Source organism: Colletes gigas, unplaced genomic scaffold (assembly GCF_013123115.1).
Source record: "Colletes gigas isolate AHSC1104 unplaced genomic scaffold, ASM1312311v1 Colletes_gigas_Sc00013, whole genome shotgun sequence".
Lineage (NCBI taxonomy): Eukaryota > Metazoa > Arthropoda > Insecta > Hymenoptera > Colletidae > Colletes > Colletes gigas.
Genome location: NW_025106642.1, coordinates 2412448 through 2885320, shown reverse-complemented (window position 1 = coordinate 2885320; position 472873 = coordinate 2412448). Strand labels below are relative to the sequence as shown.

Genomic DNA, 472873 nt, shown 5'->3' with positions numbered 1-472873 from the left:
AAACAATTAATAATAAGGTACATATTGGTACTTTAATAAATCAGGATGCATTAGGTACGTGGAGTTGCACACTCCAATTTCGTTTCTAGAAAACATGTGATGAATTATCTCGCATGTATCAACACTTTGTTAGGTTTTTGATCTCTTCGTCAGTCATAGTTCGTACGTGCAGTTGCACATTCTAGTTTCGTTTCTAGAAAACATGTGGTGGACTGTCTCACATGTATCAACAGTTTGTTAGGTTTCTCATCTCTTGATTGGGCAGTTCTTTTAAGAACTCTCCCTTTGTAGTTCTTTTCTAACTCTTCGATAGCTTCTTTCTTGGATAGGTATTCGAGTTCCTCGCCAAAGGAAGGGTGGTTGGGGCGAGGCTAGGGTGGGTCTCCAGTCGCAGCAACCTCCTCGCGGTGAGACCTGGGTCATATTATTTACTATGTGATTAATATAATTATTAATTACATAATAAATAATATGAGCTAATGGCTGCGTTCTTCTCTTAGTTTCGCGTACGTTCTTCGCCCCTGATAACACCGATTTCGTGTCGCAAATACATTTTTGTCGAGTTATTTTTTAAACAAACGATGCATTACAATTTAAAATAAAAAATAGAGAATTTGCAATGTACTTATCAATGAGGTACATCCTTACGTATTTTAATAATCTTGAAATCTTTAAATGATCTTAATCAATTGATTACTCCAATGAAATTAATCGATCGATGCTCAATTCTGGATCGTACAGCTCTCATCCCGTTAAAAAATATTAAAATTTCTGTAATTTCATTTTCTGAATCACTTCCTCTTGCGTTTATCTCTAAATCTGTTGGTAACGTAGCGAGCGACACGAAAATGGTAATGGGGCTCTAGAGCTCTAGAAAAATTGGTCGAAAAAATACATTTGGTGAAAGGTCTTCTCGTATATCTCGTCTGTGGTTGTATAAATGAACAATTATAATGCAGTTTGGGTTAAAACGTATCATTTCAACGCATGCGATTGATTTCTACTTCGAAATATCTAAAAATGTAGCTCTATTTATTATTGTTTTTTATTCTCAATTGGTATACTTTTCGTGTTATTATCTGTAGTAATATATTTATATTAAATAAATTCCTCGACTATTATTTTTCGTCGCACCATTTCGTGGTAAAGAAGATTATTCGGTCACAAACTTCGGGATTTTGCTTCCGAGGGTGCTACGTGTTCCGAAAATTTGTTCACAGTGTTTCGTTCAGTCAATCACATGTGATTAGATGTATATTTTCATTTCTTAACTAGGAGTCTCCATTTTATCTGTATTTGAGTACACGTGCACGCGTGTAATGAATAAATCGGAACTTTAATTTGTGTAATCTATAGTACACGGTTATTCGTGTATTTCTATTATATCCATGTGTATTTAAATATATTTATAAGTACATAGGGAACCAGAAAAAATTTAATGGTCGACTTTAGTCAGTTTTTATTTGTCAAGTCGTTCTGAGCACTTCATTATGGACTAACATTATAAGTAGTTCGTTAACTTCTCGTGTTTTTTAATATTAGCTCGTTGCATATCAAATAACGATGTCTCTTAACTGACAGATTTCAAATAATTAATTTCTTTTCTCTTGGTAATTGTCGTATAGCGATTCAAACTTGAGTAAAAAATTTATAATGTTACCAAGTTATTTTTGTGAAAGTTAACTCGTCTGATCGATGTTGAACAAACAGGAAAAACATTTGCGATTTTACGCGTAAGAAGGGATCGATGAATCAACATACAGGTGTAATTTCATTGACGAGTAGTTTAATGTATGATATTGCTTTCATAATCAGTTTCGTATACGGTACAGTTTAATATGTTCTACATGTTGTGTGTTACTATCTGTATTTCCCATGGGAATGCTCGCCGCGTTCTATTGCATATAGTTTGAGATAACGTGTCCCGTGGTCCACAGCCGTACCGATGCCGTGCATCAAACTTGCTACCAAACTTATCTTTTTTATTTCGCGAGCACTTTTTGATACCGTTATCTTCCTACACGCGTATATTTTATAAGTTGAATGTTATCGTTGTGTAATTTTTACGCAGCAGTCGGATGCATTCAAGTCCGTTTCCAAACATGGGGAAAGATATTCTCGTTTTTCCGTAAATTATTTTCATTTAATTAATTACCGCTAAATGTACAGATAATTGGTACAGTTTTTGTGTTACGTTTCGTAGAGTCAACGGTGCTAGAAAGTTTTGAGCGGCAGTGTACAGCTAATACCGGAAGCCACAGGATAGGTTAGTGTTCGTGAACGAATCGGTGCTTGGCTAACACCGAGGGCCACGCTCGTGGTATTCGCGCCAAAGCCGTCGCGGTTTACAAATTGTAAGTACAATGTATGTAATTATTCCGTATAGTCCCAGCAATAGCGATGCTCGTCGAAGGAACGTTTAAAACGCTAGGATTTTTACGCTATTCGCAAACGTTGCATCTTGGTTTATTTTTTACAGATAGACAGAATATCTAATAATGAAAAAATACAGTGTATTCAGATTTTGTTACTGTTACACTATTTCTGAACTATAGTAGTTTGGTTCATAAATCACTCATGACCTCTCTCGTGTCGCTTTCAATCGATCAACCGCCCAAAGATTAAATTGCAATGGTTCGAAGCATCCTGATCATTAGTCGTAACTCGATTAACACTTTGACTGCCACGTCAAATATGTGCCATATGTGGGTGACAGAATTTACCACTATGATACCAGAAAAATTAATTCTCAAGTTAAGACGCCGAGGGAAATAAATTTGGATGGAATTTGTGAATTTTAACAAGATTACGAAAATAAGCACCGAAACAAATTTTAGGTTATGTAGCTTACAATGGTGTGAAATCAAAATTTTAATCTTGCAGAATATTATACAGTTTTCATCTGGCAGTGAACGTGTTAAAACCGCGAGACGACACTTTTCGTGCTCGCCGGCAGAGGGCCGCGCTCTCTCGCTAGTACTCGACCGACCGTGCAATGTCAGTAACACTCTTCTCCTTTTTATTCGTTTACTGCGAATATCGGGGCGTTAAAAAGTCAGTCAGTCGATACGCTCGACAGTGGATTCTGGTCGTGGCAACGACATCGGCAATCATCCGGCGAAGTTTCCCCGGAATCGATTCGTCGCCCAATGGTCCGGCTCGACTCTCGCCGTGGGAAGTACGAAGTTACTCCTTATTGCTTCCGCGGCGATGGTCGAGCACTCCGTGCCACGGAACTTGCTAAATTGGTCGAACTTGGAGCGCCGCGGCGAATGAATCTGTAACAAGAGGGAATATACCGACTACTGTCACGGACGAGTTTCGATGCAATTGGGCCCGGTTGAACGTCGGACGCGTGTTGCATGTACGCGCGTGTGTACTCGTGGCCGCATAAAGGGGTACAAGCGAGGGGAGGTACGAGCTGGGCGCATTTTGCTCGCGCGTTAGTTTCGGGAGAATTCACCGGATCCCCGTGCTACATTACGCTCGCTGTTTATGACAACGGACGTTATCGCGGACGTATGGGAGCGAGGAGACGAAGACCGTAGCAGCGCGCGTGCCAACGACAAACGCGGTCGGATCGCTGATTTTCTCGTGTAGCCGACGAAAGCTACGTAATTCCCAGTTATCGCCGGTTCTCATCGTGCCGAATGATTCGTTCGATTACCGATGGCATTCGCTTTGCAGCGAGAGATCAATTAGTTTAATGACGGAGGAACTGGAGGCGTCGCTGGAAGCGATACGCCGACGCAGTCTGTCCGTGCATGTCGTACTAATTGGCTGTGATTAATCTTTAATCGCGGGCCAATTCGACCGATGGTCCCGGGAGTTATTCAGCGTTCCTGATGCTGTTTATTTTTGCCGAAACTCGTGTTTCGTCCGCGCAATGGAGGCCTATTCCGAAACAGTATTGCTGATTATAGCAGAATCGAGACTAGTTAGAAACTCGTATGAACGTATCGACCGTCGATTTATACAGTTCTTTTTGGTGTTAAGAGGTTACTAGAGTTTCATTTCGTTTTACAAAAATAGTATATGTCAAGGATACCATTATATTAAATTAGATACCAGGCCTTAGAAGCCAACTAATTTCTCTGTACAGTGTCACTTAAAATTCATACTATATTTTACTTGGGTAGAAGCTAGTCAGAATTATGTGGACAATGCGTGCAGCACAATTAGAAATCAGCCGATAGTATTCGAACGCGTGCAACAATCGTATGATGTAGTGTACTGATGCGTGCGCGGTGTGTGGCAAATGGAGGCCACTTCGAACATCTATTATGAAGTATGCAGTCCAATAATTTAATCCAACTGTATATCAGAAACTACGTTTATTAGGGCTTCTGTTGATCCACAACGTACCTATAAATTTTGTGATATCACAATTCTCAAATCATTAAAGGATATTAACGTTATATGTCACGTTTGAAGCTCTGTCATACTGTATTACATTTTCTATATGTTTACTGTTGAATGTATTTTTATGAAGCTGACTGGTGACGCGTAAATTCGACGGGAAATATCAACAGGTGCAGTCAGTCGGTTTCGTTTAATCGGTTTCTATTCTGCGAGCTGAGATTTCTAAATTCTGCCCTGTAATTCGTGATATCCCTTGGGAGAATCCAGCCGACACGATTCCAGTGTCTTGAAACGGATACGATTATCCCGATCGGGTTTCGAAATTGTCTGAAACGCGCGGGCATTCATTGAAAAGTACTGAAAAAAGATACAGGGTTTAAAAAAATGTACGATTGATATATCTGGATCATTGAATAGTTTTGTCTTGATTTTAATCTTATTGAAAGATTAAAAAAATATTCCTCGTAAAAGACTGTCGAAGTTTTGAATGCACACGGTCTCCTATTAGTGTGTGTTACACCGCGCAAACATAGTGCATCGTGCAGTAGGGTGAGCGTATTTTAGACAATAATTTTTTCGTGGATGATAGGTTGATTCGTTCGTTTGAAGAATTGTTGGGACGCGGTTTAGTTTGCGGAAACGGGCCCTGAGTCATGCAGAGTTATCGAAGGACGGGGATATGGCCCCTTTCCCTGTTCCTCCAGGGCGGTTAGGTGCCAGAGAAGTTAACACTTTGATGGCCGCACGTTTCACGCGAAGACTGTGGCTTGCCGCCAGCGATTTTCGTAAGCGTTTCAACTCGATAAAAGCTCCCTAACTGTTTTTCGGCTGGAAAGTTTCAAGAGCCAACATAATTTTATCACTAAGAAAACATACAAACATCGATCTCATTAATTCAGATGGAACTATCTCCGTGTACTTCTTCGTTATCAGTTTTGAATTATCCTCGGGTGGCTTAATTATTTTTTCTTCGATTCCCGTTACTTTTGAGAGTAAATTGTTTATTTAGTGTTTCGTAAAATACTTTTAGTTAGAACGGTTTTTATTGATGGACTCATCAGTAGGGTAATCTTAGCAGGTTCTACCTTATCGACGGTCGATCAAGGAGTGTACATATAGGAATCTCGGGTCGAGTACTTGCGAGAGAGCGTATCCCCCTGCTGGCGAGTGCAAGAAGTGTTAACCCTTTCGATACCAGTGATGTCATTATTGTTCGAAAATTTAAAATTAAATATTTTGTACTCGTCACTTTCTCGACGTATTATTCTCACTCCACCTCTTATAATAATTTTTGCTGTTGTACAAACAAACTAGATAAACGAACAAGTAAATTACGATCGTTGCTCAAATGCAGTTCCCTGTATCACGATCACTAGACACATAACTTCTCGTACAGAGTAGAACCGACGTATCGCGGAAGTGCATGACAACTCGGCTATCGTATTGTCCACCCGACTCGTCCGGTTTGATATTCTACGCGTGCACGGTGACGTAATCGAATCAACCGTCGATTCTTCCGTATAGATAGGGCGAGAGTCGGAAGACGTCGGAGACAGGGAGGGGTAGAGAAATCAGAGAAACGTAAGAACAACCGGAAGAAAAGGAGAAGGATCAATGGTGCGTAAAAGGAGGTCGAGACGCTGCCATAAGTTGTTTGGCATTCATTTGGCATGCAATGCCGAGCCCATTCCGAGATTGAATCCCACAAAACTGGCTGCGCCACGGCGTTATAATTAATTTATAATACCTCTAATTACGTGGCCATGTCGGATGTGGCTGTTCCGACGTTTAATTTGTTCGCTAATTAAACAGGGTACGCGCCCTATGAGCGCGTAACGCGCCTGCCTAGTTTCTCTGCTTTTCTACCGTTCTCCCCCCCCCCACCCAGCCCTTTGTCGTTTCCAACGACCTACCTACCGGCCGTTCAGGTTATGTGCCCAGGAACGACGAACACACGACTGCTCCATTGCGGTTGCAGTTCACTCCGCAGCCGCATCTGCTTGTCGCCCGTGATTCGACGCCGTCCTTTTCATCCCCTTCGGCCACGCAACTCGTGGCCGTACATTTTTATCATTTCTTTAAGATCTTTCGACATTGTTCGACACCACTTCATGGCTTACCCATGACTCATCATCGACTGATATCGTTACGATGCTGGATCAATGTGAAAACCACAACTGATATATCAAAAATACAAAAAAGAAAATCTGTTTGCGATTAATAAGTATCGAAAATAGCCGTTCTGAATTTTTGTCACGAACGTTATTTCCGGATCGGATTTTGAAAAGAACGTGCGCGGAAAATCGCGTATCAGGCGTGAAAATAAAAACGAGGATTCCGACCGCGATATCGTTTGGCCTGTCCTTCCCCTGAATGCTTCTCTTTGACACTTAACTTTAATTTCCTATGGGAATTCATGACCACTCTTGCAGGTACAATATCTATTACTTCGGTCTCGCTGGTTCACTCACGTTTTGATAAGCGTCCTCTTCGCTTCTATGCTTTGAGCCAGCATGCTCTGTCGCTCGTCGCGATCATAACTGCCTCGGTCACGGTTTTGTACATTTTGTAAATTATCGATGCGTCCTTTGCTCGGTTATTTCAAATCAGATAAAGGCCACTCTTATTGCACCGTGTGTTTGTTTCGACAACTAAGAAGCACCTACGCTTTCATATCGTGGATTTTGCTTTACATTCGTATCGTATAAGTTTAATCCGTGCATTTCTCGTAATTAAAAACAATTTGGCAGATAAGCTTATAAATTCCGGAAACATCATACCAGATTTGATATTGTTTAACGTAACTTCTATTACATTAGGGGATGAAAGGAAATTAAATGGTCGACCGAATGCGATCAACTCACGGAATAGAAGTTTTGCTGGAATTCCGCATATATTACAGAATTCATTAGCGTGCAGTGGAATGAAATTTGCAAATTCTGTGTATAAAACCTGTCGTTGCAATAAGATAATTGTATCCTTCGATCTTATTGAAAAATGTTGGAAATAAATGACCAAAAATGCGGAATTTTAAAAACATTATTTCAGGAAATCAAATTTCTTCGAATAAGTTTTGGAATCAATTTTCTTTAGAGTAAAGTTTCCAATGAAGAAAATTTATCCAATATTTTCGATTTTATTTTAAACTCAGAATTACCTGTGAGTAAATTTTAAGGAAATACTTGTTTTTTGTTTTCGATGGAACATCTCGCCTTTAACGAATGTTGAACATTAATTTCTCGGGGAATGGGACACGAAGAATACCAGTAATATTGAGTGGCTCAGTCATAAAGACGCGTCAAGTTATTCCGTAAAGGCAGAATCTTTTAGGAAAGTTGGATGGCTACGCGGAAGCCGTTATGAGAAATGGTGTGCTTCATTCTAAACCAGAATAACTTTTGACCCCGTGCCTTTCGTTCTTTTCATTATTCCCATAAATTCTGGCCCCATGGCGGCGTATACCTTAATCGTACGTTTCAGTCAACGAGGATTGTAATTTCCGCAAACTTTTCGCGTATGACAGTTTCATTAATGGTAGACTCTCGTGTTCCTAATTGGACTACGTGTCTGTAATTAGGTGGCGAGTTGTCGCAAGAGAAACGAAGCAGCTTTAACGTTCCGCGGGCTACACATGGTAAAGTTGAAAAGACGCGATAGGCACATATGGTTGTTTGAAAAACTTGAAATTACAATTATTACGGAAATATAAACTCGATACATTTTAAAAACACAAAGGTGTCTCTGATATCTGATATCGGTGAAAAAGCAAGACGACAAAAAAAACTGATTATTGTACTATACGTTCCCCTTGATACCACATGACTTCTGTTTCAAACTTCTTCGTACAACACTTTATAAGTAATTTGAGGTAACTTCTTCTGTGTACAGGACGATAGTAGAAACTAGGACAAACTGTCGCTCTTTCTTAAGCGAAGATACAAAAAATTCATACTGGTAAAAGTTAAATCTTTCATCCACAGTTAATTTTTCATGATATAATTTTCTTGCTCGGTGCAACAGTACGTTCATTCTTAATTGGAGTCAAAAACGCAATATTTGAATTCAATAGTTCAATTTTCATGTTAAAATTGTATTTTGTTTTCTCAGTTTTCTGGTAAATATCCTTTAGTTTTAAAGATTCGAAACAAATGTTCTCAATTTTATTATTTTATATCAAAATTAAATTTTATTTTATTCATTTGAAATAAAGAGCAGGTTTTATTGTTCGAATACCTTACGCAAGGTATAATAATATGCAAATGCATAATTAGCGGTGTGAAAATTGTAATCGTAGGAAGACAATCGTGGTCGTGTCCCGCATGACGTTAAATCCGCAAATGTCGCCAGAGTGTTTTCGGTTACAGTAGTTAGCAGGTATATTACGCGCACGGAGACAGGTTTAGAATGAGGTATGATTGCTATTCGAGTAATACGCGATCGTACGTTGCATATTACTCGGGTAGCCTCTTTGCGGCGGCTGCCGAAAACTTTGTGGCCGAAGAAACGTTTCAAGTTCGGATTGGAAATTCGAGTAAACTCGAATCCATCCTGATCGCTTATCGACGAGATGTAGGTTCGAGTTCGAACTTTTGGAATGCGACGACACGCAGGGAACGTTCATTGCTTGCGAGAAATCTTTGCAAATTCATTTTTCCGATAGTGGAAACTTCTGTGTAACTTTAATCTTTAAACTAACATACGTGGCACGATCATCGATAAATTTTGTTTCGTTCATATTTGAACGTTGTATTCAACTTCCACCATTTGTTTCACAAAGTGCTCTGTTTTTAATTGCTGTGTTAAACGTCAGTTTTTCTCAATGAAAGTTAGAAAGTTTGTAATATTTTGTAAAAGCATCGCATTTAGTTTCGTCGTTGAAATATGATTTCGTATGAAATTTTGCAGTGTACCTCTGTGTACTGGATTCAAACCCGAGTCTGGTAGTTCGAGAACTATTGTTTTGGCGTGTAACGTTTTTGCTTGAATTGATTTCAATTTTTCTCGTTTATGAAATTGATAATAAATTGTTCATTGCAGTTGTTGAAATGCATACTATGTTTATTACTGTACATTGATTCGTGTAATTATATTTTCATACTTAAAGTGTAAGCGATAATATGGTAAATCTAACACGAGCAAGGCTTCTCGTCTTATGTATGAAGTTAATCGATAATCAATAATTTTCGCGTTACTTGACGTTAAACGCTTCGTTGTTACACGCTCTAATTGAATCGACATAATTCACCTTCGTTCGCAGAAAGAGCAAACAAATGGCGAAAGTCTATCGAACAGGTTTTCTTGAGAACACGGCGAGTCCTTCAATTCCGATGGATAATTGGTGTCGTTTGTTCGCGCAGAAAAAGCATCCGATCGTTGGATCGCATCACGCCAAGAGCGTTCAATCAGAGCACGCACAGTTTTAAAGTATTAACTACTAAATCATAGAGAAATTTAAAGCGTCGCCTGAAATTGGAGTTTTAAGAAAGTTTGTCCGTTATTTTACTTAATATTATTTAAATTTAAATTTTGTACATCACATTCTCCTTACGTTACGGTTCGAGAAAAACTACTTGTTTTTTATCTTATTAATATACACACACCTTTCTGATCAGAAGTTCTTGAATTACATAGAATCGAAAGCTGTAAAAATCGTGTTAATAGTATTAATTGTATCGTTTAATCGTTTTATTGGAACGAAAATAGAGATCAATCTGTCTCTTGTACACATATCGGCGATACGATTATTAATATTAAGTGATCTTTACAATCACTGTCGCGAGTCAACACTTTGATCGATCGCTATACTTAGCAAGCCCAAATCTACACTTTGCCCTCTTTCGTCATCCTTCAATATATCAGCCTCCTTCCAGTTTTCAGGGCTTGAGACGATGTTAACCCCTACGAGAGTTCTGATCGAGTTTCAATTCTAGTTACAGCTTTTTGCGATTAACTACGCTCGCCTTTAAGTTTCTCCGTGCAATAATTTCATAGGATGATTCTGATTCTACACGAATATAACGAGATTCTAGTACTGCTTCCAGGAAATTCGTTATTTAATCAGTTTTATCCAACTGTGGAATTAATTTTAGTTCATAAATATGTAGATTGTTAAGAGTACTTGATACCCATCAAGTTGTTCAATTAATATTCATCGAAAGATAAGAGTAACATTATAATGTTATAAAACGAATAAGTATAATTGACAGTTGTAGATAATTAAGACTACAAGTAATAATTACTTTTCTATTATAATTTACTATAAAAGTGTCGAGTTACGATATAAAACAAAGCTTCATGGGTACAAAAATAAAAAAAATAATACTGATACAATATTGTTCATGTATTCCATTAGCTCAGAGAACGAAATTTTACATTTTACACAAAGTGTTTTGGTCAGCTTTTCGACCTGAATATTTCACATGAACGATACTAATAGTCGAGCGATATTTTAGAAACGGATGAAGAGAAAAATTATAATAATATTACAAGTGTTTGGTTTCGATGCAAAAGAAAGCTTCATGAGTAGAAAAATCAAAAAATTAATACCGATACAATATTGTTCATATATTCCATTAGCTCAGAGAACGAAAAGTTTACATCTTACACAAAGTATTTTGGTCAGCTTTTCGACCTGAATATTTCACATGAGGGATACCAATAACCGAGCGATATTTCAGAAACGGATGAAGAGAAAAATTATAATAATATTACGAGAGTGTTTGGTTTCGATGCAAAAGAAAGCTTCATGAGTAGAAAAATAAAAAAATTAATACTGATATTCTTCATATATTCCATCAGACAACGAAAATTCGCATTTTGGCCAGCTTTTGGTTTCGAATACTTGGCTGTGCGTCGCATGGAACGTAGCACGGCGTTGAAACGGCGCGATTCCGTGGAAAAAATCGCATTGTTTACGAGTGACCTCGTAATTAGAGAAATTACTCGGGACAATTTTCCCTCGATCAACGGTGCCCGGAATGCCAATAAAAGATAGAGGTTCGCGGCGAGCGTAAAAGACGGATCGTCATTCTGATCGACGGGAGGGGTGCATCGGGCGCCCATCTGCGGGCGCACGTTTCACAGGGGGCGCGAAAGGAAAGCTGGAAAGCGTAGAGAACGCGCGAGGCGTTCGTTGGTATTGGTCGGGTGTCTGTGCGACAAAGGGGCCAAAGGGGTTCTAAGGGGGTAGATGCGTCGGTGTGTTGCGCCGTAGCTTTTGCCGCGGCGCCCGCCAGTCCATAGGCGAAGTCCTAACGAGCAGCCGGCGAGCGAACCGTGTCTGCGAAAAAGTAACTCCGCGCGCGGGGTCCGATCGTACCGAAATTTACGTGTTCGCGCGCTAATTCGGCCAACGATCGGACGCGATCGTTCGGTTCGTTTTCACGCGTGTCACGGTTTCCTCGCCCGTTCGATTCCTCCTTCTGCACCGCGTTCGTTCCGCGTTTCCGCGTCGAAGGAGGAACGCGCGCTCCGCCGAAAATCGTTCGATCGGAAAATTTTCAGTGGCGAACAAACCGAGAGAGAAAAAAAAAAAGAGAAAAAGTTTCGCGAGAACGCCGGGAGCGCGCGTGGATCGCCGCGATCGTCGCCTGGAAAGTTCTGACAGAGTGCCGGGAACAGTGATTTATCGACAGAACAGGCCCGTTCGGGAACGAAGTGCTTCGATTTCGGCGACGACATGTGACGAGCAGCGCGAGAGGTGTCGATCGTGCGTCAGCGATAAAACATCTCGATCGCGAGTCGATCCCCTCCACCACCCCTCGATTCCAACCTGTTATCGAGGATTCGCGATTTGTAACGCGTCGAAAGAAATTCTGGTGATACGTAGCCGCGTGTATCAAACGACACGGGACGATACGGTTCCGGGGGGGAGTCTGTGACGAAAGTGCGGGAACCATACATTTGCGCGTTGTTATTGTTCGCGCGGCTAACGAACCACCCAAAAGTGTCGTAATTGTACCGAGTTCGTGGAAGACGAACGAGTCCACACGAGTGTAAGTTTTCACGGTTCGATCGATCGTAGGAAAAATGCCCGTTAACGAAAAGACTTCGCCGACTTAATTTAACGACCGAGTAGCCAGAAGAGGTATTCAGAGTTCCGTTATCGTCCAGAAGGATGCAATTATAAATTCTCCGTTCGTGTTCGCCACGGTTAGCCTACCGACGTCGTGATTTCCCCTCGACGGGCCCAAGGAAATCGTGCATTTCCTTTCGTTATCGCCGCGAATTATCGTTGCTACTACGCGAGACAGTTTTCCCGATGTTCCGTGTTGTTACCGCCGATTAGAAACTCCGCGAAACGGGGGCACACCCAGTCCGGTTCTCCGCAGCGTTACCTGATTCGAGCTTTTCCAACGCGCGGGGAAATAGCCAGGCAAAATAGAGAGAGGTAGGGGGGAAAAAACGTGTCGGGTAAAATGGGCTGAAAACCGGGGGAAACAGAGGGGATTCGGGGACGCGGAACCGAAAAACCGGGAAACACCGAATAATACCAATCGCGACAAATTACACGTTGCTTTATCTAGTAACGCCGGCTCGCGATTAAAAGGGATAGCGAGGGTGCACCGAATACCTCGAACCGGCGCGATTCGCATTTTTGTTCGCTGTTTTCTTTCGGAACGGAAATCGTCAAATGGTCGTCATCCGTGCAGAATTCGTCGAGGCTATCGCGGAATTTCGACTATTTACATCGAATAGGTGGCCCCGTTTTATCGGGTTATCCGAAACGATTTTTGATAGAACCTCCAAAAGTGACTTTTAATAACTTTCCGTCAGCTGGGTAGTTTCGTGATTCCGTTCTTAAGCAATTTTCTACTCTTTTCGCCGGAGAACTGTTCTATTTTTTAAGCTTTCGATGTATCGAAATGTTGATCCTAAAAGAAGTGTTGTGTAGAAATTGGTGATAGTGCAATCATAGCTTGCAGTGTTGCGTTATCCCGCCGAAACACGGCGCACTTTTCCTGTAGGATAATTCTGGTCGTTTCTAATTAATTGCTGCGTTTAATCTGTCGAATTTTATTCGAACGCAGTTCGTAATAAATTCTATTCGTATCTCTTGCAATTTCCAAATTGCAAATGATTTTCTTCGAATATAAACCTAGTCTCTGTCGTGTTATCTCATCTAACTTGCTTTAGAATCTTGTCAGTCCCAAGTTTTGTAAAATATTGTAACAAGTAATGCAATCATATTTCTTTTTAGAAATCTTCTTCGAGATCTCTAACATATTTGCAATCTCTCTCGCAGTGTAGTGTGGATTATCGTTCACTAACAACTCTATTTGATAGATATCAGCTGTTATTACAAGGTAGAAATTACCATTTGTAAATTGAGAAAACCATTCACAAAGAATATTTATGTTAAACGCATCTCTTTTGCACTCGGATGTATTTCTTTAATTTTTTGCACATTATTAAACGAATAAGAGTTCCTTAAACTCACTCATTGTTCTGTAATTAAAGTTTGAGAAGATATTTTTAAACACTGTACGCAGATATCGCAACTTTACGCGTGTATTTAAACTTTAAATTATGTTAATGTTTTCATCTATTGAGAAACGCTACGAACTTTGGAACAGGGCTGGGCAAACTTTTTCTGAAAGGGGCGGAATACAATTTATGCAATTTTCGTACTAGCAGCACACGGGGAATATCAATGTAAACAAACAGAACTCCATCCATGAAACATATTTCCTCTTTATCGAAGTTCAAAGTTAACGTTCGCTGACGTTCAAATTGATTGAATGTTTATCGGATAAATTCGATTTGTTACGAGATTTGGGAATGTCTTTTCATGTAGATAGATAGCGCCAGATATTGAAACTAATCCATGCAAATGTGACTACGACGATTCGAAAACGGATTTGCAAAATTGCGTCACATTAGCTCTGCCCTATGGATACTGAAATAGCAGTTTCAATATGCTTTTGAGTATCACTTTTTTTTGTATTTTTTTATGGTAGTTTTTTGTCCAATAGTGATGTAAAGTTAGGCATAAAAACAGCTTTCGTCTGTAAGCTTTGCTTTTATGTAATTATTTGAATACTCTAGTATCACAAGTATATTTAAATATAGATATTAATTTCAACTTCATATCTTTTAACGTGTTCTATTTCGTAACCTGTAGCTAAAAGGAATTTCTTTCGTAATTATATGCTGAGATAATAATTCTCTGAATGTTTTTCTCAAAACTTTGCTTCTGATTGAGAGTGAAAAATTTTGAGAGTGAAACAAACTTCAAAAAAATATCAGAACATTTATATCTTGCAACATTTTTGGATTTTCCCATTTCTGTTAAGAGAAGCTTTTACGCGTTCGATTGCACGTAATCACCGTTTAAACACGACGCTTTCATAACGACACTTCGCTGTACCAAATATAATTTTCGGCTGGAAATATCGAAGGGAACGCTACGGTACTTCTGTCGTGTATTAGTTTTAATTTAAAAGTAAGTTTTGCAGAATTCGCGTATGGATTTTCAATCTACGTATACAATTTTAGAGGATTAATTTGATCGCTGTATTAGAAATTATTTTTACTAGTTAAATAGATACCGCGCTTGTTTATTATTACTATTATAATCTCGTTTAATATTATTACTCGACTACTCAATTTATCCAACAGGAATCTAACTGCTACTATCGTATCGCGTCTAAATTAAACATCTCGTATTTCTGTACATATTGATGTTCCTTACACAACTCTAATTACACAGAATCTAATCACGAGACGTCAATTATAACGTTCGTCTCTGCGTTTCCCCGTGATTCTCGGTTAATGTCTGGTAGCGGATGATTATCGAAGAATAAAGTGCAACAAATCGAAAATGAAGAACATATTTTTTCGCTAGGCTTCGTTTTCTAATGAATCGATTTTAAAAATTCGCTGGTAATTAGAATTTTACTGACATGTCTATCCATTACTTGTTATTTCCACGTGTTGATGTTTGTAAACATTGGCTGTAGCATGATGTTGTTCGTTTTAAATAATTCTAATTAAATAATTCAATCATACCTCTGAAATCTTACGCGCTTTCGAGAAAAAAATTCAAGTATTTGTCGAAAAATTAAAAAATTTCAAATCGTTCTGGAAAAATTATTTTCGATTGCGGGGGTTAATTGCAAGCATTTTTGGTGAATAGACATACCCCAGAATTCTTACACAGTTTCGAGAAAAAAATTCGAGTAGGTGGACAAAGTTGACAAAATTAAAAAATTTCAAATCGTTCTGGAAAAATTATTTTCGATTGCAGGGGTTAATTATAAGTATTTTTGGTGAATAGACATATCCCCGAAATCTTACGCACTTTCGAGAAAAAAATTCGAGTAGGTGGACAAAGTTGACAAAATTAAAAAATTTCAAATCGTTTTGGAAAAATTATTTTTGAATGCGGGGGTTAATTGCAAGCATTTTTGGTGAATAGACATACCCCGGAAATCTTACGCATTTTCGAGAAAAAAATTCGAGTAGGTCGACAAAATTAAAAAATTTCAAATCGTTTTGGAAAAATTATTTTCGATTGGAGGGGTTAATTACAAGCATTTTTGGTGAATAGACATACCCCGGAAATCTTACGCAGTTTCGAGAAAAAAATTCATTACCGAAAATGTCTGACCATGCGTTGACATGTTTCACTGAAATTTCATGCGCACGTTCAAAGCATCATAACTTCTGAACGGATTGGAGGATTTTAATGTTCCAAACGGCAAACAACGCGTATTTTAGTGGAGAATATTTAGATCGTACCTTTACCGACATGAGAGTAATTCTAATGATACTATTCGTAAGATAAATGTTTATTGAACAAAGCTTCCCACGCAAAGGGAAAATAACTGAGAAGTCTCACGAATTATTCAAGAGAAAATATCTCAAAGCATGCTGATAGTAAATTTGCATTTGTGTGTGCTATCAGTATAAAGAAATCCTATAATGCGAGTAAAGTAAAATTTTCATGAATAAAAAAATCACCGTTCCTATGTACGAAGACATAAGTGAGTAATTTCTTTAAAACAGACAAGAAAAGTTTAGCATTGTAAAATTCAAAATAAATTTTGAAATCTTTCCCATTCACGAGAACCACGACAGATATTTTTGTTACGTCCTGTAAACGCCACTTTACAATTATCATACGATGAATCGTTTTGTTCGTGGCCATCTACTCCACGTGTTTTAAATTCACCGATAATTATTTCCACGTCAGATACAACATACTCGACGGTTCGTTCATGCGACAACGGACAGATAATTATTTCGCCATCACGCAGTGGACAGACTTCCCGAAACGTGGTCAAAATTGAAACAATGGTAACGGGAACATAATTATTGACAAAACTAGTACGGATATAAAATAATATAAAATGAGTGTTAATAACGCTAATATCGTAATAATCAATCGCATTTTTCGTTAGTCGTTTCTTCAGTTTGATCAAACGATATATTTGGCTCTTGGAGTAGCAACATTAATTATTTTTCGTACTGCGCGGGGAAGGGACGTAAAATTATTTATAATAGGGTTCGATGAAATACAGAACACGAGTACCTAACAGATACTTGTATTTTCGAAGTTTACCGAAGAAAGTTTCAGCGAAAACTTTTCGCGTCTTTGTTTTTGGTTTCCCGAGGTTCCTTTAATAATCGATTAATAGATCCGAGAACTGTGATACGACGGCAGGTCCATGGACGAGTACTTTATGAACAAAAGCAGGCTGATGAAACTGCGAATAATCTTTTATATATAGTTTGGCTATCTCGTGGGAATAGCCCATGAGCATAATAAGGTCTCTAAACTGTAAGAGCTGCAACTCGTTGCAGCTAAGTTTTCCAGAGTTTTGAACTTACACTGTAAGGTAATTTACTGTCGAGGAAACACGACGAAAGTACACGGAAAAACAAAGTTATCTAATAATGAACATTGCTACCAAGTAAATTGAAGCCTTTAATGCACGGTCTTATGTTACAATTATACTAATAAAAATTCTGTACGTTCAAATGCATTCATTCATCGTTACGTAAATTTTTAAGAAATTCACACATAAATAAACGATTTCTTTACATTACACTGCTCCTTTGCATTTATTATGCTTTGATTATATTATTAATATCTTACATAAATTCCTGTTTAACTCTGAAAACAATACGAAACGAATACCCAAATTTTACCAAAACAGAAAGTTCTCTAACAGTTTAGTTGCAACTTGTTGCAGGTTTTATGGTTGAGAAACCTTGTACTTAAACTATATTTAAAAGATGTATTCATTTATGATTTCTCCAGCTATACGTTTGTCATCGTATCCCAAAGATCTAAGAGATTTCAAGAAGCTAGGAACAAGTTTAAACTTTAAGGACAAACGAGGATTTGTTACATATGCTCTTTATTTCATCAGACCTTCCATAAATATTATAGTTCGTCTCTTTTCGCGCAGTACTAGAAATGGCTTTTCCTCGGAAGTCGCGTTACTCCTCAAAGATTCAAAGGCACCTTTTAATTAGCCTAGGGAAATGACTAACGAAGAGGAAGAAATAAATTCCGTTACCTCGAGGGAAAATACTCAGAAATGAAACGAAGTATAACCGTGATTATCGAGATGTAAGCGTTATTGACGATTCTTTTACCTTACTTTTTACGAGCAATATTACTTTATTTTATTTGTAATTAATCATGCTCGTGTTCGGAATATCGATAAATCGATTGTATTTTGACCACGTTTCGACGCGATACATGTTCGAGTTTCTGGAACAAAGATCGTACCGTTTCTCTACAAATTTTATTTCATCAAGAAAAATGAAAAGCAATAGTAAATAGAACTTTCCAATTACCAATAAGTTTGAGTGCAATTGAGATGCATTTGTCGAATACAAAGCTTTGACAAGTTTTCAAAAAGCTCGTATTGTAATCGAAAGCTAAGTTTAGCATCTTCGAAGTTTAAAATTGAATTTTGAACAAAGTTGACGGCAATTTGGCCATTTAAAAAATTTAAATTCGAAAGAAAAGACGGTCGTCCGATCGAGGCGAAAAAGGCTCGCGGATCGTCGGCGCCGTGTTTTTCTTTTTTCCCCCCGGACGACAAGTCGTATTCGCCAGTGAAATTATTCCATGGAGATCGGCTGTCGATACACGGGAGGGGGGGCATCCACGGCGCGAGATCGAGTTTCGCTGATTGACGCGCGCGAAATTGTGAGTTAGCGGAGCGGAACGGGTTGGCTAACAAATCCAATCGCAGTCACCGCGATTATTCACGATCGGGTTAAGCGCGACCGAGTGCTTCAGAACGTGATGTTTCCAGGTGTCGTCATCGTGTCATCGTGTCGGGGGGCTTAACGAGGAGCAGTTAACGTTGGCATCGTTAGGGAACGCGAGGAGCGCGACGCGAGTGCCCGCTACTCATCGTTCCGAATCCTCGAAACTGCCGCCACCGGTTGTTAGACGTTCGGTTGTGCAGTGAGAACAGTGCTTTACGGGTTCGTGTCAACGACTGACGACCTCTCGATCGCGGATAGAGAGAGATTCCCGGGCGAAGAGAACAAACGGAGGGGTAACGAGGGCGCCACGAGTACCGTGCACACGTTTCGGTAAACTTGAAGTGCCGTGGAAAATGAGAGAGGACAGGAGCGATCGTGGTTACGCGAACGTGTTACCTTAAAGAGAAACTTTTTCGCCCCGGATATGGGTTGTCCGTGAAAAGAAGCCGAACGTAATCCTTCCGGAGACGATTGGATCGCCGTTTCGCGACGAGAAGCTGCGAGAAAGGATAGCGACGATAACGCGGACCGATAGATCAGAGGAGAGGGTGAATCGATAACGGGCACAGAAAGGCGAGTACATCGATAACAATAATCGTACGATAAATTAATGTTGCTTCGCGCGGCACGGTACATTTATTAGCGCCTCCTCCGCGATTCGATAATGCTGATTTACATATTTCCCGATAATGCCAGCATATTTCGACGTGCCGCGTTAGATCTGTAATCATGCGTGTAATTCTTGTCCGTACGTGCACGCGTATACCGGATGCTTATGATCGTAAGGCATTAGGGGGAATCCTTAAATCTCTTGCAATTAACAAGTTCTTTACAAGTTCTTAATGTCAAGTTTCTACTCGCTCGTCATCGAGTCTTATATTAATTAAAATCATCACATTTTTATATTTACGAGATATTCATAAAACACATCTATTCTTTTTCGTGGCCATTCCTTGTACGAACAAAATTAAATCGTATACATTTGATGAACAATTTGAAATTAAATCGTACGTCAAGGGGTTAAATCATCGATGACGTCGCGGGCAGCGTCATCGAGATCGTATGATAGCGTCGATGCACGCTGATAACGCGGGATAATTCGCTTTTGTGGTGGATAATACGAGGGCTTCTCGAAGCCTAAAATGTGTCTTAAGTTTCCAACTTCGCGGACTATACGATCCGTTATCATTGGCGAAGCTAATACACTTTCGCGGGAATAATGGCGTATCTCTTTCCGAACCTAATCCACGTTTCTTGCGTCCCCTCGTCCAAATACACTCGATCAGTTTCTTTTAAAGTAAATGTAAAGAACTGATTCGATTCGTTATTACGACCTTTCGATCGTAGAAGAACAATTCAGTGCCAATATAGCAACAATTGCTTATTTAAAAAGATAAAAAATAGGAAAATAGCTGTTTCTTTTTATATACAGTGGTCCTTTGTTAATGTTTGCGATCAGTAATGAGGCAACTACGAATAAATTCGAGAGAACAAAAATAATATATTCATATTTTCTTCGACAGTCAATATTAATTTCAATTACTTTCCATTTAGTAAATCAGTACATTTTCCTTCATTTCTAATCACTTGTAACGAGTTATTACACTATCGTTTACTTTAGTTATGTTTTTAAATCAGAATGAAATAAATGTTTCAAATAAATCGGATCAAGTTCGTAAGGATTATTCGAATACAAAAAAAAAATAATACCCCTCTAGCAGTTGCATCGAAAATGTATGTACATCGAATAATTAGGTCTCTATTTTGTATACATTATTAAAATTGTTTGCTAAAACACTCGTTACTTTCGATATTCAGCTTGTTTATCAGGTTGTTTTCGCGCGTGCCACGATTTCAGCTACGTTGCATCCCATATTCTTCCTTGAGCTTATGGAGCGGCTATGTCGGCTCGCTTTCGTTAATCACGTTGACGAGATAAACGTATGCACTTGAGTTGCGAGGAGTGTGCGTATCCGTGACGCGAGAAAGCCAAGCTTGGCCAGCTAGGAAGTACCGTGTCACGTAGGATGAAAGCAGGTCAAGAGGTCTCCGCATAAGAAAGTTAATTTCGAGGTTGTCGCGGGTCGTCGAGGGTGCTGGACAAAAACCGAGCCACTCTTAAATGATAAATTATCTCTAATGGCGGTGCATTGTCGTTGCTTCGACGAGATTCCTTTTTCGTTGTAGCGTCTGTTCCTATCGTCGATTACGGGCACAGGTGGCGCGAGTGGAACAACGGGGACCGTTATTCATGTCGTCGATGAAGTGGCTTGCAATTAACATAAACGGTCGTGTTAACGTTGACTCGAATTTATTCGTTCGTGCCGATCGCCAACAAAAACATCCGCGAATTACGCGTTCATTAGATCGAGATTTACGGCTACCGGGCACCGTATTGTTGCATCTAATGCAGAAATCCCGCGCAGCTTTGTAGTTGATTTACCGTAATTTGCTACAAGGACCTCGTGTCGAACAAGTTGTACAACGTCGGGAATAATACGCAGCTGTATCGTTTCTGTATTTATTTTCTAAACGATGTCGTTAACTGGAGTAATCCACAGAGTTCACTCCGCTTCGGAGTAAGATTCATTTAGTTTTGGCTTTGCTCCAATAACCGGATAATAATTCCGCGGCGTACAATAAAATAATGAAACGGTGAACAAGACGCGGTCGTTGTTGCGTGCATACATTCGTGCTCGATGTGGAAACGAATCTGATGAGAAGAAGTTTGTTACTAGACTTGCTCGTAATTATGCAAATAGAATTCGTCGAAGGTGTACGATTTCTTGGTACGATAATAGAACAGTATAAATTCATTTCGAAAATAAGTTCCTGGTAGCGCTGGTTCTGCATTCCCTTCAGAGTTTATTTTAATAACGTCAAAGTCTATTTTAGAGTTCTCAAATGTATTTTCTGCTACATGCAATTTAACGTGGCTTCGTCTCGAAATTAAAAATTTTGTCAATTAACGTTTGTTAGAATTTTATTGATTTCTAGGTGTGGCACGTGGCTGTAAATAAATCTTTTTCGATCAGAATCTTCACCAACGCAGATTTTGAGTTTTTCGTCGTTCGGGGAACAATTTGAGATAAGTTTCTAACGCGACGTAATTCCCGAGATGTTTTGCCCCCCATCGTCGACTGTGTTTTACATTCCGACGGGGCTGCCATCTGAGATAGCGCAGCAGAAATTGTGCATTCGCGAGCGTAGCTCGCGCGGCTCATATTGCACGATAGATGCACCTCGGAGAAATTCTAGTGTGTCTGTATGTAGAAGCGAAAGCAATGGTTGTAAAGTGCGGAGGAATGGAACGTCTACTTAATGGAACTGCTATCGTTTCAAACTACTCGCGATAAGGCTACTTTGAAAGCTCTATACCCATTGGTTTTCTCCCGAAACTCTCTGACATAATACCTCGAATATTACGGTACTTGGACAATAAAGCGTCCTGTGGTATTAGGCTTCGGGTATTTGTAGCCTTCGTGTTGGCTACTGCGTTAACAGAGACATTGGTCTGTTACTAGAACATTTTAGTTACGGTTTAAAACACGTACTTCAAATTTATTATTTTCCTCGGAGGGATGATCGAACGTTAGTGGTCTGAAAATTTGTATTTTCGCGTTAAAAATTTGCGTGCGATAAGACCAGTCACGAGAATGTTCATTTTCGTTCTTTGATCGTTGGAAACTGAAAAATCTAGTTCGTGTTAACAATATCGGGAAACGTATTATTTAAAAGTGGATCGAGGGACTCGAAGACCGTCGACGATCAATATTGATGAAATTGCGAATTTAATCTAATAAAACTCAAAATACAGAAGATAAATTGCCAATGTATTTCACAATCGACTTTGAAGATTCATCGGTTACGCGTGCAGTAGAGTACCGTGTACTTGAATTTCGACACAAGTAGAAATACTGAGTATTGGTCGGGCGCGCCGGCAAAATCCTATTCACTCGCGTTTTTCAATCGAAACGAAATTTTATTTCGAATTTTTTATTTGTTTTTGCACGTGGGATTACCACTCTGAAAGCACAACCGTGTCTTTGATCTGTCATCAATTTTAATAATAATGAATTTTACTGTTTCGAACGGCCGTGCGAGGAAAAAATTTGTTGAAAATACGGGTTATGCTTCCGGAGGGGAAATTTTAGGGGCGTATTCGTGGTTTTAATCAATTGTACCTCTTCTGTATGAACCATTGTTTTTAGTATTTGTTCTATCGAAATATGTCGAGCCGCCGACAGAAACTTTTCGAAATCTAGTTTTTCGCTTTGGTGTTATTAAACAAACCTAAAAATATCGAGAATAATTGCAATCGCTATTTAGAAAAATAAACGAAAAACTGTTTTTGACTTTCAATATATTATGAACCAAATTGTCGAAACGGGCTTCGCGTCGCGACGCATCTAGCGAAATTAATTGAAAACTTTTATATTAAAGGATACACTTTCAATATTAAATCACAAGGGCTATTCTCGAGCATCGAGAACAAAAGGATGAAGCTTAATTACGCCTGCTGGCATTTCATTATATGAAACAGAAGAAACGCGATCGTGGTTTGGCGCAGAAAACCTGAAATTTATAGTATTATTATCCTTTTCGCTCATTCAGTTCCATAAAGACGCGAAGATCTATAATCTAAAACCTTCCTAGATATATGTTTAATCTTGGTAAAAAAAAATATTAAAATCGGATGATTTTTAATCATTCTGCTTATCTTAAATGAAAAAATCAAAAGGACTATTGATTAGTATGATTGTGAATGAAAATTTACAAAATGGAAGCAGTTTAGATTTTGAATATCGATTTTCTTGATTTTTTTCATGTTTAGCGAGCTAAATAACCAATAAGGAAAATTCTTTTTTTAGAACTTTGGTTCACACCATAATCACAATCATACAGATCAAGAATCCTTGAGTTTTTCATTTCAGATAAGCAGAATAATCGGAATCGTGTCAGTCAGTGCACTTTTTTTAAAAGAAACCTTATTCGATGACGTATAATTCAGTCAGTTTTGTTTATTCTCACTTGAAAACGATTTTGAACATTCATGAAATATAAATATAATTTTGAAACTTTTTTCTTGTAAAATGATCCTTAAATAGACCAAAAATATGAAACTCTAGACTAGGATACTCCTTTAACAAATATCTAAATATACATATACAGAGTGGGAGAATAACAGTAACAATATTTGCATAGGTAGAGTAATTTTGAAGATTTCAAAGTCAATTTCATTTTGTCAAATGATTGTACTTTCCTATAATCGTACAACATTATAGAAATTAAATAGCTAATTCGCGGTTGGTGTTGGAATCAAAGTAGTCTGCGATCGCGCAATTTTGGACAATTTTGGAATTTTTGCGCGACAAGGGTTAGCTTCGTCGGTGACTGGTCGAACTTACCAGAAAATCACGAGCGTTTTCATTGGAATTCCGGGGATCATTACGTCTTTCGCGACTTATCGCAAAGAAAGTCAGGAAGTTCGATCGTGCGCGACTACGTCGGAAGGTTGCGCCGCAGATAAGAATCCCGTAGATTTTTCCTTCGGATTGAAAGCGTCCTCGCCGGCTACTCCCATTCGGATCCTCTGTCTTTCTTCGTTCGTTCGGAAAACGTTCCCCTTTTCCATCTTACGAGTAAACGAGGAACCGATAAAACAACGGATCTCGATCTCGCCCGAGCCACGAGACACGCCAGTGAGGTGTAAAAAAATCCGTATGTGGAAGAAATGACAGGGAAGGTGGTTCGCGTTCGTTTGGCAGTGACGACGCGATGGCTCGGAAGCGAAACCAGTTGAATATCTTCATGGTTCGCGCGTCATATCGCTTTCACGTGCCTTTGCACGTGCGTCGCTTTGTTGCGTTTTCTCGAGATCCCGGTAAATCATCGCGAAGTGGCCAGGGAAAGATTGGTCGAGGGGGACTGCGCCTCGGCGAAGAATACGAGCGGCGAATTGGCCACTTACAACTTCGTTGTTACGCAAAGGGAACACGGAATACGAATCAGGATGCAACGCAAGAATAATTTATCGCGTCGTCTCGATGCCGCTGAAAATTTGTCCAACTTCTTGGTTTCGTAACTGCGTTAAAATTCATTCAAAGTTGTTGCGATAGAAACTAAATTCAAGTTTGAACCTCCTACTTGTTGTGTTGTAGACGATTTCGTTTAAGATGGTGGCCAATTAAAAGCTTTGTAATGTTTGTGAACTGTTATTGAAAAAAGAATGTGTTGTAACAAAGTTTCGTGTATTTTTTATTTTTCGTGTACACTATACGTACCAAGAAATTTCATCAAACATTAAGGGGGCATTTTAGTCTAGAGTTTTATTTTTTTGGTCTTTTTAAGGATTTTTTTTTAGAAGAAAAGTATAAATTTCTTAATTTCAACATTTTGCATACATATTACGTCTGTTAATAATCAAAACTGATTGAACAATATGTCATTGAACAAGGTTCCATTCTGCTTATCTGGAATAAAAGAATCCTTTTGATTCTTGATTAGTCTGATTCTGATTGTGGTGTGAAAACTTAAGTATTGGACATTCGTGTACTAATGATCACATCGATTATGCGACGGCGGAAAATGCGTGACAGCCTTTAGAACGTTAAAATTCGTACGAAGCAAATATGTTCGAGCGGAATTTTTCAACGTAGCTTGCGTTTAAATGTAATTTTGCAGCGAACTTGAATAGGACGTTTAATTAAACGGCTTTGAGGCGACACGTCTACGCGGGCAGAAAAGAATGTACGTAAAATGGTACAGAGCCGAGACGCGATTCATCACTTTGAAGATACGACTGTCACGTACTCTGAAACCTAGCAAGATAAAGCGTTAGCGAGGAAAGTATGTACATTCGTGACCGTATTATACAGGGTGGACCGGAATTCGTAGTACGATCGAGCAAGGAGCGATTCTACGTGAAAAAAGTAAAAATAAAATTTAAACTACTGAATTGTTCACAAAGTTAAATAAACTCTAAAGTCGATTTGCTAGAAAATGATGCTGATGAAACTATGTTATTATGTTTTTATTAAAAAATCTTCACCAATTTACGATTATCGAACATTTTCAGCGTTCAACGGGATCGAATGTTATTTTAAATCATCCCATTTAGCAGTTTTTTCTCTTTCGAGTTTACCGCGCTACTTTATACGCGCAGCACGAACGTACAATTTAAATCTCGCGTTTTAATATTTGAATACGCGGGTAGACGACCGATTTCAACTTGTACGACTATCCGAAATGTTGATTACTTGGTGCAATTAACGCGAGGTTTGGTATGAAATTAATTTTCATACGACTCAAAGTGCTCGGGATGCTTTCGTTCTGAAATTAATTATAAACATCGAACTGCTGCTTTCGTATCAGTAAATAATTCTGCTCGTGCAGTTTCTACTTTTCCCCGAAACGCGTATTTATAAAACGGACGAATCGTACGCGCATTTTCCAACGGAACGACGAATACGTGTTTCAGATTTCTCGACGCACGGAAATTACGCGTAAATTAAAATCAATTCGCGACTTTATTTCGTTGATAACGAATTTGAAAATTGCGTATTCGCGCGCGAACAATCGTTATGCGTCGTGCTGGAAAAAGGCGCGATCTGCGAATTTACAGCGACGAAATTCCGCGCGGAAACGCGTTCAAACTTTACCCTTAAGGATCTCCGTGGGGTTAACAATTTCCTCGGCAACGAATTCATGGTGCCATGTTCCTTCCGCGGGTGAATCCCGCCGACAGACTGCTGGATTTCCCCTGGTCTGATTTACATTTGGCCAGCTTAATTGGAGAAACGGGAGCGTTACCGGTCTCTGCTAGTCTATACTAAATTCCAATCAGTGTTACGTTGGCGTTCTTGCGCACAATCGCGTGTCGTTCCGATCTTACCGGTGCAAACCTTAATTAATCACCCGTCTCGCTTCGCGGAACGTATCGTGTGAGCATTCCATCTTCGTATCTTTCTGTAACAGCTTCGTTGGACGATCATTTCATAGGAGAATCGCATCGTAAGGATTGCAAACAGCTCTTTGTCATTGTCGAAAATTTCTTCTTTAACGCTGGTATCGAGTACTCGAAATTAAATGGAACACGTCAAATTCGAAGACGCGATTTATATTAATAATCTCTTATGACTATTGTCTGAACTGGAGCAGTAGTTTAGGAGAGACCGGGAACGTTAGTAACACTTATGCTTTATAATATTTATAATAAAAATTGTTATACGAATACATTTGTGACGGTTCGTTGATTTTTATACCAAACATTTGTTCGTCAGATTAGTGTAATTGCCTCAAAAATCGGTGCAACAAAGTAAATAAAAAAATAAACATAGAAGATAGCATAAATTGTAACAATTGATATAGTAATCGGATAGAATTTTGTTTCATAGTCGATACCGTAGTTAATTCCGGAGGAAAGAATTTTTTACGAAAAAATGCTGGCATAATAATTACGCAGACATCCCGTATACAAATTTAAATTCATTTTCAAATCAAATGAAAAATATATATTCCAGTTTTATCGTAAACCAGTCGTATAATCAATAGGAATCGCTAAAACCTTTTTAGGTATATAACGTCAAAGTAAATGTGAAAATAAACATAGAAGGCCGCATAAATAATAATTTTTTATGTGGTCATCGGATAGAGGATGAAATACCCTTTAAAATGAGCGTTTGTACGAGTGGATAGCTCAATTAGTTCCGGAGATATAGCGATTTTAGTTTCAAGTCGATGCGGTGGCTAGTTACGGAGATACGAGGCTTCGAGGCGTTTGTTTACGTTTCATTGATATCAATGAACTCGCGCGCGTGACAATAGTAAACAGTGCGTAGTAAATTCTTGGAAATACTACGCGGAAGTAGGTCACGGCAGTCACGACTCACGCGCGACAAAGAGGTACGACGCGACGCGACAGACGGAGACAGAGATAGTCAAATTAAGAAAAATACCCCTTTACATAAATTACGATATCTCGAAAACGGAAAGTCCGATCGACAAAAACCAAAAACCATTTTAAAGGGGAAGGTTCACCACCGCTAACAATGCCTTAATAATTAATAAAACACTAGTAGTTTTGGAACTGCACAGGTCTAAAGTTTAACTATTTTTAATGCGCGTTAATAGCCTTCTCGAAGGCGGAGAGCGGAATTTAAAAAATTACCCTTTACATAAATTACGATATCTCGAAAACGGTAAGTCCGATCGACAAAAACCAAAAATCGTTTTAAAGGGGAAGGTTCACCGCTTCTAACAATGCCTCAATAATTAACAAAACACTGATAGTTTCGGAACTGCACGCGTCTAAAGTTTAACTATTTTTAATACGTGTTACTGGGCTATAAATAGTCGTGATCGGTGTATTTTTCTCGTGCCTAATTATAACAATTACAAAGTTGGGCAATTAAAAGACGCAAATTGTTGAATAAAATACTGAATAATTTCTAAAAAGCGCACATCTAGTAACTTTGTGAGATATAAAAGAGGAGTCCATACGTTATTCTACAAAACTGCAATTATTCTATGAAAATTAAAGAAGGTATATAAATTTTTATGATAATGTTCCCTTAGATGACCGATCACTGGTACGTTTATTGTGCGTCCGTGTCATTGTTTTTGCACTTAGGCGTCAATATCGCGGTTGTAAGACGTAGAGGTAAATAAGGTTATAAATAACTGACGAACAGGAGGCGTCGATGCCGTTTAAGCAGAGTCGATTGAATTCTCGTCGCTAAAGAGCGAGAGTGCGATCACCGTTGTAGGGTGACCAGGGAAGGTGGCAGCGACACCGATAAAAATAACGCTCGGTTCTCGTAAAGTGTGGCTAATAAAAAGGAAATTATGCGGGAGGACGGTGGGTGGATTCGCAGAAACAGTAAACCGAGGGTCGAAACGAAAGAAGGATGAACGATGTACCATTCGAATTAATGAAGATCGCTTGAATTAAAGTGCCGCGTTTCGTTGGAGAGAGTCACGGACAGATTCGCTTTGAAGCTGCGCCGCAAAGCCGCCCGGAAAGAAAAACGCGAACACGAAGCTTTCCGACGGCCTCTTTTGAAGTCTACCTTGTACGTCGCGTTTCGCGAGGAAACAAAGGCCGGGGGACGAAAACTCCGTACATTTCCCGCGACCTTTGATTGTTACCAAAGAAAATGTAATAGGAAGGAAAATTGTAACGTGTCAACTTTCATAAAAAGCTTCGTCGCGTCTGATTCTTTTAATTCAGCAACTCAAGAGCTATATCGCATAGTCATATTACAATAGTTCGAAACAGGTCGTCCGAATAACTTCGTTTTAGAATAAAAATTATAGTTGACTAGTTTGTTTAAAAAAATTTTTTTTTAAAAGGAACTTTTAGATAAAGCAATTTAAGGTCGTTCAAGGTTACTTCAGATTATGTAGAATGAAAAAAAATTGTTTCAAGGCACGGATCATGGCCCCCTTGAAGCTGAGCAACTTTGGTTCGACACTTTTTTTTCTATTGCGAAAAGTAAGCGAGTTATTCAGATGACCTGTTTTAGATGCCCCATCCTATACGTTTAATCGATGTTCAAAGTCCAGTGAATTATACCGACCATAAAGATTCGATCGATTCGTTCGTCAAATATTTTATTTTAAGGATGAACGTACCTACAGGGATGGTCGAAACACATATTCAAGTTTTTGTCCTTTGCATTTCGATTCAATTTCGATTTAATCGTAAGAATTTTTTTATCCATTGTCCATTAGAAACATAATACTTTAATAGATTCGCAATTTAAATAACAGGAAAAAGCGAGTGCATACAAAATAAGCGACATTAGTTCGCGAAATATATCTTTATTTTTTAATAAAAAGATCAAGCTTGGATAAATGTTCCGTTATCTAAAAAATTCTCTTAACGACAAGGTTGTTCCCTTTATATTCATGATCCATTGACAATGTAATTCCAGAAAATAACTTTCGATAAAAGTATACACGGATTATCCGTTCCATTCGACGAGTAATTCCTCTAACGAAATTTGATCCCGTCGTTGTGTACGTCGCGAGCGTTTAATTTCAATTCCCGTACGATTTTTCTCTCAATTTGTTTCCGTGTCGTTTCGACGCTCGCCTGTCGAGGGTGCTTATTATTTTACCGAATCGGCTTAGCGATCGTACGTACACGCGCGTTACTAAGTGTTTATGATCATTTCGTTCGGTATGGAAACGCGTTCCGGCTACACCGAATTCGGTTTAATCGGGAAAACGATTCCGGATCGGTTCGACCCTCCCTTTTTTTTTTCTACCCCTTTTTACGCGGAAATTTCGACGAATTTGCACGTAACGCGCGACGATTCGTTTTAATCGGACGCTGCGCGTCGCGACGCGTTTTCAACAGGTTTAATAGTAACGAGGCGATCGCGGGCATAAATACCGGACGTTCCCGTACAAATTTCGCGATAAAGTGTCAACGCGTCTACGGACGAATTGTGTTCTTTTCACTCTGAAATTACGCGTGTCACGGACAAACGTTGGTTTATAGGTAAATTATTATATTATTCCTGCGCGTGACAGTATTTATTCATGTTCCCCGATGTTTTTCGCGTTATTGTATTAAACGTGACCTCGATGCCGCTGAAATGTGTATAAATATTGTAAAACTTTGTTCCGGTGGAAATGTTTCGCGCGTTGGAAGTGTGCACGCGTTCGAATGGATTCAGTTATCAATCGTACTTTCGATAAGTTTTATGGAAACGTTCGATTTCGTTGTATTTTTGTAAATCTTATTATCGTTAGACGAGTATGCTCTTACTATCTTATTGTTCATGTATCCGATGCTTTTCGGATAAGATTGCTCAGCGTGCCCTGTTAAAGTTTGGCAACGCGAAATAAAAGGCAGATAGCGAGTCATTAAGACAACTAATTAAATATTTTATAGCCAAAGCTTGCAAGTTCGACTGTAAATTTTGCTGAAAGGTGAATCCCCTGGCCCGTGAGGAAATGCATGCTACGAAACGGAACCATAAATTTCAAACTATTCAAGATCGTGCCCGTCGGATAAAGTAGCATGTCGGGTCCTTTTCCGTTTCCGTAAAATTAGGATATATTTTACTTAATGAAGCGGACACGCGCGTAGCTCGAACCATTTAATTTCGTTTATCCGATTTTTTGTATCTCTTTTGTCTTCATTGTTAATATAATTATTCGCGCAACTTTTGTTTCGTTTGTAATAACATGACAGATCTCGCGTCAAGAGATCGCGGATTTCGTGAATGCATTTTCCGTATTCTATAGAATACAAATTTTTCACTTTAATAACGACGCGTTGTAATTTTTAATTATAATTATTCTTTAGCGAAATAAAGCTTTGGAGAATCGGTACGCGTAAAAATATGGCATCGTGGCGTAAAAAGGATAACGATGCTTTGTACGGTAACAATCGTGTTGAAACATTTCAAAACAAATGTCTATTCTGCTACGGAGCACAATACCACGAATTTGACTGATTAAACAGACATTTGACTCGGTAGTTCGCGTATCTGGGCAATTTTAATAATTTCTGGCGGCGCGCAGCTTTGCAATTTCCATCTTTGAAACGAAACAATGGAAGACATCGCGGGACGTTAAACAAGAACGCGTAAAGACATACCGCCCAGTTCTATAATGTAGACACTCGTTACTTATTATCTGGCGAAACCAGAAACAACCGGTGTCTCGTTTAGATTTAAACTGTTAATTAATTCTACGGTGCCGTGTTTGAATTGTCTTTGGTACCTGTATTTTCCTGCTCCATTTTGTTCGCGTAAATCTTTGTTAAAATTAATATCAACAGAGTTTGATTAAAATATTCCATTCTGTGTAAATTGATAAGAGAAAGAAACAATATTACATTTGCCATTCGTTGTAAAGTGCATATATGGAGTTTGTGGTTTAAATTTGAGAGAGCTCTCGAAGGTTGTACTCGTTTTAGATCGCACGTATGGAAGTGAAGTTAAATGTTTGCAAAAGATTTCACATTTTTCAGAGAATTGTCACTGGCAAATTTTATTCACCGAATCTATGAAGAAAAAGAATCAGCGAGGGTCACGTCTGAGATTTTTCTTGTTGGAAGACATTTAAATCGATTTTAAATGTTAAACTATATAAAATCATCCCTCTTAGAGTATTCTTAAATTACGATTTTAATATACATAACACGAAGCACAAATTACGGTTTAAAAACAATAAAAATGGTATTTTATAGATTTCGACTCGATACTCTGCTCTGGAAGTATCGTTACAAAATATGGGAAACAAATAAGGAACTCTGCTATATGAATTTTTAAAGAGGAAGAGGATAGAGCACCCTTAAAACGCTGGGCTATATTTCGCAAGATAGAATGAGAAATCCTAGCAAACAAATAAGGATAATAAAGATTGGAAAAGCCGGAGATCGGTCGTTGAATTACTTTTCCCAGACGCTGTTGCCCGTTTAGGACGCGGTTTCAGTTTCTCTCTCTATCTCGTGTATCGTGGTACGCAGCGAGTCTGTGTTCGTTTAACTCAGCAGTGCTTACCGCATTGCGAGATTATATCATGGTTTATAGTGCACTGCAGTGAATGTTTAATGGAGTGATACAATGGCGAGGATATACGCCATAGGTGTGTTACGTACGTACGTATCTAACTTGCACCTCGTGCTGGAGATTCTCTGGCTCCCTTGGCTCCACTTTCTCCACAGCTTCCTGTTTCAACCGGTTCTCTCTGCCTTTCCCGGTCTTATTTGTCTCTTTTCCTTCTACCCTCGCAATCTCTGTCTCTCTTGACTCTTCCACGTTTCTCTCTCATCCCTCCAACCCTCTCCGTACTCTCTTCTTTTTCTCCGTCTCGCGTACCAATGCCGGACTAGCTTTTTTCAACGAACGTTCATAGCTTTTCATCACGATTTTGGACCTTAATTCGACAGCGTTATAAACATTAAACCAAAATGATCAAGTTCGATGAAGTTCTTTGATAACCAATGTCGAGAATTTAGGTATTTTGCATGTATCTAACTATAATTACTTTCGATACAATTGGCAAAAGGTCCTGCCTTACCGATGGTCGGTCGAAGCGTGTATATTATAGAAATAGGTCCGTGGTCGAGCACTTGTGAGAGAGACAAGAGCGTAGCCCTCTGTTGGGGAGTGCTGGAAGTATCCTCGCGCTCTTCTAACCTCAATGTTATTGAAAATGTTTAGACTCACCTGACATGAATCGTACATTAGAGCAAAAGACAATGTTAAAGAATTCAAGCATAGTATAATTAATCATTGGAAATTATTGAAACAAAAACGAATATAAAAATTGTACGAAACAATTTTAAAAGCGTTTATTAGAGATCCAGACACTACAAAATATTTCAACGAAAAAAATATGGTTTATAACACATTGATAAAGAGATATATTAACGAGTGGTGAAAGTGCCTATATATCCCTCGATAATCATTTCCGGGGATGCAATAATTCACGATTTAAAAATTAGACGATTATCCAGGGCTTCCGTAACGGATATCGCCTTATCGATTAATCGCACCATCCTTTTTAGTTTCCCTCTTCCCTTCGCTACTTACGTGCTTCTTTGGAAATAGCTTTCTTGGGTCGTGCCTTAAGTCCCTTAGTTCCAGTTTGCTCGTTCCCCGATCGCAGTAACCTTCGTCGATAGATCTGTTGGATATACAGGGTCTGCAGGATTTCTCATTTCCATTGCGTCTTTTCTATTATTTTCTTTCATCAAGGATTCGCCTCTCGACGATCCCTCGAACGTTCCCCTCCTCCCTCTATCGAAGACTGGATCGGGAAACGGGGGAGCAGCCTCTAACGCGTTGCAATCTACTTCAGATGTTTTCTCTTTCAACGTTGTTAGGACTCCTGGATATTGTCGACATTTATAAGCGCTCGTAGACGAGAAGCTCTAACAGCGCCTGCTCTCACTGCATTTTAGAGACCCACGAAAGGGTTCGCGTGTGCAGTCCAGACCGGATCAAAGGGAATAGGAATCGGTGTACCTATCCACGTTTAATGCGCGTCTAGTTTTCAGAGTCTCTTGACTTTTCGGTTATCCTTTGAGGGGAAGCCTTCACAACTTCGTATCACGAAGCTCCGTAGCGAATGAAAGACACGCGAGAGTTTTCATGTTTCACGGACACGGTCTTATAATATTTCCTCCCGCCAGCGAGTTTTTGCGTCGTCGGAAATTTCTCTGGTTGCCGCTGCGTTTCGTTTCTTTTTTATTCGCGGATACGGACGCGAGGGAAAGCAGCGACGTGCAGTAGTGTCGCGTTAGTTGACCGTGGCTCGGTACCGTGTCTTGCCCACCTATCGAGGTGAAGTCTGGGCTCGAGGAATTTCCGAGCGTTTTCTTTTTTCCGCCCGGGTTGCTCGACTACGAGTGGGCGGGGCGAAAAAACAACCGTGAGCGAGACACCGTTTCTCGACTTCGGGTTTACGATATGGACGTGACTTTTACCAGTGTTTAGGAATTTGTTATCTATCCGTTTGCCGGATTGTTACCTGCAGTCTCGTTCATTCGTGGCAGGGAAGAACTTTGAATTGCAACAGTGACTAAATCCTGAATTCTGTGCCGAACGACTCGAAGTTTCGTGTTCTTCGAACAGTCACTGTGTCGTAAAACTAGGGAACGAATTTTACGACAGCGATTCTTGTAAATTAGAAACGATACAAACTTTATTTTGTGATTCCTCGAATCTTCTTTTTTTTTCTTGTATTATTTGAGTACGTTCTAATACTGGTGTTTCAAACGAGTTTTGAGTAAATTTTATACTTTTTAAGGTTCTTCTTCAGCTACTTGTATTGCAAAAGACGAATTCATACAAGTAAAACAATATTGCGATTTTTAATCGTTTCTCGATGTTTCTTTTGATTTTTTAATCGGAAGACAAGCTTGATGAGTAAATAATGCGATTCTCGCTAGTGCTCGTTTCTTGCAATAGACGGGAACAGCTGCTTCGTACAAAAAAATTGAAAGTTTCGAACTGGACGGCGCCTGATTTACGCAAATAGTGAAAAAGTTTGCGCACTTTTAATTCACCGTGGAAAATAAGATTGGAGCCGTTGGAAAATTTGAAATTCCTTTAAAAATTACTTCACGATTTATTTTCCAGATGTTTAGCCTTGAAAATATTTATCTCGTGCCTTGGTTTAATTTTTAAACGTTCAGCTTTATTTAGATTTAACGGATAGGTATTTTGTGTTTATTTCTTTATTAAAGATTCAAATTAATACCACATATAGTAGTATAAATTATAATAAACGACTTCAACCTAATACTTGCAAGAAGATCATCAATCTGGAAATTGAAATTATTTTGAAATTTTGGGAATATATCGAGCATATGTGGATATGTACTTCGTAATTTTTATTGTTGTAAAAATTCAATTTAAGGAATGGAAATTAATCCTCATATATTCGATTGTTTTTTATACCACTGTTAGAATTTGCAAACTGCACAAGATAGAAAATATACATATACTAAAGTATATAGATTTGTTAATTTATTAAGCAATTGCAACTTAATCAGTAGTTACATTCGTGAGAGATGAAAAGAATTTGAAAGAACAGGGATCTTTTCTAGAAGATATTTTACATATTAATCTGTGACATAATTTGGTTTTCTTTTCTTTCTTGATTAAATAAGTCTTTCAAAACTTTTGCATGCGATTGCACAGAAAGATCATTATGTTTGTAATAAGGTCAAGTGCCCTGGCAACACCTTCTTGAAATTGAGTTGAAGAACCCCATTTTTCTTCCTTTTCATCGTTTTCTTTTTCTTTTTACTCGTCCGTTTCCGTATCAAATTGTTCCTCATTTGCATATCGCGAGATGATAATCAATCTTTAACTTCTTCTTCGTTAATTACGTTCTCGCAATTGAAGATCTGCCTCATATATTTCTCGTTTGCAAATGAATTTTATTTCTAAAAGACGCAGGGATTTTAGACATTTTTTTTAATTACGTAATGTCAATATGTAGGGTGTTTGGCCAATCCTTTGGGAAAAATTTTAATGGGAGATTCTAGAGCCTAGTATCAGAATATAGGAAAGTTTTTTTTTATCAGTCTATGTCTCATTACGGATGTTTGAGGTAGATAATTTCAAGACGTTCATCTCTCAATTTATCGTCCAACAAAACGTGACTGCTGCAACTACCCAGGCGCAGAACTTTCCCAACTGCACCAGTTTTGCACCAGTTCTTAATTGGTAATCTTTTACAGAAGGCTTAAAGTGATTCTCGAACCAATCTAGAAAACTACTCCGATCCAACCACACACTTCGTTGCACCTTGTAGACCATAGACAAGTTACATCGATTCCTCGATTTTCGTGATTTTATAAATTTCTGTCTTCCCCATTTTACGGAAAGGAAATCATCGAAGAAACGTCTCTTTTTAGTATTCCAGATCGGAAGGTCCCCTTAAAAATGTAATTTTTTTTTTCAAACCGACGTTCGCATTAAAATTCATCCTTTTAACCCTGAAATTTCGGTGTCGGTTCGGGAACAGCTCCATTGTGAATTCGATCGTCGGAGACGCTTCGCAGGAGGCTTTCCATTAAGCTCTCAAGCTCGTCGCGGGGGCCGTGCGATCTCAGCGTCAAATTAGGGTCGCTGATTCGACGCGCAACAGAGAGACAGACGACAGAAATAAAGACGAGGCCGGGCGGCAGCATCTTGATGAAAGTTTAAAGCTGAGTTTAAGTTTGAAAGATCATGGCTGCCTTGCTAACATAACTTTCACGCCTTCGAAGATCCAGGGTACAGGGCCAGAACTGATTTCTCGTTTGTGTTACTCGGCCGGGATCACGACGCGGAATAAATTGATTCAGCACGCACCAGCTGCGGTGTAATAACGAGGAAATTGTAGAAGTCTCGCCGCGTTACGGGTTCGCGGGATATTTATGCCCGTCCATAAATAAACCAACAAATGTGACGTCAGCCCACTTAACGCCCAAGCTGGCCAAATAAATATCAAACGGAAACGAAATGTTGCTTATTCTTCTGCTTTATGCAATTTTTCATTCGATAAAAATAAGTAATAGGATTCTCTTTTAACAAAAGTGTCGATAAGCATCTAACAGATTCTGCATTGAATGCTACAAGATTAGTTCGTTGAACAGTATTGTGAGAATTCAGATCAAACGTGGTGAACACGATTTTAGCAGTAGTTCTTTAGTGGACAAATTTTTATACTCGAGATAGAATTATGAATACGTTGTTGATGAATTTTTGTTAGCATATAGTAAAAGTAGAACTTTATATGAAATAAAATACAATTTCCAGGCTTATTAGTGGAAAACAATTTTAAAATATTAACGTTTTAATAAACTATTATACATTTGAACTACATTTTAATAAAAAAGAAGAAGAACAGAGGGTGTTGTCAAACGCGAAGAGGTTCACTGTTTTTCATGAAATTCCACTATATGCTTAAAATATTTCTTCAAGTTGTAATACAAAACTCGACCTTTTCCAAAGTAGAACAGTACAATATGTCAAAAATTAAAAAAAACAATCCTATCCCCAAACATTTTCGTGACGATAGACAATTAAATGTTAGCTATCAAATAATTAGATGCTTTTAAGATTTGAAATTAAGTATCGTAAAAATCTGCCAATATTAAGAAGAGCCAAAAACGGTCCGATTGCACGACATTTGTATAAAGTTCTACCAAGGATCATGGTACTTTAACGTTCAAAGTAGAAACTCGATCAATTTAGCCGCTGGTCATAAAATGATCGGATTTGTATTAAGTCTCTGTTCTAAATGACGCGCCACCTAGACCGTGCTTAAAACACAATTACCCTCGACCAGTTAATGGATCGTTTAACACCTGCCTCTTTTGCCGGGACCGCCGCGCCCGTTTAACGTAACGACCGGGGAACGTAAAACAAATTAGAATCCTTTTTTTCAGCTATGCTTTACCTGCCCCTCGATGCACGCGTCGGGACGTTGGAAAAAATTTTCCGACGATTGGGTTACCGGGCGTCTTTATTATGTTTTCCGCGGAAACGGACCGCGTAACAGAATACCGTGGCCACGTACGTTCCATTAAACATCGCGACGAAGATTAAAACGCACGATTACTGGAACGTTGCGCGCGGGGAACACGGATCAACGTATCGCCATCGCGAGAACGGGACACCCAGGGTTAATGTTTAACGACTCTTCAATGTTTAATGTGCCCAGACCTCTTCCCCGAGCAGCCGTGGACAAAGCGAAGCGAAGCTTTCATTTCTCCGCGTTTCACTCGTGTTTTTCGCGTGCATTTTTCAGCAGCTCGCGATATAAGCACCCGCGTCGTACTATTTCGCTTTTCATCGTTCCTGTTCATTCGTAATCGAGGCTCAGACGCAATAGACTTCTCGCGTATGGAAAATTAATGGTACACGGTGGAATCACCATTACACGAATTTCCATTATCCGAACGTTCAACCACCCGATCCCTCTGTTATTATAAAGCATCCTTCTTATCCAAACATCTGTTCACAAAGGTAGAAACGAATTCGTAATGCTTGCTCTCGCGGGAAATTTAATCGAAGCTCAGCGTGAGAACCTTTCGATTACAATGTAACGTTGAAGGTATAGTAAAACACACGTGATTTTAGGTAGAAGGTTCATAATCCAAAATGAATGCATAGTAACAGAGGAATATTGAAAATCTACTTACATAATGGAGTTCTTGATCGATAATTTAATAAAACTGTTTAAATTACGCGACTTACAAATTGTAGTTGTGAAAAGAATTATATTTCCACTGAACAGTCAAGATAAATAAATAGAAGAAAAAGAAACAGTCGAGTAGAAATTCAAAAATATATTTACAAATCAAATTGGATTCTAGGATGTGGCTTTATTAAGAATTTTCCATTCATGGTATTAAAAAAGAGTTTTATAGTTTGACTTTGGAACTTTTGGAACTTTGCAATCAAAAGTGAGATTCTTAAATTTTTAGGAGAACCTTTTGTTTACGTTATTATTTCACTTCTATAATTATTATTTTTATTATTCTATACTGAGTATAAAAGAGTCGGAAAAGTGAGTGCTCCATTATTTGAAAATTTCTTTACCCGAACAGGTGTATCTTCCTTCTGGTACGGATAATGGGGATTTCACAGTATTTCCAATCTTTTGTCCCCCTTAGAATAAAATCAGCTCTTCATGAAAGTAGCTTACGTTCCCTTTGTATGCGAAAGCAGTTAAATCTGTTCGTTGGAAAGTGCCATAGTAGTGTTTGCATATGTCTCTCAGCTTTTAATTTAAAAAGCAATGGTTTCGGTTGAATTTCACGATTGTCGATTGCCGTTGGTTAATTCTGTGCAGAGAAAGCGGTTGGAATTAGTATTATATTGTTTTCAGTATTAAGTTGGTGTTTCCAATTGTTTGGATACGCTTAAAAATTTGTGGTAAACATTATTGCATTGTGTACAAATGAAATGATATTTCTATTTATAAAAAAAATTCTTTGACTTGTATTATTAAGTTCAGTGGTGTTTCTCGTTACAAGTTTCTCGTAAAATGTTGCAATTGCAGTTAATTCCACGTAATTGTTCATCAAAGGGAATTCAAGTCACTTGTATTTAAAATTAGGTCGAGTCAACAGACATTTTTGCATCTTATTTTCAGTATCAAGTTCTGAACTGAGTTCTACTTCTGAAAGAATTAAATATTCAACGTGAAATGTGTGCCAAGTGTCGCTTGAAAAAATGTATATTTTAGATATTTAAAAATTTGACAAGAAATTCATTGCCTTAAGTAACTTATTTCTCCAAGAATTCACGAAGAAAATTGCAACGAACGGTAAAAGTTCACGAAATATAATTCAATCGGTCTTGCTCGTTCAGTGGCCGACCAGTTATCATCGAATAAAAAGGCAACGATAACGTCAAGCCCACTTCTACTTTTTTACGCTCGCGGATCCCTGTAACTCATTTCTACGTTTTAACATTCAAATTGAGCATGTAATTTGAATAATCGATTGTCGACTCCCGATTCAGTGCCGTCGATTAAAATCAAGTGGTAATAGTGGTAAAAAGTTCTCTAAGTACTTTCAGCCGGGTGATTACTCGTGACGCGAGTTCGATTCAATATTCATTGCGGAAATGTTTCATAAGTATTTGAAAATAATTGCTTTATCCGCTGCCTCTATAAATGAGTCTCTAAGAAAGTAGAACAAAATCTCTTTAAACGCTATTGGTAAAATCTGATTTATTGACAAGTGCATCGATTTTTGCGTCTAGGAATTAGCTTGTTTATTTTACAGCATTAAATTCACACAAAACGAAGCCTGTGCGTTCGATTTCATTGTTTATACGTCGAAGTTAGAGTCTATATTAAATGTAAGAACATTTCGTTACTAAAAGAATTTGAATATTATCTGGTTATTAATTGCCTTCATTAATTCTACACTCTTTAAACGAATACCAAATGGAACAAAAGAAAATCTTATTCTCGATGCACTCCTTTGTAGTCGATTAAGATTAAATTGATCACTTTTTCAGTGAAATCTTTTGTCAATTTCTTAGTCCTTCCCGCAACTTGGTTTAATTATTAAGTTCACCGAAAAATTCTGGTCATTTTTAAGGTAAAAGAAAGTAACACAGTTCTAACCGTTTATAATATAACTTCCCATCTTGAAGACACTTTTAATTTAAAATAATAGTGAAAATGAACTTAATATTTATTTCACTCGCTATTGGTTACCAATGGTGTTTCCACCAATGTTACCGTTTGAATTACATAGAAAAAGCAAATTAGTCCGAATGAATTTACACCTATTACGATGTTAATAGATTTAATCGCGTGACTCTTGTTTGCCCGCTACATTATTCAAAACCCCGTTTAAATAACAGCGACACGCGCGTGCATCGAAGTATCGAAACAGCCGAAGAATTTGATGCGGCACGCACAGCTGTCGGAATTTGCCGCTGATCGCGCGTTTCCCATCAATATCATCTCGGTTTTGCTTCTACGCGAGCGACACGCAATTGATTCGAAATATAAAATGCGGAACCGTTGACGTAGCGATAATAGTTTAACTGATCCACTCGTGCGTCGCGCGATCAACGATACGGCCTGTGAAAAGCACAGAGGATCCGGCGCTTTTTTAAAAAAAAAAATCTCCATACAACGGTGCTTGTGGCAACTGAAATTACGGATAACAATCGACCGATTATTCGATGGCCCCTGAAAATTTGTCATTTGGCCGGTAAAATGGCTTGGTTTTTATACGCGTCGTCCATTAGTTTGACGTTAAAGTAATATTTACGAGCATCGATTGCGGCCCCTTGTATATTTTTACTGTGAATAATGCCACGCCGGGTCCGCCATTGACGCTTCGGGGAATAAAAATTTCCCGCATTTTCCACCGTCGATTCGTCAAAACACAAATATCGACGAGCACTGCTATTCGCGAGATAAGAAACATCCAACTCGCGCACGTAATCAGCGCCGATACGATAGCGAGCTTCTAATTAAAGCGACAAGGGAAGGATCAACGCGTATCTCAATTAAAATCTTTAAAGAATAGTTTTTTAGAAAAATTAGCAATTGATAGCCCGTGATAATTTTGTTCGTTACTTACGTAAAATATCGATTACTCTGAAAGTGTTTAATCGAACTTTTTTTACTCATTTTCGGATACCATATTATTTAAATCTAATTGTGAATCTAATATGTAATGTGTTTGATCATAGTTATTAATATCTCTTTGGACGATACTAGCATTCGATCCCAATAGTTTTTGGTTCAAACTTTGGGTGTATTAAAATGAACCAAAAATACAGAACAGAGTTTTATCGTGCAAGTTTGTTGTTTTCGAGATAATTGTCATTATTCATCGTCGAATAATCGATTAATTGTCGAGTATTCATCTAGTACAAACGCGATAAGGAAGACTCGTCCAACGTGTCTGACCATTATTCGTTATTTCTACTTGCATTCGATGTGAGCACTGATGTTGCCCACTATTATTTACTTCAACTGGTTCTAATCAGTTAAAAGACTATAATATCAATGGAAAACATGTACCATGCCACAATTTTTAAAAACACCAATACAAGTAGAACTATTATCGTTTACATGTTCCATGTCTGACTATTACTCGTTATTTCTACTGACGTTGACCACTATATTATTCACTTCAACTGAATCTAATTAATTGAAAGTCGAAAAGATTTATTTTTAATTTATTAAAAGACAGCGTGAATATTGTATTTCGTTTAATAATACATTGCACGTTTACCTTCTCCTACTTTAAGTAATCATCCCTTCACGGTGAACATTTCTTTACATTTTCTGTATTCTCGTAGAAACTTAATTGTACTGCATTCTACCGGAGAGGATAAAAACGTATTCAATTGGCTCGCTACGATGGAATTCAATTCTGTTCATATTTTGAAGCCATTCGTTGGGTCATAATAGGTATTTCCACTGCGAACCTTAAAATTACGAAATAGCTATTCCGTTATTATTTGCTAAATGCATCCAGCGAAAGGAAATACCGTGAACAACGGAGGCTGAGTCAGGGAATTCAGCGATACGAAAGCGCTGGAAATTGCGAGACAATTTATTCGGCCACAAACTAGCGTGGCGGACGACGGAAGTACAAGTGGACAGATTTTTACAGGATGATACTGGAAGTGGTTTTACCGGTTACTTATCTAAAGACGAACCGAAGACTGAAAGGATTAATCTGGCCGGGACAAAAACACAATGGGAGGGAAAAAGGGTGAAGCACGGAGGGATGATCGACCGGTCGAAGACAAAGGACCAGCAAAGAACCGACTCTCCGTCCATTCTTGTTTTTGCTCGCGATCGAATAGAGAAACTTGCGCTCTCGATCTAATTCCATTTGTTGCCGAACTATCGGACGCTCTTGGAATTAGTATAAAGTGGGGTTATGGCTGATCGGGTCGACCGCTCAGTTTCCGGGGCTCGGGCAAATAATTTATGGGATCTCTCGCGGAGAAAAAAAAGGGTAGAAGGGAGCCACGAGTTACTACCACGTGGTGGATGGACGCCATTCGATAAGATCTTTGCTCCTCGCCTTTTTTCCATCGAATCGAAATGATGGATGCTCTTTTTCACGGTATCTCCTCTGCTTTCTAATAGAAATTAGGTTCATAGTTTCAATTACTTCTACACGAGACTTTCGAGCTTAACTTTTAAATGATTATTCTCGTTTTAGAGGTGTGTGTTTTTCTAGCAATTTCTCTGAGAAACACAAGTATAACCATGGAAAATTTCAATAAAATATATTAATTACAAAAATATTTATCAGATTTTTAGTATACACATGTTGAAGGAAATCAAAATAATTAAGAGTTCCACTAAAGGAACATACCGTTCCATGCTCTTTATAAAGAACAGTCGATTCGAATCATTTCTTTACTTTTAAACAAAGTATTTTTAAATTGCTGCAATGACCCGAGAATCCGCGAACGAACGCTCGAAACTAACACGTTCCTTTTTGTACGGTGATCAACATTTAGGTCAGCGGATATTTCTCAAACGGGGGGGAGAACTTTATCCTTTTTTCGCTTTTTCTTATGAAACTCCGGGAGGCGTTACCTCGACGTCTCGATTTACAGTCTTCTTTACGGCATTTAAACCTTCGAAACGTCTCTCTTGTAGAAGTTTCTTCAATTTGGGGAACAGATGTCAGAGCTGAGAAATAAGATCTGGGAAGATAGGAGGGGTGTGAACGCAGTTTCCATCCCGTGCCCGGAAATCGTTCCCGCGAAGATGCGAGAGTGGAAATAATTGAACGTCGGGGGGAACTTTTAACGCCGTTTCCGAAATATTAATTTAATTGCTTCCCATTTCATATTCGTATTAACGTTTCGAAACTTACGCTTGCAGGAATGATATTATAAATTGATATATCCAGTGATTATAAAATAAACAATTCGTAACGTACACAGACACGATTTATGTAAAAAAATCAACCTGAAACGAAACGTTAGTTTTAGTTTGCTTTTGTATAAACTTTCCTTTTACTTTGTGCGTTAAGTTATGAAATTTAATAAACGAGCGATGATTTATGGCAATTTTTCACAGTGAGATTCTGTTAACGCGACATTAATAGGATTAATCCGATCGAAATTAAAATTCGCGCGTCTGAAATCACCGTCAGTCATTTTGCGTCGTTTACAATAATCCCACGGATCCTGACGTTAGGCGAAATAATGCTTCGCATTATCACGATTAAAGCACCGGTGCACGTAGGATCAAGCAACGCGGCAATAACACCTCGTTTGCGCGAAAATTCTATAGAAACGTCGTATTCCGCCGGTTCTTACAAGTCAAACGTTTAAACCAGCTTGCTCTACAATTCTTGACGTCCATTCAACTGTTTAAACGGCGCGTGTTTTGCATATTTCATACCCGCGTTCCGCATATTTAATCGAGCCAGTCTTTCATCTCTGTGTTTTCCTCTCCCTTAAAGGCTCTCCAACCGGGGAACAATTTCTTTGTGGAACGATTAAATTAATCGAGCAATAAAGCTCTTCGGACCTTTCAGCGAAACGTCAACTTGTATCAGGCTTTTACACGTGTTTACTTTGCTTGGATAATTATTTCGAAAACGAACCGCCTTTGATTCCATTTTACAGGATTCTGAACTTCTCCCCCTATACCGAGTGAAATTCGACGAAAGATATTAACAAAATGTTTTGGTAAAAGTTGTTTTGGGATAAAAATGGGGGCGTAATGTGACAGAAACAGTTTTCTTTTAGGTATCAAGCTAGTTTTTTTTTACATGAAATGCTGTATTTTTTGTATACACAGCATCACTGTAGAAATGTATTTTGATTGAATATAAAGAAATTAGAAAATTTCTAATTTGTACAAAACAAGTCAACACTTTCTTACGTGGACAGAGTTATACATATTTATTTAAATTATACAAATAAACACGTAAATAAATATACAGTCTAACTGAAGGAACATAAATAGATATTTTCAAGCACCGTCGTTGCTACCATGCAAGTTATAAAAGTACATATAACAGTAAAAAAACAAAGAAGAATTGTGCATCGAGCCGCAGAATCGAACGGATCAGGTTCGTGCGTTTGTCGTTCCCGGTACACGCGTAGGAGACCGTGAAATAGCGGTTAAAATCGCCCCCCCCCCGCTCTGTTTCAGAGCCCCATGAATTTCAATCTACTAAATTAAACACGACGCGGAAGAAAGGGTTCGTACGATTCAATTCAAAGGCCACTCGCATAAAGTCAAATTTTGCGTTAATCCCGCGGGGCACGATGATCGAATTTGTCATCGGGGGGGAATGAAATTTATAGACGCCCTACGATCACGGGATCTATTATCGTATTTCTGTCGAACGGAAAGCTGCTCGTTATATCGGCCGCGATATTTCTCCCGGTTTCCAGGCTGCGCGGGACTGTCACTTTCATTCTCGCGGACTTACCGTGCAAATTTCGCGCTTCAAAACCAGACGGACTCTGTTTGACCAGGTTTGAAAAATTGATCGAACGACGAGGAGGGGGGGGTCGAACGTCGAATACGAGTTTCTCCGTTTCACCGTTCGAGCTTTGACCTCGGTTAAACGGATTTCACGCGTCCGTTGGTTGCGTTAATGCGAACGGATTAACTCGTTTCGGCCGCGAGGTCGTTCGGGCTTTCGAGAGAACGATTAAAGGATCTACGTGGGGTTGGGTGGGAGGAGAAGCAACGGGCGAAAGAGCAGACGAGGAGGGAACGGCGACGAATCGAAGAGGTTGAGGAAAGTCGGGGCGTTTGAAACGACAAAAGTGCGAGGAATCGAGCGAGTGGCTGTGGGCGTTTCGAGGATAATTTGCACTATTCGCGCTGAAAGTTTCGTCCGCGGCGCGTTAATGGGTCTCTGGGACTCGGGGCTCGGGATTCGGCTGTTTCGCCCCCGGTTTTCTTTTTCCTCGCTTTCCGCCTTCTTCCGCGACGGGGTTCGGGAAACTATATCGCGGAAGCGAAACCTTTTGTTTCGCCGAGACACGCGGCGCAACGGGCACAATGGCTTCTTTTCGAGACGACTTCCACCCCACCCCACACCCCCCCACGGAACAAACAAATACGATAGCGGGTTTGGGAGATAGGGAGATGGTAAGGCAGGTAAAGCTTATTGTTTAGCGACGTTAATGGGATTAGCGTTTTTGTCCTTTAATTGCTCGGAAGCATGTAGCGAAAGGATTTGGTGGAACAATGCGCAAGAAAAGGAGTAGAGTAATTCTTCTCTTAACCGTTGGAAGACGGATTGTGTTTTGGATACATTCGAACGAAAGTTTCTTTTACCTTGTTAACGAAGAAAGTACTAAAATTAAATCTAGAGACAAACAATGATTATTAAATTGTATACAATTCAATGATGAGTGTTTTAATTTTTGTATTTCTGAAACTTTCTTAAATTACCGATAAACTGATACTTTTTATATTTTGATAGAACGTATGCTCGTCAGATAAATGAGAACACATTCTTTCCTTGTGTAACGCGGAACACTGCTATCTTTAGAAAATGAGATCCTACGGCACACTATCGCGACCCTCTATCGTTCTCGCGTAAATATCGTTAATGTTAGATGCTTGAACTGGCTCGACGAGTAAATTTATATTTAGGTCAAAAAAGACACAGCTTTCTCCAGGCGAGGGGTTAATTAAACCACACTGTTTTGAATAATTAGGGTGTCACGCCCCTTGAACGGTTTTGGAGATTAAATTGGGATTTAATCTTGATCAATTCGATCGAACGCAGAGGAAACGAAGGATAATATTCGAGGTAAAAAAGACGTCGATTGAGGAAGTTGTACGTCGAATGAATACGAAACTATATCGTGTTGCGCGGAAGAACCGGCGCTTGTAATTACGAGCTTTGCGTAAAATCATAAACGCTGCTCCTGTTCGTGGGGTCGAAAGTCCATTGTAGCTTCCTGCTCAGTTTGTTGGCGTTTTCTTTCTCGAAATTAGGTCACCGTATGCAGCACAACTGCACTGTATGGTTATTGAATATTTTCATGTGTAAGAAATGTTTGTTTCACGTGGATTCGAACGAATTTTCCTAGTATTATAAAGAGTATATATTAATACATAAATTCATTGCTCATTTTATTAGTATTATTTCTTCTATTGATCAAATACTTGACAATTTGCCCAGTTCTGATATATAGTAAAGATTTTTCAGTACTTTTTTTATTACTCGAGACATTTGTTTGATATTTTTCAAATATAGAATTAATAAAGATATATTTTCAACGTTAAACAGGATTAAATGTGACAAAACTATTCATACGATAATTTTTGATTTTCGTAGTATTTTAAGCCACAGAATCTCTCTGATTTCGCTCGTAATACGAATTTAGACCCAAAAATAATTTAAAAATATCGTGTTCGGTGCATGGATCGAATCTCAGGCTTTGTAAAATGAATTTTGATATCAGTAATGACGAAAATGCTACGCAATTAACTTTGTGTGATCATTACCGAGTATTTGGTTCGCTTTCTCGTGACACCAACATCTTTGAAAGTATTCTTACTGGGAACAACATCGTTCGTGAACAGTGATGGCAAACCACGAACTTAATCAACTAATATTAAACGTTATTAATGGACTGTAATACTCACAATGGACGCGAAGAGATAAAAATGTTAGAACGAATGCAATTTCATAATCCTAATAGGATTTTTATCTGAAATTGGATGAGACTCGTACCGAAAATTGGGTCGTACCATTCGTCATTAGAATGCCCGCATTAACTTTTCGAACGTAGTAATTAAATCGGGCGTAATATAGCGCGAACACTTTGCGATATGACACATTGAAATGTAAGAAGCGAAAGAGAACTTTTACGAGTTCTCGTTAAATTTCGATTAAGAGTTCGATCGAAACAAGGTGTAGTATTTTCGTTGATGTTTCGATAGAAAAGGAAAAATGATTTAACCTCGTTCTTCATTTTAGTTCATCGTACTCGATTGAAGCAATTCAACTTTGAGCAATTTAATACTTCTTTTATCGCCTCGTTGACAGAAACGTTAAAGGGAGGGTCAAATCGACCATTAATCCGATGCAGTTTGATATAAATTAATAGTAAAAGTAATGGGCGATCTTGCGATGTAATTAGCGCGAATTTGACTGCGAAATGGAACGTAAAACGTCTTATTTCTGCGTGATCGCAACTGAAAACGATCTGAAATGACAATTAAGAGTTCATGAATCATTAAGATCCAGATATTAAAGAGTTCTTTCTTTTTCATAGAATGTTCCCACAACAAGCGATCAAAGTTTATAAATTTATAAATGTTTTGTTTCTAAGTTACTGACGTTCGTCACTTTTTCCAATATTTTCTACACAGAAAACCCATTGTTATAATACACAAACGAACCAAACTACATGATAATTACAAGCTGTACAATACTCACGTACTGCTAAGCGGTATTGCATCGCAAAGTGTAAACAAAGCACATGTTGCTATACTTTGTTTATATTATCTTTGCGTTATGTTATGCAGCAGTATTATTACGTTGCAAATTAATTGCAATGAGTTAGCCATGATTCGGTGTACTTCCAATGTGGACATGCTTTTCACTTATCACACATATTTGACCTTTCACTGTGCTCGTACCAGACCTAACCGTGAATAATGAAAAAATAGAATTTTATAATTATTACGCGGATCAGAAAATTACGTAAATGTTCAATTTACAAAAGTAGTAAATATTCTATTAATTGCAAGTGTTTCTAGATTGGATAGGATTAGAAATATATTGGCGCGTACAATCTTTAAATCGTATTTTAAATCCAATGATATTTTTTATCGATAGTAAGCAGCGATTCTTTGGAGGGTAAGAAACAGAATGTTCTCAGCGAGCCAGCGTGCTCGATGCATTCCGCAGACTATAACCTGACAGAGTCTGTTACGCTATCCGGTCTCGTTTAGGAAAGAATCCGTCGTGGCGATCGACACGCCTCGGCCATCGGTCTAAATTACGAAAGCACACGGGGGCAATTCGTTTCCATCGATGGACGCACTCGAGGACGAGCTCGCCACGGAACGATTCGTCACGTCACATCAGCTCACGTCAGAATCACTGTTCCCCGATGGACCGCGAGGCTGCGATTAATTTAGCCATCATTGTCGGTGCCGCTGTCGTTGTCGTCGACGGGGATCGCGACGTTACGATCGTTACCATCGCTATTGGCAGCCATACACGCACCCGCGACCTGTCGTTCCGCGCCAACATAAAACGCAATCCTGTCTCTCTGTTTCCCCCCGACTCTTTGTACTCGGCTGTTCCGTCCTCTTTTGGTCGTCGTTGATCGGCCCATTCATTAACGACGTAATTAACCGCTTGTCCTAATTGCTACCGGTCCGCGCGGAAGCAAGCTTTCCTGCTAAGCGACGCTCGATTCGGGAGAGGGGGGAGGGGGGCTGCTCGTAGTTAACGAACTCGGATGAATACCGTGGGCACAGTACGAACCGAGAAGAAACCGAATTGCGCCACTCGAGTTCTCTCTCTCCGCGTTCCCCCTTTTACGTTTTACCGGGGATTCTCCCACTCTGATATTTCATTATCAGAGAATCTATCTCGTTGACGATCTCCTTTTGCTCCGCCGTCTTCGATATTTCATTATTGGAAAACCTACTCCGCCGTGATTAAGGCCACCCCTCCACGGATGTTTAGGGATCGAATGCGCTTTCTCCCGGGACGTATCGGTTCTCGCGCGTCGCCTTCCTTCTAATGAGAGAATTATCAAATTTATAACGCTCGCTTCCGTCTTATCATCCTCGAAGATACGATCTTCTTCTTTTTATCCATTGTGTAACATCCCACTTTCTTTCTGTTTCGCGAATATATAAATATTATCATTGTGGGCTCCGTAAAGAGAGATAGAAAGGCAAAGGAGCAGCAGATGCTACTTTAGACGCGGAGATATTGGACAGTAGAAAAGTCACTCGAGCGCTTGCGAGAGAGACAAGCGCGTAGCCCTCTAGTAGCAAGTACGAGAAACGTTTACCCTCACACCATGAATACTATGAACCGTAAAAGACTGCAAACTCGTATCCTAGTCGTTTGATATACTCATTAAACTAAGTTTCAGTTAATTAGTAAACTGACAATTCTTAAGTGGCTCTTTGCCTCTTGCTATTTCACAGAGATTGTTTATTTTCGTATTCCTCTATATTCCATTTAAAAATATAAGTGACCTTAATTTTATATTGAAAATCAATTTGATTTTGAATTTAAGTGACTGCAATTTCTTGTCAATTGATTCAGAAAAAAAATTATAACTTTAACAATAAATGAATCCATTTTTTTTCTTTTTATTGCACAATCTTGTCAATTGATTAATATTCGCGATAGGAAACATTTTTCATCGAAAGGGGCTGAAAAATCGTGAGGATTAGTTTGTGTCTCAACACATTGAAAAGTGTTGTTTCCGTCCATAATTATTTGTACGCATGTGTTTATACGAACCAAGAAAATCAACTTTTATATAATATTGTTTCGAGTTTTTATTGAATTTTGAAAACACAAGGCTATTAATTGTGGCAATATTATTAATTTACGTATCGAGTATTTTGTTCGTACATGGTATATTTGGCCATATATGTTTGTATATGGCTTTTCATTTTATTTTCGATCATTAAAAGTACATTGAAAATAATATTCATTCGACAAATTGTAAAAAATTGTTGCTCGATGTTTGGTTAATCGTAATGTAGGGAAAAATATTACTTTTTCGTTGTTTGATAAAATTGTCAATTTGACCAACCGTGTAATAGTTTCGATATTTAATTTGAATAAAAGTTACATTGAAATATATTGTTAATAATTGAATACGTGATCGAGTAAAAGATGATGGAAAAACAACGCGTTCTGTTTCACTGTGGGTGTTCTGTATGTGTTCATAAAAATGATAGAAAAACATAAGTAAACGGTCGATGAGGAAATATAATATTTTTTGCAATCAACACGCACGCTGTAAAATATTTCGACAGTTTTTATTCGAACGTTCTCGTATTTTTGCTTTATTCGAAGTCTGTCAAAATTAGTAATTAATATAATTTTAATTCCATTTACTAATTTCTGTTGAAGAAAACCAGATTTTTTCTTTAACAGTCTTGTGTCTACTCATATTCTGGTACTAAATATCCCAGTAATTTTTCAACTAGCAATTCATGGTAAGCGTGCGACGTTGGTGTGCATTATTCGTCACGTTTCTTGAGATTTCGTGGCGGTTTCAGTGAAGTTAGAATCATTTAAAATTCGCAATATGCCGAATAAGCATCTACGTGTATCATCAGATATGTATGAGGAAGGATGCCAGCTTGTTACAGCTAATTGCTAATCACACTGCATTTACATAGGAAGAACGAAGGAACGACCGTGAATGTGTACCGTAGGAAAAGGGAGGCTGGTGAGATAGTAATAAAGTAATAATACGTGTACCTCCCAGCGAATTTCCATGGCGCGTTGCTCAGCTTTCTTCTGAAGATCTTTCACGAACAATCATGCTCGTTGGAAATTACAGAAAAATTAAAATAGTCACTTGATGGACATTGGCTCCCTGGAACTCTTGAAGAACGTTCATACAAACTTTTATTTTTCGTTTGATTTCTGAAGAAATTCACTCGTCTGCTGGAGACTGAATTTAACTCGAAACTTGGCTATTTATTACAATGTTATTTTGTACATTTATTGCATTTGAAGCGAGCTTTATTTACTTTCTATTTGATAACAGTATTTGTTGTACCTTTTACGTAGAAAAAATTAGGTTTTCTTTTTTAAATTAGTTATTGAGTGCCCATTAAATTAAAAATTACTGTAAAAATTACTCTTTGTTAGTCGATTGACAAGTGTTTATAACACAGTAATATAATATTTAATACTAGATTAATTCGACTTGGTCTCTAATTTAAATTTGGTGATATTGGACTATCAAAGAGTTTCTGGACCAATAGAGAATTACACAAAGTGTATCCAGCAGTAGAGTACAGGATATAATTTTTCCAACTCTTTTGTATCATAAAAATAAAAGGTTGATCTTGCTTATTAATTCGTTTCGCATTGAAAAATTTATAACGAAGCACTGCGATTGTAGATTTTCTGGTTGCATGCAATGTATCTCGATTGATATGCTCCTACATACATACGTACGACAGGTAAAGTCATAAACATCTGGTACCATGATATCGATAGCAGTTTTTAGGTACATATATATTCGTTTCGGTCGCCAGTCCTTTTTCGTACAAAATTTCTGGTACTGATATCGCTGATAACAAAATTCAAATAAAAAAATATAAGCTCTTTCAACGAATAAGAGAACACAGATTACAAAAACATTTTCTTCAAAAGTCAATTATCGTTTATCGATCTGACGTCGAGTATTCAGTGTAGCGTATCGAATGGACATTATCGGGGTTAAAGAGAACGCGAAATGATCGAGAAGGACTTCTCTAAACGATCAGAATTGCGCGACTAATTGGAGCAAAGGGGGACTACCGAATTCATTTTCCGGATTCCGGTTTCTTGACGGCGAAGCCGTTTTTTGAAATTGCTCTGCAGCTTAATTCAATCAATGCCTTCGCGAGGCTGCCTGCTAATTACAAGTAATTGAATAAATCGCGGCGCTCTGATCCACACGTTGGCATGAGCCCTCGAGTGTTCACGCCGGTAGCTCATTACCTGATAAACCATTAATATCGTTAATTAAAAATTTTAATCAGCCCCGCCGGATCCTGCAGTGGCCCCTTGTCGGCTAATTTAAGTTTCGAGGTCTTATAATATTACGCGTCTTACGAACCGACGTTGACGCGGTGTAATTCGAACGACAATTTTCCCGCGATAAACGTTAATCGTCGATATTGCCAGGAAATTTCGCGGCACGCTTATGATTCGGATTTCCTCGCTTTCAGTTCCTATAATTCATGGAATAATATTGTCAACTGCTTTGGGAATTGTTGCGACGGGGATGTCGTTGATATTCTTACCAATTTATTATTTTCATACCCGGAATATTATATTTAATTTCAAAATATTCGTCTCGAACCTGTGCAATTGAATTTATTAACGTGAATTATATAATATTATAAGTACTTATGAATACAAGTATTAATATAAGTAATTTTAAACGCGTTGTTTAAATAATCCGAAATGTTATCCTTTAATAAAAATAAAAACAATTTGTTTAGTTTAGAGTTTGTTTATTGGTTGAGATTGAAGAATTGAGATTAGTTTTTAGTGATTTAACGCGAGTTTTAAACTGTCTAACAAAATTATACACAGAAAGTATTATCGCTCATAAAATTTAGTGAAATAATATCATATTTTTGCGTGTATATTTGCACAATGGTTATTTCGTAATGAATAAAAAAAGACACTGGAATTGTGGGCTTGAAACGAGCGTGTAAGGTATAAAATAGTAATGTATTTGGGTGTCGGTGACAATCTGAGGGTTCCTTGTTAAATGCTAAAACTAATGTTTTGGTAGGTGGGAAAATCAGGGAGTTACAAGGGAAGAATTGGATGTAGTTAGCGGGGAATTGGTTATTCAGAGAAGCTGTAAGAAGGGATTATGTAAAAAGTGGAGGTGCATGTAAGACGGCGGGTCAAGGAAAGTGAAATGCAAATGAGAAGGGGATGGTAGCATTCCAAAGAAAGTAGGAAAGATTTCAGGGTGGTTGGGCGGAGCCTTCTAATTTATGGTCCTTGTGATCCGTCGAATGGCGCGAAGAAACTGTCGAATTTGAACTGTCTCTTGGCACGCTATTGTTTTTCATTCTTGAGATAACATTTTCTCGAGTGCTGACAAATGCATCTGCCAGACAAAAGATTTGTGACGCAACAATATGTCAATGATCTACGAATCAATGTTTATTTAATCATTTTGGCTGAAAAATATATTTATTTGTGCTTCGAGTTACTTGAGGTTTGATAAATGTAATTGAATTAAAGAATTATTCACAAATATGAATGCAAGTAGAAATATATCGTAATGGTCAGACATGAGAACAACGTTTTTAGTAATTATAACACATTTTTCAAAATAAACATGTCTAAATTATAGTTCATCGAAGCACAAGACGGAAGAATCGTAGTATTACCAAAACGCGAGTGATTATTCTCGTGGAAGTAATTGGAAATTGTGGAAATACGATATTTTCATGGGAGATTTTAATTGTGAAAATTTGTCTGGTATGATTTGGCTCGTGTGTCTGACCGATTCTCGTTATTTCTACTTGCGTTCGGCGCTCGTGATCATTGGTAATGCTATCTTCTCTTTTATAAATACAAGCACGGTAGAAATGTCGAGCAGCGAGCAGCGTTGAACAAAATAAAGCAGAGATGCTTTATTAATAAATTATTCGGGAATCAGACACCGCCAATCGCCGTGCAACCGAAACACGAGTGATCATAAGTATAGAAATAAATCGAAAATGTGGAATATTCGTGCAAATATCAGTTAAAATTGTAGAATACAGTTTATTCGCACGAGGGTTTGTTTTCGAAAAATTCGATTTTAAAAGTTTATTGGATACACAGACAATTGGTACGATTTTTAAAATATGTCCGACCATCGATCATTGTTTCCACTTACGTCGGTGTCTAAACATTGATAAAAGGTATAGTATTAGTTGCTTTAGCTGATGGTATCTTATAGCAGAATCGAAAATAAATAATACGATGCCATCATGAATGTTTCGAAATATCAGTGGAAATGACGAGCAATGGTCAGACACGTTGATCGAGCCACGTATCGAATTGCACGCGTACAAGATAGAGACACTGTTATTGATCATCGATATCTTTTCGATACCCAACGATATATCGATACATTTTGGCTGAAATTTTGTTCTTCTGACGGAGAGAATCTGATTTTCAAAAATATTTGTTCACTAAGAATGAAGCTACGGTAAAAGGAAACGCAAAATTGTGCCTTGCAACACTATTGGATCGTATTTTTCTATTAATCGCGTTGCAAGACGCGTTTCTAAAATCGACGGAAAAATTGTATAGCACATTTTGGATGTATTTTCGCGGGTGGAACGAAACCCCTGGTCGGTTTTACCGGGGCACTCGGGTCTCCCTGTATGAAAGAGACGCGAAAGAAAGCTTTTCAACCGCAACTTGTACGCTCGACCTCCAATGGCAACTACTTTTTCAGGGCGCCGCAAGTAGGACGGCATTTCGACGCGCGAGAGGTTCCCCGGGTGTAAGCGAACATATTAAAACCAGTCGAACCGTGGGGTCTATCGATTTTCGCGCGTCAACATATTTATCACCGCGGAATTCGGAATTCACTTAGCTTGTCGGAGTTCCGCGGGGCGAAAGGTAATATCTTAGAAATTTCCAACATTTTCATCGACATTCCCCGCGAGCAGAACCACAGTTAAGGGCGGAACGTGTGCACGTATTGGAATGCGTGTAGCGGTCGCGAGGGGACCGGGGGTTCCGTGCAACAGGGAACAGAATGGATACCGGCTGAAAAAGAATTTGGGTCAATGAGAAACTTGCGCCGCATCACCGCTTCGACGATTGAAACTCCCTTGCTTTTAGATCGCGGATTGCGCGACGTGGAAATTGCCTCGGCGAGGCATTTCGGCGAAGGTAATCGCCACTTTACGATACTCGAATACGTTTCTTCTCTATTTTTTTCCTTTCTTTCTTTCTTTCCTCGTCCTTGCTGTGTCTTAGCGACGATTCTCGTTCGTGGCGCGATGCAGTCTCTAATCTTTCGTAGGTTTCGCGCGATCGTGCGTATACTGTGTGTCGAAACCACTCGAGGGACCACTCAATTGATTGGAAACACAAACTGCTACGCTGCAGAGTACAACTACACCAACACTGACATTTTTAAGATTTTTAGTATGTAAAAGAAAAATTCAAAGAAATTGTATAACATGAAGAAGTAAATAATGAACTTCGATAAAGTCATTTTCAGACTAATTACACTTCAAAGGTGTCTGTCACAAAATTTTCATTTGACATAGATTTTTATAGTTAATTTACATAATTCCATGTAGTAAAATATCTTACTGAGAAAGAGCAAGGTGCAATTTTAGCACGTAACGATCAACAAATCTGGAATTTTAAGTTATATTTAATTTTTTTCACAATTTCTCGATACATTAGCTGAATAATTTCAAATATTGTGGCAATCGATTCAAGGCAATTTTTCTTTCAATTTCATCTGAAGGCCACAGTGTAGCAGGTCACTCAAATTAAAAATACTTACTTTCATTTAAGAATATAACAGTGACTTTAATTTCCTATGGAAAATTTTTAAATTCAAGCACCTGCAATTTCTTGTCGTTTAAACACTGATTAACTCCGTTACGAAGCATTTATATGTCAGACCATTTGTGCCTCATCCTGTATATAGGTCGAGTACTTGTGAGAGAGCGTAGCCCTCTGCTGGCGAGTCCTGGAGGTTCACGCTTCTAAACACACGAGTTCGTTACTTCTAGATCTCTGTACCCGAAATCTTACCGAAGTTTGGAGATTTCTTTAATAATATTCTAACCAATGTTTCTGAAATTCTCAATCCTGAAAACTAGAGAAGTCATTGTAAACCCTTTTGTGTTAAAATTCCATTCGATCCCTTAACGTCGATAATGTCCGGTTTTATGTCTCTATCGTTGTCTTCCTTCCCGCTGACACGCTATTAGCTCTCACGTAACATGATTTTATTTCGACGAGCAGGCAGCCAACCATGGCATAACAGGAGCCCGGTTGGCGATTGTTGGAACTTCCCGGATGATGTACGGCGGGTGATTAATTTTGACGGCTTGGATTTTATCGCTTCCTCAAGTCGAACAATTGGCACCGTTCGTTGTTAGAACGCGAGCGATATTGGAGTAATGGTAGTAGTTCTTCCGAGCAATTATGTTTACGGTAGCGATTCATCTCGGAAAGAAGTTGAGTGATTGTTAAGCGCGTAATCTGCGCGGACCGTGTAATTCCTCGAGAGAAAAGTGATATAGAAGTTCGCTACGTAACGTGGAAATAACTTTAGGGGGATTGAAATGGGGCGATTCCATGCCTGACAATATGCAAACCGAATGGAACGTTTTTTACGAATGAAAATTTATTTCCAAGAAGAACACGGTATTGTTCAATATTAAACAATATTTATAGCTTCAAACGTGGAGCCAAGGAGGAGAGTTTATTAACAGCTTTGTGTATTTAAATATTACAATGTAACGCGACATTATGTTTTTAAAATTCCACATTTTAATTTTCATATTATAATAACTAGACTGCGGATCTTTACGCAAATCCACATTTTTATTAATAGAATTAATGAAATCAGAGCTTTCGAGAGCACTGTCTCAACCCTAAATATAATAATTCGTATCTTACTTTAAGTATCTCTTATATTTTTGCATATTAAGTGCATTCTGTAGTTTTTTGAGAATTCAAATTTCCTCTAAATGCATAAACATCCGCAATAACGAAGGAGTTAAATATAGTTAGCGTTAGGGAAACTAGAAACGATATTCATAATACCGGAAAATTCAGAAGAGTGATAGCGATGAAATAAAAAATTTATCGGACGAAACAAAATCGTGTTTTGAATAAGAAAGTACAACCATATAGTTTTCGTTCGAGCTTTATGTCAAACTGATGGAAGATCACCAGACAAACGTAGCCCAACGCTATGTGATCTTATTGAACATTGCATCATCCAATTCTTCACACAGCCATAGTAGTACTCCTTATCCGCCGTCTCTGAAACTGAATTTTCTCTCTCGGAGGAAGAAACTCAAGTTTTCTCAAATACAAGATGGAACAAAATTCGCGGTATAAACGGGAATCGGGGATGATTCTTTGTCTAAAAATAAATCGAAATTGGCGAACAAAATTGCTCCGTTTTCTAGGGAATCGATTTTGAAAATTCGTCTCTCATATGTACGATCGCGTATTTTCGATCCAAACGATTCTGTTTCATGGAACGTTCTTGATTTTTTTTCAAAGACACAATAACGGAATAATTTTTTTTTTATTCTTCAAAATGGTCACCGTTAGATTCGATAACCATTTTCGTTTTAATTGAAAAGAATTTAGAGTACTGTGCAAGTGTTATTCCCTTTTCTCAGTGTACTCCCAAGCAATTTGAGATATCGAACGAAACTAGGGGAAACACTCGCCACCACATTTGATACTGACAATAAATTGAAGCATCCAACGCAGCTAGAAATGGAGAATATCCTTTTTCGTATGGCGTGAGCACAACATCCTTGTAAAGTTTATGTTGCTCTCTGGTTACTTATAGCTGCCAGGCTATGAAGTTTCAGAAGGACTTCGCCGCTACGAAAGCGATATACAGGGTGAATCACGCAATTGGGACGAGTTACATCTCGAATTGGGTAACAGAACAAAAACTGTGGAGGGGAAAGTTGAATGGTACAATAGTGTCTATTTTTCTATGATTTCATTTTTTTCGTGGATTCAGCGATGTATCAGAAAAATAAATATCCTTTTTAAAATAGAATTATTAGGCCACCATGTTCAAAAATGAAATATTTCGTGAGATATTGTTTCAACACCATCTGAATTCTTTAGACCTTTTTTTTATTGGGTTGCCTCAAAGATAAACCTACATTCACGATCATTTGTTTCTGAAATTCAATAAAAGAATAATATTACATTGTTCTAACATAAACAGTGAGCAGCTTAATTCTATTGTAAAAAACATTAAGAAACGATGTATGAAGTATTGTACAATCCAAAGCATAAGTAATAATATTGATCTTTTGATCATGTTAAAATTCCATAAAAAGCAATGCATCTAGATTATTCTCGCTCATCGTTGCATTTATGGAAAAAATAAAATCACATAAGAACAATTTTTTTCTGTTTACTACCAATTCGAGATATGATCCGTCCCAATTGAACGATTCGCCCTGTATAGGGGTTCGCGAGAAAGGATGGATTAGGTTCGTTTTATCGACCGTGAGACAAGGAGCAGTACTAGTTCGATCGTTACGTTCTTCGACTGCAATTCGTTATCGAGAAGATTGTTCGTAGACGCAACCAAACTAGATATCGTCCCGATCAATTAACTCGTAAACAAAGTCGTGTTATCCGAGGACATTTCGACAACTGCACGTAAGTGTCGAGATAAATTCTCCCGCGGCGGTATTAACTTAGCTGTAATTTCAGCGGGACAGACGCTACCGACGTTTCTGTTGCATCGTTTCATTACTGGGGGGAATTTCGTTTCATGGTGGAATTAACATCCGGGTGTGTTTGTGTCGTGTTACGAGTATCGTCTAATTCCAATGCGATTGCATTTCGCGTCTTGGTTTGGCAATAACAAAAATTGGCATGGAAGATTTCAGCCAAACTGTGAAACGTTCATTGCAATGCAATGTTTTCTAAAATAGTTGTCATTGTATGCAATACGATACTGAATCACGTAATTTACGAAAAGTTTCGCGTTTTCAACTCGTTGAAGACAATCGAGTGTATTTCTGATATTTCTGAAGGTCTGTTCTCCGTCTTTTTGGACGCGGAATTTTATTATTTTTAATAAGTAGCACGTCTAAAAAAAATTGTGTAATGCTGTTCAAAACATGACTCAAAACATTATCAACTTGGTTGGGAATAAATCATCCTCGATTTTCATGTGTTCTTGCATCTGAAAATGTTCCTTGGCTTTCGTCTCAGCATTATTCTAAAATAGCGGTAGAAACTATGTAAAAAAGTGGTGCAAGGTACGTAGAATGTAACAGAAATACACTTCTGACATTTTTCACAATCAATCCGAATTTATATTCTGGATACTACGGAGTTATAAGATCAACAGAAAGCTGACAAATGATCCATAATATTGTGTTATTTACCTAACTTCAATTTCCTATTTATTATGTATCGATTGGAAATTAAATAGGATATTTATTATTAGGATTGCTTTCATCCCGAATTTTGTATCGAATTGTTTTCAAAATATAATCTGTGTTAATGCACTTTATTTGTCGCTCGAAAGGTTCAATGATCATTTCGCCTACGTTCGATGCATTATACTGTTTTGGGGGATTGTCGTGTGTTCGAACGGGAACCGTATCGTCGATGCAGTTAGAAATCCGGCGATAAACGCTGAAATCGTTTGACTGCGGACAGCTAATACGGTCTGGCGTGGTCGGAAGCGACGTTAGTGCCGGAAGTGGCTGTGGGAGGGGCAGAACCTTACTTAACTCGAGCGCCTCTCTTGTAGCTTGAGCCAACTACTTATAGTGGGAGCACTAACTTGTTCATTAATCCTCTGACTGAGGGTTTAGTTTGCTGGCGAAATGGCAAAGGGGGAGGGGAAAAATTGTAAACTTTCGCGTAGCGGATCGTGTATCGCTCCACGATATATTTAACCCCGTATTCCAGTGGTTCCCAAACCTTACGTATCATACGTCCAAAGGAAAAGAAAGAAAATTTTAAGAAATTAAAATTTATTTCTCTCTTTTGCTTTTGTACGTATCGAGGATAATTGTCGAAATGGTGTATCTAAAGTTTGTTCAAATAAACGGCAGATCAGGGATGAAAATGAAATTTACGTTGATGTAATGGAAAATGGTGTCTCAGAAGGTATAATAACGAAGAGTGAAGGTAAAATTATATAAAAATTATCGAAGTTTATAAACACGAATGAGGATCGAATTTGTGAAGAATTACACTAGAAATTGAAGATTAATTTTCAAATAAACGAGATGAAATTCATTCTATTTTTACATGTGTCAATTAATTTTATTTTAAGATCCACTTTAGGGATCCAAACTTTCTAAGGAAACGCGTCTAGTTTCTCCAAGTTCTCTCCGAACGAAATCCTGAATATCTTGTCCAATAATGAGGTTCATTTTCCGCGATGAAAACAGCATCGGTTTTAAAAGCTCATCCATTATTCTTGGCGCTTTACGCGCGACGGTGTTTTATTTTTGCCCCGTGCCATTTCCAAACAACGTCGATACGAGGATAATTGCGTGTTTAACGTAATAACAAGAATAAGGGTTTACGCTCGATTGAGAGAAGCTTAAGCACGAGGGGTAAGCTTGTTACTTGTTATATCTCGTTGAATAATAAACGCTACTTTGCATAATAAACTGCGTAAAACTTTGCCCAGATTTCCATGGTTCGTGATCGCATTACGCTCTTCTTTGAGGCGTATAAAGTGTGAGTCCATAACGACGGCGAGTCCATTAAATTTACATAAAAATTCTCCTGCCGCGAGATCAAACGACGACACGGGACGAAAAGATCGCGGGGACGGAGTCTATCTTGCCAGCGAAACTTGTACCAGCGTATTACCGGGGAACGTACTATTATTCTTAACCTTAAACCGTTCTCTGACCGATGAACCTTTGCATCTTCGTGCCAGAAAACCTGGCATTCTCCGAGGAGACGGTAAATATTCAGCTGGTTCTAGAAATATGCAAAGCAATTAAAACATATATGTATCATAAGGTGTAAGGTGTAAGGTTATTGACGAATCAGCCTTTCTCTTTTAAACTTGAATTACAAGACGAAAATCATGGAACGTATAAAAAGACTACATACTTGTGAATGATTCTAAAACCTGTAGTATAAACAAACGTTAAACATTTTTCTCTATTTCACACGTTCCTAGTGTTTTACCCTCGATAACGTTCGCGTCGCAGAACCTAGCCAGCGAACGTTAGCGAGGGTCCACTGTATATACAACCAACGACACGCTAAATATATCATTTTGACACGCTATAATTCAGCGAACTCTTGTCAGGCTCCCAACGCCTATTGTCAAGAAATTCTTTTATCCGAACAGCCCCTCCTATCCGATTTAAATCAGAATATTGGCTTCGCGCTAGTTCGTACAATAGCGGTTTCGCTGGAAATCCTCGCGGAAGGTATTAACTGATACTCGATTTTCCCACGGCGGTACTGACACGCGGCGTTATTCGGCCACGTGAATTTATACGAGGTTCCGTTACATTATCCCAACGCCGGATACGTTACTGTCTGTAAACGCGTGTGAAATCACAGGTTGCGAATCACGTAGATGTAACGTTGGTACATTCAATATCCCCTCCCCTCCCCACCGCGGTGACGTGACACGGTTTTCTAAGGAGCGACGTGTAATTGCGCTACGTGCCCTTACATATGGTACCGTGAGATCGACTTCTCGCTCGAGATATCAGTGGGAATTTACGAGGAAAATGTCAAGTTATTTCCCGCCAACGTTCGCCACCGAAACTTCGCGATTGTTGCGCCGCCTCCCGTACGCCGCGTTTCCGGTTCGCATTTGTAACAAGCGATCGTGCCCGTTGCTGCGCGGAAATTGGAAATAGCAACTGGAGAATCTGAACGATATCGACGTCACCTGTTACTGGACACAGTTTACCTTGTAAATTACAGAGAAACGACGGGCAGAAACGTAACGCTAAAACTCCGACAAATTACGATCAAATTAAAGTTACTGTTTAATTTCTTACGCTCCCGTGAATTAGCGTAGTAAAAATCTTCGATGCATACGGTTTATTTTGCTTTTTTTAAGAATCTAACGAAACATTTAAAGAAACGAGTATTACGCGTTTAACTTTCCGGATACTTGGATTTCGTAGTCTGTGCCGGAGTCATTTTTGACTCACATCGATATTTCCCTAATGCAGATAGAACATTGCAGAGGAGTGAGGCCACTTGGAAACGCTCATAAACAAGTAAACAAGTTTCTCTTTTTTCCGTGATATTTTTGACGATATTAAATTTTTATCGAATCTTACTTTAATTAAAGCGTTGGCCAAATATTAATTGCACGCGCAACAGTGAATATTACAGGTTGTACTAATGAGGCATACAATACTATCAGTGTGTAATTATGACATACTGCAATGAAATATCGTATTTTCAGTATTTGCCAATGCGTTTATTCGTTTCGTGGGCAGGCGATTTTTTTTAATGTTAACAACTATTTCAAAAGTCTAACTCTTATCGTTTTTATTTTTATTTAGCTTTTTAATGCTAACAGGATGCATTTATGAAAAAGTCTACACGAATGAGGACTAAATTAAACTTAATTCAATAAGTCTGAATATTAGATACATTTTTTGGATGGAACTAGATTAACTAGATTAAGTATTTCTAAAGGGATATTTTAATAATTAAAATTCGTGAGCCTTTTTCATAAGATATAACCGCTAATAAGAATAATAAAATTCAACAGGGACTCGTTAAGTTAATTGAATGAATGCTTGCCATTTTAGGTAATCCTCTCTTTTAATCTTTTTAATCCTACACAACAGTTAAGTGTTTCTATTCTACTTTGAATCGACTGAGTTTAAATAATGTAAACCCGGGAACGATTAAAGATTCAACACGATGCTTTACGTTATAAAATACCGTATTTTCAGGAATTCGTTTCAAACCGTTCGAAAAAACTTGTTTTCTAATAAAACTGTTTCAATAAGGACAGATGCACGCATGGATAGCCTGTACAAATGTTTTCACCAGTTTTTCTTCAAAATCGAATATAGTTGTCTGGAATATACCACAGCGGGTACGGTTGGGCGATGTATTGATTTTTGATGAACAAGGTTCTGAAATAATATTTCACCAATGGAGTGAAAACTAAGCTGTTTTATTAAAAAATAACAAAATGACGACACTTTGAAGAACTTAATTTTTTCCCAAGAAAATTGCCCCATATTTATAAAAACTCATGGGTCAGACAAAACTAAAACTATCGAAAAAATGCTTCGTCAGCCGATAAAGAATATCTGTAAAAAAAATAGCTACAAAAAATGCTGTTGTAGTTTCAGGAACGCTTTTTCTCTAAATGAATTAAAAATGTCGACTCGTATGTTCCAAAGGGTTTCTACCTTCTGTTGGTCACGAAGCATTAAACACAATTTTCATTTGTAAACGTATATTATATTACTATAATACCAGTTAGAAATGAACAGTGTTATATTCAGTTTCCAATTATTCAACAATCCCGCGCTTTCTTCTCGATTCTTTTATATTACGATTTTGTACGAAAGCAGCGACCGTGTCGAAAAATTTAAAGTTTTGATCACAGCACCCTGGCACGATTGAAGGGTGTCGCTAATGCGAGTCTGCGATAAGAGACGCGAAAATTGGGTAACGCGGAAGAGCTCTTTGCGATAGGCTATATCGTCATCAGGCTCGTTTGATCCTCGGGCTCAGGCATCGATCCCTTCTACTGCGTCCCACGCAATCGTGTTAGTCTCACGCCACGTGCTTTACAAGGTCCACCGATCGACAGCGAAATTCAGGAGGCCCCCTCCCTATTCGGTGTTCGATGTTCGACGAAACGAATCTATCGATTTCGACCGCACGCCGTGTCAAAATTTCTTCCGTCTCTCGCCCTCTGATCCCTTCGTTTCGACGATACGGTCAGCCTATTATTGTCAATTGGCGTGCTTCAAAGAGAGCTCTGAAGCGAGTGTATTTATTCAAACCGCAACGTAATATCGTTTTTACGAACGACCGACGAACATTCTCATCGAGGTATCTGCGCGATCGCTTTGAGGTCAGAGTTTACAGATTAAATTTCAATCGCGCGCACGCCACATTAAAGTCGGCCAGCTCTGCGGCAAGACCGCAAATGAATAACACGCGTGCTTAACTATCGATCTCCGCCCACTTATTTATCCGACTGTGTCTGATCGGGACCCTCTGTTCATTTGAGATTCTCTTTAAACTGCGGTGTACGGCTACGTTTTTCGTGTATCAGCTTGCTGTGTGGGGTAAGATAGCAGGAGGAAAAAAAAGGGAAAAAGGGAGAGCACGTTGATCACGAAAGATGGCGGGAAATTATTGTAAATGCACATATATCAGTGTAAAAGACAATATATATTGTATTTGCATATATTAACTGCTAACACGAACAAAATCTTTCGAATAAAGTTAATCGTTTCCCTTTATTTAACAAAACTGTTTGAGAAATAATTGAAATTTGGCTCGCGATCATCAGCGCAAAGAAAGATGCGCTGAAGACCGAAATTGAGCATCTGCTCACGATTGACATGCGCGCGCATCGTTGGGCCTGGCGATCGCGGTCATCTTTCCAGTTGCTAACTGTATTTCTCACGTTTATTATCATCTCATAATTGATGTAACAGCATCAGAATATTTCAAGGTACTCATCCTCATAAATCCTTTACAATTATATAAATGTTTTTGAATTTACAATCATATTTCAAGTGCGGGAAGTGTCGACACAATTGCATGGAACATTCATAAGGTATTTTCAAATTGACGCTCCAGTTTGAAAATTCATATGGTTAATTAATAGTTTGCGTTTGAGGTTTTGCGTCCAGGGTAATTTAAATTATTCACTCGTGTAATTACAGCTTTTGTTAATTGTTCCAAATATAATTCGTTATTCCTGTTTCCGTGTTTATATCAAATTTAAATATCATAACGTGGATTTCAACATTACGTAAAGTTCAAAACGTTCGATAACTGATTCGGTAACAAGAGTTCACGGTGTATATTTATGATTTTATATCACGTGCACGATTAATGAGTTTCCATTTCGAATTTTCAGCTACAGGAGATGCGGATTATTACGAATCCTCGTTAATTGGTACTGCCATTAAAACGTAAACAAAAATTTTTGCACAACAGTAATGTTAGTTACAGTGCTAATAGCGGAAATGCGAGTATTTGTATTCTCTGTATTGTTTCGAGTCTTTTTTATTCCATCGCGTGAATTAATTTCTCTCTTATTCTTTGTGTCACTCGTCTATCTGGAGAACGACGGTCGAGAAATTGGTCTCTGTAAAGTTCTATTATGCCGCATCGATGTAATAAACTCGACGGAAATTGAGAATTGTGCAAGATTGTGGAATTGATGGAAAATACATTACGCCGCTGTCAATACTTAAACTCACGAGTGCAGAGATATGCTTTAATTGAAACAATTACGTACATACAAATGGGTAATATTTTCATTTATATTCTGAATTTATTATTTTCATGAGAAAACAATATTCTTATCTAAGGAAGGAAGTATCCCCCCCTCCAAATAATTGCTTAAAACTGTATAAAAAAATGTAAATGTACGATTGAAATGTAGTTAAACAAACTACAAAAAAGAATCACAATATTACACGTAGCATTCGTTAAAAAAAAATTCATGAAAATTGCTAAATTTCGCAACTTCCACAGAGCAGTGACTCTTGATATCTAATTCAGTTCAAGTCCAATTAATTTTGAAAACATTTTAATAAACTCGCACACAACTTTGAAGTGTCACAACTATCGACGCTAAATAACGATAACAAAATGTTCACCGTGTAATAATCGATATTCGAAAAGCTGAAGAAGGAATGGTAATATCCAGCAAGAAACGTATTCCTGGACCTGGAGCAGTATTCGGTCAGAGTTCGCGATGGGAACAAATGGGGATATTAATTATTGCGAACTCGGTGTCACAGTAACGCGGGAACGGGGAACGATATACGTCCGTTCCCTTACTTGTCTTTGCTTCGAGAATTTCAAGGATGACAACGCGGACGGTTCTTGGCTATCGCGCGATCCTCGGGTCCCCTCGTAATGCAATATTAATTCCGAGAGGTTTTGAATGGGAAATAAAGCGAATGGGAACGGTCGGTGGAAAAAGCGGCGTTCCCTTTACATAATAAGTGCATCGTTCTGTTCCAACCGTCCTCTTAGCGTTGTTCCCGCCTGTCCGTGCCCCCTCGTCATCCGTTCCTGCGTCGACGAGTTTTTCCCCGCCGTCCCCCTCGCGGGATTTTTTGGCGCTCGTATCGCGAATAAAACGGGGAAAAGGAACGAAAAAAAAAAGGAACAGGAACGTGATAGCGGCGTGACGTTATGGAATTTATCTACAAAACAGAAATTTACGGGGTGAAAAAGCGAGCGCGACATAGGCAGGGGGCGTCGTTCGGTAAGACAGGGATTGGCGAAAATAATGTCGGAGGGGAAAAAGAAAACGACGTTAAATTTCAGCGCGGTTATCACGACCTACTACCTCCCGTTCTCATTTTGCTACCTCGTTCCGCGCCGCTTACCGGCCCCGGGAATTTTTTCGTCGTTAACACATTCACCGCGGTGGCTTTTTTTTCGCGGATTTTCATACTTGATGGCACGGGTCAGTTAAACTCACGTACTAGACTCGCCGTAGCCGACGATACGGGCAAAATGGGAACGTAGACTTTTCAGTTACGCTCTATAAATTTCGATAGAAATAGTTCTACTCTGATACGGAATCCTATTATCTACTCGCTTATTCGATAACTTATAATAATATCTTTTTCGAACCTTTCTTGTACAAATTTAAAAATAATCGTCGCTTTTCTGCTTAATTCTTTTAATCTATCATCTCGAAACCGTCTGTATCTCAGATTTATATATGATAAAAAGATAATAACTTTTCATGTGGCATCGAATAATGGAAATTTTCAATTCCTCCAAATTTGATACCTAGTCACTTTGAAATGTCAATTCTACAATTGTTGCAAAGGGAAAAGAGGTCGAATGTTCCGAACTTGACAAAAACGAGCAGAATTAAAATATGAACCACTTTAAGGGACATTAAGTGACTAAAATGTACTGTAATTCCCCTAGAAGCTTTTTGAACTTGATAGTTTCGCGAAACGTAAAAAATGACGGGGATCCGATTTGAAACAAGTACGTGCGCGTAAAATACTGTAATTTAAAAGTTATACGAGGTCATAAAAGACCCAACTTTAATCCAGTTTTCTGATTTACTACATTTACCTTTACACCGGAGCGACGCACCGCGAAACTGAGTTAACATACACGCTCTATCGTAATTTTAATTTTGCATCGTTCTCGCGTGCATTGCATTAGTCGATCGATATACACTGTCACCTAACTTGACCACTTGAAATCACTACTAAACTATTTATTGTATGAAAAAATGTCAGCAAAAGTCGTGTGGTATTAAGGAAGGCGTACTTACAATTATTAGTTTTTCGTAGCTTGATTACGAAAATCTCTATCTCATACGCCTAATTTTTGTGTGTTTTTTTTGAATAGGCAAAGTTTTATGTAAAACAGTGCAGTCTCTATGACCATAAACGCCAATTTCACGGAATTTCTCTGAAATCCTTGAAATGTAATGCACGTATGTAATTGAAATGACTGCGAACAGCTTGAAAAATCTTTCTCGCAATTTACATCGCTATAAATTTGAAAAATAAGTTCCCCTTGCAACAATACCATAAAAGTTGACATAAGCTGGCTCCGGTGAATAGGATTTTTTGCGTCAGGCTCAATTTGGTGTCCCTTTATGGCCACGGCGCGCGACAGTTGTAGCGGCTACCTTTGCCGCTCCAGGTTTATGGCTTAATTGTAATGTTTTTGTATGGGGGGGAAAACTCTTGTCTAGGAGGAAATATCACCAGGTAGAACTACTTATTATTCAAGCCATAAATCTGCTTGCAAGTGCTTCGAATGAAATTTGTAACGTCTGAGCATTAAATGTTGAGTAAAAAAATTACTGAAATATTCTTTCGATGAAAGGTGTGAATCTACAAGCTAAAATATGTAAAAAAAAATATTTTACTACTCTAATTATATAATTAAAAAAAGTGTTCTATTTGGACTTACTTTTTAAAAATACTTTTAGTTTAAAATTTTTTGTTATAACATCTTAGCAAAATATTTGTGGATTTTCGTGTTGTTTTTATCTGTAGAACACACTATCAAAGTATGTTCAGATATATGTGGATGTAAATTGTTTATTTATATTAGTTTGTGGATTCAAAGTGTATTTCTGAGACACCCTAGATGCGTTAATTTAACCGTTTGTTAGGGTAGCCGTAGAAGTTGCTAATTACTCATTGCATCTATCAACCTTATATAATTTCTTGCTTATTAGAAATTTCCACGGTACAAATTACCCTAATGGAGGTTCTTGTTTGAACACTAAACAGTTCTTGTTTGAAGAGTAAAATTGTTACGCCGGGCACTAATCAACGATTAGAAGCCAAACAGTTGTAAACTGTAGGTTCCTAACTAAAATTGAATATAATAGTTGGTTAACACGGTACACAGATTAAAGGCTGGTGTTCTGTTCGCGTGTTTCGTCGAACAAACGAAAGAAACAGTTTATTTGCGCAGAAAGTGCACCATTTGGAAAACAGACACAGACTAAACGTGGAAATTAAATATAAATTTATGTTATTATGGTCAACGTTAATTGAAAAGGACGTATAAAGGTCGAACAATGAAAAAGTGAGGATGGTTGTTCGACTTTGAAGATGTAAATATATCTGCTTCTGAGAATAATATCTTATTATTAATTCTATTCCTTACGCGAGTGATCTAGAACACAGACTTCAGAAAAGAGCTTACTTGACATTTCAGAGAAATAGACTTAATTTTAGAGTGTGGTTTATAAATAGATGTGCAATTTATGTAACCAGTGCGTTCCAGTAACCGGGGTTCACTGATTCCATCTCTATTAGTGACATTTCGTTCAAATAACAGGAGTTCACGGTCGAGCAACCGAATTCGAGCAGAATAGTTTTAATCTGATCTATTATATCTATTTGAAAAATCATAAAAATTTAAGCCAATCGGTCAAGTAGATTTTGAGATACAAACATCGTTCTGGTAAACACAGTTTCGAGAAAAACGCTTTTCAAGTTTTGCATCTCTACAAGAAAGACGTCGACCATCGCGTCTTTTAAACAGCCATAATTTTGTTAACTTTAGGAGTTGATGTTTAAGATTTAAAAAGAAACAGAAATCGATTTTTTTAAAGATTCACGCTAGAATACCTTATTAAATTAAATTCCAATTAGAACGTGGAGTTAAATCAGAGCAGATTCGTTGAAATCTCGTGATTCCAAGCGATAAAAAATACAATGCCATTAGATCCGCAATAGGAATAGGAATACTTTCAGGATACATGGAGGGTCGTTTAAATAGCGTGAAATTTATTTAAGAGTGGCTCGAAGCACTACTCAACGCCGGCCATGTCGTAAGTTTTTATCAAGGCGTTCGCGCAGCGTCGAAATCCAAACGATACGTCAAACGCAGCCCGGAAGCGGCTCGATGCAATTTGCCAGCTGGTGCATCACGATCGACGTTTCTCGTTCGATACGAAGCTCGGTTTTTCCGCCCATTCGGATCTCTCTTTGCGCTTATGAGCGTATATCGCGAACACTGACCCCCCCTCGGGAAAAAGTTTATATTGATGAATCAACGTCGCCGTGGATGTACGGAAAAGAAGGGACAGTATCTGATTTACTGGACCATAAATATCTCTAATCTGTAGCAGACCCGGTGCATCCTTTCACCTCTCTCTATTTCTCTCTACCTTTCTTTATTCCGCCCGCGCGTAGGCGTTCCGTCTCACTTTCCCTCGCAGCACCACCGACGTTATCTTCCGTTGCTCTAACTGGCCGGCCTTCCTTCCGTTCTCCATTTCTCATCCGTTTAGACGAGAAAAAAAGTACTAAATTACGAATCCCCCCCGTGCGGTGAATTGAGAAAATTCGTAATCGGTTTTTTGGCGTCGTTGGAGAAATGTATCGCGCTGAAAGCGAATAAATGAGAATGTCGATGTTGGAGTTACGAGCTTCGCGTTTGGAAATAAGGATACACGAGGAATCAACTAGTTTTTTTTCTTTTTAAAGTCATTAACGGTCACTGAGAGATACACTTTTAATATTCGATATAAATTTTACGTATTAGAATTTTAATTTTTCTTTTCAATTGTGTTAATTAAAGTTCCTCCTTTTACTTATTGTTAGCCTCGTGAGATGTTAAAGGCGGGAACGTTCGGGTCGATATCTCGATTATTATTAATCTTACCAACAATTTCCATGGAACAAAATAGTTTATAAATTTAATACTCAAGAACTTTGGAAAGGAATTGTAAGCGTAATATCGTACATTCTGTGGTTAATGCGCTACCCCATAACTTCCTCTCTCAGCAAGCATTTTACGATAGTGTATAGTTTGAATTCCAAGTCGGTTTATTTTATTTTATAACTTTGTTGAGATTCGAGAATACAAACAGTGAAAAGATTCAGAGAATTACTGTTTTGCAACTCTATAATTACAGATAATTCTCTCATAGATTTATAGATTTTAGACAAAAGTTCATGTAGACGAGAAACCTGGTGAGATTGAATCAAATTTTTGTGTCCCTTCTCGAAACAAAAAGAACAATTTCAGTGATTCATTAACTTCGAAAACTAAGTCTAAGCTGTAGAGTCGTGTGTAGGCGATCAGTTTTAAATATCCGCCGCACTATAGTCATTCTTAAGAGGAAATTAAACTTTGATGCAATGAAGGATCTATCTAGATCGAGTTAAATCTGTCGACGTAGACAGGCTCGATACACGGCACGGTAATTATCGTGTAATCAGGAAACTTGAATTTCGCTACGGGATCTCATTTATTAATATTAACGACATTCGCCCAGCCCCATCTCATCTTTCGAATATTCTTCACCGACGGTTGCTTTCATCCCCTTTCCTCCGTACGGTGCTCATCGGTTTTCCGACTCATTTTCGTTATTCTGTTTCATGCGGAACGGCGATCGCCGCGCAGCATAGTGGAACACAACGATCCCGTAGGGAGATCGGTTGGGTTCACGTGAACTATCATCCCCCCGGCTGCCTTCCGTGCCTGGCCTCTTATTTTCCACCGACACGACCACTTGTCATCCTTAACGAGTTTCAGCCACGTACCCACGGCAACGTCTTAACCGACTTTCCGGCTTTTTCCTAGCATCGAATTTAAATTAAGCTTCTACGGGCAAAACTATCTCGTTACGAGCATCAAAGACGTACCGTCGATAACAAATTGGATTACTTGTGCCCAAACGGCATTAGAATTTGCGACAAACTTACCAATTAGCAATGGGCTTATTTCGAACAACTGAGTTAGTCGTGATTATAATTTGTAGTTGTGAAATAGAACAGTCTTTTCTTGTAAATATTAGATTTATTTTCTATTGCACTGTGACGAGTTGCTGTATGTCACTTGCAACATTACTAACAGGTTATAGAAATAAACGCGAGAGAAAGTGAGATAGAAAATGAAATTACAGAAACATTTCTGGCAAAACGTCATATTTTCGGGAAGGAATTTTTTTCTCGAAAGTGAGTAGGATTTCGGGGGTATGTCTATTCACCAAAAACTATTGTAATTGACCCCTGCAACTAAAAATAATTTTTTTAGAACGATTTGAAAATTTTTTTTTGTCGAAAGTCAGGTACCCCCTTTTGAATTTTTTTAGAAATTCGTTTGACGCACTACGGAAAAGTTGCATAGTACTTTTTTGAAGGTACCCATAAGCTCTACTTGCCCTCAAAATTTCATTGAAATATATTCACTATTGTAGGAGTTATGGTCTTCTGAAAATTGAACCATTCTTAAGGGGGGTTTTTCTCACTTTACGGTGTTGAGGATCAATCTTTCCGATATTTTTGGAATCTCTACATATTCAACAGCAAAATACGCGCTGTTTGCATTTTTAAACATTAAAATCCCCCGATCCGTTCAGAAGTTATGACGTTTTAAACGAAATTTCAGGGAAAAATGTGATATATGGTCAGACATATTTTCAGAAAGGAATTTTTTTCTCAAAAGTGCGCAGGATTTCGGGGGTATGGGTATTGACCAAAAATCATTGTAATTGACCCCTGCAAATGAAAATAATTTTTTTAGAACGATTTGAAATTTTTCAATTTTGTCGAAAAATTTCACATCTACCCGAATTTTTTTCTCGAAAGTGGTTAGGATTTCGGAGATAGGTCTATTCACCAAAAATGCTTGCAATTGACCCCTATAACTAAATATAATTTTTTTAGAACGATTTGAAATTTTTTAATTTTGTCGAAAAATTTCACATCTACCCGAATTTTTTTCTCGAAAGTGGTTAGGATTTCGGAGATAGGTCTATTCACCAAAAATGCTTGCAATTGACCCCTATAAATAAATATAATTTTTTTAGAACGATTTGAAATTTTTTATTTTCGCTGTAAAATTTCTGTACCTACCACCTATCGATTTTTGATTTTGGATAAAAACAACGATGAGCAATGTATTAATACAGTTTGTTAATGTAAAATAGAACTGTTTAATATCGTCGTCACTGCTGAGGAGGTAAATATGGCGGTTATTCGGACATTCCGTATTGTCGTTCATTTTAGGCACAGAATGGTTAATTTTAGATTGATATTTAGTAACGCGATAGATCCAACGATGTAACTATTAATAATTTAAAATGTTAATGTATTGGCGGTGCTAAAATACCTGTAATCATCATCACTACTGGTGTTCATTAATTAAAAAGTTTTCATTTTCTTCGAGGCCACTCAGTACTTACGATTCTAAAGCAGCTGGATAACTACCAATCTTCGAGTACAGAACGCCGTGAATTAATGAATACTCTTTAATTTTTACTCAAGGATATATTAAAATTTTCATTAAGCATCGTTTAAAGTACATTTAACTTGAATTTATTATGCTTTAGGAGTCTAGTTTCTAAGTAGAGAAGTACGAAACATTTTCCTTCGATATCGGATACAAAGGCTTTCGACGGATTTATCCACTTTTTGGTTTAATAGATTTTTCCTGCAGGAAACGGCTGGAATGTCGGTATAATGTATGAATATACAGATATCAAGCGTCACCTTTCAAATTCGTACTTGGCTGGAAGATGATGGGAGATTCGCGATATACGAAGGGGGATGAGATTTTGCCATAGCGATTTACATAATACATATGGAAATATGGGTCGGATATTTGAGGTATTCGTTGAATGAACGTTCAATAACGTTTTGCCGAGGCGGAATATTCGACATTCAGTTTTTGCTGTATTTTAGACGCGTATGGGAATGACGGCTCTTAACTAAATTGCACTCTCGTTCTTAATCGTCAAGAGTATTCCTAGATCGATACCGTACCTGTTACGCGTAGAAATGGATTAGAGGGAATATCGAATGAGTTCGTTTCTTTTCCTCTCCACCTATACAACAACATTTACATTTTATACCAAAGACACATCCTAGATATTTGCATACAAGTTACAAATAAATAACACAACTTTATCATTCAATATTCCTCTTTCTCCGGGTCTTTATTTGTTTGTTGACCACACGACATGTACTACATAATTTAATAAACTTGTTATAACGCTAATAATAAAAAATCTAGTTCCTTACTTTGTTGAAAAGTTAAACACAAACCGGCCAGCTTAAATTAATCGATTAGTGTTACAGGCTTTCATTATCTTAAGAAATTTGAAATTTCTACCGAATGTAATGTATTCATTACTGCTGTTTAGTAACGAGAAAAGTTGAACATTTTCCGGGGGCCGGGGGTTAAAGTTCAAAATTCTGTAGTTTGCAATTCTCCTGCTCTTATTACAGAACTTTTTACTTCTTCGTCTTCTCTTGGAATATTTTATCGCGAAAAGTGCTGTGTTTTTAATAAGTTGTGAAACAGTCGAGGGCAGTTAGGTGCACGACTGGGTCTCGGAAATGGAACATAAAGTAGAGAATGTTTGTCACGTAAGAAGCTCTCAAGCCTGAACAGTTCGATTTTTCTAACTTTAAATACAATTTATCATCGTGTCCATAAGTACCAAATGATTATAAATAAAACTCTGGTGGTAGCATGATAAAATTTGGAAGCTTTCTCTAAAGTAGACCAACATAAAATATCAGCTATATCGCAAAATTCCTGAGAGGGGGGATTGTCGGAAGCGACAACTGTAGAATGTATGACATCACGCTTACACTTCCTTTCACGGCAAAAGCATTTATGACATTATTTCCTGTGACTTCCGTCGCTACGGTTCGTTTCACCGCCCCCAGTATAAACCCTCGCAATTATTTTTATTTTCTTATTCTTTGACGTCTTCGTAACTTTTTCGTATACTTAGTGTAGATAATTCACTTTTTATTCCTGCTTTTTATCTTACCACTATTTTACCGTTTCTTTGATTAACGTAACTTTTATCTTATATCTAGATCCACGTATTTTGATTACAATCTTTGAATTTTTGTAATTTTTACTTTGATTTTATTCCTGTGCTAAAATCTTGGAGTTTGCTTTTTGGTTTTTTATTCTTAATTAGTTTTTGTTATTCAAAAATTTATATTTTGTAACAACCTTTTCTCTTTATTCATTCCTTGTTTGCATTTATATGAGATTTATGTTAAATTACATTATATTTTTTATCTTTTGTATTCACATATGGGAAACAATGTTTGTATTTTTTTTATGCAAAGTTACTCTTAAAGAAACTCTAAAAATAAGGGTGAAACATTCAGATTAGAAATCATAGACAGATTTGTCTAACTATTTACATGTAAACCTAGAGCGTAATTTATTGAAAATTAAATTTCAAAAAATATTTGGTGAAAAAACGTTTAATCATTTTTCTTCTCCCCCAGTTTCACATAAGGTGAACTTTGCAATAACTGGTGTTCGTATAATGAAAATTCAATCGTAGTATAGATGATTTTGAGCTTCAGTTTTTGAGATTTAGTTTTGAGGTGATTGGACAGTATTCCGCGAAGTATTTCTTAATTCTAAAGCTGTCTATCTTGAAAGCACGACGTTCCTATTACGGTGAACGGTTTCGCTAACAACACTTGGCGACGGTCCTGGCCCCGACGATTTTCGTTCAGCAATACGGGCGAAGTTTCACAGTTTCAAGCACGCGACGTACACCGATTTCAGGACTCCCGGGGATCCGAGGTCCTTTTCGAACAAAACTCGAAACGAGTTGGAAGAGAGGGAGCTCGGGATACTGCACGCATAACTGTCCCCATCGAGATTGCTCCTTCGATACGTAGTTGTGCTCTCTTCCGGTAGCACTCTTCCTCCATCCGTGTCACGTCGAAAATCGTGTCGAGAATGAGAGGTAAAGGGCAAGGTTTCGGTTCACGAAAAGACTCAATAGGTGATCTAACAAGACGATGACGCTTTAACATTGATTTTAATGAGAATTTATATAGATAGGAAACTCGATAGTGGGCGAAATATTAAGCAATCAAAATTCCCATGCTGGTTCTTCAAATTTTTACGATTATTCCTTTTATTGAGAAGGTGGCTCGATGATTGCAACCTCGACTCGAGTTTTAAAGTGGAAAACTTGGTTTTCTAGCAAAATTAAAAGAGACATTTTTCTCCCTCTGGATCCCCTATGCTTTGGTATTAGCTCTTTTATACTCAAGGTTATTTGAAGGTCATATTGTAACAAAAATTGCCTGTAGTGTATTGTATAAATATTATACTCATTCTTGCTTCTGTCATATTAGATCTATCTAGAATTTTCAGGAGAAATATTTTCGAGCTTAAATATTGATTCTTTCTAAATTTGAAATAATGACTATTAGAACAAATTGAGTTGTTTGAAACTACTCTATCAACAATCAAATAAAACAATTTTCATCTTAATTTCAAATACCAACACTGAAAATTAACCATGCTTTTATACTCAAGGTTATTTGAAGGTCATGTAACATGAATTGCCTGTAGTTTATTGTATAAATATTATACTCATTCTTGCTACTGTCATATTAGATCTATCTATAATTTTCAGGAGAAATATTTTCGATCTTAAATATTGATTCTTTCCAAATTTGGAATAATAGCTATTAGAACAAATTGAGTTGTTTGAAACTGCTCCATTATCAATAAAATAAAACAATTTTTAATTTCAAATAACAACACTGAAAATTAACCATGCTTCTATAACTGCAAGACTTCGATCCCGTGTTTCTTGCAGTTATCCGGGTATTGTATTTCCATTGACTTGAATCACGTTAGTTTAGACATTGACAGTGAAATAATCTTTTAATATATTATTATTAATGATTTATAAATATTATGTGAATATATGTGAGAGTAAAATTCAGGTAGATTGAAGAGATTACGTTAGATTGGAAGTTCCAAAACATCGGAAAATATCTTTTTTCGCATAAATTTGATAAATCGAATTACGTCCACGCCCATGCATATCTACATTTAAGCAGATAATGTTCCTTCTAAATCCCAAGTACGCTGGATATGGATTAATATGCCACGAAGCATATACGGCACTTAGCAGGGAAAGAGGATTAAGTTTCTATAATTGAATACTATAATGGAAACGTTATTGACCACCAAGTGAAATTATGATTTCCTAAGAAATGTGGATATCGAGAGGATAGCGTATTTATTTAAATAATTCGTATACAATAGAACCTTGCAAGCTTTTAATTTTTTATATTTAAACGCTTCAATTTTTAACGTAAATGTTTTCCACTTCTCCAACCATGTTATCGAAATTATAATTTAAAAATTAAAGGTAAAAATCTGTTTATTTCTAAATACATGGTTCACCATTTTTTTATTAGTTACATAATTTTCAAGTTTTAAAACAAATGAAATATAAAAACAGTCTTTGGGTTTTAGATGGATTATGAAACACGAATTTTAACTGCTGCATTTTTATATCATTAAATTCGTCAAAAATACCTTACGCGTATAAATAAAGAGTATATTCATGAATAACAATTTTTAATTTTAATTTTAAATTCATGGAAAACACCAAAATAGATGGACCGTCATTGTGAATAAAAAATCAATCGACGAGTAAATAAAAAATACACTTGTACTCCAAAAGTAATGTATATTCATGCACTACCAGGAAAAGCTCTTCGAGTATGGAGTTCCATTACAATAAATTGCCAAAAAACCATGAATATTTTATTTTCCCGGCTCGGGGTAATTCCTGAAATTTCCACAGAATATTCCACAATATGTACTGCCACCAAATATGAAATAATCTTACAGAAGTTTCTTCTACGAGTTCTCTGTTTTCGAGATAAATCGATTTTAAAATAACTCGAGCACGTGACAGTTTTATTAAAATAGAATTTAATTACTTTTCCTATAGATATCGAGCTTTTACACAACGTGTACTTCATAATCACTTGGTGCACGTTGGATGTAAACGCGATAAAAATTTGTAGAGGAATTCACGAAGACTTGCAAAGTAATTTGTTTGTAATTTTTAAATTGATTTTCTCGAAAACGGAGCACCGTTTAAACTGTTAACTGAAACGTCAATTTGAGCAAAGATGTTATCATTGTTCCACTCTCCACAGGGAATTATCCTAGAGAAAAACGGGGATATTAATTAATAATTTATGTCGTATGACTAGTCTTCTTGTATTTCTTGCACCTGTAGACTATCAATTTTACCCGAAACTACGTCGTGTCTTTCCATTGGCTCTCCACTGTCTTAAAAAAAGAAACGTTCGGGTAGATTTACCCGACCGCCGGAATATCATTTGCTCCCCAAGATGGGGTTTCGAATATCATTTAATCTTCTCGAGAAAAACAGTGAAACGATCCGTTGAAGCGCATCGGGCTGAAAACGGAAACTCGCGCCTGATCCTGATATATGGTGTGCCTGAACACTCGCGTGCCGCGAAATTCCATTGTATATCATTCTGACGGGACTCGATCAAACGCTTTTTGCGTGGCTCATCTCCGGGTATCGTCAATAGAGTTAACCGACACCGTTGTGCATATACACTCGCGTGGAAAAGCGATTGAGAAAAATAAACGCCCGCCAAGAGGAGAGGGGAACCAGATTTCCACGGATCATCGACGAGCATTGATAACACTTTGCCTAATTCTTACGGGCCACTGTGTACACAGAGCAGATCAGAGTGATCAGCTCAGATCATTTCACTGTCGATGTCTAAAACAACGTGATTCACAAAGAACTTTGTTAACACCGAACCCCTAAACCCTGTCAAATGACCGTTTTTAAAATTTCGTTTAGAATTGAATGTTATTTTAGCGCCACTTAATTTCACGACTTCCCACTTCTATTCTCATTGCTTATTTCCTGAATTTCCTATTAAAAAATTCTGGATAAAATATAATAATGTAATTTTCGTTTAAACACGAAATAGTGACATTCTCGTATCATAATTATATCCCGAATGTTTCAAAATTTGTCGAACGTCAATTTCGTGGGATACACTGTTGGCCAAATATTTTGGTGATCGACTGTATTTTTTATGGCCGCTCGTAACGTTGCCGTAACTTCGTGTGGTATCGAGAAACGGTAAAGTGGCTCATCCCGGAATTACGTAATTCGTTCGATCTACGAATCGCGCTGGGCACGATCATAATTCGAAGATGGAATACATTAACCCTGGATCAGCCAGTAAAGACGCTTCCTCGGTCCATCTGGCCGATCTGTTCCGTTCGTCGGGGGGTGAAACCCCGCTGGCCAGTGAAACTTCATCCCGGAATGGCAGGACGGGATGAAGAATCATGAGACCGGCGAACCTTACGAGATTGGCCTTAAGCTTCGAATAAAACCTCGACGGTGCGACACCGCCAGCCACGAGAATTTTTCCCGCGAAAGGTTTATGGTACCGTTTGAGCCGGTAACGGTCCTATTGCCGGGACATTTTTCTTCGACGAAATTAAGAGACTGCGATCTGCGAGACACGGGGAACAGTTTGTTCGTGACGGTTCGATTGATGCGTTCCCTCCCGCAAGATAGACGTATCCGTGTTGTTTCATTGTTTGTCGTTCACAATGGAGCCCGATGGACTGTTTTTAACAGATAACGCCACTGCACGGTTGGAAATTGATTACAGAGTTTTATGATATTTTTCTGCATCAATGTGATGTACAGAGTGTTATGGTCAACCCTGGGGGAAATTTTAATAGGAGATTCTAGAGGCCAAACTAAGACGAAAATCAAGAATATCAATTTGTTGATGGAGGCTTCATTAAAAAGTTATTAATGTTTAATGTTTCGTTCCTACTGAATTTTTTTCTAGAAAGTGAGTGGGATTTTGGGGATAGGTTTATTCACCAAAAATGCTTGCAATTGATCCCTGTAACTAAATATAATTTTTTTAGAATGATTTGAAATTTCTTAATTTCGTCCAAAAATTTCAGTACCTACTCGAATTTTTTTCTCGAAAGTGGGTAGGATTTCGGGGATAGGTCTATTCACCAAAAATGCTTGCAATTGACCTCTGTAACTAAATATAATTTTTTTAGAATGATTTGAAATTTCTTAATTTCGTCCAAAAATTTCAGTACCTACTCGAATTTTTTTCTCGAATGTGGGTAGGATTTCAGGGGTAAGTGTATTCACTAAAAATTCTTGTAATTGACCCCTGCAACTAAAAATAATTTTTCCAGAACGATTTGAAATTTTTCAATTTTGTCGAGAAATATGTCCATCTGCACGAATTTTTTTCTCGAAAGTGAGTAGGATTTCGGGGATAGGTCTATTCACCAAAAATGCTTGCAATTGACCCCTGTAACTAAATATAATTTTTTTAGAATGATTTGAAATTTCTTAATTTCGTCTAAAAATTTCAGTACCTACTCGAATTTTTTTCTCGAAAGTGGGTAGAAATTCGAGGGTATGTGTATTGACCAAAAATGATTGTAATTGACCCCTGTAACCGAAAATAATTTTTCCAGAACGATTTGAAATTTTTTTTTTTCATCGAAAAATTTAGGCACCTACCCCCTGTCGATTTTTCTTAAAAATTCGATTTTCGTTTTTACTAAATTCGTTTCACTCTTTCTGTAGATATCCATGAACTATACATCGAGACTAAATTTCAATGAGATTCGTTCACTATTGTAGGAGTTATGGACGCTTGAAGATTGAAACATTTTTATGTGGTTTTAAGTATTAAGGAACAACTTTTCGAATATTATTAGAATTTCTACACATTCTTCACCAAAATACGCGTCAATTGCCTTTTGAAAAATTAAAATCCCCCGATCCGTTCAGAAGTTATGATGTTTTAAACGAAATTTCAGGGAAAAATGTCATATATTGTCAGACATTACATTTTCGGTAATGAATTTTTTTCTTGAAAGTGGGTAGGAATTCGAGGGTATGTGTATTGACCAAAAATGATTGTAATTGACCCCTGTAACCGAAAATAATTTTTCCAGAACGATTTGAAATTTTTTTTTTTCATCGAAAAATTTAGGCACCTACCCCCTGTCGATTTTTCTTAAAAATTCGATTTTCGTTTTTACTAAATTCGTTTCACGCTTTCTGTAGGTATCCATGAACTATACATCGAGACTAAATTTCAATGAGATTCGTTCACTATTGTAGGAGTTATGGACGCTTGAAGATTGAAACATTTTTATGTGGTTTTAAGTATTAAGGAACAACTTTTCGAATATTTTTAGAATTTCTACACATTCTTCACCAAAATACGCGTCAATTGCCTTTTGAAAAATTAAAATCCCCCGATCCGTTCAGAAGTTATGATGTTTTAAACGAAATTTCAGGGAAAAATGTCATATATTGTCAGACATTACATTTTCGGTAAGGAATTTTTTTCTTGATAGTGGGTAGGTAACTTTTCTGTTTACCATTTTTCTCGATATGTTTCAAAGTTTATTTTACTTTATGTATGTATATTATTTTAGTCTATATTTGCCTTTTGAAGTACGTTCGTGTGATTGGTAGACACCCCGTGTGTATAGCGATAGGCTCATGAAGACGCGTGACTATGACGAAACTCAATATCAAGCGTTTTGGATACGCGAGTCCTTCAGGAAACGGAAACTTGACGGCGGCTGCGAAGTTCCAGCCGAATCGGCGCGCATACATGCCTAATGCAACCCCGTTTCTGGAGACGCGTGATGACACGAGCCCGGTAATGCACCGGCACTTGCATAGTTGCACTGCACTGCGAGCGTGGTGCACGGCGCGTTTATTGGCTCTGCTTGTTTAGACAGAAACTCCGTAGTTGCATATCCGCGGTCGATTCCTGCGTACGCGGCCCTACTGTTTATCTTTCCACACAAAGGGACCGGGAACACGACAAAGGGTAAATAAGCAACGAGTTTCTATTGTCGTGTTCAATAATCGACACATTTCTTAACATTCTTTCGAACCTTCCGACTTGAATATATTAAATTTTTCTAAATTTCTATTCAATATTACAATTGTTTTCTTAACGCCCACAAATATGCATCAAAAGAAATCAGAGAACAATAGCGATACACATATCACTATGAGGATGTAATGTATGTTACGTAAATTCAATGAATAGAAATTTTTAATGCTATCGAAATTTTCTTTTTCCATTTGATCAACTTATACGTCAATAAATGAAACTGAACTCTCGCCTCGTAAAAGTGATCGAAACGTTCTAATAATCAATTAAACAATCTTTGAAGTTATTCGACACGATCAGCAGAATTGATAATATTTCTATTTTATCGGGATGCACGGGTTTTCGTAATCGAACAAAATTGCAAAAAGTTTCGCGTCGACGAATATTACGGGATGTGCGGGTGAACTGTTTCGATTATAGTCGGCGATCGTCCAGTCCGTTTGGCGTTTCAGTATGTTGCTGATTCACCAACGTCAGAGCGAGAGTCCATCGTGCTCGTATATACACAATGGACCTGCACCGCTCAGGTATCCAGGGTTTATCCGTACACCTATCTGTCTCTTGATCCAGAGAGCATTCCGATGGTTAGTCGATTGCAAATCGTGGAATTCGCGTCTGCAGCTTCCATTAAGGGAGTTCGAGCCGTAGTTCTGCGTCCGTGGCTACAATCCTCCTTCTCTTCCTACGGCACGTTCAACGAACAGTTCTCGCCCCTTTCCTCGCTTTTGTTGTCGTTACCGGTTACGTAACGCCGGTTCTTGCAATCGCGGTCTTTAATTAACGATATTTGCTAACCGTCCCTATCATTTGTATCTCCGTGCAAAATTTGAACTCGCTGGATTTCCCTGCGCGGAGATAGTCTTCGTACCGAAGATTAATTTGCTTTCTAAGCCCAAGTTATTTCTACGCAAGGCAAACGTTACAGTAGTCGATCGATGTAAGGAAACATTCTCACAATTATTTACACAGGGTGTTAACGAATTGGTCATTCTTTACACGAAGCTTCTTTTTGGAATGAATGAAGTGTACTGAAGTGTTCACAGCTGGTATGTTGTCAGTTGGAATGACATAGAGGTCATGGGGAGTAAGATGCATTTTTAAAATTGCTGCAAGTCACAAATGCAGTTACTTTTCTATTTATGCAGAGACACGAACGTGTTATGGTTAGTTAATTGGTTTACATAATATTTGTAACCAGCTGTAACAATAACATTTGTTAGAATTGCGATAGGTTCACTCATTTAGAATTTTGTCAATCATATAATTTACTTATTTTATTTTTTCAAAACCAGATTTATAATCTCTGATCAGAGCTCCACACGGTTAAAAATTTACTACAAAAATTAGCGTAACTTTCTGCATAGAATAAAAAGTAGAATAAATTTCTGAACTATTAGTTTATATTACATTACAATTTATATTACATTACAATTTATATTAATTATAAATTCATCGTTTATTTTCTGCCTATGGAAACGTGCAATCTAAAATTAAAAATAGCATTAATTTTCGAAAGATATTCACATTTGAGATCACCTATTCGCCAATTTTACGTGAATAATATATTTTGTGAAATCAATTTTTGTAGGATTAAATATTCACTGTGTTCTGATTCCTTAAAATTGATAGATGCATGTTACAAACAAATCTGTAGCGTCAGAAATGGTAATTTTTTCGAGCATTGTCCATTGTCTGCGTACTATTTTCGAATATTGCGACTTGTTGCGGCCAAGAGACGCGAGTGGATGCTAAACGATCCTTGTCGCGTTATACCGCCTGCTCTTACGGTAAATTAACACGGCAATTTCATTTCGGATAGCTCAATATGAAGCAGCTACGTAGCCCTTAACTTTGTTGCCTAATTAAACGATGTTCCATAACAGTATTTTTAGCCAGACTCCGCCTCCCAGGCACACATATATCCCGATTACACTTAATCCTTGTCCAAAGCGACGTGTAACCGGTGGGTAGAAGCGAAGATGTATCGATTTTCCGCGAGAAAATTAATGGAAAACGCAAAATAATGGTTTTTCATTGACTTTCCATCACAGAAAAAATGGCTCGTTACTCGTTACTTCTGTTAATATTTATAAATAACGATACTAATATGGTAGTCCATTTTTATCTGGTTCTAATTATTTAAGAAATATTAACTTGAATTTATCCTACATTTTTTTAAAACGATATCGAAAAGTTAATTGATGGATCAAAACAAATGATCGTGCATTTAGTTTCTTTTGTTTTTTGTTTTTTTTTTAAAGAAAATAAGCAATCAGTTCGGATCCTAATTAATTTTTTTCGAAGATCGAAGAAGCTTCATAGAATTTGACGGAAAACTCATTAAGCAGCTTAAAAACGAGCATTTCTCAACTAATTAATCATAATGGAGCATTAATTATCGAAAACAATTTTCATTTTAATTATTTTATAATTAAATATTCTTCTAGAATTCAACTTATACTTTTATCCATCCTGCAAACAGTATTTTTCTTAAAAAGGATAATAAGTCATCGTGTAAATATTGTAAAATTCCTTTTTATAGGTTTATCGTTCGTGCATTTTTACGTAATATTGCAAAAGAAAAAAATAATAATTCTGTCACAATAAAGGAGACAAGAATCAATTAAAATTATAATATTAACAGTGCATTTATCGTTGTCGAATGTTCCATTTTAATAACCAATTAATTCGTTGTAACTTATCCACATTATTCTATACAGTATTACTAGATTTAATAATTCTATCACAATAAAGTAGACAAGAATGAAATGAACTTATAATATTGACAGTGTATTTATCGTTGTCGAATGTTCCAATTTAATAACCAATTATATCGTTGTAACGTATCCACTCTATTCTACACAGTATTACTAGATTTAATAATTCTATCACAATAAACGAGACAAGAATGAAATGAACTTATAATATTGTGTATTTATCGTTGTCGAATGTTCCATATTAATGACCAATTACGTCGTTGTAACTTATCCATACTATTCTACACAGTGTTTCTAGATTGTGCGTCACCGAAACAGATCAATATCGTGTCATCCGTATCCGGGGTTTTCCATCGGATAGATCCTAAACTTTGTCCCGCGTTGTTACTACGACTCGTGTTCCAAAACGTTTAAAATTTAATGCAATATCGCAGTCGGAGCTCGTTCGGTCCTATCTCGGTCCCAGTGCCAAAACGAACCTCCGTGTAAATTCAAATTCAATCCCGAAATATCCTACTAGCCCCGCCACCGAGCATCTAAGTTATGAAGTTTAATAAACTTTGTTACCGAACTCCACAGTTCATTTATTTTCTTCTGTCCATTACACTGTAACGACTCGGTTACAAACAGATATGAATCCGACCTACTCCCGCTAATGGAACGTGTAAGTTTCGTCGCTCTTTCCCTTTATTCCGCCTCAAACTAACTACAACTTTTCATCTATCCCCCGTTTGATTTCTATACTGTTTAATTTTTATATTTATTCATTTCATGTTGACGATTACCTTAAAATACGATTTTTCTTTTGATTAGAATACGTATGTATTCATGTCATTGCTCCAAACAAATTCGACATAAGATGTTGAAAAATAATATTTACGCGTTCTGCAATTTTAAATATGGCTTCCGTGGATTTAGTGTTGAATACGATCTGCATCAGAAATTATTTAATTTCGTTTTTCACGGCTGATTCTCAATTTTTTGTCATTTTCGTCGCTGTATTACCAATACACCTTTTACACCTTTCCAATATCTTTAATAGTTTGCAATATTTTGTAGTCACTTTTTATCGATGATAAAAGCTATAAAGCTTTGTCCTCTCATTTTTCTTTGATCAGGATAGTTGGAACAAAAAATTGTTATGTTATTTTACATGATTCTGACCGTTGATATTTGTAGTTTGTTTAATTTCTTTAATTTTGTTGCATATTAATTTCCTGGATGAGCAGTAACAAATCGTATTGACGGTCAGTAGTCGGCCAAAAGCAATTTATACCGGAACAACAATCGTTTGGAACGAAGCTGATGAAATCGAGCGAATGTTTCGTTTAATATATCGATAGCAAGTGAAGTGTGCATTGGGAACGAATGTGTGGTGTGCATTTGTATATTTAGGTTCGAACAACTGGAGTACAAGAGATCAAAGCAGGCAGTCGAAATCAGAGAGCAATTGCATGAAAATTGTATAGTTGGGAATAGGGTGAGAGGTCAAGAAGTTGAAGAGTGTAAAGAATTAAAATTATTAATAAATTGCTATAGTTACGGTTTAGAGTTATTTAATATCCATTTCAACAGCTAATAATTTCAATAATTTAGGAAATGAATAAGTAAAATGAACAACAAAGCAACGAAGGTACTGAAATCGAGAAAAATTTTAGGAAAATTCATTTGCAAGAAAATAGACTTTTCAATATTCCCCACATTTTTATTATTAGTAGAATATGCTCTTTTAATGCGCTTACGTAATTATGTAAGCACGTGTACACTCAACGACGTTAATAGGATTTCGCCTAAACGGCTAAATGGATTCAAATGAAACAACTTTTGAGCGAGAGCGGGCCGAAAACGAGGAATTACATTTTATTTCGCTAATACGCGGTGCACGCTAATGGCACCGGTTGTAATTAGTGTTCCATATGTTTAGGAATAACAACCCGTCCGAAAAGCTGCGACTGAAACGAACGCGCCAGCGAAATGGAAAGTTCTCGTTTATTGCTTTTTCGCTGAAATGTTTAGTCGCAATTTAAAAGCCCGCTCCTCGGGCGCGTGAAACGAGCGGCAAATTAAAATTGAGATACGCAAATACCGGACCGATTCCGTTATTCTGCGTATTAATTAAATTCCACGCGCCCATTGTTTACGCAGGTAATATTGAAAAATGCAAGAAAGTTGCACGCGCAGCGGAAAACAGTTTCCGCTCGCTTTTTCGTTCACCGCGATCGCGTTGCGGCAACTTCGCGCTCGTTCCCGTTCTCGTTCAGTTATTTAGCACGCGTACGGTGAAATGAAAATCAAGAAATAAATATGAAACGTCGTTTTCGTTAATAATTGGTAAAAGAATTTCATATTTTTCACAGCGAATTTCACTGTAGATTCTTATATATTGAAAAATGAGCTTAACATAAAAATACATAATATTTGCGTATACTAGTCTTACGCATACAGTGTATAAAGCGAGGAATAAGTTGTGTTTTTTTTTAAATCTCGACAAATTAAAATTTGTCGATCATTGTAGATCCCAGTAGCTTCGTCGCCACGCACGATGTGAAAAAACACACATGGACGAGTTGCAAATGGTCGCGAGACGTCCGACTATTCGCGAATTCATCCTTTGTTCTCCTACAACTCGGAGCTCAGAATTGCATTGCATCGCGACAAGTTACATCGAATCAATTTTGCTCGAACAGGTATATCCTCCGCGCAAACTTGAACTTGGAGAGCCGCATATTGAAAGTTACCGTTGGAACAGTAATTAATTAGGGAGTATTAATATCACAAATGCCCCCGATTCCGTTGAAACCAACGTATCCCCGTGGCGTAACTAGATATTATCGCGAGATAGCAGAATGCATCGTATTATTGCAAATGTTTATCGGCGCGTTAGGTCCGGCCTACATTCGGGCGAGCACGTTAACCGTGGAACACGGGATCACGTTTCGGGAACGTCGACCAACAATCCGTTAGGATTTCCCTCCGATCCGACTATTATATCCCGGGGTTTCGCGAATCACTTGGCCGGGGAACTTGTAACGCGGGGATACCGTCGGCCACTCGTTATAAATAACGATTTGGATAATAAGAAGACGCGATGGCGGCGATTTACGAGCTTCGTTGAAAGCCGATTTAAATTTTCAATGAACGGGAACGGTGCTCGACACCGCGAGAAAGTAACGTTCGCGAAAAAATCGTGATTCACGAGCGGGCGCGCGAAATAAATTGGGTACGTGTCTTCGTGTGGTTTATTGCTGGTTTCATTTCAACGATTGCGCGACAATGGCCGAACGGGACCCGTATCGCGCCCATCGAATATACTTGAGAATCGTTTCTTTCACCGGACTGGTATTTTATATATAAAATAAATGGTTTCAGAGAATATAGTCTTAGAGTTCAAGTTTTCCACTCTCGATAACATTGTGGCGAAGCTTCCAGTACTCGCCACCAGAGGGCCACGCTCTTTTGTCTCTCTCACAAGCGCTCGACCGTCTTTCTCCTCATTCGTTGAAGAAAAGATTGATTCACGTTATATTTCCCTGCAACCTTTCTTACACTATTCTTGATTTCTTTAGATACTAAACAATCTATGAATCGTCCAATGTTAGATTGTCAAAATTTAAAATTGACTCTTTAGTCAAATCAATGGATACTTCCTAATGGTAGATTTTACGAAGATTGATAGAACCTCTGATTCATTAGCATCCCCGATTCATTCCAAAACCGATCTTTAGATACTAAACAATCTATGAATCGTCCAATGTTAGATTGTCAAAATTTAAAAGAGACTCTTTAGTCAAATGAATGGATATTTTACGAAGGTTGATAGAACGTCTGACGCACGTAAACGTTTTTAATTGATTGTATCGGTTCGAGAACAGGCCATCCCACGAATCCCGTGAGAAACCTGCAATTGCCAATCGAGCTCTGTACATACGTATGCTCGCGCTCGTGTAACAGCGGTAGAGAGATCCCCGGTCGCGTGTTAACAAAGGATGTATCCGTGTTCATAGTCGTACGGGTGATCCGCGTACGTAGATGGAGCGTGCACGCGTCCTTGCTAGGAGGCGACAGAGCAGGGAGCAGGGAGGACAAGAAACGTAGATAACCGTAGCGCGTTTCGATATTTTCACCGCAGAACCAATCAGTAATCACCGCAGGGGGGAACAGTATGGTGGACATAACCGGAACGATAATTGTTATTGCGCTCGTTAACACATCGACGTGGAGGGTGTCTCTTGTGTGCGGGCACGTAAGTACCGATGCCCCGTTTGGTAAGCGGCGGTCGGTAGGAGGATTAACAATTCTGCTGGCGTTAAGAGCAGCTCGAACGACGCACGAGCCTTCCCTCCGCGCTGCTGCAGATTCAATGGGGTGGCTAATGAATTTAAGCTATCTTCAGCGGCCTCCACCTGCAACGACGGTTAGGTCAGATTCCGCCCGAACGTTCAACAGATATAGATAGATCCCTTCTATATGCGTCTCCCGCGAATCTAATCGCTCGTTTAGCCCACGTGCTCCTCTTGTTACACCTTTCCCCTATGGCTATTCCCTATTCTCGGTTTTTCCCCGTTAATTTGCCTCCGGCGTCTTTCTCGATGGATTAAATCATCTTGCAGGAGATTAGTGTCTTTAAGTCACCCATTTATGGGGCCAGAAAGAGTAATTCTCAAGATTGGATGTTAAGGAAAATAAATATAGATCATCTTGTGAACATCTCTGTGAGAAATTGTGGGTATGCTAGTTTCCAATTGTCTGGAAACAAAGTTTCGGTTTTGAGGAGAATTTTAAGGGTTTGGTCTGGCAGTTAACGTGTTAACGAAAACGTGTAAGAATAGTTGGTCGAGTACTTGTGAGAGAACGCAGCCCTCTGGTGGCGAGTACGGGAAGTGGCGCCACAATACTTTCAATTTTAGCAAGTTTTGAAATATATTAAATCCATAAATTTGTCAGACATTGACGTTTAAATACACTGGGTGAAAATGACCGTCGATGGTGTATAATTCAGAAATTATAGAGATTTAAAAAAAGTATTGAATATGAAAAACTTATGACCGGGTCAAAATACAAATTTTCTTAAATTACGGGTGGCGTTATTGTAGCCTAAAATTGACTATAATGGTGCCCTTTTATTAGACTTTGAGCAGCTTCTCTGAAATAAATATACAAAATTGTATTCAGTAATGGAATAATACAAATTCTTTGCGTGGAATTTGTTTGAAAGCGAAACCAACAGCGGAGATGATTTATGATCTTTACACAATGGTGTTTTATGATCACTTTTCTCTCTCACATGTTGCTAAATTTCGTTGCGTGGGCGGAGCTGAGTTACAACATTTTTCTGCGCGTTTTATCGATTTCCTCGGAGGCGTTGAGAAGCGTGCCCTGAAGAGAGGGCAGTAAGGTGATCGCGTTACCCTAGACGCCTCAGAAGGAACGCCAAAGCTATAAATTTGAAAGCCAACACTTCAACAAGTCAACCATTGTCTATGAGGTAAGACCGTTGTCTGGCAAACGAACCGGAATTTTCCGTGCAAACGTTACGAGAACGTCCTCCCAAGGCACCAACGTCGAGAAATAATCCTAAGAGGCGATACTTTTATGTAATTTTTTTGGAATTGATGTTTTAATCCTTCTAAATGATCCAACTCGTTTCAAATGAAACTAATAAAAGTAAAAACATTTCAATTCTATTCTTAATCTGCCACAATCTAATTAGTATTTAATTACTTCTTCAAGAATTTGTATTTTAGACACAATTATTAAGCGAATTTATGCAAAATAAAGTGAAAAGAATATTACAATAGGGTCGACGAATATTTCTAATATCCGTGAATTTAAAAAATTACAAAACGAGACTTGGAAACCGCGGGAACACGAGAACGTTTATCCTTGTAAAGTCCAGTATGAATATAACTTTTCAAAACGTTAGTTTTCCTGATAAATAAGAAATTTTTTTAAAGCGCAAAACCTGTTTCAAAAGACTTTTGTTAAAAACCATCCGACACTGCATAATGAAATAACGCGAATTTAAACTATAATTAGAAAAATTTAACGAAGCAGTATGTATACATATATTACTTTAATGCCTCGAGGACGCGCAACACCCGAGAAAGAGACCGCCAAAACTTTTTCTTCCTCCGCGGCGAAATACCCTAAGTGAGAGGAACATTTTGTTAAATTTCTATACAAATCGTCGCGTTTACTTGAATATCCTTTTGTTTACGGATCAAGTTCCGCGGGGAGAAGGTTCCCGTAACCGAGGCAATTACTTAAAACCCATAAGTGCATCCTAACGCCGTTTCAAAAGCGGCAAACAAGAAACTGGCGTTATCGACCGCCGCGTTCCGCGTAAAAATAGAATCTCGTTGCGAGCCTCGAGCAGAAGTACGATCATAACATGGTACAAGAAACTAAAAAGGAGAAAAAAATAAACGGAAAAGGAAAGGGGGGAGTCGACGATAGAGAAACGCTTCTTCATCTTCCCCCGTCGTTGGGGGGGAAAAAGTGATGGACGCCAAAAAGTTCCACGCGACGAAAAAATTTAAGGAACTTTCATCCCCCTCTCCCCCCCCCTCATCCTTCTGCCGCGAGGACTTGGCAGTTAAAAAGAGTCGGTGAATTCCCGGAGAAGCTTCTCTCCGCTTCTTCTTTTTCTTACGCCGTTAATGAGAGATAATAAGCCAAATACCGGATTAGCGGGTGTTCCCTGTTCGAAAGCGACGCGCGGTAAATTTTGATTTTCGTTTTGCATGGCCCGGCACGGGGTAACGGAGTCGGATACGTCGTGTTCGTTCCGCCGACACACGTGAACACATTTTCATTAAATGCAAAACATACGTTACGCCCAGGTACGCGTTAACGACTCCGCCGTTAACGGGCCAACATGCTGCTTTCCAACGGTGCCCTCCACGACCGATACCACCATAGGACCTCCTGCAACGTCGTCTACCAGATCAAATTATCGACTACCAGCCCGTAAAACGCTCGGTACGTTTCACTCTTGCTTCCGGGATCGCCACGAATCGCGCTTTGTTAACTGTCGGAATTATATCGAGCAGAGGTTGCATCAGGATATGAAATCGGTAGCTAAATCACGAATCCCTTTGTAACAAATTACCAAAAGTATATTTCGATCAGAAATAACGCGCGTGCTACCGTCAGCCATCTTGCTGCGCCGCGCACTCGTTCACGCGTGCGCAGTACGCGTAGGGCCACGGGGTGCCCAACAATATCGATCGTGCATCGATCGTTCGAGAAATGCATACTTTTTTACGTTGAATTTGCTGAGTTTTGTTAAGTCTAAATAACTATAGGGTTGTTAATTGAACCTCTCACTCCTTTCTTTGGGAGTTGAGTCACTACTTTGCTTAGGAGCGTTGTAGAAAATTCGTGAACCCTGCATTAAGGAATCTTTTATCTTGAAACTTTCCTGCATTCAGATCTTGACGAAAATTAATTGTTAGAGACTTTGATCAAAACCACTATGGTTTCTTAACGAATGCCACTAGATAAGCAGACTGCAACTACTGATACCGGATTGTTATTGAATAGAACTTACAGGCGGTGCAAGAACAGTGTGCAATGGAGGTAGAAGATTTATGTTTCCAAGGGTCCGTCCAGTGTTTAGAACCGACTTGCAGTGGACCTATTGTTTGAAATTTCTTGCTCGGTCGTTTTGAGCGTCTGGGTTAGGTCTGGCAGACCCAAACATCTGGAAATTATCTTCTCGAGAGCTGGAAATACCTGTTATTACGTACAATAGTATACTTAAACATAACCATTGTGCTGCTTAAAAAATGAAACTAGTATACACAGTAAATCGATGAAGGTTAGTCTTTATTCTCATCTTGAACAACAAGGGTTAGGTTTTTTCATTACAAATATCATATACATGTCCCTGAAGGTTCCACCATAATTGGGGTGCCCTGGTTTCATTATTTCAACGAAGAAGAATTAGCGAGATGATGAAGTTTGGTCGTGGAAACTTCAGCTGTCTGGAACATCATTGCCTCTATGAGCGGCACACGTTTGTAAACGCGGGTGCTTTTGAGCATATCTAATTTGTTGACTATCCACTAGCTCGTATATGCCCGGGGATTTTACGTAGAAAGATTATTGTGTACAGAGCTAATATTGCCCGTAGGGTTAATCTGAAAACTTCTCTGGGACTAAAAATCGCTAGCGATATACAAAGTGATCCTGGAAACTTGAACAAGCTCTAACTCATTTCTAAGCACAGATACAAATAATACATAACAGCACTACGCGTCGTATGAACTAACATCCTTAAAAAATGCAAAATTCTCGAAGACACACGGCTTTGAACGCAACAACTATAATGGAAAGTATTTCTTGGCGATATACTTTCTTTTTTTATTGCTTGTTTCTTAAATGATACCATTTTTTTGCGTTATTAACACCGATTACAGATTCAGCTTGGTTTTTACGTTGTTAATTCCGATTATCAGCAGTTCCAGGACGAATTGTTTCCTTTTCTTTCTACTATCCCGCTCATTCTTTCTCACAACCGTGATACTATTTCTGTTTTAAAGTAAAAAGTTTCTCTCTCCACTTCTTTCTTCAAATAAAGAAAATATCCACCTTTCTTGTAATAAACTTGGGTTATTTACACTCGAGTTGAATTTATTCTCGACTCAGAGACCAAGAAATCGTTCGTTGAGCACGTATGAGTCCCAATAATGGCGGACATCGAAGCGTCGTCGATACGATTTCGTAAATAATGGAATTAATCGGGCTCGGTCGTATTTTGCAAAAGTATCGTCCATTGTTTCACCGGGAAGCATTTTAGTGTCTCATTATTGTGTCGCGTTCGTTTAATTCTCTTCCGGGCGTACTCTCGCCTCCGTTAAAGGGGATTAAAAAGCTCGCGCAATGATTTCGTCGCTACAAGGAGAAACCGTTGCAAAAACACTACTGGAAATTGCGCCCGGGGATAATTTAACAAGTGAAACGGTCGCAATGTAAGTTATATATACGTTGCTAAGCTTTACGACTGCTGTTCGCGTTCCTCTGCCGGTTGTACTCGTAAAAGGCCGACGATAAAGCCGCGTGACAGTGTCGAACGATTAATTTAATTTGCTCTACACCTGCAGCGATCTGGTTTCTGTCCCAACTTCATCGTTTCAAGCCATTCGATGAATCAGTCGTTTAGTTGAGATTGTTTCCCCAGCAACCGTTGCACCGTAGCGCTGCAGTTTAACATTATCAGCTGCAACTACGACGCAATCTACGCAGCTCATTCTATGGGCGATGATTGTGCACTGAATGAGATGAAGTCGGTATAAAAACTATATCTTCGAAGATAGACAAAAAGAGACAAGATTAAGCGATCTTGAATGGTTAAAATGAAACTATAATTTTTATTGGGTTATTCGATATAGCTTTGAATTCTTTATAAAAAAGTATTTGTGTACTTATGCTCCAAACCTGAGAGTTCAAAAGTTATTACAGTTTTAAGTTTATTAAATTATTTCGATGATGTAGTTTTATTATAGTTATGATGATTCCAAAAGTACTTGAAACGAACAATAAAAGTACAAAATGTATTTGCAAAAGCTTACCAACGATTTATTAACGCGTATATTTCATTTTGATGTAAGTTTTAAAAATAACAAGCAAGGATGACAGGAATTCTGAATATTTATTTGAGACGCCTTAGTAAATTCGAGTTATGTCTCTCGAATGTCGACTCCATTGTCCAGAAACTTATGGCGCGGAGTGTACGATCTCTGTAAAAACTTTTTTCCAAGACTTTTCTCCAAGTATTTTCATTTATCTTGTTTAAGGGTTACGAGTAAACGCGTGGGGATTATAACGATTTATTTTCACGTAAATCGCGGAAGAATGATGAGTGAAGCTGACGAAAGATTTTACACCGACCAGCCGCTATTAAAGATGAACAGATAATTGAAACAAATGGTTAACGCTTTCAACGATTAAAATAACTCGGAGAGATCGAAAGAGTTTTGAGAAACATGTATTTGTCTTGGAAATGTTTAACCTTTTTAATCGTATGTACCTGGGTGTCTTTTATCGGTTCAGTTCGCTTTGCTTTTTACGCTTAAAAGTTGTATCGAAGTCGTGATCTGACTTATTGGAATCAGCGGATTTGCTACATCGGGATTGAGAACACAGAATATCGTACTTCTGAGCTTCGGTATACAGGGTTTAAGGAAGCTTTAAACTTTGAACACATTGTGGTTTGCGGTCGATGCTAAGCCGTTGCGTATTCAGATCGTAGTACAAGTGAATCGAATGAACAGAACAGACTTAGACTGCTTCTGACGTGTACGAAAGGAGTTTCTTTCTTACTTTATCTTTTGAAACTCGATCAATGTCGTTTAAAATATAAAATACTATTCTTAACGTTTGCTCCTGTGCTTTATATCTCAGAATTGTTATATCAGAGTGTCATGAAATTCGGTACAGTGATTTCTATACAGAGTGTTCGACCCGAACACCAATGGGAAAAATTTCAATGGGAGATTCTAGAGACCAAAATAAGACGAAAATCAAGAACATCAATTAGTTGATTGAGGCTTCCTTAAAAATTTGTTAGCATTTAAAGTTCCAAAAATTTCAAATCGTTTTGGAAAAATTATTTTCAGTTGCAGGGGTCAATTACAATCATTTTTGGTGAATAGACATACCCCCGAAATCCTATCCACTTTCGAGAAAAAAATTCCTTACCGAAAATATGATGTCTGACCATATATCACATTTTTCCCTGAAATTTCGTTGAAAATATCATAACTTCTGAACGGATTGGAGGATTTTAATTTTTCAAAAGGCAATTGACGCGTATTTTGGTGAAGAATATGTAGAGATTCTAAAAATATTCGAAAACTTGTTCCTTAATACTTAAAACCTCATAAAAGTGTTCCAATTTTCAAGCGTCCATAACTCCTACAATAGTGAACGTATCTCATTGAAATTTGGTCTCGATGTATAGTTAATGGGTACCTACAGAAAGCGTGAAACAAATTTAGTAAAAATGAAAATCGAATTTTTAAGAAAAATCGACAGGGGGTAGGTGCCTAAATTTTTCGATGAAAAAAAAAAATTTCAAATCCTTCTGAAAAAATTATTTTCAGTTGCGAGGGTCAATTATGATCATTTTTGGTGAATAGACATACCCCCGAAATCCTATCCACTTTCGAGAAAAAAATTCCTTACCGAAAATATGATGTCTGACCATATATCACATTTTTCCCTGAAATTTCGTTGAAAATATCATAACTTCTGAACGGATTGGAGGATTTTAATTTTTCAAAAGGCAATTGACGCGTATTTTGGTGAAGAATATGTAGAGATTCTAAAAATATTCGAAAACTTGTTCCTTAATACTTAAAACCTCATAAAAGTGTTTCAATTTTCAAGCGTCCATAACTCTTACAATAGTGAACGTATCTCATTGAAATTTGGTCTCGATGTATAGTTAATGGGTACCTACAGAAAGCGTGAAACAAATTTAGTAAAAATGAAAATCGAATTTTTAAGAAAAATCGACAGGGGGTAGGTGCCTAAATTTTTCGATGAAAAAAAAAAATTTCAAATCGTTCCAGAAAAATTATTTTCAGTTGCAGGGGTCAATTATAATCATTTTTGGTGAATAGACATACCCCCGAAATCATACGTACTTTCGAGAAAAAAAATTCTTTACCAAAAATATACTGTGTGGCCGGAAATGTTTCCATAACTTTTTAACGAAGCCTCAATCAACAAATTAGTATCCTTAATTTTTGTTCTATTTTGGCCTCTAGAATGTCCCATTAAAATTTTGTCCCACTCTGTATACATATAGGGCATTGTTATTAATTTTTTTTTTTCGAGGAGAATTAATTTTTTACCCTTTATATTTTCCGCTGGACGTTTTTATCATTAAAGCAAAAGTTCTAGTAACAACGTTGCCAGTTTTTGTTCATCGTAAAATATTTTACACATTAATTGACAGTTAAATTTTTATTGATCAATCAACGGTTAAACTGCTGTTTTACCTAAATACGAGTTTTCTCAATCTCTGTTTTCGAGAAAGGATATCGTTAATTTGAAGGAAACGATACAAAAGGTAGCATAAATAGAAAATTTGCTTTATTTGTTGTAAAATAATTTTTCAATTCTTTTGTAAATTTATTCCGTATGCTTGATGTTGGAAACTGCTCGACAATAGCAACAATATTTAGCGATATTGCGTTAATGTCCAGGGAATGATCGCGGCAGTAAACAATGACGACGAGGTGTACTTTCAGCCATACGCAATTTCCACGAGTCTGTGTCGCGATTAACGGCGAAGAAGTGGTTCGTAAAGTGGAGGGACACGGTGTACGAGTCGACATTTGTTCGAGTTCGTTGTTCACGAACAATAAACGAGTTCTCGCGCGATTGGTCCGCGGCCACGTGGAGGATGGGGTTCGGGGTAGAGGCTTACATGGCGGGACGGTGTGACACGTACTTTATGGTTGTGTAGAACATGCCCTGGCTACGATGTAACGTAGTTGTTCTGCGCGCTTGTTACCGGTAACTAATGTGCTATCCGCCCATTCGATAGCGTGATCCAGTGATCAGGTGAAACGAGACATCGAAGGGGGGAAATAGAAAATGGTTAAAAAAAAAAGCCCGACGAATTGGAAATGGCTGTTGTACGGAGAAGTGAAACGAAGGGGAATGTAAAATCGATGATAATTGACAAAACGGAGAGACAGAAACAATGCACGAACGCATGTTTATAGCCTCAATTTCTTTTTAACGTTCTTCTTTTTCGTAAACATTCTTCCATTACAATATCTATCCGGATTTATATTTTAGTTTTATGCTTTGAAATCGTTAGCTGAGATTCCACGATCGTAACGTTATAAGGGTGGAGAAAAGGTAGAAATTTTAAACAACGATCATTTTGAATATAATTTCTCTTTAATGTCACCCTTTAAAAAGGATATATTTCCTATCCGTTGTAATTGTCAAGACGAATTCAGCTATGTATCGCAACGTAACCTTGGAAGCATCGAACTTAGGAATTCCCTTCGGTATCGCGACACAAGTTTAACCAGAATCGATAAACTGGAACATTATCTTGGAAAACTAATAGCAAGTAAACTCTGTAGACGGAATAAGTATCGGGAGTTACAGTTAAGTTGGTCAAGACGGGACTGGGGCAAGAGTAGTAAGTAGTATAATCCTCGATCAGACGTATTAGATCGTCTAAGCCAATAACGGAATTTATGTCTGTCTGATTGTTCCTTTCCTTCGAGTTAACTTTAAAATCTGTTGCATTGATTTTGATTCAACCATCAATCCATAGATGTTTATGTGCTCTATAATAGCAAAAAAAAGAAGCTACATCGAAATTCTTTTTGTAATTCACATTCTTCGGGGAAGGAGAAAATAATTTTACAAATTTACAATTAATATTTACTGGCAATGTGAAATCTAAAGCTATCACAGAGTTGATTGATTGATTTTTTTACGGTGTGGTATAGATCATATTCTCACAAAAGGAGAGTATATACGCGAAGGGGTTGGTTGAGCGCTTGCGAGAAAGCCCTCTGGTGGCGACTATGGGAGGTATCGCCATAACGTTTCCCTTGAATTCAATTCTATGTAGTTTTTATTTTACGAAATTATTATTCACTTTGATGCAACGGCCAAAGAATAAATCGCCGGTCCATTGTTGCATCTGCGATTTTTAAAGCGTATAAAAATAAGATGCACGAGAAATCCAATATCGTCGGTATGGTCGATGGTGTTTTGAAACTGTGTCATCCGGTACAAAAGAAATTTCGATTCACCGGCTAACAAGGAAAATAATAGACGTGGTTCGCTCTTTATATAGCGGAACGCCGACGGATTGACGAGGGAACGTACGAAACAAGCCCGGGCACGAGAAGGTTCTCGTTTTTCTGTACGCGAGAACGAATGCCCGCCGTCATAGGTGTACGACTGCATTTAGTTTTTCCTCTCGAACGGTTTTCGATTCGTCTATTGGCGATCGATCAGCCCCGACGCGACGCGACGCCGCAAGATCGTTTGTCGAATAGACCGCAGTGCATGCTTTTTCCCTGTTGTTTGCGGGCAAAAAGGGGATGCATAAACGGCGCTATCTAGGAATAGGGTCAACAAGTGTCGGTATGCATTCGCGTTCGATGTGTACGTTCGTAAGTTTCACGGTGACTGTGCTAGATTGTCTCCCGAGCTGCGCAGTAAATCTGTTGTGGTTGCACGAATTAAGTATGCGAATCCTGAAATTAGTTTATCGCCGTTAATATTGCAAATGGAGTACTCGAATCGCTGTATATTATGGTCATCTGGACCTGAGAAAGGATCTCTTAACATCACAGTCCGAAGAAAGTAGGTCATTCGTGGAATTTTACCAAGTTAAATGCACATTTTTATGTATAAATAATAGTTTTAAATATATAAAAGGTCTGAGGATTAAATAAGAAAACTAAGCAAGTTATTAATGTATTTTAGTGTACCATAGTTCAAACTACAGGGAAGGAAGAATTTAAAAAATTAGCGTACTGAAGACGATTATTCTCGTAGAAATTTCTGTGTATAATAAATAGCAAGAAAACCTTCATTTTCAGAAATTTTAATTTCCATTATAAACGATATGGATTCTATTATTTTGAGTATTTGGTCTTCTAAACTTTTTCTAGAGACAGAAACTGACCTGGTTTTGGATTTAATAAATATAATTACAAGTTTAACGTGTTCTTAATATAAGAAATATTTAAGATCCATATAATAATGCGAGTCAATTTTAATTTCTAAGTAAGCTACCACAGTAATTATATTTTTTGTTTCTTCTGTCTGATATTTGTTCGACGCTTAAGGGGCCTTTCTACCTTGTGGGATTAAAAAACTCGATATTTTTTTTTTTGCATTTTCCTTTGGTATGTAGTCTCGAAAATATGTCTACCAAATATTAAATTGAAATTCGGAAACCTAACGAAGTTATAGCCTGCTGAAATGTACCGCGCGTAGGTATAACAACTAGACGTGAAACTTTAAAGTTGTTTTTCTCGAAACTACATCTTTCGGCACTGCGTGCGTGTATAACTAAAAAACTATTCAAGATATCAACATCAAATTTATACAGTATCTTCAGAACTGGTCTCCCTATAGCATGAACTAGGATAATTGCGATATATGCAATAATTTTTCTTTTATTAACGAAAAAGCAACCAAATATATGAAAATATTCAGTATTTTTTCGTAAAATAGCTGCCATTTTGCCGTTTTTTGTTTTTTTGAAAAGATCCTAGTTCATGCTATAACCACACTCATCTGTATTAAGAATATCGTTGGTTTTAGGATTTCGAATAACTTGTTCGCAAGATATCACGTACGCAGTCGGGTGCCGTTCGTAAAAACTGTTGTTTGATGATCAACAAAAACAACGTAATCAATAGATATTATGCGTTGCAAAAATTCGTAAAAATAGCTAAATATATAATAAATGTATCTACAAAATCCGGAATTAATCGCTCTTTAATAACCCGCAAAAAAAAAATCACAAAGAAACACGTATTTTTCGTGCCTACAAGGTAGAATGGCCCCTTAAACGGAGCAGATAACCTAAAACAGTTATCTATGCAAGGAACTATTTTGTTTCAGTGCGAAAAAGGTTGTTAGTGTTGAAAGGCGTAACACAATATTCCTGAAAACAAGCGAACGTCGTTTCCGGAGGTCCGGTCTGACGTGTGGCCGCCAAAATATCGAAAGATATTCGTCGGAGTGAAATTTTTTTATCGAATCGCGCTCGAACGACGTGCATCGAGATTGAAAAGTGGAATGTTGCGAGTACGGTGAATAGCGTTCGCGAGGCCTCGCGTTCCCGTGATTTCCTCCCTCGAGCATACAGTTATTTTTCAAATCAAATCGTCTACCGCGCCAGATAATTGAAAAAGGCTCGACGTGGCGTTGCTCGCGGTGGAAAAACAGGCGAATAAATACCATTCTCAACGCCTGTACCAGCCCCGACAAACGTTTTGTGCTCATTCGCGTTTACCGCGACGTCGCATTAAGAAAACCCCGTTGTTCCCGTGTCCGATATTGCCGTTCGAGTTATTACTTTGTTTTTTTTTTTTTTTTTTTTTTATGTCAACGTGTAATATGTGGTACGATCTCAATGTGAAGAAGAACGAGCATCCTCGATTTCGAGAAAATATTGACAGTTGCGTGTGCGCGCGGAAACTGGAACTGGTTCGTTAAATGTATTATATGTGTAACGAAAACGAGAAACGGTCGCGTATCGGATAATATAATGAAATATTTGCGTAAAGCAACGTTACATTAATTCAAGAACGGACGTGAACTAATATTGGAAAACATTTCATTCTTCTCTAACCTTAATTGGGAGGACAAATTATCGAGTTTTGCGGTTAATGAAATATTACGATTTACGATAATATTATAAAACAAATTAAATAATTGTATATTTCTGCGTTTAGTTTTTTAATATTTGGGACCAAATCTCTGATGCATTTAAGTTCACGGTTTTTAACGTCGCGTCGCCGGTCACCGGTGACCCCCACGGCAGTAAACCTGTTAATAAACAGTAAAAAATCGATTCCATCACCTTTCGAGCAAACAAACACTTCGAAACTCTGGTGATACCGAACACTAGCATTTCGTGCGCTACTTTTCCATATCATAATTCCATTTTCTTAATGGACGCTCTCGCGAGCACGCTAAAAACTAATCAGCCTGTTATTCAGGACGCTGTGTTCGTAATGGGATTAGAACTTATGAAAATCGAATGTCGAACGAAGAACAAACAAGTCCGTTCATCGCCCCTCGCGGTTTCCAGCGGGCTGCTTAATCTTTGACCTTTGAACGGGCCAGGGATTGGTTAAAAGGTCCGTTTGTATTCGCGTATCGGTTATCAGGGGTTTATTCTTCTTCGGGTCTGATCAAAAGTCAGATAGAAAAGCCTGGCTCTCGATGGTTCCGGGTCTTTTGTGAAGATCCTTCTATTCAGTGAACTTATCCGGTAGAAATAAAGACAGGGAAAATGAGAGGCGGAAGGAACGTGATTCGCGTAGCTGCTGCGGCGATTGCGGTGTCGGTAACTCGAAATGCACCTCGGTTTTGGCATGGCGTGTCCAATATTCAAATAAAGGGAGCCCCTCGAATAAATTTTAACCGATGCATGCTCCGTGGAGTATCGAGAGTTCCTAACCTATGGTTTCTGTGGTGGGTTGCTGTTCTAAAAAGAAATGGGTGAGATAGGAGGAGGGAGAATTGTATTAATAACAATTACAATAGTCTGTTACACATATGATCCATTTTGTATACCATGAATTTAATATCCCTTTATTAATTATTCTTTTATATCTATGTCTGTTTAATATTAGTCCAGACACTTATTTTTAGACATCTGCAGAGGTTTTATATTTGTGGGAGTTGTACAACATAGTGAAATAATCCTAGAAAGCCCTCTCTTACATGCTAGAACATTGAATGATTAGTTGAGAAACTTACACACAGGAATAGAAGGTCGGTCGAGTACTTGTGAGAGAGCGTAGCCCTCTGTTGGCGAGCACAACAAGTGTCATACTTCAAATCCCCGCTCCGTGGTCATTCGTAAAACAGAGATCTATTTAATTGTTTGAACGATGTAAATTGTAGGTGTCATTTGCATATTCAGTATATTTTTCGTGCATAAACATTCACAGTTTATTTATCACTTTCCTGAAACAGAAGCTTACGTAACTATTGCTAGATAACTATCTTCCAAAAGAGTTTAGTCACTTGTAACATTAAATACCGAACGCAGTATCGCTGGTAAACGAGAATTGACTCGAAATATCACCAACAAATTAAACATTTCGCCTTGTAAACGTTGAATTGGCTTAGCAGTAGGTGTAAGAACAAATAAACGAGTAACTACACGGCCCTTACGTCTCTTTTTCCCCGATTCTATGTCTTCGTAAACTTCTCCTCAAAGCGATTACAAGTTTTCGTGCCGAATCAAGTATTTATGTCTTCGTAAACTTCCTTCAAAACAGCTGCGAAATCGCGCGAACATCTGTATTAAGTGTCGCTACATTCCGGGGGTCTTTTTCTTCGCGCCGGGGAGATAATGTTTTAAAACTTTAACTTTTAAATACGGGAGGAATTTGCATGATTATGAATACAACGGAAAATAAGTTTCCCGGCCGGCGCGGGGAAAGTTTACTTCGAGAGTTCTTAAATCAGTTCGGCCTCGCTATTTTCAGAACTATTTTCCTCGCGAAAGATGACGCTTTCGACGCAAGGCGGATCCCCATGGGATCGAGAATTGTACCAAGGTTCGAGAACTTTCGAAAGTTTTATCAATTATGGCGAATATATAGAATTACCTTGAAAGTTATTTATTCGAATTAATTTTTTGTTCATTTCGAGTAGTTACATTGGGGATCAATTATTTCATTTTCGTGGAATTTGTGTATTTTTACAATAGTGTATGTTAATTGGTATTAATTTATTTTTCAATATGTTGTCACAAGTTTATATTCTTTTGTATATATATAAAATAAAACGTGATTTTGTTAGCTTGTGTACTTACAATTTTGGGTACTGTATAACTCGTTAAATTTAAAAAAATGAAATTATGTCTATTAGACTCAGAATTCTTTGAAATTGACAAAGAAATCGAGATAGAGGAAAATAACAAATACGAAGAAAAACTCTGAATAAAAAGTGTTTTTTTAATATATTTCTCAATATGTTGTCACAAGTTTATATTTTTCTGTATATATAAAAATAAAATGTGATTTTGTTAGCTTGTGTATTTACAATTTTAGATATTGTATAACACGTTAAACTCTGAAGAATGAAATTATGCCTATTAGACTCAGAATTCTTTGAAATTGGCCTAGAAATCGAGATAGAGGAAAATAACAAATACGAAGAAAAACTCTGAATAAAAAGTGTTTTTTTTAATAAATATCTGATCGATTACAATGATTCTTATTTATGACTGATTTTGAAATATTTATGCAGACCTCGTGCCTGCTCGTAAAAAATTAAAATTAAACTGTTTATTCTTCGAAATATTTCGTAAAATTCCATCGAAGTCGAAGATCGTAAATATGGCGCGATGCACCTCGTCAGTACAGTAATATCTCGACAGAAATTGCCTGTAGCACGCGTGCAGGGGGCGTGTTCCTTGAACTTCGAACCGTAGACATTCGTAAAGTTACGATTAGTCTGAGAGAGTCGGTCGTGCCTGGAGCTTTCAGATTTTCGCGAGAACGAGCAATCACTGTCAGCAAATAACTGGAAAAGGTCCTCCGTAGCGGGGGCACGATGCCAATGAATTGTTATTTCGTTGAAAACCGAAATCAATTTGGTTTCCGGTGCGCGTCCGAACGGTACACTCGAATTAATTATCATCGATCTTTCCGTCGTCCCTGGTCCGAACGATTTTCGCGGACGAGCACAACGGGGGCGTGTTCCCACCCGCCCCCCGCCCCCCTCTGGCCTATTAATATCCCCCTGTTTGTCGCAGCGCGAACTTTCCCAAGTGAAACAAACGGTTCAAGTTCCATCGGCGACGGCTCGGAAATTTATCAATTCCGTGTAGCCGGTGTTTTCCAGCTGTCGTCTTCCGGCACCCGGGATCGATCGATTTTTGGGCCGGCAGAAGCCCCGGCAATTGTAGTTTCGACCGATGTTTGCTCAATAAACCTCTGTAGACCATGCAAACTAACCGCTATTAGCCCCCCGTGCTCTCGAGCTGGAAGTTATTAATTGCATTGGTAGCACGGAGCCCCGTGTAAACCATTGCGCACACGAGGAATTAGGGTAGGTATTCCTCGTGAAATGCTGAATAACTGAATCCGCGCGACTTGCGCGTTTCGTACTTTGACGACGCGAATGGAGGAACTCCTATCGGTGAACGGTGGTTCGAGAACCGGCGATCTGAACGCGGAAAAGTTCAAGTAATTGTTGAGGGGGTGAGCAAAATAATTTCAATTCGACGATAGAAACTTTCTGATGTGCTCAACTTCGCGCGTCGACGTTAACGACGAGTGATTATTTGTGGGATACGGGTGGTGAATACTTGAATAACAATCAGTGGAAGCATGTAACAAGCAATAACAATTTATTCTACGTCGAATAGCCAAAATGTACAAATTCTTGAATGTACTATTGATGAGTGGTGTTTGAGAGTCAATTTTGATCCGATCTCTGGCCAAGGTTGCCCAAGTCTGGGTTAGGGTTGGGTCAGGGTTAGGGTTATTGTTATGCATATTATGCATATCCTCTCATACATTTCTCCTGTTCTATTTTTGACGAACCCATCTAAGCCATCTTTATCGTATTCTCGAACACTTCGTTTTACGAGAAATTTTACACATCAATTTGGAAAAAGGAATTTTATTTTAGTTTCTTGATCCAAGTTTTTCTGTTTTTTTTGAAAAATTCCGATACAGAATGAATTTGAAATAGTCTCAATGGTGTCAATTAGCGTCTGAATTCGTTTTAGCCTCGACATTATGATTTTCTATTCGAGGGGAAGCTCGATCTTGAAACGTCGAAAGAACGGTGAAAATATGGAACAGTTTCGAGTCACGTAACACGTATTTTAATGAATCTTTCGTAAAATCTATATTAACGAAGTTATCGAATTACTTCCGTTCGCGTGGTTCACCGAGTACGTGCCTGAATTTCTATGCAAAACTGTACATTTCACGGAAAAATCCCGGCGCGTTTGCATAATTAAAGAATCTTCGCGTGCGTACAAAATCCACCCCCCCTCCCGTTAACGTTCGTCTTCTTTCCGAGTAATGGCGCAATTAATGTAATGACGTAATGAGATTTTTTACGCCGGTAATTGTCGAACCATGCAAAAAATATACGGCAGGTTTACGAGCCGTGGTCTGAGAGCCATGGCGTGTTGATTGTCTAACGTTGTAACGTACATGCTGCACGCTGCTGTAATCGTGTGCATGTTGCGAGCTTGTATCATCACCTACAATGAACTATTAGCCTGTAAAGCACGAAGCGTGAGCTGTGTTGCGCACGAAACAAAAATTTTCTACGAAAACGTCGATGCAATTAAAACTTTACATCTCAATCCTCTACCGATCATGTCGTTATTTCAGATAATTGCGGGGGAAACGGAGAAAAAGTTAATCTAGGTCAATTATGTAACGTTAAAGTGTATCAAATATTTATTTTCTGTTTTGTGAATCCACTGTTTAAACATATATTAAAGAATTCTTAGAGAATAAAACAGTCTTCAAAAAATCTTTACAAAGCCTGGGAAAAATTTTAATGGGAGATTTTAGAGGCCAAAATAAGCCGAAAATCAAGAATACCAATTTGTTGATTGAAGCTTCGTTGAAAAGTTATTAACGTTTAAAGTTCTACCTGGAAAATTTTTCGGCGGAAAAAAAAATTTCAAATCATTCTGGAAAAATTATTTTCGGTTGCGGGGTTCAATTAGAATAATTTTTGGTGATCAGACATACCCCCGAAATCCTACACACTTTCGAGAAAAAAATTAATTACTGACAATGTCTGACCAGGCGTTGACCTATTCCCCTGAAATTTTTCAGCGAAATTGAAAAGTTTCAAATCACTCTGGAAAAATTATTTTCGATTGCAGGGGTCAATTGCTATCATTTTTGGCCAATAGACGTACCCTCGAAATCCTACCAATTTTCTAGAAAAAAATTCGAGAAGGTGTGAAATTTTTCGACAAAATTAAAAAATTCCGAATCGTTCTAAAAAAATTATTCTTGGTTGCGGGGGTCAATTATAATCATTTTTGGTCAATACACATACCCCCGAAATCCTACCCACTTTCGAGGAAAAAATTCGTATAGGAGGACAAATTTTATTCCTAAATTTTAACAATAATTTTGTTAATAACTTTTTATTATTTGTCCCAGGGGTGGTGGAACACCTTGTATAATAACATAGATTACATTAATACGAAAATTGTATACATTTTGTTTCTCATATTATAACGGAAAATAGTTATTATTAGATATCTTCTAAAATAAGTTTCTTCACTTCAGATGTGTATGAATGACGATCTGGATCGTGGATTTTTATTTAAAAAACTGTAGAAATGATAGGATACGACGTAATTCGTGATACTTCGTCACGATGAAAAGTTTGATAAATCGTCTTCGATCAGTATAGAAGCGACCAATCCGGGCAAGATCGATATCGTAATCATACCGTATCCCAGAAAGTATATCATATATATCACGCAAGACGTACTTACTCTAGCCTTCTAGCCGGAGCTAGCATTAAGCTCCTTTCGTTGCGATCTCGTTGAATGATTAATCCCCGGAGATTAAAAAGGCGTCGTCTCGTGCTCGTAATGAAAATGAATGCCGTTCTTCGTTCGCGAGCAGATTACGTTCCCCGTTCGCGTGTTACCCCCCCGCACGATCTTGTTTCTCATTTACGATCGGAAGTTACCGACGCAAGTACAGCGAGCAACGAAAATATTCGATACACTAGAATTCTAAATTAGATTTATTTCTCTATATCTTAATTGTGTATGCACAAAATAAATTTATTTCACGTGTAAAATCTATAAATTTTACAAAAATACTTGCACAGTTCTGTAGATTATTCGTTCTGTGGCGATATCTCCTGCACTCGCCAACAGAGGGCTACGCTCTCTCACAAGTACTCGACTGAGTTATTCTATAAACACTTCTATATGGTTGCTGCAATGAACCATACGATGATGCAAATAAATTTATTATCAAAATGAAACATATTATTTTAGCTAACCATTGAAAGATGACGCTGATTTTGTTAATAAAATAGTGTCATCGAAATGTGTCGTCAGAATAGAAATTTAATCAATTTAGAAGTGAATGAAAAGCAATTATGAAGTATTCTTGGTACAAATAAAGATCAGGCTAGAAAATATTAAGTTGATTTTTTTTAAATTGTTTTTTTTAAATGTGTGTGAATATTTTTGTAGCACAGTAATGATGTACCTTTTCAGTCATTATCAATTACAATATAATGTTTAGAAAACCCTTTAAAAAAATGTATATTCTAGTGTTCGAATATTTTTATTAATCTTTTCTTCTTTTTCTCCTGTAAATTCTTCTTCCCAAAAGAAAATGGAAGGAAAAGGCGTAAGTAAAACGTTATTGTTTGGATAATCTTTTACTGTTAGTAGCTTCAAATGGTCAGATGATTTTAATTCGATTACGAACGTCGGAAAAATTCGCCATTTTCTATACAATTTCCGTTTCAATTTTACGAAAAACATGTTCGAATATTCTACCTTCCGCAAGAAAATTTATAAATACGTTTAAACTCGAAACAGAGCATCAAAATGTTAAAATTATTTGCACTGTACGTAAATCGTATCCCTTTATTTCTGTATTTCGTATTTGTTACTAAATTTTTCATTCGTTGTATCGACTCCGTGAATTTCGTAACGAATCAATAAACGTTTACGTTCCGATGGATGGTTTGAGACCAGCGACTGAATTGCGCAATATTTTCTGGGACGTCCTAATATTTACTTGCAACGAATGAACGCGCGAATAGTTTTTCTTGCGCGCCGAAATGGCGGAAACTACGAATGGTTTGATCGAGCCAAAGGTGACGACCGATGGAAACGGTTGCAAGGGAGAGCATTGGCGTTCAAGGGTCGGCGTTAGATTCATTAGGGCGGCACCCGGGAACTTGATGGTATACCGTGTTCTCGGTCGAACTTCCGGTCAAATTGAATCACGCGGAATTTCATGGTAACAATCTTCTGTTTAACTTCGACTGTCCGTCTGATTTGCTGTGGCCTTCGAGTCCACACGTGTATTCTATTTGTCGCTCGATGTGGTTCACTCTTCGATGCTCCATTCGTGGGCCATGGCGATAAATTCTCGCTAAAATTGTATATTTTTATAAATGCAGAGTTTACGCCATATGTATTGAGCTAACAAGACGATAAAGTGCAAATTTCTATGTTTTCAAAAACAATGAGCAATTGGTAGAAATTGGATTCGTTGTATCACGAATTTATCACACTATACAACGATTACAAAATATATATTTTTTTCAGTTAAAAAAATTCACGTCAAGCATGGTGTAACATATATAAAATTTCTGAGATGAAAGTGTAATTTTCCTGTAATTTAAAAAATTTATTTACTTACAATTTCCTTGAAAGTAATCGCTATTTTCTCAATACACAGAGTTCAATTTATACTACAAATTCGAAAAACATATACACTTTGTATTCAATTTTCTATTACCAATAACAGTAGCCAATAAGTTCTGTCCTGTTTTACAGTTAAAATGTAGATTAACGTTACAGAAAAATATTGACTGCAACGTTAATTTATTTACTATATAATTTTGTACGGCGTGTTTGAATAGAATAGATTATGGATGTTCAGACAAAGGAAATATTTGCAATATCTTTCGATGCAAATCGAGGGAAAAGCGACCCATTGTTATGGATTTACGAAAACCAAGGGAAAAGGAAGCTGGGAACAAAGCGATCGATTCGTTGCAATCTTTTTTCAATTTACTGTTACTGTCAAGAACCTCAAGCTTTATGGCTTTTCGAATGTTTTCCTATTCCTTGTCTGTTGTCGTTTCAATGTACAGCGGAAGTACATTGAATCTCGTGCGAAGAAGGTAATTTACAGATAACTGAGTACTCGTTTTCCCGACGTTGACTGTTTTATATTTCCAGTAGAGTTTTTCGACAATTTACACGTTCTGTATCGTTTCGACTGTGACACCACGCAAGTCTTTTTTGGGGGCTTTTGTATCATAAATCAAACAATTCCTTGTTTTAGGTGCTCGAAAGAATTTTAGAGCTTTAACAGATGTTGTCACGTATACGTGAAATTTTACAAGTTACAAAGTTTGGAAGCAGTGATAGTTTTCAGTAAATTATGACACTTCTTTGTTGATAGATCTTTGTTAAAGAATCTTATTACATATTTTCATTTTTTAAGCACATGATATGATACACCATTATGTGTATATTTTTCATTGTTTTGTCTCTTGTTTTCGAGCATTTAAAAAATAGTTTTTCAGCCTCTAGAGCCAAGCATTTCCATTCGATTTTCTAGCAAGAATTGGTCTATCCATCGAGTCCATTTAGCACGGCAAAATGGAAGCAATTCACTCTGGAACATCGAACTGCTATCTGTATTCTCTACGAAGAAGAATATACCGAGAGACAAATTACGGAAAAACACGGAATATTGTGTAAAGATCATAGATATTAATAGAAAAAAATTGAGTGTTGTCTAAACAAAATCGACGTTAAATTGCACGATAAATTATAGCTGGAATAAACCATTGAGATTGACGATTAAATACTGGTAGGATAGATCGAAATGGACAAAAAATGAAAAAAATCTGGAACGTGGAACAGTGGAACAAGGTTCGACAGGCAGATGAGCCGAAATACAGAATATTCGGCTCAAAAAGGGGAGTATTTGTACTCCGATCAAAAGAAGAATGGGCTTTGGAACCGTGTATTGGAGTAGTAAATATAGTGGCAGCATAGTGGTGTGGATTTTCTCTGTTAGCACTGAACCTGGTAAACTGGTAAAAATAGATGAGAAACTAATCGAAGAAGACTATTCGAAAATCCTTTAAAAAGAAGCAACGTAGTAGTTCGCTTAGAAATAGTTTTTAGTACGGTCGTACAAATTCGTCTAAGATAATCACAATTTTTTTATTGATATACATAAATATACAATTTTTAAATATTTTGAAGTTAACGAAATTTATATTTAAGTTAAGTTATTTATTGTCATTCTGAGGAGACTGGATAGAATCGAAGAAATTAAATGCAAACGCATCAGTTTCGATGATCTTGAAAAGTGAATTCTCGCTGCATCGATTTCTAGCATTTTTTAACCCTTTAACACTCATATTTATCGGATTGACCAAGAATGATCAGTTTTCTTTATTGGACTTATTTCTAAGCTATATAAAAATTCGATTTTTAATTACAATATTGTATCTAGCGTATAACTCGAAGGAAAACAAATATTGTCGTCCCTTAAACCATCAAATTGAACAAACATTTAAGTTAAGGGGTTAATGCACTGATAATTTCTTATGGTCATAAATTAATAATTTTGTAACCCGTATATTACAACCGAACGACACTTGAATAATTAAAATACTTGATCTTGGACCGTATATACAAGTAGTCTCACGCTCGCGGTCTAAAATCGAACCCCAATAAATCTTCTTTGCTCCTAGTCGGTTCTAAATCTCTCCGGCAAAAAGTTTCCCCTCTTACCATACGTCTTAATTCGCGTGAAATTCACTCCGAAGCACCCATTAAAAGCCCGAGTGTTATCATAGATCAATTTTGGAATTTCGAAGATCACGCAAAGAAACGCGGAGTGGCTCGTTACGGATTAAACCATCTCTTCTCATCCTAATCCAGACATAACACAGTCGCTTTTTATTATCGAAACTGAAGCTTTCACTGTCATAAATTACGAACGATACTGTCAATCCAATGAAATGAAAATAAAGAATTAATTCGTAATGAAATTATGCTGTTGAAGATCGTTGCTTTTCGATCTAATACGTACATACGTCTATCTTGCTAATTCATTCTTGATAATTTGATTAAATCAATAATTTCAGCTGAATATGCAAAATTTATGCATTCATTCAGGATATATACACTCATGTAAAACATATGTAACATGCGAATATACAAAATAAAAAAAATACATTTTTAGAATCTTCCTTTGCAAATTTAGTAACTTCATCAAAGCATACTGCTATCAACGATCTTCGTGCAACATAATTGTTACGGGGAAGTGTCCAGAAAATTAAAATACAAGATTCACCATCAGATACTGGGTTTCTAACCATTCACATCTTTCGAAAGAATTATTTCTTACATAGAAAATAGAATTTGAATTCTTTTGCCGAAGAATTTTAGTTTAGTCGAATATTTTGCAAGAAACTGCTGGGTTTGTACAACAGAACGATCGAATAATCGAACAATCGTGTTTGGACACCGTGAAACATTCGCGTGGTGGATGTTTCGATAACGGGGGGTACCACTGTGATATCAATTTTCGACGGAACGAGGTCGTTACGGATTCATTGGGAGCATATTTGCGAGGAAATGGGACACATGATAGGGCTGGGTTCCGAGTGTGTTAAACTGTTAATCCGGGGACCAAAAGGGATGACGATCCTTTTTCTCGGACACATACACAGGTCGGTCGAGTAACGCATTGATCTCTGCCCAGGGAGGCTTTGTGTCTCGTGAACCCGATTGGGTCAGCCCCAGGCAACCGGAGGTGTTATTTCAAAGTCCAGGGGGATTTCCGTAGGCTTGGTAGGATCGTTTGACATTGTGCAGTGAGGGAACCGAGTATAATTAACGACCTCATCCGTCTCGTCTAGTGCTTTATCTTTAATTACCAGACGATAAGATTCAATTTCAGATATTAATTTTGATACACTACACACTACAACCAATTCGACATTCTTTTAACGATAACGATCATTTATGGGCAATTAGAATGTATACATAATACAGCAGGGAAGAGTTAAATAAGAATCACAAGTAGTATGGTTCACAATAAGGTTAACAATTTTTTTTTAATTGACTCGGTGTATTTGAAAGGAAGTCCAAGCAATTCGACATTCTTTTAACGATAATGATAATTTATAGGCAATTAGAATGTACACATAATACAGCATGGAAGAATTAAATAAGAATCACAAATAATATGGTTCACAATAAGGTTAACAAGTTTTTCTGAATTGACTCTGTGTATTTCAAAAGAAGTTCAAGCAATTCGACATTCTTTTAACGATAATAATAATTTATGGGTAATTAGAGTGTACGTATAATGCAGTACAGAAAAATAAAATAAAAATTATAAACAGTATGGTTTAACAAGTGTTTTCTGTATTGGCTCTGGAATTGTTTACTATGAAAATTCTGATTATTGAATCGGAATTAAATTGCAAAGAAAACTTATGTTTGCAATAGTTGTACAAGTATCCAATAATATCCACAATTATGATCAATTATAGACATGGCTTGCCCCGCTTTAGACGTAATAAAATAGAGCAATTTATGTTATTATGAATTCGTGTGAAAAGTTGTGGAAAACGTAACGTCATATTGCATTATAATAAAGGAACGAAACGATGTAATTTATAAATGCATCTTTTTCTTAAATTAATATCACTTATCAAGATCGTGTGTACATGTGTAACAGTTAGGGTGATTTTTGACATTTCAGATTGGAAGGAGAATAAAAGTGCCGTGGCCAAACTTTCGAAACAGAGATGAGTTGAGGATCTGCTACGATGCTGTGTCGTCTTACGGCCGTGGTGGCCTCCATTTTGGTTCACCAGCTGCACTTTTTGTACGTCGCCGGTTCACTAGGTACGTGTACCTCTTGATTTTACATTAAAAAACTGTCAAAATCATTAACAAAAAGGCTACTTCGAATTGTAGTTTATTCTATACTAATTAAAGGTGTTTCACGAGAATATCAAATTTACTGCATCCTCGTAAAAAGATTATGAATATTCTTCTTTTCATTGTAAAGAAGTACAGTACATTGCATTGTTAGACGCGACAAATTTTGCAAATTAATTATTTATTCTTTTGGATGGAAGCGTGAGTATGTTGATATCGTTATCTGGATCCCAGGAAAGTAAAAGCTTTTCGAACGAGCTTACTTAACTCGTTTGCATCATTATATGCATGTGCGTTGGCCGGAAATTATCACCAGAGCGGGCGCCATTCGTTTTTAAGCGGCGCGCAAACAGAGGGAGTGAGCAGCGATGACATTATGTTGCTTGCTTATCGCAAAAATGAGGAGAGAAACAATTTGTCGGCGTGATTTATCGGTACGAGCATATTTTGCATTTTTCTATCCGACACAAGCAAGTTAATGGTACAGTTTGTTATCTACCAAGTATGATTATGTCAGGATTTAGTTCATCCTCCAGCTCTGTATCAAACTGTAATAGATAATAACAGCGTACAGTGTGTTAAAAACGCACGAGGTACGAATTAATAAATCAATATAACACGGTGAAGTTTAACAGACGCGTGTCGAAAAGTTTATTCTTTCGGATTTTTCAAATATTTCCGTCAATCTTGTGCCCATCAATCGTTAGTGAAGTGAAGTAAAAGCTGGTGAAATAACTAACGCGAAATATACTCTATAGAACTATATTATAGATTAACAAAATGACTATTTCCTCTGTAGTTATTAGAACACTAGCAGAACTGGAAAAATTTACGAATAGTGAATAAAAAAGTTCACGTTTGAAAAGTTCACGATTTAAAACAGAAAACGTACTCTTTCGAGTCTTAAATTGCCCTCAGTTTTCAACGCAATTCCCTTCGACTTTAATTGTATAAATAATTCAATTAATAAACGTCCAACTAGTTTATCATCTGACTAAAGTTTCTGGCGAAAAATTTCCGATGTTTTTCATTTCGCGATGGGCAGCGAGGTAGATTTGTTTTAAATTAACTTCTTCGAGCAAACCGCGGGACCTATCGACACAAAATATGAAATGACATTTCAAGATAAGCAAACAAAGCTCGAAGAGTATCGCCTGCAGTGGACGAGGGCCGCGAACTTTTCAAACGATCCTCCGTTGCATCGAGACGACGCGACGTTAAAACAATCACGCTTCGTCGCCGGACCGATAAAGGTTTGTTTAAACTGCAATTTCATTATTATCATGGAAGTCACGAATGGTGGTTATATTATCTTTGTCCGAGGGTGTCGTGGCCTCTTATCGGGACTGAAAATACAGAGGCGCGGGGCTGCGAAAGTCGGCTACCAGGGGCAGATTATACGAGCTGAATAACGAACTTCGGGCCGAACGGTCGGTTCCCAGACATTGTCCTATAATTTTCCAATTAAGGCATTGGATTCCCATAAATCCCACGGCCATGGACAGGATCCATAAATTCGACGCTGTATTGAGCGACAAACCACCGCGTTCAACCCCGCCGTAGTTTTCGATCCGAGACAGCCCTTACATTACCCACCAAAATGCCCGAATCGAAGAACACCGATGATCTATGGGGTTTTAACGATTAGCCATATTTCGGCCATTGTCGAGAATTTCGGAGTACAAGTTCCTTTCCAGCGATATCAACGCGTAGTTTTGACGATAACAACCTTAAAATATATAATTTTTCTCGATACTCTAAAGAAATAACAAAATTAAAATGAAAACGAATATTAAATATAAACAGATAATTTGCTATTTTTATTTCGATCTATATTCATTCGAGTAATTGCAAACAGTAAAGATAGCCTCCCACAATTATTTTTATGGGTTCGTTTCAATTCATTTTAGCGTTATGAATTTTGAAAATCTCCCGAAGTAAGATAAATGTTTAGGAAATCAAAGAATATAATTTTATCCGCTTTGAAGTGACAATTACTAATAATTGCGATAAAGTAAAGTTTCTATTTCTTTTTCTTTTCATTTTTGAAGCCAATTGCTTGTTTTGATTTTTATTGTAAAAAATATTTATCACACTTTGATCAATACCAGGCTGTGTATATTTATTTGTAAATTGAGTCGCAGGAGTGTACTAAAATGAACAGTGCCTTCTTTGTGCATACTCGAAGAGGGAAACAAGAAGCAAGGATTATTCCTTGAACGATGGAAACAACAGCTTTGGCGCGTCTTAAAAATAAATTTTCTAAAAGATCTCTTGTCCGAGAGAAAGTATGGTCCTTCTTTCCTCGCGCAAGAGACTGCATGTAAAATATTAACATTCCACCAGTCGTGTCGCTTCGCCCTCTCGAAGAATATTTTCTTTCGAGAAGTTTTCACGTGATAGTCTCTTTTTTTTTTTATTTGGCCGTGGGTAGAGCAAACTTCCATTCGAACGAATTTTCTATAATTTTGTCAACCGGGAGACGGGGGGGAATTCTTCCCTTCGATAAATTTCACGTTTCGCCCAGTTTGGGAGGAGGAAACATAACAAGACGGCTCGCGGAAAAATTTAAGGGGATTTTCAGCTTTCGATTCCGAAGGACAGGATTTCTCCGAGTTTTTCTCTACGAGGAAATTGTTAAGTCAATCAGTTTGAGATATTACGCATGTTTTATTCCGACTCTTCGAACGTAAGCTTTCTCTTCGTTATCTCGATAATTTAGAGTCATGCCAAACTATAATTCTACTAAATTGATCGGCGAACGTCGAATCGATGCGACTTAGGGACAATTGATATGATGGAGAATATTTTGGTATTTTTAACACGTTCATTTCTAGTAACAATTTATCACAATTACTCCCACTCGACACTGCGAATATTTGACCAAAGTAACATGTAACTAACTATATTATAAAACAATGCATAGAAGATAAGATTGAGTCTGAATCTGACCAGTGAAAGTGTGGGTATAAATGGACGAAAGATTTAGAACATCGTTGATATATACTGCATTTAGTATGAAATAGAAAATAGATAATAGTGCAATGTAGGTTGCAAACAGTAATTTCTAAAAACAGGTCTCTTTATTGTGGGATTTATATACAAGATGTTTATTTAATATTGCTTATGGCTAGGAACCAATTAAAAGAAACTTACAATTTTCCTGAAAAATTAAATGTATCATGGACCATAGTCTAAAACTACCAATTCATCGTGAACATCATTCTGTGATAAATGTAGGTAAAGACATATTAAATCCATGGCATACAAAATGCAGGATAAACTCAAACATATAGATAGGGACCTTGAGTCAACGAATGTATTAAAGATATACATTCTAGTATCATACACATAATAGACTATTCTAATCGTTATTAATAAGATTCTAAAAAAGAAGCTGTCGTTAAAAACACCACGTGTATCGTTGATTTGCATATCATTCACATTATTATATCTCTCTATCGATTTTATAGTTGGTTATTACTTACCTGTTAATATTTTCTGAAAAATTACTTCGTGAATAGAAGCAACACAGTGTGATGAACAATATTTGGTAAAAATAAATGGAAAGAATTCCTAGGAAACAAGTTTCTTTCCATTTACAGTGAATCACCATTATGGTGCACGAATACGAGTGGGAGTAACTGTATAAAACAGTTTTTCAGTAATAATCGAATTGATTTTATTTTCGATTACGCGTTATTATATTATCCAGTGGACATTGGCGGCCACCTCGTACGATCCAACTATGGAACAATTTCCTCTCCATCGGAGCACCGATTTCGAGCCGGAGGAGTAATTCCGTGGCGACGTTTGCTCGGACCGTATTTCGAAATCTTGTCCACTAACCAGGTTTATCCTTCCGGGCGAGATTATGTGCCCCCCATCTTCCTAGCAGATATTACAAGTCCCTGCGTTCCTTTTCTAGGGGGGGCGGCCACGCTACAGCGGTAGAATTCACCTCGCGAGATTGGTCCTGCTGAAAAAGGACGACCGGGGTCCTCTCTCGCCGTTGCTGATAAATTTCTTGAGGATTATCCTGTCGTTCTTCGAGAAATAGTTAGAACGAGAGCAAAGGAGATCAACCGGAGGGGACAAAGCATCGGCACGGTCCAGGGGACGGAGAGAGGGGGGCGTTGAAACCTAAGAATACGCTTGGGAATTGCGAGAAAAAGAGGTAGCCCGGCTAAGAACGATCAGTCGAGAAAATAATTTTCAGGTGCGTCCGTTAAGTCGTACCGGGGATCCTTTCGAGGAAATGAAAGAGGATCTACTCGTGTTCTAAGTCTTTCTACGCGAACGATTCCGTCGAGAGCGGTGCCGTTTGAATCGCCGAATTTCACGGAGAGATATTGCGCGGCCTTGTGGTCTTTCGTATGCTATTTTCCTTACTTTATTTCCCTGCCGGTTCACTGTGTCTCTTTCAGACGTGGCCTTTATAACCGGCGAGATTGCTCAGTTTCCCCGTTTCGGATCAAAGGGAAAGACGCTGGGGTTACTGACTTTATTACTTCTTCCTCTCCTACGTACAGTGCCAAGAACGGCCTAAAGACCGATTCTTGCATCGTGATTTACGGATCTGATTTTATATCGTCGATCTTTACTCTTCCATTTTTCCATTCTCGTACGAGAATCTCATTTTTTCTCTCTAAAACTACAGAACTGTACTTTGCCTGCTCCTTCAATCAATTGTAGCAATTCGTGTCAAAATCGGAAATTAGAACCTGTCAAGTTTTCTATAATAGAAACCTTGGCGAGTATGAGTGTTGCTAGAGGAAATTGTCCCTCCATTTTCGTACGAGAATCTCATTTTTTCTCTCTGAAACTACAGAACTGTGCTTTGTCTGCTTCTTCAATCAATTGTAGCAATTCGTGTCAAAATCGGAAATTAGAACCTGCCAAGTTTTCTGTAATAGAAACCTTGGCGCGTATGAGTGTTGCCAGAGGAAGTTGTCCCTCCATTTTCGTACGATTTGGTGATAAAACAAGTGGTCGATTGAACTTCCGAAATCGGTAAAATTAGCAAAAGTAGAAATGTCTTATAATTAACCCTTTGCTGTGCAATAACGTGTCTGAATTATTACGATTCTTGACGTCAAGTTCCAAACTCATGAGGCTATTCACTGGTCATCAATTCTTGTATATCAAAATCAACACATTGTTACATTCACGAGGTATTACTAAAGCGAATCTATTCTTTCTCATGACAAACACCTCGTGAACAAAAGTAATTAAAGAAATTAAATGTTACTTCAAGGGGCTAATAATTTTGTTTAAAGAAACTGTTTTAAATTCGCAGCCATTAGCTCGATGTCACCCACAATAGAAAAGCTTTTCTATCATAGGTGACATCGATTACCAGGTCTCACCACGTGGAGGTTGCTGCGAGTGGAGACCCAAAGAGAGATAGATGGAATCAAAGTTCCATCGATCCCCCTTTTAGCTAAGCTTAGCTACCAAGTAATTATTTCGTTTAAAAAGGGGTGAAGCTAAACTATAGGACACGCGACGCGATGCTGAACCGTGCAGCAGATCTTCGGATCGAGCCGACACTGCCCTTGGTAGATTGATTTCTATTTCTAGAAATCGAACTATCATGGGCAGGCGACCAGACCTTTCGGACAAACTGAACAGCCGATCACATGTTTCGACGAAACAGCGGTGATCGAAGCAAGGAACGAGATGACGAGTCGAGAGAAGCTACTTGTTAAATAATTACTTGGCAATATTGGGAGACACACACAAGAGGGAGTTAAAATTAACGTCGAAGCTGAGGTTTAGTCAAGTTGAATCTAAAATTCGGACGATAGAAGGGAACAAAGTTCCCTGGATGTTCTGATTTAGGTGTACCAAGCAATTATTTGGTTAAAAAGGGGGTGAAGCTATATCGTGAGAGACGAGACGCGACGCGATGCTGAACCGTGCAGCGGATCCGAGGATCGAACCTACTGCCCTTGCTAACTTAGATCTCGTTGGGATAACGGACGGCTGCGACTCCGTCTCGGAGGTCTCCATTGCTCCAACGCAACCCGCCGGGAGCCCGAAGGACCCGACTCAAGTTGTCTGACAAAGAGAGAGTACCTGTGACAGTGTCGAACTATCCGCTGGAAGGTATGCGTTTCCGCAGGATACGGATACTCCACACCTTCCAGCAGAGTACCATTTTCCCTCGATCGAGCTACCAATGGGCAGGCGATTAGATCTCTCGGACCAGATACACGGCCGATCACATGTTTCAATCGATGAAACAGCGGTGATCGTAGCTAGGAACGGCGGAACACGCGATGGAGGAGCTATTTATTCAATAATTGCTTGGTATGACGCGGAGACACGTGCAATAAAGAAACCTTCGACGTTAATTTTAAGATTCGCGACGAAGCTGAAATCGAATCGACTTGGAATTAAATGCCCTTCGACGGTTGTGGCGTCTTCCCTCGATGTCCCTGCGATTAATCGGAATTTAAGCTGGAACAAAAATTGATAGATATATTAGTAACATGTCAAAACAAAATTTAATAAACACCATGGAATCCATCAGAGTACTGAGTAAGTAGTGAAGTGATTTGTTGCGTTGATGTATCGAAGAGGATTGTTGAACAGATGAGAATTTAGAAGTTGGGGGAACAACGAAATTTAGAAATATTCATACCCAAAGAAATTTACAAAATTGCCATATGACAAGACAGCCAAAATGGAAATTAATTTTAGAGAATTTCACAACCAACGTTGAATGAAAAATCCCAGTAAATCAAAAAATGATGTCGATGTATTTAGTCAAAGAGTCAACAAATTTTAAGCAACGAGACATATCTCATTAGGTCAAATTTCAATTATTAGATATCTAGTAAAATTGTGAGAACAATTTCCCAGATAATGCCAAAATAAAAATACCAGATATTCAACAAAGTATCGCAGCAAAACGAAAACTTGAACGATAACCCAAGAATGAAAATTTCATTCCAACCAGTATCATGATAATTTAATAATTGTTGTAGAAACAAATATGGTAATGAATCAACGCGATATTTCATTACCATTGTCACATAATATTATACATATCAAATCAATCATACCGATTCGCGAAGTAATATACAAGTAGGAAGAGAAAAAGAAACATACATAATGGTGAAATAAAACCGAATAGACGGACAAATAATCAAATAATATATGGTAAATGAGTGGAGTGGACTTACTACTTGTTGACACATAGTTACAAGTGGCATTTCAGTAGTGGTCAGTTCTGGTCAGTTCAGGTCAGTTCTGGTCAGTAGTGGTCAGTTCAGGTCAGGAGTGGTCAGTTCAGGTCAGCAGTGGTCAGTTCAGGTCAGCAGTGGTCAGTAGTGGTCAGCGGAGGTCGCCAGTGGTGCGCGGTAGCCGGGAACCCCCGAGCGGTTCAGTTACGGCCATGCGTAGGCCCCCGAAGTCGCGACGAGACTGAAGAATTCTTCCGCAGTGACCCTAGATAAGACAATGGAGGAGTGGGGAGAGTCACGCTAGAAGTCAAAGTCAAAGCTAACGGTTAACATTGTTTGCAGATGAGCTATTTCGGTTTTTCCTATTTTTTGGCATTTCCTTGGTCTTCCTTGGATCACTGACCTAGATCTCAACCTCATATTTGACCATCTGACCATAGTCCAACCATTGTTGACCATCGACTAACCATTGACCCATTAAAACCATCACGAAGTCCAAGATTAAAGCCTTCTTACAAAGATCCCCTTACATTTTTATGCACGATCTTTTTAACATTTTATTCCACTTTGAGAGAGTGTATCTCAAGACTAGGAAATAGAAGAATAAATGTTAAAATGAGTTAACTAAACTTGTGATATTATACCAGCCAGTTTCGAAAATGTGGTTGCATGGTTTTCACCAATGCACAAAAGAATGTTAATAAACTTTAATAACAATAATTACCGCGACAGAATCTGTAAATAATATATATTCTAAATCAATAGAATAAATTTCGTGTAAAGAACGTACAATTAAAACGACACATCCACTCATTATACATTTCAAGTACAACAATCACTTTCAAGGTTATCGTGTTAGTATCACCGAATCGACGAATCCCAATCACAAATTCTAAACATGTTTGCCGAATCGATTTTGTTAAATGTTTGCAAAGCGCTTTCGGATTTTCACCTTTCAATATCGAACAATTAGCGAGCGCACCAATCGGTGCTCGTTAATGATTTTTTTTTTTATTCAAACGAGGACGGAATTTCTGGTACCTAGCGTACAGACGGACGCATTAATGCACGGCAGTAAATTAACAATCGGGCGAATTTCTCCGAGCCGAATGCAAATGGAAGAGCACGCGTGTATTTCAGTTTTGCCTGTAGCGGATGCCTCGCGCGATCAGTGCAGGATTTATGCAAGATTTCTATCGATATATGCGCGGACACATCCGAGCTTAGTGTCGTTCAGTAACTACCGAACTGACACGAGAAGCAGACTAGAGGCGATTGAATCGATGGACACTCGTCAATAGTCTCTTGACAAAGAAAAATCTACTTGTACATCAAAATACTATTCACTTAAATAAAATACGAATAATGGTAGAGAACTAACAGGTAACAATCTCAAAATTCCTATTATGTTACTTAATTGCTTGAATAATATTCTTAACATTATAATTGTCTTACTCTAACATACTCTTTAACTCTTTGATGGTCACATGTGTCACACGTGGTCTCTTATTTACGATTTCTTTCTTGATTTACAAGTCTTTTCTAAGATTATATAAATAATAATGATAACAGGATTCCTCCATTTCATTTGTTACCGAGTTTGAAACCCATTAGCGAGGACACCAATCAACAAAAAAGAATAAAAATCTTTTATAAGTAATAGATGAAGCGTTAAAGTAGTTGATACAATTTATTCTACTCATACGGAACACGTGTCCCCTCTGTCTCTTCCTTGTTCCTTTAAACAAAACGAAAGAAATACAAACTTCAACCGCGACTCGAGAAGCCCGAATTCGACTTAAAATCACAAAGACGGTGAATTTTTAGTATTTTATCCTTTCGTACGGAACGTATGGATTCCGATATGGGTGCCATAATTCCCCAGAACGCAGGCATATTTCTATTTATACCATCGGTAACTTTTTTTGTCATAGCAGAGCGCTTATTTCCGTCGATCGCGAGAAGTTTGCTTTTGTTCTCGTATCTGAAATACCGTGTAACCTTGCGAAGGGGAATACATTTATGTGTATCGTCTTGGAAACTGGCGACGGAGTCGCGTGTGCTAGCTGCTGATAAGGCCATTCTATCCGCCGACACCCGAAGGAGTTTCATTCCGCCCGTAGGAAAGTGAAAAACTTTTCCCACTGCGATACACTCGTTCCCCAACTTCGCGACCGTTCTCATAGTAATTCGATTTTCCGCGTCTATTACGCTAACGACGTGGTCGTTGGTGTTTCGCGCGGGAATCTTTCTTTCGGGACCGGCGCCACGTTAACGTTTTGTTTCTCGGATCAAAGGAGGATAAGACAAAGCCACGATTCGCGTTTGGTCTCGGCTTAACGGGGTGATTTATGGCGGTGACGTCCGGAAACTTTTATTATCGCCGCCATCGGGACCCATTCCGTTCGCGTTTCGTTCCCTTATCGTGTACGAGTTTCAGCTGTTTACCTCGTTGAACGATGTTAACTGGCATCTGTAAAACGTTTGACTCAATATTATAACGTGGACGATACTTTTAAGGTCTTCGAGCAATCTTTGCGAAAACTGTGCTTCGGATTGTGTTTCGGCGATCTTCTTGAGCAATCGAGATTATATCGACATCTTTTTAACTTTGGAACGCGAAGACGAGAAAAGTTGTGCAAAACTGCAAACTTTAACCTTCTTTGAGTCTTCTCACTTTCAAATTATAAATTATAAATGGTACAAAGTGTCCTTAGAAGTTATGTACAGGAGGGAAAGGAAGGAAAGGGGAAACGATTAGATCCTAAGATATTGAGAAGCGTGTAGGGATAGGTGGCACTTTCGAGAAAAAATTCTTTACTGAAAATACAATGTCTGACCATACATGGGATTTTTCCCTGAAATTCAGCGAAATTGAAAAGCTTCAAATCGTTCTAAAAAAATTATTCTCAGGTGCGGGGGTCGATTACAGTTATTTTTGTTGAATAGACATACCCTCGAAATCCTACACACTTCCGAGAAAAAAATTCGTATAGGTGTGAAATTTTTCGTCAAAATTAAAAAATTTCAAATCGTTCTAGAAAAATTATATTTAGTTCCAATGGTCAATTACAATCATTTTTGGTCAATAGACATACCCCCGAAATCCTACCCATTTTCAAGAAAAAAATTCGAGTAGGTGTGAAATTTGTCGACAAAATTAAAAAATTTCAAATCGTTCTAGAAAAATTATTTTTAGTTGCAGGGGTCTATTACAATGAATTTTGATCGATAGGCATACCCCCGAAATCCTATCCATTTTCGAGAAAAAAATTCGAGTAGGTGTGAAATTTTTCGACAAAATTAAAAAATTTCAAATCGTTCTAAAAAAATTATTGTTAGTCGCAGGGGTCAATTACAATTATTTTTGGTCAATAGATATACCTCCGAAATCCTACTCATTTACAAGACAAAAATTCGAGAAGGTATGAAATTTTTCGACAAAATTACAAAATCTCTAATCGTTCTAAGAAAATTATATTTAGTTCCAACGGGCAATTGCAATCATTTTTGGTCAATAGACATACCCCCGAAATCCTACCCACTTTCGAGGAAAAAATTCGGATAGATGGACATATTTATCGACAAAATTAAAAAATTTCAAATCGTTCTAGGAAAATTATTTTAAGTAAATATTTTCTATAAATTGCAATATTATAATTAAAGCAGAGATGAGGATCTCAATTTACAGATGGAAGTGATATTCTTGTCTTCGGAATTCACGAGTTTATATTTTACCAAAATTGTTCTAACAGTAGAAGATAGAGAGATCGAATAATGAATTAATCGAGTTTCCCACGGATGCGGCCATTCGTATAACTAAGCATATCGTTCATTAATTGTAAGGAGGATGGCAGTAAATTTGCGGTCAAGTTTAATTACGTCGTTGTATCTCGGTAATAAAGCTTAGACAGACTAACGTGTAATCTCGTTCTAAATTGTTTCAGGTGGTAAGCCGTTTCCTGGTCTGGAAAACCTGCCGAAGTCGTTCTGGCATGAGCTCAGTTCGCCTTTTACCGAGGTAAGTCGGCTGCATAATTGGAACGAGCAGTTAAAATGTCTTTTTGAAAAAGCTACTGCCACACTTTTCACACCGTTTCTCTCGTCGTGCCGTACAATGCAGTTATCACCCAATAACAGTGCAAGGTTGAAAAACTTCAAAGATTTCTCGAACCCTAACATGACTTTCGTATAATAAATTTGTATAATAAAGTTTCGTCCTGAAAAGTAACGTGTTGGACGATTAGTGTTACGTTGGAAAGGAGTTACTAATCTATTTTATTTCATTCATTACTGAGTTTACTTTCCAATTTAAAAACTGCACTCGTCCTATTGATTATGCAGAGTATAATAGTTGCTAATTTCAATCTTTATAGCAATTTATTTGATTAAGTTTGTCGAATTTTTATTTCCCTATTCGTTCAGATATATATTTTAAATCTACCTAAGAAATGTTTTTCTTTCTATTTTTTAAAATACAATACTTGTATCTTTAAACGATTAAATAAAAATTAAATACAAAAATAAATGTTTCTAAAAATCTTTTATATTTCACGTGGAATTGAATCTCTAATTTTACGACGATTGAAGTAACGATTTCAAGAGCACTGTTCTGTAAGAATAGCTATGTTTCTTTTCTTTAAAAACAGTCTCTGAGCTACAAATTATCGCGAACATTTTATATAAAGAAAAAGGATCACAAAATTATCTTGTCTGCTAAGAAATTCACGATAAAATTCAATTTAAATAATTCCATGAAACAGCGAAAATAATTTGGAACGTAGCTCCTGAATGACAAATTTTTTAATAATCAGAAATTGTACATTGGCGTCGACGGGGGAAAGGAAAGAGAAATTTCTGCTCCGTAACGTATTCTTCGTTCGGATTACAGGTATACGAGGTGGAAAGTTTCGCGACAGATACTGGCGGCACTCCCGAGCCCAGGCCCTTTTTCGAAGATCCAGAGAGCAACATTACCGTGCAACTTGGCGCTGAAGTATATATGCACTGTAGAGTACAAAACCTGCAGGATACTTTTAAGGTAAATTCTCGTTTCTCTTCTTTTCCAAATGTTCCGCGAGCAACGACGCACGTTTCTCTCGGCTCCAGCGTAGAAACTAGCGGTGTTGGTCGAATAATCTCGAAATCTATTCCATCCATCACGTTCCTTGACACTAGAACAACCGAACTTATCGAAATTCATCATTTCTAATACAAAATTGCACAAAATTCACTCGACTGGACTTTTGTAAATTTTACTAGAAGACAATTAATAAGCATTTATTCTCGTTATATTATAAATACGCCATAATTGTCGGTAGTTTTAGTATTAGCGGATGTGTTATAGCAATGCCTCCAAAGCAACAAAGTAATCGATGAATTGAGAAAACAGGCCTTTCCCTTTCCCTGTCGATTAATCTTTAGAATTTCTCTTTCAGAAATCTACGATTGTTTGTAATAGCGTGTGTTCCTTCCTAAATGAATGTAATCTATCGATCAAGGAAACCTTTCTTTCATATAACGTAGAAATTACTGTAAATTATGTCGCAGAACAAACTCCATTGAAGGTAACGATGATATATCTCTTTGTAACAGAGTTATTGAGACACTCTGTTTCATAGTATCGCATTTATATTACAGCGAGTGACCTCGATCGAAGGTTTTCTTTCACGTTTTTTTTTTTACCACTATGTGAAACTGGTAATTTAGTCCAGATACCGATAGGTTCAACGGGTAAGGGTGTAGCTAGCGATGAGTAGATTCGTATCAAATGACCCATACCAGGACCATTACGCCTGACTCTTTCGATAAATCTTTGTGGCCGTTCTGCGCTTCATATTTCCTTTTTATGACAGCCATGTTTTACCACTGCAACGGGCGTCTTTTGTTTTATAACACGGCAGTCCGACACTTTCGGCACGGTTCACCACGTGTTTATTCAGCCCATATCCAAAACGATCCCGCGTTATGAAAAACTGTTACTCGGGTAATATGTTTCGCATGGTTTAATGAAAAAATTCGACCGAACTGTCTGAAATTTTTACGAACTATCAGCACAGGGACGATCTCTGACGGCTTTGTTCGGAGTTTTATCTGTGGTGTGATTTCAGAGTGCTGTTTTTATTGCACAGAGAACGGTTTAGAGCTTATTTAGAGGCACGTGTCCGTGGTTTACTTAATTTTTTAATTCGGTTTTAAGAATAGAAGTTTGAAAAATTACTTATTAAAATTCTAAAAGTCTTCAGTGAAATCTCTTATTACAATCGTTTTCACAATAAACTAGTTAATACTAGTTTCTAGAGGCCAAAATAAGACGAAAATCACGAATATTAATTTCTCGACTGAGGCATCATTAAAAAATTATTAAAAAATTTCAAATCGTTCTGAAAAAATTATTTTTAGTTGCAGGGGTCAATTGCAATCATTTTTGGTCAATAGGCATACCCCCGAAATCCTACCCACTTTTGAGAAAAAAATTCGAGTATATGTGACATTTTTCGACAAAATTGAAAAATTTCAAATCGTTCTGGAAAAATTATTTTTAGTTACAGGGGTTAATTGCAATAATTTTTGGTCAATAGGCATACCCCCGAAATCCTACCCACTTTCGAGAAAAAAATTCGAGTAGATGTGACATTTTTCGACAAAATTAAAAAATTTTAAATCGTTCTGGAAAAATTATTTTTAGTTACAGGGGTTGATTGCAATAATTTTTGGTCAATAGGCATACCCCCGAAATCCTTCCCACTTTCGAGAAAAAAATTAATTACTGAAAATGCCCGACCAGGCGTTGACCTATTCCCCAGAAATTTTACAACGAAATTGAAAAGTTTCAAATCACTCTGGAAAAATTATTTTCGATTGCAGGGGTCAATTGCTATCATTTTTGGCCAATAGGCGTACCATCGAAATCCTAACCATTTTCGAGAAAAAAATTCCAGAAGGCGTGAAATTTTTCAACTGGGGAAAAAAATTTCAAATCGATCTGGAAAAATTATTTTCGATTTCGGGGGTCAATTACAATCATTTTTGGTGAACACACCTACCCCTGAATTCCTATCTACTTTCGAGAAAAAAATTCGATTTGATGGACATATTTATCGACGGGAAAAAAAAATTTCAAATCGTTTTGCAAAAATTATTTTCGGTTACGGGGGTCAATTACAATAATTTTTGGTGAATAGACATACCCCCGAATTCCTACCCACTTTCGAGAAAAAAATTCGAGTAGATGGACATAGAGAATTGCCATTCGCTTTGAAAGGCTCTTTACGTATTTTCGACTAAATAAGTTTATAAAATTATTCAAGTTTGTAGATATTCAATCACCCTTTTTAATAACGCAAGACGAATCGATGAAGTATCGTAATCATACAAGTTTGCAGGGTCGATAGCAATTCAGGCGAAACGGTTGATCGTAGTTAATCTCACGGCATTCGATTCTCGCGTTGTCAGTTCAGAATTGTCTACCTTCCACTCAGTTTCTCGTGCTTCTTTGCACTAAAAGCTTTGCGCCGTTACCGGTATTTTCCAGGAAGAATCTCGTTGCAGTTTTTTCTTTGCTGGGGCGCCTTCGGCCAAGTCTTTTTCTCCGACCGCGGGCACTCTAACCCGTTACTAAGTTCACAACGAAAATTGTGCGCGGCGGTGGCCAAATATTTTCCTCTTAATTTTGTGGCCGTTTGACTAGAAAAGCCTTTAACGGTATAACACGTGCAAAAATGCTCTTTATCGAGGTATACCTAACCGAAAGATAGGTCGAAAGCCACCGGAACTTTCGTTTTATGGTTCTGATCCTTATTTTACGCGAAGTTTAATTAGTTATGTAAGACAGTGGATAGAGTCGAATTTTAAAACTAGGTTATCGTTGAAATTAATGTGCCTTAATATCTTCAGGCCTAATCGTAACATACGCGTTAAATAACAATTTAAATAGAATTTTATAATTTATTATTTCGATACAATTTTACATTCATTTAATTATAAAAGTATGCAATGTTTGACAAAAAGCTATGTTTAATTTGTAGTTTAAATCCCGAAATTTATTAAAAATACATAGGAGTCTAAACAATGAAGTCCAAGAAACATATATTTTACGAAAAAATAATTTCACAGTAGAGTTTCAATGCAGTTATGTTTTATAAACCTAAAAAAATGTTGATTCCGACGAATTGCAATACCGTTATCTTTTACTGAATTTAAAAGCAGGCAATTCGAATGTAACATAAACGTGGTAGATTTTTCTCAGTGCTTTAGCAAAGCTTCAATCAGTTTCTAGGACGCTCTCGGCTTTAATATAGAAAATATGTGTCGCGTTACTTTATCTCGTATTAACATTTTGATAAACTTCCGCGTCTCCTTTTCCCAAGGCTGGAAGGATTGTCGATTATATCCCATCATATCTCGCCTGTTTTTAGGGCGCGAAGATTCAACGGAACGTACTCTTTTGAAGAAATTCGTGAATGTGTTCCAAAGTTCGCATTTACATATGTGTTTAATTAAAAGTACGACATTTTTGTTTAGAAATTCTTTTTACGATTCATCGTGGTCGGTCGAGCTCTTTGACGCGCAAGACTTTTAATATTCGAGAAGTAATGTAAAAATATACTGACATACACGACATAAATTATCTCGTGCCTTCAGTATGATTATTTTATTGAATTATTCGTTGTTAATTCAGTGTATTTTCGCTTTTAAATTAGTAAATTTAACAGTTAGCTGGCAACTTTAATGCAACATTTTTTTGTTTCATATTTGTTAGTGTAAAATTGATTTTTGTGGCGAAGATGTCACAAATTTTTTCTTTGACTGCATATACATTTTTTCTAAGCCCTATTATTCATAATTGACATAGTCCATATGAACTTCTTTTCGATTATAAATTAATTCTGATTTGTTGTGAAATTGTTCTCATTAGGGAATGAGAAATTCTAATACTTAGAACTTAGAATTTAACGCTCCATTCGCATGGCTAGCGAAACATCCGTTTTGCTTTTACGTTCCAATATTTGTCTGTCTTTGACAATTTTCCACAAATAACGCTCGATGTAGGCATAACAGTGACAATTAAACATAATTGTATTTCATTCGCAGAATGTTTCGCGTCGGTTTGTTTCGTTTGGTGGCGAAAAACGGGCAAAATAATCTCTCGCTTTGCAAAAGTGAAATCATAAAGCCAAAACTTTTTGAAAAATAAAATTTTCACGGTTTCATATCGTGGAAATGACATCCTTATAAGCGGTGATTGTTCACCTCGTAATACTAACTGCCATATTGTAGAGCCTTTTGGCTAGTACTCTTATAGCAATGGGGGCTCTAAAACCCCTACTAAAATATAGTGCAGATTCAGAGACTGTGTCAAGTGACCTAAACTGGATCACTAAACGAGTTTGACTCTCTCGATAAATATTCGTGCTCGTTCTCCACTCGATATTTCCTTTTTATAGCGACTGGGCTCTAGCAATACCACAGCGTCTCCTTGCATCATGGCGTTATGGTTCTCACAATAGAATAGCATTTCGGAGTAATAATTTGGTATAACATTTCAGATTGGGTCACAGAAACGATAAACAGAATTTATTGCAACGCGATAGATAAAATCAACGGATGTAACTATTTACGGATTGGAAATTAGGTTTCATATTTATAGAGCTATACCACAGAAGCATTACTTAATCTGTGTTTCATACTTTGTTTCTTCATCGAGCCTTTATCTTTTACTGCCAAGCAACTTAACTTTCACAATTTTATCGAATCAATCATTTTTAAATTACCTTTTTTTTATTCTTGTATTAATAGTTTTTAAATAATACAATTTTTAATTAAATCATCAACCTATATAACATGTACATTTATATAGATCTAAATAGTTTTCTAAAAAGAACCTTTAATATTTCTCTGAACAAGAAACAAGGAAAGAAATATAGCTTATATCTAAAAATCTAGGAATTAAATCTAGCTTATATTTAACGATATCAAGTGTTTGTTAATTTTGTAATATCTAATTAACAATTGATATTCTGAAGAAGATCAAAAGTTTAAAAAAAAAGGATTCCAAAAGTCGTAACTATTTTCAAGTCTATTTTAGGTATTTTATTCGTGCCCTATTGTCGCACAAATTTTCCTAATCAATGACCATGACGCTTTTGCATACGAAATGCGAGCCCATTGATCCGCCAATAGGGATTAAGCGGATTAATTAAAAATTTTCGAATCGTATTGCATATTTTTTATTCTACGGTACGGGAAGCCATTTCTATGGAACGCGCGAGATTTTCGAATTCATCGATTAGATGCCCTGTCGTTAAAGTGCTCCATCATCTGGCTCTAATTGCTTTGTTCTAACCTATCGAGCTCTTACACTAATTAAAAACTCCGTCGAGTCGGAGTTCAAATCGTACTCTAATTCGCTGGAAATCCGGGACCTTTTAATAGAGACAACCAATTCGCGTGTTCCACTTTGGCGACATGCCGATCTGCTAACATCTTGGAGTCAGATATTTACATTTAGAAACCATTAGACCGTATTTTTAACTTCGAAGCTGGCAATCTCGAATCTACTTAACTTGAAACTAAATTTACACATGAAATTGTATTTAATTTTAAGTTATATATAACTATAGTAATCTGTTTATGTTTCATCTGTAATTTAGCGACTTGCATTCTGTGAAAGCTACTGTAAAAGAAAGACAAAGTTGTTTCATTCCACTACAGATTACTAAATTATTAAATGGTCGATCGAGTGCTTGCGAGAGAGCGTAGCCCTCTTCTGGCGAGCGCAGAAGGTGTCGCCATATTGCGTTCGAGGAAAGTTATTCCAGTATTTAGAGCTTATCAATAAAAATTTCAACAAATATAATCTGATATCTTCGGTTACAATCTTATTAATTCGACCATATTTAAATTAACTTTTTTTAATTTTATTTTTCTTTATTCTAGTACAAATAATTTCAGAGCTCAAATAGTGACAAACATAATAGTTTTCGATGATAATATCGTTAGTGTTAATAGTGTTCCTACTACTAAATTATAATTTAAATAATAAAAGACCCATCCCAGAGTAGAATCAATTTAAAAAAATAGAATCGAAGAAAATCGTTGAAGCGTTTTGTACAGTTCTGAAAGGTCTATTTTTGATGAAAGAAAGTTGAAAGGAAATTGACGAAGCTGATGTAAAAATAACTAGTTTATTGTTTGGAAGAAGGAGGCCAAAATCTACTTTTAAAATCCTAGCATGAGGAATGCTCGTAGCGCGTTCGCGAAAAATTTATCTTTGCACGCGTCTAAGTCTATTTAAGGGGACGCGATAAATTTGGACGCGACTTTCATAAAGCACTCTGCTGTTCCTGTTTCGTATTATCCTAGAGCGGAACGACGTTCTGTATCGCCCGCGGCAATAAAAAGAACGTCACGGCTGGAAATGGCGTCAAATGTTCTATAGCGTGCATTTCGCGGTATGGTCGATAAATCGTTGTGGAATTCACCAATCTCGCGCAATGATTGTGACGCTTTGGGAATTGTCTCACGAAATTCAATCTTATCAAAGGCTGATTCCCAACGGTGCTTAAACGCTACACACGAGCGACGCTTAGGCTCAAAATTCTATTACACTTTTTATTTTATCGCTGAACAATATTGCTCTCGGAAGGTTTCTATTATTCATAAAATAAGACGAAATAAAACGAAAATCAAGAATACCAATTTGCTGATGGAGGCTTCGTTAAAAAGTTATTAACAATTAAATTCAAAAATTTCAAATCGTTCTGGAAAAATTATCTTTAGTTGCAGGGGTCTATTGCAATCATTTTTGGTGAATAGACATACCATCGAATTCCTAGCCACTTCCTAGAAAAAAAATCGAGTAGGTGCTGAAATTTTTCGGCGAAAAAAACATTTTTCAAATCGTTCTAAAAAAATTATTGTCGGTTGCGGGGGTCAACCACAATCATTTTTGGTGAATAGACATACACTCGAAATCCTACCCACTTCCCAGAAAAAAATCGAGAATGTGAAATTTTTCGACGAAAAAAAAAAATTTCAAATCGTTTTGTAAAAATTATTTTCGGTTGCGGGGGTCAATTACAATTATTTTTGGTGAATAGACATACCCCCGAAATTTTGCGCATTTTCGAGAAAAAAATTCAGTACGGTATTAAACGTTAATAACTTTTTAACAAAGTCTTCGTCAACAAATTGGTATTCTTGATTTTCATCTTATTTTGGCCTCTAGAATCCTCCATTAAAATTTTTCCCCTGTATATGAACAAGACAAAATTCTTTTATAAAATATGTGTACATATCCTTTTAAGGACTAATATACATATACACATATATATGAACAAGACAAAATTCTTTTATAAAATAGAAGTACACATCCTTCCAAAGAAACATCTTGAGAACAATAGTGTTTGTTTGTAAAATTAAAAATTGTGACATAACTTTGCATAGAGTCTATCGAGCACCAGTATATCGATAATTATTAATTACTACAAAGTAGAAACAAGTTATTTAAAAATTGAGAAGAAACTTGTTTCGCTGCGTACCTTAAATATTAAATAGAATTGCAAGTTATAACGATTTAATTTTTTCAACGAAGATTGCACAAAGGAAGTGGAGCATTTCCCGGTACGTCGTTTATTAACACTGGTAATATTATTAACGACGTTGTTGATTCGACGGTGCTTCTTCGTAGTATAATCTGTAAATTCGTTCTCGGGTAAACTTTAAATTACAGGGAGGAGTTCGTCCTCAACAATTAATAATTTAAAGTTCTCGGGTCGGCAGAGGAAAAATCAGGTTAACGTAATTAAACAGAGTACACGAATTACGTAATAGAACTATGGAAGCAGTAATACCGTTATGAAAGCGCCAATTAGTATGAAAATTAATAAAGTCTGAGAAAATATTGTAGTTCTTCTGAAAAATATGTCCGTAATATATATTCGTATTAAATTGTCACTGCATAAGTGGATAAGATATTGCAGAATATACATATATACATACGTTGTAATTGTTACATAATTTTTCTTTGGCAAAAATGAAGAATTATTTCGTATCGATATTCTGATGTGTCAAACGTGTAGACTTCAGGTTTTTTTTAAACGTTTTTTTGTTAACGGTGTGTTAGTTTTCTGGTAAAAATTCAAAGGTTCTCTGTCGACCAATGGGACTTCGCTCGATGTCGTGAAATACTATTGTATAGGGTGCCCTGGCGACTCCATAAATCTGACTATCTACTTCCAGGCTACTTTCTTTAAGAAAAGAGCATTATCTTGCAAAATAGAGCGAAACAATCGAATTTCAAGTCATTACTTAAAGAAAGGATTTACTATAGCTTTGTAATAATGAACTAGCTAGTAACAACATGGTAAATAAATGTGTAGAGTTTTTCATTTACATCTCCTTCGTAATATTTTCTCAATATTAATTAAACAAAATCGTAATCATTGGATAAAATCGTGGCTGTTCGAATAATCGAATAACTAATTTTCATTTTTAAATATTGAATTTAAGAAAAAAATACAGCGTTGAAGCTGGAACTTTCTTTCAATTTTCCATTGAACTGCGTAGTCGTTTCAATTTTATTGCTTGATTTTTAGCGTGGTCTTTAATTTCACGTTTCCGCATTTTACATCGCAGCCAATACTCCTGGAAATTCAATAATTAACTGCTGATTCAATTATGGTTTCGCTACGTTTTAATTTATATTATTTCATGTTCCGTTTCCAATGATAAGGCAGCTTTTCGTTTCATCTTGATTTAAAAACCACGGTCTCTTTTTATACGGGAAGCGCGATCGATAAATATCACGTGATAATTCAGAGAAAGAAAGCACGAACGAAATGAAAACATCGTGTATATTTCCCTCTGTTCTTGTTCGAGACTACTGTTCAGATAATTGTACGCCCCCGTTAATCGGTGATCCGATAACCGAATATTCCGTTAATCGATGTTTGGATAATCGAATGGTTCGATAATCGGTGCTCCGATAATTGAGATTTTACTGTAATCTTCGCGATTACGGCACTGCCGATGTTTCGAATATAGTTCTTGAGACTGATTGTGAGATACTTTATAATAATAGAGATGAAAAAATAAATTTGTATAGCTTTACTTACGATTGAGAATAACGAAAATAAAACCTGATGTAGTAATGCAAAAAATTGAGACACGGTGTATGCATACGTTCGAGTGTTGGGTGAATTCTGGAGAATTTATTATAAAGAAATCATTGAATTAATTATTTTCAAATTTTCAAATTATTTCACTGCATTATTAGAATACTTGACAAAATTATTTATTTATCTTTTACTTCCAAAAGTTGGAAAAGATATCTTTTGTTTAAGAATTTTTGCACAGTACGAACCTTTCATGACAATTGCGATTATACTTTAAGTTTGATCGATGAATGTGAGTTATTGTCCAGTTTAATAATGCCAGAGCTTCGAGTTTCAGTATTTATAAAATTGTCCACTCGTTCTCGTGATAATCATTGTTTAAGTATCGAACGAACTCCAGCAACAGGTTATTTATAACAATGTATCAATCTGATTTTCGATTCCGAGCTATCTTCCAACGGTTTCAATTCAGTGATTCGGTTTTTATTCGCGATGGCTCGTAAATTCTCAAATGCAGAATAACGCCGATATAGTAGGCACTTGTGTTCGGTTTTTGCAGCAATACGAGTGACGGGATCAGAAATAAAACTTCTAGAATGGAGTGACATAAATTTATATTTACGGCCGGCCTATTACGGACGATTTATGTTTGCCTCCTTCAGCCAATAGAAGGAACAAACGATAAGAAAGATATGGAAAACTGTAAAAACGTGAAATCCGTAAAATAAATGAAAAAACGAGTGAATCAAGACTCTTGTATTAATTATTATTTTATTTCATTATATTCAACTAATGATCTCTTTAGCAAGGAGAAAACAAAATATTATTTTCTTAAATTGATCCACGTTCCAAAAAGGTCGTCGTCTGCTGCCATAAACTATACGTCTAAATGAACATAAATTAAGAAAATTCAATTATAGACAAAGTTATAGTTTTATTTATGGTTACTCACAAAAGTATCCGCCCACCTTATGAGTGTACCATATTTCAGTGAATTATAAAGTATATTTATCAAGGATCATATTAATATAGATTATAATGCATAATTTTGAATATAACATTAATTAAATACGCAAAATATGTTGCATTTATAAGGTGAATGGTTACTTTTGCGAGTGTATATAGATTCTGAGAAAAGTAAAAATAGTAAAAAAAAAATTTAATAGGGAAACCATCGTCAATTCACTGATAATACTCTCACTATGTATAATGAAAAATACAAAAGATTTTAGTATGCATTAGTGGTTATCGCATCGATTCGCACAGATACAGGGTCGCTTTGAATTTTGGCCAGCCTGGTTTTGTTTACACAGCTGCTAGTCGCTCGAGTTAGCGGTAGCTCGAGCCGAAGGAACGTAAACACTGGTAGGGGGTGATTCTTTCACATACGAGGGTGAAACATTCGCAAATAGTCGGCCACTTCAGTGTATCAAAGTTTGCTCCGACGGAACTAAGCCCATCCATCGTATTAACGTCAAACACCATAAACAATTTTCAATATCCATTATACATATTTCGGATAAAATTACTCATTTTGTTTTATTCACCTACTATAAACGTATAATCTGGGTTGCACAGACTTCACGAAATATCTTTATGGCGGTACGTAAACTTTATTTTTCCCTTTCACGAGGCAATGTAATTCAAATTTTTGCGTTATACGTATAGAAAGTTGTGTTTTAATATCTTCCCCTTTCACGTCACATATTTTTTCTTAAAGCGTGCATTTTAAAAATCTCTGCCAAAATATTCAACAATTTTCCTCTACAAGTTTAATTTCATACAGAAAATTAAATAAAACGCCTTTAAAAACAAATTTTATTTCAAGTAAATTATTTACGAAAAAATGCTGGCTAGTAATTACGCAGTAATACAAATTTAAATTAATTTTCAATTAAATAAAGAATTTGAGATCCAGTTTTATTGCAGACCGGTCGTACAATCAATAGGAATCGCTAAAACCTTTTCAGGTATATAACGTCGAAGTTAATGTGAAAATAAACATAGAAGATAGCATAAATAATAATTGTTTATATGGTCATCGGATAGGGGGTGAAATGCCCTTTAAAATGAGCGGTCGTACGAGTCGATAGCGTAATTAGTTCCGGAGATATAGCGATTTTAGTTTCAAGTCGATGCGGTGGCTAGTTACGGAGATACGAGGGTCCGAAGCGTTTGTTTACGTTTCATTGATATCAATGAACTCGCGCGCGTGACAATAGTAAACAATGCGTAGTAAATTCTTGGAAATACTACGCTTCCGCGTCACGTGACTGTCTCGACTCACGTGCGACAAGGAGCCCCAACGCGACGCGTCAGACGGAGACAGGGATAGTCAAATTGAGAAAAATACCCTTTTACATAAATTACGATATCTCAAAAACGGTAAGCCGGATCTTCAAAAACCAATAACCACTTTAAAGGGGAAGGTTTACCGCCGCTAACAATGCCTCAATAATTAATAAAACACCAATAGTTTCGGAGCTGCACGCGTCTAAAGTTTAACTATTTTTAATACGCGTTAATAGCTTTTTCTAAGGCGGAGCACAGAATCTTAAAAATACCCCTTTACATAAATTACGATATCTCGAAAACGGAAAGTCCGATCGACAAAAACCAAAAACCATTTCAAAGGGGAAGCTTCACCACTTCTAACAATGCCTCAATAATTAATAAAACACTAGCAGTTTCGAAACTGCACGCGTCTAAAGTTTAACTATTTTTAATACGCGTTTATAGCCCTTTCGAAGGCGGAGAGCGGAATCTTAAAAATTACCTTTTACATAAATTACGATATCTCGAAAATGGAAAGTCCGATCGCCAAAAACCAAAAACCATTTCAAAGGGGAAGCTTCACCGCTTTTAACAATACCTCAATAATTAATAAAACACTAATAGTTTTGGAACTGCACGCGTCTAAAGTTTAACTATTTTTAATACGCGTTTTTCCTTTGGATCCTCGAAGCTCCTAATTATACGCCGTGCGAAAAGTTGTTGGACGTCTCTATAGATCTCTGAAGCTCTGAAGCCTTCAGACGGCCGACGTGCATCGTGGAGATATACCATCCGCGTTTCGGAAAGTTCCTGCGTCAGGCTGTCAGTTGTCTTAAGAGGCCGGGAACCGATTCGATTTGAAACTTCGTTAACAGCAACAAAAGAGCCGTTTCCCCAGCGGCGATCAATAATGTAGTAATGCGATGCCCCCCGAACTCTCTAATCTATCGTTAGACGATTTGTCCGAGTTTCGATCGACCGTCACCGGCGCGCAACGATCGATGCTAGCCACCGAGGCTCGTTGGATTAGCTCCGGGGTCGTGTATTCCGGAAGTTGGGGAAGTCGGTCGGGCAGGTTAGGAAGAATTAACGTGCGACGAAGCTCCCGCAGGACGTTTTATTCTCATTTTTTAACGTCCATGCATCGCAACGTGTTCGACGATGAATCGGGAATACGTAAACAATCGATAAAGTTCGTAGAAACGCGTCCTCTATTTCGTCTTGTTCCCAAGTTATAATTAGTTTTGAACTATGGTATTGTGGAGCTGTGCTTACCTTTGTGGAAAGTCCTCGAAATAACCACCTTCGAAACGGATGTCATAAAAAGTCTCAATCTTTCAGGACAAGTTCCCCCCAATGACACAAGACTTTCTTTAATATCTATATTTCCTTTGTTCCTCAATCAATTTTCGCATTACCATTCAATGCTCATTGCGATGTAGAAAATTCATACGCTTCGATCGAATCGTTATGAACGATTCAGTGTAAATGCACGGGCAAGAATAAATGCCAATAATCTGATTTGATCCGTTTTTATCGACGGGAGATTAATAATTCAATCTTATGTCAATTTCTTCGGCAATCGATTGAATAAAATATTGGCAGAAGTTCCACTTGATGTTTTACGTCACGTACGGTACATACACAATAGTGCACCATCGTATTTCAGTCGAGTAATCAGACAGTTCTCGAACGATCTCCCCAACGATAGGTGGTGCAGGATCTATTAACTCGTCTGTTTGTTCCCCAAACTTTATTTCACTGAATATTTATTACCAGAGCTTCTTACAAGCAATTGTTGAAATATTTGGTCGACGTGCACGACAGAATGTCTAATGAATCCTACAAACACCTAGAATTTTTGCAAAATTGAAAACTTTTGCGACACAACGACTGTAGGCTTGCAATCAGGCTGAATGTGGCAGTTTCAAGAATTTTTTATAAAGGTATACGTTATTGGAGCACAAAAATGTCTATCACAGGGACAAATAGAGCACACTTTTATACAAACATATGCCATTGTTGTCCCCTGTTCATTATTAAAATAGCTATGAAACGCTTTGTGTACATTTAAAGATCGAAATGGAATTTGTACCATATGTTTTTCCAATTTCTGGAACTGCATCGACGAGGTAAACGTTGCAAATCTGCTCGTTAAATGTTCGTACATAAAACCGATGAAACTCCCTCGAAAACGAGTAAATTAAATTTAGAAACGAGGAAGAGGAAACACATAAGAATTGTAAATTATGTTCAACGTGCTAAAACGATACGAAACAATTAAAAATGTGATACAAAGGAACAGACTGATGATCTCGAAGTTGCTATTTTTCCACTTAAAACAACGAAAGATAACTTTTGACGGTTCCCTCGTCTAACAGCCGTTGCAAGTTTATATACGTGCAATTAGTTTAACAAGTAAGCCGGGACTGCACTAATTGCACCCGAGTGAATCGCGACGATACGAAACGAGACGAGCGAAACTGTCCCGTGTCACGCTAAGTGGATGGAATTTACGGTATCACAGTTTCATCCTGCATTAACTTTCTCTTATTAATTTCATAAATTCAACCCGCGAGGTATATCTGTGACCGGATATCAAATCTCGATGCGCCACGTTTTTCTAATTTTATGGTTTGAGCGATTTTAAAGTCTGTTTACCTCTGAAAAATCACAAATATAAGATAGTTTATTAATTATTGTAAAAAGTATTTACTAATCGATATTCACTCGATTCATTTTACCCAATTTTATAGATTTTTTCAAGTTATTCATTCATTCGGTAAAAGACAAAAGTAAGCATTTTTTTTAATTTTCTATGATTGAAATATCATTTATTGAAATTGAAATATTAACTGGAAAAATTAGATATCGTCATTAATTTCATGAAAATTTTCCAATTTGTCGTATTTTCCAACGTCTTCGGTATTTAATAGCAAATTTAGTAATGCCCTGTAGAATTTTTGGCAATTCTCACTTATAAGATGAAAAATTGACAACTTCTTTTAAAGTATTATTAATTAATCAATTGAACTTTCTAATTACTGGTCTTCCTAATTTTTGCTTTCTCAATTCAAGTCAGTTATAGCTTATATCGAGCTATCTAACACATGATGTAACAGTGTAAAAACGGGAATGGAATATACATATACCTTTCGATGAGTGTATCCCTATTTGTTGGGATTGCATCGAATCCTCTTCGATCGTCGAGTGATACTTGACGACGACAAACTATTTGCAAATCCGTACATCGAGGAGTGTATCGTATTTGCACCAGAGTATACTTCCGGGGATTATTATTTCCGGAGACGACATTTCCGGTTTAGAAATTGTAAATTTCTGGCTGGACAAGAGTAATTTTCAGTCTATCTTTTCCCTCTTCTGGATGACAGGATTTATTTGGAGCTAGAAAAAGTAACACTCGAGGGTTAGGTCTGGGTTAGAGATGCTTTGACACGTTTGATAAATATGTAACAAAAGGTACCAATTGGTTAAAAGGTATTAATTGTTTAAACTTTAACAGAGAACGTTGTTACGAAGAGTTCACTTAAGTTTAATGTCCGGTGCAGCCGTTCTTCGGTAACTTGGGGATTTCGAGGAAATATGGAGGGTTGACTCCGTAGGTCAAATGGGGATAATATGTGAGATATTTCGTTCCATTAGCCATTATTTACGAAGAAATAAAACTCGACATTTACAAGTAGCTTTAAGAGTAACAATTTTACGGCGATTAACTGTGTATTATATAAAGACTCTGAATAAAGGATCGATAACATATTTAATATCTTTTATCACTAGAACTACCAAAGCAGTCAAAATTACCCATTCGTAATTTCTAATAAGACTTGTAATTTTTGAAAGTTTACTGTAATTTTTTATAAGACATTTATTTCCATTGCATCGTATATTTTTCCATGTATCCATCCTTTTAATTTCTTTGCTACAAATAAATTCATTATAATTGTCGGTAGTTCTAGTGTTAATTTACTTGACAATCTGTAAAAATATTCAAAAAATCGCAAGCACTACTCTGTGAGACATTTCTGATTGTCTGTAATGAGTACAACTACAACACAAATTAATTTCAAGCTTAATTGTGCACACTTGACGTTGTCATTAATGTTTATCAGTAAAAGAATTTTTCCAAAATGTCTATAGGCTCCTGAATATTTCCAAAGATATACTGATATTGCCAAAATCTCGATAAACATCGATATCATGGCCATTGTTACAATTTTGCAGTCAGTGTTGTAAATAAAGCATTAAAGTAAACGCGAAGTAATAACTGAAACATAATATTACCGAACGTGTTTGCATATGCAGCGTAACTATTTAAATGCGAAAGCGAACGCATGACTGCAATCAGCAAATTTCAACTTGTTCATATTTGTCACGTAGCACGTGACACACGATTCATATGGAAAATTAGGATGTACGTCAGAGGTGACACACGACCGATAAGGTTTAATACACATATTTTATTTCGACAGACGCCTCATAAATATCGATGGACATTCATTCTCTCCTTTTCACCACTCTATTTAAAGGATCAAAACTAAATTAAATTCAGTTATGAAAACAACCTGATATTCTTTTCGTCTATTTAATAAATTCAATTGTCACATAATTGGAAACATACACCGCGCTAAATAGAATTACTAGAAACGTGGTTCGTAACAGATAATTTACAAATTGAATGTAGGTTAAATCACTCTAACGATAGAGGTAACGCAACACCGCTCTTGCGAACCAAACCAGATTTTACACTTGCGTGGGTGTGAGCACTATACATAGTAATTGTTAAAGTTCGAGAATTTGTTAGTTCTCACGATAGTAGGGCTATAACCAATAATAAACGAGTTCATGTGTGGGGAAACGAAGGTATTCTTCGTCCATTTAACTCATAATCTGGCGTCATAACATACTACATATATACAAATTTTCTTGTTAATGCTAATTAGATATTAACATTAAATAATTCAAGACTTATTCGTGTCTATTATGTCTATGTATCGTCAAATTTTTTTGTAACTTCACTTAGACATTCTCGGGATCCCCATTGTGACCTTACTTATAATTTGATTTTGAAAATTTAAACCTAACGCGTGTATTTGTTTACGATGTTGATTGGACAGCATGTTGAACAATTTTAGAATTTGTTGAATAAACATTCATCGAAGGTTCCTTTCTGTTTCACTAATTTTCAGTCTGCGATACAGTGAGACCTAACGCAGATAACAATTAGCAATTCTCAAAATGGTATACCTCACTCGATAACGTCCACGTCGCGGTTCTGATGAACAATTTTAGAATCTGTGGAATAAACACGCATCGAAGGTTTCTGTCTGTTTCACCAATTTTCAGTGTTTTCCACTTTCGTCTGTAAAACAGTGAGACCAAACGCAGATAACAATTAACAATTCCCATAACGTTCGCGACGCGGTCCTGAGCTTGGCGAACATTAACGAGGGATCACTGACATATACAGTTTGCCTTATCGGTCTGGTATACAGTACCGCGGTTAAACGTCGAGTTAATCCGAAATGCAAGATTGCATCCTGAACGAATAATCCTGCGCCATATATCGTGCACGGTGCAGGAATTTATTACGAAGAAAGAACGAATCCCTCGGAAATCCTTGGGGACGGAGGCGACCGGGATATGAAACGAAGAAAAAAAAGAAAAAGAGTCTCGCGGAAGAGTACGGGGTCCCCGCGCGGATGAGGAAGGATCAGAGATGGCTCCGCGTAAAAGTGGCCTTGAGCTCAGATTAATCCGCCGGCAAACAAAGATACCGAATCCTCTTTAAGCGGAGCGCGATGACGCGGCCCTCTTTCAACCCTCGCCCCCGTCCTCGTCTTCGGGCCGTTCCCTTCGCCGTCTCGGTCTCGTATCTTTTCTTTCGAGAACCCTCGAGCGAACCGCTTTTGCTTTCTGAACGCGGTGCCTGGCCAGAGAGTGAGAGAAACAGAAAGAAAAAGGGAAGGGAAAAAAGGTTGCAACCCCTTGCTGTTCGTTCGACTGCCGGCCCGCAATATTTATGCCCTGAGAGAACCACTCGCGCGGCGTTCTTGGCACCGGCAGAATAATCAAAGTGAAATACCGATCCTCCAGAGGGAAAGATTCGAGGGAAATCTCGGACGAACATAGGAAAGTCATTCTCTCGCGATAATAACGTTCCCCGTTGATGTTAACGGACGCTTTTGTGCGGCACTGTCACGCCTATTACGCCGTCTCAATTACGCGATACACGATCGATCTGCATGATCCACCGAAACACGAGGTGCAGGGGACCAATAAAATTAATAGAGCAAATTTGAGTGGTATTCAATCTCGGTATATTTGTGGAGAATGATTATTTTATTGTACAATGTAAGATATTTTCCCTTTAATATCTAAATTCAATGGTTCGTACAGAAAGCTGGCTCGAACGTAACTAAATTATTATTAACGAACGATTAACTAATAAAATGAACAACTTCTAAATACATACTTCACGCGAAACACACACACATAGTCGGCAATGCCTTCAATCGAAACTCTCGCATAATATAACCGCATTCATTAATTACAAACCTAAAGGTTGCTTACTGTGTTTCGTGTGAAGTTCATTTTATTAGTTAATCGTTTGTTAATAATAATTTAGTTAGTTACGTTCGAGCCAGCTTTCTGTACATTTAGCTAGCACATTTATAATTGCTAATATTTATGAAAGTGCAACGACAAACACGTAATTCTTCTTTCTGCGGAGAATGAAATTGTATAATATATTTTATAATCTTGTATAATCTTGTATAATCTTGTATAATCTTGGTATAACAAAGGATTATTATTATTATTGGTAATGATAAATTTAATTTCGGTTTGCATATCTCATCGTTTTCACCTGAAATCCACGATTATGACGATTCGCGTTGAATAAGTCCATTGGTAGGGATAATTTCGCGACTCGAAAGCAGGGATTACAGTACTTTGCGAACATACGTATCACTCGTTCCGAAACGGACTACGTACGTCCTCCATTAGTCAGCTACTCGATCGAGGATAAGTCCATTAACATCGCTCGCTCTATGCAATTACCCTAATTATTATATCTTGGCAACTATATTTCTCCGACGCTCGCAAATACCTCCAAATCCAACGGGAACGTATACCATAATGTCCTCGTTGCCCAACCTAATCTTCTCGAGAGTTTGAAAAAGCGGAAGTACCCTAAAATGGTCTGTTACTCGACCCCGTGGATTGATTAGAATTTTATAGGTCCATTACGCCGAAGGTTATCTTCCCCGTTCAAAAACCATTTACCATCTTTATCGAGTCGATTCCCGCGAAATTTCGAAAGAAAGAATCCGACCACGCGTAAATAATTTCCACGTTAATGTTCATTTTAGAACTGATTATTACGCGTGATGTTATTCAGTTTATTGCAAAAAACTAAATTAGAAATTATTTTCAACGGTCATTGCTGTTTCTCGATCGCGAGGCTGCAGAATCATATCGATCCCGTACGCGTATAAGCGGCCAGTAACGTCCAATATTTATTATCATTTTCCGTGGCTTTCATTGGTTTCTTTCTACGGTCAATTGACGTCGTACAAGGCACAAGGGTGCACTTCGTACGAGTGCAGTGATTTTTCGCGTTTCCCCGCTCCGAAGGGAATCGTACACTGTCTCGTCCTTCCGTTTCTGGGGTCAGAAATATTTGATCTCTTCGAATGAATCGAGAGAACTGCTGGGAAAGCGACCTTTCGAACGAAATAGACGTTTCGTGTAATTATACTGGGCTTGAAACAAACGAGAACAATACCACGTCTGCCCATTGTTTCCGTTTCATTATTAAAATTGATCAATATTGCATAATGTTTGAAAAACTCTGCTTTTAAATTATTCTTCGATAGGTACAAACGGGAAAATATATTTATATAAAGGTAAAAATGTGGCGAGCAATTACTTGCAACAGACATGTACACCTTTTGCTGGTGACAATTAATTTAGGTTCGATACTTCTTTGTCCAATTAATCGTTCGTGCAACATTTTCGTTCACTGTTGTTTACACGAGTGATTACACCTCTGATTGTGATCAATATTTTTTTAACGTAAACACATAATAGTAACAAATACTGATAATTTTACAGATAAACGTCTAATTGTCTCTGTACCATCTCATTCACGCGAACTATATAAATATTCTGTTTCTTAATAATTTGTTGGGTCTTCGACAGGTTTGAAGTATAAAATGAAACTTTAATTTCTCCAAAACTTCTTCGAGTTTCTACTTTAAATCAATCGTTGAAAATACCTTTAAAGGCAAAACAGAGATATCTTTATTTTTTAAAGTAGTTTTGTTTAACGAAATCGGGAATATTGTGGTCGCGAGGGAATTTGATTTTCGAGGAAAGGTTTTGTTAGTTTGGATATCGAGATGCGTCGATGGCTGAATGGACGAAAAATTTGACGACGAAGCGAAAAACATACGAGGATGGAATATGAGGTGGCTGGGTGAGAGCATCTGCCCTACAGAAGGTGTAAAGTTAAACAATTTACCGAGGTGGGTACGACACGAGCTGGCTTAGCTTATGGCGAAATTATACTGTCCCTGAGATCGACAGCACACAAACCTACTACGTAAACTACGGTCGGAGCATAACCTTTCTTGCGCGAATCCTTGCTGGCAGAAATCATCCTGGGAGGAACTTCGTTTCACAACAGGATGTTCCTTTTCCAAAATCTGGGACGCAGGACTCTACCAAATAACCCATCACGCTTTTAAACTTTCTAGTATTTAGTTCGAGTCACGTGTTAGACCCTTTTAGGGTCGAATGCGATTCGACTTCGTTAATTTGCCTCTGCCAAAGGGAGTCTCTGATGCAGCGTACCGACGTAGATTTTTCATCTCTGCTACCTAGTTCATAAAGTCCCTCTGAAATACCCTGTGTTTAGATATCTAATTTATTCCAATTTGCCTTCAGGCACCACAGATGTAGCAAACACTGAGTTCCATTTGAATTCCTCTGCGTCTCCACATTTTTCTATTTCTCCCACTTTGTATCCATCTTAATATTTTAAATATTAGTTTTCCGTACTCTGAGAAAAATTTCAATTTTTTAACTTAACAACAATCCACAATATTTAATTTTGTCCCTTCTTTTTGCCATGAATAATTTTACAACTATATTCTCAGAGTAAATACCTACTAATGTATTTATAATTTGTCTATTACACAATTCTTCTTCCATCTTATATATATTAATCATAATGTAATTTCTTTGTCAGCCTTGATATTAAATTAAATTTAAAAAACAATTTATTTTTGCTTGTGTCAGAAAAGGACTAGTTTCCTTTCACAGAAGTAGGTTTGTTGTAAAAGATTGGACCCACTACGTAGAGAATACATTAACAATTTTCTTTCGTATCCCCCTTGGATTGTAAAGTGCCCAGGGCTATAGACACAACCATTGTACACAGGAGCACACCATGACCAAACAACCCGTGTAACCATCGAACCTATAGGATTTTCTAAAAACAACCATTCAACTCGTGCAACCCTATAGGTACAACCGTTCAACTTGGCGATTCTGTAGGGGCAAATCTTTAAATCGTAAGACACGATATGAATAACTCATGAGAACCTTGAACGCCCACGCTTCCGAGACCTCGATATCCGTTGTTACCTAAATGATTCCGAGGTCTCCAAACATAGCTAGGTGGTCTCTAGGGATTTTGACAACCCAGAGATCCTCGAAGCTCTCGGGATCATATCAGGAAATTAAGGATTCCCAGGATTTCTGATAACCCTGGGCCCCTGCAATGAATTTAGGATTGTTTGAACCGAGTCGTAGGTGTCTGACGAGCACTTGCTTCGACAGTACATTCGAAAAGCAAATTATATGTGTATTCACTAAAAATGATTGTAATTGACTCACGCGATCAAAAATAATTTTTTCAGAATGATTTGAAATTTTTAACGAAGTCTTAATAAAGAAATTGATATTCTTGATTTTCGTCTCAATTTGGCCTCTGCAATCTCCGATTCAAATTTTACTCAGGGGTGATTAAACACCCTATATATGTATATCACATATATACATCAAGATTTAAAATTCTGAGAAATAAATCATAAACACAATAGAATAAATATACGAAGTTAGTGCTAAAACATGACGTGTACGTGAGTATATGATTATAATGACAAGCAATTAGTCGAACAATAGGATGATCGTTTGATATCGCGATAACTGGTACTTGGAATAAACCTAATTTCCTTTCCCGATTTCTCGTTTCTCGTTTCTCTGAGCGCCGTCAGGTTAAGTTATTAAGCGTTAGGATACGAGCGTTCAGCTATTATACCCACGCGTGGATGCTGGGTTACAGCTTTATGGCAGCAGGCTGGAAGCTGCACGCGCCGATACGCATATATGTACACCGTGCCCAGGCAACCGCATGCGTCTTCAGCTTACGCTTTCGTAATTGCTCGTCTGCGCGGGATCGCAATTATTTGAGAGAACGGAGAGGTCTCGTTAATATTACAAATGCCACCTAGAATATGACGCGAACGTATAAATTCTCCTATTGCGCGAGTTTAATATTCATCGGCGCCACGTCGTAGAATTTCTGTGTCTATGAAACCATTTTCAACACCATCCACGATCACAAGCAATAATTTTTTCTCATCTTTAATTGTCAGAGTACTAGAATTTAGAATAATCGCTGTTAAAATTATTCCTCGGTTTGGTGATTCGAGTCTTGAATAGGAATAATCTTCTTAGCTCCATTTTGAATGCCTTGACTGAATGGAGTACAATCTGGACCACTTTACTCGTTCATAAACCTAATTATTCGAGAACAGGTACAATGATACACACTTTGGCTGATAATAAATAATTTATCAGTTCCCCAGCGAGTTAATATAATTTATTCATTGTTTAAAATTAAAATACTAGGAATAATTGTATTAATTATATCTTATCGAGTTATCTTCGCGACGAAACAGATATAACCACGTTTGAGGGTGCTTTTCACGGTTGGATTTGGTTAACTTTCGCAGTCGAGGATTCTGCACGGTGGCTGCCATGGTGGTGACAGTTGGAAGCGGTTTGATGTAACATTCCCCGCGAGTCCCACCAGGAACAGGCGAATCTTCTTTTCGTGAATCCCTGCTTCAGGTTTGCGTGAAGTCGGTACGCCACGGGACAGCCACTGGCAGTTGTGGTTGACTTACAGTACCCAGCTCTCGTCCCCAGGAAGTCCTTCCTTTGGGGACGAACGAGGAGTTCGTGAATTGGTAGGAAGGGGATCCAAGTCTACAGGACTTATCGATAATGGCAATCGTAGAATTCGGTAGGAAGTAAGCTCGATAGAGAAATCAAACTTGGAAGTATTTCACTTTCTCTATGCGTAGCCATAGGGTCTAGGAATCAAGCGTTTATACGATTTTTCGTCTCTTCTGTCCATTTAAAATCTCTTCCTTCATATTCGTTACTAGATATAGTCCTTTTTTCAAAGGATAAAAACAATATTTCTCTCCAGAAAATTCATAAATACGTATTAGTAAAAATTCATATAACATCGAAACAACTTTATTTTAATTTAGTCAGAATTTAATGCATTCGATGATATACATTTATCGTGTACCACTATAGTATTAACTTATTCGATAATTTAACGTGGTAAATATTTATCTGGCTTCTCACAGAGTCTTTCACGCTTCGCTGGGTGTTAAGGGGGATCCCCCGAGTTGGGGATAGGAATGTCCAATTTACCAATCACGTTTGTGGCTCGTCTTACGGATCATTACTCGTACCTGAGTACGATCCACAAATGGCAACGTTGGAATACCGAAGGCTGTCGCGAATTCGCGGGTAGCGGTGCTCGAGAGTCAGTCTTGAATCGGTGGCGGATAAACAGTCGGAACAGGATCGACCTTTCGAGCACGGTGTTTTCAACCTCGAAGCGTTGGAATCAACAAGACACAGTGTAATAGCGAGCGACGTTCATTGAATGCAGTGTACATATTGGTTGCGGCTGTCCTTACCGAGAGCGGTCATGTTAGCACTCCTGGTAGGCAATAGCCCGTAGGTATGCTCGCTCGACAGAGGCCATGACTGCTCGCCTCGTAGAAGCAGTTGTTTCGTATACCACCTCCGGGGCAGAAGCTTCGAGAAGTAAAACTCATTCGTAAGTAAAATAAAAATTAAAAATATTACAGGACAGTCGTAACAATATAACTCCTGAACCAGTCAAAGTGACCCAATCGTAATTTCAAATAAAACTTCTATCTGTATACCAAATCTATAATTTCAAAATTTTGTCAGCAAGAAAGAAGTTTCGTAAAATAAAATTTGATAAAAATATGTTTCATATTAAAGTTGACTCCTTTGTTGTGTAAAATAGGAATTTGTAAGGAAAAATTTAGGTCTCCATTTTAAAAGAACAAGGTAACTTTGTGGGGATACCTCAGATAACCTTGAAAGCGTTTAACAAGTAGACAATGAATAAAATGGTTGAAGTCAATTCAAAAGTAAATTTAGAAAAAGGGAAAAATTCTTAGTTTACATGAGATTTTCTAAATTTGTTCATTTTGACTATTCCAAGGGTCTCTAAGTTCAGAAATAAGTCTCACATTCCTACCACTATCTCTGTTTGAAATTACATCAATATTATTACGTTTATTAACGTTTTCTTGCATCTTTCAGAATCGATGGCTTCCTATCAATTAATTATCCCCCTCTTTCATCCATTATCGCGTTTCTGTCACGACAATCGTTGTGTCGTCGGGTCGCCATTGCTTTCTCGGGGCAAGAATGAAGTTTCGCTGCAGTTCGTTAATAAGATCCGAGAGCTAATTAAAGTTTTCCGAACGCTATTCGATGGGTCGATCATCTCGCGAGACCCAGAGCTTATTCCCAGTCGTTCGCAGGCGTAGTTTTACATACGTTGGACGCGAACAGAATATACTATTCGTATAGCAAGGATCCTAACTTTCACAAGTTTTTTTCTTTCAGCATTTCTCTCACGATCTTAGTTGAACTTCCGTTTTAACGTTCTTTGTTACACAAATTAAAAACAGCAGTTATATGTTTTTATTAGTTTCTGAGGTCAGTATTTAAAGGTAGTAGATGAGATATTATTTTCATTGCAACAAGAAGCTACAAAGGGACTTGCAAAAATTGATTCTTACGGTTACAGACAAATGTACAAAAAATTTAAGATTTAAAATTCGAATTGGTTTAATGATTTCGCGACGAGCATCGTCATTTTATTACCAGAAGTATCGTCTCGGTCGTAAACTTCACTTTATTTTAAAAATATCTCGTCTCGCGGATCTTTCAATGTTTCCCTTTAATTTCCGTAGTTTCTGAAATATCACCGGACGGGCAGCGCTTCGCATCGAAATCAACGATTCCTTCCCTTTTTCCCCGATGCTCGGTCAATAGACGCCCGGAGTGCTGCTCATTTCCAGAGACAGTTATAACCGGACCTGGTTATAACCGGACAAAGATCGATACGATCGATCCGCTCCAATTTCACCGAGGAGTCGCGTTTTATCGGATCTGTATCCTCCTTAGCAGATCGTTGCCCGGTCTGTCGAGCACGAGAGTACGTTCAGCTTTCCGTCGATTTCGCATTTTAAACTGCTGATTCGACGGACGGCGATTTATCTCGGATACTGCAGCGACAGGCAAACATTATTACGCCTTGTTATCGACGGGTTGCAGCTCTACGCGCGATCCCTCCAACTTTTTCTTCCCTCCGTTCCTTCCTTCATTCGCGTCTAGTGTCAACGTCCCTATTTCGCTTCGCCCGCTGATTTCTCGTGTCGAAACTTTCTATAGCGGTGATGGAACTGATACGATTACACGCCGAAGATAGCAAACAATTCAATAGCAAATTATTGCAGACTAGAAGATAGATAACATAACAGATTTAGCAAGTCGAGCATGTATTCCAGATAAATTCCTATCATTATACACTTCATACGTTCGTTTAGAATTTCGAATTACTTTTAGTGATTTCAGTAATGATTTCGAAATCACTTGAATATACAATTTTGCGTTTAGAAAAAAATTACTTTTGTTTTATGAAACGTTGGGTGTCAGCCAGAAAAGTACTTTTTTAAATACACTTGTTCGTAAAAAAAGTAAAATTTTATCGAAGATAGAAAAATAGTAAAATAAAATTTATCAAAACAATTAGTTCCAACAGATTTTCAATCCAAGCTCATAATTTGTAACATTGATTCATTATTACTTTTATCTTTTACATTTATTGTGTTTGGAATCATTTAAAGAGTCGTTCGTCATTTTCGAGTCATTAGTTTCGAGATTTAAACGTCGACGTGCGTCCTGCAAATGTAAACGTAAATTCTATTCCGCATATTCATGTAAACCATGGGAGATTTAATTTCATATAAACAGTAAACAGGAACTTTACCGTTAGAATAATGCACGAGCATAGCTATTGCAATACGGTCGGTAGACATTGTTCACAGCACGGTGATATTTACGTCTATTGCTGGAATAGGTAAATAATTATAGGTGCCCGGTGTATCCACCGTTGAAATAATAAAACGTTTATTATCAGAGCAAGATTCAAAGTGAATACAATGTGTTTTACAATGAAAAGGAAGACTAATGTGACTTTAATTGATAGAGCCGTTCTCTTCGGATGGGGATAATAAAGGAATGCGAAAATTGTTCGCTGGGAATAATTAAAGGACGACGCTTCTGTACAATTTAAGAGAATTAATTCTATGCCGTGGATGAAAGGCGTACGGTATATTTAATATCTAGAGCAACATTAAAGTGATGAAGCAATTTTAATCGACGAGATTCTGAATATTTCGAACAATGTATATTCTATATCAGTACGTCAATTTGACGGGTGCTAGATTAATTTAATTTGTAAAAACTTTTAACATTTTCAATTTTTGATATTAATTAAGAAGTAGCAATTTTTATTTTCATACATCAAAATTATATAGATACTAAAATTTTGATGTTGGAAACATACTTGCTGTTTAAATAAGCTTCTCTTAGAATGAAACTACATTGATATAATCATTTATTAAAATGCTAAATTCTGTTTCAATGTTCAATGTAAGTATAATCACACAATACGTTGTGTAATTTATTTCGAGAGCCGGTACTATCAAGATTTTTAAACAAGAAGTCACAAAGCGATCTCGTAGTTCTTGGTTTGATTAATTTTGATCGATTAACCCTCTTTTTCCCTCACGTGCACGAAGTACAAAGAAACCGTAATACAGGATCTCGCGATATTAATCGAGCACGCGACGTATGTACGTAATAACACCTTTTAATGCCTTATTGGGCACCTAATAGCCAAGTCATGTTTATACTCGGCGGACATAATTTTTTCAATCCATCTTTCGTGGCTATACACCGAAAGACTACTCGAGTTATAGACGACATTTTAATTTTAATAAATCGGAAATTATACTTGGAAATAATTTCAAGATAGAAACGAGCAGAAGAATATAAAGACCACGAGTATTCTGTGTTTGGCTCTTGGCATTTTCGATTATTAGAGCTGTTGTGTGGATGCAATGATCGTAAAAAGACGTCAATTAAGGAAGTCGTACGTCGAATGAATGCGAAACTATCGTATTGTCTGGGAGAAATGGCGCTCGTAGTTACGAGCTTCGCGTACAATCGTAAACGACGCTCCTGTCCATTCTAGATTCCCGGCGGAGTTTGTTGGCACTTTCTTTCTCAAAATTAGGTCACTGTATGACGTATACATTCGATATTAATACATAAATAAAGAGAATTTTCGTTTGGTAACTTTACAAGACGAAAAAGCAATTAAATTAAGGAATCGACATTTTGTAACGTATCCTTTCGAGTCGATGACAACTTGCAACCTTTTTGAATTTAAAAAGATTCTGAATTTTTGCAGAACTAATACTCTGGCACTTTCGTTTTAATATTTTAAATAATTCGTTATTTTTTTATTTCATACCTTCAAGTTTTGTTTTAGATAGTTCCAAAGGTGTTCAATTCAATTTAGATCTGTTCTTTAGAATGATCAATACATGAATTTTTTTTTATTTTTCATATTTGATAATTCCATATATCTGGTGCAATAGTATCATTCAAACTATGATTAGACGAAAATCATGCATCTGAATTTAAATGAATCGCTCAAATACATTATTACTTTACTCTATGTCCTGTAATATATAGCTATTTTCGTCTAATCACTACGACAATTAATGTCCAACTGATAATAGACACTTTACGAAGTTGAAAGTTTACAAGAGCGTAGGGACAAGAAATATAATATAATTAAAAAACATTCGTGACTGAATATATTGTTTATATTGCAATTGGATCAGAGGGTATATATTGTTTATATTGCAATTGGGTCATTACTTGCCCGTTGATATTAAAAAACAAGACGAAAAAATTCATAAGAAGCAGATTTCTTTCCATTTATTGTGAATCACCATTACAACTTACGAATACGAGTGGGGTTAACTGTAACTATTAATACAGATGATAGTGCTTTTCTCCTCCCTTTCTCAAGAACCTTTTCGCCCACGACGAAGGTTGAATTGAAAAATACGGTAGTTCCATCAAAATTATAAGTCGTTCAAGGATTAATCTGCTATTGTCGCTACCCAGCTGCGGAGATTCGAGGTTGGGGATCGTGCAGCGAGTCTCGCGAAAATTCAACCGGTAAATTTAATACGGTACTTGTAGTCGGTGCTCCCGTAGTTTTGATACGAAGGAGTTAAAGAATCGTTAGGCGCGGGCGGGGATTGCAGTAAGAGTGCCGTTTCGAGGCGGCGGCTGCTGGGGCGAGAGTCGTCGGGACAAAGGGCGTGAACGAACGGGCGTCCTACTAGTCGTTTGTCATTATTATAAAGGACTCAGCAGTGAATAATTACATCTTAGGAAACTTCGTGTCGCCCGACTATACAACGTTTATACCCGGTCTCCATGCCCCTCTGACCCGGTTCGAGCAATTAACACCGGCTGAAATTGTTAATTGGAATCCGATGTTCTGTTTCGCGACGGCAAAGCGAAAAGTTCATCCCCCCACGTCGCTGGCCCGTGAAAGGAACAGTCCCGATTGACGTCCAAACGCGCCCCGGAATATCAAGCGACAACAATCGTCGAAGTGCACGCCGGAAATTTAACCAGCGCGAGCGTTTCGACAACGCAATCTTCCGTGTCAGAATTTGTTTCGCAAGTTCGACGCTCCGGAGCGCGAACGCGTCAACTATTTAACAGAGCCGGGCACAGATTTTCCATCGATATCATTTTCTTACCGCTATTTGCTCCGACAAAGCCATAATCGATCATTTTGTAACACCAAAACCGATATTACAGTGTACCAAAGTAAATACTGTTATTTCTGTATTACATTCGAGCAATGATAATTCCACGCAAAATTTGATACTTTTCGGAGTAAGTTTTCAAATTATACTCGACTCTGGATACGTTGTTACCCTTTGTTTGAACGTGTTACAAAGGATTTTTCAAAATTTTGTAAATTGTAAAGTGAGTATATTCAATTTATAATATCCACTTAAAAATTGAATTTGCTCTATTATTAAATAGGATCTTTGGATCATATAAAACTATTTCATAGGAATTTCATTGTATACCATTTTAAACTATTGCTATAATCAATTTATAATATCCACTTAAAAATTGAATTTTCTCTATTATTAAATAGGATTTTTGGATCATATAAAACTATTTCATAAGAATTTCATTACATACCATTTTAAAATATTGCTATAATCAATTTATAATATCCACTTAATTATTAGAGTACTGAATAAAAATTGTTTGAAAAAAACAACATTTGCCCTCTTGGCAGACATCTTTTCAAAAACTGGCCCTATGAAAATTAATTTGCAATTTAGGAATTCCCGGTACTCGAGGAAGTTATTAGAATCATGGCGACGAGAAGAGATTTCATTTCTATTATAAGAGACGGTTCAAAAATGCATATTCAGAACGTTTAATTTTGAATAATTTGAGGGAACTTTATTCACTTTCCAAACAGGAAAATCCGCCAATAAAAATTGAATTCGGTAAATTTGCTCAGCTTCCTCCTGAACAGCGTGTGTCAGCAGGAACTAATGAAACGCATTCCCTGTGTGTATATCTCACACATCAAAAGGTGAAGTTAATTCCTCTGAGTTCTACAAAGGGCTACAACATAATTTGAGAACTTGCTACCCTAGACTTGCTAAAGATTATGACGAATCTTCAGGCTTCCATATCGTTAAAATCTTATCGAAATCCTGGACGACGTCGACCATCTTTTCGCCATCGCATTTCACAATGAAAAGCGCGAATTCTTTGTACGTTTTTCCGTGAAAGGTAGCGCAAAATAGATCAAGTTTACGGTGGACTTTCAGACGGAATCCAGGGTACCTCGATACCGCGTCTTCGTCAACGAAATTTTCATTTCTCCAGGGTTTTTCCTGCCCGCGTCAGGGACAGAGCTGCCCTGTCCATGATGCGTTGCTCCCTTTGAGCTGCAAACTTGGAAGGTGATTATCTCGAGATGCATACATCAAGATAGGTGCATCGTCGTCTATGAGGAAGATCATATTTGAATTCGAATACGCTACGACGGAGCGCGTAGCAAGGCGGACAGGACATCCGATTTACATTAAATTTACATTGCTATAACTCGCCTTCGTGTCTGAGATTGATTCACCACGCGGCACCGGAGAAAGCTCTCCCGTCATAGAGTCTCTCTGGAATACACTTTCGTTTGATACATCCTGCTTAAAAATCGTCGATACCGTTCTCGCTCCTCCGGAATTTTTTATAATCCCTTTCTATCTAATAGCTATCGTACGCGTTCTTTTTCTTGGACATCGAATCAGGAAATTGGAGCGTAGTTATTATAAAATATTAATATTAATATTAATGTGTTTATTGGTTAACTCGATATGATTTATTTTTAAAAAATTATCGAAATACATCCGGAATCAAATTAACAGAAATGAATGCATTACATTCGCCGACGAATGTAATTAAAATTAAAATATGTTGGTTTTATTTGTATTAATTGTGTACAAAGCGCTGAGATCAAATTGAGTGATTCGAATGAATACATTGATTGAAAATAAATCACGCGACAAAGAGGAACGGTTTAATTAAATATGATACAAGTTTCAAATGGCAATCAGCGTTAACTGGAGGCTCGCGATGCTATAAGCATATGTAACGTTTTGTGTTTCGATGATCGGTCGTTCGTATAATCGACGATTCCACTGTACAATAGGGCAAATCGATAACACGAGCTTCGATAATTCCTATTTCATTTAATCCGAATCTTCTAGTAAAACGAAGCCAAAATGGTACCCGGTTGTCTGTCCGATTGGTTACATATTCATCGACTTGAAACAATCTATGCTCTGTAATCAGTCTGTCATCGAAGTTTGAACGATGCGCGGGAAGGCGGAATCAACGAAGACAGTAGTCCGAACACATTGTTTACTGGTTAATTTTGTGTGCAATTCATCGCGTCAAGTGTAGTCACATATTTGCCGGGACAAAGCGTATATTCCGTCCATTGTTTTCATCGGCCAGTCAAATTAACTCCTCGGAGCGAAGTACCCAGGTACTGCTCGCTTTGCCTTGCATTGTACTCTTTCCTCCGTCTCTCGAAAGCAAATCGAGTAGATGTAATCACGGTTCTTTTGACTCGTAGATAAAAGAAACAGCCATTACGTGATGTACGCGTGGCCAGAAAAATCCATTCTTAGTATTCCCCGTTCGCTTTGAAAATCTCTCGTACAGGGGACGCTTACGTGTCTCCACTCTGAAATATTAATTTCTCTATAGCAGTTACTAGCTACCAGATGACAGTACAATTTGTTCAAACGGAGACAGGATCGACAAATTATAAAAGAAAAAATTTTCATACATGTAACCATTTGCACAGATATATTTTGTTCCACTGGAATTTCGAAAATAATTATTTAAGCGTTTATAAAAGTCAATTAATCAACAATTTAATCTACAAAACTAATGAAACGATATATGCAATATTATAAGCAATATTAATATTTGTAATTAATTCGAATTATGCAAGTAATAAGGAGAATTTACAAATATTAAAAATAAAATTGCTATTTAGAAATAATAGCAAATATGTCTGTAGAAGTTGTTGTGGTTTTTTTTACGAAAACCATTGGAAAAACATTAATTCAATTACTATATAAGAACGTTATTCTGAGAAATATTACATAGAATGGACCCATAAGCCCCATTAGAATTGCAGAAAATGAGTAAACAATTTTTGTTTAAGCACTAACTATTTGAATTTGTATCCCCATTAGTACCAGAGACGACCACAGAGGGTTCTCTAGTAACAGGTTGCGTTAATTTGTATTAAAAGATTATCATCTAATTTGTGCCCCGTTATTCAAAAAAGAAACACCTATTGTAGTAAATAAATAAATTCAATGAAGGAAAGGAGAACAACAATAATTGGTAACGTTGTAATTCGTAATGGTGAGCGAACTCTCTGCGTGCGCAGAATCCTGTCACACGGTTCCTTCTTCTCTTCTGCGCATGCGCCGCGCCTAGGATAAGTACCGCGTCGTATTTCTTTTCTGCGACGACGTGCCTCTGAATATATTCCCGAATAATTACTTATCCTTGTGCATCGAGACTATCAAATGGACTAGATTAAGGTTTAGGAAGAAGGTTAAGAATCGCTGAGCTATTCTATTATTACAACAAGTGGAGAAGAACAGTTGAACTAAGATCAAGCGATGGTTAGCTGAATTCGAAGCAGGTTATGTACGTAATTGTTCGTTTCGCGTAGGAAAGACGTACTGTTATTATTCTAAACAGTGTTACGATAGACTGTGTGGTTACAATAGTGATTACGGGGACACGTCAAAGGGAAGATGCTCGAAACTATGTGTTCGATTGTTCTTTGACGGTTGACACGTGTGATTGCAGGTGTCCTGGGTTCGCAGACGCGGCGAAGAACTTCATTTACTCACGATCGGCCTGGACACGTACGCGAGCGACTCGAGGTTCACGCTGGCCTTTGAGAAGCCCAATGATTGGCGATTGTTCTTACGCTCGGCGACCGAACGAGACGGCGGCCTTTACGAGTGTCAAGTCAGTGCTCATCCTCCATTAATCAGAACTGTCCATCTGGCGGTGTCAGGTGAGTAAATGTGTCTTTGTGAGCGCGTATATTTGCCCGCATCCAGTTGTCACGGCTCGAAGTGCAATCGCGGGCTCCAATTTCTAGCCAGCCGTCCTAGAATACATATATGCTCTTTGATCTGACTATTTCGTGTGCCACCGATAAATCAGACCGCACGGACAGTGGTCAAAGCGAGAGAGAGAGCTCGCGATAGGTCTCTACTAATCAACCGTAACGTGAATTTGACGGGGACCATGGTGATTATCGGTTCCGCTGTTTTTCGCGCGTGGATAATGGAAGCTCGTTGGTGTGTGTGGTCGCGTGACGTTGGTCATTTTCACGGATCAACATAAATCGTTTACCATGGAACCGTAATATGCAATCTATCCCGTCGAACGTAACACTAAAATGCAAGGTGTTATTATCCGCGAACAAATAGAAGAAAACTGAAACGTTTTTGGAAACTCAAAGGCTAGATTGGGCTGACGCGTATTTACTATTTCTCAGTTTTAATGGCGCTTTGTGGGGTAATTGGTTGTGAATAGTTAGGAGGAGGTAAAATCGACGAAAAACAAATATCATTAAGGTAGACGGAGATAAACCTACGTAGAAACAATGAGTAATGGACGGACTCGTTAGCAAACTCGTATTCGCAAGAAATATTCGCGAAGCGCCCTCCTTCGATTCCGATGAAACTTTGCCAAAACAAACAGTATAGTAAGTTTCAGGGTTGAGATTACTTTCTCAAGTTGCACCCTAAATTCTCTGTCAAAAATTATTGCATATACGGGGGAACTTTTTCAACAAATTCTAATACGTATAACAACCAATAAAAAAATTAATAAGAAATTAAAACTTTTATTTAGAGAAGCAGAGTAAATTTTTTAATATTCAGAAACATATCGTGTGTATTTAAATATTAATAGAATTTATGGGTAGTTATAACTTGAGCATAAAGATTCGTAATGGTGATATTTCTGATATTTTGGGTCGACGAGTAGAATTTGTTACAAACCAGGTGAAATTGTTGGTTTTTATTTCATCAATGGCCTCAAATTCATGAATAGTAGCGTTCGAGATTTGTCAGAATCAAACCACGAAATTTTAAAAGAGGAATTTCTGTAGAGGAAAATACCTAATTCTTCGCGTTATAATACTGGTGAATAGATAGTCACGTAGGGCCCATGTCTCTTCACAAACCGTTCGCAGATAAGAGCATATGGAGCATTATATTCCACGTTACAACGTTCCCAGTGTCCACAGACTTAATTATTACAAGCTTTCATAGCACCGGTGTAAGTTTAACCCATATCGTCGAAATTATATGTCTCTTAAACGCTGCTAAATTCGCCGACTAAAATACCCACAAATTTCTGGTCGATTTAATCTCACCCGACCTTTGGTTTAATGTAATTACACGTCACTCGTTAAAATCGCATAATTTCGAGAACACCGAATGAAATTTGTCAGAACATGCACCATATTCATGGGACCAATCTAATACCATACTCATTGTTTTATTATCACCTTACACCTCATTTTTCTTATTTTCGTACCTATTATTCGTTTCCCCTGAAGTCGATTTCGGTGATCGAATTGTACAAAAATTTATGTTCTTGACTTACTCTAAAAAATATAAAAAGCTGTAATTGTAATGTTTGTTTCTTTTGTTTTAGCCTTGAGATCTGATTGAATGGTGTCAATTGGTGTCGATAATCCCGAAGCATTCACGAGACAGATACGACACGAGAATGACAATTAAGAATTATTCGTTTTGGTTCCATCATTACTGAGGCGGTTAATGAAACTCGCGTTGAACTTCGTAAACGGTTGCATATTAATCCCCCGTCGAGTAAATCTCGCCGAAGGTACGGTGACAAAAACCAGCCTCATTATTCTCTTAATCTGACCCGGCGAAGTATCTCGGGAAAGTTGGTTCGTTGATACATAATCCACGCGTTCCAACGGAGCATTTTCGCTGGACCATAAATCACGATGGCTCGCGTCGTTAGGGTCATCCTTGTCGCGGCATAATGGTGATCTTGGTGCTGTAACGATGTCCTTGTGGCACTCTGCTCTCCGCGTACGTACACCCCTTAATTGGAACCCCCTCCTGCCCCCCTTCTCGTTGCATCTCTTTCGATCCAGCGAGCCCTCCGCGTTTCACTCTCGTTGTTTCTTTCCCTTTATCGGTTTACACGCCACACGCATTTTCATTTCGTCGATACGGCACGGATTTGCCGATACATTGGCGGCTTTATGGTCGCGTCTGCCAGCAAAAAGTATAATAACCTATCCACGTGGATTGATTATGTAGTGGGTGTTCGCGTTATTCGTGTTTGGGATTTCTCTTTGACGCGAACGACGTAATAAAATCGAAGAAACAGAGCCACGTGGCTCTTAAGAGGCGTATCATTTTATTTATTACCAATACTGTTGATATTGGTGAATTCAACAAAACTTATTGTTGGTATTACTGGTAAAACAGTGATTGATTGCTAAAAAAACGAAAGAAGATTTTGCGTCGATCGATGATTGGAAATTCAAACTAGGAGTACGACTGTACTTTGTCTCGACTCTCGAATTTTCTCAATTTGAGTATTAATTTCATCTTTTCTTATTTTTCTCTATATAATAATTTTTGTTTATTTCTTAACTCACATTTTTGGGGTCGTCAAATCCCTATACGTAATAAACGCTCGAGTCAATCAGTCAGAATAATAAATAAACTTTCTACAATTAGGAAACTTACAAGTTTTAAATAGTTTAAATTACATAGTTTGTACTAAATAGTTAATGTAAAACCGATACTCTCTGACTCTACTCCCATCTGTATCAACTGCGGACAATCTGTAGTAGAGACAAACTTGGCGCCATGATTATAGAGCATGCCAAATATACACGGTCGCTTGAAAGTTTGCACCACTCTTTGGTCTTTAAAAAAAATTAATTTTCTTTAAAGAAGTAAATACCTGTTTATTGATATTAACAATTCCTTAATGAAGAAAGACTACTGTGTTTACAAAATGCTATCAACATTAAAAGAAATATATAATGATCTTAGACTTTCGTACAAAAATTTTTCTAAATTTTGGTTTATTTTTAGTCAAGTGATGTCTTTTTAATATTAATTGGAACAATCTTCGATGAGATAACTACGCTCGTGTGGAAATGTTTCATTTCTATAATGATCGATAAGGTGCTTGAAATTTTTTCACGGCAGTGTATAACAGTACTTTTTAAACGTCTCATCCTCTTGTCGAATAGAATTCAAAGAGATAAAAGATAATTGGAATGCGATCAAAGTACAATAGAAGACGATCTTTATAAGTCTTCATCGACCCAGATGCGATTCTTCCGCGATAGTTCTGGGGAACCAATGGCGTATCCAAAGGGAGGGAGTTCACAGTAGCAATTGCATCCCCACTCTCAAATTTTGTTATACGTAACAAGGGCAGAATTTTAAACGAGGATACTTTATCGTATTTAACAGCAGGTTGTAAATTTATCTCCAAACGAACGAAGTTAAAATTATTTCCTCCTGTTGAAATAACATTCCACCATCCCTTATGAATATTCGTCATTCGAGTGAAATATAGAATCATGCCAATAATTTAATACAAATTACTAAAATAATCATGCTCTATAATGATAAGTCCAAGTCTCAATTTTGTAACGTCGTTGTTATTGTATTTTACATTGAAATTAAAAAGTAAGGGCAACACAAATATATTATCACGTTTTATTTCATAAATTAATATTGAATTTTCTTTGTCTTTTTCGATAATGTTTTGTATGGTATGGGAAAGTGTTGTGACGAGTTCGTTCAAGTTAATCTTTGGTTACCTTTTTCGAAATTCCTGGGTGCATTGGTCGCGTGGGTATATTTTTTGTTGCACCCTGTATAAGAGTCGCGGGTGTAGGATCCACCGACGTATGTCGTAAACCGGCAGTTTACGGTGCCAACGGCTCATACGCGATCGGTTGAATACTGCTACAAAGGGGTAATATCTCGTTGCAAGTCGGCCATTAAACTTCGCGTCTTCGTAGTCGAGGTTAATATTCCTCGACCTCGTTTCACTTCCTTCTTCGTCCCGGGTTCTCTTACCGCCAACCGCTCGAATTCTCGACATATGAAATTGTTTCTCATTGCAGTCTTAACGCTAAATCCACTCATTTTCTCCCGTGATTCCAACCACCATCGAACAGACACGTCTCTTCCAGAATCAACCGAAGTTATAAATTTATTATCTCAAACTGTTGAATGCAATTTAATCGGTGAATCAGTAGGACATCGATTATAGTTTACAAGCTTAATTTCTTTATTTTTTTGGACAAAACGAAGGAATATTTTTGTGTGTTATTTAGATTTTCCAGAATTTTGATACAATAATGACGCTTTTTTCAATAATAAAACAAGATAAATTTTCTAACTATTATAGCTTTGTCCTGTCCTTTGAAGTAACATATCTCTATATTTATTTTTACTTTCCCAAGTCGTATCCTTTCTTTTATATTCGACTTTTCGCCTAAAATACGAACAACTCCCGTAACTCGTTCATAAACGAAACATTTAAAGGAATCATTAATGACCAGATAGAGCCGTTTTACAGGAATTTTTTCATATTATTCCGCAATGTGGTCCCCTCGGGTCTCGTTGGAATAATACGGATCCCTGTCAAGGGAGACGCCATTATGAGGCTCGTGTCCCTACAGGGCAGTTTCAGCGGACCAGATCGGCACGTATCGTCGCGTAATGAATCAGGTTTTATAATTTTCGAAACCGCGAACACTCGCCTCTTAACGCGTTCCCGTGGAGATGAATTTTTCAGGCGAACGGTGACTTCTTTGCTCGCCTCGGTCGCGGGGAGAAAAACTTCTTTGCAAAAGTACGAGTTCGGATAGCTCGAGCGAGGATGCGCTCGGTGAGAACGCGTGTTTGCATAAAAGCACCCCATTTCACTTTGTCGTATCCGAATGCATACGCGTTCTCAAGGGAACAACGTAATGCATTCCGGATACGTGTGTACAAGTTCAACAACAGTTTGTGCGTAAAACAACGCCTTTTACTCTATGGCTTTTGCAATGAATGCGCAAAAGAACGCCAGAGGGTTCCGATTCAAGTGGTCCGGGCAACAGAAGAGGTTGTTGTTCTTTTTACGTCTTTTTCCCGGTAACCATTTGTCGCTGTTTCCTTTGTTTAGTACATTGTGCGCGGCATAACGCCGCTAGTGTTCGAATCGTTCAATAAAATTTCTCATAAATTTTACACGCAACGATTATTAACGTTTCAGACAGCGTTCGAGTGACAAAATTTGCAACGCGATATCCATAGACGTTTAATGATAGTAAATTATGCATCGTACGTTTAAAATAGGGTTATATATTAATTACATTTAAACTAGGCTTGTGTTAGATAAATAATAATGGTTGTTTCTAAAGTTGGTTGGAATTGCATCGCTTGATAAAATTTATTTTAGGTTGATGGTTGTGATTTGTATTACATTTGTTAATAGATGGTTAATTTTAAAAGTAGAAGATGCTAGACAAGTCTGACACTTATCATGGAAAGTTGGAGATGCATTTTAAAGTTACCTTTTGGCTATTACCAAAATTGTTATTAACGAGGGAACTTAAGATTTCGAAAGACAATAAATTGCATATTCAAGCCCTCAAATATACTTCCAGTTCAGCTTTCAAGAACGAGAATAGAGTACGTGAGGTAGTTGGAGAATTGAGTTAGTTCATATTCCTGCTCTTTCCGTTAAGTACTACATTTTAAGCATTAATTTCTCAAAATGAGGTAAACTCGATTTATGCCACTCTCATTCTCTGAGATTCGGTTGGAAAGTATGCAAATGTGGCAGAGTACATTCTACTTGGTTCGGAGAATTCTACTTAATTTTTTCTTAAAAATAATAAGATGAAGTTTGAAGATGAAGTCAAGCTTTGCGTGTATTTCTTCGAAGGTAGAGTTCCAGGGTGACTTGACTGACGTTTGATTCTATGTAATAGCAGGCTGGACATTGAATATTAAGAAGTGATTATTCATATAAGAGCAACACGCCTCTGCCTATCTTGCACTTTAATCATTTTTACATTGTCACACCTGCGGGTGACACGCATATTTACGTTCATTCATTTTAATCCCAAGCTTTACAAATGTGAGTTCTCGTCGACAGTACATTTGTGGTGCATAGAACTCGGAGTCATTTAATTTTCATTAGAATTATACTTTTTGTTCAGAGAACGACTCGTATGATGGGGTAGTATGATAAATAGATTACTCGACTCTGATATATTGTTCGTCATTTCTATTCGACTTGGATCAATTTCAAAATAGTGAAATTTTCAATAAATGTTCTCTAGAATTTTTGTAATCATATATAGTTTGTATCAGATTTCGAAATTATGTTTGACCTATGATTTAACGAACGATAATCGCAGGTAATTAATAATTATTAATCATCGTATGCAACTAATTCAATCCACTAAATTTGCAATCGATTTTCGAGGCTAAACTGGATGAGATAAATTAGTCGATTAATGGCGGACTCTGGCGACAGGTTGGTATTTATTGCGAAGGTAAGCGTCGAGTTGAGTGATTCGTCGTGCAATACAGTGTATTCTCTATCGACGGAACTGTCATCGTTGTCACAGAGTTAACACTAAACCTACTACGACAGATCAAATCGTTTTAAAAATTTTAGAACTTTAGTTTAGAATTTCTAACAGACAATGTTACTTTAGCGCCATTTAATTTCACGACTTTTCTTATAGCATATGTACAATGAATTTTTCAATATCCACTTCTATTCTTATTGTTTGTTTTCTGTGTAAAATATATAGTCTGTCTTGCCTACCATGATCTGTCATTTAATCAGGTGAACGATTTGTATTTTTTTGCAACAAAAATCTGACAAAATTTGATATCAAATTCTGCTTAATTTGCGATACAAAGATGAAAGTAGAGAGTCCTTTAGTTTCCAGTATCTTAAAACAGTTTAAGAACGCGTATTAAAAATAGTAAAATTTTAGACGCGTGCAGTTCCAAAACTACTAGTGTTTTATTAATTATTAAGGTATTGTTGGAAGCGGTGAAGCTTCCCCTTTAAAATGGCTTTTGGTTTTCGTCGATCGGACTTTCCGTTTTCGAAATATCGTAATTTATGTAAAGGGTAATTTTTAAAATTCCGCTCTCCGCCTTAGAAAAGGCTATTAACGCGTATTAAAAATAGTAAAACTTTAGACTCGTGCAGTTCCAAAACTACTAGTGTTTTATTAATTATTAAGGTATTGTTAGAAGCGGCGAACCTTCCCCTATAAAACGGTTTTTGGTTTTTGTCGATCGGACTTTCCATTTTCGAGATATCGTAATTTATGTAAAGGGGTATTTTTCTTAATTTGACTATCTCTGTCTCCGTCTGACGCGTCGCGTCGTACCTCTTTGTCGCACGTGAGTCGTGACTGTCGTGACCTACTTCCGCGTAGTATTTCCAAGAATTTACTACGCACTGTTTACTATTGTCACGCGCGCGAGTTCATTGATAACAATGAAACGTAAACAAACGCCTCGAAGCCTCGTATCTCCGTAACTAGCCACCGCATCGGCTTGAAACTAAAATCGCCATATCTCCGGAACTAATAAAGCTATCGACTCGTACGACCGCTCGTTTTAAAGGGTATTTCATCCCCTATCTAATGATCACATCATCTACTATAATTTTTTTTATCTTCCATGTTTATTTTGAGATTTACTTTGACGCTACATACCCAAAGAAGATTCAGCAATTCCTACTAATCGTACAACTAGTGTACAATAAAACTGGATCATAAATTCTTTACTTAATTGAAAATTAATTTAAATTCAAACGGTATTTATTCTTAAACAATTGTTTTCTCTAAAACTAACTACGGTATCAACTTGAAACAAAATTCGTTTTCAAGGGTGTGTTATCTTCTATCGGTTGAAAATTAAAATATTTTAACGTAGTTCGTACATTTTCTTTATGAGGTTAAAGTACCGAGTGTACACATTTTTAAAATACAAGCTGTAAAAAAAAATATGGGACATAAAAGAGAAAGATATCTTGCGAATAAGCTTTAAAACACAACTTTCTATACATATAATGCAAACATTCAGAGTACGTTGCCTCGTAAAACAGGGAAAGAAAGACGTTTGGCCGGTCGTGAAGGGTGTACATGAAGTATACATGAAGTGTCGGTAGGTTTAGTGTTAACTTCACTATGTGTTGTTTCGAGTGCAACTTCGAAGTACTCACGTGGTTCCTATTCTGATAGTGTATTTTACGCTTTCTGAGAATGAAGAAATGCTCATGTTTCCTTTTGTGGAATAGTCTTACATCTGTGTTTAACAAACGAATAAAAGTTTCATTATAATTCTCAAGCAGTCAATAAGATATGAACGACTGTATTCATAACAGTATATATTTCCAACAAAACTTTCAGTAAATATTACGTTGCTGTCCTAAAGAAATTTTCATTTCGAATTTTTAGAGAAGAAACAGGAATTAGTAAAGTCGTTTTCTCCGTTCATTTGTTATAATTATTTAAATTTGCTCGCTGGAGGGTCATGCGATGTACAAAGAATGTGCCCTACTTTCGTTTACCTTCGCGAACATCTTACAAGATTAGCGTTCATGGCAGTAGATAGATTACGGTCGGGAAGCTAACACGTGCGAAGTAATAGTTAATTTAACGAACTAAGTAAACAATAGTTCACAAATTTTTCTTTTTTTTTGTAATTTTAAAGGGTTTTATCAGTGAAAGGGGCATTAAATCCGTTGGAAAGTGTAAAATCTTCCATTCGTGACTCCCAATTGGTAGGGAAACGTTTTCAGTCTCATTCCATTAATAAAAAACCTAGCGTCACACGCGTACCGTAACCTCGCAACAGATTCAATGGCCCCCAGTGTGCATCGAAGTTTTGCATTGTGTTTGTACCAACACTACCACGACGCAATATTTCAACGACTGATTGCCTGCCGATTGGTCATGTTGCTTCACGATGCTCGTTTATTAGTCGCTAGAGAATTGTGGTATGTTTTGAGTAATGTGGGGGTATGAAACAGTGATAACATAATGGCGAGGGCGAATCGTCCTTCCCTCTACAATTGCGAGCTCATAAATTTTTTAAGCCTCCGATAGAACAAAAAGTAGTACAAATTTAAAAAGTCACACACTTTTCAGTTTATTAAAAACGAATTAAATATTTGTAAAATTGTCGATGATAAACGCGTGGCGGAAAGAAGGTATTTTATTCTTGAAAATTCGAAATTTTCCGGTTCTCGTGCGACCATATCGTTTAAATGCACGACGGGTGAACGTCTTTCGGAGATGAACGATAGCTTTGATCCGGCAACGTGGTTGCATGAATTACCAGACAAGTTTGACAATATCTGGAGCATTCCGAATCGAATGCAAGCACCCAAAATACGATCACCGATATCTCGCAGATTGGCGACCGGTTTTTCGCGAACAAGGTCTTTGAGTCATGTGCTATTGAAACTCGAGGAGCGTGCAAGAACGTTTCCTCCGGCGCGGAACTTTGAAGTGCTGTAACATGAAAGGGAAGCATTTCCGGGTCCACGTATGCACGTTTAGACGACGTTTGTTTCCCTCTGACAGTTCGTACAACGTATTACGAGAGTTTGACCATTTGTTATAGACATTTCATGTAAAGTGTTGACATCATAATCTGACGTGTAATGATAACTTCCTGAATAACAACATGCAAACATAGTACACCTTGTGCTAGTAAAAGGTCCACTTATATCAGCCATTTTAATATTAGAATATTTTGATAAAGGTTTGAACTTTTTGTGTTTAAAAATACTTGGCTCTAACTTCGTGACACAGGTCAGATTATAAGTATTAAACGGTTTAATTTTATTTAAAAAAGTGTTTGATGCATTATTTTCTAACTGCGCGTAGAATGAGAAAAACAGTGAATTTTGAACAATCGTACAGAGTGAATTGTATTCAACGTACAAACATGTCGATTTTCAAGTTGGTCGCGTTGCAGATTTAAGGTAAATCGGTATTATCGTCATTTTTTATGATACTGTCTGACGCAGATAAAAGAATAGATTAAACTGAGGTTCAGGGTTGAAATTATCAGACTGGGTCCTGTAACTGTGAGGGGAAAATGAATTCGAACGAACCGAACAGTTGCAACAGCGTCACCGACGAAACGGCTACGTTTCTACGCTCTCAACGGAAACACGCCAACCGGATTGCGTTCCAGTATTGTTCGCCGTATTTTTACGGTGCCGCCGTTATTGCCAATCCTCCGATTCCGAAATCCGGAACCAGAAAGACGATAAATCGAGCGACACGAATGTTCGGTTCCCACGTCTCGGGAATTCATACGCCGACGCGGTCCGTTTCATTGTTTCCGTGTATTTATCGGCACGCGGTTTCAGAAGGGTCGTTGAAGACCGGTGAAATTTTGGACAGGTCGTTCGAAGTGACACACGATCGGTATTGCAACTAATCGACGATAATACGACTCGGTGTTCCAATTATTACAGCATTAAAATAGGATAGAATAGATTTTAAAAGTTTGTCAAGTTGTTCGTTTGTTAGTGTTCGAATCCAAAAGTTGAATGGTTTAAACCTTAACTGGTACGATACTCAACTGTTACACTAATGGAAATAGAATGAAAATTATTTTGTTTGTAGAAATTGTAATAAAACGATGCATCAAAGTTTCTCTCGGTTAAATTTTCACCCACGGTACTCGATGCCGTTATAAATGTGCCTAAAAATAATTAAATAAGATAAATGAAACGCTATTATAGGTGTTCATTGAACCAATTACAAGAGAAACGACGGACGAGCGTTCCTTCGTTTTTCCGTCTTCTCGATTGTAACTTCGCTCTTTCGACACGGTTGATTCTTCGTCCCATTGTTTGGAATTGTTTTTTGAGACATTTGCTGTAGCCTGTAGGGTCCATTTCGTCCGTCACTGTATTATTTATCACCGATAAGCAGCAAGTTTCGAGCAATGATTTTCACCGCGATTCGTTCAATCCGCCATTCCGCGCCATCCCGCCGTCGAAAATTTCGATTTCGCCGGCGTCGACGCGCATTACGACAAAAGAAAACATCAATATGTCGGTGACGGGGTGGTCCGGGGTGGTATTGGAATCGTGAAGGAACGAGCAAGCCGAGGAGAAGCGATAGGTGGAAGCAATAAGCACGCCGGGGCACGAGGGATATTTTTCAACCGGGGATCGACGCGATAGACTCGTACGATGGTTATGAAATATTTGTCCGAAATACCAGGTGCGGGGACAGGCATAAATTCCCCCCCTGTTCCTTGGCGATATAAACGGGGACGTTTCGTGTGTTCAAATGGCGGAACGAACGACCGGTGCCCTCCGTGTTGCTTTGTACGTGTGCGCGGTACCAGATATTTATCATTCCCCCCCGCCCGTTGCACGGACACGTTTATCCGTATCATTCTGTTCAGATTTTTATTGTTGATTTTCGACAAGGACGGTAAAGCTTTCTTTTATGAGACCTTACGGCGCACTTGTCGCGCGCGTTCGCTCGTATACATCCCTCTCGAGGAACTCGCGGCAAGGGAAACTTCCCCGAGCATAGACGTTTCTGCTCTCTCGATGTGCTCGCGATTCGATCGACGACGAAAGAAAGATATAATATACGCTCGATCTTCGAATTCTTTTCTTTGGCTGGCCGTTCGTTCTTGAAAATGGCTCCGCGGGTCCGGGACAACGAGTAAATCAAACTGAAATTTCCCATACGAAGTTAAGACACGTTTATACGGATGGAAATACGTGATCCTACGAGCTAGAATCTGTCTCTGTCTATTATATCAGACAGATATTGCTTTTTCTCACTTTTCTCACTGTAGTTAATTAACAGGACATCAGATTGATCGGTTGAAAGTTCGAATTTAGTCTTTTATGTTCAGATTTGTAATATGATCACACGGTGCATGGTTATTGTCATAGTAGAAAACGTTTTCACTGTTCGGTATCTACTCGTCAAAGGACTGCCATATTTATTGAAGCAAGAGACGATCACAGGGTGTTTCTTTGTCATGCTAGATCGACGTACACAGAAGCCTGCCCAAATATACCGTTTCGATCAATGCCTACATTATATGTTCCAATTCATTGTCCCAATTATTGGAATTGATACAATTACGCGATGTTTGTTTTGAATACATTAGCGTGCAATTAAATGAAATGCAGATAATTTGTAATAAGTATTATCAATTAATATCATTCACGTTTCGAATCTGGTTTAGGTCTTCTTGAGTGCACAAAATTATAATTCAAAGCAATTATAAGCAGGCAATTGAACAATTAACTTATTAATATTTTTAACTTTTACCTCACGGCTTATATGTAAGTTGATATTTTATTTTTAATCAGAATTGAAAATTCCATCCTTTACATATCCTATTTTAAATCTATTTTATTTTTTGCTGATACATAATTCATTTTAATGCATTTCAAATTATTATTTCGCGTTAATCACAAGACATGTCTCGTGTGCAATGATCGATATTTCATCGATCACGACGTCCAGACCTGTTTAATATTGCGATCTCTCTCTTAACAAAAATTCATTAAAGTTCATTTCATATAAAAATCTACTTCATTGGGATGGCTGTTATGTCTACAGTATAACAGTCACATCTATCATCGTTATCCATCTTTTCATCGTTTGTTTCGTATTCACTTCCGATGTCGTTCACATAAATCTTGTCATTGTCAGATAAAATTGAATTCGACGTTCCTTTGTTGACGCGAAGTCCTCGAGGCCGGTTTAACCGTTTTTCCAAAGGTAAAGGATTAATAAATTCAGTAGCTTTTATTCAAATTAAAACACGCGATTCATATGATTTCGATAAACATTTATTCAATGCTCTCACTTTCATACTCGACGCCATTGTCGAAATGCAAGCAAATTACTTTTTATATTTATAAATGGAGATGGACAGATATTTAATAAGAAAACAGAATAACGTTGTGACAGTACAGGATAAATAATCTTGCAAATACAGTTGTTCGATAAATTTATGTCAAATATAAAATATAAATTTATCTACCATGATTACTTCAGTGATAATTAATTGCAATGCACTTTACAAAATAGTGTGAATAATAAACAACAAATAAATACAGAGGACTCTTACAGTAGAACAAATGAGTCACATTACCTTAAATCAGGAATAAAAATTTTTATTTTGTCTATTATTTGTTGCATAAATAAAATTATATTTTCTGTAGAACGAACAATAGCTTACCTGACAAATGTTCAATCGAATATAGGTACGTTGCGAATAAATTTCTATACGGTGATTTTATTCGTCATGTATTATTCAAAGAAGATCCAGTCTATGTTTGATTTACATAGACCAGTGTATACTGCATGAGATAGGTTCTTCATATAAATTTTCGATAGCGACCTCGACTTGTCAAATGACCGGACGATTTATTAGTTTCTTATTTATTCGTCAAAATATTTTCACAATTTCTAATTTCGTTATATTTTCTATTCTTTCGGAGAATCACGTTTGAGTTTAAAGAATTCAGAAATACGTTAAATTGTATCTTGACAAAAGTTTGTTCGAGAAAGTTTATACATACATAATTTAATAATTTATTAATTTTTAAAACTTTGTCAAATGGTAAATTATATTCGAATTATATAGACATTGTACAGACTATAAATAATATAGTTGGATAGTCGATTCATCTTGTTATCGATTCTCGCATTTATCATATTATTAACAATGAAATAATAACGAAAGTTGGAATAAAATATTTTCGCAATTCGATAAAAAAACATCTCCCGCGCGGTATGGAAAATCATTCCAGTAGCAATTTTTCTGGTTGCTCGCTTCACGATGAAGTTATACGAACCTCTTCTAAAAATTATGGAAACGATGGAAGTCGGAATTGGTCCACAAGCTGAAATATATGCCGATTATAAAGACAAAAGCCGAGGACAAGCAGCCGAGCATTAAATCTGGCAAGCGAGAGAAGAGGCGAAGGTGGTCATAAAATATAAGAAAACTAGAATAGACGAGTTCTACTACAGAAGCAGAGGGTTTATGATATTATTCAAAAAGTAAAAAGGTCCATTCAAAGGGTGAAAAGGGAACACTTTAAACTTTAAATAAGATCTTTCAATCCTTCAAGAAACATTTCTCTCGAGTTTCGAGTGATAGTCGCTGTTTTAGTAAAATCTCAGTTTGAGTCACAAATGACTCCGGCACAGGTCGCGATGTCTAGTTTCTGGTTTGTAATAACGTATATTCCTTCCTAAAAGAATGTAATCGATGTAGGGAGCCTTTGTATCGTATCAGAATAATCCTCATTGCAGGTTGAAACCGTGTGAAAATAAAAAAAAAAAGTCTGACAAGTCAAAAATACGTGAATCTGTTATAAAAGAGCTGCAATAAACACGGTTTTTGGCTGGTCGTACTGGCGTCCTGTTGTGACTGAGCACAAATTTTTCGAATTGATGTCTGACGCTTTCGAAGTAACTTCGGGCTGCAAACATCGCGGCCGCGTAAGTGCTGTAACTAATTTCAAACGAAACACTTTAACATAACTCGAGCTCGTCGGAGCTGTGGCCAAGTACCAAGAACCTCGATCATGCCGGACAAAAACGCGAGGGTAAATTCGAGCGTCCATACACCGTGGCGTATAAAGTTGCCCGCGAAAGGGTCTCTTCCACGCACGGTTGGTTGATCCTCGTTTTGGCGCGCATTCTATATATTAAATTTTATTCATATATTTCCTAAATTCAATTTCTGTGATCGTAAACAAAACTCGAATGCACGTATGCTACGTGTTATGTTCGGATTCTGCGCCAGTGGAGTAAAAAGAGCTAATATCGTGGCGACAGTTCTTGCACTCGCCGGTAGAGGGCTACGCTCTCTCACAAGTACTCGATCAGGCAACTATTTCTCGATTGTCCCATGCAAAGAAGTTTATAGTTTCAATTACTGTTACTACTGTAACTTGGAATGTGTTAGAGGAACGTTAGTTGAAAACTAAAAGTCCTAACCTAACTTAGAGCTTAACAATAGAAAATGTAAGTGATGGTTATGTGACTTCAGTTTAAAAAATATCTCAGTAATTACTGATTTCTGTACTCAACTTGGAATGTTCTAGAGGAACGTTAGTTGAAAACTAAAAGTCCTAACCTAACTCAGATCTTAACAATAGAAAATGTAAGTGATGGTTATGTGACTTCAGTTTAAAAAATATCTCAGTAATTACTGATTTCTGTACTCAAAATTCCATACTGTTCCAAAAGAGCAAGATAACACAGAGCTTGCGAGAAATTTAAGGTGACTGAAATTTCGATTATTCACCCTCTGTATAGAATTATTTACGTACAGTACAGAGTTGGTGGACGACAGGATGTATGTTGTGGTAATTCTAAAATGACGATTACTAGCGATTTTGACTGTGAGCGATCGTACGTTAGGGCACGGTGGACGATAAAAATGGCAGTCGGCGGACATAGATTGCACGGAACGTTCGGCACGAGCTGGTCCTGGATCGCGTTTCTGTACCAGCGGAAAACGAGCGTACGAAACGAGCCGGTACACAAAAACAGCACTCGCTTCTTCCCCGAACTTGCGAAATAATTCCTGGCGTCATGGTTCGCGCACGAGAGCCGTGGCCAGAGAGCTTTATTTCTGGCAGACGTTCAAATAGTTAAGAACTTAAATTCCGCGAGAGAGGACGGAGGTTTTTCGGGGGCGTAAACTGCTACCGGGGCCACGGACCTTCTCTCATCCTTGTTTCCTCGAACTTTACGAGCACCTACCCCTTCGTCTCTCTTACTGGCCGCGTTCTGATCGGGTTTCAATAATGGCCGTGCCACGGTCGATCGATCTAGGCTACCTTACGAAAAAAAAAAACACAAGCACGCGCGAAATTAGTATGGAAGAGAGCTTTCTTCGAGTCGGTATTCCGACGTTCTTATCGAGGTATGGCACCAGCCCGGAACAAGCTCGTTGATCGATTAGCTTCCGGTGTTTAGGCAATTAGATCGTCCCGGGTCGAAGTTAATCTTGTTACCTTACCCTTACATTTCTCTTTCACGCTGTACAATTAATCTCGTTAACATCGAATCGGTGGATAATTTGTTTTGTCCAAGAATTTCTTGTAATGTGCTTGAAGGTGCATTCTAGCGTGAAGTGCATTTTTTTAGACTTTCTTGAGGATTTTTTTGCAAATAAACTATGGTAGCTTTCGCGATCAAATTCACATGGTTTGTCTATACATGTTTCAGTGAGATTTTAAAATTTTTTGGACGAAAAAAAGTGAAATTTAGTGGCCCTGCGTATTTTTATACATAGTCGCTTTTAAAGAAGGTTTAAACGCATTGAGTTTTCTGTTGTGAAGTGTATTTTTTTAGACTTTCTTGAGGAATTTTTTGCAAATAAATTATGGCACCTTTCGCAGTCAAATTTACAAGGTATATTTATACATGTTTCAGTGACGTTTTAAAATTTTTTGGGCGAAAGAGAGTTAAAATTGATGGCCCTGCATACTTCCAAATATAGTCATAGTCGCTTTTAAAAAAGGTCGTCTCACGCTGTCCGTGACTCCGGTAATTCTGCTTATGTAAAATGAAAAAGTCGAAAGGATTCTCGGACCAGTATGATTGGGATGATGGCATGAATTAAAATGAATAAAAACTAGTTAGATTAGATTTATTCAATTATAAATTTTATGAATTTGATCTATCAGCCAACGCGTTAGTATCAGGTGATAATTGTATAAAAGTATTTCTTGCAAAAAAAAAGGAACTCCAGACCAAAGAACCCCCTTAAAATCTCAGTTCCTCAGTGAGAGTCTCTATCACCCATATATGGACGACGTGGTAGTAAAAATGGAACCGATTTTGGCAATTAACAATGGTAAATTCGATCATCGAATATCAGATACATCACTTTCTACCGTAGTTGGCAATTTTATTGAACCGCCAAGTGGTTACATCCGCCAGGTGGAACGAATGCGTCCCCGCAACGAGGGGCTCTACAAAGAGGGAGGGCAGAGAGGGGCTCGGAAGACCCGTAGCTTCCAGGTTATAAATCCAAGGTCGGGAGGACATAGAATTCTAACGGGTGGTATGCACTGGTCTTCTAGGCGAAGGCGGGGGTCTCTCTCTTTCGCATTCCCTTCGCGAAAGCTTCAAAGCTTCGTGTGCAGTTGCCGGGAATAAATCAAGGCTTGCCAATACCAAGCGTTACGAGCTTTTATTACAGAGTCGCTGGTGGTCTCCTGTCACCCGTCGCGTTTATTTACAAAAGGTTGCTCTTTCGACTGCTCGTTTCCTATACCCCTTCATCCATCGTCTCTCCTATTTCCTTCGTCTCGTCGGGCTGTTTCTTGAGCCAGTTAACGGCCAGTTATCGCGATTGACTTCTTAACCAACGTTTCCGATACGCTCGAATGCAACCAGAAGAAACTACCCTCGTAAAATTCCATCCACGATTTCTATACGTGAGCGAGGCTCAAGTTTTTCACCCTCCAGGGGGAGGGCGCGAATCACGAGCTAAGGCAATACCGTTGGAATTACGGCTTTCTTTCGTACGCCAACGGCAGCGTTTCATGCTAATTCTCCTTTCGTGCACCTGTGCTCTTCTTTCGCATTGAAGATGATTTTTTAAGGCGATTAATTCAGCGCTGAAAACGCCGCGTGTTTATCGTCGTCAATTTCGACACTGATAAATCGTCGAACCCGGAAATTCCAAAAATTTTCAAACTGTACATATATGTATAGAGCAATATGCATATTGATGCAACTTTGTTGGGAAAATTCACTGCAAGGGAATCGACTCTAAAATATTAGGCAGTTTTTTTTTATTGTATCGTTATAATTTGCAGACTCTCAATTTCTTAAGCGTTAGAATCAAAATTGTAAACAGAAATCGATATTTGTTTCAAGTTTTTCATTGTTCGTGTGTAATTTCATTTATATAATTAAGGTAATATTAATCGAATTGAGAAGAATTAAGATAAAGTATTGCCAGTCAAATATTACATAAAATATATTCTTTATTGTACGATAACATACACCTAAAACAAGATTTGAATCATGTGGTGTCTATTTTTATAGACAAATTAAAAATTTCATTCAACGATTACAGAATTTTTCTAATGTCTGATCCTAATATCTCGCGATAATGCAATAGAAATACATTTTATTCTCAGTATTTAATTACGGATATATACATATACATACACTAGGAAATTGATCGGAGATTAGATAGTTCGATTAGCGTAGTTCGCTTCCAAATGAACTATAGACAGAAATATTTCATAATGTTCATGAAAATTAACTTCTTCCTCTGCCCCCCGATATTCATAACTATAAATATCAATGCAAACGACCATCTTTCTTCGAATGTTCGTGGCGCAGAACAAATTTATGTGTCCACTGTACGAATGATAAATTTCTCCCGATTGTACGCAAATGTGCGGAATTAAATTACGCTACGTGCAGTTATGAACATGTGTGTTTACACTCGTTTTTAACATTAAAATAGTTTAGTTAAAATAGATAAATAACGTATTGAAAATCCAAGTAAAATATGTGCACCAGGTACATTTAAATCTCTGTTAAAAGATTCGCTGATAAACATGCTCCATTTTATTAAAAGCTATTTCTGAGTCATACAAATTTTATTTTTATAATTTTATTTTCTTGAAATTTTAGAACTAATTGAAACGTTAAACATGATATATTTTATTAAAAACTGTTTCTCCGTTTCAAAAGCAGACAAGTTTTGTGATCCGTATTCAATGTTTCCATAGACGACATATGAAGTTTTACAATCCTTTCTATCACTTATTGATAGTTATATCAAGCTACTTACATTAATTCTATTTTACAAGGAATCATGAATGATTATTTTTTACTTGAAGACTATGAAAGAATTGTCACATAAAATCTTTTAAAAGTGTATTTTTATTCGATGAAAGGGTTGAGAAACTATAAAATTTCTTTCTATGGAAAATCTCAGTTGCTCCGCATAACAACTTCGTTCGAATTGAATTCAGAAATCGGTTCATTTGTCTAACTATATTGTTTGTTAATTCTCTTTTTCAAATCCTACAATTATAATTCATCTAGTTGTTTTATATGCAACTCGATGGAGCAGTAGATATATAGAAACAAGTAATCAGTCGAGTGCTTGTGAGAGAGCGTAGCCCTCTGCTGGCGAGCGTGGCAACTTGAAACTCAGCTGTCTTTAACCGACTCAATCGTGCCGGTTCCAGCAACACTAAATAAAACTAACAGAGCATGTTATTATATTTTTCTACAAACCAAATACTAATTACTTCGTTGTTTAATGAAATCGCGAAATGTTCGAAAAGCAGTCTCGATCAGTGGCTCGGTTATTGCTCGAACGAGGAGAAAAAGGGTCGCTGGAAACCGAGCGTGGCAATAAACTTCATCGGGGCACTTAATTCCGAAGGGAGGCGGCGCGTTACGCGATAGGAGGGCGGCGAAGTTCCCCGTTGAAGTAAGCAGAGTCGGAAGTTGCCGGTGTTTTCGGTGTTCTTGGCTGCTCCACGGTTCGAGCACACGTGTAGCCGTGCTCGCTTACACGGCTCGCCGAAACTCGAGCCGAATTCCGTGGGAAAATCGCAAGCACCGCGAACACGGCGACCAGGGCGGGTTTGCCGTTTTAATGGCCGCCCGCGTTAATGGTAACGCTGTTACAAGCACTTTCCAAGTTCAACGCGCGCAATCGTGCCGGCGAAAGATCACTGACATCGTTCGTCAGAACGCGGATGGAACGCGCGGAACATTCGGCACCGAACCGCGATTTTAATTGCGAGGCCCTTCTCGACCAACTTACGCGTCCCCGTTTTTCTTTCCTTTTTCCATGACTCGTGCAACGACGCACGTCAGGTCAGATGTCAAATTTAACGGTTCAAAAAACGTTAACCCTTCGTGTGAAGAATACTCCAAAGTCCTCGTTAGGGATGGAATACTGTACCAGTGTGAACTCTATCGATAGATTGCACGATATCGAGCTATAAATGCAATTATTTTATTGGATATATTAAAATTTGAAACATTGGCGCGAATTCAAATTTACGCGGTACAAGACGCATCTAAATAATATTTCAACGTGGATATACTATTCGTAATATTATATCTGGCTGATATACTAATCAGCTGAAGGTATTGGTTATGACATAGGAGGAAAGGAAGAATATTTGCTCATACGTTCACTTATATAAATTATATATATATTTTTTTTTTAATCAGTAGCGTGAATGAGCCCTATCTTTGTTGCTGCATTATTAATCTACTTCGCTTTAGGAAGCATTGGAAATATTAAACATGGCTCTGTATGTATTGTTTCATATTGGTTATTCATGTGCGCTGTCAGAATCTAATTAGATGCCACGATAATGAGGAAACAGATTAATCTTTCAGTATCAAAATCCGTGACATCACCGATCTAATGAACATGTTACGCTTATCAAAACTCCATTATAGAATACACGCGTGATAATTATTCTGGCCTCCTAATTACGTTATCTCTATTAACCCGGGCGCCTCTTCTAATGGTATTTATCAGCTGAATGGACGATCTTCAATGACTATTTTCTTTATTGATATTCGATGTTAATGAAAGTTAGTATGAACGTGCATGGTGTCCCATTTAACCGGGAAAAGCAGTGCCTTTGTATCGGTAATTAAACTTAAAAAAGTGCACTTATATTTTTTAAATACAAATGCATAAAATTGTAATCCAGAGTTTATATTATTTGGTTGAATTCAGCTTCACATCGCGACACGTTTATTTATTTTAACAAATTAAACTTAAAAAAGTGCACTTATATTTTTTAAATACAAATTTACGCATAAAATTGTAATCCAGAGTTTATATTATTTGGTTGAATTCAGCTTCACATCGCGACACGTTTATTTATTTTTACCCGTTTTATTATTTATCAAAAAGGATAATTAAAGTAAATAATGCACGTTGATACCAATTAAAAGAACATGAACCCGAATTTACGAGAAGCTTAATGCGAAGTATTTTATTCCGAATTATACCGCAATGCGTATTATTATTTCAACGACGTGTAACGAAACGATTTGTTTAAAACAGTAGAAGAAACAATCGAGTAGTGACTGTTGTAAATAAAACGTACGATTGAATTACAATATACCATTATCTCGATACGGTCGAATTGACAGTTATTCCCGATGGGGCCCGCGGCGACATTATATTAATATTGCCACGGTAACAAAATTATTACAGTTACGAAATAATTGCGACGCCCTGTCCTCGCTCGTGGGAAGCGTACAATTCACGTAAAATATTTATATACATACTTTTGCGCGTCCTTATTATCAGCTGCTCACGCAACATTAATAATTCGCTGGTCTGTATTTAATCGTTAAAGTTCAATTACGAAGAATTTAAAAATTCTTTGGAATGTGATATGTATGTTGCATGTATTCGATATTAATATTAATGTAGGACTGTGTCTTTTTAAATGAGAATATTATTGTAACCTCAAGTCAAAGGTTAAAAATGAATATACATGGTTTTTATAAAAAGTCGATTCTTTTTTCATACGTTGCTCTGTTTTCGAGAAAAATAATTTTAAATATTCCTACATTTTAGACATACAATTTTGGTACAGAGAATTTTGTATATAGTCATGATTTGTACTGATAAGAATATGGAGTAATTTAAGTAGAAAATATACGAATACATGCGATACGAGCACTCATTTAAGAAATTAATTTCATGTGTATCTTATGTTGTTAGACATTTTCTTTTAAGTCCAAAAGTGGGAAAACCTTAAACAAAAATTCGTCGATTCTTGATTTACCACAATTCCTCGAATTATTGTCCATTTCTAGATAACCACAGTATAGGTATATGTGGTGTGTGTGTCGCGAATCGCGATATGAATATTGACCGTGTTAAATTTCATTCAGAGATCGCTCAGAATTCGATCCCCTTGCAAATAGTCGGGAATATAAATTTATCCTGGGCGATAACAGGCGGAATGGTCGTTTGCACAGTGTTACGTGGCATAATCTAATGCGGCGCTGTGCAGTCGAGAAGACGGAGGAGATACATCGCTCGTTACTCCGTGGAATCCCATTGTGTCATTAGGATAATGTCCTTACTTGCTCTACTTTTCCCCATGAATTCTTGGCCCTGCTCGATCCAAACTAACTCACTGTTTCTCAAAATAATACAAAATACAAATAACAACTGCTCCAACCTAAATTCGATGAATAATACATTTAAAAAGTTACTAACATTCAAAAAACAGAGTTTACGTTAAATATTAAGATGACATCGTGTGCTTTTAGCAAACATATTTATTACAAATATTTGAGAAACAAATAAACAATAAATTCAATACAAATATACTTAAATACTTCTTTCGATCATCAAACAGTGTACAGAAATGCAAAATTTGCAAAAAGTCAATCTCTAAAGCAACTTTAGTGAATGTTAGTTCAAAAAATAGAACTTTCATTTATACGAGTAAAGTCTTCAAAACTATCATTAGTCGAGTTATTTGTAATTGTGGTATCAAGTTGTCGATAATAACGAGTCTCGTTGTTTAATTTCTCATCCAGTTTAATATTTATTTGTCGATGAAGGGACAAGAATATAGTAGAGTATAGTAATACAGTTATGGACTTTTTCTTGCATTTAACGCGAGAGGATCTCAGTATTACGAGCAACATCTATTTACCAGAGGCGGAACAGATCTTGGCATGGAAGGTTTGGGGTTTACTGTTTAGAGTAAGTTTTCGCGTCTGTCGTCCTCAGTAGCAAACAGGGATGTTATACGTCCACGTGTTTCCGAAGGGCAAGGTAGAAATTAGTCTCGAGCGGGTCTTGGGGACCCGCGTGCCAACTGTGGGATCCGGAGCCTAGTGGAAAATGTGTTTCGTTGCCAAAATTCTGTCCACCGGCATGTATAAGACAGCTGTATTTACCTTGTTACACCCACTCTCCGTGGAAAGCGTGCTAAGGACTCTCTTGTAAGAGACGTTGGGGTTTACTGAAACAAATCGAGCAGTTTATAACAACTAACAATCGTTCGTTCCTCGAAACATTTAGGCTCCATTAGTTTTCACTCGATCAAGTATCATTTACCATCCTTTGAAGCAAACGTGGTCAATTCATTTCCTAAATTAAAACTCTTCAATTTTCAATGTACTCTATATTCTTTAGAGCTAGGTTTGGGGTTCGATGTTAAGTCTCTACGTGAGTACTTTATGTTATATCGTTCCTCTCTTTGACAAGTGTAGCCAGCTCAGCATAGAGCAGAGATGAATTTTCCACGTTCATTCCTCGAAACATTCAGGCTCCATTAGTTTTCACTCGATCAAGTATCATTTACCATCCTTTGAAGCAAACGTGGTCAATTCATTTCCTAAATTAAAACTCTTCAATTTTCAATGTACTCTATATTCTTTAGAGCTAGGTTTGGGGTTCGATGTTAAGTCTCTACGTGAGTACTTTATGTTATATCGTTCCTCTCTTTGACAAGTGTAGCCAGCTCAGCATAGAGCAGAGATGAATTTTCCACGTTCATTCCTCGAAACATTCAGGCTCCATTAGTTTTCACTCGATCAAGTATCATTTACCATCCTTTGAAGCAAACGTGGTCAATTCATTTCCTAAATTAAAACTCTTCAATTTTCAATGTACTCTATGTTCTTTAGAGCTAGGTTAAGTCTCTACGTGAGTACCTTGTATTATATCGTTCCTCTCTTTGACAAGTGTAGCCAGCTCAGCATAGAGCAGAGATGAATTTTCCACGTTTGCTGCACCACCTATAAGACTCTTAACACTGGTTCTGTATATCTTGCTAATCTTATCCGTACCAATCTTTCATAACACTCCTCCAACTGTACTCCACTTCACTTTTAAATTCCAGGCCTCATTCTCTGCTCATCGTCTCGTTACTGCAACTCCCTATTTTCTATCGACTTAAAAAATAGAGTAAATATCGACGTGACTTTGTCAAAATTTATATAAGTTTACTTTACAATTTACGAGTATTTAAAATAACCTCGACCAACCTTCACAACGTTCTCAAAATTTTGGGTATAAAATAATGCTGCCTCGGTCCACGTACCCCATCTGGTAAAAATTGGTTCTGCCAGCGGAGAAGTATTTTTCAGTATTTTACGATACGCTTCTATACGAAGTGGTACCTTTAGAAACATTTTTTTTACGGACGATATCAATTTATTGACCAGGAAAAAATGAACACTTGCTCGATAATTCTGCGTGGACCATGCACTAGACACGTAATATGCATCAAGTTTCCATAAAATTAATTTTTTCTTCCACTTAAATGTTTATGAAACTTTTCCTTCTTTTCACTACCTTAATTTATATTTTATTATCAGAGAGATGTATTTCCGTATTGATCGCTTTCAGCTTTTGCTTTTGAATCAAGTGAACAAGTGACGAAGGTAGTCCAATTATTTCTGAACGCATTAACATATACATAATGACGACACTCTGTACCGATATCGGAAGTCAACGCTGAGTCGTTCGAATAAGGGTCAATTTCAAACGTGTAATTTACCTGTTCGTTCATTTGCATCGTATGATGCATGAGAACGTTTGCGGCTGTTTCGTCGTCAGCGCCAGTGTGTAGGCAATTTGTTCGTGTGGCCGTAACCATATTTTGTGCGTACGGTGATCGATACCCCTGACAGAGTGTACGTAACGCGATAATTCCTTTGACCTTTTACCGGACACATCTCAAAAATACAAATTTTTGCGCTCGATGCGACGCGATACGACTTGCACAATTCACACCCCAGAGAAACAATTGACAACAATTCAAAGCCTCTGCGAACGCGAGCATTTACCACTTACAACAACATTTTCACCGAGAATCGAAAACATCCAATGTATTTTTTCGACCCATTTTTCTGGGGCTTTAGAGCTCCATTAATACGCGTTATTTGAATTTTGAATTTTTAAAATCCTTCGATCCGGTCAGAAGTTATGAAATTCCTGGCCTCACATTAGAATTTTCAATTTGTCGAAAAATTTGTCCATCTATTGGAATTTTTTTCTCGAAAGTGAGTAGGAATTCGGGGATATGTCTATTGACCAGAAATGATTGTAATTGACCCCTGCAACCGAAAACAATTTTTCCAGAGTGATTTGAAACTGTTCAATTTCGCTGAAAAATTTCAGGGGAATAGGTCAACGCCTGGTCAGACATTTTCAGTAATTAATTTTTTTCTCGAAAATGGTTAGGATTTCGAGGGTACGTCTATTGGCAAAAAATGATAGTAATTGACCCCTGCAATCGAAAATAATTTTTCCAAATCGATTTGAAATTTCTTTTTCCGTTGAAAAATTTCACGCCTTCTGGAATTTTTTTCTCGAAACTGAGTAGGATTTCGGGGATGTTTCTATTCACCAAAAATAATTGTAATTGACCCCCACACCCGAAAATAATTTTTCCAGAATGATTTGACATTTTTTAATTTTGTCGAAAAATGTCACACCTACTCGAATTTTTTTCTCAAAAGTGGGTGGAATTTCGAGGATATGTCTATTGACAAAAAATGATAGTAATTGACCCCTGCAATCGAAAATAATTTTTCCAAATCGATTTGAAATTTCTTTTTCCGTTGAAAAATTTCACGCCTTCTGGAATTTTTTTCTCGAAACTGAGTAGGATTTCGGAGATGTTTCTATTCACCAAAAATAATTGTAATTGACCCCCACAACTGAAAATAATTTTTCCGGAATGATTTGAAATATTTCAATTTTGTCGAAAAATGTCACACCTATTCGAATTTTTTTCTCAAACGTGGGTGGAATTTCGAGGATATGTCTATTGACCAGAAATGATTGTAATTGACCCCTGTAACTAAAAATAATTTTTCCAGAACGATTTGAAATTTTTTAATTTATTTTTTTAATAACTTTTTAACGAAACCTCAATCAAGAATTTGATATTCTTGATTATCGTCTTATTTTGGTCTCTGGAATCTCCCATTCAAATTTTTCCCAAGATTGGCCAAACACCCTGTATATACACTCCTCGACTTGTCTTACTATCGAGTTCTCTAGCAGATCCAAGACGAAATGCTCCCCTCTCCTTTCCTCTTCATAACTTACCATTCCTCCGCTCCACAAAACCGCCATAGTCTCCATACATTGTGTGAGGTCCAATCAAAGTTATTCTTCAGATTGTAATTGAATTAAAATTACTTCCAACACAAGATATAGAAAAAGAAAGAAAAGAATCAATCTTCTCAAAGTTCTGGGCCAGACCACGTTCTAAAACTAATACGGATAGTTTGTCACGGATAGAAAACATCCATTTCACAGATTGTCAGGGCGACGCAGTGGTACCAAGAACGGCTTCCTCGGCGGCGTTCATCCAATTCCGCGCGAGACGTTCCGAAAAACATCGTCGATTTCCGCGACGGTCGCAACTGTTGCAGTTTCCGGCGCGTTTCCCTCGAAATTATGCGGAACGCGGGCCCGCGGCGTCGTCGCGCCTGCACCGTTTTATTGTTTGTTCCGCCTTTCAATTCGCCGCGATCGCGCGACTCGATCGCGCCAGATTAGGGGATTCGGAACGCCCGACTGGTTACGGAGCCGCGTAATCCGGATGATAACGCGGATTAAGCCTCGCCATCGGAATACCAGGAGTTAATCGTATTCCGTGGACACGGGTGTACAATTATCGCGGCCACGCGCTCAGCATCGAACTCGCCTTCAGCCCACCTGGCTTCCTAATTTCTCAGGGGCCGAGGATCGTGCCCCACCCACCGGCTCGCTGACTAGCTAATATCGAAACGACCCTTATCTCCTCCATCTCTCATCTTTCCCGTGGCTTCTGAAAATCTCCGAACGGTCCCCGGGAAACTTCATTGACAAAGACCAAACTTATCCCTCTGGGATCTTAAGTGGCGATTCGAGGGTGTTTCCGGATCGTTTCGCGAGCTGATTTTTATTTAGGGTGAGACGATGTCTCTTATATAGCGAGCGATCCCCGAGATCACGTATCGATGCTGAACACAGGAAGGTAATTCTAGAGCACGAAGCGAGAGATATCAAGATCTCTTGGGTGGCGGTTGCTTGGAGCACATAGTGTGTTCCAACGTGCGCTGCATCGAAGTCTGGGGCTCGTCTCGTTTATGAAATTTCGTGTTTGTTATTGCTGCTGGAAAACGGCGTGAAAGTTAGTTAGAATATGATTCATTTCTTATTGGTGGATCTCCGTGGTGGGTTGGTGAAATACTCAATAGTCGGTCGAGGTCGAGTGCTTGCGAGAGAGACGAGAGCGTAGCCCTCTGGTGGCTGAAAAAAATCAGCTGAATCATTGGTAGATTGAATGTTGAAATTGTGTAATTTCTGTTTCGATACCAGTGAATGGAGAAAATTAGAGAAAAACAATAGCTTCCATGAAACGAATGAATAGCCACGTTGGTGTGATAGAGTCTGTAGAAAATATTTCATAAACTATTACAACAAATACAACAAATTATTATATCGAAATTCTTTTCTCGTCGACAAGTTTCCATAATTAAAAAAGGCAGAATTGCATTTTTAACCGTTTCGAAGACACAGTTCGTCTCAGTTGCGTGGTACATCTCCGTACATCTCCGTGCAAGTTTCCATTTATTTCGCGTTTGCATACTCATCGCGTGATTTGTGCGACTGGATTTGAATTGTATGCATAGTATTAGCTAGTATAGAGTCAGGTGCACGGAAAGTGACTCGGAACTCGGTACGTCTCGGCCCGAAGTGTGTACGTGCCGAGAACGGTGGAAGAAGACGTAAATCAAAGGAGCGGAATTGACCAATCGCGATCAGAAACGTGGGTGAAATAACGTATTAGTCGGATAAGCTGAGTAAGACGAACGTGCAAATCGGAAATGCAAAATGTCTACGACGTTTTCTTTCGTCGACGTAAAAAAGGAAGAAGATCGAGCAGCGGGTTGGAACAGTCGATCGTCGACCGGTCGCCATAGTTCAAAGTTCGAAATGTCGGGCGTCGCGCGCGACAAACTGCGTTCCCTGATTTCTTGTTACTCCCGGGCATAATTACGGCCGTGCATCATCAAGAGTCCGCGCTCACATTCCGCGACATATTTGCAAACGGTCGCTATCGTATAATCTTGTTAGGCGGCACGATGCGCGCAAACACTCGATTCCGCGCTGCAAACAGCAACGATCCATTAGAGCGATCTCAATTATGACCGACCGGTCATAGCGCTAGCTGTTTGCGGCAATTTGAAAACGGCGAGGTCAACTCCGGCCCTCGAAAGCCCGGCCTTTGCTGTTCGTCGGCGATCAATCGAATTATCAATCAACCGCCTCTGGTGGCGGCCGTTAATTAACAATAACAAGACAGCCCAATTGCATTTCGCTGTCCGCGAGCCACGTCGTCGCTGAATTACTTTGTCCCTTTCCTACGGGCTCCGTTCATCTCCTGATAACGAATTCATCTTGCGTTAATGTCTGTTACCGTTGTAAATCATTCCGTTCGCAGTTCGCGTTTGACAATCGCCAACCGATGTGCCCCAGATCCTTAAATCGATCAAGATCGTGCAACTGATACGCGAATATATTGGAAACAAGTGATTCGATATTTTGTAACAAACAGCTTTGATGATGCATTTAAGGTTGAAAGGGAACTTCCATTGGCAATGTGATTATTTAGACAAGTGTTGGGAACTTTTTAACGTAAAATTTAAGGGGTACAAATATTCACTTTTGTAATGAAATTTTGAAATTTTTTTTAAACTACTTTATATTTATTTTGTAGGACACAAAGTGCCGCCATTATTTTACTTTAGTTCACACCAAAATCACGATCATGCTAATCAAGAATCCTTTTGATTTTTTCGTTTCAGGTAAGCAGAATGATCGAATGTCAGTCAGTAGGACACTATTTTTCTAACAGAACCTTATCCATTGACATAGAATTCAGTCAGTTTTCGTTTCACTTTTACTTGAACTTAGCCTTTTTTGTGAGAAGATCCCCAAAAAGACCAAAAAGAAACGAAACTCTGTACTAGAATATCTCCTTAAGTTATCGCGAGAGCAGCAAGACAATGGAAAGAGCAAAATTGCTATTTTTCCGTTCCAGCGGATCTTTATGCCCCGGGCAATTTTGTCAAGAATCCCATATAATATACAGAAATGGCCGCAAACACCGTCGCGTACCTGATTCTCGCGTGCATGTGCAGAAAAATCGCGATACAAATGCAAACGGGTAGAAATACGCAGGTAAGCGGGGGCATATTTGTCGTTAAACTGTGAAAGTTGCGAATGTAAATCCGGTTCCACCGTAGCGATACACGTTGTCGTTGCAAACTGGCACGATTTCGCCGTATAACTGCATCTGCCCCGGTGACTCCCGGGATCTTCCATAAATAAATGCATGAGCGCGTACACGTACCATGCGCTCGGGCTCCGCCGGCGATGTGTTCGACGTATGTTGCGTACGTAACGTTTCCTATGTTGATTGTTGGCCACGCTGTACGCCGCTGGTATCCGTACGTGCACGGTAGAAACAATCGGTACGCGCAATGCGGATGCACCTGTACACCGGTTATACATGGCTAAGCGATGAAATCGCGATCCAGTCTCGCGACTCGGATACTCTGGCCTTCCGTGAGCCCGTAAGCTCGGTTAACTTCGCAGAATAGCTAAAAATTGTGCAATACTTGGTCCTGGTCGCTGGTTGCACGACAAAATATCACGCGACGTGCACGAAGGTCATTCGATAAGCAAAGAGTTACACCACTGCTGTTTTAAATGTGATTCGAGTTAATAATTTACCTGAGTTAACTTCATTTTTGGCTCCTTTATTGTGGTAGAATTATTGTTGTTTCTTTTGCAATAAAATTCAGTGGTTCAATGGTGTGTTTGCAATTTTATATTAGAAGGAATGTTTGAAAGCTTGAAATGGCATTCGTCAGTTACCACCGTGACAATCAACGTGTTAAAAATACATTTTTTGAGAGAATTTGTCATCATTGAAGGGGCAATAGATGTCGCGATAATTCCAGTAGTTGTATGAAAAATTATCTATACGTCGAGAATTGCTATATTCCAAATGGCGTACAAATACAGTATTGACCACTTCTTGCAAAAAAAAAATAATTGACATATAATTGATCGACAGTGACGACGACTATCTTTGTCATACTCGAAAAAGAAATTGTATAATTGTCCAAATTCTCTGAAAAAATTGATTCATTCGATGGGTGAGTAATTATAGATGTTAGGTTCGAATGTTGAAAAATTGGAAAATTTTAGCAACTATACACATGCACAGTGAATTACACGAAAGGTATACAGAAGTGCATGTACCAGATGCTATGTATTTATTAGTTATGAAGCAATATTTGTCCACTGGGATCTATCAGATCCCAGTAGACTACTTTACATCTGGTTCACACCAGGTTCGAGGCATAAAATATTAATTCACTTTAAATTAAATTGCTTCAAAGATACTTTCTTTCAATGATTTCGACAATGGTAACTATCCTCTCGTTTGGTCGTAATGTTTCCCCAGAGTATCATCGACGAACCTCGAAAGTCTGTTGATCCCCCGTCTTCTCGTAAAACTCGATCCTTTCCAGAGGGTTTCAATTGGTGTTTCGGTCGCGAACGCGATTTTGGCTTTGCTTTGCGTACATCTGAACTTGGCCTAATATTCTGCACGTGTTCTAGAAGAAAGGGGTGGAAACTCGAACGCTGGTAAACGTCTGGGAAAACGAAAATTCCAGGTGTTGTTTTTCGGCGAGGCGAATGGTAAAATGCTCGCGATGACGATTTACAATACCCTTGCGAGAAAACGGGACGCTTCGTATTATGGGGTTTCCGTTGCGGTTTTCTTGCTCCACCCTTGCATCTGTCTCCCTTCTTCGTCCGGAAATAATGCAAGAAAAAGAAACAGCAAAAAGTATTTTCGCTTCCTAGCATTTGTACGTAATTTTTGCAAGAAAAACGTGTGCCATTCTAGAGGTATGGAAGTTTATGGGAAACAGAAAACGCAGCAATTGTATCTAGTGTTTTTTTTAATTACGTTACTGGTCACTATAATCCAGTAATTGTACACCAAATTTCACATAGAAATAATTATAGAAATGGTCGCTTGCTAAAATGTTATGAAAATTGTTGTAAAATAGGGTACTTTAATATTAAAATAGGTTATTATTATTATATGTATTATTATAGGTTTCTATATAAAGAAACTTTTTGTTTAAATAAGTTTTGGACTATTAAAGAATTTGACTGCAGCGCTCATTTTTTTGTAAACATTTGTTTGCTATATTTTAGTTTATTATTGAATGAAAGCCTATAACAAGAAGAAATCATACAGAAATAATAAAAAGAGAATTTTTTGAACATTATTTGGACGAGAAAAAATATTCACACATCCAGTCAATATTATATTTAATTGAACATGAATTTATAAAATTCTATTTTCTCTCGAAAGCATTTTCCAATCGTTTATGCATCGAGTGGACTAATTACTAGTTTACGAAGAAAAGTGCAAAGGGTTAATTATGCTACTGTTTTCTATTGTACAACAAACTAGGATGAACTAAAGTTTCATAAAAAGAGTAAACTCTGGTTTTCTTAAAAAGTACGCTGTTCCAATATTTTTGTTACATTTTTTTAGCCCGTAACCCGTACATTCTATAGGGAGAAATTTTTAAGGCAGATACATTTTTGTTTTCCAATAATCCCTCACGCTTGAAAATATATAAGGAGCTGTTTAACTTTAGATCGGTTTAAGGTTGGTTAGAGCTAGAGAGCAGCTTGCGTACGGTTTTCCTTCTATCTCGGTGAAAATAACGCGAGCGAAGTAATCGATTGACGTGCTCTGTGGATGCGTTGTTTACCCGGCATCGGCGCCCTGGGTGCATTGTACCGCGACGAAAGAGCGCTTTTTCACGGTGTACGGATTCCAAGCTTTTAGCGTGCCCTGCTGATTTACCAAATGGTGGAATCTGCTTCTACCGTCGCGCGATCCTTCGCGAATTCGTTCCGGCAAACGCTACCACGGAACAAAGATAACCAGTGATCGATGCTCTCAAATTGTACCTGGACCTTCTGTTCGACAGTTAGTTACTCCATCGTTCCACCCATAACGAGTAAACGCTTCCATTTGTTCGTTCAACCACTCCGCGTAACGTTTCTATAATCATTTTCATTCACATAGTTTCGTTTTCAATCGTATCGACTGTCTAGTACGGCCATTAGCGACGAAAATCTCCATGCACGTTGGAGTTGGGCAAATTTTAATCGTGATTAACGAATAAAAATTTTAGATTCATTCGTAAATTATAATCTATAAATGAAGACCGTGGGTTAAAGTTGGTTTTAGAATGAATTTTGACGATAGTTCCCGCGCTCGCCGGTAGAGGGCTGCGCTCTCTCACAAGCACTCGACCGATCACCTATTTTTATACACTCTTCGACCCACTATTGAATGTCCTCAAAATCTTAGGCGATCTCAGATTATGAATACAAATATTGCTGAACTATTCGAGACAATTTGGTTACTGTTCCTCTCGTATTTCATGTTTCTGTCATAACTTTTTAATATAGCTTTCAATGGTCTTATAAATATTTTTTTTCCTATTTAGTGCCATAGAATATACTGATAATACTGAGATGCATACAAAAACAAGTGGTATAAACAATTCGTTCAGTAGTTACAAATTTTTGTACACGGAATTGCAATATTGTATTACTACATCAAGTCACTATTTTACTCAATCATTTCTAACAATATTGTTAGTTTCTCCGAATTTCAAATATTCTTTCTCAACGAATCTGCAATTTGTCCTTTTTTTAAAGAAAACAACTTGTAACAAAGCACGCAACGAAAATTACGTTGCCTTTCTGTTTTTCTTACTTCGATGTCGTTTACTTTTCGGTGTCGCTTTTATCAGCCGTGAAAACAAAATCGAATGAAAACAATGCGCATGGTTGCTGCCATTTTTTTTTTTTGCTGGTCTATTGACACTCCCGTGACGCTATTGCGACGGAAACGTTCAAACTTCGAACAAAAGAGACATTGCGTTTGTATCAAAAATCCTTTTTGTTCAAAAAATTTCCCCAGGCACGCTACAGACTAATACATACTTAATTTCGGCGATAAAACCGTGTTTCAAGTTAGTATTTCTTTACTAGAAATTTCTCAAAATTACAATTTGGGCGTCACTCAATTATTTGTTTTAAAATTTTTTAATTTAAATATTCACGTGATTTCTTATATTATATTATTTTTAAAAAATTAGCAACTTTTCCATTGAGATATGCCCATAAAAAAATATTGTTTGCGTTAGGGTCAGTTCATGATTTCGTCGAATTCGTTACGAAATCTGAGTACACGTGAGATGTGTACAATATCTATTGTTTAATGTTTAAAAACATTAAAGCTGATTCTGACAAGTTCTCAAAAATAGAGTCCATGCAATGGTTATAAACAATTGAAATCTGTCAGTTCCCAGTTGACCATTCTGTACGTCATTTGTAAATTCATTACGCGGCGGACAAAGTATACTTTGCATGGATAATTATAGTCATATAGGTATCGTGCTTTGTTAGATTTTCACAATCGCAAAGTTTTCTTCCATTGCTATTCAGAAACATGTTATGTATCTTTTCACATTTAAAACTCGTTCGAGTTGAAATTCGTAGAATATTGTTCGTTGTTTCGTAATTGTTTTCTTGTTATTTCACACTACAAGCTAAATACGATTATTATTAGTGAAAAATTAGCAGTGAGAGATTGTGAGAAAATTATGAAATATAGGAAATCACGTTGATATATGCACGATCACAGAATCATGGACGGAAATAATTAATCAATTTCGTATTGTTAGTCACGAAACTCCGATTTTCTGTCTGCTGCTGTGAAAATATGAAATCGGTTATTGTGCAAAGTTGCCATGAATTCTGTTCATATTTACGAACCGAAAAAGTAACAGCGATATTTCCTTTTCAATTATTTTCTCGCCTAATTGTTTTACACTTGAAATACATTTGCGTTCCCTCTAAAAATTTAAATCATAGAATCCTCTTTGGAACGTTTGACCCGAACAATTAGGGCGTTTTGTTTGCAATTTTCAGATTACTTTGTTTGTTCGATCGAGCGGTTATTATTCAACCAAAATGTTTTTTACTTCGAAGCATGAATTCTCGTTTCCGCTTTACCAAATCGACTAAAATGTTATAATAAAATAAATGGTCGTATCAACACAGAGTTTCGGTAATACCTCGATGAACAACGAATTTAAAACGTAAGCGTACTTTTGCTTTGTAGGATCGGAGCATTCTTCATTCTCATACCGTGTTATAATAAATTCTTGTAATTGTGATCTACTCAAAAGCTTCTGAATTTAGAGAATTTGGATGGATAAAACCACACAAATTCTGCATCGTTTGGAACAAACAAAAATTTTAAAAACATGTGCTTCTATTCACATGTTACAATCATTCGTCCAATAGCAAGTCGAAATATTCCGAAAATTGTACAATTATAGACGAAGTTACAAGCTCGTTTGTATCGATTTTCATAATTACATCCATAATTATTATCGTTTTATACGCCCTATCGCACGCCGGCTGCAATTTCCAGTAATATCGTTCAAACACAAGTGACACGGCCCTCTGCGGCCTTTGGACATCACTCGAATTCAATTGGTACCGATTCGATGCGTTCGATTAATAATTTTTAAGTGCACGTTTTTTATCAAAAAATTTATCACCCGTCGACAGAGCTCTCGAAATGTTTTTAAACTATACCCCGAGCCACGTTTTATTTCTCGCTCGTATAAAACGCATTTCAATCGTAACCGCTATGCATTTGCAATTCCCGAGTACAAATTTCTCTTTAACGGGACACCGAGCCGATCGATAAACCGTAAATTGTTTTCGAAACGACGGGGGCCCCACACGACCGCAGCAATTTAAAAAAAAACAAAGCTGTTGTTCCAAGTTCTTTTGCGCTCGTGTGCCCGGCGTCCCCGTATAAATTCGATTCGCGGTCCACTTTTTTCCCAGCGTCGAGGAACCACACCGGCGAACTTTCTGCCTCTTTTCGTTTCACTTAATGGACCGTGAGCCTGTCTTAATTCAGCCGGATATTCAGATCGGACCGTTCCGAGCGGAACCGCGAAGATACCTTGCATTTTTAACCGACCGGACCGAATTATGGTTCGGCTGGAACTTCGTTCTTCCTCGTTGATTTTTCTACTTTTGTCTTGCGGAATCGCGTTATCTGACTGGCCGCCTCTGGGCTATTCATCTCCGTTCGGAGGATTGCTCGTTCGACGATAAAATTGGTATTACTTTATATTGAATTCGCGACCATAACAAAATCAAATTCGCCAGGATCCAAAGGCGATAATGAGAAAACTTGTCGGGTTGGTTCGAAGAATGCGTTTAAAAAATTTACGCCTTCTTTTTAGACAATTTCTGTGGGGATAAATTATGGAAAACAATATCAATATAGGCGCCTCTGTTCGCGAAATCCAGGATCTTTTATCTTTTTAATTTCTTTGTTTGTTTATTAGCGTAAAGTTAGCTCTCTAAGAAGAATTTTTTTTTAACGAACGTAAGAAAACAATTATAAATATATATACAAGGGGGTACAATAATCCTAAACGTACAAATGGCTGACTTATAACTAGGACTACAATTTAGACTAATGGCTCAACATAGAGCTCGCGTAATCTTAACATTAAATTTTAGTTAATTGAGTTAAATTAAGTTTTAAGAAAAGTTACTTATACTAGGGGCAAGATTTAATATTTTGTATAGAAAAATGGCACCAAAAATGCCTTAGATCACTGGGATATTGGGAAATCGTTCGAGGAATGTATATAGCAACCGAGGTCGAGCGCTTGTGAGAGCGCGATCCCTCTGGCGGCGAGCATGGGAAGCAACACCACAAATGTTTACGTTAAAACGATAACGAAACAAATTACACCGTAACATTACGATATCTAAAACAAAAGAACAATCGTCAGATAATAAATAAGTGAAAATAATAGTGATTATTTACTCTTATAAAGAAACACGAATTTCTTACACAACCTAATATTTTACCCCACCAACACGTAGTACAAGTTTGACCTCGGACTTTCTTGTGCGTTTTATATTAGACGAAGATCGCAAACAACAATCAACGTATCGCGTCTCTAAATTACTTTGTTTAAAAACTAAATTTGTACCCTTTTTTCCCCACGCGTGTCAAGGCAAGGTAACGGGGTTGTTTCTATCCATACCATATGCTGCGCGATCTTATTAAAAACTTTTTCAAAACGAAGCAACGGGCCTTGGGCAGTAACCGCAATATAAATAACTGATAAAACGAACTTTAATACGAAGTCTACGAAACAGGAAGCTTGCGGGCGCATATTTACGTAGACCCTTTTCATTAATCCCAGGCGCCATAGTATGCCTGCATATTTCCTGATAACATTTCCGTTCCGTTCTCTGTATAAAGTCGAGCAATTGCTGTTGAATGGAGGCGCGCGCGGACACAATATTAAACCCCTCGAAGGAAATCCTCTTCCGCGTGTCTGCCCGTTCACTATGCACGTGTTCGAAATGGCGTGCGAAAGGAGTGATCGATCATCGTCGGGGAATCGTGACCGCTTGCTGAAATTGAGCAATGAATATACCTTTTTACCGGTATAGCGACGAAGATGGTGCGAAATATATAGGGCAAGTAAATCTAAAAAGCTCCTACAGGCTAATTCTACCGTTCAAAATTAACTAAAATGTCTTTCAAGCGCAAGCTTACAATTATAGTATTCGAACTTGATATAGGAAGTATTAATCGTTAAGTATCAGAATTGTGCAAAACGTAATTCGATTCCATTTGATGTGTTTCGATTACATTTAGTTAGATTGCAATTGTAATTACATAATTATTTAAAGATCTTCGAGTATGATTACATTGTAGATCAAAGTTATCCTAAGGCATTATAGATGTCGAGATGTTATAAATCATACATACTACACGTGACATATTACACTGTAACATAGAATTAACCTCGTTTCTAAGTTTAACGAAGCACTCCGTATAAAGAAACAGTCTTCTTCCGAACACCAAAAGTTAAACTTTGAAAGCTATCAATGGTACATAAAGTTACATGATTGTTGAAACGAAACAAATATAAAAAAATTCACTGAATGTAATTAGCAAAGAACAGTAGATACTAGAGAATATGTTTATGTGGCGATGCTTTCCGCGCTCGCCAGCAGAGGGCTACGCTCTTGTCTCTCTCACAAGTACTCGACCGATTATTGAGCTACTTGCTTTTCCTTCCTTTCTGCTATCTTTCTTACTCACTTCTTCCATTATTAATACATAAAATTCTTAATAGATAAAATATTGAATGCTTCAGAGACAAATAAGTATTATTTAGATCTGTATTTATTGATGAAACAAGCAAAGGTATACAATCATTAGTACCTGTACACAATCACTGAAACTTCCACATTCGTATACAATCCTGGTACGATAAAGTCCATAAAATTATATTACTAGCAATGCACACGATCATTAAAACATCCACATTTACGGTAACGTGTAAAATCCTGGTGCAATAAAGAGTTAATATCATTACAATTAAACAAGAAATAAATTCGAATGCTTAAAAAAAATAAGACAAGAACGAAGAACCAAAGGGTAGGTCGAAGTAAACGATGGAAAGTAAGAAGAGAATAAGGATCGGGGAAAAACAAAGGAACCGGGGAAGAGAAAAGAGGATATACCCGAAACATCCTGCGGCGAAAATTTATCCAAGCTCGGTGGACGCGCTGCATGGTGGCAATTTTTAAGATTCATGCCCCCGGGCTGACTAGACCAACGATTTGGCAGCCTCGGAGCATTCGGGGTTCGAAGAAAGGGGATGGAAGGAGCAGGAGCGAGCCGATAGAGGAGGACGAAATAGGTTCGAGGAGAAATTGCAGCGTTGAACGAGAAATGCCAAAGGATAGGGCGATAGAAACGAGGTGAAATACAGGGAGAGGAGGGGGAAACTGCAAGGACAGTCCGAATTGTACGGCGAACGGAGGTCGTGAAAGGGTGACAGCTCCTATTACCGAACTTTTAAAGTGTCTTCAAGCAATATTGTCTCCGCGATGTAAGATGGAATGCCGCCATTTCGCTTTCTTTCCCCGGAGCAGCCTCGTCTCGGTGTTCCTGCATCCGCCTGCAGTTCTTGATCCGTACGCCCGTCACCCTCCCCCCCGGGGCAACGTCCCCCCCTCCTCCTTCGTCGCTCGTCTTCCCGAGTGCCCTATTTCCATACCAAATGGATCGAATTATTTCGAGGCTGCGGTACCTTTTAATATATTCGAGTCTAGACGCATCGTCACATTGACACGCGGATAGTGCGAAGTCTGTTCTCACCGTTGGAAAAGAATTTTTGTCGTTGGAAGATTTGCTAATAATAGTAATTTTGACCGTTCGCTTGGCGATTAATTAGTATCCGCGAATCGTTGTTCCAAGTAATACGGTAAAGAAAATACAGAAAAACAATACAGAAGTATGGACATATTATTCCAGTTAGCAATTGAAAGATGACGTTGATATTGTTAGTAAAATAGTGTTATCTAAACGTGGCGTCGGAGTATAAATTTAACCAATTTGGGAATGAATGAAATTATAAAATATTCTTGATATGAATAATGTTTGGAATTAATTCAAGAATCGATGTATACTCAAGACATGGGATAAAATCAAAATTTAAAGTTAGTTGGATCCGGGTTGGAGGATCGAATCCAACACGAGTAGACTTTTTACACATTTTCGATGCTACCTACATCTGTTATAGTTGAACTTGTCGGCATTGCTATCGACAGAGTCCAAAATATATGACGGTGTGCAGAAAATTCCGTGAGTAACGATAGAAAGGTCAAACGATGATAAAGGAGGAGCTGAGGATTTTTTAAACAAAAAATAGTGAAAGATGGCGTGATATATTCTGGAAGATCAATTTACTGAGAAAAAGTGATTTTATATTCTGAGTGAAATGTGGAATCAATAATCAGTAGGGGAGCAAGAATGATGAAATCCGTAGTTATGGTTCGGTGATAAAAGTTAAAACAACGTTAACGTGAAATATTTTAATCATTTCATGTAACTAAGACTCGGTTCGGTATAATAGACGATTAAGAAACTATAGGACATGAGACATCGATCAAAGTGATGTACCATTTTTATCTACAGACAAAACGAAGTGTTGTTTTCTTAAAAAATATTGAGACACATTAGTAGCATCTTCGATGCATTTTGATTCCTTATTGATCAATTGACTGCACGACAATTATGTTTGGTGACGCCAGCGACACTGTTAAGGATCAAGTTGATGATGTTAGCGCAGAGATAGCAAGCCTCACGCCACAGACTAGGATCAGTGACCTTTCCAAACCTCTGATAGGGTTACTTTTCCGGAGTTCTCGAGAATAGACATCAAAGATATCACGTGATAAAGGGATCACTGTCGACTTCCGTGGTGTACGTTTCAGCAACAAAATAAACCCGAGGCAAGATCCTGGTTCAGTAACATAACTGTGTAGAGATCCAACGATCAACAGATAACATTGTTTCTACAAAGTCTACCATTCCATGTTGCAAATACAGCTAAAATATGAAGAAAATTAATAGAAACATATGCTCGATGCGATCTTCCTTACAGGTTACAGCTTGTTTTGTTTTGTAATAGCTATTTACCGCCAGAGAAATTGCTCGTAGTGATTATCTCTGGCTTCGATACAGGCGTGAATACGTCTCATCATCGATCGGATACCGAATTGTATACAATTGTGTATCCTAATTCAAAACAAGCATATCTTGCATCGCTGAACATAGCTTGAACAATTCGATTCATTATACAATGCGTAATATTGTTTATAAATTCGACTGGCCATCTTAAAATTTTGCAGAGAAACAGCGAGCCAATGTCTAATTACGTTGTTTAGACGCGAACAAGATTATTAAAAAACAAACACTTGAAAACGAGGTTTTGTTTCTTTAATTATCCTTCTTATATGTGTAATCCACTTCTACTGTACTTTCTGTAGAAAAGATGTTTCATAATCTATCTACTTTAGAAGCATACATGAGAATAACGAAATTAGTATTTCAATATCATTCAAATCGGTGAGAAAGCCAAGATTCCGAATAATTACCGTGTTTTATTCAACTTTTTCTGAAATTATAACTACTTTCGTGATCATTTCCAGTCAAAAACCGAGTTAGCATAACTTTACTAAACTGTTTCTATACGACGTTCGATTGTTTCTTGTTGTCCTTAATAGGAGATCGACTGATCAAGCTTATGCCAGTCTCTCGAGTAATCAGTTGCATTATTGAAGGAAGTTCCATTCGATGTTATATGTCACGAGTGGTTCATGCATGACGTTACGCCGTCAGGCGATTACGCCAATTAGTTCTCTAACATACAATTCTTTCACGAATTTAGTTCGCTTGGCGATGAATTTTTTTTTAAGAATATTCAAAAAATATTGTATAAAAATGGCTAGAGCTCGAAAATAAACATTGAATTCTCGATTCAATTTAAATATTGAATCGAAGTAACCTGTTTGCCATATATAAATCCTTTCTCGAACTTTTGAAAACAATTTCTTTTTAAATATTTATGTTTGTTTATAACGGAGAAAATGGTTGAACCGAATTTAATGAAATTTGCTACACATATTCTCAATGACACTCTGTATTGATAGGCGGAAGATTTTCTAGACCTTCGCAGAATTGTAAAAATTATAGCAGTTCAGAGAACTCAAAAGAGAACAATCGACACGTCAAACGATAGAGAATATTATTAAGAATGTGTGTACCAAATTTTATTAAATTCGGTGCAATACACCGGGTGGTCGATCGAGTACTTGCGAGAGAGATACAGGTTGAGCGTAGCCCTCTATTGGCGAGTGCGGGAAGTGTCGCCACAAAAGACACTAAAAGGGGTTAATTTATAAATTTACCTAGTACGATTCGAACGTTAAGTGGATCCCAGCTTGATTAATCAAAATTCTCTGTTTTTTGTACGATAAAGAAAGAACGAAATTGAATCATTTACAATTGAATCCTTTCGAAGGCGCAGCACGGTGCAGCTCGATCGTCGAATTTCGCGCGCAGGCGGGACGACCTGGTCTAAGTGAAGGCTGTTCTTGAAGTGGCAGTGAGTTATCGCTTTACAGGAGCCAGCCGTTGGCAAGGATCGCCGTGTGAGAATACGGGAGGGGCGGGCGGGATGCTGTGTATGCATATGCATCCGTGCACGTGCGTGCGTATGCACGTACTTACAGACGAAACGAGCCGGGGATCAAGACCCCGTCTTGACGTCGAGCACGTACATCCGGTAAGGTATTTGCTCGCTGCCCGTTCCGTGGCTTGACATGTACATGCACTTCTGGATACGACGGGGAAGAGCTTTCTTTTAAAAAAAAAAACTCCTGGCAACGGTACTATTGCGGACAACGCGAGAAAGCTTCTTCCCTAAATGCGTCGCGATGGGAAATTGGACTTGCTTCGTTTTCCATCGTCGAACTTTCATCCACGGTATCCCGGAAACCCACGGAAATATGAGCCCAGTTTATTGGCTACTCGTATCCCGGACCATTGTGGAGTTCGCGATTGGCTAGACGAGAACTTATTCACGGTTTCCATCGTTTCTTGTCAATTTTTCACAACAATTCGCATTGGGTTATTCTCGTTTAAACCCTTAACGCTCATAGTTTTCGGGTTAACCAACAATGATCAGTTTTTTTTATTGAATTTGTTTCTAAAAATACGGTTTTTGTTAATTACAATGTTGTATCTGACGTATTTCAATGCAGTTAGACTTGGGCATGAACGTTAAGGGGTTAATTGGGTTTACTGCCTCTTTTATGTTGTTCACACATCAGCACTGTTTAGGACTGGAGTTATAAAAACAATTTAAGAACTTAATACCCTTTTTCTTCAAACGATAGTACACTTGTTATTTCATAACATTCCTAACGACAGTAATACTATCGAAAACTTTACAAATATAGGAGTTCATTCATCCTGAGTTGCAAATAGGTGTCTGTGACAATAACGGTGAGTGCCTGGTTTCTGTCGGCTACTCAAATTTGAGAAGATCATAGACTATGACATAGTACGCAACAGGATACACGACACAAGATAACTTAATTTTCCATGACTGGAAAGTGTAGTTACCGCAAGGGTGCTTCTGAATTTTGTAATGTTAAATTTAAAATTAGAATTATTTCCCTTGATATACATTTTAATATCCAACTCAAAGAACTTAAATTCAGTAAATTTTTGCACTTTCTTGATCAAGCAAACACTTCATGGGAATATTTCACTTAACTCTGAAATAGCTTCTTGTCGATCCAAGTATTCCTTTGTATCAAAGAAACTGTTTGTTCTTGAATTCAAAACGTTTATATACCTTCTCGATTAAATAGTCACTTTCGGTCGAAAAATTTGTTTAGACTGGTACATTTTTGTAGATTATTTCTAATTAAAGAAAGTTTCCAGCAAGAGCACTGCTTGCTTTTGGAATTCAGTAACTTGGGCCAAAGTATGTTCTGCACTTTCTTGATTAAACAATCGTCTTTCTTTGAGAATGTTGCGCAGACTTTATTAGCTACGACTATATGTTCTTGAATTCAGTAAATCTACCCCATGCATTTTCCACTTTCTCGATTAAGCTGTTACGTTCCGCCCGGGGAACTTGGAGTAGGCTTTACGACACACAAACTTGGTCTCATATACAGGATGTCCAAAAAGATTCGAACCAAGCTTGAAAATGCTTCATTGGAAAGATATAAGATTTAAAAGATATTCATTCTGGCAATAATTTTATCTGTAACACAACCTAATACCTTTCTCGCGTGTTCCGTTTCAATTTTCTTCTCATTTCGTTAACAATCCTCTTAAATTCGTTCTGTTCTCAATGATTTAACCGAATTAACGCGTTACCCGTTTCCCCAACTTTCAATAATTCAAACCGCTACACCTTCGAGTAATGTTGGTTCCCTGGGAACAATGGCGTTCTAAATAAGAATCTTACCGAGCAAGCGGCGTCGATACGCGTCTGCTTTTAAACGTTGTGGACAATAGCCTCGCGTGCAGCAGCGGGCACTCGAACATAGCGAAGCCATACTTCGGGAGAACCGTTCTGCGTAATTAAACCGTGATCTTTTGTCTCGATAGAACGATTAATTTTAGATGTCCGCTGCATTAGGCGAATGTGCCGCGAAGTAGTTCCATACCGCCCTAAGAATTACGAGCACTTTTCCCCGCGAGATATCCGCACCTTGTTTGCCCTAGAATTCCAGTAATGTTCGAATGGTATTAGCACAAAGACACGTATGTATGTACTATTGTCGGTGGTGAGACTCGAGTCGGACAGAAAAAGACAGAAAAGTCAGCACGTGCGGTTAAAACATATTTTTCTTCCTGCTTGACGCTCAAATGCAACGTGTAAACACGTATGAATCAAGAAATATACTATTGCATGAGAAGCAAGGTGCAGTTATCGAATGAAGTAGATCGTTAAGCGATAAATAACATCGTTTCTCATCCCGAATAATCTCATTTGAAATTTGAATGTTCTTCCGTATCAAGTATTCGAAAGTAACCTGTTCGCATTTCGACGCGTTTGTACAACCGGTAAGCGTTGGAAAGCCCCCATCCACTCATGAATTCATTTCCCAAGGTTCGTTTTAAAAGATTCAGTTTACCTTTTACCACCTTTTGCCTTCCTCGTTTTCGGGTTCGCCCCTTCAGCGAAATCCCGCTAAATCTCTGGCCAGAGCGCGAAACACGACCCGGGGAAAATCGTTTCCCGCGAGTTTTCGAAGGCAACGGACCAAGCCAACGTTTTCCGTTCTCCTTAAAAATTTTCCGCTCGAGGAGCAGGGGCTTTTTGTTTTCCACGCGCTCGATATCAGATCCAGCCGTAATCCGTATTAGATGAAATCTTGATTTCGAAACGTTAAGGGCCGAAAGGGTGGCGTGCTAACTCGGTAAAGTCGGAAGCGTATTTTCCAACCCCCTTATTGGCTAGAGGTTGTCCCCTTGGTTATCGAGGATTTATCTCCCGGATGCGCGCGAGCCATCGATTCCTCTTCCTTACCCGTAGCGGGGTTAAATCGAGCGTCCCTCGCGGATGCTGTCAAGCCACCCTTCTCCCTATCCCACGACCTTTATTTTATCCCCGAGCATTTTTCTCCGGGTTGACTCGCGCGCGATGGCTCGCGCGACGGGAAACAGATACGGAACACCCAGCTTCGATTCCATCGGTTCACTTTTCACGTGGATTCTACGGTCGACGTCGCGGTTAGACTCCACGTAATACCGAAACCTACTTCTCATATCCCTTGTTACGAGAACGTCGACGATCTAGCGAAAGAAGCTCCTCGTTCGACTATTTTCAAGTATTCAAATGAGACACTAAGGGCACCAATTAGTTTTCAGGCTTTTATAGCGATTCTATGACTCCTTGGTTTACTCGTAGAGCTCTTCCTGGGAATTTTAGGAAGTTTATAAATTACGTTCTAATCACTTTCAACTATTATAGCTCACTTGCACTAGACACGAGGTACCAATGTAATTATATAGCAATGTTCTCTGTATGATCCTGGTAGATTGGACATGATTAACCAACTGTGATCCAACAGGCTATTCCCTCTCTGCATCATTGATATAATACTGAAACCTACTTCTGATATCCCTTGTAACGAGAACGTCGACGATTTAGCGAAAGAAGCTCCTCGTTTGACTATTTTCAAGTATTCAAATGAGACACTAAGGGCATCAATTATTTTTTAGACTTTTGTAGCGATTCTATGACTTCTTGGTTCCCTTGGAGCCCTTCCTAGGAATTTTATTTGCCTTACAAACCTTACGTTCTAATCACTTTCAACTATTATAGCTCATTTGCACCAGACACGAGGTACCAATGTAATTATATAGCAATGTTCTCCGTATGATCCTGGCAGACTGGACATGATTAACCAACTGTGATCCAAAAGGCTACTTCCTTCTCCACACGATTGATACCTTCCTTTTCCAACCACTTGTACCTCCTATGATGGTATTATTATATTTAAATTCCTCATTGTTAGAGCTACCAAAGCAGTCGAAATGACACATTTGTAATTTTTAATAGAATTTGTAAATTATTCACTCGACTGAATTTTTGAAAATTTACCGTAATTTTCTATGAGAGAATTAATAAGCATTTATTTCCATCATACATTTCTTCACGTATCTATCGTTTTAATTCGACTGAATTTTTGAAAATTTACGGTAATTTTCTACAAGAGAATTAATAAACATTTCTTCACGTATCTATCGTTTTAATTCCATTGTTATAAATAAACACACTATAATTGTCGGTAGTTCTAGCGTTAAGAAGCACAATCTCCATTTGTAATTTTGCTCTATGTGTTGTACAAATAGCAACTAGGTTTACTATCTGTGTATTTTTCCCCCTCTTGATATGTGTATTCATCTCTATGTACACTTGTGCTAATAATCCTATAGAGATTACTGTGTAATAAATAAATAAATAAAATTGTGGGTAGTTGCTTTCCAAGGAGCTTCCCAAAGGAGTGCATTATTTAACGTGGATAAAATTTGGAAGACGTTGTTTATTAAAACTTAGAAATTATACAGTTTAATGCAAATAGTAAACAGAGTAAATCAGATTGCAATTACAGAAACGATTACGCATTACGCATTACGGTATGTATTTTTAATTTAATTTTGAGTATCGGATAAACCTGATAAAAGGACGGAATTGGCCCCGCGGGATAGACTTTGTGAATCCGTGTTGTAAATCGAACGCGCGTATTTAACCAATCAAACGCAGCGACCGTAGCCCTGTCCAAACTACAAATATTTGTAAATTAACCGATCCGCGTGTTCTACATTAACAGCGTGGCCAGTATCGCTTAAACCAGAGATAACTTGGGATTCGTGTCGTTAGCGATTCTATTTTTAAACTCGAAAGTCAACTATGTGCTGAAATGTTTAATTTTCTGACTCTGATTTTCTAGCTTCTTTAGATTTATTTCACAGTGATAAAAATGTACATTTTAAAGGGAGATTCTAGAGACAAAAGTAGGATGAAAATCAAGGATACTAATCTGTTGATTGAGGTTTTGTTAAAAAGTTAGTTTTAAAAGAATTTTTTTCGTGAAAGTACGTAGGATTTCCGGGGTATGTGTACTCACCAAAAATGATTGAAATTGACCCCCTCAACCAAAAATATTTTTTCCAGAACGATTTGAAATTTTTCAATTCTGTCGAAAAACGTCACCCTTACACGAATTTTTTTCTCGAAACTGAGTAGGATTTCGGAGATGTTTCTATTCACCAAAAATAATTGTAATTGACCCCCACAATTGAAAATAATTTTTCCGGAATGATTTGAAATTTTTTAATTTTGTCGAAAAATTTGTCCACCTACACGAATTTTTTTCTCAAAAGTGGGTGGGAATTCGAGGATATGTCTATTGACCAGAAATGATTGTAATTGACCCCTTCAACCAAAAATATTTTTTCCAGAACGATCAAAAAAAATTTTTGAAATTTCAGGGAAAAACTGCGATGTATGGTCAGACACTTTCGGTAAGGAATTTTTTTCTCGAAAATGGTTAGGATTTCGAGGGTATGTCCACTGACCAAAATTACTTGTAATCGACCCCTGCAACCGACAATAATTTTTTAAGAATGATTTGAAATTTTTTAGTTTCAAAAGATTAAATGCGTTCGTTTCATTCGACATTCGTGGACCAACAAACAGTTTAATTATTGCCAATTAATTGTTACTAATACGATCCCAATTATATCAATGATTCGAAACTAACCGAACGATATAATACGCGAAATGAATTATACCTGTGTCTCTCTGTTACAAATTAATGTTATCGAGCCTATTGGACTTTTCACTCCAAGAATTCATTTTAATAGAAATAACTGACTACTTGAATGCAATTTTCTCAGGTCATTTTAAAGAATGTTAAAATTGTCCTTCTCAGACGTGATTTAAAATGTCTTCGTTTGCTTCGTTAATTAAATCGATTTGTGATAGATATTACATGTCGTTTAAAATGGAACTTGACGACTGTCGCAGACGTAACATATTTACGAGTTTTCTTTCCCCTTTTGGCGCATGTTCGAATATTTTTCAGCATCCCCGGTTGCTTTGTATCTTCTAATCTGTTTAGGGATTCGTTTCACGCGAAGTATATGCCTTGCTGGAAAGTACGAGACGCTGTTGTTTTGAGCAAGAGCGGCGTAGATTGAGTTTCGCTGTTACTTGAACACAGTGCGTGTCGCCTTTAAGCCGGGAAATTGAAACGGCATATTCCTGCAGAGTAACATCATTAACAGTTGCGCGACAGGTATTTCTAATTGCGCACTCGTGTCACTATTCTGATGAAATATAAATAAAAATTGAACTAATTCGATAAAGTAAACTAAACAAAATGGAGCTTCCAATCATTACTATTACTATCCATATAAAAATTTGGATCAATCATGTCGTATTTGCAATAAAAAAAATAAAGAAAATAATGTATTTTTAACAGACTTTAAACTATTAAATTCCTGCATTTTTCACTTTCTGTTCGTCCATACAAGCTTCTGATAATTTCGATATTAATATTATAGTTTCGAACTTAAATTCACAATTATTTCGATTCAAAAATTAGTATCTAATTTCGTACGCGAACGAAAATTCACACGTTATTTTCTGCAAGTGTTACCTTTTCGTGCGTAAGAGGGGGCCCAGCAGTCTGCGTATATATTTCCCCACAAAAGAAACTTTAGAACGTAGTGTGTGGTCGTGTTACAAGTTTTCTCGATATATCAGGAACTTTAGGTACCTTTGTATTCGGTTCACGTACGACAGAAACGTGAGAGTGCTATGTACTCTTGTTTAACTCTTAACACCGAGGTAACGTTTTATGGCATTCGGGGAAGAAGAATTCATTTTTCGAGGATAGATATTCCGTTTTCTCGGAACTACTTTTATTCTTGACCGACCGAAACAATAGCAAAAAGCATAAATACATTCTTTTTGGTAATAATTTATCAATCAATATAAAAGCAAGGAAATATTCTCACGAATGAAAGTTTCAGACCTTGCATAAAGTGGGAATTTTCAAGTTTATAAAATTTGTATCCCACTTTAATATTTCGTCTTAAGTGTTCTACACTGTTTAACGAAATATAGATACTTTTAAAATTGTTATTTGCTACCGTAGAGAGAATTTAAGGATTTTCTTAGCTGTAAGGAGTGGATGGATCAGCGAAAGGAACCTCGCGCGATAAAGTAGGCGTTCCCAGTACGGTCGAAGCCACCTAAATCATAACGGTATCATCGATGGAAGTTGTACAGGTTGATATAGTAGCACCTTGTACAATGATACAGTCCACACACGGTATCCGGAGGAGTTACGAGCCTTTGGGGGTTGATAATTCCATCCGTTCGCGCACAATGCTCAGACGACGGATACGCTGTTACTGAATGCGGGGTTCGGTGGCCGCAACGCCCTTCGAGTAACCTGTATGAGTGAAATTGCCCCTGAAATTTATGTTCCTATTGGGGATGATCGTCCCCCTCGTCGGGGTCCTGTTTAAAACCTGCACGGGAATCCCTTCACGGCTACATGCGTTTTGACAGGCAATTTGATCAATTGCGCGTCACGGATGAAAAGAGTCTTCCTCCAAGCTACGATACAGAGAGATCCAAAATTTAAATTTCCCGCTCGTGTAAAATCAAATATGTCCTCGAATGATTGCTCAAATAGCAAATAATATACGGTTATCAAGTGCCCCCGAATTAGAATGTTACTCGTCATAAGGTTGCCAAGTTCTGCTAAGGTTAACGATGGTTTGTTCGTCGTAACGTCACGAAGAGTTAATGTGTACTTGGCAGGTGTGCGGTGAGTTCATTAAAACTGTAGGGGAGCTAAGACGGCGGTGGCCTTGTAGGGTGTTAATAGTTTAGGGACGTACCAGGGCTGATGGACTCTAGCACTTAAGGGTCTAGGTATCCCAAGGCGGTCAGTCGTTACGGCCGGTACAATGGTATCGAGTTCCAGACCGCAAGTTTATGATGTTATACCGCTGCGCACGAACCAATTTGATACTGGTCTAATCAGTATCGCGCCCTTTATCTACTGCATAGAATCTACGCGTCTTTTCGCTGTAATGCGCTTCCGTGGATACGTAAATACAATTTCAACATCTCCTCACTGACATCAGAAGCTTAAATAGTGGCGATTCTAGTAATTAGATCAGGTAAAAATTGTGTGTGGTTTAACACTGGAACTACCAAACCAAAATGACCCATTCGTAATTTCTAATAAAACTTGTAAAAAATTTATCGTAATTATAAACAATTATTTCCATTGCATTATATATTTAATTATATATTGCAAATAAACACGCTATAATTGTCGGTAGTTCTAGTGTTAATAACTTCTTATTTTTTTTTACGGGGTTATTTGAATTTTTAAAAATATTACAACAGTAAAAAACGTATCAAAACATTATGTTACATTAAATGTATCGATTTATATATTTTTTTTTCTTTACAATTCTTATTAACAATTGCATAAAAATATATGTCAAAGGTGTATGAATAGCTGAGACTATTAACTATACAATGATACGTAATACACGTGACAACATGTTTAAATAAATAATATTAAAATTCTTTATTAATAGATTTCTTTTTCGATAATTTCTTATTAGAATTGAGAGTTTGGAATTACACTCTTCGAAAATCCAAAGCTTTCGATGGTCGAGTCAGAATTTGTCACGAGAATTCGAGGATTACAGGAAATCAGGTTTCATGTTTGGTTAGCTGAAATTTGAACAATGTAACTAGTGGAACGAGGGAAATGATGGGGCAGTGACACAGCCGTTAGAAGCTGTTTGTGGTCGGGTTTAATAACAGCACTTTACCTGCACTTCGTCCTTTACACGTTTATAATTTATTTATGTACTCCTTTATACAGGGTGTTCCGCGTATTTCTATATTAATCATATCTGTGTCCAGAAATGTTTCTATAACTTTTCAACGAAGCCTCGATCAATTGTTTTCTTAGACCAATTCGGCTCTGTATCGAAATAACAATTTTCATTTTTTTTCATAAATACTAGACACGATAACTAGACTGCGGATCTTCATGCAAATTTATATTTTTATTAATAAAATTGGTGAAATTGGAGCTTTGTAGAGGGTTGTCTCAACCCCTAGATATAATAATTCGTACCTTACTTTAAGTGTTTCTTATATTCTTGCATATGTAGGATAATCAACTAATATGCCGGACATGTGGGAGGAATTTGGTAGTCAAATTAAATGAGCCTCTTTCTGTTTAACAAATTAACGTATATATATTTTTCACAATGTTCTCTCCACGTGTGCATCACACTCTCTCGATACATGGGACTTCCGCGCGTCCCCCTCTCGCGCCCCAGCGTTGCCAACATCCACACTCATTCATTCCCCACTCACTCACCAGGCATACCACACAATAAAAATAACCTCACAGGACACACCGCTCGCTAACACGTCGCAAACTCGAATAATAACCAAACGCTAATCGCTCTTGTCTTTTAACCATACAACTCATGCCCACATCCTCCCCCACTCTCACACACGATCCAAACCACGGACATCGTCCACTATGTCCCACTCCCCTACACATATTAACTAAATTCTGTAGTTTTTTGAAAATTAAAATTTCTCATAAATGCATAAACATCCGCAGTCTAATGATAACATACAAGCACATGATAAATTGTCGATTTGGGCGTACACTTGATCAGTTGCAGTTTCTCAATGAGCTAAAGTAGTACTTGTTGGTCGAATCTTTATGCAGTGATACTTGTTCCAACAAGTTGTTTATTTTATTTCTTTCGCGCCCCAAATTCATAATATTAAAAATTAATTTTAAACAACTTTCTTTACACATTAGTTATTCTTTCACGATACAGTCAGTTTGACTGGGTTTGGGCCAATATAGGTATATACTGAGTTCAGTCTTTCTAGTGTTAACCCTTTGCACTCCGAATTATATTTCAATTTTGTTACCAACGCCTTTAAGTGTTTTATTTACACTGTTGTTGTATTTTGTAATTTTCAAGTGTACGATATCTCTTTGGGTTTGGACTTGAAAAAATGTCGAGTGAAGGAAGGAGCTCCTGAGATAAAAATTGATTATGAATCACACTCGACATAGGAGTGCAAAGGGTTAAGGGGTTAACCCGTCGAATGGATCGAATATTTAAAACAAATCTCGACGCGAAAATAATTCACTGTTTTAACGGTCCGTTTGATCGGCGTGTCGAGGACATTCCTTATAACAAATCGCGCGTCCGTCGGTTGCGTGGACGTACGCAATTATCGGAGTCACGTGTTCGCGTGACCGAGAATTATTTCGCGCTACAGTTGACCCGCTGAAAAGATCCGCGCCGCGGAAAATTTAAAACCCTTCAGTCCCGGTATCGGCTTATTGAATTATTGCGCGCATTGCGGCCGGGCTGCGGTCAATAGGAAATGCGATTTTTGCGAAACGGATGAGCATTGCGGGGGCGGTGACGAGCTCCGAGCGTGCAAACGATTCGATCGTATTTGCAACGGCCCTTGAACGACACGTATTTTCAGTCTGGTGAGCGTTCACGCCGCTGCAATCGAATTGTTTTCGTCGCGCTGTTCAATTTATTGGCGTTTCGAGGCTCCGAGTAATTCGCGCTCACGAACGAAATTTTCTGCTACATTTTCGCGGGCCCCCGTTGGAAATATTAAATTAATATCGCGATACAAAGAATCGGTATCGTGTTTACGTAACGGAACACTTCGATATCCAGTTACTCGTGTATTGCGCGTTTCGTTATCGTCTAACAACAACGGCGAAACCACGATAGAACTTTTGCTACCAGAAAAAGCGAGAAGCATAAAACATTTCCACCGGCTTCGTTGTAGCAACGAATTGTATTTTTGGCGGTGATAATTATAGAGGAATGCGTCTGGTTAGCTCTGATAAATTTTCCTAGCGTAGCGTGACCAGTGAGAACAAACAAAACCGAAAGTTTCTGCCAGGTTTCGTACGCTTGGAGTTATCGTACCAACATGCTTCGAAATTTCATAAATTGTTTGCGTAATTGAATGCTTTCGTGTAGATATGGGTTATGAATACTCCACTGTTAAAATAATTAGACAGTATTGCTATGTGTACTGTACAGAGTCTTTAAGTCAGAGAAATTTCTTTCGTGTCTATAAAGATCTATAACAGAAAATATTTATATTTATAATTAGTTGATACTTGCAGAGAAACAGGAAATAGTGAAAATCTTAAAAATTCAAAATGAAGGTGTGAATTTTGTTTAATCATAAAAATAAAATTAAGGAAACAACTGTATAGAAACATACATCATCTTCGTGGTAAAATCTTATATTTATAATGGCGACAAAATTGCAATTACAATTCCAATAATTGTTTGTAAGTTTATCTTTCTTATTTGGTTCATTGCAAATTATAAAAAAATGGTTTAAACAATTTATATATATTTAGATTTATTACTCAATTGTATTACTCATTATATGAAAAAAAAATGGTTTCAAAAATTTATATATATTTAGATTTATTACTCATATTAATTGAGTAATAAATCTAAATATAATAAATGTAATAAATCTAAAAACCCAGACCTAACCCAAACCTAACCCAAACCTAATCCAGACCTAACCCAGACCTAACCCAAACCTAATCCAGACCTAACCCAGACCTAACCCAAACAATATGAGTAATAAATCTAAATATATATAAATTTTTTAAACCATTTCTTTATAATTTGCAATGAAACAAATAAGAAAGATAAACTTACAAATAATTCTTGGAATTGTAATTGCAATTTTGTCTTCAATCAAATAAAAATAATTAAGCTACACATAAGATAGGAAGATTCTAGAAACAAACCATATTTAAAAAATAACTATCCTTCTATAATATAATTGCTTTCCAAGTGCAGTGTACATTTCTAAATCATGTTTCTACAACGAACAACGTGGCTTACATTTAATATAATGTCGTTCAGTGCTATTTATTATAACCAAGTACTGCTTTATAAAAGAATTTCTACAAAATTAAAAATTGAATTGTTCGGCCTAGTTTTGTAGAAAATTCTGTGGATCCATCGAATGCAGAACAGAATGCAAGCCATTGTTTTCCAAAGTTTCTACAATCCACGAGCAGCCTTTAGCGACGAACCATTTTTCACAGTGATTTTTCGCGCCGGTAGGATTGAAGAGGCACTTTCGCAGACACGATTTCGCGGAAACTTCAACGAAGTGCAGAATTGATTCTGAACAAGCATCTTCGGTTTCCGCTAACCTAACTCTCGCGGGCGTTGACATAATTCCTGTTCGAAAGAAGGCGTGGCCGGATCGAGGAGGCGCATTCTACGCGTTTTAGGCCCGAAACACGGAAAATGCAGGAAGATTCTACGGTTCCCTGAAATCGAATGCATCGCGACGCGAATTATTTATCGTCGGCACTTCCATGATTTCCACTTGAAGCTCCGCGTGTATCGCAAAATTTCCACCGGTCCGTCACGTATGCAGCTTGGAAGCGTACTTGGACCGATGCTCCTTTACACAGTCGGAATCGCTAATCAGCGGACGAAATATGTCCGCACGTCTGAGAGACCCTTTTCAGATTACGCTTGAAGCTCGTAATATTCGATGGTAGACTTGGCCTCGTCGAAAGGTGAGCTCTTATTCGGGGTACACGTGACCTTCGGAATCATTAAGGTTACTTGTCCTTTGAAGCGGCAATTCCACTGCCTCGGGGTCCCTCGATGCACAGTGATTTCCAGTATTTCGTTGGGATGATCCTTGACCGTACATACGTTCATTCATGATGGCTTCGACTTTGTTTCGAACGTATGTGACATCAAAATTTCCTGTACAAATTTCAAGTACTTTCTTCTTATCAGGAAATTGAGGAGGTCTTAGGTTTGTTGTAATCCAATACAAGATAGAATTCAGAATTTTTAAAGGAGAAAATATAATTGTAATTTTGAGAAACTTTCTAAGATATGTTTTCTGAATTTTCCTCAAGTATTTATATGGAATTTGAACGATTGAATGTTATCTGGAAATTGAGTAGAATTCAGAATTTCAATAGGAAAAAATATAAGTGGAATTTTGAGAAATTTCCTAAAAAAATGTTTTTATCGTTAAAAATTAAATATACATACTATACGTTAATTACGTGAACACTCACACTATTGATTAAAACAGAGTATGATTTGATGGGCTACACCCGCCAAAATATTTAAAATATTTCCATATTTGGAAATAGATTGGAAGATTTCATAAAAATTGAATTATGGTACATTTATTCATAACAATCTTCCGTAGAATACTGTGATCAATTAAACGATTTGAATAATAACGAAATAATAACAAACTTGAAATACTGTTAGTAAAATTTTTTATGAGATTAGAACTTTGATTTTAGATAATGGTAAACTACATAAATTAAAATCTGTCTTAATAATCATTTTCATAACCACATTAAAATTCACAAATTCCATTCAAATTTATTCCCTTTTAAAATTTCAGCTTGATTAATTGTTTTAGTATCAATGTGAAAAGTCTTATCACATATAGAGACTCGGCAGTAAAATTGATTACACAAGTAACAGTATATTTATTAAAAAATTATAAAAATACTCTATTTTGTGTCCCAAAATTGTCTCCAATAGAAGGTAGAATATAAATGGAATATAGTCGAAGGGAGGATACAGTTAATTTTGATCGCCAAGCTATTGCCGTAAGGCTGAATAGGCTCTGCTCGCCAATGAATCGTATCCAGTTCATTTCAGACCGTTGTCGGGGGGGGCGATGCATGTGCCTCGGCCGCAAAGTCGAATGCATTTTCATCGTACCGACGTTGGTATTTCCCCCCTCGAATGCAGAGAATGAGGGCTGGAATTTAGATTAACGATCGTGCGTGACTTCAAAAATGTCGACGATGCCATCGCACCTTCCGTTTTATATTTCTCTCCCTCTCACCCCCTCAATTTTGTTCGTCGTTTACCCATACTGTCTCAGAGTTCACTCTTTCCTCATCGCGAACATCTGTTTGTTCCGTGCAATATCCATCGTTTGTGTCATAGAATTTATAATAAAGACCAGAACGACGATATATTTCATTTTATTCAGTTTCACATCGCATTGAATATTTCAGAAAAATTATTTGTGGTCTGTGTATTTGAAGCTTGAAGTTTAAAAATTATTAGCTTTGATTAAACATTATATTTCAATTCAGAATTGTTAATTCAAAATTATTTTAATTATTTTTAACGAGACGTGCATATCTAGGTACTGTATACAATTATTAAAGTTCATGGAATTTTACGGAAATCAAAAACTTTCAGTAAATCCCTTCTCGTTCGATTCTCTCTTCTTTTTTTGCACAAAACTTTGATTTTTCATTACAATGTTGTTCGACGCTGTTCTTTGGTTCGCTGACATTTTCAAATTATTTACCCATTTACTAAAAAGCCTGCAGATTGTTGTATAAAATTCATTTTTCATCTCCAGTTATCAAGCTTCGGTTTTTCAGAAGAAAAAAAAATGAAGAAATATTTCAATCTAAACAAATATTTTTTCCTTCTAATTTATACACCTAATCCTCGTCAATTTGAAAATATGTAATAGCAAGAACTTACAGGACCACTTAATACATTTCGTATGAATAGTTTTCCATTCTAAGAAGTTTATTTATATTAATACTGTGGGAGTGAAATAAAATATATATGCTTACGATATATCTAATAAGAAGCATATTTTAGATACGAACAATATACATTCAGATCGACGTTCTCGAATACCAGAGTTGCACGTTTCTCGAGCTATTAGTTCCGTTATTATTTCGTTCGGGAAGTTCCATTCTTACAGAAGGTTCCGATAATATTTCCAACTATTTTCTACACACGTCCTCTGCTTAACTCGCGTTTTGTTTCCCAGCGCGCCGCGACGAATACAAAGAACCGTGGGCGTCGTGTGCAGCGACAAATGAAATGCATAAGACGAGACTGCGACGCTCGTTTACAATTCCGCAGGGGCGCATCGACTGCTATGAAGCCAGCGTGTTACCCATTACCCTGCTCGTCTTGTAAATCGGCTCCGCGTGTCCTGTATTCGTCCTCGCTCGAAGACGGCAAAGCAACGGAACGGTAGCAATGGGTAAGAACGCAGCGTGCATTAGATCGTCCAATAAGTTCCCTGCTATTCGATATTCCGAAATTCGCGGGGATACAATTTGTAATTTAATAGAAAACAAAGTCAGTTCGACGAATTTCTGGAAATTTTAAACCGACATCGAGGATTCATAGAAATTTGAAACAAATAGACATCAGAGCTCGAAGTTTGGAATCCACACTGGCTGCATTTAACACTTTGATGGCCATTATCACGTATACGTGACTTTGTGAGCCAGCAGACGTCGGCCATTGTCACGTGCGCGTGATCTACTGTATCAGTTACCATTTCATCGTACATTCAACTCATTATATTTGTTATAATTCGTTATAATAATATTCCTAGCATCTTCGTGTATCTCACTTTGGTGTACAATATCAGTGGTGATGGACAACGGTTTTCGCGTGATAAACAAACGTTACAGCTATCAAAAAGAGTGATTTTCGTGCCTTTATTGCAAGTATGAAGTTGAACGACGTTGCAGAAATTATATTGCATTTTTTTCACAGTGCACTTTTCATTTATTTGAACTTTTATGTATGCTTATTTGTCTATGAATATATGACATCATATGAACGAAATCCAAAGTCTTCTATGATATATTCGAATCAATAAAAATAAATCAAAGTTTATTTTCGAAACATATTTTTACAACTCTCACTTAGATGAAGTCTTGAGTAAAAAGGAGAACAAAATTGAGATAGGATCCACGATATTATACTCCAAAAATAGTTCATTTAAAATAAAGAAAAATACTAGAAGAATTTGAAGTCAATGTATCACTAAAAAAAAAATAAAAAATATAGAAAAAATGTTGTATTTTTTTACAAGTTAATTTGTACAGTAATAGTATTACTTAATTTTAATCAGACGGTAAAATATGTTAGTTTAGAATTTACCATGGAAATGAATAGGTCCTCAATGTTTTAATAAAAAACAAATCTCTAGTAATAATTAAATAAATAATTCTTAGAAAATATACTAGCTCAATACTGACAGTGATTCGTTTTATTCATAAATTTTCATTGCTCAAGAAAAAACAGATTGTCCCTGAAGGAAATCCCAAGTGATAGTCGAAATCTGGAAAGAAAACGTATAAATAACTTTTCCTTCGCATAACTGGCTATAGAATTTATGTAAATGAAACTCATAAGGGAACCTCGAGACATGCCTCCCTTGGATTTACATCTAATTTTGCATAAAATGCTATTTTTAGGAAAAGGTACCAACCGTAACAATCTCAACGACCCTAATTTCTGGGGGTGCTCAAAAAAAATAGCAGAAAGCCCCATCGTCTTGCAAATCTAACGAATTAGTGGTTTTTTCATGAATTTCAAATGAAAGTGGAAGCATAACAAAAACAATTCCAATGCAATTTGAATCAAAATTCATGTACAAATAAAACAAAATAAAAATTTGATTCAAGATATAGATATTCAGCTTGGAAACGAATATAAAGAATAAATTTGGAAAAAATTCTGTAAATGGTTATAAAAATTCAAAACGATGTTTAAATTGCAAATGGTGACAAAATATTGCTTTTAGAACGCTTTGCGTATGTAAAATAATGTAAAAAATATGATCGACCCAACATGGCTCCCATTTTTCGGGCAGCCTATGAATTTGGATGGATAAAATTCTTATGGTTTATATCCCCCACTCCAGATTGGCCTCGTATGCAAAATTTTACGTAAATTCTCGAGTTTCCTCTGTGTCTGTTTATCGCGATATCTCGAGAAGAAGGTTGCAATGAAATTTTGAATGTATCAATAGTACAAAGAAGAGCTTATTACTCGATGTAGCTTTTAAACTAAAATATACTTTAGTAAAGCTTTTTGTGTTCAAGGATAAAGCATAGAGTTACTCGATTAATAAAAGAATCTTTCACATTTGATTGATCCTTCCATCTTCACATAGAAAAAATGGTGACAATTGCTTAGGTGATCAGTGGACTGCGTATCTTTATGCATTTGTGGCAAATTTTAATTCTCAAAAAGACTACAGAATGCACTTAATAATAAAAATATAAGAAATAATTAAAGATACGACTTACTTCGAGACAACCCTTTGCAAAGCTTCTGTTTCATAAATTCTATTAATAAAAATTTGCATAAAGGTCCATAGTTGAGTGATTAGAAACTGGATCCATGCTTGTATGGGATTCGAACCCATCGCTACGTAACAGAATGCGAATCGTCAAAGAAAGAGACGTTGGCAGGTTGTGTGGCGGCAGGTTGTCGACGTCCTTGGGAGGAGACACGGCGGTCGTAAAAAGAGAAATGGATGTGACGAGAGCAAAGGGAAAATACCGAGCGGACCCGTCCAGTTCATACGAAACGTGGACCAGATCCTTCGCGATACAGTGGCTAGCCTACGTCGCCGTCACTATTCAAAGTCGATAAATCGATTTAGTTTCCCCGTTAAGAGTACGTCGACAGTTTTTCTCGATAATCCTTCCTATTCGATAGTTAAATACGGAGCTGCGTTCTCCATCTGCTTTCACGACCCCCGAAACGAAAAAACGTTTAAATGCTTTTCGACAGCTTTTCAAAGTCAATCAAACTTGATAGACAGTTTCAATCTGACCCCGTTGAATATTATTTCTGTTATCAAGAAACAAACAGGCTTCCGTCAAATCTAGATCGGCTTGAGGAATTTTCTCAACGCGTTCTCGAATCATGGTATTTGAAATAGAAAGATTTATAAGCTCATTCCTAATAACAGTTCGACATTTTACGAGTGTCGGGATTCATTCTAGCAAAATCTGAGCAATATTCACACTCAGTATATTTGTGGAGAATTAATATTTTATTGTATAATGTACGATTACTTTTCGAAATCTATCGTCTAGCTGTAGTGTCCCTTCTTCAAAGAATTTTCAGTCTTCTTTTCATATATATCAAATTTAATTTTTCTCCTTGCATTCATCGGCATATATATGTCAATCCATAGTTTTTAAACAATGGAAAATATTAAAATGTTGACTTAAGCTTCTCTTTCACGAAGAGTGAGTCACAAATGACTCTGGCACAGGCTACCACCGGTAGCGTTACAAGTAGAAGCGAGTCATTATAGTTCTATAAGATATCGTTCTTCTGGAATATTACAGATATTGCAGTAGTAACACTAATTACATAGATATCGCATATTTTGAGTAATTTAGTTTACCAGTATTTTATATTCAACATCCCCTATCATTGCATGAGCTACAAACATATTTAACCCTCAAGCACACACACTCAAATACTTACCTAGAGACATAACCATGTCTGTGAGATCATCTTCAGTCTCTTAGTGTCTCTTTTTTTTTTTAATCGATACACCAAAGTTTTAGGAATAGCTAACACTGTGCTGGCATATTTAACCCTCAAGCACACACGCTAAAATACTTACGTAGAGACATAACTAGGTCTGTGAGATCATCTTCAGTCTCTTAGTGTCTCTTTTTTTTTTTAATCGATACGCCAAAGTTTTAGGAGTAACTAACACTGTGCTGACATATTTAACCCTCAAGCACACATGCTCAAATACTTAACTAGAGACATGACTATGTCTGTGAGATCATCTTCAGTCTCTTAGTGTCTTTTTTTATTTTTAATCGATACACCAAAGTTTTAGGAATAGCTAACACTGTGCTGGCATATTTAACCCTCAAGCACACACGCTCAAATACTTAACTAGAGCCATAACTATGTCTGTGAGAGCATCTTCAGTCTCTTAGTGTCTTTTTTTATTTTTAATCGATACACCAAAGTTTCAGGAATAACACAGTGCTGGTTAAATCGTCGGATGTGTTTGCACACGTAAAGATATTTATGAGAAAGTGAAAGATAAAATGAAACAGTTGTGCTCGAGGGTTAAGTTCGAACAAAGTGATCGTTTCGAACACGCATGACTACGTTTGCTGGAGGACCTATTAATTTTCGTCGACGAGAGCCCGTAGATCAGGATTCCCGTGCGCTTAAGTAACCAAGAGACAATAGTGTTCAAAGTAACCGCAAACGAGGTGGTGAAACTTTGCCGACAAAGGGGGACGAAACGCGGTTGTCGAGCGAGAATCCCATTACTCGGCGACACGTTTCGCGGAAATAAAGAGCTCGGACGGGGCGAGACTCGCGTTACGTGTTACGCACGATGAAGATAAAGATGTAAGGAGTATCATAACACGGGAAACCTTGATAACTTTGGTTAGGAAGGCACCTAAATCACGTTCCAAAACGTCCTTATCGTCCGCGGGGACTTTTCGCGCGTACCAATTTCCTCGTAGACGCGTCTACGCGATGGATTTTTTCGAATTCGCCCGCGTAACTTCGCGAGAACTGAACGAACCGTCGCCGCCGCGCTGCTCGTGCAAGTAAATAGGATTTACTTGCTCTTTGTTGCCAAGTCGGTGGGAAAAGTTTTTTTTCCCTTTTCATTCCGTCGAACGTCTTTTCTTCCGTTCCCGCCTCGCTCCATTTTATTTCTGTCTCTGTTCCCCTCCACCTCCCCCCGGTGTCCTGTTTGCCGGATGAAAGTTTCACGCGTGACAAATGAAGAGTAGGTTCGAAGGTTCCACGATGTTTCGTTTACTCCAGACTCCCGTATCAACAATTCCAATTGCTTTCTTAATAAATGCTCGAGACATTGAATAGAACAAATATTGTCCAGATGTTTTTGCATCGATGCACTAATTTAGCGAAATGACCATGGAGTCTATTTCAAAGTTGTTAAGCCTTGTTTGGTTGAGATGTTTCGTTCATTCTAGACTCTGCATCAACAATTTTAATAGTGTTCTTGATGAATGCTGGAGAGACTGAATGGATCAAATATTGTTAACACTAGATTTACGAGCATTGATCGTACTTATATTTATTGATACCTTTCATGTTGATTACCTTGCAATACGATTTTTTTTTTAACACTTTGACTGCCATGTCACCCATATGTTACAATTATGATACTAGAAAAATTCATTCTTAAGTGAAGACGTTGAATTTTGTGAATTTTAACTAGATTACAATGACCTAGAATCAAAATGTTACTTTTCCAGAATATTACACGGGTTTGATTTGGCAGTGAACGTGTTGATTAGAAAGTTGTTAAAAAATAACATTTACGCGTTCTGCAATTTTAAATATGGAACCAGACATCCGTCAATGCACTGACTTAGTAGAAATTAGGGGTAAAATTTCTCTAAAATAGTATCTTTAAGCCTAATTTGCTTCTGAGGTGATGTTTCCTATTTTAAAAGTTATTAAACATCATATTTGCATTTCCCGCGTATCAGTGTGTTCCGTAACGTTCGCGAACACGGAAATCCGCGTGAAAAATGTTTGATTGGTTCTTTCGCGTCGCCTACCTATTCCGACGACCCTTCAAAGGAACCCCTTCAGCGTCGAGAATTAGTTTACGTCGGGTATAAGATTAGTTTTCGGAACGTGCATTGCTAAACTCGAATCTAAAAATATTTCGTTCTTTCGTTGGTTAACAGTGATATAAATTTAATTCGATTTACGCCTTTGCTAAATTTTTGAGAGCCATCATAATGGCTTAAATGAACTAAAACGAAATTGATTACGGTCAACGGCGAATGAGTACTCTTCGCGAAATTTTACGTTATAACCGTTTTAATAGCTGGTTATAATATTCGACGCTTTCAGGCGGGAGGAGTTATTTTTGTCGAAAGTATATCGAGTGTATTTTTACGATAAAGTTACTTTTCGTGTGATCGAGTAAAGGGCAGGTTTTATTAATTGTTGTGTGTTCGATTAGTTTATGGACAGATTAGACAAATTTTGTGTGTGTTTATTGTTACGAACACCGCGTATAACTTCGTGGCTTGCTCGCAGCCAGAGTAAGGAGACGATTTTGATCGATGAACATCGGTATCGATTAACTGTCAGAAGTGAATTGGCCGTTCAGCCTGAAGCACAGATTACAAAGAGTTTTAATTACGTAGTGTAAAGTTTATTCTAAATAGTTATAAAGTTATCATTGTAAAGTTCTATACTTTCCAAATTACATATTAATCATAATGATTAAATATACAATAATTTCAAGTAACTTTGATTGCATTCTTGAAACAACAAATCAATATTTCTATTCAATTTATTTTAATACTAAATTTAAAAATATAATATGTAAAGGTAATCAATGCATAAAAATAATAAAATCTACAAACTTAGACGCAGTAGTGCTTCAATAAAAATTTATTCTACTATGAGAAAGGTTTCGTATAAATGGTTCTCACCTGAGGAGGACTAGTTTCATTGTTGCAAAGCACGCGTCAAGTTCTTTAAACTCTACTTTAAACGGTTTGCTCTTGGCTAAACTTGTATGCTTGGTCATCCGTTATAAATGCACGCGTCATGTGTATGTCTTCATAAAACTAAAGATCCACTTAAGATGAAGACTACGAACACCGAAGACCAAGGAAAGTCGGATGAATTTTATGGGATGATACAGTTAAAACACTCTTCTGTGAAACTGTGTGCCTCGGACTAACCGCGAAACTTTGTAAAACTAGAATTATGTGACAACGTGTTCAACACTTGATTCTATTATATAAAACTTACGAAAGAAGCCACATTATTATACGTGGGTTCTATTCTTTACAATTTCCTCCGAGAAACTTGCACCGTTCATTGCGTCGGTCCAAAGAAACTTTAAATTAATTGTCCAATCCTTGGTGATCTCGACGGAAAAATATTGTCATTCAAGTTTCGGCCAATAAAAGTTATTAACACCCTCGTGGATAATAAGTTATCGCGACAACAACTGCATTTATAGCAGTGAAAGTTTTGAAACAGCTTGTAACGCTGTTTGGATTACCACATACACGAATTTTCATGCAAATCTGAGAACTTGTAATTTTGAATGGCTCTTTGGAATTCCCTTCCACTGTGGAGCAATAAGCCATAGTGTGGTAACTTCTAACTCACGTATATTAATATTTTGTCTTTGTAAAAATAATATTCAAAGTTCCTCTCGTTCTGCATTTTTTTTCTCGAAAATGCGCAGGAATTCGGGGGTATGTCTATTCACCAAGAATGATAGTAATTGACCCCGGCAATCGAAAATAATTTTTCCAGAGTGATTCGAAACTTTTCAATTTCGCTGAAAAATTTATGGGGAACAGGTCAACGCCTGCTCAGACATTTTCAGTAATTAATTTTTTTCTCGAAAGTGCGTAGGATTTCGAGGGTATGTCTACCCACCAAGAATGATTGTTATTGATCCCTGCAACCGAAAATAATTTTTCCAGAATGATTCGAAAGTTTTCGAAATTTCAGGGGAATCCGAATGATAGAGTCAGACATCTTCGGTAAAGAATTTTTTTTCTAGAAAATGCGTAGGATTTCGGGATATGTCTATTGACCAGAAGTTATTGTAATTGATCCCTGCAACTGAAAATAATTTTTTTAGAATGATTTGAAATTGTTTTTTTCCCCTTGAAAAATTTCACGACTTCTGGAATTTTTTTCTAGAAAATGCGTAGGATTTCGGGGATATGTCTATTGACCAGAAGTGATTGTAATTGATCCCTGCAACTGAAAATAATTTTTTTAGAATGATTTGAAATTTTCTTTTTCCTGTTGAAAAATTTCACGTCTTCTGGAATTTTTTTCTATAAAATGCGTAGGATTTCGGGGATATGTCTATTGACCAGAAATGATTATAATTGACCCCTGCAACTGAAAATAATTTTTTTAGAATGATTTGAAATTTTTAAATTTCGCCGAAAAATGGTATGGAACTTTAAAGGTTAATAACTTTTCAACGAAGACCCAATCAACAAATTCTTGATTTTCGTCTTATTTTTGCCTCTAGAATCTGCAAATAAAATTTTACCCAGAAGTGGTCGAACACCGTATAATATAGAAATAGCTATTGTCCAACTACATCTACGAAAAGTATCAAAATTGCTGTCTTTTATCGATATCGACGTACGTGTAAAAAAATTCTCAGTGCCAAACGCTGACCGAGACAAACGCGTTCGAGCAACGATTCTCCCATACGTGTTTACGTTAGAGTTTGGAAGCTTTTATACCGAAAGCCCAGGTCCTTGTTCTCTTTTCTCGCATCTCGAGCAGTGTTTTGCCCGCGTCTCTCGACGCCGCGAAATCTTGGCGCGTTATAAATGTCTTCTCTCACCGGTCTGGCGAACAAAAAGCGTTGCCACGCTCGGTACCGCAATATCCTTGATGCTTTGCATATTTAAGCCCGGCATCGCGACACGTTGGCGGACCAGCCCCGAGCACGCCAGCCATCGACACGGATCCTCGGTGCCGTGGCGGGGCCACAAAAGCCTGGTTATCGAATATATCAGTATTCTCGGATGGCCAGCCTTCGCCCGGGGATCTGCCCGTGGTAGACAGATCCTTTATTATTCGCCTGCTTACGGGATTCGTATCTCGCGTCGCGACGCGAAATGGAAAAATCCCCACCCTCTCGTTCGCGTCGACGGAAATTTCAATGGAACGCCTGGTACCCGGAATGTTCGAAACAAATCAACGTATAAATGTACAGCGTACCCGTGACAGTAATGACAACGATCCTGCGAGGAGACTTTATGGCCGTGGAATTGAAATGAAATCCGCCGAACGAGGCCCGACGTTCGCCGCGCCCGGCGAAAATTACTCTCTTTTTCTCTCTTGTTAATGCGGAGAAAAAAAAAGAAATTATTGCCATCGAAATGGCACACTGTCCGGAGGAAACTGACGGTCGCCGGACCTTCATTATAAACGACGCGATTCACTGTTTCATGCACCTTTCATGCTGCACCTATTTATGATAGAGAGATTGGTGTTTCGCTTTTCTAGTTTTAGTAGAAAATAATTATAGGATATTTGGGATAAAATTTTTTTAAAATATATTTCAACGTGTTTCCTTAGCGATCGAACGATTTTTCGTCCGTGAAGAATTGAAAATTTTAGCGTCCGTGATTCTTGCTCTTCTGTTGGCATAAATGAATCGAAAATACTTGAACGAATCTATAGTCGGAATTAAAATAAAGAAAGTGTATCTATGATTTAAAAAATGACGACTTTTTGAAGTTTATTTAAGTATTTCTTTATTTTTTTGTAATTTATGCAGCTGAAACATATGTATTTCTTTGGTGCCTGAAATTTAGTACTTATCAATTTGTCTAGTAATCGTTCGTCCATCGTAGCAAAATTATCACGACTTTACTATGCAGGAATCGTTTGAATGCATCTTAACTTTGCATAATTTTCATATAAACCGACAAATTCTAACTCATTTTTTGCTCGATGAATTTAATCCCCGTGATTGTTCCACATGACGATTTTATAATTTAAAATTAAGATCAGAGACACGTATTATTTCAAACAATAATGCCCAGTACTGTCCAGCTACGTCTTTAATCAAGTCGCGAGCAAGTAAAATTGAATCCTTCAAATTAATCGAGCGAGATATTACCGAAGCACCAAGCACCGGTATGAATGATCATAAATATCGGGATGCTGGACGTCCGAAACAATCTGTGACGCACCTTTGAGCGACGCGGGGTATACGGTTCATGCAAATCTCACGCTGGAAACACGGCTCCTTAATTATTTCCGCGATACGGAAGGCCCCCGGTGTGTAATCGGTCTCTCGTATTTGTTAGTCAAATCGCGGCGACCGCTATTAAATCGCCGCACTTTCGAGCCCGGATTCCGGATTCCGGCCGATGGCCAATATTTGCGTTCGTTTTTCGGCCGTGCTTAGTCGAATAATGGGTCACCAGGGGGGAAGAAGATCGTTCTCGACTTCTGTTCGAGTGTCAGCCACGGTTCCGGGTTCCGGTTTCCGGTTTCCGGTGGAATCGATGGTTTTACGGGGCTCGTTTCGACGACAGCTAAATTCCTTTTGGTTCGGAGTCCCCGCGTGCCAGACACTCCAACGGAAGAGGCTGAAATTACTCATTGTCCGTACCTTCCGAATCCAGCCTGATTACCCTCTATGCTATACAAGGCCTCTTCCAGACCATCGACTTTCGTAGGTAGACCATTGTTCGCTAATCAAGGAGCAATCGATCGAGCATGCATGCTCCCCGTACAGGCGTGCCGCTTTTTCAACGAAAGGATTGATCCTCCGAAAGGACTGAACTCCGAGGCGCGAGAAGCCTAAAAGAGGCTTTGCAAGCGAGTGTCCAGAGAGTCTAAAAGTAATAGTCGAAGTCGATTGACTTGTCAAGGACATTTCCCAGCCAACTTCATCCCTCTTTTCACCTGCTTCACAGTGACGCAAATGGCCTCGGCTATTTTCCGTGACATAGGAGAGGGCGCGTTTAAACTTATGACAATGGGACGTCGGGAACCTCCGACGGTTTTATCACTACCTTTGTCCGTCGTTCGCACATTTACTTTCTCCCCGTTGGACAATCTTTTTTCACGTTTGCATGCTGTATTTTTACGGTGAAAGACACCGTATTTTCAAATTAGAAACGGCTTACTGGTGCATTGAATTCGAGCACTTGTGAGAGAGCGTGGCCCTCTGTCGGCGAGCGCGGGAGGTGTCACATGCATTCTGCTTGATTTTTCTCATATTTATATTAAAAATACATTTACTTTCGGTATCCATTAGAAATAGGATATTATTTGATACGATAAATTCAAATTTCACACAGATGCAATTAAAAACTAACCCTTATTGATCTATTAAGCATACTAGTTTGAATGCATGCGGAATTTTGTGAGTAGCATAGTGGTTGTGTTTAAGTATACCATTACACGTTGATCGAGGTGTGTGTATATTGAAATAGATGGTCATTCGAGCACTTGTGAGAGAGCGTGGCCCTCTGTCGGCGAGCGCGGGAGGTGTCACATGTATTCTGCTTGATTTTTCTCATATTTAAAGTACATTTACTTTCGGTATCGATTAGAAATAGGATATTATTTGATACGATAAATTCAAATTTCACACAGATGCAATTAAAAACTAATCGTTATTGATCTATTAAGCATACTAGTTTGAATGCACGCGGAATTTTGTGAGTAGTGGTTGTGTTTAAGTATACCATTACACGTTGGTCGAAGAGGTATACGAGCACTTGTGAGAGAGCGTAGCCACAGCTGGCGAGTGCAGGAAATGTCGCCACAAACAAACAGAACCCTTTTCGTTTATTTACGCGTCGAATAAAAGTTACAGCCTGAACTACGGATGAAATATTGCGGAATGAACAAATAAAAAATTGATCATCCAATCGAAAAATTGTTGGTTTTACGCGTCATCTGTTATTCGAATGCAATTTTTATCATCTCCGTTTCGACGTTGCAATACAGAATGTTATACAATCGGAATATATGACTGTTATTTGTATAATATTAAAAAAAAAAACACAGTAATCTGCACTGATAGGTACATCCAATTTTTACGATTCTTGGAATACAACCCGCGTTATCTTCGATCCAGTTTATCTTTATCTGACAAGAAATTTCAACGAAGATTACACTCGAACACTCGGATTTTCGTACATCGCCACGAGGATCGAAATTAATTTAATTAACGTCATACATAATATCCGTGGCGTAATAGCGAACGCGATAATTGTCTCGTTAGTAAAGCTATTGTCTGGTCAAACGATCTCGAATACCGCAGGTCGCATTCGTCAGCTGCGAATCACGCCGGACACGGACACGGACACGGTCTTCGCTTTTATTCCCCACGTCGGGCAACTCGCTCAAAACAGCGGAATAATTCTTTTTAATTTGTCGAGTTCCACGTGTCAAAGGGTACGCGCATTACAATGTCCCGCGTCAAACGTAAAGTGTAAACGGGTAAATTTTATTACAGCCCCCCCGGTCTCGCGTTTGCTTCATTTTACGCGAGGAGCTGCAGCTGTTTGTCTTTCGGGGCGCAGTGTTCCGTTTGAAGCGTTACGACTGTGTGCCGCTTCTGCTCGCCTAACGCCGACGAGACATCCTGGCCTTTCTGCACTTTTTTAAATTCCATTCCCCGACGTTCTGCATAGTTCCACCTTTATTGTTAGCTACATTCTCGCTTTTTCTCTTTCTGTACGACCACATTAGCCCTTAATAACCCGGGTTAAATTCCCTTCGTTCGCGTATCCTACGTTTACACTTTTTGATCATTCACGATGATAATTGGAAAATATTCGATGCTCTAGGATACTACATTTTTAATGTTTCAATTCGTTTCTCTTCTGCCCTCAAGAATATCCTTTAAAAGTTTCGTTTTTAAATATTAACATTTTCACTGCTATACAGGGTGTTCGGATACCCCTTGGAAAAATTTTAATGGGGGGTTCTAGAGGCCAAAATAAGACAAAAATCAAGAATACCAATTTTCTGATGGAGGCTTCGTTAAAAAGTTATTAACAATCAAATTCAAAAGTTTCAAATCGTTCTGGAAAAATTATTTTCAGGTGCAGGGGGTCAATCACAATCATTTTTGGTGAATAGACATACCCCCGAAATCCTATCCACTTTGCAGAAAAAAATTAATTACTGAAAATGTCTGACCAGTCGTTGATGTGTTCCCCTGAAATTTTTCAGCGAAATTGAAAAGTTTCGAATCACTCTGGAAAAATTATTTTCGGTTGCAGGGATCAATAGCAATCATTTTTGGTGATTAGACATACCCCCGAAATCCTACCCACTTCCTAGAAAAAAATTCCAGAAGGCGTGGAATTTTTCAACGGGGAAAAAAGTTTCAAATCGATTTGGAAAAATTATTTTCGGTTGCGGGGGTTAATTACAATCATTCTTGGTGAATAGACATACCCCCGAATTCCTACCTACTTTCGAGAAAAAAATTAATTACTGAACATGTCTGACCAGCCGTTGATCTATTCCCCTGAAATTTTTCAGCGAAATTGAAAAGTTTCAGATCACTCTGGAAAAATTATTTTCGATTGCAGGGGTCAATTACAATCATTTTTGGTCAATAGACCTACCCTCGAAATCCTAACCATTTTTGAGAAAAAAATTCGATTGTCAGCTATTTTTCGTAGCGTGAATAATCAGAAAATCTGGAAAAACGGATAATCACGCGTATGCATATTTTCTGTGGTTGTATTCTTCGTGAAAACAGACGCATGTATCTGACATCTTACCGCGATTCAAAGAGATTGGATTCACCGTAGTTTGAAAGTACTACTTTATCGTTGGAAATACTGTCTTCGTAAAAATAGAGATTTAATCGCATCTCTCTGTTTACTCGACCGCGGTACGGTCGCTTTCGCGGTATTTTTCCAAGAAAAGTTACCTTCGCCGTAAAATATTACGATGAAATTAAGGACGAGTATCTTTCTTCAAACATTCTCCGACTAATAATTTCTTCTCGTCAACTTCGAGCAAATGTTATCAAAGATTTTATTCAATTTTCTTCCAGTGTCTATATTTTTCATGCACTTTCATTGCATACGTATAACATATTCTCAGATAGATATGGTCAATGAAAAAGTCAGTTCGAAAGGCTCACTGCTATTTGGTAATCTACAAAAAAGAATTAGTGATAAACCTTGATTAACTAACATTTAATAATTTACTATTATCGATCAGGTATAGCGTGGTTTATGTGCAAGAAACTGGGGGAATTATTAAATCTTTCTAGATAAAAGAAAATTCTAGAAATCGTAGGATTGGAACTCGAGATAAACTATTACCACTTTCCTACGATAACTCTTGATTTCTATAATTTATTACTAAAGTATATTTAGCTGAACAATTTTTTCAAACTTTACACTTATTTTTTTTATAACCAACTGGCCATCTGAGGCCACAACTTTACGATTGCTGCACACGTGAATTTACAAGCCTGCAAAATATTGTTAAAATCCTCTATAAAAGAACTCGTTTTTTCATTTTACAATCCAAGGCTTCTTCATCGAAGTATTTTGCAACTCTCTCGATCATCTTCCAAACATCAGAAAAGAATTTGATCCAAAGATGACACGTACGACTTTCTCCTCGTTATTGGCCGCGCTGAAACGTCTGCTGCGGCATAAAAAGAGTCTAAAACATTTTCGCGGTTCGAGTCCGTCGTCGGTTTCTTCGAGCATTCGTCGCGTGTGCATCCAGGGTTCTTTGTAATTCCGTTCGAGCGTCGTGGGCAACTTTTTCGCGTATGCAAGCGCAAATCGCGTTACATATTGGCCCGGCGGCGTGCTAATGCTCACCGTCGCAAAAGTAGATCCCATCCACGGCGGCGAATTTTCCAACGAAACACGGGGCTGCCACGACAGACTTGTTACCCCGTGGATGAAAATTATTATTACATCGCCGTGACGCGTTTCCGTGGCCCGAACTTACGAGTCCTGTCAAGCTGCCGGTAATAGTTTCCCCGCGGTGTTAGCCAACGTAAGCCGTTTCAATATGAAGCCGTTTTATCACTGGAAAGTCCATTATCGTCGGGCCTCGGGGTCTCGCCTTTGGTTCAGCCAGCCATTCTTCCGCGGCGCTTGGTATGTACGAGCCAGAAACCGTGCATTACCCGCATAATTTTAAATTTACACCTCCCCCACCCCCAAGGAGCGAAAAGCTCGAGAGATAGGGCTCGTTCCAAACATATGTAACGCGTAATAAATTACGCTTCAAGTGCGCGAGGAGGGTCGAACAATTTCACGAGCTAGAAAGAAATTCAATAGAAGCATCGTTTTTTATTTATAGATATGTTGGACAAATTGATTTCGTTGCTTGTACTGTGTTACGTTTCGACCCTCAGTTTGGGTTCATTCTCGAAATTACTGTTGCAATTATGACGTAACAGTATTAACTTTGTAATTAACAAAGAACGTATGCAATGTTGAGATAGCGAGATAGCTGGAGGGATATTAAACGTCGAGTACTTGCGAGAGAGCGTAGCCCTCTGCTGGCGAGTCCAAGAAGCTACGGGTATTCTTATATTTATTAAGGAAATGTTTAGTACGATTTTCATTGTTTTATTTATTAAAGCTCGTTAATTTGAGAATGTCGAATGGCTCGAATTGACGGAACATTCTAATATTTCTTGCAATGCTTTAGTTCCAAAGTGACAACGAGTCTCGAATGATTTAGAGTACACTTCCACAAAACACGACCCTTCCCGGAGCGTTTCAAGCGGAGTTTTGGACATAATTTTGATTTTGCATCCTAAGAACCACTCTCGGGAAACTAGATCCTAATACGAGGATCCCGCTTAAACGTTACGACCGGGACAAATTATCGTGGACGTTGGCTTTCTAATTTCTATCGTACTAGACGAAGTATACGAGTAGACCTTTCACCTTCTGGACATTCGCGGTCCAATCTGATTGCTATAGCGACCTGGAAATTCCAAATGCAACCAATGAAAGATGCACAACCAACGAAGAGAGTTGAAAGAGTTTTCAAAAGAGTTTGTCTTTCAATAAAAATAACCTGCTTAACATAATGGCTAACCAAACACCTGCCTGTAAATCTAAATTCGTTTATTATATCAAAAAACAATTCTAAATTAGCAGCCATTAGTTCGGTGTCACCCACAATAGGAAAGCTTTTTTATGAACAATGCTAAGTTGTGGGAGCTTTAAAGTTCAAGCATTAAATAGGATTTTAGCGTATAATGTGAACGTCAAAACTTGTGTTCGTAGTATTTAGCGAATGGGTGATAATGATTCGAATATGTTAAGAAGGAAAGGTGGATTAGTAGGACAAGGAGTGAATCAAATTGGAGCAATGATCGTGCGGGGAGGTGGGTTGGATCAAGAATCTTGGTATAACGGAGAGACGGGTGTGAGAGAAGGGAATGCACTGATGAGGCTAGGAACGCAGAAGCGACAACACAGAGAACAGCTGAAGAGGCGACGATGATAGACTAGGATCGATAGACTGGATAAATTACGCAATAACAGGACACGGAGAATATTAAGATCCTGGTAATTGTTGTCATGCGTTGCAATAGACATAGAGATCTAAGAAATTTCCACACACAGTTAATTTACGTTATATGTGAAAATACAGTGTTTGACCCTGAGATTTCAAAAAGCTTCAAATCATTCTAGAAAAATTATTATCTGTTCTGGGGGGCAATTACAATCATTTTTGGTGAACAGACATACTCCCGAAATCCTACCCACTTTCGAGAAAAAAATTAATTACTGAAATGTCTGCCCAGGCGTCGATCTATTCCCCTGAAATTTTTCAGCAAAATTGAAAAGTTTCAAATCATTCTGGAAAAATTATTTTCGGTTGCGGGGGTCAATTACAATCATTCTTGGTGAACAGACATACCCCCGAAATCCTACCCACTTTCTAGAAAAAAATTCCAGAAGGCGTGAAATTTTTCAACGGGAAAAAAAATTTCAAATCGATTTGGAAAAATTATTTTCGGTTGCGGGGGTTAATTACAATCATTCTTGGCGGATAGACATACCCCCGATATCCTATCCACTTTCGAGAAAAAAATCAATTACTGAAAATATCTGACCAGGCGTCGATCTATTCCCCTGAAATTTTTCAGCGAAATTGAAAAGTTTCAAATCACTCTGAAAAAAATATTTTGGATTGCGGGGGTCAATTACAATCATTCTTGGTGAATAGACGTACCCCCGAATTTCTGCGCATTTTCGAGAAAAAAAATTCAGACGAGCGGAACTTTAAACGTTAATAACTTTTTAACGAAGCTTCCATCGACAAATTGGTATTCTTGATTTTGGGTCTATTTTGACCTCTATAATTTCCCATTAAAATTTTTCCCAGGGTTGGCTGAACACTCTGTATAATACAATTCAAAATACATTCAAAATCCTCTTTGATAGTGTTAACCCTTTGCACTCCGCCACTTTGAACGTATTTCGGTAACTAGAAAATTAGGGTTCGTCGAACGTATGATCAGATGACATTTATTGCTTGTTTTAGTGTGTAGATCCACCACATGAAGTACGTCCGTGTATTTCTGAGATACCCTGTACATCACTGGAACGGAAAGCCCTCGCTTTAAACTGTAATCTCACTCAATTAAATTGTAATTGCCCTTTAACGTCCCTTCTGTTTCTATTACCTAAGATCCACGGAAGGCTCGGTGGTCAACGGTTGACGACTCGTCGTCCAATCATTGCTCTGGATAGAGATTCCCCATTGTTACAGTTTAATCCGCGGGCTCAAGGTTTACACCTCACTAGAAAGCTTTCATATAAACCTCTATGGGTATCCTAAAAGACTGCTATGATGTGGATAACTAAGTGATTACTTTCACGGAATTAAATTAAAATTTTATAACGAATACCTTCTATACCAGGTGTAGTATTCGATTGATAACTATAAAATACATTTAATCAGTCATATTGACACCATGGTTATTATAAGATATTAAATTCGATTGGTAACTATGGGGTCACATGGACAAAAATGTTATTTAACTTTTCCTATAAAATTTTATGTATATTTTCCTTATTGTGGATCAGTGCAACAAGTAAAAAAAATCGTGTATATTAGGTGCATTGCGCTGAAAGCATTTTCGTTGATATCAATTATAATAATTGAATTATTACGAAATAATCGAATTAAGCTTCATGACAGGCGCATTATACCCTTAAAGATGATGATAGGATTGTATCGGTAGTCATTCGGGCAAGGTTTGCAGTGCAGTGGATCGTCATGAAAGCCGATTGTTGTCGCTTCGATGATAGGATTAAATGGAATTGCAATTAGTGTATTAGTTTAATTACGCATCGATGACAACTCACAACCGGCTCATATATGGTTGACGAATTATATTAATGCCATCGCTGATTGATAGCACGGGTCAGCTTTGCAAATCTACTGTTTAAATATTGTTCTGTATTCTTAAAATCAAATATGTGAATCACTTATAACTTATACATCGTGTGACCACTTTTTGTTAAAATAGTTAACAGCTCTTAACTATTTTTTCTTCGTGCTGTATAAATATCATATTTTCTTTGTTTTCAATATCATAGAAAACGAATTAAAAGCATCGAAGTTGGACGAAAGTGTCTTATAAACTTCCACAAAAATATCAAACTTAATTGCTTCTTTTTTTCTTTTTTTTTTGTCGAAAATGACTTCGTTGAAGATACTCGGAGCTATCAGGCTTAAGTTATCGCGTGAATCGATCCATAAAAAATTGTCACCCCGATAGGGATCGAACTAGGAACATGGTAGATCGGGGGGACGAAATTTATCCTGGCGCGAGCAGCTTTCTTGATGGTATTAAGAACATCAGACGGAAGCCAGGAAAGTTTTCGCGGCCATTAATCATTGACCGGCGTCCCTGTAGCGAAACAACGTGATCCACTTCTTGGGGGATACGTACAATTTCACGGGGGTCACCTTGTCAAAGTAAATCTCGCGTGAAGTGGATTCCAGAAAAATTATTGTCTCGCTCCTCGACCTACTTCCTGGACAGAAACTAATATCCGACCGCGTCCACGTCAGCTCCGAAAACTTCGAAGTATAATACGGGGACGACACTCGAGTGTCAACAGCCTTTCCGGTTTCCATTCCGAGCAACCGGTCTTCGCTTCCTCGCCGTAACCTGGTCAGAATTTTCACTACACGGGACAGGGCGTCCGAACCGCCAACAGTTATTAAACTGACGGGCCCCCGGGAAAGCCAGATTATGCTATTCAATTTAGCTCAACCTGCGAATCACTTTTACGCTGCTGGCCGTAAACTGCCTTTGGAACGCATCCCCGCCACGAAATTGCACGGTTCTGCAAACTTATATGCAGCGTGGGCTCGTTCCAAACCACCCACTCGAATCGTTTATATTTTATGATAAATCTTGGATAAATTAGAGAAAAGACAATCATTAATATCGATCATCTGGGCGTTCAAGAATCTAGAAATACGTTCCGTTGACATTCGAGATGTATTTCTTAAATTTTTAAAACATCGAAGATTTCAATCGTGGATGAAACAAGATTTAGAACGTTCGTAAACACTTCGGGGATTCCGCGCAGTCATTTTTGGGCAACGTATCCGAGGCAAGAAAGTGCAGGAAAACTTTGAAGCCGGGGAACGGTGTATGCAAACGAATGGAGAAAATATTCTGAGAGTTTATACGGCCGTGAGATTCGCGCTGCATTTTAAGGAAGGTCTATGAAATTCATATCTGTCTTATTAAAATTATAGCGAGGGTAGTTTATTTTGTGGAACGGAGACGGAACGGTTTCGCCGCGGCTTTTATTGAAGTCTGTGTTTACAGAATGATAAACAAGACCGAGCAAAGTATAAACTTTGAGGAAATAATAACCGGGAAGTAGAGCCATGTATATTGACCGAGGAAACGATACGTTAAATTGAAAAGTTTATTTTCGTGTACCTTTCTCGTGCACTCAATTCCCAGTGAATCACGAACGTTGCACCTGTCGAGATTCGTTCGTTGTTATATGTAATAAATGCGCGCAATTACATTATGCAAAATATAGGTATACAAAAACATTCTTATAATTTTGTGACATTTCCCATACTCGCCACCAGAGGGACCGTTCTCTCGCAAGCGCTCGACCAACCTTTCGTTCCAATTCTTTTTTTTTAAATTCCTGCTGTCTTACTTACCATTGGGAGGCGAGCATGTAACGGGAATGAAGAAAAATTGTAATAAACGTTTCGTTGAGAAACGAGCTGGAACGGCGGGAAATGCGTTCGATTCCGAATTGGGATTAAAGGCTCAAGGAACTGTATCAAATCCGATCGTTCGATACTTGGAACGCAAACGCGGGGCGATATTTGTATTCGAACCGGTGTCTCGTACGGGCACGGACCACAACATACAACCGATTGTGTATCGATTATTCGTGCCGGACGGTGCCGCGTGGGCGTACAATCCGCTGTGTACTTGCCGCGTCGCCGTTATCACCGGCGATGATTGAAGAAGCATACGCGGGAACGACGGAATTCAGTTTCACCGGCGATCAAAGTTCCGTTCTATAGCGCAAACGACTATTTCACGCGGAAATGAAGTTACGCGGGTACCCAGTTAACGTGAATTTCGCATCTCCCGTCGGCATTATGCTGCCCCCTCCCCTCCTCCTCCTCCACCTCCCCTCCTCCTCCACTCCCCTATAATTGAGGATTGTTCGGAACCGACAGTGAATTATTAGTCATGCAACGAGTTCCCCGGTTAATTTCTGTTTGCACGTTATTAACGGATGTATTTAACTTATACGCCGGAACCGCGGTATATTATAGGTTTTCCGCGCGTTGAATTTACTCCTTCCTGTCGACGCGGATTAAAGATTTAGAACCACTGGACGCCGTAATAAGGGCGACGGTGCTGCCGCGATACCGACGACGCCATGCCGTTCGAGAATAATTCCGTTAGAACGGAACGCTTACCGAGCTCCATTTACAATTTAAACTTATGAATTAGTTTCTTCGCGAACCGGTTCTCTCTGAATATTCAAACGGGGTAAACTCGCAAAGGTCAAATCCGAATTGACAAAAGAAATTGGTAACAATTACGTTATATTATTTCCCTTCTCGGTTGGGGGGCAAGACTCGTGTAAAATGGTGAAACTCGAAGTGATAGTTGACCATTTTTTCACGGCTTAAGAGTTTGATCAAACTTTCCGCTACTTTTCATATATATTTTTTAACATTTCTTTGGATGAAATTGTAAATGTTGTTCCTGATGTGCAGTCCAGCATTTTCTTCCTTTGATCTAGAATAAAATACTTAAACTATGTTTATTGCTTAATTAAATTGCAAATTTATTGCAAGAATTATTTTGTTGTGTTCAGAACCGTATATCTTCCACAATTTTGCATTTTTTAAGAAGGATTTCAGTTCATACGATGCTTAGTAGTATTATGAACAAAATGTCGTTGGAATTTTTATTCTAGATTGAAGGAAACATACTAAATTGCACACTGAACAGTTCCATCGACATATGAATCGGTCGAGTGCTTGTGAGAGAGCCTGGCCCTCTGCTGGCGAGCGCAGGAAGTGTCATTACAGTTTCAAGAATAAAATACAACTTTCTCGAGCCCCCATAGATCAAGATTTAGGGGTATTATGTCCAGAGACTGTGTCCAACATTTTTCAAACTAATAATAAGTCTTTTACTTCAATAATATTATTTATCTTTGTCTTCAAAACGATATAACGTAATGTAATCTTGAAATTTTTAGCCCCGAAGGTCGAATGAAACTTTTGTAAACGAACATTTGTCTCTCTGAGTAAAATCCAGATTGTAATATGAATAACTCAACGTCGTAAATCCGCATTTTGTACCCCTACTTTTACAACGCAAATTGTATCAGTTGATGAATTGTTACGGAAAAGTCGCGAGACTTAAATTAGTTTCCCTTGGCCTGTTTCCTCCGTGAATAAATACAGTTACAGGAGGAAGTTGGTATTACTTTCTTTAAAGTCCATCAAAAGCGTGTCTTCGAAATTTCGAAAAATTGCAGCTATTACTTTTCCCATGAATAAACCAACTTTTCTCTGGTTGGAACCTCGTTAAGTAGATGCCATTCCCTTGATTCTCGTTTTGAAAGAGGATCGTAATAAAGAATCGTTCCCGTTCGCGGTCACAATCGATTAAAAAATTCCAGTTTGCGAGCTTTTACAGAGCTTCTAAAAAATTCTTAGCGCGGTCGACTTGTTGCGTCTTTGTAACGGGAGAAAGCATTTTCGCGCGGTATTGCAATCGCGTCGCAATTATTCAAACTCGGCGAATAGTATGAATATAAAACTCAAGCCTCCTGCACCGCGAAAGTACAGAAATATAACACAATACTCAATGCCTTTTTCAGCTCTTTTAAATCGCGCAAATATTTACACATATTTAACTCTCTGAAATCATTCATTTTTTACCTCTGTTTACCTACAAAATCGAGCAATTGATATTGTTAGGAGAAATTATACTTGTTGTTAGTTTTCAGGGATAAGGAAACATAAATTAAAATGTTTATTTCGATGTCTCGGTTCAATGTTGAGTGTCTTTAAAAAATCGTACCTAACAATGTTTCTTTAACACTTTGACTGCCACGTGACCCATATATGGGCGACAGAACTTTTAACAGTAGAACTGTAATAATGAATTCTCAAGTTGAAATGTTAAAGAAAATAAATTTTAACAGGCTTCGTAAATTTTAACGAAGTTACGAAAGCAACTACTACGACAACTTTTAAGTTGTATAGTTTACAATTGCCTAAAATGAAAGTTTTGGTCCCGTAAACAATTTTAGGATTTTAGACTGGCAGTCAACGTGTTAAAACATTTACTTGTTAACAAGTGGTTAATTTACCGTGACCTTTTCATTTTTTGAGCCAGAAAGGGTTAAAATTGAAGTCGTGTCGAACTTGGTCGAATCACTTGTGTCACCAAGCTGAGTTCAACTATCCTTAAATTTCTAAATCTTCTGCTTCCTGTTTGAAACTCGAACTCCTAAGTCTGACGGAGACTGTAGGAACCCGAACTTTGGCCGTGATCGTGACGAACGAACGACTATGCATAATCGTCGTGCAGGTTACGTTTCATTACCTATTCCTTCGAATCGGCAGTCGCTGAACGTTTGGATCACTGATCTGCTTGAGTGGTTGGACACACGGCTTATACATAGTCCGCCCCCGGGACATGTCGGCTGTTCCACATTGTCGGTCTTTCACAATGGCTCAATAAACAATGGATGGTTATCGCGTACGATTCAGCTAAGAGCAACACTAAAGGCATTGTTGTCGATTGGAACGTAGGATTTGATATCAGTTGCGTTGTGATTCCCACAAATTCCACTTGTTTCCGGTGAACGGTTTTTTTGTTTCGTGAAAACGATCGACGTCTATGACGGTGATTGTCCGTATAGAACGATTGTGTTTCGTTCTGGATTTAAATGCAAAGATATCGAATGATTCGTCGAGTACTTGCGAGAGAGACAGGTTGAGCGTAGCCCTCTCGTGGCGAGTGCAGGAAATGTCACTGATCAAATTGTATTAAATTTTCATTCTTGATGTTATTAACTGTATATGTTACAATTCGACATTCACGCATGTATTAAATTTTCCTTGAAAAATGAAAGTTCACAATTTCCTAATTTCCTAATTTCTACTTTAAACTCATACAACTATCTTGAGTATCCACATGTAAATACATGTTATGCGTTTCGTACTTTATTTATGTAGATTAATTACAATAATAATTCCTTTGTTCTAACGAGAGCTTAAGTAGCTTTTATACGTAACATTCCGCTAGCGTTGACTACTTTTTCCCCCACCACTATAATTCCTGTCGATTATGACTAGACTGCGGATCTTCATGCAAATTCATATTTTTATTAATAAAATTAATGAAATTGGAGCTTTGTAGAGGGTTGTCTCAACCCCTAGAATAATTCGTACCTTACTTTGTTTCTTATATTCTTGCATATTAATTAAATTCTGTAGCTTTTTGAAAATTAAAATCTCCCATAAATGCATAAACATCCGCAGTCTAATTATGACAATGAACCTCAAAAGCAGTGAAGGAATATTCGTTGCAAACAGGTCTAAAAAGTAGTGCAATCGAGGGGGTTAGTGATCATAAACTCAGCCTCTTCGAGCGTCCCAACACATGGTCGTGTTCAATTTGGGAGGCGGCGCACGCTCTTTTATTCACAGCCGACCATTTAAGCCTTTTATCAGATCGAGGAAGCCATAATGGCCAATTCCCCCGAAGCGACAACTTTAATCGCAACGAAGCTCTCTCTCGACTCCTTAGAACGTTGCGTCCACGGTACGGTTCGGCGTTGTTATTGCAGAAAACGCTCGATAAATTCTGGCGGTCGGCTTCCCTTGAAGAAGGAATATATACGGACCCGCCATAAACCGTTTCCTTCTTTCACCTTCATTTACTTGGCGCCGTTCCCTTTATTTTTCCCAATTTTCCCTTGTTTCTTCTTCGCCTGTACAGGCGGTTAGCTAATCTTTCGGCGAGATTTATCCCCGACGCCCTTCGAAATCTCTATTCAACGCGGCTGAAGAGACTTTCGCGTCCCTTCGCGACTATCCGGTCTCGTCTGCAAACACGCCAGCCACCCCCTTCGGCACGTGAATATCATTTACGGAAATTCGATTTTCGCCGCGACCCTTCTTTGTTCGCCTGCCTGTTAAAGCTGTTCAATGTTCGCGAATCTCCCAGACGCCTCTGTTTCGCGTCGATTATACTAAATAGTTCCTCGGGGCGCGTGTTCTCGCCTCCTGGTGGCTCTACAGGGCGTTTCAAAACAACCAAACAAGAGGCTTCGTTTTCGAGATATACAGTGATGATTCTTTAAATGAACACGTGACTCGTTTGAACATTTCTCCTTTGAGACGAGTGAAACGTGAAAGAAAGGTGTCGAATTTAAAAGTCCAAATGGAGGCTTCGTCTTCCAGATATACAGTCGTGATTCTTTAAATGAACACGTGATTCGTAAGTTGAACATTTCTGTCCCTTCCAAATGTAGAAATCCTCTTAGAGACCAATGAAGCTTGAAAGATCATCAGATTTTCATTTTCGAATTTCGCCTCCGCTATACGAAAGATGAACGTGTTCATTTTAAGAACCATTACTGTACAGTGAAGAGCAAAAGCGATTCAATGAAAATGTTTCCCTAGAAAACGATCACTTATTTACATATTGATACAGTATCTACCAGCAAATGACAAATAAAAAATTTTTCTAAATTGTTATAGCCTTAAAAATACACCTGAAATACGCTGAAAGTTAAGCTTTGAAGAAATTAGTTTCAAAGAAACTCATGAAACATTGTGAGCTTTGGCTTTTGCGAAAAATTGTCCAATCAAGTGAAAACGTCGTTACATGGTCAGACGAAAGGAGAATTAATAGATTTTCATTTTATGCGCGATACCGGGCCCATAAAGGTAAATCATCGCAGAAACGACGCGTAAAAGAAATTGTTTTATACTGTATGTTGCGGGATTATGGCATCGCGATTTGTTTCTCGCTACGCTGCAGTATATTTCATAATTCCTACAATAAATTTCGACGGAACTCGAACCTTGTACTAACTCGTGCTACCGTAACTTATATTTCCCTTGTCTTTCATTTGTTCGCGAACAGAAAAATTACTATGCTTGCCAGTGGATATATTTTGTGGAAATTTTTGTTGGTCCTAATAGGGGCGTGCTCGAAGTTTATTTTCCTTTTCACAAACGGACAAAAGGAAGTGGTCCTTTTGCAGAAGTATAATTAAAGGGGATGGCTAGAAATGTTCGAATGCAAACGATTCGTCGAGCAAGGTTAATTATCGAAACGGAAGATTCATTTTTGCATTTAAGACAAAGTTTTCCTTGCAAGACTCTCGTTTAAACGATACGATTCTTAAGACGGGGAAGCCTTTGCATCTCGACATTAAAATACGAAATGTAAATTGCAAGAAATCCAACACTTTAAACATTTGCAGTTCCTTCTTCGACGAAATAGCGAAGATGTAAATCCTTTTGTCGAATCGTCGTCTTGACCCGGCCGATCTCTGGTAATTACGAGCATCTAATTGTTTTAATAATTCTGAAACAAAATTACAGTCCCCTTTCAACGGTATCTAGCGTAAGAAGCGCTGGGCAGCATCTTGGAAGATTTCTTTTCATCTCAAAGTAAACAGATTGCAGGATTTCTCCGATGAACAAAGAAGTATCGATGGTAGTTGAATTGTAATTAAGGGCGCAATTAATGTTAATTACAACGAAGGATAGTATAAATATAAAGAGTAATTCTACTTAGAATTGTATGAGAAACGAATCGCTTCTATTTTAACTTCACGATAAAGCAATTTATTGTTTATTTCAATTTATCATTCGTAATTTTCTATTATAATTCTTGGAGCGCTCACAAATATCAAATAGAGATTATCGACGAACTGTAATTTTTATATAACCTATTTTTACGTTAACGAACGCTATTATTTTGTTAATGAAAGTTCCTTAATGCGGTCAGTCGAAGTTCTTATTTACTTACAAATAATTTTTGCACAAAATTCGCATCATGCGTCACCAAGTTTGCAATAACAGAATAAAATATTCAAACCTGTCTTTGTCAAGATTTTGCAACTATAAAATATTTAATCTCGAGGATCGTGATGGTATAAGATAACATTGTCTTCGATTTCGTTTGAGAATTTTTGTTTGAGTATTATTTGAGGAAAATTAAATCATAGATTTTATATGTTTATTAGAATCTACAGTACCAGAGAAAATATTAAAACGAAAAGAAAAAGGAACTATTTATTTTGTACGAAAACCGTATATACGCTGTTTCTTGTTTTACGCGGGAAACTGAAAGTTTGGACATTTAAACAGAACATTCGAGGTTATCAAATGCAGGTTAGAGTTTGTTTATGCCCCCGTTAGTCGCACAATGGCGTTGTCGGGGACCTTGGTTATCAAGCAACCCCCTCGTATATCTGTATTCCGCAGGAGGGCGAAATGAATGGAAATTTTGGAGTTTTGGGAGGGTTATAATTGAATTCCAACCGCAGAGTACACACCACCATTTCGTGGTAAAACTACTAAGCCTATTCATTGTCACCAATACCTAACACTATCGATCCGCGATGCACCGTCGCTATTATTGTTCAACGTGGGTATACCATACACTGGATTTCGCGAAGCGTGAAATGGAGATAATGACTGGTGAGCCAATCAGTTAACCAGACCGAGTCAGAGTAGACTAATGAGGGTGCACCCTATGGTATGTGCGGTTTATTCGTGCATAGAATAGACGGACAAACAAAAAGTCCATACGGTGTTGTGTCAAGATTTTGTTTTATCCCTTTACTGGATCACCGTCGTTAGAACGCGTTAAACCTGTGTTTAATACGATTATTTCTTAAGCGTAAACACCAGGTCGAACATCCATAAGCAAAATACTTACAATAAAACTTCCATCCAATAGGGGGACAATAATAAAAACGTAAGAATTTCAACAAAGCAGAATTAATATAAATTTTCTCTTTATAATTCACAAACGTTAAAATCTATACTACGTGTAATTGCATTCTATTTACCTTTCAAATTGTCAAAGCCCATTTCCTGTAACGATATTATCATTGTTTAGGAAATATTTAATAAAAATATTTTTAATGACAGTTATCGTTGCTTATAAATAGTAGTAAATTCGTTTAATAATGGAAGACTGTTTTAATAAAAAATAAGGTATTGTATATACAATATTTTGTACGGATAGCAAACCAATTGAATTATAGAACGACCTTATGGTTGAACGTTTCCATAATTCATATAATGAAGTTCTATACATTGAATAAAGCATATATTTGCTATATTTTTCTTGTCATTTTCTAATTCTTTTTTCTCTCTGTATAAATCTTTAGAGAATTTATGAAAGAATGAAGTCCAAAATATTGTTAATTTGAAAGTTAGTACGTGAATCTAATTACAGTACTGTACACCTCGTGATTGATGAATATAATGGATAAATAATTGTTCTACCACGCTGTCAGTGTAACACTATCTCAAGAGACAGGAAATGCTAATAAGTAATTGATTTCAGGCAGAAAATACTCTGATTACTAAAGAATTATTTATTAGATTGCACAGCAAATGGAAAAATAAAAATTGACTGTTTTCATCGGTTTCAATAGAAATTGTACGTAAAATTTTGTGTATATTTTGAATCGCATATGTTACATTTAAATACAACCGTATACATACATAGCCAAAAAAATAAATCAACAAATACGTATTTATTCTGACACGTGTATGCAATAAATAAACATGCAAACTTTTTAGTTTGTTTGACGTACGAAATAGACGTATTTTTATATGATTTTTACGAACAAATGCATCACGAGATGTCATACATCATGTTGTACAGGGTGTTCAGTTTGATGAGAGATTCTAGGAACCAAAATAAGACGAAAATCGAGAATACCAATTTGTTGACTTCCTTAAAAAGTTACATAGAATTTTCCTGAACGAAATAGTAGTTTCAAAATCAATTGAACGTAACATTCTGTATAAAGAACAAAGAACGCGATAACTTTCGTACGAGCAATATGGAAAGGATTAATCACGTTGGCGTTCAGGAAGGATAAAAATACCGTTTCTGGAAGATTATTAATTCTCGCGAGAGCGTCGAAGGGTAAATCTCCGGGCGGCGTAGTCAGTCGCGAAAGTACACGCGAAGGTTCAAGATGTCATTGTTCGCCGCGGCGATTCTCGGATTTGAATTCATTGTTCGAAAGAGCCAGTTACAGCGGCTTTCCGCGGACGATATATTATCTGTTATTATTGCAGCTCGACTCGTCGCCACAATGGCTGGCTTTGCAGCCGGCTCGATCTCCATATTTTAATTAAAAGCTCTTGCCGCACATGGCACGTCTACGCGGCGTAGAAGTTGTTCCGCGATGCGTGTGCACGTAGGTACTTTCCTGCCGCTGGAAACGAATATCCAACTGGGCCGTATATCTTACTTACTTTCTTTGGCCATCGATGTCGTTTCGCGCCAATTCAATTGGAACGTTTCGACAGGTCTGGGGCCAAAAATATAGCGTTGTATAGCGTTCTGGACTTCCCCTATCGCGAATAAAGAGTCTGGATTAAACGTAGGATAGAAAATATAATTTTCTAAAAGAATTCTAAGGTACCGATTCCACGATTTTCGTGTCGATTGTATGAGTTCGATTCGGGTTGAGACTTCGGTAGTTTTATCCTAGTCGTTTCATGAATCCATGAGGTTCAAAAATATAATTCATTCGCTTCATAATTCAAATTCTTCTGCAGTACAATTGTATGATAACGAATTAATAGTCTCAGATTTTTACAAATCTAGATGGACAACTCTATAGCATAGAAGCAGAGTCTTAAACACTCTTTCTAAAGTCATTAGTAAACTTCGTTGCAGTTGTTACGATATTATAATAATAGAGCATATCATTGGAGGAGTGGAACATGTAAGGTTACGTGAAAGGAAGAATATCAGAGCTGTGAATCATAATAGTCAACCAAAAATCGTGAACACTTACCAAAACAATGTTATACCATATATTTTATATAACGTATGTATGTATATTGTCTTGTTTTTTGACAAATTTTGCCGAAAAGACCAAGTTTCCCCATTCTATCGTGACAGAAAGTATTTATTATCCCACGCAATTGTAATATAATAAAATTAAAAATTTAATTCTGTGATGTGTTATATTTTTTGCGAAAAATCATTCGCGACGAATGTTCCTTCCGCAATAAATATATAGAAACTCGCAACAGTACGGGAGAATATCGCTCGGAACGGGAGTTCTTAAATTCCATCTTCGATTCGCCGCACAAACCACGTACTTGTCGCTGCAGCAACGATTTCCCGTTATGTCGACTCCACATTTCTAATAAAAGAAGATGACCCCGAGGAGTCCGACAAAGAACTCCGCCCGGAGATCCCCAACACCCGCCGCGGCTCCACCGCCATCCATCCTTCAGCCGGGTAAAAAAAACTTAATCTCCCAATTGCCATTGGCTCGCAACTTCCAGCGTTCCCATATATATCCGGGCAGAACGTTTACTCGAACGATTTGCGGTTATCGGTGCACATTCAATCCGCAGTTATCCCACTTCCCGGAACTCATACAGCCGGTACGATGCATCCGAAAAGAATCTGCTAATGGATCGTTGGGAACGTTTGCATTGAATATAAAACATTCGGTTGAGTAAGAGGAAGAGGCGAAATAACGAGGGCAAATAAGAGGAAGAAATAGAGGGGACCCGGAAGGAGGGATGACAGTTTGGGGTGGCATGGTTGAAGCTAAGAATCTTGCTTTGCGCGATCGCGGAACGATGCATGATTTTATGATTTTGGACGATGTTCGTTTAAACTCGTATTAAGTTCTTCGGATCATTTTTCACGGTATAAAATGAATATTCAAATGGTTATTCTTATGTGAGAGTCTTTCTTCTGTCTCAAAAGATTCTTAACCAGCAGGTTCACTTGTGAGATCACTGTTGGGGTTTTTTCTGAGTCAGATGTCTACTTGTCAGATCAATCGATTTACTAATCTATTATTTACAAATTTCTCAGACGTACACTCTTTCCCACTGTTCTTAATGTATGAAAAATTTTGCCATAGTTTGTGAAATTTCTGTATGAAGTTAGAGCATTAAGTATGAACATTTAACCCCTAAGTGGATTTTTGCTCCGCAAGTTTAAACTAATAATGATTTAATATATGTTAAATTATTAGAAAATTTATTTTTTAAATGCTTTAAAGGAAAGGAAAAATCAAGATTGAGAGTCCACTCTAGGGTTAAATTAAAACTATCGAACATTCTTGTACAGATTTTTAAAATGTACACTTCGAGAAAAGAAATCTTACTAATAAACTTCAAATCACATTTCATATAACGCAAACAGCTCGAAACTTTAAAAGGACAATTTTCTTATAAATTTTAGTCGTCGCAGCTAAAAAGATACTTGTCCTGCGTAAAGTTTCGCGAATATCGGGAGAAGGGGTTCGCGGATGTTCTTTATCGGCGCGGAGCACAGAGAACCGAAGGAATGATTAAGTAGGGTCGGTCACGCGCTGGCTGAGAATTCTGGTTCGTTCTTGTTGTGAAGCGTGTGCGTCGTAAAACACGCGGCTGGTTGAGGAGGCCGTGGAGTGTGTGGCGTTTTTCAGTCCCGGGTGGCGTGAGACTCGGCGACATATGCTTTCTACGGCGCCAACGTGATCCCAATGCATAGTGTCTTGCGTGTGCGTGGGCTCGACTACACTCTTGTATCCAGGAAGCACAGTCACGTGTGGCTCCTTCACCTTGCTGGCACACGTGGATCATTGGAACGCACGTGTGCGTCACGCTTATATCCAGAAGTTGATTCCACCGTTTCGTGTCGCGAGGTGAGTTCATGATAGAGGCTCGAGAGAGTTCATCGAGGTTGCGTTGCCCTGTTCGAGATGTTGGTTCAACGTTTACGCTGCGTTATTCGTTCAGTGCGGCTTTTCACTTTGGTCTACTTACAGTTACAATTTATTCTTCCCCATTGCGAGGTTCGATAACGTTTGGCGAACTATTAACTACTTGGAGTTCTTTCTCGAGTCCTCTTGCACGAGAAGTGCTCTATCGTGGCTTTAAAAATTGATCAAAAGCAGAAAAGTGACTGTAAAGGGACACAAATCGAATATTGCTTCTCAGAGAAATATTTGATTCTATTTTTAATACGTTTCTAGTTAAACGTTGAATTTATCATCAGCCTGAAACGAAAGGGCCCCGGGATACCCGGATTATTTGCACGCGTCGCGTTGCAAAGAGTTCGAAATATCTAGGTTGCCATAATTAGCAATTACGCGATTCAAGATTACACGGTGTCATCGCTTTTTGTAGTATATTCTCCCTCATTATATGCGAAATGTGTGTTCCGCTTGCGCAACGCTCCCCCGCCTCGCGTAACCGTTCTTTCCCCGGGTAAGTTGCTTTAATTATCGTCGCCTTTATGAGCCGCCTAATAAAGCAGTTGTCTCAGCGACGCGCCAAGACGCTGCCGCGCCGCGGAGCCAAATGGTTAACCGGGGTAAAGATTCTTCAGCGGTGAATTACGCTTTCCGACTTTGTATCGCCCCTAGTCGGGGGGCGGCAAATAACCGCGGAGAGCGTGTGTGAGCGTGTGGGAAGAATCCTGGCGTCGCGGAGCGTTTGACGATGGCGAATCATCGGTTTCGCGAGGCTTACCCCTTCCACACAATTCACCCTTTCTCTCTCTCTCTCTCTTTCTCTCCGGGACAAACGACGTTCGCTCGCTTAGAGGTCGCTTTAATTGCTGTCCCATCGCGTGCTCCGCGACCCGTGTGTGTGTGTGTTTCCTCGTTCCTCCGAGAAATAAGTTCCTCTGGTTTCCTTTCGTGCTCGGCGTGCCGGATGAATATAATTAAGCGAAGAATCCCGGCGCAACGGGGGAAAAAGGGTCCTTGTGGCCTCGTCGCATCAGCATGCTTGATGAAACGTTTGGAAACGTACGACGTTCACGGGTTGTCGGGGGGGGGCTCTCGCGGCAGACTTTCAGAGACAGTCGCGCGTAAGGAGGTTAAGGCCGTTGCACATTTAACAACGCGTTGCACAGGCGACATCGACGTCGACGTGTTCGCGTTATTGTACGCAGGTACGAGTGGCCCGAAACGGGGTCGCGGGTCAACGCGAAAAATTGCGTTTCATTTCGTTGATGTTTCGCTTCCTAATTGGCGCTAAGTATGCTCAACCCCTAAGGGGACATTCTACCATTCCAGGCAAGAAAAATACGTGTTTCTTTGCGACTTTTTTTCGGGCTATTAACCCTTTGACTGCTGAAGACGTATATATACGCTTTCACGTATCCATCGATATATACGAAAAGCGTAAATTTATGGATTCGATATGGAATTGGATAAAAATTGGATATTTTAATTTATAATAAAGAATTGACATTTTGTTCATAATAGTTCTACGCGTCGTACGACCCAACATTCTTCGTAATAATAGTTATTTAAACTATGTTAATTGCATAATTAAATTAGAAATTTATTGCAAGAATTGCAGAGCCCTGTATCTTCGACAATTTTGCATTTTTTAAGGAGGATGTTAGTTATGTATTATTTGTATCTATGCTTAGGAATGAGTTAGAGCTTGTTTAAATTTGTAGAATCTCTTCGTATATCACTAGCCACTTTTAGTCCTAGAGAAGTTTTCGGATCAACCGGACCGGGGCAATATTAGCTCTGTCCACAACGGACTTACTGTGTAAAGTCTATCCCCAGCCATATACGAGTCAGTAGACAGTCAACAAATTAGATATGCTCAAAAGCAACCGCGTTTACAAACGTGTGCTGCTCATACTGACAATAGTGTTCGAGGTAGCTAAAGTTTGCATAGCCAGATTTCATCATCGTCTCATTGATTCTTCTTTATTAGAGCTCAATGAAACCAAGACGTCTCAATTATGTTGGAATAAAATTATAAATCACACTTGTACGACAGTTATAAGAGTTGTTCGAGATTCGTAAACATATGAAGACTAATCTATCAATTTCCTAAGCATTCTGGTTTCAATGTACACGAAATTTTGTTAGTAGTATAGTGGTTATGTTGGAGTACACCATTACACATTGATTGAAGTGTGTGTATATTGAAATGGGTGTTCGATCGAGCACTTTTGAGAGAACGAAGCCCTCTACTGGCGAGTGCAGGAAGCTTTTACTAAAATTTTTTAGACTTTTCACTTTGGAAGTAAAACAATTAATTTTCAACCTGAAATGATAAAGGAAATTTTAGTAGGATTCATGAATTTTAGTGTGGATTGAAAAATAAATACTGCAATCAATTTTAAATTACGTAGTTTCTGATCTACGTATCTGAATTTTTCTTTAATTTTCTTTTAATGTTTGCAAAATGGGATTTCAAACGACCAAGAAAGCTTGAAAATGTCAATTTTACATTGAATTTATTAACCACGTTTATATGTTTACAATTTCTCACTCTTGTTATGGTTATTAATGTGTAATTTTTCGAAATTGCGGAACACAGTCGAAAAACTTAACTTTTGTTGGATGCTTTCGAGTGAAGAAGGCTGGAATCTTGCGTAGTCGAATGAAAATTGGTCGAACTGATCTTTAGGAATTAGAAAATCCAAAGAGTGAAAACCATGCGGGAAATATCACCGCAGGATATTTTCCTAAAGCAGTCCTAACGCTCGAAGAACACACATACATACATACACAAGACGAAACACACCACAGATAGAGTCGAAGACACAACACACGCGAAAGAGTCGAAACAGGTAGAACGTCAGAGGCAGATACGTGGAAGAGATACGGAAAAGTTGCGCGCGTAAACTTGAAATTGGTTGCTGGCTGCGGTCTGCGGATGCTCGATAGGAATTCCTGATATGTTCTTGTTTCCCGTCGAACTTCCGGACTTCCCCTGTGTTCTGTCCTTTGTTCGTGTACCGAGCTATCTCCTGTTTGTCGGTACCGTGTAAGCGCTTCCGCGTTTCCCTGACTCTTTCCCTTCGCATTGTTGTGTTGCTTTGTCATCAGCAAGACTTCTTTCACGACGGATTAACTTTCCACCTGCAGCTACTATTTTAAAAAGCTACAACAACACCAAGGAACATTTACAACGCCTTCCAAATATCGTGCCACAGCTTTGTTCTTATAATAACTTCCAAATATGCAAAGAATTCTGTTACAACCAAGCTTATTTAATTTCGAGTCACGTGTTGAATTTGAGTATCCGCAACTAAATTTATACGGTAATGTACGGTAATTTCTGTATTTTATAGTTACATAATAAATATATTTTGTAACCTAATGATACATGAAATGTCATCTGTTCTAAAATCATTTGACTTTGAGTCACAGTCTCAACACAGTCGAAAAATAGTATTAGTTTGTAATTTAAAGGCAAAAACAAATTTTGAGTTTGATAATAACAACACCTTGTCTTCTATCTACTTGAATACATGATTTACATACGTAATAAATAAAATATGGCACGTAAGGTATAATATTCCGTCCTCATTTTAACGCGAGAATTTGTTGCTAAGTAGCGGTGGTAAATTGTTCGAATCACATTCGTGTAAATTCCAATTAAATGCCCATTGAATTGCGTGCCAGTCGCGTTAAAACTTCCCTCGTTTAATTGGTTCAATTAGAGCGAAGTTCGTTGAACCCTTGCACATTTCGTCGTCCCCTTGTCTCTTATAACGCGTGGACAGTTGCATCATACGAATTGAGACACGTACTGTCTACACACTGGCCGGGATTTCACGCGTGAAATACGTACTTGTAATTACGCGTGGAGGTTTGCAACTCTAAACCAGTAGACGCGTGAATTAGTCCGCGCAGACACGGGATTCGTTACGCGAGTGACGAGCAATGCGAAACACTGAACGGGAACGTGATAATCCGAACGTGAAATGGTTAAATCGGTTTTTGAATGAAAATGTTCAAAGCGCGAAATGTTGGAAAGATCGATGATATCTCTATAAAAAATAAAAAATAACCATTCGGTGTTCTCTGTTACGCGAATATCATAAGAAACGTCCAGATGACATTTCTATTATTTTTTGCGTTAGCCAGCTGCTCGTGTATAGCTTCATAATAGAGAATAAAATATAGATTTCGCGGAACAATATGGCAAAATATGGATCGAAGAAACGGGATCAACTATGTTTTCGATACTCGTTAGGTGAAAAACGGAATTTAAATTATAAAATTAAATATTGCACGATGAATAAATAGAGGTTTAATTCCCGTAAAAAGTACGAGAAAACTGATAGAATTATGAGATAGCTTAATAATATTGAATTATTAAATCGCGATGAAGTGCCAGCAGAAACGTCGAGGAGTGATAAAATTGAAAAATGAATTAATCTACGATGAGAGAAGCACAATAGGTCAATTTACTGATAGATACGCGTTGCATCAATTGCGAGATACTCATAAATTCCGGCGGACTTAATGCGCTTAACATCAGAATCAGAATTATTCGTATCAAACGGTACTAAATCAATGACAATTTAAGCCGTGGAAGATATCTTGGGCGAAAATTTCCAACGCGGAAAGCAATTTCCACGGTTCCTGTTTTCGCTACGCGAAGTTTCCCTAGATAACGCGTTGCATAACGTTCACCTCGTTACTGTGCCCCGGGAAACTTCACCGTGATTCCGAAAATCCTCGAGCAACGTCTGTACTCTTGTAATTTTTCAGCACCCGTCGACCAGAAAATTGAGAAGAACTCAGCGCGTAATTCATCCTCGATAATTGCAAAACGGTAACTGGAATAACGAATTTACGTGAAAGCGAAGCTCGTGAAATTACGATGGATTCGTAATGGATTCGTAAGGGCCACACGTCCCTTTCCACTTACTCGCCTTATAATTCTTCTCTTCTTGTTTCGCTCCTCGTTATCCGTCCTTTTAAACTCTCTGGCTTCTTCGTACAATCTCTTCCTGACTTTCAAAAATAAAGTTAAGTCGTCTATATTTCAATTTCAATTCCTACGAAGTGTTTTCTGGATCACATCAAATCGTTCTCATCCGTGAAAAGAAAGAAACATTTGAGTATCACAGTGTCCTTACAAATTCTTAACTTACTACTTAGTTTCAATTGATTGAGTGATACTCATTAGTTTATGGTATTTAAAGTAAGTTAAACAAAATGTAGAACAGTATAATAACGAGCAACGAATAAGTTTCCGATGCTAATTATTACAAATTGCAGAGAGATCCGAATATGTTCAACGAGTTCAGGAAAAATACCGTATAAATTATTAATTTCTATTTGGATTCATTTTAGGAGTTTATTTAATGTTTAAAATTCGTTAGGGGCCACTGAAAATTTATAAAATTTTACTGATATTATTGATAAATTAATATGTTAATTTTTTCTTTTTATTACATTTTGCTGAGCATTTTTGACCTTCCTAAGTTGATTATAGTTCTTGTCATTTGAACAGTCTTTTACAGAAATTGGTAGATATTTTTCTTTACACTTAGCGTTGATCCATAGTCTTGAAGATGCACCATTGTTCTAGGATGAACGTTCAAAGAATTGGTTTTGAAATAATGAATTCTGAGAAAAGGTGACCAAATTTGAGTAAAAATTGAGCAGGTTGAGATCGTAGTTTTTCTCAGTTTCTTTGCGTTTCGCTCGTATTTCCCTATTCAGCTGGCGCTGGTCTGCCCCGTCGACTGCGTAATAATAGAAAGAAACACTTTGTTGAGAAATGCCGACCGCCCCGAACTCCGACGCGACTACGCCGAGCCTCTCTGCCCGATGATTTCGGCTGCGAAGTAAGAGGAAGTTCCTGTTCAACAAAAGGAAACCGCGAAAGTTGGGAGATGAGAGGTCGTCAGAACTATTCTCCTTTGTAGACGGCAGAAGTTCGTGGAAACGGTTATGAAACGCGTGTGACACGATGAAGTCGCATCGACCTACCGCATTTCGAATAAATAGATGGTCCGAGAGCGACGTTCTTAGATAAAAGTACCATTCAAGTAGAGCTTGGACGAGCTAACAGTCGCATTTGTTGCTACGTCTCATGGATTTTCAAATTCTCCTGTCAAATACGTTCTCTCTTCAATAGAGTTTCTTCAATCCCTAATGTGCATTCGTGGTTCACATTAAAATGAATTCATTTTTCCAGTATCTTCTATATTGCTGCCATTTTTTAATACTAGATTTACGGGCATTGATCGTACGTATATTTATTGATACATTTCATGTTGATTACCTTACAATATTATATTTTTTTTAATTAGAATATGTATTCATGCCATTGCATCAATCAAATTCAACATAGGTTGTTAAAAAATAATATTTACGCGTTCTGCAATTTTAAATATGGAATCAAACAGTCAATCAATCCGTCAAATTGAAGGTCTCCATAAATCCAGTGTTAACATACAATTTATGTAAATAAAAAGTCAGGATTCCGGTTTAAAATTATGGCAGCCTGTTATTTGTTGCATTATATACCTAAAAGTATTCAAAATTCTTGAATTCTTACAACATCACGATTCGTCTAGAGTCAAGATTGTTAAAGTTACACAAATTTTTGATAAAATCCAGTTTAAAATTCATTTTTAATACAAGCCCTAGAGTACGATAGAAATATTAGATTTAGATGCTACATTTACTAATAGTGTTGTTGTAAATGTTTTTCAAACACAATTTATCGCAACATAGTAAATATTTCTGCTGTAATACAGTTCTAAAATAGAACTATCGAGGCACAATCGTGTTTCCATAAACAATGAAATAAACATTTACTCCTTTCCTACAAAAAATATAATTTTTTACATCGAAGACAGAAATCGATGCACACCTGTCCGTGTCATCCTCAGTCTAACAAGAAAAAAATAATGACCGTGGACAAGATACGGTGTTACAACAGGCTGATAGTTAACAGGTTGCAACGCAGAGACGTTGGCCGTAAAGTAGGGAGGTAGAGGGAGGAAATCGTCGGGTAGGAAGCCTTCATTTGGTTGCAAATGGGGTTTCTCCCGAATGGACGTTTTAAAAGTTTGCCGCTGCGAGGCATTGTTTGGCCGACACTGGCAAAGGCAAGGGGTGAGTCGGTCGAGGCTTTGATTAACTGGCGCCACGAGGCAGAGCCCTTTCACGATTGTTTGCCACTCTTGCTGTCTTCGTTATTCTTTGTTCTCGCCGGTCTTCCGTTTTTCTTCTTGCCCCGGCGTTCTTTCTTGCGGCGGTTGTCGTTTCCGTTCTTGCCAGTCTTCCCCCCTTTTTCGGGCGCAACAGCCATCGAGCCCGCTTCTTCTGTTCCATTTCTTTATTCACTCAGTCCTCCTCGTCTTCCATCTTTCTTCTCTCTTTTACCGTTTCCTTCGCCGTAGCCAGCCTGACCAGATACTTCAATTAAGTTCACCCCTGGATAGGAAAAGCCAAACTACTTTTCGTACGTATGCACTCTATTTGCGCGCTCCCCGGGTTGCCTCTGGCCCGTGAACCGAAATCCATTTAGGGCTGTCACGTTCCCTGGAAAGGTATTGATTAGCTCTCGCGATTTTGTAAACGGCGTGTGACGTATTAGCCGTGTAACGGCGACGAATGCTCTCCAGCGAAATTGCGTCGTTCGTGCCACGGCGTTGCACGTGTGCCACCGTGTATACGTTCTGTGTGTTGCGTGTGAGTGATCGAGGGAACGAGAATCGATCGTGTAAAATTTCAGAGCCGAGCGTGTACGACGAAAACGACAAAGCGAATATTTTCTGTCGCTCGTAATCGACATGTTTGTACGTTTTTATTAAACCATCTTGTCGACCCGCGGATCGGGAAACGGTTTTACGAATAAAAGTTAATAATTTGCGGTCGCGTGAAATGGAATAAAATTAAAGAGACATTGGAAAAATTACAAAAGATAAGAGGCAAAATTAGAGAAACGATCTCCACTTTTTTGGCTATTAATCAACTCTTATTTTAGTTTTTTTGAAGCATAAGAAACCGTTTATCAGGTAGAAATTTAACTGTAACGTCAAAAATAATTTTTGAGTTCAATAAGATGTAATACATGTTCTCGCATTTTATATTTTCACGTATTAATAAACACGATAGATGTAAACAAAGCTACTACAGGTTGATTATCAAATACTTTCATTCTTAATTGAATCTAAAAAATTACGAAGATTATTCTGGAATGTTTTATTATTGACGTACAATCCTACGACTCCAATAAAATTTCAAGGGAAAACTTGTATTCATATTTTCCGATAATGGAGCGTAAACATTTATTTTTTGATACGACATTCATTGGAGATATTACTGGCACAATCGACCCAATAATTTATGGTCCTTTGGGATCGCAGTTTTGAAAACAACAGTATTATTTTCGTTTCGTTTATGAATTTTTCATTGCGTGCTCTTGATAAAGCTGTTTTATCAACTGTGAATAAATATTTTTAATTGCCGTTTCAAGTGTAAAGAAAAAAGCTTTTGGAGCGTATACTTCACTTCATATTTAAAATATTAACACTTCGAAGCAAATATTTTTTATTTCGATTATTTAGGGAAATGTGGTTTAAATTTTTATACCGATAACATGAAAATTCTTCGAGTATCGTTTATTGAGTTATTTTTATTCAATTTTGCTATTTCATATCACACTTTCGATATTATATCTTTATCTTATTGGAACGGAGGCAGTGCTTCGACTAAGGGCTATTATCGTTTTCGGAAATTCTATTTTATCCAGTGATTGCTCGAAGGTATTGTGGTCAAGTACCTATAATCAGCAGAATTCAGCACGTATTGCTGACTGTTCACGGCTATAACATCTCGTAACCCCGAGTAGAACAAAATATCTTAAATAGAAGGTGTTAGAAAATAAACGAAAAATATTCGAATTCATTTTAACGTGTTTTTCGATAATTGAAATATTAAATTTCTCACGAAGTGTGATATACAAAAGTTAAAATTCAAAATTCATAAAAATACAATATGATTGTATCAAACAGAGTGCATGGCCCAAAAAATGAAAATATTTTAATTCTAAAAGTGATTTAGTTAACAGCTTTTGCAAAGTTGAATTCGATCATCATTTTGGAGCGAATCTTCAGTTGTAAATCAATTTATATAAATACCATGGAAAAGTTCAGGAAAATAAAGAATTCTGTCACTAACGAAAATGACAAGTAATTAATTGAAAACAATATTCGTTCAGTTCTTTTCGCGTAAATCGATAGCGGAGAATAAATAATCATAGATAATACCAGTTTAGTAGGACAATTGAAATCAATACGTACAGAAAATTGATTGAAATCAATATTCATACACAGTATTTTGAAATTTAATATAAATTACGAGCTTGCGTGAAATCAGGCATCGATATGAATTATTTGATTGAAGCAATTAACGTCTCTACTCACCCCAATAAGCAAACTTATAATGACATTTCTATCAAATTGCTACAGTTCTGTTTAACTAAAATTCTATTTATTCGATTCGACGCAGTTCTCCGCATACTGCATTTTAAATTCTATAAAATAGAAATTAATACATTTCGTTTAATTTGCAGATAATTATCCACTTTATCGATTACAAGCTCGAATCGAGCAACGAAATATATAAAATGCATTTCAGTGAAATGAAATCCATGGAAGATTACGTCCTGAAAGTAGATTCGACGATTCTTATTCGCGTTAGGAACAAAATAATCGGCGATCGTTGATCGCGATCGCGTACAGTCGCTACTTCTCGGACTTGCTCCATTCTCAGTTCACCGCTATCGTGGAAATTAATTCCAGACTGTTGCTTCTAGCAGACTCCATCGAGGCATGGTATAACTTTGTACTCAAATGGGCCGTTCTATTATACTCGCGTGCATCGACAGTTAAACGAGCCACGTTCTGCCGTAGGTTTGATCTCGCGCCAGTGGTTAAGACGGCCACGTCCCCTTGCTTTTTAAGATATCCACGAAATGGAACGATCGAGCCATTTGTTTTCATACAACAGCGCGTTGAACGGCGATTCTTGCGTTATTAGGTTCTAAAGCAACGGGGAGGGTAGAAAACCAAGTTTTTATACCACCGTCGACGCCTTTATGGTTGTATATACATATATTAGTATCTGGACTTTTCTGGAATTCGAGATAAAAAAGTACATTTCCCAAGAATTCCCTGGAAAATTAAAAATATTACTTTAATCGATTTTGTTAACACATACAGGTGATATGATTTTTCACTGACGAGCTAAGAAATATTAATTCTCAAGTTAGATGTTAAAGAAAATAAATCTAGACCCTTGAATTTTAACGAGTCTGTAATAATAAATTCAGTAACAAATTGTAGACAATTTAAGGGGTTTGGTAGTCGACGAGTTAAAAAAAAAAATACTCCACTTAATTATTTTCATTTAAATTGAAAGGGCAATTTTATGAATAGAGATCGATATACGATATTTCGTTTCGCGTTTTAAAATTATTTTCTCACGGGGAATTGCCTCTTTCTCGGCTCCAAAGCGCTCATTACGGGGTACCTGGTTTATTTCTCAGTTGATCGAAGTCGATTACCGGTCAGCTTGAGTATCTCGTGGTAACGCCGAAGATCGTTCGAGACATTCCGCCTCTATTGAAGAAATCCGATACCGCAAAGTACCTGTATTTATCTGCCGTCGTAGCTTGCCGGAAATATGTCCCACCGGCCAGAGAAACAGGAACCTTTTTTTTCCTCACCAGAAGTCGTTCAACTTCCACGGAGCGATAATGATTTATATTGGCGTTCAATAACTGTTGAGGACACAAACTTTTCTCTATCAAGCAATTTTAATCTCCTATTTTGTATTACATCGTGTGTACAAGAAGCTGTCAACAAATTATAGTGTTTCGGGGTAGATAATTTACAGCTTTTTAGGAACGAATGGACATATACTTTATAGTATATCACTGTATAGTAATTACATCATTATTTTCTGCATGAGAGTATATGTAGGAAGAGGTAATTGGTCGAGTGCTTGTGAGAGAGATAAGTTGCGCGTGGCCCTCTACTGGCGAGTCCGGGAAGTATCGCCACAGCAGTTTTTATGTAATTTTCTGTCAAGAGTGGTTCTCTGATGCTCGAATAACGAACATTCTTGATAAGTACACATATTTTGTTATAAATAATTGTTTAGTGATTCGAAATTTATATTAAAGTCGAATTTTGTGCATAGTACAGCGTAAATAAGTAACTAGAGCCAATTTTGCTCGAATTTCTCGGTTCTCGCGTGCCTCGATGTCGAACAGTATTCATAGAAAGGGATTAATGTTTGTTTCAGTGCCAAAAGTGGAGATCGTCGACGAGCATGGCGCGACAGCCGGTGACAAATTCTACAAAGCAGGTAGCACGATAGAATTGAAGTGTGTGGTCAGCAATATACCACAGCCTACCGGATACGTAACGTGGCGGCATGGACCACGGACGCTGAATTACGACACCACTCGCGGAGGAATCAGGTGAGCCCTTAACACGCGATTTAATGGCACAGAAATTGATTTCTCCGCGATCCCGGCTGGCTCGGATATAATTTCGTGGACATTCGTATTATTATCGGAAACGGGGTCGAGATTATACTCACATGGGGCTCCTAGTTTCATTTGATCCATGGGAATAGTCTGAAGAGGATGATATCCCTTTAGAAGTAATGTGACTCGGGCTCGAGAAATCGTTATACGGTGAAACCTCTTTTATCGGGACCCCGATTATCCCAATTTTGGATCATTGAAATGGTTTACACTTTAACGTGTATGTTTTTACTTTTAATTAAAATTAAGAAGTTTCAAAAAGAGCTTCCAGGCAAGTATAACGTTGGAAAGTCTACAATTGTCGAGTTTGAAAATGATGAATCGATTTCAGAAAGAAGATATGAATAATCAAGATAATAAAATAAATTTATATTGCGTTAAAATTAGGGGGAATTTAAAAAGAAGTAGATGCCTTTGATATTATGATATTCTAAATATAAAAATTTTAGATTTGGGTAAAACAATATTAAATACTCAATAATTGCGTTATTGCAAATTTTAATATTTGTCATTTAGTTTTAAATTATTTTGTACAGAAATAATGAGCAACAGTTCTGTTTATGGTTGAGAAGAGGAATTTCGAATTCGGTTAGAAACCATCTTGTTAATTCATATCAGGCACTTATAGTTCTTAAGGAGTTATGAATTTCATTCCGAGGTTGGGCTACTTTCAAGGTGTTCTGCTTGTATTCTACTGCAAAACGGAATTTCTTGTTAAACTTTGGATAAAGCTGTTGGCTCGCGAGCATAGTTATTAGTGTTATACGAAGCTTGAAGTGGCTTTCACCCCATACCGGTTGAAGAACAATCATGGTCGAGATAATACAAATCAAGTTTTCACAGTATACTTTGATCAACTTTCGCGAAGGCGAAGTAAATAAATAATTCTATCTGTGATCGAGTAATTTCGTAAAATACAGTAGCTGCATCTGACCAAATAATGCAAAAATGTATTATAATATAATAAAAGAATAAATTATAGTCAGCAGCCACCTGTAGTCCATAACTAATTAGGGAGAAACTATTTACTTTGAATATTTTTAATATTTTTCTGTGACTTTTTTTTTAAAGTTTATGAACACGTGATGTTAAAAGAAACATTGACTTTGTCACAGTGTTTTGAGATGTTTCCTTCAAAGTTCCACCATTTTATAACAAATAATAATTTCCAAAAATCCTGTACGTGCAACTGAAGCTACTGTCTTATAGTTTCAGAAAATTGCATGAAAGATTGATGGTTATGAGCAAACGATTCTTGAAAATTGCCTTTATTTTTTCAGCCTGTACAGTGGTTTCCCTCGAAAAGACATTCGCAACGATCGTTCGTGGACGCTTTTTATTCCGTCGATGGCGGCACGAGCGTCGAAAGACGATTATTTCACCGGTAGCCCGTTGATATGTTTGATCAGAAACGCTGACCGTTTTCGATGGCGTTTCGAGGGGGATTATGCGTTTTTCCGCCTACCCGGCGGCGTGTGTTTTTTTTCTTTTCTTTTTTTAATTAGAGCGAACCGGAACATTTGACTACGGCGGGCCAGTGTTCGTGTATGGTTTGCGGGCACTCGAGTAATTCCGTTCCGCTGGCAGTCGATAGTTTATGCAGGCTGCATGGGAATTCTAATTGCCCCGATAAAGAATAGAACGTTCGGTGAATTTTGAAAGGCTTTCATTAAAGTTCTCTGAACTGGCAGCGGTCGCCAGTCGCCGGCGTGTGTGACCTAATTGGTTATAGATATGACGGAATTCATGAATTTTAAATAGCATCGTTCGGTTACTCTCGCCCGAGGGGGGGGGGAGCTGCCTTTCGATCACGGTGATTCGACGGTAAATCGATTTATGGCCACTGCTCGTTAATGCGTCCGCTGTCATTTCGCGAGGGCTTTCTTCTCGGCGTGTCGGAGCAGCAACGAAAACGGGTTGACGAGGCTCGCCATAAAACCGTTCCTAAAGCTAATTTCGTGTCTGACAATATTTCCTGGACACGACTTTTCAGTGTCTGATAATAATCGTCTTTTATCATCGATTTGACATATTATTAACTACCTGAACCATCAACATTTTTCAAGTTCGTTAACTTACAATTGTTTTGTATGCTAAACAAACGTTTTGTAGAGCTCAACATGCCTATGTAAAGTTCATTCACGAATTATATTATCGATTTCATCATTGTACACGTATACAGGGTGTTCAGCCAACTCTCAGAAAAATTTTAATGGGAGATTCTGGAGGCCAAAATAAGACGGAAATCAAGAATACCAATTTGTTGATGGAGGCTTCGTTAAAAAGTTATTAACAAAATTAAATTAGAAAAATTTTAAATCATTCTGGAAAAATTATTTTTGGTCACGGTGGTCAATAACAATCATTTTTCGTGAATAGACATACCCCCGAATTCCTACCCACTTTCGAGAAAAAAATTAATTACTGAAAATGTCTGACCAGGCGTCGATCTATTCCCCTGAAATTTTACAGCGAAATTAAAAAGTTTCAAATCATTCTGAAAAAATTATTCTTGGTCACGGTGGTCAATAACAATCATTTTTCGTGAATAGACATACCCCCGAAATCCTACCCACTTTCAAGAAAAAAATTCGAGAAGGCCTGAAATTTTTCGGCGAAAAAAAATTTCAAAATCGTTCTGAAAAAAATATTTTTGGATGCGAGAGTCAATTACAATTATTTTTGGTGAATAGACATACCCCCGAAATCCTGCGCGTTTTCGAGAAAAAAATTTCTTACCGAAAATCTAATGTCTGACCAAACATTGATATGTTTTCCTGAAATTTCGTACCTACCATGTTTAAAACATCATAACTTCTGAACGGATTGGACGATTTTAATGTTTCAAAAGCCAAACGACGCGTATTTTGACAGAGAATATGTAGAAATTCCAAAAATATTCGGAAAGTTGTTCCTTAACACCTTAAAATGAGAAAAAACCCATAAAAATGGTTCAATTTTCAAACAGTCATAATTCCTACAATAGCGAATATATTTTAATGAAACTGTTTCCTGAAGTAGAGCTCATGGATACCTACAAAAAAGTATTGCACAACTTTTCTGTACAGCGTCAAACAAATTTATTAAAAATGAGAAACGTATTTTTAAGAAAAATCGACAGGGGGTAGGTGCCTAAATTTTTCGCTGAAAAAAAATATTTCAAATCGTGCTGGAAAAATTATTGTCGATTGCGGGGGTCACTTACAATCATTTTTGGTGAGACATACCCCCAAAATTCTACCCACTTTCGAGAAAAAAATTGGAGAATGGTGTCAAATTTTTCGACAAAATTAAAAAATTTCAAATCGTTCTATAAAAATTATTCTTAGCTAGGGGGGTTAATTACAATCATTTTTGGTCAATAGACATACCCTAGAAATCCTACCCAGTTTCGAGAAAAAAATTGGAGAATGGTGTGAAATTTTTCGACAAAATTAAAAAATTTCAAATCGTTCTAAAAAAATTATTTTTGGTTGCAGGGGTTAATTACAATTATTTTTGGTGAGTACACATACCCCCTAATTCCTACCCACTTTCGAGAAAAAAATTCTTTACCGAAGATATACTGTGTGGCTAGAAAAGTTTTCCCGAAATTTCATGCGTATGTTTAAAAAATCATAACTTTTGGACGGATTGAAGGATTGTAACGATTCAAAATTTAAGCAATAGAAAAATACAATGGATGTATGTCTACAGGCGGAATATTAAACGTCAATAACTTTTTAACGAAGCCTCAATCAAAAAATTGCTATTCTTGATTTTCGTTGCGTTACTTTGTCAGGATTCGTTGTTTTTGAGTTCTTTAGTTTCCTCTGTGCAATTGAAAAAATGCTGAAATATCTGATTATATTTGATTATTTTCTCACAGTAAAACTGTACTCTAATTTGTTTGCATCATGTTTCCACAGCTCGATACCCAAAATACTTATTTTCTTTATCAATTATTTCTGATAAAACTATAAAGTGTAACAATATTTATTCGAGGGGAAACGATATCAAATGTATAAAAATAATTGAAAAATGAAATCAATACTTTCATTGGTTTCTGGAAAAAACAATTTGCAACAATATATTTGTATCGCAAAGCACAAAGAAACTTCTACATACGAGCAGATGTTACGTACGATTTCATTTGTTTTTGTTCGACCATTGTCATTATACGTTATTGCGGGGATTCTGGTCGTAATATTGGACAAACATGTTACAAATATGCTTGGTAACTTCACGGTTTATTTCATCATGTATACGAATTATTCCGTAGGTATCGATTAAACAGATCGCGTACAAACACGCGACCGACCAACAATTTTACTGTGTGCAAAACTCGTAATTATTGGCATCGATGGAATTTATTTCTTTAATAAAATGCTGTCGAATGGAATGTAAAATTGCAAGCACCGCTGTTATTAATTACACGTCCTACAAACAATTCGCGTCCAAGCTAGTACAGAAGCTTTGAAGACAAGATATAATTTTATAAGTTGATTGATTAACAGTAGATAATAATAGAAAAATTAATATTTTAATTCTTCTGCAAACAGACTTTGCAAAATTAATAGATATCCTAATGCAGGTGCATATATATATAAATCTGCATAACAGAGATACTGCAATCGTACAGAACTATAAAATTTAATCGTCGACTATAAAAACGCGAAATGTCTACAAAAATGGGACGTTAATATCTATTCTGCTATTACGGGGGTTGTAAAATATAAAAAGAGCGTCGTGCTTATTGCAGAATACGTCATATTTTTCAAAATTAATCTTAGATACGCATTTTGTCATTTCACGCGAGATATTATGCACTTTTCTTTTTGGTCAACTTCGAAAGTTTTTATGCCCTGTTTCCTTTTTTTTTTTGGTTAAAAATATCGTACTTTTCTTTTATATTTGGTAAACGCACCATATAAATGTTTATTCAATTTGATAGTCCGCCATTGTTTCGTAAAAATGTTTCACGTAAAACGAACAGAAAAATCGATATGTGCAACGTAAAATGTGAATTTCCATATTATAAAGATTATGCAACCGTGAATTGCAGATGCATTAAAAAAGAAAAATTAAAATTCAGTGCTCTTCGAACCATTTATTTTTCTAAATAAATAACTGAATTGTGATCTAGGACAATACTTCAATAAGATTTTAAAATGTACATCGATTTTTCTAGAGAAAGTCGATCATTGGAGGCATCAGATATATTTTAAAGCCACTTGGGGTTTCTTGACAGGTCGTAAACAAGTTTCACAGCTGAACTCGTTTCGTTTAAACGTGTGGTAGTCTTAAAACATTCTTGATGCTTCCGTATCTAATCTGTCAAACTAAAAACCGAATGAAATATAGGTTCGAATGCGATTGGAATAGTCGAAATTGAATATTGCGAGTGGAGATGTATCGTCAGTTACACTCAAAGGTGATTGAAAACAAAATCGTTACAACGAATCGAATGATAGAAATTGTTACAGATACACGCGTTACGTATAAAACGACGAATTCGATTTAATCAATGTTTTGCAATTCGACAATGATTTTTATCAAACAAATATCACGTTTCCTCGACTGTAAAATGATATTAAAATCCAAATGTTTGTTCTTGGACCTAGCTGAAGCTTCGTTCAAATTGCACTCTTCAATTCGTCGCCTTACGAACTTGTCCGTTTGATTGGTCGTGCAGTGTACGCGTAACTCGATTACAACGTTCTCAGCGTTTGAGTTCGAATTTACAGTTTACTTGCCGGCCCCCGTACGCTTTTAACCCGCCTATGATCAATAATATCAAGCGTGCATTCATTTTAAACTTCATTAACGACGCACGACGTAATGGCGTGGCGAGAATTTCTCGATTTTTTAATTTTCTCGGCCGCGGTGCTCGCGAGTGGAACTAATCGCAAATAATACGAACCGAAGAGCGAAAAGCTTTCATTAATTTTTTTCAGCTTACCAATTCCCCCATTTTTCGTTTCAGCTTCGTCTCGATGGTGAAAAATTATGTACGACGAAATGAATTTAAATCTTTAATTAAATTCATCGTACGTTAAATATGTATGGGGTAAATAATCACGAATGGACAAACGATTTCTTATACGCGGTATGTAATATCTAAAAAGGACAACGTATAGATTTGGACGTTTCTGTTCAAACAACGAATCGTATATTAATTTGTCGAGAACCGTATCACATATATTTTTAACGTGTAATATTTTTTTAACAAATGAAACTTCCATCGAAGAGTGTGTGTTTTAATTTCACCGAAGGCGGGCTGCCATTTTCCTGCGATTTTTGCTTCTGCAATAAAGGAGATGAAAATCCTCGTTGCGTACAGTCAAAGATACGGTTGCTTGGAAATTCGCAGTATATCCGAAAAGTTTTTACGAGCCTCGTGTTTGAACATACACCGGTCAACGGACCAAAGGGGCAGGGGAGGGGGGAAATCGTTTTTTTTTTTTCGTCCAACCTGGGTTGGAAAACGATACCGTAGATGCATGCTTTCCGACTGACATTTCGCGAAATAAAGGATCCGAAAAGCGGATTTTTTAAAATGCCAACTTGTGACCGTCGCGCAAATGATTCTCTGATACGAAACGTTACGCTCGTCGGCCAAACCTGTGCGTCCCTCGTCCGTGTATACCTTCGAAGCCGCGCCGTTCAATTAGTTTGAAAGATTGAATTCTGTTTGATGGAACGTAATACAGTTGAAAATATAGAAAAAAGAAATGACAAAAACGTAACATGACTTTCGTCTCGTTTATCCAATATAATTGAAAAAGTTTTCGCCGTCGAGTACCATTTTGCCAATCAGTGCACCGCGAACGTGTTTCATTACTCGAGAGGCTCGTTGAAAATTAAATACGAGGAATAATAATAATAAGAAGAAGAATAATAAGCTTTGAAAAAGCGTCAGAGAATAATGTTTAAAGTCTAAATATTTATGTAATTCCAAGCGCCGTGAAAGGATGGACAATTATGTTCGTGGTAATAATTTCCATCGGGCGTAAAACTAAGTTACAGCCCCAACCTAAATGCGAATTCATGAGCAAAACTAAATTACAACTTTAAACTAAACACTCGTGCAGATAATGGCCCATATGTAACGAGTATGAGTCGCAATCGTAACCTATAGCGGCGTTGCTGGTTTATCCAATTCAATCTCCGCTTATTCAATTTATGCAGTTTGTCGACGTGTACAAAGTGCATAGCAGCAAAGGTTACAGAGCAATAATACCCGCTTCTCTGCGATTCGACACGATGAACGATACCGTGATAGCACTCGAACGAGAAAAAAAGTAAAATAATTCGGATAATAATTTTATCAATCGATCAAATATCTGACAGTATTTAATAAAAATATTACAATAACACTTCAGTTCAATTCACAGCTTCTGAACATTTTTTATGAGCTCTGTCTCTCTCGATAAAAAGAATATTTAAGTATTTCGAATGATCAGAAACACAGATCGTTTGAAATATTGTTTGTTGATTTTGTGTGTTCTTTTGCAGTGGAAAATTATGTTATAACACTACTAAATATACAGTTTAATCATATTTACTAGTAGACAGCATACTTGTATATTATAATACTCTGATTTTTCATAAGCTTCTTATCTGGTGATTGATACGATTCCTATTCGATTTTTGTATGCGATTTTTATCCTCCGATTTCGTATAGCGCGTTGCAAATCCACTGAAGATTCTTCAGAGAGTCACTGCATCTTCGTATGGGGTTAATCCCCATAATCTCTAGCCTCGTATAATTTCACGCAGGGTTTCAGCTCCTTGTCACAGACTTTTGTCAACTGTAAACCATAAAACTCTTTCATGTAACTATGATTTATGCTAGTTTCGTTCGTTGACAATTTATCGTGAATCAGTGGTTCACTGTTAATCGTACCTCGAGCTTACAAACGAGAGTAACTTTACTCTTTAGTCTTCAAATTGTTAAAAGTAGTTGGAAATATTGGCAAATAATCTGCTTAAAATTGATGTGGTTGCAACTTTGTGAATTTTGAAACTATTAGATAATTTAATGCGTGTTTCAAGTTTGTTCTAAAATGTTTCACGAAGTAATAAGAACTTCCAGTAAAGGATTAACTTTGTCCAAATTTATGAAATACAATATTATGCTAATAAACTTTGAGATTGAGGTCATGTGCTTAGGTGTAAGAGGACCGTAAGGGAACATAGATGTCTGTTTTACAATTCTGCTTTGTATCTCCGAATGAAAGGGCAAATATACGGTCGAGTCGACGTTACAATATCTATGAGGACGAAGGTAGTGCTTTTAACGTTACTACAGGGTACACTCCATCTTAATCACAACCTAATTCAATGGAGCAACGTTACTGTACTTCGGATGCTCTACACAGAAGCGAACGAATTAAATTGTGTACAAAGTTTATTAAACTGTTCCCTAAACTGAACTGAAACGTATGCGATGGCTTAATTGTAGGAATTTGCAATAAAATGGTTTTCAAGTTTATTTGATGTTATTTAAAATGGTTAGGAAGCTTAATTAACAAATCTTGAAAAATCATAATTATTCGATTTAATAAAGAAGCGAAAAATTATTTGATTATTTGCATAAGATATTTTATATTTCTGAATTTGGAATTCAATTCTGTTATTTTCATTGTTTAAACAATTTTTCTTTTTATCCAATGGTCGAAACGTTAAGATAAAAAAAAAATTAATATACACATTCTCTCATTTTGTTCTGGTTTTATATAATCACTGTTTATTACAATATTGTTCAGTATATATTTCTTGTTGTAGTCCAATCAAGGTTTCACCATTTCGACATCCTGACATTTACAATTATGATAATTCCGAAATTTGCCTTATTTTACTAGAAAAGAAAGTTTCTATTAAATTAGTATTGAAATTCGGTTCACCATCACCATCACCACTGACACTATTCTGATGTAATTATTGAGATTAAACCGTTAATTGCAAAGTTTCCCCGACGGACATAATTAGAAATACACTTTTCAATTAACCATCTATGGGAAAGTTATTAAGCACGAAATTGCGTCGTGTTTTCAAATAAAATTATTTACCCACGCGGGTGAATTTCATCCAACGGCCATTAATCCGAGTTGAAGTTTCAACAACGGCGCACTCGTGTAATTCTATTTCGGTGATAGCGCCCTACAAGTATTACGCAACGCGATTTCATAATTAAAAATTTCCTGCTCGGTGAACACTACGTATTTTAGTATTTCGCGGAACTGTCGCAAGATCTCACCTTTCTCAAAAGTTTGTAGACTTATATTCATATTGTAGCCACGGTTCTCGTATACACGGTGTCCCCGCTAAAGTGTGACACAACACGAAAAAATTGTTTATATGAAAATTGCAGGATCAAATCTTTATTTTGGCGTGAACGAAAATTTCATTTATCTTATTAATTTCAAAGACACGATGGTGAAGTTTCGTTTCTTAAATGAAACTATATATTTTGTTTACATAGTCAGGCTACTGTCTCTATTGTTACTATAATTATTAAAAGTATTTTTTTCCAAATTACTCCTTGTTAATGATGAATTGCTGAGTTGACAACAATCTTGGGGTTTCTGTAATTCCACCAATTTCTTTTAAAATTATTATCGAGACTTGTAGAACGTTTTTCTACAAATTTAAAAAATTGACGTACTTTCGATAGTAAAATACGTTTAGCTGTGACGTTACGAGCAGATTATCGAGAAAGGCTGCTACCCTTGCGTGCATAAATAGAGAGAACAACGATCAACCGGTCTGTAAGTCCAAGTATAAAACAGTTTCACGGCCAAACTCGTTTGGAGAACAATGGCTCGGGCTGGAGCCGATGGAGGCGGGTTTAATGCGCCCTTCAGCGTCGTTGAACGTGAATTTCGGTCGGAACGAGCACGGGCAAAAATCAGTGGGAACCGCAGTAATGAATGCAGCGTGTCCTCTATACCGCGCTCTTTCCCTCTCGGCCCCTCTCTCTTTCTCTCCCGAGAAAGGGAATTCTGTCAGGCGAGCTGTTGAAAATTTAATCATCCCCGAAAGCGCTCGATTATTGTGCCTCGACACGTGATGCACGGGATTGTTCTCTATTCACGGCTGTCGAGGACGAAAGAGAGAGACATAGCCGGTGGAGACAAGGGACGAAGGGAGCCCTGAATAAAACATACGGCGTTTCCAATAAATTCCTGAAAAAGAGACGCGATTCAGGCCTGATTTTCGACTATACGACACGTATCGGCAGCTGTACGTCCAGCTCCCGGGTTATAGCTACGTTCTACACTTATATTGTGATCTTCACTGCACGATAACTATTAATTTATGCGGTTACGAACAGGTGCTACGAACGTTATTCCTAATTTTTCAATCGGAGATCCTGATGAACCGTGAAAGAAATTTTTTGATTTCGATGGCCTTTGCGTCTGTTGTGAGTCTACCAATTTTATTTTAAAGTCTTTGTAGACTTCTAAATTGACGGTCCAGCTTCTGAATATATTAGGTATGGTCTTAGTCTTGCAGTTAACGTATTAATAGAAATAGAAAGTTACAGTTTGGTACGGAAAAAGGCAGGATTAAGCTTCCTCTCAGATTTCTCTTTTTCTTCAATATCACGGAAATAATATCGAAAACAAAACCGAGCAGAGCCAACGTACAGCAATTTTTTTTTCGTCCGCGTTCACTGGATCGGACACTGAAATTTTTATTCGTTTCGTTTATATTTTATTTGGTAATCTTCGCCTAGATTTCCATTTTTGCATGTTTACATTTCTTTAGCGAGAAAAATACTTGTGTACGCGAGATACGATCGTTAAAATATTATTTAAACTATTTGAAAGTTAACGCGTAGCCAACATTAGCCACATTTCCTGTCGAAATTGCGAATAATCGAAGGAATTCCCCAAGAATCGTGAAATCCAAATATTAGGAAATATCGAAGACAAACATTCGCGGGAACGTGAAAACCGTTCGTTCGCGGAATAGCGGTTGCTCGAGTCAGGGGAAATTTCGCTGCACGGTAGGAATCGAGGTCAATCTCGCGGCGTTAGAAGGCAAAAGGCAGTCTTAGTAATGCAAATCGCGTGGCCACGACGACGGGTGTTGTCGACCGTTTCTAAAGGCGCGAAGTTCCCGCAAATTGCATAATGTTTCTCGAATGACGCGGCCGTTTCCGCGTGATAGATCGGCGCGCGCGATATTTATTACGCTTTGATTGGCCCCGAGAGCCATTTTACCGAGATCGTATAAACCGAGAGCGTCAAACGCAGCTTTGTAAATAAATGACGTTCGATCGAGCCATCCCTCGTTCGACTCTCCTATTACGCAGTTTGCGATCTGCCCTTCATTCTCCTGATAACGTCGTTCAGATTATGGTCCGTTGACACACACCCGAATGATTGCGGACGAATGGTACCTGGCAGCCATTTTTGCCAATATAATAAAGTGTCGCTGAATTCTTTACGAGAAAGTAAATCGAAAATGTAGAAACTACTAAATTTTAAAATTCTTGTTGATTTTTCCGGGTAAAATGTCGATCGATCTTTTCGTAAGTTTAGAAAAATAATTTTGTGTCTTTCTTTATATTTGTTAAAAGAATAAGTGATTTTTTTTGTTACTCTATTTACATTCATTTCCAATCAATATTGTTTTCATCCCTTTAACCCCTTCTAACGTCCATGTTGAAGTCTGGTTGCTTTGAGAAACGATATTTGTTTCATCTAACGGTTTAAGGGATGATAACATTTGTTTCCCTTCAAATTCTACGTTAGATACAACATTGTAATAAACAAAAACCGCATTTTTAGAAACAGATCCAATAAAGAAAACTGATCATTCTTGGTCAACCCGAAAACTACGAGCATTAAGGGGTCAACATTGGAACAAACCAATCGAAAGAAAAACACTCTAGATTCGTACAAAGTTTTCGAAAAATCACAAGATAAATAATTGCTATTGTTCGACACAATTGTAGGCGTTTGTTCGCTATATTTCGGTACCTTTAAGTGTTCGTTCGCCTTTCTGAATACAGGGCACGCTGCCTCGCGTGAGAATATTAATTTACCCGATTCCAGATGTTCCCGCCCTCGGTTTCTATAATCTAGCGCGTTACGCGCCCCTTAATTATTCACGTAGACTACACGACTTTAAACAAGATTGCCTTCGCGCCGTTGCTTTTATCGATGCGTTAATTCCATGAAGTTAGGGCCGACTTAATTAAAATCTTGTTGCGCGATTAACGGCGCGCGATTACGCGAGGCGAGAGAAATTGTGTCTGTTCGAACGAACCTCATACCGTACTTGCCGTTCCGCGTCAAATTATGGGAAACTTGAGCTCAAAATATACGTCGATCGACGAATTAATTCCCTGGCGACGTTCCTAGGATTCCTTCGTTTACAAAAATTTATACCATTCATTTGAATCGTACAGATTAAAGAAATATGTATCTCTTACAATAACTTGTAGGGACAAATATGCATGGAAATATTTTAACACATATTTATTCAATACGTAACTTTCTAACAATGCATAAAACTTAGCCGACCTAATGCTTTTTAACCCTTTGTCATACAAAGTTCTTGATATCAAGTTTCACGATCATGAGACTACTCACTCGTCATCGAGTCTTATATATTAAAAAATTAACATATTTTTTACATTCACGAGGTATTTGTAAGACAAATCTATTCTTTTTCGCGGCCATTCCTTGTTCGAATAAATTTAAACAAAATTAGATAATATACGTTTGAAAAATTATATTAAATTAAGGGGTTAAGGGGTTAAAATGATCGTGGATGTTGTTGCTTGATCATAAATTTATTTTTCATGTCATAAAATATGAAATCTCATTAACATTTTGCACCTTGATTCTTTATAAAATTATTTTAAAGTGTGAAGTATAATATTATTTATTTATTGGCCAGGAGGGATTCGTAGATAAATTCAGTGATCTATAACAGTCTGACCTTGAGCTTTGCAGTCTTTAAAATCACATATACGTCGAATACCATGTCTCGAAAGGTAGGAAAAACGTAGTTAACGATATTTGTCTTGGATGATTCGCGAATTTCGATGAAAATATTCCGTACGCCCGAGTTGCGTTAATTATGCGTTCACCGAAATCGGCAAAGATTGAAGGTAGGTGTAGTGTCTTGAACTCCATCGGTGAAGTTCGAAACTAGCATAACGTGATTAGGGACTCTGCTATGAGCTGCATTACTCCCAAGCCATCTTCTCTTCGACGTACACGGTTCACCACCTTTCTCTCTATTACTCTTCACCTTGGGCCTTTAGGAAGTTGATCAAGTCCGTGAGTGCATGCCTCGAGCATGCGCCGCATTACCAGCTAATGCGATCAAAATCGCGTCGCGCCTGCAATATTAGTTTTACGATTTATTCGATTACCGCTAATACTCGCGGAATTAAACATTCGACGCGGAGCTCGAAACTTTTCAGTCCCAGAAGAACACCTTATTCGCTCGTTGGATCATCGTAAAATTTACACAAACTGAGTCGAAAGCCCTGTCACTGCATCTGCAGAAATATAATAAAAACTAACATAAACAATTTTGTGTGTTTAAACGATAAGAATTCTAACCGAGATTACGAAATTTAGACGAAAAGTTTGAATTGTAAAATATAATTTTATTATATTAAGTGTTGCAACTTGTCCCATAAATCAAATCTTCCGTGCCTTTTTCATCAAAACGCAATGACACGATTGCCCCCAAAAAAACTTCCTCTATATTTCCAAGTAGTTTTTAACGTAACATCAGAGGGAATTTCTTAGACACTCGTTCCTTAAATTTAAACAACCACGCGTAAGATAATTTATCATTTCCTGGGGTCGTGAGAATCAGTAAAAGTTTCATAAAAATCGTCGAACGTGCCACGAGTGTTGCTCGCCGGCGCGTCTATACGTGCCAGTCGTAGTCGTGGTTTGGGTGAAACTGTAGCAACGCGGAATCGGAACGAGTGCAGTTGCATATAACACTCAGCGAACTGGTAGAGTTTGTGCACTTGGCTCGTTGCACCGTAAATGGCACGAATTTTTGTGCAACAAACAATGCGACCGCCGCCGGTGCGGCGACACCGCGTACAGCTGACGTTTGTCGAGCTTTCATCCATCCAGTCATTTAGGCTACCGTGCTCTCCAGTTCACCCACTGTTCCACGGTTCTATTTTATATCAAATTTATATTCCGCGAATCGTTTCTGGTCCTTGTGCAGACCCCGTTCATTTCTTCGTGTATCGACACGTGAAATCGTTCGATCGGCCGCGTATTGCAACGCGCCTTTCGTATTATCGGTCGACGATAGTTTTCGACGATCCTGCCTGACAGCGTGGGCCTGGTTGATCCATTACTCGGCAAATCAATTAGGACGCGGACACGATCTGCGTCGTAACGCGCGGCTGGGGGAAAAAGAGTGGCGAAAACAAAGCATTTAATCGGATTTTGTTTTATCGGCCGCACACACCGAGGCCGCGTCGGCAAATATTTCACGGAAACAACAGGAAACTCTGCTCCCTCGGTTTTTTTTTTTTTCCTCTTTACCCGTGTGCACGTGTACGCGTGTGTAGGCGCGTATCTATGCCTCGCTGCCTCGTTGGAACCGGGGGGGGGGGGCCTATATTTCAAAAATTCTATACCGCCGGTGCCGCGGATTTTTTTTTTTTTTTCGTCCTCCGCTCTTCTAAATAAAAAAAAGAATCGCTGGTGAAATTGCTGCGTCATTAGCAGGTTGTCGAGCCTCTGCCCCTCCGACGGCGATCTAATTTTTTCGTCGCTGTTATCTAGCTGCTAAATTGCTGCGGTGGTTCCGTATGTTCTGTATGGGATGAGTAGAACTGCAGCTCGAAGCTCGTGTGCAACTGATAGAATAACAATATCTGTTCCTGGGAGATTGATAGATCACAAAATGATTGCAGTTAGTCGTAGATCTGTTCATGTAACTGGAATCAACTGCATGAAGCACTGATAAACGTTGTGAAGCTTAAATTTTTGGAATGCTTGGTGTAAAAAATACTTCGAGTATTAGAAATAGACGGAATTATATTTAGTACATGTATGTGACACGTTTAATAGCTAGTTTAATAGCTAGTAGTTTAATATCTCGTACCTAGAATCTTGTGGCGATACTTGCCACACTCGCCAGCAGAGGGCTACGCGCGACTTATCTTTCTCACAAGTACTCGACCTACCATCGATAAAACAAGACCTGTTGGGGTTGTTACAGATGTGAAACCACCAACAGGTCTCTTTTCCTTTTCGAAACACCAAGAACACGTACACCTGTAATAAATGACTTGGATTCGTGCGATTCGACACGCGTGACTAAAATTCATGGTGCTTCTTGCAGTGGAAACAGATACCCTCGACGTTGGGATCGGAAATATAGGATAAAATCTGAAATCCCGACATCAATGATGATATACATTGCTAGTAGATGGGATTTTGAATTCATAGAAACTCGCGGGAAAGACATCGGATTTGTGACAACCAGGACACATGACTCGTAGCCTGCGACGCCTTTAAAGGTGATTCTGAATCCCTATAAAGCGTTACAGTGGATTCTGAACCCCCAGACATTCTATGAAGATGGTATCCGACTCGTGAAATTGGATGTCAATGGCGGCACGACTCTTGGCAAGTGCGATACTGAATTCGTGGAACTCCGTAGAGACAATCTTGAGCTCGTAGTTATATCTATTAACAATTTCGAAATCGTGGAACATTCCAGAGGTGGCTCTGAAACATAGTGGTTCGACAAATATTCTTGGAATCGACGATATCGATGGAATATTGATCACGCGAAATCATTGTATTTTTCACGCAGATATCAGTAGCAATTGATTTCGTAGAACCTTACAGAGACAACATCGAACTGATGGCCTGTGAAGTCTCTCGATTCTACTGTTTTAGGAGTCATTAATTAGGACCAGCTGTCGTGATTTTCCTGATCGTTTACTGTTCTACGTTTACTAACCTCTGTGCTATCTATATAGAATTCTACAATTTTGGTGTTATCTGTGTCGGGTCCTGGGGGTCTGGGGTTATTTGTGTCAAGTCCCACGAGCCCCCTGGGTTCGTCGATATCGGACTCCAGTAACCCGAGGTTACCACTATCGAGTTACCCAAATCTGGTGTCACCGGTATAGTAGCTTATTAAGTTCAAATTGTCGGTATTATGTCCCAAAAATTCCAAAATCACTGTTTCGTGCCTTGTGTCACCCAATTGGGAGGGGTTACATACCAAATTTTGCAAGAAATTAAAGAAAACAAGCAAAGCAAATGCACTTTTTAAAAACAGAATTACATTCCTATTCGAAAACCAATCCAATCTGCCATTATTTGCAATTGAACCATTTCTTTTCAGTGACAAATACAATAGTTAACGTGATGTTTTATCATCGATGATCGATCAAAGAGTTTACGAAATAATTTAATTAAGTTTCTCTTGTCAGTGAAGAAATTTCAGTGTATTTCGTTATCGCGTAGCTAAATTCAGTTTAGTAAATTGCAACGCAAAAGGCTGAGGGGTAATTGTACGATTTCAGATTTTAATTAGTCCATAGCCGGGACGCGGTAACGAACAAGTTGCCAATAGCAACCTGTAATTGTACATTTTTATCCTTTCTGCCCGTTCTCGGTTCAACAATGGTTTTGGTCGACGCATTATAAATTCATTACAGACAATGAGGGAACGGCGAGCATTCCGCGTAGCATTTGCTTACAATGCACGTCGAGATTTTTATTTACACTGGGAATGGCGTAACAGCCCGGGTACGGCGGGGCATATTTTAAGATGCTGTAAACCTAGACGGAACGTTTCCATTATGTAGGAAAAAACAAATTACGGTACAACTTAAATTTTACACGAGACGTCGCATTCTGAACAATTTAATCGTCGCTACGCCAGTTCGCGGGATTGAAATAGTGCTTTACGTACAAAATTCATACGTTGGAATAAATTATTGATGCTTAATCTTATCGATCGGGACTGCGAATATTGATTGGGATTTCAATTTTGGCGGGAATCTAGTTGAATTATTCATGGCGATAATAATTGATGCTAATCTCAGAAATCGCTGTTGTAATTGTTCAATTATACATGATTGTAGAAACGAATATGTTTATTAATCCTTGTAGAAATAGATTCATGTAGTTTGCGTTCTAAATTCGTCGAAACCGATATTCAGATTTAAAATATTCTCAAACTAATATTTAACTGGATTCTTCAGCTTATTATTATTTATATTGATGCTATTAGTACCTACGAGTATGATGACACGTTTTTGACTGTTCGTTTGAGGTTTGAAAGAGAACTGTTTGGAACATTGCAAGATATACAATATCATATGTCTCTGTTTCAAGCAATCAAAGCAGTAAGCTGTTGCTACATAGGGATTGCACGTCAGAGGCTAACATTCTGAGATTGACTCTTTTAACTGAAAGAATAAGCTACGATTGTACAGAAATAGTCATTTAAAAATGTCCTGAGATCGTTGTCTCGGTTGCAAAGCGCAGTTTCATTGCAATCGAGGAAGCAGATGTCCTTCTCGATGTCTGAATCGACTCAACAATTGGTATCTGCCCGGTGACCGAGTCGAATAAGATCCCAGACAGGTGTGGTAGATCTTGTTCCAGCGATCGTGGAACGACTGTAACCGAATCCATCTGGCTTTCTTCGCGGCGCATGAATTTATTATCTGGCCGGCCGCAGTCCTGTGAAATTGAGCAAGGCACACCCGGAGTAAATCACGGCCGCGAAGGTGCAACGGCCGCGTACCCGAAACTTTTCATCCTCCGTGAACTTTTACGATACTTACAACGGTGACTTCTTTACGACTTCCTGTAGCGGGACGGCGTCTACGCGCCCGCACGGGATTCTGTTACGAAACAAAGATAACTGCCGGGAATTTGTCGCGCGTAAGTGGCGTCTGCGCCGGAAGTTCCCCCCGGTACCAGCGGTCCAAACTTTCGACTCACGTCGAAGGAGCGCGGTCAAATATAAAAACGCTGAGCCCGGCCAGCGGATGAAAACGTAAATTTCCACGAATATTCGGGGAAGAGTCTCGAGAGCGTCCCGTCGATGACGGGGAGGATCAATATTTTAGAAAAGGTCTGTAAGATTTTAGAGCTACAGTAGAGTTTCGATTATCCGGAATGTCCGAATAACTGGCATATTTTCTCTGACAATTCTTCAAAGTCAGAAGTGGCGTCGATAGTGAACAGTAGACGAATAAAGCATAGGAATTTTATATATTCTACTTCCCATTAATAAATTGTATTATTACATTACCTATGGTAACGTTTATTAAAACTAAAAACCAAATTTTTGAAGAGAAATCAACAGAGGGTAGGTGCAGAAATTAAAAAATGTTATATCATCGTGGAAAAATTATTTTCGGTTGAGGGGGTTAATTGCAATCATTTTCTGTGAATACACATACCTCTGAATTCCTACGCATTTTCGAGAAAAAAATTCGAGTAGGTGCGGAAATTTTTCGGCGGAATTAAAAAATTTCAAATCGTTTTAAAAAAATTATTTTTAGGTGCAGAGGTCGATTGCAACCACTTTTGGTGAATACACCTACCCCCGAAATCCTACGTATTTTGGAGAAAAAAATTAATTACCGAAAATGTGATGTCTGACCATACCGTTGATATGTTTCACTGAAATTTCGTTTAAAACGTCATAACTTCTGAACGGATTGGACGATTTTAATGTTTAAAAATGCAAACAACGCGTATTTTGGTGAAGAATATTTCGAAATTCCAAGAATATTTGAAAAGTTGTTTCTTAACCCCGTAAGCTGACGAAAACCACATAAAAGTGGTTCAATCTTCAAATTGCTATAACTCCTACAATAGTGAACGTATCTCATTGAAATTTAGTCGCGATGTAGATCTCATAGATACGTACAGGAAGCGTGAAACGAATTTAGTAAAAATGAAAATCGAATTTTTCCGAAAAATCGACAGGGGGTAGGTGCCTAAATTTTTCGCTGAAAAAAAAAAATTTTAAATCGTGCTGAAAAAATTATTGTCGATTGCGGGGGTCACTTGCAATCATTTTTGGTGAATAGACATACCCCCGAATTCCTACCCAGTTTTGAGAAAAAAATTGGAGAATGGTGTGAAATTTTTCGAAAAAATTAAAAAATTTCAGATCGTTCTAAGAAAATTATTTTTAGCTAGAGGGGTTAATTCCAATCATTTTTGGTCAATAGACATACCCTGGAAATCCTAACGATTTTCGAGAAAAAAAATACTTTACCGAAAATATGTGACCAGAAATGTTTCTGCAATGTTTGAATTAGTTTGATTTCGTCGCTAAAAATTCGAGATTGAAGTTTCGCTATGATAACGAAAGAATATTGTTGTAGAATCTGGTTCATAGTATGGTGTCAACAGTCGAAGGAATGGTTGGTAAGCAACAAGTAAGTGTTGGAGACGTTAAGCATGGGCCATAAATTTTAGGGATACGCTGTGCGGGCTAACTTCTCATTGGTTTGGTTACCCTGATTATTGCAGGAATTTTCAGCCTTGATTCCCTGCAATAATCAAGGTTCTATCGTATTTTTATCACAAATACTCAAAGACATGAAAGCAGTAAAATTACATATATTATAAAATTCTAAAGAAACACCTAAAAATCTTTATTTTGTTCAGCTGAAACGTAAGTAGTTTCTATGAGAATAATTCAAAATTATATCAATAGAATTCCTTCCTTTTCTCATTGATTACTTCTGGATTTCCATAATATTGAAGGTATAAAATATTAAAGCAATTATTTCTCTGTGGAATGGTGAGTCTTTTTGTTTGGAAAACAATCTCGTATTTTCGAAGGGGAAATAATGTTTCTAATAAAAAACAGACCTCAAATCCATCTTAGTTAGCGTACACACGTTCGCGTTCCTCGTTTCTGCGTTCACTAAAGAGGTTTCCAACGAGCCGCGGAGGCGGAGGCGGTTTCTCATTGAATTCGGTGTTTATTGAAATTTTTATGCGTTCTCCTTTGCATTTCTACGGTTAACTCTTGTTACCGCGGAATTGTTTCCTGTTGCCAGTTCAACGCTGGCTTCGCGGCGCCGTTAATGACTACGCAGGGCAATAGCTACGGTCTAAAGCATAATAATAACACCCGGTGCTAAGCACGTAAGAAAGTTGCGCGAACGAAGCCAAATTTCGCACCAGTAACGATCGAGCAACTTTAAACATTCGAGAAGTGGACTGAATTCGCGTTCGTTTGAAGCATTTTTGCTATTCGATCTAATAAAAAATTGACAACTTTTCATGGGCGAACAAATTTCTTATTTTCAGAGGAAAATTGAACTCTGGTGTTGATTTATTTCATGAAATTATACATCGAGCTGTCGATCTTAATATTACTAAATTTCTAATCTAAAAAGGAAATCATCCCCAAATGGTTTTCTCTCTGCAACTCGTTAGGCTCGTTGAATTAACAAAATGTATCGATTTGATGATTATTTAATCCTCTCTGCCTTCAGAGTTGAATGTAATAATATTGAACACAATATAATCGTTAATAGTAATGCTAAATTTCAAGCAGACTCAAATTCTCAAGACCGATTCTCTTAGGCTCTCTAATGACATGTATTTTAATGACGTTAGAGCCATTGATGCTGTATCTGTTGCTCATCTCTTTGCCTCTAGCTTCGGTTTCGTGTACTGTGATAAATCAGATATTACCTACCTCTATCAATGTAATGAGACCTTGCACCTTCCTAATTAGAAATTAAAATTAGGTATATCAACCAACTCCAGGATACGATGGTATCTCATTGATATTATTCAAAGAATGTAGTTATTTTTATGTTATTTTTAAACATTGATTTAAAGACGATGAACATAGGAATAGAAGAACACTAAGATTTGTCCAAAAATACGTCCAATAAATTTAGTGCTAATTTTGTTAGTCACGTCAACATCTTCTCACACAAAACTTATATTTAAAAACATACGAATACAATCTGCTTTTGAATATTTATCATCGTGTACAATATACGTCTCGAATATTTACCAGTAATTAAATCGACTGTATAACAAATTCTTTTTCCGTTACAACAGACTTTTTTTCGAATCCATTACATTATAAACTATTTGCAATTCCCATCGATTTATTTTTCCGCATTGCACGTATACTCCAACGAGACCGCCCGTACAATAAATCGTTATGATCGTAAAATAATTTACCCAGCAACGGAACGTACATCCGGCGTGATTTATCACGTACAAAATTCATCGAAACAAACCATCAAGTATCACTTAATGTTGCTCATCGGGGTACGCAAATTTCAATTAGTTTCACTTGCAACGATCACGTTTCTACAGCAAAATCGACCCCGCGGGGCGCCCGCAACTTCGAACTCCAGTTTCGTGCCGTAAAAATCGTTTCTCGTCGATATAAAAAAATACACAAACCTTTTCGTCGGTGCTCTATAACCTGCGCGGTACTAGAAATATCGACGCGTTCCTTTTCGAATTTAAAAATTATCGCTGGCTCGAACAGTTCCAACTCTCTCGAAACGATCGTAACGCGCGTACCGTCGAACCTTTGTCGAAATTTTCAGCGTCGATCGGGGAAAGTCAGCGTCAAAATCGCGCCCGGAACGAACGAGTCGGTTCTCTGTTCCCTCGTCGTTCATCAGGATCTCTTTCACCGGCTACAAAAACAACGGCTATCCCTTGTATCGTTGCCGGTTGCAACGCTATAATCTGCAGTTCGCGAATTTCACGCCCGTCAGAGAGATTCGAACGAGCATGATTTAAGTTGTCGCGCGCGTAACAGCCGAAACCAACAGGCGCGAGAAAATACCCTCGCTGCTTTAATTCGTGGCGAAGATACACCACCCAAAACCCACGACCCCCCGTAGCGTTGCATATCTCGAATCCATTAAAATGGATTTATCCGATTTCGTGTTGGTAACCTACGGTCCCGCGAACGCGTGTGTGAGTTTCTAGCTACGGTGATTTCTCTCCATCTAGCACCCTGTTGTCGTCTCTGTCGCCCCCACGTCGGGAAACACGGTCAGCCAAAATCGATAGCGTAGATTGTTTCGCATGAACAGGATATCAAGCAACCGTCAACGCCCACGGGTTGTTTGATTTCGATGTTTCCACGCGCTTTACGCGTCATCGTACTGAAATTATGGCGTACGTATCCGTGATTAATCTACGCTTTAGCATGCGATTAGTATGCGCTTTCTCGCGGTTACCGTTCACCTTATCGTTCACTCTTGGTAGAAATGCAAGTTTTATTAATCAGTAAAACCGAGTGGTTGTTGCAAAGCGTTTAAAAATTTTCTTGTTTTATGTATCAGCTTGATGGGATAATTATTCGTGTTGGCTGAAAGTTACTGCCTTTTTTTTTTCTTTCACGGGGTTATTAGCGACTATTATTGGTCCGATTTATCTGTCTATGGTAGTTATTTGGTATGGAAACTTGTGGAGGAAAATTTATGATGTCGTAGTCTTCGTAGATTGTCTAGAATTTCGATGGTTTTGCAGAATTATTTATGAAGGTTTATTATACAAAATTATCGTATTCCAACAGTTTATAAGTTATCGTCTCAATTGACTACTAGAGAAAAAACATAATAATGAAATTAAGGTAACATTTTTCAAATTTTAATGTTTGAATTCATTGTTTATAGAAAAAAAAAACTGACCATAAACTGCTAATATTTAAGGATCTGTTTCATTTTACGAGGCTGTATATTTTATACGCAGTTTCATTCGTAAAGCGTTCATTCTGTTCGTACCCTCTCCTCGTAAGTTTTATTTATAATTATTTTTGTCTTGTCTGCGTTAGAGTAGACAGTTTCCCTTCTTTGTCGTGCCTGTCTGTTTGCTACTGCATCGCGAGAAAACGGCTGAAGGGATCACGATCAAATTTAAAACGTATCCCTAAAGCAAACCAATTTAAAATATTGCCCGTAGAATGTCGCGAAATTTCTGTCAGGATGTTTGTCGGAGACGTCGGCTGCGTAATACTTTGTACACATTTAGATTCGCAGGAAAATTTATGGTATAATTTGTTGGAAATTGAATTTAACTGCCCAAAACACGGGCGTTGTTAATGTATTGTATAAAAATAGAAATTTAGCTGTTCGATCGTATGAATGTCCCAAATAAATTGTTATACGTTGGTCTTATTGGTTATCTATTCTTCGAATAAAATTTTACTCTGATCAAGCTACAGAAAATATCAGTAAAACGTCATAAAAATTTTAGGAACTCAGTCAGATTATAGCAATGTTCTAAGAATAGAAAACAGTACTTGAGGACAATTTTCTATGGTTTAAATATGGCCTCCGTTGTTCTGTGATGCGGCTTTCTCCCAAGTGCATCGGTTTACTTGCAAAAGTGCAATTGTATGCATCGATGCAGTTTGAGGAAAAAATATCACAGAAAAACAGAGGTCGATTTAACCGTACAAAACTTTTATCCACTATTTCTATTGCTTTAAGATCCACAGTGATTTTATTTTATTTAATAATAAACGAATGATTCGATCCATCACTGTTCACGCCAAAGTCAACACTTTCAATGAGATCGTAATACGGATGTAATTCATGTAAAATTAAGGCAACTTCAAGTCGTCTTTTATTACAAATTTGTTTAAAGAAGACATAACATAAAACATGCTAGATTAAAGTCACTTATTACATAAAAATTATTACATCGAAGATGAAAGTAAACAGTTGCATGTCTTATACTTCTCAAATAAATTCGAAACCAATAAAATGGTGAATTAAATATCTCACAAAGTTAGATAAATTCTATCGAAATCACCGAGTTATTTGGGACGAATCATCGAGATTTTTGGTGAAGATCGCTCTCTGTCTTTTCTCAAAGCATTTCCGGTTATCTGGCCGAAAAGACGTTGGGGGGCCGAGGAGGTTTACGGTCGCAGTTGCGAATTACCGGCGCATTTTCAATAGCGGCGATACCGCGGCCAGCCACGCAAAACGATTCAAAAATATTTTCTACGAGCGAACGCTTTGGCGCGGATCCAATGTAATTAGCAGTATTTTCGCGCGAAGTGGCTTTCGACGGTATCGCAAATATTCTCCCCCCACCCGTTTTCTCTGATTTTGGCACGGGGGTGGAACGGCGTTATTTTTCCTTTCGTTTCGTCCCTCTGTCGTTCTCCCTCGTGGGGTACGGGGCTTATTAAAAGACGAGCCACGGATTTATTATTCGCTCGGATTTCGTCGCGGCGAACTTGCTTACGAGACTCGCTCGGATTTCGGGCAATTGCCGTCTCGTATGAAATTACTTCAGCTTCGGGTTACTTGAGTTTCCAGGGTTTCTCCGTTTCTCGGGCATTACGTAACCGACGCATGATATAATACCGTTCGGTACCAACTATTATTCCTCGATTAAGGAAGGTCTTCCTATTGGAGGCGTCTGCGTTAATTTTAACGTTGCAACTTACTTCGCTCGATTGCATAACGTACGTATTTTAGATCTGGTGTGAAAGATATTCAATATACAGGGTGGTCCACCTGAATATCTCCTCGATAGACAAAAATGTTTTTCGTTTACATTTAATTTTCGATCTCAAAGGTCATTTCAAGGTCATGTAAGGTACATTATATTAGTATTTTTATACCAGCTACACGATGCAATAAAAAATATTGTACAATTATAAAAAAAATTTTGTTGCAACAGAAGGGGGTTTTCAAACCATTCAAATAGCATGCAAAATATTTTTTGTACCCTCACAATTAGAGGAGATATTTACCACTCTGTATAAACTGTGCAAGATGTATATTTTCTTGTGACAATCAAAGTGTTAAAAGAGTTATTCGAATCGGTAATTTCATCTACGAAAGAATATTAAACGATCGTGGAATTAAAATAAATATTTTTCTAGTGAAGATTCATGCAATTTTTCGCCAATCAAGTGTCAAAGGTTCGTCGTAGCGTAGCGGGGAGGTCGTTAGGCGACGGATGTAGCTATTCAAATTTCAGAAATCTGATTTTTCGTTCATAGCCTCGCGACGCGGAGGTGCTTCGTTAGCCAGCAATATCACGCTTTGCCGGTTTACGTCTTGGAAAATGTCTGAGAAACGTGTGGAACATCCACGTAAATAGGGTAATAAAATGGAAAACCTAAGACTGCGTTAGCTCCAGTCTCTGATTTAGATATAAAAGTAGATTTTACATCGATTAATTTGCGGATGTCAAGTTTTGGACCCTTTTGTTTCGACAAAGTTTTATTAAAATTTCATATTTGTCACGTTGTTCGCGTAACGGTCGATGTAAACGCGAAGCTCGTCGCTATTATGTCCTTTGTTTCATGAAAGGATTACCTACACGTTATAGAGATAAATTTCCTTTTTTGTTTTAGGGGGATTTAGGCATTATTATTCTTAATATCGTAACTTTTCCGTCACGGTGACAACACCTCTGTATATTTAATCTATTCTTTCTGGTCGATGTTTCAAAGGTTCTATGGTTATTATCACTAGATTTACGATTTTTCTTTTAATTAGAATATGTATTCATGCCATTGCATCAAACAGATTCGACATAAGTTGTTGAAAAATAATATTTACAGGTTCTGCAATTTTAAATATGGAATCTGACATAGCGTTAACGTAACTTTAAGAAATTGGTGCAGACGTGTATCGTTACCAGAGATGATAGAGGGATTTTCTTTACCCATCGTGACAGTTATTACACTAAATCAGCGATCTCTAGCAATAAATGAAACGTTATCGCGAAAGTTATAGGGTGGAATGCATTTGCTCGTGATGGATTCGTCTGTTCCGTGGAAGGCGAACGACGTTAGAAATAATACAGGAAGCTGCAACTTTGTTTGCAGAGTCGAGAGCTACCCAGCAAATGGAATGGCAAACTTGGAAAATCGAATTCAACGCCCCTTTGAACGACGGCATTCTTTTATCCGCGTGAGCGGACGAACCTTCCATTGAAATTTTGAATTCGATTCGGGAAGTAGACGAAGCTTCCACGTTTTGGTTGCGTCTCGCGTTTTCTTCCCCAGTTTCGCGACAAAACAAGGAAAATAAAAACAGTCGTTCTCCCGTCCATATCGTTGGGAAACTTCGCATAAATACTTACTTAATCGTCATTTCTATCGATTGATTTGTCTAGAAAATATTTTCACACTGGATACGATAATTACATTTATTTAGAACTTCGTTCGAAGTAATCACGTTTCTATCAACCCTTTGCACTTCGAATTATATTTGAATTTAGCAGCTCCCAACGCTTTTGAGTGTTTCATTTGAAATTCATGTTAACTAAAAAGTAGGGCAGTTTAAACAAATAAAGGAACGTTAAACAAGTAAAGAAAGTTTTATTTATACTATCGTTGTATTTTGTAATTTTCATGTGTATGTCTCTTATGTCTCTTTGGTTTGGACCTGAAAAAATGTCGAGTGTCAATTACAGTGTGTTTGTTTAATGTATAATGCAATGGAAATAAGTATTTATTAATACTCTTATAGAAAATCACGATAAATTTCCAAAAATTCAGTCGACTAAATTTTTTACAGGTTTCATTAGAAATTACGAATAGATCATTTTGATTTGGTAGTTCTAGCGTTAAAGTCATTCGATCTAGATTTACGTGTTTCTCGAAATTATTACGTCGATACGCAAAGGTATCAAAGTCTACGTTCGCACCTAACTTCAAAGTTACGCCAGGAATCAAGTACCGTAAATCAGAACAAGTTAAACAAAACAGGATAGGAGAAAGTTAGATAGAATCTTTAGAACGGTGAGTGAAGTTGAATTATGTTACCTGACGCAGAATCACAACTCTCCGAACTCTCTGAAATCCAATTAAAGTTATGACGTTTCGGTATAAATGAATTCAAACATTTTTTGAACACATTGCCCACATCACTCATGTATAAATAACATGATTTTTAGGAGCCAAAAATATTAATTCTCAAGGTTTAAAGAAAATAAATTTAAATGAGACAATTCGAGAGGTTTGGTCTTGGCAATGAATTTGTTAACGTAAAAAAATATTTATCATAGATATAAATTAAAGAAAAAATTCCATGAAAAATACCAAAGGCATTTAATTAAATGTAAATATTTATTTGCCCATTTTTGACAGGAATAAGGTTTAAAATCAGATGAAAATCAATTCAGTGTACATATGTTGTTAAATACAAAATTTTCAAGTTGTGGAAGTTCGTAATGGGGAACGTACCACTTGCGTACACGTCTGGTAACGCGATCTACTTCGAAACAGTGTATCTATTTCCAAGTACCGTAGTTTGAAAACCAGGAAACGGGGTGAGTTCACTTACGCGTTCACGCGTATTCGAAATAGAAATTTCCTTCGACCCCGCGATCTTTAGCATTTCGTGAATGGGCCGCGCTTAAAAGCTTTAAGGAACAGCGTGCTTTCGAGCGAATTGACCGAGCGTTTGCACGAAAAGCTTGCATCTGTCTCGTAGAATTTCTCAGCGCTCAACAGGCGCGTAATTCACGCGAGTTCCAAAATTAGAACGTCTGCTTCGTGAAAGAACGTACGGTCAGCGATGCGTTTAAAATTAATTTAAATTTCTACGATCAACGAGAGCCTCGTATGAATTTTTTATCACCATTTGTAAAAATACAATCTACAGAAGAAAATTCTAAAGGTTAAGTACGGAGGTGAAATACGAGATATCGATCCGAGCTGTTACCATTAATTTCAATTTTTCACTCCTCGACTAATCTCTCGCTGCTGCAACATTCTCTGCTAATTACGTAGAAGTATGTGTGTTATGTACGAGCGTGACGCACTAACGATCCACGAATATACGTTCTTTAAAGCCCCGTTCTATTTTCACGCTCAAAGGACTGATACGTGGTGACACAGTTTCGAAAAATTACATTGATCGGTAACTTTTCGAGTCCCGCTCATTTCCACGGTAACACCGTTTTTCCAATGATTCTCTGCGTCGACGGACTCCTCCACTTTTCACTGGCGATGAATGAAAACCCGACAGCAGGAATTCCTGAGCGAATAGGACGGTAGACATTAATTCACTGTTTTATTGATTTTATTTCGAGCGTCAGACCCGCGTGTGCAGGCCGCGAAGAAATATGACAGATATTAAGCGATCGACTCCGTATCGGCTTAGAAAAGCCACGCTGGGGCCTCCTCGACGGCACTACGCGAAAATACAAGCAAATTATAGTCGTCGTTTAAATGTACGTGCAACGACAATCGAAAGTAATCGTTGAAAATTGTTAAAAATTTCCAACCTCTTTTTGAATAAATTAATTAAGTTATTGTGAAATAAAAGTGGATGCGAATGAAGATTAATTGCTGTGAAAGATTGAGGAAACTGTGTCCTGATTTGCATAATAATTTATTCAAAAAAAAATTATAACATTTGCAATTCAAATTTTTGTTAAAATCGGTGATTTTCAGCCACAAACTATTGCAAATCAAACGTGACTGATGCACTGATGTATTAATATTGGCGATCGAATGCAAATGAATCGAACCAGGTACGAGTCCAAATTAAACGGAGGTTGACTCCGAGGCAATAAAAATTGGATTTAGCCTTTCGTTCCGCGCGTTGACAGCTCATAAACCGTTCCAACTATTGAATATCCATAAAACGAATAGGTATGATTCGCAGTGTACGTGCAATCTAATCGAGCAGGATACTTCCACCACCGCTGCGTCTAAATTGTCCGGTACACGAATTTACAGTCTACGACTTCGGCGGATATTCTTGTTAACGAGCTTTCGATTGCATTTCGATTGCAGTTTCGTGTCTTTTCCTAACGGATGTTCGTTCAAAGACTTACGGGCGTTTGCTTTACAAGAGAAGATTGCAACTTTCTAACAAACTAGCCAGGAATAACAGAGATAATAATCATCGTCGATGAGATTGAAAAAACCTCTAAAATTATAGCATAAAATTTTCCTAATTATATGTTCTCTCGAATCACTGATACTGTGCATATTTCGATCTTAAGTCAATTTTATAAATTTCGACTTGGAGACCCTTTCGAGCGTTAAGATAGAGTAATATATATTTTACCAAAAATATAAATTCAGTAACAAAGGTTACAGGATTTTTCCTTTGGAGCTTTTCCGTTGTTTAACAGAGAGCTGGTCTTTCGATACGTTCGAAAACTCTGATTTGCACTGTCCAGCCTCCCCCCAAAAAGCTAATTCGCGAAACTGTTCGTTAGTTTTCCAAACTTCACGCGCAATGTTTTTATTGTTCGGATACGTAAAGCGTTTAGCGAGCGACCGGTACGTTTTATTTGAGTTTCTAGCCGAGCGGAAATTTATTCGACCGAAAGCAGGAACAGAGGTTTGAATATTTTCGCGAAAAACCCGATTAACGAATAGCGGGGAACGTTTAATCGTTGCTCAGCGAATTTTGGTTTCGAGTTAAACATAGGCGTGTAATTTACTTGGTTTACCAACTCGCTGCGCTGGAAGAACAAACATGTCCTTTTTACGGCTTTAAACGAATTTCCCTGCCGGGCGTGTCGTCGTCCTATTTGTATTTTCCGTTTATCTCCGGCCGCCGCATATAGATTTTTTCGCCCAGAATTTTCCCCGGCCGCGGGAAAATACTTGGGCCGGTTGGCAAACGTTATCAATGTCCAGTCACGATCGACGCATCATTTTCCTGCTGACTGTCCTTTTATTCCCCGCGGAAAGTGTTAGTTTTCATTCGAACGTACTTTTCGTTCTCGTCATTCCTATTTTTTTATACATTATTTCGAGTCAGCTCCAAAGTTGAGAGCATTTAGTGTAAGTACTCTCATACGTTTCATCAAAGTGAAAACGAATTTTTAAAAAATTTTTAACGTTTAATTGAATTGATACAGAGTTAAGCATTTTTCTGTTTGAGAGAATCATATTTCCGATCGAAGCAATATTTATAACAATGGGGATCTATTTGTGTATTCGAACGAAGTTACGTGCACGGGGAAAAATGAATTTTGTAAACCAGGAATGTCGACATCGACAGCGAGAAATGATCAGAACCGCGTGAAAAGAAATTTCTACCTTGTACGCGGCAGACCCGGTTTATTTTGTATTTTTTCAAAGAAAAGGTTTGTCAATAACTCGACAAATTAAACGCCACGCAAACAATTGAACAAATTAAGCATGTATGTAGAGAACAACGCTCGCCGACAAAAAGGGATTGCTTTCAATTACGACGACACTCGACCGCGTGCATCAATCACGACTCGAAACAAAACTTCATAATTTGCGTCGAGAAGCGTAAATAATTGGGCTTCCGTCATATTTCCCTAACATCACTAGATTATATCCTTTAAATGACTAAAATTATTCAATTGTCCAATGTTTGGAAATTGGAAATACAAATCGAATGTTTTGATACGATCAATTTCTAATCGAAACAAAAAACAATTCGATAGAGGAAGATCCAAAGTGCAATTTTCGAATATTTCTAATGAGATAGCTTAGATTTTAATGCGACTTCGTGATGACAAATAGTACTTGATAACAACAGCCATTTTTATCGTAAATTGGTTTCGTTGTTTCTTAAAATTAAAACATTACATGTAAATCAGTTTTCTCGAAATAAATTTTGAGTAATAATAAATTACCAGTTTAGAATTATTAAATACAATCTACTTAATTTTAAATAAGTTACAATTAACATGTTTCTGAGTTAAATAAAATTACAAATATATTTTCTAATTCTACTTAATAAATTTTCAAACACGATTTTAAAAATTATATTCATTTTTGGCCAACGAAAACATTATTTATCGTACTCGTAGTTGTAGAAAATTTGAAAGGATGAAGAATTAATAAAAATTCTCAAAGATAATTATAATTACGATTTTATTTACTGAAATAATATTTGCTACTGTTTAATTTGCATATGTTTGATACAAAGAGGACATTAAACAAGCATATTATTTCCCGTTAATATGTTTGAATAAATTTGAATTTAAACCTTCTGGAAAAAGGAGTCTCATATGTTGCGTCCAGCGTGAGCGGTTTAAAATGATTAAAAAATCGCGGCGTCGATATATGTATCGATGAAAGTTTTACGTTCGTTCCGAATACAAGATGAGCTTAAAGGGAAATGAACCGGAACAATGTCGAGTAAAATGTTGAAATTAATAGCGTACAGCGTGCTTAATACGACCGCGCGTGAACCTGACAGACCGTCGATGGGAAACAAACTGAGTAATTCGCTCTGAATGCGAAAACGCGATCCAGATTTAAACGGAAGTTCCGTTGAAACGCGGACCGATTCCCGCAGCGAGTTAATGACCGATCCCGCGTCTCAACTATTCGCGATTAATCAAATTGCTGCGTTGTTACGGAAGTTGGTAGTTGTCTTATTAATTACGGGATATCACTTTCACATACCTTTGCATATTAGAAGAAGTTTTCGAGACCAGGGAAAAGTTTCAAGCGTCCCGTTCCAAATATCTGCACAGATTTCATCAATACTTTATCGGAAATTTTTGCAACTGATTGGAAATTAAACAAAACTGAATTTACCGAACTGTAATGACATACATGTAATCACACATATGTATGACATGTTTCATACTCAAAGATTTATTGAATAGAATTAGAAAACACATTTGTAATTTTATTTAACTAAGAAAGATGTTTGTAAATTCATTGTAAATTGTTTGAAATTAACTATCTTAGATTTAAGTAATAATTTATTATTATTCAACACCACATAATACATGACTATAGCTTTGCAAAAAGTTCCGTTTTTTCTTCGAAAATTGCGTATAGAAGTAGAATAATATTTCTTTATTTTGATTTTATACAATTTGTTATTATTTCAAAAATATACAAATTTATGTATTTTATATAATATTAAGTTTTTAGTCAATTTGACCCAGTTCTATTTACACTTTGGACCCATTTTTAATTGCTTTCCCATAATTTTTCAGGAAAATGTTTTCAACATTTTCTATTCCTAAGAGCACAGAGAAGCTCACTTACATTTTTATATCCCCGTTTTGCAATATAAACAGTGAACGTAGAGCTCGTGCATGGAACATGATACATGTTCCCATTTATGTTCTGATAGTTCGAGTAGACATTTGGATAATCGGGATTCCAAACTTCGACGTTCTACTGTAAAAGGGGAGTAACATAGCTACTCCATAAATAAGCCGGCGTTTATCTCAAATAGATCCGTGATTTATTTCTGGCGGCGCGGGCGATAAATATTCAATACGCGACGTCGAAGTTTGAAGCATTACGACGTCACGTTGCGTAGTCGCGCGTGATTTACTTCCGCGGCCGTGAAATCTGAATTTTACGAGTAACCCTATAACTTTTCAACGGCAATCTTACGAATGCGTCCCCGGAGTCTCAGGTAACGCGGCGCGAGAAGCGTTTGAATTATTTCGGCCCGCGGCGTGATTCTCGGCGGCGTAAAAAATTTTACAAGCTCCTCGCCACACCCGAAAACACGTACCTTCGCTCGAGACATCATTCATGAGTTCGTTTTATTTTTGCGATAAACTTCAGAATATTCTATTCATCGTTTGGGGGAACTCGGGTCATTTTCTGGCGCTGCTAATTCTAGGACACTTTTAATAAAATTAAATAACGTTAGAACCATCGACAATTATGGTATACTTGTTTGTACCAAAGAAATCAAACCGATAGATACTCGAAATAATAAATAAATGTTAAAAAATTCATTCGACTAAATTTTTTAGAATTTTTGTTAGAAATTTCTGGTGGTAAAAATAATTTTGTAGAAATCGATCCAAGACAGTGTCAGTTTACTCTGGTGTAATTTCCTATGAATTTTCTTTATTTTTATTAAGATTAGAATTTCTAATCCAAAGTCTAATCTCGACCAGCATGGATGGTGTACAACCACCTCGAGTTATTTCGAGTTATTCGATCCAAGACACTGCCAGTTTAATCTGGTGTAATTTTCTATTAATTTTCCTTATTTTTATTAAGATTATTTTCTAATTCAAAGTCTAATCTCGACCAGCATGGTTGGTGTACAACCACCTCGAGTTATTTTGATCGTGTTGGAAGAAGCACGTGTTTAATATACGTCAAGCGGGCACGATTTGTGCAATTAGTGTTAGAAGTGGGACTTCTGATGGAAATACCACGATACGGGTGCCAGAGAATTTGAATTCCATAATGGAGAATGGAGATGTTAGGGTGCACGGAGATAACGATCGACAAAATTCAGTTTCCCCACTTTCGTTCGAGGGGAATTAAAAAACCTATAGGTGAGCGTTAGTGTTTCGCAAGAATAGTTAAAAAAAGCTATGTATACCAAGGGAAATGCCTATTAAACACTATAATTACTTCAGTCATCGAAGATTTGTGGGAGAAAAAGTATCACAATGAAAGTTCTGCGACTAAAACCACTTTAACACTAGATTTACGGAAGTCGTCAATTTGACGGATGTCTGGTTCCATATTTAAAATTGCAGAACGAGTAAATATTATTTTTTAACAATTTATCTTGAATTTAATTGATGCAATAGCATGAATACATATTCTGATTAAAAGAAAAATCGTATTTTAAGGTAATCGTCAACATGAAAGGTATCAATAAATACACGTGTGATCAATGCCCGTAAATTTAGTGTTAATTCTGGGTAATATTGAATTTTAGTGTGAATTACCAATTGAAATACGTTTTTATAATTTTTCATATTTAACGATACTTTAATTAAAAATTTAAACATTGATATATTAGATAATTTATCAAATTATGATTCGTTCATCGAGTCCAAACAATCTAATCGAATATTAAAATCATTGTCGCGAACGAAACACGTAAGTCGTTGTTTATTGAACAATCTCCGTGAATCTATTTTCATAAATTACCAAGGCACACCCGGGACAAATCTCGTTTCTTCGCGACGATTACGGTTCCCATTAGCATATGTTTAAACGCTCTTATCCGATCCACGAGTTGCACCTTTGAACACTTTTTACCCAGCCCCGTGAAACAATTTTCTTTCTTTTCCAAAAGCCATTTCGTTGCTAATGAACGGTTATTTACTGGTAATCGAGGCACGGAGTAGAATGACGAGGATAAGAGCCTAACGACTTGCTTGGCCTGGGGAGTTCTATCGCGGCGACGAATCAAATTTGCGGGGTTGAAACTTTTCAAAATTGCCCCTTCGAAATTGAAATAAAGTTAACAACCGAAATGCCCTGATAGCTGTTATTTGAAACGCTCAATTTTCACCGGCAGACAACGCCCATCGTTTCAACGAGTTCTCGAAGTTCCTTCCAGATGTAAAGTTTTATTCGTTTTGGGTAATTAAATCTATGAAAATTCCATAATTGTTTAAGTAACTTGTCTATTAAATTTGCGATAGTTGTTGATTAGTTCGTTAGCAAACAAGTTTCTCAGCACTGCTGCCCGGAGTTTGTCCGACAATAATTAACGAGGTTGTTACACGTGTGCACATGCTTTGAAGGATTGCTCGCGCCCTTTCTGTTACAATCTTATTTTTTTTAAATCTAAAGTGCACCTAAGACAGTATTTTCACCAGAAATATTACTGTTGTTCCACAGATTTTCAGAGGAAATTTTTATATATACAATTCTTGTTACACAAATATTATTTTCTGATGATAAATTTTCCTCTTCAAAAGTGACCAATTACGAACATATTCCTCCCTAACTATTTCGAAATATTGTATACCATAATTAAAATATTTATTTTATTCAAGAAACGTTGTTCATCCTTCGATATTCGAAATTTTTATTTAAAAATTGAGGCTATTTCTGCTTCCAAATGGAACGGATATATCAGTTTTTAAATCCCAGTTTTCGATTTCGAATTCTCGCTTTCCCGGAGCAACAGGATTTAGAAGGGAGCATGCTATTACACAACTACTGGCTGTAATGAGCTTACCAGGATCGTCTTATCCGTGGCGCGGCGGGAAAAAGGGGAAAACAAGGCGACAGTATCGTTCAACGAACGAAGGAAATGAAATTTAAGACGGTGTCATCAGTTCCGATCGCGCGTTCCCTTTTCCCGTCGCGATCAAAGCTAGTCGTCTCCAACCCCTATTCTCGGCCGATATCGGAAAAGGGATACTTCCGTCGGGAGACACGTACCCGTCAATTTCCATCTGTCGTTCTTCGTGTCTCGATTTAAAGCCGCTCGAGTGTACAGCTGCGATAACATTATGTCGATTTCCTCGGTATTTTCTATCACAATCGGCTAAAACCGTACACAGCCGCGCACGTTAGGCTCAGTTCCCAAAATCGTACCATCTAAGTGGATATTCTACTGATTTTTAACCCTTTACTTCGCGCAAATCCCTTTTGTCAGCCTAATAGAGCCCATTCTTTTTTTTTTATTTGATAAAATCTTGATAAAGTCAGGTGGTTTGTTCTTATATTTTGTCAATTAATTTTGTTTCTTTGATGAATCCCAGTAGGTTCTGCAGCTTTTTGTTGGGTGAGACTTTCTTTAAGTTGTGATTCTAGCTTGTGGTTACGGTGAAGAGTATATTGCATTTTGGGCAGTCAAGGATTAGGTGGTTGTAGTTATTGCGTTGCAGTGTTCGCATATTGGGATGGGTTCCTTTGATAATAAGTACGAATGGGAGATTTTGGAGCGTCCAATTCTTATTCTGGTTATAGCAATTTGCTCTTTCCTAGTTAAAGTAGTTTGTTTTCTGTAAAAAAGGAGTCATCTATGTTTTTGTTGTGTGATGGAGCTGTGTTTTTCCACTCAGATTCCCACTGGCATTTCACTGATATTTTGGTAGCTAATTGGTGAGTTGGCTACTTGTTATCTTTTCATTTATAGAAACTCATTAATGTACAATGTACAGTCGAGGTAGAGAACTGTGCTTATAGCTAAACAATACGTAGTATATAACATAGAAATGCGCCTAGAACAAAATAGAATTGACAATTTGTCCAAAAAGTTTTTACACTAAAACATGTATGAAGGCCTCAGGAAGTGTTGCACAGTTCATGCACAAAAAATACCGCCAAGAAAGTTTAAAAAATCGCCTTTCACGATGGTCTACTATCTCGATAACAAAGAAGAGAAACGACTCGTGGCTTCGTCCCAGTTTCTAGGACCGCCCTGTACATCCGTGGCATATTTGCTCGAGAAAGAGAACAGGGCTCGGCGTGGCACGGCCATTTACACCGCGGCGGCTGGGATCGGTTTTAGATGGGCGAGAGCCATCGTCGCGCAGACACTCGAGTTCGCAGACGAATTCCAAAAAGGTAAAGAGCGACGGGGGTTGCTCGCAGAGAGGGGAAGAAGAGGCTCGCAGGAGGCGAGCGACGAGAGACGAACCAGAAGGGAGGAGGAAAAGAAAAAAAGAAAAAAGAAAACACGCAACGAGTACATCTTTCCTCTCGACTTCCTATACCGTGTGTATCCTCTCGAGCAGCGCCAGGGGAATTTAATTCCATTTTCAATTTACCTAAACCCCCTTACGCAAACTCCGCTCCGTCCTCGAGCACCTCTGGACTTCCCTCTTTCGCTCCTCTCGCCCACGACCGGCCCTTATTTCGTCCGCTTCCTCGAATCAGGTTCGCGCGTCGCCCGGCTGCTTTCTATTCGGGATCCACCGGCGAAAAGAGACCGCGCCACCCTCACTTCACCCCCTCCCCTCCGCCGCCCCTCGTCGTTCGCCGCCTCCTTGTCAGTCTTTGATCTCGTCGTCGGGGCTTGTACACCGACCGAGTAGTCCGTGGATCCTGCGGGGGATCGAGCGGAGCTCCCGTGGTCTCGTTTTAACCCCCCAACCACCTCCCACCCCCTTCTCGCTAAGCGGAAGCATCGTCTTGTCCCGGCGGCATTGAGAACCTCGATGGCAGCCAACTCGACGCGACGCTCTTTTTTTCACCGCCGTGGAAGTGTCGCCCGCGCGAGCGCTAATTAGTTTCCAGCTGTTCCGTCGCGTTACCGCGCCACTCGTCGCCGTTCCTCGAGCTTTCCTTTTCCGCACTCCAGACTCGAGGGTTCCGCGGCCGAGGCTCCCTCCCCCCCCCCAGGTCCTACCATTTTGTTGACTTTTTCCCTATCGTCGGCCAATCTCGACCAGTTACCCCCTTTTCTCATCTTCCACCGTCCGCCCCCCCCCCATCTTTCCGCGGTTCACGAGAGGCGTCGAGCTGTTCCATCGCGCGAAATTCTCTATTTATTTATTCGTTCGGGGAATTAAACGCTAGAGTGGTCCTCAGCCACGGGGGTCAAAATTTTTTTTTTTGACGCACCCCCATAGATCACACTCGATGAAGAAATCATTTATACTAAATTTTAGCGTGATCAGACGACCAGAACATGTGTCACATTTGTATTGAAGCTTTGATATTATTACGATTTTGCAGTAGAATCAAATGTACTTGTATCGTCTCATTTTTTGGTGAAATTATAATTCCTTTAGTGTAAAATAATAACGTTCAATTTATTATTAAATATCGCATGTAACAGGGAGTGACTGGTTAAATAGGTTCATCTTCAAAATTTGCTTCCTCCTACAATTTTGCTTGTTGCATATTTATTTTATCTTGAAACTTCATCTTGGCTTTCAAGGGGCCCCGACCTGAACCCAAAGGTTTATGCCAATATTAAACAGCCTTTGAACGCGAATGAGTTGAAAAATAGCAAGCGTGGAAATCGAATTGGAAACTTTACATAAATTAAAAGGATATTTCAGACGATACGAAATAAAGGAGGATTTATTAAATATTAAATTCTGCTTGTTTTTCTGTATTAACGTTACCTTCTCAAATATTTGTTCATTATTTATCGAAAATATATAAAGTGAACCTACATTTATTTTACACAAAAGTAAAGCTATTTACAACACAAACTTTATTATTAATCTTAATAGTATATATATAGCTACTTATCTAAAAAATGTATAATTATAATAAATAAAATAAAAAGTGTTGAATAAAACGCATCTTTGCATTATAAAGCCACGATAAATGTTAATGAGACGAATCTATCGTTATTTCACAGTATTATGTGAATTGTCGAGGCATGACAGAGCTCGTGACAGGACGTGGACAGAGGGATCATCGATCACGATATCTGTATCGATCCTTCCAACGAATCCCCACGTACGGCGACGTTTATTATCTCGCGCGTATGTCGAATATAAACGAATCGTGCAACGTTTAGTGCCCTTTTGCAATGTCACCGTATCGGGGAAAACGAGGAGAGGGTGTCAGTAACGCGGGGACGTCGAGCGGAATGGACGTCGAGGAGATTGCCATAATTATTAAGGCCATCGCACACTTAGCAACGCAACAAATGAACGGCAACGTCGAATCGACAACGCGCCGATACTGTTTACCGGGCGTATAACATATCGACACCGGTGTGATATCAGCGTAATAACAGCACGTACGCGGGCATGATTTGACTGTAACCGGTGCATGTTGTTTCCATCGTTGCAAAAATGTTTAGAAAAATTCCATAGGAAGTTTACGATACAGAGAAAAGCAACGATTACTCAGGTTTTGTGAAATTATATTTAATTCCAAACACCGAACGTTTCCACCTTTATTCGAGTCATCCTCGGTCTGAGAAATGAAATATGAAAATTTCTTTGTGGTAAATAACATTTTTGATACGAAGATTAGCATTACATGGTTCGATCACGAATCTACTAGAACTCATTAGTAAGTCTTAACTGACAGATTATACCTTAGACGCGATGCTGCTTCCCGTTTGAATGGTCTCCAATTACTCGATACTTAATTACTACATAATTAGTTTGAACAGACTGTCAAAGCAAGTAATAACGTCTCGTCTAAGATGCGATCTGCTCCGATAAGTCACACTGATGAGTTCTATCGAAGATGAAACGCAGTAACATTGGTCTTTACATAAAAAATGATACTTATTACACTAATGATTCTGATGAGGGATTTCTAAGTTGGACATTTCTGTTCCTCCCAAATATGGGGGATGCCCCTTAGAGCTCAGGCATTTAACTGTCATATGAAGACCACAGCTTATTTACTCCAAAAAGATATTTTTAAAAGTATACTATTTACCACCTTAAATTATTTGATAAGTTAATAGTATAATAGCCACCATGAAATTGTTTCAGTTCTATATAATTTATAAATTCTTTTAAGAAGGAATGTACGAACTGTTGGAGAAACAATTCGAAAATAAAGAATAAAATTTTGTCATTTCAAGCTTTATTATCGAGATAATTAAATTTCCAAGTTCATTGGATGCGATTTTCCTAGCACGTCTGACCATTAATCGCTTTTTCTACTTGCACTGAGGACAAAGTAGTACTCTATAACACGCATACTAGACGACTCCTTAACAGTTTCATTACCAAGGAAATTTGAAGCATTTTTCGTGTGGTCCAAACAAGTTTTGGTTTTTAATTTTTTATGAACTTTTTAATCTCATTTAATTGTATATTTAAAATGTGGATAAGTAATGTGTATTTAATGTACAAAGCATCGGTGGTACAACCATGATAGGGGGTGGTCCTGCATGAAAAAACAAATCGAAAATAAAAACAACATTGTTTCATTCCAAGCTTTGTTGTCGAGCAGAATTTGCAAATTTATCGGATGTGCGTGCTTTTGAATACGATTTCCCTCGCGTGTCCGTTCAGTACACGGTTTTTCCACTTGCACCATCGAATTTTCAAAGTCTATTTTCCCGTAAACGAAGCCTCGAATGAAAAGACTTTATTCTTCATTTTCGAATTATTTTTCTCGGTTGTGTACGAAAACTATCCTCGTATTAGCCGTGGAAATCTCGGGAAACCCATGTGGAGAGTTAAGGAGGAAGAATGACGAATAGATTCCGTCGAAAGGGAAGGAATATTTCTTTACGGCGTAGCCATAACTCGGCAATCTGTGTCCGATTTGTAACAAATCCGTAACTTTAACTAGAGACGGAATTTATGGTGGAGTTAGACGGACGACTACTAGGTGGGAACAGGTGCGCTATAAATTGAAGCGTCGCGATCCGACGTACTGGCCGGGGTAAAAAACTTCCGTAAATTGTAACTGATATTTCCAACTAAACTCGTTAAATCGCGGATATAGTTCGAAACGTCAGCCATTACTTAGCCGAATGAATAAAACGCGTTGTTTCTTCCGGCGGCCACTGTCTGAGAGATTTATACGATCGCGACGCATTCCGGAGACAAACAAGCGCTGGCGCGTATGGAAAAGTTAGTTATAAAAAAAGAGGAAAAAAAAAGAGAAGAAACGGTGCCGCTGATGGACCGAGTTGGGCGAGATTTACGTTGATCGCTCGATCGGTCGTTTCGTTCGCTTCGGTTTAATGAAGAAAGATATACGAACGGAATTTCATTACTTTGTCCAGCTCTCTACTGATTTTTTAGCCTATTGTTATCACGATTAATTCGCTCAGAACTCGAATATACTCACAGTTACGTACTTACAGTCTGTCTATCAATGGAATGATCAGTATTATTTTATATTAATCGTTTTAATATGTATTATTTAATTTAATAATTGCTTTATGGCATGCTTTTGAATAATTTAATCGTATATATTCGGTGCAAGGATTTGTCAAGTGAATTGTTTGGAAATAAATTTCTTTCGATGTCAGGCAAGTAGAAATATCGAGTAATGGTCAGACGCGCCAATCGCGCTAGTGATCGACAAGTTTTCGAATTTAATTATCTCAAAAACGGAGCATTATACAACAAAATTTTATTGTACTTTTACAACTTATTCCAATCATAGATTTCTTTTATTTTTCTTCAGAATTTTACACGATAAATCTACACTTTCTTTCAATTTTGCCTGTCCTTAACGCAAAGGTATTTGAAGATTAGGAAGAAAATATATTGACTAATAGAAACGAATGGTTTTTGTACATCTTGCGCCCGAAAATGTGTAATACACAAGATGTAGCTAAAAAACTATTATTAATTGTCATCTTAAATAACTAATCTTTCATGAAAGAAAATAGGCTGCATTATAAATCAATGACGAAGTTTGTTAACTTAATTTTCATATAATTAAAGAAGGTTGAATCATTTTGAGCCATAATGCCCTAACCAGTTGCTATAACAAGAGGTTTCAGAGTGTCCTTAACTTTATTATGTGTCCAATCTCCCATAAAATTTATAAAATTCTGTTTCCGGAATCGCCACATCAATTCTTTTGTTTCATCAGATTTTTACAGCATATTTCCTTTCCCCGTTGCCAGTAGATCACCATGCATACAGTTTTAGAGAAGCATCCAATGTAAAGAAGAGCGACGTGGAAGTATCGACGATGTAATTAGTTTTAAAAGTGTACGCTGTCGGGACGTAGCGATCGGAGTACCTAATTAATGTAATAATGATACAGCAAGCGACACTGCAGGAAGGGAGGACTGCAACGAAGAGGAAAGAAAACAGACAAGAATAATTGAAGCGCTGAAAGTGGACTATGTCGAAAGAAAATAGGTTGACGGACGAGACTGCTCAAATTAAGTATCCTTAAACAAAGTGGAATGTAATACCATCTGACAAGGTTACGCTGGCCGAAAGAAAGAACGGGAGTTGCTCGAGGGTCTCTTGTTTCAAAGTATCGTTACACTTTGAGAAATTAAATACGGAAAACCAAAGAAAAGGAAAGGAAAACTCGAACGAAAATAGACGCATTCGGACTATGATCGAAATTAATAATTACGGTATCACAGGAGTTTCACAAATTCGTTTGAAAGTATTTCCTGTTGCTTCTTAAAGTTTCACTGGAAACAGTTTGCAATATTTTATACAGGACATCTTGTAGATAATTTCATTTTTCGTGTTAAGACGTATGCAAAGACATTGCAAAGAGATTATTATCAAAAGTTAACTGTTTCACGTGGAACTGTTCCACGTGTTTCGTAAGTTCACATCGATTACAAATCAGCTGCATTTCAAGTTCCAACAATGGTAACGTTTGGATGTTCATCATCGTTCGGTGCACTTTTATTGTAGGTGAATCTAGTTGCATTTAGATTTAGGGAATCAGTCGAGTTCGTTGCACTCCCAATCGTTAAACTGCAGTTAGATCACTGGCCACCATTTAGACACCGAGTTCTCTTCACGTTTGTACAACAGCTAAACTACTACAAACTGAGTACCTCACCACGTGCGCTAGATACAGTTTAATTAAACGTCAGTCTTGTAGATATTCGGTCATTAAGGTAAATTAGTTTGATATTCACCACACGAACAGACACGCGATATTAAATTGACGCGTAACAGATAGAAGCGAAAGCCTCTGTCCAACGTGGAACCACTTAGAATTAATTATTCCCGTTAAAGCATAATTCGACACGGAGACTGCGGGAATCTGGTAAATATCTACAAAATACTTCGATCGTCGTATCCTTGGCCCCCAAACTGTTCCTCTTAAAAAGAGATTCTGGTCCAGGAGGCTAGAGAAAATTCCTCAGATTCCTTTAACAAATTTTGTAGCTTTTTATTATATTCAAATATTAAGAGTCTGTCTTCTAATATATTCTAAAATCGAGATAGTGAAATAAAATTATTTTTTACTATGTTTTTACACATCGAGTAATACGTGTAACAGAAACCATGTTCCTAGAGATCGTGTTAGAACTCAGGGTTAGGTATTTCAGAAGAGCTGTAAGAAAGGAATTTAGAGAAACGAGAGGTGCTTGTAGGCAGGTCAAGAAAAGGGAAAAAATGTGTGGGAGAACACGAAAAGGGATGGAAAATAGCTGACGAGAGACAGAGAGCTTGTCAGTTGAGTGACGTCTTTTGATTTATGGTCGTCCTGTCGAACTTTAGGTGTTTGCAAATGTTGAGACATCGGGTTTGCGACCAGAGTTGGTCGAAACGTAATCCAATTAAATTTGCTTATATACACTTATATATAGTTCTATTAATTTTAACAGAGCTTTTCAGGAGAATATTGTCAAAATCTCCAGCAGCAATAACACGAATAAAAATATCGTATCGAGGAGATCCGTGGGCACTAAGAAGGACGATTATTGCCGTGGCTGCGCGACGCCTGCAAGTTTTAATGCAGTTGGGATTTACATAGTCGAAGTGCAGCGTGCTGGAAGATTAAGGAAGTATGAGCCCCGAGATTAGGTGTCGCGGTTAGAATTCAACCGTAGCCATATCTCGACCGGCGAGATTATGGTGCGTTTACGTGAATGGGTTTACGTTTACACGGGAACTTGCTGATTTATCTTCGCGGAACGTAAACCGTTTCCCGGCGTTTCTGCAACAGCGGAAACTTTGCTGCGTCTTCGGGAACCCATTGATCCTCGAACGCCCGGGAAGGAATTACGTATGACGAGCGCAGAGCTTCCGGCCGTGAAGTATTTTTCTCCCGAGTATGTTTGACGGATTCAGCCAGGTTAGGGATCTGACGAGTTTATTCCACGGTCTCCCGGATTTCTATTTCTATTTCCACGTTGTTTCGAATGGACCACGCCAGTACTTGCTTCGATATCTTCACCTTTGAAGTTTCTGTTCGTTGAATTTAATCGTAAAAAACAACCAACGCGTTATAATACAATTATATTGGATTGTACGAATACAGATATGGAATTGTCAGATATTAGATAGTAATGTTGTCGATGATATAAGCGTTTATGGCGACAAACATAATACGTACCATGACACGATTCAGTTTTCAGAATAAAATTGAAACTACAGATATTTATTCATTTTTATGAGAAAGAGTTAATTTTTTAATTTTTAGTCACGTTACAAAATTGCATTTGGTATTGCTACTTTCACCCTTATTATTTAATATCTCAACCTAAGTATTCACCAATATACTATTCATGTCGTTTCATCTTAGTCGACATATTTATTTTTAAATGGAATTGATTGTAAATTTAGTGGTGTAATAATGAAAAAAAAAACTTGTCTCTTAGAGTGCAAGGGGTTAATAAACCTATCATATAAAATAAGCCATGTGTGTACAATTTTGTACGATTGTGTCTGATCGTTACTCGCCATTACTACTTGCTTGGTTTCTACTACTTGCAATTAATTAAAAAGAAACGAAACCTGGACAAACCAACCAATACTATACCATCGTTGATGTTAACAAACAAACGAAGTCATCCTAAATTATACGCTTAACAGATTTTTGTAATTCAATTTAATCAAATAAAAAGCCTTCCAACGAACAAATTTTATTTTTTATTTTCGATTTGCTTCAACATGTAGAATCGCCACCTGTTTGATTATACCAACCATACAAAACACCCTTTATGTTAATCAGTTAACGTTTAACAACCTCGTTTAGTACCCGTTTCGATAGAACGTGGACTGCTGATCGTTAATAAATCGTTCCAAAAGATTGAAACGGTGAAGACTGTTTCTGAACGATACAATTATAAACCCTCGCCACTAAACTAATTTTCTAAATTGAAAATTGCTTTCTATGCGGTAAGTGTTTAATTAAAATACTTTTACGCAAGTTCTAAGAGTTTTAATTAAAAGAATACAAACTCCGAAGTTGAAATTCTTCATCAAAAGGAGCATAATTCAACTAGGTTCAGATTGAAAGTTCTAAAGTGCAATTATAATATAAAGTTCAAAGTGGTTCGGGTTTCGGTGCAAACTACAGTCTTAATTTTTAAAATCCTCCTAACAAGGCCTCTCTGTGTGAATACGATTCAAGGTTAACGATTTCGTCAAACTTTTTCTTCGATATTCACAAAGTGTAATATTTTCCACTGGATACATTTAAATATGGTCTAGAATTGTTTAAAATTGACAAAGCTTTGTGTTCCAAGTCATGTGCTATGAAATCAGAGTCGAAATTCAGACTGAATGGATTAAAATTTACCTTATTAGAAGCACTTACCAATAATTACACGGATACAACCGAGAAAAATACATATAAAACTTATTTTTAGAAAAATGAAATGGTCGTCGTGTCATTAAGGGTTGACAAAATTTTTTAGCATCCGCATAAAACCATTGTTTTCGAGCGACGTGAACCGTGTATCTCTTGTCCCCCTTCAGCCACTTAATCCTAAGTGTAAAGGAGAATATTTCAGCAAGAAAACTTCAAAGCGGCCTTTTCGAGAGGCCAACAAAGTATTAAGCGAAATTCATGCATCGTTTAGCAAGCCCAGTCTACGGCGGCAGTCGCGTCAGAAACGCGCGGGCATAATTCCGTCGCTAAACGACTGCCAGAGAGCGCGAGATAAAAGTGACACCCTAAGGGGTCCATTTAACGCGAATAAACTATTTCTTTTCGCGAGTGGGCATCCCCGCGCCGAAACTGTTAGTCAGCGAGAACACGTCGGTCCCTCGACCTGCTTGAAGTGGACGATTTCGTGCAGTCCGAACGAAGACGGTTTCGGGGGTCAATTGTTTCCCCGTTGTAAACTGGTCAGAAATAAATCCCGGCTTAACGCCGAGCTTAAAAGCTCTTAAAGCGGTACTCGAGCCCCCCTTTCTCCCCAGCGTCGCTACCCTCGCCTCAATTTATCCCCCACCTTCCCTGCTCGACGATTCCACACCGCCTCCCTTCTCTTTTTGTTTCTTTGTACCATTCGTGGACGAAAACTGCAACAGTCTGGATCGCCACTCCGTGTGGAGCTCTGCACCCCATCCCATTATCGTCAATATTAGCTACGAGTATACCTGAACGCCTTTACAGTCGCTTCTTTATTCGTGTATAGTCCGGGCCACGATATAGCGAGGTCGTAAAATACACTTCTCAAGAGTTGGGACCACTTAGGGCCGTACATGACATTTCACTGCACTAACTTTTTTCATTTTTAAATTAGGATATTAAAGACTCGAATAAGACCTTTACCTGTTACGATACCTCTAAAAATGGCTTTCTAAAAATGGCGACACTGGATAAAATATTTCTTCGTACGGCCCTGACTATGGTCCAAGGCTTGTTTCTTTTAGTTTTTATAGATTCTTTATATTTTAATATTTTTTAAATTATTGAATAGAAAATATATAAAATATAATAATGGAAATAATTGTCACAGATTTGTATAAGGATATTCAATTAATTTACCTCCTAATCAAGTTAATAAGGTAAATAAATTCACAAATTATTAAAATGTTATTTTATTAACAGGATAAAATTGACTAGATATAACTTTATAATTATTTAATATAGGTATAATGTATAAAATTAAAGTTAAGTTAATTATTAAGTGAAACAACACTTAGCTGCTGGTATTTCTGTCGATTCGCTTGTTTCGGGAGCTGAAACTTATAAACTTTGACACTTACTCGAGTTTACGACCTATATCGTGGCCCGGGCTGTACCGTATACTGCATATTAAAATTGAAAATTATGAAATAATTTTCCTATTAACACAGGAGTTTCCATCTCGGGGAAATGTCGAGCATTTTCGCTGATGGGATGTATGCTTTATTCAGAGAGGCATTCAAACGTTCCGCCATTGCATAATGAGCATTTTAGAAAGTGCATAATGACGCATGATAAATATTCCAGCATTCTGGCGTGTTATTGATGGTAAATTGTCACGGAGGACCTACAACAAGTGCTGATATTTAACACGACTTTTGCAACTTAAATAACAATGATAAATTCTCGATTCAGACGCATACGATGCATCAGTCCGGGCCGATAGTTTATCAATTCAGGGAAATTTTTATAAAATTCGAAAAAAGGCGAAAGATTCACCAGCGATGAAACGGTCCGCGCGATAAATTAATAACGCGTAGTTGAGATATCGCGCGAACGTATAAAATCCATACGTCGCGAGAGTAATTCTTTGTTAAAGGGGCGAACGGAGGCGTGGAACGAACGCGAATGTGGAGGCGTCCGGGCAGAAAGTTATATCCATGCTGGGTTTTAATATATGTAATTTAGCAGCGCGCATTCTGCGCTCTTGTTCTTTATTTTTCCAACGGTTATTAAAAAAAAAAAAAAAAAAAAAAAGAAAAAGGAAGGAACTCCAAAGGGGAAGTATGAAAACCATCCATCACGAGCGATAAACCTGGCGCCGTGCCACAGCCAGAGCCGTTTTAACGAGACTTCAAAGCCAGCAACTTCATTTGCTCTGCCGCGTTTTTGTTCGCCCCTAATGGACGAGCATAACAAGAAACCGGAAGAAAAAATGGAGACCTTAGATACCGAGATTAATCGTGTCGACGTAAACCGGCTGCTCCTTGCACACAGTTGTCCTTTCAATACGTAATTTCCTCGACGACAGTGTCCTATGCATTGTTATTGGCCCTTGCAATTTCATATTTTTATAGAAAACTGACGAAGCAACTTCTGAAACAGAAATATATTTCGCGACTAGAGGATTCTAAAAATACGTTTTTATTTTGCATATTTGCATAGTGCACACGTTTTGCATATTTTGTTCCTCTTGTAATTTGCAGGTGAACAGGATGGCGTGTGGTTTCAGAGACTACATTTATCGTTATATTATTTGGGTTAGTATAATAAGATCTTGGAAAATACACATGTAGAAAGATTCTATATTATTGAAATCGAGAGATCCCCATTTTTGAAACTATATTTTGTTCTGTTTTGAGCAGAATCGAGCTTACGAGTTGATTAACGATGAAACTTTAAATTTAATCTTCAATCAAAATTTTAATTAAAATATTTTCGTACCAATTTATTTACAAATAGGCGGTAATATATTTTGTCATTGAAAATGGTTCGTTAATAATATACTGTCGATATCCAATCACGTGGTAGCTCAAGGTGTCAGGTACGATGACATAATAATGAAATCATGATTTGAGATTCAGCGTTTAAGCGTAATCTTTCAATGATAATTTTTAATCAGCTCGTTGACGGCGACGAAAATTGAGTGATAGTCTCAATTAAGATTCTCCTTGCTCCCAAAGAGCGATTTATGTGTCCTAAACGGATTAGAATACCAGATTTCGGACGAAACGTTGGAGTAGATGGTGCATGGTAAATTCCTGCAATTATGGACGAGTAGAACTCCCTGGTATCTCACATCCAGAGCAGTAAGTTTCTGCGAAACGTATGCAAAATTCAGGATACAACCCGGTTACAGCGTAACACTAAATTCACAAGGGAAGCTGATACAACCACTCGTATTTTAATAGTTAGAATTTTCGTGCATAGCCGCGCACCGCGATACATTTCATTACACTTAGAAGATTAGCAATTTTGTAGTCGCTGAGTAGTTTACGCGTACGTATAATTCATCCTTCGTAGATTGCAATTTCACATTCGTAGACGTATGTAATTCCAAATCCAAAAGTTTTTGAAATTAATCCCTTCAAGGACTGATCGTTTCATTTAATGGTAAATATTTTCAAACAATTTTAAAAGTTTCAATTTCCATATTCCACTGAATTGTACCTAGTTATCTAACATTTCTTACATTTTCTTAAATATTACTTAGTCGGTTTTTCTCATTTCTGTATCATCGAGGATGGTTACTTAAATGACTTGACTCCAAATACTATTTCAAATAAGGATGTTTTCTTTAACTTAACTAAATAGTTGCCTTTCGAAAATTATTCCCAACATTTGCTCCCCCTGAAACAATTTTCTTTTGAACGCGTCTCCCTTTTAAGGTTTCTTACAAATATCGGATTAAATTATTATTATATGGAATGAGTGCGTAAAGATACACCTGCTCCAGTGCCGTAAGGTGGGAGCTGCGAGGTAATTTAGAATTATATCCCTCGGAGGAAGAGTGAAATACTACGTGCACGCGGTCTTCCCTCGTACAATCTTCCCAAAAAACGAGGAAAAAAAGTTTCCTCCACGGAAACTCCCTGTGGGATAACCTGTCCTCTTTTGTTTATTTCGAGTAGCGCTCATTATTTTATAATACGTGAATAATGCCTCTATCGTTACGTTCGTATCTTAACTGCAGAATATGGAAACTAATTGTACCACTATAAACGATGAAACTTACCTAAAAATGCTCAAAATTAGTTAATTTGTTTATTTTAATTATTTTTATCACGCAAATGCGAGGGCATAGGTTTATGAATATTAGAAAATGTTTAATTTCATAGGATGGAGGCATAGCTAAAATTGCTTTCATTCAAATCTTAAAACCTCGATTATTAAAATTTACTTATAATTTACAAATTTTTTACACGAAGTTCGTACTTCAGATTAACCTTATGTAATTACTTGGAATCAAAGAGTACATACTCACTATGGTTCAATTTATTAAAATATTTTTTTATGCAACAAAATTTGTGTTCCATTTAAAGTCTGAATCCAGTATTAATAATTACGACAACGCACTTCCAATGGCACGTTGTGTTGTTATCTTCGAACCGTGTAATATTTAACCAAACCAAATATCGTTAATGTCAATATTCACAAAATTATTGAAGTGCTTCCTCCTGTATGCCCCACATAGAATATTGTATCCATACGCTATCTTACTAATTAACCTACATCACACTCTTCTATAGAACTTGATGAAATCTAGCAATAAATTCTTTCCTCTAGCAGTTATCCAAATAATCCATATTAGGTCTAAGTAATGAACATTTCCACTTGTTGACTGACGCAAGGAAAAGAAGAAAAACCAAACAGATTAAATTTTTAATTCCTGGTAGCTCATTCAATAGATAAATTTTAATCTTCATAGCTAAATTTTCTGATTAACTTTGGAAATAATTCACATTTGGGTGAATCGATTTTCACGTTTCAGCTCATTCGGTTGTTTACACGTTTTAATAAAATTTGTTCCATTCGAAACGAACCCGCGTTTGTGGCGATAGAATTTCATCTAGAGTAACGACTAATATTTACTGTAATGATAAATTCTGAAAGAGCCATAAAAGTGATCTTCCGCGTCGCGAAGCGCACGCCAAACGTAATTAATATCGAGGTTGCGCATTATTCCGCGTCCACGCGATACACCTGTCGCCGCCAGCGTGATTAATTAAAACGTTGACTTCGATCACGTCGACTGTGTTCCATTGCATTTTAATTCAATGTTAATGACCGCGCTTATCGACCAAAAAACCGTGTCGCGGTTAATGAATTACGTACAGTCGTTGTTCGAACTTTTCCGAGTGCGTCGCGAACGAATCGAAAACATTTTTTTCACGCGCGGAATGATAATCTGAATGTTTAAAAAACAATAAAGGCGTGCTCCCGCTGTGTAAATCGCAGTAATGACGGGAATATAATGCCTAAAATATTTATCAGTATTGCACAGTACGCTACACGCTAGGATATTTATCGAAGCGATGCAATAATAATGAGTGCGCGATCCCGTGATGCAGCCGATGGCTCTAAAAATATTTATGCCGCTGAAACAATCGAAATCGAGCCTACATTGTAACCAGCATTTCCAACGATGAATAAACAACTGTTTCGTTAACTATGAAAACCATCAATGTGGAAAATCGGGGCCACGCTTGTCAGAATTTTTGTTAAAAATAAACACGATAAACAACGATCGCAACGAGATTAATATATCGAAAGGAATATATTTCTTTACGTGTATCAATTATCTTACTATCCCTAAATTAAAAAATTTTACAAGTACGAGCCTAGAATCAAGAATTCATTAATTTAATTTCTACGTTGTATTTAACCTGATCTAATTTGCACTGTGAATGAAAATGAAAATGAAACGAAATTTAACAATAACACAAGTTTTATTTACTAAAATTTGATCTTTTATATATGCTTTGTGACGAGAGTTCCCTAATATTGGCCCACTTTTAGAGCAATCATTTTTTTTGGCGCCCATTTTTGTTCCATATTTCTTTACTCGATAATTATGCTCGCGACGAGAAATTTCCCCGCTGGTATGCGTGTCGCCACTGTTCGATAAAACTTTTCAACCCCGCGGACCGTTGAAAAGTATTATAACAAGTGTTATCCATTTTTTTTTTTTTTTTTGTTTTTTTGTTCGCCCTTCGCTCGACGGAGATTGAAGTTCCGAGGGGTGATAATAAGCTGGAAGTTTCTCGTACTCGTTTCAGAAACTTCGCGGCTTCTGGAACGAAGAGAAGCTGCACGGGAATGGACTCGGTATGAAAATTTCGATGAAAAACGAAGCAGTTGATTGCCCCGCCGTTCCATCGACGTTCGATGAAAAAGAATTTTCGTACGGCGGTACGCTAAGTTTTATATTTTCGCGTACCCGTGAATCAAAATTAGTTCTCGCGAAGTAATTTAAGTTTACACGCGAACAGAACGCCGCGTGTTAATTTATAAAATTGTAAAAATTCCTGTTTGCGAAATTGCAATGATGCGTAAAATTCGAGAGCGTTTAATAACGAAACGATGCGAGTCTTGAAGTAACAGACAGTTACGTTATTTATGTACTCATGAATATTAAAACTGTGGAGGATTGTTTTAAAACTGTTGAAATCTGCAACGGGTAATAATACTGACGATGAATTATGGAGGGAAACAATGGAAATGAGAAAACTATGGCGTTGTTTCGATACTATAACGCAACAATGGAAAATCTGTGATGATATTTCAAAACATACGTCAACGAAACTACAATGAAGACACGATATTATATATTTTGGAAAACTGTGACGAATCGAGATTATAATAGCGTGGATTTTCATTGAAAGAAAATATTTAATGTCGTGCAATCGTCCATAGCGCGTGAATATACAGAGTTCTAACAATATTTAAAACATCTATGGGGGACAAAATTCGAAGAATATGAAACATGGTATATACTATAATATTTTGTAAAAAAAAAATTGGAGAATAATAAATTAAGTAAATCTTATTAATAAATATAGAAGAGATATGGGTTAACATTACCTTCAACTGGAACGAAGTTTTAAAGAAAAAGGCACTTAAGTATAGAGAAGGTCATTAGAGTTTCATGAAAATGAATTGGCCGCTCAAGGCCACTGGGAGTTTACCACCACTATGTCGTTTAGCCATTCCTCTTTCCTGCTTTCCTCGCAAGGTGTCCGTGTTTTAACCAGTTTCTCATCGAGTTTTTCTTTAGTAAACGACACACAATATATACTTCATTTTTTAAGTATTTAGAAAACACATTTACAACTAGAAAAGTATATAAACTTTCGCTTAAACATTAGCGTTCCTCCTTTTATTTCAGTCAGTTGGTACAAACGGCAATGAAAAGAATTTTGTCTTACGATATTTACTTTTTGAGAAAATTGATCAACATCATTCGTCATAGAATAAATAATAATATCACCATCAAATCTTACAAAAACCCAAAACTGGTATAAATAACAAGTAACAGGCAGACACGTTTAAAATCTTCTTTATTCGGAGCAGTTTTACTTCCCGATTTCACGACGCTGAAATCAGAAAAACAATCGTGCAGAAAAACACGACGGTGTAAATAGGAAAACTCCGCAGTGCGTCAACCAATCAATAATCATTGAGTAGTTCATTAGCACGTCGGTAATTAGCGCGAGCAAAATTCAAAGTGTACAGGCTAGTAAACAGATATACACGATATCACATATTTACTGAAATATACTTTCTCTTCTTTTTTGTATCACGTATGGTATATCCTGCCTTTGTGACTCGAATTTTCCCTCGATTAGGAGTAGCAGAGCCCCACTACTACAATGGTGTTCATATTAGCAGTGAAAATGCTTCCTCGTAACCAAATTGAATAGAAAAACTAACTATGAATCATCTATATTGTCGTGGAGTTTGCAGCAGATTGTATCAATTAATATAAAGAGAATACTTGATACTTACGCGAATAAAAATTATTTTTCCCTGATATAATTAACATATATACATCGTTTGTTTTTCACAATATACTAAAATGTCAAAGACTTTAATCGAAGGTGTAAACGTTGTCGAAAAAATCGTCTTACAAAAAGCAGTGCTTCTCAGAAATTTGTTGCCACGATTCTCCAAAAAACTAAATTTATTTAATATTCTTGATCTCTCTGTTTTCGTAAAATTAGTGAATAACGAGCCTGGTACCAACCTAGACCTAACCCAGACCTAACCCAGACCTAACCCAGATCTAACCCAGACCTAACCCAGATCTAACCCAGATCAAACCCAGACCTAACCCAGACCTAACCCAGATCTAACCCAGATCTAAACCAGACCTAACCCAGATCTAACCCAGATCTAACCCAGATCTAAACCAGACCTAACCCAGATCTAACCCAGATCTAACCCAGACCTAACCCAGACCTAACCCAGACCAAACCCAGACCTAACCCAGACCTAACCCAGATCTAACCCAGACCAAACCCAGACCTAACCCAGACCTAACCCAGACATAACCCAGACCTAACCCTAGGTTCTTGGTGAGTCGTGAATAATTCTAGTATTTTAAGAGCAACGAAAATGAAGAATTCTGTATATCCATTGTACATACGACATATTCAGGTAAGAAATATTTTAGTGCTCGCGTTTGGAATGCGGTTCTATGCGTGGAATAGACGCGCTGGATGTTTCTTGGGCGAAAAATGTTTGGGAAGGGGGAGAAATTGTTACTCTATCTTGTGTATTACGTTTGCCAGCGATATTATGCAATATGTTGCCTACCGGAATTTCCGTATCAAAATCCCGAAACGGAGGCCTCCGTGCTCGTAGCAGAAGTTACGCGATGTAGAAACGATCGCGAGAGGTTATCGCGAACCAGCGAAATGAATGATTCTCGCAGGAATGGCGGGGGATCCTGACAAGAGATACCCGGCGCGTTTGTATCTTAATTGTTCTCAGCGAGCGGACGTTGCAGCTGACGTTAATACCGTCGGTAAACAATGCATCAGCTCGGCGTGTTATCAAAACAGACACGCCTGCCGTTTTGTGCATCCGCGAACGGTCTCGCGGACCGTGAAACTTCCCTGTCTTCTTCGCTCCTTGACGATTCTTCCTTAATATAGAGAAACTTCGCGAATTACCGACGTTGCAAGAGATTACTCGCGTTCCGCGTAGCGGGGGAAAACATGGAAAGCTGATTAGGGCACTTCTTCTCGCGGTGAAATTATTCGGCCGGCGATAAAAGCTGGTTTTTACGGCGTGTTTTATGAAATAGACTCGGCCCCTTTTCAGGTTGAGGTTTTGTGTCCCCTTAAGCCTCCTCGCGTCGAGAGGTTAGGTTAAATATAGCGTGGAAATTAAACGAACAAATTCCTGGCTCTAGACTCGTGTTTGTTCCAAATAAATATTATAATGCACGGTCGTTCGAGTCGGTTTATTTATTCATTGACAATAGTAAATTCACAGCTTGTATATTCTATAAATTAACGAGAGGGAAATCACTTTACAATGTGTAACAAAGTAATTTTAAAATTGTTGTTTTATAAATATTACTGAAATATGTGTTTTGGAAGAAAGAAGATTGATCGATGCCAGTAATTTTGTCATACATTAATTATCAGTTCAGAACTATTTATAATTGTTTGCAACGCTTCTAAGAAACTTACAAATGTTTATAATTAAAAATAGTCTGAATGGGGTCGTGTTTGAACTCATTCTTACCAGGAAAGTTACACAAAATCATCAGCTTCGTTATTGTAAAGGTGTAACGAAGATCATATAAATTTTAATTTTGATATACTACGAGGATGATCCCTGACCATAATAATTGATTTACAGAAACTGTATACATGTAGACACCAGGTAGAAGAATCACTTGTCACTCGAAAGTGGAAACATATTCTATTCTAAGATTAAAAAATAACTCTGCATAGTGTTCCATTATCCGAATGAAAAGGTTTCAAGTAATCCTACACTGGATGGTGCACACATGTGTACGTTATACAGAGTGTACCAAACAGTGCCAGCTCGAGGGTTAAGGGATATTGTAATTAAACGTCCGTCGGGGCGCGTAAATACCAGATAAATTCCTCGCATTTATCTGGAATTGTAATTACACGTTCCGGATATAGTTAGCCATTAGCGTGATTAGCTGTACTGATGCGATCATGCGAATTTCGTATCTCGAAGGTTTCGTGTAACACCAGAGACGAAATTAGTTCCGTCGTTCCATTCGTTTGTCCATTTCGGTGGATGAAAATCATATTTTCTTTTTATCGTCGCGCCTCGATTCTACGAACTCGCTTCGACGAGTGCGTCGCGTTTCGTCGACTGTACAACTCGATATGTACGAATACATTTCCCGACAGTTATTATTAATTTTCAATTATAATTCAATCTGGGTCATTTAACCCTTTGCACTCCTGCGTCGAATGTGACTCGACGTCAGTTTTTATGTCAACAGCTCAATGGTCGAATCCCAAAGAGATATCGTACACTTAAAAATTACAAAATGCAACAACAGTGTAAGTAAAACAGATATTTCATTGAATTTGCTTAAATTTACCCTACTTTTTAGTCGACGTAAATTTCAAATAAAATATTTGAAAGTGTTGGAAGCTGCTGGTAACAAAATTCAAGTACAATTCGGAGTGCAAAGGGTTAAGTGCTCCATATAACTTAGTTTTAATAAGATGAAAGCATTAAGTGACTTCGAATAAGAAATTCAATATCTATTATTTGAAAAATTAATCGAAGAACATACGATTAAAGTGGTAAGAGTGATATAGTTAATTCAGAGAGCCACTATTCTCCTCCTTTTGTACTCGTGCTAATTCTATGAAACATGACGATAGCAAGATACAAGATGACCACTCTGAGGATGTCTAAATATTTGTTTTTTTATTACTACGCGTTTTCCTGGACTCTTCTACCTTTTACACACGTTTCGCCATTCTTCTTAGAGGATTCTAAAATTCGCTGAAAGATTCTTGCGTCGCGTCCAACGTGGAATCGACGGGCCAAACTCGCGCGGTAATTTAATGGACAAGCAAAGGACTTGAAGTTCAACTGTTTCGGATTTCTTTTGATCCAGGATTTCCTGCCCCGAGAAAGCCCAAGAGAGACCTCCGCCGTGAAATTTAGGCGAGTCGCCATACCCCAGGCTGCCCGGTCTAACGTAGTAGAGCACTTTACGAACCCATGGCCCCGTCCTATACAGGCCTCGTTACGTACATTCAAGCAGGTGTGTGCTGCATATATTGGGTGTCTCCAATTTAAACGTTCAAACCGTGATACCGTCCTCCGTGAATGGAAACGAGATGGAAATATTGTGCAAATAAGCCCAAAACATATTCGTCTCGAAATTTCTGACAAAATTTTCCAAAGGAAACAAATCAATAATTAACACGGTGCTTTTATAACACGACAATTTTTACTGGAATTCAAGCTTATTAATGGAGCTTATTCGAAGTCTTCGTTGTACGAATATTTCTCTCTTGAAAGTATTCTTTTAATTTAATAATCTTTAATTTTTCAACGTCGTAAAGCTTGTGTTGCTTATGACGATATTTTTAAAGGAAGAATCGGTATTTTTATATTGCACTGTTGCAGTTTGATCGTTCGATTTGGATACACCCTGTACATCGCGCCCGACCACTATATTATCCACGACTTAATCGTCCGGGCTTGCAAACTTTTTATGGGCCATAATTCAAACTTTCCGCGGGGCATTCTTTAAGGGGCAAGAATGGTCCAGTGTCCCGGAACTCTCTCCTTTATTTCAACGCGAGGTACGATCAGAGGTGCCACAGAAAAGCACCGACGGTGCTCACACTATGCCAGATCACGCGTACGCGAGCTCGTGGAGTTTCGGAGAGTCGACAAAGACAAACTGACGCGTGCTCTCTTTCTCGAAGGCTCACATCTGCCTTCTCGCTCTTGGACAACTGAAATTCGACCTCACGTCAATTGCATACGATTCCAAGTCTCGACTGCCCAGGTATTTCTTACTTTCCGACCTATGTACGTAGACGAACATAAGCAAGGTACTATAATGAAAAAAAATTAACCGAAAATACACGTATAATACACAACGTTTTCTTTGGATTTTTAATGTAACATATACAGGGCATTTAAAAGAATTTCTAAAGGTTTTCGATTTTATAGCCAAGAATACTAAACTCAATCTAACGTGAAGTCTATTTTTATATTTTCCTGTTATCGGTATCGTCAGAGAATCTCAGTAATGATTCCCAGACGTGATTCGTAAGTTGAACATTAGAGAACATCTTAGTTGAATTGAACCAAATGTTCAAATTACCACCCTTCGATGAAGCATATTCGAATCAGACACCTGAAGCTTTTCTTTCCATTTCGACAGACGTTTTGTCTACAATACTCTGCATATTTAATTCAATTTTTGTCTCGATGGGATACAGGGATTAAATATTTAAAACTCGTAATAATACGTGTACGAGCAACGAAAATTGCTCGATATCCAAAGTATCAAATCCAATCTATATTAATTACTTACGAAGCTGTTCCAGTCTTCGTGTACTTGGCGGGAATTGCTCATTGTGCTGAAAATTATCCGGAAAACGACGCGTTTTGTATTTTCCGCGAGGATGAATCACGCCGTCGCAATCAACGATCCATTATTCGCTCGAATTCTACGTAAAACTAGTCCGCGTTGTTTCGATGCGTCGCGATTCGAAAACGGTGTTCGTTTCGTGTTATGAGACGGATGAATACATCGCGGAGGAAAATGACGTGCGCAGGAAGAGCTTTGAATATTTGAGAAGCAAATCGTTGGTTTGGAAAATACCTGGCATCTGAATCAGTTCCGAACAGCCGTTGTGCAAGAATGAATCTTGTTTCAAACCAAGTGTATGATGTTTTCTTCCCGGGTAAAATATTCTTGACGGAAGTTTCCATTGTGCCGTTTACGTTGACGCTGAATTTTTTAATAATCGTCGTTTCACGGAGCTCATTAATGCATGACTCGAGGAACAGACAAGAATAATTTTAACATTAGAGTTAATAAGTTGTGCCACAGTTTTTTTCTTCAAAGGTCCATCATTTTAAAATAAATAATTATTCTTAAAAAACGAGTACGTGTAGTCGAAACTACTGTCTTATAGTTTTAAAAAATTGCATGATTTCTTGTTCGACAACTCGCAGTGAAAAATTACACATTTAGAAATTTTTGGAGGCCTCTCACACTGGCTCTTATTATGACTATAATAATTAATATTTTCATGCAAAATTTTTACAAGAACTAGTTCAAGATATGTACTTTCGAGAACATTAAACATTTATCAAAAAGAGTTTCATAGTTACGGTCAAAAAATTCTTGAAAGTTGCCTTTGTTTTCAGCCCTCACAGTGGTTCACAGCGAACATCTATCTAATTACACTGATATTTTTCTAACAGCACAATATTACTTAGTTTCAATGTAACTAATCGAATGCAGAAACCACGTGTTGCATACGCGTATGTAAAAAGATAAATGAGAATATTTTGTTTCTTAAATCATCTTATTATCGAAGCACATATCCTAACTTAAGTCTGTTGTTGCAGCAATATTTTTGAGGTTCGTTAACAGGGATGTGGGGGTGGTGTAAAATATTCACCACGTTTCTTATCCGCGATCGTAACCGATGGTGCATCCAGGATAAGTTTGCACGCTGGTAGCCACAAATCCCTACAGAGTTGAGATACCGCACGTACATACCGCATAGCATTCTCCGTGTTCGCCTCTTCCAGCACGGAAAATTGGTTTATGGGCGCGTGTAATTTCTCCATAAATTTATCGCAACTAGCGTTAATGCACCGAAAGTGCTGCTCCATTGCTTACTTTGTGCATCGAGTTGCAAATTTATTCGATTTGTCGTTTTGCACAGGCATGCGCCGCTCGCGTTTTCTTCGGCCGCGCGTTAATTCGGTTTACGGAACGGATTTAAAGCGAATCGTTGTGTCGAAAGATAACTCCTGTTCGCGTTGCCAGTTCCGTACGGGCCCGTTGGACAATTTACTGACTCGTTCCGATCGCTGATATCATTTCCTTTCGAAAAGAAACTTGGAAAACGAGTCTCGAGACGATGGTCGATTATGAAAATATTTCGTTCATTCATTTTTACCTTCAGAGTGAAATGCAAACAGACATTTTTCGATGGACTATTATACTACTTTATAATTATTCAATCAGTGTATAATTCAGACTATGTTGATTTATGATGATGATGACAGAATTGTACATATACACTTTACCAATGAGATCAAGTAGATCAAATTGAAACGTTTAATAAAGTTTGTGAATATGTATTCGAGTAAAAACTGCCATGAATTTCTTAAGATGTTTACGAGTATGTCTTTGGAAGATATTTATGCGGTTCAAGTATCTGTCCACACCTTGCATCGCGAATCTGGGAATAAGTGCATAACGAAGCATAAAAACTTAACGAATTAAGGTAATTTATTTCCGAGAGAGTCTGTTCTTTAATTGCACGTTTTTGCATAATACGTGCTTATCTTTCTTCTTTTTGAAACGCGGCTCAGTCTGTTGCACGTTTTGAAACGCAGATGCGGAAGCTGCTTGAAAGCCGGGGTATAAAAACGATCCAACAAGGTAAACGAAGCGCTGTTTCTGTTGAAATTGTTCAGCACGCCCTGAGCATTTATGTCGTCATCTATCGGAAACAATCGTTCTTTCACCAATACGAACGCGAGCGTGAATGAAACGTAATTTCTAAAATATGTGCCTCAAATATCATTTTTATCCTCAGTTTTCAGAAAATGTTACGTTTAAATCGGCAGAGACGTCTGAAAAGAATTCGTAATTTATTCGCTGGTAAATTCTCTGGAATGTCAGTGTCGCGGGCTATTAATTTGCTTCTCATTTTTACTTCGAGAGAAGGAGAAACGTTTTTAAAGGCCACGTTTTCTACGAGAAAGGCTGTTCATGGAAAAATTGCGTAATAAAATGTTCTGGTCAGCTGTATCGCGAATTGTTTCCGCATTCGTCGATACTTTATGGATATTACTTTTCCAATTAGAACGTTTATCGTTAAGAATTTCTTACGCTCGCGTGATTTATTGCTCGATTAAAATGAGCATAAAAATCGTAGAAAGATTAATGGACGCCAGTGACTTAAATTGAGTGCCTTGATACTGGAAAATGGAACAAGATTCAATGGGGGAGCTGACGAATGAAAAATAAATTTACGCTTACCGTTACTTTTATACAGGGTGTCTTAAAACTTACTGAGAAAAATTAAAGAAAAAACTAAATAAAGAAACGAGAGTGTTATTAATTCTGTTTTAATTTCATTTGCTACGTTTAAACTACTCGAGCGACAGATGCATAGATTCGAACGATATTGTCGAATCTCTCGCGTTGCGCAAATAACGGAGAAATGTGCGTTTTAGGAAAATAAATCTGACAGATGAATCGCGGTATTTACGTTGGATGTTGTTGCATCTTAGAATCGCACTCAGGGCCGTGTATCTCGTATCGTCGCTCAATAAACATGCTGCGTGCAGCCACGAAGTTGAAATTCACTCGACCAAATGCGTCAGAGACGAATCAGTCGATTTCAATGGACGTATCCGTATCCGAGCTGGACTCGATTTCGATATGCTGGCCCCGGAGAACGATGCACGATTCCGGTCCCTTTAATCCTTCGCTGTGTTATGCCGAGGCTCATTTAACGCATTACGAATCGGTGCTTGAATTTCTACCAATGCATCCCAATCCAGCTCAATTTTAACCGCGGTTAAGAATAAATTTGTGGCGAAAGTGGAACGTACAACAGTATCATTTGTTCCAGGTAAATACAGTTTAACTAACTACAATCGTCGAAGTATACCAACGGAAGAAATTGTAAGAAATGCAAAATCCATGGCAGGGGTAAGTCGCTTTTAGTAGAACAGTATTACGAGTGAACATCGATCACCACATCCTCTCTTTTAAGAAACTGTGGTATACAATTTCACAGTCATAGTTTATGTTAAGTGGCAATTATTCGATTTCCACTGTCTCTCGGTCCGTCTTATGTACAATAGCCTATTAACGCATATTAAAAATTCTAAAACTTTAGACGCGTACAGTTTGGAAACTACTAGTGTTTTATTAATTGTTAAGGCATTGTAAGCAGCGGTAAAGCCTCCCCTTTAAAATGGTTTTTGGTTTTTGACGATCCGACTTTCCGTTTTCGAGATATCGCAATTTATGTAAAAGGTAATTTCTAAAATTCCGCTCTCCGCCTTAGAAAAGGCTATTAACGCGCATAAAAAATACTGAAAGTTTAGACGAGTACAGTTCGGAAACTACCAGTGTTTTATTAATTATTAAGGTATTGTTAGAGGCGGTAAAGCCTCCCCTTTAAAATGGTTTTTGGTTTTTGACGATCCGACTTTCCGTTTTCGAGATATCGCAATTTATGTAAAGGGGTATTTTTCTTAATTCGACTATCGCTGTCTCCGTCTGACGCGTCGCGCCGGACCTCTCTGTCTCGCACGTGACTCGTGACCGCCGTGGCCCAGTGACCTACTTTCAATGCGCGCGCGCGGTCAACGACCTTGACAAGGCCGTAGCAAAAAGTAAACAAACGCTTCGGACCCTTCTATTTCCGGAACTAGCCACCGCAGCGACTTGAAACTAAAATCCTCATATCTCCGGAACTAATAAAGCTATCGACTCGTACAAACGCTCATTTTAAAGGGCATTTAATCCTCTACCTAATGATCATATCACCTACTATAATTTATGCTGTCTTCCATGTTTATTTTGACGTTTAATTTGACACTACATATCCAAAGAAGTTTCAGCAATTCCTATCGATCATACACCTAGTGCACAATAAAACTGGATCTCAAATTTTTCATTTAATTGAAAATTAATTTAAATTTAAATACAGGATCTTCTTAAATACTTGTTTTCTCTAGAACTAACTAGAGTATCGACTTGGAACAAAATTCGTTTCCAAGGGCGCTTTATCTTCCATCCGACGACAATTAAAAAATTTGTTAACATACAAGAGAAGGATATCTTACGAACAAACATTAAAACACAACGAGAAAAAGAAAGACTGGTCGTTTGACCTGTCATGGTAGGTATACATGAAGTACCAGTAGGTTTAGTGCTAAATCTTATTCTAGCAGTTACTTTCGTAACCTCATTAAAAGTTATAAAGCCTTTTAAAATTGATTTTCTTTAACATTTCAACTTGAGAATTGTTTTTATATGACGTGGCAGTGAAAGTGTTAAAAGTGGCTTCGTCAGAAAATGAGACACCATTTAAATTTAATCGTGCGAATTATTCCCCCCCTATCGAAGGTCTTGTAAATAATATTCAGCGATAGGGTTACGGATAGTACCAAATGGATCCATCTTTGACGAGGTCAGAATCTTAGACGTCGTCCTCGAGGCGTCTCTCGGTTTCACCTTTCTATGAGGTCGTTGTGTGGGTGAGGCTGGTGTCCAGAATGGTTGCGCAACAAAGCCACACTCCTCGACTCTTTTCATGGAGCTTTAATGAGGTGATACCGGTTTCCATCGCGCAGCCTGCTTTCCCGGGGGCGCCGGATCTTCACTCGGAGGGCTCCAAGTGTTTCCTTCGCTTTCAGTGGCAAGGTAACAAAGCAACCTCTTCTCTATACTTCTTCGTCGCTCCGTAGACCGCCTGTGGCTTCGACTGACTCGAATCAATCGAACTCCTGATGCTGGGTACCGTGTATGTATGCGAATTCAGGATCAAAGGGCAGGAAACAACGGACCGAAGAGTTTATTGTTTTGGAACACGAGTCTGCTTTGTATTCCTTCTTCTTGGATTTCTGCTTCGCGTGCTGCGTTTTCCAACCCCCTCGTGTATTTCCTGCTCGTTCCACGGGTCCAAAGGGGAGAACGATTAAGTCGAACGAAGGAAACACCGGTTTCTACCGGTTATTTATAACGCGCTCTTCAGTTTCTTTGTGTTTTATAACTTTGTCGAAAGCTCTTCCGCAAATAAAGAGGAATTATACTTTGAAACACGTTCGACGACGCGTGCATTGGGATTAACGCGATCGGTTAGTACTGCATATTTATATTTCAATTCCTCTGTTGGGAATGATTTTGTTCCTTCGACAGAGACGGACAAAGGTGATTTTCTTCGTGCAAAGTCAGGTTTTGTTTAATGATATCCCATTGTATGAGAGATGAAATAGAATGAGGATTCTTTTCATGGTAATTCGAGCATTTATTCTTCTTTATCAAATATAATCGTTGTGGTTGCTGTATGGAAGAATTGCCTCAAACGGGGAATATTCAATGGTCGAGAATATTAAGAAACGTATCGAATAAATGCTTCAACAAAGAAACCTGAAAGCGATATTTGTCATCATAATTCGTTTGGACATTCCAGAGCGTCCAGAACATAATTGAAAATTAAATCAACCTGCAAGATCATGCCCTCAACGCTATCGGCGATTCAAGCAATTATATTTCATTAAATTGAATAAAATTGTTAAATCTCCGTATCCTCGGTGTTTCAATTTAATTACCGACTCTTTTATCGAGCCGGTTCATAAACGAGCAGCAAAACTCGCACGCGGACGCGGTTTTACGCCATCAGAGGCGCTTTTTATTCCTTCCGATTTCTTTGATCCTTTCGCGGGCAAAAATTTGGGAGCGACAAAGGACCGCGCGAAAAATGCAAACGGGTGGGCGGTAACTTTTGTGTTTTATATCGACTACCGGTCTTTATTTTCATTATTTTTTCTTTTCTTCTTCGCATAAAGGCCAGCTTTCGTACCCTTTGCCAGGAAATTATACGACCGACATTACAAACCCGTTGTCGCAGAAAGTTTTATATCGCAGCGCGAAAATTTTAGGTTAATTATCGTGCACGGCACAGAGGCATACAACGATCGTTCCGAATGGCCGCGCCTTTTTTCCCCCCCCGCCACGGTCGGACAAACCGCGCCGGATTATTTAGTTACTGCAATTCGCGTCGGCCGCCATCGCCAGAATCGCCCACTAATTCCGTTTTGATGCCCGGTAATTCGTCACAGACCGTGCCCGCGTTTCTCCTCGCCTCCCGACGAAACTTTGGGTGACCAATCACTGTTACATTGGTTTCATGTTAACCGACGTACTCGCGTATTTGCTCGAGATTCGTTCCCGAATATCCTCGAAACTGCTGCTCCGCGTATCTAATCTATTATCAAACTTGTACACAACCGGGGATTTATGCCATTCAAACCCTGGGTCTCTGAACCTTTTATCGCTCGTTTAACCCCTCTGTCTTTTATTTGTCCGTGCAATCAACGTGCAATTGAATGTTAATCGTTCAAAGTCTCTGGTGAAAGTTTCAAATACTCACTTAGCGACACAACTGTATCTTCAATCGTTTATATCCCGGACTGTACTGGATTTAAATGTCTTTTTTTTGTTTTGCAACGATGCGTCAAAGATTTAAGAATAACACTGTACAGGTTAAATTGTCGGATGAGTTCTGTACAGTAAAGATATTTATAAAAAATCTAAACGTTTCAGTCGGTTGTAAGATGTTTCGAAAATACATGAAACTAATCAAGGAGCTGAATTTACACACTGAAGGAAGTAGGCCAATGTCAATGAACATATTTCACGATTCGATTAAATTTTCCTTTTCTAATATAATTAAATTATTTGATTGACATTGTCGAAAAGGATCTTCTGTTGGTGGGAACTATTAAATAGACTTCTCTTTTAATTTTAATAAAAATTTCCTCCTGAGTTACGATTGTGTTCTCAATAATTCGTAAATTATTTACAAAAAAATCGTAAATTTTAAATGCAGCTCGTTCGCGTACAATTTTTTTTTCTTTTTTTTTTTACCGAATTTTATACTTTCACACGTTCGTTCGTGGAATTATTCTCACACGTACGAGTACAGACTGTCGTTCTCTAATTATTATTCCCGCTCGCTGGCGGCACGTTCGAAATATTCTAATTTCTCTGGTCGGCCAAGCTGACGTCATTCTCTTCCATCGGGGATGACAACGGAACCGGTACTTGCGAAAAGGAAAAGAGAAATAATTCGTCACAGATGCGATCAGAAAAATTTCTGCAGCCGGCGCGCACCTTCTTCCTATTCCAAATGGGTTTCAGCGCGAGGAAATTACAATATTAATATCGTTATCATATTTTGCATCCCGTGGAGGCACATAGAGGGAGACTGAAGTAAAATTCTATACATATTTAAATATTTAATAAATCTCTATTGTCGGGGTCCTTCGTTTTTCTCGATATTAATTTGTCGTTTCTATAAGTTCAGCTCTTTTATTTTATTTAATATGTTTGGATCTATTTATCGATTATTGGCTCAGAAAAATGAAAAAGTCACAGTTATTTAAATCTATATTACACAGTGGACTCAACACCAATTAAATAAAATTCCTATAGAAAGAAAAAGAGGAAGTAAAAAATAAAAATTGAGAAATTAGAACAGAAATTAACAATATACCGTCACCGAGGTTACTATAGTCACTTTCTAAATATAATAATACAAATTCAATATACTTTCTATAATAGTTCATCAAATCAACGTATTCCAATTTCATTAAAATCTCTGACATTTTCTTTCATAAATTAAAAACACGGCTGTCGAAATTGTTGAATAACGAAAACTTGAAAAAAGTGTCGTAAAATCGTATGGCCGGAGGGAGGGAAATTTAAATTTTTATGAAAAGCTTGCGGTACCCTTGGATACACCACCGCCATAGATGAATAGAAAACAGCTGTAATCCAAGCTCGTACGGACGATTCAAAGTCGGCGAGGCTTGTCGGTCAGTCGTTGCAAAAGGGAGGAAGAAAAGTCAAATATCGTGGCACTGGCTCGTAGAGCGTACGCCTGGCGGTGCATAGAAAGAGCCCCCTAACGTAATCTTCGGCCATCGCGACGTCCGCGCGTATGTACATTTCGACCACGAACTTTTTCGAATTCGATGCGACGCGCGAGCGAACGGCCATTTACTCGCTACGTTGATTCCAGACACGTCACCTTGGGATCCACCGGATTCAAATTTACAAAAGTAGGACAAAAATATATGCACACATATGGCGGCTATGTTCAACTTTCAATTATCCACGCAATCTCTATGGACGCATTGACTCTTTTGTCAGACGCGTTTAATTAGAAACGAGACTATAGGACCAATCAACAGTTCCTTATGATTACTCTTCGTCTTTGCATAATTTTCGTCGATCCAGAAAGTAAGTGTAAGACACATTCGATAGCTGAAATTATTTCGGGGGTTTTTATTCGCTTGCATGAAATTAAGAAAAATTATTTTCTTCGCTTTTCTTGGAGTCGATCCGATCCCTTGGAAGAATGAACAATTTAAATTTGTTGGCTTCAAAAAGGAATCTAAATCGTTTTTATTATTTAACTCGATACGATCCTCTTGTGTGCCTAATATGGAACTGTTTTTCACTGTTAAACATTTCTTTGTCCATAAATGGAATAGTGGTTGCCTCGAATAATCATCCGTATTAGTTTCTGTAACACGGAATGTATCATTGCAAATATATCAGCGTTCAGGGCGCAATTATTACATTTTAAAACCTGTTTAAATATATCACTCGATCGTCGAACAAACTGTTCCCGAACTACTCGGAGAGATACTCCAAATATTTGACGGTTTAATTGATTTTCGAGTGTTTATTTTAACGAGCAAGAAAATAACAAACAGTCGGGGATAATGATTTAAATAGCTCGACTGTATGGTCGATACGAGCCATTCACGAAATTAATTGAACTCCGAGTATTTTCTGTACTATGGCCGATTGTATTGGCTAATAGACGTCTGATTGCTTTCTAGACTAACCAGAACGAAACTTGTGGAAGCCTGATTGCTTTTAAACCCAATTAAAGTAACATACGCTCGTCTTGGATGTAACGAAATTTTTCAATTCTAGCCACGTTCGATCAAACATTAAAAAAGATTATTAATTCCTCATTATCTACATTCTTCTTCAAAGAAATATCTTGAAATAAACAATTTGCCACATCGAGGTGGGTAGAATCGGAAGTTCTCGTTTACTGAAATTAATTTTTCTTAGAATTCTATGCAATTTGGGTAACGAAGGATTGAGATAAAATTCGTGGTTGACATTATCGAATCGTCGAAACGGCGGTCAGTTATAAACGTTCGGTAGCAATTAATTCAGTGTTAACTACGTGTCGCGAACTCAACGCGCGAAAATGGACAGGTCGCGGTTTCCTATCTCCGCCGCTTTTGTGTTTGTGCACGCGTTTCGCGCAAACGTTATTACAAGCGTGAAATAGATTCACGCTTGCCGCGGATTACGATCGGTATCAGAATTTTCGCAGCGGGCTCAGCCAGACGCACGCGAAACACAGGGGACCCGTAGTGTAAGCGAAATATGTCGAGAGCCTTTGTGAGTCGAGATAGGGTGAAAATGGCATTTAATGGATGATCGCCTATCGAACTATTTGCATAGAGCGTCGGGCGCAGTATGCGCAACACAACGGTCTCGCTTTGTGGACTCTCTTTCAAGCCCGCCACTTTCGCTACTAATTTAACCCTCCCCCCATCCCCACAAAACATTCCGGGGGGGGGGGGGCTTTTGTTCCGTGCTGCACTTGCACCGCTCGATGTACGCTTTTACCATTCCATAAACACTAGTTTTTTTACACTTTTTCGTTTTGCCGAACGTAGCTACAGAGGAAAGTCTTGCAGACTTGCAATGATCGTCCATTTTTGAGCCTGCGATTTTGGAACTGTGTCGAGCTCGTTGTGAGATAGCAGGAACAAAGAAGAGGAAAGGGTAGTACTAATGACTCATCACGGTGAGTCAGTCGATCAAGGTGTTCGGGGCCAAAATAAGACGAAAATCAAAAATATCAATTTGTTGATCGAAGTTATTAAAAAATTTCAAATCGTTCTGGAAAAATTATTTTCAGTTCCGGGGGACAATTATAATCATTTTTGGTGAATACACATACCCTCGAAATCCTACGTACTTTTGAGGAAAAAATTAATTACTGAAAATGTCTGACCAGGCGTTGACCTGTTCCCCTGAAATTTTTCAGCGAAATTGAAAAGTTTCAAATCATTCTGGAAAAATTATTTTCGATTGCAGGGGTTAATTATAATCATTTTTGGTCAATACACATATCCTCGAAATCCTACCCACTTTCGAGAAAAAAATTGTAGAATGGTGTGAAATTTTTCGACAAAATTAAAAAATTTCAAATCGTTCTAAAAAAATTACTTTTAGCTAAAGGGGTTGGCTACAATTATTTTTGGTGAATACACATACCCCCGAATTCCTACGCACTTTTGAGAAAAAAAATTCTTTCTATCTTTATATTTTAAAATAAAATTTAAAAACACATCGTGCAGAATGTTAAAATAAGAATATATTTTATTATACATAACAAGCTTATATTCATATCATTTTGACAAAAAATGAACAATGAAAATTGTATTCTAATAAATCGACGTATTGAGCTTCGTAAGAACATAAAAGTTTTCAAATTTTCGTCCACTTTACCGGGTCAAATATTTTTTGCTCCCGAAAATCTAACTTCAGATTTGCAATCACCAACCCCAAAGCACCACTAGATATTTTCCATAGAAAAATTTTTTGTAATGTATGATCCGCTCTATGGAATTAGTCATTACGAATTTCGAGAAGGTAATTTCGAATTTGTCGTCAGCAGCCAATACGTCCAAGTATGAAGTTTTAAATTATTCGGACTGATATAAAAATTTCAAAGCGTATGGACTGACACCGTTAATGCACTTCTGCTACTTTGATCCCCTCGTGTTTCTGAACCCAATTATTGGCTGCATTAATAACTTTTTTTTAAATTGTTGGACTGGTGATTACCTTCAAAGCACGTTTCTTTCTTAAAGATGTATATGTAGAATTTTATTAAATAATGCACACATCTCCAAGTAAGTTTTAAGATCAATTTTCTCGATATCGAAATCTGGTATGAACAAATTCTACTGTATACTTGTTATTTGTTTTAGAAGACAGTCTTTATAATAATTATTGAGTCTATAACTTCACACCAATTTTCAATTGTACCTGTACATTACTTCCATTCAAATTGCATACTATCTACCATCCAGTACACACCGATTAATTGAAATAAAAATAAGTAAGATTGATTGAAATTGCACCGAAGCTCTAGGTAGCGAAGAAATCGTATTGTCCAGCATCGAGTCTCTCTTTAATAAAAGTAAAAAAATTTTTCATTCTCGTATCGCGTTCGACTCAAACGATAAAGTTCCCTGGTCTCCGGTAACTCTCCGCGAAACGATGCTTTGCAATTCGAGACGGTCGTTCTTTTCCTTCGTTCCGTAAAAAGAATTTTTATATGCTTTAAGCAAGCTCTGCAGTAATTCGAGGTTACTACGATACTCGGTTCAAAGTTTCATAACTCCGGCGGAGGAGTGTACTCCTCGCCGTGAAAGCGGTAGGGAAACAAAGGTTGGACTGGAAAATCAAGTGGCTGTCGTGGACCCGGCAAAGGCGGAGGGACTCGACAAGAAAGATCGACGGAAACACGAGAAGCAGTACGAAGGAGGAAAGAATGAAGTACGATGGGGGAGGGTGGAAGTTCGAGGAACAGAGAGATCAAAGAAGAAGATCAAAGATCGGATGTCGACGGGCGAGGTGCAAGTACAGAAAGAAGAAAAGGTACAGAAATGCAAAGAGAGGTAGTAAAAGCAAGCTAAACTCTGGGTACAGATTGGAACGACGAGGGGGGGTAGCATAGATTATGTATTTCATTATAACGAAGCTATGAGAACAGTGGTTACGTAATCGACGCTGCAAGTGAGTGCTACTTTACGTTAAAACAGGGATGAAACGAGGAGCCAGAGGGGGAAGGGAGTTTAAGAAAGTCGAGGGGTTGGTTTGTTCGAGCGAGCGCGGAGGAACGGAATAATGAAAGAGAGAGGGACGAAGGACCGAAAATAAAACGAAGACGAGATTCATTAGATACGTGTTAACCCACCTCTTTCTGCCGGCGAAAGATAAAAAGGAAAGTAGGTCGATTGGAGAGTATCATTATTCTCGGAAGATTAACTTTCCTGATTATATAACACTGATAAATACTACTTTTTTTTTTTATCCGAGCACGTCAGTCTCCTCCGCGGCGATAGCGAGGATTTACTCGGCGATGCGGAGAAACTACTTTGGTCTTTTTAATAAGATTATGGACTTACCGTTATGGGAACACAAGAGTATTAATAAGAACGACGAGGAGGAGATGCGGTGCAAAGTGTATCCGGAGAGGTAAAGTTTAATGGCGGTTAAGTTGTAAAAATATAGGTGGGTCGGTTAGGTAAACACAGAAATTGAATTATCTTTCGCTATATGTATTCTTTACTCTGCTGGAGTTTCCAATGACTTTACGTATTTGGTAGATTGGTGGACGAACATACGCTTGGCTCTCAAGGACTGTGGGTGGACGTTTAGAACGTATTTATTATAATTGTATAACGTTGGTAGAAACTATTTAACAAGAAATCGATACAATAACTATGATTTGTATCACACGTCTTTCTTTCGTTTACTCTTCAATCATAAAGTATACAAACTATTTAGACCATTCACTCGTGTCACTCCATATCTATGACAACCAGTACCACAAGGACAAGGTTATGTTTTTTAGCCATTCACGAGCTTATAAAAAGGATGCACGTGACACGAAGAAATATCGAGCGTTCGCGAAAGGTAGACTCAGAGCTCGTTCGAGGTGTGAAACAAGAACGTTTCGAAATTAGGCATTCGCCTGGATTGCGCTCGCTACTTAGTCGCTAATAATGCAAAGAGCGGTAGGCGTACGTGTCGGTCTAATGGCCCGTCGAGGCTACAACCTGGACGATGCATCTTGCGCGAGAACGTCTCGCAATTCGCCGAGCGCAACGGAGATATCTATAACGTGTAACAAAGATCTGCACTCGGGACCATTAAGGCTCGTTTGCCATTCCCTTGCTTCGTCTATTTATCTTGCGATCCTTGGAAAAGAAGGAATACGTAGTTCCTTATCGGATACGTGTACAAAGCGTTCCCCAAGGCGAGCCGTATAATTTTGTTAGACCTCCGTGGCGATTCATTCCGCCGGGCACAAACATCGTTCCAGGCAGAATGCTCTCTCCTCGCCGTGAAACCCACTCTTCTCTGTGAATTACGAATCAGCACCGGTTTTTTTCAACTCTCATGGATGGAACTGCTGCGTCCCTGTCGCGAGACGGGGGCTCTCTGATCCCTGAGTCTCGGAATATATCATTTTGCAACGATGCCTCGATGTTTCTTCGTTTCGTGCTTTTGTCACGCGTTCCTTTAAAAGATGAGATGTTGAGTGCTCTGATGAGAATTGCTCAAAATTGTACGAGGTGTCCAAACTGAAATGGACCATTACAAACGAAAGATGGTGGTTCGATTAAAAATAGGAAAATATCATAAATTACTGATCTAGATACAAGCATTGATCCACGAAAAATATTAACCACTGTCATGTGTACTTCCAATGTAAACGCAACAAAATTTCGATAAAATCTCTCGTTGAAATTTAGACAAATTTTTCTCCCTTTTGCGACGTCTGTCCAATCCGTTTCTCTATTTTAGAACGAAGAACGTGTACACTGCAGATTCTCTCGTGCACAATCGTAAACATGTTTCACGGCCAAATTTTATCATAGAAGCTTTACGACACGCGGTGCAGTTGAACTTGCCCGGAGAATGTTCTTTCCGATTCCGCCGCGATATAAAAAAGAAATTTCTTATCTACCCCCGCGTATTTTCCCCTACGCTTTCTTCTGTTACCAGAAGCAACGGGAATAGTTAACGCGCCCGTAGTAAAACTGCCATAAATCTTACTCCATGTAGTCTGAAAATATTAAACTTGACGAACGTACGAATGAAACTGTGCTACCAAAGTGTAAATTCTCGAATCGTGCACAAGCAAATTTGTATATTTTGTACGAAAAAAAAACATATAAAATTCCTTTTCCACGTGATAAGTTAGAGTTGTAGAATACATACATTTTTTGTAGAAAATTTTATAAACATTATATTGTCAATAACTGAAAAGGTGTTCTATAATTTACAAGATACGTACAACTGGTCAAATATTTAAATAATATTGAAAATAATACAAAATTAACCTTTCCAGTTGATTTATAAGACTGTTAAAAAAGGTTTACATATTTTGTAACTCTAATGAATGATTGATGGAAAAAGAGTAAATCAATTTTATGAACAATTAAGATACGAGGAAATAAGTCTATGTTTATTCTAGTTCCCTGATACTTTCGTAATTCACTGTGCATGGGTGTCCTTAATAAAGCTGCAAACAAGTCGCTCGTCGCGTGTCACGGCAATAAGCGCTGACAACGTGACGGATGTTCGGAAACCATTCCTCCCTTTACAAACGTCGTCACGTCCCCTGAGGGATTACGGGGTAAACGAATAATGGCTCGACCTTTTCAACCCCCCTCCAGCCCTATCGTTCCCCTCTTTCTCTTCGCCGGCGGCTATTACCGCTTATTGCATTACGCAATCTCATTAATATATTCTCGGTGGTCATGGAAAACGACGAGTCCCCGCAGGGCTACAGGTCTCTCGAATTACATTCGACAATTGAAGTGTTTCGATCCACAGGGATACAGCGGGGGGAATGGACGCGTGCCGCCACCATTCTCTCGCGAAGGGTTTAACCCTGCGAATGAAAATGCCATACACGTCTCTGTCCTTAACCCACTGCTACCTTTCACGAGCATTTTTCCCCATTTTGACGAATATTGTAGGAGATTTGTATTGAATATTTCTGCCTTTCTGTAGTCTTGTTGAATGTTAATTTATGTGCAAAAGGGTTGAAAGTGTTTTGTATGAAAAAGAATGGATAACCAGTTAGGTCTTGCCTATTTCAGATTTGCAAATCCTAAGTTAATAAATCACTCGAGCATTCTTTTCCACGTTTGTGTGTTGAAATGTTTTAATTAAAATTGTGGAAAAGTATCTTTTGAACACGAAAATCGCGAAAATAGTTCTCAAGATGTGAAATGGCAACGACAGATTTTATAATTGAACGAAGAAACCTGGAATGAAATCCTTGATGCTTTAAAAATTTGTACGTGTTGCAAGAATACAGGTAAAAGTAAAAGACTTGAAATACTTTTCAGATCAAAAACAGTAAATATTTTTACACGGATAACATCAGTTCGTATCATAATATCGCGAATGCAACCAAAGTTGCAACTAGCTTCGGTATCAGGAGACATAGATCATCCATTGCTGGAAGAGAAACGCTCCACTTGGTCGTATTATTAATAGCTTTAATACCTCTGCCATTAGAGCGGAAACTATGGGAAGCTGAACACCTGTGTTACTTCACATGCCGTAGAAGCTGCACAGACGGGAAGTCACGACGATCGTTCGATCTCTTGTAACAGTGTTCAGTGTTCAGTGTTCAGTGTTCAGTGTCTGTTTCGAGAAATAAAAATCTATTAAGACGTCACGGAATTAAATTGTAAATTTGATTCTAGCGTTCTCTTCTCATGGAAGGCGATCAGTTGAAAAACTATTCACTGAATTAGTATTGATAGGCAAATAGCTATTGAAATTTATTTCTGAATCTGTTGGTAACGTTGCGAATGACACGAAAATGGTAATTGGGTTTCGAGACCCCATAAAAACAGGCCGAAACAATACATTTGAGTATACCTCGTCTCTGACAATACTCTAGAATCTTTGATGAATCAATGAGAATCGAAACTAACCTAACGAAGAAGCTCTATATGTATGATGATCTATGCAAAGCGGATCGCAGCCAATTTGCTAATATTATTCAGTTTTCAACTAATAATTGCATTACCCAGCTAAGAGTGACACGATTATTAATTAAACGCTAAATAATATTACCCAGGTCTCACCACGTGGAGGTTGCTGCGAATGGAGACCCGCCCTAACCGATTCCCAACCACCCTCCATTAATAAAGACCTTTTATGATCAACGATCATTGATCGAAGAAGAAACAAACGAAAGTACAACCAACGAAGAGAGTCGAAAGAGTTTTCAAAAGAATTTGTGTTCAAATAAAAATAACCTGCCTAACATAATAGCTAACCAAACACCTGCTATAAATCTAAATTTATTATATCAAGTAACAAATTTAACTTCGCAGCCATTAGCTCGGTGTCTTCCCTCGATGATCTTGCAATTGATATGGAGTAGATCTGACCTGAAACAGAAACCAATACTCATATCATTAGTAACATATTCAAGAAACACAAGATGAGAAAATGAGAAACCTGTAAATATTCTACCTATACCTATATAAAATTCATCATCATTTTCATACAATATTATACACATTGAAACAACCATATCAATTCGGAAAAGAATGCGAAAGTAGAAATACAGAACAAAATTATTCTGTATAATCAAATATAATCAGATAGGCAAAGATGAATTCATACCAAACAATCAAATAAAATAAATAGGACAATTTTGTAGAAATAATATAAATGAATGGAGTGGACTTACTACTTGTTGTCAGTACATCTGGTAGTTACCAATGGGTCATCTGTAATGTAAGAAAATATTCGTGTTATCACAAAAGTAGCTAGGTAGTTCATTTAAGCGAAATTGGAATGAAAGGGTAAAAAGGAAGTGGGGAGAGAATTTTGAACAGTTCTTACCTTCGGTCATCACCGTCCGGCACTGGTCAGTAGTGGTCAGCAATGGTCAGTATTGGTCAATAGTAGTCAACAGTGGCCAGCATTGGGTCCCCCATTTCACTTCAGGCCATTTGTACACACCCGAATTCGCGACGCGACTGAAGAATTCTTCGCAGTGGTCCTGCTTATATGTCTAAGGTGATGAAAGGGTGGGGAGACCAGTCAGAGCCAAAGTTAAAGTTCACACTTAAGACTGTCGTGTCTACAAAGCAACTATTTCGATTGGTCCCACTTCTTGACCATTTCTGGATCTTCACTGGACATCTGACCTTGATATCAACCTCACTGTTGACCACAAGTGACCATAAGCTACTCATTGTTGATCATCGACCCACTAAAACCATTACGAAGATTAAAGATCCTTCTTACGAGGATCCCCTTACAATTTGACGTATGATCTTTTTAACATAACGAAATTGATAATGATAAGAACACGTCTTTGTCACCACATGCTGGTACAAGGTAATATTTACTGAAATTTGCATAATAGTCTTGAGAAACTTTTAAAAATTAAATACATATGTACTGAAAAATAATCTAAATTAAATCGAGGACATTGAGATTACCAAAAATTTTTCATTAAAATCTTAAGTTGCTCTCCTGCATCAACATTGCATATTTATTTGAATTTTTCAATGAAATGATTAAAAATATTCCCGGTTTATGTATTCATTTCACACGTATTATTATTTCGATAAATATTTATTTCAATGCAATAAATACCGTTAAAGAATCATAAATTATCACTTTTAGATGAGACAATCTTAATGTGGGAGATCTCTAGTAGGAAGTAATATTTTATTTTTCTCGTTTATGTTCCTCTGCCCGGGATGCATTACTCGGATGATCGTTTCTGTTTAGGGGTAGCTGAATCTCTTTTTCCCGATAATTCTTATCTCCGTTAACCGTCATGGTGCTGCTAACGACGAGAGTCGTTACTCGAGTACATTCGTAAGACCCAAGTTTCAATGTCCGCGGTCTGACAGTTTGCTTTTAAAGAATCACAAAAGAGTGGCCCCGTAATATCTCGTAAAGAAGATCGACGTTGTTAAGAGGTTCTCACTGTGAAGGAAAGATAAGGGGCTCAGTTTTCACGATCTACCTCCTGCAATCTATTAGATGCCAGCCATTTCTCGAATTGGAATTCTCTTAATGATTAAAGCTTCCTAGAATCAGGTAAATCGATTAAGCTGTTCTGCGCAGGACAGGCTTTAAATTAAACAAACAAGTTTAGAAATAACATTATACTATAATGAAGAGGTATTCGGCATTCTTAATTTCATTTTAAGGGAAATTAAGTTAGAGGAACGTTTAACACTTGTAATTGTCAAAATTTCTCAGTTAATTTTCCCTCTATGGAAAACGATAATGATGATTTGCACTAAATCAAATGGTCAACCTTTGTCCAGTATGAATTTTTTTTGAATTTATATGAGGAAGGAAAATCCTTCGCGAAAATAGGAAAAACAAGGTGTAGAATTCGAAATTACGATATTGTTTAATCGCGTTTAACGGTTGAGCCTGTAACGAGCTCCAAAATGTTTCAATTTTCTGTCTCAGTATGCATATGTTTTTACGCGGCATTAGCAAGTATTACGACATTTAAATAATTCACTGCACGGTGTAATTACGAATATAGAACCAGCAAAGGTGCAACGCTTAACAAGAGATTTTCGTGTATTTCTCAGCAGAGTTCGTTGGGCTTCATAAATTTCACGTTTTAATTACCGGATAAATGAGATTGTTCGAGTATGTTGCGTTGTAACCGGAGTTGTACTGCGCGTCATAAATTTTATAGTTTATGTAAATTACGAACAACGTCAGTCTAATCCAATTTTCGCTACCACTCCGGACACGCTGCAAATCCGCTTCTACCAATGTACCTCTGTAAAGTGTTTACACAACTTGAAATTCTAGTACATAAGGTTCTTATTTGTAACTATACTTAACCATGATTTTTTATCGATTCGACTCGTTTTAAAATTTTGTTGTTTTATAAGTTTGCTTGCATCTTTACTTCTGATGTTTTATTCTTTCTTCGGTTCAAACTCATCTGTCACTATTTGTATAATTCGTATAAGTTGAGGAACAGATGGTCGAGCGCTTGCGAGAAAGTCAGGTTGAGCGTAGCCCTCTGCTGGCGAGCGCCACAACTGTCGCCACAGCTATTTCTGTTGTTAGTGATCTTGGTATTTCTTCCCAAATTCTATCCTTAACTGTATAAAGCTGAAATTCTCTCGTAATTGTTTTCCAGTTAATAATTTTGTATCAAATTGTAATTAAAATTGTCAACGACGGGAAAGAATTCTAACCCGCGATGAATATGAAACGGAAACGTTAAATTTCGCGCGGAAGGTGTCGTTTTGCTCATCGTTGGAAGACACCCACGGTGGACACCGTGGAAAATGGAATTTCGGCCGCGATCTCGCGACGGAACGAGAAAGATCCCGGCTCGCGAAAGTAAGATGCGAAGTTATAACGAATGCAGGACGGCAAACGTAATTACTTTCTTGTGTGTCGTTAGACAGACAGACGGATAGAAGGCGGAGGGGCGGCGGGGCGCGGACATAGGGAAGAACACGGTCCCGACACTGAGGAGTTCTTTCGTTAATCAACGTTTCAAAGTTTTTTGCCTTTCGAACTTTCGCGGAAAGGAATATTACTTTCTTATTGACACTGCACGAGTTCCGGCGACAGCGCGAGATATCGGGCATTACCTTTGTTTCCGTCCGCCTCCTCTTCCTATTCCATCTTAATTAGACTCGCGAGAAGAAATTGTTCCTAGAAAAAGTTACCAACTTCTGTTTACTTTTGTCCCAAGCTAGCACTTGTCCAGGGTCTGGCGTAATTTCAATTTAACGCGGATGGAAAAACTGGAAAATTATCATTCGTAATGTGATGATTAACACTAGATTTACGGAAACCAGATTTACGGGTGTCTGATTCCATATTTAAAATTGCTGAACGCGTAAATATTATTTTTTGACAACTTCTGTTGAATTTTATTGATGCAATGGCATTAATACATATTCTAATTAAAAGAAAAATCGCATTGTAAGGTAATCAATGCTCGTAGATCTAGTGTTAAACTTAAACTACGCAAATAGCTGGTAGTAATTGTTATACCTTGCCAGATATATCAAAAGTGATATCTGAAGTAATATACATATGTGAGCTCATACATAGGAATAATAAAAAAAAATTTCTATTTTTCCAATAATTAAAATATGATCAGAGGGTCTTAAAACGTGTATTTTCGTAAAAAGAATTTTGCAAAATTTGTTTTCCATTATAGTACTTTGCTTATGTGAGCCTACGTAGGTTGAAAAGTAAAAATGTTTAGGCGGTCGAGATTTTAAATAGTATGCCATTGACGCGAGGTCAGATTTCAGTTGTTCATGGACTGTATATATTATCATATGATTAGGATCATTTCGTAATTAATGACAGGACAGTGTATATGATTAGGATCATTTCGTAATTAAGGTTACGACTGTGAACGTGATTAGGATCATTTCGTAATTGAGGATAGCATTGTGTACGTGATTAGGATCATTTCGTAATTGAGGATAGGACAGCTACCTTCTAAGATGTTTGTAAATACAAATACAATTATTCGAATAAATTGTTTCTGATTTTTCACTCACTTGTAAAAGACACTTAATCACAATTGTCAAATTTCTTTCTCTTAAAATAGCAGCCATAAAAGAGAATTTCATTCTGCAGAGGGGAAAGTTTTAACATTCCTCGTAAAACGGAAAATTATTTTTCAGTGGTACTACAAAAAGAATTTTGACATAGGAAGAAACTGTTCAAAATGAGGCATTTTACAACGTATTTAAAAATCATAAAAGCCAGAGGTGATATTCTGATATAAATAATTACCTATTAGCACGTTAATTACCGTGGTGGTCACTGGTGACCGGCACTTTAAAACTCTGTATTGTACAATTCTAAATAACGCTACTGTCGTCCCAATGCTGTAAAATAACAACTACACCATCGAATTGAAATATTTGTATTTTTAGTAATAGACAGTCAAACGTGTTGAACTAAAAAAGTAATGTTCTCAACATTTGTTCAAATAATAGCGTGAAGCATAGATTCAATGGTAAGATTGTTATTTTACAATAGTTCAAATTAAAGTAGGGTCATTTACGATTTTATAAGCATCAGAGTTCCTCTATTCTAAACGATATTGAAACTTGTCGGTCACCGGTGACCACCGTGGCGTCGAACGTGTTGAAACGACATTGTTCCTTCTTTATCTTCGCGCTTAGAATGGACCTCTTTCTCTCTCGGACTGGGACACCCTGTATAATGCTGGCCCCCGCGGTGAACGCCAATTTGTAACTGGCTAACTTAGCGGTTGGGCGGCGGATACATCGGTTGGGTGACGGCAATCAAACCTGTAGCTACCAGCAGGCTGGTCTGCCCTGAGTGTTCCGGTACCACGTAGGGTCAAACGTCCACCCAGGACGTAATAGATCCGATACCGACACTATAGGATTCTATGACACGATTTCGATCACCCAGAACTTAATAGACTCGACAGCCGCCAATGAAAATTCAACCTGATATCACCCTACTGGGCTGATTAGATTCGGTGTTGGATGACAGGTCGTAGAAGCCAAGTCCAACCTGCATTTGTTGGCGACAACACTCTATAAATCATTCGATGAAACCTACGAAAATACCTGGTGTAGGGAAAGTTTAATTACAGTGGAAGAAAACCATAAAAATTGAGAGATCCAGGCGAAATCTTGAAGGAAAACAGACGCCTCGTACGACTCTGGTCGTCAAGTGTTCAACACTTTGACAGCCACTGTCACGTGCGCGTGATCTACTGTATCAGTCACCATTTCATCATACATTCAACTTATTACGCTTGCAAAGGTTACATCTATAATTCCTTATAATAATATTCCTAGCATCTTCGTGCATCTCACATTGGTGGACAATGTCAGTGGTGATGGACAATAGTTTTCGCTTGATACGTATGCCGTTAAAGTGTTAACAGGACGACTAGGCTTGCACGAGACCCTGGGAAAATGGGACAATAGAAAGCTTAAAAGTTACCCTAGCATCCAAGGGGATAGTGGCTATACAATGGCCGCTACATAGTAATCTTTCCTAATGAAATGTTCGTCTATCCACAAAACTGTTTCACCGCGAAACACCTTGCGCGAACACTCTATAAATAATCTTGGGACAGTGCCTGGAATACAGGTATAAATTGTCTCGCCTCCGTCAACGGGTCGTTAAAAATTTCCGCGGCGAACAGCTGTTTTAGCGAAGAGAGCCGAGCAGAGGGCGGAGTGGTGGCAGCAAATGGAGAAAAATCGCTGAACGGGGAAAACACCGCGAGAGGGTTGGAACGAGACGAGAAACGCGGGAAAATAGTATTCGCGTGTACGCACCGGGTATGGCAGATTAAAGTGGGTTACCGCTCGGACATGGAACGTCAGCGAGCGCATGCAGCCGGCCGCACCGCGTGAAACATTGCAGGAATTATGCTTCGGCCTCCATTACCGGCGAGCCCCGACCGAACTTTCAACACGGCTCCGCGAATTACCGGGCTAAACTTCGGAATGAGGACGAACGCGCCGAATACGCGATTACGACGGTGCCGCGAATTACACTCGGGGGACACGATTTACAGAAAAAAAAAAAAAAAAAAATACGTATACCAACGCGGAAGTTCCGAACGAAACGGATGCCGCGCGATCGTCGAAGCTCTTCCATTTAATTGGTGCCACGAAAGAAAAAAAAATCCAACCCCCCTCCCCCTACTCGACTACGACGCGTTTATTACTTCCGCGACTTCGTTGAAATCGGAAAAGTTATACCGCGGGGAAAATTTTTAGCGCAACTTTGAATTTATGAACCCGGACGTGACTTATATGTTACAGTGATTATTCTTAAAATGAACTTCCCTTGGTTGGTTGGCGAAGTTGGTGTGTTTACTTCTGCGTGTCATTAACCCCTTGTTATACAACGACGAGTTTGACACGTCAGAAGTTCTTGCATGTTTCACAATTATGAGGCCACTCACTTGTCATCGAGTCTTATAAATTAAACACATTTTTTTACATTCAAATCTATTCTTTTTCAACAGTGTATTGAGTTTAACTTGAGCAGAACAGTTGTAGATTTTAGAAAGGACTTAATACTTTACTCGTTAGTGTTTTCATTTTTATGTATGCAACCTTGCTCGATGGTTGTTTAAAAGTTTTACCGTGTCTCGAATGAACTCGGTTTCGAAACGTTTTCGTAGCGAAAAACCCAATTTTTATTAAAGCTTCTAAGCTGGCGGAAGTTCGACAAGAAAAAGATGGCTTCTAAATTGTGTACGATATTGGAGGTAGACGTTGCATGCATGAAAACTTTGCGGGACCTTGGACGGGGAAGCCTAATTCACGAGTTTATAAGAGACCACCCTCGTTCTTAGTTTACGATGTCCCGGCGGTTATAGAGGCAGTGCATAAAACGATACTAACAGTGAAAGCCATTGAAAAATTGAACTATCGATGCATCAAACTAATGCAATTAATTATTCTTCTTTTTTTACATTAAATTCCAATATCCTCTACTTCGATTGACATTTTTTTTTACTAAATAAGACCTACTTTCTTGGTGCTATGTTTGGTTTGGATTCTTCTCGTATTAAAACTCTCGTTAGTGACAATTTTACTAAATAATGTACTAAGTTCATATTTTGTGATGAAAATAGTATTTTTTAAAGACTATACAAGCTCTTTTCGAACCAACTGTAGTCTTCGTTGCACTTACTTTCTGTGTTGAATGTAAACAATATTGTTGGTCGTTATAAACACACGTTTTGTTAACCTAGATCAAAGAAGCACAATATTAATGACTGTGAGTGTTTTGAATCCCAAAAATGCTAGATAATGCCCTCCAACTTCCTCAATTTCTGAATCAACTGGATTTCTAGATCTCCGAGGTACACTAAACCCTCGTTAATCTGGACACGGTTAATCCAGGTGTTAGATAATCCGCCAGAGTTCGTATCTTGAGCGACACAAAGGATTTACGAAGGTATACGAGTCACATTGACTGCGCTATTAACGGTGCAGAAGGAGATAGAGTACCTGTCACGACTCTGTTAAAGTTTTGCACGTTGTTAACTTTCAGTAATGCACAAGGTTGAGTCCTAGCGTGTGAAACACGTATCAGTAGTTGTTTAACCTTGTTTCCAAATTATAATGATGTTTATGCTACCGTGTGAAATAAAAATCATATTTTTTAGGGAAATAGAATAAACAACGAATCTAAGAAATTGGAAATTTATCAGAATAATCGACTGGTTCGTTCTTTGAAGTATTTAGCCATCTCTTAAATTTTTTGTTGTGTAATTTCAATACATATTATATTGCTTAATGTATAGAGAAAGGGATGATGCTATTATAATAAAATTGAGTTTCCCTATAAAATCCATTTCTCATCCCCCAGTTATTAAATGCCAAACGATACGTATTCTGTCATCTGGTAAAAAAGGTTCGAGTCGAGTTTAAATATTTATAAATCGTTGGTCTCCGTATATCTAAAATTTCGGACATTTCCTAAACCGATAAATTTCGTTTTTTCCCTGGCTACAGTACGAACTTTATCCTCGTCGGTCTGAAAAGGGCGGAGTGCTTTTGATCGTTTAGACCGAAATTCCCTTGTCAAAAACATTCAAACAATTTTCCACGAGTGTGGGATAATATGAGAGCTGCTTCGTAAACGGCAGAAATATTTTGTACACCCGTCGCTGTCGTGCCTCCTTTTCAAATCTTGTACGTCATAAAACGCTGGAGATGAATACGCATTTCGCTCATGGTATATTGCTATCTAGAGATCACTGTCGTCGTACAGAGACTTTTATCCTCTCGACTGCTTCCCTGAGACTGAAGCCGGGCACTTGACTCGAGATCAATCGTCCTTTCGTCGCTCTCATTTTGGCAAATGCACGACGAAAAATAGTTTGAACTCTAATGGAAACATTTCTCGTTTGCTGGATATTATAATAATCGAAGGATCTACAGGAAAAAGGGAAATTTCTAAAAAGTAAATATTTATTTGGAGTCATTGAACTCTGAAAAGTAAAAACTATTCTCATTCTGGAAAAATGTTGAATTCAAAATTTCAGAAATGTGATTTTCATGTCCTAGAAATTGTCAATAGCAGTTTTCTTTATCCAGTGCATCTTGTGCATTTATTTACTTTGCATTTCTTGTTGCACATTGACTGTTTCTGCTTGTTTATATGCTCTTCCTCCATTCTACACCTACGATTTATGTTTTCTTCAAGTTTCTGTCTGCCTGACTGTATACCAGCTAATACTATGCACACAATTCGAACGCAGACGCAGAGATCACGCGATGAGTATGCAGACGTGAAATAAATAGAAACTTGTTTTCACAACTTTCGCGAACAGTATTTTCAGAACGATTAAAGGTGGATAAAAGTGCCATAAATTTTGTGCAGTGGCGCATTAAATTGAACCTTATAATTTCGAATGGACCAGTTCATAATGCAGTTTTTCAGACTCTAGAAGAAAAGTTATTAAAATATTCGAGTGCACTCTCTATTTAACACTAATATAGCCTTGCAGCTTCTAAACAATTTCGATTACATTTAACGAATAAAATAAATACATAAGAAAACTGCAACGTCGAACACTTTTAAGAAAGTGTCAACCAGTATCAACAATCAGAGCTGGATCCGTAAAAGTGAATAAATCTTCCAACGATTCCTTGGATCGCGAAACACAAATTTTCGATTGCTCGTTTGCTTTAGTAGATCCTTGCTCTTTTGGCCAGGGGGGTTCGTTCTCCTTAATGCAAATTGCAACGCAAAGTCAGCGCCGTTTCTTCGAAGAAAAAAATGAGATGCCGTCGGGAAGAATGTAGAAGACTTTGGGTAGGTTTGGCCTGTGTCGTAGGACGCGCCATAAGCGCGTTATGTAGCCGTGGATGCGCCAAGGGGGGAAGCAGAAAAATGGGTAGAGAACGGTTGTAAGCATGGAGGAAAGGAAGGAAGGAACGATATGCTCAGCCTAGGACGACACATCCCGTGCTTGCAGGCTGCAACTTTTCCCATCAGCGCGCAGCAAGGTGCAAGCTTGTTATGCGAGAGCTAGAAGCATGTAACGCCAGATGCCGCATATTGGCTCGCACCTGACCCCGCACCATCAAAAACCGAACTTCTTTTCTCGTACCGTAGCAACACCTTCGACCAGACGCAACCCCATCGCAAAGTAATCAGCGTGCTTTTTACGAGCCATCATCATTCGTCGCGTCTGTATCGTTTACGTCGCTCGTTGGCTCGTCTCGGTTTTTAATTTTCCGTAACGAGTAAGAGCTTCTTCGTTTACACGACTTTTTACAGAATGGATCATTAAAATAATCATACCTGTTCCAGTATTAGTGGGCTGGAAATTTCATTGTCTGGCATAACTTGGAATTAACACTAAATTTACGGGCATTCGTGCCAGTAAATCAATCAAATTTAATATAAGTTGTTAAAAAATATTATTTACGCGTTCTGCAATTTTAAATATGGAATCAGACAACCGTCAAATTGACAGCTTCTGTAAATCTAGTGTTAAGAGTCATCATACGAATTTCTGTGGAAAAGAAATCATCAAGAAATAGTTTTTCGTTGCTAAAGTTAAGGATAATAATAGCAGGATGGAAAACAACATGAGCAAATGGTATCGATTTTTCACCTTTTTTATTATACGTTCCAATAACGTAACTTTAGGTTCGAATTATTGAAAACCAATATCGATAACGTAAAATGAACCATAGCAGGGAAAAGTAAGGTAAACTCGATAATATTAGTATATGGTTATTGACAACTAATAAATATTTTAATCGAGGAAGCAATTGTTGCTCTAATTTTATTTTTCTCGTGGAAGTGACAATAAAGTTTAAATAGAGAATGTACTATTTTCAATATAGTTATCGTTGGGCATGGAAACTCGACGATCTTGTTATAAACTAAAGAATTTCGAGATTTTTCCTGCTGCGCAGACAATTCTTCTTTTTTATTTCACGGTGTTACGTCGGGTATTATTTCAGCTTTTATGACAAACTTGATGCGGGTAATAAATGATGTGGACGAGGAGATAAATGACGTTTGAAATTTATTATATGTTTCTGTCGATGTTTCTGCCTTCACATGTCGGCCCTCTTCAAGAGTATATCAAGATATATCGTAGCAATATATAAAATCATAAAATGGAAAAATAAGCAAAACGAGGCTATTAAAAAATTAAAAGACTGTTAAAGAAATTATATTCATTTTGTGTTGTTTGTCGAGTGTCCAAAACTTGTAAAAATTTGGATTTTTATCTTCCATGTAAATTTCCAGACCAAACTAGTAAATTACGTTCGAACAATGGTGAAACTTACACTTATGATCTCGTTGCATATAATAGAAAAGCTCTCAAAAAGATCTTCATTGTTCTTCGTAAGAACAAGGTTCGTTAGTAACCCTTTAAGAACTTGGAAAGAGAAATTACCAATCGCGAACATTGGTTTATTTTCTCCACGGCATACAAGCTATCTGTTTTTGTAATCATGTTCGTTTCAAATTCCGCTGACTGAACATTCAAACTCTGCGACCGTGGTTATCGAACTTCTCGATCGGACTATCGAAGCTCACGAATGCTACTCGTTTCCGATGCTATCAGAACGTCTACTGTTTGCAGAGTTAGCATGAACATTATGATTTTTTTCCTATCTCTGTTAACGACGAGTTCATGTTGGAACGTTATATTTTCTTTAAGAAAATCTATCCTTTTTTTTTAATTCTGTATTTTTGTCTCGTTCGTTCTTGCATAAGTTGTAGTTTGGAGGATCAGTTTTCTTGGTGAGAGGTATTCGTGAATGATTTTTCTCTCTTCAACGGAGTCTTTTATTTATGATTGTCTCCAATAATTTGCATATTGTACTCCTTAGAGTGATCGAGCTTTGTTACATATTACTACTGCTTTACGTGACTGTTTTAGAAGACTTTTAGTGGATCCAAATGCAACGAAAAGGTCTCTACGAATGGAAATTGATCTGACACTTGTATTTTTTATTCTCAGCGGTCTGGAAATTATGTAATCGGTCTATAAATCAGCGTCGTAATTCCGTTTCATAACAGTGAGAAGGGTTCCTAAACCTCTTGCAAGTATATCAGGCTTTTCCCCGCGAGAATTCTCCACGGAAGATCCAGAAGATCGTCTAATGTGTTACATAATAACACTAGGCGCTGAAATGTTACTTTCATCCGGCTCAACGGCAAAAGCAATAAAATATTAAAACGCGACGCAGAAAGAGACCTTTGATACTCTTCTGAAATGGTACGTTCTACGTTGTACGCATTTTACATCAAGCTGTAATAGATTTAATTCGTGATATGAGACTTGGGGGAAATTTAACACGTTAACTGTCAGGCCAACTCAAATTGTCCACGAAAATGAAACTCGGTGTGTTGAACAGCTTCAAACCGACTGTTTCTAAACCAAAATCATCGTTAACGCTACAATTTATAGTTGAATTTGTGTTGAATGTAGATAATTGATGATTATGAAGCAGACAAATAAATAGGACCATACATAAGGGTAGTTTTTAATCTAAATGTAATTTCTAGAAGCAATTCGTAGCAACTATTATTCCCCTATTGAAGCAATTTTCTGAATATCGCGTACCGTTTCGCGATATTCAAGCCAGCCACTACTTGGAAATGTTACGTAACGCACTACAAAGAGCGATGTAATGCATGCATGACATTTCAAGCTTCGCGATATTTAGAATTTGGTAAAATGTTCAAGGAAATATACAGTAGCTAAAGAAATATTGAAGAATCGTGCATTTCGTAATGTTTCATTGCAATTGTGTACATTTTTAAGTTTCTTAACATAGGAATAAAACACTCCACATCGTTCACGTTATTGAGAAATAGTTGTAAATTGTTCTGTATTAAAAAAATTGTCTTTATTTTTGTATTATTCGAAAATCATATGAAACGAGCAATAATAAACGAGTATTTTTGATAATATGACAATAATTAAATAGAAAATAAATCGAGCAGACCAAAAATCTCGATTGTTCGAAGTTTTTAAGTAGTTTCACTTCGTCGAAAGTAGCGCCACACCTTGAACGATTCGACTTCGTGCAGTATCATATGTACAAAACAGAAACCTCGAGTGGGAACTCGATGTCGAAAGCTGAGCCCTCGAGAAATGCTAAATGTGCAAAGCTGACATCTCAAGTGGTATCCAATATCTAAAGCAAACGCTTCGAGTGGCGCCGAATATATAAAGTAGAGACCTCAAATAGTATCGATCCCTCCATAATGAGACCTCAAGAAATAAGTTCGGATTCCTTGCAACCAAAAATCTCAGTTCGATTTTATCCATCATTCCACGTCGCTGGGAACAATTTAAAAAAAATTCTTTTATCGAAATTTCTGAAAAACATTCAGAAATATTTTTAAAATATTACGAAAAATTCAAAGAAGCGATTGGACGGGGAAGTCTCTTGAATGTCTTCCAATTTTATCAAAAAATCGTAACTCGTACAGTAGTGAATATTTTTTCTTCAATTTTATTTTATTTTATAGAACCATCGGTACAAAAAATTCTTAAGCGCCTTTTGAACGTCCCCGAAATTTATCAAAAAATCGTATCTAATGCAGTAGTGGATATTTTTTCTTCTTGAAACTGGACAAAAAATTCTCAAACGCCTCTTGAATGTCTCCCAATTTTACCAGAAAATCATAACTCCTACAGTGGTGAATATTTTTTCTTCAATTTTGTTTTATTTTGTAGAACTATTGAAACTGCACAAAAAATTCTTTAAATGACTGTTCAATTACTGCAATAAATTAGAATCGATTGTATAAGAATAAAATTGTTGTTGGTAAGCGTTTGCCTCTTTGGGAAATATTTTCCTTTCGAGCGTCCATACGGCTCCGCCTATCTATTGTCGCGTTACGAAGCACCGAAACACTAAATTAGGCTGCACTGCGCTGGAAGTCTATAGCGTTTCTAACCCCGGAAGCATTATTTTTCCGAACAGTAGGCGAAAACAGTCGTGGCAAAAATACGATTCGAAGCAGATGGAGCGTGCTCGTTCGACGGGGCAGCTGCGTCAGCTTCGAAAATCGTTTTCCTGTAAACGCTTTTAAATTTGTCGGCAACAACCGAGTCGGTCGTTATTGTGTCGTTTCTCTGAAGGGGATAGTTTGGTCTGGAACTTCGGAAAAGGCAGCTTTCTTTTTTTACCTTGTAAACAGCTATGCAATTCTTCTCTATAATAGAATCTATCACGAAAGAAGTAATACGCCAAAAATTTTATTGGAAAACATCGATATTAATCTATTTATCATTTAAATCAATTGAAATAATATTTTAAATGAGAGTATCTACGAAAGCAGAATGGCCCAACCTTTTGAAACGTAAACAGAACAATTAGAACGCAATTATAAAATCGAAATTAGGAAAATGAAAAATGTATTTGGTTTAATTTCGGTCTGGTTAAATAATTGTTTTGTATATGGAATGAAATGTGTTTTGCGACAATAAATGGTTCAGTTTGCACCAAAAAATGATTGGCCAGTTTAATTTACTCAACGTAGAAATTTTTAATATTTATTTTCGTTGCATGCATTATATTTAGAAAGTTTTAGAATTTTGCAAACACCTGGAAACAGTACAGAGCTCTTTCAACAGTTATTTTTATCCCAATGACGTTAAAATGTAAGCATACGATTAAAAATTTACTAGAATGGAAACTAGAAAACTCCATTAAATCGACAAATGGGAGAAGAAAATTAAGAATCACCGTTTTATTGAACTTTTTGATTCAGAAGGGTGCAACGATATGTCGTTTTACGTTGTAAATAGCAACTCGAGAATGAACAATCGTTGCAGTTCGAGGAAATTTGTACGCGTACTAGAAGTGTATGCAAATATGTGGGAAATTAATACGCGGGAGGAAGCCAAAATTTGCGCACCCTGGACCAGATTACCCCCCTTAAATAGAAGCATACTTCACCTCTAACCGCGATCCACGATCCACGATTTCCCTCGCGCGTTATCTAAACGAGGGAACGTACTACGCGCAATAAGGAAACCGACGCTGGAATTCTCCGGGACGGGAATCCGCGCTTTGCATATGTTTGTAAAGAAGAGGAGGGGAGTCGATGGAGGAAAGTTGTCGAAGGGGACGCAAAAGAATGAACAAGATCGGACGAATAACTAAGAGAGATCTAAAACGAAGGGAAACGAAAATCGAATGTTGCGCGAACGAAGATAAACGAAACATTAAGTACGAAGGCTTGAGTGCTGTTTAAAGTTTCAAGACGGTTCCACGTCGTTTAGATGTGATCAGCGACTATTTACCAAACGTGTAGGAAGCATGCTGCGATCCAGAACCGTGACATTTCGTGCAAACGTTGAGACCTCGAAAATTGTGCGTTTCAATTTAAACTTCTTTTTGAGAATTACTTTTAATCCAGAATAGTAACTTTCAATCTCAAAGTGAAATAAATTTCTATTCTAAAATATTGGTAAAATATCGTTTATCTTGAACAGTTTAGTTTGTTATTACCATTTTATAATTTGTCAAAGTATTTGAGTACTGATAACTATCGTTGAGTAAACAAATATTTCGTATGTCCCCAGAAATAATAATTCAACGGATTAAATGGATGAGCAGATTGAGCAATAGATCCCCAGCATGATCTATCCATCTGACAGTGAATTTGTTAGTTCAACGACTACCTGACTACTTCACTGAAATATGACGAGGGCAGTGAATAAATCAAGTGCGTCTACGTCTACCGGAACCTGCGGCCATAATTCATTTAATTATTCAAGATATTGACACAAGATAGACTGGTTAATCTCTCTTTAAGGGGGCCGAGCATTGTACACAAACAGTTTACCACAGTATATGCACAATACCCAATCGTAGACCAAATCAGTGCTTTCATCGTGCCAAGCACAAATTCGCAAATTTATGTGTCAAAAAGGATATAATTCTTATTCTCAGTGTAAAACTTAAACTAGACGATACAATAATATTTAATGAAAATATCACTCCGAAATCTTATCAAACAATTTCGATTAATTCGCTCTGTTTCACAAATACTCTCCCATCCAATTAAAATTTATTTCAGCGAGTACAAAAGTCGAAAATATCAACATTCCAAAAACTGGTACTGAATTTTAATGAAAAATCGAAGTTTCGACTGTGTGGAGCATTGTCCAAAAAAATGGGAATATTTGTGGACTGAGAAAGTACATTTGTCTTAAATAAATTTGTCATTAAAAATTGAAATATATTATTTCATATTAATTTATTTTATTTAGCCCACTGCTATAATGGAATCAGTTGACTATAAAGAATTATCGGAGTCCTGTAAGTATCTGTAATTGACTCGTGTGTTCAGTTGACTGGCGAAATGGCTTTTGCATTATCTTTCGTACCTCCGAGAATTTAACTTTTCAGGGTCGAGCAATTACTTCCGAATTCAACACCGGTTCTATGGCGATACGATCACGCGCGAAATAGGAGTCTCGCGTTCTTTCGGGGGCTTGAATTTAATGCACTGCTTCTTCCTGTTCTATTTGGCCCTCGCGGACATTCACGACCGCCCTTCCTCCGCGGAGTTAATTACCCGGCCCGTATAAGCGCAATTACGTAACAACTCGCATCCACTTCATTACTCACGCCCGCAAAAATGAGCACAAGCAAGGAACGAAGATGAAAGACGACTCATGCTCGGAGAAAGTTCCATAACGCGAGTTCTACCCTGCTTGTCTTGTTATTTAATTGTTTCCACGTTTTTATGATTGATCGACACCTCTATCAAACGCTGATAACATTTTCCAACGGGATACTCTAGTTTGGAGTTTTATTATTTTGATGTTTTTTAGGATTTTTTCAAAAGAAAAGTATAACCTTATTAGTTTGGACATTTTGTATATACAGAGTGCTCTGGACACCTCTAAGAAAAATTTGAACGAGAGATTCTGTTGATTTAGGGGTCGTTAAAAAGTTATTAACATTTAAAGTTACATACCAATCGGAAAATTTTGAGGCGAAGAAAAAAATTTCAAAATCGTTCTGGAAAAAATACTTTTGGCTGCGAGAGTCAATTACAATCATTTTTGGTGAATAGACATATCCCTGAAATGTTACTCACTTTCGAGAAAAAAATTCGAGTAAAATTTTTTGGCGAAAAAAAAAATTTCAAATTTACGTGTTAATTTTAACACAATTCTTAACATTTCTGATTGATACAAATACAAATGTCTGCATATTTACATCAGAAGATTCTATCTATCTAGAAACCCGTTGCCATAAATTATTAAAAATTGACTAATACATACGATTGATTAAATTAAAACAGAATTTATACATTATCTGAAATAATTTTTAGGCACATGTTAGTTCTCTGCATTTTCTTAACATAATCGATTAATAATTGATAATAATCGTTGAGTTTCAGTTCTTGTATAAGACATTTTTGGGAAGAGTTGAGAACCCTTGTTATAAAACGTTCAATTTGTGAGGAAATTACAAATGGTTCCGTTAGTAAATAACAAGAGCCATGAAAATGATGCTGAGCTCCGGCCTGAAGGATTTAACGCGTTCCAACTGTGACAGAAATATAAAATCTCATGGATCCCATATAAATCACGTACGGGGCTTCATCCAGATATCACGTGCATGAGGGATCTCGTAATTTTTTTTCGCCAGAATTTTAAGCACCCGGCCAGCTCGGTCGATGTCTTCGCTGTCGCGTTTCCTCGTTGGCTGTGCGTCGTTCGTCCATCTTCTTTTATTTATACTTCTCGTGGCGCACACTCGAGGAATTAAACTCTAACTGCGCGGGGGCCTCGGACCTGCCCGCGATCCTTTCCCGTTCCGATCGCGAAAGATAGGATTCACCGTCGAGCATTGTGCCAGAAAAATCCCGGATAATCCGTAGAATTCCACGGCGAGACAAGCGGATGAAGGGTCTCCGCGAATTCCCCCGTAGCGTTTCCTGTAATACGCACCTCCTTCGCTACTATCCTCGAGTCAACGTCGGACGCAATCTGCTCGACGGACGCTCTACTCGAAAAATAGAGAAAAGATTCGTGTCCTTTCGCTGAGATACAGTACAGGAACAGGAACGGGAAGAGAATAACCGTTTCAATGAAACGGAGAACGACGGAAAATCGACTTCTTTTTTATCTCATTCGTTTGTGCAAGAGACAACAGATGTCGAAGGAATGTGAATCCGATGAATATTTATAAGGGAACCTGCAAAGTTTTCATAGTTTTTTATGACACTTGATTTTAGAAAAACTGGGTTAGCGGACTCATTGGGTAAGATAACTCTAGGAGGTTTTGTTGTAAACACCAGGATATTGAATGATCGGTTGGGGAGTGTATATGTACCAATAGGTCAACTCTGCTGGCGAGTAGGGGAAGGCCAGTAGGTGTTGAAATTAAAAAATTTCAAATCGTTCTAAAAAAATTATTTTTAGTTGCAGGGGTCGATTACGATCATTTTTGGTGAATACACATATCCTCGAAATCCTACGCACATTCGAGAAAAAAATTAATTACTGAAATGCCTGACCAGGCGTCGATCTATTCCCCTGAAATTTTTCAGCGAAATTGAACAGTTTCAAATCACTCTGGAAAAATTATTTTCGATTGCAGGGGTCAATTACTATCATTTTTGGTCGATAGACGTACCCTCGAAATCCTAACCATTTTCGAGAAAAAAATTCGTTACCGAAAATATAATGTCTGACCATATCTTGATATGTTTCACTGAAATTGCATGCGTATCTTTAAAACATTATAACTTCTGAACGGATTGGAGGATTTTAATGTTTAAAAATGCAAACAACGCGTATTTTTCTAAAGAATATGTAGAGATTCTAAGAATATTGTTCTGTGGTTTTGTATTCTTCTTAGGAACAATTTCTTAATTTGAGAGGTATATTTTTTACTGAAATTGAGGTTGAAAATTTTGTAGAATATCTTTCACGTGCGTACACATATTTCATTTCCAAGTTAAATTGTTTTCTATACGGTTATTTTATATACCTTGGCGTGGATACACAGTATTCGTGCAAAACGCAATAATGAATTCAGAGGCATGCAGTAAACAATAATATTTGTTATAAAGTACACGAAAGAATGATATTTACGCAGCATAAAATACCAACCAAGAGCTATTGAGTATAAAATGTAAATTTAACAAAATCTGAAAATACAATACGCTGCAAGCCATCAATACGTGGTCGTAGATCAATAATCTTATTTCCAAATTTAAAGGACACGACTAAAAATAAAATTAAAAATATTTTACAAAATAATTAATTTAAAATCTTAATACGAAAATAAATAAAACATAGTTTTATCAATCATTGGTTTCCTCAACTGTGATTAATATATTATTGGCGAAGAGACTTGCGTGGCTAAATCGAAAAATATCTCAGAGTTTTCTTCATATTTTTACACACTGCGCTGAATTTACCGTAAGCGCAGGGTACTGTTAACGAAGTTTAATTATTTAAAAAGGACCGGCCGGGTGGCTCGGGAAAGCGTATATTTACTCACGTTCGTTTCGCCGGCGACGAAATGAATTCAGCTGACGGCGTGAAATATGCGGTTCATTAAAATATGTATAATTCGAAGCAATTTTCAGCACTTGCGTCGCGAGCGTGTGCGTGTTTCAACCTTATTTTTATGCATATCGTTCGTTCTCGCACACTTACTTCTAACCATAGTGCACACTCTCATCGAGGACGAATCAATTTTCGATATTTTATTCATTTTGAAAGCGTGGATTAATAATTTATATTGAATCGATTCCGCTCGTCAAAGCATGTTTAACTGTCGGATGGTGGAAGGTTTGACAGTCGTTGGCACAATTCGACCTACGGTATAATTTTTTATCGATACACTCGAGAATAAAATCACATTTTTATTTGTAGAATTTAAACTACATTTTTAGTAGCATTAATGATAATCGATTTTAAATGAAATTTATTTATGGAAGTAGAAATACCGTCATCAGGATTCTTAATAGTAAAAATTGATTTTTCTTTTCTTCGTTTTAAAATTCCTTGTAAATCCTTCGTTAAACAATTGATTAAAAATGTACTGAATACTTCTTTACAATTTATTTTGACACTCAATCACAACTTTCATTCGTTGTTTTAACTATTCATTTTCCTGTATGACTGTGATACAAAATCGATTCACGAAACTGACTTCAACAGACTAAATTGCTCTTTAATCAAATTGAATTCTTCATGCACAAACGTGACACGTGTCTTCTTACACTCGAAACGTGCATTCCTGGGATCCATTCAAACACACGCTTCTGTGGAAATCGAACTGCTATCCTAAACAACCACTCGATCACTCCTGCGTACTGTTCCAAACACTTGTCATTCACCTTGTCATCCAATCCACGCCGCAGTTTAAACACATTTCACTTGCGTCTACAAGCTGGAAATTGTTTTAATTTAAACAAATCGAACGTACAGGATTTATGAATCAATTATATATCGATATTTCTAACGAAATTCACTCGATGATAGCTTTAATTTTTATTTAGTTGATGAAATCGTACACCACGATTTACACTACAAAATTATTCATCACTTTGGGGATCTGAATCATTCACAATTTGTTAAAACATTCTATACACACCTATCTTGGATGTTAATTTGAAAAATGCATCTTCTAAATATTTTGGAAGATTCTGGATTATTAAAAAATATAATATAATATGATAAATATCATCCTCAATTCTATAATAAACTTCTGATTCTCTTTAAAAAAAAAATCGTCCATTTCGTACGCAACATCCAATTAATTTCCATATCAGTCGACTACCCAAGTGATTAAAATCGAGAGCTTTGTGGAGGAATCGTTTTGAAACTTTTTTTTCCTGCCGAACAATGGTTTCAAAGAAAACGTCGGAACAAGGAACGGCAACTTTTACGTGACAGAGTCGCTGAGAACTTTCGCGGTCACTTCTGTTCGAAAGGAAAACGTTAACGGATGCCAGCGGGAAGAGACTAACAATGAAAGTTCGCAACTCTCTTTAAGCCAGGAAACGAAGAACCGCGACGACGTTTCTGATTCTTCCAACGGAGTCCCGTTGACCAATCCGTCGCGTCGTATAAGGCGATTTACGTAGATACCAAACATAATAGATCCTGTTTCCCTCAGTGCATTGTTTCGAAAAATTGTTTTGACATTTTATTTGAGTGAAATTTTTACATTAAGGGCCTCAAAAAGTTGCTTAATTTTAAAGGCTAATGTCAGAAGAATCTTTTATGTGTCTAATGGTGAAAATCCAATTGTTCAAGCAATTTCCTTGAGGACCATTCAGAGAAATTTTTAGCTATTTTTATTACCACAGTTTGTTTGTTCAGAATGAAACGAGAAGAAAAATGTAAATTATTTTAAACGACAAGAATCAACTATTGCTCAATATTCCCAAATGTCATACTATTTCTTTTTGTTAAAAAAAATCCTGCAGAATACAATTTAAGAGTCCGGTTACAGAATACAATTTAATTAAAACGCCATGGAGAAATATCAATATATTTCCAATGCAATTTTGAGCAGAGCAAACTGATAACAGTGCAGTATAATGCAAACAGAAAATTGAAATGTTAATTGTATAAGAAAATATAGCGAATAAACATCGAAGGATCTGTAAATACAAAAAATTGTGGTCCAATAAGAATTCTGATTTTTGTAAAATTAAGTAATACTTGTATGGTGTATGAAAACGTATCTAGATTTATTTAACGAGTATTTATCAAGCAATCGAGAATAATTTAAAATTGTAAAATGTACAAATTCTTAATATATCGTTGGGTTAATAAATATGAATCATAACGAGTGCATCGAGTGATGTTAAGTCATATATAGTTCAACATAATAGAAGGAAGAGAACAAGTTTAAACATTGTTGGCAAAGATATAATAACCTAATTATTTTAAACATTCGTTCTAAAACAGGGAACGCCATTACACAGAGTTGAAATTCGTATCACAAAATTTCCAAATATTCCGTGTAGCTCAAAACAGAGGAAAAGCGTCTAATGAACATGAATAAAACCATTGGTTTTTAGAATGTAGAACATAGTGGAATACCGTGAATTTCATGACCAGACTTTCTACTCTCACCGAATAATTAGAGAAGAGTATGGGCAGTCACAGTTTTCTAATAATTATTTGAAAATTGACTCTCTGCAATGAAACATCGAATCATTTTTGTAAATAAAATTTGTTCTTCTATTTCGTTCGGACGACACGAGGTGAAACTTCAAAATAAATGCTCCCGCTATTTGCATTTTTAAGGTCTTCGTATCTGGGTCGTAGATCCTGTTTTTTTTTACTTTGTTCATTAAGCTACCTGCGTATATTCTTCAAGTGCGGAGAATTACAATTAGAAATACTGCAAATGCTACGGGATGGTTGCATATTTTGCAAGCAACGTAGCGTTTGGAATTATATTATAATTATCCCGCGTGCACTTATGTTATATCTTCCGTGTACAGAGAGACTCGTAAATAATTTGGATGAAAATGCTGGCTACGTTTAAATTCTAGGAATGGTGGACGAAATTATATTTCAATAGCGTGGTTATTTCCTAGTATTTGGACCAATTGTTATCATCTTTCTCACGATACACGTACAGTCCTTTCTGGAAGGGTTAATTTAAAAAAAAAACTTCTTAATCTTTAAAACGAATTCAACTTATTTTGTATTATATTTCCTTTACTGAATAAAAAAGATCATTCATTAGTTTAAATATCTTTCTAGTTTTCTTTGATCTTCTATTAAACACTCGTGCAATCTCCAAATTTTTTATATATAGTTACACAAATTATAATATTTTGATGTCTAATAATAAAGAATATTTCATGTATCTTCGAAGGAAGAATTTCAAGCGAGGAAAAAATTTCTTTTTTAAGCAACGTTATTTCATTTATTTTTAAGGGAACTGCAAACACCAAAAAAATTCTGTTTTTCTTTATCGCGGAACAAATATGAAACTCAGGTTGTTAGAGAAAAAACTTTGCGCGATAAAAGAAATCTGAAAATTCCAGAACGCCAGTTGCAAACTCTGGAGGCACTGAAAATTTCGTCGGCATCGATCATTAACTGTTATTACCCTCCGAGTAGTCGTTAATTGTTCGCGGAGGGTAGTTTCATTTAACTCGTACGCGTTCCTGGCCGAACCGATAAAACTGTTTCCCGTTCGAGCGTTTTTCTTTCTTTTACTATCGCCGATACGTGAGCAGAAGTTATCGCGGCCGACACGGCAAACAGGCTCGAAAATTCGAACGGAACGCCCCACCCGATGCGGAAATCTCTCGAGTCCGAGATTTACCTAGCTTTTCGTCGATTCGCGCAAACCCCGTTTCGTTGCCATCGCGAGAATGTTTGCTTACGCGGAGGAGTATCGAAGGGACGAGAAATTATTACCTCGAATCCAGAGGAGAAGAAAGAACAAACACCAAAACGGTCGATCGTGCAATGAATTCTGTTTAACACACCCTTCCTCGATACTTTAGAAAGTATCGCGGTTCTGTGTCTCCCCCCATATTTAAAAGAAAATGAAAATCTCTCTGAGCGATCTAGTCCCTTTGATTAAGAGTGAAAAGTTACAATCTCTCTTGAGCAAACCGTTCGTTTCAGTATTTGGGAAAATGTGGACTTATCTCGACTTTCGCTGTCTGATCTCGTCCACTGGATTCTGGTGACTTTTGTCAACTCGTTGACCAACGTCTCGTTATCTTTTATTCTGTTCTGTGCCACTGAAAAAGTTTACAAAGTTATCTCAAAGTAATAGAATTTAGAAACAATTTCTACTTGACAACTTGACTGTTGGACAAAATGTGTAAAATTGTTTTCGAGATCAAAACTTCGATTTTAGACGATTGTAAATTACATAAATTACTATTTGTGTCAGTAATTATTTAAAATTTATGAATCGTATTCGAATTTATTTCTTTTAACATTTTAGCTTGTGATTGTTTTAGTTTTGGAAGATAAACAATATTTACGAGTTCTGTAATTTTAAGTAGTTGTTTTAAAACCAAAACTAACAATCATTACAATCAAATTGAACATACAGGATTCATAAATCTATTACTTATCGGTATTTGTAAAGAAATTCACTCGATTCTGGTTATACTACTCAAGCATGCCAAAAAAATGACGACGATTATTCGCTACTTTCGAGTGAACTAGTTTTTTGGTATTTCCAGGAAAATAATAATTATATTCGTGTTTTAATAGCAGTGGTCGGTTGTTATTTTGGTGAAATATGCTGAACGCTATCGTGTATCATTCGGTTGTCCAGCAAACGGACAGAAACTCGGTGAATAGAACAAAAAAAAATGGGGGAAAAAGGGGGTCAGCGAAACAAAACGCAGCTTACACCTTTAAATCTCCTCAGCCGGCGGGCAGCGAAATTCATTGTGGCTCCGTAAACGGCGCGGAAAAAAATTCCTGGTTCGAACGCGAAGGAGGTGGAACCGCAGAAGGGCGAAGTTGCGATGAAGGGTGAGGACGGCGTAGCAGGGTGGAACGCGCGAAGTGTTGAAGAGAATTGCGGGTAAATTTTGGGGCAGCGCGGTGGAATTAAATTCCTCGCGCTTGCAAAAAGGAGAAAAACCGTGTTGGTCGGTTTCGGGCATCGTTAGACAGCCGGAATGCATCGTCCGGTATGCGATAAACTGACAATTCGGTGTACCAGCGTTTTCTTCGTTGGAGAAACCACAGTCGTATCGATCGATATACGGACATTAAACGACGAGACATTTATCTATCGGTGACCGTACCGAACACCGTCTAGAATGGCTCCCCCATCGTACTTAGGAAACTAATGGTCGACCAAATACCAGAGTATAATTATTATTTGGGCACAAATTTCGTGCAACGAATCTGCTACGAAATAAAACGAAATTAATGGATTATTCGTTAATTTCGTTGGTTCAAGTTTTGTCCATTGCTGGTAAATATTGTAAAATAGTGGTTGGTATTCGTGTGTCGATGCATGATTCACTAGTTTGATAGATTCGTAGCAATGAAATAGAAATTTATGTTGGATTTAAAAGATTAAATAGAGTTGAATTGAGTTGAATATTCTAAGACAACAAGTGGTTGATATCCACACGTTGTTGGATGATTGACCAGTTTGATGGATTAAAATCAAAGCAATGAAACAGATATACTGAATTTTAAAGATTGGCTATTGTTAAAACGAAGTTTTGCCCCTCTTTGGCTAATAATCTACTGCAAATGATCGGTATTCGTGTGTTGATGATTCATCAGTTTGATAGATTCAAAGCAAAGCAATAAAGCAGATATTTATACAGGATTTAAAAGATCGAATTGACTAGAGTCGAATTGTTTGGCGTCTCGTATCGGTGATTTTACCTCTGATTTGGATTGATTTGGGAAACAACGGAAAATTGAATTCCATACACGCAGTAAAATATGTTCCTCTTCCGATTTGATTTTTAACGCGAGAATAGCTTCGCTACAGTTTGTTCAGTCCCGTGCACGATTGACGTTTGCTTTGACGATTAATGAATCACAGATACGCACGTTTGAACTATCGAAATCAACATTGACAGACCTTTAATCACTTATTATTGGATATATATCAACCAGTGTGCGATATTAACTCCAGAATACCGTGGCAGTGCGCTGCATTATCGCGTAATTTAGTTTCAGTCGTTTCCTCGAGACAATAACACTTTACTATTTTTTTTTCTATATAAGAAAGATTCCACACCCGAGTCTCGAGAACATTTAAACTTTCGAAAGGAATTTGATATGGGCGATATAATTTAACTCGCCAAAAGGAGCCCGATATCATCAGTACTCTATAGAAATCCACGCGATCAGTTTCCAACGATTTATTCAATCGCTGAATACTTCGAGGGGGGGAACTTTCATAACTGGAGCGAATCAGAACTTCGACGGAGCCTTATGCTCCAGGAAAAGTAGACTCAGTCGCGTAGGATCGCCTCAAAGTTCCCCGTAATTTTGTCGCGAAGATAACACGGGATCCGCCATTAAGATCGATCCGAATATGCACCACAATGACGTCTACCTATATCAGATCGCGTTCAAAGGAATCGCAAGCGGCATAATTAATGGCAATTTCGTCGATGGGTCTCACATTTAACCTTCGAACTTCCTTTTTTATTTCAAGTCTCCTTGCTTCTTTCTCTGGCAATTGCACTTACGAAATTTTTCTATTTTCTTCTTGATATTAATATTTAACGTGATTGTTAAACACTACTCACACATTGTATTACATTCAGGCACATCGAAGTCGAAATGTTACACGATAGTCAAAATATGGATGTCAAACAATTATTACTCCGAAAAAAGAGAAAATATTATATTATTAATATGTACTGTATTTCTGTCGAATACATTAACTCAATACCCCTACTATTAATGTAGTATAATTCAAGCTTCATTTCTTCAGTTGTATCGAATAAAAAATTATGAAAAAAATCACGGACATTCTACACGAAGGTATGCACTTTCCTGAATTTTTTCAGAATTTTTGGTTGCAAAATGGAATTTGAAACCTTCCATTAAAAGATAAATTACTCCACACATAATTCGATAAAGTTCGATCTCGAATATTTTGCACGAAGTTTTCAAAATCAGAGCCACGATTAATCGAGTCTGCAAGGATGTTGGTGATTTATTAAAATTCCGGTAATTAATTATTTGTTATGTTCTCTGTGATTTCGTGGATTAAATGAAAAATAAGTGCATTTAGGGGAAGGGTTGAAGGGGTAGCCAGGTCTCCTGGCCCTCCGGGACAAGGGTGAAAGTAAAGCTATTGGTTTCCCCCATAGAGTGTTCCTGGCATATCGGGTATCCGGTCGACAGCTAGTGGGATTTCCCTGCGAAATTGAAAATTCGACCTGGCGATTCGTTGATTTTCTACGACGCAACCCGACCGAGAAAAACGCGCGAAATTAAATTCTTGGGAATATGAAGCGATGATGTGGAAAGGGGGCACAGAAAACAGAGGAAGCTTTAGCTTTCGCGCGCGCGGATACGTCGAATGCCGGAATCGGGACGAAGAAGATTGACGCGGGAATGTTATTAAAAATGTACCCGGCTACGCGTGTCCCCGCTGTCTCGAATTTTACGTCAGGTTCTCGGAATCGGGTCTTGCCGTTAGTTAAATTCGCGGATCGCTTCGACTGAAGGGTTTAAAGAAAAGTTGCGAAAGGGGAGGAGATCCTTGACAGACGTCGCGCGTGGCTGTAATTATTTCCGGTGCACTTAACGAGTTTTAGCTTGTCATGTTGCCTAAAAAATATATTGCGTTCCCTGTTGTTGTACGAAACAGGTATTCCGTTCGCCATTTTGCTCCTTTCTCGGTCGAAATTAAACTCCGAAAAGAGCAATTTCTTGGGTTCAAGAAAGCGAGCTACTCGAGTTCGTGACAGGTATTAATTAATGATTTCTTCTTGAAATATATAAACACAAAATAAAGAAAACAGAAATTTGGAAGATTACTATTTACGATTGTAATTAGCTGACGAGGACCCTTGTGCCTTAAATTTTGTTTCTAGAATCAATGAGAGAAATTTTAATAACAATTATATATAAGGTGATTTAATATACTTATGATTTACGATGCAAATGCAAGCTACAGCTGTATGCTGTTAATAATCCACTCGTACACGTACCTAGTACTTATCAGAATAAATGAAAAGGTGAACAGAGACAAAATACGAAACATAATTCCCAAATTGCAAAACAAAATATGATCGAGAATTTAATTCTCTAGATAACAGTTCTTTCATACTTTGATTCATCGATTATATACAAATTACTGTGAATAAAATGTATCATCCATGCACGATCAAACGAGGCATTAAAAACAAAACGAAACTGATAAATTTACGTATAATTGATTTTATCAAACGATATTTCATACACCAACATTGTCAGTGATTTTAAAAATTACCTTGAAATACAGCAAAGTGTGCTTAACCCTTAAAAATATGAATGTAATCGTGACTAGTTGTAATCGGAGCGAACTCGATATTGCTTAATTTGGATTACGTAACGGTAATACTGCTTCGGTCGACAGGAATTTCTGTAGTTAAGCAAATCGATGTAATTTAGTATGCATACCGTGAGCACGGCCGCCTCGATAAATAATCGCTATTAAATTGTTTTATACATCTTTCTGCGCTGGCACGTGCTGAACGTAAACATACTGAGCAAATTTACTCTTGTCGAAAACGTTGACCATACATTAATTGATGAAATGATTATCGGTGAAAGCGGTACAACGTGCGACGATTATTCGATCTAATTAACGAAAAGCCAATAATGCGACAGCCCCCACTCATACCAACCGTATTATCAGCACTCTCTACCCACTGTTACCGGAACTTACAGTAATCATTTTCCTTCGTATTAACTATCGCGACGAGCATTAATGAAAATTGGACGAACCTCGTGTAATATCATACTATTTAATGGCTCGCGCGATCATTTTAACCGTTTACCGAAACACGAAAGCTTGCGTTAGAAATCGATACGTATTAATTGCAATTTGCAACATATATAGGGCAAATATGGGGGGGGGGCGGAGGGGTGCCCCCTGTGGCATTTCGAGGTGTTCGACGCAGCCTTCTCGCATATTTTGTCAATTACACTCGAGGATAAAATTAAACGGTCCAGTACACCAGGAATTGTGCGGTGGAAATGTTTATTGCCCAAATTTAATCGAAGTATACTCTTGGCGTGAATTTACATTTTATTTGTATATGTATATTCACGGCACATAGAATATTCGATCGGTAATTAAAATTAATATTAATATTATCGTGCAAATAAATTATGCTCGACGAACCGACGGGCCCACGTGTCCAAGAATGGCGAAGTTACGTGGATGCTCGGAAAACGGGGAGTTTAAAAATAAAATACTGAATTACGAGTCCGCTACGCTGAAATAATTAAAATCACAGAAAAAAGTAAACTGTGCCTTGTGATTGTTACGTTATTACGTCAATCTTGGAGAATGTAATCCAAGAAATTAACGTCCATATTCTTCTTTTACAAATTCTTTGTTTCTGTTTCTTGTCTTTCTATCTTTTTAACAGGATTTTAATAATTTTTAATAGAAAATGTTGCCTTCTGAAATATTGATAGACTCATCGGTAAGCCTTTTTACGTAGTCACCTGGTTAATTAACTCGCGAGACGGTAAATTCAGGGAATGCCATCCGGTGGTATTATCTCAGAAGGTAAAGTTACGGTTTCTACCCATTAAAACAAAATTAAAAGGTTCTCAGCCACCGCGCTTTAAATATTGAAATAAAAAAGTTCGTAACGACCGGTATAGTTCTTGAAAGAAGAAATGCACTCGTTATAAACTTTTTTACTTCCATACGCGAACCTTGGCGGATAAAATCTTTTCAATTTTGTTTCTCCGGCAATGAGAAATAATAATAAGGCCAAAGGAATCGTTCACAGGGCAAATCGATCAACTCCACTTTTGGAAATATTTTAAATTCAAGTATTAAAACCCTTGGTTCGATTGTAACTTTTTATATTTATAATAAATTTCCCAAATAACAAAAATTAATATTGTTAAATGACAGAATTTCTGTGCCCGTTGAATAATAAATGATTAACTCGCGATAATGTAATTCAAACACAGTAGGAAGTGCTTTTACTGGCGTCTTACCGGAATTATAATAAAATAAATTAGTCGGATTCTGACTGCTGAAGAAGCAAAAAGTTTGAAAAATGTAGAACAGCCCTTATTACGTGCTAATGGTAGAACTGTGACAAGAGAGAAGAGGAGAGACACCGATGGATCTAAAATTCATTCCTCTCGTTGAACATGAGCACTATAAAAACAGCTGATGAAACAGACATCATTTATATTGCTGATGAACTAATAAAAAATAATTTATTATAACAGAACTGTTAATATTCATTTTGACGAAAAATCTGTGACAAAAATATATAATAATTAACTTCCAGATGAAAGCTACATCCGTGTTTGTGCATTCCACAAAGTCTAATTGAATTTATATTACAAAGGGAATTTTAAAAAACAGTGTACAATTAGTTCATCGCGTTGCTTCGCTGTTTGCTTTATGGAGTTAATCGATTCGTTTTGTGAACGGTTCGAATGAAGGTTTGGACTCGAAAAATCGTTGCCAATCCGTTGATAATGCTAAATTACAACGGGAACTATGAAAATTTTAATTTTCGAAACGAAATTCGATGACGATCGCATCGTAGAGATTGTAAGAGCAGGAGGGGGGTAGAAGAATAATTTATTCGGTGGAAAAATTGTCTCCAGAAAACGGGGATTACCGTATCTCGTCCGAAATCCATTTTGTATCAGAAAGTTAGCGTTTAACAAACTTTTTCTCGATCCTCATTTGCATGGAATTCCGGCGTCTCCGTGCAAACCCTCTCCGAACGTCGGCGCCGCGGTTTTTTCCCTTCCGTTTGGTCGACGCTCGTTCGCGGAAAGTTTACAATTTTCCCGACACGCTCGAAGCATTAAAAAAAGATTCGCGATGGGGAAATGACGGGGCGGGTTACAGGGAACGCGGACACGTGTTGTGCTCGCGAAAGGACAGTCGCGGAATGGTAAATGGCGCGGATATCTCTCCCTGGGTGCCAATCGAGAGAATTCCAGGGCGAGCCGGATCGTATGGATCGATGTCACGAGCTTTGTTACACGAAGTACGGTGGGCAATTATCGTCACACGTGTTCTCCCGTGACACACGAGCAAAGGGGAACGACAACGGTCGACCTGAATTGCAAACGAAGCCGGAGCACCTCATTTTGATCTTGCCTTTCCGCAAACTCGAGTGCCAGCCGAAATCGTACGCCGCTGTGGCGCACGAAACTCCCCCAAGAATTTAAAATGATACTAAAAAATTCACCGTTTCTCCCATTTTTTGCGAAAACTGACGTGTCTCGATTTACGAAGCGTCCCACTGTTATATTATATTCTCAAATTGACGGGGATGAAATTTGTAATTTAATAGAAAATAAACATAATTTGTCAGTTCGGAGAAATTCTGAAATTTTAAACATCAACGATTCATAAAAATTTGAAACGAATAGATATTGCGTCGAAGCTCGAAGTTTGAAATCCATTTTCTTGATCGTGCTCGACCCTTAATGAATATTTTTATTAGCAATGTCCAAGTTTATTAGTAGGTAAACAATTTGAAAATGTCAGTGAGCCATTCTAGTTGAAATATGAGTCCATTTGTTTGTACATTGAGATACTTAAGAATTTAGGTTTGAATAAATTAAAAACAAAACATGTCAAACACTAAGTACTATTAATTTTTGCACTGTTAAAACAGAAATGAAACTACTTCCTAAATAGAAGTAACACAGTATAATAAAACCAACATTTGGTAAAAATAGATGGGAAGAATTCATAAAAATTCCTTTTCATTTATAGTGAATACACGTAACTTCTATACATATGTAAATATTTACTAATATCAATATGTGATTTAAGATACTTTTTAAAACCAACGAGAGAAAAACTCAGATGTTTTCGGGTTCAACTCATGTTTTATTAGAATCGTGAATTACTATGTAGGAAATATAGTTTCTCGATATTCCGTGGCAATTTTGTTCGCGTAGAAGCGACAATATTTTCTGATAATAAAAATCGACGTTCGCTGCTGACGTGTGTTGCAAAACTACCCGGAAAATATCGCGCTGTTAACGATGAAATTGGAAAATGTGAGTAGTTAGACTTGCATCATTCTGCAATATTAGTTTTCCTTGATATCGCGCATCCAGAAAAAATATGTTTCAATTCCTCCATTATTGCGTGTCGCGAATGTTTCTGTTCCTTTTCCCGAAATTAATAATCAAAAAATTGTAACGCGAATATACATTGACTTTCCGATACAAATCTCTTTCCAATCGGGTATTTTTTAATAATTGTTTAATAGTCTGACGTTTGTTTAAAATTTTAAAGAAACGTGGGATCGTATTTAACATATTTGTTATTATTACTATCTTGGAATTAACTAAATTTGTTCGAGAGATTGGATGTCGAGCAATTGCTATAGATAAACGTATTCAATGATGCTTAACGTAGCAATATATTTAATGTAGAGATTAGAAATACAAATTGCTTATTAACAATGCGTGGATTACGTGCTAACCGCATGGGAGCTTATTCACAACATTACGCGTTATGAATTACCAACCACAGATGAGGCGATTTACCAATTATAATTCATCAATCGTTCCTATATATGGTTACCAACCATCACAAATTGAAATGTATCTTTTCCTTGAATCGATGGATTAGCTGATTGATTTTACCAGTGCAACATTTCTGATTTCAATCTTACCATTAAGAGATAGATGACTATAACATGAAATCACAAGTTAAATTGTTTTAAAACACACAGAATTGAATCTGTTAAATTTAGCACGCCTCGAGAGAAACGGTTCGATATTTCAAAGTTGAAGAATTTCATTACTTAGCTCACGCTTCCGTTTAATTTTCTCATTATATGCATGAGGAATTATAACGGTAGAGAAAGTAAAACTGATTACAATCGATTTTACAACAAACCTCGGTCCTTTTGCCCGGAAAAATTCTGAAATCTAGTTAGAACTTAGTAACCCAGTTTGAGAAATCAAAATGCGCCGCATTTGGATTTCCAGCGCGTACCAAACCCCATCGTCAAAAGAGCTTAAACTCCGAATCAGACGAGGAGCTTTTTACAAACACCATGGTGGAACGTCGCTTCTGCAGTTCATTCTATCCTCTTGACCCCTACGAGCATTGCAAGGATTCTATATTCGACTCGCCAGCATGAATTCAACATTCTTCGGGCGGCATCGATTTAAATGCGCTCGCGTTTCAACGTTCACGAGAAAATTCCAAAAAAGTTTAACTAAATTTCGTACTGTACGGAAAATATCATCTGGCGTTCACCGTTTCTCGTATATAATAATGCAATTCCATTACATACTCGTTAATATTTTCTTGGACTTTAGTTGTTTAACAAGATAGATAATTCCAGTGACTATATTGTTCTTTTTATTGATTTTAATTGAACGAAGAGGTATGGATTTTATGGTTTATTAAATACAATGCATTAAGGTTTAAGAACTGCTTTCTTGTTTTGACCTATATATGACTGCATATGTGTGCATTATCTTCTTCTTCTCATATGAATGATCCCTAATAATAAATTTCTAAACAATATTAGTATTTCAAGAATGCTATAAAATGGCAAATACACCACCTACTGAATCTTTCTGCTATTAAGATTAAAATTTTAAAAAGTTATTGTTCCAAGCAATGCGAGAATGTACTTAATATGAAAAACTATAAGAAATACGTGAGATACGAATTATTATATTCAGGGGTCGAGACGACCATCTACAAAGCTCCCATTTCATTTATTCTGTCAACAAAAATATGATTTTGCATTAAAGTTTGACTGTCCGTACTTTGAGTCGGATTTCGAGGGTCAGGAACAGGATGAAGAAAGAAAGTTGGACGTGGAACCCCGAGCCACTTAACTTTTGTCCCTTTCATAGGTGCAGCAGTCGAACGAAACGGTCTTAGGATGGGGATTGGATTTCCGGTAGACGGAAGAGCAAGTAGCAGAGCGAGAAGAGTAACGATAACAGGGTGGCAACAAGTGCTCTTAACGCTCTAACGGTTTCCCTTGCGACACCGAAGGGGGGAACGTTCCCCCGATGCGTTATTCTCAAAGGACCTCGCCCCGGGTACTCTTTACGCGACCGGTTCTGGGCGAGGAAGCAGTTGCGGGTTCGAATGGGGGTTGCAGGATGCCACAGGAGCCATCCCCCAGCGATTCGAATCTTAAGGTCTCGGCGTCTAGTCGCTAACAAAACAGAGAGGGTGTACTGGAATTTTTTACAACGCTATCGAAAGGAACTACCCTAATCTAACTGATCCTCCGATCCAAATGTCCTCTTTTCATGGATGACGGTCAGTTGAGAAACTATTCACCGAATTAGTATTCATGGGCAAACAGTAGCGTGTGCGTAAATACGTGTGAGTTAACTATGGAACGTATTAAGAAAACGCAATTTTCAAACGACCATAACTCCTACTACAGTGAATGTATTTCATTGAACTTTATTTCTGAAGTAGAGATCATGGATACCTACGAAAAAGTATTAGACAACATTTCCGTACAGCGTCACACAAAGTGATTAAAATCAAAAACGAATTTTTAAGAAAAATCGACAGGGGGTAGGTGCCTAAATATTTCGGTGAAAATGAGATATTTCAAATCGTTCTAAAAAAATTATTTTTAGTTGCAGGTCTTAATTGCGATCATTTTTGGTGAATACACATACCCTCGAATTCCTACGCACTTTCGAGAAAAAAATTAATTACTGAAATGTCTGACCAGGCGTCGATCTATTCCCCTGAAATTTTTCAGCGAAATTGAGAAGTTTCAAGTCAGTCTGGAAAAATTATTTTCGATTGCAGGGACAATTGCCATCATTTTTGGTCAATAGACGTACCCTCGAAATCCTAACCATTTTCGAGAAAAAAATTCCCTACCGAAAATATAATGTTTGACCAAACATTGATATGTTTCCCTGAAATTTCATGCGTATGTTTAAAAAATCATAACTTTCGAACGGATTGGACGATTTTAATGTTTCAAGAGGCAAAAAACGTGTATTTTAGTCAAGAATATGTAGAAATACTAACAATATTGAAAAAGTTGTTCCTTGACCCTGTAAAGTGAGAAAAACCCCATAAACATGGTCGAAATTTCTAACGACCATAATTCCTACATTAGTGAATATATTTCAATGAAATTTGGGGGGGAAGTAGAGCTCATGGGTACCGACAGAACTACTAAAAATCAAAAACGAATTTTTAAGAAAAATCGACAGGGGGTTAATGGGTTAAGAACCTCTAGACTGATGCATACTAGGTAGTATTATTCATTATTCCTATTTTTTCAACGAGATCAGTTTTATAGAACTTTCGAAGGTTTAAATAATCATTTTATAGAGAACAAGTTTTCAGATTTCTTTCACCACAAAGGTGGCGTAACCTCTTAAACCAGTCCGACGCTGTGGAATGTGCGGCAGCAGCCTCATTTCCCGACCTCCCCCTACCACGTCTCCTTGACTGCCGCCATCACCCTCCTCTTTTGCGGCATCTTTGCCCTGCTCGTTTTTCCGACCTCCTTAGCCGGTTCCTTTAAAACCCACCTTCATATCCAGAAGAGGCTCGGCGCAGTTCCTGCTTAATGACTCGTCTCTCTGCTTTCCAACCCCCTTTTGCAGAGTTCTACTTACGCGAGTCCGGTAACATAACTGTTTGCAGTTCGCGATACGTGCAATTCCGCAGAATTCTGTCATACGGTTATTCCGTGCTCCCTCGCGACAGGTTTACTCTTAATTTTTTCAAGGAACACGAATGTTTCAACGTTTGTACCAAGCAGTTTGTCGCTAATTTAAGAAACGAACTGGTTTGAATTCTATGCTTTTAAAAGGTTCCTTTAATTCGTGAAAATATTATAAAAAATATTGCAGGTAGAAGAGAACTCGTATTAAAGACACAACAAATATACACAAAAGAATAATAATAAATATAAACATTTTTAGCTATCCTCCTGCTCTTTGCATCCAACACAAAAACGATATTAATTAGAATTTGTTCATCGAATCCTCCCTTCTCCTGTTGATTAAAAAATAACCCATTCTAGTGTCTCTTTTCTTTTTTTACTTTATATGGTAACCATCTTCAAATAATAGGCTTTTAGAGAAAGGATCTGTCGATGGCCTGAATAGCTTGGTTGAACAAATTCAGCCTTCGTTCGCGGGCTCAACAGATCTATTCTTCTGCCGTTTCGATGTCTAAAGCCTTCTGTTCCTCTTTTTTTTTTCCAAACGACAGAACGATACAACCGCAGAGTGTAGTTCGGAGTTGCGCAGGACGTCCGTGTTCAAACGAACGCTGTACAAAGCTTGCGTTCATCGTTCGCGAATTCGTCGACGCGCTATCGGGAACGTGGAAAATGTCATTTGTTCCTGATTCGATTAATTTCGTTATATCGTTACTCTTTCCGCCGAGTCGTAATATTCTTTTTCATTGTGAAATCGAGTTTCGGAAACACGACGATAAAGTTTAATTAAATATTTGTTTGAAATGAATCGTTGGGGATAAATCGACGCGAAGCTTACACCGTGTTTGATTTGGAATTTGGGTTAACGCGATTCATTTTACCCTTATCTGTATTACGGGGTTGTTCATTACACGAAAAGCGAAGTGACACGCTTGACAATTTAATGTACTATCGCATCGTCGTTGAATCTGTTAACATCGTTGGGTTTTCCGATCAACAGCAAAGATATTCGGATCGACGTCCAAGCGTTTTGCTATGTTAACAAAAGATCCAGGGACACGATACCGAGATCTCCTTAATCCTTACACGGTATTAACTGTATGGAAACTAACATTCAAGTTAGATATTAGGAATACATTAAATCTCGAGGTCTAATTGCTTTATTTTCCATAAACAGTACCTTGTAGTCCCAAATATTGATTCTTTACCCCTAACTATTATTACTTAATAAATATACCAAGTATGTTAAAACGAATAACATCATTTGTCGAAGAGTCGAAGTCTGACAAATGGAAAATAGAGAAGCGTCGTTAATTTGCGAGAAAAAAATTTACGGTCGCGTTTTCAATAAAGAGCGTCTGCATTTTTTATTGGCAATGAAATTGATTCTGTCACAAGTTGAAGGGTTGCCATTCCCTCCCCTGTAATCGAATACCGTCGAAGACGCGAACTGCGCCCGATAGGAATTCTCGAAACGGTTCTGCGTCGGCATACGGGATACACTCATAAATTCGGTTACGTCATTACCAGGAGGCGGGTCTCGTAAATCGAATGAAATTGTTTCACGTTGGGTAAGGCGAGTACCGGCGCTGTTTTAAGGACGCGTAATATGCCCCACGACCTTCTATTCTACGTCTTTTGCGTAGGTTAGGGAGGTCTGGAAGAGCGGTCGATCTGTCAGGACCAGACGCCTCGCGAAGGGTGCAACTTGATTTACACTTTCCTTATACTCCACTCCGCTCCCTATTCGCGGAGAAGAAACGTGCAATTTTTTGACTGAACGGAGAACAGCCCTGTGGGGGGTGCTTCAAGTTTCGAGTGCAATTTTCGTTGCTTTAACATTCTTTCGAAACATTTCTGCGTCTTTAGTTGTATCTTTCAGTTACTTATGGGGCGTTTATATGCTCATTCTTGAGTATCCGGTTCTGTTTAATCCTGGGTTGCCTATAGTGCATTCTTTGTTCATGTTTCTCACCGATTTATTTCCATGGAAGTAGTTTGTATTTTCATTGTTAATAAATCATAGGGTAGAATGGGTCGAGAGGATTATTCCCAGAGATTAAGTGGCATTTATTAGCCATATCACGTAAATTCATCCACGTGTCGTTAAGACTTTAACACTTTGACTGCCACGTCACTCATATATGGATGACAGGATTTATATGGAATTAGAAAAATTAATTCTCGATTGATAAAATTTTTAAAATTGATCTTTGGGGGAAAAAAATCCTTGAAGGTCGTCACCAGCCGCTTTTGAACGTTTGATTTTGCGGGAGAATAGGTCAGCGTCCTTCGAACGGAATAACAGTTTTCTCGCCAGCCATTTTTCATCGCGTTCCATCCCTCTAAGTCTTTCACCGACCTTCTTTCTTCGTTTCCTCCTTCCTCATTCTTCATACCGTCGTCTCTTCACTTTTTGCCGTCGGTTCGGAGTAAACTCCTTCACAGCCGTCTCCCGTATTCTGCAAAGCCTGCGGGACCCGGCAGGAAGAAGTCACCGCGACGGAACGTCTGCTTTCCGTTCGAGGGACACAACGGACACGGACGCCGACCGTAGGGTTCCGTTCTACACGAACCATCTGCTTTCTGTTTCAGCGTGAAGACGGACATGGGCGCCAGCGGTGCGACATCCAGACTCTATATAGCGAACGCGAATAAAAAGGACAGCGGGAACTACAGTTGCGCCCTGGCGGATGTGGCGGCAGCCACCACGGTCTCCGTCCACGTGTTAAATGGTACGTATCAACCCTTTTTCACTGCAAACACAGGTCCGTGACTGCTTTTGTTTGCGTATTATTCATTAATATTTGTTTGTACTAATTCCAAGGAAACGAATAAAAGAGTTCAGACCTTCTCTTTTGTACAGTGTTTACGTTCGAAAATTTTTTTTTAATTTCTCCAAATACCTCGTATTTTTAAAATTTATTTAACAGAGATTTTGAATACGACTGAACAAAATTTTTATATAATACTTTGAAATATTTTTCAATTGTGTGTTTTATACTTATGTAGAATTCTTACCTTCCATGCAATTTTAATCATACAAGCAACCTTTGAGTAGTGGATGATAATTTGAAAAATAGGGTGTAGATTATTATATAATACAGTTTGGAATAACCGTGTTTTCGTTTCTCGTTTGTACTTCAATTTTACGTTTCTGCGATCCTCTATCGTTCAAAGGAGCTCAGTACTAATCTCTAACTTATGCAAATTGTTATTATCCAAATGCTCTACCATGGAAACCGTCTCGTCTCGTATCACGAAAATTCTATCATGATCTGGATTAACTCGAATTATCAGACTTTGCTCCAACATTAACAGTTTGTACACACATTACAATAACATCGAAAGCCTGCAATTTATAGAAACAAACTACGAGGTAATTTATTAATTGAAACCAACGGTAAAATTCGTAAGAATTTGTAACTAATATTTCTACGTTACTATTGCATAGTTGCAATCTACGTGACTGTACCTCAAATTCAGATCAATCGCCGTTAATTTTTATATTCACGAAAGATCACTTCATCTATATTCATGCAATGTTCGGAATTAAGATCGAAACGAGAGCCCTTTTTGCGTTAGGTACGCCCAATGGCTCCGTGTATTTTTCACGGCGGGCTTTGAACACGCGTCAAAGCGAATTATGCGAGGTAACTGAAAATTATGCACAGCGGACACGCGTATTCCAGCATTCGGTGTCCTGTCTCGTCGGGGGGGCCGGTAGCGAAACAAAAACATGGAAAAGTTACGCGACGCGTCCAACCGAGCCTGAAAATTCATTCACGGTGACGTTTTAATAACCCAGCCAGTGCCTTTTTAAGTTCGAGAGTGAACTTCGGCCGAAACAAAACCGCGAACGCCCAAGGAAACGCGAGGGAAGTCGGTTGCGATCGCCGCAAAAGTTTAACAACGCGGAACAGCTCGAGTGTCGGAGGTATTTTACTGCAGAAAGCAAACTGTTAGACACTGGAATTCCAACCCCCTTGACTGCTAGTCGCGGCGGCTGCAGATTAACTAAAAGAATTTACGCGAATGGGAATGGCTTTGATCAAAAGTATTTTCTACATTTTTTCTATAACAACCGTGTACAAAGATCTAAAATTTAATAATTTTAATCGTATCGTAAAGTTAGATTTATTCAACGTCTTTCGCTTTTTGACTGCTAAAGTCATCATAGGTAGTTCCGTGAAAGGGCTAGTAGACTGAATATTACATTAATATTGACTCGTAGCAGTTTTTAATCGAATACCAAGCGAAATATGCGTATTTATCAAAGAGATATTTTATTTTTTAAAAATGAAACTATTTTATCGATGGTTGATAATAAAATCGGAGGCAAACAGATATTCAGACAAGAAATTATTGCTCTGAAACGTAGTTTAGTCGATCGTTAATATTCTCTTAGGAGAGAAATCATTGCATCGAGGAGGAACTACTTTTCGTTAAAAATGCACCGCCTTTTGAAGAAAATATTTCAAGCACGCTAATTGGAGGACGGTGATTCCGAGTTTTCAGATACTTGTTTACCGCGTCTCAATTCGCGGAGGCTGCGCAGCGGGCTGACAAATGTCTCGAGGACTTAATTTCCAACACTGACTCGAGTACAGTACGCCGACGGTGTTTGGGGTTGCCATTGCCGTTTGCATTTTCCGTGTACTTCGCTGTTCGGCAGAACAACCATTTCGTGTAGTTAAATCCTCGTCTCTAATCGTCATTTTCAAGCTACGAAAGAGAATTCACGGCGGTGGCGTGTTCGCGTCGCATTGAAAATTCGACGCTCGAACGAGCAATTGTCGAACGTCGAATAATGGCGGCAATATTCTGCGCGTAAATTTTCAAGCGATTAGCATCGTTATCAGGAGCGATCGAACGTCGTTGTTTTACGATGCGTGAGTCGCAATTTATGTCGGATAATTTCATTTTTCCGAAGGCGGTGGGTGCCAGAAGTGCACGTTTTTCTTAACGAAACACTAGACACGCCATTTATTACTTCTCCGCGTCTTCTCCTTGCTCAGCGTTTTCCCTGAACTGTGTCCAATCTTCCACACGGACCACCTATCCTCTTTCCGCTTACTCATATTAAACTTCAGACCCGTAGTGGTCCGCGCGAAGAAGATAAGTGTCCGCTCGAGCAACAAAAGCATCGTAGAAAATTCTATAATTTTGCGAGTGGCGGTGCAATTTTATATCGTCGATATATGCCACGAATACCCTAAACTCTGAACTCTGAACTCTGTACTCTTATATTGCATAAAAATCGAAGCTATTTATTGTGACAAGCCTTCCATAATTCTTGCCTTATTCCATGACTTTAACAATTGGATTTATCAGGTTGCATTAACCCAACGTGTATCCCTAAATTTCTTATCAATCCTGAAGGTATACCACAATTTTGGTGACTGCTTCTTGGAATTGCAAAAACATTCACCTCAGAATTGTGTCTCTGTTTCAAAGTATCTGCATTATGTCTCTATATAGTAAAATAATTATCTACAGGGAATCGAATTAATTTACCACATCCCGGTTTTAATATTCTCAACGCGAATGGAAACCGTGTACGGTGGACAAAGTTAACATTAGCGCAACCTTCCACCGACGAAAACTTTATTACACGTACAGCTCTCGTATTAACCAAACTACGAAACGTGGCCGGTGTCAGTAAACTATCCAAGTATCCGTATACCGAGCCGTTATAAGGTTTCGAGCTGCGCAAACTGTAATATACAGCAGGCTCGCTTAGCAGCTTATCGATGGGGTCATCTATCGAGTCTCTAGCCCAGCGTACGTCTGAAGTTATAGCGAATTCAGGAGGCTCTGTTCCTCACTGATAACGGTGTTTGGGTGCTCCCCAAGGGGAACGAAGGGTTACACCCACCCTTCACCTACGCTGCCTATCGATATATAATTTTCCAGACTTTTGCACCCTCGATAATTGATTTCCCATGGCTTTTCAACGGCACCGCTGTCTATTATCAGTGGCACCGCGCTGCCTGTTTCTTTCCTCGCTCCTTTTCCGTCCCGTTTATGGAAACCAAGCCGCGACGCAGTCATGAAGATCCTGCCGATGACGGCTGCCTCGATTGCTATTCGCGGACCACCCCCGTTTCATCTCTATTTTCATTTCCCTCGAGACGTTCGCGTAACGGGCAACGCCCTCGAACGGCAGCTACTCCAAGAAAATAGTCCCCCTCCGCCTGTTATTAAGCACACTGGACCGAAGAGGCACTTGCAACAACCGTTGAGCAACTTCCGGATCGGTGGAACCTGTCTCTCGTGTCGTGTCGGAAATACTTGCTCGAAACTTATCGTCGGGGACACTTTTTAACCAGACGGTTTAGAGCTTTATCTTGTTATTCGAGAGTAAACGGAGTCGCGAAGTTCACGAATCCGGGAAACAGTGTGATTAGGAGTGTAGTAGAAATTCGTATAATTTGGCAAACAAATTATTTCGTTAAGTTTGAGGCACGGTTTGGATCACGTCGCGTGCCTATTAGAGTAAAATTCAACAAATTAATATTCTTGATTTTCGTTTTGTTGTTTAGTAGGTACCCATGAGCTCTACTTCCCCCCAAAATTTCATTGAAATATATTCACTACTGTAGGAGTTATGGTCGTTTGAAATTTCGACCACGTTTATGGGGGTTTTCTCACTTTACGGGGTCAAGGAACAACTTTTTCAATATTGTTAGAATTTCTACACATTCTTGACTAAAATACACGTTTTTTGCCTTTTGAAACATTAAAATCGTCCAATCCGTTCGAAAGTTATGATTTTTTAAACATACGCACGAAATTTCAGGGAAACATATCGATATTTGGTCAGGCATTATATTTTCGGTGGGGAATTTTTTTCTCAAAAATGGATAGGATTTCGAGGGTACGTCTATTGACCAAAAATGATGGCAATTGACCCCTGCATACGAAAATAACTTTCCAGGGAGATTTGAAACTTTTCAATTTCGCTGAAAAATTTCAGGGGAATAGATCGACGACTGGCCAGATATTCCAGTAATTAATTTTTTTCTCGAAAATGCGTAGGATTTCGAGGGTATGTGTATTCACCAAAAGTGATCGTAGTTGACCCCTGCAACTAAAAATAATTTTTTTAGAACGATTTGAAATTTTTCAATTTCGCCATAAACCTAACTTTACGGTGTTAAGAAACAACTTTCCCAATAGTCATAGAATTCTTACACATTCGTCACCAAAATTCGCGTCGTTTGCATTCCGAACAACACGCCTATCAAAATGAATGCTACATTTTACGACTTCCTTTTTATTCTACTCGAACGAGGTCTTCCCATGTCAAAGGAATAATAGAATTTCAGGAACGTGCAACCGAAAATTCATAAATTTACCAGTATACGCCGGAATTTCGAAATCATTCGATATTGGAAATGTGTATACAGGCTACCTATACGTTACAATGTAGCGATCGTTCGCTCGTCGCACACCTGCTCGCTGTTTCGAGGCCAGAGACCACGCGGCCGCTGTGGTTGCGAACGGGTTAATCGCGTTTCTCGCCGTTGCCATGATCTTCAGCCCAGGCCTAATTCATCGTCGTGTTTACACGCGATATCCCCGGCCCGGGCGTAACAGGTGGAACAAGGTGAACCTTTTCAAAACAAGGTAACTCTTAAAAAGTAACGCGTACCCTCCTCCCACGGCTGTTCCCGGGATTCCTTGTTCCCCGATTCGCGGGGGCTGCGGGACCAAAGCTCCGTACAACTAAGTTTCAAATGTATTCTCCCCGCCATTTGTCCGCCTCGCCCCTCGTCAGCCATCCTTTCTCATTTCCCATCCGGTTTCCGATCCTCCGGGCAACCGCAGTGTTTCGTATGCTGCTGCTCCTCCACCCACGCCTTCCTCCCACTCCAACCGGTGCCAGTGCATGGCGTATTCATGGAAAAGTTCGCCGGAGATATTCAGGTCGACCCATTTCCCTCTTCGTTCGAGTCCTCCCCACTCCTCCCGCGATATTCCCAACTGCTTTCCCGTTTCTTCCCGATCTCGCCGACATCATCGTCCCCACCGTCTTCGATCTCCAACGTCTCGCCGTAACCCATCACGCTTTGTATCCACGCGAAACGTCAAACACGCGAGCAACCTCCTACCTTCCACCAGCCATTTCTCCGTCTACGCGGCCGTTTGTCTCCGTTTGCGGTGACCAATCTTCGTCCATCGAAAGAGGAGTACGTTTATCTTGTTCCGTTACTTTCTTCGACGCGGCGTGCTTATTGGTCGGCTGTGATCGATACCCTTTGTTCAATGTTTGACGCGGTGTACAAGGGTGAATGCTGATTGCTTCTATTGGAAAACTCTTAATTTTTATAATGAAAAATTATTATTTTGATATCTAATATTGTTAAATTATACATAGTAACTTAAGTCCGGTACTGGGGGAACTCCTCCTAAATTAAAATTCGTCTCAGTAATTATTTCGTTTAACATTTCATCTTGAGAATTAACCCTTTGCACTCCCATGTCGAGTGTGACTCAACATTTTTTCAGGTCCAAACCAAAGAGATATCATACATTTGAAAATTACAGAAGATAACAATAGTGTAAATGAAACAGATATTTAATTGAATTTGTTTGTTAAACTTCAAATAAAACACTTAAAAGCGTTGGGTGGTGCTGGTAACAAAAATGAAATATAATTCGGAGTGCAAAGGGTTAAAAATCTTGCCATTACATTAAAAATACCAAGCTTTTTTCTATCTCCTCTGGCAACGTACCGCGATGTTTTTGACAATTCATTAGTTTCACTTTTCTAAGTTCCCTGGCTACGTGTACAGCGCAATTACCAAATTGTCTTTAAAGTATCCCCGCCTTTATTTGCGTTGCATTCTTTATACTCGAAAAGGAGATAGAGTCTCGGGGATCGTCGGGGGAACGGTGCTCCAGATTCCTTCGTATTCCTTTGTCCTCCGCCCTTGGAGGAACGTAAGCCCCGGGAAGTTTCGTATCCCGACGAAAATCACGTATAAGTCGAATCGATGGGGCGGGCGCGGGCACATCGATACGTACTGCTAAACGCAGGCTTTAGATCCGCGGATGGAAGAGGCTTTTCAAGTTTCAGCGAGGACTTCAACTAGTTTTCACGGCGGCTTTTCGCGGCTCGGACCAGCCGGAAGTATCGGAAGTCCCGCGGCAGAGGCGTCGTGCATTATTTACCAGGGATTATCATGAGTCGGGCTCTCGACGTTGGAGTTCGATCATATCCGCGGCGAGGCTTTCGACTTTTCAGAGGGAAAGAGAGACGAGACGGAACACAACAACGCCCGGAGGGACGAAACAATTTGCGCGGCCCGGTTTCCACAGAGGGAACGGGGGGACCCAGTGGGTGGCTGGGGGGGGGGGAGGAAAAAAATAATCGTGATTCGAAATAGCGATGAAAATTTTTCATCGGTTTCCGTTATCCCGCGGGAATTAAGAGACCTCGTACGCGTTCTCGATACAGGCGTTCGACGCGCGTTTATTTTGTAAAAGCGGAACAGAAGCTACGGAGATAACCCGTGGGCAACGTCGTACTTCGAGCACCGGGCTTCGCGTCATTTTGATCATCGTTCGAACGCGTTACGAATTGTTCGCGAGCGGAACATTGATAGACATTAGCGAGGCACAAAGTCTGGCGAGTAACGAAGTCACCGGTGGAACGCAGTTGAAACTTTACAGGTGGTAAGCGTTCGATGGAAGTTTTAAGCAGCTTACCTGTGTATATTTGTTTAACGAAATACGCTTCATTCTGTTTTACGAAGTAATTATGGTCTGAAGAACGTGTAAAAAGGATGCTTATAGCGAGATAGAGAATTTAACTTTCGAGAAAAGCGCGTACAATGATGGAGAATATTATTGTGAATATGGAGTTTAAATTTGAATGAATCGAGTAAATAGTTTTGAAATACGCAATTAAAATTGTAGGATTACTCTTTTCTACAGACAAGACAGACTATATATTTTTTTAAAAAAACAAAAAATAAAAATAAAAATGAATATTGACAAATTCATTCCACTTGTATTGCATATAAGGAAAATCGTAAAATTAAATGGCGCTAAGATAACATTGTAACGATAACATACGTTAGAAATTCTAAACAAAATGTAAAAATTTGATCGATTGTTGTAGGTTTTTTGCTATGACGAGCTCGATAAATTAGCCACTGATTGTTCAAAACTGTGCTTACAGAATGTTTGCAACGAGTGGTATAAGGAATGAACTACGTTAAAAATTGAAAATGTTGTTGTTACGCGGCGCTTCTGTTCCAAGAAAATAGGTTTTGAAAATACAATGCATGTTGTTGCGCCGTGTAAATTCTAATTTGCGTGCCGAGCTATTAAGTTTACGTCACATTCAGGTTTGCAATCTCTCAGACGCGACAAATAGATTCCTTTCTTCCTCGAAATATTAGAACTCGAATGGAACAAATTTAGACGTAACGCGATGACTGAAGCATTATCAAAATGAGAGAGATTTTGCGACGAAGGTAAATAGAGATGAAAAGTCCATGTTTACCGTAAACATCGCATCCGTCTCGGTGTTCACACTTTTTAAATACACAGAGCATTTAAAATAAAGTCGCATCGACGTCGCGCGGGTAATTCAAACAGAGTTAATTTCGCTTACGAAGAAAAATGTGTTTATTCTCGAATGTTACGCGCACGCTGCAAACGGACACTCGCGAGTTTCGCTTATGTCCACCTCAAACTTTCTGCCCCTCAGGGTTATTCTCCGGCCCGTGAGCGATGTCACATTTTACATCCTGTTTCCCCTCGTGTTTCAAATAGAAACGAAGTGCCTGCAGGTTAGCGCTTTAACCCTTTAAAGCAAACAATAGGACAAAGCAAAGAGACGTGGAAAACAGTTGCAGAGTAGCAACGCAGCGCGATAGGATTTGCTTCTCGACAACCTTGACTAAGCAAAATATTTGACTTTAGTAAATCTTTACTTCCCGAATCATTGTGCACAGTTCCCTGCTACGCGGATCTTAAAATGTTTCAGGTTACCGATCGTTGCTCTTACACGTTGCAGGCAAACGTTACAAGCATCCGTAACTAGATACGTTAAACCATTATTTGCTCACAAAGCATTCATGCCCTACATCCTCGCAGTTTGCTAATTACATTGTCTTTCGACATCAATACCGTCATTACCTTGTTGACAGGTCCATTGACATCGAACCAAACCACTCATTGCCAGCCCTGCCTTTTGTCGTTAACAACATCGGTACTTACGATCGTCAAACTTGCAGCAAGGCGTGATCTTACAAAGACGATGCACGATCCTCGATCCCATTTCTCGCGAGACGCTTCGTAAACGTTCGAAATAAGGAACGGCGGGGTTGGGACGATGGGTTATGCGAGACGCGTAAAGCAAGAGAGAGTTATTACCTCGGGTGTTGTATGCAGGTAACTGCAAGGGCGACCATAATGCTGGAAGTAATGCGAATTTGCTTGACAAGTGGTCGGTGTGGGTCGCGGGACGCATTCGAAATCAGTTCGACGCCACCTGGATCCACGGTCGGAAATTCCGTGAGCGCGCTGAGCGGTCTGCACGCCCGCCAAATGTTCCTCGTGTCGTACGTGTGTCCACCGACGGCCACCGCGCGCTCGCGTTCTTCGTGAAAACGCTGCCTCGAGGATGGGAATTACGATCGATCCCCGTTGGTGGTCGCGCGCCACGGCAAACGTAATCGCCGGACCGTTTCGACGGTGGAAATCGTGCCACGGAATTTCGAGGCTGCTCGCTTCGACGCCCCCGCGCGTTCCCGCATTTTCGGGGAAGATCGTCCGTTTCGCGTCGACCCGCCATGCGTGCAAAATCACCGCAGACGTTCGAATTTCAAGAGCGTTTGTACGGTCCGAAGGGCGAGCCATTAACGGTAGAATTCTCGAGGGCTTAATATCGCTAAGGATTGCCAGGGGGAATTATTCTTGCAACGAATTCGGACCGACTGGCGTGCACGGTCTCGTTAACGCGAGACGAGGCGGAATCGAGGCGGAGACGATCCTGTTGGAGCCTTCGAGGACGCTAAGCTGACTTGGAGTCGATTCATCGCAGTACCGACCCCTTTGTCGTCTGCTTTTTACGACCCTACGAATGGGAAACGGTTGGTCGATATGGGGACAAAGTCACTCCTAGATGGGGAGCTTTTACCTTCTAGGTTTCTGTATTTTATCTTTGTCTTCGTTGTTTCTGGCTACGCGTATTTTTCACACCCTTTGTATAGTTCGCTGGTTTCTTTTACAAAGTGTATCGTGGTATCGAGATTTAAGGGGCTATTCTAGTCTAGAGTTTCACTTTCTTGATCTTTTTAGGGATTTTTTGTATAGAAATGTATAACCTTCTTAATTTCGACAATTTGTATGCATATTTACTTATGTTTTACGAACGTTCGCAAGTTTTGAAAATTCCTTGTGGAACAACATAAATCTTCTCTAAATTGAAACGATGGATCAAAGTTTTCCCTCTTGAAAGGTGCTTTCAAAATTACGTCGAGACTTGTAATTATTAAACGGAGTATTAAAACAGAGTTATGGAAGAGAGAAATGCAAGGTAAAGACGTTTCTTTTCGCACGAATCTAGGGTAGATTTTTGTGCTTAGTTTCGTAATTGCACTTTTCATAGAAACAAGGACTAGTTTATTAGTGCAGTTTGAATGTGAAAAATACGTAATAATAGCAGAATTGACAAACATCTATCTTGTCAGTTACGAAGTAAGATGACCGAAATGATTGCTGTTCCTATTGTTAGTTGAGGAAACAACTGAAAAAGCAATTTCCAGGTCTAAAAGGACGAGATGTGCGTTCTACCATGGCGTAAGCGACAGAAAGACAAACGTGTTCGGGTTCCGCCAAACCCATTTATCTAGAATGGACAAAAAAGTTGTGCACAGAATGTCTTCACAACTGAATGTTATCATGCTATTTCTATATTGTTGTTTTAAGTATTTAAAACAAGTGTCTATTTTTCTATTTGTTCAACGAATTTATAAGAACGTAATATGAACTTCAAAAATTTTGAGTATAGTAGTTATGAATTAATATCTGCAGTTTCATCGAAATTTATTACACAACGCCCCAAACTCGAGTGAAAATTAATAATGTGTGGTACAATAGTTCATCGTTTTAAGATCTAATTTTTCCCCCTGGTACAATGCTGCAAAGTAATTCTTATCATTATAGTATTTTTCATTTACTTTATTCGGTGGTTTTCTACTCTTCGATGGTTCGACATATTTATTTCGATTTTAATGGGAGATTTATATTATATATTATTTTCGTACTTAAACCGGATTAAAATTAATGACCAGAACATTGTAATACAGGATATGGGCATCTCTTTAATGTATCAAATTGCGAAAGTAATCAGTCTAAATTATACAGCAAGGAAATAATTAAATTGAAAATAAAGGGATAATGACCCTAGAATTATATTATATTGAGACATGATCTCGTATATTATTAATTAGAAATCCTTTTCCGACGCAGTTAAATCGTCAAAAATCATCTCACCATTTAGGCGTGAAGTACATAATGCAGCCTATGAAAAAAGCATTAAATTGTTGAAAATACAAAAATTGCGATGCATTCTTCAAGGAGGTTTTCTAGTGTGAAATGCATTTGTTGTCAAGGAAATTGGTACTCAAAATTCAAAGTACCACTATTTTGTAAATTTCCACTATTTTCTTTTCCATTATGGTTCACACTATAATCACGGATCACACTAATTAAGAATCATTCCGATTTTTTCATTTCATACCAGCAGAATGATTGAAACCGTATCAGCCAGGAGGCCACTCTTTTTTAAATATCGTTAATAACAGGAAGAAATCAATTACCATATAAATTAACGGAATGGTCTGTTCCTGAACGAATCCGATGCCACAATCTGCATTTCAATGGACACCGTCTCGAGAATTAATTACGCGGCAATGTGTACCGTTTAAATATTATTTCCCCGCGTTAGACAACAGGGATAATTTAGAGCATCTTATTACTTGCTCCAGGTGTGCCCAAAGGCAATAAGGATCACGGACAATTTGAGGGGGAAAGAGGACTTTTAATTTCCCCTCGACAGAATACGCGATCGTTTCATATATTTCCTTCCCTCGCTTCCTCTTCTTTTTTTTTTTATAATTAATATACATTACCCTCGGGGTACGTCGTGGTTATTAATTAAATGTGACCCTAGCCGGAGACGAAGCACGTTACTCGACACTATCTGCCGTAGAGCTTCCTCGAATCTTCCGCCATCCCTTCGTTTCTTTCTCTCTTTCTCACCCTCCTCCACCCGCTCTCCTTATCTCTTTCTATTGTCTCAATTGCTGAAAACTTTCCGCGGAATTATCGCGGCCGGCGTAGAAGTTGTCGATTGCCCCGCCGTTTCCCAAAACTAATTCGACGATGAAATACTTTAAGGTTGAAATAAAGCTGGAGGGGTAGACGGGTAATAAGGGTAGCGCGGACACGTTCCGTGAATGAGTTTCCCTGACACTCGGGAACATTGTAATAAATCGTTTCGCGGGCATTATTAGTGCTTCAACTTCTGTGTTAGCGATCCCATCGCCGGCACGCGCGGCTCGTTGCCCCGATTATGATACAATTAATTTCAACGCCGCGAGACGTTGCTTCGCGAACTCACCAAACACCCATTATTTTCAGTGACCTTTCTCGAAACGCACAAAATACTTTTTGACGTCGAAAGCATGGTCAAATAATTTATTTGACGCATGAGGACAGTTCCTACGCTCGCCACCAGAAGGCTACGCTCTTGTCTCTCTCACAAGCGCTCGACTAGCCTCCTTCACAGAGTAAGCTATCACAGTGAATCCAGCTTTAACAAGAACGAGGAAAAATTAGCATCATGGTAATTGTCCGGTGCTTGTGCAAGTTAAATCTCACCACTGAAATTCTCAGCGCCTGAATTCGCCCCATCGACAGGCCCCCGCGTATTCAGACACGTTCAAATTAAGCCACCCTCTCTTTTGGACGAGCCGGATTCATTTAAATAGAGCGTAACAAAAGGAACCCCGAAAATCCTTGTGAAAGCAAGAATCCCGGCGTAATCCGTGCTCACCGTCGACAAGCGGGCTATATAAGATCCATCCGAGAGAATACAGACTCTCCTATACAACCCCTTAAAGATAATTGTCGAGCGTCAAGACGAGGGCACGCGGAATGGCCTCGCGAGAAGAGAAGAGGATGGTTCTCTCGCAAGTTGGTGGAAAAGTGGAAGTAAAAACGTAATGAAAGCCAAAGAGTACGAGAGATGGACGTAAGCGGCGGAAGAAAAAAGGAACGTGGGGGGAGGGGGGATAGAGAGTAGAGACTGCCGAAGACGAGTAAGGAAGGATGATAGAGCGAGAGAGTAAAGTCCCTCGTTCTCGAAAATGAGCAGTTCTTGGCCCAGTTAACGCCTATGAGGAGACAAGCGACTAGCTATTATGGAGTGTGTCGTTGGGTTGGTCCTGGCATAGAAGCGAGGTTAGGTGGGTTATTTCGCGGGGTGTCACGCCCAACCCATTAATAACCGTAGCCGCAAGCTCTCGAGGACCAGGATGTCCCTCTCTATCCTCTGCTCGCGGGCTCTCCTTTCGAGCCACGGTTTCCATCCCCCGTTGGAGCCACCCTTCATCCCCCGACCCCGTTGATTCTCCCTCACGGTCGCCTCGCTACGCTCCGGACCGACGACGACGACGACGACGACCGTGAGGAGTTTGCAAAGCTCTCCTCGCGAGACGCAGTTAACGGAACCAGCGCACGCAGTCATGTATAATAGACAGAAGGAATCTCCTGAGGGTGCTTGGCAGCTCATTTCGCATACGCCTTTTTTTAGCGGCATCGCTGCTCCTTGTCCCTGCGGTGCAACCAGCTGTCAGGCTACCATCCGACCTAGACGCTCGGAGTGTGCCGAGAGAAACACACGGAGCTCGTGGCATTCAACTTTACTCTCCTATGCTTAGGAGGATTAGCCGGCTCAGCGAGGAGAGGGAGCAACTAGGCACTTTGATGAATTCGAATTGGACAGAGGGAATTGTCGCGTACAGCCATCAGGGAGTCTCGATTCCGAAATCTGACAAGGCTTGAACCCGGAGTTAGGCATTATCCGATTATGAGAATTCATAAATTGTAAGTTTATAACGGATTAACATTTATCGCGAGCTTGATTGTTGCGAAGAATTTATACAGCAGTGTGCTCTTCAAGTAAAACAAAATAACAAAAAGTCCATAAATGCTTTGTTAAGAAGTTGTAACAAAAATATGAACTGTAAAACTCGATTGAGATTCAAGGATATTAAAATAAGAAAATAAATTTATAATAAGGACAAACCCGTATTATAAGAGAGTTGAATATAATACCAGCCCTTACTGCACGTACGTGTTTCGTAATCAATGCAGGTTTATAATAATTTGAAAATCATGATATGCTCACCTACAGTATTTGTCTTTTACCTTAATATAATTACGAACAATTCATTGTATAATAGTCATTGAAAGCAACTTTAATACTTCTCGATTACAAACGTTATTGTTTATTTTTTTATTGAAATATGTCAGGCAAGTTTATAGAATTCAATTGTACAGATTTATATTTAATCATTTTTTTTCTCTTTCTTTGTAAATAAATCTTCGTTTGAACGCGACTGGCACTTCTGTCAGATTTAACAGTTCTCCTGGTCCCATGACAGTGTAAACCAACCGTCCATAAATTCCCTGTCAACGACGTAAAAACATTCAATAAATCGCTGATACTGATAGAAGGTAAAAAGGTAGGGGAATCCTCAATACTATGAAAATTAACTATCTGAGCACATACAAATATTAATTTGAGGTGAAACTAGTGATTTGCACAATTTTTAGTTAATTTAACTATAACTGATGAAGTTCTCATTGTACAAAAAGGAAGATCGTTCTATAAGTATCTTGTGAATATTCATATACACGTTTCAACATTAAAATATTTACATATCTACGAATATATGTAATATTGATCGATGAAAAAGATGGAACTATAATATTAGCTAGCTCAATATGGAAACGAAAACATAAATTTAGATCCGACGAAAGTGCAAAGCCATTAATATATCCAATCGAATGCGGTACATAGTGAAATAACGTTTCAAACGTAATATTCCGGTTTCTACGATTAAAAAGTAACTCTGATGACGTTTGAATCGCCCTTATACCAACAGTTTAACATTTTGTAGTAATATAAAGAAAGTATAAACCCAGAAAATAAATTTCAACGAACATATATTTCGTAATTGTTATCGAAATATATTATTCTTCGTGTCCATTATAAATATCGATTATGTTCAGTTTGACTGTTCCTGAACACCAGATCGAAATTTCTATAATTAAATAGACGATTCATCGAACAATCCTTTGTTCCTCGGTGCCATAATATCGAACGTTCGAAGCTCTAAATAATCCTCTTTCGCTTATAAACAATCAACCTAACGAGAGCGTTTTGATTCGTATACTAATAGGGAACCGAAACAGAGACTTAGTTTGGGGAAGCATAATCAATCCATTTATGAATAATTCGTTTGCATAAAATATCATCGGCTGATGCAGAAAATATTTGCATTATGCCGCTAATAATTGGTAATTAACAATTAACCATTATACGCTTCTGGATTCCATTCGATCCTATACTTATCTATCCATTAATAGAAATCTATTCGCGTCGTTCTGCACAAAATGGGTACAGTTATTTGCAAATAGGATGAACTATGATATATGATCAAATTGCAAAATTAATTTCTTCAACAACCTGATTGAAGATTGAAGAAATTAGCCTATTTTTACGTTGTACCGTGGACTGTAAGTTTACATGGATCCAAAAGGAACCAGGAGTCTGCTAATTAAGGGTTAATGTGATTTTCAGTTCATTATAATAAAATAAAACTTAGCAATGAATTTTTATGAAATACAGCATAGGTCCTTAGTTGGACCAACAGAATACTCGGCGCAAAATTCCATAAAAATTTTAACTGACAGTACTTCACGTAAGAACAATTCGTATTTTCGTTACAACTTCTTTACGAAACATTTATGGACTCGCTTTGCTATAACGTTTCATCCTTATTTCTCATGGAAAATCCTTGGATACTCTTCTCGTCCCTGGTCGAGACTATATTCTCCCCAAAACATTTACGAGGTCCAATTACGTAAACGAAGTCTCAGGCATTTTTTCCGAGCGAATAATGATATTCGGCGCAATTAATGTCGCCTGTGGCGCAACGAAATGAGGATACAGCCAATTCCAGATCGTTATTTTCGCATTAAATTCAATGTCGGGCCGTTTCCTCTTGCCCGGCGTGCCGTCGGGAAGCAAAACGAGCGGAAACCGCGCGACGGAGACGACACAACCGGAATTCTTATTGCCAGTAGAATCCGCGGGGATTTCCTCGTCGCGATTGCAAATAAAATTGCTGGTCCCGCGGAGCGGCGCGATAGTTTTGCAAGTTGATTCGCGCCACGGACGAATCCTCGTCTTTATTAACGGGCGACCTCTTTATTAACGTCCCGCGCGGCGGCGAATTTAATTCCCAGCAATTTGTAATATTGACTGTGCAAATTATTTTCCGGGTGTGACGAGGCGCCCTAGCCGGCTCAACAAGTTCAAGTGCCACTTCCGGGACCGCCGAGGGCGTTCCACTTTATCCAATATACAAGATTTTCCACCGGTCTTCCTTTTAACGGCCATGTTTTAATTGCATTTATTATAAATCCCCCGCACTTGCGTTCTCGTTGTCGCGGCGCGAATCTGATAACTCGTTTGCTCGCCACGCTGAATAGTTGCGTATATCCCACCCTTGTTCACCCGCCGCCACGCGTGTTTAACACTAAATCTACCGAGGGACGGTAAAATGATTGTTTTTTAAATTTCGTTTAGAATTTTTAACGTGGAATGATATTTTAACGCCATTTAATTTTACGAATTTTCTTATATAGTATATGCACGATGAATTTTGTAAATATTCACTTCTGTTATTGTTTGTCTTGTAAATATTGAATCAATTAAATATTTAATATTGAAAATAAGGTGTACCAAAGATCAGTTTCAGTATTAAAACAAGTCAGAACTTTACACACATGTAGTTCCGAAACTATTAGTGTTTTATTAATTATTGAGACATTGTTAGAAGCGGCAAAGCCTCCCCTTTAAAATGGTTTTTGGTTTTAGTCGATCCGACTTTCCGTTCTCGAGATATCGTAATTTATGTAAAGGGTAATTTTTAAAATTCCGCTCTCCGCCTTAGAAAAGGCCATTGACGCGCATTAAAAATACTGACAGTTTAGACGCGTGCAGTTCCGAAACTATTAGTGTTTTATTAATTATTAAGGTATTGTTAGAAGCGGTGAACCTCCCCCTTTAAAATGGTTTTTGGTTTTTGACGATCCGACTTTCCGTTTTCGAGATATCGCAATTTATGTAAAGGGGTATTTTTCTTAATTCGACTATCGCTGTCTCCGTCTGACGCGTCGCGCCGGACCTCTCTGTCTCACACGTGACTCGTGACTGTCGTGGCCCAGTGACCTACTTTCAATGCGCGCGCGCGGTCAACGACCTTGACAAGGCCGTAGCAAAAAGTAAACAAACGCTTCGGACCCTTCTATTTCCGGAACTAGCCACCGCGTCGACTTGAAACTAAAATCGCTATATCTCCGGAACTAATAAAGCTATCGACTCGTACAAGCGCTCATTTTAAAGGGCATTTCATCCCCTATCTAATGATCATATCATCTACTATAATTTATGCTGTCTTCCACGTTTATTTAGAAGCTTACTTTGACTCTATGCACCCAAAGGAAATAAATATTTGAACACTTATACCTACTCTATAAAGCATTCTTGAACATAAGTTTATATAAACTTTCTTCGTCTATTTGACCTCAGTAACGCGTCCCAACCTTTTTGGACACCCTGCATAATTCCAATTGTTTCATTAACAAAAAGAATATGTTGGTGAAGAGAAAACGTACTATAATTTGCTCCTATACAAGGGTTTATAATCTTCTGAGACTTTTCGTGAATTTGGAACGAACACACGATAAACGTTTTGTTTTTTTTTTTAAATTTATTTGACTGAACAATTGGTTTGGGATAGAGTAATTTGGGAGCAAATGGATTTTCGAGACAAGTGGTTACTCGTTCACGCATGTCCCTGCCATTCAATACTCTCGCAGTCGACCGTTTCGCGAATTCTATTATTTTCATAGTCCTACTACACTAATAAAACGTATTTCAGGCATGTTTGTTCTCCGATTCCGTAATGGAGATCTTATCGCGTGGAAAAATTTCGACAAAATTGCAAAAATATGATGGTTAAATAAATAGCGGAGAATGTGGAAAACGATAGAGATGAAGTATAAACATGGCGAGAATAACAACGCTTTATTTGCTATCGAAATAAATATCAGAGAAAATACTTTTAATTAAGCATTCTGTTCGGTTCGTCGAGATCTATTTAGAATTTGATTGGCTCGATATTGAAACAGATTATTTGCTGATAAAAAGGAATAAAATAGGGGTAAATAATGACTGTGGAACCACACCCCTTGTTCGTTCTCATTTTATGTCATCCGTTTGCAGACATCTCTGTTTGTTTAGTGCGCTATATCTTACAGCAATATGACTAAAATTGTAGATTATAAGGATGCTCCGAGTGTAGAACGAGGTTACGGGATTCATTAATTCAGCAACACGCCAGGTAAACTCAACGAGTTTATTTATGAAAATATATCCAAAAGGTGCGATGCAGGTATACAGTGCGCGATACGTGGCGGATAAAAGTACGCGGCTCGAATATACTATAAGCTGCGGTCTGCGCATGGCTGACGAGGCTGTGTTAGGCCAATTGTGTGGCGAGGGACTTCAACCAGGGCTTTGGAGATCCTATATACGAAGTCTAGAATATACCCCCAGCTATTTTCTATGTATATACGTACTCTCGGTACAAACTGACTTTTGCTACGCCCTATCGCGTACAATAGAACTCCATTTATTGGTACGAAATTTTCGTCAATGCTCAATTTACGTGAATATTGTTTACGAACGAAAATATAAACAAAATATATTTATCCTTTGAAACAAATAAACTCAATATTCAGTGTTTGAAAGCTTTCGAGGAATTCTTCGTTTAACAAAAATCAGTGTTACGTTGAAGTAAATAAGAAATAACTTCTCGATCAATTTTTGAAAATTTAGACGTTTCGTCTTGTCTCTGTAATTACAATCCAAAGGAAAACATCTATCTTGACATAGTCGGTTGTTCCTTGAAAATACTGAAAAAGTTTATAATTATCCACAGCACTATATATATTTGTTTCTTAATATTCGTTAACGGCTATTGAAGAACGCGAAGAGATTTCAAATCTTTCGAGCTGTAATTGCGACTGACAGATGCACAATGGAAAGAGATTCCCCCTCAACCTGCTTATGCCATCTTGTTATAATGCGACTACTCGAAAGCTGAACAAACAAGTTCACCGTGATATTAATAACCGTAAGAAGGGCCTTCGTAATAACGATCTACAACTCGCGAAGAGTTTCGTACGAACTTGAAACGCGGTCGAAGAGTACCCACAGTTAAGAACTCGTTAACAAATATAAATGTTGAACGTCGAGCAGCGCCAGAGCAATTGTCTTACTTGAAACGTATCTCTGCTTGTAAAATGCAGGCGTGGAAATCGAGGATTGGTTTAAAAATATCTCGCGTTCGGAAAAGACCGCTGCATTTAACTGGATAAAGATAATCGACTCTTCCGATATAACGTAATTCTCAGATATAATTCTTTACAAGTAGTAATTTCATATTAAAAAATAATATGAATGTACATCACAGTCTGTAGAAGTTATACAGGTGCACATGTTGCATAATTCTAACGACAGTTCCCGACGTTCGCCAGCAGAGGGCTACGTCCAACTTTTTTCTCTCGCAAGTACTCGATCGACCATTCAATGTCTCACTTCCTCCATATAATTTTATAAATTTCTGATTTAGAAACGGACTCGAATTGATTTCCAAGCGTATGACACGACTTGCAAACACAATCCAAGTGTAAGTAAAACTACCGTTTCCATTAACTTCGCGATCGAGCGTCCAAACTAATCTGATCGTTCTGTTCGATCCCGTCGCGGTGTCATCGAGATCCTTTCGTTTTAATTGGCGAATCTGATTCCATAAGAAACTTCCATTTCCGTGATGCAATCGCGGAACGGACAACTCCGAATCGATTCTCTCCTATGGCAGTTAGGAAAATAGGTTCGATTCCTTTCCGGACGAACGGAGACGTCCTCTCGATGCCTTATTTCACTGGAACTCGGGGGAACCAATTAACGAGGCGAAGATCCGGGGGTTAAATCGTTGAAAATCGGCTTCCAGCAGCGTCGGGGGTGCGGTAAACAAAGTTGTAAATTTTTCCAACCCGGGCACCGTTTAATTGAATATTGAAAACTGGCCGGCTTTAAGTGTGTCGCGTGAAATACTTCATCCACCAAGTTCGAATAGAGCCCCGAGGTTCTCTGAAGCCTTCTGGCGATCGAATTTCTCCGAAGTTCGAATAACAGGCACTTCGGCCCGGGCGATCGAATTAAGATTAGTTTATAATTATTCTCGCCAAGTTATCGCTCGTTTGACCTCTTCGGGAACGCTGTACATTCTAATGTAGACGGTATACGTCAATCGTTTTACCATATAATGGCAAATCAAAGTGGAATTTAATTGAAATTAAGTATTCGAACGTTTGCAATGAAAATAGAATAAATTATTTAAACTCAAATTTTTTAAATGGTACTTTACTTGAAGGAATTGACTTGTAAAATTAGAAAATTCGATTACGTGTATAAGGAATTTGTATAATATTGATTATAAATATGCTTAGTAACTTCTTTGCTCTTTAATAGTTCAGAAATATAGTTGTTTTAAATAACATGCTTAGGAATATCACGATAACCTTCTTTGCTACGTAGAGGAAAAACTGTTTGTAGGCAATGTTATGGTAATTCTTTTCTTCCGACATTACCTTAGAAAATCGTTGTTACATTATACCGCGAGGTGCATTTCAATGATGTTCACGTGCTCCGAAAAGTAATCTTACAAGCGAAATTACTTAATGGTAGTTTACTGGTAGAGTACGAAATACAAATTCGCGAATAGAATGCAGAAAATTTCGGTTTAAATTTGAAATTCACGATTCGCATTCAACGTTTGCGAATAAATTCTCGAAAATATTGAGATCCCGGTCGGTACTCGAGTTTCGTTCGAAAACTCGAGATTATTTTGTCCCAGATTTCACGGATCTTGGATTTTTGAGACGTTTTAAACGGATCCGTTTAAAATTCTAGCTCCTTGTTACAAATTTAAAAGTATTAATTGCCAACTGTCTCGACTCCTCAGGAAATTGAGACAAGATTGATCGTTCAATTAAAATTTATACCAGTTCAGTTATTTAAATCGAAGCAGTGAAGCTGATATTTGTTTATTCTATTTCATATAGCGTGACCCGACGAGTATTAAAAAGGGGTAAAATGGACTCTTATGGCGACGAAATGCCGGCAATCGAAATTAATTTCAGACTATAACCGGTTTATAGGTCATTGAATTGACCATTAACCCACGTACCTCGATCGTGTAGACAATAACGGAACACGATACGATAATAGTGTTTTCTCCATATGGCAATCTGACTGCAATTTCATAATTCTGAATACCTCTCGATGATTGTCCCCGTCGATAGACGCGTAACAATACCGGCTATTATTGATAAAATGAACTTGTACGACCTTCTATCAACGAAAGTATAATCGAAATTAATTTATTGCTCATTTACTCGAGCGTTTGTTTGCCGGTTCTTCGAAATTCAGCGCATGCCAATTCGCTCGTTCCGATTTCCCCGCGAAATGTGACGAGACTTTTGTCCGTGATTTCCAAGAGGTTTTCAAACGAGATTTCGCGCGAAGTTGGCCCCGATATTTGACGTTAATTTCACCCCCGCCGCCTTACATTTAATTATATAGGAGCATTGAATTAAGAGCACTTGAGTCGGCAGAGGAAGATTACGGATTAGCGAAAAATCAAGAACCGTACATTAATCCGGCCTAAGTCCGGGCTACGCGATATTTTTTCATCCCTTTCTCTGCGCCCTTCATCATTCCCGAGTCTTCTCTTTCTCTGCTCTACTCCTCTATCATTTCCTTAATTGCTGATCTCTGCTCGATTCTCTCGACCACAGTTCCATCCTTTTTTTTAATATATTTAGTGAGAGTTTAGTTATATTATAGTTGAAGTAATATCTCGTTAAAAAATTATAATTTTTAGAATAACTACATTGTTTATATTATCTGTTAAAGGTGTAAAAAATAAACAAACTTGAATATGAATCCACTTTTTAAAAGTATACAGTTCTTTTTTAAACTAGATATCTACGTTGTAACGGAATAAACAAAGTCTATTATGCAATTCTTATTCCGTGTCCGTTTCTCGAATAAATCGTTGCGTTCGAAGCGGGAAGAAAAAGTGCTTATACGAGCGATATTCGAAACAGAATCTATTTAAAAGTTCCAGGGCTAAAAGCGTCGAATTTAAGCGACCGCTTTAAAAGTTCCGGAAACTGCCAACCTACGTAAGTGGGTTTAATTTCGAAATAACGTTTCAGGATACTAGCCATTTTTAGTGGACAGTACGTGCTCGAAATAGTGTATCGAAACTTCGTGTTTCTCCGCACGACAAAGGCTCCCAATTGGCCGCGGGTGAAACTACACGCGATCGAAAACTCAAAACTTATGAAAAATATTTTAGGTTCGAATTCAGCCGGGAATGCAAGCAATGGAACCAGTCAAATTCATTGGCTAAAATGGAACATTCTGTTCTAAAACGGTGGACAGAAAGACCAATATTTTGTAGGCCAAAAATAATTGAATATTAATGGGCTTTGATTTCAAGTACTTGAACTCAAACTAAGTCAAGTAATTGATTATCTAAGTAGCTTGAATGCTCGATCAAACTAGAGAAAGTTCAATTGAATTTGTTCATATTTGATCAAGTACTTAGGTAAACAAATACTTGATTTATTTGGAATAAATGAGTTTTATTGTAGCTTGATTTGAAGTACTTGATCTTCAATTGAATTTTGGCAAGTTTAACCAAGTATTCAAGCTACTCAGATAACCAAATACTTGATTCATTTTTAAAAAAAGAATTTTAAGGAAACTCAAGGAGCACCACATTACAAAGAACAATTAGAAGTATTCAATAGTAATAATGGATTGTTCGCGTTGTTGTTCCAGGTGAAAATCCAGCAGCCATGCAACACGGGGGTAGCGGCGACTTGAGATCAGTCTTCGTCCTCATCGTCATCGCGACACTCTCGTCGCTTTCGAGGTGACCGTGATGACTCGATTGTTCCGTGGGCCTGCAGTTCGAATGGTGCTAACTTTCTTCATCCTCGCGGGCAGATCACGAAAGAACCTAGACGATCGGCCAGACGGGGCCCATTTATCGCGCCGGCGAACTTTTCAACGATCGAGCGTCGCCCCCCGCCATTGCACGAAACCGACGTTTCCACCGAAAACGGAGAACTCACCAGGAAACAAGAGCCCGTTCCACGACGATTTACGGGAAACGGAGCGAAATTGGCGACACGTTTCTCCCCTTTCCAGGCGCGAACGAACGCGACGGAAAAAGAGGCTTTTCCGCGTTGGAGTCCCTGTCCGTCGAGGGAACGTCATCGACACGCGTCTTTTCCTTCCTTCTTTTTGTCCGTACCTTCCTTCCCGAGGCACGATCGAAGCAGACTGGGAGCATGAAATTCCTCTAAGACGAACAACGAAGTTTCCCCTCTATAGAGACCACTCGCGGATCGTGTTTACAAGCGCGATCTCGTAGACGCGGGTTCGAAGCTCGGGATCCACGTTTTGCCTCGCGCAAACTGCCCCTGTGCGCCGCGAGAAGTTTGCACGTAACGTCGAACAGGAGGAGGGCCAACGGGGCTATTCGCCGTTGTTGTTTATTCGGTCGAATTGTTGGGTAACGCGCCCGTCAATCAGGCACCGAACGAAACACACGAAATATCGCGTTCGACGTTCATCGAACGGGCCGCGAATTTTACAAAGGAGAGGATCTCACAAAACGAACACAGCCGCAACCGAACTTCCTTTCGAACGGATCAACATATCAATCGATTTCTCCGAGCAGAAATCGCGGATTTTCCTGTTCGTTTTTGCCCCGGGGTCGAGAACCACTTTTCAGGTGGAGCGTCATCGAGATAAAGAAAGCTTTTCGTCGCGGTTGTTGACGTAATTGAGGCGTGTTCGATCGAACAGGGAACTTCTTCTTTGAAGCGACCACCGACTCCGACTCCGACCACCGAATACTCGACAAGTATTGTTTACCCGTATCGAGCAGGCTTCGAGCCGGAAATCGCGACGAGAAACGAAGTTAACGAAAGTTATTCGTTGCTCGATTTTCGTCGAAGCCGGTAGGACGTTCCGATTTAATTCTCGTTGAAGAGAATCGAACCGGAAAATGTATCCGATAGTAACTTTAAGTACGAAGCAATGGGAACATTAAAACGTTTTCCCTGGATTGGGCAAGAATAATTTGTCCTTCAGAATGTTCGTATGAAAACGAGAACCAAATTCGGAAGATTCAACGAAACTGTACCAATTTCTAGTTTCGAATCTATCTATACGAGACTTCCAGGAAATGGTCATCAAGGAATTTACCGAAGCACGAATGCCAGATTAATAGACGTCGATATTGATCAACGGATGGAATAACCAATTTCGGGATTAGTATTAGGTTCATTGGGATGTTTTGTCGTCTGAATGGAAACGATTCGCGGTCCGTGAAGCCGGTGTCGCATCAAGGTACGTTCCGTGCATGATTTGCTGCTTCTCATGCTGTACTGTGAACACACGGGTTGGGCAAATTTTATTCACAATTGAGAAATACAAATTTTAGATCGATTCGTGTATCAATTTAAATGGGAATCTATCAACGAATTTTACGAAAGCTAGTTTACGAAGGGATCTAACATTTCTACTTGTTATTCGAGAATAGAATTTGCCAAAACAAAACTACTTGGTAAATAGAAATGACACAGTGTAATAAACAAATTTGGTAACTGGGCATTATTTCGTAAATAGACAGTACAATGAACTTTGATAAAAATAAATGAAAAAAATTCATAAGAAATTATACGAGTGAGAGTAACTGTATATTATGCCATCCATTTATATTTTCTGTATCAGTAACGCGTTTGGTTTGTGTCCTGCACAAAAGTATAAAAAATGGAACCGTATCTCGTGCGACGCTAGCTTAAAATATAAATCTGCAACAGTATTGCAACTTCAGCATCCATCCATCGTTTTGTATATTCCATCCAGTATTGTTTCGATAACTTATTTGTGGTTCAGATAGGCAAAAATCGGGGAACTACGAGACACTAAATTTTGGAACTGTGTAGCATTTTATTAATTCATGACTCAGCCAATTTTTCGAATTCTTTTCTCTTTTAATTTCGGATCCCCTCGAAGGACCAAATTAATCGAATAACGTGGTCGATACGATAAAATTTCTCACAATATTGGCAGACAATAACGAACGATCCATGATACATTTACATTTACGTTAGGAAAGGAACAGATATCGTCTCTAAGCGTGGACAACGATGCTGTTGGACAATCGAAACGTCGAATAATGTCCGTGCAAGGGTCGCAGGAAAATTATCACGTGATATAAAGTACTCGTTTCTGCGTTGCCGGGAGCGGTCAGCCGTGCAGACAATGACCTCTCATAAAACATCGAATCACTTCCTGGCCCCTGTGTTTATTGCGCGCCGGTATGCAAATTTGCTTTCACTTCGCGCCGTCGCTACAAATTTGACACTTTGATTACCAGACCGTTGGCAGGGACAATCATTTTTGCATCGGGCACCGCGACTTCGCCAAATGCGTCTGCATAAACGCCGGATACACGCGATCGGTCTGTCCAATTCACGTCCAGCTACCCTATGACGTACAATCGCGGGTGTTAATCGGTTTTTCTGCCGCGAGTGGATTTGATTTTTTTTTTCCGCTCCTCTCTCTTTTTTTTTTTTTTTTTTTTTGCCCATTCAACGGAAAAGGATAACGCAAATCGCACCGATATCACGGCCCATCAACCTAATCGGGATACGTTGATGAATTTCCGCGGCGATCGTGAATCTGGAAAGAACTTTAGCGTTGATCCAGGAACGGATTTTTGCGAGCGGCGATCGTTTTTGATTAATCGCCGACTAGCCACGTTTTATTTGCCCCGCTCGATTTCTATTTGCGACGCTCTATTTGCTGGACGTTTAATGTCCCGTTGACTGGCGACCGTAGTACGCGATAATAATAAACCGGTTTTTCGGAGGCAATTTGCGATTGTGGGCGTTGCAAAATTTATATCCACGATTTGCTAATTTTTTTTGTATAAGTTTGAGTGGCAGTTCTCGAGGATCTAATAAACATTACCATGACATGGATTTTAATACGATACATCGAAAGAGTTGACATCGAGCTCTAAAATACGATGCTGCATTTTTTCATTTATTCTGGCAATTAATTTCTGACTAGGCGAAAAGATTTGCAAAATTCTTGAAGTTAACGTTGGTTTGCCAATCAGTGAAATGGGTATCAAATTAAAATTATCATTCGATCGCTTCTGACTACAATCAACGATCCTTTGAATCAATTTACAATTCGATTACAAGAATTCTTCTTCTCAAAACATTGGAAATTTTTTGGACAATTCTTTTTAACTTGATATAATAGCCATTCACTGCGCCGATCGTTTTGCGAACAAAAAAATACCGATCGAGAAGCCCAAACAACGAGACGAATATTTTTTAATTTTTCGTTGTACGCAAATTGTTTCGATCGAACAATGAAATTGAAATAACAAACGGATGCTGCTACTGACAAATTACGGTTCCGCGTTTTGGATTACATGACGTGGTTCTTTGCTTGTTGAATTTTCATCGAAGCTTCGATCAACCGACCGAGCACAAATGGCGCTGGAAAATGAACAAAGGACGCCACTACCACAACACGATTCTTCCAAATATAATAAAAAAATTTATTCAATACTAGGCAGTGGCAAAGGCCCGTGTAAAATTGATTTTGAGGTTCGCAGCATCAACGCATGATTAAATAAAAACTCCTCTGATAAAAGACTATTGAAGAAATTATAATTCCAGGTAAATTTGTAAAAATTTTTATCAGAAATTATGAATGGCTTGTTTTGACCAGCTTCTGTTCGCAATCGATCGTGGAATGAAAATCGACGACAGATTCGATTCAGAACGGTTAAACGGGTCGTGACAATGACGAAGGGGTTAGTTCGGCGTAAATCAGCGGGAGGTGGCCGCGGGGTAGCCACCCGACGGTTGTATAATACGATAATTTAACAGGCGCATTATTGCGCGGGCTGGTACAAAATATTTCAGCGCGGTGTACGCGCGTGCACGCGAACCGCTGCGCAAAAACCACATCCGTGTAACCGATGCCCGTGATAAATTTAATTATCACCTGGACCGTGTCTGGGACACTTTTCAGCCCCGGAACTCGAATCCCGAGGCATCCAGGAAATCAAATTCCCGCGCTTTTCAAGAGGAAATTTTCCTCCGCCCTTTTGTTCCCTTTGTCGCGTTCGTTCCTATTCTATGTTTTGCTACCGTTGCCTTTTGTTCTCCTCCGCGATCTGTGTCCTCCTCCCTGCTCCTTTCGGATTTATCGATTCCGTAGTTTCATTACTTTCGCGATAAGTGCTACGTCTCGTAATCTCCGCCATAGATTTACTAACGAATTTCTCACTTTTGTCGTTCGTGAATTCCAGCCCCCTGGATAGTTTTTTATTCAACGTTTCGACTGCTGCATCGCGTGTGGGTGAAACTAGAAAAATTCGCAAGTCGAGACGTCGACGGAGAAATAAATTTGAATGGGATTTCTGAATTTTAGCGAGGTTTTGGTCTTGCTGAATATTATACTAAATTGTACAAACGAGAGTCTTTCAATCGGTCGAGTACATTTTCTCGTTTAACGTCGTTATTCCCCCAAATAAATCTAAAGAAGCAGGGTGGAAGGACCAGCGAATAAATCTGTTTTACAACCTAAACCTTTTATACTTAATTTTGTAAATAAGGTAGTGATACTTTAAACGTTTTGCTGCGAAAATTTGTTTCATCCGTTGTTCAAATTGACTAAATTTTAGACACGAAAACACTGGCTACGGAAGCACCTTCTATAACTCGATGAAATTTGTTTTAAATATTACTATTGTTCGTTAAATTTGTTCTCTGTTTCTGTTAATTTTTAAAAAACTTTAAGTAACAACTTCAATGCTTTATCTGTTAAAATGATATAAAACCGACGCATTAGAATTATGCATTATTTAATTACAGTCGTTTAACGTATGCAATTGTGTATAATATTCCTTTCATAAAACAACAACAATAAGTATTCCCTCTCGAGATTATTCAATTCTTCGTTTCACGAAACAAATGTTTTAAAATGTTTTGAATACGAACGAAGAATTGTATCAAACCTTTCATTTAAGATAATGTACGATGAATCTCCGAGGTAGATGCATTCACATTTTATAATCCGTTTCTTTAGACTTCTTTTTCCTCTTGTTCTCGAGCATTTATCGACATTGAGATAATAATTTTTTATTCACTGCTTGAAACTTCTATATTTTGTTTCTTTTATGTATTTTTGTTCCTTCCCCTGCGCCGTATCGCGTCTTTTTCTTTGATGTCTTGTTTACCACTTTAGGTCGCCCATCTTCCTTTCAACTCTTCTTGTTCTCCCCGCAGCGTTCTCGTCTTCCGCGGAATTGTCATCCATTTCCATTTCCCGAAGAGCGAACCGCTGTCGACGGCTGAAATTCGCAAAAAGCCGTATTTGCGAATTAATGGTAAACACTCAATGGTATCCACGATGAGGAGAGCTTACGAGAACCCTTCTTGAGAAACTAGTCTCAAGATGGAATGGACATCGAATTTCGTCCAAGCCTTTCGTGCATTAAAGAGATTTGAAGCAATAAAAATTAAAAAGAAAGCAAAAGTTAAAATATACAAAGTATCGTCTAGCACACACATTTGCAACATCTCTTTTTCAACATATCCACATAATTGAATTTGGTTTAAAAAGATGATTTTGAATAACATTTTTCCTTTAGTTGTTTCTAAGTTAATGGACTGCCTACATTTTCTGTTCGAAACTTTTAATCAAGTATTTGCTAACGGATCGTCTTTGTAAAGTGTTTAATTTTAATTGAGATCTCAAAGTTAATAGACTATTTATTTTGTTTCTAACTAAATATTATATCAGACTAGGAAATTAATTTCCATAGACCAGTTGGTTTGTATGTCTACGTAGCTATCAATCGAAACGCTCTATTTATTTCGTTATTTAAAATTTGTATGGTACCGCTTTGTACTTTAGGTTGCAAAATGAAATAGCAAACTCTGTTTATTCTGCCCAATACATTCGTAAAACAGTAACCTGAATTCGGGCTGTGAACGCAGCAGGGCGAGATCATTTAGCATTTTCTGGCGTCGTTGTTGACGTAAAACGGTTCGTTAATTACAAACGCGATGCCTATCCGTGATTCATTAATGCACAGTGCGACTATAATCAGGTCACGGCTAGCTTAAAGCCCTTTCAGAAGCCAGCGTTCGTTCTTGGTGAACATAAAGCTCTCATTGTGCTCTCTGCGAATCTTGCAATCAGCAAAATTAAGCAAATTCAAAAGCAATGCCATTAAATGGAAAATGAAATGTATTGTGGAATTTATACAGATTGAATCAAAATACGACCGAATCTAAACGAAATAGAATTTCCTCGCAGGAGACTTTGTTTTTCAGTTAAACAATAAGAAGGAATGTTACTTATAATAATAGCAAATTGTTCGAAATAAATATTTCTATTGAAATATATTTTTCAAGCTTCTTCGTTATAATTACAAAAATTATTAAAATAATAATTGGAATCAGATTATCGAAAACTAATTTTTTAAATCGAATATTCAAGTTTTTATTTTGGCTTTCTGCGATAATAGAAGTTCTACTACGTCTGCCTCTTCGATTTGCAAATTGACTTGTTCCTAAATGACCACTCCCCCTACTTGTAAACACAATGCAACGAACGAGTTTCTTGTCGAAGTAACGTTTATCGAATTTCAACTGTACCAGTTTGTATACTACGCGTGAACATGATAGGTATCAATAATGAAGTCCATTAAACATAGTTGCAATTAACCAAACACTCACGTATGTCACGCAAATTCGAAATTAATTAGTTCGAACGGAACGCCTTCTACGAGAAACTTTTCTTCTTCGTTTTCAATTTATTTTTAGACGTATTAGATATAATTGGACATTTAATGTTTACGTGCAATAGCACGTCACATTTCGTTTTTACAAAAATTCGTTTACAAACAGCAATTCGAAACTACCGCCCGTTAATATGTACTTTAAAAGTCAAAATTGGCCACGCGTTTACTTTTCAATGTTTGCTCGAACATTTACAGCGTGGACACCTCGAGTTTGTTTAACCGAATGTGTGCGTTAGTTCGAACGAGGTTTCTGAATTTTTCGCGTCATTTCAACCGCGAAAGTTCAAACGGTCGTGAATTAACAGAATTTAAAATCACACGCGCGATTGAATCTTTAGTGAACAAAACGAGAGACAATCAAGGACGTTTAATTGTATCGCAATTGTCTAATTTATTACTTTTTCAACAAGTTTTATTATTGATACGAATTATCAATAGTTGAAATTGAGAAAACTGGACTAAAAGCAATGAAAATTTCGTAGAAAGTCTAAGAGATCGTAATGCAATGAAAACTCCTAAGTCCTAAATTTCTTAAATTTTTTAAATTATCAAATTTTCCTCGACTAAGACACAATGGGACAGAAATTAATACCTTGCTTCTCTTCTATCCTAACAGGTACCTCTATTAAACATGTTTCAGGTAATTAAGGACGGGAAAGGTAGAGTTTTATTAACTCTTCTAATGTAATCTTTATGAATATTCTTTTCTCCTATATATTCAGTTTCCTTTTTTCTACATAGTTGTTTCATTAATATTTTATCAAGCAGTAAGTGCATAAACAAGAAGCCAGTAAAAAATTGTTCATTCTCACGAATGAATAATATTCTTACATTAATATAACAGGTCACGAGATAATTTTTAATTTTCAACTTACTCGTCCGAGTCTTCAAACTTATATTTTTAACCAACAATAACTACATTTTTCATGGAGTAAAGATAAATTTGACAAAAACGTTTGTCAAATGATCGACCAATGACTCGATGACATCCGATGTACCATAAAGATGTAATTACATCGTAATGAAATGTTAATCCAATTTGACGAGATCTATGATAACATAATTATCATATAGTATACGATAAACACAGTACATTTACTAGGCATTCTATCGATAAGAAGAACAAACTTTCAGTCGACTTTCAAATACATTCATGCGAATTAAGATAACTTGCAAACGAAATGTAACAACACAAAATTCTCGAACATCATTTATAATACATTTTCAAAAATTCTTTGATCGTTCACGGTACAAAATTTTGCATCAATGTTTTCAGTAATTCTGCGCGTATTTCGATAAAAATTAACTATTCTCGGTGAAATTTGAAACCACATAAGATAAAAAATTAAAGTTCTAATTTGAACATGTACGAAACACTAAAATACGTTGTTCTTATCACGGTTCTATGTTGCGTGACAATACTTAACACTTAAATGTGCTTGAAATTCGACCGAAGAATTCGATTCTTCGATCAAATTCCTCGATCACGCACGGTTCAATAGTTGTGTGAAAGAAAATGAAAAAAAATACCCTCCTCCTTGAGTCGATGTCGCGTCACTTGTATCCTCAAACGATTTACCATTTCCATTCGATTGAACCAGCATCATGGACGATGAGATTTTCACGGCTGCGTTTCGTAATATCCGACGACTGCGCCGCGGTATTTGTGAGTGAGAATTTTTTCGCGTGCATGCGTGTGCACGGTTCGTTTGTGTGTGTGCGTCCCCGCGTATCCTACGAGTACGAATACACGAGTAATTCATAATGCGTTTGATAAAAAAAGTAAAATAAAATAAAATAAAGGTAAAAGAAAAATGAAGTATTCCAAAGTTAGACGATTTAAGTCGCACCCAACGCGCCATACCGATCGAAGATCGAACAAATTCAGTTCATATTTGCGTCTCAAAAATAAATACGAATTTTTCTAACAAAAATCTTCCATTTTAAGAAACTTTAAGAACCAGATTACTCGATCACGATATAAATAAGTTATTGTTATTTTATTCCTTTCTTTGATTAATTTTTTCGTGTTCAAAACTTGTAATGTTATCGAAAATGTGGGACTTTTCTGGTTCAATTCATCGTGTGTATATAAATCGAGGAGTTCTTTATCATTTTTCGAGACTCCATCGCCAAGATATAAAGGCTTGAAATTTACAGTAAACTGTCGAGCCTTGAAATATTGATAACGAAGATGTATTTAGGTCGAAAAATGCTAGAGAGCTTTTCGATTCGTATTGGCACGATGAATTTATTATATTGACTTCAGCAAACGTCTCCCACATTTTCTGTATCACCCTGTAGAAATTGATCCTCGATCTTCGATCGAGTTGATGCCGACCGGAGTACATTGTATGTAAAATCGAAGATCGTTCGTGTAAAAATCTTCGGCCCGATATACTTGTTCATCGCTAATCATGTCTCATCATCCATAGTAATGTATTCACGATAACGATAAAGTAAATAAAAAGACATGTCTATAAGCATCTGTAAGTTATTGGTACTATTAATGTCATTAACGCGGTTAAGGTGCAAGTGTGTTGTAGGAGGATACCATTTGAAGGGAAGACAGAAAAGTGACGGAGAAACATAGAAAATCCATTTAATGTCGGTATTCGCTGTTCACTATTTGTAAGATTCGAGAAGGTAAATACAATAAATTCATAGTACTTAAACGATCGTCTACTTTATTTCAATACATCCTGCGCAACGAACGATTCTCATATTTTCTATGCACGCTGTAAAAATTGTTTATACTTTTCGTTCAGAGTTGGACGCGATAAAATATCTCCGTCGATGTCAGTGATACGTCAAAACGTTATTTTATTTCGAGCAAAATGTCTCTTTGGATCTTCGTCGAGACTCTCGCGGAAAAATTGTCGATTTTTGGGGAAATTTGTCCCATTTTTTATTTAAAATTATTTAGATATAAGTATCCTAATTTAAATAATAAGTGATACGAGTATTTTTCTCATTTTGGAAAGAAAGAAATAAGACAATTCGCTAACAATTTCCAAGAGTCACACTACCATATTGACGATGTTACGAGTAAAAATGCTTTTTGTTAGACATTCTAACTTCTATAAATATGTGCAACCGAGTATTCCAGGACGAAAACACGTTGTAAACATCTCAACTGGATTACGAACACTCGTGCAGCCCCAGTCTACATAAATTCCGCCCCACTTCCGCGATTTTAATAAACGAGTTACAGCGCAGTTTAGATCTCACAGTTCATTTTCACGTGAAACTCGAATTTCCTCGTGACTCTAATCTAATATATTATATTATCCTAGATACATACGTCATCCGAACAACATTTGTGCATATTATGAATATCCATCGAGTTATATCGCCTAATATTCGTGTCCACTTTTATACGAAAACATTTGCAAACAAGTTGGTTTGCACTCTTTCCAGAATCCATCGACGCACAATTCGAATAGCTTTGACAAATTTTTATTTTGATTTGGATACCCTATGAACTACATATTTAAAAGGATGTAATGGAATAATAAATGCAATCACTGGACATATAACTCAAGGACTGACTGTCTAATACAGGGATTAAAAGGTAATTTTCATAACTTTCCACACATGGGAACGTGTAACAACATATTCGACTGTTGAAAAGCTAGTTAATCTTCCAGAGTCGGTGTGCCGGGCTGAGGAAATTACGCGATTAAAAACCAGGGAATGCCACTTAATTAGGCACGCTGTCTCGAACGTGACGCGAAAAACCGCGATGCAAAACACGCGGAGGACCGAAGTATGTTTTTGAAAGTTGGTCGGCGCAACCATTTGCTTCGCGTTCCCTTCTTCATAATTTCTTGAGTGGCCGTAGCCATTCCCAACTCGTTCCCCGTTCTACTTAACGCGAACAAAATATAGCCCCTGGGTCCCCCGCAGTAGACCACATTACATCGAGTAAGTTCCCGAGACGCACGCTAAAGAGTAATTAAAACTTTTTATTTTCTCGCGTTGGAATACCGTCTAATGAAATCGATAGTTCCGCGAACAAGTTACCGTAACGAAGGAAATTCTATTAACATCGTCGATTACGTAAAGTGAAAAAAAAGTATCCGTACACAAGAGTAATTTCAGCCATAAAAAGACGTCGGGAAATTATGTAATTACCTCGGCTCTCAGGGAATCTTAAATTTCGAACGCGGCAAGATCAGCGAGGAAAATGTATTTTAGCGAACGGAAAGAGAAATATCGCGTATTGTATCTCTTGTAGCGCGATGTTCAAATACTACGACTTCTGCGAGATAGAATGAAGTACACTTCGCGAAGTACATCCTTCGCGCGAGTATATAAGAAAGAAACAAATGCGGGGAAAGCAACAAGCGGGAAGGTTCGTACGAAAAATGGGAAAAAGAATAACGTACAAGAGAGAAGTTAGTTTCGAAACTGAAGCAAAAGGAGAACTGACTTTTCGCGCAGAAAATGATAACGATGGAACTTGTCGAAACAAACGGAGAAATCAAATTATTGGGTGGAATTTGTGTAAAGAATATCAAGGTGTTCATTAATGAATTTAATTAAATGCACCAAGATTATTTGAGAACCACGTTATAAATAACAGAATACTATTATAATTAAATGCTACGAATATTCTCCATCTTCCACTAAAACATACTCATGAAACTTTCCATAAAATTAAAATATATCTTCAGCGTAAATATTTTGTATTTTATAAAACATATCCGACTTTAATAATTTCTTTGTTCTGAAATGTCTACCGTACTGTAAAATTCTATCTCAATTTATGCTCACATGTCAGTTTTGCGTTTAATACGGATGTATCGATGCAATTATTATTGGTAAAATTTTTCTTAATAGATACAATGTTCGTCTTTGTTTAGTTTCGCGGGAGTTTTTACTCCATATTTTCCTTTTGGACTTTGTCCCTATCCTCTGTTTCTCTGCGTTTCTGTGTCTTTTTTTTTTGTGTAGTACGGGAGAAACAAAAAGTCAACAGTACCATTCGGTCATAATTCGCATCGTGATGCCACGAAGCTACTGTGTCACGCCTGGAATCTCTGGACGCATGCCGATGGTCGGCTATATATCATCGTGACTCCGGCTCCTCTGTCTGAATTTACAAAAAGCTGGAGGTAGAAACGGTAAGAGTGCGTTTTCTGTGAAACTGATTCTCGCTGGGACCGGGCATTTAACTTTCAGCACGGTTCCAGTCATTCTTGCGGTGCAAATTAAACAGTCGAGGGTCCGGGTTAAATCTTACGAGGGGCGAACACCAACAGTCCAACTTGGATTTCATTTAATTATTGTAAAATATATAAATCATTTTATATTTGATTCATTCGAACGAACTTCGAGCACTCTTGTTATAATTATAATAACACTAGTTCGATTGACTAAATACATTTATGATCCATAAACAGTTTCATTCAATTCGAACGAAACAATATTTGCACGAACGTTACATCGTTATTTTTATTGGTTAAAACTATTTTCGAAGTTATACTCACGTTTTATGGAATACTATGTGTTTAATAATTTCGCGCGCTACTTCGTTCGACTTTCGCGCCGGGAATACACCGGTATTAATTATTTAATTGTATAAGTCAGGTTCCAAGTGAGCGATTATCGCGGCCGGGCGCAGAGAGACAGGTGGTTTTCAACTAAATTAGAAAATTACATCTCGCGATGTTTAATTAAATTCGGTGAATCCGTGGCACTGACAGGAGACGACGAGAAGCTATGGCCTGTGTGCGCAATCGCTGAAACGAGCTTCTGCAACGAAAATAAATGCGTTCCGAGCGAGGATTGTACGAAACAACGAATTTGTTACTGTGAAAAGTGTGTTACGCGAGAATAGTTACGAACTTACACACTCGCGTGGAATCACTGCACGGTTCCGTGGATTAAAAAAAGAAGCGCGGACACGGACGTTGTTTGTTTCGTACGACGAATCGCGAGCGTAAAATACTATTTACAGATATTAATAAAACGCTAACGAAACAAAATTGAAACATGAACAGGGTACGATCGAATTGTTGCTGGCATGTCAAAGATCATTTAATTATTGTTTCGAATCGGGTTGAATTGGAATTGTTATGATCGGAATTAATTACAGTAGAATTAATTAAACTAGAACCTACAATTGATAATTCTTCAATTGCCTGCATGACACAAGTTAATTCAATTTAATTAGCAACCTTATTGCAGAGCAGTATTAAACGACATACATTCTGGATATTTAAATATGTACACAAATTCAACAATACCGTGTTCAAGTGTTGTGGTCAATGTTTGTCTACATCATAAATATTGCTATCTAATTCTGGGCACCGATAAATGAAACTCACACTTTCTCTAATTAATCAATTAATCATAGTCAAATACTTGATTTCGAAAAATGAGTTTTGCCTTGGTTTGAATATTCCAAGCTCTCTGACAGCTCTAGTTTATTGCGAATCGTATTATCACAAAAACTGCAAAGCTATTAAAACTGTGTCACGAACCGGCAGACTGCAAAAAACAACCCAAAAACTCGATCGTCGCGTCATAAAACTCTTTCGAACAAATACTACTTAAATCGAAAAAAATGAACGAGAAAACGTTAAAAAACATAGTTTCTAATAAAACATTACAATTGTTACGCTATCGTAAATTGGCATATCAGTTGTAACATACGTAGCGTATGTTGCCAGCCCCGAGTTTAGACGACATTCGATCGAGGATAAAATATATTTCGTTCGAAGTTACGCAAAGCGCCCGTTCGACAAAAGATCAAAGAATGCACTTAATAGTTTTCGATTGGAATTCGAAGCAGGCTGAGACTGCAGTAAGAGCAGTCGATTTCGCGTCTGGTGCCCGTATGCACATGCATGCAAGCACACACGGAACAACGTGGACGTAAAGGATGCATGCACAAAGCCGTGTGTACACGTATCGGTAGTCACTGTGCCGCCAATGCTCTGCTACCTCCCCTCCCCACCGTGTATGTACTATTACGGTGTATATAATCGGCGCGGGTCAACACGTCGACAGAGAACGTCCATTACTTCATCAAACCCCGGTCATCGTCGACGGATCCATCCACCGCCAATTTGCCAACAATAGCGACGCTGGACCGTGTACATAAACAGGTTGACACTTCGACCATCCCAAATGGGACACCCCCGGAGCGCCCATATCGGTTCTACCAGGTGCCCAGGAAGCTTTCTTGTCGTTGACTTCTCGTTTCCTTCGAACCGTTTACTTACAACTCTCCTGGAATTTCGTCCATCGCCAGGTCGCAACAACGATCAAAGCCGCGAGAAAAGATCTAAAATTAGATCATTCAATGTTATTAAATTTGAAATTGCCCGAAATAATTTCTAGTATTATTAGCCTCCAACTTTAATCACGGAAGTACTTTTACGCGAAGTTGATTTTATTTCCAGCCGGTAACTGAATATTGTAGTGCGATTTAATTATGCATCGCACGCCCGAAAATACTGCTCTCCGTTTCGAACTAAATGTGTATGATAAAATAATGAATGAAGCAATTTGAAAACTGATAGTTTGTATTTCAAACGACGCATAACATCACCGACTGCATATTAATTGTAGCCTGCGGCTATTACGCGAGGAGAAATTAATTAAAGTTCCAGTAACATGAATGTGATTGAGAAATTAATTTGTCCCGGTGGGGTATTATGACGTTACATCCCACGTGATATTTTCCATTTCTATATTATTTACATTTCGTCATTAAGCAATTCTAAATTTTTATAATAGCATCTATGTGTATGTAATTGTCAGATAATATGCTATTCTCCACGTTATTGTTAAAAAAGAAAAAGAACAGATTTAAGAAGAGTGTTGTTAGAATTGACTTGAATTTGAAGCATTACTTTTACGTATTATTCGATGTCACGGTAGTAATACCATAATTCGTTGCAATTTCACTTATCCCTCACTCGTCGATTTTGTTTCCATCACACATGAATACTAACTCGTTAATTACCGCCTCGATGTGTTATGCAATATGGCTAACGTAACGTATTACACGACGTTCATTACCACCACAGTGTCATGCATTGTTGTATTACACAATATAGATTACTATCACGTAAGTTGTACTATCCATTACACGATGTCGCGCGATGATAATGGCTATCATTATACCTACTTAAATTAAGAATCTGGCCGACTACCAGGAAATCTATAAAACGCCAATAATTGGATATAAAGCGAAAACTACAAATTTCAAAGTAAATTTCAAGCGGTGACTCTAACTTTGAAGTTTAAAGATTATAAATTACAAATTAATTTGAATATTTATCAAGGCATAAAGTATATAAGTAGGAAGTAATAACAGAATAACAGTAATAATCACAGTAATAACAGAATTATTACAGTCCTCAACAGAAACCTGACATAAAAATTAGAGCATTATCGACTATCACGAAACGATTAATACCTATGTGGCCTGCGACACGATACCAATGTGTAAACTCACCCTAAGGCCAAAATGAATTCGACATGCCTGCAACGATAAAGCGTTGAACCAAGGTCTGCTAGTTGACATACCATTTTTAATTCTATTAAATCCAGATTAATCATGGCCCAACAAATTACATATTTAATCGCTCGAATTTCAGTCATACCCATTCAATTAAATTGAGATTATTTAATCGTGAAGTTTAAAGCATCGAATGTAAAGTTACCATGTTTGATTCAGGATTCGGTCTCGTTTTTTGGGGGAAAAATTTGGAAAATTTCAATACATATTTTTGAACGATAGCTGCTCTACCCGTAACGAAAACGAGACGGTCTCAGTCTCTTTGCGATGGAAGTCGAACAAATTTTTCAAGCAATTTCAATCGAGTATCAGACGCGGCTCATTGGTCGTCCCAGGTGGTACGAAGTTCCAAAGGGAAAGTCAGTGGCCCGGAGGTTTGGTGATCTTCGGTCAAGTAAACCCACGGGTCGGTTTAATCGCATCGTTTAATCGCGGCAGGTGGGCCGCGGGATTAATTATTTAAAGCCCCTTAGGCTAACGTCGAATTAATGGACACAGCACCGCAATGCCACCGCGGCATCGATAATTCTGCAGTTCTGTGGCTTCTCCCATTGGTCCTGGGACGCGTGCCACTCGCAGAACATAGGTACGCGGCTGGTATACCCGCGTATCTCAAGTTGGAGCTTTGTTGTTTGCTCGATCTTTCCAGCGATTAGTTTTCCCGGCGAGTACGAAAGCATGATAGCTGCCCGATTGAAATATGGCAGAATTTCCCCGACAGTGTTTAATCGTCATGCTTCGGGACAACGAAACAGGGCCACAACAGAATCTCCACTGTCCGATTTGTTCGGAAAATATCACTGTTACATTTACAATTTCGAATTCCTACGTATTAGAATTGATTTACTTTTATTATAATGTCATCAATGCATTCACTTGTCTATATGTGAGGTATATTTGATGTCTTTCTGTACATATTAAATCTGTTTAGTAATCAATTTCTACTGTGACGTTCTCATCTTCATCTCGAGATGACATTGTAATAGTAAGCACTTGCTGATGGAGTCGCGTGAACTGTCTATTTACTAGAATACACAATCAGTCTCATTCTACGTTTCAGTTAATTCTCGTTAATCGTCATTCATTGTGTACTTGTACTTGCAAATGCATTTTAAAAAACGTCGTATACGCGTTGTCACGTGTTTAAAGTTAAAAAGTTCGAAGTATCCACAGCTGGTTTAATACTTCTATACGCAAACTAACGAGAAGTATCTGTTCATTTTTCTGTATATCGTACACGTAGCTCCGCTTCAAATGAAATTGTTATTGCAGTTCATATGTGGATCGTTGCGCATATGAAAGAACGGGGTCGTAGGAACTTGAATTTTTCTGCGCCATTCAATTTTGTTGCGCTATTTTCTTTTATATTTATCGAAACATAGAGTACGGTTTGTCACCGTTCCGCGATACACTCTGTATCGAGAGTCCGTAAAATGTTTTAGAAAATCACGTTTGTCCTTGTGTGCTTGCACTTCAACGTCGTTTGTTCTCCATTGGCATTCGGAAGGTTCGGCCAGTGGAAATTTGATCGTAGCCATTTCTTGTCCAAGCGGAACAGAATACACGAGCCGTAAAACATTTATACCGAGCCCCATGCGTGGAGGTTTTGATTACGGGCCGAGCAAGAATTTTTTTTTTTTTCACCGTCGCATCGTGGCGTTTACGAGCAATAACTTCGTTGTTTCGCGAATCGAGCACTCAGCGTAATGTTTGGTAAAATTACAGCATTTGTGGTTTATGGATGTACAAACAACGATCGACTGCTCTTGTTAGTACAAAAAGAGAAGCGGATCTCTCGTACTTTTTACGATATTGAAGCACGTTATAGTCAGTGTAAAATTAAAAGTGCCGATTCAAGGTCTGAGAATACATAGGACTCGAACAATTTTAGTCAAGTAACTTGGGGAATGTTCTGAATTTCATGCACTTTAGGAATTTGCTAAAATATTCCACGTTCCAGATGTTGTCACATCTCTCAAGTTTCCCAAGTACTATCTATGTTATCATAAAGTTACGAAGATCGATAGACCTCATTGCCAGATTATTTTCTGAGATTGAAAGTATAGATGAAACGTAGCCTAATGCATAACTTTGCTCGTTTAAATTTTTACCGCTAAACGCCTAATAATTCTATCGATAACGCTGTTTGTCCAGAAATTTTAAAAATTAAATTCTATATCGAAGCTTTGGAAATTGCTGGCGAAAATATCGTAATAATACAATTTCCATAAATTGAGGGTGTGATATACTTCCGTACAGTTTCTGTCACTGACAAAAAAAAGCTAATGGAAAAATCGAGCCTGTAGGTATCCCCGTGAGACCAATTCGAGTGTAAGAATACGTATAACCTTGAACGAGCCAACTTTTTGGTACCCAACGTGGGTGGTATCGTTCATTTTCCGTACGTCGTTTGTTCTAAAAAATGTTGAAGTTGAATGTTTGCTTTGCAGCGGCACGAAATACACGCACGATATGCGAGTAATTTTCCATCGTTTGAAGTCGGTCGTTTCGCGGTCGAAACCACGCTTGTCATTAACACAATATTTAGAGAGGAAAGTGCCAATTAACGTACCAATTAGTATCCCGTCGATGGTTTTCTAAATTTTTATTTGGCGATACCAGTCTCTGAAATGAAAACGACGAGGAACGAAACTACGAGAACCTTAATTAACGTCGCTCCGGGCTGATCTGTCGCGAAACGACTCGGAGCGCAAGTATCACGATAACGTCTAGATATTTGAAAAAAATCAACAAAATTCAAAATATTATCGCGTAGTAATATACCCATTGGAACATGGCTGCGTTTGAAACAAATATTTCCAGCTTCTGCCCCAGTTATCTTTCGCAGAATAGGTTCTCTCCCGCTAACGCACACTTCATGGATTAAATTTTAATATTCGGTGTTGATGCAACAAATACACCGTCTCCGACCGAAGAAGGAAAAAAAAGAACGTCGTCGCGCGGTATTATTGCGCTCGAGATTCACTTAATTAATTACTTCGCTGATTAAATTTTTTTTTTACACCGTTACCCGGTACTTCCGCGTCGCGATAGTGTATTATGATTAAAGTCGTTTCAGGCGTTTAGATCGGCCGTAGCCAGCGACGAACGAAAATGTTTTTGTTCCGGTTAAACTCACAGTGCCCAACGGAACTTTAAGCTTTCTTAGGAAACTGTTCTTAAGGGAAATCGCTACACGAGACGGCCCAGGGAGAGTTGCTTAAGTAACTAAAGAAAATTCGCCGCCAGTGAAGGGAAGCATTCCGTTGTAGTCAGAATTCGGCATAGTTAATCCCAAATAGGTAATTTTAAAAAGAGAAATTTTCTCAAGGAATTAAACTCACGACGTTCGCGCGACTACCTTCGCGGATCGCCATTTTCAGAAACGTTCTACCGAACTGTTATTGCTGAGTGTAAAAAGTTTTGTCTGGTCATACGCCAAGGATATTGTCCCTTAACGCTTTCAATGCCATATATACCATCCATGTACCAAAATAATTAAATCTACCAAATTGTTATTGCGACCTTATTTTGGCCTCTTTTATTTCATCTAAATCTAAAAAAAACGTTGGGGAAAATATTTCTTATCTTAAGTCAAACGATGTTCATTAACAAAACTTGCAAAAAATGTAGTATAATAATTTGAAAGCCCTTTCTGAACTATACTTGACAAAAAACCTTAAGCTGATAAAGTTACATGATTCACCTGGTATTAGTTAGAAAATTCCATATATTAGACGCTAATGTACATCTACGTATTACCATTTTCTATACAGAGTACTAAAGAGCCAATAGTAAGAATAATTGAACTAATTTAGTACTTAGACTGTTATTGGATTTAACTTTCTAATGGCTATCAGAAAATAGCTCAGCTCCTCTGTTAGAAAGTTCTGTGCCCCCGAAGTTATAAAACTGAATTCTTGCCTGTTCGCGGATTCCAGCTTCTTTCAAATATTAGGATACCTGAAACAATTGAATTTTTCCTTTACTCCTCTACTTTAGATTAGCCTTTCAACCGGCGGTTCTACATCGATTTGAAATCGTTTGATCCCGCTAAAATCCAGGTCACAGCTTGAATGATATGCAGTAATGTATGCGACACGTATTCCTCTACGAATTTCGTATGAATTCGTCGTTCGTCAGCTTCATCGAAGCATCCTCTGTGGCGAATAGGAAATGTTGAATTTTGAATAAAATCTGAAGTTTTACGCGAGCCAATACTTCCCACATTTGTTTCCAATGACAATTGTTTTGCAAATACCGAATAAGGTTTAACATTTCGCGTCGATAACACGGGATTACGCTTCTTTCTTATTCTTATTAATGTTCTATTATCGAAATATCGATTCTGTGACGAGGATGGGCAAGAAATATAGTCTTACCAAAGCCATTCACGTACACAATTCACAAGTTCGCTTTGTCCTTCCAACACGGCCACGCGCTACACCGAAATACGTCAACAAATCTAAAGGTTATTTTGAATGTTTCAAACAAAGTCGTTCGCACGTCTTTCCTCTACTCTTGTTTAGACACGTCTGATCTCTCAAAAGTACGTAGACCCTGGCTATATTCAATAAATCCCTACCACTTTCCATGGATACCTGGTATCCCTCTTCGCGTCGATTGTAAACATTCCCAAGAAAATTATTTGATGGCCCTTCAACGAGACATTCCATTTCACTGAATGTACAAAATCCTTAATTCTAAATCAAATGCTTTATACAATTATTCTTTACGAATAATTTCCCCAAAAACTCTGTCAGTCATAAATTATACAATAGCCATTATTGTCTCTCTGTATATTTAAGTCAGAAAAACGAACACGCTAAATAGTAGTTCTGTTAGAGATATCCTTTTGTTAATAGGCCCCACAATATCTCTTATCATTAAAGATATTAAAATGTTTCGTGAAATCATTTTTAAAATGTCTTACATCGTGATAGTAGATCCACAAAACCAACGAATATAAGTATTCGTGACTGAGGTTAGAGAACTAAAATTCTTTATGTCTCTAGCAAAGTTAGGATGAAGTGCAGCTTTTTGTGCCACTAGTGGGGGGCAAGTGCTGACAACGGTAATTTTTTGCAATGAAAAATACGCTCGTTGCAGAAATCTCGCGTCTCCTTAACTTAAGTCCCCCACTGTACGCTAATTCTGACATTAAATTTTCATGTTAACGAAGTGGCACTCTAGCGAGGATTTTAAGATTTTCAACAATCCGTTGATGGCGTGCCAAGTGTGATATTTCGAATTTCATGTCTTCTAAAACAAAATGGAAAGCAATTCGATGCGTTATTTCCATAATGGTGTCACACATGCAAACCGTTTATTCTTCCCCCGCGAACAGCGGAGAAATTCTTCATAACTTCTGTAACGCTATTATTTTTATTACACTCGTGAAAAACAGTTTTATACGCGATTTGTCAAATGTCCCGTTAACGCTTTAAAAACCCAACGACGGAATTAAATTTCTTTATTTTACTATTCTCAGGCTATCATTCGGAAGTAGTAAAATATATACTTTGCGTTTTTACGACGGAGATCCTTCAAGGAGATCAGCGAAGCGAAACTGAATTAAAACTTATCCGCGATCTTAATGAAATAAATCAACTCGTGTTGGATAAAAACGACGAGAATTTTCGTTATTAATTTTCATACGGTGTTCCATGTTTGCACGCGTTATCATTTTAAAAATGGAATTAAACGAATTCGGTCAAATGAACACCGAACGTTCTGTAATACCAAGAATATCGAGTAATAACATCCTCCTGGAAACCGATATTTGATCGTACTTTAACTAAAGTCAAATCGTTGGCCCATGAATCGTGTGCTTTAATTGAAATTGCTATTACCTTATGAATTTAGTAAATTATTATTCATTCTATTCTCTATTTATATTAGATGAATTTATACTACATCTTAAACTATAGTTAGAGTAATTTAATTTTATTATATTCTGCTTAAATAAAACAACTTTTTGGGAACAAAATAATCTGCAGAATTTTTCTCCGGATAATTAAATGTAATATATATATATATAAAGCAGTAATACAAAGTACGTTTCACGTTTAAAGTTTCATCCTAAGTGTGAAATATGTTACCAGTGATGGGTCTAGAAAAGCTCAAAGGTGTCTAACAAAAAATCGCGAGGGAAAGTGATTTTTATATGAAAAGATACAAGTTGCACAATCGATGTTCGTCGAGGGTTACATAAATAACGTTCAGCCTCGAAAGTAGTAGCTTGCTGGAGATAATTACCGACACGATGAAACATAAGGGGTTTTTCATTAAAGTCGCGCGAGACCTTTGGAAATGATTCGCATCGGAAAGCCAATTTTCTTTGGGATGGAAAAGATGGCTTTCCCCCTCGCTTTTCGCCGTTGCTCGTCGTCGTGGAACTTGTGCTTCGGTATTCACAAGGAATTCCTGCTGCTAGCTCCTGTCTTTTCGTCTAATGAGATCGAATCAGGCCAAGGCGTCTTCTTGCAGACCGATAGCTGGGATCGACTGGCTCTTCCTTAACTTCGTTACCCCTCGACGGACGCATATATCCGACGGATCGCGATCGTGACAAACTTCTTGATTATTCATCGGCCGCCCTCTGCGGGGAAAATGTATGGCACACGTTTATAGAAAGAGAAACGCGACCTAACGCGGAATTAACGACCGCTTCGAAACGTCGATACGTGACGCAAATCTAATCCGGGGAAATGGGGGGAAGGTTTCCTCCTTCGTAGCCGGTGAGATGGATCGGAAACGAAACGGGCACGGCGGAATTAGATTTTTAAATACCGGAGGATTTGTTTCCCGGAAAATGGATCGAACTTTAAGGAGGGCGCAAGAAGCCTGGGAAATAAATAAAACAGGACATTCTGAAAGCAGAAATTTAGAAATGTAATTTTTATTTCACGAAATTATGGGCTTCAGGAATATTTTTAGAGAAGAAGACAAATTTGTGAAGTCTGAAAGAAATCTGCAAATTTTTTAGATTGTAAAGAAATAAATTTAAGAACGTATGTGAGAGCATGTCGTTTTTATTTAAAATAATTCTGAACTCGAGCAAGTGGTTTAAGTAAAAAGATTTGTAACGTCTTGAAAGTGAACGAAGCAGAAATTTCTCAGAGAAATCTACGGAATATGGTAATTACGCGATGAGATATTTAAGAGTACCTAAAAGTGCAATTCTTGTTTTCCTTAAAAATATTACGGATGTAAAGCAAGATCTGTAAAGTAAATGGAATTGGAAATCCAAGAGAGATCCGTCGATTCTGATATCGTATGATCTTTAAAAATTGTGGAGAAAAAGGTTGTTTAGCAATATTTTTCTGGAAGGTTTATATATCCTTCAAGAATTCGTTAGCCAACATGAATTTTCTAGGAGCTGGAAAGTTGTAAACTAAGTAAAGAGTTTTAATAGAGAATTTTAAGTTGCAAGATATTGAGTCATATTAAAAGCTTTGGGGACATAAAACTTCATACAAGTTTTTTACTCCCAAAGGGTATGAAACAATAGAAAATTGGAATAAACAAAAATTCTATCACCATTATTTAAAGTTTTATCTTTTTCTTGGAACTTAGGAAACATAATTAAAACTTTATATACATCCCATATTACACTTCTAAGTATAAAAATATACTGTTTATTTTATCGATCACTGTGATATCTAGTTTTCTGTGACTATTTTGTCTCTTCATATGGAATTATTTCAGTATATCTTCTGTTTTCTATGATTTCTTATGTTTGATATGTTTATAGTACAGTTCCATTATCTCTGTTGCTATATCTGTTAATTACTACTATTATCATTAATACTATAATAAAAATTTGAACGACGAGTTCATCCCCAGATCACGATCGAAATATCCACTATCGTTTCATCTTTGAAAATAAATTTTTTTTTGTCGCTGATGCGGCGAAAATCAGGTCACGGGAAAGATTACTGGGGCTAGTGCTGTAATAAGTCCGAAACGAGCAGAAAGAGAACCAAGAAGGAAAGGAATAAAAAATGAGGTGGATGGCGAGGGAGATGGGAAAAAACAGTATCTCCGCGTTCGGGATTTTTAAATTACCTATCTTCCTGAGTAGCCAGCGCCTAGATAAAGAGGACAGCCTGAAACTCTCGTTAACGCATTAATCTCCCCAGACCCTCGCAGTTTCCAGTCATTTTTTGCCCATGCGCCACGGTTTCGAGGCGCGGAAAAGAATGATTTTCGGGCACGTACGCGATCAGCTTGACGTTTCTTCGCACTCGGGGAAACTAATTGCCTCGTAATAGCTTTAATAAATTCGACCCGTTTTATCGCGGCGTCGATCCTCGTCGGTCCTCGTTCCGGCGTTTACAAAGGAAAAGAAAAAGTAATTAGTGGCTCGAGGGGGTGGTACGAAATAATTCGTCATGCGATACGTCGAAGCGTGTTTAGAAGTAATTTCCTCGCCACGATCGCAACCGTTGTTCGAACATTTTAATTAGATGGAACGGTCCACGCAATCAAACCGGCAGGGTTAATATTTAAATAATCGATTCGCTTTTTGGTGTTCAGGGAAATTGCACCTTTTGCCCAATTATTTCGTTCGGAAACTCTCAATTGGTCGAACGATAAAAACCTTCGATATTTCAAATCGAAATGATATAAATTGTTGATCGAATGACGAAGATTGCAGTCTTTATTGGGAGGAAAGTTTGTAATTCAAAATCATTCAGGGACAAAACAAGCTCCTTTTTTTCAACAACGAAATTTAAATTATATGGAAATAGAAATAAAGGAAGCTTGTTCGAACCTTGCATAGTTATTTTTTAATTGACTGATTTCTTGTAAGAATATTACTACATGGAACCGGAGCATTCGAAGGCTTCTGAATATTAACGTTACATCCGCAAATATACCAACGCCGATAGGTATGACGGACAACATGGCGATGTAAATATTGATTATAGAATCATGTATTAAAAGTATCGTACCCCGAATGAAATATACAATATTTGAAATTAGTACGTAGTATTTGTTCAATTTTTAATATCTTAACGATTCTTCGAAATTGTACGAACATGTTAATCTCCGAATGTTCCCAGTAATATAGAGTAATTTTAGCTTCGAAATGACGAAATTGGGACTGTCAGTTTATTTGAAAGCGGTGTGGGTAGAGATTTTTATTTAGCGTCGCAGTCTGATCTCGTACGTAATGTCTGACAGGGAAAATAAATGGGACACACCGACATTGAGCGAGACAGAGCAACAGCGAGCAAGTTTCGCATTACACGTGCTCGGCAACCGAAACTTCAAAGCGATGTCACACGCGTATTGATGTGTGTATCAACCTCTAATGGGAAATAAAAATTGTCGTATTTTTCGTTCTATTTTTAATAGAGCATTGGTGAGGTATTCTTAACTCAGATTCATTCAAACACGTCCTCGATCTTATTATATTATTATTATTATCCTTTCGATTTAAAAATAATACCACGCAAGATTACGTTTTTTCATCAGTGATGTGTTAAATTTCTCAATTGGTAAAATTTTTATGGACGATAATTCCATAACGTTTATTCCTAAATACCGTAAACCGTCCGACGTGAGGAGTCGAGGGAGTGCAAATACTCGTACGACTCCCATCCACCGAAGCACGCTCAACAGAAATTCACCGGTGGCATCGCGAAGCATTCTGATTCGCGCGCAAAGCTATCCCTCTCCCTGTGATGTTTTCCTCCATCAATCGCAATCAACCGACTCCCCAGAGCCTCCTCAAAGATGTCCCGGGGAATTCGTTTCCTTTGGCTTCGATAACAATGCGAAACCCGGAGGTCCGGCAACGAGCCCGGATGCACCGATGCGAGAATATTCCCCGACCGAACGACTCTCGCGTGTCACTCCGGGTCGAAAAGAAAGAAAGAACGGGGGGCCAGATGGGGACGGAGAGGGAGGGGGGTGAGAAAAGTCGTGACCCTTTCCATTTGCAAATTAAACGGCCACGTCCTTGATTTCAATCCGTGAAACCCAATCGCAGCTTTTCCATTGTAGCCCGACTTAAGCCCAGCAACTAGGCGTTTAATCTTAATCGATCTCCTCAGGGTCTAGATATATATCTGCGTCCCTTTCTAGTTCCGCCAGGGTCTCATCCTTTTTCCCCCGTACAACCTCTCCCCAATCTTGGCTTCCTTTCAGGAGGACCGTCTCTCGTTCCACTTCCTTTTCCGACACCTTCTTTCCCGATCTTCGTGCCTCGTCCTCTCTCCGTTCTCCATTACGTACCCGCTTTATTCCTTTCTCTGTCCCCGTCCCTCTCGACGGTCCCCTTAAAACTGGGCGTTCCGTTTTGCCCGTCTTATCTTAATGGTTTGCCCCGGCGAACGAAAGTTTAGTTATTATCGCGGCCGTTGTCGCTCCGGTTCGCGAGCTGCTACCAGGGAGATCCCATGAAAATATGGCGGGTAGATAGAGGCGGAGGAAATTGCCGGTACGACGCGTACTCGATTCCGCGGCTACCGGCGATTCGAGAAGCCGATCGTCGCCGAGATTCGCCCGGGAAACAATCCGCGCTGAAAAGGAAAGTTGTATTGCACCGGAGGTGGCCGCGGATCCCGGATAATAACGGAGTTCCTCCACGGTTCTCGGGATTTTATCGAGTCACGACGACGCTCGTGGGGGGACTCGGTAAAGTTACACTGGGTCATGGCCGCGAGATTTAATCGTTTCCGTTTCACGTAATTTACCCGCGTCTCGCTGGCAAAATTGCGACGCGATCCGACGAAATTTTTACCGGAGATGTTGATATATGACCGTACTTGTTGCGCTTTAATGGACGAGCGCTATATGAAAGTTTAACACAAGCGGCCGGGTTCGTAAGAGGGTCCTTTTTCTACCCTGTACCGTGTCAAGTTGACGTCGTTCCGCGGTAGTAAATTCGTCGAGCCGTTGAACGTAACCGCGCGTGCCTCGAAAAATGAAATATTCATTCTTGATTCGCATAATTTATTTATGATTTTAAATATATTTCCCCGTCGGTTTGACCGTTTACGTACTCGGACCAAAAACTTCGTGGAGAATTTATGAAATATTTCCAACGTAACAACGTTCGATGAAAAACTAAACTTTTTCTGTTATTCGGTAATTTGTTTCAAGCCCTGTTAGCTTGCAAGCGCAGAGAAGGGTTTAATCTGGAACAGACGTAGACGCGAAAGATTCTTAGACCCATTCAAATATGAAATCGCGCCAAGGAACAAATACCACTTAATCCGTGTACATCCAAACGCGGACTAACCCGGTGTATCTCTTCCCCGTTGCACAAATCCGTAATGCAACCTCGGCACGCATTACCTTAAAACATTCAACCGTGAATAACACTGTTCCCGGCATCATGCCTCCCTCGTTACGCAGATTCACCCCAAACTTAAAGTAATAACCCAAGCCGCCTACGAGACCCGCTCAGGTACGGGCCAGCCGTAATTTCCACCCGGAGTTTTACTTCGCGCGCGCTCCATTTCGCGCTTAACGCTGTAATTTCACTACATCCGAATGCACGTACGTACGTTTCGCCGGTAGGTGCAAACATACCTCTTGTTTATCCGGCCATAGCTTTGCCATTACATCCGTTTACCCGGAACTTAACGCAGTAGCCTTAGTTACGTCTGAGAGCACATCCACGTGTATGCATACAAATAGATAGAGTGGACTGTAAACTCTGGCGAAATCGGAGAGACAGTTATCCCTCTCGGCGACGCAAGACGAATGGCTGAAGTAGCTTCTTTGTGTACCGTTATACCATACAGAAATACGGCGTAGCTGCCCTTCGGATGGCGTCTGAATTGTTTCTGGATAAACAGCAACACACGATGATTTAGTCTTATGAAACTGTAATCAACCTCCCTCTAACACGAGTTGCTCTTGTCTGTCTGGACCAGTTATATATTATTAAACTGAACGAAGCTGACGTGAAATGACACTTTTTTTTTTGTGTATGAACGAAACGAATAAAGAAAAATAAAAAATAAATAAAAATCCTTCGATTTATTTTGTGATAATCGTCCTCATCCTCTGGTTACCCTATCGGTATCTGCTAGTGTAGATTCATTCTGGTTTGACACACTGCCATTGTATACTTTTTAATAACTGACATTAGGAACACTACAAAATAACAAGACTGTTATATTTAATGTAATACTTCACTTTATAAAATATTTTCTATGCGTTCAATCTCATTCATACTTGATCTTAATTCCCCATTCGCTCATATAAACGGTGTATTTCGTACGTGCACGAGTGTAAATAAATTGTTTAGTATTAAAAAGAAATCCACTAAATCTGAACGAATTTTATCACCGTGCCTAATGGAGCTCTTTGAATTTCACCCGCTTGTATGTTTGTATATAACTCACACTGCTTTAGCAACTAAACGAGTCATTATTGGTCATAGTTTCGAAGTTCCCAACTAAAATCATTTGTGTTGATCCCTCTTTGTACTAGTTCTGAACTTCCGTACTGATAAGAGTACCTGAAACCGAAAACTTCGTCGCCCTTTCGCTGTCACGACGCAATCCTGCTTCCTCGATAGTCGACCTACTTCTGGAACCTTTCGCGGACACTAACATAATTCCAAATCTGCACAATCTTACCGAAATTTCCAGGCGACTTACATGCCCTGCAAAGTCAACGTCGCTTGAAAGGAAACGCCCTTGGTTTCTGAGATTCAGCCGGGTAACTCAGGAGGCAGGAAAGTCGACGAAGAGCATTCCAACTGCTCCTCGTCGGTAATGAGTTGTTCTTAATGAGTTGATATTTCCAGACATCTATTGATTGCGGTAACAGTGGGAACGTTTCATTACCGCGTCGTTTGTTGAGACAGTTCCCTTGCTTGTGCATGGCTCATTGTTAGTCACACATGAATCGACCAACGTGTTACGTACGCGAATCGCGAAATAGAAATTTCCTTTTCCGAGAAAATTAACCACGATCTTCGCGATCGCTCTAGGCAAAAGAAAAACTGAAAGGAGAATTCCAAATAAGTGGATTTAAGATTTTTTAAGCAAGAAGTTATTAAACTATTCCTTACAAGTTCAGAAAAGCTAACATTGGAATTAAAAAGTCTGTAATGGACTGTTCTAAGAACTCGGAGGAACCTGAGCGTTTGAAATTTAATTTTCGGTTTAACGAAATAATATCGACGCTTCTGAAGTTTGCTTCCTTTTCTAAAACAGAAGACGTCCTGTCGCGTAGGGCATCGAGATCGACGACTGCTTCGAAAAAACGATTAAAATTACAGGTTATTCGATGAAATAAGATAACAAGTTTCCCCCGGACAAATACAACTATGAAACGCAAGCGGGCAGAATTGCAAACTCTGGGCAAACGATTTGGGAAAACGGATCTCGATCGAGTTGGTAAAGTACACGTACAACGATCGAGGTTCTTGTTTCGCACACGTACTTCTACCATATTTTTCAAGGGTATTTCCACGATCCATCTCCGGCGCCCTTCGACAAGTACATCGGAACTGCTGTAACTTTTCGCGAGGGCATTGAGAAAGGTCGTCAATTGCTCGCCGGTCCTTCGACACCTTTATTCGAACAGAAATTCGTTCGAATTTTCAGCGGAGAAGCATTGAACGAGCCATGGCGATTAGAAGCGGAAGAACGGGTAATCGGAGCGACATTTTACACGCAGCCAATTAATTTCAGTTCGGTGATCGCTTCTCTCGATCGTCCTGAGATTTATTGCTGCAGAGAGAGAAAAAAAATTGTTAAAAATCTTGTTCCTCGAGTTGTTACAAAGTTACCTCGACCGTTTCTTGGAACTGTTGCCGCGGAGCAAACTTCAGGTTACAAACGAGTTAACGAAATCGAACTGTTGCTTTATCATTATAAAATTGTTTTAATACCGAAGGATTCTTAAAACGATACCAATAGAAACATACTGGAATGATTTTAAGTTAAACGAGTAACGTGTAATTATAGAAGGATCTACAACAAATGGATTTTTTCCACCCCCAATTTCCTTTTTACAACTGGTGTTTGTAATGGTGATCTTTGTATCACGAAATGTGTAAAATTGTCCCACAGAAATTATCACGAATGCAAAAAAATTAAATTTTCATTTATTAGAAATATAATTCCTGAATTATTTCGACCAATTCTTCAAGTAAATTAAGTGTATTTCCTTCTTTTATTTTGTAATAAATTTTTGAAAATATTTTGTAATAAATATCGGCGATGTCTACCGTTCCTAATGTTTCTAAATTCGTTAAAATAAAGTCTACGTCGACGCTATCGCTGTTTCATAGCGAGAGGCTCGCATTTGCATTACGATCGGTTACCGAAAAGCGGTTATTGGTCTCCGGCGAAAAAAACGCAAAAGAAGCTCGCATTATTTATGAGAACCGACGTTTCAATCGCAGTCCCGAATCCGATCTCCTAGAAACTGAAGAGAAATACTTTTGCAGACCCTGACTTCCACGATAAGAGAGTCAACCTGATATCTCGACCGTTTCGCAGTTGAAACGCGATAGAGCGAAAATCGGCGGTGTCATGCTGCCACCCTCGCCGGCTAAGAAGCACGCGACACCTGGTGATTGGCACGGTTGCTTCGAGAAAGTCACCTACTTCAGCCCTGCCGAAAGAAAAGAGCCAAAGACTGGGCCTGAACCACCGAATGTAATGACCAGACCTAATCCCCTCGGAGGACCAGGATACGCAGACATTGGCATCAATCCTTTCCCCTCGTACTCTCACGAACCCTATGACCCGGAAATAAGAGTCAAAGGTAACGTTGTGCTACGCAATAATCCGTTTTGGAGATATCGCAATTTATGTAAAAGGTACTTTTTTTAATTCGACTATCTCTGTACTACTAGTGTTTTATTCATTATTAAGCCATTGTTGAAAGCGGCAAACCTTCCTCTTTAAACTGGTTTTTGGTTTTTGACGATCCGACTTTTCGTTTTCGAGATATCGTAATTTATGTAAAAGGTAATTTTTAAAATTCCGCTCTCCGCCTTAGAAAAGGCTATTAACGCGTATTAAAAATAGTAAAACTTTAGACTCGTGCAGTTCCAAAACTACTAGTGTTTTATTAATTATTAAGGTATTGTTAGAAGCGGTGAACCTTCCCCTTTAAAATGGTTTTTGGTTTTTGGCGATCCGACTTTTCGTTTTCGAGATATCGCAATTTATGTAAAAGGTAATTTTTCTTAATTCGGCTATCGCTGTCTCCGTCTGACGCGTCGCGCCGGACCTCTCTTTCTCGCACGTGACTCGTGACCGTCGTGGCTCAGTGACCTACTTTCAATGCGCGCGCGCGGTCAACGACCTTGACAAGGCCGTAGCAAAAAGTAAACAAACGCTTCGGACCCTTCTATTTCCGGAACTAGCCACCGCGTCGACTTGAAACTAAAATCGCTATATCTCCGGAACTAATAAAGCTATCGACTCGTACAAACGCTCATTTTAAAGGGCATTTCATCCTCTATCCAATGACTATACAATCTACTATAATTTTTACTGTCTTCTATGTTTATTTTCTCATTTACTTCGACGTTACATACACAAAGTAGTTTCAACACTTCCTGTCGACTATATGATTGGTGTACAATAAAACTGGATTTGTATTTGCTTTAATATAAGCAAATTCAAATGAGATTAAAACGTCAAAACCATATCATTACAAAGGAATATATTGTTATGCTGCTAGGGAATAATTCCTTGAGAAAAATAATTGTGTACCGACTTAGTATGGCATACTATTGCAACGAGAAACCTGAGGCGCCGTATACTATTACAGCAGTGCATGCTGGTATCCTGCTCTGCCCAGTTACGTTCTAATTTTTGTATTATCCGCGGCGCTCAATTTCATATTCCTTATTTGTTTGTTCATTACCCCTTTCTCGGGAATAGTAGACACGACAAATAATACTACCGAGCAGAAAGGTAATATAAAGAGAGGTTGCATAGCGGAAGAAGATTAGAGTCTCGCTTTCCCTGTCCCCGTTTCCTTTTTCGGCAGAATTTTGTTTCCCAAGCCAGCGCAACTAATTACATTTTTGTCGTAAGGAAGGCAGGAAATGAAACCTCACTACACACGGACAGTTTTTTTTCCTTTCCACCTTTGCGCGCATTTTCAAGCATCGCCCGAGACTGATTTCAGGGAAACCAGAGGTAGACTTTAACAAGTGAAATTAACTTAAACCGTTTGCTTTTATTGGCTTAATTGTCGCGGGATAAACACATTAATTAGACAATTGTTTGCCGTGTGGCCTGGTACGTCGGAGAAAAATCTTGTCACAATTGAAGCGTCGCGTTTAAATTTCATTGAACGTCCTATCATTCAGGCTAAATTTAAAGGTATAGAAACGAGAATAACAGCACATTATTCTCTATGTTTGTATCTGAGAAAGCTTTGTTAATGATAGTTTCTCTTTGTGTGGGCGACAGAGAGACCCGTGGGCCGATTTTTGTACGCCAGCGCGCCCCTGGATCATTTCCCGCCGGATCCATACAAGGACGACGCTCCTGGACCCACTTACGTTCGACCCGTCGAGGTAAAACCAAAAATAATAGGACCTGGTCGGATTTACGTTCCGTTCCCTAAAAAACCTGGCGGAAATCACTCCGGATGCTTCGACAAATTTCCGGAGTATTCAAGTGATCCTTACGAGAAGGATACGAAGAAGGAGAAGAAGGTGGAAGGTTGGTTTATTCTCGGCGGACCACGCCTGCGAACGAAATACACCAATAGCATCATAAATCAAGTTACCAGGATATCCTGCAACGCGACGAATTATATGGACTATCAACCACGAGTTTATTCTTTGCGCACGGTAAAATGCAAGAAATAAAAATTTCTGCGTTTCGTGTATTTCATAAATTTCCTCGAACCTTTCCAAGACGATATCCTTCCTTACACGGTATTCGTGGAATAAATATTACACGTATACGTAAATACTTTTTCTTCGTGGACATATAAGATATATACAAAATTCGATTATAAATATTAACAGCTTCCTAGTCTCATGGACATGAGAATGGTAATTTTTAGTCTAAAATTGATGGTCATAAATATTGATTACTAAAGTAAACAGAGATTACTCTTTCGACAACTTTAAAAAAATTGATATATTTTGGAACCCGTAGCTATGCGAATTTTAGCCAATTTTTTACCACCCTCCTTTCTGAAACAGCGCCAATCCAAACGAGAGCAACGCCGTTGCTATTTTTGTTTCCCCGTTGACACAGGAATTCAATGTTGCACGATCGCGTTAACAAGGACCCAGGATGCACTGTGACCGGACGACTTCCAAGGGGCGAAAAAGCGGTCTTCGAACGCACGACAAATACAATGGTACCTGTCCTAGCGCGGGACACGGCCCTTTCAAAGCGAATCACTCCGCCGCGCCCGAACTTACTAATGAAATTCTAACGAACGTTCTGTGGCGCGGAGTCCACTCCTGGCAGTCGCAATTAAACGTTCCTGGCAAACATCGCGTACCAGGACGACAGGGTCGTTGCGTCACTTAAAGGCTTGCCGTGCTGCTAAGGTCATTTGTATTTGACTGGCAGCAAGTAAGGCCGCGTAATTAACGGGATGTTTTGCCCGTCCGGGGAAAAACTGCTGATTTCCCAACCGACAAACGACCAAATCTCGGCTAGCAGCAACAACATCGTTAAAACGACGACACGGCCTGGACTAAAAGCGAAACAAATTGTTGTGATCCCTCGGGCGTGTATATGGAATCACTTTCATAAGCCGCGAGAACTCTCACAGGTTACGTGTTTTTGCGAATTTCTTTAAGGGAATGGATTTTAAAATTCTGCGTAAAAAATACGAACCGACGCTACAATTATTGGAGAAATATTTAAACGTGTCGAGAGACAGGGTAAGTCGCTCTGACAAACTCTGATACGCGTACGGTTTCCTTTATACGAAGCGTTAACTCGGTCGATTTCCCTCGAAATAACTAACTTGTAAAATTATTCGACGAACGATTAACTGCGGCGTCATTACAGTTGATAACTGTAATTGTAACTTTGCTCGATGGCTTCAAATAATTAATGAGCGCTAATTGATTCGAAGCTTCGTTAACTTGGGACCACTAGGAGCCACTCGGAGTTAAGCCGTCGCGTCTGCTGACTTGCTTTTGTGTGCCATCGTGCACTCTCAGTCGCCAGTTAACAATGCTCCCGTAATAGGATCAGATTTCAACGTCGAATTACAAATAAAAATTTTCTTATTCCTCATTATCTACATGTACGAATTTTATCGAACGGTTCCTAAAATTCTCCTGATCAAAATGAGACTAAACACGATATCGTTCACAAGAAAAATAGGTGAAGTTTTAGTTTTATTTTCATTGATAAAATTCTCGCGAACGAAACTTCACAGAAACTTAATCAAGACTGTCAAATTTTTCATTCTCCATTGCCAACAGACATCTATTTTTTCATCTATAACGACTGAACCCCAAAGCTTGAATCCCCGATCAAATCGTGCGAGTCAGACACAGTTTACGCTGGTAACCGAATATTTCACCGGAATCATTTATGGAAACGCTGTAACTCTTTTTAAGAAGACAAGGAGTAACGCCCTCGTATCGGAGCGCAATAAGCGTTTTCGCTCCGTCAGCCTGCTGAGAAATTTTCAAGTGGGAGTCTGCTGACAGACAAGAAATGGCGGCAGGTAGGTATGATTCCGCGAGATTTATTCCGTGGCTGAAGCCGGCCATTTCTCCGTGCCGTGTCGTTGCGCCGGTATTAAACATTCCAAGCATTGCGATACCTTCCACCACCTTTTCCCTCTGATACACACCCCTACTCGTGGCCGCGTAGCGCCTTCAACCAGGACCAGAGACATCCGCGCGATCTTCTACAGAGACGCAGACAAACAGGCAAACACACACACACGCGCGCAAGTGTGGAACTCTGCGAGTTCCGACTCTGAAAAAGAGGATCGGGGCCAGGAAAGGGAGAAAGCAAAAAGGATCGAAAGATATGCGACTTCGACGAATCCAGTGAAATCTTCTGAGCAGTCTCGTTCAGCCGAGAAAACTCCATCACAGTAAACCGAGGAGATGCTTCGCGGAAACACCGTGTACGTAGATGCAAATCAGGAATGTATACATAACCTGTGTACATACATATGGACATCTTTACGGTTCAGCAAGGCTAAATTCCCGATTGTTAATGTTTCATCACAGGGTACCCTTCCTACCTTTGTTTTCTTTCACAAGATGGTGTTTTAGAGAAAAGTATTTATATATCTTCTACACGTAAAACATTTCTGCCAATTTAATTTCGATTTTTCTATCTAGTATAGGGAAACCTGCAGTAAAATATCTTTGACTCTTCAAATTTTAATTACTGTAAAATTTTAAATTGTTATAATTTTGTATACTTTTATGTACTAGTATGGACGTTAACTTGTTGTTACCATAAATTATGAAACATTTTTCATTGAAAATATACTATATAAATATCTATGATACAAAAATGTATGTAAATACAAATGGTATTACAGGATACAAAATTATATGTTCGCGATAAAGGCAACTTAAATGAAATATTAGTACTTCGCGTATTTTCTACGATTGCTAATTACGACGAAAAATCTGAACCGTAATTCCGTCTTATTTTCGTGCGGGGAATCACCGTGGAAAAGTTCGTTCACCCTGCAGCTAAATATCGTGAACGTTGCACGAACTGCCTGGCTATCGATTTACTAATAAAATATGAAAATAAAAGCGAACAACTGCCAGACGACAGCTTATTGGAAACGTTACAATCTGCAGTTTGTATTAAATATTGATCTGATTCCGACGGATACATATACCTTGCAACCAAGTATCGTACAAGTAGCACGTACTCTGTGATTGGATGTATCATAATTCTAGGCCCACTGGGGGTTACGTCTGTAGCGCCTGACGACGGGAATGGTCGCTCTAACTACACGAAGACGCAATGATTATATAGTCACGTGCTTAGAATGTTCTGGACATGCTATCACCTCTAGCTCTGACCCGCGGTAGAACCATAGTCCAAACATTACAATTGTCTGTCTGAATATAGTTGCGACCCTTGGATTTAAGTTCCGTGTAACGTATCGTGTAGCGTATCTACTCGTTGTAACATAGCGAATGAGACTTGCAATAAACTAGAATTGCTTGTCGGTGAATATTTCGGTTACAGAAACGTGTCGCTTTTCTACTGTGAGGTAATCTTTTACGCGTATACTCTATTGGAGCGAGTGTTGGAAAGAAACAGACATTAAGGTTAGCGAAATAACGAACGAACTTACAAAAGATGCATTCATTTTGCTACCAAAAGACCGAGCCTTAAAAATCTCGCCCAGTATCCTTCAAGGATACTGTAAATACAAATTCCTGAATCACTGGGAACGATGAATGGAAAAATTGCGAAACCTCATTTGCGTTAAAACTAAATTTTAAATGGAGTCCCTTTTAATTTCTTGGTGCGAATGAAAACAGTTTCGAACGTACAAAGGATACAAATACTTTAAAACGCTTTTCACCTTTTACTACGACGGAGTCAAATTATCGCCAGGCTGCGGATTTTAGAGAGTATATGCTAAACGTAACGATACGACTGAAAATGTGACTTTGGCCTGATTGTTCAATTTTTAGGCAATTTTGACTTGTAGCTTGTAGAGTGTCTAACCCAAATTATATATTTCTAAAATTTTAAACTCTTGATTCTCATCAAACTGTTACTATGGAGCACAAATAATCTCACTATCTATTTGCAGTAGCTTCAAGTAGGAAACTGCACTCTTAGACTTACTAAAAAAGTAGAATATTAAGATTATTATATTCTACGTATTATGAAATATATTCTACATACGTTTCAAAAGTATTGTTGCAAAATTTGGACAATGGGTTAAACGTTCGATACGATTAAACATTGAGACTAGCTTGTATCGTATGTTGGATTGGGAATCTCTCGCTCGAGGACACAAAAGGATGGAACAAATTTTTCATGGACACGTAACGTTCGTAACAACGAGAGCTTAAATGTCCTCGCAAAGCACAGCCGAACGGATCGTCGGGACAAACGATATCCTTTTTGGTAAATCTTTCGATCGAGAATCCCGCGAGTTCGGTCAGCAGAAAATTTCATTCCCGTAAATTATAAAAGCATTTCACAGAGGGACGAACATAAACGCGGAAGACCAAAGAGATAATAATTCTACTTACAGCCGTTGTTCCGGCCGAACGACTCCGAATCGCGAATTATTAACGTTAAAAAATGTCTTCGATAGGATTTAACGGACACCGGTTAACAAATATTGTTTTCGTAGTTAATGAACGCATAATTGAATGATGAACTGAATGATGAACTATGGATCATTTTATAACGTACTCGAAACTCTATAGTTTCTTAAAATTTTATGTCCTTTTTGTAAAAACAATGCAAAAGTGCATTACTTTTTCAACCATCTACATTTCTTTTCAATACGGAAGGGTAGACTTTCGTGAAAATACCGTACGAAGGTACACAGATTTAGAACAAAGTCGCTAAAATAAACATTTACCCTTCTCGCAAAAATCGCCATGTTTCATTCGCGTTGACCGCTTGTTCACCAAACTCTGTTGCACGAAAAGAAGGCTGGTCAACGCTATTTCTTTTGCCACTATAAACACTGATGCCGTCGATGCACAAATAATTTTTCGTGCGAATGAGATCTGCATCTTGTAGAATATTTACGAAGGAAATTTGTTTGGACATGATCCAGCAACATTTATCTGAACGAGTCAGTGCACAAACTCTCCAGCTAGTAACAAAGTCGACAAAAAATCATGTTTTGAATATAGATGTAGGACAGTCGCGTCCGGGGAGGAACGAAAGCGTTGCCAAATATGCAACCGTCAAGAAGATTGCAAAATATAACAATGTTGCCTTGCCATAAACGTAAAATAGTTATTATGAGCGCGCCATGAAGATATGCAAATTAGATGCACTACGATAATAAACGATGCCACAATATATACAATTGGCTAAAAAATGTTGCATTTTGCTCGTGGATATCCAATTTACGTTCAGGTAAATCCTGAACCCCCACATGGGTGCAATCATGTGACGATTTTAACGAGAATACCCAAAGGTATAATCGCCTTTGCTCGTTTTCCTATGCACTGCCGCATTTGTTATTATCGACGACGGTTAACGACGTTATTCGTTGCTCGAGTATGTAACGGGTCTTACAATTAAGGCCAATGAGATTAAGGTGACGTTCTCCTTTCTGCGCCCGCGAGCTCTGCGCTAAATTGTCCCGCCCCCGTCGCGCAGGTTCGCGATGAAAAATACCGCTTGAAACGAGACCGCCTGCCCCGGGATATCGGGAATAACGACGCCTTAAAATGTGTGCCTATTCTCGAGTTTTGGGAACCAGTACGGTCTTCCTCTGAAAGAAGGATTTACCTTCGACCTCCCAAGATCGCATTCTTCGATCCTGAAAACGCTCGGAAGCCTTCGGAAAATAGGAAGAACGGTTCAGTTTCGAGTAATCGATCGTTGTTCCGAGAGGTTTGTGGGAAACACGGTATTCCAACAGAGCTATACACCAGACAACGCTTTGAAATTTCACGTGCTATAATTTTTGTGATACGTAACACTGTCGAATTAATTTCAATTTAGTTAGGGGTGCCTAATATGGCTTAACAACAGTTAAATTGTATTTTTGTATCTAATTTGATTCAAAGTAAAGGAATATTTGGTGATCAAAACGAATACAAATTCTAAGGTTAACAAGTATTAGTTGAATAAATTTATATTCATCAAGAATAAAAGCAATATTGCGAATTGTACCGTTATTACTCTAAAGGGCCATCTTTTTAATTCATTCGCATCAACAGCTATCCAAGAGACAGTCGGAGCAGTTAGATCCATTCATTTGCAGTCGTCTTTCAGACGGTCACAATATCATTAGTATTTCTTAATTATCTTTGCCTCATTACGAAGAAATGTTTGCATCCATCATATAGCACATTCTAGATAATGATCTACATGTCTTAATAACGTCTCTATTTATACAAGAATCATTAGTGACAGTCTGGTATATTATAGATTTTCATTGCCGAAATTGAGATTAATTTGATAAATGTAGTTTCTAGAAAAACGTCTTTAAAGTATCCACTTTATATTTCGAATTTTCACATCAAAATAATGCCTTTTTCGATCCGGAAAATTGTAAGAATCCTTTAATTTTCCCAATGAAATTTGAACGCATCGGAGCAATTTTTCCCCACGAAATTATGAAACGGTATATGGTAATTTACGTTTGGTGTTACACGAAGAAGAAGACTGCGGCGGCAGTACGTCAGAACAAAAACAGGAGGGATGCAAGACAAAGAAAAAGGCGAAACGCTGAAAAGGGTTGGCAGGCGGAAAACGTAAAAGGAAGAAAGGGCAATGAAGTCTAAAAGAAAGATAGTCGTAGAGGCGTCAAAGGAGAAAGGAAGCGAGAAGGTTGAGTAATTGGAGAAGAACTGTGAGAAAGATAAATATCGCATGGCTACGTATAATGAATGGAAGTCTAGGAATGAAGACAAACGGAAAGATGGAGCTGTCAAACAATGCACAAAACAGAAAGGCTTGATTGGCTACCTTATATAACAGCGGGTTTCAAACATTTTAGAAGACATCCCGCTAAGAATCAGAAAGAAACAATTTTTCCCCCTTCAAAATATTAGGTTTTAAATGATACAAAGAAAATAAACTCTAACAATTGTTAATCAATATATTAAAATAAAGATTAAGTTATCCAATTTTCTTTCGTGGCCTCCGCTTGAAAACACAGTGTTATAAACCATGCTTGTGTACTTAAAAAATCAGAATTTTTGCTCTGATATTGCATCTGTTATACAACCAAGATAACGCAATGGTAATTTAGAAAAGAGTACTGAAAAAATGGAAATAATTTAAACGCAAAAGTGAAAAATTAAAATTATAATGCAGTAGAACGAAAGAACGAAGAAATATTAAATTGGTAACAGGTGGGACGGAAAGGGGAGGAATAAAAGAAATTGAAAGCGAAAAGTGTAGAATGAAATAAAGAAGAAAACGAATAAAAGCGAAAGAATAACAAGTGTGAAGGAGAGTATGTGTTGTTTGCTAAGAGAAATGAAAGAAAGTAGCTGACAAGAACAATAAAGAAAACCGTAAATAAGATCAAGCTGATAGGGGGAATAATAATGAACGGGGAACACCAGTGAAATGTGTGACATCGACTTTCATGAAACTTCGTCGAGTTATAACATAAACGAAACAGGCAGTTGCTTATCGGCGAGGGTTGAACTTCGAAGGGTGTAACTTTCACAGCGTGGAAGAGACAAATAAACCTTAAAACAGGTTTTTGCAAGGCACGATCAAATCTGAAATAGTTCACGAAATATAAATAAGAAGCATGTTTAGTAAACTTATTAATATTGGGCTTGATACTTTCTAGAGATTAATTTTGAAAGCTACTTTCGTCTATACCTCACCATTGAACAATTACACGAGTACCAAGAACATTAACATCCGCTGAACGATAAATGTATTAAGTTATTTCTAAAATCATAAGTAGGGGATTTTGACGCGCGGGTAAAGATTATTTTTCTACCGATTATTTAGTAGGAATATTATAGGAACGATAAGAAGATGAAATAGATATGGAGACGGAATCTCGCGAGGTGTAAATCGCATCAGCGTTACAATAAAAGAGCGCGGGAAGTAGAAAAAAAAGAAATGAGGTCGAAGGAAACATAGAAGGGGATGGAGAATGGAGATGGAAGGCTCAGAATTTGAAACGAAAGAAAAGGGCGGGCTACTGCAAGGTACGGCCGCATCCAACCGAGCTTTCAACGCGAAAGCTGCCGTAAAGCCAGCCGTTTCAACGAATGTTAGGAATATCAATCTCCGCGAGCTAAAACCAGCATACACATCGTAAGAATAGGTTGAATGGGGACCAGTGGGGGTTCTGAAGAGTATCGAATACTGCGAAATATCCCAGTTACTAGGTGAACTGAAAAGCACACACGTGCCCCGATGTGTCTATACAAGATGTCTATTGGCTTGCGTTGAGAAACGTCTGGAACGTGTACCTCAATACTTACGTTCTGAGCGTTACTTATCAATATGTCTCAAACATTCCTCGGCAGAAGTATATAAATTTTTAAAACGCGCGCACGAGGGTACACGCTTCGCGTCTACGCTATAACTTTTACATCGATAATTCAAAACGATCATTTTATTTCATAAAAGATATTCAGGCATTTGTTTCGCTGGACGAGAAAGACGTTGCATCGCGTGAAGTAAAAAGTATAGTGGCTAGTAGAATGTAAATTATACATCTTGTTAAGTGCGAAGGAACGAGAAAGAAAACCAATTAAAACGCGTATTGTAACTGACACTCTAGAACGATACGAATTAATTAAAGAAAAGAAAAATAAATTACGGAAGCTAACCGAAAGAACAAGAGAGGAGAAGATCGAAAGATCCAGAAGCCAAGAAAATTAGTTTTGAAAAAAGTAGTTATTACACGAACAAAATAATTTTAAATATTTAAAGCACAGCCTGGAATCAGACATCATGAACAACTAAAATATGGAGTTCCAGCAATAAATTATAATATTGATTGAAACATGTTAATTGTTATGATTTTCTTTTAATAAAAGTATTTACATCATGCAGAACCTGTGAACAAAATTTAATTTTATTCTCAAATGTAAATTTGCAACGAGTTGTTTCAGTTTAATTTTTATAAAATATCGCGAGGGAGAGGTAATACATCGTGTATGTACATTATAAGTAAAATATCCTGTTCAGAAAATAAAAAAACATTCGTAGCTAAAGCACTCTTCCCCAGTGAATTATACTGTATGATCGATACAAGACCACACACACAAGCCATAATACTATTTTCAATGTGTAAACACATATTGGACCCGTGGTCGAATATACGTCGATCTGCGCAAGTTTCCTGTTTCCTCACTGTATACCGAATCATATTACTTTTCAGAGTCCGACCATGTACCGGGTCATACTACTGGTCGGCAGGTTCACCATGCGATGGGTCATATTACTCATCCAATACTAAATTACATACCGTGAAATGCCTAACTGTGTCATTTAAAAATATTTTGCGTACTTGTACGAACGAAGTAATGCATTTCGCGAACAAATCGATAGTTTATAATAATATACAATTTTGTTATAAATTAAAAGTAATTTAAAGATGTCTGCTCATATCTTTAGAAATTGACATTAACGATTTAAAGAATGAATACATAAATATCAGTTATTTTAAGACCTATTGTACGAGAATCATTTCTTAAAGAAACGAGTTAGAATTAATACCATACTATATTATTCCAATATAGTACGCAAGTATAAAAATTATTTAAGTACGGAGATAATATCATGAAAGCGTCAGTGGTATCATATGCGCGGATAGACATCCAATATTTTCATATTAAAAAGCAGCACCCCTATTGATTACATTAAAAATGTACAACGGTCGGTCACAGGTTCTGTAAAAAGAGATAGTACATTTAATCTTCGTTCGTTTTAACGCGGAAAATTGTATAACGACGTAGCTCTGAAAAATAGTGCTCCTAAAACGGAAGTAGATCCACCGATAAAAAGTTAACGAAATTTTCGCCTAAATTAATCTCGAGCGTGAAAATTTTCTTTTTTGTAGGTTTCCACTAAAATTCCTGTGGCGATTTTAGTGGCTTCAACGCGTATTAATTGCAGTTACTTTGGCAAAATGAAACGAACCGTCTATCGATTTTTTAAAGTAAATGTTACGTAGGTTTCATTATTACGTTCAATTTTTCGAATACCTATCATCGAACTTGTGAACTTTTTATACGTATTTCATTACCACTAACTAACTCTAAGCTTTCCTATATAGAACGGAATATTGCAGAAATATTCCAAGAATATTTTCGTGCAAGATTAGAAATATTTGATGAAATATTTCTGAGGTATCGCTGCAACGCATCTATGCCCGCCACTATGGAGGCATTTCTGCAATATTATAGACAATATTACTCAGATATTACGAATTGTTGCAAGAATAGATATTTCCAAAATATTCCAGAAATATATTTCTATTTACACATTGACAATTTGGGTCTTACTCAAATAGTAAACTTAATAAACTTGATTATCAAAGCAATGTTGCTGAACCAGTAAGAAAGAAAACTGTGTATACCTAATGTATACATATACTCCAATATCCATATTTTGCCTACGAAAAGAGGATAAAATTTTGTGACATTTTATTCAAAATTTTTCAAGCAAGAATTAAATTTAAATATTAACTAATACGCGAGGAAAGAATAAGATGGAATTATCAATTTGAGTAAAGTAAAATAGTGCAAGCTTAGTCATCCTTGCACAGACTGTACTCGAAATCTACGAATGCAATTAAAAACGTGTAATTGCTTGAATTTAAAACAAATTGCTGATATTTACTCGACGGTAAAAAGTACTGGAATGTGAGCAAGTTATTCAGTTAATGACGATTTAATTCGAACGTTATAGGAATAATTGCGTGTTCCGAATTCAGTCGGAACCAGGCGTTTAAACAAATTGTTTTACCGTACAGCGACGTGGAAGAGAGCGTGATTGGAATCAAGAGTTGAGGGATACAATTTTCGGGATGCATATCGTCCGGGTCATACAATATCGTTATTGTCCCTCGGAGAATTATCCGATCGTTTTGTCGAGCCGGACTGAAACATAATAAATAATACCCGCAAAACTGCTCCAAACGACACTCACGAAAAACACGTTTAAATAATTTTCTCCCCCGCCCAATTCCGCGAGACTATAACAACCTTCGAGCTCGTTTTTTTCGCTACTTTCTTTCGCGAATTACGAAAGCGACAAAGAAGAAGTTGAATATTGCTGTTGGAGTTTTTGTGCCTGGGTAGAGTTTAATGGAGAATTTCCGTGGAAAAATTGTTGATAAGAAACCGCCGGTAAAAAGTTCCCCGCTGTCGGGCGTGGATGAGTTAAAAGTATGAATTCCACGAAAGTGAAGTAACGCGGCAGAATTCTTCGTTAGCGGAACATTTATTATGTGTACTTCTAATACCAACCGCGACAAAGGACCGTTAAAAAGTCATTTTACCACGTTAGAGGCGTAGCAAGCGAGATAGAGAATCGCGGGAGTTGGTAAAATTTTCGCGTAGTGCGTTCGTCCTAGTATTTTCAGTTTTGTACACGCTATGCGTGGGGATTTATCGCGTAACGTCGTTCGGACGCAAATAAATTGAGAGAAAAGGATGATTGCGCACAGACAATGAATAATAAAGACATTTCGCTCGAAGTAAAGCTGACAAATTGACTGTACCATTCTTTTACTTCTATTTCTTTGGGATCAATTTGCTGTCGCAGTTTGTAAGAGACAACCTTTCCCAGACAATTGCATTTATATCAAAGTGTCGTTTCCTAAGAAATATTACGTCAGATTACCTGGAACTCTAAGAGGAGGAAAAACGGAGGGAAAGATTCGCTGCCTCTGGAGGACGTCAGACTATCGCATCGATATAAAATAAGATAAAATTTCTCATACGGAATTCGGTTAATTTTCACCAAGAAAAATGTATCGTTGATCATTTCAAGCAAAAGAAAAAGTTACAATATTCTTCGCGTTGATTTAAAAATATTATAGTCACCAATATCGAAAAATTGGCAATGAAAAGAACATTTAAGAGTATCTACCAGTTTTAAGCAAAATGGTCGAACGAAATCAATGCGTTATACAATTTTCAGCATCCTATTCGTCCCACAGCGGAAACCAATCACGCGCGATGATTAAGCCAGAAAAATTATTCATTGGAATGGATCCAGCTATTTATTAGAATGACGTGTTAGCGTAGCGATAGTTTTGAAAATCTTTCAATAGATTTAGACATTTAAACGATTGGTTATCTCTTTTCTGAATAACTATAAATATTTTAATACCGCAATTTCTAATTATAACAATTATAGCGTGATACGTATATTTCGATATCTTGAGAACCTCCTGCTTCCTAACCGTTTTTCGACGACAATGAATTCAATTGTCTCGAGACTGTTCTCGTCTTAAACGAGTTGTAGATTTACTCTACGTGTCCTCCCATTCGCTTCTCCCGTGTCTTCTAGCTGACAGTGATAAACTGAGTATGTCTCCTCTCTCAATACTATTTAGTTAAGTATGTATATACGTACATATGTCTTCCCTTCTACGTTATATAGCCGAAGTAATCTCTTTATATACATATCGAATCGTTTCACATAAAGGGGCAACACGAACGTAAATGGATAACGTGAGACGCCAGCATACATAAGTTATGTCACCAAATATTTTGAGGACTATTATTGACCCTAAGGTGGCGTCGCGTACACTGTCGTTCATAAATATTGGAACACTCGGCTGAAACGTTGTTTAATCTTTGGATTATTCTAACTCCGAGGAAAGAAGTCGACCAATAATCTTACGGGGGTTATTATCAAAGTTGAACCTTCTACTTTTCTATTCTCAAGTTGAATTTGACTCTAAAATATGTTTCGAATTGAAAAAGAAAAACTTCTCGTGCTCGCCAGCAGAGGGCTGCGGCTCAACGTACCTTTCTCACAAGTGCTCGACCGACCATTCAATGTTCCCTCTTTTTTCCTCCATACAGTGAACCATAACACAAAAATATTCCAAGGCATATTCGACACGGCTACAATTAAATATTACGTTACTTGTTATTTAAATCAGAGACAAACGTCGTACACCGCGCGTTTCAGAACGTCTGCCGGTAGAGGTTGTGAAATCGTTAAGGAGAGTAAGTTCTAGGAAGTCGTGTTTCCCCGGGTAACGTATTCCCCGTTCTAAGTCAGAGGCTAAAGTATGTCTTTACGCGTCTTGTTTAGCTTACTCTTTCGCGTTCCCAGCGGCAGTTTCCTTCGTTTGCTTTGCGGATGCAATAGTCAACTCGGGGCTGCGGTTTGTTCCAATACCTTGCAAATACGCGGGCAAATATATGCTCTTTCTATCCGACGTGCACTGTTGCGAAGATACCATTCGCGCGTGTTTCGATTCGTTGACGCTACAACGGGGCAAAGAGAATACAAACGAGGCTCGAATAATTGAGGTTTTATAGGCGTTTACACGACCGTGGAACTTTTGAATAATCCCCTTTGAAGCGTTCCACGGTACCAAGTGTATCCACGGTACTTATTGAATGCCAACTGCAAAACCGATCACTCTTGGAGGGGGGGTGATGCTGGTCGAAAAATCATAAATTAGTTCGAAAGTTTGTACCCGATAACCGAAGAAGCATTACTGGCTCGGAATAACGAGAGTGCCGGCACGAAAGTAACAAGAGCTTCTACTTTGAAACGCCAACTGTTTGCTTGCAGTTCGATGAAAGTTTCGTGAAAGAAGAAGGTACGTTTGCAAAGTTCCGCTCGATAATCGATGCTATTAAAATGAATAAACTAATAAAAAACCAATAATTCCGAACTGCGATCGTAAAGTTCCAATTGATGGAAGTTAACACATAAATTAACGTTAATGAAAAGTATTAATGTAAAAACAACCTCGCGATACAACTTAAACGATTTATAGGAAGTTTAAAATACTATTTTTGGCAAAATTTTATTTTTTCGAAACAATTAAAGAAAATTAATAAGCGAAATGTCTGTGTCATAAATCCGTTATTTAGGTCTATTTAGGTCGAGTATTCTCGTGGGAAGTCATCAATGTGTAATTACTTATCGTTGGCGAACGTTCTCATTTCTCGTATCCTACATATATTTTGCTTGTTCATTCATTCGTTTCGTTTACCTTTTGGTTGTACAAAGTAATGCGTGGCCATCTAATTTGTGGTCGTAACGTGTTGTAATACATATATATTTTTGTATGTTACAGGTTATATAATGTATATATTTATTTATCGAAATCCATTTGGAAAATTGCTTCTGTCACGGTGGATACGCGAGACACTGTCGTGTCGATACGTAATTATATAGAATGCAATGCGTACAGATTCGCAGTCTAGTTATTAGTTTTACAATCTCAGTTATTTTGGAATTTGGATAGATTAGGAAAGAATTTTGAACAACTAACAAAGTATTTTAATTTAGTAATTTGCTATTGTGATCTCGATCATTTAACGTCTGATACAACCTGATGGTGGAATGCATTCTGCCTCGATATTCTCGAAACCTTGGGTCGTGGCATATTGTAGCATCTGTCTGCGTTGCGAATACTCGGATGTGAACCTATTGTTACCATTCCTATAACTGCAATTTGCAGATCTTCAGATGGAACGATACGTTACGGCGTCGCTGTAAATGTCCTTGTTAGCAACGAATCACGGAATTCCAAACTAAACCATGATCTGAATACCGTCAATTTGGGTATCTTTCACGATGTAATCGTACTGTTGTACGACAATTTCGCCAACATTCTCCCAACACCGATATCGTATTCATAATTTCGTCATATGCATAGTACATGCCAATGCAATTAATTTTCATACAAAAATACGACAAAATACCGTCAAAAACTAATAACAGAAGACATAGGGAAACTATATTTATTTCGCCATGAATATAATAGAGCTCGAGAAACAGCCAGTGTTGTATGTGTCGATATTCACGAACTCTCAAAACTCAGGACTGGTAAAGCCTCAGGAAACCTTAGAACTCGCTCGAACTCTGTGCCCCGCGAAACCCCTCAGATTGTCTTTATCGAGTATCACGAGTCTAACAATAAGCTTACACAACCTCGTAGTTCTCACATCGGCTTTTGTTCAATATGGAATTGTCTCGATCAAGACCTTCAAATCCTCGATCGTTTCTTTCGAAACCGTTTCAAGGGACGTGTACAAGGAGATCAAAATTATCTATTAAGAGTATCTCTGGATTAGGACTGTCCAACTAAATCTGACTCTTCGTCTAAAAAAAATAAATAAAAATTCAATCGTTCGATCAAACGAGAGCCACGAACAAATTGCTGTAAGTTGATATTATCGGTTATCTATTATTCGAATGAAATTTTGATCGCATTTGGCGTCCGGCCACCAAATATTTGAAAAGACATTTATCAGGTCTGCAGAATTCGCGGCAAATTGCGCCTCGACAGCATCATTTAGAATACGATCAATCCTACTCCACGGAGTGATAGTTTCTCGCTTAAACTATCCATACGTAGCTGGAAAACTGGTTTCGTCTTTCAAGATTAACTTTTTTCTACTTAATGAATTTCTTAGGTTATTATTTCGGACTTTGATTTCGAACGGGACTCTCTGGAAACTCTATCGCTGCAAACGTTAAGGAGTCCGACTATTTTGAAGAAAGCAAAATCAATTTTCTCTACATTTTCTTCGAGAATTCGACGCTAGAACTATCAAAAATATTTCGAGACAACCAAACTATGCAAATCAGCTTGAACTTCACGTAGAAAGGAAACTGATTTCTTCAAGATAAACTTTTTTTTTCGACTTAACGGATTCTTGTTTCGTTGACCACGATACGCGGAAACTTTTCGTTTAAATTCCAATGTTTATTTCGACGTAGCCACGATCTGCCAGCGTTGTCTAAACCGATGTACTCGTGTTGCGTACGAGAAAATGACTTAAAGCAGCCAGTTTCCTGTAGGTTCCTGGAAGATTTCCAACAGTCAGCTGTGCAAACCGGTTTCCACAGCCTTGTTCTCTATATGTTATCTGCTTTATTGAATCACCAGCCACTGTTACTCCGACTTCTATCCCTGTGGGGCAATCTGCCATCCTTGCGTGGCTTTACTCTTATTTTTTTCCCCCCTCCCTCTTCCTGCCGCAAACTTACCCCCGTTGAGTCGCGCATAAGGTGTACCTCGCTAACTCTCGATTTTACGACGTCAATTCCGCGACCCTTATTTCAACCGCTAAATCCGTTTCGATTTTCCTTTTGGCCATTCGAGTTTCCTGCATCGGTCGTCGAACACGTGGCCTGTCCGCATGGAACGATCCAATAAAATGTCTGCGCCCTGATCGAACCCGCGCTACACGCTACGTATCGACACGTTGACTCGATTATAAATTAGCCTGCATATTCAAAGGAACATAAATTGCTAGTCAAACCTCAATTATCCGGCTTTGTTTACTTCGTGCACGGAACATCTGTGATTATACCTTGTACGGTGATCGTAGGAAAATCTCTGTAAACATGTACAATGGACGAAGTTTCTATAATATTACTGTTTTGAATTACAAAAGTATTTTTTTTAATAGAAAACGAGAAATCAATATTTCAAATGAAAAGAACTTACTTTTATTACAACGAAGTGTAAAAAATATAATGTTAATAACTTGTGTCTACTTTAATTCTTCGGTTCGTGTTAAATCGAGGAACTATTCCCCCGTTAAAAAGTACTGGGCAAGGAGTGGCTCGCAGTTCAGAAGGTTAAAACACTCTTTCTCGCGTCAACTTTAAACTTATCCTATATTTTCCGCTCGCTAACGTCCGTTTAAGTTTCTTGCTATATTTCTTATTCCCAAACGCAACTTTTCCTTCGTATTCTCTTCCGTCGAACGCGAGAATGAAGAACACCCCTATACTCAACGTCGCCTCGTAATTGAACTCGGTACGATAATATCGGAGACACATCGATCACTCGATTGTGCTGTATTTTTTTCGCAGCCCAGCAAAGCGACGGAAGGTTTCCGGTATCAATAAAGATGCTAAACCTCGATAAGGGGAAGAATCACGCCCAGCAGACACGATGAGGAAAGAGATTCCGAACGAGCCACCGAATTGAATCTCGCTATAATCTTACGATCATGGCACACGTACACGTGGATGGAAAAAGAGAGGATCGCTTATATAAGGTAGGGGTTTTTGCAGTTTCGGTTTCATTGGCTCTCTGATTTACGCGTTATCGACTGAAAAAGAGAGGAATCGAGAGAGCAATGTAGCGAGAGAAAGGGAGCTTAGAAAGTGTCCACGGCGAACCTACAAAACTATATAGTGGAAGGTAGATTTTATGGGGTACCACCTTATCGGGTCACCCTTTCTTCCTAACCATTCGCTAATTAGCTTGATCAGGTCCATACATAAATGGTTCGGAATATTCCCGTAGCCAAGTAACGAAGTTACTAGTTACAACGTACCCAGGAATTAAGCATTTAATTCTTAATGAAGCTGTTTAAGACCGAGGCACGTTGTTTGCAGGTATCGTAACTTCTATTAACATATTCATTTGCAAAGAACACGAAGGTTTCCGTTATTGTTGCGTTAATTCAATTACGCATTCCAATACAAACTACTTTGCAAAATTTCTAAAGAGTGACTGCTGGAGAGTGCAACATTCGAAAATTATATTTGGCTTGAATTAATTGTTCAAACAACAAAAATTTTACATAGTTAAACATTAATCGTAACAGTATTATATGAAGATCTCATCGCGACAAGTGCTTTTTTCGCAGACTATTGGGAAACACATTTCTCGAAATGAATCGAAGCTTTCGCATATGCGAGGCGATTATCAATACGATTAGCTTTTAAGTTTAGAACGAGAGTATCGTAAATAGGAAACCGAAATTCGTTATCTGACAGATCAGATAACTCGAGCAGTAATTATATTAATTGCAGTATTGGTGTTTATATCATACGCGCTGGCCGATCGATTACTACCCAATTTGCTTCTCCTATCATCCCCCGCCATAATTCACTTAATATATATCAATACGACAATTTTCTAGTTAATATCTCTGCTGTCCATTTCCTTTGATTCGTCATAGGAATTAAAGCCGTTCAAAGTCAAATTGTACGACATGAATTTACCAAAATATTAACTAACAATTCAAAATTTTCGTTTTACGAGTAAATTAAATTAATGGTCAAATTCTATCAACCAAGTTTACCTTAAAATTTGCTTCCACGTACAATTTTGCTTATTGCATATTATTTTAAATTTAAGTTTTGGACATTTAACGCGATAATACTGTATCATGAAAGTATTCAACGAAGGAGAAGAAAGGGTAAAACTTGCTGCGACCGTTTGTTTACAGTATACGGTATAGTCCCACCTGCCTGTTCGGATTTATTAGACCCTATAGAGGCTGGAACATGCACGGCCGCGTGTCGATTTTCCAGGTCGCGCTTATCAGGTCCTAAAAGTCCTAGATCACGTAGGCATAGGCGATAGCTCAAAACGAATTGCCGGGACAGTTGCATGCGCGTGATTTTTGGCTGAATGGCCGTTAGAACGTTTGGGAATTGCCCGCCAACATACCTGATCATGAATCAAGCGATGTAGGGTAAGCCTACCGCCGATCGAACAGCCTGATACTCCCGAGGTACACAACGCAATATGCCTCTGTTCTGCTACACATACTAATCCCTCGAAACGGACCTATTCACTCTATCTGGCACGGATGTTTCCTGTCTACCATATCATTCTCTCGTGACTCTCTCTATCTCTCTTTCATTTCCCGTTTCAGCGACGCCGAGCCCTAAACTCGTTTAAATGCAATCAGAATTACGACGAGAACTGCTTTACGTCTTGATTCCATCCCTAATTTCGGTTCTTTTGTCTAACTGCGACTCTATTTCTTTCCAATGAACGAATTACATAAATACTTCCACTCGTGACTCGTAAAGAGCGTAATCTGTAACAAGTTTTCGAGTAATTGAGACATAAAAACAATTGGCATTCTCTTCATTTGCATTTTATCATCATTTGTTAATGGTCCTATTCTCAAAAGCAACGAAACAGATCAAGTTATCGGATACTAGATGTCGCTATTGAAAAACAATTGTCACTTACGATTGGTTCGGTTCAATGGGCGAATCGGGGTATGTGCTATGTGCGTGTGAGCATCTAGCGTTTCAGCAGGTGGCCTAATCGAAGCGATTATCCTCACCTAAGTCTCGCCGTAAGGCACGCTTCGCGTCGGAGAGAATTGCGGATATGACGAGACAGTGACAGGGTTGTTAGAGAGTTAAGCAGAATACGTGGATCGATAAGGAATATCGAGTGAGAGTTTTAGAGTTCAGAGAAACGGAACTCCGTCTGAAATCGAGCCTTTGATTGGCATGGTTTTAAGATTAGACCACTTCAGTTATACCTTGCACTTTCACGAAAGTTAAAAGAGAGATATTGACTTCGTTGCTCGAAATTGATTTCAGAAGGAAGAAAAGAATTCGCGTCTCGATGGCCGAAGATCAAATGCTAAAATTAAAACTCATCAATGCGTGAATCGGCCGAGCAAATTCGATCGATAGAGATTTAATTAAAACGCAGTCATTCGGTGTTTACCGTGCTCGACTAGCACGGGACGTTTCAATACGAGCTCGGATATACACATATGTATCATTATAGCCGGGCCTGGTCGAACGTAACGAGATACTTCCCGATATGTTCCATCTATTATATGTAGAGAAAGAAATATTGTACTCTATGGCGTACGCGAAACTCCGGTTCCAATAACTCTGCTGGGAATTTCACGAATTACTACGCTTAGAACACGGGAAACCTCACTTTTCGCTTCTTAGTCGCGGTCTTTTCAAACGATATCTTATCTGAACGAACATGGCAATGTTTGGTATCTTTCAGACACATTGAAAAATAGATTACTGAACGAAGATGTTCCATAAAAGCAAATTTGTGAATAGCAAAATGTGGCAGTACATGGTAAATTATTCGTGTTTTTATAAGATAACATTACTTGTGATAATTTAATTAATTGATGACACAGATGCCATAATACGATTCGGGGATGTAAAATCACCCCTCTAAAGTATGCGGATTTTTTTCTCGTGGAATATTTCCAGAATGCTGAGAGATATCGGGGGAAAAAGTTTCATCAAAAGTTGCATTTCCCTTTTGTATCTTCAAAACACCGCACAAATGATTATCGAAGAAAACAAGTAAAAAAAAGAAAAAACTTGAAAAACGTGAACTCCTCGATAATTATTTGCCCGAAGTTACATGGGCACTGCAAAAATGCAACTTTTAATGAAACTTTTCTCCGATATCCTTCACCGTTGTGTAGATAGAAATCTGCGCATCTTTCGACTGATAATTTCATCCGCTCCAATTGTATTACGGGCGAACTGATTTCGCGCAAACGAGAAACATACAAATTTGACGTTTCTGATTTAGTTGATTTAGTTTCGCGACTTACGATATTTTCAGCCGAGGGTCGAAGATAACGATGTTTGCTTCGAGTTAGAAGTTGTGGGACGAGGTGGGGGATAAATTCGGTGACGCTTCGAGAGGGAAGATTCGGTTCGAAATAAATGACTGTATCTGGAGTTGAAGTGAAATGTTTATCCCGATAACGCTATCAAATGGTAACTCCGGCTGTGGATTTATTGCGATAGTGATGGCACGCGAAAGTATAAACCGCCAGGATAAAGAGAGATTAGTGTGGTGGCGCGTAGCCGCTTTAGGTTGTAGCCGCGGTTCGTAGTGGTGGAAGGCCAATCCTGAGTACGAGACCGAACTTGGCTAGGGCACGCCTTAGGAGATAAGTGGCCCTTGTCGGCTTCCTATGCTGGAACAGTACAAAGTTGTGCGGTCGGGTCATCCCCGTAGCACCATTGTTTCGCGCAAACTCAAACCATCGCCCCCACTAAATCGCTTGCATACTCGTCGCCTTACTTATGTCAACTCTCCTTCTTCTACATCTCTTTCGCCGTCTTTTATTTCCGCGTCCCTGCCTTTGCACATTCTGCAGGCACATCGACCGTGCATCTTCGTGAAATTTGCACACGGATTCTTCCGGCGATTAAAAATTGAACCGTGTGGAACGTTGCAACGATGCAATTAAATTCATCCATATATGGAACTAGAAAAATTAATTCCCAAGTTTAGATGTTGAGGAAAATTTTGTATAAGGTTCACGAAACAACGATCTAAATAAAATTAAGGTGTTTTTAAATTATAGACAAATACAGGGTGCTCGGCCACCTCTAGGAAAAATTTTATTTTCTTGATTGGAGCTTCGTTAAATAGTTATTAAAAAGTTTCAAATCATTCTGGAAAAATTATTTTCGATTGCAGAGGTCGATTACAATCATTTTTTATGAATACACATACCCTCGAATTCCTACGCATTTCCGAGAAAAAAATTCAGGAAGTTGGACAAATTTTTTGGCGAAATTGAAAAATTTCAAATCGTTCCAAAAAAATTATTTTTAGTTGCAGGGGTCAATTACGATCCTGTTTGGTGAATACACATACCCTCGAAATCCTACGCACTTTCAAGAAAAAAATTAATTACTGAAAATGTCTGACCAGGCGTTGACCTATTCCCCTGAAATTTTTCAGCGAAATTGAAAAGTTTCAAATCACTCTGGAAAAATTATTTTCGATTGCAGGGGTCAATTGCTATCATTTTTGGTCAATAGACGTACCCTCGAAATCCTAACCATTTTCGAGAAAAAAATTCTTTACCGAAAATATACTGTGCGGCCGGAAATGTTTGCTGCGTTATTTTTTAACAAGTTCTTGGGGCGTTCTTCGGTTTCATTCACGATACTCTTTTACTTCCTTTATTTCCCTCGTGCAACCGTACACCTTCGTTTGCCAGAAGACCCGCCGCTATTTCCTATGTTTCGTTGGTTTGCTTGTTCCCAGTGGTTCGCTGTATTTTCTCTCGTTCCGAGCTGTCTTGATCTTTCCTGCTCTCTAAGTCTGTTGCGGCTATCTTCCATCCATCCATTCCTCTCCTCTCTTCCGTTGTCATTATACTTCCTGGTCTAAATGGACGGACACATTACGCTGGCTTACCTATCATCGCTTCTACCTGCGATACCCACGTTCCTGATACCGCTCGAAAACTGGCTCGTTTCCGTTCGTACGTCCATCCATGCCGTTCCGCAATTACCCAGCCGCTAATCCGCTGTCTCGTCGACCATAAACGACCGTTTAACTCGGATCGAATGCGCCATTCCCGCTAAGTGACTTTTCGGTGTGCTGGCTGCTTTTCCTGTCACGTTGCGGCCATGTTAACAATAATTGTTGCCCGTACGAAATATTGAATATGAAACTGAAAAATTTGATACTCGACGCAACGTTACCACTACTGGCGTTACCAAACGAACTTCTATAAGCGTATCTTTACAAACGAAATCGAATCAGAATGCTTGCCTCTAAACGTATCCGTCGAATGAAAATTCAAATCAGTGACGTATGATAAAAAACATGTTGAGTAATTGGTAATATATATCGGTAATATAATACCTTCAACATTAAAGAAATTTCAATCAATTTGTAACAGTATCGGAGTCATTGAATTTGTGAGTGTCTTTCGATATTGTTTAAACCTCCATTTCAAGCGATTTTAGAAAATCAGATATAAATCTATGTAGTCAATATGGTCAATAATGTTTTCGAGAGCGGTTTTGAATGTCAGGTGTTATTTCGTTCAGCTTGTTACTAACTCAATATTTCTGGAACACTCGAGTGCGCGGTACAATGTGACGGGTACTTCAAACACACGCCTTCAATTGTTAAAATAACTGCAGTCGGATCTCTGTGAAAGTTTCCACCTTCTTTGAATTGAAAAATTTTATATTTCCCAACAGTGGTATATTCCAACATTGTAAAGTTACAGTTAATAGTTCTATCATGACGCTTTATTAATAAAAGTATACAAGGTTTTCTATAAATCTATAAAGAAACTGACAGTAGAAAAATGACTGAATATGACTTTTATAGTTTATTGTACTTTGTAATATCGAAGGAATGACGGTACCTTTACCATCTTATTCATGTATTATGGAAGGAACGTCGCGCGGACTTCTTTGTACTTCGGTTGTTAAAACCGAGTTTTCGGAACGACTTATTTGACTATTCGTGTCACTTCCCTGCAAAAACTCCGTTTCCGATCGAAGACGCAACGAACCCATCGTGAAGTAGTCGATCGACTATGTCGCTTGCTGCATAAATTTTGAACTTTCTTAAAGGAAACACGGTACTTCTTGTATTCAGTATTTACAAAATTTGCATCACCGGACTTGTAATAATTAAATTTATAATTGCAAGTCCAAGCTTTAATAAACAATATTTTTCAGCTGTGGTGCTAAAATTTTGTAATGAAATATCCTCTATATAAATAATGATAGTTAAGCTTGACAATCGGATCGTTTAACGATCCCTGTGGCCAAGGTGTCAGTCGATCAATGAATTCGTTATGACCTTTGACGTTAATCGACCAATATATACATAGTTTATGAACGTCCAATATAATAGACATTCGTAACGAAATATGTAGGTGTCCATAAAATAAATACGTACTACCATATCTTTTCTCAAAGCACATCAAGTTTCAACGCGTAATAGCTGTTTATAATACGTAAAAAAAAATATGTTACATTTCTTTATTTTGGAGAAGAAAGTTAATTTTTATATTATCCTCTGTTCCCTCATACAAAACGAGCACGAACTCCGAGCATCGGGCGCAAGAAGTCAAGTTCCCAAAATGAAAGTCCACTTCATTTCCGGTGTCACGAAACGGCCTCAAGTAGCTGACCGTGCGTCTGACGCGGAGAAAATATATCGCTGCCTTTGATATACGGCATAAGAGAGCAACGCCTTCACCGATACTCTGGAATCTCATTTAGAATTGGTAGTTCATTTTCTATTAACTAGTTATAACTGTACGCGCGGAGGATGTACGATTTTAATCTATAAATGCGAATTATACGCAAATATACCCACGAAATTACTCAGACTGGAATCGATTGATTCTGTAGAAACTATTTCTATAGATAGATGAGTTGAATATTTCAAGAAACATTACATTTTCGATCCAGAAAAAGAGATCGATTTGACTTGGTATGACCCATATACTATTTTCGTTTCTCCCGAATTATTTTTTATTAATAACCTGCATATATTGCTTCGATAATTTCGTATCGATAATCCCTTAAACGTAATTAAAATTAAAATACTATGCTCCACGGTGACTTTTTCGACCGAATGTACGCGCGAAATTTAAATTCGATCTGGACTGATTATCGCGCGACGCGTCGCGGTTGTTTCAGCGTCTCCGCGAAAACAGTACGTTCGAACTAAACTCGGATACCGACGTGCTCGTTGTTCGCGATCCGCTTTAGACGCCGTGGAAACCGGGAAAGCCAACACCTCGTTGATAGAACGAGACAATCGTAGAAAAACAGAGACACCGCGACGCCTCCAAGGTGTATACACAGATGCACACGCGTGCACGGGCACGAAACTACATTATGATTTAATTAAAACCAAACCCCACGGTTGGCGCGCGCGAGTACGGTAACTCGAATACAACGACGTTGGATGGAGGGGGGTAGGTGATGTCGGGGTTGAACCTCGGCCTCGTTTTCATTTATAAAGCCGACCAAGGTTTACGGATGCAGAATTGTCGACAAATTAGCGAACCTCTATCCCTTGTCGCGCCTCTCCGCCCCCTCCCCCTCCTCCTGTTGCCTGTCCGCGATCCACCCAGCGGCTCCGCGACTTGATAAACTTCTCAATTATCAGAATTAATTAAATTTGTTAGCCGATGTTACGCCGGTTTTGCCGTCACTCGTCCGCTAAGCGCTCGGATTAACGACGGAAAAAAAAACCCACCGCCGACCGGATGTAAAAACAAATATAAATTTCGGTAACGGTAATTCCGGCTAAGCGAGTCCGACCAGCCGATGTACCATTGAATTACGAACAGCCGAACGCGGCCGGGGCTGTCTCTATGCGGACGATAGTCGCGGTAATTAAATGGCCGTGTCGTTTAACTCGCGGAAACCAGCAGCCATTCTAGTAGACCAGCGGTTTATAGGAAACGTTTTTTTTCGGTACCACGTCGAAAAAAAATATAGGATTCTGAATTTAGAGAGCACTTAATACTCGGTAAACTGTTTAATAAGAGTCCTTTTTACCCCCTTCGTCGTGGATAAGTGCCGATAAATAGAAACGAGTGGAATATTCTTTTTTAGCACTACGTTCTATAAAAGTTTCATTAAAATCTGTTATACGTTTGGGGAATAATAAATTTCGGTCGATAAATTGGAAACCAGTGTTCGCGTTAAATTTGACCAGCGCTTTTCTCGCAAACAGTATGTGTATGAAAAAAACGAAGGAGGGAAATGTTTCAATATTTTTGACGCACAATAAAATGAATGGGAATATCAGAGAATTTCTGATATAATATTAATGAAAGTTTCGATTCTATTCGATAAAGATTCGAGTATATTTGAAAGTACTGTTTCTTTTGTCGAAGTAAGACCAAAGAAAATGTTGAAAATTGAGCTTTGTTTATGGATACGTAAACGATATTCGTGAATTTCAACGGCAGCGTGCACTTGTGATAAAATACAATCACTTTTCATAATGTTCCTGCAATTTGAATAGAATTCGTTTGGCGATTATATGCCTATAAACGTTTCGCCGACGATAATAAACGGGACAAAGCTGGGAAAGACGTAGACAATACGCCGGAATTCGACGATGACAATAGCCGTCGGTTTAACGTTGGCGTTTATTCTTCGTAAAAAGTGGCTTGCATTTTGTCGGGTACTTTGCTCAATTTTAACGCTCGACATTAATGCGCTATCGCGTTTCCAATGTGGACGCGCGCATGTCTCGATGCATATTCAGTTTTATAATGCATTACGAAATGCGATACGCGCTATCTGCAGATCTGTACAGAATGTAATATCTTCCCTGGTATACGAAATAACGAATAAAATAATTTTGACAATTGATTAATTAATTAATAATGTTTAAGCTTAACGTGTATATATTTTGATATCAAACATTGGTGTCATTTGATTCTCTGTAACGACAACGAGGTTCAATTTTCGTAGGATTATCTTTTTCCAGCTAATCATTTATTGTACCGTTCAGGAATTTCTGATTAAATTCAGAGTAATTATTTTACGTGTAACGATTGCGTCAGCAATTTTCGTTTAATAGGGGATGACCCAATGAAAAGTATTTTCGTTCATTTTTCATGTAAAATCTGATCGAATGAAATGTCTTTACCGTTTTTATCGTTTGTTAAACGTCTCCAAGGGGGACTCCCCCAATTGGGAGAAACAGAAATGTTCAATTTACGAATCACGTGTACATTTTAAGAATCATTACCGTACGTATTACTTTCGTCGTCGTAAAATAGAAGCGTATAGAGATTTCTGAAACGACCTAATAAATCCATCCCTGAAGCGGTCGCGCATATTTCAGGGCACCGCGCGGAGCGAGCAAAGCATCAAAGAACTAGGAAACATTTAATCTTTTCATCCGCTAATTACCAATCCCTTTCAGCGTAAACTTTTGTCAATAGAAGTAAAAAGCGCGAGCGGAAGGTCGCATTTAATACCGAGAGATAAATCCACGAGCGGTCAGGGCGGACGTTAATGTCCCGACGGGGTTGTATTTTCCGTGCGAAACGGCCGCGTGTTCTCGGTGCATTTCCAATTATCATTATCTCCTCCTTCGTTTGGACGGCCACGACACCGGCCGAGCTAGAACGTCGCGCGTCGCTCGTCGTGGCGTACGTTTTGGCATCCCATTTGTTTAACTTTTTCGGTCGCTCGTATTTTACACGCGGCCGTGACGCGTTTCCCCGAACCGAACCCTTTTCCCCTTCGAACCGCCGTCCACCCACGGTCCACCCTCCGACGCCCGACATCGCGACTACTTTTTCCTCCTCTTGGACGAAAATTACAGTTTCCACGGAGTTTCGTCGTTAAGTACAGCCTGCACATCCGCGTTATAATGTCGGCGGCCTGTGCCCCCAACTGACGGAACTTACGGCTCCGGTAATACGTTTTCCATTACTACTGGACGAGGCTCGTGAAATGCTCGATTTAACTTCGACCCCTAACTAGAACGGCTACGAACAAAAAAGGATCGCGCTCCACCTGCCGGAGCCACCCGACCGCAGGTTCTGGCTCTTTCACGTGGCCGAAACTGTGATTTTTTAATTATATCGACCCTGGAAAGATCAACAGAGGTACACGTAGGTCGTAATTAAAATATCATTAGAATTGTTAAGTACAGCGAGTGTGATTTGAAGAGTGTGATTTAAGTCGGTCTATACGTCTTCGTATAAGCGGTAGTTGCGTTACACGGTTGAAAGAACGAAGTTTTTCGACTACATTCTTATTAACCGTTTAGTACAATTGTAATACACCAAGTTAAATTCCTCGTCTGCGAAGTTTCAAGAGTCCTTTCAATCCGTAACGCGTAATGTTAGCGAAGAGTTTACCAGTGCTCTTGAAACTGTCGCATACCGGGACGAATCTGTAAACAAGCAAACTTATGCGCCAGGCGGATCAGGTATGTTTACGTGTTCTTGTCGTTAGAAGCTGCCAACATGCATAATTTCAAGACAATTTCAAGATTGGCAATGAAGGGTATTATTTTTCTACATTCGATGTGAATGATGGCGCATCGAACCAAAATAATATGCCTATTAAATACGCAATTTTAAATCAATGATTCAATATACAGGATGTTTCCAAATTGGTGATACGATCCAAAAAGGGACGAATCTACGCGAAACGATAGGACAAAAATGAACAACTATTTCATTTCGTACGAAGTTTCGTTCCACTCTCAAACGCAGTAGTAAAAAGTACATAAAATCAAAAATATTTGATTTACTTCTCATCTGGTTTAATATTTATTTCGATTTATATAAAGAGAAAAATGTGATTCGCGACAATAAATGGTTCACGTTGCATGAGAAATGGGTTTTAAATTATATTCCCCAGAGCTTCGATTATCCGACTGTTCCCCGTTGAATCGATATGCTACGCTATAACTAGTTTTTATTGCGTTTGTATTCATAAACATTCAATCTCTGAGTCTTTGTCACCGTGCTGATAAATAATATCGCGAACGAAAGCGCGGGATCTCTTGTCTTTGTATCCGAGAACAAACAGTTCGATGAAAACTTTGATATTTCTGATACTGAGTGAAATTGAAGAATCGCGATAGAAGACTGATTCATGTTCTTCGGATGCGTTTCATCCGGAAATAAAAGATAAATGTGAATGGTACTGCGCCACGCTACGATAGAAAGAGTTGCGATCGTTCTTTCATCGGAATAAACAATTTAGGCTTTTATCCACGTATTTGTATTATTTATAAACAATAGGATAATGAACCATTTGCATTTTAATGCAAAAGTATGGAACAAAACCTGTTGCACGAGTTAAAAAACCGAGGAGTACTTATTGTTTATTACAACAGATACTCAAACTTCCTGCAGAATTATAACGCTGATATTCTTCTTCGATATCAAAGAATCGTACAAAAATATGCATCCCTCGGTTGATTAAATACTCCAGACATTTTAGGAACGTTAAACGTGCTCGAAACAAACGGTTCACGACTGTGTATTAGTTAACGGAATCCATCCAACTCGTTGGAGGTCTTATATTCCCTTTCGGCGAATACAATTCTAACAATTCACGAAAGTATGGCGCGTTAATTCAAAGTCTCGGCAACTGTGTAATTCAAATTGCCGCAATACATCACGCCGGCGTGACGTTATCCCCGAAATAATATGCTCCTAGCACCTCTTACATTGCTGTCTAAACACGAGCCTGTTCCTTTGTTCTCCCTTCTTCCGTCGGATTTAATTTGCCCTACGGTCCTTCATCGTTCAACGGCTCTCGGGAATTAAATCCGACCGATTTAATAATTTATCACCTTCGCGCGCCGCGCCGTACGTCTTGGCTTTCGCCAAGTATCGTTCTATGCCTTGCATACGTTTCTGCTTTCACCTTTTTCCGACGATACTTCATAATCCATTTTAAATTATTTACCAGACGTCAATCTCCCAGAAATAAGTTCAGATTTTTCTTTAGAGCGGAATTTTCTAGCCGTGTTTCTCAACAACAGAGTCGTAACAATTTAATGCCCTCGTCGAATTTATTGAAATTTGTTATTATATATTTCTTCCAAACAATTCGTGAAAACGCGATACTAATATCTATAAAATGGATATATAACACACAGCATTAAAAAAATATAGATAGCTGTCCTGCAATTGCATCTCGCGTTTGATTCAGCTTATACGTCAAGCTGTCGGACATTGACCGACAGTGGATCAACATTTTCTATCTTCGTTTGTGATATCCATCTAGCTTACGCTAGAGAACGGTCTGGCAGTAGATAAGCAATTAAAATGTCACGTTTCTTGCCAGTCCGACTGTTTCCGACTTCCACGTAATATATAACGTCCAGTAAGAAGTACTGTGTTTCCTCGAGAAGTTGGCTAGCGGGACGACACAGGGGACAGAGGAGTGCTTCTCTCGCCCCATCTATCCCCTCTTTCGACGTCAACAGCGCCAAACTCATATAATAAACAGGTATCTCCTTATGACGAGACGAAGAACAATTTCCATAATGCCAGCGTAATCCAAAATTCCGAAGAATCGAGCCGCGAGCGTGTAGCATCAGCGTTCTCATTTCCATCGTTCCTCCTTTAATCGCATCGTCGCAAATAAAAGACGAACGACTCTGCAGTCGGCAGCTATTGCAACTTTAATCTCCTTTTGTGTTCCTCAGCTGTTGATCCTAGACACCATTCAATTATTCGTGCTCTCCCGTCCCCTTGGGCGGCTTAATTCCGTCGACGCAGCGAGTTTTTCCCGTAGCTGGCGGCTAAGGGCCGAGGACGGAACAGGGAATCATCGTTGCAGGCAATCACGCTCCACGGACCTGTGTCGTCGTCTCGGCGGGGACTGATCGTGGAATTTTCTATCACCGTCAGTCATGTGTGCCTAAAGTTGCGTACACAAAGAACCGAGGCGACCAAAGACACGTGTGTCTTTGGATCTCACAAACTGTACCGCAGTCCCTATATTTGGTTTGATAAGTTTGATGGTTTTCAAACTTAATTTACACATTTTCCAAGGAACTGGTAGGGAGGACTCAGCGAGCAATATCGAGAAACTACTGTATTATGACCGCGAAAACACAGGCAAAGCGTTAATGAGTTTGGGGGGAAAAGATATTCCGAACGTCTTAGGAAGAACTGGTCGAAATTACGCACGACTGGCGTGGAACAAGGGTGCTCGAGGAGGTGGCAAGTTCTACTCAAATAGGACCACGTATGCGCGTTGGGTGTGTTAGGATGCGGGAGCAAACAGAACGCCAGGCCGGCAGCCTCGACCTTTTCGGTTTGCTCGTGGCTCGGTTTGTTTGCTCTCGCTGAGAGTTTCGCACTCTGCCGGGTAAATGTGATTCGGGCTATTCTTTTTCTCCCCCTCCCCACCCCTCCCTTCATCCCCCGGAATTGCTGGCAGTCGTTTTCGAAACTTCCTCCACGTGTTTCTCTTTTCCATTCGCCCGTTGCCCCTTCGACTCTCATTTCAAGTCTGACGCGTGATTCCCTCGGCTACGACAATCGACGTTTCGACTTCCGTTCGATTTCCTTCCGTTCTCCCATTTGTAGCTCCTTAAAGCGTGCCAGGACGCGTCGCAGGAACTTTCGGGACTGTTTGACGGAAATATTTCGATACGGGGTCGCAGGGCTGGAATAAATGTCGTTTGGTTGAAGTTTGCGCTTTGTTTCCTTCCGAGTACGTCGATGTTGACGGTCGTTGTTTGACGATCGTGGAAGTACGCTCGAGTCGTTGGAGGATAAATATTGGGTTTCAATAGGTTGCCTGAAAACAAACTCCAAGGAAATCTTTTGTACCAAGTCGCGAGCTAACTGACGTTTCAACAAATATCGCTAATATTACATCTTGCTACCTTACTATACCTGAAACAGGATACCGAGAAAAATAGAGGAATTAATTCTTTGTACTATCTAGTATTTTTTTATGCATTAAGAAGCGTTGTCATTTTGGATCATTCCCAACAACAGACAACCAAGATGTCGTCTTTGATTCTAGAAGTGGTAAACAATTTATGAGATTCGTACCGGATAAGGAAATATTTCAACAAACGATACACGGAAGCGAATACAATAGCAGAATCGTCTAGAATACACTCAAAGGGAATAATTAAAACGCTTAGGGGAGTAAGAGCGATCTCGACAAAGGCATGTTTAGAGAGAAACGCGTTTTATAATATCTTTACAACAGTACAAGAACCTTTTGTTCAGTGCGTGCTCATGAAAAATGTTTAAAAGTTCGTTCTTGCTCCTCGAAACGCCTAAACGTTTCTCCATCGAATGAAAAGCTACACGAAAATTATGGTGAAAAATTTGTGTCCCGCCGTTTCAGAATCTCTTCTTAGCTCTTGATCCCATTCTAAGTCTTTCCCTTATTCTTCTAGCGATTCGCATGCAACGAAAATATCCTTAAAAAAAAACTCTTTCCGCTTCGCGGTCCGCTTTCGTATACTTTTTAACCAGCGTTTCACGTGCACCGTTTTGCATAGCTTTCGCAAGTTTTCCTTAACGCGAACTGCGCTCGCTGTTTCCGCGCGCTCTCGTGAAATCGCTGTCGTGCCTCGCATTTTACAAACCTCGTTCGAAAAAGTTCGAGGTAACGAGAATTTCGACCGATCAGACGCAGAAACAGATTAGTTTCGAGCGAAGCCGCTACTTTGCCGACGCGTTCGCGGAATCTACTTAGACAGGTCGTTTTTTTACCTCGGAAAGAATATTGTGGATGAAACTTCATTGCCATTTTTCTTGCGATCCACTGTAATAAAATACAGACTTGCGTGAAAGGCATCAATAATTTTATGATGTAGAAGAAAGCAAGGAATCGTTACAGTTAGTTTCATAATAATTTAAAACTGAATTGCACTTTGTTATTTTATAGATTTACTCGTAAAGAATTTTATCTATTCCTCGATAAAAAGATATTTCGCAAAATGACCGCGTTGTCTGTTAAATAAATTGAAACCGCGGATGTTTAGAGGGACGCTGGACTCGAATGGCGAATACAGTAGTGCGATATTCGTAATTTTAGATTTCTTAATCATCGTCATCGGCATCAGAAACAACGGGAACGGCGTTCGTTGAACTTTTCCGTTTTATTTCGAACGGCGAGGTCTAGCGTTCGTTTGTATCTGTCAGATGTTTTCATAATCGTTAAAAGTACATCGAGTCGGCGCGACTCTGGGGAAAGACAGGGGTATTCTTTTCATTTAATTCCCGACGCTCGCTAGCTGTTTAATGGATCCGCGGGTACGGCAGCTACGCGAGGGAACGTTGTCCATTAACAAAACTGTCGCGAGATTCGGGGCAACTTCCACCGTGACACATCGCCGTGATATTTCACCGGCGAATTAATTAATGAACGTAGTATTTTATCGCGAGCTCGCGAGTCTTGACCCACTCGCAACTGGCGTCGTAATTTGTAAACCAGACGGGGCCATCGCGATAGACATCAAATGTAACAAGTTACGCGCCCGGCGCCGCGGAATCACTGCCAGCCCGCGCTGAAGTGAGAAGTCATTAGAAATCAGACGTCCCCCATCGTGATTCCCGACGAAAATTAACAACTTAACGATGGCGTCCTATTCAGCGTATCGTTCCCGCGAAACTCTCGATTTTCCATCCGCCTCGTTACGGTAAACGTCGCGCACAGTAACGAATAAAATTCAACGTGCGCGTGGAATTTTAATAGAAATAATATTTAACGCGTCGACTGTCGGACCGAAACCGTAAAATTGTTTACGAGACCAGCACTTTCATTTTAAACAATTGCGAATCACGGAACATAAAATTTCACTGAAATTCGCGAATCTTATTTAAATTTATTTCCTTCAACATTTCAATTTGAAAATTAATTGTTTTAGTTTAAAAGTGTTAATTCAATATTTGAGCGTAGAACGTGTAAATATAAACCATGTATTGCGTACAATGCTCTGGATCTTTTATTGAAAGTATTCAATTTTTATTATTTTGCAACACAATTGATTTTCAATTAACTATTGAATGTTTGCTGACTTAATATTTGTCTCTCTCGCCAATTTTATTTTTAAATAGGTATGTCCAGATATTAAAAAAAATAGAAAAGTCTAATTATAATATCAATACGTTCATAATGACGTTTAGTATGCTGTTTTCGATCCTCGATTTAATCTTCTTTAGTGCACTAGGTAGTGAACATAAATTTAAAATAACATAATGAAATAGTATTAAACAGATCAGAAATTTGGTAACGTACAATTACTATCGGCCACGTTAAAGATGAGTAACGTTTTGACGTTTTCGTGTCGCGCGCGTGACATTATGACATGCTGTTGTAAATCAGCTGTAAATCAACTTGACGCGGACGAGAGGAAACCGAAAATGAAACCAGAATTGTCCGCGACTAGACACCATCCTGTTCACACCGTCCAGAATCGAACCACCTGCTGCAGACATATACAATACATCAAGCTGGCAGATTTAGAATTACCTACATATATATCCTTCTTACATTTCACATTGTTCCATTAAGTTAAGTCCATATCACGCAGTTTTGATATAAACATTACTTCGTAGTCCCTATTATAATAAAATTAGACAGTTTCCCCAACATATGATACTGCATTAACGATCGTCTAACTTGAAAGATTCCTCTCGGGTTGTCATTTGTTCGATAATCGTTCGTGTCATACTTGTGATGGCAGAACACTGTTTTTAGGTTACTCTGTCAAAGGATTGTGACGATGAAAAGGAAGAAACGACCGAGGTCTCAGGTGTCCGCCAAAGAGAAGAAGCAAATCGACGAAGATTCCTGGCGCGCAGCGTTGGAGGATATTTCGATCAATGACGATAATTGGTGGTGTATCGCGACAATGATGGTCGAGACGGTCACCGAGCATTCAAAGTGCGTGTCTCTGTTCAACATTGCCGCCGAAGAGGGCACTCGAAAGGCCATTTACTCTCTCAGTTATCAGAAAATGCTGTCCGCCGTGAGAGTGTTGTCAAAGCATGACTTGAATAAGTGTCCGACAGTTCAGGGCGTTTGTCATTACGCGAGCAAGGTGTTGAGTGAGGACAAAGGCATGCTGCCAACCTGGCTGATAGCACGAATCATTAAGTTTTTGATATATCGAGCCAAGGAAGACACTATCGGCATAGTGAAGAGGCTAGCTGACCTGGAACGTGAAGTAGACGAAGAGTATCAGATTATGCAGACCGTAGCTGATTGGGGTAGGTGCTTGGTACACGCGAGGCTAATGAGATTACTGTTTTAATGGATTCGACTATAGCAGTTAAATTTAGGATATTACAAATGGATCCACTCGCTTGTCTATGCGTTTATCTTGTGATCACTTTGATATCTTGATATTTTGTTATGAGAAATATCGAAAAAATTGACAACTCGAAAATGACAGAACGTAGTTTTCCTCTCCGAATTTCTAATATACAAACAGCTGGTAAATTATTGGAAGATACATGTTTCGTGGTTGGTAATTATTACCATATAAAGTGGCACGAAATTTGTATAGCCAGCTCTTCGATTATCAATACTATACAGTATGAATTCGATAGGACAACCGAGGTCTAAGGGGTTCGACGCAGAAAAATTCAATAACAAAGCGAACACAAGACTGCGAAAATGCAACGAAGAGTGGCGGGATGCGATCTACGTGGACGATGCGCCATTGAATGGGCCGAATCTCTTCATAATTCTTTCTGGCTTTCACGATCCGGATCTGCCGGAGCATTTAATAAGTGCTGGGGTGCCATTGTCGTTCATACTTCCAATCAAACGATCGAACAAAGAGCTCGATCGCCTAGCGCGGTACGAGACGGCGCGGAAAGAACCTTTAGAAATCCGTAGTCTACTTCATTTCGAAAGCTACGAGAGCAGTGGTTTTGACTTGTTCAAGTTCTGGTCGACGATCGAAACACGGGTAATGAATCCACAAGTGTATCCAGCTCTCTGCGACGTCGCGTTCGTCACTTTTCGTCCCCCAAAGTTGCCAAACGTTTACGACGACGACCAGTACGAGAGTCTTCGGAAGGACATGTACGACAGAGTGTCGTATTTTCTATACGATCTCTACGACCTTTATCGACAGCATACTAATTATTTGAAAGCCATGAGGATAGAGGAGAATATCGTCGATCGTAGAGAGGAGAAGCATGACACGAACGCTTACGAGACTTTTTTGGACGCTGTACCTCAGGAATGCGTTTCCGTACCAGTGATACTGTTTGCTATGCTGGTGCAGATCGAGGCGAGCGAGCAAGCCTCGAACGAGGAATCTGTCGATGAGAAAGGCGATGCAAATACTATTAAGAGGGTAAGTTCTTAGTTTTAGCGCGTTTATAGTTGGGACGTCTACAAGGCGTTCGACAACAGGTGTTTGAAAATTGAAGGAATAATTAATTGTCAAAAATAGCCTGTTTTAAACGCCCTGCTTTGTATAATTTATTTTTTTCATTATCATAATTGCAACGTTTTACCATTTTTCGCAGACAAGCGCAGACGCGGAAACGAAACCTGAAAACACGAAGCAGTCGCTTGTTTCGTTCGTCGAGGAAAAATTAAAGGCTCTTAACGTGAAATTCGATCTCGACGACGAACATAATGCCAACGAAAAGGAACCAACGGTAACCGACATTGAATTAATTCTCCGCGAAGATATTCTGAACGAGACCATCCGTCTTCTCGATGACTCTGCAAACTTTCACGTCCCGAGTAGATCCGACTTGATCGACAACATCCTGCTCGTCTTTTGGCATCCAAATATCACGAGTTTACATTCGGAACACGAAATCTCGGAGACGAAGCTCGAAGAGTACTCTCGTCATATCGATAAAACTCGATGCTACTTCGACGTTAAGATGAGCAACGAAGAAGTCGGACACTATTTGCATATCCTAATGTTCGACAAGATGATATTCGGGAAGCCTCGACGACAAAACGATACGTCGAAAGACAGGAACGAAACAGGAACAGGGAACTCGATGAATTTCCAAAGTTCCTTGCACTCGATGAAACTTAGCAAATCGGCTCCCAGCCTGAGCTCGAAGTTCGATCTGGAAATAAATTTTCACAGCGACGGTAACATCGACTACGGCAAATTTCTGCCAACGCTCGTCAATTGTTCCCCCCTGTTCGATCTGATAGATCCCAGAGAACTGTTAATACCAGGCTATTTGAAAGAGAACCTCTTCGACGCGAGATGCAAGGACGGATTGAATCTCGACGAATTCGACGACGTCGAGCCGTTAACGAAATCCATTTTTCTTCAGTCCCTTCATCGGTGTCTACTTTCGTTCGACAATTTGAAAATTCGGTATTTCGAGCCCACGGACTCCGTGTTGCTGTGCTTCGAAAACCAGTGGAAAGTTAATGGGGTGGACGAGGAGGAAAGAATTTCTAACATTCGAACGCCTGTCCGACTTCGTGACTTTTGCGAATACGTCGTGGCCGAGGAAGAGGATTGGCTTAGACGGGAGGAAGAGATCTACAGATTGCAGACGAGCGAGTCGATGGGAAGATTGATGAAGAAGGCCGTAGAGATACACGACGAGACGTTGCTATTCCGCGACGAAGACTTCATTTTACCATGGTCTCTCAAGGCTGGAGACCTTCAGAACGACGTACTTGTTACGGGGGAAAAACAGTCCGACGCGGGTGAGACGATGTAACTATATTCTGCAGTTATCTGATCAAATTATTCACAGCGCCATTAATATAGACACCCACTACGAGATGACTCGTTATTTTATTTTTCTTCTTCAAAGAATTTTCCTAACGCATACCCTCGTATGTTTTTTATCCTGGCAATAACTCGAAAAGTAATTTTCACATCTTGACAGAGAAAATGAAATTCGAGATATTTTAACAGGATGCGACACAGACGATAGTCGAGGACTCAGATTCAATAAAGAATGTAAAAGATTACGTGACATTTCATAGTTTAGAACCCTCCATCGCTCTACTTTTACCTTAGTACCATGTTCTTATTGCACATAAAATTTATTAAAGGATTTGAACACCTATCGGGATTACATTGTTACCTTGCATTTCCTGCAATCCAGGATTCGCAAAGTATCCAATACCATTCGATATTTATACGATATTAAATCCTACGTGTTGGGAAAAATTCATTTAAATTTAATTTACAATAGAAAATGTGTTTATTCGTGAAAAAATTTAAAAGATTAACAGAGAATTTGGGTAATTCGAGATAAAGCGAGTAGAATTTGATTTTTACCCGTAGGTACACGTTCTCCTTCCACCGATGAAGAGACAACAGAACGTTCAAAGAAGGGTAAAGGGAAAAAAAGAAAGGCTACGAAAAAGGGAAAACAAAAAGGGAAGAAGCCCGCTGTTGACGAGGAGTCTACCTCGACCGCAAAAAAGAGCCCATCCTTTCATGACGGTGAAACGGCGGTGACTTATGAGTTCATAGGCTATGACCTCGGCAAACAACGCGTACATGTAACCAATCGTAAGAAAACCTTCTTCTCGGACGATGGTACTCTGGTAAGGGTAGAGGTGGACGACTGGCTATACAAAAATAAGGATTTACGCATCACGGTTACCCTTCGAGGCTACAGTTTACGATTGTACCACGGAATTGATGTCCCAGAGTCTTCTACGGCGTTTCATTTAACGAGTTCAAGGGGAATCATCCTTGCCTTCCAGAAACTCCTCAAGTCAGAAGGTAATGTTATTCGGCTCCGTTAAATTTCGAATGTTTGTTGTTCGTGGAAGCGAGCAACTTTCTCCTATTCGTGATTTATAATTTTTATTATTACAAGAAGCTTTGCTTCTTTTTTTATTTTAATAGAAACTTTACATTCTTGTAACATCGAATTGGGTATTTTGTTAAATTGTTTTTTTTGAATTTAAATTAATTTGTAACGACATATTTTATTTGGTCGAATAATAAAATAACGACTATGATTTGATAGCTGACTTTTTTCGACTCAATAGAGTAGACAGAGTTTTACTCTTGGTCTTAGAAAATTTTTAGCCCTTCCAATGGGTAGTGAACGTTCCTACAATTTTGAATTATTTTTCTCTAAAATTTTGCGCGTTTAGATACAACGAAGGATCCCTTCAAGAACTATTGGTCGGACAGCAGTATCGAGTTTCGTGCTTCTTGGCCGACAGGATTATTGATAGAACCGATCATCGGCGACAGTAAAGAGAATCCGTTTTACATTCGTCAATCGTACATTCCAAAGGGTTGTAACAGCACCAACGGGGTCAGCGAAGTTTGTCGAAAGTTTCTGAGAAATGGAACCGTTTTGAAGTACCTCGACAACGGCAAGATTATCGTTCTTCGCCCTAACGGAGATATCGTGACTTGCATAACTTTTGAGAAGCTTCGTGTAAACGAAGACGAGAAGACCGTCGAAGAAACCTACTTTGCGAAAGGTACTGTGATTCTTTAGAAATTTATCCTTAAACAAAGGGAGACGCTTAATATTATCACCAAAAATATCATAGTTTCAACAAAAAAATCCAAGAAATATTTACGTATTTGTAAATAAAGTGAGATTCCTTTAAGATGTCAAAATTATTTTTATTTGTTCTTATATGAAGTTGAAATGATCGAGAATTAGTTTTATAAATATTTTTAAAAAATTGTATTATAACTTTATCGGTAATAAATACGGAAAAATATAAATAAATGAATACGGAAAAGGGTTTCTTCGAAATAAAATTTCCGAATTCTCAAAGTCTAAGCACGCGAGCAAAAATGCGATTGTTATTAAAAAAATGCTGAAGGAACGTAATAGAAAGCAAAAATATTTGTAGATTAAAACGAACTCGTTAAATCTGTGTGGGTATGTGCGCGTTTCGTTTTCAAAGGCGACAGACCAAGCAGAGGATCGAAGCTTCCGTCTAAAAGTAAAAGGAAACCGACGAGGTCCTCGAAGTCTCAATTGCCTGGAGTGGTCGAGCAAAATCCTGGGCTCGCACAGCAGGATTCAACGACGGTGAATCAAGTGACCGTTAAATTTCGTTTTGACCGTGGCACCAGAATGATCTGATTAAATAAGTAAAGAATTTAGGTTTTCGAGAACTTTTAACGCATCCACATTTCCTCGTTTATACTCAATTTACTTTAAAATTATTCAAGCACTGTAAAAGGCAAAATTCCGCTGGCTATTTTTCGTTTTTTTTTAAAGAAGTCATAACTAATTTTAAAATTAATTCCATACTCTCTGAATTAAGGATATAACTTCTAAATGTTCATAAATATTTTATGAAAACTTGAGTCTAAAGGCGTTCATGTCGCCTATCTTGCTAACTGTTGGGAGATTATAGTTCCAACAATAATCAGTATTCAGTGACTATTCGATACAGTGCTGCCTCTCTTCTTGAGATAAAATCAGGACCAGCAAATCTCTCGTAGAGAGGTTTACCGAATGAGATACAACACCGTGATTGAGCAAGGTATAGTAATAGCGACCAAGTCCGATATATCCTATTATGGGTGGCTTGAAATTCGATCCCATGAAGCATCAAAGCAATACCGAATGTACATTTGTATGTCAACACGAATGAGAATTCAACCATTTTACATTCTTTTTGTATGAATAGATAAATGAGACCAAAACACGTTCTTATACAGCTTATTTTTAATTATGCTTTTTACAAATTCTACACTTTGCAAATCTAAACGATACGGAATAGAAAAATCTGTTTTTTTTTTTAATGCCTTTTCCATGCCATTTACACACAAAATTGTACTAGCACTTGCTCTCTGCTTTCTGACTGCTGGATTTATTCAATCCCATAAGATAAGGTAAGCACAATGGCGGAACGGAGCTCTAGGTCATTTGGAATTCCCCGCAAAGTTTATGATCCACTACCTGAATCGGCAATTACTTATGATTCAACTCGGTAGTACTGAAAATCCCAACGATAGTCGTACCGAGTTTCTATACGACCTATGTAAGTAAAGTCATGGAATAAATCGTATGAAAAGCCCAATGTTGGAAATACGTGTTAGCTTGGTGCGTATGAAATGTCGGATTTCACGAAGGAAGATTAAAGCTATTTATTCGTGGAAAACAAACTTTTAATAAATAAAACAATGACCGTTCACCCTTTAAAAAAGGTGCCCGAATGTTTGAAGAACAGATAATCATGCATCAGCATTTATAGATAAATTTCGTATTCTAATATTTCTAACATCCATGCACGTTTCAATTTCCAACAAGAAAACAGAGCAATAGTGCTGATTCCTGACACGTACCAACATACCAACACAAACAGGAATTGACATTTCTTATATTTTTTATTATATCTTTATAAGAGTAATATCAATCGAAAAATTTTAGTACGGTTAATACATTTTATGCATTTATGACGTATGTTAATTACGCGTGTTAATCTGCAAAACATATGTGGATAAATATTTCATAAATTAATAGTTTAATTTGCATAAATGTATTCCGCTCACATTATGCATGTGTATTCATATTTGCATGCGCCATAAATGCGTGAATTACCTATTCTGATAATAACTAACTCTATGACAATGAGAATTGTTTTGGAACGTAATCAGTGTAGCACTGAAATGTACCTAAAATTTATATTATTTTAACATTTACGTCAAAAATAGTTATTAATATGTTTAGATAAGGCCAGGAACATGATATGTCCACTTTATCGTTGACAAATACTAAATCTCCGACATCAAAGGCTGGCTACAACCCCACACAATTTGTCATCCGTCTCTGAATTCGATCATGGATCACAGATATTTAATATTCGGTCCAATATTCAGTTTAGTTTGCATAATTATTTATCTATTCCAACTAAAGCTATAACAACTTCGTTTATATATTCTTTTTAATAAATTCACAACATTTTTATCTTATTTTATACATTCACATATTTATTTAAATATTTCGTTATTATTTTTATTATTATTGAACTTTAGAAATGTTTGCCATTAAAAAAAAAACTCGATAACTTTAATATCAAACCAAATATCTTTATCATCAAATTGCATTTTAAAAATCACTTTCAGTCTTTTTTCAAACGTATGACACCATTTTATCGATCAAAGATGCATTTTGTCGAACACATATTTCTCACGGATTCAATTTACTTATCAGAACAAATGTCGTGTACAATTGCATAAGTGCTTTTTTTTAATTTGTTCGAAATACAGCCTATATCTAACCTGGGTCATCAGTTTTTTTTATCAGTTTGTCGAATCTCTTTGTGGTTTCATTTCTAGTCAGAGATGCAGCAGACCAATGCCGTTTATTCACAGTCACGTGTTTTTGTGTACCTTAATCCTCCTCTGCTAGGAATGAAAACACGAAAAAATTTGACAGACGCAGACGGTTAAAAAATCGATGGCTCGGATTGATTTCGCTTCTATTTCAAATAATAAACTTTATAAAATACGTCTCTACACTTTGGTTACTTTTCTTTTCTATTATTTTTATCAAATTGTCGTGTTCGATCATTTTTTAATAAATCGTTAATGTATAAGTGTGTGAATTTTAATCCACTCAGATTTACGAATGCAATATAAACGAAAGTTTCCAAATGGATCTAATAATTTTATTCGTTATTCGTGAATGGTATTTCTCTATTTAAATCAGAGCTAGAAAGCGTTCCGAAACATCTACGCGCCACTGTAGATTACGTTGTCTATTTGTGAATTTACTTTTCCTCCGACCTATCCAGCATGTCTTGTCCTCAGAATTACGACAGTAGTACGTCGATGACAGACACCATGGTCAGAGTGTCAGGATACACGGTACTGAATCACGATGGTAGACAGTACGAGGTGCTCGACGACTTGGTCGTAAGTGAACACCATCGATTACTCGTGAGGACAGCGTCGGACTACGAGGTCGACGAGAAATTCACGCGTCGAGCTGACGGTACCAACATGTTGCTGAATTCCAATGGAGAGCTGATTGTCGAATTCCCCGGTAAGTCTCGAGGTTTCTTCCGCTTAGTGAAACGAATTCCACAGAGACTCACAGAGGTACAATTAATTGATAGACAAAGAAGCTGCTTTTATTTGAATTTGAGCGTCACTTGTTTGTTCTTACAATAAGAAAATCGTTTTACTAGAACAAGATACCAAAAAATATTTAGAACTTTCGACGTGGCATGTTACAGAATATTAAGTTAAATTGCTGCAGCAAGTCCGTCGGTTGAGTTTCTATGGGAGCACAAAGAGAAAATTATATTGGCTTGCTACGTATGTTGTGTGCGGAATATAAAGAGAGGTTCAGTAGAAAGTACCTTCATTATTTTAATTTTTATCTGGTATTCCAAAAAAATCTTGAAAATATTCGACGCACTATGCAGTCCAGGAAACTGGCTACTGCTTTTATGATGTACTTTCCAGTCGTACATTCGAACAATTTTTAAAAATATTCTGCACAGCGTTTTAAAAGATAAAATGCAGCCGAAAGTAATATTGACAAATGTAAATTTCCAATGCAATTTTAAACGTAAAAGTTTCTTCAAGTGAAATGAACTTGTACGAAGAAGTCGTCAAAAAAACAATTCATTACGAAAAAATAAGGTACAGAATAAATTTTTCCCTTTTAGAATAATTAGGTAGATACTTTTAATTACTTTTGCACGAAAGTTTACTCTTTCTCGGTACATACTGCAGCGATTTAACAAAATAGATCTTGCATTAAACAATCTATAGAATTATTCCAACAATTCAACGCGTTTTAAAACTTCTGTTAAACATTTCAACGACAATTTGCTATTGTCGAGTCTTTCGACGGTAAATATTTATTTTTCGCGGTATGGTAAAATTATGCAACGATTCACGCCTTGCGTCGCGTAAACTGTTTTCGCGTAACATATGCGAAAGCCAAGTTCATAAACTTTCATCTCAACTTTCCTCATCTCGGCGGTATTTTGTTTGCTCGTTGAAACAGTTTCTGCAAACATTCGAGAAACTCGCGCCAGGCGGAAGCTCGTCGATTGTACTCATCGTAATGATTCTTTTCCTTCAAATGTTCTGCTTGGCCAACCGGGGAAATTCACGATTTCGACGCAAGTCCATCGTTATTGAAATAATAATCAAATGATCGTAGTAGATGGACTTATTCGCGAGATGTGATTATGAACCAACATGTATAACAATATGACTAAAATGGATAAAGAAGAAGCTACTATTATATTTCACACATTTATAGTCTTCAGAAGTTTTTATAGTTTAAAATACTCGTGTTTACCACTTAGTAATTTGAAATTGTGCTAATCAGAATCGTGACAAGGCAAGGGTAAAAGAAACACGTTCGACTTAGGTTGGTTCTATCGCGGTAAAATGATGTTCTCAGTCATAAACTGTCCTATAAACGCTAGCTGGAGGGTTAAAATAAAGTATCATTTTTCTTTCAGACTTCTTGTTTTATAGTCACACCCCGTATATCGATTATTATGCGTCTTTTTTCCGTTGTATAGCTATTGTAAAACTGTTACGAGCCTATCGTGGGTCAGGTAAAGTTGATTCATTTTACGATGCCATCTAATACTCTCCATGGAAAGGTTCTTCCGTCAGAAGAGTTTGCTCCATTTTCGATAATGTCGATTTTAATATAACTGCGGAAACCTTAAGTGCTTTTAAATTCATTACCCCTTGAACTGGCCGAGGAACTTCCAGAAAAGTAGTTATATGGTTGCCTGTAACGTACATTCATTTTAAATCAGAAGGAAAACCGGTAGAAAGTTATACGGAAAATTTTCATTTTCATGAACCGATGTTAATGGAAGTGTATTGCCCTTATTCGTGAATTTCAGTCACAGTTGTTACAAGTCAATTTAGCTTTTACTTATTACGGGTTAAATATGTTAATAGCTAGACTAACAAAATATATATTTATTTTTATGCAATTATATATTTTGTCATGCCTTTAAATTTAATAAAATTCCTCTCAATAAATGTATTATTTACTCATTAAACTACAAAAGGCCAAGGATGCTTTACCGATCACCTCGCAACCGATTCTACATACTTTATATTGTATTTAGTTTGTAACATTTGATGTTTGTTGCCACTCCTTTTGCACATTACAGACGGTACGCGTATAACAACCGGTTACATGATAGAAAAGGAACCAGTGATGTGTGACTGGACCGAGGAAGAAATTCTACGATACTTTACATCCGCCGGAACAGAGGGAGAAGGGGAGGGATTCGAGGGTGCATCGTCTTCGAATCTTAAATTCCACGAGGAGGCTTCTTCGAGACAGTTCGCGGAATACGACGAGGACATCACAGGGATATTGATCGCGGACAGCTTTGTCTCTGTTCTGTTGACATGTCGCGCGGAGCACAAGAACTACGCGACGGTGTTTTATGATCAGTCAGCAGTTAGTTGCACTCTATCGATGCCCGAAGATCTTCGAGTCAGCATATCGAGAAGAGGTCATTACAAAGTTTCGATGGCGGACGGAGTTAATCTGAAGGTAATCGAAATCCACGAGATGAGATTCGTCTGAAAGCAGATATCTAATACCGGGGAATACCAGGGTTTCGAATACTGAAACATACTTTAAATCGTAATTTCCGGATTCTCCCGTAAGAAACTCCATTTAAAGTGACGTTTTACGGATAAAGTATTCGTCGAACTAGCGTGCACCGGCTTACTTTCGAAACGTATTGCTAGATTATCGAGCAACTTTTTCCTGACTGTGACAAGCAAACATCAAACATCACTGTATTTTTACTAATGCGTAAGACACCTTCGAATTAGCTGCATTTTGGTCTGTCTCTCGTACAACGAAACAGTCCCTTTTAATTAAATGTGTTTTCTTAACACAAACATTTCTACTTCAACTCCAATCTTTCCTTGCATCGTTCGAAACCTGTGTCACCATGGCCCTTGCGCCACCAAATTTCCTTCATGCTCCGAAACACAATTTTCAGTACTTCGCTCCTACTCCAAATGCCTTTGAAAGTCAAAGAGACTTCTGTATGAGGGTTATTCAGTTTACAACCTGTAAACAGTTCGTTTCCATGATGGTAATATAAATATCCTTGGTAATTTTCATGGCATACCTCGTCGCTAGATTAATTACTGGCTGTGCTAGTTGCAGAAAGCCAAGGTTTATGAATATTTCACGTCCCAGAGAATATTACGCATTTCGAAACCTTTTATTAAATGATGATCACCACGAGACATAATGTCAAACGTGATGATCAATGAACTACAATCGTTTTAAAAGCAATTGTATATATTGTATATAATCTATTTTTATATCACGAGTGCCTGATTTCTCCAATTGTAAAAGAACACAAATGGAATAATAATCGTGGCTAAAATTCAGTCGTATTTACGAGATACGAGATCGAGTCGTCCCATTCGGAATGACCGTGGACGAAATGTGAATATGAAAGGAAATGAATAAGCGCGTGTATCGAGAAGTGTCAGCGTTTTAAAAGGAACGAATTTCTACTAGATCGAAGAGCATGGTCTGTCATTCGAGGGCAACGTGTGCACCACTTGCGGCAGCCAGTCAACGTCCACCTACAACTTCTTCGCTTTCGAATCGCCAGCCGTCATATTCACCACCATCGACGTCTGCGGAAATATCTTCGAAGTCATGAACGACGGTACGACGCGTTATCGTCGGGAAAGGCAGCCGTCCGGATGTCGAGAATTCGGCTCGTGTGTGGACGTTCGCGTATCAAATATAAAGGATGAAAGTTACGAGGGTACACAGGACGAAGGGTCGGGCGAAAACGAAAATTTCGAGCGTAAGCGCGGCTGCGATCACGAGAGTCTCCGCGTCAGGACGAGGACCAGTCAACACAGACTGTTTTCGATGAATCGGGATCTGACGGCTTACGAGTACCTTCATCGATCCGTGAGGAACCAGGCGGAGCTGGCAGCAGTCTTCGATAACGAGACGAGCGTGATTTTGTATCCAACTTCACGTCGACCGGAACTTCGTCGTCTGATTACATTTGAGGCAGCGAAACCTGAGTCACGATCAAAGGCCCTGCTATCGTTTCAGGTTAGATAATCGGGCCAGCCGTTCCGGCGCTGCTCATTTCCTAAACCCTGTCTTCTCATAAATGCATACTTCGACAAAGTAGTCTTTGAGTTTAAGTCACAGACAAAGAAACTTGCGGGACCGCGATAGGAACTAACGGAGAGTCTGCTCTCTCCATTTACTAGGACGAGTTGGCCAAAAAAGTCAAAAGAACGCAACAGAGACGCGTCGTTCTTTGCTTCGTGTAAAATTAGAGAGAACGTTTGTTCTAACGGTAATAACTAACTTTATTCCAAGATAAAACGAATAAAAATGAGAAAAACAGTAGTTAGCGTAACTTATTATTAACACTAAGAGAATCGAAGAAATTCTATAATTTTAAGCTCTCCTAACTTTTGTTAAATTTTCATACGTATTGATTTTCGTTCGAATAATAAATAATATCAGGCACGTATCTATATCGTAAGTGTTCTTTTATCATTGTTGTATTTATATTAGGAACGGAAACTGAGGCCAACAAATTTTGACAGAAGAGATTTAATACGGAGTACCTACTCGATACCGTACGACTGGCTATTTCCATTCGGAAAAAATGGCGATGGAATTTGGGAGAATACTAATGATCTTCCGTTGATGACCGATGAAATGATTGTTCCAAAATTATTGAATGTACGCGTTTTATACAGCTTCAAAGAACCAAGTGGGAACGCAGTGATCGATATCCAACGAGCACTCGGACGCTATTGGATGTCCGTTAGTGAATTAATGCTCTTTTTACGAAACTATTGCCAGATGTTCCAATTAAATTACTAGGTCAGCTACCGTCTTTCTTTTGCATAATATGCAAAGTTATCACCGTTCGCATCGCTTAAGTTATTCAACTAATCTATATTATCTTCGTTCCGGAATGCTTCTTCCTTTTTTTAATCAAAATGATTGGAACGTCGTCGTATGATTAATAAAAAGTCTAAATAAAACTACACGAAGGTAAATCGACGATTTTAAAGGATATACAATCTTATGCATGCAAAATGTTTAGAATCTATGAAAAGAAACGATATTTTGCATTTCAAATTATCGTTTCTTTTCACTCGAAGTTCTTCTTAATTTATCCTTTGTGATTGTCGATTACGTTAGGTGTCGAATTTTAACCCTTTGCACTCAGCTGAACCAAATTTAAATACGGTTTTCCCCAATACATAGGATTCGCGTGGATTAAATATGTAGTTTATTTATATAGTTAAATTACTATTAAACAGTTTTATATTCGTAAAAAAATTACTAAATAGAACAAATTTTGAATAAATTTCCCAACGTAAATGAATTTAAATACAGTGTATCTTAAATCTAACAAAAAATTCAGCACAAAGTTAAAAAAAAAATAAGTTTTCTTGGAGTTTTTACTATTTTGTAAGAAAGTGCGCTCGAGTTGCTGATAGATAATCAAAGAAAAGTCTCCGAGTGCAAAGGGTGAAACATGTTCGTCCCTGGGGAAGTTCCTCGACTTAAAAAGTTCAATTGTCTTCAGTTGGTTACCGGCACGGTTAAACCATGCACCGCCGCGAACGGGGAGGAAAAAGACACGCATACAGAGGCCAAGACACGGTACGAATACTTGGAGGTCGTCTTAAACGATTTGGCGTTCGGCATCAAAAAGACGATCGATGTAGCTACGTACAGAAGCGGCTTTGAGAAGCAGTGGGAAGAACCGAGAGTGACGGCGCCACGAAAATCGATCAAATTCGACGAATTGCTCGAGCAGAAGGCTTCAAAGAGGGAAGAGCTCGAGTGGTACAAACGCTGCTTCAGGGAAAGATTCATTCTACCGTATTTCCAGAATATTGCCGGATCGTGTTTCCTTTGGGTACAGGATTGCGCGGAGAACACCCCGAAGATATCGTTGGTGAACCGATTGACTGCTGAAAGCAGTGAAAGTCAAAAGATTCACCACTTCGACGACGATACGGACGCGTAAGGGCGTTAGAATCTAGATTTACTCAATTTTCTCGGAATTAATGTTCCCACAGAGAACATATTTGCAAACAGCGCAATATTTGCTTAATAAACAAGCAAACTTTTTACGATGTCTAAGCAACAACATTATATCTTTTCACAAAGCGATTCTTAACCTTTTGCCTACCTCGGACCCGCTTTAAAAATTAGAATTATTACCTTATTATTTTAATTCTTCTGGATAGAAAGAAACGTTTCTCTCGCATTTCGCAAACATTGCAGCTAGTTTCTTCAAAGGTCGGATGACGCACTGATAATTGTGTGCGTCCTGTAGTTTAGGTCTATTTAAGGTGCCTATGCTCATGTCATGGGCCATCGGTTTCCATTCACCGAGCTCATGCCATGGGTCACTGATCACCAATCACAGCTGCTTTAATTGTTCAGCCCAATTAACAACGACAATTAAAAGAGCTCCGATTGATGATCAGTGACACAAGCTCGGCGAATCGCGATCAATAAACCATGATACGAGCCCGGGCACCTTAAATAGACTTAAACTACACGAAACACGCGTATGACATTTCAACCTTAAGAGTGATAGTTACTAAGATAGATAGTTTGTATCTTAAATACCAAAATCATGTGGTAGGGAATATTAAAAACATACTTTTTACAAGTAAATGCATAATAAATTATTGTTATCTAACAAACTACTATTTTAATCATCTTTATCTTTGTTTTGAATATTATGTTTGAGCACTTTTTCCAATGGTTGCTCAATATTTTTTGCACTGCATGCACCACTATAGAACGTCATCGGATCATCGATATATCGATACACGGATGCACCAATAAACTGATACAACATATCAGCAAATCAGTAATCCAATAATATCTGGATGCTCCGATACCCCAACATAGTGGTAATTATGCGTAAATATACATAACTATCTATCTCTATTACTGTCAATAACTATCGATAAACACCGAAAACTGTTAATAAACGTCGATAATTGATTTCTAATTGGAATTTGCAAACTTGATTAATACTTGCGGAAGAATTCCATTAACAGACACGAGTATATTTATGGTCTGAGGATTTCGTCGACTGGAATTGTGAAAGCTACAGAGATTTATATGAGGCGATCTAAAAAATAGATCGAAAAATTCATGGATATACAGGATGAGGTATTTAGAACAGACCATATTTCTTAGGTATTCGATTACTACCCTATTGACAAAAATTGTTCGATTTCCGCGAAATTTAAAACATCAACTTTCCAGCCACCTTTACGGTGCAACTATTGATCGTCGGCCTCCGTGCGTGTATTCTTCTAAATTCTCCAACTTACGACCGTTTTCAAAAGTCAAACACATGGCACACGTATCGTAACCGAGAGCCGTTTCGGAAGACAGTATATACACCGTGTTGGGAACAGCAAGAAAACTGTGCTCCAACTTTCGAAATTACCGAGGCACGTTTCGAAATAACGCGCGAGAATTTTCAATCAGTTTCGCTACCCGCTAACGTACCCCTCGTTTCCGATAAAGATAACAGCTCGTCCGCCGAGCGTTGTCACGCATTAAAATGAATCACCGCGGCCAGGGATATTCGGAAAAAGCCGCGCAACTCGAACTGCACATCGAATTATGCTAACTCCCTGCGTTACGACATCATCTAGCTCTCGCGTTTAGCGCCTCCGGTTCTCGCTGCCAATATCGACGGGAACGCCGCGGACCCGAACACTTGTTTAATATAGGCGTTTCGCTAGGGAGATAGCGTCGTCGTTTAAAGCGCGGGCATTCTCGTCTCGCATGCACGTTTTTAGCAGCCGGTGATTTCGGGACGCGTGGCGGGAATACCGAGGACACCGAGTTAGAAAAGGCCAGCCAAAGCCGTAAAGGGGTAACAGCCGTCACAGTACCATATGCCTCGCACATTACTCGCGAAAGTAGGGAAGACTCGTAAAAGTATGGCACACGTTTTTATTCCTCTTACAGCTTCCTTGTCGGTGTTGTTACGATTCCGTCTTTTTCTTCGAGCTTTGTCGTGGACAAGTCGACGAGAGAAATCTGAGCCTACTTTCTTTATTCTTTCCTTCAA

The 472873-nt window shown here is 38.1% G+C and overlaps 4 protein-coding genes across 4 annotated transcripts; all 4 read left to right on the top strand.

The window, feature by feature from the left end:
* The first annotated feature begins 112531 nt into the window (after positions 1-112531).
* Positions 112532-390908, top strand: LOC122399346. The gene is made up of 7 exons (XM_043399984.1): positions 112532-112617; positions 123794-123867; positions 124738-124887; positions 157208-157421; positions 255955-256132; positions 367674-367813; positions 390382-390908. The coding sequence occupies exons 1-7, from the start codon at positions 112539-112541 to the stop codon at positions 390477-390479; spliced, it is 933 nt and encodes a 310-aa protein (XP_043255919.1). The 5' UTR covers positions 112532-112538; the 3' UTR covers positions 390480-390908.
* Positions 390909-419298: 28390 nt separating this feature from the next.
* On the top strand, positions 419299-456351 carry LOC122399476 (UPF0602 protein C4orf47 homolog). The gene is made up of 5 exons (XM_043400176.1): positions 419299-419368; positions 419434-419624; positions 420479-420746; positions 422414-422668; positions 456164-456351. The coding sequence occupies exons 1-5, from the start codon at positions 419299-419301 to the stop codon at positions 456349-456351; spliced, it is 972 nt and encodes a 323-aa protein (XP_043256111.1).
* Positions 456352-456563: 212 nt separating this feature from the next.
* LOC122399475 (sperm-associated antigen 17-like) lies at positions 456564-461865 on the top strand. Its single transcript, XM_043400174.1, has 6 exons — positions 456564-457050; positions 457393-458150; positions 458326-459490; positions 460080-460526; positions 460907-461245; positions 461684-461865. Exons 1-6 carry the CDS (start codon positions 456564-456566, stop codon positions 461863-461865), a joined length of 3378 nt encoding a protein of 1125 aa, XP_043256109.1.
* Positions 461866-466920: 5055 nt separating this feature from the next.
* Positions 466921-469629, top strand: LOC122399474. Its single transcript, XM_043400173.1, has 2 exons — positions 466921-467286; positions 469315-469629. The coding sequence occupies exons 1-2, from the start codon at positions 466921-466923 to the stop codon at positions 469627-469629; spliced, it is 681 nt and encodes a 226-aa protein (XP_043256108.1).
* Positions 469630-472873: the final 3244 nt, after the last annotated feature.

Coding starts and splice junctions, on each gene's coding strand:
- LOC122399476 (XM_043400176.1), top strand. CDS start 419,299: ATGAAACGCAAGCGGGCAGAATTGCAAACTCTGGGCAAACGATTTGGG. Junction 419,369..419,433: donor AACGGATCTCGATCGAGTTG/GTAAAGTACACG, acceptor ATATTTTTCAAG/GGTATTTCCACGATCCATCT. Junction 419,625..420,478: donor GATTAGAAGCGGAAGAACGG/GTAATCGGAGCG, acceptor ACCGTTTCGCAG/TTGAAACGCGATAGAGCGAA.
- LOC122399474 (XM_043400173.1), top strand. CDS start 466,921: ATGATAGAAAAGGAACCAGTGATGTGTGACTGGACCGAGGAAGAAATT. Junction 467,287..469,314: donor CGGACGGAGTTAATCTGAAG/GTAATCGAAATC, acceptor TATTTATATTAG/GAACGGAAACTGAGGCCAAC.
- LOC122399346 (XM_043399984.1), top strand. CDS start 112,539: ATGCTGTGTCGTCTTACGGCCGTGGTGGCCTCCATTTTGGTTCACCAG. Junction 112,618..123,793: donor GTACGTCGCCGGTTCACTAG/GTACGTGTACCT, acceptor AAATTGTTTCAG/GTGGTAAGCCGTTTCCTGGT. Junction 123,868..124,737: donor TCAGTTCGCCTTTTACCGAG/GTAAGTCGGCTG, acceptor TTCGGATTACAG/GTATACGAGGTGGAAAGTTT.
- LOC122399475 (XM_043400174.1), top strand. CDS start 456,564: ATGAAAAGGAAGAAACGACCGAGGTCTCAGGTGTCCGCCAAAGAGAAG. Junction 457,051..457,392: donor GCAGACCGTAGCTGATTGGG/GTAGGTGCTTGG, acceptor TGAATTCGATAG/GACAACCGAGGTCTAAGGGG. Junction 460,527..460,906: donor GAAACTCCTCAAGTCAGAAG/GTAATGTTATTC, acceptor TTGCGCGTTTAG/ATACAACGAAGGATCCCTTC.